Raw genomic sequence first — 576,716 nt, forward strand, 5'->3', positions numbered from 1 at the left:
CTTAACCTGCTGTGCCAGAGCCTGGCTCCCATTCAGGTACATTCTTAGAAAGAGTACTTGTCGATGTGCTCTGCTTAGTTTCAGATATCTTAACATATTTTTACCAAGTTGCCTTCCAGAGAGACAGCCAGTTTTACTCCTCCACAATGCTGCCTTTATCAAAGTTTTATATATATATATCTCTACTTAAGTCTATGCATATATATACTTTATCAGCTTAAGGGGCTGAAAAGCAGTCATTCTTTAATTTAGTAGCTACAATTTTCAAAACTCATGGTTATTACTTATGGTGATGTTTTATGCCTTAAGCCAACACTTGAACAATAATAATTACCTTGAACATACCCTCTGACAACATTTTCACATTTGTTGTTTCACATAATATCCCCAGCAGCGTTGGAAGATAAATAGTGGAACCAATAACTGTTAAAGTATGTCACCAAGTATAACAATTAGTTCTGCAAATATTCACACACAGACCTCCCTGTTTCATAATTAGGGTGAATTTTTCCAGAAAGACCTGCCATTCTCAGAGTTGATAAGACAGAAGAAATTTGTTCCTAGGATTAATCTATTTTGGATAAAGATGACAAGGTATTATTCATTCTGGCTTCATGCATATATGAATTAATTGCTGACCTGCAATGTAGTGCTTCTGAGATTATAGTTTTTTTGGACAGATTTCCAGTTTCAATTATAATACGCCACACAGCACCATATTATAGATCTTATGCTCTACATAAGATGCATTGTTTTCCACAAGATTTTGTTTACCTAAGTTTCTTTGTGTTTTATGTGATTTTTTTAAAAGTTTTTTTTTGGTTTTTTTTTAATATTTTATTTTATTTATTTATTCCCTTTTGTTGCCCTTGTTTTATTATTGTAGTTATTATTGTTGTTGTCGTCATTGTTGGATAGGACAGAGAGAAATGGAGAGAGGAGGGGAAGACAGAGAGGGGGAGAGAAAGACACCTGCAGACCTGCTTCACCGTCTGTGAAGCGACTCCCCTGCAGGTGGGGAGCCGGGGTTCGAACCGGGATCCTTATGCCGGTCCTTGTGCTTTGTGCCACCTGCGCTTAACCCGCTGCGCTACAGCCCGACTCCCTTTATGTGATTTTTAAAAAAAATTTATTATAAAATGGAAACACTTACAAAACCATAGGATAAGAGGGGTACAACTTCACACAATTCCCATCACCAGAACTCCTTATCCTATCCCCTCCCCTGAGAGCTTTCCTATTCTTTAATGCTCTGGGAGCATGTACCCAGAGTCATTATGAAGTGCAGAATGTGGAAGGTCTGCTTCTGTAATTGCTTCCCCACTGAACATAGGCAATGACAGTTGATCCATACTCCGAGCCTGCCTCTCTCTTTCTCTAGTGGGGCAGGAACCTGAGGAAGTGGGGCTCCAGGACACATTGGTGGGGTCAGCTGCCTGGGAAGTCTGGTTGGCATCATGGTAGCATCTGAAACCTTGTGACTGAAAAAGAGTTATGATATAAAGTGAACAAAATGTTGACTACTCATGAGCCTAAAGGCTGGGATATTGTGGATGAAGATTGGGGGTCTCTGTTTTGTAAAAAGCTAGTAGGCCCATTTTAGGTATATTCCAAAGGGCCCATGACCCTACTAGTTTTTGCCTGCGCCTGACAACTCATATGCAGGTGACCTAAGTTATTGTCTGGGGGGTTTGGTGACATAGTTGGAAAAAGAACCAGAAACTGGATCAGGGAAGCGAGTAGCTCCCAAATATGGGGAAAGTATATAAATATTGTTGATTATAAACCCCATCGATTTGATCTGTGGCACATAGTCAGCACAGGAGCCAATGTAACCTCTGCATCCCTGTAGATCTGAGCTCGCAGTCCATGGCCAAGGCAAGGAACATTCCAGCCTGCCTCGATTTCAGGATCCATCATCATGGGGTCATAGGTAGAGTATGCTATCCAAACTCGCTTCAGAGAGTAGAACACTTCCCACCCATGTTGATCCACATTGAGGGCCAGGTCCAATAGGGTTCCTGATGGAGATGGCCAGTGATAGTAGTGTAAGAGATCTGTTAGAGGTCTAGGCCCATCATGTCTGTATGGGAATCCCAGGACTCCCAGACTAGGGCCTGGTAGTGACTAAAGAGTCATCATTAAAGTATGCCAGTCTCTTGCCTTTATTCAGCTTTTGTAGTCCTTACTTTGTCTGACATTAGCTTTGGAGTGACTGAGGGAGATGCAAGAGAAGGTAGGTGAGAAGGGTATCTAGGTCTAAGTAGAAACTATTTGATTAGGTACTATATGGTGTCATTTTAAGAATTTCTACTTGCTTGCTGAATTTATCGACTCACTGCAAACTATTGTGTACTTTTGTTTTATGGTATATGTTTTTCCCCCAAATTCTGGTTGCATGTACATATGCACTATCTCATGGACCCTGGTCTATATCTAGATTTTGACGTTTGTTAAGAAGTACACCACCCGGGGGGTTGGGCGGTGGCGCAGTGGGTTAAGCGCATGTGGCGCAAAGCGCAGGGACCGGCGTAAGGATCCCGGTTCGAGCCCCCGGCTCCCCACCTGCAGGGGAGTCTCTTCACAGGCGGTGAAGCAGGTCTGCAGGTGTCTGTCTTTCTCTCCCCTTCTCTGTCATCCCCTCCTCTCTCCATTTCTCTCTGTCCTATCCAACAACGAATTGCGTCAACAAGGGCAATAATAATAACCACAATGAAGCTACAACAAGGGCAACAAAAGGGTGAAAAAAATGGCCTCCAGGAGCGGTGGATTCATAGTGCAGGCACCGAGCCCAGCAATAACCCTGGAGGAGGAAAAAAAAAAAAAAGTACACCACCCAAAGTGGAATTAAGGATTCCTATGAGCTAGGAAAGTTCTTTTTTTTTTTTTTTTTCAAAGTCTTGCCATTTTATTAAAAAAAAAAAAAAAAGAAAAAGAAAAAGTTAAAGGCTTTAATCCACTACAGCCACCCCCAGCTGGGGGAGCAATCTTTTCCCAGAAGGCCACAGGGAAGAGGAAATCTATCCACCAGCACCAGAGTAGTGAAGCTGAAGGGTTAATATTCTATGCCTGTTGTCTCTGGATGCAGTCTGAAGTGATACATGCCAAGGTAGTACTAGTTGCATTGACTGGGTTGGAATCAGCAGATGCAGTATAGTTGATCTGAATTGTGAGAAGCCTGCAGGAAAGTGAACCTCACCCTAGAGGTTTCAGGACTGAGAGAAATATGGGCTTTCTAGAGAAAGAGGAAGGTTCCTGCTGTCTTCGGGTTTACAAATAGTTAAGAATAGTTATAGCTATATCAACATCATTTGGCAGTTGAGCTAACCTATGACACATTTTCAATGCAAAAAATCATCACACTATAGGTATGTGCAAAATGAAAGTAAACTGTTCTGCCTCTTTTGTCTCTAATTCCATTTCCAGAATAATACACCATTATCAGCATAGGCTTAATCCTTTGTTATTTTATAATATTTTTGCATAGTCACTTCCATTCTGTCTCTGTTATTTTGCTACCTGCATTTTCTAGTTGTTATGTGTAGTATTCCATGTTGCTTTATAATATTCTAGTGGTAAACTATAGGAACTTAAATATGGTGTGTTAATGCTGAGCACATGTGTTTTTGGCAGTTATTGTTAATATTAAGCATTATTATACATGAGTGCATCAGATAAATGTCTAAATATGGACCGTTAAATCTTATCTGCATAAAAGCTAATTTAGAGGTGATTCACATTTACAGTTGTGCTAGGCATACCACATTGTTTTTTAAAAATGTATTTCTGTCATATACATCAATAGCATATCGGTGTCTGTTGTCATATTCTCTCCAATACTGACTATATTCATTAGTTTTTATTTTCATTCATTTCAGTGTTGAAAAAAGTAGCTCACTGTTTTAAATTAGCATAAGGTTGACTGTTTTTTGTGTATTTAGAGCTATTTAGACGTCAGTGTTAGAAATTGTTTTTTCATAGCCCAACTTAATTTTTTATTCAACCTTTAGACTTTTATTGCTGGTTTGTGACATTTATATTTATACATTAAAATAATTTTTCTGATATATATATCCAATTATTATTACTTTTAGACCATTTATTTAATTTTTTATTAATTTTATTTATTTATTAAATGTAGAGAGTCACAAATCCAGAGGGAAAGGGGAGATAGAAAGGAAGAAGGACAGAGAAATACCAGCCACACTGCTTCACCACTTGTGAAGCTTTCCTCCTCCAGCTGGGGACTAGGGGCTTGCAGAGTCCTTGCACATTATAACATGTGCACTCAGACAGGTGCACCACCACCTGGTCCCTGAGCATTTATTTATTTATTTATTGTATTTGCTGCTGAGAAATTGGGGTATTTTTATGTACACTTATTTATCAATTTTCCCTTTCTTCAAGAGCCTTTTTTTTTTTTTTTTTTTTTGCCTCTAGTGTTACTGGTGCTCCGTGCCTGCACTATGAATCCACTGCTGCTAGAGCAGGCCATTTTTCCCATTTTGTTGTCGTTGTTGTTGTTCTTATTACTATTATTGTCAATGCTGTTGTTGTTGGATAGGACAGGGAGTAATCGAGAGAGGAGGGGAGACAGCGAGTGGGAGAGAATGATAGACACCTGAAGCCCTGCTTCACTGCCCATGAAGCGGCCCCTCTGCAAGTGGGGAGCCTGAGCTCAAAGCAGGACCGTAATTACGCTGGTCCTTGCACTTTGCGCCATATGCGCTTAACCCGCTGCACTACCATCCGACCCCCGACTTTTTGGTATTTTGTACCCATCTATGAAGACAATATGCCTTGCATTATTATTAAGATTATTTTGTCATGAGCTATTTAAGCACATATTTATTCTTTTTATTACTTCCAATTTAAGATTTTATTAAACTAGAATGTATTTTCTAGTAAAAAAAAACTCTGAAGATATATAGTTAAGTATATTCTGTATGATTTCTGTGTGTGTACTTCCTTGAATTTGTAGCTAATTGTTCTACTGTATCTTGTTACAGAATTTTAAACACTTAATTTTAACTGGCCTGAAGTGGAATTTTTATTATGCATTCATTTAAAGTGCCTTGGATTTTCATATGTCCATTTATTTATCTATTAGTTTATTCCTGTTCCAGTGCTGTCCTTTTTTAAATTGTTATAACATTCTGAGTTTTGTTTTATCAGAGAGGGTATTCCATCTAATTAGTTTTCTTATTTTTCATGGCTATTCTAATTTTTATACTTCACACAAATGTTAGAATATATACTAGATGAAGAAAAACATTAGTTTGACAGAGATTTTCACAAATAAATATTTTTTATTATCTTTATTTATTGGATAGAAACAGTCAGAAATCGAGAGGGAAGGAGGAGATAGAGAGACACCTGCAGCCCTGCTTCACCATTCGCAAAGCTTTTCCCCTGCAGGTGGGGGCCAGGGGCTCGAACCCGGCTCCTTTTGCACTATAACATGTCGCTCCACCAGGTGTACCACCACCTGGCCCCCACAAATAAATCTTGTGATTGAAGAGACATACTACTATTTTGCCCATCGTCTTACTGACTTTCAAAGCAGATAGTTTAGATTTTTATCAACTTTTTGTATCTAATTGCTAACCATTTTATTCATTAGTAGCTATTTCACTCATCAGAAGGGATTTTTACATAATAAAACAGGCTAATTTAGTTTACAGAAACTGTATGAAAGCAGGAAAAAGATAAATTTTTGTTCAGTAGTTTTAAGAATTTTGCTTAGATAAGAAGGCATGCAGCTGTGTATGGTGTGCTAACTCTTGCATTATGAAAGAAATTGAGAAGACTACAGAATAACTTATACAGAGAAACCAGGAAGCTAGTGTATTTAATGCAATGTCTCCCTCTTTACCTCATCATAAGCTGAATTAAATGAATTCACTGGTATGAATAATGAATACAAATTAATCCACTAAATACAAATAAAAATGAAGAACATCATAAATGTATAACTCCTTTTCTAAATATAGAACCTTTTTTTTTCCTACTTCACCACTTATAAATCGATCCCACTGTGGGTGGGGAGCCGGGGGTTGGAGCCTGGATCCTTGTATTAGTCCTTGTGCTTCATGCCATATGCACTTAATCCACTGTTATCTCCCAGCCCCCACTCCAGATATAGAATCTTTTAAATGAAAATGTAGTTTGAAAATTGGGTCTAAGTCTGGTTTCAATCTTAAAAATATCTATTGACAGGATCAGGAAATGGCTCACCCCACAGAGCAAACATTTAAAATGCGCAAGGCTCATGTCCATGACCCCTACATAGTAGCATTATGCAAAAGGGTAAGCTTCTCTCCTCATTCTGTCTCTCACAACCTTTATTTGGGGTGTGAGGGAAGCATCTATTGGGAGTTGTGGACTTTCACAAGTTGAGAAGCCCCAGAGAAACCCTGGTGGTTAAAGAATAAAAATAAATAAATAAATAAATAACAAATGTACATAGATTATTTAATGGTGTTTTAGGTTTCCAGTAAACATCTAAGATGAAATGGATGGAAAACCCCATGGTCAAATGTGTAATGTGTAGGTTATTTTTAATATACATATATATATATATATATATATATATATATATATATATATATTTATTTATTACTGGAGAGAGAGAAAAAATGGAAAGGGGAGTGGGAAGATAGAGAGGGAGAGAGAAAGACACTTGCAGACCAGCTTCACCCCTCATGAAACTTTTCCCCTGCCGATAGGGACGAGGGGCTTGAACCTGGGTCCTTGTGCAGTTAGTTATATGTACACTCAACCAGGTACACCCATATTTTTTTAAACTATGGAGGAAAGCTTTCAGGGCTTTAGGAATGCTCTAACCCAAAAGAAAAAAAGTATATAAGAAAAGGGATCAGGAGGTTATGAGATAGTTAACTTAAAGAGCACATACCTACTATGTGTGAAAACAAAGATTCAAGCCCAACACCACATAGGTGCACCATAGATTGTCCCAGAGAAAGCTCCATAAATATCTTCATTTTACAATTTGCCAAATGGAAAAAAATAAAGCCAATGGGGGGAGAAGTTATGCTAAGTGGCCCAAAATAATAGACCGGTGCTTGTCATCCATATTCAATATTTAAATAAATAGATGAGGGAGAAATAAATAATAGAAATTTCTTTGGACTTATCAGAAGTTTGTACTTGTATTCCATTCTCTACTACAGGGCAAACTAACCAGTTAAAAGGTACACTGCAAGATAAAATATATCAAAATTATATCATCCTGCTGGGTAGTGATACACATTGTATTGTCTAAGGGCCAGAATTCAAGTCCCCACCAGGGCCTGCAAGGGGAAACTATAGCATCAGTGAAGCAGTGCTATAGTTATATATCTCTTTCTCTGTATCTCCCTCTTTCCTTTTAAATTATCTGTTTCTGTCTCTTTCCAATAAATACATTGATATTTAAAAAAATATATCCTCCACACAGAACTATTTGTGTCACAAGTATATTTATTCACTGGTATAAATACTAACCAATAACAGTTATGACTGTGAAAGGATGGTCATATTTAAACCAAGAAATATAATTTTTCTGACTCAGTGAGTCTGTTGGTGACTTGATTTTGACATGGTAACCTCCATATCTTTGATAAATAAATGTTTCTTGTACAAGTTAGCCAGTCTTTGGTACTTCCTCATAACAGTCCCAAGTTCTAAGTCAGGTGAGCAACATCTCAAAAGAGACTACACAGTATCTCATGATTGAAAAAGTCAGCATCTGGAAGTCCAGCTGCTTGAGAGAATTAAATCCTGGCTGAGCACACATGTTACAGTCTGCAAGGACCTGGATTCAAACCCCCCTGTCTATACCTGCAGGGGGAAAGCTTTGCAAGTGGTGAAGCAGTGCTGCAGGTGTCTTTCTATCTCCCCCTTCACTCTTGATTTCTTACTGTCTCTATCCAATAAATAAAGATACTAAAAATACAAACAAAAAAGAGAACTTTAAAAAGTGTATTCCATCTAAAAAATAAATAAAAATGAAACTATTGAAATCTACTTTTTTTTTTGACACCATGTCCTTTCTCACTCCCCTTTTGAGCTTACCCCTTGAACAGGCAGGATAATAAATGTGAAAATGTAGTGAATACTGAATTTCAAAAGAGAGTTAACACAAAGCATGATCTGTTTTTCTCTTTAATCTTAGAAGTCTAGATCTTGCCAAGGATTGTGACAGGAAGTGAAAAAGTTTGATTGAATAGAAGGTTGAAGTTTCCATGTTAAATAGCAGCAAGATTTTTAATATCTGAAAATGAACATAGGAGTATAATAAAACTCAAGATTTCATAGTAACTAGCTCAGCACTTTAGGCAAATAGCTTGTTCACTATTTTTTAGGAGTCCAGTGTCTCTAAAGAGACAGAAGTTTTATATAAATCATTAAAATTCAATTCACTTATTCAACCAATATTTATTGACCATGTATTATATGTCAGGCATTCTTCCAGGTAATGGGAATATAGCCATGAATGCTGCATTAAATTTTAAAACAAAGGTGTAAAGATGGTCTTTTAAATTTGATCAAGTGGTTAGTTCCACACAGGGATTTGTGGAAAGGCTTCCCTGTGCTAATATTTTCATGTAACTTGACAGATTTATCAAGATGGGAACTATGAGGCATAAGAACATTTTGTGTAGAGTTCATATTGAATAGTTCCTTTTTGGCTGGACACATGGCCCAGGTTCCAGCCCAACTGTCACTGCACTGTGCAAAGGTCCTGATGCGGTGGTATCTTTCACCTCTCTTCTTCTTTCTGTCTTTGCTTTCGTTTTCTTTAATTTTAAAGATTTTCATTTGTAGAAAAGGAAACACTGATAAAACCATAGGATAAGAGGGGTACAACTCCATACAATTCCCACCACCAGAAATCTATATCCCATCCCATCCCCTGATAGCTTTCCTATTCTTTAACCCTTTGGGAGTATGGACCCATGGTCATTACTAGGTGCAGAAGGCGGAAGGTCTGGCTGCTGTAATTGCTTCCCCGCTGAACATTGGCATTGGCAGATCGATCCCAGCCAGTGTCTCTCTTTCCCTAGTGGGGCAGGGCTCTGGGGAAGCAGGTCTCCAGGACATATTGGTGGAGTACTCTGCCCAGGGAAGTCTGGTTGGTATCATGGTAGCATCTGCACCCTGGTGGCCTTTCCTGAGAATTCCAGTTGAAATTCTTCCTTTTGGAGCTCACACCAGGTGTTGTCTCCAAGCCACCATCTGGCTTCTTTTTCTTGTTATTGGAGGTGGGGGCTAGTGGTTTACAGTATAATCTTTAATACATAGGCACAACCTCTCATCTCCTTTCCATTGGTATCTAGGAGATACAACAGAATCCCAATGGCTCTTTATCCTGTGCCTTCACCCCTAGAGTCATTTGCTTTAGTAAAATATGCCTAGTCCAAATTCCACCCTATATTTTCTCTTTCTTTTTTTGTTCTTGAGTTCCACTTATAAATGTGATAATTTGGTACTCGTCCTTTTCTTTCTGGCTTCTTTACCTCAACATCAGATGCCTTTGAGCTCTGACTGTGATATTGCAAAAAAGATGGCTTCATAATTTTAACAGCTGCATAGTACTCCATTATAGATGTACCCAGAAACAAGTAGTAAAGCTTCCTGCAAAGAAAAAGAGAAAGAATGAAAGAAGAAAGTGGAGGGATAAGGGAAGGAAGGAAAAAGATAAATAATGTAAGAAGGAAGGGAAGGAAAGAAGGAAAAAAGAGAATAAAGAGAGAGAAAGAATGAAGGAAGGAAGGTGGGAAGGAGGGGAGAGAGAAATGAGGAAGGAAGTAAAGAGAAAGGAAGAGAGAAACAAAATGTGTAGAGGAAGAAAAGCCAAAGTTTAAAACACCATCTATGTTATATGCTATAAGGCAGCGTGGTGTCACGTGAAAATAATGGGATTGAGTAGAACAAAACTAATGTAGCATCTAGGTGATATTCTAGCATTTAAATAACAGATGGAAATTTTATTAACCTTTCAGTGCTACATTTTTATACCTCATATCTTTTTTCAAGTGTTAGATATCATGAATAAAACATGTCTCTCCTGGTGTTAGACTTAACACATTCTTAACTCACAGGTCACTGTTGTGACACTACCTTGTATGTCTGATGTTGTTGAAATGGTGAGTGGTTTACTCATCTCCCCTGAATATTACTTGGCATAAATCAGGGAGAATATTTCCAAGGAATATTTTGCCTATGATAGAATGGCCATCTTCCATCATTTTTTTTCTAATTGAGAAAATTTATATATAATTAGATAAGAGAATTGCATCCTAGGAAAACAGAGAAGTGAAGCAAGTCATGATTAAAGAACCAAAGATTACAGTTAAATATCAAGGATAGTTACACATGTACAGACACCTGCATACTTGCAATTAATCATAAGTAGTCTTGTCTGAACCGTGGATGTTATCTATTACACTTGGGGTTATATATTTCAGATACTTTATCTTATTTTATCCTTTGAACAGTCATATGAAGTTGACACTGTAATTCATATGAATGATTAAGTTGCATATCAGAAAGACTGAGTAAATAGTTCATAGTAGCATATCTAATAAATCACCCACCAGTTGGTGTCTTTTTCTGGAACCAGCAGTCATATCCACTGTGGAGCACTATCATTTAAATTGAATACCCACTATCATCAGTGTTTCCACTAACTTCCCAGAAATTGGAAGCTAATTTATTGGAAGCTGAACAGTGGCTGGCATGGAAGAACCAAAGTTCTTTCTTTTCTGATTTCTAAAAATTATTATCTTTGACATGGGTCATGCTATGTTATGGAGATACACAGGCAGAGAACTTTAGCCAACTGGCAGTTTGACTAAGACTAGATGGGTCTAAAGGAGGAGATAGAATCATTACAGCCAGTCACCATACGGTTGATCAGAAGAGGTCAGGTGAGACACATACAGTCATTCTGAGTTGGGACAGTGTTAAGTGTGCACTCTCCATCCCGAGCTACTAGAGTATCTGTTTGTAAAATTGTGAATTACTAGAATCAGGCGGTGGTGCAGTGGCTTATGTGCAGGTAGCGCAAAGCACAAGGACTGGCATAAGGATCCTTGTTTGAGCCCCTAGCTCCCCATCTGCAGGGAAGTTGCTTCACAAACCATGAAGCAGGTCTGCAGGTGTCTATCTTTCTCTCCCCCTCTCTGGCTTCCCCTCCTCTCTCCATTTTTCTCTATCCTATCCAACAATAACGACAACAATAATAACAACAACTAAAACAATAAAACAACAAGGGCAGCAAAAGGGAATAAATAAATATTAAAAAATCTTCTATAATCTAGCTTTCTGGTCTTTTTTCCAGCCATGACATCATCTCCCCAGACAATAACTTGTATACACCAGCATTTCATATTTTAGGCTTGACAAAAAAAAAAAAATGACAAACTAGTATAGCCACAAGCCCTTTGGAATATGACTAAAATATACCTAATTGCTATCTATAAAACAGAGACCCCCCAACTCTTCAGCTGCACTATCCAGCCTTTAGGTTCATGATTAGTTAACAATTTGTTTGGCTTTATATGTTAACTCTCTTTTTTAGCTACCAGGTTGCAGATGCTATCATGATGCCAACCAGACATTCCTGGACAGACAACCCAACCAATGTGTCCTTGATTCCCCAGAACCCTGCCCCACTAGGGAAAGAAAGAGACAGGCTGGGATTATGGATCAACCTGTCAACACCCATGTTCAGTAGGAAAACAATTACAGAAGCCAGATCTTCCACCTTCTGCAACCCAAGTATGGACCTTGGTTCCATACTCACAGAGGGTTAAAGAATAGGAAAGCTATCAGGGGAGGAGATGGGATACAGAGTTCTGGTAGTGGGAATTGTGTGGAGTTGTACTCCTCTGATCCTATGGTTTTGTCAAGGTTTGCTTTTTTATAAATAAAAAAGAAGAAGAAATTATGAATTACATCAGAAAGGAATGAGGAAAATTAAAGTTTTTTTAGTAAAACATACATCAGGAGTAAATATTTAGACACAAATAGCAGGTGGTTATAAATCACAAAACTCAGAATACATTTTTAAGTGGGGAAATACGAGAGTAAGTGTGCTTAAAACTGTCATTGTCCAAATATCATTACGTTAGGTACATTCTTTGGATGCTATAAGATATTTAGCTTATTCTAGTTATCCCATGTATAATGTCCAGAGCCTCAGGGCAGTAGCCGGATGTCAGAATTATGTGTGTATGTATAATACCACTATATATAAGCTCAAATGTGTAGTACTACCATATGTCTATGGGCAGTGACCTCTGATATATCCAGACTTTACCCTAGTGTAGGGTTTTGTAGTGAGGGACAGAACCTGAAAAACAGGCCTCAGGATATTATTAATCAAAGAAATGTACCTGGCAGACAAACTATATATATATATATATATATTACAAGCATATAGGCAAAGAAATTCTAATAACAAGTATTAGGAAGTCTGGGATCAGAAACCTCTTCAATAGTTTTTTTTTCTTTCTATAAAGGAGAATTATTTCCCTCTAATATACTCCCATAAGTTTTGATTATTATTTTTTTAATTCTAACTCCAGTACAATTAATGCGACTACTCAATCCACATTCCCTATACCTTCTTGGCTTTTATTCAAGAGTTCTTTTGGTATTCTCTCAGAACACTTGATTATGACAATATTCTCTCCATTGAATATGTGAGGTAGAAATTAAGAACGTATTTTGTTCTTTTGATTCAATATGATGAACATGTGAAAATGAATCTATGATCTTATTTATAAAAGACATTATGGATTGTGAGGGATTGATTCATTTGTTTATTTCCTTTTATTTATATACTTATTTACTTAACTTATTTATTTACTTATTGGTGGTTACAGGGTTTCACACATGTGCAATTTCATCATTCCTGACTACTGTTTCATTCACGTAGCAAAAGTCATACAGAAAGCAAGGACTCCACACCACCAATGCTTCCTCTGTTATCTTAGCACTTCCTACATAGAACAAAGTCTCAAACCTTACTGCAAGCTTGGCAATGAAGAAACCTTCCCCCAAGAGATTATTTATCTTGCCTTGGGATTTCCTCTTTTTACTGGTCAACTACATGGAAATTTAAATTGTCTGTTTGACTGGCAATACTGATATTGTGATGTTCTGGTTCTCTGTACTCATATACAACTTTCTGAACAGATGCTTGAATATGCAGGTGCATTTTCTTACTCTATCAGTATTGTTTGCCTTGTGACAATATGGAAGTGTGTAAAGTCAGTCTAGGTATTTGACAGGTGATTTCTTTGGACAGTAGATTACAGGCATGCTATTCAGCTAAGTATTGTCAGTTTGGGCATCAAATGTACAGGCTCTGCCAACACTTTCTCTTCCTACCTCCAGCAGGGAGTTTTCACTCTAAGCCATTTAAAATGGTTCCTCTGGTTGTACCTGTGACTTGTCAACTCATTGGAATTAGGAGACAGTTATTAAATCTTTAATCACGATAATGAATCTATCACAAAATCAATAATGTAGAAATGAAAGTCTACTAACAATGACTGGGCAGTGGCACACAGGCTTGAGCACACATTATAATGTGCAAGGACCAAGTTTAAGGTCCCAGTCACTACCTAGAGGGGAACAGCTTTCAGTAAATGAATGGTGTGAGAAGTCTCTCTCCTTCTCTCCCTCCCTCTCTCTCTCTCCAAGTAAGTAATAAATATAACATATATTCACAGAAAGAAAATAAAATAACCATATATAAGAACGAATGAAAGAAAGAACGAGGGAAAGAAAAAAAGAAAGGAAGAAAGAGGGAAAGAAAGACAGTCTGCTGGTCATATGTGCAGAGGGCAAAATTTATATTGCCGGAGAAAAGTCTTAAGTTTGATATCCAGCATCAATAATAACCAAAACTGAGTGGCATTCTTGTAGAAAAAAATGAAACAAGGAGATAAAAAATGGTAGAGAGAGGGAGAGAAGAGACAGAGGAAAGAGAGATAAAAAGAGAAAGTGAGAGAGAGATGAAAAATAAGGAGTGATAGGAGAGAGATTTTGCTCATGGCTGATACTTAAGAAATAAGGACAGTAGATTGCACTAAAGCAAAGAATACTGGAGAAAGGTGGTGAGGGATGTGTATGATGCGAGGAGTACTGAAGTTGAGGTGAGGGAGTGACTTCCAGACACTAAATCTTGTCAAGAGGACATGAGGGATTGTAACTGTGTATCAACAGCTGCACTGTAAACCATAAAACTCCACTCCCCCAAAAGAGTATATTTAAAAATAAGCATGGACAGAAAGGGAAAGCACAAAGTGAAACTTGGAATGAGTATAGTGTATTGCACCGAAGCAAAAGACTCGGAGGAAAGATATGAAGGGAGGAGGTGGTGGAGAGGGTTTTGGGCTCTTGGTGTCTGAAGTGGAAAAGGACAGAAGTTGAAGGTGAGATTTGCAAACACCTATCTCAGGGAGATGAGAGATTATACATGAGTTAGCAACTATACTATAGTCCATTAACTCTCCCCCACACACGCAATAAAGAAAGAATAAAGAAACATTTAGTCTGCCACCTCAAAGTTATGATAATTAAACAATCACCCTAGGTATTCACATTGATTTCTAAAAGTATTTTTTTTCTTTTTATTAGTTATTTTCCCTTTTGTTGCCCTTGTTGTTGTTGTTGTTAATGTCATCATTGTTGGATAGGACAGAGAGAAATGGAGAGAAGAGGGGAAGACAAAGAGGGGGAGAGAGAGAGACACCTACAGACCTGCTTCACCACTCGTGAAGTGACCCCCCTGCAACTGGGGAGTCTTGGCTCGAACAGGGATCCTTAGGCTGGTCCTTGCACTTTGCACCACCCGTGCTTAACCCACTACACTACCGCCTGGCTCCCTGAGTTATTGTTCAGGGAAACCCCACTTGGTTCAACGGGCACACTCTAAAATAGTCTTGAGTACATGAATCTCATCTGAATGGTATCTTCCCCTCCTCTCTCCATTTCTTTCTGTCCTATCAAACAACAATTGCATCAATAATAACTACAACAATAAAAAAACAATAAGGGCAACAAAAGGGAATAAATAAATAAATATTAAAATAAATTTTAAAATGTATAAAGATGGAGAAAAAGGAATAATAGATCAATGCAATAGAAAAATGGACTGAGTAACCAAGTATGATTAAGGGTACAAATATACCTCAGAACTAATCAGTGTTCTGATGTCTCCCTTTGTCATAAAAATATGTGAATATCTAAAATAAAATTACATAACTTGTAAAACAAACAACCCTATGCATTGTAAAGTATTTTTAAAATTCAGCACATAGGTCTTTAAAATATTATAGGAATCATAGGCAACAAATGTCATGTGACAGTAGGAGTGATCACAAACTTATTTATTATTGTTTTGGTAACTACATTTGGATGTAACTCAAGAATTCATTTAGTGCAATTTCCATATTGTGTAAGTTCTAAGCTTATGGTGGAGAGGACTTAACTTACTTGTTTAATTCCAGACATTACTTAGGGGTCAACTCCAGGGACAGAACCTAATCATTCTGATTCATGATGCAGAGTAGAACAGCTAAAATATCTTCATTTTGAACTGTCTAGTAAGTGGTCTTCATAACTATTCCAACAATTGCACAAACAGAAGTCACCGTTTTTTTACAGCTGAGTAGTATTCCATTGTGTATATATACCACAACTTCCTCAGCCACTCGTCTGTTGTTGGACACCTGGGTTGCTTCCAGGTTTTGGCTATTACAAATTGTGCTGCCAAGAACATATGTGTACACAGATCTTTTTGGATGGATGTGTTGGGTTCCTTAGGATATATCCCCAGGAGAGAAACTGCAGGGTCATAGGGTAGGTCCATTTCTAGCCTTCTAAGAGTTCTCCAGACTGTTCTCCACAGAGGTTGGATCAATTTACATTCCCACCAGCACTGTAGGAGGGTTCCTTTGACCCCACACCCTTTCCAGCATTTGCTGCTGTTACCTTTTCTGATGTATGACATTCTCACAGGAGTGAAGTGATATCTCATTGTTGTCTTTATTTGCATTTCTCTGACAATCAGAGACTTGGAGCATGTTTTCATGTGTTTCTCGGCCTTTTGGATCTCTTCTGTGGTGAATATTATGTCCAAGTCCTCCCCCCATTTTTGGATGGGGTTATTTGTTGTCTTGTTGTTGAGTCTGGCAAGCTCTTTATATATGTTGGTTATTAAACTCTTGTCTGATGTATGGCATGTAAAGATCTTCTCCCATTCTGTGAGGTGTCTCTTGGTTTGGGTAGTGGTTTCTTTTGCTGTGAAGAAGCTTTTTAATTTGATGTAGTCCCATAGGTTTATACTTGCTTTAGTCTTCTTTGTAATTGGATTTGTTTCATTGAAAATGTCTTTAAAATTTATGGAGAAAAGAGTTCTGCCAATATTTTCCTCTAAGTATTTGATAGTTTGTGGTCTAACATCCAAGTACTTGATCCACTTGGAATTTACTTTTTTATTTGGTGAAATACAGTGATTCAGTTTCATTCTTCTGCATGTTTCAACCCATTGTTTCCAACACCATTTGTTGAAGAGACTCTGCTTTCCCCATGTAATAGTCTGGGCCCCTTTTTCAAAGATTAGATGTCCATAGGTGTGGTACATGTGTCTTAACTTTCTCTCCCCCTCTGTCTTCCCCTCCTCTCTCCATTTTTCTCTCCTATCCAACAACAAAAACATCAATAATAACAGCAATAATAACTACAACAATAAAACAAGGACAACAAAAGGAAATAAATATTGAAAAAAAGAAACTATAGCCTTGTGATTTTACATACTAATAAACCACTATTAAATCACTAAAAATATATGAAATAAAACATGATGTTGCAAACTCAACTAAGAGACTCACCAGTATTTCTAGCCAAAGTAGTATCCTTTCTCTCTCTCTCTCTCTTTCTTTCTTTCTTTCTTTCTTTTTTTCTCTCTTTCTCTCGTTTGTGCCTCCAGGGTTATTGCTGGGTTTCCATGCCTGTACTATGAATCCACTGATCCTGGAGGCCATGTTTCCTTTATTTTGTCCTTGTTGTTTATCCTTGTTTTTTTTTTATTATTGCCATTGTCATTATTGGATAGGACAGAGAGAAATGGAAAGAGGAGGGGAAGATAGAGAGGGAGAGAGAAAGACACTGCAGACTTGCTTGACCACTTGTGAAGAGATTCTCCTGCAGGTGGGGAGCCGGGGGCTAGAACCGGGATCCTTATGCTGGTCTATGCACTTTGTGCTATATGCACTTAACCCGCTGCACTACTGCCCGGCCCCTTTAGCCAAAGTATCTATGGTGATTGTTATTATCTAAAATAAGTCTTTTTTACCTTACTGTAAATCACTAATTACTCAGAGAGAATATTTTTTCTTATTGGGGGGACTAATTATATACAGTTGACAGTAAAATTTGTTTGTACATATGTAACATTTTTCAGCCTCCACATAAGAATCTAACACCATAGGGGGATTTTTTTTTTTTAATTTAGAAAGTGGAAATATTAACAAGACAATAGGATAAGAGGGGTAAATTCCATACAGTTCCCCAAATCAGAACTCCATATCCCACCCCCTTCCTTAAAACTTTTCCTACTCTTTATCTTTCTGGGAATCTGGACCCAGTATCATTATGGGGTACAGAAGGTGGAAGTTCTGACTTCTGTAATTGCGTCCCCTATGAGCATGGGCATTGACAGGTTGATTTACATTCCTAGCCTCTCTCTCTACCCCTAGTGGGACAGGGCTACCAGATTCCAGATGGTACCATGATGCTAGCCTGACTTTTATTTTTTTTTTTGTACAACCACTGTGGACAGAGAGAGGCACTACATTTACCACTTAGAAGAATATTTAAGGGGAATGAACTTCAGTCTAGGATAAATGGATTGCTTGTCTAATCTAGTCAATATTTTAAGAGGGGAATAATAAATAAGAACCATACATAAAAAATAGATACTAACTTATAAGTTGACTATGTTTAAAAGAAAAGAATAAGTAAGACATTTTTAAAGTATTATCAAAGATTATAGAAACAAGTTGTCCTTGAAACAAACATTTTCTCCAAAACGTCTGAAAATAAAATGAAATTTATATAAAGCACATTAACTATGACAACTAAAAGCAAAATTATCTTTCATAATTATAGTATTTATACCTGTAAAATCCATTTAAAATTAAATTAGCTATTATCCAGTCGCTAGATAACAACAGACACTTAAAAACTTGATTCAAATAACATTAAAGCTCTGACACAGTAGTAGATCAATACCTGTATAAAGGAAAATACTATTTAGTTCAGCTAGTATTTCAAACTGAAAAATAAAACTGTGGACATACTAATTTGGGCCCACTTTCAACTATATGTGAAATCTATTGTTTATAATCTCTTAAAATAGGTACCAAATTATTTAATAATACTATATTTTTACGGAAGGTCTCAAATAAAAATAAATGCATATATAAAAGAAACAATAAGGATTTGTGTTAATTTAAAATATAAATCTATCTACTTTTAGTCATATTGAAATGACGCCTCTGATTTATTGAAACCAAATATTTAATAAGGTGTAATATGACAGTTCCTAAGATCTCTCTCTTTGTGTACTCTCCCTGTATAATATCCATGTTAAAAAAAAATCCACGCGTTTAGTGTCGCTGGTTATAAGGGTATGGTAGGATGTCCTGCTTGTGATAGGTTATATTCTGTACTAAATTTGAAGGTATATTAATCCCTACACCTATGGAATCTAATCTTTAATAAGGGGGCCCAGAGTATTAAATGGAGAAAGGAAGCTCTCTCTTCAATAAATGGTGTGGGGAAAAATTGGTGGAAACATACAGAAGAATGAAACTGAAACACCATATCTCACCAGAAACTCCAACTCCAAATTGACTTTCACCAGATAGTCAACTCCAAACGAATCAAGGACATGGATGTTAGACTAGAAACTACCAAATACTTAGAGGAAAACATTACTTTCGCACCTAAACCTCAAAAACATCTTTGATGATACAAAGCCAATTGCAAGGAAGACTGAAGCAGAAACAAACCAATGGGACTACATCAAATTGAAAAGCTTCTGCACAGCCAAAGAAACTATTACACAAACAAGGAGACCCCTCACAGAATGGGAGAAGATCTTCACATGCCATACATCAGACAAGAGACTAATCACCAAAATATACAAAGAGCTCAGCAAACTTAGCAACAAAAAAGCAAATGACTCCAATCCAAAATGGGCAGAGGATGTGAACAAGACATTCAGTACAGAAGAGATCCAAAAAGCTAACAAACACATGAAGAATTGTTCCAGGTCACTGATTGTAAGAGAAATGCAAATCAAGACAACATTGAGATACCACCTCACTCCTGTGAGAATGGCATACATCAAAAAGGACAGCAGCAACAAATGCTGGAGAGGCTGTGGGGACAGAGGAACCCTTCTGCACTGCTGGTAGGAATGTAAATTGGTCCAATGCTGTTGAGAGCAGTCTGGAGAACTCTCACAAGGCTAGACATGGACCTTCCATATGACCCAGTAATTCCTCTCCTTGGGATATACCCCAAGGACTCCATAACACGCAATCAAAAAGATATTTGTACACCTATGTTCTTAGCAGCACAATTCATAATAGTTAAAACCTGGAAGCAACCCAGGTGCCCAACAACAGATGATTGTTTGAGAAAGCTGTGGTATATATACGCAATGGAATATTATGCTGCTATTAAGAACAATGAACCCACCTTGGATGGAGCTAGAAGGGATTATATTAAGTGAGCTAAGTCAGAAAGATAAAGCTGTGTATGGGATGATCCCACTCATCAATAGAAGTTCAGAAAGAAGAACAGAAAGGGAAAGTAAAAGCAGGATTTGACTAAATCTGGAGTAGGGCACCAAAAAAAAAAAAAAAAAGAAAAACCTGGGGTGAGGGTGAGGGTAAGGGTAGATGTTCTGCTTCCAGGGAGAGCAGGGGGTGCAGTGGGTGGGATGAGACACAGACTTTTGGTGGTGGGGATGGTGTGTATGTACACTACTATTAATTTGTATTCATATATATCACTATTTAATTAATATGAGAGGGGAAATTTATTGTAAGTCTCAAACTTTTTTTTTATATAAGAAAGTATTAATTAACAAAACCATAGGGTAGGAGGGGTACAATTCCACACAATTCCCACCACCCATTCTCCATATCCCACCCCCTCCCCTGATAGCTTTCCCATTTCCTATCCCTCTGGGAGCATGGACCCAGGGTCATTGTGGGTTGCAGAAGGTAGAAGGTCTGGCTTCTGTAATTGCTTCCCCGCTGAACCTGGGCGTTGACTGGTTGGTCCATACTCCCAGTCTGCCTCTCTCTTTCCCTAGTAGGGTGGGTCTCTGGGGAAGCGGAGCTCCAGGACGCATTGGTAGGGTCTTCAGTCCAGGGAAGCCTGGCTGGCATCCTAATGACATCTGGAACCTGGTGACTGAAAAGAGAGTTAACATACAAAGCCAAACAAATTGTTGAGCAATCATGGACCCAAAGCTTGCAATAGCGGAGAGGAAGTGTTAGGGGGATACTCACTGCAAACTCTAGTGTACTTCTGCTTTCAGGTATATATTTTACCGTAGTTTATGGATACGTGTGAACATATGCTCTCTCTCACAGAAACTGGTGTATATCTAGGTTTTGGGACTTTGTTAGAAAGTGAAACACCTGAGATGGAATTAGAGTATACTATGAAAGGAAAGGTCTCACCCGAGTAATGAAGCTGGAGGCTTGTCATTCCACACGTGTAGTCTCTGGACATACTCTGAAGTAAAGCATGTTGAGGTGGCAATCGTTGTGTTGGTTAGGTTGTGATCGGCAGATGCAATATTATTTGATATGGATTGGGAGAGGCATACGGGAAAGTGGGCCCTATCCAATGGTTCCAGGACTGGGGGAAGTAGAGGCTCTATAGTGGAGATGTGAGGTTCCTGCTGTCTTAGGGTTCAAAAAGACAATAGATAGTTGATGTTATCATCACATTATTTGGTAATTGGGTTAACTTTGAAAAGTCCTTTTGTTAGGGTTTGCTGTACAGTACCCAGTATCTTGTATATAGCTGTGCTATTGGTTGCTTCTGATCTACTTGGTCTAGGCTTTTGAGAGAGTCTGCATATCAATTACACTGCATATATTGAGAAAAGATTCAGTTTGTGTTTTGAAAAAGTTCGAGACATACAATTAATTTTCCCCCTCTTGTATTAATTAACTAGTGATGTATACGACTACATTTTACTAGGAGTGTACATAAACACCATTCCCACCACCAAAAGACTGTGACCCATCCCTCCCAACCACTCCTACCCCCCACTGTCCCAGGAAGCTGCATGTCTACCCCTCACCTCAGGGTTATTAATTTGGTGCCCTACTTACAATTTGGTCAGGTCCTGCTTTTAGTTTCCCTTTCAGATCTTCTTCCTCAACTTCTGTTGATGAGTGGGATCATCCCATATTCATCTTTATCTTTCTGACTTAGCTCACTTAACATAATACCTTCTAGCTCTGTCCAAGATGGGTCAGAGAAGGTGGGTTCATTGTTCTTGATAGCTGCATAGTATTCCATTGTGTATATATACCACAGCTTTCTCAGCCACTCATCTGTTGTTGGGCACCTGGGCTGCTTCCAGGTTTTAGCTATTAAGAATTGTGCTGCTATGAACATAGGAGTACACACCTCTTTTTGGTTGGGTGTTATGGAGTCCTTGGGGTATAACCCCAGGAGAGGTATTACTGGATCATAAGAAGGTCCATGTCTAGCCTTCTGAGAGTTTTCCAGACTGCTCTCCACAGAGGCTGTACCAATTTACATTCCCACCAGCAGTGTATAAGGGTTCCTCTGTCCCCACAACCTCTCCAGTATTTGTTGTTGCTGTCCTTTTTGATGTATGCCATTCTTACAGGAGTGAGGTGGTATCTTAATTTGCACTTCTCTGACAATCAGTGACCTAGAGCAGTTTTTCATACGTTTGTTAGCCTTTTGGATCTCGTCTGTAGTGAATGTTTTGTTCATATCCTCTGCCCATTTTTGGATGGGGTCATTTGCTTTTTTGGTGCTAAGTTTGCTGAGCTCTTTATATATTTTGATGATTAGTTTCTCGTCTGATGTATGGCATGTGAAGATCTCCCATTCTGTGAGGGGTCTCTTTGTTTGTTTAATAGTTTCTTTGGCTGTGCAGAAGCTTTTCAATTTGATGTAGTCGCATTGGTTTGTTTCTGCTTCAGTCTTCCTTGCAATTGGGTTTGATTCATCAAAGATGTCCTTGAGGTGTATGTGGGAAAGTGTTTTACCAATGTTTTCCTCTAAGTATTTGATTGTTTCTGGTCTGACATCTAGGTCTTTGATCCATTTGGAGTTGATTTTTGTTTCTGGCGAGATAAAGTGGTTCAATTTCATTCTTCTGCATGTTACAACCCAGTTTTCCCAGCACCATTTATTGAAGAGAGCCTCCTTTTTCCATTTAATCCTTTCGGCCCCCTTATCAAATATTAGATGTCCATAGGTGTGGGGCTTTCAATTCTGTTCCACTGGTCTGTGTGCCTATTTTTGTTCCAGTACCATGCTGTTTTGATGATGGCTTTATAATATAGTTTAAGGTATGAGAGTGTGATGCCTCCATTTCTGGTTCTTTTCCTTAAGATGGTTTTGGCAATTCTAGGTGTCTTCACATTCCAGATAAATGACTGTAGTTTTGTTCTATTCTCTTAAAGAAGCTTGGTGGAACTTTGATGGGTATTGCATTAAATTTGTATATGACTCTGGGGAGAATATTCATTTTGATGATATTTAGTCTTCCAATCCATGAGCATGGGGTATCTTTCCATTTCTTGGTATCAGTTTCTATTTCCTTGAGTAGTGACTCATAGTTTTCAGCATACAAGTCTTTCACTTCTTTGGTCAACTTTATTCCTAGGTATTTGATTGATTTTGCTGAAACAGTAAATGGGAGTGATTTCTGGATGTCTTCTTCTTCAGATTTAGTGTTTGCATAAAGAAATGCCACTGATTTTTGTACATTTATTGTGTAGCCTGATACCTTGCTATATTGCCTAATAACTTCCAGTAGTTTTCTGCTGGATTCTTTAGGTTTTTCTATGTATACTATCATATCATCTGCAAATAGTGAGAGCTTGACTTCTTCCCTTCCAATCTGTATTCCTTTGATTTCTTTCTCTTGCCTGATTGCTATGGCAAGAACTTCTAATACTATGTTGAAGAGTAACGGTGACAGTGGGCAGCCCTGTCTAGTCCCCGATCTGAGGGGGAAGGCTTTCAGCTTCTGTCCATTGAGTATGATGTTGGCTGTAGGTTTACTATATATAGACTCCACTATCTTGAGGAATTTCCCATCTATTCCCATTTTTTGTAGAGTTTTGAGCATGAATGGGTGTTGGATTTTGTCAAAGGCTTTCTCTGCATCTATTGAAATAATCATGTGTTTTTGGCTTTGCTTTTATTGATGTGGTGAATGACATTGATTGATTTACGGATGTTGAACCAACCTTTCATTCCTGGGATGAATCCCACTTGGTCGTGATGAACAATCTTTTTGATATGTTGCTGTATCCGGTTGGCCAAGATCTTGTTTAATATTTTGGCATCTATGTTCATCAGAGATATTGGTCTGTAGTTTTCCTTTTTTGTTCTTTCTCTATCAGCTTTTGGTATCAGGGTGATGTTGGCTTCATAGAAGGTGGAAGGGAGTATTCCTGTTTCTTCAATCTTATGGAAAAGCTGAAGAGTATGGGTACTAACTGTTTCCTGAAAGTTATGTAGAATTCGTTTGTGAAGCCGTCTGGTCCAGGACTTTTGTTGTTGGGGAGGTTCTTAATAACGGTTTCAATTTCTTTGTCTGTGATTGGTGAATTTAAATTTTGTAGTTCTTCTTGGTTCAGTTTTGGAAAGGCATATTCTTCTAGGAATTGTTCCATTTCTTCCATATTCTGTAGCTTGGTGGCATATAGTTCTTTATAGAAGTTTTGCAGGATTATCTGGATTTCTGTGGTGTCACTTGTGATATCTCCTCCATCGTTTACAATTCTATTAATTTGAGTCTTCTCTCTTTTTTGATTGGTGAGTCTCGCTAGGGGGTTGTCAATTTTGTTTAATCTTTCAAAGAACCAACATTTGGCTTCATTGATCTTTTGTATGCTTCTTTTATTTTCGATGTTGTTTATTTCTGCTCGAACTTTAGTGATTTCTGTCCTTCTGGTTGCTTTAAGGTTTCTTTGTTCCTCTTCCTCTAAGTCCTTGAGGTGTGCAGTAAGGTCGTTCATTTGAGTCTCTTCTTGGTGTTTAATATGTGATTGTATGGCTATAAGTTTCCCTCTCAGTACTGCTTTCGCTGTGTCCCAAATATTTGGATAGGTTGTGTCTTCATTTTCATTTGTTTCCAGGAACATTTGAATTTACTGCTTGAGTGAATCTCTGACCCAGTGGTTCTTAAGGAGTATGTTGTTTAGTTTCCAAATTCTGTGATTTTTAATAATTGTCTGTCTGTTGTTAAATGTTAGTTTTACTCCACTGTGGTCTGAGAAGATACTAGGGATGATTTCAATGTTCTTGAATTTATTGATGCTGTTTTTGTGGCCTAACATGTGGTTTATCCTTGAGTATGTGTTATGTGGATTTGAAAAGAAGGTGTATTCCAGTTTTGGGGGGTGAAGGACTCTGAAAATGTCCAAGAGGTCGAGTCTGTCAATCTCTTCATTCAATTCTCTTCTATCTTTGTTGGTTCTCTGCTTTGTTGATCTGTCTAAGTGTGAGAGTGGGGTATTGAAGTCTCCTACTATTACTGTATTACTATTGATGTATTTTTGAAATTCTTTCAGTAAGTGCTTGTTGTATTTAGGTGGTCCCTCATTGGGTGCATAGATGTTAATGATTGTTAAGTCTTTTTGGCTGATTGATCCTCTAATCATTATGTAATGTCCTTGCCTATCTTTTATTATTTTATTTAATTTAAAATCTATCGTGTCTGAGATGAGAATGGCTGTTCCTGCCCTTTTTTGTGGTCCGTTAGCCTGTATGATAGTTTTCCATCCTTTCACTTTAAGTCTGTGTTTATCTTGTTGTGACAGATGGGATTCTTGCAAGCAGCATATGGTTGGATTATGCCTTCTGATCCATCCCCCAACTCTGTGCCTTTTGATGGGTGAGTTTAAGCCATTGACGTTTATTGATATTATGGATTTAATGTATTATAGTACCATTGTTTTAAAAAAAAATTTGTTGTTGTTTGCTCTGATATATTGCCAGTATTGTAGTGATGTTCTTGTTTATAAGAGGTCTTTTAGAACCTCTTTCAGAGCTGGCTTCGTGATGGTTGCCTCCTTTAACTGTTGTTTATCTAAGAAGGTTTTGATCCCTCCATCTAATTTGAATGAAAATCTAGCAGGATATATTATCCATGGTTGAAACCCTTTTTCATTCAGGGCTTGATAGATATCCTGCCATTCCCTTCTGGCTTTTAGAGTTTGAGTGGAGAAGTCTGCAGATAATCTTATGGGTTTTCCCTTGTATGTGACTTTTTGTTTCTCTCTTGCAGCCTTTAGGATCCTTTCTTTATCCTTACTTCTTCTCATTGTGACTATGATGTGTCTTGGTGTCTTCAGGTCTGGGTTGATTCTGTTTGGTACTCCTTGGGCTTCTTGAATCTTCATGTCCTTTCTGTTATTCAGGTCTGGGAAGTTTTCTTCTATTATTTCCTCTAGGGTGTTTCTTTCCTCTTCCTCTCTTTCTTCCTCTGGCAGGCCAATTATGTGAATGTTACTTCTTTTGAAATCATCCCATATGTCTCTGTTGTTGTTTTCAGTGTCTCTCAATCTCTTTTTAAGCTCTTTCACCTCTTTCTTAGTTTTCTCTAACTCATCCTCTGTCTGACTAATTCTGTTTTCTGCTTCTGTTAGTCTTCTTTCCCTTGCCTCAGCTTCTTTCTTCATTACAGCTATTTCAGCTTTCAGTTCTCTAATTGCCTCAAGATAATCAGTATTTTCCTTGGGGGTCTCTACTGTTGTTTCCCTAATACTGCCAAACCTTTCCTCCAATGTTGTTTTCATTTCGTTTCCAGAAGATGTGATCAGAGCTCAAGCCACTAGCAGCTTCTCAGTCCGCCATTTTCCAGGAACCCCCAAGTCTCAAACTTTTAAAAGCACAGACTGAGTCTTTCTTTAAGTATTTATTTTATTTATTCATTCCCTTTTGTTGCCCTTGTTGTTTTTTATTGATGTTGTCGTTGTTAGATAGGACAGAAGGAAATGAAGAGAGGAGGGGGAGACAGAAAGGGGGAGAGAAAGACAGACACCTGCAGACCTGCTTGACAGCCAGTAAAGCGATTCCCCAGCACGTGGAGTACAAGGTGCTTTTTACTACATAGGCTGAGTCTTTGCTATGTTGACTCTCTCATAAGCCTACATCAGGGAGAACAGAAGCAACCAATGACACAGCTATATACAAATAATGTCAAAGGACATAAATTATGGTGGTGTTGGGTATGATACAGCAAATCCTAACAAAGTGATTTTTCAAAGTTAACCCAATTACCAAATAATGTGATTATAGCAATAACTATCTATTTTCTTCTTGAACCCTATGACAGCAGGGACTTCACATTTCCCCTATAGAGCCTACTTTTCCCCCAGTCCTGGAACTTCTAGGGTGGGGTACACTTTCCTTCATGCTTCTCTCAATTCATACCAAATAATATTGCACCCACCGATCCCAACCTAATCAATGCAATGAGTACCACCTCAGCATGCCTCACTTATGACTGTGTCTAGAGACTTCAGTTGTGGATTGTCAACCCTTCAGCTTCATTACTCAGGTTAGACCTTTCCTTTCATAGTATTCTCTAATTCAATTCCAGGAGGTTCACTTCCTAACAAAATCCCAAAACCTAGATATAGGCCAGGTCCCATGAGATAGATAGAGCCTATGTTCACATGTATTCATAAACTAGGGCAAAATATATACCTGAAAGCAAAAGTACACAATAGTCTGCAGTGAGTCAGTATAAAGTTCAGGAACAACAAAAGAGCCTCCTTTGTGGGCCTACATAGGACCTTGCCCTCACTTTGGATCAACAATTGTGGAGAATGTTCCATCCTCTGAAGGGAGGATGGACAACATACTCTATGCTATACCTGAAGAAGATGGGTCTATATTGGGGCAGCTTGGAAGGTTCCTACTCATGACCACAGAATGTGAGCTTAGATCCACAGGGATGCAGAGGTCACATAGTCACCTATATTGAATATGGGCCCCAGACCAAATCAAATTGATGGGGTTTACAGTCAACAATATTTATACTCCTTTCCCATATTAGAGAGCTACTCTCTTCCCTGATCCAGCTTTCTGTCCCTTTTCCAGCCATGACAGCACCTCCCCGGACAGTAACTTGGATCCACTTACATATCAGATGTCAGACTCAGGGGAAAAATTAGTATAGCCACAGGCCCTTTGGAATATAACTAAAATATCCCTACTAGCTATCTGCAAAATGGAGGAGCCCCCAACACTTCATCTGCACTATTCTAGCCTTTAGGTCCATGAGTGTTCAACAATTTGTTTGGCTTTATATGTTAACACTATTTTCAGCCACCATGTTCCAGATGCTAGCATGATGCCAAACAGACTTCCCTGGACAGACAACCCCACCAATGTGTCCTGGAGTTCTGCTTCCCCAGAGCCCTATCCTACTAGGGAAAGAGAGAGGCAGGCTGGGAATTATGGATTGACCTGTCAATGCCCTTATTCTGCGGGGAAGCAATTACAGAAGCCAGACCTTCCACCTCTGCATCCCACAATGACCTTGTGTCCATAATCCCAGAGGATTAAAATATAGGAAAGCTATCAGCAGAGGGGATGGGGTAAATAAATAAATAAATAAATAAATAAATTGAAGGTATATTTCAGATATCACTAAAGTTTTAGTCCCCTGATTTTGAGTTATTCAAACAAAGTGTATTTAAATCACACCTGACCCAATCAGTTGAGAGTTTATAAGGCTGGCCATAGAGAGATAAGAGCAGAAGTAGCTATTATCTTATTATCTTTGAAGAAGACATTTTAGAGGAAACTAAAGTACAGGAAATGACAGGAAGATTCTAACATTTTTGGGTCTTAATCCTACAATCACAAGAAATTCTGTCAACAAATCATTATGCTAGCAGAGGCTCCTGAGCCTCAAACAAGATCACAGTCTTAGCCAGTCCTTGATGGAAACCTTGATAGATTTTGAGCAGGAAGCTGAAATAATGAGATAATGAATATATTGTTATAAGCACCTAAATATGAAGTGACTTTATATAACAATGGAAAGCTAATAATTCTGATCTTATTTTGATAAGAAGACATTGCAGTGTTCATGTTATTTATACCATTCTCAAAGTAATCTACATTAGATAAACAATAGAGTCTCTCAGGAGTCTCTGAATGGCAGGTGCTTTTGTATGCTTTTATACACACTCGTAGAGAACTTTAGCCAGATGCCAGGACCCTGAGATCCTTTGCATCTCTGGTTGAGAGAAAATAACTTCAATCACTATACAATTAATCTGAAGAAGTCTGTAGGGATGGACCTAGACATCTCAAAATGAGAGAATGTCAGGTGTGCCACTGATCAGAACTGCCAGCAGAGTATTGATTGGTAAAACCATACATCCCATCAAAAGGAACAAGAAAATCTTTTCAGGAAAACACAATTCAGGAGCAATTGACAAAGTGCAAATTACCTTCAAGGTGTGGGAGATATCAAGAATGGGTTAGACCTTCAATGTAGTAGTCTTTTTATGAATGCCATTAGTCAGCTGCAATTCCTTGATGCCTCAAGAATTATTTATTTATTCTCAGGTCATGTTATACACAAATGCCAAATCCTTCATGGATGGAGCCAAAAGTCAGAGTTATAGATAAATGATTTTTTTTTTTTTGCAGTATCTTTAGGCCTGTGGGCTGATAATTCACTCTATTGATGCTTTCTACCTGTCCCTTAAGGGAGAGGGAGTTGTAACCAAAGGAGTGCTTGAAGCCTGGGCAGGACTTATGGTCTTTTTTAGACAAAGGAATGTACCTGATAACAATCACACCTACAAGTTTTGTAAGAAAAACATCAATAGGATTTCTTTTCTTTTCAAGTTTTTAAAAACGTTATTTATTTATTATGAAATAAATATATTAAGATTATATATATATATATATATATATATTTTAAAGAGAATGATCGGAGAGAGAGAAAAGAACCAGATACCACTCTGGTATATGTGCTGCCAGGGATTAAACCTCTTGCTTGTGAGCCCAAAGCTTTTCCAGTGCAACACCTCTTGGACCATGGAAGTTTTATTAAACATCATATTAATATATCTAGAATTATTTTGGGGTAGAAGCTAATTCTTTTATTTTCCATTTCTTTATCAGGGAATTAATGGTTTACAGTCAATAGTAAAAAAAAAAATCTAATAGTTTGTACATGTGTAACATTTCTCAGTTTTCCACATAACAATTCAAACCTCAATAAGTGTTTCTCTGTCTTCCAGGACCTGAATCCTCCCCCTCACACCCACCACAGAGTCTTTTACTTTGGTGCAATAAGGTAACATCAGTAGGATTTCTAACGCATGCCAATCTGGGATCTAGAAATTCCTTCATCACTTTTGGCTTTTAAACCAGAGTTTTGATGATTTAAGCAAGTCATTTTATGTTAAATTATTTCCAGTTACCTAGGTCTTCTGTCTTTATTTTTAAACAAATTTTATTAATTTATGTTTAAGGCAATATATCAATAGAAAAATACAGAGACAGAAAGACCAGAGCACTGATCAGTTCTAATTTTTGGTGGTGCTGGGGATTGAATTTGTAACCTCAGAATTTCAAGCATGAAAATATTTTACATAACCATTCCACGCTTATTTTTTAATTTTTTATATTTATTTATTTTCCCCTTTATTGCTCTATTTTTATTGTTGTTGTTGTTGTTATTGTTGTTGTTATTGATGTCCTTGAGAAATGGAGAGAGGATGGGAAGACAGAGGGGGAGAGAAAGATAGACACCTGCAGACCTGCTTCACCGCCTGTGAAGGGACTCCCCTGCAGGTGGGAAGCAGGGGGCTGGACCAGGATCCTTATGCAGGTCCTTGTGCTTCATGTCACATGAGCTTAACCTGCAGTGCTACTGCCCTACTCCCCATTCCATGCTTATTATAATGGTCCCTGGCATTTTTACCTGTGGGGAAAAAAAAAACGTATTTCATAGAAATGAAAGCTGTAGTGAATTTTGCTCTTCAGCACCAGAGTTTAACAGAAGATTGAGAGCATAAAGAAAGTTAAAAAATAATGAACATGGGTTTTTTTTTTCCCTTTAAAAACTGTCTTGCAAAAACACTATGACTATTTCATGTTTCTATTTCATATGGGTGGGGACTTTGAATAGATATATGTGTGACATTCACTATAAGGTGAAGTTAGAGGTTACCCCAGATACATCCTGAATTTCATTAGAGAACTTGAACTTGACATGGTGTCATGTTCAATGTTCACTAATGTAAGGTGATATCTTTTGGTGCAGGAGTGATGAAAAGGGATATGAGTGCTTTATTTAATAATAACTCAAAGATCAATATAATCTTGACCGAGTACTGCTGAAAGACAAAGAAAAATGAATCTATAACTTTTTGAATAGGCTCCAACTTCTAAAATAGAATACCTGATGTAGAGACTACTAATTTAGGGGGGAGTCGAGTGGTTGAGCGCATATGTTACAGTATGCAAGGTGCGAGGTTTGAGTCCCTGGTCCCCACCTGCAGGGCTGCAGTTGTCTCTCTATCTCTCTCCTTCTCTATAACCCCCTTCCCTCTCAATTTCTGACTGTGTCTATCCAATAAATAAATATTAAAAAAAACTACAAATTTATAGCTATGTATGTCAATATATATGTATATATGTATAAACATTTAAATTTATTTATTCAGTCTACTTATTGGATGGCACTTATGCTCCTTGAAACAAATGACAATAGAAGAAGATAAATTAACTGATTATAGAAGAAGGATAGAAATTAATGACAATAAGTTTCTATTATACTATTGCCCTAAATGCCCTTTGTCTGTGATTACTCATGATTCCTTGATTGAGGTACAGACATGGTGAATAGTGGATAAATATATAAATGAGTGACTATGTGAATAAAACACCAGTTCACTCATTACTTATCAAAACAGAAATCACAAAATGTATTAAGGAGGAGCCAGAGAAGTCATGACATACTCTTATATTTTCCTATGCAAAATGTATCATGACTGCCCAAAACCACTGGTCAACAAGTTATTTGACCTCTGTGTCTTAGATTATATAACCAAATGTAAACTAACAGTGGATAGATACTGATATAGTAAACTCTTATGGTTGGAGACAAAATATAAATGATAAACAAAAGCACATATGCTGAAAGATGAAGCAGAATGCTAGTGTGTGTGTGTGTGTGTGTGAATTTCTGTTGCTTCTGGGAGTAGCAATAGTAGTTTCAGCCTTTGCATGACACACTTTTATTGGTTTGGACCTGGAGGTGGCACTGGAAGTCAAGTGTTTGACTCTCAAGCAGGATGTTCAGAGTATGAGCCCCAGTAGCACATTTTCAAGAGTCCTATCTGGCTCTTTTGTCCTTTTTCCCTGTATTTCTCTTAGTAATAAATAAATAAAATCCCTATAAAAATAAAACAATTTAAATGTGTTTTTTGAAAAATAAACAACCTTTTTGAGGGATATTTAATATGTTTCAGGTATTGTACAGGCTCTACAGACATAGAAATTATTACTGATGACCTATCCTCAAATAAAAATTGTCATGTTATTTCACTGTAATGCTGATAGATAAAAGAATCCCAACTGACATTGAAACCAGTACAATTTCAAAGAAGATATATATTAGTTTCATTTACTTTGAGACCTGGAACCTATAGTTCAGTGATAGAGCATTGTACTTGCATGTGTGCGTTTTCAGATTCCATCTCTTGCATTGCATATATCAGAGTTGAGTGGTGCTCTATTCTCACTCATTTTATGTCTTATATAAAAATAATAAATGGGAATGGGTAGCAGCACATCTGGTAGAGCATACATGTTACCATGTGAAAATAGTCAAGGTTATATCCACAGCCTCCACTTTCAGGGGGGAAGTTTCACAAGCAGCAAAGAAATGCTGCAGGTGTCTCCCTTTAAATTTCCCTCCATGGATCCTTCTCTCTCCATATCTTTCTGCCTATATCATAAATTATAAGGGGGGAGGAAAAATAATAAGAAGAAAAGTAGGAAGAAGAAAAGGAGGAGGAAGAGGAGGAGGAAAGGAAGTAGAAAGAGACGAAGGGAAAGGAGAAAAGGGGAGAAGAAGAAAAGGAAGAAGAAGGAGGAGGAGGAGGAGGAGGAGAAGAAGACGGAGAAGGAGAAGAAGAAAAATATAAAGACTAAAGACTTCTGAGAACAATAAGTCTTTGTGCAGACACCAAACTCCAGTAATAACACTGGTGGCAAATAAATAAATTAATACATAAGTAATTATCCATAGAAGCAATTTGTTTTTAGAGAAAAGAAAATGAAAGAGAAAGACTGAAATGCCTTCCATCTTTTGTTATGTGTGATGTTGGAGATACTAACTGGGAACTCAGATTTTCAAGCCCTATGCTCTTTGTACACTAAAAGATCTCCCCATTGGTTGTTTCTTTTAAAGTTAGAACTATTTGTCTGTCAAAGACATTAAATGAGTACTTATTGCATGTGGAAAGAGAAGGGGAATCAAAGGAGATAATCTAATGTTCCATAAGTGCAAACATACAAATAAAGTCATTTTTGAGGAGAAATGGAAAGTAATATGTAAATGCATGGGAGTTGAGTATAGAGGTAAAGATAATAAACATTTCTTTTTTTTAATAATTTATTTCTTTATTGGGGAATTAATGCTTTACATTTAACAGTAAATACAATAGTTTGTACATGCATAACATTCCCCAGATTCCCATTTAACAATACAGCCCCCACTATGTCATTCATCATCTTTCATGGACCTGTATTCTCCCCAACCACCCACCCAGAGTCTTTTACTTTGGTGTAATACTCCAATTCCATTTCAGGTTCAACTTGTGTTTTCTTTTCTAATCTTGTTTTTCAACTTCGGCCTGAGAGTGAGATCATCCCATATTCATCCTTCTGTTTCTGACTTATTTCACTCAACATGAGTTTTTCAAGGTCCATCCAAGATTGGCTGAAAACGGAAAAGTATGTTGTTTTCAATGGGTTATGTTGTTTTCGCCGGGCTGGCTTCACGGGCGGGTAACAGACGACCAGGGACTCATGGTTGAGCTGTAGGCAGTATCTCTTTATTCATGTAGGACGCAGCACAATCTAAGACGAGCTAAGCTAAACTCAAAGTACAGTAAAACTCACAATGCTGTCTTTATATATACTTGCCAAGTAAGGTGGAAACAGGATGTGACATAGAGAGGGTGGAGAGAATAGTGACTGGTGAAAATCAGAGTGTGACAAGGAGGGGGCAGATTAGGCGAGAATCCTATCACTGAACCACAAATGCCGTGGAGGGAGGGTGGTACTTGTTAACAGTGGTTATGTAAATAGAATGAAGTGGTTATGTAAATAGAATAGTGTTAAGCAGGGGGGATTTAAACCAAATGAAACAGAAGGAGTTTCATGCATACCCAGGTGTCCAACAACAGATGAGTGGCTGAGCAAGTTGTGGTATATATACACAATGGAATACTACTCAGCTGTAAAAAAAAATGATAATAAACATTTCAATGAATGAAACTCAGAGCAGGAAGACCTGTTAGAAGTCCCTACATGTGCAAAGTAGAAAACTTCAAGATATATGAAGTGCTTTTATCTTTAAAATATGCTTTCAATCAAGTTGAGTCTTACATAAATTAAGGGAATAATATATAGTATATGGCTATTTTAACTGTGCTAGTATAAACAAAAAAATGAAGAGATAAATTATTTTTACTTGATTTCTTTCAGTTACACAGTGAGCAAAATGACTGGGCTGGGGGATTTCACAGAGTTCTGAGTCCTAAACCTTTGATGCTGTATTTTATTACATCATAATTCAAAGAGATATTCACAAATATTTCCAAAGTATATGATGCTCTTCATTATACATTATAAAACCATACAACATCACCTTATATAATTCAAATGAGAGAAAACTGAAAATAAAGGTTACCGTAGTCATGACAAATAAGATGAAACAAAAAGGAACAGTTAGGAAAGTTGGAGGTGAATGGTATGCTCTAAGTAGCAATTCAAGATGCAGAAAGATAGGAAGTGGAAAGACCAAAATGAATTCAAAGAAATTCCAAACACTTACCCAAAGATACTCATGGAAATTTTAGCCATTTAGGATCCCAACAGGCAGATTACAGTGGAAAGAACCAGTAACAAAAATAGAAGGTTGAATTATTACAAGTTAAAGGGTCAAGGGAACACGATCAACCCTGGCAGAAATAAAATATTAGACAAAGTCCCACTCAGTGTTGAATAAGAAACAACCTATTCTTGTAAAACTAAAACGCCATTGATTAACAAAGCTGGTAACAAATCTTATTCACCATTACTTTATAAATAAACTGCTGACAAAAGACTCTTGTGTTTCCCCCATGAGAATCTGTGGTCTCATGATCTGAGTAGGGTCAAATGGCCAAAGAAATATAATGGGTTCTGTTGTACAAGTTACAGAGTTAAAAGGATAAGATGCCAGAAAGGTCATTGTAGCTATTTCCTTTTTTTTAACCTTGTAATTTTAAATGACTTGAGTTAGATGAATTGGAATTATATTTGTCAAGTGCTTATACAAATGCAAATCTTCTGAGAACATTTTATAAGTAACTGACAATATGATACAAGTAAATTCTCTATAGCATTGATATCTGAAATAGTTCAGATGAAGACCCAATTTAACAATAATTTGCAATGTGACTATAAATGATTACTTAAAAACTTGAAATTTACTGGTGCACCAGGTTGAACACATGCTACAATGCACAAGAACCCGAGATTGAGTCCCCCAGTCCCCACCGGCAGAGGACAAGTTTCACAAGTGGTGAAGCAGAGTTGCAGGTATCTCTCTGTCTCTCCTCCTATATCTCCCTCCCTTCTCAATTTCTGGCGGTTTCTATCCAATAAATAAAGATAATTTTAAAAAGTTAAAAATTTGAAATTTATTTTACTTACCCATAATGTATTTAAAATGATATACAATGCTCAAAATGATTGTGTAATTTGTCAAAAGGTTTATCAAATGCAAGGACCTAACTGTGGTATTTACATTTAATTAAAGAGTAATGTTAAAATCTATAATCATCCCATCTATCAAGTTGATTATGAGTTGGAGAGATACCATAATAGCTATACAGAAGACTTTTGTGCCTTAAGATTCAAGGGCCAAGGCTCAATCCCCCATACTACCGTACACTAGAGCTGAGCAGTGCTCTGGTCTTTCTGTGTCTTTCACTCTGTACCTATCCCTCTGGTTAAAATAAAAGAAATAAAAATCAGTGTCTCTTCTTAAAATAAATAATAACATGTGGGGCCTCAACACAAATTTGAAAATAAACAAAAGCATCTATGAAGGCTATTTTTACAAGTAGATAACAATAAGCTGGTTATTTCCATGTATTCTTACTATAATTATTTTAATGAGTTGTATTGCTATGTTTTCCTTCCTAATGAATATCCATTTCTTTCAATTGAACAAAGTTTATAATGTTCCATTAGTTAACAACACCAAAATTCTCTAAAAATAATGTATTACATTTTGCTTGTGTTTTGTAAATTCAGCTCGCCTTGCTCTTACTACTACTGTGAAGATGTCTTCCTCAAATAGGAAAGCGGTAGCACAGTGCATGTGGTGTCAAGTGCACGTGGTCTTCTTCTTCTTCTAGCGTTTGCCCTTCTTCCGTAGCCAGTCAACAGCGTCAGGTTGAGCCTGATGTAAACTTTCGAGACATCCTTTGAATCTGGAGAGGTGGCAGTCGTTGACTATGTGGGTCATAGTCTGTCTGTAGCCGCAGGGGCAGTTCGGGTTGTCTCTGGCTCCCCAGCGATGGAACATAGTGGCGCACCGGCCATGGCCTGTTCGATAGCGATGGAGGAGAGCCCAGTCATAACGTGCTAGGTCAAAGCCGGGTTGACACTTGCAGGGGTCTGTGATGAGGTGTTTGTTCTTTACCTCAGCTGACTGCCAACTCTGTTTCCAAGAGTCTGGAACAGAGAAGTTCAGTGTAGGCGTAGGGGACCAGATTGGGTGACAAGACGTCAAGCGTTGGACAGGGTGGGCGAAGAACGCATTTGGCAAAGGACAGCCCCTCAACATTAAGTTGGAGGACTCGAAGAGCAGGACCAACAGCTTGAAAGCTGTCAGGAGCTGCTTGTTGCTGGCTTTGAAAGTGACTGGGATCCATGTGGATTCAGTCGGCTAGGAAGGATCGTCAGTTTCCCCAATGAATGGGTACTCATGGGATGCACTATGGGAAGGTCGATCCAGTGCATGTGATGTGAAGCACCTGCAGGGGAGTCGCTTCACAGGCAGTGAAGCAGGTCTTCAGGTATCTGTCTCTTTCTCCCCCTCTCTGTCTTCCCCTCCTCTTTCCATTTCTCTCTGTCCTGTCTAAGAATAACAACATCAATAACAACAACTACAACAACAACAACAACAAAAAAGCATTTCTGTTCATGTTTATAATGGTCTTCAACTTTCTGAGGTTTAATCACTCAGTAATACCTGGTAAATGTTTTTGACCAGCAAGTAGATCAGTTAATAGTTCAAAAATACAATTGTAGTTTATTCTGCATTTCATGTTGGTAAATGAGAAAAATAAAATCACTAAAATGTGTCAGGTATCTTAGATTCAATTTTAAGATCAGTGTTTCATTTCCAGAGATGTTGTATCCCAGTGATTAAAAACAGAGGCTAAAACATAAGAACATAAAACATAAGAGTATAAAGAACATTGTGTTATTCACATGAACTCTGCTACCACTGTGATCATGGCTCCTTAAAACACTACTTTCTCATTCTTAAGTAGTGAACTAGCACTGTCTCCAGTTCATTAGTATTTTCAATTAGTTGAGATATTGCATAAGCAAGAGCCAACATAGTAAAAGCAATGAGGATGTGCTAATTGCTGTTGATTTTGCTGTTGTTGGTCATAACCAGGAAATATATAGATCTTTATTTAATGTTTTAAAATTTCCTTCAATTATATTAAAATATTTTTAAATATTTTAAGAGGAAAGGAGGAGTTGGAGAGAGGGAGAGAAGGAGAGAGAGAGAGAGAGAGAGAAAGAGAGAGAGAGAAAGAGAGAGAGAGAGAGAGGGAGAGAGAGAGAGAGGGAGAGAAAGAGAGAGGCCTATAGCACTGATTCACTGCCCCTAAAGCTTCCTCTCTGCAGGTGGGGACTGGGGCTTGAACCCAAGTCCTTGCACATAGTGGTGGGGTTCGCTGTCCAGGGAAGCTTGGTCGCATCCTGCTAGCATCTGGAACCTGGTGACTGAAAAGAGAGTTAACAGACAAAGCCAAACAAATTATTGAACAATCATGGACCTAAAGGCTGGAATAGTGCAGATGAAGTGTTGGGGGATCCTAAATTTTGTAGATAGCTAATAGGGATATTTTTGTTATATTTCAAAGGGCCTGAAGCTATACTAGTGTTTTTCTTTCTTTGTTTTTTGTTTCTTTGTTTGTTTTGCCTGAACCTGAAATCTGATATGCAGGTGGATCCAAGTTATTGTCTGGGGAGATGATGTCATGGCTGGGAAAAGGACCAGAAGACTGGATTAGGGAAGATAATAGCTCCCTAATATGGGAAAGGGGTATAAATATTGTTGACTGTAAACCCCATTGATTTGATGTGATCTGGGGCCCATAATTAGTTTATAAGCCTGTGTGACCTCTCCATCCCTGTAGATCTGAGCTCACATTCTGTGGTCATGAGTAGGAACATTCCAAGCTGCCCCAGTATCGACCCATCTTCCTCAGATGTAGCACAAAGTATGTTGTCCATCCTCCCTTTGGAGGATGGAACATTCTCTACCATTGTTGATCCAAGTTGAGGGCAAAGTCCTATGGGGGCCCACAAAAGGGTATATTTTGTTGTTCCAATATTCCTTTTAATATCTTCAAATGCTTTCAAAGTTTGCAGTTTTCATAATACAATTGTCATTTGTTATTTTTAAAGGCTTTTATTTTTACTTTTTATTTATGCCACCAGTGCTATCACTGGGGCTCAGTGCCTTCAGATTTAACTCCACCACAGGCTTTTTCCTTTTTACATTTTTTTAAAGAGAGAAATAATTTTTAAATTATTATTATTTTAGTTGATACAACAGAGAGAAACTGAGAAGGAAAGAGGAGATAGAGAGTGAAAGAGAAGGGGCCAGGTGGTGGTGTACCTGGTTAAGATTACACATTACAGTATGCAAGGATACGGGTACAAGCTTCTGGTCCTGACTTGCAGGGTGAAAGCTTCACAAGTGGTAAAGCAGTACTGCAGGTGTCTCTCTTTCTTCTTCTCTGTATTCCTCTCACTTCTCAATTTTTATCTTTCTCTATAAATATTAAATAAATAAAAGTTAAAAGCCCTAATTAAAAAAAGAGAGACTGAGGGAGAATGAGAGAGCCCTGTAGTACTGTTATACCATAGAAGCTTCCACTCTGCAGGGGTGGGCCAGGAGCTTGAGCCCAAGTCCTTGGGCATTATAACATGTGTGCTCAATCAGGTGTGATTGGGACTAGGTCCCATTTTTCTCTTGTTTATGATAGAACAGAAATGGAGAGATGAGAGATAGTGTAGAGAAAGGATGATACCTAAAACACTGCTCTACTTACTCATGACATTTCCACTTTGCTGTTGGAAACCAGAGGTTTGAATTCAGATTAATTAATTATGATGGGATCTATTAACTTTTTCTCCAATATATTTTATAATGTAAATGATAGGTTATATCTAAATGTGTGGATTTATTAAATTTTTATTAAAATATTTAAAAAATAATGCTGCATCTCACTTTGCATCATATCAGGAGGCAAATATTATCATTGTATCAATAAGCCTGACAACTGTAAAAGTATTTCTCTTTTTAGAAGGAGATTTTTGTTTTCACAAGAGCTCCAAGTGATATTCAGTAGCCAGATCCTAAATGTCTGAGAGAACTGTTCTATAAAAAAAATTAGCTAAAAATCATTTATTTATATTTTGCTTCTCTGTCATCAGAAAAGTAACTGAAGTTTGTCTCTTCTCTTCGAATGGCAGAAGTTATCTGATGGATTTTATTAATTGAACTATTTTAAGAAAAGTTTGAAATAGATTATATTCCTCCCTGATAACATAATACAGTATGACTTTTTCTTAGTGACTTGTTACTATTAGGGTCATGTTAGGAATGCTCATATGTGGATATGATTAAGTAAAGGACTGTGGAGTGGCAGGGCTGGTGGGAGGTCTTTCTGGGACTGACACATAATGGCACATGAGGACCCAGGACGGAAGAGAAAGAGTCCTGCAGAAAACTGGGAAAATATTTATACATGTACCAACAATTTCATCTCCTGTAAACCATTAACCCCATCCCATCCCATCCCCACAATAAAAAAAAAACAAATTATAAATGAAGCACTGGCATTCAGTAAAACATAGTGGTTAAGTGCATATGGCGCAAAGCACAGGGACCGGCATAAGGATCCTGGTTGGAGCCCGGCTCCCCACCTACAGGGAGTCGCTTCACAAGTAGTGAAGCAGGTCTGCAGGTGTCTGTCTTTCTCTCCCCGTCTGTCTCTCCTCCTCTCTCGATTTCTCTCTGTCCTATCCAACAACAACAACAGCAATGAGAACAATAATAATAACAACAACAAGGGCAGTAAATGGGGAAAATGGCCTCCAGGAGCAGTGGATTCCTAGTACAGGCACCAAGCCCCAGTGATAACCCTGGAGGCAAGGCCAGAATGAGGTTGTTTGTAGTACTGGTTCCAAACTGTCAAGTGACATGCCATTTATTTTCCTGTGCTCTTTTTAAAATAGTTATAGTGTTAGGTTTTTCTTTTGAGTATTAAGCTAACTCAAGTGGCTAAAGTGTCTCAAATAATGTCTGCCATGTCATAAATGATAGATTTAGAAATGATTGTTTTTCCCTTTTTATTTTAAATGTATTCATAAAATTAAAAAAATATTGACAAGGCCATAGGATAAGAGGGGTACAATTCTATATAATCCCCACCACCAGAGTTCCGTTCTGTATCCCATCCACTCCCTTGAAAGCTTTCCTGTTCTTTATCCCTCTGATCATGGACCTAAGATCATTATGTGGTACAGAAAGTGAATAGTCTGGCTTCTGTAATTCCTTCTCTGATGAGCATGAGCATTGAAATTATTACTTTTTAATGTTACCTGGGTTCACACTTATCATGTCTATGCCATATCTATAAAATATCAGATATTTTTGCTTGTTAATGCATATCTAGATTAGGGATTTAAATTTTTTATCCTCAAGTTATGTCACATTTGGCAAATGAATGATCTTTTCATTCCACTTCTGCATCTCTGAGACATGCCTTGGCTTTAGTTTGAGTTCTCCTAATTTTGGGTACAGTAACAATTTAGAGGTTTTCTTTCTAATCCCCTGCTTGGAATTAGTAAAACTCTGCATTCTAGATCCTCTAGTTTTGTAAATTCTTCTAGTAAATAGTTCTACCAAATGTGTCTATTTTTTTTCTGACCCTAAGACTACTAGCCTTGACCAATAAGGTAGAAATAAAATAGATTATACACAGTATTTTAAACTTATATAGGTAAATCTTTGAGTTAGATTTTTAGAAGTAGGATTATTGACTCAAAGAGCCAAGATGTCTTTGCTAGATATTGGGAAATTGTAAAGCATTGAATTTGTACATTTTGTACTACTGTTAGAAATGTATGAGAATATCTATTTTCTTTTTACTCTCTCCAGTAAGGAATTTTGCTTAATTTTGTCAGTTCTTTTTTTTTATGAAGTTGATGAATATGACAATGCATTTCAGTACTTTCTTGTAATTTTTTACATGTTAAGTACCTAAAAGCATACATCAGAATCATTTGCTTTCTTTTGGGAGTAAATAATCTTTTCTTGAAACATTTTTGAATGATTGTTTTTAATATTGGTTTTATTTGTGTTGTATTTTTCCCTTTAAGTCATAAATTGTATATATTTGGGGTTAGGGACATAGGATACGGTTATGCAAAAAAACTTTAGTGCCTAAGATACTAAAAATTCAGTTTCTATACCCAGCACCACCATAAGCCAGAGCTAATCAGTGCCCTGGTAAAAAACAAAACAAAACAAACAAAAACTATATATATTTAATAATCATTAACTGTCTCCTCTAATAAATTGCAGATAATTGTTATTTCAGTTCTCAGTTTACATTAATTTTATTTGGAAGATTTAAATTCTTATCTTTAAGTTACCAGTTGGTAGAAAATGTTCTCCCTTAATCTCTTTAATTATTTTTTTTATTTTACAGATTATTGTATTTCCACTTATATTTCTTCAGTCAGCCAAGATCTCAATCTTCCTAGTTTTTATTCATTTTTATTTAGACTATGACTTTATGATGCATTTTTCATACACATTAGCAATTGTTTGTTCAATTTATACTGGTTACTTCTATTAATTGTGTCTGCTATAGCATGGATACATTTGTCTTGCTTTCTTTTTCCCCATTTTAAAAGAAAGTTAATGGTTTAACTTTCTTAAACCATCTTAAACCTGCACAGTTGTCTGTACAGGGCCTCCATTTCCCAGCTCTGTATCGTGGGTATCTGCAACATACTTTTACCTCCAACCTACCATCACATCCCCAATACACACACACACACACACACACACAAACACAAACACACACATTCACACAGACACACACACACATTCACACAGACACACACACACATTCACACAGACACACACACACATTCACACAGACACACACAAACACACACATTCACACAGACACACACATTCACACAGACACACACACAAACACATTTACACAGACACACACACACACACACACACACACACACACACACACACACACACACACGCATGCCACCTTCAATTCCTTCCCCTTTCTGACTTTGTATCCTGGAGTTTTACTATGTATGTAGTCAACCAGCATTTCTCCCTCTTTTCCTGACTCATCCCACCCCCAATTTTTCTTTCAAGTTCCAAGCTAGGTGAGTCAAAGATTAGGATTTTTGAGTTTCTGGTCAAGTATTTGTCCTTTTGATATTTGGCCTTGGTTCACCATCTTTTTTCTTACTGCTCTGTCCATTTTGTCTTCATTTTTCTGGTGTCTTTTCTTCTGTTGTTGCTGCTGTGGGTGGTGTTTCCACTTCTACCGCAGATGAACTCATCTAGAGGTGGACTTTGCATGCTTCTTTTCTATTTATTTTTTTTATTTATTTAATTTTTTTTTGTGTGTGTGTTGAATGTTGATTTTAGTCAGTATTGATTTTTTTCACTTTTTTTTTTATTTAAGAAAGGATTAATTAACAAAACCATAAGGTAGGAGGGGTACAACTCCACACAATTCCCACCACTCAATCTCCATAACCCGCCCCCTCCCCTGATAGCTTTCCCATTCTCTATCCCTCTGGGAGCATGGACCCAGGGTCATTGAGGGTTGCAGAAGGTAGAAGGTCTGGCTTCTGTAATTGCTTCCCGGCTGAACATGGGCGTTGACTGGTCGGTCCATACTCCCAGTCTGCCTCTCTCTTTCCCTAGTAGGGTGGGTCTCTGGGGAAGCTGAGCTCCAGGACACATTGGTGGGGTCTTCAATCCAGAGAAGCCTGGCCAGCATCCTGGTGGCATCTGGAACCTGGTGATTGAAAAGAGAGTTAACATACGAAGCCAAACAAATTGTTGAGCAATCATGGACCCAAAGCTTGGAATAGTGGAGAGGAAGTGTTAGGGAGGTACTCACTGCATTCATAATAGCTAAAACCTGGAAGCAACCCAGGTGCCCAATAACAGATGAGTGACTGAGAAAGCTGTGGTATATATACACAATGGAATACTATGCAGCTATCAAGAACAATGAACCCACCTTCTCTCACCCATCTTGGACAGAGTTAGAAGGAATTATGTTAAGTGAACTAAGTCAGAAAGATAAAGATGAGTATGGGATGATCCCACTCATCAACAGAAGTTGAGGAAGAAGATCTGAAAGGGAAACTAAAAGCAGGACCTGATCAAATTGTAAGTAGGGCACCAAAGTAAAAACCCTGTGGTGAGGGGTAGACATGCAGCTTCCTGGGCCAGTGGGGGGTGGGAGTGGGTGGGAGGGATGGGTCACAGTCTTTTGGTGGTGGGAATGGTGTTTATGTACACTCCTAGCAAAATGTAGACATATAAATCAGTAGTTAATTAATGAGAGGGGGAAAATCAATTGTATGTCTCAAAGTTTTTCAAAACACAAACTGAATCTTTTTAATATATAGGCTGTGTATTTGATATGCGGACTCTCTCAAAAGCCTAGACCAAGTAGATTAGAAGCATCCAATAGCACAGCTATATGCATGCTTCTTTTCATGTAGAACTCCTCTCACTAATTCTTCAAAGGCTGAATTAGTGGTATGAAAAGTTGAAACCTTCCAAAACATACAGGAACTGAAGGGATTTATCTTGCTTTCTGGAAGCAATACTTGGGGGCTCAGTTTTTTGATGTTTTTACCTTGTTTCTGAATCATGGAAGTTTACTTTCTCTTTCAGGAAAAGCTTGTCTCATTCTGGAATTTAATCTCCTTAAGAGCTTCATGCCCCCTATATCTAAGTTTTTTTTAAAGCTATGATTGACATATTTACATTATTACTTTTTGGTGATTGTCATAGTTGAACAATCTCGTTCAGGTTTCTATACTCTATCTGTAATCTCATTAGAATTTATTTCAGAGGTTTAAAATTGTCTCCTAGATAACAGAAAAATTAATCCTGAAGTTTTAAAGTATTATCTGTGGTTTTAGCTATACTATTGGCGTGGGTTTCTTTGGCTAATCTGGCTGGGTAGCAGATGTGTTTCTTTAGTTGTCCTTGATACATGTTAGGATTTTTTTTTCTACTTCCTTGTTATGGAAGATGGACTTCCAAACCACAGAAGAATATTTTTGAGTTAAAAATTAATATTATTATCAAGAGACCTAATCTAGCAAGTAAAATTTACTTTGCTACTTAACCACATTTTTCCAATGTAATGCTTATATATATGTATATATATATTATTATTTTTTAATTTATTTTCCCTTTTGTTGCCCTTGTTGTCTTTTTATTGTTGTTGTAGTTGTTATTGTTGTTACTGATGTTGTCATTGTTGGATAGGATAGAGGAGGCAAATGGAGAGAGGAGGGGAAGACAGAGAGAGGGAGAGAAAGATAGACATCTGCAGACCTGCTTCACAGCCTGTGAAGTGACTCCCCTGCAGGTGGGGAGTGGGGGGGCTCCAACCAGGATCCTTCTACTGGTCCTTAGGCCTTGTGCCACGTGAGATTAACCATCTTCGCTACCGCCCAACTCCCTACATATATATATTATTATCTTACTTTAATTGTGATCAACCCTTTGATGTTTTAAAATTAGAAATTGTTTTCAGGTACATCATAGAATATTGAATGTAAGCATTAAATTAATTAGTACTGTGTGCAATACTTAAAATAGTCTCTATGAACATTTGATTACTTGAGTCCAATAGAAATTTGAGATGTGTATTAACTAACCTTTTTTGAGTCTTCATTACAGTTATCTTTATGGAACATGTAATCCTGCAGGTAGGCAGCAGGATCTCAAACTTCTGCACTCAGCCATGTGTACCACCACTTAGCCCCTCATTTGATTCTTATAATTATTAACCTTGGAAACCCCAGTCCACGTCCAATTTTGTCATATCTGTCACAATAGATAAACAATGATTACTTGAGAGAAGTAATCATTCCTTATACTAAAACAGCAAGGAAATGCATTTAAAAGGTTAATAACCTTCCTCCCTACTGCCAGACAATGCAATCCCACTTATTTAAAGTAACTGACATTGCAACCAGGTAGTAGCTCAGCTGACTGAGCATAGATGTTACAATGGTTAAGGATTGGTTTTCAAACCTCTGTTATCCACTTGCAGGGGCTTCCCTTCACAAGCAGTGAAGCAGAGCTGCAGGTGTCTCTCTTTCTCTCCCTCCTCTTTCTCTCATCCACTCTCAATTTCTCTCTGTTGCATAAAAAATTTTAAAAAATTAAAAAGTAAAAAGAAAGGAAGGGAGGGAGGGAGGGAGGGAGGGAGGAAGGAAGGAAGAAAGGAAGGAAGGAAGGGAGGGAAGGATGGAAGGAGAAAGGAAGGGGGAGGGAGGGGAGGAGGGGAAAAGTGGCCATCTGGAGCAGCAGAATATTCCTAGTGCAGACATCTAGCCTCAGTAATAACCCAGATGATGAAACAAACAAATAGCCAACATGAGTATGTACCCCCAAAGTTTTATTAGTATTTTGAAAGCCTCATTACACTAGTAGTGAAAACTTTCCCATTTATCCTTGATAAATAACTATTTTGCAGCAAAAAAGAAGTAACAATGAAAAAATATATTTATTCCAATGAGAAAGAGAGAAAGACAGACAGAAAAAGAAAGGGAGGGATGATGTAGTGAGCAGACTGGTCATATCTGACTTACACTATTATTGTTGTTAGGTATTGAATCTGGGATATCAGAGCTTCAGGTAGGTACTTTTTTTTTGCCTAATCATTATGCTCTCTCCCCAGCCCAAATTAACAAAGTAAAAAATACATTGGTATTAGTTATTTATTAAATATATGTTTTTTCTCATTGATCATTTCCTCATTTTGAAAAGCTTCTCACCAGATTCCATTGTGCCCCACATTATGCATTAAATTCATGGGATTAATCAATATGGAAATACAGACCTCCTTTACTTGGTATCTGTCAAGCTTTATTCTCTGGAAGTCATAAATTATATTAGAAATTTTAGTCCCTAACCTAAAAATCTCAATTGCATGTTGTACTCAAGTAAAGATGTATATGAAATCATCTTTATCTCAGCACATACTCATAGCCAAAGTACTAGTAGTTGGCAAGGCTGTTAAGTTAGGTCAGAGGAATTATGATTATAAGGAAGAAACCAGTCATAGACTGAAAGCAGAAAAATTCAAAAGGCGAAGGAGAAGACAGAAAAAGTTTTAAAATATAAGAGGGAAGACTTCTTTGTTTTTTTCCAACTTACTTTAAGACTTTAAGCCAACCATAATGTATCCTACTTTTATTCTCCACTCCCTAATCCAATTTCCCTGGCTCAGAGTCCATGGCCATTCCCAAATCTGAGCCTGAAAGGTTCTAAAAACTTGGAAACTGCTCTCCAAATGACACATAGCTCACTCTCCTTGGTGATAGCATTGTGTCTGTATCTTTTCCTTGAAAGAAAATTGAAGTTCATATAAAACAAATCAAACATTCATGCCTCATCAGACAAAAACAGTTTATGAAAATGTAAATTATCATATATTCATTTGGTAAATTAAACATGACACTTCCAGACTCATGACCTGAAAGCATTGTGGTTTAAATTGAAATGAACAAAAATGTGTTTGGGAGGGGGGAAGAAAAAAGTAATAAAAATCACTTAGGATGAATTGATAGAGAATCTGAAAAATATGGTACAGAATAAAGTTGGCTCTAATATACTTGGTATATTAATAACCCTTTGTTGAGCAGTTTAAAGTCAGATATTTTACCACTTATGTTTAGAAAGTTTTCAGAACTGTATTATTTATTTTACCAAAGGATCCCTCAGCTCTGGTTTATAATGGTTCTGGGGGTTGAACCGGGGACTAGGAGTCTCAAACATTCAATATTCTTTTTCTGTAAGCATTTTGTTATTTTGCTATCAGTCCACAACACTTTTTTAATTTTTAAAATTATCTTTATGTATTTATTGTATAGAGACAGCTAGAAATTGGGAGGAGGAGGAGATAGAGAGGGAGAGTGACAGAGAGCTACCTGCAACACTGCTTCACCACTCACAAAGCTTTCCCTCTGTAGATGGGGACTGGGGGCTGAACCCTGGTACTTGCACATTGTACTGTGTGCTCAACCAGGTGCACCACCATCCAGCCCCTTACAAAATTATTTTTAAATGAGCTGTGGCATAATGTTTATATAAAAGACTCATGTAATACAAATGAAGTTAGTCCATCCCCTCACTAGCATGAATATCTGTCTTGTTTCTAGATAGGATTTTAAATAAACCCTCAAGTTATATATAGAAATATTTTTTAGTTTCATCTTTCATTATAATTATGCATATTTGATAATTGGAATGTATAGTCTTGTGTCACCAGTAATGTATTATGCTTAAGAAACTTCCATTAGGGTCATTATGAAAAAAATATTGAAATAAATCAGATTCCTTGCTCAGGAAACGTTTTGTCAATCAAGATAATAAAGATGATATAGACTTATGTAACTCAATTTTTTTTGGATGTGTTAGTCAGATATATGTATATATATGTATATATATATATATATATAAATGTATTTATTTATTTATAAAAAGGAAACACTGACAAACCTATAGGATAAGAGGAGGTACGACTCTACATAATTCCTACCACCAGAACTCTGTATCTCATCCCCTCCCTTGATAACTTTCCTTTTCTTTAATCCTCTGGGAGTACCAACCCAAGGTCATTGTGAGATGCAAAAGGTGGACGGTCTGACTTCTGTAATTGCTTCCTCGCTGAACATTGATGTTGACAGCTCCATCCATACTCCCAGCCTGCCTCTCTCTTTCCCTAGTGGCGTGGGGTTCTGGGGAACTGGAGTTCCAGGACACATTGGTGGGGTGGTTGTTCCTTCAGGAAAGTCTGGTTAGCTTCATGCTAGCATATGTAACCTGGTGGCTGAAAAGAGAGTTAACATATATCGACAAACAAATTCTTGACTAATCATGAAGCTAAAGGCTGGAATAGTGCAGCTGAAGAGTTGGGGGGGGGGCTTCATTTTGTAGATAGCTAGTAGGCATATGTTAGTTATATTCCAAAGGGCCTGTGGCTATACTAGTTTCTCTCTCTCTCTTCTCTCTCTCTCTCTCTCTCTCTCTCTCTCTCTCTCCACTGAGCCTGAAATCTGATATGTAGGTGGATCCAAGTTATTGTCTGGGGAGATGATGTCATGACTGAAAAAGGACCAGAAAGGTAGACAGGGAAGAGAGTAGCTCCCTAAGATGGGAAAGGTGTAAAAATATTGTTGACTGTAAACTCCATTGATTTGATGTGATCATGGGCCCATATTCATCTTAGGAGCCTATGTGACCCCTGCATCCCTATAGACCTGAGATCACATTCTGTGGTCATGAGTAGGGATGTTCCAAGCTGCCCCAATATCAGGACCAATCTTCCTCAAGTGTAGCATAGAGTATGTTGTCCAGGATTCCTTCAGAGGATGGAACATTCTCTACCATTGTTGATTCAAGTTGAGGGCAAGGTCCTATGGGAGCCAACAAGGGGCTCTATTGTGTTGTTCCTGATAGAGATGACCAGTAACAAAGGAGAGAGGGATTTATTCGAGATCTAGGCCTATCATGTCTGTTTGGGAATCTCAGGAATCCCTGAATAGGGTCCCAGCTAATGGGCTGGCCTGATAGTTATCGCTAAAGTATGCAAGTCTCTTGCCATTATTCAACTTTTGCAGTCCTTGCTTTGATAAGGTTAGCTTTGGAGTGAGGGAGGGAAGTGTAATAAGAAGGTGAGGATGGTATCTAACTCTAAGTAGACACTATTTCATTATGAACTTTATACTAACTCACTACAGACTATTGTGTACTTTTACTTTCAGGTATATATTTTTGCCCTTATTTATGGACACATGAACATATGCCCTATTTCAGGGGACCTGGTCTATATCTAGGTTGGGACTTTGTTAGGAAGTGAACCACCTGAAATGGAATTTGAGAATCCTATGAATTTCACCTGAGTAATGAGGCTGAAGGGTTGACATTCCATGACTGACTTCTTTGGACATAGTCTAAAGTGAAGCATGCTGAAGTGATACTCCTTGCTTCAATTAGGTTGGGATCGATGGGTGCAATATCATTTGGTATGAACTGAGGTAAGCATGCAAGAAAGTGAGCTCTACCCTAGAGGTTCCGGGCCTGGGGGAAATATGGGCTCTATAGAAAAAGCAGGGGGTTTCTAGAGTCTTAGGGTGTTGTTTTCGACGGGCTATGTTGTTTTCGCCGGGCTAGCTTCACGGATGGGTAACAGACGACCAGGGACTCATGGTTGAGCTGTAGGCAGTATCTCTTTATTCATGCAGGACGCAGCACAATCTAAGCCGAGCTAAGCTAAACTAAAAGGTAAAGTACCCTCAAACTCACAATGCTGTCTTTATATATACTTGCCAAGTAGGGTGGAAACAGGATGTGACATAGAGAGGGTGGAGAGAAAAGTGACTGGTGAAAATCAGAGTGTGACAAGGAGAGGGTGGAGCAGGCGAGAATCCTATCACTGAACCACCAATGCCTTGGAGGGAGTGCTTTATGTAAATGTAAAAGTGATTTATGTAAATAGACCAAAGCTTTGAATGGGATTAAATCTATCCCTATATAGGCATAGGGTTAAGCAGAAGCCAGGGGGAGCTGGCATACTATCCAACATTAGGGTTTAAGAAGACAATAGATAGTTATTTCTATAATCACATTATTTGGAAATTGGGTTAACTTTGAAACATCCCTTTCTTAGGATTTGCTGTATGATATACAACATCACCATACTTTATGTCCTTTGACATCATTTTTATATAGCTGTGCTACCTGTTACTTGAGTTCTCCCTGGTCTAAGCTTTTAAGAGAGTCAACATATAAAAATCAGCCTATGGTATGTACATTAAAAAGTTTGAGACATTCTCAGGGAGAAGTTGATAAACAAGATCAGAAGAGAAAACACAAGTAGAACCTGAACTGGAATTGTCATATTGCACCAAAGTAAAAGACTCTTGTGTGGGGTGGGGGTACAGGTCCAAGAAGGATGACAGAGGACCAAGTGGGGGTTGTATTGTTATATAGAAAACTGAGAAATGTTATTCATGTACAAACTATTGTATTTTCCATTTAATGTAAACATTAATTTACTAATAAAGAAAATTTTTAAAAAGTTTGAGACATTCAATTTTCCCCTCTCATATTACTTAAATAGTGATTTATATGACTACAAATTAATAGGAGTACATAAATACCATTCCACCAACAAGACTGTGTCCAATCCCACCCACCTCCAACCCCACCCCTTGAAGCAGAACATCCACCCTCACCCCCAATCCAGGGTTTTTATTTTAGTGCTCTACTCCAAACTCAGTCAAATCCTGCTTTGAGTTTCCCTTTCTTTTTGAGTTTTTTTCCCTCAAAAAAACTTTTGAGTTTTCCCTTTCTTCTTTCTCAACTTCTGTTTATGAGTGATATCATCCCATACTCATTTTTATCTTTCTGAGTTAGCTCACTTAACATAATTTCTTCTAGAGCCATCCAAGATGGGTCAGAGAAGGTTGGTTCATTGTTCTTAATTGCAGCATAGTATTCCATTGTGTATATATATACCATAGCTTTCTCAACTACTCATCTGTTGTTGGACAAACTGGGTTGCTTCCAGGTTTTAGCTATTACGAATTGTGTTGCTATGAACATAGACAAATACAAGTATTTTTGGTTGGGTGTTATGGAGTCCTAGGGGTATATCCCTAGGAGAGGAATTACTGGGTCATATAGAAGGTCCATGTCTAGCCTTGTGAACTCCAGACTGCTCTCCACAGAAGGTGGACCAATTTACATTGCCACCAGCAGTTCAGAAGGGTTCCTCTGTCCCCACAGCCTCTCCAGCATTTTTTGCTGCTGTTCTTTTTGATGTATGCCATTCTCACAGGGGTGAGGTGGCATCTCAATGTTGTCTTTATTTGCATTTCTCTTACAATCAGTGACTTGAAGCAGTTTCTCATGTGTTTGTTAGATTTTGGATATCTTCTATAGTGAATGTTTTTTTCATATCCTTTGCTCATTTTGGGATGGGATCATCTGCCTTTTTGTTGCTAAGTTTGCTGAGCTCTTTGTGTATTTTGGTTATTAGTTTCTTGTCTGATGTATGGCATGTGAAAATCTTCTCCCATTCTGTGAGGGATCTCTTTGTTTGTGTGATAGTTTCTTTGGCTGTGCAGAAGCTTTTCAATTTTTAATGTAGCCACATTGATTTGTCTCTGCTTTAGTTTTCCTTGCAATTGGCTTTGTATCATCAAAGATGTCCTTGAGGTTTCACCAAAGTTTTCCTCTAAGTATTTGATAGTTTCTGGTCTAACCTCCAGATCTTTGATCCTTTTGGTGTTGATATTTGTTTCTGTTGAGATAAAGTGGTTCAGTTTCATTCTTCTGTGTGTTTCAACCCAGTCTTCCCAGCACCATTTATTGAAGAGAACATCCTTCCTCCATTTAATACTTAAGACCCCTTTATCAAAAATTAGTTGCCCATAAGTATAGTGGTTTATTTCTTGGATTTCAATTTTGTTCCACTGGTCTGTGTGACTATTTTTGTTCTAGTACCAGGCTGTTTTGATGATTATGGCCTTATAATATAGTTTGAGATGTGGGAGTGTGATGCCTCCATTTCTGTTTCTTTTTCTCAAGATTGTTTTGGCAATTCTAGGTGTTTACTGGTTCCAGATAAATGATTGTAATTCTTGTTATATTCTCTTAAAGAAGCTTGGTGGAACTTTGATGGGTACTGCATTAAATTTGTATATGGCTCTGGGGAAAATATTGATTTTGATGATATTTATTCTTCCAATCCATGAACATGGGATGATCTGTTTCCATTTCTTAATATCATTTTCCCTGTCCTTGAAATGCACAGTTTTCAGTATACACGTCTTTCACTTCTTGGTCAGGTTTATTCCTAGGTACTTTACTGATTTTCCTGCAACAGAGAATAAGAGTGATTTTTGGATATCCTCACAATATTCCCTTGATTTCTTACTCTTGCCTGATTGCTTTGGCAAGAACTTTCAATACTGTGTTGAAGAGTAATGGTGATAATGGACAGCCCTTTCTGTTCCAGATCTGAAGGGGAATGCTTTCAGCTTCTGTCCATTGAGTATGATGTTGGCTGTAGGTTTACTACATATGGACTCCACTATCTTGAGGAATTTCCCATCTATTCCCATTTTTGTAGTGTTTTGAGCATGAATGGGTGCTGGGTTTTGTCAAAGGATTTCTCCGCATCTAAATAGATAATCATGTGGCTTTTAGTTTTGCTTTTATTTATGTGGTGAATGACATTCATTGACTTACATATGTTGAACCAGCCTTGCATTCCTGGGATAAATCCCACTTGGAACTCTTAAGAGGTAGTTTCTTTGATTATCTCTGTTTTACAGGTAAAAACATTAAGGCCCTGGGTAATTACATGTCTCACCATGCTCATACAATTACTAAGTTGAAAAAGTTAAGATCTGATGAAGTTAAGATCTTCATCTTGTTTTTGAGTTAATGCCCCAGTGCTTTTTATAGTATCAAACACTGAGATTTCACAATTGATTCTAGTTTGTTTTGCTTGCAAGTGTGTGACCTATGCCCATCAGTTAAAATAAGGGAAATATTTATGACTAAGCACTTAGTAACAGAAATACTACTTCGGAAACTTCTGTTTACTATTGATATATCACTTTAAATAGCATTTGGATTTGCTATAAGTAGAATGGAGCTGGAAACAAAGCATTTTGTCATTCTTCTCCAACCTGTAAAAAATATATTTCTATGCTTCAGTTATTTATCTTTTTATTCATTCCTGTACTATCTAGACTGCCCTGTATTAGTTTTTTTTTTTTTATCTCAAAGTACAGAAAGTGAAAAGGACAGTTTCAACCCTTATCCTGCCTCTTTTCTAATGCATACCTTTGGCTGATCTAGATAATTTTTGTTATGTCTCAAAAATTATTTTTGTTAATTGTCTGTACTTTGTGTACAGATGTATTAAATATGATGTGATCATGAACTGATGATTCATAATTATATTAGTATTGATTGATAGATGACAGTTATTTAAGTTAAGTCCCTCCAAATTGATGGAATGCTATCCTGACTGATGAATATGTTCTTTCTGTGCATGGCATTTAAGCAATTATTCTGGTCCTTTTCCCCTTTCATCTATTTCATTACACAAAAATTATTGCCATTTCTTTTAATTCTTGTCTGTACCATGAACTGATTTCAATCACAGGTATTTCTTCCTCCATCAATTGTATTCTGTCTGCCTTTCCTTCAGCTGTTACCTTTAATATTATAGAACAACCACTGATCAGTAATACATAGCATAGGACCTGATATATATAGCATTTTCTCTACAAATGCAAAATTTAATAAAATTCAAATCAGATAATAGCAAATAGTTCCATTGAGGCCTGCCTGCAAAGTTTTCTATAAAGAGTGGAAGATAGATTTTTTTTCTTGGGGGGTGGGAAATAAAAATAAAAAAGATAATGATTGTTATTGAAATGATAACTGCACTATTCTCACAGTTTTCTTAGTTATTTTATTTTATTTTCTCCTACAAAATTGAATTGTTGCTGAAGGGAACTACCTTGTGGTTGTGATTCAACTTTCAGCAAACATAAACCACTCAGGAGGTACAAGGCCAGTCATCACATGTACAGGTGAATGTTCTTGCTCTGTAGGGCTGACCTCAGGAGTCCCTAACTGTGAAGGCATTATGTAATGAAACACAGTCTATGGCCAGAATTCTTCCTACACACTAACTCCCCCCAAAAGTCTTATAGTCATCATTTCCCTTCTCTTCTAGTGGTTCTGCTTTGTCTCTAACAATTTTGTTCCAACTTTCAGAATGAAGAGAGGCAGCTTTTCCGGCTTATATGGATTGGCTGTATAATGTAATCATTAATGTCTTAAAACTGGGTCTGTATTTGAAGGTGTTAGAAAATTCACAGGAGGCCATTCTTTGTGTGATTTGGAAATTATTTTCAATTACAGATTAAAGCATGGCTATGTCTGTAATATCATTTAATGAGGCATAATGCTTCCTTTTGTCGTTTTTTTCCCCCCTCTGATTGAGATGGGCACCCTTAAGCAGCCTGACAGATTCCTGAGTGTTGACAATCACTGCACCAGCAGATGAGAGGGAGTACAATGCTGCCTCAAATGAGTGCCAATGAAAGTGATAGATCTTTAAAATAAATTGCATAAGGCTTTTTAAATTGGATGTAATTGGCATGTATTCATCAGATTTTGAATTTGGACTCAATAGTAACAGGAAGTTAGTACTGAAACACTGAATAAGAGAACACTTATGAAATAGAAGTCAGTGATTATAGAGAGGTATATGGAGAGGAAAGTGAAAACAATATATATGTATAGCCAGTGGCTCTTATCTGAAGTATAGAGATGATTTATATGAAAAGTGCCTGGCACATAAAATGGTCACATCTGCTTGTTTGTTGGTGTGTGCGTGTGTGCGTGTGTGTGTGTGTGTGTGTGTGTGTGTGTGTGTTTCAATCTATGTGTGTGCACTTATCTAAGCAGTTTTCACCTCCCTACCACTAAATTTCCTAAGAATTAATCCACATTTTATCTCCAAGGGAAAATATTAGAATGAGAAATGGTTCAGTGAGGTTAACATACTATATATTTTTCAAGTTATCAATGATTCTATATATCTTAATTTTTGGTAGATGATGATGATGATGATGATGATGATTATAATCATTTATAGAACAAAGGGCTTATGTATGTATAACTTCACTCTTCCCAGACCAACTTTTTCATTTATAAAGACATTTTTTATCTTTGTTTGTTTATTGGATAGAGACAGCCAGAAATTAAGAGGCAAGGGGGGTGTAGAGAGGATGAGAGACAGAGAGACACCTGCAGCTCTGCTTCAGCAGTTGTGAAGCCTTCCCCTTGCAGGTAGGGAACCGGGGCTTGAACCCAGGCCCTTGCACTTTGTAATATGTGTGCTCAACTAGGTGCACCACCATCCGGCCCCCAACGTTTTCGTTTTTAATTTCAGAGATAAAGAGGGATACCATGACACTGGAACTTGCCCTAATGCCCATATGATATGACGGACTATTGTGTCCCAGGTCACACACATAGCTAAGCACATATCCTAATGTATCCTACCTGGTGACTATTTTTGGAACCTATTGGTAGATTATTTTATATATATGTGAGTAGAAAAATTAGATCAGAAGAGCTATTTTATTTATTTTCTAATAATTTTATTGGGGGACATTTACTAGTTCATAGTACAGTTGTTAATATATGGGTATCATTTATTTCTCATCTCCCCATGATAGAGATCTGTAAAATACTCTCAACATCAACTTAGATCCTTGTTTCACTATTATGCACTAAGATCTCAAAGACTCTCAGACTATTCCTGTTCCTCCCTCCTCTCTTTCCCAGAGTCCTTAGCTTTGTTACTACACACTAAGCCCAGTCCAAGTTTCATTTGTGCTTTCCCTTTATGTCCTTGTTTCTTTTTTATCCAATTTAGTTGTTCATTACTTATGGAGGCTTAGAGAGCTGGCAAAGTAGCTGACTTGGATGTATGTGCTTTGCCACATGCATAACCCAGTTTTGAGCCAGCTCCCACTTCATTGACAGTTAAGGAAACTTTAGTTTCTTTCTCTCTCTCTCTCTCTCTCTCCATCCTTATCCCTCTTGCTCTCTCTCTCCCCCTTCTTCCTTCCTTCTCTCCCTCTCTTTCTTTCTCTCTCTCCATCTCTCCAAATAAAAGGATAAATCTTCCAGAGGCTTAGAAAAATTGGATAAGAAAAAATATGACAATTAAAGTAAGGAAGCATTATGGATAAGGGAAAGAATAAATAAAACTGGTAAGTCCTTGCAGTGACAGTGATAGATGTCATGTGAAAGAAAATGGTAGCATACAGTAATAGATGACAGCTATTAGGCAAATTTTGAATAATTTTTATGATTGAAGAATTTTAATATCCAGTTGTTAAATTAGATTGTATTAAATATTTACATGAGTGATATAAAGCCAGGCATTGTGATGGTTTAAATAATATAGTGTATATGCTATGGATACAAATGTAGACTACATATATAGTAGGGAGGATTCTATTTTAAATGGGGACTCAACTCTTTTAGCTTGAATTTATGGCTTACAACTATATATCTTGTATAATTTTTCCAATTCCTGTGATCATATCCACTTATTATGCTATCAGAAAAAAGTAAATTCTAAGAACAATGTCTGTCCTTTAAACATTATCTCTTGCAATTTGTACCTTCCTTTTTGTTAACATTCTTTTAACCAAGCATGAGTATTTAATACATCTACTATGTAAAGAAACTTGAAAGTATAAATTTATTCTACTCAGCCACTTGTCTAGGTAATACCTGTGAATTGTATTGGTATAGAAAAAAAGTTACTAGCTGCTGCAGGAAGGTTAGTGATTTACAGATATATACATATATACATACATACATATATACATATATGTATGTATGTATATAGATACTTCATTTAACACTCCATACAATTATAGTCTTACATATAAATTATGGATTCTTTCCAAAAGAGAGATACAAAAAGAAGGAAGATCATTCTGGATGACATTGGAACAGGTCTCTGGTTAATACCCAGTGTTCACTGCCAGTGAGTACAGGATATGCATTCATGAGATTCTGGGTTTGATTTCTGGTGGTGGCTTTGGTAGAGTGTTTTGGCCTCTTTTTCTCTTCCATCAGTAAATACACAAGTAAAATAAAATGAAATAGTTAAAAAAAAATGCCTGAGCTAGAGTCGTAGACATACAAAACAGTAGTTCCAAGTTCCTTTAAAGAGGTAGGGATAACAGAATTTCATAATCCTCTGGTTTCAGAGTATAGAAATAATGGTGTTTAAACTTCTAAAGTTTCCCAGACCAGACATGGTTAACTATTTAAGGAAATATCCATGGGAGAGGAACCTTGATTTGGATAAATTAACGTTCAAAATGCCTAAGGGATATTCATAGATGTTCTAAATGCCCGGGCACTTGGAATAAAGATTAGTGATGCCTAAATCTAGTAGGTTATATTCAGATGAATTTGTGTATTTGTTTTCTCTTTCTCCTCTTCTCTTCTCTTCTCTTCTCTTCTCTTCTCTTCTCTTCTCTTCTCTTCTCTTCTCTTCTCTTCTCTTCTCTTCTCTTCTCTTCTCTTCTCTTCTCTTCCCTTCCCTTCCCTTCCCTTCCCTTCCCTTCCCTTCCCTTCCCTTCCCTTCCCTTCCCTTCCCTTCCCTTCCCTTCCCTTCCCTTCCCTTTTCTTCCCCCCATTTTTTTTCTCTGCTCAACTCTGATTTATGGTGGTGTTGGGGATTGAAACTAGGACATTGGTGCCTCAGGCACGATAATATCTTTGCATAACCATCACACTGTCTCCTCCACCCATTATTTTTGGATAAAAACATGCACCTTCAACAGTCACTTAAACTTCTTTCAGCTCTAAATTATGTGTTTATGCCAGGAGCACACATTTTTTTCCTTGAGAATATCTAACTGTAGTCACCTCATTTTCTTTTATGATCTTTTCAATTTATTTCTGCTTCAGTTCTATCAACATGCAATATATTTTGTTGAATTTTCTATTCCTTGTATTTTCCTATAGAGCACCTTAAAGTAAAATCTTTTTATTTATTTATTTAAGAAAGGAGACATTAACAAAACCATAGGATAAGAGGGGTACAGTTCCACACAATTCCTACCACCCGATCTCCATATCCCATCCCCTCCCCTGATAGCTTTCCCATTCTCTATCCCTCTGGGAGTATGGACCCAGGGTCTTTGTGGGTTGCAGAAGGTGGAAGGTCTGTCTTCTGTAATTGCTTCCCTGCTGAACATGGGCATTGACTGGTCGATCCATATTTCCAGTCTGCCTCTCTCTTTCCCTAGTAGGGTGGGTCTCTGGGGAAGCGAAGCTCTAGTACACATTGGTGGGGTCCTCTGTCCAGGGAAGTCTGGTCGGTATCATGCTGGCATCTGGAACCTAGTGGCTGAAAAGAGAGTTAACATACAAAGCCAAACAAATTGTTGAACAATCATTGACCTAAAGGCTGTAATAGTGCAGATGAAGTGTTGGGAGGTATTCCCTGCAGGCTCTTGTGTACTTCAGCTTTCAGGTATATATTTTTCCCTAGCTTATAGGGACGTGTGAATATATGCTCTATCTCAGGGGACCTGGACTATATCTAGGTTTGGGGACTTTATTGGGGAGTGGGACACCTGGAATGGAATTAGAAAATACTATGAAAGGAAAGGTCTCACCCGCATGATGAAACTGAAGGGTTGACATTCCACACCTGAAGTCTCTAGACACAGTCTGAAGTGAAGCATGCTGGGGTGGCACTCGTTGCATTGATTGGGTTGTGATCCGTGGATGCAATATTATTTGATTTGGATTGAGAGAAGCATGCAGAAAAGTGTGCCCCACCCTAAGGTTCCAGGACTGGGGGAACTATAGGCTTTATAGTGGAAATGTGAGGTCCTGCTGTCTTAGGGTTAACCCAATCACCAAATAATGTGATGATAACAATAACCATTGTCTTCTTGAACCTTAAAGTAAAATATTTTTTTAGAAACATGTATAAAAGCTAAACATTTTAAGCCACTAATTTTTTCAAATACTTTATTTATTTATTGGATTGAGAGAGTGAGAAATTTAGAGCGAGGGGGGAAAGAGGGGTAGAGAGAGAAAGAGAAGAGATACCTGCAACACTGCTTTACCACATAGGGTTTCCTCCACCCTGCAGGTGGGGAACAAGGTCTTAAATCCAGGTCCTTATAAATTGTAACATGTACACTCAACCAGCTGATCCACCATTTGGCCTCCTACCACTGATTTTTTTAAGTGACTTCATTTGAGTGGGTTTAGAAATGAATATTCAAAATTGGATTTTGTTTGTTTTAACACCATGGTTATTGCTGCATCAGGTACCTATATAACAACTCCTTTACTCCATGCAGTCACGTCTTATTCCTTTTCCCCTCTTCTTCTTCTCATCCTACTCCTCCTTTTCCTGATATAAACAGAAACAGAGGGAGAGACAGAAAGATGCCTGCACTACTTCTCCACAACTCATGAAGCATGGCAGTGTGTATACTCTACTCTAACAGGTGCCCCTCAGACTCATTATTGAACTATGAAAACAATACACTACCTTTCTCTTGCATCCAGAATTTCTGTTGATATTACAAATGTAAGTTTAATAAATGCATTTCCTTCTTCAGAATCGTAGACTTGTCATTCTCCCTTCAACCCCTACATAATGTATGTAAAAATTTGTAAGAAGGAAAGTGACTTAGGAGGTAGAGCACCCTGGGTTTCATCCACAGCACCACCAATGATGGAACAGTTAATCTGATTTTTCTCATTCAGAATGAAATGGATATTTTAAGAATAAAATCATTTATAGATTTTTTTCAAAGGAAGCAGTGTACATATTTATCTTTTTTATTATTACTATTGGAAACAGAGAAAAAATTCACAATCGAAAAATCAGGAGTTTTTTTTTTTTTAACTTGAAGGATTTTTCTTCTATTATTCATTTCCTTCTGCTGTTTCTATTTTCTTATTGTGAAACTCCACTTAAATGACCTTTGGGGCTCTTGGATTTATGCTTCTAAATTAACTTGTCTCTTATTTTATATCACTTTTCTTTTTAGTCCAGATAAAAGAGTTTTTGATTTTTATTTTTCAGGTTTCCAGTTAGGTAATCAGGGTCAATATTCTAACCAAATATTTGTCAGTAATCCAAATTGTATTGTTAGGATCTTTTACTTTTCAAAATGGCATCAGAGCTTCTAGTAAAAGACTATATGTAGCAAAGTAAAGTACTAGGGGACAGGGGTGTGGGCATGTTCAGGTTCTGGTGTGTGATGATGGAGTAGGAATTGGACTGGGGGTGAGAGTATTTTGCAGAAAACTGAAAAATTTTACACATGCACTAACAACTGTATTTACTATAAACCATTAATTCTCCCCAATGAAAAAACAAACAAATATACTATAATATATATATATATATATATAATTTAAATCAAACCCCCTTTGGGCTAATTCTTTTTATTTATCTGGGGAAGTCTCTTTAATACTTGATAACCATGAGTTTCCTCTTCAATTGGGTAGTTTTCCCAGATAGCTTTTTTTCTCTACATAGTTTGCCAAATAAGAAAAAGTCATCTGACAGCAGAGCAAATGCAAAAGATGTAGGACTCAAGTGTGTCTAGTTAGGTGTTGAGAACATAGAATTATCAGAGATAGGCAGTTCCATACTTTCTAGTTGAAGCTTTTACCATGCAGCAATCTCAATGCCACCTTTACATACTAATATGGGCATTAATATGCATCTCCATGCAGTTTAAAATTTTCAGATAAAATGAGTTGGCCAGAACACAGAGAAAAAAAAGTTATGCCCAGAATACAGTTCTGCACTATTTATTTCAATTACAGGTCTGAGGTAAGAGGAGCAATGTCCAATACAAAGGGTTGCAAAGGGACATTTAAAGGAGAGCCTCATACAAGGTTTTGATGAATTCTGGAGGCAACAGTGTCTGCAAAAAGAGAATGTGCCTGGGGAAAGGTGATAGAATGGATCTTTTTCTTTTTTTTGTCATGTGAGTGTGAAATGGAATTAGGACTCAGGAAAAAGAGAATAAGGACAGATGAACAATTCAAGCATGGAATATTAAATACATGAGAAATAAGGACCTACTCTCCCATCTTGCCTCCCTTTTCCCTTCTGAGGGAAGCTCTAACTTATCACTGAAATAAATATGGTAGAAGCACACTTTGGGAGTATTACATAAGTATGTTCATGTTGTCCAGCTTTTTACCTCTAGGCAGAATTCTAGTTAAATAATTCTGGACAGATGGATGCCTATCCTTGGAGAGCAGGGACACAGTTTCTGAGTGAGGATGGACATAGAAACAGCATGTCAGCCTTCTTCCATCTGGAACTAGCAAATACTTCCTTTCTTACAGAAAGTCACCATGCTGTTCCAATGACATTCTGCAAGACTCCATTGTTGGAAGAAGACTGCAGGTGTTTTGTATTTTCCATATGGCCCAGGTAAGTTATATTCTAAGGCATAAACTTGTCACATCATGCCTTTGGGAGGTAGCTTACTTTTCTGTGTAAGGGAACAACTGGTTAAAACCAGCTGTGCTTCCCATTGTTGTGATATACATGGCAGATGAGCTTCCAGTGCACAATATACCCAAGGCTTTGTACTGCTTCTGACCTATTGTTCCCACATGAGTGGACTGATAAATAAAATTCAACAGTATCATCAGTATTTGAACAATCTGAGAACCGAAATAAAAATCAAATATCGACATTGCTACTATGAAGATTGAGAAATTAAAATCACATGATTTTACAAAATTTCCTGTACTCCACTATGATCCTTAAATCTAATTCTTTAACCATCTTACTCAAAGAGTAGTCCAATTGTTAATCTGTATACTTGAAAAAGTGAAAAAGAAATATGTGCTTGATTATATGACATTGCTGTCCTAATTGCAGTGAGAGAGGAATGAAAGAACTGGGCAGTGGCAAACCTGCTTAAGCTCACATAGTACTAAGCACGAGGACCTCTGGCAAGGAACCAGGTTCAAGCTCCCAGCTCCCCACCTGCAAGGGGGATGCTTCACAAGTAGCAAAACAGGTCTGCAGATGTCTGTCTTTCTCTTTCCCTCTCTATCTCCCCCTTCTCTCTCAATTTCTCTCTGTCCTGTCCAATAAAATCAGGAAAAATGGTCACCAGGAGCAATGTAATCATACAAAGCAAAGACTATGATTTGATGCTGACATTGAACCCCAGCAATTAACCAGAAGGCAAAAAAAAAAAAGGAATGAGTATATATATGAAGCAAACATATGTTTGAGTTATATGTGTTTATCATATTGTATCAAACTCAGAAGTAAGGCATATCCTTCCAGGACAGACATAAGTTCTTTGCTCCATTGTTACATTTTCAGATAAATAATTATTTCTTCTTTTTTTATTGATGTAGTTATTATTGTTGTTATTGATGTCATCTTTGTTGGATAGGACAGAGAGAAATGGAGAGAGGAGGGGAAGACAAAGGAGGAGAGAAAGATAGATACCTTCTTCTTCTAGCGTTTGCCCTTCTTCCGTAGCCAGTCAACAGCATCAGGTTGAGCCTGATGTAAAGTTTCGAGACCTCCTTTGAATCTGGAGAGGTGGCAGTCATTGACTATGTGGGTCATAGTCTGTCTGTAGCCGCAGGGGCAGTTCCGGTCGTCTCTGGCTCCCCAGCGATGGAACACAGCGGCACACCGGCCATGGCCTATTCGATAGCGATTGAGGAGGGCCCAATCATAATGTGCTAGGTCAAAGCTGGGTTGATGCTTGCAGGGGTCTGTGATGAGGTGTTTGTTCTTTACCTCAGCTGACTGCCAGCTCTGTTTCCAAGAGACTGGAACAGAGAAGTTCAGTGTAGGCATAGGGGACCAGATTGGGTGACGAGACGTCAAGCGTTGGACAGGGTAGGCGAAGATATCCGCGTATATTGGCAGGTCCGGTAGAGCGTAGACGTGGGAAATGAACTTAGATGATGCCGCATCCCGACGAATATCTGGCAGGGCGATGTTGCTAAGAACTGGCAGCCATGGAACCGGGGTGGAACGGATGGTTCCAGAAATTATCCTCATGGAGGAATATAATTTGGAATCAACCAAGTGGACATGGGGGCTACGGAACCATACTGGGGCACAGTATTCTGCAGTGGAATAGCATAATGCCAGAGATGATGATCGTAGTGTGGAAGCGCTCGCGCCCCATGAGGAGCTGGCCAGTCTTGCAATGATGTTATTCCTCGCGCCCACCTTTGCTGCAGTTTTTTTTTCTTTTTTTTTTTTTGTATTTTAAATTTTTTATTTAAGAAAGGATTAGTGAACAAAAGCATAAGGTAGGAGGGGTACAACTCCACACAATTCCCAACACCCAATCCCCATAACCCACCCCCTCCCATGGTAGCTTTCCCATTCTCTATCCCTCTGGGAGCATGGACCCAGGGTCGTTGAGGGTTGCAGAAGGTAGAAGGTCTGGCTTCTGTAATTGCTTCCCCGCTGAACATGGGCGTTGACTGGTCGGTCCATACCCCCAGTCTGCCTCTCTCTTTGCTGCAGTTTTTATGCGATGTTTGTGAAATGACAGAGTGCGATGGAGAGTAACGCCAAGATAGACTGGCTGGGCTTCATGCCGGATTCTCGTACCACCAAGCTGCACATTAAGCTCACGCGAGGCCGAGGCATGGTGTAGATGGAAAACAGATGATAGCGTTTTTGCAGTGCTAGGGATTAGTCGCCATTTTTTACAGTAATCAGATATCAGAGACATGTCTTTCGTGAGTGTTTCCTCGAGGATGTTGAACTTGGATGCCTGAGTTGCACAGCAGATGTCATCGGCGTAGATGAACTTCCTTGAAGAAGTTTCTGGGAGATCATTGATGTAAATATTAAATAGCGTAGGAGCCAAAACAGAGCCCTGGGGGAGGCCACTTGAGACAAGTCTCCATCTGCTAGACTTGTCACCCAGATGCACCCGGAATCTTCTGTTTTGGAGAAGAAATGATATAGTGTTGGCCACCCATGGAGGCAGGCATCTTGAGATCTTGACTAGAAGACCACAGTGCCAGACCGTGTCATAGGCTGCTGTGAGATCAACAAAAACAGCACCCATCTTTAAATTCTTCTGTATAGTCATCTGAAGTCCTGCTTCACTGCCTGTGAAGGGACTCTCCTGCAGGTGGGGAGCCAGGGGCTTGAACCGAGATTCTTATGCTGGTCCTTGATCTTTGCACTTCGTGCGCTTAACCCACTGCACTACCTACTGCCCGACTCCCAATAATTCTTTCTTCCATAGATTTAACCAAATAAGTTGGAAAAAAATTTCTCTTTGCTTTCCTGATGATAGATCTCCCTACTCTAGATGCAAAAGTATAATTTTTTTCACTATATTTATTACCTGTGATTCAATCTCAGTTTTTCCTGTGCTAGAAAATATAGTAAAAACACAACTGAGTGGGGGGTGTCTAAAATAGAATTAATTATAATCTAGAATTCTAGAATTATATTTCAACTGTGGCATACATAATATTATAACTGCCTTGTAGTTGTTAATGAAAAATTAGTCACTAATAAAATATAGATGAAGTCTAAGTGAAAATAACTGAGTCAAATGATAATTTCACAATCATTTTGATTAATTATGGGAGAGTCTCTAAAAGCAATTGATTCAGAAAAAATAAACTGTTAAGGATAGAGCATCCAAAAAGTTTAATAAATTCCTAATTCTGGCATTCATTGAAGAATGAATTTCATTGAAAAAAGTTATGATACTGGAAAATTGTGTTATTTATTATTATATTAATCTTATGAGCATTAATAAGATATGACTCATATATCATAAAATTCACTCTTTTAAAATATAGAGCTCAGCAGTTTTAATGTATTACAGAGTCCTGAAACCACCATAATTATAAATTTAGAAAATTGTATTACCATACAATGAGTTGTGTCAGTTAGCTAGTAGTCCCCAACTAACCCACTGCTCTAGTGTAATACAAGTATATTTTAACTCTTTGTAGATCTGCCAATTCTGGACTTTTTCTATAGCATGTATGCATAGAACTTGTCTCTATTCCTGGATTTGGATTACTAGTATTTTGCTTACTCATTGTATGGTAATATGTTTTTCTAAATTTATTATTATGGTGGAAGGTTTGGCTTCTGTAATTGCTTTCCCACTGAACATGGGCATTGACAGGTCAATCCATATGACCAGGGTGTCTGTCTCTTTCCCTAGTGGGGCAAGGTTCTGAGGAAGTGGAACTCCAGGACACATTGGTGTGTCATGTGCCCAGGGAGGTCCAGTTGGCATCATGGTAGCATCTGGAACCTTGTGGCTGAACAGAGTTAAAGTATAAATCCAAATAAATTGTTGACTAATCATGAACTTGAAAGCTGGAATATTGCAGATTAAGATTTGGGGTCTCCATTTTGAATATAGCCAGTAAGCCTATTTTAGTTATATTCCAAAGGTACCATGACTATAATAGTTTTTTCCTGAGCCTGACCTCTGATATGGAGCAAGTTATTGTCTGGGGAGATGATGTCATGGCTAGTTAAAGGGCTAGAAAGCTGGATGAGGGAAGAGAGTACCTCCCAAATATGGGAAAGATGTATTAATATTGTTGACTGTAGACCCCATCGATTTTATCTGGGGCCTATATTCAGCATGGTAACCTGTGTAATCTCTGCATCCCTGTAGATCTGAGCTCACATTCTGTGGTTATGAGTAGGAACATTGGAAGCTGACCCAATGTCAGGACCCGTCTTCCTCAGGGGATAGAGTATGTTGTCTAGCCTCCCTTTGTAGGATGGAACATTTTCTACTGTTGTTGATCCACATTGAGGTCAAGGTCCTGTGTGGGCCCTCAAAGGGGTCTATTGTGTTGTTTCTGATGGAGATGACCAGTGACAACAGGAGGGAGGGATCTAGTGCAGGTCTAGGCCCATCATATCTGTATGGGAATCCCAGGACTCCCTGAATAGGGCCCCAGGTGATGAGGTAGCCTGATAGTGACTAAAGAGTCATCAATAAAGTATGCCAGTCTCTTACCCTTATTTAGATTTTGTAGTCCATACTTTGATAAGGTTAGCTTTGAAGTGACTGAGGAAAGTGTAATAGGGAGTAAGTGAGAAGGGCATCTAGGTCTAAGTAGAAACTATTTCATTAGGAATTTTATGGTGTCTTTTTACTTTCTACTTGCTTACTTAATTTATTTACTCACTGTAGAATACTGTAAACTTTTGCTTTCAAGTCTATATTTTGCCCTAATTAATGGATACATGTGTGCATCTGCTCTATCTCATGGGACCTGGGCTATATATAGGTTTTGGGGCTTTGTTAGGAAGTGAACCAGCTGAAATGGAATTAGAGAATCCTATGAGAAAGGAAAGGTCTCACCCTAGTAATGAGGCTTGAAGGGTTGACATTCCACACTTGACATTTCTGGACACAGTCTGAAATGAAGCATGTCATGGTGATACAGGTTGCATTGATTAGGTTAGTATCAGCAGATGCAGTATCATTTGGTATAAATTGAGAGAAGCATGAAGGAAAGTGAGTTCCACCCTAGAGGTTCCACAACTGGGGGAAATATGGGCTTAAAGAGGAAGTGAGATATTCCTGCTGTCTTAGGGTTTAAGAAGGCAATAGTTATTCTATAATCAAATTATGTGGCAACTGGGTACCTTTGAAGATACTATTGTTAGGATATGCTGTATCATATAGGACATCACCATAATTTATGTCCTTTGACATTTATATATAGCTGTATCTTATAAAGTGACATCACCAGTTGATTCTCTTCTCCCTGGTCTAAGCTTTTAGAAAAGTGCACATTTCAAAGAACAAGTAATTATTATAAATGCATTAACAATTTGTCAAAATTCAGTCTGGTTACAAACAAAAAATGTATGTGTACACCAATGTTCATAGTAGCACAATTTGTAGTAGCTAAAACTTGTAAGCAAATCAGGTGCCCAACAATAGATGAATGGCTGAGAAAGCTGTGGTATAGTCACACAATGGAATGCTATGCAGCTATTCAGAACAGTGAACCAACCCACCTTCTCTGACCCATCTTGGATGGAGCTGGAAGAAATTAAGTGGGGCTAAGTCAGAAAGACAAATATGAGTATGGAATGATTTCACTCATAAACAGAGTTGAGAAAGAAAAATAGAAAGGGAAAATCTAGCAAGTTCTGACTGAGTATGTAGTAGAGCACCAAAATACAAATCTCTGGGTGGAAGGTGAGAGTAGATGTTCAGCTTCACTGGGGCATGGGGTTTGAAGGGTTTGGGACACAGTCCATTGGTGGTGTGAAGGGAAGGGTGATGAAGTACACTCCTATTAACTTGTAGTCATGTAAATCACTACTTAATTAATATGAGAGGGGGAAAACTGATTGAATGTCTCAAACCTTTTAATAGACAAGATTTTCTTGAAGATCTTTGCATCAATGTTCATCAGAGATCTAGAGGTCTATAGTTTTCTTTTTTGGTGAAATTCTTTGCTGCTTTGGGGATCAAAGTGATTTTAGCCTCATAAAATGTGTTTAGGAGGGGGTCGGGCGGTGGCGCAGTGGGTTAAGCGCATGTGGCGCAAAGCGCAGGGACCGGTGTAAGGATCCCGGTTCGAGCCCCCGGCTCCCCACCTGCAGGGGAGTCGCTTCACAGGCGGTGAAGCAGGTCTGCAGGTGTCTGTCTTTCTCTCCCCTTCTCTGTCTTCCCCTCCTCTCTCCATTTCTCTCTGTCCTAGCCAACAACGAATTGTGTCAACAAGGGCAATAATAATAAACACAACGAAGCTACAACAAGGGCAACAAAAGGGGGGAAAAATGTGTTTAGGAGTGCTCCCTATTCTATTTTTATGGGAGAGTTTGAGAAGGATGGGTGTTAGTTCTTCTCTGAATGTTTCATAGAATTAATTAGTATAGCCATCTTGGTCTGGGCTTTTGTTCCTGGGGAAGCTTTTGTTTATGTGTTCTGGGGCTAGGTTTCTCTTCAGGAGAAGTATCAAAATTACTGATTCAAGATTTCTAGTAGATATAGGTCAGTTAATAGTTTCTATTAACATTTTAGTCAGTAAAGTGGTTTGAATCTTTGAGGAATTTGTATAATTTATCTAATTAAACTGTTTCATTGACATGAATTTCCTTGATGAAAAGTGATTGTAACTAGTTTTCATGATCTTATTATCCTTCAGTATGTTTTCGTTAGTGAATTATCTGTTTATCAATCTACCCACTTTTGAATGTATATTTTTGGTGAATTTTATGAGTTCACTGTATATCTTGAAAATCAGTCTTTTGTCATGTGTAATTTGTATGAATATTTCTCCCTATTTGGTAGGATGATTTTATTTGTTTGTTTGACTATTTACTGACATTCGTGAGGTTTTAACTTTACAAGCCAACTTTTTCAAAAGAAAGAAACAAAAGGAGAAAAGCAGAAACATCACAGCATAAGAGTTTCCCTCAGTAAGGTGGGAATCAGATTCAAACCTAGCTAGTATACAGGACAACCCAAACATTCTCCAAGGTGAACTCTTTTGACAGCCATAATGCCTTTCTGTTAACTACCCTCTGTTAATTGCTTTCCAAACTGTGTTCTATAAGTTGATTTTTTTTCTTCAGTTTAGTGCTTCTCAAGGTATTTGTGTTTTATTTTTGATTCATTGAGTAACAGTGTGCTTTTTAACTTTCTTATAGTTGTGAATTTCCTAAATTTTCTTTAGTTGCTCACATCTAATGTAATTCCATTGTGTTTGGAAACAATTTTATGTTATCTCAAACTTTTAAACATATTCAGGAATGGTTGATGGTCTTGCCACTATACCATTTAGTATTTTATCTCAGATCTTCCATAAGCACCATACTAGCATCAGTCATCATAGCGCTTATGAAAGTAATACATTATTACTTATATAGGAATTGCAACATCTCTTCTCAAGTACACTTGCTGTTTTCATTTTGTTGAAATGTGCAATTTCAATACAGCATTCCTTTCTATTTTTTTAATTTTTTAATGTTTATTTATTTTCCCTTTTGTTGCCCTTGTTTTATTGTTGTTGTTATTGATGTCGTCGTTGTTAGATAGGACAGAGAGAAATTGAGAGAGGAGGGGAAGACAGAGAGGGGGAGAGAAAGATAGACACCTGCAGACCTGTTTCACCGCCTGTGAAGCGACTCCTCTACAGGTGGGGGAGTCGGGGGCTGGAACCAGGATCCTTATGCCGGTCCTTGTGCTTTGTGCCACGTGCACTTAACCCGCTGTGGTACTACCCGACTCCCTCCTTTCTATTTTCTAAGAAGATACTTTGGAAGATAAAGACATCAGTTGTACTAGGCAAAGGTATTACTCTACATCTATGTCAAGACATGTATCTATTTGTTCATTTTTATTTGATAGTACAGGTAGAAATTGAGAGAAAAGGGGAAGATAGAGAAGGAGCAATATGGAGAGAGACTTGCAGAACTACTTCACACCTCACCTTCAGGTAGAGAGTGGGATGTCAAAACAAGGTCTTCACACTAACACATGATAATGTGTGAGCTTAACTGGGAGCACTGATACTATTATAATACAAAATTAAACTACAAATTTATTAAAATACAAATATTTTCATTCAACATTCAAAATCATACACATTACTCTTAACTTACTTGATACCCAGATTTATCCCTGGCTTTATAAACTGCAAATACCTTTCAATTCTTCCTCTCTATAGCTCTGTATTTATCCCTTGAGATAGAGTTAAAAGGTCAAGTTCTTACTGAAATTTCCCCTACTATCTTTAAGCATTGAAAAGGAAAGTGATGAATAAACAAATACATATATATATATATATATATATAAAGAAAAATAAAGTAGATTCCTTCTCTCTGCTTCTAATTATTTGAGATTTATCTCTATCAGAGCATTTATTTTGTCACATTTCAGTTATGTGTGTATTTCTCTCATCCCAGCTGTACCTAGTTTGTGTATGTGTCGTCTAAATGACTGGTGTCTTTTTCAGTATATGACTTTGTAGTTGGTTTTCAAAATTATTTTTCTGAATGAATGAATGAATCAATAAATGACATTTTTACCTGGATGATACACTTGTTTTTCTTCAGCTTTCCATGTCATGACAACAAAGTCTCCCAAAGAACTCAGGATGCATCAATTTCATGCACTTAAATTTGTAGTGAGGTTATCTGTAAGTTTGTAATGGCTTTTCCAAATATGTGTACTATATAATTAATATTTTTATAAAATACAGTGAAACTCTATTTTAAAAATAAATTTTATTTAATTTAACTTTTACTTAATTTAACTCTTTAAATTTCTGGAAGTTTTTTGATTCATAATTTCAATTGGACATTAAAGCAACCTTGAAATTCAGGCAAATATATTTTAGCCTTACCATATTTATTTGATAAGAGATGACTGACATGATGCTGTTTTTAAATGATTTATTGGATATATGGGAGGGAGTTTCATAAGAGAGAAATCAGTCTGCTCAGAATCATGCTAGCATCTGGAACCTGGTGGTTGAAAAGAGAGTTAACATACAAAGCCAAACAAATTGTTAACCAATCATGGACCTAAAGGCTGGAATAGTGCAGATGAAGAGTTGGGAGATCCTCCATTTTATAGATAGCTAGTAGGCATAGTTTAGTTATATTCCAAAGGGCCTGTGGTTATATTAGTTGTTTTTTTAATTTATTTTTTATTTAAGAAAGGATAAATTAACAAAACCATAGGGTAGGAAGGGTACAACTCCACACAGTTCCCACCACCCAATCTCCATATCCCATCCCCTCCCCTGATAGCTTTCCCATTCTCTATCCCTTGGGAGCAAGGACCCAGGGTCGTTGTGGGTTGTGGAAGGTAGAAGGTCTGGCCTCTGTAATTGCTTCCCTGCTGAACGTGGGTGTTGACTGGTCTTTCCATACCCCAGTCTGTCTCTCTCTTTCCCTAGTAGGGTGGGTCTCTGGGGAAGTGGAGATCCAGGGCACATTGGTGGGATCTTCAGTTCAGAGAAGCCTGGCCGGCATCCTGATGGCATCTGAGTACCCCCCTAACACTTCCTCTCTACTATTCCCACCTTTGGATCCATGATTGTTCAACAGTTGGTTTGGCCTTGTATGTTAACTCTCTTTTTTTTTTTTTTGCTTGAGCCTGAGCCTGAAATCTGATATGCAGGTGGATCTTAATTATTGTTTGGGGAGGTGATGTCATGGATGGTAGAAGGACCAGTGAAAAGAGTAGCTCCCAAATATGGGAAAGGTGTACTAATATTGTTGACTGTAAACCTCATCAATTTGATGTGGTCTGGGGCCCATATTCAGTTTAGGAGTCTATGTAACCTCTGCATCCCTGTAGTCCTGAGCTCACATTCTGTGGTCATAAGTAGGAACATTCCGAAGTGCCCCAATATCAGGACACATCTTCCTCACGTGTAGCATAGAGTATATTGTCCATCCTCCCTTTGGAGGATAGAACATTCCCTACCATTGTTGGTCCAAGTTGAGGGGGGGCACAAAGGGGTCTGTTGTGTTGTTCCTGATAGGAATGACTGGTAACAATGGAGAGAGGGATTTATTCGAGGTCTAGGCCCATCATGACTGTTTGGGAATCTCAGGACTCCCTGAATAGGGCCCCAGCTGATGGGGTGGCCTGATAGTGACTAAAGAATCATTAAAGTATGCTAGTCTTTCGCCCTTATTCAGCTTTTCAATCCTTGGTTTGATGAGATTAGTTTTGGAGTGAGTGAGGGAACTATAATAGGAAATAGGTGAGGAGGGTGTCTAGGTCTAAGTAGACACTATTTCATTATGAACTTTATACTGACTCACTACAGACTATTGTGTATTTTTGCTTTCAGGTATATCTTTTGCCCTAATTTATGGATATGTGTGAATATATGTTCTATCTTAAGGGACCTGGTCTATATCTAGGTTTTGGGATTTTGTTAGGAAGTGAACCTCCTGGAATGGAATTTGAGAATACTATGAAAGGGAAGGTCTCACACGAGTAATGAAGGCAAAGGGTTGATATTCCATGCTTGATGTCACTGGACACAGTCTAAAGTGAAGTGTGCTGAGGTGGTACTACTTGCATTGATTAGGTTGGGATCAGCAGATACAATATTATTTGGTATGAATTGAGAGAAGCATGCAGGAAAGTGAGCCCCACCCTAGAGGTTCCAGGAGTGCAGACCTAGACAGACAACCCCACCAATGTGTCTTGGAGCTCCACTTCCCCAAGCCCTTCCACACTAGGGAAAGTGAAAAACAGGCTGGGAGTATGGATCCACCTGTCAATGCCCCCTGTTCAGCGGGGAAGCAATTACAGAAGCCAGACCTTCAACATTCTGCATCCCACAATGACCTTGGGTCCATACTACCAGAGGGTTAAAGAATAGGAAAGCTATCAGGGGAGGGGATGGGATACCGAGGTCTGGTGGTGGGAATCATGTGAAGTTGTACCCCTCTTATCCTATGGTTTAGTTAATGTTTCCTTTTTATAAATAAAAAATTAAAAAAGAGATAAATCAGAGCACTCTGATACATTCAACATCTGGGATTGAACAAGGAAACGCAAGCATACACTGCTCTACTAGTTACTTACCAGCTATAGAATGCAACTTTTTTTTTACATGTTTATTAGTAATTTAATAATAGTTTGCAAGATTATAAGATTATGGTAGAATAATTTCCACTTTATTCCCTACGAAATTTCTGTGCCTGGTCTACCCCAATGACAACCACCATATTTCATGATATCTTGGGACAGTTTGTATACCTTTTAATTATTATGATCTATTTTACTGAGGGAGAATAATGGCTTACAATACAGTGTTGACACATGAATATTATTTGTTATTGCTCAATGATAGATATTGATAAATTATTCCACCCTGTTGCTTTTCGTTTCTCTCCATTGTGCACTTAAACCCCAATGCAGACTTCACTCCCTTCCAGGCTCCCCTCCTGCTAGTATTCATGCATTTTTACAAATGCACCATACCCAGTCCAAGTTTTGCCTTATTCTTTCCGTTTCTTTCTCTTTTTGTCTTATACAGTTAATAAATATTTTATTTTAATGTTTTAGTATTTTTATTTTTAAAGAAGGAAACACTGACAAAAACCATAGGATAAGTGGGTTACAACTCCACACAGTTCTCACCGCCAGAACTCCATATCCTATCCCCTCCCCTGATGGCTTTCTTATTCTCTAACTCTCTGGGAATATGGACCCAAGGTCATTGTGGGATGCAGAAGGTGGAAGGTCAGACTTCTGTAATTGCTTCCCTGCTGATCATGGGCTTTGACAGGTCCATCCATACTCCCAGCCTGGCTCTCTCTTTCCCTAGTGGGGTGGGGCTCTGGGGAAGCAGGGCCCTAAAACACATTGGTGGGGTCCATCTGCCCAGGGAAGTCCGATTTGCATTATGGTAGCATCTGGAACCATGTTGCTGAAAGAAGAGTTAATATATAAAGCCAAACAAATTGTTGACTAATCATGAACATAAAGGCTGGAATAGTGCAGATGAAGATTTGGGGATCTTCGTTTTGTAGATAGTTAGTAGGCCTATTTTAGTTATATTTCAAAGGGCCCATGACTATACTAGTTGTTGTTGTTGTTTGTTTGCTTGTTTGTTGTTTTGTTTTGTTTTGTTTTTCTGAACCTGACATCTAATATGCAGGTGGATCCTAATTATTGTCTGGAGAGATGATGCAATGTTGGAAAAAGGACCAGAAAGCTGGATCAGGGAAGAGAGTAGCTGCCAAATATGGGAAAGGTATATAAATGTTGTTGATTGTAAAGCCCATCAATTTGATGTGATCTGGGGCCCATATTTAGCTTAGGAGTCTATGGACCTTCCTTCCCTTATTTCTTAAGTTTCACCTATAAGTAGAAAATTTTCTTTTAATATTCATGTGTTTCAATTCTCTATATTTCATATCTGAGTGAAATCCTCTGGTAGTTGTCTTTCTTTTAAAAATAGTTTTGTTTTTCTATTTTTATTATTGGATAGAAAAAGAAAGACATTGAGTGGAGAGGGAGATATAGAGAGTGTGAGAGACAGAGAGACACCTGAATCCTTTCCTCACATCTTGTAAAGCTTCCCACATGTAGATGGGACTAGAGGCTTGAACCCAGGTCTCTGTACACTGTGAAGAGTGCACTTCACCAGGTGCACCACTGCCTGACCCCAGGTAGTTGTCTTTCATCTCACTTACTTTGCTAAACACAATCACCTCACGTCCTGTTCATTTTGTACCAAAGAATATAGTATAATCTATTTAATTTGCAGAGTAGTCTTTCATTGACTGTATGTGCTTTAATTCTTTGCTGTTAGACTTGAGTTTTTGAAGACATTTCCAAACCATAGATTGTGAGGTGTTCTGCCAATGTTTTCTTTTTTCAGTATTTGATATGTTCTGTTCTAATGTCCATAGCCTTGAGCCACTTGGAGTTAACTTTTGCGTATGGTGATTTGTGGCACTCCAGTTTCATTCATCTGTAAGTTTCAACCCAGTTTTCCCAACACCATTTGTTAAAGAGACTCTCCTTTCTCCATTTTATGTTTTAGACCTCTTTTTTTTATAGAGTATATATCTCACAATTTATTTATCCAGTCACCTATTGATAGGCATTTAGTTTGCTTCCACTCTTTGACAATTTTGAATAATGCAACTATGAATATAATAGTACACATGCCCCTTCAAATTATTGAGTTTATGGCTATTATATATGTGTGTGTGTGTGTGTGTGTACGCGCGCGCGCGTGCAGCCAGAGTCATTATGGGGTGCAAAAGGTGGAAGGTCTAGCTTTTGTAATTGCTTCCCTGCTGAACATTGGTGTTGACAAGTCAATCCATACTCCCAGCTTATCTCTCTCTTTCCCTACTGAAGCAGAGCTCTGAGGAAGCAAAGCTCCAGGACACTGGTGGAGTCATCTATCCAGGGCATTACAGTTGGCATCATGATAGCATCTAGAACCTAGTGGCTGAAAAGAGTTAATATATAAAGACATACAAATTGTTGACTAATCATGAACCTAAAGACTAGAATATTTCAGATGAAGATTTGGGGTCTCTGTTTTGGAAATAGCTAGTAGGCCTATTTTAGGTATATGCCAAAGGGCCCATGACTTTATTAGTTTTTGCCTGAGCCTGACATCTGATATGAAGGTGGATCCAAGCTATTGTCTGGGAAGGTGATGTCATAGCTGGAAAAAGGGCTAGAAAGCTGGATCAGGGAAGAGAGTGGCTCACAAATGGGAAAAGTGTATGAATATTGTTGACTGTAAACCCCATCAATTTGATCTGGGGCCCATATTCAGCATAGGATCCTATGTAACCTCTGCATCCCTGCAGGTCCGAACTTGCATTTTGTGGTCATGCCTAGGAACATTTCGAGTTGCACTGGTTTCAGGACCTATCTTCTTCATGTGCTAGAGTACAGTATCCATCCCCCCTTTGGAGGATGGGACATTCACTACCATTGTTGATCCACATTGAGGGCAAAGTCTTATAGGGGTGTCCAAAGGGGTCCATTGTGTTGCTTCTGATGGAGATGGCCAGTGATAATGGAGAAAGGGATCTATTTGAGGTCTAGGCTAATCATGTTTGCGGGGGAATCCCAGGAATACCTGACTAGGGCCCCAGCTGATGGGGTGGCCTCATAGTGACTAAAGAGTCATCATTAAAATATGCCAGTCTCTTGCCCTTATTCAGCTTTTGTAATCCTTACTTTGATAAGGTTATCTTTGGAGTGACTGAGGGAACTGTAATAGGAAGTAGGTGAGGAGGATATCTAGGCCTAAGTAGAAACTATTTCATTAGGTACTTTAAGGTGCCTTTTTAGGTCTTTCTACTTGTTTGCTTCATTTATGGACTCACTGCAAACGATTGTGCACTTTTATTTTAATGTATATATTTTTCCCTAGTTTACATGTGTACATCTTCCCTATCTCATGGGACCTAGTCTATATATAGGTTTTGAGGCTTTGTTAGAAACTGGACTAACCAAAATGCAATTAAGAAGTTTTATGAGAAAAGAAAGACCTCCTCTGAATAATGATGCTGAGGGATGGAGTTTGGAGTATGGCACCTGAGTAAAAATCTCTGGGTGATGGATGAGGGTGGATGCTCAGCTTCACTGGGGGAGTGGGGAGGGTGGGATGGGACACAGTCTTTTGGTGTTGAGAATGGTGTTTATGTACAAACATATATTTTCTATTTTATGATTGATAAATAAATAAATAAATAAATAAATAAATAAATAAATAAATAAAACTACAGGCTAAGCAAGTGCAGCTGTGATCCTGAGGCACCCGCTCCCATCGGCCTGGTGCATCATCAGCAGAACTACTGGCTGAGTTGTAGAACATCTGTTATTTTTAGCTATAAATATGTGGAGAGACTACAGCTGGAGTTTTAGATCACAGTAAGAGCATAACCACCATTTATTAATATTTTATTACTCTGTATGAACACATAATATCCTTTAATAGAAAAATACTTCTCTCACTTGATAAGCTAAGCAAATGTATTAGAACATCATCAATAGAAATGGATACTGAAATCCCTCCTTGTCTTTTAAATAATGTTTCAAGAGCACAAGCAAAATTTAAAGGTATGAGGAAGTATGAGAAATTCACTGAGTATGGAACAATATTCTTCCTGTATTTTGTTAATTCTTACCAGAATTGAAATTGAAGGTGGGGAATCTACATACCTATCCCAATTTATTCATATGTTGAGGGGCCAGGCAGTGGTGCACCTGGTTATTCAAACACATTACAGTTGCACAGAGATCCGCATTTTTTTTAAGCCCGTGGTCCCCAACTGCAGTGAGGGTAGCTGCACAAGCAGTGAAGCAGTGCTGCAGGTGTCTCTCTGCATCTTTGTCTTTATCTCTCTCCCTCCCCTCTCAGACTCTGTCTCTATCAATAATAAATAAATAAATATAAGCCATACATGGCTAGTAAGCTTCTTTTAAATATGATGATTTAAAAAAAACATATATTTAGATAAACAAATTTGGAACAAAGGAAAAGTGGTATTTAAAGAAAGAATAAATTCATATGCAGGTTTTGTGATTTGCAGTCACACATATTGGGGTCATTACTTCATTCATTACTCAGTAAAAAGTAGGACATTTAATATATTGGTGTCTTGAAGTGCATAAGAAAACATATGATCCAGTATCCAGTCCTTTCATGCTATTTACAGTCTAATTTAGGCTTTGAAAAGCATTTTTTCAATAATAAATAAAAATAGTAATTGTAATTTTTCAGATTAATTATTGCAACTAGTGAGCATGACTTATCCTGAAACAAATGAGTACTTTATTTTAAATAATAGGGAATGTACCATGTTTGGATTACAGACTATAGTTTGCCAAACCCTGATCTATGTGCTCCTAGTGCTATTCTAGTTTTGAAGAATTAGAATCAAAATAAGTAAGGGTTATATTCATTTTTATCTGATTCATTTTAATTAGTTAAAACAAGAGTGTGCAATATTTGGTTGGTCAGGTGAGAAAAAATCTTCTTGAGTTTGGATTTATCCTTGTGTAAGCATACACAGAACACATACAATTATATGAAATGTCTCTGTATATTTTAGATTATTCCAGTCTAGTGAAATGGATATCTTTTAGTTTATTCACTGTGTTTACTGAGTAACCATTATTATCCAGACTATGTTTTAATCTTTCAGGCTATAACAGTGCATAAAAAGGACATGCATCTCTGCACTCCAAGAAAGTAAATTATAGGTAAGAGGCACAGGTAACAGATAGAATACATAAATGGGGAGTCAGGCAGTAGCACAGTGGGTCATAAGCACGTGGTGCAAAGTGCAAGGACAGGCTTCAGGATCCCAGTTCCAGCCCTGGTTACCCACCTGCAGGGGAGGAACTTCACAGGCAGTGAAGCAGGTCTGCAGGTGTCTATCTTTTCTCCCCCTCTCTGCCTTCTCCTCCTCTCTCCATTTCTCTCTGTCCTATCCAACAACACCGACATCAATATCAACAACAATAATAACTACAACAATAAAAGAACAAGGTCAACAAAAGGGAATAAATATACATTTAAAAAATTTCTTTAGTTTATAGAGCTTGATGTAGAAAACAAGAAGAAAGTATTTTTCACAGGAAGAAAGAAAAGAACAAAGATTTAAATATTTATTTATTATTTTTAATTGCCACTAGGACTATCACTGAAGCTCTATGACTACATAAAAAATCCAATGCTCCTAGCAGCCATTTTTTTTTTATAGTAACAGAAAGAAATTGAGAAGGGAAAGGATAGAAAGAGAGGGAAAAAGAAAGAGAGATATCTGCAGCAGTGCTTCACCACTCATGAAGCTTCCCTCCTGCATGTGAGAACCAGTGGCTTGAACTGATGTCTTTGTACATAGTAATGTGTGCATTCTACAGAATGTGACACTGCAAGACTCTTATATATTTAATTTTTACCAACAGGTTTATCACTGGGACTCAGTGCCTACATGGAAGTGGCCCCATCCCCAGTGACTATTTCTTTCCTTTACTGCTAGATACAAATAATAAGAGAGTGAGAAAGAGGGAAAAAAAAAGACACCCATAGCACTGTTTCACTGTTTGCTCTTGAAGCTTCCTCCTGTGGATTGGATTTTACCCAAGTTCTCAGACATGATAATATATATGCTTTGCTGGTACACTACCCACAGAATTAGCACCCTCTCCACCAAAAATAAATACTAAGTATAGAGATGAGATTGACATGTTAAAGATGGTAAAAATGATAACATTCATCTAATTGTAACTAAAGTTATGGAACATAAGTGAAAATAAATGAGCATATATATTATTTTAAATAAATGTGTTCTCTATTCCCCTCTTTTCCTTTTTTTTTTTTTTTTTTTTTTGCTATCCAGGGTTATTGCTGGGGCTCAGTGCTAGCACTATGAATCCACTGATCCTGGACATCAGTTTTTTTTTTCCATTGGATAGGACAGAGAGAAATTGAGAGGGGAGGGGAAGATAGGGAGAGAGAGAAAAATAAATACCTGCAGACCTGCTTCATGGCTTGTGAAGCAACTCCCCTGCAGGTGGGGAACGTGGGCCTCAAACTAGGATATGCCTCTTTCTTCCCAGTCTCATTTCCCCACAGTTCCCTGTTCTAAATGCTGTGAACCAAGACAATGGTTATGTTGACCACTGAACATCCTTGTTGCATATATGTATTAGAATTGCTAACAACTTTTATCATTTCTCACTAATTCTTCCCCTGCAATCTATATATCTGATGAGTAGCCATGGCAGATGGAAAGTCAGAGTCCATGTTTTTTCTGCTTAGAACTCACAGATCACATCCCAGTTCATTCACATTAAAAGCCAAAGTCCTTACCATGGCATTGACAGTAAAGATTTAGACTTATCTTCTAAGCACTCGGAAGTCAATAGGAACGTTTGAACTGAAGGTTGTCTAATAAATTAGTACGAATGATGTCAGATGTATAATCCTCCCAATGACCCTCCATGTCATTTCTCCTGAACTTTCTAAGAGGCATCAATACTAATACAATAGGTTTCTATTTGTTAAGTAAGTAAAGTGAAGGTCGCAAGGACCAGGAATTTGACCAAGTTCCTGGTGATATCACAGTTTAGATGAATAGGCACAGAGGGTGGATATCTACTCATGCTCTGTATCTGAAAATGGAATCAAGACAATCACAGTCAGAGCAGCATATGCTGCTAGTTGGCTTCCTAGTTACTTTGACTGGGTCCATTAATATAAAGCATAAACCACGCCTAGCTGAATGGAGTTGGCCATTTTGTTGCAACATATGGTGATAGCATCCCAGATATTTTTATCTGACTCCCGTCCAGATGTTTAGTTCTCCTGCTACTCAGCTTTATCTGGCAGGTAAGGTAGTAAAGAATGCCCTTGTGGCTTAGGGGAAGTTAGGCTGATTTTCTTCATGCACCTTGCAAAAATATATTGATGATACATTAATACATATTTTAAACTTTTTAAAATTGATATTATATTTTAAAACCAAATATCTATTAATTTATAATTCTATTTTTCAAATTTTACATTAAAATTCTTATTACTCAAATGAAATAAATTTGGAATTAAAATATGTGTTTTCTCTTTTTTTGCATTTTTTATTTTATTTATTTATTTATTTATTTATTTTATTTAAGAAAGGATTAATTAACAAAACCATAGGTTAGGAGGGGTTTCAATTCCACACAATTCCCACCACTCAATCTCCATTTCTCACCCCCTCCCCTGATAGCTTTCCCATTCTCTATCCCTCTGGGAGCATGGACCCAGGGTCATTGAGGGTTGCAGAAGGTAGAAGGTCTGGCTTCTGTAATTGCTTCCCCGCTGAACATGGGCGTTGACTGGTCAGTCCATACTCCCAGTCTGCCTCTCTCTTTCCCTAGTAGGGTGGGTCTCTGGGGAAGTGGAGCTCCAGGACTCATTGGTGGGGTCTTTAGTCTAGGGAAGCCTGGCCGGCATTCTGATGACATCTGGAACCTGGTGACTGAAAAGAGAGTTAACATACGAAGCCAAACAAATTGTTGAGCAATCATGGATCCCAAGCTTGGAATAGTGGAGAGGAAGTGTTAGGGGGGTACTCACTGCAAACTCTAGTGTACTTCTGCTTTCAAGTATATATTTTGCAGTAGTTTATGGATACGTGTGAATATATGCTCTCTCTCACAGAAACTGGTGTATATCTAGGTTTTGGGACTTTGTTAGAAAGTGAACCACCTGAGATGGAAATAGAGTATACTATGAAAGGAAAGGTCTCACTCGAGTAATGAAGTTGAAGGGTTGTCATTCCACAAGTGAAGTCTCTGGACACAGTCTGAGGTGAAGCATGTTGAGGTGGCAATCATTGTGTTGGTTAGGTTGTGATCGGCAGATGCAATATTATTTGATATGGATTGGGAGAGGCATACGGGAAAGTGGGCCCTATCCAAGGGTTCCAGGACTGGGGGAAGTAGGAGCTCTATAGTGGGGATGTGAGGTTCCTGCTGTCTTAGGGTTCAAAAAGATAATAGATAGTTAATGTTATCATCACATTATTTGGTAATTGGGTTAACTTTGAAAAGTCCTTTTGTTAGGGTTTGCTGTACAGTACCCAGTATCTTGTATATAGCTGTGCTATTGGTTGCTTCTGATCTACTTGGTCTAGGCTTTTGAGAGAGTCTGCATATCAATTACACAGCCTATATATTGAAAAGATTCAGTTTGTGTTTTGAAAAACTTCGAGACATACAATTAATTTTCCCCCTCTCGTATTAATTAACCAGTGATTTATATGACTACATTTTACTAGGAGTGTACATAAATATGTGTTTTCTTTTGGAGGGAACTTTTATTGTGAAGTTTAGTGATTTACACTATATTGTTGATATATGGGAACATTAATGTCCACGGGCCTTTCTACTCCCTTCCAATCTTTCCCTCTTCAGGGTCTTTTGCTTTGGTGTAGTATACCTTGCCCAATTCAAGGTTTGCTTTGTGTTTCTCTTTTCTGGTATATTTCTTAATTCTACATGTAAGTGAATTTGTTGTTTTCCTTTTGAATGAGCACACTTAAGATAAAACCTTCAAGTATTATCCAGAATGAAGTAAGAAGACTGTTTCATCAGTTTTGATAGCTGAGTAGTATTTCATTGTGTATATATACTATAACTTTCTTAGCTACTCATCTGTCCTTGGACATCTGGGTTGTTTCCAAGATTGAGCTATCACAAATTGTGTTGCTGTGAATGTAGATACACATACAATGGACATAAAATGGATCTTTTCAGATGGATGCCTTTGTCTCTTTTGGGTATATTCCCAGAAAATAAATTGCTAGTTCATGGGGTAAGCCCATATATTAATATTTTATCAAGTTTTCAGGCCGTTTTTACATAGAAATTGGATGAATTAGCATTTCCACCAGCAGCATAGAAGGGTTTCTATTTTTCATACCCTCACCAACATTCGTTATTACTGGCCTCTCTAATACAAATTTTTCCTCAAGCATACAATTCATCTGGGAAATATGTCACTTCATAAGATATATACCTTATTGGGCATGAAATTCTGAGTTTGAACCCCACCACTACAGGGAAGTACCACTGCCTCAAAGGGATACTCCTTGGGTAGTGGAGCAGTGCTGTGGTATTTAGTTATATCTCTCTTCCTCTAAAATCATATATGATGGATAATAAGTATCTTGATATTTCACAAGACCACCCCCTGATTTCACATTAAAATTGATTTTTATCACCTTACATAAAGGATTTATTTGTTCCTTTGGAACATATATTTGTTCTCCAGTAACTATATAGTATCTCATTAAATTGTATAAAGCATAAGATATACATGTAGTACATGAAAGGTAATAAACTATATCCATGCTACTAAAATTTGGGTGATTGCAATTATAAAATAAGCTAAATATAATACTATAACCAAAAATGCTGAGATGGCTTCGCTTTTTATTTAGTTACAAAGAAGTGGCCCTACAGTTCTATCATTTTCAACAATAATTCTAAAGAACAATTTATGCAGGGAGCCTGCAGGTGCATCAGGAAAGATAAGTGCATGTCTGGCATTTATTTCCTTGTTGACGAGGTCCTTAGGCTTGTTTTGATAATCAGGGTTCACCACTGCCTCTAATAATTTGAATTTCTGCTTCTGATTTTAGTCTTTATAAAAGATTGTGTGTTCACCCCTACATTCACTGAACATAGAACTCTCATGTACTTTGATTCTTTTGGGGACCTCTAAGGAGATGAAAAGATGCCATAGCATTGGTTACTTTTTTTAAAAAAAATTTTATTTAAGAAAGGATTAATGAACAAAACCATAAGGTAGGAGGGGTACAACTCCACACAATTCCCACCACCCAATCTCCATAACCCACCCCCTCCCATGATAGCTTTCCCATTCTCTAGCCCTCTGGGAGCATGGACCCAGGGTCATTGAGGGTTGCAGAAGGTAGAAGGTCTGGCTTCTGTAATTGCTTCCCCACTGAACATGGGCGTTGACTGGTCAGTCCATACTCCCAGTCTGCCTCTCTCTTTCCCTACTAGGGTGGGTCTCTGGGGAAGCTGAGATCCAGGACATATTGGTGGGGTCTTCAATCCAGGGAAGCCTGGCCAGCATCCTGTGGCATCTGGAACCTGGTGGTTGAAAAGAGAGTTAACATATGAAGCCAAACAATTTGTTGAGCAATCATGGATCCCAAGCTTGGAAGAGTGGAGAGGAAGTGTTAGGGAGGTACTCACTGCAAGCTCTAGTGTACTTCTGCTTTCAGGTATATATTTTGCAGTAGTTTATGGATACGTGTGAACATAAGCTCTCTCTCACAGAAACTGGTGTATATCTAGGTTTTGGGACTTTGTTAGAAAGTGAACCACCTGAGATGAAATTAGAGTGTACTATAAAAGGAAAGGTCTCACCCTAGTAATGAAGCTGAAGGGTAGTCATTCCAAACGTGAAGTCTCTGGACACAGTCTGAGGTGAAGCATGTTGAGGTGGCAATCGTTGCTTTGGTTAGGTTGTGATCTGCGGATGCAATATTATTTGGTTTGGATTGGGAGACACATACGGGAAAGTGGGCCCTATCCAAGGGTTCCAGGACTGGGGGAAGTAGGGGCTCTATAGTGGGGATGTGAGGTTCCTGCTGTCTTAGGGTTCAAAAAGACAATCGATAGTTAATGTTATCATCACATTATTTGTAATTGGGTTAACTTTGAAAAGTCCTTTTGTTAGGGTTTGCTGTACAGTATCTAGTATCTTGTATATAGCTGTGCTATTGGATGCTTCTGATCTACTTGGTCTAGGCTTTTGAGAGAGTCCGCATATCAAATACACAGCCTATATATTAAAAAGATTCAGTTTGTGTTTTGAGAAACTTTGAGACATACAACTGATTTTCCCCCTCTCATATTAATTAACTACTGATTTATATGTCTACATTTTGCTAGGAGTGTACATAAACACCAATCCCACCACCAAAAAACTGTGACCCATCCCTCCCACCCACTCCCACCCCCCCCTCTGTCCTAGGAAGCTGCATGTCTACCCCTCACCACAGGGTTTTTACTTTGGTGTCCTACTTACAATTTGATCAGGTCCTGCTTTTAGTTTCCCTTTCAGATCTTCTTACTTAACTTCTGTTGATGAGTGGGATCATCCCATACTCATCTTTATCTTTCTGACTTAGCTCACTTAACATAATTCCTTCTAGCTCTGTCCAAGATGGTCAGAGAAGGTGGGTTCATTGTTCTTGATTGCTGCATAGTATTCCATTGTGTATATATACCACAGCTTTCTCAGCCACTCATCTGTTGTTGGGCACCTGGGTTGCTTCCAGGTTTTAGCTATTATGAATTGTGCTGCTATGAACGTAGGCGTATACACCTCTTTTTGGTTGGGAGTTATGGAGTCCTTGGGGTATAACCCCAGGAGAGCAATTACTGGATCATATGGAAGGTCCATGTCTAGCCTTCTGAGAGTTTTCCAGACTGCTCTCCACAGAGGCTGTACCAATTACATTCCCACCAGCAATGTAAAAGGGTTCCTCTGTCCCCACATCCTCTCCAGCATTTGTTGCTGCTGTCTTTTTTGATGTATGCCATTCTTACAGGAGTGAGGTGGTATCTTAGTGTTGTCTTAATTTGCATTTCTCTGACAATCAGTGACCTAGAGCAGTTTTTCATATGTTTGTTAGCCTTTTGGATGTCCTCTGAGGTGAATGTTTTGTTCATTTCCTCTGCCCATTTTTGGATGGGGTCATTTGCTTTTTTGATGCTAAGTTTGCTGAGCTCTTTATATATTTTGGTGATTAGTTTCTTGTCTGTTGTCTGGCATGTGAAGATCTCCTCCCATTCTGTGAGGGGTCTCTCTGTTTGTTTCATAGTTTCTTTGGATGTGCAGAAGCTTTTCAATTAGATGTAGTCCCATTGGTTTGGTTCTGCTTTAGTCTTCCTTGCAATGGGTTTGATTCATCAAAGATGTTCTTGAGGTGTATGTGGGAAAGTGTTTTACCAATGTTTTCCTCTAAGTATTTGATTGTTTCTGGTCTGACATCTAGGTCTTTGATCCATTTGGAGTTGATTTTGTTTCTGGTGAAATAAAGTGGTTCAGTTTCATTCTTCTGCATGTTTCAACCCAGTTTTCCCTGCACCATTTATTGAAGAGAGCCTCCTTTTTCCATTTAATCCTTTGGGCCCCCTTATCAAAGATTAGATGCCCATAGGGGTTGGGATTTACTTCTGGGCTTTCAATTCTGTTCCACTGGTCTGTGTGCCTATTTTTGTTCCAGTACCATGCTGTTTTGATGATGATGGCTTTATAATATAGTTTAAGGTCTGGGAGTGTGATGCCTCCATTTCTGTTTCTTTTCCTCAAGATGGTTTTGGCAATTCTAGGTGTTTTCAGGTTCCAGGTAAATGATTGTAGTGTTTGTTCTATTCTCTTAAAGAAGCTTGGTGGAACTTTGATAGGTATTGCATTAAATTTGTATATGGCTCTGGGGAGAATATTCATTTTGATGATATTTAGTCTTCCAATCCATGAGCATGGGATATCTTTCCATTTCTTGGTATCAGTTTCTATTTCCTTGACTCATAGTTTTCAGTATACAAGTCTTTCACTTCTTTGGTCAACTTTATTCCTAGGTATTTGATTGATTTTGGTGAAACAGTAAATTCGAATGATTTCTGGATGTCTTCTTCTTCAGATTTAGTGTTTGCATAAAGAAATGCCACTGATTTTTGTACATTGATTTTGTAGCCTGATACCTTGCTATATTGCCTAATAACTTCCAGTAATTTTCTACTGGATTCTTTAGGTCTTTCTATGTATACTATCATATATCATCTGCAAATAGTGAGAGCTTGACTTCTTCCCTTCCAATCTGTATTCCTTTGATTTCTTTCTCTTGCCTGATTGCTATGGCAAGAACTTCCAATACTATGTTGAAGAGTAACGGTGACAGTGGACAGCCCTGTCTAGTCCCCGATCTGAGGGGGAATGCTTTCAGCTTCTGTCCATTGAGTATGATGTTGGCTGTAGGTTTGCTATATATAGACTCCACTATCTTGAGGAATTTCCCATCTATTCCCATTTTTTGTAGAGTTTTGAGCATGAACGGGTGTTGGATTTTGTCAAAGGCTTTCTCTGTATCTATTGAAATAATTATGTGGTTTTTGGCTTTGCTTTTATTGATGTGGTGAATGACATTGATTGACTTATGGATGTTGAACCAGCCTTGCATTCCTAGGATGAATCCCACTTGGTCATGATGAACAATCTTTTTGATATTTTGCTGTATCCGGTTGGCCAAGATCTTGTTTAATATTTTGGCATCTATGTTCATCAGAGATATTGGTCTGTAGTTTTCAGTTTTTGTTCTGTCCCTATCAGCTTTTGGTATCAGGGTGATGTTGGCTTCCTAGAAGGTGGAAGGGAGTATTCCTGTTTCTTCAATATTATGGAATAGCTTAAGAAGTATGGGTATTAACTTTTTCCTGAAAGTTTTGTAGAATTCGGTTGTGAAGCCATCTGGTCCAGGACTTTTGTTGTTGGGGAAGCATTGGTTACTTTTGCCTTTTTGGCGAGACTAGCAGTTATTACACTCCACCTGGTAACAAGAATAGAGTTTGCCCTACTAGAATCCCCTGCCAAACCTCCAAGGTAGCTGAGATTAAAAAAAACAAACAAACAAACAGATTTCTAATATGGAAAACCACAGCACGGAGTATTGAGTCCACCTAGAGTATTTGATCCCAAAATTCATATGAGCTTTGCCAACACTCCATCAACTAATCCTAAATGACTAGCCTTATGATTAACATTTTATAGACTGGGGACTATGAGAGTACTGTGTAAGACAGAGCTTAAACCAATGATATCATGGTGGATGAATTTGCTAAATTTTCTACTGAAATACCAGGCAGTTTAAAAATAAGAAAATAAGTACAAAAATAAAGGCTGTTAGAACCCTTATTTTACTTCACCCTGAATCTTATTGGTCTCCTCAACAAGGTTTTTAAGGTTTGGAATTATTTAAGCATTTATTTATATTATATATATTTAAAACTTTATTTAGTTTATTTGATAAGACAGAGAGAAACGGAAAAGGCAAGGAGAGGAAGAAAGGGAGAGTCACTTATAGCACTGCTTGATCACTTGTGAAGACTTCCCTAAGCAGGTGGGGACATGAGGCTTGGATTTATGTCCTTGTGCATAACAGAGCATGCACTTAACCAAGTGTGCCACCATTCTGTCCTTCCTTTACATTTTATTTATTATTTATTAATTTATTTACTTACATATTATCTTTGGTTATTGGTAGAAACAGCCGAAAATTGAGAGGGAATAGGTGATAGGGAGACAGACAGACACCTGCAACACTGTTTCATGACTTGCCAAGCTTTCCCCTTGCATGTGGGGACAGTGGACTTGAATCTGGGTCCTTATACACTGTAACATGTGTCCTCAACCAGGTGTGTCACCACCTGGACCCACTCCTTTAGATTTTTGAAGGACCCTTTGTCCTCAAATCCCTGAGCCATATAGATTTTGGATAAAGCCTCTATGATTTTTTTCTTCTCCAAGTTTTCAGGAGACTTCATTTATCTAGGTCACCAGCTTCTCTTAACCAGTTTTCTCCTTTTCCCAGTATGCATTTAAATCCTGGAAACACTTATGTTATTTTTTTCAATTTTTTCATTTATTTACTTTTCTCATTTTATTTTATTTTAATTTATTTATAAAAAGGAAACACTGAGGGAGTCCAGTGGTAACGCAGCAGATTAAGCGCACGTGGCACAAAGCGCAAGGACCAGCATAAGGATCCTGGTTTGAGCCCCAGGCTCCCCACATGCAGGGGAGTCTCTTCACAAGCGGTGAAGCAGGTCTGCAGGTGTCTGTCTTTCTCTCCCCCTCTCTATCTTCCCCTCCTCTCTCCATTTTCTCTCTGTCCTGTTCAACAATGACAACAACAAGAGCAACAAAAGGAATAAGTAAATAAATAAATATTTTAAAAAAGAGAAAAAAATTTATAAAAAAGGAAACACTGACAAAACCATAAGATAAGAGGAGTACAACTCCACACAATACCCACCACCAGAACTCCTTATCCCATTCCCTCCCCTGATAGCTTTCCTATTCTTTAACTCTCTGGGAGTATGGACCCAAGGTCATTGTGGGATGCAGAAAGCTTCTGTAATTGCTTCCCTGCTGAACAAGGGCATTGACAGGTCAATCCATTCAAGGTTTGCTTTGTGTTTCTCTTTTCTGGTTTATTTATTAATTCCAAACGTAAGTGAATTTGTTGTTCTCCTTTTGACTGATCACACTTAAAACCTTCAAGTGCATCCAGGATGAAGTAAAGGAGTTGGTTTCATCAATTTTGATAGCTGAGTTGTATTTCATTGTGTATATATACCATAACTTTCTTAGCTACTCATCTGTCCTTGGACATCTGGGTTGTTTCCCAGATTGAGCTATTACAAATTGTGTTGCTGTGAATGTAGATACACATACAATGGCCATAAAATGGATCTCTTCAGATAGATGCCTTTGTCTCTTTTGGGTATATTTCCAGAAGATAAATTGCTAGTTCATGAGGTAGGACCATATATTAATATTTTGTCAAGTTTTCTGGCCATTTTTACATAGAAATTGGATGAATTATTTATTTCTTTTCTCTATAAAATGGAAATATTGACAAGACCATAGGATAAGAGGGTAAAGTTCCACGCAATTCCCACCGCTAGAACTCTGTATTGCATTCCCTTCCTTGAAAGCTTTCCTAATCTTAATCCCTCTGGAAGTATGATCCCATGGTCATCATGGGGTGCAAAAGGTGGAAGGTGTGGCTTCTGTAATCAGAATTCTGTAATTCTGACTAATCATGAACCTAAAGGCAAGAATATTGCAAATGAAGATCTGAGCTCTCTGTTTTGGAAAAAGCTAGTTCTTTATAAATATTCTCTGATGGCAATATGTGGCAATACCTATAGTGCATATACATATTTTGTACATATGAAATATGTGTGTGTTCTCAAATTTAGACCACCATTCCAGATCATTCCTGGTGACTAGCTTCTGCTAACACATACACTAAAGCCAGTCATCATGTGATATTTTCTATCTTTAAACTTCTAACTCTATCTTCAGCCCAACCAATTTTATGAAGCCAGGAAGTTAAAATTTATAGTCTTTACTATCTTACCTCAAGTGTTACGGACTCTAAAATGTATCCTTGACACTTTTATGCTCCTTCTAAACAATCTTATCACATATATGCCATATCCTATAATACCACGCCAAAGTTAAAATATTTTCTTGTCATATTCTGAAGTATGGTATATAGTCAAAATTGTTTGTGTGGGGGTAGATAGCATATGGCTATGCAAAGAGACTCCAAAGTCCCAGGTTCAGTCCCCTGCACTACCATAAGTCAGAGCTGATCAGTGCTTTGGTTAAAAAAAAAAAATATATATATATACATATGTATATATATATATATATATATATATATATAGTGTGTAAGCACTTCTTTGTTATTTATAATATATAGAACTGTTTCTAAGTGATATAATATAAATTGTTTAGAAATGATATGTCAACACTGATCCTATCCGCTACTCACCCTTTAGAAAACATCATATAATCATAGTTAACTTTTAAACATATGCCATTTACATATGAAATGAAAAAGGAAGCCAGGTAAAAGTATGCATTGTACATCTCATTTGCTATCTGATATATATGAGTTTGAGTATATATGGAAAATTATGTAGTAACAATGACTTAAATAATTTGCCCTGGATAACTTTCATTTATTTGTTTATTTATTTAATTTAATTTTTACAGGGAAGGGGTAGACAGCATTTTTTTTGCCTCCCAGGGTTATTGCTGGGGCTCAGTTTGTGCACCATGAATCCACTGCTCCTGGAGGCTAATTTTTCCCTTTTTGTTGCCCTGGTTGTTTTATCATTGTTGTGGTTATTATTATTGTTATTGATGTTATTGGTGTTGGATAGGGCAGAGAGAAATCGAGAGAGGAGGGGAAGACAGAGAGGTAGAGAGAAAGATAGACATCTGCAGACCTGCTTCACCACTTGTGAAGTGACTACCCCTGCAGGTGGGGAGCCGGGGGCTCTATCAGAGATCCTAAGGCACATCCTTGGGCTTTGCACCATGTGTGCTGAGCTACGGCCCAACTCCCTTATTTATTTATTTATTTATTTATTTATTTATTTATTTATTTATTTTTATAAAGTGGAAACACTGACAAGACCACAGGATAAGAGGGGCACAATTCCACACAGTTCCCACCACCAGAACTCTGTATCCTCTCCCCTGGTAGCTTTTCTATTACTTTTACTTTACTTGCCTATTTATCCTAGATTTTCTGGAGATCATTTCGCATTTATGTCACATAATATAAACTATGCACAGTGATGATGGAAAGAAAATGAGTTTATTAATGTTACATTCACTGAGACTGTGGGCCCATTTATTGGTCTTTGAAAAGTATATCTTGAGAAAATAATAGCTCTTTGAAAAGCAGTCTTGTTCATTGTTTGTTCATAGTTTCAGAATAGGGTTGGGGAATACCCAGACTGAGGGCCATATAGGGCCTGCAAAAACATTTGGTCTGGCCCTACAAATGCAGCCACAAGTGAGATTTAAAATTCAATATTTGTAGGCGCTTTTTTTTCTTTATATATGTATTTGTTTATTTTCCCTTTTGTTGCCCTTTCTATTTTATTGTGGTGGTTATTATTGTTGTTATTGATGTTGCCACTGTTGGATAGGACAGAGAGAAATGGAGAGAGGAGGGAAAGACAGAGGGGGAGAGAAAGAGAAACACCTGCAGACCTGTTTCACCTCCTGTGTAGTGACTCCCCTGAAGATGGGGAGCTGGGGGCTCAAACCGGGATCCTTATTCCAGTCCTTGCACTTTGTGCCACTTGTGCTTAACCCACTGCACTACCACTTGGCCCCCACTTTTTTCATAGCAACATTAAGTGCTAAATTTTAAAGTTGGTAATTTTGTGTGATCTATGAATCAATGCATATACATGAATACATATCCAAAGAGCCCTTGGCCAAAAAAAGAGAAAAAAAAAATCCATTCCTGTTTTCAAGTCATCAATCAAGAATTGTTACTAATTTTTACTTAAATATCACTTTATTGAGGAAATGTTGATTTGCAGGATTTTTGTTGTCAACAGGATACATTTCCTTCTAGAAATATTTTTGGTATTATTGTTCATTTGTTTGTTATTTTTCCCAAAATCACTGCTCAGCTCTGATATATGTTGGTACAGGGGACTGAGCCTAGTACATTGGAGCTTCAGGCATGAGAGTCTCTTTGCATAACCATTATGATATCTCTTCTGCCCAGGAGTTATTTTGTACTTCTTTTTTCTTTTAAAAAATTTATTATCTTTATTTATTTATGGGATAGAGACAGAAATTAAGAGGGAAGGGAGGGATTGAAAAAGTGAGAGACAGAGAGACTCCTGCAGCACTGCTTCAACACTTGTGAAGCTTTCCCCCTGCAAGTGGGGTTGGGGGTTCTACCTGGGTCCTTGCACATTGTAACATATGCACTCAACCAAGTGTGCCACCACCCAGTCCATCCAAGAATTATTTTTTTTGAATCAACGTGTAGCATACATTTATGCTGTAAATGACCAAGTTAATCAAATAATAATAAGACAATAAAATTATAATAAGTCAATCAATTTGTATAACTTTTAAAAAATAATACAGGGTTTCAGAAAAAAGAGGGTGTTCTTTTCTGAGAAAACTTGGGAATATTTATACCTTATTTTGTATAGACAAAGCCAACTCATACTAAATGAACGGTATTTTTTCTTTTTTTCTATTTTTATTAGGGGGATTAATGATTTACAGTCAACAATAAAATACAGTAAAAATTAAAATAAAATACGGTAGTGTGTCATGTGTAACATTTCTCAATTTCCCACATAACAATTCAACCACATCTAGGTCCTCTGACTTCATGTTCCAGGACCTGACAGTCCTCCGCACCTAGAGTGCTTTACTTTGATGCAATACACCAAACCCAGTCCAAGTTCTATTTGTGTTTTCTTACTTTTAAAATTATTTTAAAAATTATTAGTGATTTAATAATGATCAACAAGACTGAAGGATAAGAGGGCTATGATTCATACAGTTACTACTGCCAGCATGCCGTATCCCATCCCTTCTTCTATTATAGGCTTCCCTATTCTTTATCCCTCTGAGACTATAGACCAAAGATCTTTATAGCGTGAAGAACATGGGAACTGCAAAAGCTGGAGAAGGATTACCCATGTCCTAGCAGAAAAAAAAAATTCTTATGGAAAAGTAGTACAATTTGAAACGCACTAAAAGAGTCATATACAATAACCTATATAGTCTTTTAGGCAACACTAACAACATCATACAATGGACAGAAGCTAAAGGAATTCCCCCTCAGATCAGGGACTAGACAGGGTTGTCCACTATCACTCTTCAACATAGTATTGGAAGTTATTGCCATAGCAATCAAACAACAGAAATAAGTCAAAGGAATACAGATTGGAAGGGAAGAAGTCAAACTCTCACTCATTGCAGACAATATGATGTACACATAGAAAGACCTAAAGAATCCAGCAAAAAGCTACTGGAAATCATTAGGCAATATAGCAAGGTATCAGGCTACAAAATTGATATACAAAAATTAGTGACATTTCTTTATGCAAACACTAAGTCCGAAGAAGAAGACATCCAGAATTCACTCCCATTCACTGTTGAAATCAATAAAGTATCTAGGAATAAACCTGACCAAAGAAGTGAAAGACTTGTATACTGAAAACTATGAGTCACTATTCAGAGAAATAGAAAATGATATAAAGAAATGGAAAGACATCCCATGCTCATAGATTGGAAGAATTAATATTATCAAAATAAATATTATCTCCAGAGCCATATACAAATTTATTGCGATACCCATCAATGTTCCACCAAGTGATTCTAGGTGTTTTCTGGTTCCAGATAAATGACTGTAATTTTTGTTCTATTCTCTTGAAGAATGTCGGTGGGTGGTTTAGGGTTGGTGGATGGTTTATGTTCCTTTGTTCATCTTCTTCTACGTCTTTAATGTGTTCAGTGAGGTCGTTTACTTGAGCTTTTTCTTGTTATCTAATATTTGTTTGTATGCCTATGAGTTTCCCTCTAAGTACAGCTTATCTGTGTCCCATATATTCTGACATTTTGTGTCTTCATCTCGCTTGAGTGCCTGTTTGACCCAGTGGTTATTAAGCAGTATGTATGTAGTTGAGTTTCCAGGTTTTGTGCCTTTTAGTATTTTTCTGTTTGTTGTTGAATTTTAGCTTTACTCCGCTGTGATAACCTACAATTTTAACTGTAAAGTTTTCAGATCTTGGAAAAATTTCTTCACTTTACTGCAAATTCTTGTTCCAAAATTATGGGGATATTTCAGATGCCAACCTGAAACAACCAGTGTGTTGTTTTATCACCATATAGGAACAAAAGGAAAGGTGAATGCATATATAACTGCTAATTTTCATAAGACATTAACACATTGGTCATGAAATAATTTTAGTTAAATTGAGTGCTTGAGTATGTACCATAAACCTTATATATTGTTAGTGGTCAGTATATAGGGATGGTTAAAGAAAATTTCAAAAAGATTTTGGAAAACCATCTATATCTTAAAAGACAGAGACATCAGTACAAAGGGAGTACACTTGAGCAGAATAAATACCCCGTCAATTAGCTTGAAACTGAATTGATTGTGTAGGTGGATAAGTCTATTAGGGAGTAAGGCTGACAAAGTATCTGTATATTGTGTGTAGAGTAAAAATTATTTCAGCTAACATGAAAGTTAAGGAAGTCTGGATACTTCTCTGAAATTTTAAAGTGAGCTTCTAGTAAAAACAACACTCGTATACAGTTTTCTATCTTAATGGGGCAAGGCGAGAACTAAGAAGCTAAAATAATTTTCTTCCTTAAAAGATCATAGCCAGCGCTGGAGAGATAGCATAAAACTTTCATTCCCGAGGCTCCAAGATCCCAGATTCAATCCCCAGTACCATTATAAGACAAAGCTGAGCAGTTTTGGTCTTTCTCTTTCTCCTTCTCTCTCATTAAGATAAATTAATAATATACTAAACGGTTTTAGACAAACCCTTGAGTTCAATGTACTGGGTTCATTATGGCCATGTCATTTCTCTGAAATATTATAACAATATGAGGATGGACTTAGTACCTAGGATAGGAAGATCTCAAATTGCAATCTTCTTCTTCTAGCGTTTGCCCTTCTTCTGTAGCCAGTCAACAGCGTCAGGTTGAGCCTTATGTAAAGTTTCGAGACCTCCTTTGAATCTGGAGAGGTGGCAGTCATTGACTATGTGGGTCATAGTCTGTCTGGAGCCGCAGGGGCAGTTCGGGTCGTCTCTGGTTCCCCAGCGATGGAACATAGCGGCGCACCAGCCATGGCCTGTTCGATAGCGATTGAGGAGGGCCCAATCATAACGTGCTAGGTCAAAGCCGGGTTGACGCTTGCAGGGGTCAAACTTTGGGCATAGACTCAGATTCCAAGCTTAAATCCATTAGTACTTAATTGGGCAATAGTGCATAGTGATCTTCCCATGTTCAAAATTTAGTTTCCTCATTTCTAAAATGGTGGTTTAATAACAAAAGAACGACAGTAATTTATCTATAAGAAGATGATACATGTTAAATATTGAATATAATTTATGCAATTAAATATATGGTTGATGACAAAGTGATTTACCATGCATTTAGTATGCAGTTGATTTTTAACACTAAAGATGACAATACTGAGAAGGGGGCAATCAAAGAAGAGGAAAAAAAAAAAAACAGTAGGGAAAAGATAAGAAAAAGGAGAAAATAAAAGAAGAAAAATTACTATATTAGGCATAATTTCAGGCTTGCTAAGGTAGCACTGAAAATCTCCAAATGATATTATGTATAAAATGTTATGGTTATTAAATATTAAGGGAACATAATATGCCAATATATGAGGACAGACATTTGAAAAGTGAGTGCTTAACCAGGTGTGCCACCACCTGGCTCCAAGGACAGACATTTGTGGCAGATGAAGGAATGAATTAGGGTTCAAATAAAAACTATATATACTGTATATAGGGGCCAGGCAGCGGTGCACCTGGTTGAGCACACAAATTACAATGTACAAGGACCTAGATTCAAACCCTTGGTTCCCATCTGCAGGGGGAAAATTTTGCAAGTAGTGAAGCAGTGTTGCAGGTGTCTCTCTGTCTCCCTATCTCCCCCTTCCCTATCAATTTCTGGCTGTCTCTATGCAATAAGTAAAGATAATAAAACTTTCAAAAGTTATATATATATATATATATATATATATATATATATATATATATATATCCCACCTATAAATTATATATATATATATATATTATTCTCCCTAGATAGATAAAAATGTGTTCACTAATCAGTCAGATGCTCATGTTATTTCCAGAAAACTTTTTCCTAGTCCTTCAGAAAGACAAAGATACCCATGTAAGAATAATTGAAATGGAAATATAATTCTTTCTGTAATGTTGCCTAAAAGACTATATAGGTTATTGTATATGACTCTTTTAATGTGCTTCAAATTGCACTGCTTTTCCATGAGAAAACTTCTTTTTTTCCCCCCTAGGACATTGGTAATCCTCTCCAACCTCCCCCAGAGTCACTCAGTCCATATATTTTCTTTCCTTCTGAGACTTCTTATCAGTGCCCCCCTACTGCACATTGATTTTACATGAAAGCCTCTGATGTGAAAACAGAGAAAAAAGATCTTTCTGGACTCTCTTTGAAGCTTTGACTGATGTGAAGCACAATAAAAGCACAGTTGGACTTCCAGATACCAAACTCTGTTTTCTCACTCAGTATTGGAATGATTACTAGGGGCTGGGAGTGGGGGTGCAAAGGGTATCAGTGGCAAGCTTTGTTTTGCCTTGAATGTTAAAGTTGAGCCTAGATAGAGCAGGGTGCCATTTATATAAATACATTGGAGTAAAAGCTGTGTTTTGAAACTATGGGAATAATGTTTAGATTAATAGCTTAGGTTATAACTTATGTATTTTATTGAGCAGGGGATCCGGTAAAAAGAGAGAGTTGGCATAACCTTCAAAAATCTAAACACATCACTAATCAAAGGACATATTTTATTATACATGAAAGATGCAATAAATGTGAGATTATAATAATGTGGCCTATTTACTCTATTCATTTGTGATAGTCTCTTAAAAATTTGAGTCATATTACTTTTTAAAAATAATTTATATTTATTTTCCCCTTTTGTTGTCCTTGTTGTTTTGTATTGTTGTTGTAGTTATTATTTTTATTGTTATTGTTGTTGTTGTTGGATAGGACAGAGAGAGATGGAGAGGGGAGGGGAAGACAGAGAGGGGGAGAGAAAGATAGACATCTGCAGACCTGCTTCACCCCCTGTGAAGTGACCCCCCTGCAGGCTCAAACCCAGATCCTTGCACTTCAAGCCATGTGTGCTAAACCCGCAGCGCTACAGCCCGAATCCCCATATTAGTTTTTTTTAACCAAATATACTTTAGAAGCTGTTTTATAAATTTTATTTATGAAATGGAAATATTGACAAGACCATAGAATAAAAGGGGCACATTTCCACACCAGTGCCCACCCCCAGAGCTCCATATCCAATCCCCTGCCTTGATAGCTTCCCTATTCTTTAGCTCTCTCGGAGTATGGACCCAAGATCATTATGGGGTGCAGAAGGTGAAAGGTCTGGCTTCTGTAATTGCTTCTCTACTGAACATGGGTGTTGGCAGGTTGATCCATACTCCCAGCCTGTCTCTCCCTTTCCCTAGTGGGGCAGGGATCTGGGGAGGTGGGGCTCCAGGACACATGCTGGGGTCCTCTGCCCAACGAAGTAAGGTTGACATCATCATAGCATCTGGAACCTGGTGGCTGGAAAAGAGTTAAGATATAAAGCAGAACAAATTGTTGACTAATTATGAACCTAAAGTCAAGAATATTGCAAATGAAGATTTGGGGTCTCCATTTTGTAAAAAAAAAAAAAAAAGCTAGTAGGTCTACTTTAGGTATATTCCAGAAGTCCTGTGACTTTTAATATGCAGACAGACCAAGGTTATTGTCTGGGGAGATAGTCTTAAAGTTGGAAAAGGGCCTAGAAAGCTGGATCATAGAAGAGGGTAGCTCCCAAATATCGGGAAAATGTGTAGGTATTGTTAACTCTATGCCCACTCAATTTTATCTGGGGCCCACATTCAGCACAGGAACCTATATAACCTCTGCATCTCTGTAGGTCTGAGCTTGCATTCTGTGGTCACAGCTAGGCTAGGAACATTTCACGCTGCACTAATTAGGACCCATGTACCTCAGGCAGTAGGTAGAATATGTTGTTTTACCTCCCTTTGGAGAAAGGAACATTCAGAAGCTTTTTTTTTTTTTAAGAAATTACCAGCAAGTACTTTAATAAACTGAAAAGTGTCATTATTTCTTATATAATTTATCATGTTTCTTAGAAACTCACATTTCCTTACACACACACACACCACACACACACATAGTTTTTTAGATTAATAGTTTACAGTACAGTCGTTGGCATATAGGTACAGATTTCCATCTCATCATGATAGGTGTCTGAATACACTCTCATCTCTAACTTAAGTCCTTTTCCACCATCATGTATGAGGACCTGAAAGGTCCTCTCTCCCCACCCCTATCTTTTTTCTCCTTCCCCAGAGTTCTTTGCCTTTGCAATACACTCAACCAATCCATTATAAGCCTTATTCACAGGAGTTCACAGATCTAAGATAATTCCCTATTTCAGTGGGCCCTATGAGAAATTCTATCCTAAAAGAATTCATTGTCAACATAGATCAAATGTGAATAAAAGCACGTATGTTTACTGTTTACAATGGATGTGAATATTAAAAAAGTAAAAGTAGTATCAAAGTTTATCATAATTTAGTTAGTATTAGTTATTAGTTTGCTATATGTGGTCTCTCTACTTTCTTAATATCATTTCCAGGAATTCTTACAAATTTTATTCAATTTAATGAAATAAAACAATTCATTTTCCTCTACAGTTATTTCAGTTGTTATTAATATTCACTATTTTTATTTGAAAAATCTGTATTTATTTTTATTTATTTTTTACCAGAGCCCTGCTCAGCTTTGGGCTGATGGTGATATGAGGTATTGAACCTGGGAATTTGGAGCCTCAGGCAGGAGAGTCTCTTTGCATAACCATTATGCTATCTACTTTCTGCCCAAAAACTATTTTTTCTACAATTTTTATTTATTTATTGTCTAGAAACAGAAATGGAGAGGGAAGGGGAAGATAGAGAGGAAGAGAGACAGAGAGACACCTGCAGCCCTGCTTCACCACGTGTGACGTTTTCCCCTTGCAGGTGAGGACTGGGGGCTCAAACCTGGGTCCTGGTGCATTGTAACATGTGCACTCAACCAGGTGTGCCACCATACAGGAGTTACCTGGAGGTATCTGGAGGGTACTGCCCAAGAAATAGTAGTGGTGACAGATGCGGCTTGGAAAGGTGAAGGCAATCCTTGGGTAATATAAACTGACCTCTGTGTGTGGCTTTCTCTCTCTGGTGAGGTCATCATGTGAGAAAGACCTCTCTACTTCTCTCTTCTGTCTTACTCTTTCTACCTAAGTGGGCCTCCCATCAAGATGGGAGTAGGGAGCTTCTCTTTCAGTCTCTCTCTCTCTCTCTCTCTCTCTCTCTCTCCCACACACACACACCTTGGCCTAACATATTAATGCTCTCAATTTTCTTTAATAAAGCTTAAAATACCTGAAAACCATGCACTCCAATTTTTTGTTGAGATAATGCATGATGGATTTTTTAAATGTTGCAGAAACAAGTACAGCATGAATCCATAGCCATGAAGTGTAGATAATTTACATGATTAATGAAAATATTCATATGTGTACAGTCATTGTGAAAAAATAGAGTTTTGGGCAGCCAAGCAGTAACTCACTGGCTTAAGTACACATAGTAAGAAGCTTTCTCTCCCTCTCTATATTCCCCTCCCCGCTCAGGTTCTTCTGTCCTATCAAAAAGAAATCAAAAATCAAAAAATGGTTGCAGGAGCAGTGAATTCATAGTGCAGTGCAGGCACTAAACCCCATTAATCTAGAGGGAAAATATAAAGTACTCTTCTGCTCAAACTCAGGAGTGGATATATATATATATATATATATATATATATATATATATATATATATATATATATCCAGGAGGAATACATTCGGTACGTTTGGCTCTGTGCTATTATATGATTGAAGCAATTTTTACATCCAGCTATGCATTGAAGCTACAGGGAACCATTGTTTAGATATCTTATGCCGGTGTCTATATATTCTCATTTGATTATTTAGCTCAACTCCCATACAACCACTGAAGAACCTTGATTAATGACATATTCAGACTTATTACTACACTTTGCCTTTTTATATAGTCTGGTTGTCAGTGTCATATGTTCTTTTTGTCAGCCCATTGAGTTCTGCATTTAATACTTAGAAAACAAAGAATTTCTGGAGAACTCTTCATTTTTTCCTTTTGCCCACTAATAATCTTGTAATTTTTCTGACAACTGTATAGACAAGCCTTATGGCATAAGCAAAATGTAGACAGACTATTTAGACTCTCCAGTATTGTTATCATTTTATACTGGCTCCAGCTAGCCCTCACTCCACATTCTTTTCTTTTTAATTTTTTAATGTTTTAATACTGATTTATAAAATTATGCAATAACAGGTGTATAATTTCGCACTGTTCTCACATCAGAGTTCTGTGTCCACCATTGGAAACTACATTAGTTCTACCAATGTCACAGATATGGGTTGAATATTATTTATATAACTATATATCAATATTTATATATATTTGCCCACTTTTCCTATGATACTGCCTTATCTTCTTCTTTTTATTTTCTTGTCTCCAAGGTTATCACTGGGGGTTGGTGCCTACACCATGAATCCACTGCTCCTAGAGGGCATTGTTTCCCATTTTTTGTTGCCCTTGTTACAGCCCTTGTTGTTGTCGTTATTATTGCCATTAATGTTGTTGGATAGAACAGAAAGAAATCAAGAGAAGGGGAGACAGAGAGAGGGAGAGAAAGATGGAAACCTGCAGACCTGCTTCACTGCTTGTGAAGCGACCCCCCTGCAGGTGGGGAACCAGGGCTCAAACCAAGTTCCTTAAGCCTACCCTTGCACTTTGCATCATGTGCGCTTAAACCGCTGGGCTACTGCCTGACCCCCCCCTTATCTTCCTTTCTAAGTCACACCTATAACTGTTACTACTTCTGAATGTTCTTCCTTTTTTCTTCTTCTCTCTGAGTCTTGATGAAATCTTTGTTCAGAGCCATCTTCAGGAACTACATTCTTGACAATTTCTTTATTTCCTTATAAGCAAGAGAACCTTATGATTTTTTGGCAGATTCCATCCAAAAATCACATCATTTTTTAAATAATTGAGCAGTGCAGTTAATGGTTTACAGTATACTATTTTTTTCTCACCACTCAGGTCACCAAAGGTCTGTGTTCCCATCCCCAACCCATAGATAATCACTATAGTTCTCTACCAGTCTTAGATATATGTTGACTCTTTTCTTTATCTTTTTTACTTTCATATGTTCAGTTTTCTTATTTTTTTAACTAGAGAACTGCTCATGTCTGGCTTGTGGTGTTATAGGGGATTGAACCTGGAACTCCAGTTCCATCCACATTATCCCAAAGGACACAATATCATCTATTTTTATTGCTAATAGTTCATTGAGTATATGTCCCATAACTTTTTTTAAATCCATTTATCTGTCAAAGGGAAGTTTGTTTGTTCCTAAAGTTTTGCTTTTGTGGATAAAACCACTATGGACATGGAGATACATATAGCCCTTCAAATCACTATTACTGTATCTTTTGCATAAATGCCTAGAAGTGGAATTGCTGGATCATAGGCCTTTTCATGTGTATTTGTCTAAGGATTCTCCATATTGTTCTAGATTTTAAAAGACACTGATCCATTTATTAGTCTTCAAAGTCTCGAAATGACATTTTTTTTCTCCTCATTGTGCTTATAATATGAACCTCCTAGGCCAGTGGTCACTGTGCCATTACCGGTGATGATAGATGCATCTTTTTTCTGATCACTACAGACAAATACTGACTGTGATATGAAGTCTGATGACTGCTTAGACTTACCCTAAATATTCATAGTGCTGGGCATACAAATCTAGGCTGAGATGCCAGTGGGACAGCTATGTTATTGACAAAGCTTCTTAGGTCTTACTATTGACCTAACAAAAACCACTCAAATATAGGAGGGATATAGTAAGAGAAGAAGAGTTTTCAAGAACCATAGGATAGGATGTCAAAAAGATGCTCTTAAAATTAATTTCATCTATCTTTGTCAGAAATTGAAGGAATCATTTTGAGTGAGACAATTCAAAGAGAAAGGCCAATAGCAAATGATCTGTTTTTTTTTTTTAATTTTTGTGTTGTTTTGTTTTTTATTCCCTTTTGTTGCCCTGGTTGTTTTATTGTTGTAGTTATTATTGATGTTATTTGTTATCATTGTTGGATAGGACAGAGAGAAATGGAGAGAGGAGGGGAAGACAGAGAGGAGGAGAGAAAGACAGACACCTGCAGACCTGCTTCACCTCACAGTCGCCTGTGAAGCGACTCCCCTGCAGGTGGGGAGCCCGGGGCTGGAACCGGGATCCTTACTCCGGTCCCTGCGCTCTGCCACATGCGCTTAACCCGCTATGCCACCGCTGGACTCCCCATGATCTGTTATAGGTTAAACTTAAGAATAAATTACAGTAAGGGAAAATAAAGTGAAAATTTGACTGGGTGTGGTGTATTATACCAAAGCTATGGACTCTAGGCAAGGAAGGAAAGGAATGGGATAAAGGGACATTAGGGACCTCGTGTGTTCTCTAGACATAAGTGGCTGTGTTTTAAAGACCATACTATAAACTGTTAATTCACCAATTAAAATAATAAGAATAAAAATAATAATAATGGTTATCATTTCATCAAAAGTCTGTAACCTCTTTTATTTCTTGAAATAGCAGTTGTTTCTCTTTTCCATAGTTACTTGGCTGGAAACTTACAGAAATCTTCTCAGGGTGTCATACTTTGAGACACCATGATATATACAAAACAAAACTCTCATTACTTGCAACTTTGGATGCATTTAACCTGTCTTAACAACATAGAATCAGTGGGATGGCAATCAGCATCATGCTGAGAAATTTTAGCTTCATTCGCCAAAGAAAAATTTCTAGAAAGGGTGTATGAAGATCTTCATAATTACATTGATTTGGCCCGCAGGACACTTACTTAGAAATGCCAGGCTTTCAAAATCAAGGCATTCCTTTCCACAAATTAGTGATATAAAGGAGTTTCGAAGAAAGTAACATAGTGCGGGTGATAGCCATCTCTTATGAGAAATATCTCATAAAATATTGAAATGTCATTTATTAATACATATTTAAGTTTAAATATATTTTTCTCAATCTCAGGGTTTGTTTTTATGTGTGTCTCATTGTTACTCCTTAATCTCTGCTAAATGAACCAAGATCATTGAAAAGCACTTTCTGTATATTCTTCTTCTTCTAGCGTTTATCATTCCTGACAATAAATGACCAGCTAAGAGCTAGTAGTGCTAGTACCATCATTTATTCATTTACGTCAGTTTATTCAGGTTGCCTGTTAGTTATACGTAGAGGATTTTCTGCTTATACTGCCTGATCTGTAGAAGGAAGATATGTTTCTCAATTGTCCCAATTAAAAAAAGAATGCATTTCTCAGAAAAATTTTATACAATTTAACTTTTCTATAAGATACTTTACCTCCATCTGGATGGGGAATATTTGCACAACTCATGCATTATTTTAAAAATCCTATTATATCTGACATTATAGAGGTCTTATAGATCAGAATTCCAAATTAACTTATTTTATATATGTGTAAGACTCACTGAAAATAATTTGCTTGAAAAAACATATACCAAGTCTATAATATAATGATGGGAAGACTTTAAATAGTGTAAATTAATTCATTTTGAAAATCTAAAATAGTTCTGTCAGCTCTTAAAATCAGATTGTGTAATCCAAAACTAAAGGTTAATAACTTTTAAACCATGAAATAGAAGTAGTTCAGAATCAACCAAGTTTTATAAAGTCTATTCCTGGGGAAACACTGAACTTTGTTACTAGGTTCTTACCTCATTTATTTGTTGTTTTTTTTTTAAAGAAAGAAGAAATATTTGAGAATGAAATTCTTTATAACCAGAAGGCTTGTAACATATCTCAGGGAAGTTTGACTTAGCTTACTTAATTATAATCAAATATTTCTAATATTTCAAATATTTATAATCAAATATTTCTGAGAGAATAATAAAGACTTTACTACATAGATTTAAGTAAGTTTTTTTTCTGAGATTTTGCAATTCAGTTTTTTATTTAATTGCTAGTGAAGTATTTCTTCTTTTTTATTTGTATCCGCCCTGATTTCTCTGGCTAGTTCCCCATAACCTAATTATTATCATAAATACAATATTTATTTATTTATTTATTTATTTATAAAAAGGAAACACTGACAAAAAACACAGGATAAGAGGGGTACAACTCCACACAATTCTCACCACCAGAACTCCGTATCCCCTCCCCCGATAACTTTCCTATACTTTTATCCATCTAGGAGTATGGACCCAGTATCATTATGGGGTGCAGAAAGTGAAGGTCTGGCTTATTTAATTGCTTCCCAGCTGAACATGGGTGTTGACAGGTCGATCCATAATCCCAGCCTGTGTCCGTCTTTCCCTAGTGGGGCAGGGTTCTGGGGAAGCTCCAGGACACATCAGTGGGGTCATCTGCTCAGGGAAGTCTGGTTGGCATCATGTTAGCATCTGGAACCTGGTGGTTGAAAAAATAGTTAACATATAGAGCCAAACAAATTGTTGATTAATCATGAACCTAAAGGCTGGAGTAGTTCAGATGAAGAGTTCGGGGAGGAGGCCTCCATTTTGTATATAGTTAGAAGTCTTATTTTAGTTGTATTCCAAAGAGACCACAAGCTGAATCTTTGAAATAAATATAATATTTTATCTGATTGAGTTATTTTAAACTTTTTCATCTCTTTCTTCATAATTTCCTCATGTATGTCTTTTGATTGCTATTTTCCATTCAACTTTTAATTCTCTTTCATTTTAACTTCTCACAGTGAGATAGTTGGAATAATGTACATCAGTTCTTCACTCAGAGTTTCAGGGTAATAGTAGAAAGGACTGGTGTCTTATTATATTGTACTATTTGAAATAGCTTATTCTTCCATTGTTGGACCCCTAGGAAGCTAAAAGCATGGACACAAATAAGATTTTCCTAGTCATTAAAACTATATTTTCCCTTTCAACTTATTTCAGTGTGTCCTTGGAGAAATGTATTTATGTAAGCATATTCTCCTGCTGGGTGAACACTCATAGAGGCTGATCCTTTTATGGCTCCTTAATTGATCTGGTATTAACTTCATGAAGCAAGCTCTAGACCAGATGTCACAGCATCATGATGAAGAAGGGAACTGACTGGATTTTACTAGATCTCTTGGGATGTTAAATACTAATATGATTTAGCACTTCCACCTCATAGGGATTTTTCCATATGTGTGCATAGGTGAAACTTTTTTATTTCTCATCTGGATATAGGGTTTTTAATGATCTTGGAAAGATAAGAAAGTTTTGCACACATTGGGCAAGTCTTTATTTTGATAACTTTGGGCTGTCAACTTTTAGGCTGTTATAATCCCTTTTTCCCCACTTTTACCTGTAATAAGCAAAGACAAAAATTTACTTGGAACATCTGCTTCCCATGTGATATTTTGGCATTTGTTATTTTTAGATTAATGCTTGCTAATTTAAATAGTATATGCATAAAATAATAAAATGCCCTAAACCAAATCCCCACTCCTAAGAAATTCTTCATTTAAGAGTGCAAAATAAATTCTCAAAAGAAATCATACTCTGTCAATATAAAATACATACAGTCAAAAAAGCATATTTAATCAATGCAGATTGGCTACCATTATTAATCTGATATGATTTCATACTCATATATATTTGATAGGTAATATATAGATATTTATTTGTACTAAAAATGGTTACTCCTTAATCTCTGCTAAATGCACCAAGACCTTTGGAAAGCACTTTCTGTATGTCATGCCTGACGATAAATGATTAGCAAGAGGTATAGTGTTTAAGTGGATTTCTATAGGTCTTTATCTGATCCTTTTATCAAAACCTTTTCTAGTTTATCAGTATTGATGACAAAAAATGCATGCACACGTGCATAGTTGTGCATTGAAATATATTAAAAGTATTTTTGCAAAATCAGCTCATTTTATTTTTTTAAAAATCAACTTATTATTTTAATCCCTTCAATCACACAGTTGAGTGCACATGTTACCATGCAAAAGGATCTAGGTTCAAGCTTCTGGTTCAAGTTTCTGGTCCCCTTTTCTAGGGGAAAGCTTCACAAGAGATGAAGCAACACTGCAGATATCACTTTTTTTCTATTCCTATCTCTCTCACCTTTCTCAAATTTTCTCTGTTCTACCAAATAAAATAAATAAAAACTCTTATTTACTTTAATACAACTCTAGAAAAAATAAACTGAGAAGATATATAATACTTAATTGTTTTGTTTTTCTAGGGAAGTAAATTTCATTTCAGAAAACATTTAAATTGCTTTAATATGCATGAAAACATGCAACTTTTCTACTCCTAGTTCCATTTAGAGTCTACTTTCATCAGGATATTCTGGTGAGTTAATACTGAATTCAAGTAGCATTTCTGAAAGAAACAGTGAAATGAATTTTCCATGTTTCTCAGAGCAAATGTGCCAAATTTAAAGAAGACAGCTTAAATTCCATGGAGCTATGTAAAGATTAATTAAAATGACTTCCACTCCTCTCTAGGGCAATGATGTATTTTTACCTTGCCTGGTTTGCATGATCTATTGTTGCTGATCAGTCTCAGTCAGCAGTTTACTAATAAATGTTTAATAATTAATTCCACTCACTACTAAAAGTCCACTAAAATAGGTGTCTATTATAAATCCTACTGGTGCCAGGCGTATGCACTATGCCCTTTCTAATATCAGTGAAATATGTATGAAATATGTAACGCGTAATACATTTTAGTTTCACTGATGTTTGTTGAACTCTTGATTGTGTTTATAGCCAATTTGCAATGCCAAATTCTTACATGAATATTCACTAATGCTTTACTTATATTAACAAGTAATACATAAAAGTGAAAAAAATGAAACAGTATTACCAAGTTTTAATCACTGAACATAGTTCTGGGAAGAGAGGTGCAGTAGTACTGACATACTGCTATGCATTATGCAGTATTTCTGTCAAGCATCACACTAGACAGAGGTAATTGTTTAAAGGGTTTTAAAATAATTGTTGATAAGCCTTGACTTGATATTGCCTTTGTTTTAGCATAATTTAACTGTAATTTTATATAGTCACAATTACAATAACAATAGTGACTAATCTATGTATATAATGTATTTCTAATAATGATTATGTTCTGTAACTGGCACAGAATTCTAAAAAATAATGTTAGCCGTGCAAATGGCTCTCTATAATTACTAGTTTATCTAATTATTATCAAAAGGATAAAATACTGTTCACTCAGAGACTTATTCTTCAAGATTGGTGAACACCTATTATGGAAAGATAAGAAAATTGGGGCCTGGTAGTGGCATATCTGGTTGAGCACACATGTCACAATGTGCAAGGACCCAGGTTCAGGCCACCAGTCCCTACCTGCAAGGGGAAGGTTTCAGGAGTGGTGAAGTTGTGTAGCAGGAGTCTGTCTTTCTTCTTTTCTATATCCTCCTTTCTCCCTATTTCTGCTTACTTCTATCAAAGAAATATAGATAATAGAAATAAGTAAATACAATATTAATTTAAAAAGAAATTTGAGAAATTCTACTCATGTGTCAACAACTGTACCACAAACAACTATTCCCTCAATAAATTGATTAAAAATTATTAATAGACAAAATAGACTTTACAATTCAGTCAGGAAATCATGGGCAAAGTTGGCATTTTTAGTAAAATATTTCTAATTGACTGATTTTTCTTAATGAAAGGGAAACAGATTATTGACTCTGTATAACGCCTGAGGTCCTAGAAAAAAATTTCTCTTTCATATGGTTATTTTATTTTATTTTTTTATTTTTTTATTTTATTTATTTTTTCCCTAATATTTATTATTTATTTATTTATTCCCTTTTGTTGCCCTTGTTGTTTTATTGTTGTAGTTATTATTTTTGTTGTCGTTGTTGGATAGGACAGAGAGAAATGGAGAGAGGAGGGGAAGATAGAGAGGAGGAGAGATAGATAGACACCTGCAGACCTGCTTCACCGCCTGTGAAGTGACTCCCCTGCAGGTGGGGAGCCGGGGTTCGAACCAGGATCCTTATGCTGGTCCTTGTGAATATGGTTATTTTATACAGTAAACAAATTCAAATCACTGATTGGGGAGTACAATTTCCCATGGAGAGGTATTTTGTGTCTGGTAATAAGAAGCCTACTTTTATATTTTCTAATTATTTTTTAATTTTTATATATTCATTTATTTATTTTCCCTTTTGTTGCCCTTGTTGTTTTTATTTGTGTTATAGTTATTGATGTCATTGTTGTTGTGGATAAGGCAGAGAGAAATCGAGAGAGGAGGGGAGGGAAAGATAGACACCTGTAGATCTGCTTCACTGCCCCTGAAGTGACTCCCCTGCAGGTGAGGAGCCTAGCTAGGATGGAACCAGGATCCTTAAGCTATTCCTTGCACTTCATGCCACGTGTGCTTAACCTGCTGTGCTACCACCCGACCCCAGAAACCTACTTTTATTCTGACAATTATTCTGATAAAAAATTACCTTGATTTTATTTTGTAATTATTCAAAATTTTGTTCTTTCCTAGACTCTGAAAAAATGTAAACTAATGGATTCCTTCTTCCAAAATACAACTATTCTAATACAAAATGTTTTATTAGATCATTTTCATTGTTTCATCTTATGATAAGTTCAATCACATAAAAACATGCTTTTTTTAAAGCTTAACTTCTTACTTCTTATTTGGGAAATCAACATCTTTTCTCTTCTGTGTTCTAGGGACACTAAGTTTTTTGTTTTTTGGTTTTTGTTTTTGTTTTTTCACTGAAGATTGTTTATGATGTATGTTTGTTACTTCTTTTACATAGACCTTATTAAACTTCCAGAAAGCTGCATGTGTATAGTTTAAATGGAAATTAAATTAGCATTTCTTTGGGTAGATACTATGTTAGGCACTAGGTAAGAAATCCATTCCAGAGTCAGCACAATCACTGAAGCAATGGGCATGCTTTGGTGTAATGTAGTAGTTTCACCTCAACAAGGAGGATGACTTTGCAGGTTCTCCACAGCCTTTTACTTTTTATGTTTTCATTTAATGGTGTGACATCCTATGACAATTATCATTATTTTGGGTCCAATTTTCCCTCTGAAGCAGCTTTGACACAGATCAATGCATCTCAGTGTCGTTTTTTTATGGAGCTGCAACATCAGAAACTGACAGCTGGAAATCTTAATTGGTCCAGTGACAGAAAATGTAATGACTGCTCACAGTGACTTATTTTATCTGACCTTGTGTTTAATTCAAAGGTAAATTTTCATCACATGATTGGATAAAAGAAAGTGGTGAGGCGATGAGCAGGGCAGTTGGATGCAAACAATAACAAAAAAAGACCCTTCTTTTGGAAAGAAATTGGTTCTGGTTTGGGGGATGTTATTAAATTAGGGTATAAGTGCTGGTTTCAAATAATTGATATCAAGGGTCTCCATGTCTACGAGAACTGCCAACCTTTCTGCTGTGCCAGTTATTACAAATGGCAGCAGGCACCAAATGCAGCATGGAAGGTTGCCCACAAGTGACTAGCTGGAGGCCCTCTCACAAAGGCCACCAGGCAGCTGTCAGACAGACAAGCATTTGATCATTACTGACTTGGTCTAGAGCCCAGTGACTTTGACCCAAAGGCAAAAAGTTTTCTGTAATACCACCCAGATAGCCTAGGCCTCCTGGTCCTGAGGAGAAAGCTGTTTCTAGACTAAGGACATAGCAAGTGCCCTACTGAGTATGGCTATTAACTCAAAATTTCAAGTGCCCTATTGTTGGATATAAACAGATATTTTAAGAAATTATCAAATCTCCAACATCTTAGTTCACCTTGGGCAAAGACAGAACAAAGACAAAGTAATGATAATTTACTATGAAAAAATGCTAGACATTTTGTTGTGAAGACACCTCTGAGTTTTATTTCTATGATTTGTTTAATTAACTGGTTAATTATAGAACATGAGGGTAGAATGCATATATAAATGCTCTATTATAACTGCAACTTACCTTTAGAGTTGTGACAGATTATGATGATAAAGATGGGAATGATTATATTGTTGGTGGTGAACTTAATGTTTTACTTCCATATATATTAATGTGTGTTTTATTTGTTTATTTGTTTGTTTTTCATTGGGAACAAGGATTGACGCTGGTGCTCAAGTGACTGCAAAATAATTCCACGTCTCAGTGGCTACTTTTTTTCATTTTATTTGACAGAAAAAGAGAGAAATTGAGTTGGGTGGAGACAGAGATAGGTAGAAGAAGAGAGACACCTGCAACCCTGATTCATCACTTCTTTCTTTTTATTTTTTAAACATATGTTTATTCATTTTTCTCTAAAAATATTTTAAATGTATTTATTATTGGATAGATACTGAGAAAAACTGAGACGGTAGGGAGATGTAGAGAGGGAAATAGACAGAGAGACACCTGCAGCCCTCCTTCACCACTCATGAAGGTTTCCCCTTGAAGCTAGTGACTCAGAGCATGAGCCCTAGTCCTTGCACGTTGTAATGGGTTTGCCACCACTAGATTCACTGTTTCTGAAGCTTCTCCATTGCAAGTGGGAACTACAGGGTTGGACATGGTTATGTGTGCTGTTAACTTGGTGCATTACCTTCTGAACCTTTCCATGGACATAATTTTATTGAAGTAGTCATGTTTATTTATATAATTTATGACATAATTATTATATATAATTTATGACATAATATAGGTTTCAGGTACAAAGCCCATTAAGTTAATATGCATTTGTGACCAACATTTTATCAATAGTTTCTATTTGTCAGCATACTCCCCTTCTTTCCTCTGATAATCACTATTTCACCCCCCTTTTGTTGCCCTTGTTGTTTTATCATTGTTGTGGTTATTGTTGTTATTGATGTCATTGTTGTTGGATAGGACAGAGAGAAATGGAGAGAATATGGGAAGACAAAGAGGGGGAGAAAAAGATAGACACCCGCAGACCTGCCTTACTACTTGTGAGGTGACCCCCCTGCAGGTGGGGAGCCAGGGGCTCAAACTGAGATCCTTACACCAGTCCTTGCACTTCGTACCATGTGCGCTTAACCCACTGAGCTACCACCCAGCCCCCCACTATTTCATTCTTATAGACCAATATTTTTTAATTTAGTTTAGATGTTTGCTTTCTTTGTGTACTACATGTGCATGATAAACCATAGTGCTGCCTTTTACTTTCACAGATGTATTGTTAGAATTCTAATCATAAAAAAATATCAAGAATATTGCTAACCAAGTAGGTAATATAAAATAGATTAAACCATAGATTATAATTTAAACAAATGGAGCAAAATAAAAATCTGGATTGGGACTTCAATCCCAACTCTCATGAGCTCAACAGCCAAAGAAACTATTAGAAGGGATTGTTGAAAGAACTGAGTGAGATGAGCCATGAAAAGTATTTAGTACAGTGCCCCACACACAATTAGTAGTCAGTACTTTTAGCTTGTTCATGTTCCTTTCAATTAAGTAAGTGCTGAGCTAGTGTGTTCCTCAGTAACTCATTCACCAGATTGAAACTAAGGAGTGGTCCACTCAGCATGTTTCTCCACCAGATGTAAGATGGATCTGTGTTAGTTTAGGCCTCCTAAGAAGCAGACTCTGAGACTGAAGTTTCTAAAATTAATAATACCATTGAAATAAAATGAGAGCAAAGTGTAGAGGGAATTTGGAAGAACCACTAAGTCAGGTTGTACATTCTACTCTAAATGAATGAGAGAGAGGGAGAGAGAGGGAGAGAGAGGGAGAGAGAGGGAGAGAGAGAGAGAGAGAGAGAGAGAGAGAGAGAGAGAGAGAGAGGGCAAAGAAGAATGGGTGAAACCATCCACAATCTGCACACAAGCTAAGAAAATTGAGTGTTATTGTTAAGGCATCCTCAATAAAAAGGTGATGTCATAGGTGTCCCTTGCCTTGCAGGGATGACCCAACTATGCAAAGTCATTGACTGGACTTAGCTTGAGAAGAAATTTTAACTTGATGTAAGTCCTGCAATTGATTTCAAGGCACAGTAGCTGGAGGGTTTTTAGTACATTTTTAAATGACCTCCACAATCTCCTTGCATTTAACAATGATGATTGCTTTCTGAGTGTGATTAACTCATTCACTTTCAATTAAAAAGTAAATCTATTTTACATTTGCTATATCACTCCAGCTGTTGACTAGTGTTTACTATTTGTTCACATTCTTCTTATATTTTTCACTCTTTATAAACAGTAGGTAAAGGAAGCATTTTCTTCATTAGTTTGGCATTTCTGAATATTAGACTCAACAGAAGTTTTCTAAGCACCTGGACCTGGTATATGTTCTGTATCCTTTTCTGATACTTAGTTCCTGTAATAAATGTTTCCTTCTCTACCAAGAAACCTTACACTGGCATTCTGGCATTGTACTTATCTTGTCCTCCAGGAGTTGCCTCTCGGGCTCTGTGTGAGACCAAAACCCATCATTGTCTCTTTCCCCTACAACGTGTTTGCTTCTTTGTCAATGAGATTGATTTTCTTTTTTTTTTTTTTTTTTAATTTTTTATTTAAGAAAGGATTAGTGAACAAAAGCATAAGGTAGGAGGGGTACAACTCCACACAATTCCCAACACCCAATCCCCATAACCCACCCCCTCCCCTGATAGCTTTCCCATTCTCTATCCCTCTGGGAGCATGGACTCAGGGTCGTTGAGGGATGCAGAAGGTAGAAGGTCTGGCTTCTGTAATTGCTTCCCCGCTGAACATGGGCGTTGACTGGTCGGTCCATACCCCCAGTCTGCCTCTCTCTTTCCCTAGTAGCGTGTGACTCTGGGGAAGCTGAGCTCCAGGACACATTGGTGGGGTCTTCAATCCAGGGAAGCCTAGCCAGCATCCTGGTGGCATCTGGAACCTGGTGATTGAAAAGAGAGTTAACATATGAAGCCAAACAATTTGTTGAGCAATCATGGATCCCAAGCTTGGAATAGTGGAGAGGAAGTGTTAGGGAGGTACTCACTGCAAACTCTAGTGTAGTCCTGCTTTCAGGTATATATTTTGCAGTAGTTTATGGATACGTGTGCACATAAGCTCTCTCTCACAGAAACTGGTGTATATCTAGGTTATGGGACTTTGTTGGAAAGTGAACTACCTGAGATGAAATTAGAGTGTACTATTAAAGGAAAGGTCTCACCCGAGTAATGAAGCTGAAGGGTTGTCATTCCACACGTGAAGTCTCTGGATACATTCTGGGGTGAAGCATGTTGAGGTAGCAATCGTTGCTTTGGTTAGTTTGTGATCGGCAGATGCAATGTTGTTTGGTTTGGATTGGGAGATGCATACGGGAAAGTGGGCCCTATCCAAGGGTTCCAGGACTGGGGGAAGTAGGGGCTCTATAGTGAAGATGTGAGGTTCCTGCTGTCTTAGGGTTCAAAAAGACAATCGATAGTTAATATTATCATCACATTATTTGTTAATTGGGTTAACTTTGAAAAGTCCCTTTGTTATGGTTTCCTGGACAGTACCCAGTATCTTGTATATAGCTGTGCTATTGGAAGCTTCTAATCTACTTGGTCTAGGCTTTTGAGAGAGTCCGCATATCAAATACATAGCCTATATATTAAAAAGATTCAGTTTGTCTTTTGAGAAACTTTGAGACATACAATTGATTTCCCCCTCTCATATTAATTAACTACTGATTTATATGTCTACATTTTGCTAGGAGTGTACATAAACACCATTCCCACCACCAAAGGACTGTGACCCATCCCTCCCGCCCACTTCCACCCCCCACTGGCCCAGGAAGCTACATGCCTACCCCTCACCACTGGGTTTTTACTTTGGTGCCCTACTTACAATTTGATCAGGTCCTGCTTTTAGTTTCCCTTTCAGATCTTCTTAGTCAGCTTCTGTTGATGAGTGGGATCATCCCATACTCATCTTTATCTTTCTGACTTAATTCACTTAACATAATTCCTTCTAGCTCTGTCCAAGATGGGTCAGAGAAGGTGGGTTCATTGTTCTTGATAGCTGCATAGTATTCCATTGTGTATATATACCACAGCTTTCTCAGCCACTCATCTGGTGTTGGGCACCTGGGTTGCTTCCAGGTTTTAGCTATTATGAATTGTGCTGCTATGAACATAGGAGTACACACCTCTTTTTGGTTGGGTGTTATGGAGTCCTTGGGGTATAACCCCAGGAGAGGAATTATTGGGTCATATGGAAGGTCCATGTCTAGCCTTCTGAGAGTTTTCCAGACTGCTCTCCAAAAAGGCTGTACCAATTTAGATTCCCACCAGCAATGTAAAAGGGTTCCTCTGTCCCCACATCCTCTCCAGCATTTGTTGCTGCTGTCCTTTTTGATGTATGCCATTCTTACAGGAGTGAGGTGGTATCTTAGTATTGTCTTGATTTGCATTTCTCTGATAATCAGTGACCTAGAGCAGTTTTTCATATGTTTGTTAGCCTTTTGGATCTCCTCTGTGGTGAATGTTTTGTTCATTTCCTCTGCCCATTTTTGGATGGGGTCATTTGCTTTTTTGCGGCTAAGTTTGCTGAGCTCTTTATATATTTTGGTGATTAGTTTCTTGTCTGATGTCTGGCATGTGAAGATCTTCTCCCATTCTGTGAGGGGTCTCTCTGTTTGTTTAATAGTTTCTTTGGATGTGCAGAAGCTTTTCAATTTGATGTAGTCCCATTGGTTTGTTTCTGCTTTGGTCTTCCTTGCAATTGGGTTTGATTCATCAAAGATGTCCTTGAGGTGTATGTGGGAAAGTGTTTTACCAATGTTTTCCTCTAAGTATTTGATTGTTTCTGGTCTGACATCTAGGTCTTTGATCCATTTGGAGTTGATTTTTGTTTCTGGTGAGATAAAGTGGTTCAATTTCATTCTTCTGCATGTTTCAACCCAGTTTTCCCAGCACCATTTATTGAAGAGAGCCTCCTTTTTCCATTTAATCCTTTGGGCCCCCTTATCAAAGATTAGATGCCCATAGGTGTTGGGATTTACTTCTGGGCTTTCAATTCTGTTCCACTGGTCTGTATGCCTATTTTTGTTCCAGTACCATGCTGTTTTGATGATGATGGCTTTATAATATAGTTTAAGGTCTGGGAGTGTGATGCCTCCATTTCTGTTTCTTTTCCTTAAGATGGTTTTGGCAATTCTAGGTGTTTTCAGGTTCCAGATAAATGATTGTAGCGTTTGTTCTATTCTCTTAAAGAAGCCTGGTGGAACTTTGATGGGTATTGCATTAAATTTGTATATGGCTCTGGGGAGAATATTCATTTTGATGATATTTATTCTTCCAATCCATGAGCATGGGATATCTTTCCATTTCTTGGTATCAGTTTCTATCTCCTTGAGTAGCGACTCATAGTTTTCAGTATACAAGTCTTTCACTTCTTTGGTCAACTTTATTCCTAGGTATTTGATTGATTTTGCTGAAACAGTAAATGGGAGTGATTTCTGGATGTCTTCTTCTTCAGATTTAGTGTTTGCATAAAGAAATGCCACTGATTTTTGTACACTGATTTTGTAGCCTGATACCTTGCTATATTGCCTAACAACTTCCAGTAATTTTCTACTGGATTCTTTAGGTCTTTCTATGTGTACTATCATATCATCTGCAAATAGTGAGAGCTTGACTTCTTCCCTTCCAATCTGTATCCCTTTGATTTCTTTCTCTTGCCTGATTGCTATGGCAAGAACTTCCAATACTATGTTGAAGAGTAACGGTGACAGTGGACAGCCCTGTCTAGTCCCCGATCTGAGGGGGAATGCTTTCAGCTTCTCTCCATTGAGTATGATGTTGGCTGTAGGTTTGCTATATATAGACTCCACTATCTTGAGGAATTTCCCATCTATTCCCATTTTCTGTAGAGTTTTGAGCATGAATGGGTGTTGGATTTTGTCAAAGGCTTTCTCTGCATCTATTGAGATAATCATGTGGTTTTTGGCTTTGCTTTTATTGATGTGATGAATGACATTGATTGATTTACGGATGTTGAACCAGCCTTGCATTCCTGGGATGAATCCCACTTGGTCATGATGAACAATCTTTTTGATGTGTTGCTGTATCCGGTTGGCCAAGATCTTGTTTAATATTTTGGCATCTATGTTCATCAGAGATATTGGTCTGTAGTTTTCCTTTTTTGTTCTGTCCCTATCAGCTTTTGGTATCAGGGTGATGTTGGCTTCATAAAAGGTGGAAGGGAGTATTCCTGTTTCTTCAATCTTATGGAATAGCTTAAGAAGTATGGGTATTAACTGTTTCCTGAAAGTTTTGTAGAATTCATTTGTGAAGCCATCTGGTCCAGGACTTTTGTTGTTGGGGAGATTCTTAATAACGGTTTCAATTTCTTTGTCTGTGATTGGTGCATTTAGATTTTGTAGTTCTTCTTGGTTCAGTTTTGGAAGTGCATAGGTTTCTAGGAATTGTTCCATTTCTTCCAGATTCTCTAGCTTGGTGGCATATAGTTCTTTATAGAAGTTTCGCAGAATTCTCTGGATTTCTGTGGTGTCAGTTGTGATATCTCCTGCATCGTTTACAATTCTATTAATTTGAGTCTTCTCTCTTTTTTGTTTGGTGAGTCTGGCTAGGGGTTTGTCAATTTTGTTTAATCTTTCAAAGAACCAACATTTGGCTTCATTGATCTTTTGTATGGTTCTTTTATTTTCGATGTTGTTTATTTCTGCTCTAACTTTAGTGATTTCTGTCCTTCTGGTTGCTTTAGGGTTCCTTTGTTCCTCTTCCTCTAAGTCCTTGAGGTGTCTAGTAAGGTCGTTCATTTGGGCTTCTTCTTGGTGTTTAATATGTGATTGTATGGCTATAAGTTTCCCTCTCAGTACTGCTTTCGCTGTGTCCCAAATATTTTGATAGGTTGTGTCTTCATTTTCATTAGTTTCCAGGAACATTTGAATTTCCTGTTTGAGTGAGTCTCTGACCCAGTGGTTCTTAAGGAGCATGTTGTTTAGTTTCCAAATTCTATGTCTTTTAATAATTTTCCGTTTGTTGTTAAAAGTTAGTTTTACTCCACTGTGGTCTGAGAAGATACTTGGGATGATTTCAATGCTCTTGAATTTATTGATGCTGTCTTTGTGGCCTAACATGTGGTCTATCCTTGAGTATGTGTTATGTGGATTTGAAAAGAAGGTGTATTCCAGTTTTTTGGGGTGGAGGAGTCTGAAAATGTCCAAGAGGTCTAGTCTGTCAATCTCTTCATTCAATTCTCTTGTATCTTTATTGGTTCTCTGCTTTGTTGATCTGTCTAAGTGTGAGAGTGGGGTATTGAAGTCTCCCACTATTATTGTATTACTATTGATGTATTTTTGAAATTCTTTCAGTAGGTGTTTAATGTATTTAGATGGTCCCTCGTTGGGTGCATAGATGTTAATAATTGTTAAGTCTTCTTGGCTGATTGATCCTCTAATCATTATGTAATGTCCTTGCCTATCTTTTATTACTTTATTTAATTTAAAATCTATCGTGTCTGAGATGAGAATGGCTGTTCCTGCCCTTTTTTGTGGACCGTTAGCCTGTATGATAGTTTTCCATCCTTTCACTTTAAGTCTGTGTTTATCTTGTTGTGACAGATGGGATTCTTGCAAGCAGCATATGGTTGGGTTATGTTTTCTGATCCATCCCCCCACCCTGTGCCTTTTGATGGGTGAGTTTAAGCCATTGACATTTATTGATATTATGGATTTAATGTATTGTAGTGCCATTGTTCTAAAAAACGATTTGTTTACTCTGATATATTACAAGTATTATAGTGATGTTCTTGTTTATAAGAGGTCTTTTAGTACCTCTTTCAGGGCCGGCTTGGTGATAGTTGCCTCCTTTAACTGTTGTTTGTCTAAGAAGGTTTTGATCCCTCCGTCTAGCTTGAATGAAAGTCTAGCAGGATATATTATCCTTGGTTGAAACCCTTTTTCATTCAGGGCTCGATAGATATCTTGCCACTCCCTTCTGGCTTTTAGAGTTTGAGTGGAGAAATCTGCAGAAAGTCTTATGGGTTTTCCCCTGTATGTGACTTTTTGTTTCTCTCTTGCAGCCTTTAGGATCCTTTCTTTATCCTTACTTCTTCTCATTGTGACTATGATGTGTCTTGGTGTTTTCAGGTCTGGGTTGATTCTGTTTGGTACTCTCTGGGCCTCTTGCACCTTGATATCCTTTCTGTTATTCAGGTCTGGGAAATTTTCTTGTATTATTTCCTCTAGAATGTTTGCTTCCCCTTCCTCTCTTTCTTCCTCTGGCAGGCCAATTATACGAATGTTACTTCTTTTGAGATCATCCCATATGTCTCTGTTGTTGTTTTCAGTGTCTCTCAATCTCTTTTTAAGCTCTTTCACCTCTTTCTTAGTTTTCTCTAACTCATCCTCTGTCTGACTAATTCTGTTTTCTGCTTCTGTTAGTCTGCTTTCCCTTGCCTCAGCTTCTTTCTTCATTACAGCTATTTCAGCTTTCAGTTCTCTAATTGTCTCAAGATAATCAGTATTTTCCTTGGGTGTCTCAACTGTTGTTTCCTTAATACTGCCATTCCTTTCCTCCAATGTTGTTTTCATTTCTGTGATTAATAAGTTTATTATTGCTTGCATACTTTTCTTATCTATGGTTACTTCTGACTGATTTATGGTTTCTTCTGGGCTCTTGTCTTCATTCATTGGGGTAGCAGTTTTATTTGTTTTTAATCTACCCATTTTTTTTATTTATGTGTTTCTCTCTCTTTTTTTTTTTAATGCTCTGTTGTTCCTCAGTTGTTGTGTTTTGAGCACAAGTAACACTGTACTAAATACCTTTATGACAATTGCACTCACCAACCTCCGGAATTACAGTAGCAACTGAAGTAAGTATTGAAGGAGTTTAATCATTACCAGTTAGCCAAACAATTTCTCCAGTCCGTGAAAAAATAGTAACCAAATCCCAGTGAAGAAAGAGAAAAGAAAGAGAGGATAGCAAGAATAGACAGTTATGAAAATCTACTATCCAGTGTATATTCTAGGGTAACAAGAGTGTAAAGGGAACTAGAGCAGAGATACACACATAGAGAGTCCACTCTGGGTCAGATTTCTTCCCCAAAGTAATTCACAAATTCAGAAAGGCAAAGAAGAAAGAAGTGTATGACAAGATAAAAAAATAATAATAATAATAAAAAATAAAAAAAAGAGATAGAGAGAGATAAGAGAGAGAAAAGGGAGAATATAAGAAGAAGGGTTGTAATTAAAGAGCAGTGCGAGGAACTTCCCAAATGTGTTATCAGTGAGTTTAAAAAAAAAAAAAAAAACCCTGTTTGGTGGTATGGGGTATCCTGCTAGTAGCTGGTCCCAGGCACTGCTTATGGTGGGGGGAGGGGGGAGCGGCGGGAAGGATGTATGCTTGAAAATTAAAAGGAAGAAAAAAGAATTTTTTTCCCCTACTCTAATTCTTAACCCAAATTAAGTTATAGACAGCTCTTTGGTATGACTGCTGTGGCCCCTTATTGGCTGGCCTGCTAAAGGCAGAAAATCCTATTGTTTACACGAGATGTGTCCGGAGCTCAAAGGCTAGCCACTTCTCCTTTGTCCGCCATCTTCCGGGAAACCCCCCCCTCCAGACTTTTTTAAAGGATTTCTCAAAAATGAAAACTAGCTCCAAATCCTTTGATCCAATGAGAGCTATACTCAAGAAGTCTTTGGATCTGCTCTCAGGGTCACGGTGGACCCTGGATTCTCCCAAGAGGAAGCCCCCGAGCTAAAGTGCTCTCTCCGGGTCCTCTGCCCGCCGCGCTCTGCAACCGGCGGAGGAGCCGCCTTCCTGGGCGGGCGGAGGACAATGCCCGGCGCACTCTCCTTGCCCGGCGCCCTGGGAATTCTGGAGCCCCGCTAGTCCGTGTCACCTTTACTCTAATTCTTAACCCAAATTAAATTGTACCCACTCTTTGGTGTCACCCCTTATTAACTGGCCTGCTAAAGGCAGAAAATCCTACCGTTGCCGACGATGCCGTCAGAGCGCTCGCTGCCAGCAACTTCTCAGGCCGCCATCTTCCTCTCCCTCCAATGAGATTGATTTTCGTTAGTGAAAGGCAAAGACCTTGTTTTGTGTCGGAAGTTTTACTACTATCTACTTTTATACTTTCACCAGGAAAAAGTCAAAGTGAGGAAAGTAATCAAATGAGTCATCTATTAGAATTTATTCTGAAGGGCTCTGACATTATTACTCTGCACTGTGGCAGTTTTGACACCTCTTGACACCTGAGTCATGATTAAAAGTGGAATTAGATTTGGATTTTATCATCTTTTAGTTTCAGATAAACTTTAGCATGTGTTATTCTTGAGAGTTTTTTGCCTACAAAAATGGAAATAATTGTCTAATTAATTATCTCAGCAGACAATAAATCACTCATACGTGCTTCATAAAAGAAGGGGAGGAAGGAAACAAGGAAGGAAAGAAGGCTTACTTGAGAAATTCGGTGGCTCAGTATTTTTTGTATTATACTTTTCGCTTTCTTTCTGCTGTGGAAAAAAAAAGACACTTTATGCATTGAGTTCTCCAACTGCTACACAATTCATTGAATAACTAAACCAGAATATGTGATACCTGATCCTCATACATTGCCTGTACTATTCGAATGAAAAAAAAGAGAGCTAAGTTGTTACCAGCAAGGCTGAATAGTAGATAAATACAAAGTTTATACTCTGCTTTGCTGTCTTTAATTTTTCAAGTAAGCAATGCTGTAATTATTTTAATTTTTGTAGTGATAACGAAGAGGTAAATTATTGTGTATGGGTATGGCTTCTCAAAGTCTATTCTCCAACAGTATTTTCTCAAAGCATAACAATTATTTTTCTCAAAATATTTTAAATGAAAAAGAACATTTACTGATTCTCAAAGTATATGGAAATCCTGCCCCAAAACTCCTAACTGCATTTCAAGTCATAAAGATACAGAAAATTGTCCAAATGAGAGTCATCTATTGTCAGTTATTCATTTATTTGTTCTACAAATATTGAGAATGTATTTTTCTGGCAGACATGGTTTATGTACAAAGTACATAGGGGCACAAAGACAGGAAAGACCCCATTCATTCTAGTTTATCATGTTTAGAAAGAGTATTTCATCTAGAGCTCTGTTGCTCACTCATTAAAGATATGGGATTTTGTTTTGTATCCTATTCAAGCTTTATATTTTCTTGCCTGAATAGAAAAGTCAGTAAATCCTATTTTATTTTGCTGTAAGAGAACAAAAAATGAAAAATAAGTCATCTAGAAAGCCGACACACTTGCAATAATAACATGATATAGGTTGACAATTGTTATAAGCAGTTCTGGGTACTTCATTAACACTCATTTCAGCTCTATTTCTCTTCCAGGAGATGCAGAGTGGTGCAAAAGTGAGTTCTGATCATACAATTCCTTCCAGTCTTACTAAATCCCAAGCACACTCATGCTATTTATGTCCCATTAGTATTTTATATCTGTCTTCCATTAGTATCTTTGTATCTAATCTTCTACCTAGAATATCTAGGCTTCCCAACCCCCACTGCCAGATCTTCAACTTCCTTTTACATTTGCCTCACTTCTGTTTGTTTTATTTCTCAATTTAATTACCACCTGGAAAGATGTCATTCCCTAACTTTTTTTTTTTATATACTCTTGGATCTAGCACCATTTATATAATTTGTGAGTATAGCACAAAATGAATATGTGCCATTTCTAGTTCAAGAAACAAAATTATGTACAGACAAAGTAACTTGCTTGAATAGTATGTTGCTTTGCTATGTGTGGAACTCAGGTTTGAGGCTCACCCCTACTGTATTGAAGGAAACCCTGACACTGTAGTCTCTTTCTCCATCTGAAACATTTAGATATTTAAGATAAAAAATTGTTAGGCACAGAGGAATAAATCACTGTGTGGTGAGACTCTTGCCATACTCATTGAATAGGTTCAATTCCTGACACCACATGTGAGTATGGTCCAATTCCTAGCACTACATGGAATATAGAAGAAGGATGAAAACAAATAGTCAACACTGGTTAACAGCTGAAGCAATATAGCAATTAACAATCAAAGGAATTGAGTAATTATATTCTTAATTACTTAAATTACATATTTAAGTAATAAAGAATAAATATTGGTCAATATCTCTGCCAATGATTTAACCTGATATTGATTTAAGCATAATTTGGTATATATATTTGCCCTATAATGCCCAGGAGTAGTAAAATAGAACATGCATAAAACCCTTGACCCATTAAAAAAACTAATTGTACTAAATTATTATTGTTTTCCTACTTCCGTTTCTATTCTTTTTCTTTTTCCTTTTCTTTTTTCTATCAGGGTTATAGCTGGGGCTTGGTATGACAAATCCACTGCTGCGAGTGACTGTTGTTTCCTTTTTAAAAAATCTATTATTTTTGATAGAAACAGAGATAAATTGAGTGGGAAGTGGTTGATAGAGAAGAAGAATCATAGGCACGTGTAGTACTGCTTTGCAGCTTGTGAAACTTCCCTCCCATAGGTGGAGACTGGACACTAGTACTTGCACATGGTTTGACATCCACATGACCAGATATTTAAGGAAGGACTTGAAATTAATGACAGGAGTTAATATTAGCATTAAATTAGAATTCATGCATGACTTCTTTCTAAAATATATTTATTTGTTTGTTATTGGATAGAGACTGGAAAATTGAGAGGGGAATTGAGAGGGTAGAAATAGAGAAAGACAAAGCCCTACTACAGCCTTGCTTCACCACTCTTGAAGTTTTCCCCCTGCAAGTGGGGACCAAGGCTTGAACTCAGATTCTCACACACTATAATGTGTTCGCTTAATGCTTGGCCCTCAATGCGTGCATTTGATTGCTGTTTCTACTTTTCCTCCCAATAGTTATGCTTCACTTTCTAATTCTGTATGTTCTGCTTCATCAAGCCTTGGCCATAAAGATAATGAATATTGTTTCTGTTGAGTCGTTCTGTGTTAGTAATTATACAATAATACCCGCATTTACCAAGAAAGAAGTTCTCAAAGGACAGGAGGTAGTGCACCCAGGCGAGAGCACACAAGTTACAATGCCAAAGGACCTGGGTTCAAGCTCCTGATCCCCACCTGCAGGTTGAAAGCTTCTTTAGTGGTGAAGCAGTGTCGCTGGTGCCTATCATTTCTCCCTCTCTGTTACCCCCTTTCCTCTCAATGTATCTCTGAGAGTCTATCTTTATTTCCCTTTTCTCTTCTATTGATTTATTTCTGTCTATATCCAATAAATAAATATAAAAATAACTCTCTATTTCATTAGTAATAGCTTTTTTTTTAACATCGCTAACATTCCAATGTTTCCAACATTTCTGCAGGTCTCATTTTATTAGTCACACAAAGCAAAATAACAGTTCATTTAACTATGTCGAAACCAATAGAGACTAGCTGTTATTTCCTTTCTTTTTGCATAAATTCTAATGCATTTTTAATTCCACCCCACTGGTTGGTAAACCAACCATTACAGTTACCACTGCCCTATAATGCATTTCAGTCATTTCTAATAAACTCAGATTTTAAGATGGCTTATCATTATCTCTATAAGCTATGGAAAATGGATACCCTCCCTGAACTGCTGAGTCCTGCAGCACTCTAGCTAATGAAAGTGGATTTGGAAGCACTATTAAAATAAATAAAACTGCTGAGATTTAGCCAAATATAATATTCAGCACAATCTGCAATCTCCCATTCTGACCTTCATTGCAAAGTATACTCATTTAAATGACAATCCTCTGGTCCCAAGTGCTTGTACTTTCTTTTACAACATGATTTGGAGAGACTTCATCTAGTCATATATGTCTAGGATTTTCATAAGCCTACAATGAAAAGATGTATTTAAATACAGTGTCATTAGTTACAATGGATATGTTCTCTTGTGGTGTCTGCATATAGGCATATAACCATACACATAAAGCCAAATAAATAGATACATTTCAATCTAATACTCAGGATGTGAGGGTGATCTGGCTGCGACATCTATCACCCATCGATCGCCAGGGTTGATTTGGCTGATCTGGCTGGCTAGGCGGGTGTCCCCTTCCTCCTTCACCTCTTCATTTGCGTCCCTCCCAAAGCTTTGTGCTCACTCTCAGAGGAAAGCCATCCCAAATAGAGATGGTATATGTGGAGGGTATATGAATAGCTGCATTCCCCTGCTAGAACTTCCAATCAAGCTCTCAATCTAATACTCAAGTAGAAGATAATTAGCAAAGAAAGGTGAAAAGTGTGTGTAATCCTTTAATTTATAAGATCCAAATAATAATTAAAGGAAATAATTATAATATTGGAGCTCTAAAGGCAGAATTGTGGTCAATACCTCTGTCACTGATTTAAACTGATACTGATTTGAGGATATTTTGGTAATATTATGCCAAGAAAATATTATTGAACAAGGCTACTGTAATTTCTGTTCTCAGAAAAATTATTGATAAATTTAATGACTGGAACAAGTCACTTTCTCTTTCTGAGATCATTATTGTTGTTTTCACTGGAACTTCACCATTTTGGATAGACTTTTTCAGACAGAAAAAAGAGGAAAAGTTACCATAGCACTGAATGGAGCCTCCCCTAGAGTGCTGACTGAACCAGACTTGAACCTAGGTTATATATATATAGAAAAGCAAGCATTCCCCTCAACCCCACCTCCGCTTCCCCAGTGAAGTAACTTGCTGAGCCAAGTACTTGCTTTAAAGTAGCATTTACTGTACTACTTTAGATAGATAGCATAATGGCTATGCAAAAGACTTTCATGCCCAAGGTACTAAGGCCCCACATTTAGTTCCTGACAGCTCCATAAAATATTTCACAAAAAATGAATTTTACTTAGACCCTAATTTAAAATAGCTAAATATATACATATGTGTGTGTGTATTTTGTAATTATTGTTTATAACAGAAATTATTCAAATGAAGAGATACTGGTCAGTTTATAAATTAGGTAATACTACTTAAAACACTTCCCTTTAACTCAGTACATAGTGGTATTTAGAAGAAATCTGAAATAAACTGATATTCCTATTAAATTATTATGCTTTATGAGATAATATATATATATATATATATATATATATATATATATATGAAGGAACCATAGTTCTCATATATTATTGACCTTGAAAAATATACTCTACTTCTACAAACCTTTTTTCTCATTTTAAAAATAGGAATAATACTGACACTAATCATAAAAGGCATTTTTGAGAATCAAACTAGATATTGTATGTGAAATCTTTGTACCACATGTAGCATATAGTAAACCCATTAAAATGTCAGTTATCATTGTTATATTATTATTGCTGTTTTTATATTCACTAAATTTTCAGTATGTGCCTCACTGAAGAAATGAGGGCATGCTTACTATTTATTGGGACTTAAATATAGCTATTGCTTTACAAGCACAATTATAAGCATCTTAAATTATTCTTTGTTAGACCTGGCAGCAGTTTGCCATTTGCTTCACCTTGTTATCTGAGGTGGAGAAAAATAGAAGCTGATTTGTATTCTTTTATATTGAACACTATTTATTTAGCATTCTGAATGGATATTCAAAGAATAATGAAAAAATAAGGAAATTTTGAAAAAGGATAAGACATTTTCTAGAGTAGTGGGCCTTTAACATGCTCAGATACTGGAACACAAAGAAATGTTTTGTTTTTATCTAAAACAACCAGATGGAATTTTTAATAGCAAACACTTTGATGTGTAATTTCATCTTAAAATCTGGGAACAATTTGACTACATTAACACATTACTGTGCAAATTAAAAATACTATAAAACCACAGTTCTGTGAACAGAACTCTATAAAAAATATAAGTACTTGAACTATGTAAGCATGAGTGACTTAGTTTCTGAGTTCTTGTAACAATATTTGCAGCACATTTTATTATCATTTAATGATGAAGATTTTAAACAATAAAATTTTAGACACATTAATGGCAAAATAGCAGAAACTGAAGTCAGTAGCATCCATCAGTTTGCCTCTTTCCCCGACAATATAGGAATATGGATATTAACTTTTGTAGCTGAAGCACTCATTACTACTGATCAACCTTGTCCTCAATTTGAGCAGTTTCTAAATCACAGTACAGATAGGAAAAAATGAAAAAAAAAATATATATATATTACATAAATATAAAATTGCTTTATGAAGAGAGTCAGGTGGTGGCGCAGCAGGTTTAGCGCGGGTTCAAGCCCCCCGGCTCCCCACCTGCAGGGGAGTCGCTTCACAGGCAGTGAAGCAGGTCTGAAGGTATCTGTCTTTCTCTCCCCCTCTTTGTCTTCCCCTCCTCTCTCCACTTCTCTCTGTACTGTCCAACAGTAACGACATCAATAACCACAACAATGTTAAACAACAAGGGCAACTAAAGGGAAAATAAATAAATAAATATTAAAAAACAAGATTTATGCGGATTTAATAGCAACACTTAAAAACACAAGATACAGAGGTGATATTTTCCCGTGTTTACCAAACACTCAGTGGTGAAATGTAGTTGCCAAGAATGATAATTGGGGATGTAAGGGCGATCTGGCTGCGACATCTGTCACCTCATTGATCGCCAAGGTTGATTCGGCTGATCTGGCTGGCTAGGCGGGTGTCCCCTTCCTCCCTCACCGCTCCATGTGCGTCCCTCCAGAAGCTGTGCTTGGTCTAAGAGGATGGCCTTCCCGGAATAGAGACAGACCGGTCTTTCGTCAGGAGTAGCTGAGCTCTCCTGCTAGAACCTCCAAACAAGCTCTCAAGAATGATAATTGGGCATAGATTACATTAACAACAAAATGAACAATACAGAAAACAGGGTGACAGTTTTTTCTTATTCTGTAACAGAAGCAACACCAGATAACTAGATTCCATGCAGAATTTAGAACTTTAATTTGTGTGGAAATGTACAGATGATACTTAGGCAATTTCACAATTCACTATGAGCTCTCACACTAAGTGCTTCCTTTCTACATCATGATGATTTATGTCTCCAGCCCCACTAAGCCACCTTGACCTAATCTTTCATCCATTAAAAAAGAGAGAAAAGAAAAGAGATAAAGTTAGAAATGATGAACTCAATAAAATATGATGATGCTACTCAATAACAAGTGTGAATTATGTGAATTAACATGAGAAGATTTATAATCTAGATCCAGTGTTCAAAAGTTTTAAAGCAGTTGGTCATAGGTAATTACATATGACTAGTCTAAATTGAGAGACGCTATCAATTCACAAGACACATTAAGTGCAAATATGAAATAATCCACTTATGTATTTATATATATTACATTTTGATATAATAGTTGACATGTTTCAGTTAAAATAATTGAATTAGTTGCACTTATTTCTGTAGCATATTTATGTAACTATCAAAAACTCAAAAGTTTTTGTGCCTCACGTGTTTCTTTCAAATTTTCATCTTATTTAAAGGTCAGCAATTATTTTGTGATGAACTAATGTTAAATATTTTAATCTTGGGAGTCAGGCTGTAGCGCAGCGGGTTAAGTGCAGGTGGTGCAAAGCACAAGGACAGGCATAAGGATCCCGGTTAGAACCCCGGCTCCCTACCTGCAGGGGAGTCGCTTCACAGGCAGTGAAGCAGGTCTGCAGGTGTCTATCTTTCTCTCCTCCTCTCTGTCTTCCCCTCCTCTCTCCATTTCTCTCTGTCCTATCCAACAACGACAACAACAATAATAACTACAACAATAAAACAACAAGGGCAACAAAAGGGAATAAATAAATAAAATAAATATAAAAATATATATATATTTTAATCTTTATTGCACCTTTGACACAATAGTAATATAGAGGCCTTAAGCAAAATGCACACGAATGAGACTATATTCCAATAAGGCTTTCCTTTTGTATTTTCAATGACACATATTATCATTAATTATAAAATAATTCCTTTGTCCTGATTTGTTTCCAATTATTTAAAATACAAGGATTATTTCTTGGCCTGGTAAAACAGGTTGCTCATGGTTCATAGCTTTCCAACCCCTGACCTAGACCTTGCTCTGCATTAACTGTGGTCTTTAATAAAATTAATTAATCTATGTCTTGATATAAATAAATGTGTTATATCTACTCTTTATAGCCCCTGCCAGTGTTTCAAGTAAGATAATTTGTAAATAGATTTACAACTTGATAAAAATTTAATATAAAACTGACCAAAATAAAATACACTGCTTCTAAAATTAGTGTTTCCTGACACTGGTAGTAAACCGAGTGCAATTCCAGGGAAGGATATGCATAAGAATTCTAGACAGTGGTTGTGTTATTTAGTTGAATGTCTAAAAATTCCCTTCTAAAATCCCAAATACATGATTTATTTGATTATATGTTAACTCAATTTCACTTGAAATGCTACTAAGGGGAAATCCAGGAAAAGATCTTCAAGTTGAAGATTCGACATCTACTATAGAAATAATAAATTTATTATCTTAAAAATCATTAATTCAGGGGATCCAGTTATGGTACACCTGGTTAAGTGCACACGTTACAATGAGCAAAGACCCGAGTTCAAGCCTTCACTTCCCACCTACATGGGAGAAAGCTTCCAGAGTGGCAAAGCAGGGCCTCAGGTATCTCTCTGTCTCTCTCCCTCTCAGTCTCCCCATTTCTCTCAATTTTTTATTGTCTCTATCCAACAAATAAATAAACATAATAAATCTCTTAAAATCATTTATTCATTATTATTTGTAGGAATCTCAAACCTAATTTATTTATGTTTTGTTGGTGAAATTCTGTATGAAATTAAAACAGTAGAAGAGATTATGGAAAACAAACTGGCATAATTCTGCCTTTTATTTATGAAGGCAGTATCATTGAATTATCTCCATTCTATAAGAATGTTAAGCCAATGTATGGAAATAAGTTGATAATTAATATTTTAACTCATAATTTCAGTAGACATTTTACCCCAGTGATTTCAGGCACTTTGCCAGTTCCTTTCATGCTGAGCTATAACTATAGAATGTGTGATGCAATTACACTGACTTTACATTTGTTTGGTTAATAAATTGGTCTCAATCACTAATGGATTCTTTATACTGATTGAATTTGCTTGTTGAATTGGTTTAAATTGTCTAACCATATTTCAAGGTTAAATACAAAAGCATGCAAAGCTATTAATTTTATGTTGCTGTTGTTCGTTTGAGTGATGCTGGTAGTTGAATCTACATCAACAGATTAAATTAATTTCTGACATAGCCTTAGTCCAGCCTTTCTGTTCATAATGTATCTATGAAATTCATTCTCTTTCTTGGAGAAATTGAGAGATACTCATCAGAATAAATAACTTGTCCTAATTAAATGGATGTTCTTCAAGGTTTTCTTTGACTCCATGCAGTAAAACATAACCTTCCTGAAAAAATGAATTTAAGCAAGGAGAAACCCAAAACTGAATGCACAACAATCTAAATCACTCACACCAATTTGACTATTTCAATGTCAAAGGGAACTAGAACATGTCTTCCAGATGCTAACAAAGAAATCAGCATTTCTGAGTTACCATTTGGACTAGTTTGTGAGGAACTATTATTTCCAATAATTTTTCTGTTTTTTTTCAAGCCCATGTGAACTGCACGTTTACATGTCTGTTGTGGACGATAGAAGAAATGTAGCAGATGTTACTTTTTAAATTATAAAATGCAATTCTATGAAATTGTCTTTTGAGAGTAGACCATAGGTTTTCTTGCAGTCTCCAAAAACTGAAATTTATTTTGTAGAGCAGCTATAAATCCTAAAATCTCTTTTGAAAACTTGCTAAAAGGCAGGTCATAGAAATCTTTGCAAATTAGCATCAAGGGAATCAATGTAGCCCACATCCATCATCTTCAGTGTGTCTCTTATTAGACACAAATTTGTCTTAGACAGAAGGAGGAGCAGCTTATATTGATTTTCTTTATCTGTCTAGAGATATAACTTCAAATTTTGTCAATTACAGTAACTTGTATTTTCTCGCTGGGTTACTAGTTTGTGTATACAATAGTTGTTGTAACTAATAAATGAATAGTTTAATAAAAATAGATTTTGCCCAGTTAATGTTTATAATCTTTTTTGTATGCAATTCAAAACTACACTGAGTTTATATTTGTTTGGTTAATAAATTGGTCTCAATCACTAATGGATTCTTTATACTGATTGAATTTGCTTGTTGAATTGGTTTAAATTGTCCAACCATATTTCAAGGTTAAATACAAAAGCATGCAAAGCTATTAATTTTATGTTGCTGTTGTTCGTTTGAGTGATGCTGGTAGTTGAATCTACATCAACAGATTAAATTAATTTCTGACATAGCCTTAGTCCAGCCTTTCTGTTTATAATGTAATCTTTTGTTTATATAACACGTTTCACAAAGAGATTAGTATTCCACTGTATGTCTATACATGTACTTATGCATTGTATGCATACTCTTATAATTTTAGAAAATGTTGAAATAGATAACATTTAAAATAACCTAGAAATTAGAAATTAGAAAAATTAGAAATTTTTACTAATTAGAAAAATACAGTTTTGATTTTAAGTATTTATAGCTTCACTATTTAAATGATGTGATAGAGAAAGCTTCATATTAGAGAAAGAGAGAAGTCAGGGTATCTTTTTGGCTTATGTAATGGTGCTCAAGCTGGGAGTCAGCAGCATGAAACTCTTGTGCTCAACCATTTAAGCTATTTTCTGAGCTCAATAAACTATATATTTTTTGAGAGAAAGAGAGACAGAGAAACATTGCGATGACTGGACTGAATTCAGGGCACAGTGCTTGCAAACCAGGCTTTCAACCCACTTTGCCATGTCCCAATCCACAACTGTTTGTTTTTAAGTATATTTCTTTCCAATCTCTGTTCCAAGTTTCCACACTATTTGACTTAATCATAATATTCAGTAATATACTAAGCATCACACTAATTTACATAAATGATGGTCAATGAAACAGCTACTGCTTTTGCATTTACTATATCATTTTAATGCATCTTTCTGTTTTTTTACTATCTTCATTTATTTATTGGATAGAGACAGTCAGACATCGAGAGAAAAGGGAGTGATATGCTGGGCTTGTGTCACAGGAGAGAGACCAGGAACTCATGGTGGCGTGGTAATACAATTCTTGTTCATGCGGGAGCCCCAGAGTCCTGCGTGAGTACAGCGGGTAAAGGCACATGGAACCAAAAGCCGCAATAGTCAGCCTCTGCCTCCCCCTGCATGCCTGCTGTCCTCTAGGTTGGGACATGGAAGAAAGAAAAACCAGAAACAGTCTGACTTTTATAGGATAAACCTGGAAGTGGCAAGTCAGAAACAGAAATGGCTAGGAAAAGGTGGTGGAGAAAATAAAAAGGCATGTTGGGAACTTCCTTAGTAACTGTTGTGATGGTTTTAACTGGTGAGATTAATGTTACCCTGCAAGCAGGGCAGGTCTTGAGGTAGAAAGAAGATAGATCAATGGGTAGGGATCTTTCAGGCAAAACAGTGATTATGTAAATAGCCATACTATCAGCAAAGCAGAATGGAGCAAAGGGGCTGGCTTAATGTCCAACATCTCCCCTTTTCTTTTTATCTAATGGCCATAGTATCAGGAATTTGGGGTGCTTTGTGAGGCAGGGAGTCTGATAGGATGAGGCACACCTTCTGGGTTACTACTTTCTCTCCTTGCTCAACCTCTCAATAGAGAGAGAGAGAGACTAACAGTATAGATGCACCCCTCAGTTTCAAGCCCTGCCAAGCTCAACTGTCGTATGCTTTACATTGGCTTGTTCTAGCCCTCCCCCTCCAAGAGAATTGGATGAGTCCTGTTAATTTCGCGGGCCTGCTTGGCCCCGCCCCAAGGGACCCTGGGAGAGGGTTCCGGAGTCCAAGAGTTCCTGAGTTCCCCAGTGACAGAGTTCCTGAGTTCCGGAGTTCGAGAGTGCGAGGGTGCGAGAGTTTCAGAGTTCGAGAGTAAGAGAGGGTTCCTGAGTCCGAGAGTTCTTGAGTTCCTGAGTTCGAGAGTTTCAGGGTTACAGAGTAAGAGAGAGTGCCAGAGAGACAGAGTTCCTGGGTTCCTGAGTTCCAGAGTAAGAGAAAGAGTGCTTGCGCCACCGCAAAGAGAGCAGAGTTCTGTTTGGTGATTAGTTTGTCTTAGTTTATGAATAGTTCCTCCTGAATAAAGAAATACAGCTTCCCTGCCCAGCCGTTGTCTCCGCGTCTCTGTTCACCACCGTGAAGCTAGCCGGCCCGGCAAGAGCCTCCGAAATTTTAACAACAAATGGCGCCCAACGTGGGGCCATTATTGTCGTATGCTTTACATTGGCTTGTTCTAGCCCTCCCCCTCCAAGAGAATTGGATGAGTCCTGTTAATTTCGCGGGCCTGCTTGGCCCCGCCCCAAGGGACCCTGGGAGAGGGTTCCGGAGTCCGAGAGTTCCTGAGTTCCCCAGTGACAGAGTTCCTGAGTTCCAGAGTTCGAGAGTGCGAGGGTGCGAGAGTTTCAGAGTTCGAGAGTAAGAGAGGGTTCCTGAGTCCGAGAGTTCTTGAGTTCCTGAGTTCGAGAGTTTCAGGGTTACAGAGTAAGAGAGAGTGCCAGAGAGACAGAGTTCCTGGGTTCCTGAGTTCCAGAGTAAGAGAAAGAGTGCTTGCGCCGCCGCAAAGAGAGCAGAGTTCTGTTTGGTGATTAGTTTGTCTTAGTTTATGAATCGTTGTTCCTGAATAAAGAAATACAGCTGCCCTGCCCAGCCGTTGTCTCCGCGTCTCTGTTCACCACCGTGAAGCTAGCCGGCCCGGCCAGAGCCTCAGAAATTTTAACAACAAATGGCGCCCACGTGGACCTGACCTGCGCATCTCTCAGATAAGTAAACACAATTTGGCTACCTATGCACGATGGCCTTCTCTTCTGCTTGTGAAGAGATCTCCAAAGGCTTCTGCTCTTTCTTCACGAGACTGTTTTGCTGTTTCTGGAACATTTATCTCTGGACCACTCTGTGGTTTCCACTCGCTCGAGCGAACTCAGAACAGCCAGCGGGAAGAGCCAGCGGGCGGGAGGCAAGGCGCGGAGCTGCTGTTTCCACCTGGTCAAACAGCCAGCCAGCCGGCTGCGCCCAGACAACCCCGCGCACCGCGCCAGCAACCCCGCAGCCCGCAGGAGGCCTACGCCACAATACAAAAGCCCGATGCCATCACGCTAGAGCCCGATGCCAACATGCTGGAGCCCTATGCCAACATGCTGGAGCCTGAGGCCAACATGCTGGAGCCCGATGCCAACATGCTGGAGCCTGAGGCCAGCCCACAGGAGCCGGCTCTCCACCGCGTGGTGCAGGGCACTGGACGCTTGATCCCTCCACGCTGCTCGGCCACTGCAAACAGGGCAGCAGACATGGCAGGGCCATGGGGCAGGGCCGCGGCGGCCTATCATGGCCGCCACCCCTGGGCACCTAGGCCCACGCCTTCTACAAAGATGGCCTGCCTGCCCTCTTTCTATGAATTCTGGAACCATCCCGGGCCTCCCGGACCCCCGGGCTCCCTGCCAAAACTGGGCACACGAGATCTCCAGCCGCCGGTCTGGTCTGAAGGCAGACAAGCTGGAGTATACAGAGATTTGTGCAGAGATCACAACCTGCAATTCCTAGAAGTGGAGCTGCTCGGAAATGGAGCTGCACGGGAAGCCACCTCCGGATGGTGAACCCCCCCCCCCAACAACTAAGACAATATAGATTTAAATTCGTGTTTAAAATGACATGTCTTCGTAACAAAGGTTTCTCTCCTCGTGTATTAATGACTATGTTTATGTGTATGTTTAAAGTTTGGTAAACAGTAGCTTTAAGGCTAAATTCTTACTAGTCAAAGATAAATGAAAAAGGTTTTCAACGTAATTCTCATAAAGATAAAAATTAACTTACATTTAAAGTCTGAGGTAAAAATTAGTTAACAATCAATATATTTCAACTAAGTTGGTCTAAACAAAAGGTTAAATAGACTTGTTGATATGTAAAACACTACCTTCTCTATTAGAAATGGTAGATCGCACAATGGCTATGCTAATTATTCTCATGCCTGAGGTTTCCTGTCCGGCCCACACCTAGGGTGTGTCTCCATCTTGAATGGGTGTAACAAAAGGTTAAAAGACGTTGTTGATATGTAAAAGTCTCAAATTCCTTCTCTATTAGAAATGTTAGATCGTGCAGTAGATATGCTAATAACAAGTTTTGTTTCATAGTAAGTAAGTTGCAGCCAGCTGCCTTTGGGACCCTAGGCCGTTCCCCGCCCCCATGCAAATGCCCGTCGAGGCAAGTAGCCCCCCAGAGGCAAGAAATATATTTTTTTTTCAGATATGGCCTCCTCAGGCCTTCCCTTGGCAACATGCTGGTTTTGGTTATATATGTTTCTGTTCACCCCACACCCTTGATACTATAGTCATTTAGTTAAAAAGAAAAGGGAGAATTGTCGTATGCTTTACATTGGCTTGTTCTAGCCCTCCCCCTCCAAGAGAATTGGATGAGTCCTGTTAATTTCGCGGGCCTGCTTGGCCCCGCCCCAAGGGACCCTGGGAGAGGGTTCCGGAGTCCGAGAGTTCCTGAGTTCCCCAGTGACAGAGTTCCTGAGTTCCGGAGTTCGAGAGTGCGAGGGTGCGAGAGTTTCAGAGTTCGAGAGTAAGAGAGGGTTCCTGAGTCTGAGAGTTCTTGAGTTCCTGAGTTCGAGAGTTTCAGGGTTACAGAGTAAGAGAGAGTGCCAGAGAGACAGAGTTCCTGGGTTCCTGAGTTCCAGAGTAAGAGAAAGAGTGCTTGCGCCGCCGCAAAGAGAGCAGAGTTCTGTTTGGTGATTAGTTTGTCTTAGTTTATGAATAGTTCCTCCTGAATAAAGAAATACAGCTTCCCTGCCCAGCCGTTGTCTCCGCGTCTCTGTTACCTGCCCGTGAAGCCAGCCCGCCCGGCTAGAGCCTCTGAAAATTTTAACAACACTCAACCACATCCTCACAATTTCCCTATATCTCCCTCTTTCTTAATGGCCATATATAAATGGGCCATTGGCTGTTAAAGACTCCATTTCTGTCAGGGGAATAGCAGTATAGGGGTGAACATAAACCTTTTGTTCAGAAACCTGAATGATATTGTGCAGGTGTTTTTTTAAAAAAAAAAAAACTGGAATAAGACAGGGAGTGATAATTAAGAGTAGCAAGGCATAGCATGAGACTAAAGAGAGGCCTGGTAGGGAGAGAGGGGCGGTCTGATGGGCAGAGAGGGTGGGGCCTAAGGGAAGAAGGGGTGTCTTCTGCCTACAAAGGGCAGGGCCTAACAGCAAGGGGGCATTTCCTGCCTCTGAGGAGCAGAGCCTGTCAGCCAGGGGCATTTCTTGCCTCTGAGGGCAGGGCTTGCAGGTGAGGGGACATTTCCTGCCTCTGATAGGCAGGGCCTACAGGTGAGGGGGGCTGTGGTCTTCCAGGTGAAGGGGCTTGTGGCCTGCCTGGCGAAGGGGCTATTGAGTGCTATAGAGTCCCAAGAAAGCTTGCTACAAAGTCCATGGACTACTGCAGTCGGTTCTTGAGAATCCCAGCAGCATAAAAGGAGTGTTCAAGAGGTGTACCAGCAAGTCCAGTAGAAGCGTCAGTCCAATGCCAATGACTAGGGGAAGAAATGCCACACATCTATTTTGATGGTCGTGGACAGCCACTGGAATATTGCTTTTCTATAGAGAGTGAGCTGAAACCGCCAAAAGGTGACAGGTGAAGCAGAAGCAGGAAGGGCAGACAGTGATGGGCCAAGGAAGGGCAGTAGGAAAGTTCTGTCCTTTGGAGTCTGTGAATCTATTTCTTCAGATCATGCCAGATCACATCATGGGTTTCAGGGAGGGCGCTGTAGTCCTGCCATCTTGTGGGTGATGTCAGAGGACAGGAGCCCAAATGGTTTCCAGGAATTCCTGTGAAAGAAACACATACAAATCTGCTTCCCATGGTTAGCAGGGCATCTGGTTCAAATTTTTATAGATTTTACAGGAGGTTTAATGTAGTTAGTGCCTTAGCCAACTGAATATTGGGGGGAATGTATCCTTCCTTTTTTCTTTACTTAATTGGGCCTAGGTATTTGGTGGGCCTTCTCAACAACAGTTTGTCTTTGTGGGTTGTAAGGGATATCTGTAGTATGGGTGATATTATAATGGAAAAGTTTTGATAGCTGGTTTAAGGGTAAACAGCAGTTTATTAAAGCTGCAGAAGATGAAGAAGCTGTTTTAAAATAATGCAAGACCAGGATAATTGAAGAAGCATACTGCAGTGATCTGTGTTAGGAATGTACAGCAAGACCTCCTATGTTATTTATTTGCTCATATAAACAAATAGAAAACAAAGAATAGTATTTAAAGAACTTAAGCTGCATGTTTTAGCAGAACTTGTAGAGAACTGAAATTTGTACTTTCTTTGGTTTCCTCAGTCCCTCCCTAAGGTAGTGTTCACATATTATCCATGTTAACCCCCCCAATAGTACATTTTGATTCCACAATACCAAAGTGATGAAATTGGAAACACAAAACTTTCATTTTAAAGAATTACATGAGCTTTTTTGTGGTCTATTAATATTTGACAACTTGGTCAGAGAGCACCTTTGGAAATATCTCCACATGAGTGGTCTAATGCCTGTTTAATTTAGATTTTGGATGAGGGGCCATATACTAGAAATATAGAAAAATAATTTGCCTATCATATAAAGTTTGAATAATATTTCAGGAGAGTAAAAGTCATTGAAAATTTTAGATTTTCATCTTAGTATGCATACGTCTACTTAGCATTTCCTATAGAGTCAATTTATAGAGTTATTTCCTATAGAGTCAATTATTTCTTTAATTCATATTTATCTAACAAGGTCTTCCTTACGTCTTCAAACTTGACTGATAACCAACAGAAAAGAGCATCTTTTCTGGTTTACTTTGCCATTTAAAAACTTTCATTATATCTTGTCAGTATTACTAACATTTAGATTTTCTGATAAGAAGTCAGTTGACAGTCTGTTTTTATTTTTTTTTATGGAATTTCTCTGATCTCACCCAGATCTCAAAGAAATAGAACAAAATAAGTGTACACAGAGATGACCTGATAGTGACTAAAGAGTCATAATTACAGTATGCCAGTCTCTTGCCCTTATTCAGCTTTTTGTAGTCCTTAATTTGATAAGGTTAGCTTAGTCACCAAAATAGATAAAAAAAAAACTCAGCAAACATAGCAACAAAAAACTAAATGACCCTATCCAAAAATTGGCAGAGGATATGAACAGAACATTCACTACAGAAGAGATTCAAAAAGCTAACAAACACATGAAAAATTGCTCCAGGTCACTGATTGTCAGAGAAATGCAAATAAAGACAACATTGAGATACCACCTCACCCATGTGAGAATAACATACATCAAATGACAGCAGCAACAAATGCTGGAGAGGCTGTGGGGACAGAGGAACTCTTCTGTACTATTGGTGGGAATGTAAATTGATCCAACCTTTGTGGAGAGTAGTCTGGAGAACACTTGCAAGGCTAGACATGGACCTTCCATATGACCCAGTAATTCCTCTTCTAGGGATATACCCGAAGAAGTTGAGAAGACTCCTCAACTCCCAACCAAAACGATTTGTGTTTACCTATGTTCATAGCAGCACAATTTATAATAGCTAAAGCTTGGAAACAACCCAGGTGCCCAACAACAGATGAATGGCCGAGCAAGCTGTGGTATATATACACAATCAAATACTACACAGAATCCTGTTTCAACCGCAACCTTTTGAAAAAAAAATTCACCGAGCCACAAGTGGATGCAAACATGTGTGGTAAGAAGTACAGGAGAAAAGTTCAATAACAAGAGCATCTTGAACTTGTAGTCCACAGTTACCAAAGTTACATCCAGAACAAAAAGTACATGTAAGAATTAAACAGAAAAAGAAAAAAACTGACAAGTGAATATTATTTTCAGATATGAAATATAGGCCATGCCCTTGACAATATAGTAGAGGAATGGAAGCCTAACTGAGACAGAGACAGGACTGTAAGAGGGAGGTAGAGATTGAAACTGTCAGACAAGGAATAATGGAAACATAGGCTGGCATTGTGCCAGAGGAATTATGAGAAATGGAGCAGTTAATTTGTGAATGAGAATAAATATGAGTGGGAATAGCAGAGCTGAATGCATAGCTTAATATGAAGAAAATTTACAAGGAAGAGAGAAGATTCAAAATGCTGGATTTGGCAATTGCTAATTAATGCTAGTCACTGATTTTTATCTACAACTTAACATTATTTTACTTCCTTATTTTCTTTTTTTTTTTTCACTTGATAAGACAATGAGAAATTGAAAGGTGACAGGGAGATGGAGGAGAGAGAAAGAGAAACACCTGCAAAGCTGCTTCACCTCTCATGAGTGTTCCCCCTGCAGATTTGGGACTGGAAAATGTAACCCAAAGTCTTCTGCATGGTAATGTCAAATTTTGCACCATTAAAAACAATCATCATAAAAACTAAGTAGTTTAAAGTAACTATTGTTTGTTAAACTTGTGATTGTGTACATTAGTTGGGTAGAGTTCAGGTAAACCATAGTTCACTAATCTCAAGTACATTGATGAATCAGATTATTTGTGTGTCAGCTGAATTCTGATTACTGTGGGCTGGTGTGACAAAGTCATCTCTGTCTCATTTTTTTCTCATCAGAGATCACTTTAGTTTATGTATGTATACATTATACCTGAAAATTCCAACAATACAAATAATAGAAATGTACCTATTCAGAGGACATTTGCAATCTGTATATACTTCCTATATGCACTGGTATCATGCAAAGCCCATGACTACACCCTGTCAGTGGTAAGTGGGGCATAAACAACTTGAGGGTATTTTTAAGACTTATTATTTTTTAATTTATATTTATTTACTTTTCCTTTTGTTGCCCTCATTGTTTTTTATTGTTGTTGTACTTATTACTGATAGTGTTATTGATTTCATTGTTAAATAGGACAGAGAGAAATGTAGAGAGGAGGGGAAGACAGAGAGGGGGAGAGAAAGATAGACACGTGCAGACCTGCTTCACCACCTGCGAAGTGACTCCCCTACAAGTGGGGAGCCAGGGCCTCGAACCAGGATCCTTATGCAGGTCCTTGCGCTTTGTACCATGTGAGCTTAACCTGCTGCGTTTCCACCCGACTCCCGCAGAACTTGAGGGTATTATTGAAAGAACCTATTAATATGATGTAGGAAAATGACTATACAATATAGTAAAAAACTTTGAGGGAGTCGGACGGTAGTGCAGCGGGTTAAGCGCACATGATGTAAAGTGCAAGGACCAGCATAAGGATCCCAATCCCCTGGTTCTCCACTTGTAGGGGAGTCGCTTCACAGGCAGTGAATCAGGTCTGCAGGTGTCTATCTTTCTCTCCTCCTCTCTGTCTTTCCCTTCTCTCTCCATTTCTCTCTGTCCTATCCAACAATGACAACATCAATAACAACAATAACAATAACTACAACAATAAAACAACAAGGGCAACAAAAGGGAATAAATAAATATAATTAAAAAAACTTTGAAAGGCTAACAAGCACATGAAAAATTGCTCCAGATCACTGATTGTTAAAGAAATGCAAATAAAGACAACATTGAGATATCACCTCACCCCTGTGAGAATGGCATACATCAAAAATGACAGCAGAAACAAATGCTGGAGAGGCTGTGGGGAGAGAGGAACCCTTCTTCACTGTTGGTGGGAATGTAAATTGGTCCAACCTCTCTGTGGAGAGCAGTCTGGAGCACTCTTGCAAGGCTAGTCATAGATCTTCCATATGACCCAGTAATACCTCTCCTAGGGACATACCCCAAAGACTCCATAACACATACCAAAAATATGTGTTTACCTATGTCCATACCAACATAATTCCTAATAGATAAAACCTGGAAGCAACCCAGGTGCCTAACAACTTTGGCATATTTTAACTATCCCTCACACCCGGACTTAATTTTCTGCAACCATGAAGACTGAACTAATTAACACAATGTCCAATTTCCACTCTATTACTGAAACAAATTGATTAAAATTTTATTACCAGTATATAAGCAAAAGACTATTTTGTAATTTGAGATATCAGATATTTACTTTTTTCCATATAGGTGAGGAAAATAAATTACTTGAGTAGAAAAAGCCTTTGTTCTAGTTCTTTATTTTGTTCTCTCTCTCTCTCTCTCTCTGATGGGATAAAGAGAAATTGGGGGGGGGGCAATAAGTAGAGAAAGGAAGAGAGACGGAGAGACCTCTATAGCACTGCTTCACTACTGGTGAAAGTTTTCCCCCTGTTATGCCCTATTGACCTGTGAGTCTACAATTTGTTACTGACCATCCAGTGGTGTTTTGCCACATTGTCCTATCTTAATGTTCCTTTGTTTATAGAGATTATTGTGTCAGCATCAGTCAGCACATGCCCTTAATCTTTGTTTTGTTTTGTTTTTTTCAATTTTTAAAGGTCTAAATAAACAGCAGTGTTCTTTCCTGATCATCAGGACTTGGGGAAGCATATTAAAACTGCTTTCTTTGTTATATTTGTAACTTGTTTAGTAATATTAGCTATAACATTTTAACTAACTGTGCCTTGTTTATAATAGCATTTATTCCCAGTCTAGTTAAGGCACCAGCTGCTTTAGAGAGACATACAGTCATAACATTCAACATACATGTACTACAAATTATAAACTGCTTAATTTTGCAACTGAGGTCAATAGTCAACAATATAAGTAACCTTAGTAAAGTCATTCTATTATATGACGGAAATAATACCCAGAAGTAAGTTGTGCTTTGGTATTAAGTATGCTGTGCTTTGGTTAAGTTATTTGGGGAGAAGATTTTACAAATTGCAACTCACATAAAACTTGAACTGAATTTCAACAATCAGTTTGGACTGAGATAAAAGTTATTGTAACTCTATGACAGAACGATTTTCTATAGGAAAAACATTGCATACATACTGTTACATAAAGTCATCAAACTGAAGAAAAAGTAGTATGGTATGACTTCCCTTGTGTTACATATTTATCTACTAGAATCCTGCTACTAAAACAAGTTGCTAACTCTTGTTGACATGCCTCTGTCTCTTACTTGTAAAAATATAGAAATTAACTTCTACTTCCATGGCTTTCTGCAAGGACTAAATAGCCAAACAAAGTAACCCAGCATATATTGAGCTGCATGCTAATGTCAAACTTTGCACCATTAAAAACAATCATCCTAAAACCTAAGTAGTTTAAAGTAACTACTGTTTGTTTAACTTATGATTGTGTACATTAGTTGGGTAGAGTTCAGTTAAACCGTAAAGAACTTACTCCCATTTTAAAATTCTTTTCTCCAAGTAGTGTTCACTTTCATTTTTATGATATCAGATGTGTCAGTGTCTCAGTATATCATTTTAGGCTTTCAAAATAAATATATATATAATGATATTAAACAAATATGTAGAAATAATAGTTGACTAATCTCAGGTACATTGATATTTCAGATTATCTGTGTGTCAGCTGAATTCTGATTACTGTGGGCTGGTGTGACAAAATCAGCTCTGTCTTATGTTTTTCCCATTGGAGATCAGTTTAGTTTATGTATGCATACATTATACCCGAAAATTCCAACAATGCAAATAATAGAAATGTACCTATTTATAGGACATTTGGAATATGTATATTCCCCAAGGATTCCATAACATTCAACCAAAAAAATATCTGTAGACCTAAGTTCATAGCAGCTCCTGGAGGCCATTTCCCCCCCCCTTTGTGTTGCCTTTGTTGTTTTATCATTGTTGTGGTTATTATCATTGTTATTTTTTAAATTTTTATTTATAAAAAGGAGACATTGACAAAACCATAGGATAAGAGGGATACAACTTCACACAATTCTCACCACCAGATCTCTGTATAAAATACCTCCACTGATAGTTTTCCTATTTTTTAACTCTCTGGGAGTATGGGCCCAAGATCATCGTGGGATAAAGAAGGTGGAAGGCCTGGCTTCTGAAATTGCCTCCCCTCTGAACATGGGCATTGACAGGTCAACCCATACTCCCAGTCTGCCTCTCTCTTTCCCTAGTGGAGCTTCAGGACACATTGGTGGGGTTGTCTGTCCAGGGAAGTCTGGTCGCATCATGGAACCTGGTGGCTGAAAATAGAGTTAACATATAAAGCCAAACAAACTGTTGACTAATCATGAACCTAAAGGCTGGAATAGTGCAGATGAAAGAGTTGGGGGGGGGGTCTCCGTTTTGTAGATAGCTAGTAGGCATATTTTAGTTATATTCCAAAGGACCTGCAGCTATACTAGTTTTTTTTTTTCCCCTGAGCCTGAAATCTGATATGCAGGTGGATCCAAGTTATTGTCTGGAGAGGTGATGTCATGGCTGTAAAAAGGACCAGAAACCTGGGTCAGGGAAGAGTTGCTCCCTAAAATGAAAAAGGTGTATAAATATTGTTGACTCTAAACCCCATCGATTTGATCTGATCTGAGGCCCATATTCAGGTTAGGAACCTATGTGACCTCTGCATCCCTGTAGATCTGAGCTCACATTCTGTGGTCATGAGAAGGAATGTTTCAAGCTGCCCCAATATCAGGACCCATCTTCCTCAGGTGTATTATAGAGCATGTTGTCCAGCCTCCCTGTGGATACATGTGTATGGTGTTCCTTTACGTACATTAGCACAGTGATTTATTCAGTGTAATATGGCATTCACTATCACTGAAGCATATCTACAGGTCTCTCTCCATCCCTCCCTTCCTCTCTCACCCCCCTCTTAATTTCTCTCTGTACCATTAAATAAAATGGAAAGAAAAAAATTGTATAAATAGTCAACAGGAGTGGTGGATTCATAGTGCTGGCACCATAACCCTTGTAGTAGTAAAAAAAATAAGTAAAAAATTTAAAAAATGTTGTGACTTTACTGACAATCAAGACATAGGTATAAAACGTGTGTATAGAACACACACATATATATCATATATGCATGAAATCAATTGCTAGAGTATTAACTTGGGTAACAGGATATGAATGATAGTTCCATTATGTTATAAGTAAATTCTGCAGTCATTAGTCTCTGTCTTTTCCTTCAAAATGAGGATAAAATACATCTACCCATGAGGCTTTTCAGTACAGATACTTTTAAGTATAGATATAAACATCAATCAGTAAACTTTGAAAATAACAAGTTGTAGGGAGTCGGACGGTAACTCAGTGGGTTAAGTGCAGGTGGCACAAAGCACAAGGACCAGCATAAGGATCCCTGTTTGAGCCCCCAGCTCCCCACCTGCAGGGGGGTTACTTCACAGGAGGTGAAGCAGGTCTGCAGGTGTCTAACTTTCCCCCCCCTCTGTCTTCCCCTTCTTTCTCGATTTCTCTCTGTCCTATCCAACAAGGACGACAACAATAATAACTACAACAATAAAACAACAAGGTCAACAAAATATAATAAATAAATATAAAAAAGAAAATAATAAGTTGTCAGTGCTGGGAAAGTGACGCAACAGATAGAGTGTAGGTCTTCTGCATATGAGTCCCTTTTTTCCATATCCACATGTCTCCAACACATCTATAGCAGCCCCCTCGTCTGTCTCATAAAATTAGATTTTCTTTAAATATAACAAATATATATTTTCATCTTTCACAAATGAAGCTAGTTACAAACTACAGAACATTTAGGATGGATACTTGCAAAGAAATAGGGCATAATTTAGTTTCACTGTTTCAGAGAAGGATAAAAAAACAGAATTGGCTTATAGTAAACTTTCAGTGAGTCCAATTTGCAGCCATGGTACTGAAAACCAGGATTCCTTCAATACTAAATGTAAAAAGAAAACACTGAGTCCTACTTCTGACCATTGTTCTTTTCAACTGGTCATATCAAAGTTCAGCAAATTGTTTTAAATCTTGTGGGCACTAGAATCCAGTTATATTATTTAGTAGATAGCACTTCCTTCATTCTAACCTCCATATTCCTATTTTCTTAAGGATCTCCCTTATCTGATGGTCCCAGAGGTATATAAAGATATTTCAGAAGAGATGTCATATTCCCCATATATTATATATAGACTGGCAGAGGTACGAAATCCACTCAGAAAGCACACATATACAAGCATACACACACACACACACACACACACACATACACACACACACTGGCACACACTGGCATACACACACACACTTTTAGAGGTAGGTCACTATGAATTATCAGATTGTGAATCTATACATGGTCTTTGTATACTGAAAAACATTTTACTATCTTTTTCTGTCATTCTTCCCCTTTACTGGCATCAAAAATGCCCATGCATGAGTCTATAGAAAGTTGGGGCCAAGGACATCAGGTGGTGGCTCATTGGGTTGTGCACATATAATGAAAGTGAAAGAGACCTTGGCACAAGGATCTGGACTCAGCCGTCTCCCCAATTGCAGGTGGATCACTTCACAAGCGGTGAAGTATGTGTGCAGGTGTTTATCTTTCTCTCCTTCCATCTCTATTCTCCCCTCCCATCTCAATTTCTTTCTGCCCTGTCAAAAAAAAGAAAAGAAATGAAAAACAAACTGAAGATTATTGTTGGGGAGGGGTGGTTGAGTGCATATGTTACAGTGAACATGACCTTTGTTTGAATCCTAAGTCCCCTCCTACAGGGGGTAAGGTTTGTAAATGGTGAGCCAGTGCTGCAGATGTCCCTCTTTCTCTTTCCCCCTATCCTCTCACTTTCTTGTGGTGTCTACTCAATAAATAGAAGATATATAATTTAAAATAATAAAAGAGGGAGTTAAAAAAAACACTAGTATAGTCATGAGCCCTTTAGAATATAACTAAAATAGGCCTACTAATCTTCATCTTCATTATACCCTATTCCAGCCATTAGGCTCATGAATAATAAACAATTTGTTTGGCTTTATATGTTAACTCTTCTTTCAACCACTAGGTTCCAAATGCTACTATGATGCTAGTTGGACTTCCCTGAGCAGACAACCCCACAATTGTGTCCTGGAGCCCTGCTTCCCCAGAGCCCCTCCCCACCAGGGAAAGAGAGAGGCAGGCTGGGAGCATGGATGGACCTGTCAACACCCATGTTCAGCAGGAAAGCAATTACAGATGCTAAACCTTCCACTTTCTGCACCCTATAATGTCCCTTGGTCCATGCTACCAGAGGGATAAAGAATAGGAAAGCTATCAGGGGAGGGGATGGGATATGGAGTTCTGGTGGTGGGAATTATGTGGTTGTATGGTTTTCGTCAGTGTTCCCTTTTTATAAATAAAAATTATATATATATATATATATATATATATATGGAAGTAAAATACATCTTTGTGGAATATTCTCCACTGAGAAGAAATGGGCTGTTTTACTTTAGATTTGACAAGCTACTGATTTATTATAGTCTCATTTTGATTTTATCACTGAGCAACTAGAATGAATTGACAAAGAAAACAATTAGCATATGATGCACTCACTGGAACCTCTAATACGAAATATTGGCTGCTTCTGTCAACACGGCCAATTAACAAAGATACTCAAAGGGTAAGTGATAGCCAACATAAGCCACATGGCTTCATGCACTACATCCTGCAGACTTATTAGCAAATGCAAAGTAGGCACAGGATAATAGACTGCTTTGTCAATATAACATTTCAGGTGAATGTCTTATCTGGGCAGTGTTCTCAAAGCAAACAGATTTTTGAGGAAAGAGATCTTAGTGTATGTATATGTGTATGTGTACAAGAACACAAGAGAAGAACAGGAAAAATGGACTGCATGTTGATGCCAAGACATGTGAAATACATCAGAAAAAAGCAATTATTTTCAGAATAATTCAATCTAGTTCTACCCACCATATGGACTGTTTCCTGTACAAGTGTATGCTTTTGAAAGAGAAAACATAGACTCAGACTCTAGGAATTGATTTATACAAGAGTTTTAAACAGACATTAAGCGACCATTCATTTAGCAATTATTTGTTGAGCAAGAGATAATATGAAGGTGGGGTTGTGGTTCACCTGGTTGAGCTCACATTACCATGTGCAAGGACTCAGGTTGAAGCTCACAGTCCTCACCTGTCTAGGGGAAAAAGCTTCAGGAGTGGTGAAGTAATGCTACAGGTGTCTTTCTCATTCTCTGGGTCCTCTCTTCTTCACAATTTCTCTCTGCCATATCAAATTAAAAAGTTAATAAATACGCATGTGGCACAAAGCGCAAGGACAGGCATAAGGATCCTGGTTCGAGCCCCCGGCTCCCCACCTGCAGGGGCGTCACTTCAAAGCGGTAAAGCAGGTCTGCAGGTGTCTGTCTTCTCTCCCCCTCTGTCTTCCCCTCCTCTCTCCATTTCTCTCTGTCCTGTCTAACAATGACGACATCAGTAACAACAATAACTACAACAACAATAAAAACAAAGGCAACAAAATACATATAACATTTTTAAAAAGAAATAAATTGAGTTAATATGATATTTTATGTGAGTGAAATAAAGAATAAAAAGAAACACTTGGGCCAAGGCAGCAAGAGGAGCTGACAGCGCGCGGAACTGGTGCTGCAGAGCACAGGGAGTCATGCAGGTTCCTTCGGCCGGCTTCTGCAGGTTCAGCAGCGTCTGACCGGCTGGAATTCGGGAATTTACATAGACCTGGAGCTATGCTTGTGACTCCGCGGCTCCTCAAAGGCCCTTAGACGCCTGTTTTCTTGCTGCAGCCTAGGACCATGGAGCCCCCTATCCCACAGACCGCCCCCTTCACTCCCAGCTCAGTCATGGTCCAGCCCCTCCTGGATAGCTGAAAGCCCCACAGCCGGCTCCAGCACCCCCTGACCATCCTGCCCATCGACCAGATGAAGACCAGCCATTTGGAGAATGACAGAATGACTACATATACAACCCTGGCCTGGTGTCCCCCACGGGCCCTGAGTTGGCCCAGACGCCCGCCCTCTGTGACCAGGACACCCACTGCTGGATCTCCTTCAGCGGGCGCCCCAGCTCTGTCAGCAGCAGCAGCAGCACATCCTCTGACCAGAGGCTCTTAGACCACATGGCACTGCCTCCTGTGGCTGACCAAGCCTCCCCGAGGGCAGTGCGCATCCAGCCCAAGGCCATCCACTGCGAGCCGCTGGACCTCAAGGGCCCGGTGACCACGCTGCCCCCAGAGCTAGATGAGCACTTCTTGCTGCGCGAGGCCTATGGGAAGTGTAAGTGGAAGGAGTGTGCGTCCCCTCGGAGGGAGCTGCCTTCCTGCTGGGTCTGCAACCAAGAGTACCTGTGCTCGGCCCAGACCCTGGTCAACTAAGGCATGTGCCTGGTGCAGGGCATCTTCTACTACTGTACCAAGGAGGACGATGAGTGCTCCTGCGCTGACTACCCCTGCTCCTGCTCCTGCTCCCGCTCAAACTGCTGCAGCCGCTGGTCTTTCATGGGTGCCCTGTCCCTGGTGCTGCCCTGCCTGCTCTGCTATCTGCCTGCCACCGGCTGTGTGAAGCTGGCCCAGCGCAGTTATAACCATCTGCGACGTCCTGGGTGCAGGCACATGAACAGTGTCATCTGCAAGGCAGCTTCTGGGGATGCCAAGGCCAGCAGACCTGACAAGCCTTTCTGATGCTTGGGTCCAGGCATTCATGCTCTCACCCCCTGGAATCTGGCCACCTTCTGACACCTAAGAAGACTTGCAGGGAGTCCTGAGTTCTGAACTTCCTGCAGCTCATCTTTCTGGGCACTCACTCAACTCCCTGTCACCCCAATGTCAGGGAAGAAATGAGAGACCGCCAAGGTCTGCCCTCTTTTCTCCCCTAAAAAAAGATGAAGAAGCAACTTTGGGTTTGTTTTTCAGGGTGCTGGAACTTTGTGTTAAACAGACAGTGGAAGGGGGTGTGGTGTAGCCAGGGTGGGGGACAGATCTTTCTCTTTTTGGGGGGATGGAACACAGATGTGGACACAAACCCGGAAGTTGCAGCTGCTGGAGTACTTCTTAGTCTCCCCCCACCCCCATCTTCCTTTCTCTTTGGCTGCCTGGGAGAAATCACTGAGTGGTCAGGGGACTTTTGAAGAAGATCCTTGGAGTCTTGATGTCTTTACCTTCTTCTCCCCCCTCCACCTCAGTTGGTCCCTGCCTGACACCTAACAGGGACCATGTAGACTCTGGTGGCCCCTGTTGTATATACTGAGAACAGAGGGTAGCCAGTGAGTCCCTGCTTCCCTTGCTCTGCCTCCACAGAGCCAGGGACAGTACAGTTCTCCTTTCCAGCTTCACTGCTAACTCTTGGAGGGGAAAGGGTGTTTCACTCACAACACCGACTTTCGGTTCTTAAGTGAGTCACAGACTCTCCTGCCCGCTGTATGTCCCGAGTTCTCTCCACTCAGATCCTTTCCAGAAAGCTGATGATGGGTAGAGAAATCCGGGCAGCAAATGTGAGACCAAATATCATTTTTTGCCAATGAGTCTGAAGCTGTGGTCTCTGGATCCAGTCATTATGTTTTTATAGATTAATTAAACCAGATGCTAACGGTGTTATAAAGAAAAAAGAAATAATGAAACACACTTGCTTCCTTTTGGGCCACCCCCCCAGGAAAGACTGATTTTAAAATTGGGGGGGGGGGGGCGTGCAGCCTCAAGGAACACAATCCCTCCCCACCAAGAACAGGATTTTAATAGCAAAGAGGAGAGGCAGCACCTCCCATTGGCAGAGTGACAGCTGATCCTAGCTGGGGGTGGGTTCCTTCTCTTCTGATGCTGCTGCTTGCTGTCATAGCCTTTTATGTACAGTGATGTGTCTGTATCTTTAATGTAAATAGATTATGAAAAAAGAGTCTATTCCAGTGTTAGGAAGGCCCTGGTGGGGGAGTCAGGAGAGTGTGGGTGGGTGGGGGCGATTTTCCAGGGGCTGGCTCCTAGTGGTTGAGCCTTGCTGTTGTGTGTAGCCCCACTCCCCTCACCCCCCTCTAGGCAGCCCTCAAAGTAGCAACTCTCTCTGTCTCAAGGTGCTAAAGGACTCAGAAAGTGCAGCGTCTGTCCAGTGGGTAGGTACTTGTTGCATGCAAAAGCTGTAGTGTGTCTGGTCCTTCCTCCCCAGCTATTGTGAGGGAGTTTTTGTTTTGTGTGGTATTTTGTGTTACCCCCTCTAACAAGAGGAAGCAGACTGGGTCAGAACAGCTGCCCCAGGTGAGATGGGAAGTGCATGGCATGAAGTGTTGGTAGCATTTCCAGTTTGTCTGTAGAGGCTGAATTGCTTCCTGGAAGGAGGCAAGTAGCTGTGGTTGGTATGCACCCAATGCTTCTCAAGGACTTTTTTTTTCCTTTCCTTCTAGAAGGCTAGTAGTAATATCTTATGATTTAGTGTAAGTTAATTGTAACCATAGGTATTTATTGATTGGAAGACAGAAGGGGGAGGTTCTTATTATTTTAGGATTTATTTATATAACATTTTGCTAGCTTCAAAAGGCAAATATGAAACATTGCATCTGCATTTTCTAAAGCTGCCCTTGCTACAGTCAGCGGATGGTCTTGCACAAATCTGAAGGAATGGTAGGGAAGAAAACATATTCAGCCAACCACTTATACTAATTGAATGTATCAGCTATGTGCTAAAAGGGACTGAAGAGGTTTTCTTCAGAGTAGGTGTGCAGAGGTCTTCCCCTTCCCCCAAATGAGAGGACATTCATCCACTCTTGGGGTGGGGTGAGGGGGTCTTCAGAACTTTCCCCAGAGCCCCTTCTTCAAGTGTCTCTCTATGGGAAACTCGACCTAGTGGCAAGCTGCACTTTGGTGATCTTGGTGTTCTATGCTCTGGTTCTGTGGAGAATTGATTTATATAAGCTGTGTATTATACACAACACACACACCCCTCTACCCTACACTGATCCTCTGTCTACATAGACCCTGTTTCTTGCCAGACAGCCTCCTGAATCCTGCCCTTTTGTGTACATAGTTGTAAACATGGATTTTTTTCTGGGGTTTGGTTTTTTTCTGGCTCCCACTACCCCCATTTTGGCTTGTTCTTTGGTTTGCGCTCATCCTTTTAGATAGATGTCTGCAGAGTGGTGCCCCGTGTGCTCAGTGGGAAGGCGTGAAGCAGTGTGGGTTCCCTCAGTTCTGTGGTGTTGGCCTTTCCTCTGCATGTTTTCTTCTCAGCTTCTTGGCCAAGAAAACTGGCTCATCCATGGATGCCAGGGGCCAGTCAAGGGCCACTGAGGTACCAAGCTCTCAGAAACATAACACATAACTGTGGCTGACTGTGCTTCCTGTCACCAGTGACTTGCCTGGTGGGACTGACAAGAAAAACATATCACTTTTCCTATGCCTCATCTTGACCCTTTTTGGAAAGTGCCCACTGGTTCCACTTCTAGTCAGCTTGCAGTGGTGTGGTAGTTCTGCTTGAACCAGAAGTGGGGCGCATAAACCTGGATTCAGGACATTTCTTCTTTGTACCCTCCCCTTGCTTGTTTGAACAACCAAGACCACAGCAGGAACCCTGGTACCTGGGTTGAAGACCAACTGTGGCAGTTGCTACAGGCCCCTGTGCAGCTGAGAGATGGAAGAACTTCATGAGATTCCTGTGATTCTCTGGGCATTTTAAAGCCTGTAGAGCCTATTGTATATCAAGTGAGGCCCCAGTAGGAAATGACTTGGCCAAGGTGACACAGCTTGGAAAAGGATTGCTGGGGAATTGTAGCCAGGCTTCCTCACCGTGAAGCTCCATATTCTTCAGGCTGCTCCAGGAGATTCTGGAGCAGGTGTGGGCAGCACATGTTTGCACTGTACAAATGCACTGGGGCATCCCATGAGGTTCACCAGCCTTCTGGTTCATGCCCTTGGTAAGTTTTCTCATGCACTCTGCTTACTGTGACTGTTGATGGCAAGTCTTAGGCTGCTATCTTTGCTTGCTGTGGGTGACTATGTGATGTCTCATCTTGCTTTCTCTTCTTACTGCCCCACAGTTTGGTGTCATGTTACAAAACAAAAGCTGTTCAAGGTCCCCCATGCCTCTGCATTCCTATTTCATTTCCCCCTGTCACTGTAGCCCCCTTCTCACCCACCCCACTACAAAAGTTGCCACAGAAGGTTTCCTTTGTATAGAATATTTATTTTGAAGCTCTATTTTAATAGTATTTATTTTAGAAAGTCTACTATTGTAAGAGTTCTTCTGTTTGTGAAGAAAAAAAAAACAAGTTAAAAACTGAGTGTACTGATCTAGAAAATATATATAAATATATATTGTTAAATATAAAAAAAGAGAAACACTTGATAGCTTATACTCCTGAAATGTATAGTTTGGTAAAGAAAGAAAGAAAGAAAGAAAAGAAAAAAATTATTTACTTTAATTAGGTGTAGGATAAGAATGGGATATGCCCAGCATTTAATCAGTGAAGATTCTAAATGTTAGGGATAAGGAAATCAATAAGGAAAATCACTTTTTTCATAAGAATGTTAATTGAAAGATTACTATAAGAGTTTGGTAACTGTGAGGAAATCATAATGTTTCTACAGTGGGTTCCATTATTCACTGTGGCAAAACTGGTTTCTAAGTTCTAAAGTTTTTCTCCCTTGTTATAGAAAAGCTCTTTTTCTTTTCTCTTTCTAAATTGACATCTAGGATGACTGCCAGTGATATTATATCACCCCATATGTTTTGCTTAATTACACTATTTCCTGAATTCGTTTTCTGAAGTTAAGATTTCTCTTCACCTCATCATCAAAACATTATGAAAACATGAACACTCCCTGTCACAGTGATATTAAAAGATAAAACATATTTTGAAATTACATCTATTTGGAATGTTTTCAGAATTAGGTGAAGAATAATACATTATCCTGATAATTAAAATCCATGTTATAAATCATAGGCTATTGGAATTGTTGGGTACATAGACTTGAGTAACTATAATGTACATGGCAAGACGAAGTCTTAGTAAGATTTAGATGTCTTTTAGGTATCAAGTATATTTTTAATTTGTGGAATAGTAAAATTCAAGCTATATAATTTTACTATTTACTAAATAATGCACGCTTGAGGTTCTGACACCTCCAAATGAAGTTCAGTTTTGCTAAAGTATTTTCCACCAAATATTCTAAACATTTCTCCAATATTTTGGTACAAACCTGCACAATTTTTATGTGGGCCTGGGAAAGAAACCCAGAAACTGATGTGTCTAAGTGACCTTCCCAACCTAATTTTTATTTTATTAATTTTTTTCATTATCTTTATTTATTGGATGAAGACGGTCAAAAAGAGGGGAGGGGGAGATAGAGAAGAATAAGGATGGAGAGACACCTGAAGCGCTGTTTCGCCATTCATGAAACTTCCCCCTTGCAGGTAGGGCCATGGGCTTGAACCTGAGTTAGAATGTAACATGTGCTCTCAACCAGGTGGTCCCTTCCCCTTCATTTTTATAGTTTCCTTAGTAGTCTCAGGTAGTGCCAGAAATCAAACACAGAGCTACATATATTAGTTAAGACATGTGCTTAACCAACAGGCAACCTCCCGGAACCCATCAATCTGTATAGTACTTTTATCCTTATAAAATTCCTTTAAACTTTTTTTTTTCTGTTGTCCTTGGATACACCCGGAGTTTTCACCTGCATGGGCTATCCCTTTACCCTCCTTTAACTTATCTTCCTCACCTTTCCATATACATCTCAAGCTCTTCCAGTTTGAGTAAAATTAAAACTGCTGGAAGCAAAGTAAGAGTAGTTGCAAAGCTATAAACAAATATTTATTTTAATCATAAAATAGATTTTATTTAACAGAGTGGTAGAATTATTTCATGTTTTAGAATTAAAGTATATGTTAAAAATGGTAAAGGAAGCTACAAAAGTGGATATGTTCAACTAAATTATCCACATATTTGCCAACTAAGAGTTAGAGTAGAAATAAAGAGCATTCTTATACTATGATCTGGGGAACTAATTCATGGGTTTTCATGTGCTTCTGAAACCTGTAGATTATTATTTAAATAATAAAAAAGTTTCAATCAGAACACAAGATAAGATTCAGATTTTTTGGGCCCTGCCTAAAAGTGGGAAAACACATCTGCACATAGGCCCCAGAAATCTGTATTTTAATAAATATATCAGAAGACTATTTAAAGAATTGAAAAGCTTATAAAAATATCTATTCTCCTTCCTCCTCTGTAATCTAATTTTTAGACAACAGACATAGATGTTTATCAATATGTAAAAGTTGATTTGTATTAGTTACCCCTAAAAAAATATTTGAATCTCAATTTATTGTTCTTTATACAATGCAGTGCTGAAAAGAAATCCAGAATTTCTTCTTTTTCAATATGTATTTATTTATTCCCTTTTGTTGCCCTTGTTGTTTTATTATTGTAGTTCTTATTGTTGTTATTTATGTTGTCATTGTTGGATAGGACAGAGAGAAGTGGAGAGAGGAGGGGAAGACAGAGGGGGGAAAGAAAGATAGACACCTGCAGACCTGCTTCACCACTTGTGAAGCAACTCCCTTGCAGGTGGGGAGCCAGGGGCTCCTACCAGGATCCTTAGGATGGTTCTTGTACTTTGCACCACCTGTGCTTAACTTGCTGCACTATCCCCCGACTCCCAGAATTTAGAATTTCTTTAAAAAAATTATTATCTTTTTGGATAGAGACAGTCAGAAATTAAGAGTTAAGAAGGAGATAGAGAGGGAGAGTGACAGAGAGACACTTACAGCCCTGCTTCACTACTCACAGAGTGGGGACTGAGGGCCTGCTCCTGGGTCTATGTGAATTATAGCATATGCACTCGTTCAGTTGCACCACTACCTGGCTCCTAGAATTTCTTGACTTTTATGTTAATTCTATTCTTCCTCTCTATGCCAAGTTAAAAAAAGAGGAGGATATGGAAGAAAGCATCTAGCTCAAGACAGGTACCCAGAAAATATTCAGAATAATGACTGAAAGGAGCTCCATAGTGTAGAATTACAGAGTAGGAGCCAGTTATTTTCACAGATTATATTGATTTTGAATAATAGTAAAATCTAACTGAATGAGGAAAGATTGAAAAGATATACTAAACAATTATCTTTGTCTCTCTCCCTCTACATTGCTATCTTTATTGTTTTTTGTTGTTGTTGTTGTTACTGCTATATTCTACTTGTTCAATATTACCTGTTAACAAAGAAGGTGATCTAGAAACTACAAGTTACTTTTGGGTTGTTTGTTGTGGCAAGTGAAACAAGAGTTGAAATGCATCGAAGGGGACACATGGGTGGATTCAGTCACTTATTTTATCTGAGAGTATTTGGGAAGAATTGAATGAATTAGCTATTGGCAGTCTGTTGATGAAATTATCTGTCATAGACAAAAATGAACAAATACCTCTCAAAAGAAAGATTTAGTTCGTACTTCACCAGTTCTTCGGCTCAGAGACATGCTCATGTTATTCATTTGTTCTAGTCCTTGAAGATAAGTTTTAACTAAAGGTCAATGGCTTGCTTTGCTCCCATAGGAAAAGAGGTTATTCTGTCAGGAAGATTCGAAGTTGTACATAAACAAGAGCTATGTTATTCCTCCAACTGACCAGAAAGTGACTGAGCACAGGTTAGACTTAATTTTCTAATATATTTTACCTTTCATGGCACTCAAAGCTACTAGAAGTCTGGAGCAATGGGGATCACCTTATTGTCGTTCCATCATTTTCTTCCATGGCCACTCTTCTGTTACTCCACTTTATTCAGCTATTATCCCTTTCCTACTTTTTACTGTATTGCCTACATGGAGTATTGTAAACTCCATAACAAGTCACTGGCAAAATAGCTCACTTGGATAGTTTGCTGCTTTCCCATATATGCAATTCAGTTTCCAGTCCAGCCCCTGCTACATTAAAGGAAGCTTCTGTGCTAAGGCTATGGCTACTTTCGTTTTTTCTCTGTCTCTCACTGTCATTATCATTCTAGATCAGTGAAGCCTAGGAGATGACTTAAATGAAAAATAAATAAATATATTCATAGCATCTCTCTAATTCAGTTATTTTTTCTTCAGTCATGTGTGAATCTAGATCCATCTGCCATGTGTGTGTACACAGATAATATTTCATCTTCGCTTCCCTATGATTTGTCAGAGAATTCTTAATCAAATCTCATAATGTCCCTTATTCTGGAAACCTGATTCAGTGGACAGGAACCATAACACTGAGCTCATGTAATCCCAATCCTTTATGACAGATACAGAGAAGAATTCATTAAAGAGCTGTAGCATCCTGTCATATTAATCAACAATTCTCTTTTCACTTGGCTCGTGCTATTACATATTGGGTCTTGTTTAGTTGCAGGTACAGAGTCCAATTTGAAAATAAATACCCTGCTATAAGCTACCATGCTATCTTTAATTTCTCCAAAAAACGATTACGTTGACTTTTCTCCTTTGTTCCTGACTTGGATTTTGTATATTAAATCCATTAAAAAGAGAGAGAGGTGAAAGGTTTGTGGTAGAACTAAAGCAAAGAACATTCTCAGTGTGTCAATATTCATTTTTGTTTATTCAAAAAATCCAACGTCATTTTATTTTATTTATTTTTATTTCCTGTTACTATTCAAAGTAAGAATTTTTTCAGCTGTTTATCACATGGAAATGAGAAATTATATCACTGTGTCAGTAATTGTACTTTTAAACAGTTAACACCCCAATAAATGGATAAAAAGAACTTTAAAATTTTTTTTCATCTTTTATTTTTATTTATATTTATTTACTTTCCCTTTTATTGCCCTTGTTTTTCATTGTTATTGTAGTTATTGTTGTTGTTATTGATGTTGTCATTGTTAAATAGGACAGAGAGAAGTGGAGAGAGGAGGGGAAGACAGAGAAGGGAAGAGAAAGATAGACACATGCAGACCTGCCTGTCTGTAAAGCGACTCCCCTGCAGGTGGGGAGCCTGGGGTTCGAACTGGGATCCTTACGCCAGTCCTTCCACTTCACACCACGTGCACTTAACTCCTGCGCTACCACCTGACTCCCAAAAAGAACTTCTTGATATATAAAATTGAACAGTAATAAGAAAAAATATATACCCAAGTATTTATAGTTAAATCTACTTGATATCCTTTCATTAAACTTATCAAACAAAACATCCATATCTTCAGAAACACACTTGGGCCAGCAAAATAGGCCATCTGCGTAATGCACCTGCTTTCCTACAAGCTTACCCCAATTTGAATTAGGTCCCACTGCTCTCAAGGAAGCTTTGGTGCTGTGGTGTCTCTTTCCCTCTCTGTCTTTTCACATCTCTCTTTCTATGTAAAATAGTCAAAATTGGTGAAGTCCTGGCAATGAACAAAAAGGAAAAAAGAGTGAGAGAGGATCACCTGAATGTTTATTTATTACTAATTAATTAATTAATTTTCAATAAACATTATTCTATTTATATATTTCAATGAGAGAGAGAGACCAGAGCACTGACCAGCTCTGGCTTGTGCTGGTGCAGGGGATTAAACCTGGAACATCAAAGCTTCAGGAATGAAAGTCTTTTGTAGAGCCATAATAGTGTCTCTACTGCTCAACATTGTTTTAGATTTTACTTTGGTTAATAGAAAAATTTTAAGAAGTCCATTAAGTATTTTTCATATATACCCATCATTATCACATGCAAAGTTCCCCTGATATTAAAATCTTGTATTACTTTGGATATACATATATTTTTATGATGGGAAACAATTAGTGTACAAATATTTATATGTTGTTATTAACTAAAGTTCATAATATACTTTGAAGTTATTCAATATTAAAATATACTATTACTTCAATGCCTATGTCATTATTCCTTATAGTATATAAACATTTTTTAATGTTTATTTATTTATTCCCCTTTTGTTGCCCTTGTTGTTTTATTGGTGTAGTTATTATTGTTGTCTGTCTTTGTTGTTGGATAGATCAGAGAGAAATGGAAAGAGGAGGGGAAGACGGAGGGGGAGAGAAAGACACCTGCAGATCTGCTTCACCTCCTGTGAAGCAACTCTCCTGCAGGTGGGGATCCAGGGGCTCGAACCTGGATCTTTATTCTGGTCCTTGTGCTTTGCACCACCTGAACTTAACCTACTGTGCTACCGCAGGACTCCCAAGATAGTTTTTACCAACTTAAAAATTCCATCTATTCTGCTTCAACTAATCATCCCTCCCATTCTCACTTCCTGAACTCCTGGCAATTGCAGATTTTTCCCAGAATGTAGTAAATGTAGTATTGTGAATTCTTGCACTTACTCATATGCAGTTAATATCTTTTGGTCTTCAGTTTCATAATTAATATATATTTTCTTTTAATATACATTTATCATTTAGTTATTTTAATTATATTGAGTTTGTATGCTTTGTAAGTTTCAAGTGTGCCCTTGACACCTTAAAAAAATATATATATATATACCACAATTTTAAAAATTGTTGTCACTTAATAATATCCCAGTGTATAGATTTATTGTAATATTCATACCCCCACTATAGAGCATACTCATGCTTCTAATTTGAAAAAATTATAAATAATATTGCCTCAAGAAATCAGACAGTATTTTGTGCACATTAAAAATTTCAATTTCTTAGATATAACTCACCAAATACTTTATTCCTCTTGCTGATAATACATACTAAGTATTGGTAAATTCTGTGACCAGATACAATACATGTCTATATCTTTTTAGTGAAAACAACGGGGTTATAATATAAGGAAATGTCTCACAGTTGTTTTGACTTTAAGTTGAAAACAGTGAATTGGCAGGGTGTGTAGACTAAATCTAGCAAGTAAACTTCATTCACATGCTGTTTAGTATTTTATTTGTTTTCCTTTTCACTCAATAGTCCAGGTGAAATTACTTACTTTTGCTTCAGACTTTTAACTTCATCTCAGAATGGAGATAATAGTGATCTATAGGGCTAGGGTGGTAGCATAATGGTTCTGTAAAAGACTTTCATGCCCAAGGCTCTGGAGTCTGCTGTTCAATCCTCAGCCCCACCATAATAAACCAGAGCTAAGTAGTGCTTTGGTTTCTCTCTTTCTCTGGGTTTCTCTCTCTCATCAAAATAAACAAAATATACTAAACATAGTCACATCCCAGAGGATTCTTTGAATGTTTAAATGAGATAAAATGGTCAAGGCATTTAGAATGGTGATAAATGTGATTGGTTTTAATTGATATTGTTATGAAGGTTTAGATCTACCTAGTGAACTTCTAAAACAAGCCAACTTCATCCGTGCATTCTCAAAAATTATTTATTGTGTATTTTTATTAGCCAGAAATCATTATGGCATTTGGTATACTGAGTGGCAAAAGATAATGCTTTCCCTAAAGAAACTAATGTCCTCAACAAAGCTAGGAGGCCACTTCCACATAATCTGAAAAAGTTAAAGTGTTATCACAGAGAAAGAGACAGTGTCCTGATATCCAGCACACGGAACCACTTTTGTTTGTTTGGTTTTATTAGAGCACTGACCCTCAGGCATGAGATTCTCTTTGCATAACCATTATTCTATGTACCCCACCCCACAAGCTCTTTTAATCAAGGGCTGTCTTCGTGGGCACTACAGTCAGGTTGAGACAGGCAGTGGCCCTTTTCTATCACCACTTGACTATGACAAGAGATGCGATTTGTTTACTCTTTCCAAATCTCAATTCAATTTTGAACATTCACTTTATATACTAAGGTTAGATGACTTATTTTATATACTAAGGTTAGACGTACTAAGGGCTAGATGACATAAGGTATTTAGATGATACCTTGCATATAATACATTAACAGACTGGCAGTTACTATTAATCCATGAATTATCACCAGGTAGTTCACTTCTTTTTTAGGTGGTAAGCAACAATTTATTTTCCATGTATCCTTTTCACAGAAATACTCGCCTGAGTGATAATTATAAGTTTAAGACATTCTTAACAATGCAAGAACTTGGGATCAACAAATCTGAAGTCTATTTAGGATTCAGTTAACTTAGTTTAATATTCAAGGTTTAGCTGAATCCCTTGTTTTATTTAAAGAGACATGTTTGATGCTTCTGTAATACTCTTGTACAACTAAACACTGACAGAAGTGTGATGTCTAAATTAATGCCAACCATACTAATCAAAGGTTATTTGCTTTACTGTTTAAACAGATTATTCATGGCACGAGCTGATGTGTTTTGATTTTTCAACGTGTCATCTATAAGATCAGAGTGGATATTTTAGCCTTGTTATAACTCCCTATAAATAGAGGCATAAATTATAAATGCTCATTGATGTGATTATAAGTTGTCATTTGGGATCCTTTGATCTTGACAAAATATAATGACTCTGAGTTAGAGCTTTGCACTAGAGGGGACTTCTTTCTCTAATACTTCTTTCTCTAATACCTTTTTTTTTTGTCCCTCATCCCATTATAAGAAATCTTCACCGTTGGTATGAATGTTTGAAAATTTATCCGCAAAAAATGTGCAATTGTTTCAACCACTATAACAAAGTTTTCCTAAAGTGCTAAGCAGAAGATATTAGCTAAATCCAGAGCCTAGAAATTAGTTTGTTCTGATTAAGTTTAGTCATATGGTTCTACGCTCTAGTCCTTGAAAGTCTGTATTTCAGATGTTTGTAAGGAAAGCACAGAGTCTAGGTAAGACACTATTCATGTGAATTAAAATCCCTTTGTTGCCTTACAAGATAAAAGCTTGGACGAGTAAAGATGCCTTTAACTCTCTAGATATTTAAAATAATGGTATAAGAAATATAATTTTAAGGTGTTTTTGGTTGGTGACATATGTTTAGTAAATTATCTCCCTTCTAGTTCTATTATGGGCTTGTGATGACTAGCCCATTCTCAGTATTCCAAGCTGAATTTAATGATGTCCTGATCTGTTCTCAATAATACACAGTACTTTTTCTCAATGTCCTAAAATGCCTATCTAATTTTGCTTTTATGGTGGACCTAGTAACTTCTCACATGTTTAGCAGTTCTGCTGGGTACCACTGCTTTTTATCTCTTTTCAACCCTTTTCACAGCTCACGACAGCTCTGAATTCCTGTACAATGTAAATTTACTAAGTAATAAATGGCCCATTATCTCTTTTTCCTTTCATTCACATCCAGAAAGTAGTACTCAAAATAGATCACAAAGAAATAAACACCAGCAGCTCTTCTTCCCCCTTTTTTTTACCAGAGGAAGTTGAAAATTAACACTGAAATGACTTCAAAAATTAAATTCTATAAATATATATGAAACCTAAACATATTGAGACACTCTTAATCCCTCAAGAAATGATAAATAGCCCTAGGCAATAGTTCAGAACATTAGAGCCCAAGATATATATATATATATGCATGAGGATCCACATCCCCCTAAAAGCAAGCTTAGATCTTCCTCCATATTCTAGAGTTGAGCTGTGCTCTGATATCCCCTTTCTCTCTAATATATATATAATATTATATCTTAGAATTATTATATTATTTTATTATTATATTATTCCTTAAAAAACAAATGTGAGAAAATGTTGAATCCAGCTACATATATACTACAGAAAACTGAGTACAGAAATAGTTGACATCCCCCCCCAAGCCCAAAGCATACAATGAGAGTGACAGAAATAATAGTCATGATGTACAGAAAAAAAAAAAATCTTACTAATTCACACAAATCTCTTATACCAATTTAGGTTGCCTCCAATCAGACCCACTTAGTAGATTGCTGTTAGAATGTTGTGAAAACGCAGGCTATAAGTGTTGGAATTTGGTACCTACACTTTTCCGTTGACTTGTCCTTTCTTTACACATTGTGATGTTGTCTTGCTGAACTGTAAAGTTTCCAGCAGCTGCACTCAGAATCCCAGTGAATTCTTTCTTCCAAAAATGTTTGACATCTCTTGTGACTCAAAAGTTAGAGTATGGGTTTGCAAATAGGCTATCAGAAAGTGTTTCAAAGTTCTTATTTTTTTTTAAAGTTTTTCAGTAAATTTATTTATCCAAAGCATATATTCAATTCAGATACAACAGAAGAGTTTTGAATCCAAAGCTGACTCTCTCAAAAAAAATTTAAAATTCTGTGGACAATAGTGTGGGGCTCCAAGTTCTTATCCCTCCAAACATAACTTGTATGCCCAGCTTTTTGTCTCAGGCAACAGATTTTGTGGTTATCCTAGTCAGCTCATACCATTTTTACAGCATACTTACAGGTACCATAAGCTTAATAATGCCAGGACAATTGAATTTGACATAATTTATTCTTTAAAAGAGGTGCTACATTTTGAAAATCCTCAAGGAATTATCTACAGATCAAGATACAGAGAGCCTGATAATACATTTTACCCAGACTTCCTTTTTCCACCTCTTTATAGATGGGAATGGAATGCATCTAATTGGGGGAAGTATTCTCTCCTTTCAAACGAAGGTTAAATAAGTCAGCAATGCTCAGAAAGAAGTAGATTGTGTGCAGACTCCTTTTACATATATATCAAAGATCAAGGCTTCAGTAAGTTTATTAGAGGATAAAAAATACTTTTATGAGCTACAATATTTCATTCTTGAGTCAATCATGCTGTAATGAGCACCAAGCACAGGAGGTAAAATAAGATGGACTATCTGAGGCAAAACGAAATCTCTGTGGAAATTAACCTGGCCTCAAAAGAGCCTTTATAAAACAAAATGATGCCAACAGCAAGCAAGTCCAACAGCAGATTTGAAGGTCAGCACTCAAGAAGGACAACAAATGCAAATATTACACCAATCATTTACAAAGTTACTTTGGTACAAATGGAGAATTTATTTGTCCAACATGAACTACTACCATTGCAAGAAGTCAAAATCACTGCAGAATTTTTCCCACATACCTTTGGCTCACACTGGACTTTCTTTTTTAATCCAGATATAACATAGCTCTGGGAGAAACTGTCACCTTCATAGGAAAAAAAAAAGATTAATCCAAGAAAGCAATACACATTAGAATATATGTGACTTTCTGACTTAAAGAGTAACTACTAAGCCCATCTGGTAATAGATAGTATTTCCACATACTTGTTTAATATCCTTATATAGTATTTTTTATTTTGAAAGCCTAAAATGATATACTGAGATATTGACACATCTGATATCATAAAAATAAAAGTGAACACAACTTGGAGAAAATAATTTTAAAATGGGACTAAGTACTTTAAAAACTAGTAATAACAGATACTTGATGATTCAAATTTCCTTTAAGATAGAACCATGAAGCACCAGCAAGGAAAGATCACCAAGTAGAATTGAATGCACTAAGCTACTTTTTTCGAGAATTTATTTATTTATTCATGAGAAAGATTGGAGGAGAGAAAGAACCAAACATCACTGTGGTATATGTGCTGCCAGCAATTGAACTCGGGACCTCATGGCTGAGAATCCAGTACTTTATCCACCTCCCGTACCACCTCCCGTACCCCCTCCCAAACCACACACACACAAGCTATTTTTTAATTTTTTTTATTTATAAAAAGGAAACATTGGCAAAACTATAGGGTAAGACGGATACAACTCCACACAATTTCCACCATCAGAACTCCATATCCCATCCCCTCCCCTGATAGCATTCCTATTCTTTAACCCTCTGGGAGTATGAACCCAAGGTCATTGTTGGGTGAAGAAGGTGGAAGGTCTGGCTTTTGCAATTGCTTCCCCACTGAACATGGGTGTTAACAGGTCAATCCATATTCCCAGCCTGCCTCTCGCTTTACCTAGTGGGCCGGGGCTCTGGGGAATCAGAGCTCCAGGATACATTGGTGGGGTTGTCTGTCCAGGGAAGTCTGGTTGGCATCATGCTAGCATCTGGAACATGGTGGCTAAAAAGAAAGTTATCATATAAAGCCAAACAAGTTGTTGACTAATCATGAACCTAAAGGCTGGAATAGTTCATATGAAGAGTTGGTGGTTATATTCACAGTGTTTCTGTTTATTTTTCTTTTTTTAATTGCCACGAGGGTTATCATTGGATTTTAGTGCTTGAATCCATCACATATGAATGCAATTTTATTTAATTTTCAGTGTAATATATACTTTTTAATTTTATTTATTGATTCATGAGAAATTATAGGAGAGAGAGAAAGAATCAGATATCACTCTGGTACATGTGCTGCTGGGGACTGAACTCAGTACATCATGCTTGAGAGTCCAATGCCTTATCCACTACGCCACCTCCCGGACCACTGTAATATATAATTTAATAACCTATGCATTTTTCTTAGTTATTATTGTTGTATATAGAGACAGAGATAAGTATAGAGGGAAGGGGGGATAAGAAGAAAGACACCTGAAACATTGCTTTACTGTTTACGAAGCTCCCCCCAGGCAGATTTTTCTTGAAGACACATTAAAGTCAGCTCTATGAAGATTAGTGAAAGCAACCAAAACAAACCCTTGTCAGTAAAAAACATTGGAATGTGACTCATTTAAGAGTTATTCTCAGGATCAGAAAGTATCTATTTCATGTCCTTTGCTTCTAACCCAGCTGGAATTTTCAATATTGTCAACTTCTAGTTTCTAAAACTGAGAACACATCAGGGGCCATGTGGATGGCTTTATTCAGTTCCAGAATATAATTACTTCCTTTAGTTTTGTTTGTTTAGTTTTGGTTTTGTTTTGTTTTCTTTTTAATTTTTTAATTTTTATTCTCTTTATTTATTGGATAGAAACAGCCAGAAATGGAGAGGGAAGGAGGAGATAGAGATACACCTGCAGCCCTGCTTCACCACTTGCCATGCTTTCCCCCTGCAGGTGCGAGCCAGGGGCTCGAACCTGTGTCCTTTCACACTGTAACATGTTGCTCAACCACGTGCACCACCACCTGGCCCCTTGTTTTATTTTCTAAAAGTTCTTGAATCTTAACCCCTTGGCATATTTTCAGGATTACTTGGATTAGATTTATAAGGCTTTAAAATTCTAACAGAAATGCCCTAAAAATAAAGTTTCCTCTCTTTCAAGGAGCATATGATTAATAATGCAATTTTCTTTTAAAAATGCACCACTGTTCTCTTAGATTTTCTTCTCAAAATCAGAAGTAAAACTTTTCAGATATCATCATGAAGTGGCAAATATTCTGTTGTTCATATGAGAATATATCAGAAAACTATGTTTGTAAAAGCCCCCCTTTCCTTTAAATGTAATGTTGAAAGGATTCATACTGAAGTATTGTTGAGATTACATAATTTTAATTACATAATTTTTATATTTATATAATGCTTTCAAATTTTTGAACTACAGCTAAATGGCACAGAAACTAATATAGAGACATACAAAAGGATATGATAGCAAAAGATTTTTATAAATATTTTATTAACATTGAGGAATTTTCCTTGCTACTGGTGTTTTAATTTTGACTATTTACAAAAATTATTAGAAAGTGCCCAGTGGAATTCTAGTAGGTAATGAATTAACCAAAGATCTGTAAAAAAACAAACCTTTCTGAAATTGATTTCTAATTTGAATAAAGGAATCCCTTGTGACCAAAATGCAAAGGAAGGAAGGATTAGAATAAATCAGTTGAGATGACTGACAAAGCAGATTAAAGTGTTGGAGCTGAAAGAAGAGATTTTAAGCACAAGAAAATCTATTTCTTTGAATGTCTAATATATCGTGTGTGTGTGCCTGTGTGTGTCTACACACACACACTTGTGTATCATGGAAGTGCAATGCACTAGAGGAAGATCTGGCACTGTGGTATTACATCGTCTTTGTATCTCTTTATCTGAATGAAAAAAAGACATTAGAGGAGCAGTGAAATTTTATATATGTGAGTCCCCAACACACTCACACACTCACACACACACACAATTTAAAAATCTACATAGTACAGCAAACATCAGCATTTCACCAACTTCTATTCTACTCTTGAAATTCTAGTTATGCCTGGATTGGAGCTCTGTAACTTTCAGTCTAACAGATTCATAGTTACTATCAATACTATCTGAATAGACTACTTGTATATCAGATGGCACACAAAATAAATTAAAGGAATATCTTACTATAGATAACACTTCATGTGATTCGGGCAGTAGCGCAGTGGGTTAAGGGCATGTGGCACAAAGCACAAGGAGCAGCTTAAAGATCCGGGTTCAAGCCCCCCTCCCCACCTGCAGGGGAGTCACTTCAAAAGCAGTGAAGCAGGTCTGCAGGTGTCTTTCTCTCTCCCTCTGTTTTCCCCTCCTTTCTTAATTTCATTTTTTAAATATTTATTTATTCCCTTATTATTGTCCTTGTTGGTTTTTTATTGTTGTAGTTATTATTGTTGTTACTGATGTCATTGTTGTTGGAAGGGACAGAGAGAAATGGAGAGAGGAGGGGAAGAAAGAGAGGGAGAGAAAGATAGACACCTGCAGACCTGCTTCACCACTTGTGAAACGATCCCCCTGCAGTTGGGTAGCCAGGGGCTCAAACCAGGATCCTTAGCCAATCCTTGTTCTTGGAACCATGTGCACTTAACCCACTGCACTACCACCTGACTTCCTCCCAGTCTGTTTCTATCTTTCCCTAGTGGGACAAGGCTCTGGAGAAGTGTGGTTCCAGGGTAGAGTGGTGAGGTCTTGTGTCCAGGGAAGTCAGGTTGGTGTCATGGTAGCATTTGCGACTTGGTGTCTGAAAAAGCACTAAGATATAAAGAATAACAAATTGTTTAGTAATCAGGAACCTAAAGGCAAGAATATAGCAGATGAGATTTGGGGCCTCCAATGTGGAAGAAGCTAGTAGGTCTATTTTAGGTATTTTCCAAGGGGGGCATGACTTTACTAATTTTTGCCTGATCACACCAAATAACATGCAGGTGGACCCAAGTTACTGTCTGAGGAGAAGGTGTCAGAGTTGGAAATAGGACTAGAAAGCTGGATCTGGGTAGAGAGTAGCTTTACCCAGAGTAGGAAAACTATATAAATAAATAAACTATATAAATACTGCTAACCATAAACCCGATTTATTTTATCTTGGGCCTATATTTAGTGCAGGACCCTATGTAACCTCTACATCCCTGTAGGTCTGAGCTCACATTATGTAGTCATAGCTAGGAATAGTCTATGCTGCACTCCTTGCAGGTCCTGTCTTCCTCGAATGGCAGAGAATGTTGACCCAGCCTCCTATTATTGATCTACTATTGTTGATCTAAATTGAGGGCAAGGTCCTGTAGAGGCCAACAACAGGGCCCACTATGTTGATCCTGATGGAGATGACCAGTGTCAGGGGAGAGAGGGATCTGTTTGAGGTGTAGGTACATCATGTCCATGAGGAATCCCAGGATTCCTTAACTAAGGCCCCTGATGTTGGGGTAGCCTTGTAGTGACCAAAAGAGTCATCATTAATGTATACTGGTCTCTTGCCCTTATCCAGCTTTTGTAGTCCTTACCTTATCTGACAAGGTTAGCCTTGGAGTGATTGGGAAAGTGAAATAGGAAGTAGGTGAGAAGGGTATCTAGGTCTCAGTAGAAACTATTTGATTAAGTACTTTATGATTTTTTTTTAGGTTTTTCTATTTGATTTCTTACTAAGTACTTTCTTATTCAGTACTTACTACAAACTATTGTGAACTTTTACTTTAAGGTATATATTTTCCACTAACTTATAGATGCACATGTGCACATACATGTGCTCTGTCTCTGGGCCCTGGTCTATCTAGGTTCTGTGGCTTTTTAAGCAGTACATCACCCAAAATGGAATTAAGGAGTCCTATGAGCTAGGAAAGGTCTCACCACATTAATGAAGCTGAAGGGCTGACATTCCACACTTGGAATGTCAACACAATCTGATGTCAAAAATGTCGATGTGGTACTGGTTGAATTGATTCTGAGATCAGCAGGTGCAGTATCAAATGGTATGGATCAAAAGAAGCTTGCAGGAAAATGAGCCATGCCCCAGAGATCCCAGGACTGGGAGAAATTCGGGTTTTTTAGAGAATGTGGAGGGTTCCTGATGCATTATAGTTTAAGAAGTCAATATGTTTATAGTTTTGATTGTAACCAGGTTATCTGGAAATTTATGCTCTATCTCTTGGGCCCTGGATCTGGCTCAGTGAATAAATCATTGGACTCTCAAGCTGTTCCCCTTTTTACACTTCGTACTAGAATCACTTTAACTTCCGAATGTTCCTCTGTATATCTAAATTTACTTCTGTTTGTCATATAAACATTTTATTTAAAAATCCTATTTTGTTCAAATTAATTTTTAGGGAATTTTCTAATGTTAGGAATTTTTACATTTCTGTGATTCATACTGCCTCTTTTCGCATCTACATGAAATTTAATTCCACATTGAATAGTTGTATAAATCAAAGTGTTTGTACCTGTCAAAGATCTTTGCTATAAATAAATGGGAAATATATACATGCACAAACATCTTTTATTTACAAATCTGCATATTTTAAAACTCAATTGTATATCAGAGCTTCCTTGATTTCTACAAAATCAGGTGGACCTATAGTCAGTCATCATTGCTCAAAAATGGCTTGTATGTTTCCAATTTACTTTTGCCTGTTTTGACCATGTGAAGAATCTTTAGAATTTTTGGTTGCCTTTGTCAAGTCTACCAAGTTGGATGATGGATTACTAATTCAACTTCACAAAATATATGTGACATCTACATCCCAAAATAGTTTTGAGTCACTTTGGAATGATGCAACATAGTTTTGATATTACTAAAAAATACCCCAAATTATAGTTTAGTTTTTAATGGAAATGATAATTTTATGGGAGTTGGGCGGCAGTGCAGCAGGTTAAGTGCATGTGGCCAAAGCACAAGGACCAGAGCATGGATCAGGGTCCCAGCCCCTGGCTCTCCGCCTGGAGGGGAGTTGCTTCACAGGTGGTGCAACAGGTCCGCAGATACCTATCTTTCTCTCTCCCTCTCTATCTTCCCCCACTCTCTCCATTTCTGTCTGTCCTATCCAACAACGATGACATTGATGAAAACAATAATAACTACAACAACAATAAAAAAAGGGCAACTAAGGGGAAAATAAATAAATAAATTCCAAAAAAAAAGAAATGATAATTTTACCACACTTAAACTAGGATGATTTTATGTGATTAGAAGTTAATCAAGAAAAATAGTTAAATTTACTAAACACTAAACATTATCAGGATTACAATCTCTTTATCTTTCTTGCATAAATCCACTTGTGGTGATATAATTTGATTAGCTTTATTATTTATTTATTTATTTATTTTTACCAGAGTACTGCTCAGCTCTGGTTTATGGCGGTGTGGGGGATTGAACCTGGGACTTGAGAGCCTCAGGCTTGAAAGTCTCTTTGCATAACCATTATGCTATACCCCCACCCTGATTTGATAACCCTTATAATAATGAGATGTCTAAGTAGAAATTTATGTATATGCTCAAGTGAAGCCAGAGTATAATGCTCAAGAAGTGAACAATCCTAAATTAACATAAATGCAATCTAATGCTGTTTGTTGAGTTAATGTTATGTCATTGAAACTTTATTCCATCATTTCCATTACTGTGTATTATAGTATAGTTTCTCATATTAAGGAAAACTGATATTTTGTCATGGATAATCCTCTTTTTATAGGGGGTACTCTCTCCTTCACATTGTAAAATATGGTAGTATTGCTATTTTCTAATCAGTTGATGTCATCACTGAAATCATTTCAATATATTGATGAGACAAAGTAGTCCCTTGCTGAGAATCCTCATATTAAGAATGATGTGCCCTCATATTTCTTTTCTTTCCAAATATGACCTGCCAAGTTCTTTTTCTAATTTACATTGTCTTTTCCCAGAAGTTGTTTGAGCTTATGTCAGATTTTCTCCTAGAATTAAAAAAAAAAAAATCCAACCTGCAAGTTAGTCTAATACAGAAAATGACTTAGATACTCAAATCACCAAAATAAGAGCTATTTGTTTTAAAATAATAAAACTTAACATATATCCTTATTCCACATATTTCCTCAAATATAACAAAACTTAATGTGATGATACAACACAAGATAAGTTTTACATACATGGCATGCCCCACAGAAAACTGTGCACCATTGAAAAACATTAATTCCAAATTCAATGAAAAAAATTTTATTGCATTAATCAGTCAACAACTCATCAAATGCCAGTAGATTTTTCTTCATATTGATATATACTATAGAGCACACATAATTTTCAGTACCATTTCAAATAATTAGCTGTGTCTTCTGCAATTATTAACATAAACACTAGGTGAGAGGAATAATTATGCTAGGAAATTTCAAGTCAAAGTTGCATGTTGGTTTCAAAAGTCTATCAGACTAAGACTAATGTCATAAGTTGACCCATGCTCATATTTTCTCATTGGCTTGCATTTATATTGACTTCTCTTTTTCTCTGTCTTTGGTGAAGCTTTGAAATAGGATATTTCTGCATGTTATTTTTGGTACTAAGACATGTTAATGAACATTGCTTAAAGTATGTTCAGCAGTGATACTAGTACTTAAAAAGAAAAAAAAAACTCATGAACATAACAATCTTATTTATAAATTGGGAACCCTGGTCTTTTAAAACATGTATTTTTTTTGAAACCTGAATTTCTCCTGTAGACCCTTCATTAGCTGCAACATTACATTTCTGGCTACTGTAGGAATCCAGATCACTGTGTATAGAGACAAAGATATATTTTATTCCTTACTTCAGACACACACAGCACAGGGAGAGAGGGAGAGAGGGAGAGGGGGAGAGAGAGAGAGACAGAGAGAGAGAGAGAACAGAGGGAGAGCACAGAGGGAGAGGAGAGAGAGAACAGAGGGAGAGGAGAGAGAGAGCAGAGGAAGAGGAGAGAGAGAGAGAGAGAGCAAGAAGGAGAGAATCAAATAAAATGCTCAGATTGTTCTTGTTTTGGTCTCTGGATGCGAGGGAACACTTACAAACTCCCCTGCTCACTTTAAAGTTGGTAACTTCATCAAGTCCCTACATGCCAAGTATTGAACTACAGCATCTGGCTGCAAAGCTGTTTAATCTCTCTGGGAGTTTATTGGTTTAAATCCATGACTAACAATCATATAAAAATATGGAAAAACCAGATGTCTTCAAACTACTATATATTTTTTTTTAAGATGAAATATATTTCTCTCTTGCTTCTCAAGTTTTCTCACACTCTAAAAAATTTTAAACAGATCTCTTTTCTGCTCTGCTCAACTCCTGTCTGTGCTTCCCTATAAAGGCACCAGGGGATCAGATCTATAGGATATATACTCATTATTTTGATCTGGAGAACTTCCAACATGTCACTACTTAAAGCTGTTAATTGCAGCTTTATTTCTGCCTTGGAACTGCTGACAAGTGGGGCTATTATGAATACATAGTGTATTATTTTAATCTTTGCTTTATTTATTATTATTTTTCTTAACCAAAGCACTGATCAGCTTTGGTTTATGGTGGTGCTGGAGATTGAACCTGAGACCACTGGCACCTCAGGCATGAAAGTGTTTTTGCATACCATCATGCTATCTCCAGAGCCCAAGTCTTGATTTGTTCAAACCTGAATCTACAACCAAAGCATATGTATGAAAATAGATATACATATCAAAGATGACAAAACAGTTTTAATTGTTCCTGGTGATTACTGGGTTCATATATATATATATATATATATATATATATATATATATATTTTTTTTTTTTTTTTTTGCTCGGTTAAGTTGGTAACAATAAGAGGTATATTCTACAACTTCTAGGACTATTCTAAAACTAAATAATTTCAATCAAATATTTTAAATAACATTTAAGTAATTACTTTAGTGGCACCTTTAATTATAAATGACACCACTAAAAGAAGAAAGATATAGCAAATAATATCATTTGTGAAATTTAAGAAATCAATCTAGGGAATAGAGTGAAACATGAATCAAATCTCTATAGTGTAACATCAATGTTACTCATTGTGTTACATAGTGTCAAATGAAGGGAGGGGGCTTAAAGTGGGGGTAAAGGGGTAATGTCCTCTGGTGGTAGGAAATGACATTTTGGTGCCGGGTGAGGTATGCTGGCACGTATTTAGGGGAGATATGAAGTTTTAACCCTGAGTAAAAACATATACTCCAATAAAAATGAATAATAAAAAAGTAGGCCAAGCAGTGGCCCACTTGGTTTAGAGTACCAGTCCCGGCTTGCACCCATAGGGGGAAGCTTTACAAGTAGTGAAACAATACTGCAACTATTTCTCTTTTCTCCATTTCTCTGTCTCATTCTGAATTTCTCTGTCTCTATCCAATAAATAAATAAATTAATTAAATAAACAGTAATTGAGGAGCTAGGAATTAAAACCCATGACACCTGTTCATAGTTAAAATGTGAAGAGAGATTTTGAAACCAAGACACATTGTAGTTGAGAATATTCCCTTGCCTGTCATTCAATTCTGTTTATTGGTTTTCAATAGTAGGTCTGGTTTTGTACACACATGTGGGTCTGTCTATGTATGAGAGATCAAAATAAGTCCATCAACTTTGTAATTTTATTGTGGTCCCTATAAAACATTTTTTGTCTCAAAACACTCAACTTTTATGACACCAGTTTCACGTTTCAAGGCTTGAATTTTCACATCCACCTGGCTGTAATCTAGTGGTATATTGGGAATGTAAAAAAAAAAAAAGTATTTGCATTTTACTAAGTGGATCTGAAGTTACATATAAGGAAAATATTGTTACTAAGCTAATTGTGGAGTATACTTATTTCCTACACATACCTTTCAATGTCAGAAAGGGTTGACACTCCCATTGTTATCATTCCTCTATAAGTTGTAAAAAAGAAAAGAAAAGGTTTCTTTTCACTCTGGTTAGAACACTCAACTATCTCAAGATTTGCCTACTTAACCCTGCCTCATTTATAGAATACCTCTATGTAATTACTGTCACTAGTATAAAGGTAATGGGATTTGTATGTTGGTGCTATTTTTCTGCCTCTAAGATACTACTTTGGTAATGAAATGCAGAGTGTTACTGTGCATGACTCTAGAACCTTAAAGTTAGTAGTTAATAGAAAATATATGTCTTACGACCCCATCTGCTACTCAATTATATTACTAGAAAAATCCTGTTCAATGAAAAAAGTATTGCAGAAATCTCAGGGGATCCATAGTGATAATTCCTATAATATATTAAAAATTAGTAATAAGTGACTGTAGAAAGTTTAAACAGCTTGCCTGCCTGCTGTGTGACTTTAGCCCTTTCTCTAAACTTACACATGCTCTGAATTTCTCGTTTGTAAAATGAAAAATTGAAGACGTGATCTCAAAGTATTTGAGGTTTTTACCTCACCTCATCATTAAAAATCAAAGGATGCTCAAATCCTCTGCCTGATGATAAATGAGGCACTTAAGGAGGTAAATATAGTACCCTGATTAATAACAGACTAGCATTTCATACAGGATGGAGAGGAACCTTTGAGAGATTTAACAAATGTCTTCCTTTTTTATTTTCCTTCTTTATTCTATGCTTGCAGTGTATGAAATGAACTCCTTGTAAAAAAGAGTATCAGGAAATTTAGAATAAGACATGATAAGAATATGGAAGAACTTAGACTATTTCTCTAGGTGTTTTGTTTTGTTTTTGCTAACACCTGTGTTAGCAAATCTTTGTTTCCCTGACAAATAATAAGTATTCAGTAAGTTATAGATGTTAATTTTATATGAATCTACATGGGCAAACTTTTAAAGCAATGATAATCTCCATTAAAAGGTAAGCAATTTGAGAATATGGAATATATTCTTTATTCATCTTTGTGTTCACAGAGTTTAAAACAAGATCTGGCACAGTGTAGAAAACCAATTGATGTATATTGAATAAATAATATTAATCTCATTTGTGAAGGTCAGGAAAGATATAATACTAGCAATAATAACAATAATAAAAATATCTATTTATTAGCTTTTGTGCTCCAGGCTGCATATTAAGTATATTTCCTTCATTATAAGAAGATGGTCACATAATTCTTATTCTCACAGGCAACAAAGAGAGTTTTTCCTTGGCCCAACTTTTGGTTCATGCTTGTTATTAAGCATTATAAACTTATGACAATTTAATAAAGGGATAATGATAAATCTTTTTGTTTTCATTTTTATAATGCTTTATCCTAAATATTAGAACAATTTAAAATAATTATTTATTGCAGCTGGGTAAGTGGCTTAACTGGTAGAGCATGTAATTTGCATGCCTGAGATTCCCAGTTAAACCCATAGCTAACATGTGCCAGAGGGATGCCTTGGATCTCTCTCCCTCTCCAGTCCTCCCTCTTGGTCTCTCTCCCTCCCTCCTACAATCTCTCTGTCTTTCTTCTTCCCATGTCAATAAAGACTAATTTAAAAAAATAAAGAAAACTTGGGGGTCAGGCAGTAGTGCAGCGGGTTAAATGCAGGTGGCATAAAACTCAAGGACCAGCTTAAGGATAACGGTTTGAGCCCCTGGCTCCCCACTTGCAGAGGAGTCACTTCACAGGTAGTGAAGCAGGTCTGCAGGTGTCTATCTTTCTCTTCCCCTCTCTGTCTTCCCCTCCTCTCTCCATTTTTCTGTGTCCTATCCAGCAATGATGACATCAGCAACAACAGCAATAATAACTACAACAATAAAGCAAGGGCAACAAAAGGGAAAATAAATAAATAAATAAAAATATAAAAAACGTAAAATGTTAGATTAGTGAAATAACTCACTTAAGACAGTGCATTGCCTTTTCCACATTCACATCCCAGGTTTCCAGACTAGCTTCCACCGTATTGAAGGAAGTTTTGTTGCTGTAGTCTCTTTCATACTCTTTCAATATATATAATAAATAAATGGATACAATCAATTTTTTAAATATTTATTTTAAGACATAATTTTATTTGTTATTTGATTTTATTTTGGAATATTTTTACTCAATTGTCAATTTCCTATAAAGTATTTAACCCATTGATTTTTTTTTTTAAAAAAACTACTTTTAAAATTTACAATTTGTATATTGCTCTTTTGTTTGGTAGTTTTCTTTCTTTCTTCCTTTCTAAAAGCATTATCCTGGGATATATGATGACTAGGGTGGAATTCAGGACCTCACAAATGCAATTCTGCACCCTACTGTCTCTTAGGTAGCAGCTTTGTAGATTAATTTTCTTGAAAACATCTGTAATTTCATCACTTGCTATTCTTTTTTTAAAATTTTTTATTTAAGAAAGGATCAATGAACAAAACCATAAGGTAGGAGGGGTACAACTCCACACAATTCCCACCACCCAATCTCCATAACGCACCCCTTCCCCTGATAGCTTTCCCAGTCTCTATCCCTCTGGGAGCATGGACCCAGCGTCATTGAGGGTTGCAGAAGGTAGAAGGTCTGGCTTCTGTAATTGCTTCCCCGCTGAACATGGGCGTTGAATGGTCGGTCCACACTCCCAGTCTGCCTCTCTCTTTAGGCAGTGTGTCTCTGGGGAAGCTAAGCTCCAGGACACATTGGTGGGGTCTTCAATCCAGGGAAGCCTGGCCAGCATCCTGGTGGCATCTGGAACCTAGTGATTGAAAAGAGGGTTAACATAGGAAGCCAAACAAATTGTTGAGCAGTCATGGATCCAAAGCTTGGAATAGTGGAGAGGAAGTGTTAGGGAGGTACTCACTGCAAACTCTAGTGTAGTCCTGCTTTCAGGTATATATTTTGCAGTAGTTTATGGATACGTGTGCACATAAGCTCTCTCCCACAGAAACTGGTGTATATCTAGGTTTGGGGACTTTGTTAGAAAGTGAACCACCTGAGATGAAATTAGAGTGTACTATAAAAGGAAAGGTCTCACCCGAGTAATGAAGCTGGAGGGTTGTCATTCCACACCTGAAGTCTCTGGACACAGTCTGAGGTGAAGCATGTTGAGGTGGCAATCGTTGCATTGGTTAGGTTGTGATCGGCGGATGCAATATTATTTGGTATAGATTGGGAGACACATACGGGAAAGTGGGCCCTATCCAAGGATTCCAGGAATGGGGGAATTAGGGGCTCTATAGTGGAGATGTGAGGTTCCTGCTGTCTTAGGGTTCAAAAAGACAATCGATAGTTAATGTTATCATCATATTATTTGGTAATTGGGTTAACTTTGAAAAGTCCTTTTGTTATGGTTTGCTGTACAGTATCCAGTATCTTGTATATAGCTGTGCTATTGGATGCTTCTAATCTACTTGGGTTAGGCTTTTGAGAGAGTCCGCATATCAAATACACAGCCTATATATTAAAAAGATTCAGTTTATGTTTTGAGAAACTTTGAGACATACAATTGATTTCCCCCTCTCATATTAATTAACTACTGATTTATATGTCTACATTTTGCTAGGAGTGTACATAAACACCATTCCCACCACCAAAAGACTGTGACCCATCCCTCCCACCCATTCCCACCCCCACAGGCCCAGGAAGCTGCATGTCTACACCTCACCACAGGGTTTTTACTTTGGTGCCCTACTTACAATTTGATCAGGTCTGCTTTTAGTTTCCCTTTCAGATCTTCTTACTTAACTTCTGTTGATGAGTGGGGTCATCCCATACTCATCTTTATCTTTCTGACTTAGTTCACTTAACATAATTCCTTCTAGCTCTGTCCAAGATGGGTCAGATAAGGTGGGTTCATTGTTCTTGATAGCTGCATAGTATTCCATTGTGTATATATTCCACAGCTTTCTCAGCCACTCATCTGTTGTTGGGCACCTGGGTTGCTTCCAGGTTTTAGCTATTATGAATTGTGCTGCTATGAACATAGGAGTACACACCTCTTTTTGGTTGGGAGTTATGGAGTCCTTGGGCTATAACCCCAGGAGAGGAATTACTGGATCATATGGAAGGTCCATGTCTAGCCTTCTGAGAGTTTTCCAGACTGCTCTCCACAGAGGCTGTACCAATTTACATTCCCACCAGCAATGTAAAAGGGTTCCTCCGTCCCCACATCCTCTCAAGCATTTGTTACTGCTGTCCTTTTTGATGTATGCCATTCTTACAGGAGTGAGGTGGTATCTTAGTGTTGTCTTAATTTGCATTTCTCTGACAATCAGTGACCTAGAGCAGATTTTTCATGTTTGTTAGCCTTTTGGATCTCCTCTGAGGTGAATGTTTTGTTCATATCCTCTGCCCATTTTTGGGTGGGGTCATTTGCTTTTTTGGTGCTAAATTTGCTGAGCTCTTTATATATTTTGGTGATTAGTTTCTTGTCTGATGTCTGGCATGTGAAGATCTTCTCCCATTCTGTGAGGGGTCTCTCTGTTTGTTTCATAGTTTCTTTGGATGTGCAGAAGCTTTTCAATTTTATGTAGTCCCATTGGTTTGTTTCTGCTTTAGTCTTCCTTGCAATTGGGTTTGATTCATCAAAGATGTCCTTGAGGTGTAGGTGGGAAAGTGTTTTACCAATGTTTTCCTCTAAGTATTTGATTGTTTCTGGTCTGACATCTAGGTCTTTGATCCATTTGGAGGTGATTTTTGTTTCTGGTGAGATAAAGTGGTTCAATTTCATTCTTCTGAATGTTTCATCCCAGTTTTCCCAGCACCATTTATTGAAGAGAGCCTCCTTTTTCCATTTAATCCTTTGGGCCCCCTTATCAAAGATTAGATGCCCATAGGTGTTGGGATTTATTTCTGGGCTTTCAATTCTGTTCCACTGCCTTGTGTGCCTATTTCTTTTCCAGTACCATGCTGTTTTGATGATGATGGCTTTATAATATAGTTTAAGGACTGGGAGTGTGAAGCCTCAAAGGCTTTCTCTTCATCTATTGAGATAATCATGTGGTTTTTGGCTTTGCTTTTATTGATGTGGTGAATGACATTGATTGACTTACGGATGTTGAACCAGCCTTGCATTCCTGGGATGAATCCCACTTGGTCATGATGAACAATCTTTTTGATATGTTGTAGTATCCGGTTGGCCAAGATCTTGTTTAATATTTTGGCATCTATGTTCATCAGAGATATTGGTCTGTAGTTTTCCTTTTTTTGTTCTTTCTCTATCAGCTTTTGGTATCAGGGTGATGTTGGCTTCATAGTAGGTGGAAGGGAGTATTCCTGTTTCTTCAATCTTATGGAATAGCTTAAGAAGTATGGGTATTAACTGTTTCCTGAAAGTTTTGTAGAATTCGTTTGTGAAGCCTTCTGGTCCAGGACTTTTGTTGTTGGGGAGATTCTTAATAACGGTTTCAATTTCTTTGTCTGTGATTGGTGCATTTAGATTTTGTAGTTCTTCTTGGTTCAGTTTTGGAAGGGCATAGGTTTCTAGGAATTGTTCCATTTCTTCCAGATTCTCTAGCTTGGTGGCGTATAGTTCTTTATAGAAGTTTTGCAGGATTCTCTGGATTTCTGTGGTGTCAGTTGTGATATCTCCTCCATCATTTACAATTCTATTAACTTGAGTCTTCTCTCTTTTTTGTTTGGTGAGTCTGGCTAGGGATTTGTCAATTTTGTTTAATCTTTCAAAGAACCAACATTTGGCTTCATTGATCTTTTGTATGGTTCTTTTATTTTCGATGTTGTTTATTTCTGCTCTAACTTTAGGGATTTCTGTCCTTCTAGTTGCTTTAGGGTTTCTTTGTTCCTCTTCCTCTAAGTCCTTGAGGTGTGCAGTAAGGTTGTTCATTTGAGCTTCTTCTTGGTGTTTAATATGTGATTGTATGGCTATAAGTTTCCCTCTCAGTACTGCTTTAGCTGTGTCCCAAATATTTTGATAGGTTGTGTCTTCATTTTTATTAGTTTCCAGGAACATTTGAATTTCCTGCTTGAGTGAGTCTCTGACCCATTGGTTCTTAAGGAGCATGTTGTTTAGTTTCCAGATTCTGTGTCATTTAATAATTTTCTGTTTGTTGTTAAATGTTAGTTTTACTCCACTGTGGTCTGAGAAGATACTTGGGATGATTTCAATGGTCTTAAATTTATTGATGCTGTCTTTGTGGCCTAACATGAGTCACTTGCTTTTCATCCTCTTTGTGATGTCTTTGCATAAACAAAAATTCTTCATCTTAGTCACCAGATTCAGCAAATTTCCCATTATAATTAATGCTTTTTTGTGTCTAGTTTAATAAGTCAGGGCTTTCTTTTCTCAGTATAAGGGATATGTTTGCCTGTAATAATATCTTCCATATAATTTATTATTTCACTTTCAAATTTACATCTGCATGTGAGATTGCTTCTAGTATTATGCATGAAGTAGAGATTGGTATTTAACTTTCTATAGATGACCAATTGTTTTTGCACATTTGTTTAATTTTCCATTTCATAGCAACTAACTTTCCTGTTGCCATACCGAAGTACTCTTCATTCACATATAATAGTTGAATATTCAATATATCAATCATTATTGGCCATGTTATTCAATTTACTATAATGAAAAATTCCAGAGAATCTACTAGATTCATCAAATGCCTTTGATTAATTGAAGGCCAGATATTCAATCCAAGTTGGAGTTTTAAGATGAAAATGTTTAGCAAATAGGTCTAATGTGAAATTATCTGTTTTTTATATCATCAAATACACAATTCACTATCTCGCGAAGCTAGCCCAACATTATGGCGCCCGAACAAGGACTGACATAAGCCCTGAAAATGTTGGGCTAGCTTCGCGAGTGGAGACAGATGACCAGGGACTCATGGTTGAGCTGTAGGCAGTATCTCTTTATTCATGCAGAACGCAGCACAATCTAAGCTGAGCTAAGCTAAACTAAAACTAAAACAAGCAATGTTGTCTTTATATATACTTCCCAAGTAGGGTGTGAACAGGATGTGACATAGAGAGGGTGGAGAGAAAAGTGACTGGTGAAAATCAGGGTGTGACAAGGAGAGGGTGCGGAGCAGGTGAGAATTCTACCACTGAACCACCAATGCCCTGGAGGGAGGGTGGTGCTTTATGTAAATATAAAAGTGATTTATGTAAATAGACCGCAGCTTTGAGTGGGATCAAACCAATCCCTATACAGGCATACCGGTGCTTGGTTAAGCAGAAGCCAGGGGGAGCTGGCATACTACCCAACAGGTTAGTATAGATATTTTATTTTATTAACAATATCCAACTAATCTCACAACATCCCTTGAGGTGGACACTATTTTTTATTTATTTATTTATTTATTTATTTATTTATTTATAGAATGGAAGTAGTGACAAGACCATAGGATAAGAGGGATACAATTCCATGTAATTATCACCACCAGAACTTCATATCCAATCCCCTCCATGGAAAGATTTTCTATTCTTTGTCCCTCTGGGAGTATGAACTCAGGATCATTATGGGGTGTAGAAGGTGGGAGGTCTGTCTTCTATAATTGTTTCCCTGCTGGACATGGGTGTCTACAGGTCCATCCATACTCCCAGCCTGTTTCTCTCTTTCCCTAGTGGGGCAGGGATCTGGGGATGTGGGGCTCCAGGATACGTTGGTGGCGTCATCTTCCCAAAGAAATCAGGTTAGTGTCTGGAACCTGGTAGCTGAAAAAGAGTTAATATATAAAGCAGAACAAATTGTTGACTAATCATGAACTTTTTTTTAAATTTTTTAATTAATTTTATTTTTGAGAGAGATGAAGAGAGGAGAGAGAGAGAAACACCAGAGCACTGCTCAGCTCAGGCTTATGGTGGTACGGGGGATTGAACCTGGGACTTAGGAGCCTCAGGCATGAGAGTCTGTTTGCATAACCATTATGCTGTCTCCCCCACCCCTAATCATGAACTTTAAGGCAAGAAAATTGCAGGTGAAGATTTGGGCTCTCTGTTTTGGAAAAAGCTAGTAGGTCTATTTTAGGTATATTCCAAGGGCCCCCTGACCTTGCTTGTTTTTGTCTGAGCTTGACAGCTAACATGCAGGTGATCTAAGTTATTTCTAGGGAGATAGTGTCATAGTTGATAAAAGGGACTAGAAAGCTAGATTGAGGAAGAGAGTAGCTCCCAAATATGGGGAAAATATATGTATAAATATTGTTAACTGTAAACCCCATAGATTTGATCTGAGGCCCATAGTCAGCACAGGAGCCTATGTAACCTCTGAATCCCTATAGGTCTGAACTTGCATTCGGTGGTCATGGCTAGAAACATTCCAGGCTGCACTAATTTCAGGACCCATCATCCTCGAGTGATAGGTTCAGTATGTTACTCAACCTCCCTTTGGAGAATGGAAAATCCTCTACCCTTGTTTATCCACGAGGGCAAGGTCCTATAGGGGCCCACAAAGGGGTCCATTATATTGTTACTGATGAAAATGTCCAGTAACAGTGATAAGACACATCCACTAGAGGTCTAGGCCAGAGGTGGCCACTATTGTCATACTGGTCTAGATTAGAAAATCATATTGGTTGAAAGACTGACTGAAAGTGATGCAACCATAAAATGAGAGAGCATATAGAATATATATATATATATATATATATATATATATATATATGTGTGTGTGTGTGCGTCTTTTTGCTTTCTGTGAATAGAAGTAAAACATCCCTAAAACTCTAATTACAATATTCTATGACTTTTATTCTGATACTTGTCACTCATGAATTAAAGAATAATTTAAACAAAGTTCTATAATATACTTGGTTCTGTGCTAAGCACTAGGAAAAAATGTTTGCCACATAAATGGAGATAAACGACATAGCAGGAATACAAACACTAAATAAATCTGTGTAGTATCTATTTCCTTTTCTTCCCCCAGATTTCTTTTAATGATCCAACAAAAGTATAGTCCCATAGTGCACTCATTACGACAGCTTTGTGCCTGCACCCCACTCCCCACACACAACCTCACTCCCAGGATAACCACTAAAGTTATCTCAAAGTCTTACAGACCATTTGGTTGTGTTTTATTTTATTTTATTGCCACCAGAGTTATTGATGGCACTTGGTGCCAGCACCTTGAACCCACTGCTATCGGTGGCCATTTTGCCTTTTTTGTTTTCTTTCTAATGTTATTACTTGATAGAACAGAGAGATGTTGAGATGGGAGTGATTAAGCTAGACATCTATAGACCAGCTTCACTGCTCCTATAGCATACACCCCCACAACTGGGAAATGGAAGCATAAACCCAGGTATTTGACAGGGTAATGTGTTGGCTGAGTTTCGGTTTTTGTTTTGTTTTCACAAGTGTTCAGCCCTTTATATTGCACATCTGATTAAAACTATCTAATACTTGTCTTTCAGGGACATGTAGGTCATTTGGTAACAGATATAAAGTATATATGTAAGACTTTAAAAGCAATGACAAAAAGTATAAGACTTTTTGATTTAACCTCTGCCCCTGCTCTCCCACATTTTTTAAGTACAGAACCAGAGATGGAAGAAAGCAAAGTCACTATGCAAAAGACTTTTATGCCTGAGGCTTCAGGGTCTCAGGTTCAATTTTAGTTACCACCATGAGCCAGAACTGAATGGTGCTCCTATAAAAAGAAAAAAAGAAAGATACAATATAGCCAGAACAAAGAGATGGAAGGAGACAGAGAGAGAGAAGAAGGGAGGGGAGGATAAAAAAAAAAAAAGAAAAGAAAGAAACAAGATACATCTGAGCAGTTTCATGTAGTATCTCGAAGACAAATGTAGTACAGTAACTGGAGTGGGCACTATATCAATTCAAGTTGTCAAAAAGTGAAAGAAAGAAAGAAAGAAAGAAAGAAAGAAAGAAAGAAAGAAAGAAAGAAAAATACAATTACCACTAGTTTTACACCTATGTGGAAAAATGAAACAAACTAGCAAAATACAACAAAAATAACTTAACCATGAAAACTACATGGTTGCCAGAGGCTAGGGAGGAGTTCCCTACACATTGGAAGAAAAGTGGAAATGGAATCAGTGTTCTGACTCTCTCTCTCTCTCTCTCTCTCTTCCTCCTCTTGAATTCTCTTGTAAGACATCTCTCTTGTAATACGTAAATAAATATGTATTTTAAAGAAAAATAAATGATTAATTTGTCAAGGTTATCCATTAAAAATAAGATATTTTTCCCACAGATAGTGGAGCTGATTATGCTGAAAATAAAATACTGATCTCATTGCATTCTTAGTCACCTTTTTAAATCCCTCAAGTGATAGCCAATAAAGAATTTGTCAAGCTAAGGTTTTTGGTTTGCAAACAAGAGTATATATATGATATATACCTCGGAAGGAATTACTGGGAAATTTTTGAAGACTAAGGATAGTATTACCAGGTTGCAATGTCTGATCTAATAAGTAAAATGGAGATAGATCTATAACTCATAAAACCCACTCAGGTACTTTAAATGGAACATTTGAAAAAATCGTGGTGACAATGAAGTTAATTACTTTCACCATGTCAAGTTTGGCATTTTTATTATGCATCATGAATATCTGACAATCATCAGATTGAGTCACCACCCATGACATTTGCTTCTTCTCTTAAAATAATATTTTTAAAATGAAAGGTTATCCTTTCTCTTTTTCTTCATTAATATTATGCCCTGCCTAAATATCCCCACTGACAGTTCCCTGAATTTGCCTTCAATTATTTCGACAGAAATCATGGGACAAAAGTTTAACAAGAGAAAATAATAGTGAAGAATTTGTCCCATCCAGTAAAGGAACTGCTAAGTTAATGCAAGTCAGTCCTTATCTTTTGCTCATGAAAAATGGAAGCACAGAATGAGAAAGTAACTTCTCTAAGACAAGCTAACTATGAATAAAAATGATAAAAATTCTCAGATCCCTGATTTCAAGGGATTTGTTGTTGTTGTTGGCTGGTCGGTTGTTTTCGTTTGTTTTTGCCTCCATGGATATTGCTGGGATTTGGTGCTGGCACTATGAATCCACTAATCTCTAAGTCCACCCCCCCTTTTTTTCCCATTTGTTCAATAGAACAGAGAGAAACTGAGATGGGAGGGGGTTGGTAGGGAGAAAAAGACACCTGCACACTTGCTTCACTGCTCATGAAGCATTTCTCCACTCCTGCAGATGGGAAACGGGTTCTAACCTGGGTCCTTGTGCTTAATCAGGTGAGCCATTCCCTCATGGAGACAAAATCAGGAAGAAACAGTTGATGATTAAATTATAGTGAAACATCCTATCTTCTAAAAATGTTATTTTGTCTTGGTATATACATATACATATATCATAGTACTTTAATTGGCCAATTATAGCTATGCTGTTCCCACATATTTACCATTTTTACGTACTTAATTCCTGTGTGTAGATTTGTATCCCACCTACTACTATTTCCATTTGCTGAAAGTGCTTTCTTCAGTGGGTTGAGACTCTGATATAATGGTGTTGGGACTTTCATGGTGAGTATAGTGAGTCATACACATGTATAAATGCCACATATACCCCTAAATTTTTTTTATACTTTAAGCCAATAGGAAATCAATTTTATAAATGAAATTATAGCACTTACTTTAACATTTCTTGTGGTGGCTGTGTAGTAGTAATAAGCATTCTAAGGTTTTGCATTTCTGAAAAATTATGTCATTTACTTTCATTTTGTAAAGAGTTTTTCTGGATATAAGATTCTAGGATAACAGGAGTTTTATTCTTTTTTTTCTTTTCCTCTTTTTTTTAATTGTTGTAGTTATTATTGTTGTTGTTGTTGCCATTGTTGGATAGGACAGAGAGAAATGTAAAGAGGAGGGGAAGACAGAGAGGGGGAGAGAAAGATAGACACCTGCAGACCTGCTTCACCGCTTGTGAAGTGACTGCCCTGCAGGTGTGGAGCCAGGGGCTTGAACTAGGATCCTTATGCTGGCACTTGCGTTTGGTGCCATGTACAGGAGTTTTATTCTTTATTCGATCAGTACTTTACACTATTAGTATAGCTTCTTAATGTTGTTTCCCTCCATATCTTTGCCTTTTTATGTTTTGCTCCTCTCTAGTGTTCATTTTAATTTTTTTCTGTTTGAATAGCTCTTTACTAGTTGTAAGCAAATAGTCTGTGAGGCAAACTTGTAGTATTTTTTCCTGGCTTCTCTGGGATAAAATTTCTTTAATCAAGCAGTTTACAAATTTTATTAAATTTGAATAATTTTATTTTTCTGATCATACTTCCCTACCCTGAGACTTCATTACATACATATTTGGTTCTTTAAATTCCTGAATAATTGTTTGATGCTCTGGTAGATTGAGTTCATGTTATTTATTTATTTTAATGATGGTGATATGGAGAGACAGATAAGAGGAGGGTAGAATGGAACACTACTTTGCTCCAGCATACGGTGGTACTGGAAATTGAAAATGTGACCTCAGAGCCTCAGGTATGAAAACTTATTGCATAGCCATTATTCAGTCTCTCCAGCAAGAAGGATTGTTCTTATTAGTCTTTAAAATTTGAAGGAAGGAAGGAAGGAAGGAAGGAAGGAAGGAAGAAGGGAGGGAGGGAAGGAATGAAGGAAGGAAAGAAGAAGGGAGGGAGGGAAGGAAGGAAGGAAGGAAGGAAGGGAGGGAGGGAGGGTGGGTGGAAGGAAGAAAGGAAGGAAAGAAGGAAGAAGAGAGGGAAGGAGGGAGGGAAGGAAGGAAGGAACGAAGGAAGGTGGGCCGGGTTACCCTGAACTCCCTCTCAAAGTGGTCAGAAATTGGATAGTCAGAAGGGTCATCTTATTTTTTTTTTTTATCTTTCAGAAATCACTATCCTGAAGGGTTTGTAATCCAGTTACTGAAAATGTTATGTCTTAACCATTTCAGGCTAGTCTAGTAACTTTTAATGCACTAGTTTATGAGCAGCAGAAATTATTTTATCATACTTCTGTAGGCTTAAATCTGACCAGTGAGGCAACATAATCAAGTATTGGTGAGAGCACTTTTCTAGGTTATAAACAGTCAATATCTCACCGTATTCCCATAAAGGTCTCTTTAGCTCCTTGTAAGAATACCTTTTACATTTACATATGGGGGCCCACCACTAGATCATAAGTAAGCTGATTACCTCACAAAGACCCCACGTACAAATAGTATCACATTGGAGATTAAATTTCCACATGATGATCTGAGGAAAAATGAACTAGGAAAATAAATAGAGCTGTTCTACAGATGGCACCTCATGTACCAAAGTAAAATTTTGTTTCATAAAACTCTGTTTATATACATCTCATATGAAATAAAATGCACATATTAAAGAGAGGTTGAAGCACATTTCATTATTATTATTTTTTGCTGGGTTTTGTTACTTTATAAGTGTATCCATTGTTTAAGGTTGAACTTTAGTTAGCTAGTTTTGCTTAAAATCAGAATGCAGTCAGCTTAGTTGTTAGCAAGTACTGCATTAATATATTTTTAGCACTCACACAGTAGGTAGGTATCTATGAGACATGATGAGGTGAGATATTTTTTCCCCTGACTCTCATAAACAACTTTGTATCAGGTTGGCTAAAGTTTATTGTAAAAAAAAAAAAAAGTCATTGTAAAGTTACTAATTAGGCATTATTTTAATCCAGTTTTCAGCTGACAAGTTTTCCATGGCATAAAACATTCATGGAATTGAAGTACAAGGTCTGGTCAGGTGGGCTGATTTGTACTCCTTGCAGTCATTGGTAATTTGCTAGATAATTTGAATTACTGACTTTAGTGAAAAGAATTGAGGAAACTTTCAAGAAGGATTTTATTCTCATCAAATCTACAAATAAGAGGATTCATATGACTTCAGAATAAATTAAGGTGGGAAAATTAGAGACACAGATTCTTGGAGGGTATAGATTAATTTAAGACACAAAATAAGGACTAGAATTGTCACTGTAATTTTTTACACCATTATTATTTATTTTGATTTTTTATTTATATGGATTTGAAAGTTAATAGTTTACAATACAGTTGTTGGCACATGGATACAGTTTCTTATATTACCATGATAGGTGTCTGCAAAAACACCCCTCAACTTAGGTCCTTTTCCATCATGTACCAAGACTGGAAAGCCCCCCCCCCCCACCTCCCTACATACATACACCTTTATCTCTGCCCTTCTTTCTTTTTTTTTTTTTACAGTCTTTTTATTTATTTATTTAAGAAAGGAGACATTAACAAAACCATAGGATAGGAGGGGTACAACTCCACACAATTCCCACCACCAGGTCTCTATATCCCATCCCCTCCCCTGATAGCTTTCCCATTATCTATCCCTCTGGGGGTATGGACCCAGGGTCTTTGTGGGTTGTAGAAAGTGGAAGGTCTGTCTTCTGTAATTGCTTCCCTGCTGAACATGGGTGTGGACTGGTCGCTCCATACTCCCAGCCTGCCTCTCTCTTTCCCTAGTATGGTGGGGTTCAGGGGAAGCAGAGCTCCAGGACACATTGGTGGGGTTGTCTGTCCAGGGAAGTCTGGTCAGCATCTTGCTGGCTTCCAGAACCTGGTGGCTAAAAAGAGAGTTAACATACAAAGCCAAACAAATTGTTGAACAATCATGGACCTAAAGACTGGAATAGTGCAGATGAAGTGTTGTGGGGTATTCCTTGCATGCTCTTGTGTACTTCTGCTTTCAGGTATATATTTTTCCCTAGTATATGGGCACATGTGAACCTATGCTCTATCTCAGGGGACCTAGACTATATCTAAATTTGGGGACTTTATTGGGGACTGGAACACCTGGAATGGAATTAGAGAATTCTATGAAAGGAAAGCTCTCACCCAAGTGATGAAGCTGAAGGGTTGTCATTCCACAACTGAAGTCTCTGGACACAGTCTCAAGTGAAGCATGCTGGGGTTATACTCGGTGCATTGATTAGGTTGCAATCGGCGGATGCAATATTATTTGATATGAATTGAGAGAAGCATGTAAGAAAGTGTGTCCTACCCTAAGGTTCTAGAACTGGGGGAAATATAGGCTCTATAGTAGAATTGTGAGGTTCCTGCTGTCTTAGGGTTCAAGAAGACAATGGATAGTTATTGTTATCATCACATTATTTGGTAATTGGGTTAACTTTGAAAAGTCCCTTTGTTAGGGTTTGCTGTATACTACCTAGCATCTTGTATATAGCGGTGCCACATATCCCAATTAAAGGGCTAATATAATTGAAGCAGTGGAATTGACATTGAGTCCCCATTTCAAATAATGGATTACACTTGGGATTGGGGTGGATATTTTATCTCAACCAGGAGGAAGGTGAACTCATACTACTGGGGCATTTGAAATAACTGACAATTTATTTCCCTAGCAACCAGGATGTTATCCGCTCTTTTACCACCTGTGCATTTTTCCCCAGAGCAGAAGTTTTCTCTGTCTTTGAAACTAAACATTGGTGAATTTTCTTATTCATGCCATGTTATAGTTCTAAGGAAGGCCACTTAGTGATGCTGAATTTTTGAGGCTATTTCGCTGTAATGAATTACTTCTTCTGTATCTCACGAGAGCACCATTCCTTAAGCCTAAATTACCTAGAGGAGAAGCACAAGAATTCCCTATTGTTCTAAACATTTTATCAGGCTGCTTTGGATTTTGTTAAATGGAAGGCAATTAATTAAACTGGCTTTATAAATTGATTAAAATCATTGTCATGAGACAGATAATTTTTTATGACTGTGTGGGAAGAAGTATGTAAAGGAGAATCAGTACAAACTCAAACCAGTTACAGTGGATCTTTTGAAGCTTTTGATAATAAATAAATAATTTTGGTATTTCTCCAAGGATAGTTGTCAAAAGATGATAACGATCAAAAAGCATTTTCTTCTATTTTTTCATTTTTATTGCTTCCAATATATTTGCTGGAATTTGTTGCTTGCATAAGGAATTCATCACTTTATTTTCTCCCTTTTCTTTTTACTTGATAGAACAAAGAGGCTGGGAGTCGGGCGGTGGCGCAGTGGGTTGAGCGCGCGTGGCGCAAAGCGCAGGGACTGGCGTAAGGAACCCGGTTCGAGCCCCCGGCTCCCCTCCTGCAGGGGAGTAGCTTCATGGGCGGTGAAGCAGGTCTGCAGGTGTCTATCTTTCTCTCCCCTCTCTCTCTGTCTTCCCCTCCTCTCTCCATTTCTCTCTGTCCTATCCAACAACAAAGCAACATCAACAATGGCAATAATAACCGCAACGAGGCTGCAACAACTAGGGCAAAAAAAAAAGGGGAAAAAATGGCCTCCAGGAGCGGTGGATTCATAGTGCAGGCACCGAGTCCAGCAATAACCCTGGAGGGAAAAAAAAAAAAAAAAAAGAACAAAGAGGCTGTGGGGGTGGAAAAATGAGAGAGAGAGAAAGAGAGAGAGAGAAAGAGAGATCTGCAGTCCTGCTTCACTGTTTGTGAAACTTTCCCACTGCAGGTGGGGACCAGAGACTTGAACCCAGGTCCTTGTTCATAATATATTTTCTAAAAGGAAAGGATGATTTTTTTACATAAAAACAAAATCCATTTTCCATGACTCTTTATAGCTACATTTATATTTTTAAAATTAGTAAGACTACAAGGAAGGGGACCTGTGGAACTACAGCAATGATCAATATTTAACAGACAGCCTGGTTATAGGAGAAAATTTTCATTTAGATTTGAGAGATTGGGGAGGGGGGCTTGTTTGACTTCCCAAATGATCACCTGCATGATCCTGAAAAATTTGTCTCAATTTTCACATAGCCCTTATCTTTGAAATGGTACTTAATTTGAGCTTAGGTCCCTTCTAATTCTAGTTTATTGGAATTTTCTGTGTTTGCTTAATGCACAGGACTTTATATCTATAACATACACAAAACAAAAAATGCTTCTGGGGGGATTTTGCAGTAATCAGTGAGCAGGTTTGGCTGTGTGTGTGTACTTTGTGAATGAGCTGCCATGAGTTTTCATATGAGAGAGGATAACTTTCCACATTTAGTAAGATGTACATTTATTAAGAAACTCTATGTTTGTTGGATAATGGAGTTTTACAGAAGGCAATAAATGTTTTGTGTCTATTAAAAACGTTTGAGCAACAACCACACATTTTGGAGAGCTCCATTAAATGTGTCCTATGTCTTGCACTTTCTATGTCCATTTGGATGAGAACTGAAGTGCCCACTAAAAGACTGAATTAAGTGAAGAACAAAATGAACCAATTAATTCTTTTTTTTTTTTTTTACTCCAATACAATGAAGGTGCCAAACAGAATATAGTGTAGCTCAAAGTTGACCCTTTCATGTCTCTAAGTGTGACTTTCCCTGACAGGTACAAATCATGCCCCTGCTCTTCTCCAGCCTCAAAGTTCTATGCATACTCAAAATGAAATAAAAGGGCTTTAAGAATAAAATGTAATGCTTTAAGTAAATAATAATAACACTGAATATATTGATTTTTTCCTAAGTCCCTACACTACCTTTGGTCCAACATTGGTCTTGAATATACAATACAATATACTAGATATATTCTGTTATTTAATATTTGAACCCCCCAAAGTTTCAAAATGGTCTTTCATGAATGTAAGGGCTGGGTAGATAGTATGCACCAGATTTACATACCATAGATCCAGGAAGTCCTATATTCAGTCCCTGGCACCATCATTAACCAGAGCTGAATAGTGAACATGTTGCACTCTCTCTGTCTCTACCTCCCTTTCTTCTATTCTTTCAAATAAGTAAATAAATGAGTACATACATAAATATATTCATTTTTAAAAGAATGTCATTGTATTGCTAGATATTTTGAGAATTTTCCATGAATTCTAATGGTAAACTAATCTACCTTTGAGACAACAGGAAAAAAATTAGAGATTTAGGAAACCTCTACAGTGTTTTTTAACTATGATATTAATGGTTTACAATATAGTCAGTTGTTGACACATGGATTAATTCCTCATCTCTCCAAGATCGGTGTCTGCAAAACATTCTCATATCCAAATTAGGTCCATCATCTTGTGACAGGACCGAAAAGTTTGCCATCCCCACTCTCTCCCTTTCCTCCTTCACCAGAGTATTGTGCTTTGGTGCAATGCAAGACCCAGCAGTTCCTCTCCTGGGAATATAACCTAAGGAAATAAACCCACCTATTCAAAATTATCTGTGTTTACCTATGTTCATAGCCACACAATATGTAATAGCCCAAATTTGGAAGCAACATCTACAGTTACTCACATTTCAGGATCCTCTTGTCTCCTTTCACCCAGTGAACATGCACATTCAATTCCTTGCATAATCATAGTGATTTGCTCCTGATGACCCCAAGCAAGAAAAAAAAATGCAGTGTGATATGCTGCTTCAGTGCCATATCTAGTCTCCTTAGAGCATACACTAAAGTTCTTTCTACCTTGTTGACACCAGTGAAACTAGAATCGTGACAATACCAATCGCTGGGAATAATTGCAAAGGATTGATAAGACAAATATTTATTTTAAAAGTCCTTAAGACCAAACCCACTATGCCCTAGGTGCTCCTTTAGTGAGTGTTGATGATACTATGTAATGTAGTCATCTTAATAAGTATGAGCTGAAGTTGATTAACTCTGGCATATGAGAATCAATTATTGGATATTCAAGAATTCTGAGCTCTTAAATAAACTGTTGGCAATTGTAACAGGAAATATTATAAATGTTTACATCACAGTACACTACCCCTGCACACACACACACACACACACACACACACACACACACACATATAACTGAACAAGTTTGTAACATAGAAGTTATTATAGACAAGATTGGGCATATTCAAAGTGGTATGGCCATATGTTGTTTTTGCCGGGCTGGCTTCACAGGCAGGTAACAGAGAATCCGGGACTCATGGCTGGGTTGTACGCAGTATCTCTTTATTCATGCAGGACGCAGTGCAATCTATATCAAGCTAAGCTAAACTAAAAACTACAAACAATCTTGTCCTTATAAATATACTAGCCCAGTAGGGTGGGAACAGGATGCATCGCAGAGAGGGTGGAGAGAAAAGTGACTGGTGAAAATCAGGGTATGACAAGGAGAGGGGGCGGAGCAGGTGAGAATTCTACCACTAAACCACCAATTCCCTGGAGGGAAGGTGGTGCTTGTTAACAGAGGTTATGTAAATAGAATACAGTGTTATGTAAATAGAATGCAGGGGGGATTAAACCAAATGAAACAGAAGGGGTTTTTAAAGCATACCAACAGCCATAGACAGAAGTTATTATCTATCGGGGCTGAGTGGTAGCGCACCTTATAAAGCACATACATTACAGTGCGCAAGGACTCAGGTTCAAGTCCCCGGTCCCCACCAGCAGATGGAAAGCTTCACAGGGCTGCAGGTGTCTCTGTCTCTCTCTGCCTCTCTCCTCTCAATATCTGTCCCTATCTAATAAAATAAAGATAATAAAAAAATTCATAAAAAGAAGTTATTATTATTGTTCTTATTTCATAGCTAAGATACTGAAATCGTAGAAATACTGAAATCGTAGACAACTGTCAAAATTCATAGTGTGTGCCATACAATGTGATTTTTTTAAAGTTTTCACACTTAAATTCTATGCAGTGATGCTATGTGCAGCAATACATAGTAAGTTTTTTTCAATAAATATTATGTGTTATTACCAATCATAAAGTATTGATCAAACTGACTTTCATTTGTTACCTCTCATCTCTACCATAATCCCTAAGCTGTCATATAATTATGCATACCAGCCTTGAATGTGCAAGGAAAATAATAGTAATGTTATTATTATTAACACTTTAAATATGTTGTGGGCACTAGAATTAATAATAGAAGGAATATGAAGTATATATTTATTCCATAAACTAGTTAGCACATATAGACTTGAGTATAGGTAGCATGGCTGTATATTAACTACTGTTTGAGCTTTTGAGAGTTAGGATATGCATACTATTTGTGGGACTGCCCTCATCTTCCCTCAAATGAAAAGTCTGTGAAGAAGAAGAGTGGTAGTGGTTGAGAGTCTTTGTCTTCTATATAACTCCGCAGAAGGTTGCTGTATCTAATCTTTGATCCAAAACAAATTAGTTCTACTATTCATTCATTCCTTGAGTTTATACTAATTGGTTCTTTACTGGGATTCCAATGCCTCGAGAGCCAATATCAGATGTGATGCTGGTGTACTATGGAAGCTAAGGGGAAATAAATAATAATAAGTCTATTTCCTCAACAGTAAAGTGTGAGTAATAGAAATACTTATTTTTCTGATTTAAACAGATACATGAATATGGTAATGAAATTTGAGAGTTTTAAACTTGAAATTATTGTAGACTATCAAGATAATGATATTGAATATGGGTCCTATATAAAATGAATGGCGTTTATAGTTAGCAATATTATATATTTTTCCCATATTTTGGAGCACTCTCTTCTCTGATCCAACTTTTTTTTTTTTTTTTTACCAGAGCACTGCTCAGCTCTGGCTTATGGTGGTGCAGGGGATTGAACCTGGAACTTTGGAGCCTCAGGCATGAGAGTCTCTTTGCATAACCATTATGCTGTCTCCCCTGCCCTCTGATCCAACTTTCTAATCCTATTTGCAACTATGACACCATATCCCCAGACAACAACTTGTTAGATGTCAGGCTCAGGCAGAAACTAGTGAAGTCATGGGCCTCCTGGAATATACCTAAAATAGATTTATTAGCTTTTTCCAAAATGGAGACCTCAAATCTTCATCTACAATATTTCTGCCTTTAGGTTCATGATTAGTCTACAGTTTGTTCTGCTTTATATCTTAACGCTTTTTCAGCCATGATTATTCTTAAACTTTGAAGTATTTGTATTTTTCTATCAAGTGAACTTTTAATCCTCTGATTTTTCTGGAGTAGTACACATATTTTCCTCACTTATTTACACTGTGTAAGCTTTTGCAATTTTAAATGTCTAAACTAAATTTTGAGACTGAAATTTATGCAGTAATATTTTGAGGATAAAAAGAAGATCATTAATTTTGCATTATAATACTTCTGAATTTTCTAACCATATGGCTTAGACACAGACAAGCTTTGCTATATTTCCTTTAGAATTATTTGTCTTGCTTCAAAAATGTCATATAATCTTTATCATAATACAAAGCATAACACTGAGTCATAATTTATGAACAATAACTCAGAAAAATAATCTATCCTAAGGCTCAAATGTATTATATATATATATATATATATATATATATATATATATATATATATTAATCTAGCCCAATCTTGTCAGCCAGGCAAAGGAAAGGTACAATATGAAAATTGATGCATTAGATGTGATGACTATTTTTGAAGTTCCACAAAATAATAAAAACAACAAAATTAATATGTTTCAAAACCTTGTGTAGGCCATATATTTGTATTAGTGATTTAATAATGACCAACAAGACTGCGTGATAAGAACAACGGTACAACTTTATAGAGTTCCCATCAGCAGAGTTCCATATCCCATCCCTAATCTTGAGAAATACATTCTGGTAGATAAATTGTTGTTGTCATGGATGTTCTATAAAACAAAAGACACTTGAAGTTTGCTTATCTCCAGAGTCAGTTGTCAACTCATGTCACAGTATCAAAGACTATTGAAAGAAAACTTAACATTTGAAAACTTTAAAATCAAATGGTATCCAGGTCCTTGATCCATTTGCAAGGACCTGGATGTTAGACCGGAAACTATCAAATACTTAGAGGAAAACATTGGTGGAACACTTTCCCACCTACACCTCAAGGACATCATTGATGAAACAAACTCAATTGCAAGGAAGACTAAAGCAGAAACAAACAAATGGGACTATATCAAATGGAAAAGCTTCTGCACAGCCAAAGAAACTATCACACAAACAAAGAGACCCCTCACAGAATGGGAGAAGATCTTCACATGCCATACATCAGACAAGAGACTAATAACCAAAATAAACAAAGAGCTCAGCAAACTTAGCACCAAAAAAGCAAATGACCCCATCCAAAAAATAGGCAGAGGATATGAACAAGACATTCACTTCAGAGGAGATCCAAAAGGCTAACAAACATGAAAAACTGTTCCAGGTCGCTGATTGTCAGAGAGATGCAAATCAAGACAACATTGAGATACCACCTCACTCCTGTGAGAATGCCATACATCAAAAAGGACAGCAGCAACAAATGTTGGAGAGGCTGTGGAGACAGAGGAACCCTTCTGCACTGCTGGTGGGAATGTAAATTGGCCCAGCCTCTGTGGAAAGCAGACTGGAGAACTCTCACAAGGCTAGATTTAGACCTTCCATATGACCCAGTAATTCCTTTCCTTGGGATATACCCCAAGGATTCCATAATGCCCAATCAAAAAGATATGTGTGGAATGACAACCCTTCAGCTTCATCACTCGAGTATGACCTTTCCTTTCATAGTATTCTCTAATTCCATTCCAGGTGGTCCACTCCCCAATAAAGTCCCAAAACCTAGATATAGTCCAGGTCCCCTGAGATAGAGCGTAGGTTCACATGTGCCCATAAACTAGGGAAAAATATATACCTGAAAGCAGAAGTACACAAGAGCATGCAGGGAATACCCCACAACACTTCATCTGCACTATTCCAGCCTTTAGGTCCATGATTGTTCAACAATTTCTTTGGCTTTGTATGTTAACCCTCTTTTCAGCCACCAGGTTCTGGATGCCAGCAAGATGCTGACCAGACTTCCCTGGACAGACGACCCCATCAGTGTGTCCTGGAGCTCCACTTCCCCTGAGCCCCACCCTACCACGGAAAGATAGAGGCAGACTGGGAGTATGGATTGACCAGTCAACACCCATGTTCAGCAGGGAAGCAATTACAGAAGCCAGATCTTCCACCCTCTGCAACCCACAATAACCCTGGATCCATTCTCCCAGAGAGATAGAGAATGGGAAGGCTATCAGGGGAGGGCATGGGATATGGAGATCCGGTTGTGGGAATTGTGTGGAACTATACCCCCCTTATTTTATGGTTTTGTTAATGTCTCCTTTCTTAAATAAAAAAAAAGATTAGGAGCATTTCTGTATTGATATTATTGGTAGAATCTTGACCTTCAAAATTTTCCCCATCATAGAAATTCACCAAATATATTGTTTAATTTTTAATTTTTCAAATTAAATTTATTTTTCTTTCTTTACTATTCTGTGTTTATCAAAGACAAATCCCATTTGCATTAGTGCAAACTAACCAAAATTAGCAGACTTGAAACTTAACACCATCTCTGCTGCCATTTAATCTTATTTATAACTTTCTTTCCTTTCCTTTCTTCTTTTTTTTTTTTTTACAGTTAACATATTTCTCAATGGGAAAATGCCTTTATTTTAGCTTTTAAAAAAATTCTTTATTGAGGGATTAAATTTTTTTTATTAAGGAAGTAATGGTTTACAATCAACAGTAAAATACAGCAGCTTTTACATGTGTTATATTTCTTAGCTTTCCACATAATAATTCAACTTCCCAGTAGGTCCTCCTCTGACATAATGTTTCAGAACCTGAACCCCTACCCCCACCCAACCCCAGAGTCTTAACTTTGGTGCAACACACCAACTCCAGTCCAAGTTCTGCTTAGTGTTTTTCCTTCTTTTCTTATTTTTCAACTTCTGTCTATGAGTGAGATCATTCCATACCCATCTTTCTCTTTCTGATTTATCTCACTTAACATGGAGCAAGAAATTAAAGAGATCCAGATTGGAAGAGAACTCAAACTCTCACTATTTGCAGATATATGATAGTATACATAGAAAAACCTAAATAATCCAGCAGGAAGCTCTTGAAATTTATCAGATAATATAGTGAGGTGTCAGGCTACAAAATTAACATACAAAAGTCAGTAGCATCCCTTTATGCAAACACTAAGTCAGAAGAAAAAGAAATCCAAAAATCAACCCCTTTTACTATAGCAAAAATAAATAAATAAAAATAAATAAAGTAAAATATCTAGGAATAAACCTAACAAAAAAGAAGCAAAATACTTATATACTAAACATGATGAGTCACTATTCAAGGAAATAGAAAAAAGACGCAAACATGTTTTTCTATAAATTATGCTAATGAGAAACTTTTACAAATGGTTAAAATGTATATAGAAATTAGCTTAATCACAGTTTATCTAGTAGGCAGTTGCTTTCAACAGTTGGGTAAGTAAAAGTGGACATATGATTACATCCTAGACCAATAATTCCTGTGGGGATTCTGTTAGAATGCATAAAGTATTAGCTAATTTCTTTTATATATATATATCTTTTTTTTTTCCTCCAGGGTTATTGCTGTGCTCGGTGCCTGCACCATGAATCCACCGCTCCTGGAGGCCATTTTGCCCCCTTTTGTTGCCCTTGTTGTTGTAGCCTTGTTGTGGTTATTATTATTACCATTGTTGATGTTGTTTGTTGTTGGATAGGACAGAGAGAAATGGAGAGAGGAGGGGAAGACAGAGGAGGGGAGAGAAAGATAGACACCTGCAGACCTGCCTCACCCTCACCTCCGCCGGTGAAGTGACTCCCCTGCAGGTGGGGGCTGGGGACTCTAACCAGGCTCCTTAAGGTCACTGCTCTTTGTGCCACATGCACTTAACCCACTACGCCACCGCCCGACCGCCTAGCTAATTTCTTAATCCTGTACTGATACCCAGTGGTGCTCTTATGCTTTTGCTCTTATGAAAATGAAAAAGAAAGAAAAAAGTAAAACAGAATTATATACAAATAGCTTATTTTGCCTATTTTTATGCTTGAAAAGAGTTAATAAAGTAGAAATAAACATGTAGGTTGGAAAGAATGTGTAATAAATAGTTAAAGTAATTAGAAGACTGTATCTTATCTAGAACAATAAAATTTAAACAATCTAATAATATAATGTCTCAAAGAAAATTCTAGTTAATCATCTTAGAAACTTTATGAGAGACAATAATAAAATACTCTTATAATCTTTAGAAATTTTTCTAAGAACTATATTAAAAGTGCTACTGTGGGAGTCGGGCTGTAGTGCAGCGGGTTAAGCGCAGGTGGCGCAAAGCACAAGGACCAGCATAACGATCCCAGTTTGAACCCGGGCTCCCCACCTGCAGGGGAGTCGCTTCACAAGCGGTGAAGCAGGTCTGCAGGTGTCTATCTTTCTCTCCTCCTCTCTGTCTTCCTCTCCATTTCTCTCTGTCCTATCCAACAACAACAATAACTACAACAATAAAACAAGGGCAACAAAAGGGAATAAATAAAATAACAAAATAAATATTTTTTAAAAAAGTGCTACCGTTTTTAGTCAACATATTAAAATCACCTTCAAATTACATAACTGTCCAAAATCACAGAGCTAATTTCTCTATTGCTCTTTACAGCAAGTTTCTTCCACTTACATAAAAAAGAAAAAATGTGCATGAATAATTGAATAATGGAGTAATGGAATTGCAACTGATAAGTTTCATTAAACTAGCCAACCAAGTCCAGCATTGGTCAAACTTTATAATAGATAAAAGTGATTTTCCAAAAGAGAATATTATATCACTAGTGATCTTGCTATATTGGGACTTGTGGTTTATAGAATAAAAACCTTTGGTATACTAAATGGGTTCCATCAACACAATTATAATATGTGCATACAAGGAGCCGAACAGTGCAACATCTGATTAATGTTAAGCACTAACATTACAGTGCACAAGGAACTAGGTTCAGGTCCCTGGTCCCCACCTGCAGGGGGGAAAGTTTTATGAGAGGTAAAGCAGGATTGTAGGTGTCTCTCTCTGGGTCTCTCCCACTCTTTCTCTCTACTTTCCCTCCCGTATCAATATCTTTCTGTCTCTATCCAATAGTAAATAAATACATAATTATTTTTTAAATGTTCACATATAACTTGCCTACTATATGCAAGACACTTCTCCAGGCACTTTGGTGTAAAACACAGATCTATATAATCAAGAAAACTTCTATTACATTGAAATTCACAATATTATGAATTTTAAAGTCAGATGACTTTACCTTAGGGCCCCATGAAGTAAGCTGATATTTAAATTCACTTTAGAGGTGAAAATAGGACCACATATATTTAGCTCTTTACCCAATTAACAGGTGTGAAGATGTGAGTTTTTATTTCAAACCCCAGCAGTGTCATCTTATTAGGGGTAGAAAATGTTCTGAATTTTCAGACGATCACTATAGACTATGAAGAGAAAATATCGGATGCCCGACATAAATTCCTTTCTAGGCCCAAAGAGATTTCTGATTATAAAGTGGTGCCTATCTGAGCCAATCTGAAATCTCTAGCTCCTACAGAGTTAGATAATGTGTTGCTGGGAGGACGCCAGTGTGCAGAAACAGTACCTTATGACACCTGTGCTGTAGAGTCTACCTCGATAAAGAGGAGGAAAAGGTGAAAAAACACCCTCTGGTCTTTTATAACTGGTTACACGCCTTGAAATAATAAGGATGAACACAAACATCCAGAAAACAGCTTTTCTCCCTAAGTTACTGAATGAGTCATCTCAGTCGAAAACCTGCAATATCAGGAGCACCAAACTTTTTTTTTCTAGCAGATTTCCCCATATTTTATTTTTAATGATGATAACATTTAATAGAAAAGATATATTTAAATTCTACACAGAAACATGAAAGATCAGGTAATAATATATCCCTAAGGACCTTCCCATTTTTTTCTCATAAATTCTTTTGTTTAAATTTTTATTAGTGATTTAATAATGATTAACAAGATTACAAGATAACAGGGGTACAATTACACACAGTTCCCAAGATCAGAGTAATGTGTCCCATACCCTCTATTGGAAGCTTCCCTCTTTCATACTCTTTGGGAGTATGGACCAAAATTCTTTATGGAGTATAGAAGGTGGAAGGCCCAGCTTTTGTAATTGCTTCTCTGCTGAACATATATGTTGACAGGTCAATGCATAGCCCCAGCCTGTTTCTATCTTTTCCTAGTGGGGTCAGACTCTGGAGAGGTGTGGCTCTGGGTTACACTGATGAGGTTGTTTGTCCAGGGAGGTCAGGGTAGCATCAAAGTAGCATTGGCAACTTGGTGGCTGCAAGGCAGTATGATATAAAGCAAAATGTTCAATAAACAAGCACCCAAAGGTGGGAATAGGATAAAGAGACATTTTCTTTTTATTAAAAAAAAAAAAAAAAAACACTTTCTAGGCCAACAAAATAGCTCACTGTGATAGTACACTGCTTGGCAATATGTGTGACTCACATTTAAGCACAGAACCTTCAGGTTAGTTGACTTAAGAAGCTGGATTAGGAAGTGTTGGTTTTATTCTGTCTCTACCTTTCTATCTCTCTCTTATTCTTTCTATCTGAAAAAGTCAGGCCGGATTGGTAAAGCCCCAGAAACAACAACACCAAAAATTAAAAGTCAAGTTATGAAAATATGGGTGAATCTTTCTGAAGAATAAAATTAGTGTTGACATTCAAGTTAAATAGTGCCACTTATTTTTTTTATATTTATTTATTTCCCCTTTTGTTGCCCTTGTTTTTCATTGTCATAGTTATTATTGATGTCATCATTGTTAGATAGGACAGAGAGAAATGGAGAGAGGAGGGGAAGACAGAGAGAGGGAGAGAAAGATAGACACCAGCAGACCCGCTTCACTATTTGTGAAGCAACTCCCCCGCAGGTGGAGAGCCGGGGCCTTGAACCAGGATGCTTATGTGGGTCCTTGCGCTTGGCGCCACCTGCGCTTAACCGGCTGCGCTACCACCCAACTCCCAGCAGTGCAACTTATAGTCATTTGAGCTATGGTTTTAACTGGATAGGTTGCTACTTCTATATTACTTCAAATTGAATTTTATGCAAAACTGATGTTCTTCAGAATTCAGTGATATGTATTCAATAGAACTTCGATCACTGACATGTTCTGGAAAAGTTTCAAAAAAAGAACAGTGTGGAATTCTCAAATAAGTTTGTTAAACACTTCAAATATTATCTCAGTCCCTGGAGAGCAACAAATCATAAAATAATTCCCAGTTACCTTAATAGCCCTATAAAACTAGGATTTGATTAACTGTTAAATAATTCTAAAACTTACTTACCTATAGAATATTTTGTCATATTAAACTTATTTTCTCCCCTTAGAACATGTTCTTTGGAGTCCTAGATTAAGTAATTATGATGGAAATAAATCAAGTTTCTAAGTACACACAAGTTCCTAGAGAAAATACACGTAATTATGAAGTTTTATTAAATCTTTCTTTTAATTTCTTAAAACATTATTATTTAAAAGATTTATTATTTTATTTGTGAGCTACAAAGAGAGAAATAGAATAAGATTAGAGTGAGAGTATGTGACTAAAGCTTAGTTTGTACATACAAGGTTTCAGGATGTAAGGAATGCATTATATCATTGAACCACCTTTCCTAAGTGCTTAAAAACATTTGAAAGTACTAATTTCATGAATCAGAGAGATAGCTCTCTGAGTAAGCTGTATGCCATATGATGTACAGCCTGCAAAATGGCCCCAGATGGAAGGGGAAATGGCATGAGAGAAACTCGGGAGCTATGGGGCTTCTCTTTCTGAGTATATCAATTGTTGTGCAAACATTGAAAAAGTCATATTTGTTCTTTTTTTTTAATTTATTCCCTTTTTGTTGCCCTTGTTGTTTTATTTTTGTAGTTATTATTATTGTTGTTGTCGTCATTGTTGGATAGGACAGAGAGAAACAGAGAGAGAAGAGGGGGAGAGAAAGATAGACACCTGCAGACCTGCTTCACCGCCTGTGAAGTGACTCCCCTGCAGATGGGGAGCCGGGGTTCGAACCGGGATCCCCAATGCCGGTCCTTGTGCTTTGCGCCACCTGCGCTTAACCCACTGCACTATAGCCCGACTCCCGAAAAGGTCATATTTGTATGAGACCCAAGCTCTAGAACAAAATGCCAATTGTAGAAATGTAAAGTGAATGTGATTGGGCTTAAGAACAGGAAAGATAAAACTGCCCTCCTACCTTGACAAATTATGCAATAGTGTCATGTTCAAGTTTAAAAAGCTATGAGTTGTAGAGCATATGTGAAGAATATTGGTTAATTCTTGCTCAGTTTAAGATGACAATGTCAAATACAAATGCTTCTGCAAACAGTTGACACGATGATGGCTGAGTTATAAGTTGTGTTAAATAATGAATAGATAAAATGTATAGGAATAAAATATTAGCATGGGAAGATTTAGGGAAACCATTTTATTCTCTTCAAACCTACTGAACTGTATTTTTAAAAATAATATTTATTTATTGGCTAAGAGACAACCAGAAATTAAGAGAAGGGAAGAAAAAGAAAGGAATAGAGACAGAGAAACACCCACAGCACTTTTTCACCGCTTGTGAAACTTTCCTCCTGCAGGTGGAGATGGGGGGATTGAACCTGGGTCCTTGTGCATTATAACATGTGCTTTCAACCAGGTGTGTACTAAACTAATTTTTTTTTTTTTTTTTTTACCAGAGCACTGCTCAGCTCTGGCTTATGGTGGTGCAGGGGATTGAACCTGGGGCTTTGGAGCCTCAGGCATGAGAGTCTCTTTGCATAACCATTATGCTATCTACCCCTGCCCTAAACTAAATTCTTAATTCATATCTGTTTCCATTCTTCAATGCAACCACAAAGAAAAAACCTAGAGTGATTCTTTTAAAAATATTTGCATTTTATTTTTAAAAATACTGTATTCATATATTTTGTATAAGGACAGAAATTGAGAGGAAAAGGATGAGAGTGGGGGAGATGAGCACTGCTTCACAGATGATGACTTCTTCTTCAGAAAAGGACTGGGACTTGAACCTGTGTCCTTGTGCACTACAATGTATACACTCTACCTCCATACCCCTTAGATTGATTACTTTCAATTTCAAATTATCGAGAGTTGGGCAGTAGCACAGCGGGTTAAGTGTACATGGCGTTAAGCGCAAGGACCATCATAAGGATCCTGGTTTGAGCACTGGCTCCCCAACTACAGAGGAGTCATTTCAACAGGAGATGAAGCAGGTCTGCAGGTGTCTATCTTTCTCTCCGCCTCTCTGCGTTCCCCTCTTTTCTCTGTTTCTCTCTGTCCTAACAACAACAAAATCAATAATAACAACAATAACTACAACAATAAAAACAAGAGCTACAAAAGGGAAAAATAAATAATCAACTAACTATATAAATAAATAAAAATAAAAAATAAAATAAAATTCAAAGTATAGAGCTGACAATACAGCTTATTTGAATAGGTTCTCCTGCAGCCTCCACTTCACTAGAGGAAGTCTGATACTCTTTATCTTCTATCTGAAAAAATTCACCACAGAGAAATGAAGCCATGAGGATTACAAAAATAAATTAATTAATTAAATAAATTACATTTCATCAGTAGTATTTATTTACCATGATCTGTCTATCCATCTATCCATCTTTTTTTCTGATTTAATTTCCTTCTTAACTATGGCCCACACAGATTGTCTTGGGAAGTTTCAAAAAAAAAATTCAAAACCAGTTTCAAATTAGGCTCTTGTTCTTGTGGTTTCCATCTGCCTGGAGTAGCATTTTAGTAATTGAACATGGATCTGTGTTTCATTTAGTCATTTTACTTCAGATACCCAGACTTAAATGAGAATTCTCCTGGCCACTCTCTCTCAGTATATCCTCCCCTGCTTCAACTTTATGTCAGCCACTTAGCACCAGCAGTTATAGTGCTGAACATTCATTTACTTGCAAAATGAGGTGCCTTGTGAATTTAATAGTGTGATATGATTCAAGGCAGTTTTCTTATCTGTATAAAGTCTGAATGTCAGTGACAGTAGGGAGGTAAGACTGAGACTGTGGCCCACGTAATCATTCAAGAGCCGAGACATCTTTGACTGGTGGATTTCAAGTACATACTGGCATTTCCATCTGGTAATCAGGCAATGGAAGAGAGAATGGGTGGCATGTGGTAAATATTTATGAGACAAATATGAAAAGAGTTCACATTACTTTCCTTCATAATCCTTTTTTCTGAAACTCAATCCTTTAGACAGGTATCATTGTAGGGAAGACTGGAATGTGTGATTCAGCTGTCAAGAGGAAGAATGTAGAGGTATGGTGAATGATTTCTTAGGTTCTGTCATGATAACTCAAATTAGAAGATAAATTTTACATGGCAGGATTTTATTTTTATTATTATTACATCTTTCCAATTATGAAAATGTTAAATATTTATAGTATATGCTCAAGTAAAAGTTAATCATTAAAACATCTTAATACTCATATAATGTTAGTAAGTGTTGGTCATGTCAGAATCTTTGATATTGAATTTTCTACAAAAATGGCATTATATTGGAAGTGCTATTATAGTCACATTATATGAAGTTAGTGATGCACAACGATGATGGAAAAAATTTATAAGGTCATAGAGCTATTGAAAGTCAGACCAATGATTTGAATTTAATTTGACTAGAACCCATTTTATATAAAAAATAAATAATAAACATTTACTTCTTTTTTATTATTTTTATTTATAGAAAGGAAACACTGACAAAACCATAGGATAAGAGGGGTACAACTTAACATAATTCCCACCATAAGCAATTCATATCCCCTCCCCTCCCCTCCCCTCCCCGGATAGCTTTCCTATTCTTTATCCCTTTGGGAGTATGGACCCAGGGTCATTGTGGGATGCAGAAGGTGGAAGGTCTGGCTTCCATAATTGCTTCCTTGCTGAACATGGGCATTGACATGTTAATCCATACTCCCAGTGTCTCTCTCTTTCCCTAGTGGGGTGGGGTTCTGGGGAAGTGGGGCTCCATGACAAATTGGTGGAGTTGTCTTCCCAGGGACGCTGGTTAGCGTCATGGTAGCTTCTGGAACCTGGTGGCTGAAAAGAGAGTTAACATATAAAGCCAAACAAATTGTTGACTAATCATGAACCTAAAGGCTGGAATAGTGCAAATGAAGAGTTTGGGGGGAGAGGCCTCTGTTTTGTAGATAGCTAGTAGGCCTATTTTAGTTATATTCCAAAGGGCCCATAACTATACTAGTTTTTTTTTTTTTCCATGAGCCTGAAATCTGATATGCAGGTGGACTCAAGTTATTGTCTAGAGAATTGATGTCATGGCTGGAAAAAGGACCAGAAACCTGGATCAGGGAAGAGTAGCTCCTGAATATGGGAAAGATGTATAAACATTGTTGACTCTAAACCCTATCAATTCAATCTGATCTGTGGCCCATGTTCAGATTAGGAGCCTATGTGACCTCTCCATTACTATAGATGTGAGCTCACACTCTGTGGTTATGAGTAGGAACACTTCCCTCACTCACTCCAAATCTAACCTTACCAAAGCAAGGAGGGCAAAAGCTGAATAAAGGCAAGAGACTGGCATGCTTTAGTGATGACTCATATGCAATGCCTAGGATAAAACTCAGGATCCCATTCCTGCAGGTCCATTGCTCCATCACTCTACCCACTACACTACCTCCCAGACCACAAGAATTCATGTTTTACTCTGCTTCACTAAGTGTCATTGTATTGATATATTGGATGAGTCGCTGCATTTAAGACAAAATTTCAAAAATTTAATGATTTATTTCTGTTTAAAATGGCTACCATAAGGTGAAGTTGTTCATTCTTCTTTGCTGTGGCATTTCATCTGAGAGAGGAAGGCAACATATAGTAAGAATGAGACACTCCATCCCTGGATGTGTATCTTACTTAGTCATATATAGCAATAATCTTAACTATAATTTGGCTTCCCCGTTGTCATTACCTAGAACTTTTTTTTTCATTTTTCAGCAAAGTTAGTAAAATCAGAAGCATTTCATTTTTATTAAAACTCATTTTTATTGTTTTGCTTATCTCATTCTTATCATATTTGAAGATTCCTTTTAAACATAAAGGTCAATTTTTATGTTACATCACAATAACACAGAACATATGAGTAGCATTTATAGACTTAAGAAGAAATACTAAGACAAAATTTTAAATGAGAAATATATTTGGTGATATTGCTTTGAATGTCTTCCACAAAAACACACTTCCTTCTGTATATAAAATACAATACAAAATGTTAATATAAACCTCCTAGATCAGACCTAGACCACATTTCAGCTTCCACATTCATTGTAGTAAGTTGTGCATCTAAAAGAATACAATGAGACCAGAGAGTGGTTCACCTGTTTGGCACATGTGTTGGAATGCTCAAGGACCCAGTCTCGAGCCCCCAATCCCCACCTGCATGGGGAAAGCTTTGCAGTGGTGAAACAGTGTGGCAAATGGTTCTCTGTCTCTCATTCTTCCCTATGCCCCCCTTCCCTCTCAATTTCTGACTGTCTCTATCCAATAAATAACAAAGATAAAAAATTATAAAATGAAAGAATACAAAACAGGAAATGAGAACAAGAGATACTGAAATATATGACATTCCAGTTTGGAATTAGTGTATTTTTTTCTTTTCTTTTCTCTTTTTTTTTTTTTTTTTTTTTTTACCAGGGCACTGCTCAGCTCTGGCTTATGATCGTACAGGATATTGAACCTGGGACTTTGGAGCCTCAGGTATGAGAGTCTCTTTGCATTACCATTATGCTATCTACCCTCTACCCTAATGTAAATTTTAATATTACAAAATATATTAGTGAAAATCTGTAATTGCCTTGTTATTTTAAACATTATGAATACATAAGATTTTATAGAGCACAGGATGCTTCTTGACTAGCAAATCTTAAAGATTGATAATGATTAATGAATATTTCATTGATTTCAGTAATGGCTGGTGATAAAGTCACTGTTACTCTCTTCATTTTGTTTTTCAGATTTTTTTTTGTTCTCAGGTGATTTTTCCAAAGGTATGAAATGATATGAGTTATTGAACAATATGTCACTAAAATTGAGTCTTTTGAAAGTTTGTATTTGAAAGGCGATCTAATTCTTTCAAAACTGAGTGAATAAAAAAATATTTTCACTTGTGATTACAAGGGATTATAAGAGCTAAGATATAATTTACTCTTATTCAGGACAGAGGTCATATACATATCTGAAGAGTGTATTCAGACCAAAGTTTTACACAATCCTTTTGTAGTTCATTTTTCTGAGTTATAAAACTTATGATCTGTGACAGAAAATATTGAAAGTTCTTAAGAATAAAGCCAAAGAAAGGAAGAAATGCAGGAGTGAGAGAAGAATAATGGATGAAGAAAGAGAAGAAATAAAGTAAAAATTTCAGATAAATATGCCTAGTTTTATTGATCCTTTATCAAACCAACACACATTCCTGATTGACTTTTTGCTTATTTAGTCACATGTATAGATATATGCATTATATATACATGGGTGTGTTTAGTATCATGCTTTTGTTTTATTCATGAATGTGTTAAAAAATGCTGCATTCTTTCTTAAAACGTTTTATTTACTTATCTTGGATAGAAACAGAGAGACATTGAGAGAGAGACAGAGAGAGAGAGAGAGATCCACCTGCAGCCCTGCTTCACCACTCCTGAAATGTTTCTCCTGCAGGTGAGGACCAGTGACTTAAACCTAGGTCGTTGTGCTCTCCTATAGTGTATGTGCTTTACCAGATGTACCACTGTCAGCCCCCTTTTGCTGTATTCTTGAGAACTTGTAGGTTCTAGCAGGTGAGCACAATTGCTCCTATACCCTCCACCAAAGACTTGTCTGCTCAGGACTTGTTTGTTTCTGGATAGCTGCACTTGTAAGGAATGGTGAGAGAGGAAGGGAAGAAATGCCTTGCCAGCCAAATCAACTAAATCAACCCTGCTGATCAATGGGATAACAGATATTGTAGTCAGATTGTTCTCACATCTTAATGGCTGTGTTCTTGTATGTTAGGACAAAATTCTTCTTCTGAGTGTACACTCCCAGGGAGGTAACATGTAGAAAGGATACTAAAATGTAATTACTTTCCTCCCCTACTCACACTTGACAATATACTGCTGTGAAGCACTGATGTAAATTGCACTTAAAATGTTTTTTTTTTTTATATCTTCAAATTAGTTTCTAAACTTCAGCCTACAGTCCTTATGAGTAGTAGTACCTAGTGGCACACTTTTCCTGACAGTCACTTCTGAAACTATTATTAAGACTTTCACCAGAATGTCTCAACTGTGTCTTTGGTAATAATCAAGTGCTTCCAGCTGGTACAAACTTAGTATTTAGAAATAGCATAACAACAACAGACTTAACTAAAAGTCTTTCAAATTAGGATAGGTACTCCTCAATATAAAAATTCCCAGTGGTGCTCTTTCTTTACAGAGTAGCACATAACAACTACCAGGTTAGGCTATTCAATGTTGAGTTGTAAACAAACAGGCATTGCATCAGCTAAGGAAGTTTCTATTTTTGCATTGTTATATACAAATTAATATACCTGTATAGCTAAATAAAATTAATGACATTTACTGATTATTCAGCAGAATAATTCTGTTTACCTACTGAAAACAAATGAGACAAAGCAGTATGAATTGCCTTTTGTATTGTTCTATTTTAGTCAAAGGAGCCTTCACACCATATTTACATATTAATGATTTAACATCATCTTACAAAATTAAACAGTTTCATGGAATTTTACACCCATGCAGGGGATATGTAAGTTACTGAACCTTCTATCAATGCCTATGCCCCACCCCTAATAAGCACTGTACTTCTTACAAAGCCTGAGAGAGCATGGTTATCATTTTTTAAATTTCATTTGGGATAATCTTGGTGCAATTCACTCTATTTTTAGTGCAATGTTTAATGTTCCACATATTTTCGGCTTATGCTAGACACTACCATAAGTCATAAATCCATCATTCCATTATCCATTAATCAACTAATTCATAAATACTTTTGAGTAGTAAACATGGTTCTTTAAAAAAATAATATATAGTCTTTGAGAGAGCAAAACATTGGCAAATGCCAATGACATATAACTAGATAATTGCTTTATGGAGCTATGTGTGCATAGTATAAGAATAAAATAAGGATGCTCAGTTTTCTATAAAATCATAAGAAGGATGGTCTATAATGTAAGCAGAGGGCATCATTCTTGTTAGTATATGAATAACACTATGAAAGAGACTGAAATTTTCCAGAAATGATATGTATTTTAGTCTTTTAGCGTAGAAAGTAAAAATGATACTCTATTGGGAGTAGAAAGAAAGTTATAATGAAAACTCAAATTTCTTAATTCTCATTTGTGTTCTTCTAGCGTTTGCCCTTCTTCTGTAGCCAAGTCAACAGTGTCAGGTTGAGCCTGATGTAAAGTTTCGAGACCTCCTTTGAATCTGGAGAGGTGGCAGTCATTGACTATGTGGGTCATAGTCTGTCTGTAGCCGCAGGGGCAATTCGGGTCGTCTCTGGATCCCCAGTGATGGAACATAGCGGCGCACCGGCCATGGCCTGTTCGATGGCAATTGAGGAGGGCCCAATCATAACGTGCTAGGTCAAAGCCAGGTTGACGCTTGCAGGGGTCTGTGATGAGGTGTTTGTTCTTTACCTCAGCTGAATGCCAACTCTGTTTCCAAGAGTCTGGAAAAGAGAAGTTCAGTGTAGGCATAGGGGACCAGATTGGGTGACGAGACGTCAAGCGTTGGACAGGGTGGGCGAAGATATCCGCGTATATTGGCAGGTCCGGTTGAGCGTAGACGTGGGAAATGAGCTTAGATGATGCCACATCCCGACGAATATCTGGCGGGGCGATGTTGCTAAGAACTGGCAGCCATGGAACCGGGGTGGAACGGATGGTTCCAGAAATTATCCTCATGGAGGAATATAATTTGGAATCAACCAAGTGAACATGGGGGCTACGGAACCATACTGGGGCACAGTATTCTGCAGTGGAATAGCATAATGCCAGAGATGATGATCGTAGTGTGGAAGCGCTCGCACCCCATGAGGAGCTGGCCAGTCTTGCAATGATGTGATTCCTCGCGCCCACCTTTGCTGCAGTTTTTATGAGATGTTCGTGAAATGACAGAGTGCGATCGAGAGTAACGCCAAAATAGACTGGCTGGGCTTCATGCCGGATTCTCGTGTCGCCAAGCTGCACATTAAGCTCACGCGAGGCCGAGGCATGGTGTAGATGGAAAACAGATGATAGCGTTTTTTGCAGTGCTAGGGATTAGTCGCCATTTTTTACAGTAATCAGATATCAGAGACATGTCTTTTGTGAGTGTTTCCTTGAGGATGTCGAACTTGGATGCCTGAGTTGCACAGCAGATGTCATCGGCGTAGATGAACTTCCTTGAAGAAGTTTCTGGGAGGTCATTGATGTAAATATTAAATAGCGTAGGAGCCAGAACAGAGCCCTGGGGGAGGCCACTTGAAACAAGTCTCCATCTGCTAGACTTGTCACCCAGATGTACCCGGAATATTCTGTTTTGGAGAAGAAACGATATAGTGTTGGCCACCCATGGAGGCAGGCATCTTGAGATCTTGACTAGGAGACCACGGTGCCAGACCATGTCATAGGCTGCTGTGAGATCAACAAAGACAGCACCCGTCTTTAAATTCTTCTGGAATCCATTTTCGATGTAACTTGAGAGGGCCAGGGCTTGTTCGCAGGTAGATCTTCCTGGGTGGAAACCAGCTTGGGCGGGTGATAGGAATTTCTCTGTAAGATGAGAAATACATGACAGAAGCAGCCTCTCAAGGAGTTTTTAACACACTGAGAGGAGAGAAATTGGTCTATAGCTGGCGGCCAGTGTTGGGTCTTTCTTTGGTTTCAAAACCGCTATAATCTTCGCACGACACCAAACTTTGGGCATAGACTCAGATTCCAAGATGTGGGACAGGAATGAAGCTAGCCACTTCTTTGCCGCGGGACCCAGGTTAAGAATGAGTTCTGGGGTGATGTTATCATAGCCAGCAGCTGTTCCCGGTTTAACCCTCTTCAAAGCATCTTCCAGTTCAGACAGTGTAAAGGGAGAGAGTTTTGGAGATGGACAAGATAACCAGAAGTGGGATGACCACTCATGGGAAATTTCTCTTTTCCAGACTGGGTCGATCTTAGCACGTCCAACTTGAGTTAGGTGACTGGCCACTGAGTTTGGAGATACGGGAGGATGGGAGACGGGAGGGGGTTGGCTACCGGCACCCAGTCTGTGAAGAAGCTTCCAGGCCTTCCTACTTGAGTGGGTGAAGTTCAGACTTTCCGTGAGTTGTTGCCAGCGGGCTTGGCGTGCTGCATCCAGGGAGGCAATGAGATGGTCAGCCACATCTGGGTTGCCCGACTCATCATACTGCTTTAGTAGTTGCTCGCATTCAGCATCAAGACAAGGCGTATAGTTAGCACATCTCCCACGAGGAATGGCTTGGGAAGCTGCTTTGAAGATGGCTTGGCGGAAGCGCCTGTAGGAATCTACAGAGGGGATAGAGTTAATTGGAATTGCAGGAATAGATTTGTTGGTAAGATCACTGAACAGACACCAGTTTGCTTTCCGAAAGTTCCATCTTAGTTTCTCTGAGCACAGAATCAGTGAGAGCTGGAGACCAATGTGGATGATAGCTGGGCGGTGATGACTGTGCGGGAAGATCTTGAGAACTTGTCTCATAGCAGGAAAGGCTTGGCCGTTGACTGTGCTAATCCAGCACAGGTCGGGTGACGAGTCTTTATTCCTTCTAGCACTGTGAAAAGAGCCTGGCTGTTTGGGATCATATAATAGGGAGAGGTCATTCGCTGAAGCCCAGTCAGCTAAGATAGAGCCGTCAGCACGAGTGGAGGAATATCCCCAGTCTTGGTGATGACTATTAAAGTCTCCAACGTAAACGGCTGGGTGATTCGGGCTAGGCAGGACCTCGTTATCCCATGAGGCACTGGGAGGCTTATATACGTTGACGAGCTGAAGAGTTCCAATAGTAATGGAGTCGTAGAAGGTCGAAGAGGCCGTGTGGTAAACATCCATCCCCAAGACACAATTTGGCGTAGATGGCTCGGCCATGTTTAGGATGGAGATTATAGCATATTAAATCGAATCCACTGATGGTGAATCGAGCAGCTTCATCGACTGCTATATGTGTTTCTTGTAGGCAGATAACATTTGCCTGATGCTGTATCGCCAGTTGACCAATAAGAACGTGTTTGGCAAAGGACAGCCCCTCAACATTAAGTTGGAGGACTCGAAGAGCAGAACCAACAGCTTGAAAGCTGTCAGGAGCTGCTTGTTGCTGGCTTTGAAAGTGACTGGGTTCCATGTGGATTCAGTCGGCTAGGAAGGATCGTCAGTTTCCCCAATGAATGGGTACTCACGGGATGCACCACGGGAAGGTCGATCCAATGCATCCCCATTTGTGTTGATAATGAACCTCTGTGTCTGTGTATTGTGTACATACTGTATTGAATTATTTCCCCAAATTATGCATTGATGTTATAACCCCTAGAATCCATGAATATAACTTTATTTGATAATAGGTCTTTGCAGATGTAATCAAGCTGTTTTAGGCTGACCCTAAATGTAATAATTATGATATTGGAAACATTGGAGACCAAAAAAGGCACACACTAGAAAGAAGAAGATGATGTGAAAATGGAAACACCGTGGATATATGTTGCCCCAAGTCACTAGCCCCTGGAAATAACCAAGAGCTCACAAGGTCCTTTCAATGAACTTCAGAGGGAGCCAGATTCATCCATGTTTTATTTCCAAGTTAAATTTGAACAGATAACCAAAAACAACATATATTTCAGACACAATTAGATTACAAAATTATCATTATTCAAAATGTATTTCCACATTTATTGAGATATGACTGATGGCTGGAAGAATGTCTCAGTGGGTAGAGCCCTGGCCTTGCAAGGAGCATGATCCAGGTTCAAATTCTTGCGATACAGAGAATTGTCATAACATTGAGGGAAGCTCTAATATGCTCCTCTCTCATGGTCTCTCTCTCTCTCCCTCCCCCTCTCCCTCTCTCTCTCTCCCTCCCTCTCTCCCTCCCTCTCCCCCTCCCTCTCTCTCTCTCCCTCCCCCCTCTTCCTCTTTCTGTCTCTCAGAATTAAAAAGAAGCCTGGAAGCAGTAAAGTTTCTCGTGTGAGGTTTCAGCTTCTCAGAGAGAGAAAGAAATTGAATATAACATTACATAAATTTAAGGTGCACTTGTTATTTTGATATACATATTTCTTTTTTTATTTTTTTATTATTTATTTATTCCCTTTTGTTGCCCTTGCTGTTTTATTGTTATAGTCACCACTGATGTCATTGTTGTTGGATAGGACAGAGAGAAATGCAGAGGGGAGGGGAAGACAGAGAGAGGGAGAGAAAGAGAGACACCTGCAGACCTGCTTCATTGCTTGTGATGCGACTCCCCTGCAGGTGGGGAGCTGGGGGCTTGAACCGGGATCCTTACATCGGTCCTTGCGCTTTGCACCACCTGCACTTAACCTGCTATGCTACAGCCCGACTCCCAATATACATATTTTCAAATAACTATCACAATAAGTTTAGTCAACACATCTATCATGTTAAATAATTACTATGCATGTGTGTAGTGACATTTAATATATTTAGTGGCTTTGCAAATTTTAATTAAATAATATAGTCATTATGCTGCACATTGAATCTCTGAATTTACGCATCTTATATTTGGAAGTTTGTAACTTCTTTTGTTTATTAGAACTTAATAGTAAGCCCTTTTTATCCTGGGCTTTTCTTTGTTGAGAGGTTTTTTATTACTGTTTCACCCTCTGTAATCATCATTTTTCTGTTCTTATTTTCTACTTTCTCATGATTAAATCTTACTAATTGGTATATTTCTAGGGATTAATCTACCCCTTCATTATTAGTTAATTTGTTAGCATCTGTTTGTTTAACATGATCTCTTGTGATCCCTTTTTCTTCTACAGTGTCATTTGGTCTTCCAGGTAGTCTTGGCAGGCTGTTGATGTTTGGGAGCTTTAGAATCAAGTATAGGGGATAAGATCTTGGGAAACTCAGACTGGAGTGTCTCCTAATGGAAAAATAACTATCTGTGACTGATCTCTTGGCATTGTCAGGGATCTGGAGTTGTTTGTTCTTCTGTGGTTCACTGCAGTACATCTGTTGGTTGCCTGGTTTTGATATTGACTAGATTTCCTGAGCCTTGTATTTCTTGAATATTTATATCATAGGAATTTCACCTCTTTTTAAAGTAAACTATACAGTATTTGAATAGTTTTTACAGCCTAGACTTTTTATGTTTAAGATTGGTTTGGGATTACATTTGCATTTGTTGTCTTTGATTCTTATCTATGTCTTGAGGCACTACTAACAGTATTAATTGCATATTCCTGGAGAAACCCAGAAATCTTCATTTCTGGCCAATATTCTCCAACTCTATTTTCTTTCTGTAAATTACGTATGCATATCCTTTGAGCACAGTTCCAATGACATAGTTTCAGTTCACAGCACTGTTCCAGTCATTCCCCTCATGTTGTTTACATTGACCATGTGCACTGGCATTTCAGTGCCTTGTCTTTTTGCTGCTAGTAAACAGTGTTGCGCTCTGTTCTCCCATGACATTGCTGCATGGCTAGCTTGCCCAAGTAAAACAAGGTTTAATTAAATCTTAATGTTGCATCCGACTCTTAGAAAACTGTTATTTTCACTTCCCTATGCTATTAGCAGAATGTATAATGAGGGCTTGTGGAGCACAAAATCCGTTAACCACTTAAAAAGAGTAGCATTTTTGTCAGTAAATCACAATCTTTTTCATGAAACTTACACTTTGACTCACCATAGAGGTTTCATTTTTCTCCTTGCATACAGATGTGTATTTGTGACATTGTGTGTTCTTTTTGATTTACACCATGGCATAAATGTATCTTAAAATCTCTCAGTGTATCTAAGTGAAAAGCAGCAATATTTACCAATCAGGAGTTTTAGAGAATTCCTTCTATTGCTGCTATTACCTCAGTACCACTTTTATGTTCATAAATTGTCTAAATTGAAACTGCCAGGCTTTTGACTATTCCAAAAACTTAATAAATCATAGAATATTATGAATTTAAATTTATTTAATTTCCCTGATTTTTAACTTGTAGTATATATAATTGATTGTTATTGCAGTCCTGGAGCGGAAGAGAATAAAACAAAGTCTTTCAAGAGGCTGAGGAGATAACCTGTTAGATCATTAAACTTGACTGAATTATTTGAGGTTCTAGAGGCCACAAATTCAATCCCCATATGATGACCTTATATCAAAGCTGAGAAATGCTCTTCTCTCGTTCTCACTCATACATGATACATTAATTAAATAATTAATCTATAAAGAGTGATACCCGTGAATATCGGAGATTAATAATTTTCCACCATGGCAATAATATTTTACAAAGTTTCTTGCATTGCAGATGTTAAACACTGATACAATCAAAGACATTCAGTGAATGAAACTTATTGCCCATCTTAGAGAAAATATAAATGTTGGTTTGCTACATACTTTCAGTTTGTTAACTTGTTTTATTTCTCCCCTTTCATAAAAAGGTAAAAATGAAAAAAAAAACTGGGTAGAATTATTGTATGATATTATTGAACTGCCAGTGATTTGACGACATGTTCTTTGCTGGCTCATGTATTTATTTTTTATTTACTACATGACAGTTATCATATTTTTGATTCCCAGGTTAAGTAAAAACAGTTTAATAATAATTCAAGTTTAGATTAAAAGTCCTTGGATGAAAAATACTGAATGCTCTCTTTACAGAACTACCCAGAATATATATATGGGTTTTTTTTGTTTTTAACTTTTTTAATTTTATTTTATTTATTTATTCCCTTTTGTTGCCCTTGTTGTTTTTTTATTGCTGTCGTTGTTATTGGATAGGACAGAGAGAAATGGAGAGAGGAGGGGAAGACAGAGAGGAGGAGAGAAAGACAGACACCTGCAGACCTGCTTCACCGCCTGAAAAGGAACCTGCCTGCAGGTGGGGAGCCGGGGGCTCGAACCGGGATCCTGATGCTGGTCCTTGAGCTTAGCGCCACCTGCGCTTAACCCGCTGTGCTACAGTCCGACTATATATGTTTTTTAAAAGTTTGTAAATGTCCTTATATTATTTCTTCCTGTGTAAAAAAAATTAAATGTATATGAAAATATTTCAATTTCTGTAATTTTCATACAGAGCTAACCAATTAATGTATCCCTGGACAGACGACCCCACCAATGTGTCCTTGAGGCCTGCTTCCACAGAACCTCACCCCCCTAGGGAAGGAAAGAGAAAGGCTGGGAGTATGGATCCACCTGCCAATGCTCATGTTCAGCAGGGAAGCAGTTACAGAAGCCAAACCTTCCACCTTCTGCACCCTATGACCCTGGGTCCATACTCCCAGAGGGATAAAGAATAGGAAAGCTATCAGGGGAGGGGATAGGATATGAAGTTCTTGTGGTGGGAATTGTGTGGAGTTGTACCCCTCTTATCCTGTATTTTGTGTCAGTGTTCCCTTTTTATATTCTTTTTTCCTCCAGGGTATTGCTGGGCTCGGTGCCTGCACCATGAATCCACCGCTCCTGGAGGCCATCCCCCCCCCCCCTTTTTGTTGCCCTTGTTTTTTTAGCCTCGTTGTGGTTATTATTCTTACCATTGTTGATGTTGTTCGTTGTTGGATAGGACAGAGAGAAATGAAGAGAGGATGGGAAGACAGAGAGGGGGAGAGAAAGATAGACACCTGCAGACCTGCCTCACTCTCACTGCCTGTGAAGCGACTCCCCTGCAGGTGGGGAGCCGGGGGCTCGAACTGGGATCCTTACGCAGGTCCTTGCGCTTTGTGCCACCTTCGCTTAACCCACTGCGCCTCCGCCTGGCCCCCCAAATATTTTTAAAAAATAAAATATATATATTAAAATATTTCAATTTGAGTCATTTGCATAAAGAGCTAACCAAATACGGTGTCTATGCCTATTAGCATATGGAATGATCAGGAAATGATGTACACAAATGGAATTTGAAGTTATGTGATGTAAACTTCACAATGTAAACACAGAATTGATCAGTTTAATTATTTGTTTAACCCCTATGTGTTATTGAAAATAGAAGTCAATTTTAAGAGTCACATTTTAGATATTTATTGTTTAGTTTTGAATATACTAAGAGATGTAAATAAAAAGAAAACAATTTTAAAAGACAGATCTCTAGAATCTTCCCTAGTTCACTACTAATTCACAATATTTTTTAAAATGAAATAACTCACTAAATCAATGACTGTATAAGTAAACAATGCCACCCCATAATGAGGAAGAAGTTAAGAAACAATATCAGAAAGTAGCAGAAAGGAGAAACACAAAGTAAAACTTGGACTGGCTTGCTTTGTTGGGTCAAATTAAAGAACTATGGGAAAGGTGAACAAGGAGATGAGTGGAGGAGTGGGACTTTCAAGTCCTTGTATATAATGATGGAAAGGTCCCAGATTGAAAAAGTATTTTGCAGACACACATAGTGAGATGAGAAATTGCACCCATGTGACAACAAGTGTATCATCAACCATTAACCGCCCAGTATAAAAAAAATTAATGAAGCTATCACTGCTAGTGGAAATGCAAATGCCACTTTTAGAAACAATTTGATATTTGTTTGTTTTAAAGCTAAGCACTCTATCATAAAATCCATCAATCATACACTTGTTCACAAAACTATTTTTCATACAATTATATATATATTTATTAGTGATTGAATAATGATTGACAAGTTTGTGGGATAAGAGGGATAAAATTCCTATCACCAGATTTCCATATCCCACCCCCTCCACTGAAAGGTTCCCAATTCTTTATCCCTCTGGGAGTATGGACCAAAGATCTTTATTGTTTATATATTTTAATATAATTGTTTATATGTTATTTGTGGAAAATTTCTTCAGTGTTGTCAGAACTTAAACTAAGATGTACTCCTACAGGTAAATAACTGTAAAGCTGTGATAAAAACCAAATAATGGACTATTAATCAGCATTAAATATAAATGGCTTTTCATGTTACCAAAAGATATTTAGAAAACTCAAATGAATACTTAAAAGGGCTACATATTGCAGGATCCCAGTGATATAACCTGCTGTCAGTAACAAAACTATCTAGACAGAACAACATCATTGACTGTCAGATTAAGAGATAAGCAGATCACATAAAAATTAAAATTGGGCAGTAACAATTCTGTTGATGTGGTCTGGGATGTGGCTCAGTGAATAAAGCACTGGACTCTCAAGTATGAGTTTCTGAGTTCAATCCCTATCAGCACATGTATCAGAGCGATATTTGGTTCTTTCTCTCCTATCGTTCTCATTAATAAATAAATAAAATCTTTTAAAAATTTTTTGTTTACAAGAACACCAGTAATATATAGCATTATATATATATTTTTCAAAACACAGAATGCACAACACATTGAGTGGACTCTTATTTTATACTATCAACATAAGTTCATTAGTTCTAACAAATACACTATTATCATAAGTTAATAAATTCTAACAAATCTATTATAATATGATGTATAAATTGTGAAGGGAAATAAGAATGCATATATGGGTATATGAAAATTTAGATATATGAAAATTTTCTGTACCATCTGCTCACTTTCTCTGTGAGCCTGAAACTTCCTATGAACCACTGTAGCTGCATAATTTTAAATGTAATGGCAACACAACAAATGGTCTATTAGTGCTCTCATGAGCTAAGCCTGCTTAGCCACTCATGTTCATTTGTTGAACTCACGTTAAAACTGCACATGGCTGTATACATGTGTATGAACAAATGTGCATACTGTCAGATTCATATATAGGTTCTCTTCTTCAAAGACTGGGATTTTGTTCTTTTGATTGTTTGATAGCTATGTTCAAGTCCCATTTCTAAAAAAAAAAAAACCTGTTAATTATTCCCCTTCTTTCTCATCCAGGTGTCTCTGATGATACCAAAGAACATGTCATATTCTACAATTGCTTATAGGTTTATTTCTTTTGATAGACTCATTCTTCCTGAGGTAGAATCTGTCTTCATTTAGCAGTGCTCTATGTATGTAGCAGGTGCTCTAGAAAATAACTTATTGAATAATAATAATAATAAATATGGAGTAAGCTCTGATCCTGGAGCATTCTCAGGCCTAATGAATATCTATGGCAATCTGCCCTTGGGGAAATATGTGTGATGAAGCATTTCACATTGTTAGCGAATATGGCCAACTTTATTCCCTGGTGATGTCAATATGGCACATTTCATCAGCCCGAAAATTCTCTGGCATGGGAAACCCATAAAGTTTGGAAGCTATTTATGAATCTGAGAAGGTGAGTCAATAGACTGTGTTCCAAGTTGGCAAGAAATAATCCTAAACATCCAAAGTTTTAAAACTCACATTGGGGGAGTCGGGCTGTAGCGCAGCGGGTTAAGCGCAGGTGGCGCAAAGCACAAGGACCAGATCCCGGTTCGAACCCCGGCTCCCCACCTGCAGGGGAGTCGCTTCACAGGTGGTGAAGCAGGTCTGCAGGTGTCTATCTTTCTCTCCTCCTCTCTGTCTTCCCCTCCTCTCTCCATTTCTGTCTGTCCTATCCAACAACGACAACAACAATAATAACTACAACAATAAAAAAAAAACAAGGGCAACAAAAGGGAATAAAATAAAATAAAATAAAATAAATATTAAAAAATTTTAAAAAGCTCACATTGAACTCCTCATTAATTTAAATGTTAATGTAAATGTAAAACGTGTAATATTGATTTGGAACTATTTTAATATGGATATTGCATAGTGGAGCTTTCTAATAACAGAGTCAAAATGGACATCACATCACGTTACCATGATTTTTAAGTGAGGCTTTGTCATTTTCTCTACCCTATGCATTATCATGTACACTCATTTGCTTTAGTTTCACTGTATAATATTGTGAAGCCCTGTTTTTGAGTTTAATTGACTTGAACAGTCCCATGATCAGGATGATCAATTCTTTTTTTGTAACCACTACAACATAGGAGTCTGAATATACCCTGTGAAACTGACTCAGGCAAGTTTAGAGTAGTGATTTTTGAGGAAAGCATATAAATATACAACTAAAGTTGTTGATGTTTCTGTTTTATAATTTCTTTATTGGGGGATTAATGTTTTACATTTGACAGTAAATACAATAGTTTGTACATGCATAACATTTCCAAGTTTTCCATATAACAATACAACCCCCACTAGGTCCTATGTTATCCTTTTTGGACTTGTATTCTTCCCCTCTCACTCACCCCAGAGTCTTTTACTTTGATGCAGTATGCCAATTCCAGTTCAAGTTCTACTTGTGTTTTCTCTTCTGATCTTGTTTTTCAATTTCTGCCTGAGAGTGAAATCATCCCATATTTATCCTTCTGTTTCTGACTTATTTCACTTAACATGAATTTTTCAAGGTACATCCAAGATGGGCTGAAAATGGTGAAGTCACCATTTTTAATAGTTGAGTAGTATTCCATTGTGTATATATACCACAACTTGCTCAGCCACTCATCTGTTGTTGGACACTTGAGTTGCAACCAGGTTTTGGCTATTACAAATTGTACTGATAAGCACATAGGTGTACAAAGATCTTTTTGTATGGGTTTGTTGGCTTCCTTATGATATATCCCCGGGAGAGGAATTGGAGGATCATAGGGTAGGTCCATTTCTAGCCTTCTGAGAGTTCTCCAGACTGCTCTCTACAGAAGATGGTCCAATTAACATGCCCACCAGCACTGCAGGAGGGTTCATTTGACCCCACAACCTCCCCAGCATTTACTGCTGTTACCTTTTCTGATGTATGACATTCTCACAGGAGTAAAGTGGTATTTCATTGTTGTCTTTATTTACATGTCTCTGACAATCAAAGACTTGGAGCATTTTTTCATGTGTTTCTCGGCCTTTTGGATCTCTTCTGTGGTGAATATTCTGTCCATGTCTTCTCTCTATTTTTGGATGGGGTTATTTGTTATCTTGTTGTTGGGCTTGACAAGCTCTTTATATATTTTGGTTATTAGCCTCTTGTCTGATGTATGGCATGTAAAGATCTTGAGGTTTGGGTAGAGGTTTATTTTGCTGTGCAGAGGCTTTTTATTTTGATGTAGTCCCATGGGTTTATGCTTGCCTTAGTCTTCTTTGTAATTGAACTTCTTTCATTAAAAATGTCTATAAAATGTATGCAGAAAAGAGTTCTGATGCTTCTCTTTGAAATATGGATGTATAAATGAAATATAGAAATCAAGTTTCTAGATTGTGAACACATTTTGTATTTATTTCCTTCACCTCCATACTATAAAATTTGACCAAACTAATTACTCGGGCCTTTTCCAGCCCCACATTCTGTGTGTCTGTATAATGTTATGAGTCACTTTGTTCTGATCAACTCTCTGCCTAGTTCTTCTCTTCACAACCACCCACCACAGTATTTCTTCACATGCCTCTGCTCTGCAGATGGCTCCACCCAGTTTAATTCTCTGTACAAAAATGCATTTAAAGCAGACATTTGCTAACAATTCATATCTGTAGAACATGTTAAATACCAGGTAGAAAAGGCAAGCTAAAAGATGAGAAAAGCACCACTGACTACCCTGAACAGAATAATAAAATACAAAATTCAGACCCCTGGAGAGTTACCATATAAGACTTTCATGTCAAGAGATGAATATAAGACAGCAATTTCAATATTCAATAAGCTCAAATAGTATAGATCTGAGAGATCTAGTGAAGCTGAGTATTTATTGACTCTTGGCATAGTTAACAAGCTTTGTGCTATATGAATATATAGCACAGGGAGAAAGAGGAGGGACCTGAGGTCATAACAGAACTACTGACTGTACTGATTTGGTCACTTACTAGTTACCTCTCTTTTTTTTTATTTAAGAAAGGAGACATTAACAAAACCATAGAATAAGAGGGGTACAATTCCTCACAATTCCTATAACCTGATCTCCATATCCCACCCCCTCCCCTGATAACCTTCCCACTCTCTATCTCTCTGGGAGTATGGATCCAGGGTCTTTGTGGGTTGCAGAGGGTGGAAGGTCTGGCTTCTGTAATTGCTTCCCCACTGAACATGGGCGTTGACTGGTCGATCCACACTCCCAATCTGTCTCTCTCTTTCCCTAGTAGGGTGGGGCTCTGAGGAAGTGGCGCTCCAGTACACATTGATGTGATCATCTGTCCAGGAAAGTCCGGTCAGTATCCGGAACCTGGTGGCTGAAAAGAGAGTTAACATACAAAGCCAAACAAATTGTTGAACAATCATGGACCTAAAGACTGTAATAGTGCAGATGAAGTGTTGGGAGTATTCCCTGCATGCTCTTGTGTACTTCTACTTTCAGGTATATATATTTCCCCTAGTTTATGGGCATGGGTGAACCTATGCTCTATCTCAGGGGACCTGGGCTATATCTAGGTTTGGGGACTTTATTGGGGAGTGGACCACCTGGAATGGAATTAGAGAATACTATGAAAGGAAAGGTCTCACCCGACTGATGAAGCTGAAGGGTTGTCATTCCACACCTGAAGTCTCTGGAGTTACCTCTCTTTTTAAAAAATGCCTTTATTTACTTTTATTATTGAATAGGTACAGAGAGAAATTGATAGGGAAGGGGAGATAGAGAGAGAAAGAGACAGAAAGACACCTGCAGCCCTGCTTCACCACATGTGACGTTTACCCCCTGCAGGTAGGCACTAGGGGCTTGAACCTAGGTCCTTGTGCACTGTAATGTGTGTGCCCAACCAGGTGCGTCACCACCTGGCTCCTGTTATCTTTCTTTCTAAGTAAATGTCTCATATCTTAGTTTCTTCATCTGTATAATGAGACTTATAATTTGAAAAATTTAGAAGATAGTTATGATGATTATGTTTGTAAGATAATACAGAGATTTTCTTGATGTCAGAAATAGACTCTAAGTTGTTCATTTTCATGATTCTAATAAAAATATGATAATTAAGCTTCAATTCATGCTTACTAATAGTGTTTACCACAGAGGAAGGGAATAAAAGCTCAGAGGAATGGATAAAGAGGGTTGATTGAGGGAGTAGGGTGGTAGCTCAGCGGGTTAAACGCACATGGGGCAAAATGCAAAGACTGGCGTAATGATCCCGGTTCGAGCCCCCAGCTCCGTACCTGCAGGGAAATCACTTCACAAACAGTGAAGCACGTCTGCAGGTGTCTATCTTTCTCTCCCCTGTCTTCCCCTCTTCTCTCCATTTCTCTCTGTCCTATTTAACAACAACAGCATTAGTAACAACAATAGTGACAACTACAACAATAAAACAAGGTCAACAAAAGGGGGTAAATAAATAAATATTGAAAAAAGAGGGTTGATTAAGTGGTGATGTAGTAGCTATGCTGTGGTATATACATTTGTCAAGGTGTGGTCTTATATTCCAGAAACCAAAATAGTGTCATTTTTAAAACTTTATTCTTGTGAATATTGATTGCAGCTATCACTCAATTCATAATTTTAGAAATTATTACTTTTGTAAGACAACTATCTATGATACAACAATTCTTTTGAACATTTCACCCAGGAGTATAATTTTCCTTAAATCTAGATGCCCAGAGTTAGAAAGCAATCATAACATAGTGCCAGGTTCTATAAGTTATCTTGCTCTTTGTTGCCTAGTGTTTCTCCAATTCTTTCAGAAGTCTACCTTCTTCCCTTTGGCATTAGGATACCAGAAGACTAGACAGTCAAACTATCTACCATTAGGTCCCTGAAGATTATGAATTAAGTGAGTTAAAAATGAAATGTAGGGGCTGGGTGGTGGCACACCCAGCTGAGCACGTATAGTAGCATGTACAGAGACCAGGTTCTGAAATTGGGAAGCTCCCAGAGCTATAAAGCAGGAATTCAATTGTCTTTCTCTCTCTCCCTTTCTATCTTCCTATCCCTTATCAATTTCTAGCCATCTCTATGCAAAAAAATAAAGAATATTACAAATAAATAAAGTGCGCTAAACTCTATGTGTTACAGTAGCTCTTCAAATCAACATTTGAAATTTATTAAAAAAAAAGAAAAAAAAAACATTTGAAATTTATTTACTACAACCACCTCATTGCCACCTGCCCATAAGCAACTCAACTCTCAGTAGAGAGAAAAATCAGGGCTTGAATATATACAACACATTTTTCGGCTTTACATAATCATGGAAGCTTTGCCAGTACTTTTAAAATTGTTTTATTATCTTTATTTATTTATTGGCTAAAGATAACCAGAAACTGAGAGGAAGGGGGAGATGATTGATAGATAGATAGATGATAGATAGATAGATAGATAGATAGATAGATAGATAGATAGATAGATAGATAGGCCAACCTGCAGCACTGCTTCACCATTTGTGAAGCTTTCCTCCTACAGGTGGGGATAGGGGGCTTGAGCCTGGGTCTTTGCACATTGTAACATGTATGCTCAACCAGATACACCTCCACCTGACCCCTCTGCTACAAATTCTTTGTGGCTACTCTATGTACATAAAATCATTTTCTTAGAAGGAAAATATCTTAGAGCTTGAAAAAGTCACATATGACTGTGTATGCAGCCCTTTATCTCATATGTAAGGTGATTAAAACTCAGGTCTGGTATCCTTTTGAGTTTTTCATATTAATTTGACTATTGTAACTGAAGCAAGTAAATATTAGTTGGGCAAGTAGTTCATCTGGTAGAGAACACAAGTTTAATGCTTGAGGTTCCTGATTTCATCCCGAATACCTCATTCTCAGTGCTACTCTGGCTCTTCTCTCTCCCTGATCTCACTCTTTTTCCTCTCCTCTCTTCTCCTCTCACCTTCATGTGAAACTCATATGTAATGAGTAAAGAAGTAAAAAATCTTTAAAAGAGAAGTAAAAATTTGAAATTATCAGTATTAACCTACACTCATGGCAAAAGAATTGGTGAGAGTAAGAAGTTTCTTACAACTGTATGCAGAAATCTATACACACCAAGTTGCTTCAGGAGTTATGTTAAGTGATAAAAACCAGAGAGAGAATATTGAATATGGGGTGATCTCATTCATAGACAGAAGTTGAGAAGTAAGAACAGAAATACAAAGTAGAACCTGGACTTGATTTGTTGTATTGCATCAAAATAAAAGACCCTGGAAGGGAGGGTAGGGGGCTTTCAGGTTCTGGTGCATGGTGATAGAGGAGGACCTAGGATGGGGGTGAGAGTGTATTGCAGAAAACTGAGAAATTTCACATGTGTCACAACTATACATACTGTAAACCACTACCTCCCATAAAATTGAATTGTAATTTTATATGTAATATAAAAATTTTAATGAAATATATATATGACACCTTTCAGTAAATTCATGTGGGGCTGGGAAATAGATCAACACATAGACAGTGCACCTTACCAATAGAAGACATCCTGGGTTGGATCCCAGAACCATATGGACACTACTACAGAAAAATTCATGAATGATCCAGAGGTGCATTGGTATCTTTATTCTTCCTCTTCCTCTCTCTCTCTCTCTTCCTCTCCTTCTACAATGTACACACACAAAAAATGTTTTGAACTGTGAAGGCTACTTGGTAGTATACATGTGTAAGGGTTTGATTCATTCTATGGTACCATAATCATAATAATACAATGTAATGCATACAGACAAAGGAATACATGACTAGCAAATTTAGAGATGAATAAACTAAAGCATGTGTGTGTATAACAAAGGGAACTATTATGTACTTTCAAATGAATTAAATTTTATAGAGAATTTTGTCAAGAAAAAAATTTCTAAGCCTGCTTGTTTTTCATTTATAAAGGATGACTTTGAAATACATTGTGTTGTCTTTCTGCAGGTGTAAAAGAAATATCATCTTTAGAAATACAGAGCACTGCTTTAGCTTCTTCAAGTTTTCTCAGAAAGATCACGACCTATCGGAGAAACTTTGATAAGGTTAGTTCTGAGACCCACTGATCTATTTTCTTAGCATTTGCATTACAACTTCACAGATTCAGAACTAAATAGTTTAATAATTCAAAAGAATGGCAAATGGAAAGTCAGGTGCCACTTTGTTATTAATGGCACAATTTAGGTAATGAATTCTGTCTCCATGTTTGGCAAAAAAAAAAAAATTCCTAACATTTAACCTTAATATGATAAAGATTTTGCTCGTCTAGTCCAAGGATGTTCTGGACAATTGGAAACTAACAACACACACACACAGACACACACACGCACACACACACACATACACATACACACTCCCTGTAGATAGATGATAGATGGAGGATTCCAGTTGGTGGGATGGCACAGGAACTTTTGTGGTGGAGGTGATGACTTATACAGACATATATATTCATAGGTGTGACAGTATCGAGTTAAATTGTATAATATTGTAAACAATACTAAGTCAATCAAAGCATTTTAAAAGATCTATCTGCAAGCACTCTGCTGTAACTGATAAAGTTGAGCACCAAGTTCACCAAGAAGCAACTCAAATGACCTGAAGAAATAACATAGCAGAGTTTTCTTTACATAGACAAAAATATAAATAGGAAATAAGTATTCTTCCCTAGTGATTTATTTATTTATTTATTTATTTATTTTTAAGACAGAGTGGAAAGGAAAGACAGACACTTGCAGACCTGCTTCACCTCCTGTGAAACGACCCCCCTACAAGTGGGGCTTGAACCGGGATCTTTATGTTGGTCCCTGCACTTCGCACCATGTACACTTAACCCACTGCGCTACCACTTCACCTTCCCTAATGATTTTGAAGAATAAGAGAGATCTGACAATAAGAAGGACCCTTAAAATAATTTACTTACTTATTTTAATGTGCTATTGCTAAGGAAAGACACAGAGAGAGAGAGAGAGAAACAGAGAGAGGAGAGACAATTGCTCATATCTGGCTTATGGTGATACTGGGGGTTGAACCTGAAATCTCAGAGCCTCTGGCATGAAAGTCTTTTTGCATAACCATTATGGTATCTTTCCAGTCTGATATAAGAACTCATAGAACAAAGACTGAGTATGAGAGGTGATTTAGAGTAGTGCACCTGCTTTGCATGTGTGAGATCCTGGATTAGATCCTTTGCACCACATGATAAAAACAAAGTGAACCAGAACTCCACAGTTGTTGCAATAGTTAGGCGCTACCCCCTCTCTCTTATTGTCTTTCTCACTATTTCTCATTCTCTAATGATAACAAATAATATATCTATCTCATTCTCTAATGATAACAAAAAATAACTGAGTCAGAGAGGTGATTAACTGGTAGAATGTGTACACAGAAACCTGAGTTCTATCTTCAGCACCACATTAAAAAAAATTAGGCCTGGATATGGCTTGCCCAGCAATGTACATGTTATCATGTGAGAGGATCTGGGTTCAAGACCTCGATCCCCACCTGCAGAGGGAAGTTTAATGAAAAGAGTAGCAGTGCTGAAGACATCTTCTTATCTGTTCTCTCACCCTTTTCCACCTTCTATCAAACAGCTAAAGCTGTGCAGGCACCACCAAGCCTTAGAGATAAACTGAAGATACATATACATATATATATATATATATATATATATATAGAGAGAGAGAGAGAGAGAGAGAGAGAGAAGAGGGAGGGAGAGAGAGGTTGAAATAAATATTTAAAGCAAAGATTTCAAAGCCAGTAAAATAGCTCATCTAGATAGTAACATCCTTTGCCCGTATATCAAACCCAAGACTGAGTTCAGACCTCACCACATTGAAGAAGGCTTTGTTTCTGATGTTAATTATCTATCTGATGTCTGCCTGCCTGCCTGCCTGTCTATCTTATCTATCTATCTATCTATCTATCTATCTATCTATCTATCTATCTATCATCTACCTATCTATCTATCTATCTATCTATCTATCATCTATCCACCTATCTACCTATCTATCTATCTGAAAATGTCAGCCCTGAACAGTGAATCCTCAAGGATGAAACAAATAAATAAGAACAAAGATTTTAAAAGAAATAAAATATACCCTTAATTCAGTAGAATTTCTTGTATGAGAAAGAAACAAAAGCATATTCCAATTCAGAATTCAAATTTAAGTCTTGCAATGTTTCCAAATTAAATTAAAGCAAAGATGCACTCACTGTTGATATTTAGTAAATGCTATTTGAATAAATTATTTAATAGATAATTGGATTAATTATAAATGTATGAGACTACTTTCCAAAATATGCATGTTTGCCCTTTTATTTTGGAATGAATCAATGACAGATGTCTCCGTTTCTCCTATATACATAAAGTTATTATACTATTCTTTTGACATATTATAAAACCAAAAAAGTAGCTTAAGAGAAACCTATATCCATAACTGTTATATTTTTCCTAAATAATTTATTTCAGAAATACAGAATTATCTGGTTTCTGGGCAATAATAAACTACAATAAGATCAGCACATAGTGAGAGCATTTTAACTTAAGTTTTGCCTTAAGATTTATAAAGTTTGGAACTAGTAAAATATCAGAATGGTTATGTGGAAGACTTTCATGCCTGAGGCACCCAGGTCTCAGGATCAATTCCCAGGACCATCATTAGAAGAGCAGAGCAGTGCTCTCTGGTCTCTTCTCCTTTTTCTCTCTTCCCTCTTCTCTCATTATCTCTCTTATTATAATAAAATACATTAGAAAATTTAAAAGTTAGTTAAATAGGAAAAAAGATGAAACCAGTTAAGTTACAAATCACCTTGTCAGGTTTGTTATTCATATACACAAAGTACATTTCTGCAAGGTTCACTTGTGGTGCCTCTTCTTTTCTAATTAGCATTGTTTTTTGTTTATTTGTTTTTTGCGGAATAAAATGAGTTCTACTGATTTCTGGAAGCATATGGGTAAATTAGATGTGCAAATGTCTAAAATAAGATAAAGAATTTCAGGTGAAGCACCATCCTTGCTCTGATAAACAGAAAATTAAAAAGATGCTTTCTTTCATCACATGGAATTTTCTGATGAAAAATACATGGTTTTTTTTTTCATACCAGATTGCCTCTGTATTTGGTAGTGACTGAAGTAGTTATTAGATATGATTCATAGGGTTCTTGGTAATAGAAAAAAAATAACCTATACTCCTACTACCAAGCCCTGGTTAACAAATCTTTACACCATCAGTCTGCTATATCCCACTCAGGGAGATCTCAGTTCTATATTGAATGTTTCCTCTTTGCTCTTTATATTAAAAACTGTTTAAATCACTCTATAGTGAAAAAAAAAAGGTTTAAGAAATCTAGCTTTTATAAAAACTAAAAGTGTAACATAAAGCAACCCTTCTGGAGATCAAACTGGCATGTTATCAAAAGTCTTTAAATGTCCCTGTTCTTAATGTGCCATGTTTTTTCTAAGATTTATCTTAAAGAAATCAGTGAGCAAATGACTGAAGACATGTGTACATGAATGATTATTGGATCAATGCTTTATAAAATAAAACTAAGTATTTAAAAATAGAGGATCTCTCTCTCTCTCGCTATCTCTCTCTCTCTCTCTGTGTGTGTGTGTGTGTGTGTGTGTGTGTGTGTGGTGGGTTCTCATTGATGGATTGATGGTGTATATGATTGAGTGTACATATTACAAAAAACAAGAACCAGGATTCAAACCCCCAACCCTTACCTGCATGGGGGATGCCTTACAAATGTGAAACAGTGCTCCAAGTGTCTTTCTTTCTCCTTATCTCCCTCCCTTTTCCTCTCTTGATTTCTCTGGCTCTATTATATATATAGTAAAGGGCACAGGGTCAGCAAAGTGTTTTATCTGGTGGGCCAGGCGATGATGCTCCTGGATAAGTGCACGTTGTAGAAAGCTCAAGGATCCATATAGGAATTCATGTTCAAACCCAGCTACCCACCTGCAGTGGGATGCTTCACAAGCAGTGGAAGCAGGGTTGCAAGTGTCTTTCTTTTTCCCTCTCCATTTCCCCTCATCTGTCTCAATTTCTCTCTATCATATCAAATAAAATGCAAAAAATGTTAGCTAGGAGCAGTGGATTCGTAGTACCTACACAGACTCAGCAATAACCCTGGAGCCAATAATAATAATAATAAAATTTTATCTGGACGTGGGCAGTGCTTCTGTTCTGCCATGACATGTTTAAAACCAAAGTTTGAGCCTGACTCTACTACTTTGGAGGTACTTTCAGTGCTGTGGTGTTTTGTTTGTTTGTTTGTTTGTTTTCCTTCTTACTAGTCTCTGTCTATTTCTATCTTACCAAAAATAAAGTCTTGATCCATTTACTTAGTGTTTTTTCTAATATTGACCTTCAAAGTAATAAAACTCTACATTTATTAGTAATGATGGTGCTCTAATATGTAGCATCAAAATGGATTATTAATTAAAATAGGGTTATGGAAAACTATAAAATTGTTATCAATAATTCACATATTTTATACATTTATATGTATAGGCAATATCTTAATAATAAAATATAGCTTTTTCTTTTATTTTTGTTTAAGAAGTTGAAGTATTAAATATTTTCCCTGACATAGTTATTTAGTAGTGTTTAATGATATTATAATAGGGATATAGCTCCCCACCACTTCCACTACCAAAGTTCTGCATCCCTACAACACACTCCCCAATGATAACCATCATAGTTCTCCCACAGTCTTAGATATGGGTTGACTTCTATTTTTCTAAATCATGTGTTCACGTCTCTATATTCCATATAATAGTGAAATTACCTGATAGTTGTATTTCACTTCCTTTCTTATTTCATTAAGTATAATCTCCTCTAATTCCATCCATTTTATTTCAAACAACACAATACCATCTGTTTTTTATTGCTTAGTAGTACTCCATAGAGCATATGTCCCATAACTTCTTTATCCAATTATCTGTTGAAGGGCATTTAGGTTGCTTCCATATTTTGGCTATGTGGGAAATGCAGCTATGAACTATGCAGGGTGGGGGTGTCTCTAGTGTTTCCATATCTTTGGGATAAGTGCCTAAGAGTTGAATTTGCTGAATCATAAGATATTTTCTTTTTTATTTGGTTAAGGAGTCTCTATAGTCTTCTCCATAATGACTGCACTAATTTGCATTCTCAACAGTAGTATAAGTGTGTTCCTTTATCTCCACATCCTCTTTTTTTATATTTATATTTTCCCTTTTGCTGTTCTTGTTGTTTTTCATTGTTGTTGTAGTTATTGCTGTTGTTATAGATGTCGTCATTGTTGGATAGGACAGAGAGAAATGGAGAGAGGAGGGGAAGACAGAAAAGGGGAGTGAAAGATAGACACCTGCAGACCTGTTTCACCGCCTGTGAAGTGACTCCCCTGCAGGTGGGGAGCTGGAGACTTGAACCCGCATCCTTACGCCAGTCCTTGCACTTTGCACCACCTGCGCTTAACCCACTGCGCTACCGCCCGGCTCCCTCCAACACTTATCTTTCCCTATTTTCTTTTCATGTGTAGAAGCTTTTTAATTTGATGTAGTCCTATTTATTGTCTTTTATCTTTGAGTTAAGGTCCTAAAGTGTTTCATCACTATGTTCTATGTGTTTTACTGTTTTAGGTCTAATATTTTTGTTCCATTTTTTGCTAATTTTGGTGCATGCTGTTAAGTGGTGGACTAGTTTTAGTTTTCTACATGTGGCAGCCCAGTTCTCCCAGAACTATTTGTTAGAGACCTTTTTTTCCCCAATGGATAGTTTTTGGCCTCTTTGTCATACTTTAAGTGCTTATATGTTTTTAGATTTAGTTCTGGGCTCTCTATGCTATTCTATTGTTCCAAATACCTGTTTTTGTTCCAGTTATACACTGTTTTAATTCCTTTTTCTTTGTACTATAATCTAAAGGCAGGGAATTATGTGCCTTAATTTTTCTTCTTTTGCCTCAGGACTGCTTTTGCTATTTGTGATTTTTTTTTTCTTTCTTTTTTTTTTTTTTTACAGTTCCACCTCAATTTTTGGATAAGTTGCTCAATTTCTTTGAATATGCCACTGAAATTTTGATAAATGATGAACATTGTATTGAATTTACAAATTGCTTTTAACAGGACAGTCTTTTTTTTTTTCCTCCAGAGTTGTTGCTGGGGCTCGGTGCCTACACTACGAATCCACTACTCCAGGAGGCCATTTTTACCATTTTGTTGCCCCTGTGGTAGTCATTATTGTTATTGCTGTTGTAGCTATTGTTGTTGTTGTTGGATAGGACAGAGAGAAATTGAGAGAGGAAGGGAAGACAGAGAGGAGAAGAGAAAGATAGACATCTGAAGATCTGCTTCACCGCTTGTGAAGTGACCCCTGTAGGTGAGGAACTATTGCCTTGAACCAGGATCTTTATGCAAGTCCTTGTGCTTTGCCCCATATGCACTTAATCCACTCTGCTACCACCCAGTCCCCAGGATAGTCATTTTAATGATATTTATTTTTCTGTTCCATGAATAAGGAATGGTCTTCCATTTTTTGTGTCATCCCCTATATAGATATTATGTTTTTTAAATATTTATTTATTTATTTTCCCTTTTGTTGCCCTTGTTGTTTTATTGTTGTAATTATTGTTGTTATTGATGTCGTCATTGTTGGATACAACAGAGAGAAATGGAGAATAGGGGGATAAAAAGATAGATACCTGCAGACCTGCTTCACCGCCTGTGAAGCTACTCCCCTGCAGGGGGTAGGTGCTCGAACCAGGATCCTTACATGGTTCTTGTGCTTTGCACCACATGCGCTTAACTCGCTGCACTACCGCCTGACTCCCAATATTATGTTTTTTTCAAATATGATACAAATAAATGTTAATATCAGTATAAAAATTGAAACCAAAATAAATAAATGATCGCTTATCCCCATTAAAACACACACTGAAGTGAAAATAAGTTGAATCACAAAGTGTATGTGTGTGTATGTGTGTGTGCCTTCAGAGGAGACATGTCATGTTTTTGAAATGGCGTTGAGCTATGGCTCCAGTTGTCCAAATTTTTAACAGTGGTACTATCTGTTACCTATTGTTTTAAGTCGTAGATGGAACACACTATGACTACAAACAATATGGTATAAAAAATCTGTGGCATGAGGAAACAGAACAGCTGATAGCACAAATAGGACTAAATAAGAAGAATGTGAAATACATTGATGTTCCCTGGGCTGTGGATTGAAAAGAACATTAAGGATGATTTAAATGAGAAAGCACTAACATATGTATTGCTCAGTAGCAGAATAAAATAAGATTACTTCTGGTGTGACAGATATTTGGCTCTCAATAAATGAAATATGTGAGTTGCAGAGTAATAAAACAAGTTTGCAGTACTACAAGTTAGCTAAGTAGAAAAAAGGCACTTACTCAGGAATGACACCAAATTGTTGGTTGGAAAATCACTTCAAATAAATAAATAGACACCCCTACCTCACCTCTAGGATGTTTAGAATAGTCTCTCCTAATACAAGTGACCTTGACATGTAGATCATTTTGAGCAAGGGTCAGTCAATACCCTGAAAATTCATATGAAATTCCATTATCTACACAGAGTGATGAATATTGATGTTATTTCCCAGAATTCATATTTTTTGTTAAAGTTACCCTGTCTGAGAAATTTACCTATATGGTAAATACAGGTAAATTACAGAATTAAATTAAATTAAATATAGGTAAATTACATTAAATTAAATTAAATTAAATATAGGTAAATTACAGAAGTTACAGAATATCTGTTGCTAATTATATGAACTTTCCTTGCTTCATCATGAGAACTCCCCTTTCCTATGCTTGAAGTATTCCATTTACTCAACCCTATTTTTCTCCATGGTCTTTGGAATATTAATGGTCTATGTGCATTTCTCGTATATTTTTAATGAAGAGTTTCTTTTAATGTTTGTTTATTTGATAGAGATAGGCAGAGAAAGAGACAGATACAGAGAAGATATCACTGCTCAAACCTGGTATAATATGGTTGATGGTTCTGGCAAGTGAACTTGAATTGTAAATGTTAATGAGTGAATTAATATAATATGTGGGCCTCCTCTCAATAAAACAGTTGAATGTGATAAAAAAAATAGTCAAGATTCCATGATCTTAACTATGATAAGATTTCCTGTGCTAAATGTGGTTTATATATGAAATTTGCACATGTTAATTTTGTTTATATTTCATTATTAAAGCAATTCTTTGAGCTAGTACTTTGGGGGCTGGTCAGGCATCAAACCTAGGACTTCACATGTGGAGCATGCACTTTGCCACTGGAGTTTAGACATATACTTCTTTTTTTATTTGATTAGTAATTAAATATTGATTTACAAAATTATGAGAAAACAGGGGTATAATTCCACAACCAGAGTTTGGTGTCCCCATTCCCTCTATTGATAGCTGCAATAGTTCTCCCAATGTCACAAATATGGGTTGGCTATTATTTCTATAACTATATGTATATATATATATATATGTATATATATATATATATATTCCTATGTTCTCTTTTGTTCTTTTTATGTATTTTTATTTGTTATTTAATATTGATTTACCAAATTATAAGATAATAGAAGTATAAATACATATGTTTCCCACCCCCAGAGTTCTGTGTCCCCATTTTCTCCATTGGAAACTGCAGTTCTCCTAAGGTCTCAGTTTATATACTATGTTTTGATATGGTCCTGCCTCCTATTCTTTTCTAAGTCACACCTACAGCCTACAGTTATTATTATTTCCAGATGTCCTTCCTTTTGTTTTCTCTTCTCTCTCAGGATCGTGATGGAATTGGAGTTTAGAGCCTTCTAGTTATCTTCCCCTAACATTTCTCCCCTTCTGGGGGTTTGGACCAAAATTCTTTATAGGGTGCATAGAGTGGGAGTTTATAATTTCTTCTCTGTTGGACTAGGGTATTGGCAGGTTCATCCATACCCCCAGACTGTTTTCATCTATCCTTAGTTGGGAAGAGCTCTAGAGAAGAGAGGCTCTGGAACACAATGGTGAGGTCATTTGCCCAGGGAACTCAGGACAGAATCATGGCATTTGCAACTTGGTGGCTGAAAATCAGTAAGATTAAAGCAGAACAAAAGGTTTAATAAAGACATGTAATTCTTGAGTGCTGATGCTGTGCTATCTATCAGACCTTACATGTTTTCTTTTTCTTTATTTTCTTTTTTTCCTATGAATATGTCTAATGTTAATCTGAGTATTCCACCAGCTAGAGAAGATTCTAGGAACTAAAAGGAAAGGTGTCCCTCCTAATTAATATTATCTTTGAAGTACTAAACACATTCAAGTTAAATGCCTTACCTTTTCATCCATATTGTTAACTCAATCCTTCGCTTAGGATATTAGTTTAACCATAACAGTGGCTTCATGTAACAATTATTATCTTTAACATAAATAAAATGTCCTTTGCACATATGCAAAAACAAAAAAATTATTCACCACCTCTAGAAATTATATTTTTATTGTTACTCAATATCCTTGGTAGTGTCTGTGTTAGTGTAGTAAAATGTCTGGAAATCTTCCTTTATGATGTTTTGAATGTTTCTGTTCTTGGAAGAGTATGCGTGTCACTACAATTGTTATAGAGGAAAAGCTCCTACATTTATATCTAGAATTGAGTGACTTCACATGAATTATCTCAGTGAATCCCCATATCACTCTTTCTATTTCATTTCAAAGATAGACCTGAGCACGAAAGAAGCTAAACAGTGTGTTCAGGGGGGAGCTGGGTGGTTGCGCAGTAGGTTAAGCACACATAGCGTGAAGGGAAACGACCAGATCAAGGATCCCTGTCAAGAATCCCAGTTCGAGCCCCAGGCTCCCCACCTGCAGGGGGATTGCTTCACAAGCAGTGAAGCAGATCTGCAGGTGTCTGTCTTTCTCTCCCCCCTCTGTCTTCCCCTCCTCTCTCAAATTCTCTCTGTCAATTCCAACAAAAACAGCAATAACAACAATAATAACGACAACGATAAACAAAAAAGGGCAACAAAAAGGGAAAAAAGAGCATCCAGGAGCAGTAGATTTGCAGTGCAGGCACCAAATCCAGAGATAACCCTGGAAGCAAACAAAAAAACAGTGTTCAGAGAACGCACATGTAGGATCAAAATCTAATCAGTATGATTCAAATGGTAAGCCTTGGCAGTTCTTCAGACTACTGAACAAAATATATTTTAATGTTTATTTATCTTAGTGGTTGTTGTTGAAAATAACAGTAACTGACCTGGGAAGACAGGATAATGGTTATACAAAAGGCATTCATGCTTGAGGCTCTGAATCATCAAATTCAATCCCCAGCACCACTGTAAGCCAGAGATGAGAAGTGTTTTGGTTTTTCTCTTTGTGAATCTCTCATAAATAAATAGATGAGTAAAGAAATAAAATCTTTTTTTAAAATAAAAATAAGGTAAAAATGATAATTCAGGGGCTGGGTGGGTGATGTACCTGGTTAAGCGCATGTATTACAATGCGCAAGGACCCCAGTTCGAGCTCCTGGTCCTCACCTGCAGGAGGAAAGCTTTACAAATGGTGAAACAGGGCTGCAGGTGTCTCTCTGTCTCTCTCCCTCTCTATCACCCCCTTCTCTCTTGACTCCTGGCTGTCTCTAGCCAATAAATAAAGATAATATTTTTATTTTGTTTATATATTTATTTATTTTAAAAAGGAGACATTAACAAAACTGTAGGATAGGCAGGGTACAACTGCACACAATTCACACCACTAGATCTCTATATCTCATCCCCCTCACTGATAACTTTCCTATTCTTTATCCCTCTGGGAGTATGGATCCAAGGTCATTGTGGGTTGCAGAAGGTGGAAGGTCTGGCTTCTGTAATTGCTTCCCCACTGAACATGGGCCCCTTATCAAAGATTAGATGTCCAAAGGTGTGGATGTTTAATTCTGGGCTTTTAATTCTGTTCCACTGGTCTGTGTGCCTATTTATGTTCCAGTACCAGGCTGTTTTGATGATGATGGCCTTATAAGATAGTTTGAGATCTGGGAGTGTGATACTTCCATTTCTGTTTTTTTTCCTCAAGATGGTTTTGGCAATTCTAGGTGTTTTCTGGTTCCAGATAAATGATTGTAGTTTTTGTTCTATTCTCTTAAAGAAGCTTGGTGGAACTTTGATGGGTATCACATTAAATTTGTATATGGCTCTGGGGAGAATATTCATTTTGGTGGTATTTATTTTTCCAATCCATGACCATGAGATGTCTTTCCATTTCTTGGTATCAGTTTCTATTTCCTTGAATAGTGACTCATAGTTTTCAGTATACAAGTCTTTTACTTCTTTAGTCAGTTTTATTCCTAGTTTTTTTTTTTTTTTATTTTGTTACAACAGTGAATGGGAGTGATTTCTGGATATCTTCTTCTTCAGATTTAGTGTTTGCATAAAGAAATGCCACTGATTTTTGTACATTGATTTTTGTAGCCTGACACCTTGCTATATTGCTTAATAACTTCCAGTCGTTTTCTGCTGGATTCTTTAGGTTTTTCTATGTATACTATCATATCATCTGCAAATATTGAGAGCTCGACTTCTTCCCTTCCAATCTGTATTCCTTTGATTTTTTTTTTCTCTTGCCTGATTGCTATGGCAAGAACTTCCAATACTATGTTAAAGAGTAATGGTGATAGTGGACATCCCTGTCTAGTCCTCAATCTGAGGGAGAATGCTTTCAGTTTCTGTCCATTGAGAATGTTGTTGGCTGTAGGTTTGCTATATATGGATTCCACTATCTTGAGGAATTTCCCGTCTATTCTCATTTTTTATAGAGTTTTGAGCATGAATGAGTTTTGGATTTTGTCTAAGGCTTTCTCTGTATCTATTGAGATAATCATGTGGTCTTTGGCTTTGCTTTTATTGATGTGATGAATGACATTGACTGACTTACGGATGTTGAACCAGCCTTGCATTCCTGGGATGAATCCCACTTGGTTGTGATGAGCAATCTTTTTGATATACTGTTGTATTCGGTTGGCCAAGATCTTGTTTAATATTTTAGAATCTATGCTCATCAGAGATACAGGTCTGTAGTTTTTCCTTTTTGCTGTGTCCCTATCTGCTTTTGGTATCAGGGTGATGTTGGCTTCATAGAAGGTGGAAGGGAGTATTCCTGTTTCTTCAAGCTTATTAAAAAGCTTGAGAAGTATGGGTATTAACTGTTTCCTGAAGGTTTTCTAGAATTCTTTTGTGAAGCCATCTGATCCAGAATTTTTGTTGTTGGGAAGGTTCTTAATAACAGTTTCGATTTCTTTGTCTATGATTGGTGTATTTAGGTTTTGTAGTTCTTCTTGGTTCAGTTTTGGAAGGGCATGTTTCTAGAAATTTTTCCATTTCTTCCAGATTTTCTAGCTTGGTGGCATATACTTCTTCATAGAAGTTTTGCATGATTTTCTGGATTTCTGTGGTGTAAGTTGTGATATCTCCTCTATCGTTTACAATTCTATTAATTTGAGTCTTCTCCCTTTTTTTCTTTTTTTTTTTTTTTGCTGAGTCTGGCTAGGGGTTTGTCAATCTTGTTTAATTTTTCAAGGAACCAGCATTTGGCTTCATTGATCTTTTTTATGTTTCACTTATTTTCGATGTTGTTTATTTCTGCTCTAATTTTAGTGATTTCTGTCCTTCTAGTTGCTTTAGGGTTCCTTTCTTCCACGTCCTCTAAGTCCTAAAGGTGTGAAGTAAGGTCATTTATTTGAGCTTACTCTTGTTGTTTAATATGTGATTGTATGGCTATGAGTTTCCCTCTCAATACTGCTTTAGCTGTGTCCCAACTATTTTGATAGCTTGTGTCTTCTTTTTCATTTGTTTCTAGGAACATTTGACTTTCTTGCTTGAGTGTCTCTCTGATCCAGTGGTTCTTAAGCAGTATGTTGTTTAGTTTCTAAATTCTGTGTCTTTTAGTAATTTTCTATTTGTTGTTAAATGTTAGCTTTACTCCAGTGTGGTCTGATAAGATACTGGGGATGATTTCAATGCTCTTGAATTTGTAGATGCTGTCTTTGTGGCCTAATATGTGGTATATTCTTGAGTATGTGTTCTGTGGATTTGAAAAGAATGTGTATTCCAGTTTTTTTTGGGTGAAGGACTCTGAAAATGTCCAAGATGTCTAGTCTGTCAATCTCTTCATTTAATTCTCTTGTTTCTTCGTTGATTCTCTGCTTTGTTGATCTAAGTGTGAGAGTGGTGTGTAAAAGTCTCCCACTATTGTATTATTATTGATGTATTTTTGTTGTTCTTTCAGTATGTGTTTGATGTATTTAGATGGTCCCTCACTGGGTGCATAGATGTTAATAATTGTTAAGTCTTCTTGGCTCATTGATCCCCTAATCATTATGTAATGTCCTTGCCTATTTTATTACTTTATTTAATTTAAATTATATTGTGTCAGAGATGAGAATGGCTGTTCCTGCCCTTTTTTGTGGTCCATTATCCTGTATGATAGTTTTCCATCCTTTCACTTTAAGTCTGTGTTTATCTTGTTGGGTCAGATGAGATTCTTGCAAGCAGCATATGGTTGGGTTATGTTTTCTGATCCATCCTCCCACTCTGTGCCTTTTCATGGGTGAGTTTAAGCTATTGACATTTATTGATATTATGGATTTAATGTATTGTAGTGCCATTATTCAACAATTTTTTTATTTGCTCTGATATATTGTAAGTATTATAGTTTTGTTCTTGTTTATAAGAGGTCTTTTTGAACCTCTTTCAGGGAAGGCTTGGTGACAGTTGCCTCCTTTACCTGTTGTCTGTCTAGGAAAGTTTTGATCCCTCCATCTAGTTTGAATGAAAGTCCAGCAGGATATATTATCCTTGGTAGGATCCCTTTTTCATTCAGGGCTCAATAGATATCTTGCCATTCTCTTCTGGCTTTTAGAGTTTGAATGGAGAAGTCTGCTGATAGTCTTATGGGTTTTTCCCTGTATGTGACTTTTTGTTTTTCTCTTGCAGCCTTTAGGATCCTTTAAGATCCTTACTTCTTTTCATTGTAACTATGATGTGTCTTGGTGTCTTCAGGTCTTGGTTGATTCTGTTTGGGAATCTCTGGGCCTCTTGAATGTTAGTGTCCTTTCTGTTGTTCAGGTCTGAGAAGTTTTCTTCTATAATTTCCTCTAGAATGTTTACTTCCTCTTCCTCTCTTTCTTCTTCTGGCAGGTCAATTATAAAAATTTTACTTCTTTTGAGATCATCCCATATGTCTCTGTTGTTGTGTTCAGTGTCTCTCAATCACTTTTTGAGCTCTTTTTCCTCTTTCTTAGTTTTTTTCTAGCTCATCCTCTGTCTGGCTAATTCTGTTTTATGCTTCTGTTATTCTGCTTTCCATTCCCTCAGCTTCTTTCTTCAGTTCAGCTATTTCAGCTTTCAGTTCTCTAATTACCTTGAGGTAGCTAGTATTTTCCTTGAGAGTCTCAGCTGTTGTTTCCCTAATTCTGATAGCCCTTTCCTCCATATTTGTCTTCACATCTGTGATTATTAAATTTAATATCACTTGCATAGTTTTTTTATCCATGGTTACCTCTGTCTAATTTGTAGTTTCTTCTGGGCTCTTGTCTTCATTCATTGTAGTAGCAGTTTTATTTGCTTTTAATTTAACTATTTTTTATTGATATTTTATTTTTTTATTTTTATAGTCTGTTTTTCTTCAGTTGTTGTGTTTTGAGTACAAGCCATGCTATACTAAATACCTTTATAACAAATGCAATCACCAACCTCAGAAATTACAACAGTAACTGAAGCAAGGATTGAAGCAGTTTTAACCAATACCAGTTAGCCAAACAATGCCTCAAATCCAAGATAAAATAGCAACCAAACCCAAAAGAAAAAGAAAGAGTAAGGAAAAAAGGAATAGCAAGAATAGACAATTATGCAAATCTACTGTCCACTGCAAATTCTATGGGTAGCAAGAGGAGAAAGGGAAGTAGAGAAGAGACACACATAAAGAGAGTCCACTCTGAGTCAGATTTCTTCCCCAGAATAATCCACAAAGGAGTATGAGTGAATTCAGAAATCTGAAGAAGGAGGAAGGAAGAAAGGAAGACAAGAAGAAAAAAAAAAGAAAAAAGAAAATAAAAAAGAGCAGTGAAAGGAAAGAGGGGTTTTTGTTGTTGTTTGGTTTTTTTTAATTAGCTAGGAGGAGGGAGAAGGGGGAGAGTGGATAGAGGAGGTAGGTAGAGTTAAACAAGTTCCTCTCCCAATGGATAGGACACCCAGTCACCTAGCAATGGAAAATACACTAAGAGTTAATTTTTGTCAACCTAAAAGAGCGGGGGAGGGACATGCTTATATATAATAGTAATAATAAAATAGAACAGAGTAAGAAAATCCTAACAGTCTTTCTGCAGCTTGGATGGCTCCCAATTGGCTCTCTGAAAGGAAAAGGGTTGGAATGACACCCCTGGTGAGCCAGGAATCTTGGTAAAGAAACATGCTCAGTGGGGAGCCTGCTAGTAGCAACTGTCCAGGCCCTGGGGTCTGGTTATAGGGGAAGGGAGAGGGGTGAGCTTCTGAAATAATAAAAAAAATTCCTTTTTTTTTCTCTGTTTTCTAACTCAAATTGTGCTATAGTCACCTCCTTGGTGTCACCCTTAGGAACCCTTATTCAGCGTCCTGCTGAAGGCCACATATCCCTACCCTTTCTAGCAGTTGTTGTCAGAGCTCATGCCAGCAGCTGCTTCCAAGTAGTCATTTTCTTCCCCAGTCAATCTATTTTTAAGTGATAATTCAAAAAACTAACATCAGATGTAATCAAACAGGTGTCTCAAAGAAATCAGAATTTTGATTTTCATATGGCAAAAAATAGGGAACTAGAATTTTTCTGTTTAATTCTAATTTTGTTCTTTTGCCTTAACTCAAGTAACATCATATCTAACATAAGTAATAATATATAACTGAACTCTGTAGCTTAGGAAGATATAGTAACCCACAAATACAGCATGATAGTATCTTCACTTGGGGGGGGGATGCTCTAAATAATTGTATTTGGTAAACAAACATGCTGGAAAAAAAAGTAGAATCAAAATTACCTGTCATGTTTCAGCTATACTACAGCATATTTCAACTAAGAATGCTTTAAAATAAAATACTGGAGCAGACAAGTTATTTGCAGTTCTATTTGTATGCCAACTTATTTTCTCTGTGTGTGAGGAAAGATTGTTCTTCAAAGATGTCAGTGTCATTATTGAGCACTTAATAGATGTTTACTAAAGATGCACTTTGTGTTACAGGGCTAGCCACTGGGATTAACTTAGGTGAACAAAATATTGTCTTTTATGAAGGAAAACTAGAGCAGACCACAGAATCTTAATATCTTATAGTATATGGTTAGATGGAAGGAACAGGTGCACATTAACATAAAGACATATACACCAGCCCATATATATATGCCTATGCTACCTTACAACACTACAGAAAAGAACTATCAATCATGTTGAAGATATTAAGAACATGTCTGGGTGACTCAATCACAGAAGATTTCATGTGTAGATGAGTTTTGATGCATTCTGAAAAAAGGGACAAGAATAAAGTATGGTGAAAGAGAATATGGAAATATTTTCCATTCTGGCTGATAATGATGCAGAGGAGTACGTGGCCACTTTAAAAACCATAATTTGAATAAGGAACCAGCTCAGGTGAACTGCTTAGTGGAAGATAAAATATCAGAATATTTTTTCTGTGCTTTCTAGAATATTTTAACATGAACTCTAAGCACATCCAGATGCTTCATTATCTATATTTGAGATAATATGTAAGTGTTCTAATTAATTATAATAAAGTAAATCAAAGCCCATTTTAAATATTTTTGGCATTATATCAAGCTAGGGTTAAACTTTTGGCTATTCCAATTACTTTTTTTATTGAAGTAACTTTATTTAACAACATTAAATATGTGTACAGTATTATAGATAATCATCTGTACATATGCTATAGTTTTTTTCTTCATCACCATAAGTCTAATTTCAAGGTTGGGCAGTAGTGTACACATCACTATGTGCAAGGACCCAGGTCCCAGTCCCTTTTCCCCAACTGCATAGAGGACACTGTACAAGTAGAGAAGCAGATATATAGGTATCTATCTTTCTCCCTCTCTATCTCCCCTCCTCTCTCAACTTCTCTCTGGCCTATTAAATAAAATAGAAAGAAAAAGAAAGGGGGGATTGCTGCTGGGAGCTGTGGATTTCTAGTGCCTGCACCCAGCCCCAGTGATAACTGTGGTGGCAATTAGAAAAGAAAAAAAAAAGAAAAAGAAAAAGAAAAAGGGAATGGGAAGAGGAAAGGGAAGAAAAAGAAGAGAAGAGAAGAGAAGAGAAGAGAAGAGAAGAGAAGAGAAGAGAAGAGAAAAAAGAAAAGTCTACTTTCCAAACTACCTTACAATTTATCTGTTTTATCTGATTTACCAAGCCACTCTCTTCCCATCTTCTAGTAATCACAATTTTATTCTTATAATCTATGTCAGCTATCTTTTATATTTAAAAGTATTACTTCTCTTGTCTTTAGATTATTTAAAAGCAAAAGGTTATTATGAGTTAATGTCTGGAAAAGATAATACATTATCTTAGCACATGATATCTGCTAAATAAATGAAAACAGTATCAATAGCATTTCTTTACTGCATTATTAAGAATACAGTATTAAAATAACATATATCAAAACATCAATATGAAATTTGGTTTTTGTTGCAACACAATATTGAGGTGTTACTATATCTAAGAAATGCTATCAATTAATGTAGACCAGTGGTGACTACTTATAGATTTTTTTGCCTTTTAGAACCATTTTTTTTTTTCATCGAAATGCAATGGCTAGTAGGGGTCCTATTTTTTTTTCCCTTGTGTGCCTTTTAATTCCTAAGAAATCTGGGAACCTACAGTGCATTTCAGAAAATATTTCAAAACCCGTCAAGCACACTGTACTAATAGAGGATTTTTGTTCTTTAATATGTATTTTCTGATTTATAATTTTTTTTGCTTTCACTGTGAAGTAAGCATAGGGTTTGGGTGGATACATGGAGAAAAGGTAAGAAATGATTGGAGGAAATGGAAATTTCAAGAGGTTGAATGATTTGCCCACACTAACAGGACTAGCAAGTGAAAAATGAAGACAAAATTCTTCCTCGTTTGATTGCTTCAGTATAGAATGAGTCACCTGTTATTATTCAGATTCCTGGCAGGACCATCCCTAGAGTAGCATATGTGCCTGGCATGTTTCCATGAAATTTTCAGATTCAGTCTTCAATTAACTTTTCCCTTATCTAGGCAAATATATCATTGTATATAGTTTCTGAGATTCTGAACAGCTTTTAATATCATAACCCCGAGTCTTCCTTCTGTCGCCCTTTCAGTAAATAATACTCTATTTTGTTAACATTCTTTTTACCATACATAGCATTGTTTGGCTCTGGTTTATGGTGGTGCAAGGCTTGAAACTAGGACTTTGGAGTCTCATGCATGAGAGTCTCTGCATAACCTTTATGCCATCTACCTCCGATATATTCTATTCTGCAATAATAGTGACTGGAGTAAAATCCCATGTGTACATACAATGGAATGTGAGTTATTGGTTTGGACAGAGGATAATTGAGAGGGGAGGAGAAGATAGAAGGGAAGAAAGAAAGATAGGCATAGTCAGATCTACTTCATCGCTTATGAAGAGCCCCTGCCTTTGTAGGTGGGGAGTGGGGGCTCAAACCCCATTTTTTTTTGCTCATGGGAATGTGTGTGCTCAAAGAGGTACACCACAGTCCAGCCTCCAGCAACATATTTGTTTTTTATCTGAATGATCTGAAAACTCAGAAATCCAAAGCCAACCTCAAGGAAACAAAATCAAGCTTTTGGCTGAGTGAGTGTTTGTTTAGATGCTCTGCATGTTTTCTTGCCTTCTCTGGCTTCCAAAGCTCTTTGCTTATGAATTTCTCCCTGTTGTGTTTACTATATTGGGCCCATACAGATAAGCCAAGATTCCCCCATCTCAAAGTCCACCACTCAGTCATACCTGTGAGGTCCCACTTGTCACGTGAGGCAATATTTCCACAAATTCTAGCAATGCAGATGTAGGTGGGGGGTATATTATTCAGTCTAATACAGTTATAATGTTGCTTAACAGGTAATATTAAGTTTTCAGTCTATGTTTCCCAAATCACAGTGTGTGTTCTATTTTACCACAGTATCATGTATCTAACTGTAGCTGTATAGACTTATCTAGATTTCAAACCCTAAAACACTTAATCTATCATAACAAATAACTATGGGGGTAGAAGGTGTGTGCTTTTATTTCTAAAATAACAAACAGGTGGAAAAAAGTCAATATTTACTTGCACTGTAAAATATTTCACAAGAGCAATTGCTTTCTTGCCCCTTCCTCCCTCCTGACTAATAAAGCAATAATGTAATTTTTTACCTCCTTTACTTGAAAAAAATCAGTTTATAGCAAAAAAATAGAGATTCAGTGGGAAAATCACTTAATAGTTTTCAAATAACAGCTATCATTCTTCTTCAGCTGTTTCTATATGTGCAAAGAGAAGCAGAGAACTAAGGCAGTTGAGTGAATAATTTAAATGATCAAACTCTATTTACTAAATTTTCTGATTATTTCAATAAACATGTGTATAAAATTTTAATTTTTATGTCTCTAAACCTTTCTTCAGTTTTCATTAACATTTATTGGCATTGCCTTATAACAATAAGCTCTTTATTTCTTCCATGGTCTAACTTCCTTCAAAGAACATTGTGTGAACAACTGATATATGCCAGCAATTCTGCTCCTTTCTAGAAAGGTTGAAACAGACAGAAAAAAGAGTCTCCCACTCTTGTGGACTTTTCAGTCAAACAGCTGAGGTGATACGATTATACTAATAAGTATACAACATGACAGAATTAAAGGTCACGATGAGGTACAAAATGTGAGAGCCAGCAGTACTTAAAGGGAGAAATATTCAGTTGGGAAGAATTAGGAGAAGCATCTGGTAAAAGAAACACTCTGGAGAATGGGTAATAACTTACAAGATGGAATAAAGTAGAAAAATGTCTGAGAGAAAAGAACCAAAATGACAAGAAGGCGAGGAAGCCTTAGACCAGTCTTAGGAGTTACATACCCTTTGATATACCAAGGACTGAAAGAATGAAAAGGGAAATTTATGTCAGTATCTAAAAGTGTTTAATGTATTCATCCTAATATCCTAGTAATCTCCACTAAGTTTGTGGCAAAACAATAGTCAATGTCTGGAGATATTTTGATCTTCCAATTAGAGAAGAGAGGGGAGGGGGAGAATGGAGGTTGATACTGCCATCTAGTGGGTAGAAGTCAGGATGTTGCTAAACATCATAGAAAGCCTAGAGCTTTCCCCACATCAACCACCCCAAAGATTTAGCTAACCCCAGATGTCAACTATGTCACAAATAAGAAAACTGTCATAATCCTATGAGATGCACTATTATTGTCATTATTGGACAGTTGAGGAAATTGAAGGCTTTTGAAATCACATACTTTTCTAGATAACACTAAGTAGGAAATGACTGAAATGGTGAGCAATATGAATACAGTCGTGAAACTGATCTGAATGTAGCACGGCAATCACTGGATCCATTTAATCACAGTTTGTGGAAAGTGCTTAGCTCCCTGTCTAATAAAAAACAAGCACTGGAGTGGGGACCAAGCAGTGGCACACCTGATTAAATGCACACATTACAGTGCAAAAGGACCCAGGTTCAAGCCCCTAGTCCCCACCTGCAGGGGTGAAGCTTCATGAGTAGTGAAGCAGGGATGCATTTATTTCACAGTCTCTCCTTCTCTATCTCACCCTCCCCTCTAAATTTCCCTCTGTCTCTATCAAATAAATAAATAAAAGTAAGCAGTGCTGGTTGGGCAGTGGCACACTGAGTAGAGAACATATATTACCATGGTCAAAGATCAGAGTTCAGACTTTTAGTACTACCTGCAACTATGGGCAAGTAAAGGTCGGGAGTCTTCATAAGACATGAAGAGGTGCTGTGAGTGTCTTTCTTGCTCTCCCTTGCTATCTCCCTCTCGCCTCTCAACTTCTTTCTGTCTCTCTGAAAAAATAAATAAATACATCTTTTTATTTTTTTATTTTTTTTAATTTTCTTTTTATTTTATTTTTTTTTTATTTAAGAAAGGATTAATTAACAAAACCATAGGGTAGGAGGGGTACAACTCCACACAATTCCCACCGCCCAATCTCCATATCCCACCCCCTCCCCCGATAGCTTTCCCATTCTCTATCCCTCTGGGAGCATGGACCCAGGGTCATTGAGGGTTGCAGAAGGTAGAAGGTCTGGCTTCTGTAATTGCTTCCTCGCTGAACATGGGCGTTGACTGGTCGGTCCATACTCCCAGTCTGCCTCTCTCTTTCCCTAGTAGGATGGGTCTCTGGGGAAGCTGAGCTCCAGGACACATTGGTGGTGTCTTCAATCCAGGGAAGTCTGGCTGGCATCCTGATGACACCTGGAACCTGGTGACTGAAAAGAGAGTTAACATACAAAGCCAAACAAATTGTTGAGCAATCATGGACCCAAAGCTTGGAAAAGTGGAGAGGAAGTATTAGGGAGGTACTCACTGCAAACTCTAGTATACTTCTGCTTTCTTACTTTGGTGCCATACTCCAAACTCAGTCAATTTCTGCTTTGTGTTTCTACTTCTTCTTCCTTTTTTTTTTTTTTTTTACATGCATAACATTCCCCAGATTCCCATTTAGCAATACAACCCCCACTATTTCATTCGTCATTTTTCATGGACCTGTATTCTCCCCACCCACCCACCCACCCCAGAGTCTTTTACTTTGGTGTAATACTCCAATTCCATTTTAGGTTCGACTTGTGTTTTCTTTTCTAATCTTGTTTTTCATCTTCGGCCTGAGAGTGAGATCATCCCATATTCATCCTTCTGTTTCTGACTTATTTAAATACATCTTTAAAGAAAACAAAGAAAGAAAAGAACTGAATTAAGGCACCCTACTGCTTTGAATGATTTGAAGAAGCAGAGATCCCAGACAAATGATGGTTAAGACATAGGAGTAAGTGTTCAAAGTCCGAACTGCAGTAAAAGCATGTAGCATGTAACAGAAAGTGTCATATGTAAAAAAAAAAAAAAAATTACCCATAGGGTAATTAAAAAATGTGGCAAATGAATGAAAGTGTGGCTGGGGGGGGGGGGCGGTGGTTGAAGGAGGCTGGCTTTGAACACAAGAAATTGTTTCATGGCCAGAAGTACTATATTAGCTATTATGAGGTTTCTTTAAAACAGACAGATTGAGGAATAGAAAGGTCTATAACAATTAGTTCAAGGTCATCCCAGGTTTTGATATTTCATTAGAAACTTAGGGAGAAGGGTAGGTTGGCCTTTTAAAAAGATACAGTAACTACAATTTAAAAAAATGTTTATTTATTTATTCCCTTCTGTTGGCCCCTATTGTTTTATTGTTGTAGTTATTGTTGTTATTGATGTCGCCATTGTTGAATAGGACCGAGAGAAATGGAGAGAGGAGGGGAAGACAGAGATGGTGAGAGAAAGACGCCTGCAGACCTGCTTCACCGCTTGTGAAGCGACTCCCCTGCAGGTGGAGAGCCTGGGGTTTGAACCTGGGTCCTTATGCAGGTCCTTGTGCTTTCTGCCAACTGTGCTTAACTGGCTGCACTACCATCCGACTCCTTGGAACTACAATTTTTGTTGTGCAGATAAGAACAAGGTGACATTTTCTTTAATATGCTTCCAGATATAATTTTAACATTCATTGTTTTGTATTTTGCAATGGTAAAAGCAGTTTAAGCCTCCTACCAGGCATTTTGGTCAAAAGAAATTACAGATACCAAGAAAGAGTTTGCTAAAAAAAAAAAAAAAAAAAAAAACAGTCGTTGAGATTCTGTCCTCTTCATTTGCTGCATCATTAAGGAACAACAACAACAAAAATAAGCAAGTTAGAATGAGTGAACATGACAAGTTAGAATGGGTGAACAAGCAGATATAATAGTTCTTATAGAGAGTTCAATATTCTTAATGTGAGCTCCATAGATGATAAAAACTGTGATAACTATTCTACATGCATAATTGCATAAATCTTCCTAACTCTGAAATAGATGTGCCCAATATAGATGTAGACTTTGAAGTACAGAGAGATTAAGTGACTTACACAAGGTCACGTAACTAGAAAATAATGGAGAAATATTTTAAAAATCAGGTGTTGGCCCAAGTATCTAGATTATTAGTCAATTGATAAATGTGCATGTATAGAATCTGGGAGATAGATCATTCATTGTAGCACATAAGTTGTTCTGGCAGAAGTCTAACTTTAAATATCAGATAGGCTTTTGGAGGAAAAAGAAAAGACTAATTTTTTAATTTTTTTATTATTGCATAGAAACAGAGAGAAACTGAGGTTAGAGGGGGAAATAAAGAAGGAGAGATACAGAGAGACATCTGCAGCTCTGCTTCACCACTTGTGAAACTTTCCACCTGTAGGTGGGGACCAGGGGCTTGAATCTGGGTCCTTGTGCACTGTAATGTGTGTGCTTAACCAGGTGCGCCACCACATGGCCCTGATAAGACTAATTTAAAATAGGTGTAATTTCTGTATTTATGAGAGAGACCCAGAAGACCTTAGAATTCAGCCACATAGCTCCAGAACTCATCTTTCCTAGTTTAGCAAAGACAAAGCACATTGGGAAGGAGAATAGGAAATTCAGTTAAAGATGTTCTCAGGGAAGGTACAGTAAGACAAAGATATGCAGATCTAAATTCTGACTTCTCTTGGAACATGATAAAGATATTATTTCTTCAGGTCCAATTATGGGAAACACTGACTAACAGCTTACATTTCTTTGCCTTTCACAAAAGGTTATACCCATTCAATCCTTGTGATTTGTCCTGTAAAATTTAACTTTGTCAAAGAAATACTTTGGGATGGCACATTTTTTCCACCTCTACGATAGAAGCAGGATGCTCATGTATGCCCCTAATTGAGTTAAGTTCTGTCTAAAGGGGGATCATAAATAGGTACCAAATACGTGTTTCTTCCTCAAGCTTCTATCTTTACCCCTTTTCTTTTTTTATTTATAAAAAAGAAACATTGACAAAACCATAGGATAAGAGGGGTACAACTTCGCAAAGTTCTCACCACCAGATCTCTATATCCCATCTCCTCCCCTGATAGCTTTCCTATTCTTTAACCATCTGGGAGTATGGGCCCAAGGTCATTGTGTGATGCAGAAGGTGGAAAGTATGACTTCTGTAATTGCTTCCCCACTGAACATGGGCGTTGATATGTCCATCCATACTCCCAGCCTGTCTCTCTCTTTCCCTAGTGGGGAAGGGCTCTGGGGAAGCAGAGCTCTAAGGCACGTTGGTGGGGTTGTCTGTCCAGGGAAATCTGGTTGCATCTTGCTAGCATCTGGAACCTGGTGACTGAAAAGAGAGTTAACATACAAAGCCAAAGAAATTGTTGAACAATCATGGACCTAAAGGCTGGAATAGTGCAGATGAAGTGTTAGGGGGTCCTCCATTTTGTAGAAAGCTTGTAGGCATATTTTAGTTATATTTCAAAGGGCCTGTAGCTATATTAGTGTTTTTTGTTTGTTTGTTTTTGTTTTTGTTTTTGTTTTTGCCTGAGCCTGAAATCGATATGCAGGTGGATCCAAGTTATTGTCTGGGGAGATGATGTCATGGCTGGGAAAAGGACCAGAAAACCAGATCAGGGAAGAGAGTAGCTCCCTAATATGGGGAAGTCTTTACACCTTTTCAGTGCTGTACATTTAACTTCCTAATCTAATTTCCCCAACATTAGCTTTTAGCTTTTTCTCCTTTAAATTGTTTTTTTTTTTTTTTCATTTGTATTTATTGTCACTAAGTTTATCTCTGGGGTTCAGTGCCTACATGATGAATCCACAGCTCTCTGCATTTTTTTTCTTTTGTGTTTGATAGAACATAAAAGATTGAGACTGGGGAAGGAACTAGAGGTAAGAAATAAATAGACTGGTACCTGCAGCACTGCTGCATTGCATAAAGTTTCCCTCCTAAGGTGGGACCAAGAGCAGGTAACCCTGTTCTTAAAATTTGAGCAAAAGGACTTAGTGAAACAATGTAGAGGTAGTACAGAGGACTTAGATTTGAGATGGTCCATGTTTGATTTCTAGGGATACTAAGATGCCAAATTGAACAGTTTTTTCCTCAAAATAAGAAAAATAAGGCCAATAAAATTGTTAACATGTATAGTGTCTTGCCTATACAGAAGTTTGAGTCCAACCCCCACCACGTTAAATGAAGCTTTGATGCTGTGAGTCTCTCACTTTCTCTACCTCTATGGAAAGAAAGAAAGAAAGAAAGAAAGAAAGAAAGAAAGAAAGAAAGAAAGAAAGGTGAAGCAGGTCTGCAGGTATCTGTCTTTCTCTCCCCCTCTCCATCTTCCTCTCCTCTCTCTATTTCTTTCTGTTCTATCCAACCACAATGACAGCAATAATAACAATAATAATAACAACAACAATAAATAGCAAGGGCAACAAAAGGGAAAAAAATGGCTTCCAGGAGCAGTGGATTCGTAGTGCAGGCACCAAGTGACAGTGATAACCCTGGAGGCAATAATAATAATAATTAATAATGTCCAAAATTTAGCTTGTGAAGTACAGAAAATTTTAAGGTAACAAGAAAAATTCATTTTTACCTTGAACTATCAGTCAAATATCATAATGACTGTAAGAGAATAAAAGTAAGGCCGGGCAGTGGCACACCCAGTAGAGGACACAAGTTATCATGAGAGCCCTGATTCAAGTGCCCAGTCTTTCCCAGCAGAAGATAAGCTTTAGGAGTGGTGAAGCAATGCTGCAAGTGTTTCTGTTCTTCCCTCTCTTCCCTTCACACACTCTTTTCCTATTTCTCTCTGTATCTGTTAGGAAAAAAAAAAAAAAGATAGAAAGAAAGAAATACAGGAAGGGGGAAAAAGAGAATAAAAACTAACAAACTTTTAGTACTTTCATTTATATTTAAAAGTTACATTTTTGACATGTACGTCAATCAGTGGGTGTCATTAATCTGCATATTGTCTCACAAAGAGCAGCCTGTCTTTTCTATTTTCCTTTTTCTTTTTGTTCTTTGTAAGAAATTAATTCATGTCATTTCCATTTGAAATTCTGTGGAATTTGACTGCTCAGGTACTAACAGACACCCTTCTATGACTGAAGCTTAGTTTAAGGATCTGGCTTATTAGCAGTGCCTTAAAGGGATACATTCTAGACTGCCATAACTCTGAGGACCCTAAAGCCTGATACAGGTCAATAGGTCTGTTGTGGGAATCTCACAAACAGTTAACTTTGTCGAGTGATATTGGAAATTTGATTCTCTTTACATTTTTCCATTATTTTATTTTGCTGTGAAAGAAACATTTTAACAATTCTTTTTTTTTTTTTTTGTAAGATCAACTTCACTTTAGAATTTGGGTTCTTTTTTTAAGGCTGTACTTGGAAAATTTGGGAGCATTTTTATGTAAAATAGTTTGAGACAACATTTATCTAATGAAAGAATGAATAATGCCAATCATGCCTTTCACCATGAATGTGCTTATCCAGCTAGGTGTATTCTAATATAGGTACTTAATCTAAAAGTCCAACTAGCCTTCAAAACTGTCAATCCAGGGAGGTGCAAACCTTAACACCTTTCATGTTGTTGAGATTAATAAGTGTACATAAATAACAATACAATAATTATAAAATTAGTAAATAAACTGTGGCTTAATAAAGCATTTATTATATTCCAAATTATATTTTACATTAACAAATAAAATTCTGATAGATACAATAAACACTGTCGTGTGAAAATTTAGAAGAGAAGTAATCATAAGTTAATGATTTTGGCTTTCAACTGGTTAATAGGACAAATATACCACCATGCCCATCTTAGTCTTCTCACTTTGTTAGGGTAAACCAGTAGGTATTTAATCAGAGAGAAGGATAATTGGGAACTGTCGTTAGAGTTCAGGGCTCCAGCAGGCTGGGCTAGCTTCGCAGCGGCAGACAGAGACTCGAGGACACAAGGCTGGGCCAGGAAGCTGTATTTCTTTATTCACAAACAACAATTCATAAACTAACCCAAACCAATCACCACACAGATCTGTCCTGCATCCTTCTCCTCCAGCGGCTGCGCCAAAAACTTTCAAACTACCTAGCATAGGGGGCGGGAAGAAAGAGAGGCGCGAAACTAGCAGGGGCTAAACCACATCTCCCAGAGGTGGGGGGCGGCCAAAACCAGTGTAAAGCATACAACAATTCCCCCTTTTCTTTTTAACTAAATGACCTTAGTATCAGGGGTGTGTGGTGAACAGAAACCTATATCATACAGGCATTTTTTTTTTTAAAAAAGAAACTGGCACAAACATGAAGGAACATGTAAGAGAGCAACAAGAACTAGTGTGCTGCCAAGGGAAGGCCTGAGGGGGACCTTCTTTTGTCTCTGGGGGGCGTTACTTGCCTTGATGGGCATTTTTTAGCATGGGGGCGGGCATTTTTTAGCTGGCTGCAGTCAGTCTTTGAGAAACCCAGCAGCATAAAGTGAAGCTGCAAAGTGTCCAAGAGGTGTACCAGTGAGTCCTATAGAAGTGCGAGTCTAAAGCAGATGTCCACGGAAGAATGCCAGGGGGTGGAACGTTGTATGAGGAAGGTCAGCTGTTGGAATTCCGCTTTTCTGTAGAGAACTTGACAGCTGCAATTTACTTACTATGAAACAAAACTTGTAGCAGGTTAGAAGTTTATCACAATTGATAACTCTATTACAATTGGAAGTCTTTTTTAGTATGATTTTAAGGTTGTTTAAAGTTTAAACAATAGAATGTGGAAAGGTAAACTTAAGAACCATGGGGAAAAAAAAGCCTCATGCATGAGAATCATTAGCATAACCATAGCGCAATCTAATGTTTTTAATTGAGAAGGAATTTGAGTTTTACATATCAACAGCATCTTTTTAACCTTTTGTTACACCCATTCAAGATGGAGACACAACCTAGGTGTGTGCAGGTTTTTTTTTTTAGACTAACTTAGTTAAAATATATTGATTTTTAACTAATTTTTAACTCAGACTTTGAAATAAGTTAATTTTACCTTTATGAGAACTATGCTGAAAACCTTTTTCATTTAACTCTGTCTGGTAAGAATATAGCCTTAAAGTTACATTTTTAACCTTAAAGTTAATGTTTAACAAACTTTAAACACACACATAAACATGGTCTTTAATACACAAGGAGAGAAACCTTTGTTATGAAGACATGTCATTTTAAACACAAATTTAGATCTATACTGTCTTAGTTGTTGGGGGGGGGTCACCATCTGGAGGTGGCCTCCCACACAGCTCCATTTCTAGGAATTGTAGGTTACAATCTCTGGACGAATCTCTGCGTATTCTAGCTCATCTGCCTTCATACCCAAGTTTAGGATCTCTGCCAGGGGTCCCAGTTTCGGCAGGGAGCCCGGGGTCTCCAGGTGGTCTGGGATCTGTCCAGACTTCATAGCAGGAGGGCGGGCAGGCCAGCCGTGAAGAAGGTGCGGGCCGAGGTGCCCCAGGGTGGTGGCCATGAGAGGCTGCAGCAATGTCCGCCATGTCTGCTGCCCTGCTCCCGGCGGCCTAGCAGCATGGAGGGAGCCCGCGCCCAATGCCCCACACAACGCGGCAAAAAGCCGGCTCATGCGGGCTGGTGTTGGGCTCTTGCAGTATGGTGTTGGGCGGAAACCACAGAGTGGTCCAGAGATAAATGTTCCAGAAACAGCGAAACAGTCTCGTGAAGAAAGGGCAGAGGCCTTTGGAGATCTCTTCACAAGCAGAAGAGAAGGCCATAGTGCATAGGTAGCCAAATTGTCTTCACTTATCTGAGAGATGCACAGGTCAGGTCCACGTGGGCACCATTTGTCCTTAGAGTTTGGGGCTCCAGCAGGCCGGGCTACCTTCGCAGCGGCAGACAGAGACTCGAGGACACAAGGCTGGGCCAGGAAGCTGTATTTCTTTATTCACATACAACGATTCATAAACTAACCCAAACCAATCACCACACAGATCTGTCCTGCATCCTTCTCCTCCAGCAGCCCTGCGCCAAAAACTCTCGAACTACCTAGCATAGGGGGTGGAGAAAAAGAGAGGCAAGAAACTAGCAGGGGCTAAACCACATCTCCCAGAGGTGGGGGGTGGCCAAAACCAATGTGAAGCATACAACAGGGAACTTCATATCTAATCTAAACCATCCTTAAAGACATAACTACAGCTTGCAGCCTATACGTTAACAAGTCCAGTGATAATTTATAAGACAACATATTCCCTATTGAGAGTGCTCTATTTTAAGGAAGTTTTTCATTTTGTTGAATGAAAGTTATTTATAGCCTCCATATATTATGTCATACATGTGTAAATACATATACAGGCTCATTTGCATAAATTTCAAACATGAAAAAATAATACAATTGCTTTTATTTTTTTAACTGTAACACTGAGAATTTCTTTCCCTCATCTCTTGATAACCATAAAGATTTTACCTTTATTTGGGTCCCCAAAAGCTCCCCTTTTTTCCTAACTGCTCTCCTAATTCCAGTTATCCCTCTTCTTCAATCCTGCATACTGTACCTTATAATATCTTTCAAAAATACCAAGTTTATTACAATATTTCTTAGCTGATTCTCTTTCATGATGTATCTCTGCCTTGTGGACAAACTTCCTTAAAAAGGAAAAAAAAAAAAAAAAAAAGCCAGATCTAGTTGTTACATGCAAGTCCTTTTTTTTTTTTTTTTTTTTTTGGCATTTCATTTTCTTGCTTGCTATACCTTCTATTTAAACTGCAGCTATAAAATAATTGAATTTTTCTAAAGTGAAAATAGTGAGTGTTTATTCCTCAAATTTTATTCAAACCTATATGATTCCAAACTCGTTGCTTTTGGCAATAATCATGTTCTTTCTTTGATTGAAGTGCATTTCCTATCTGAATATACTAATCCTTTGTAAAATTGTAACAACATCTCTGAAACATAATGAAATGTTGACACAAATTTGTCCTCTGGTAGTACATAAAAGCCTGTTGAAATTGGTATTTAATAAAAATACTCTAGATAAATTAATGGATTCAATTAGATTAAATTGTTGATTACCACAGATATGCAAATTGGTTATTTGGTATTTTTCCTGGAAGGAAATAACTAAGTTTGAGCTACTATATTTGCATGAAGAGGAGTAGTAGAAAAATACACCTAATAAGGAATATACCTCTTCAAAATTAAATTTTGTTCCAGTATTGTCATTTTGCAGCCTTCTAATCTGAGACATAAAAGAAAGAAGTGAGAACAGAAAAAAAAATTAAGGAAAATTAATTATTGTCGATCTTTTAAACATAGACATCGAGAAAATGTTTAGTTGAGGAATCATTCACAAGAATAAAAGTAAGAAAAGGAGATTCAGTGTGGTGTTTTTTTTTCTGTTTTCATTTTATTATTATTATTATTATTATTATTATTATTATTATTTTATAAAAAGGAAACACTGACAAAACCATAGGCAAAGAGGGGTACAACTCCACACAGTTCCCACCACAAGAACTCCCTATACCATCCCCTCCCTTGATAGCTTTTCTTTTCTTTTTTTTTTTATTTATTTAAGAAAGGAGACATTAACAAAACCGTAGGATAAGAGGGGTACAGCTCCACACAATTCCCACCACCTGATCTCCATATCCCATCCCCTCCCCTGATAGCTTTCCCATTCTCTATGCTTCTGGGAGTATGAACCCAGGGTCGTTGTGGGTTGCAGAAGGTGGAAGGTCTGGCTTCTGTAATTGCTTCCCCGCTGAACATGGGCGTTGACTGGTTGACCCATACTCTCAGTCTGCCTCTTTCTTTCCCTAGTAGGGTGGGTCTCTGGGGAAGCAGAGCTCCAGGACACGTTGGTGGGGTCTTCTGTCCAGGGAAGTCTGGTCGGCATCATTCTGGCATCCAGAACCTGGTGACTGAAAAGAGTGTTAACGTACAAAGTTAAAGAAATTGTTGAATAATCATGGACCTAAAGGCTGGAATAGTGCAGATAAAGTGTTGGGGGGGGGGGTACTCTCTGCAGACTTTTCTGTATTTCTGCTTTCAGGTATATATCTTTCCCTGGTTTATGGGCACGTGTGAACATATGCTCTATCTCAGGGGACCTGGTCTATATCTAGGTTTGGTGACTATATTGAGGTGTGGACCACCTGGAATGGAATTAGAGAATACTATGAAAGGAAAGGTCTCACCCGAATGATGAAGCTGAAGGGTTGTCATTCCACACCTGAAGTCTCTGGTCACAGTCTGAAGTTAAGCATTCTGGGGTGGCACTTGTTGCTTTGATTAGGTTGAGATCCGTGGATGCAATATTATTTGATTTGGAGTGAGAGAAGCATGCAGGAATGTGTGCCCCACCCTCAGGTTCCAGGACTGGGGGAAATATAGGCTCTATAGTGGAATTGTGAGGTTCCTGCTGTCTTAGGGTTCAAGAAGACAATGGATAGTTATTGTTATCATCTCATTATTTGGTAATTGGGTTAACTTTGAAAAGTCCCTTTGTTAGGGTTTGCTGTATAGTACCCAGCATCTTGTATATAGCTGTGCTACTGGTTACTTCTGTTCTCCCTGGTCAGGCTTTTGAGAGAATCAACATATCAAAGACTAGCCTGTGTATTAAAAAGACTCAGTATGTGTTTTTAAAAGTTCTAGACATATGATCAATATTCACCCTCTCATGTTAATTAAATAGTGGTTTATATGACTATAGGAGTGTACACAAACACCATTCCCACCACTAAACACTGTGTCCTATCACACCCATCCCTCCCCCCCTGCTGCCCCAGGAAGCCAAATGTCTACCCTCCCATTCACCACAGGGTTTTTACTTTGGTGCCCTACTCTCGATTTAATCACATCTTGCTTCTTTTTTCTTTCTTTTTTTTTTTTTTTAGTTATTTAAGAAAGGAGACATTAACAAAACCATAGAATAAGAGGGGTATAATTCTTCACAATTCCCATAACCCGATCTCCACATCCCCTCCCCTCCCCTGATAGCCTTCCCATTCTCTATCTCTCTGGGAGTATGGATCCAGGGTCGTTGTGGGTTGCAGAGGGTGGAAGGTCTGGCTTCTGTAATTGCTTCCCCGCTGAACATGGGCGTTGACTGGTCGATCCATACTCCCAGTCTGTCTCTCTCTTTCCCTAGTAGGGTAGATATAGTCCAGGTCCCCTGAGATAGAGCATAGGTTCACCCGTGCCCATAAACTAGGGGAAAAATATATACCTGAAAGCAGAAGTACACAAGAGCAGGGAATACTCCCAACACTTCATCTGCACTATTAGTCTTTAGGTCCATGATTGTTCAACAATTTGTTTGGCTTTGTATGTTAACTCTCTTTTCAGCCACCAGGCTCCGGATGCTGACCAGATCCTGCTTTTAGTTTCCCTCTCTGTTCTTCTTTCTCAACTTCTGTTGATAAATGGGATCATCCCATACACATCTTTATCTTTCTTACTTAGCTCACTTAACATATTCCTTCTAGCTCCCTCCAAGATAGGTCAGATAAGGTGGGTTCATTTTTCTTAATAGCTGCGTAGTATTCCATTGTGTATATGTACCACAGCTTTCTCAGCCACTCATCTGCTGTTGAGCACCTGGGTTGCATCCAGGTTTTAGCTATTATGAATTGTGCTGCTATGAATATAGGTGTACACATATCTTTTATATTGGGCATTATGGAATCCTTGGGGTATATCCCCAGGAGAGGAATTACTGGGTCATATGGAAGGTCTATGTCTCTCCTTGTGAGAGTTCTCCAGTCTGCTTTCCATAGAGGCTGGACCAATTTACATTCCCACCAGCAGTGCAGAAGGGTTCCTCTGTCCCCACAGCCTCTCCATCATTTGTTGCTTCTGTCCTTTTTGATGTAAGCCATTCTCACAGGAGTGAGGTGGTATCTCAGTGTTGTCTTGATTTGCATCTCTCTGACAATCAGCGACTTGGAGCAGTTTTTCATGTTTGTTAGCCTTTTGGATCTCCTCTGAAGTGAACGTCTTGTTCATATCCTCTGCCTATTTTTTGGATGGGGTCATTTGCTTTTTCGGTGCTCTGTTTGCTGAGCTCTTTGTTTATTTTGGTGATTAGTCTCTTGTCTGATGTATGGCATGTAAAGATCTTCTCCCATTCTGTGAGGGGTCTCTTTGTTTGTGTGATAGTTTCTTTGGCTGTGCAGAAGCTTTTCAATTTGATGTAGTCCCATTGGTTTGTTTCTGCTTTAGTCTTTCTTGCAATTGGGTTTGTTTCATCAAAGATGCCTTAGAGGTTTAGGTGGGAAAGTGTTCCACCAATGTTTTCCTCTAAGTATTTGATAGTTTCCGGTCTAACATCCAGGTCCTTGATCCATTTGGAGTTGATTTTTGTTTCTGGTGAGATAAGGTGGTTCAATTTCATTCTTCTGCATGTTACAGTCGTTTTCCCAGCACCATTTATTGAAGAGAGACTCCTTCTTCCATTTAATACTATGGGGCCCCTTATCAAAGATTTGATGTCCATAGGTGTGGGGGTTTAGATCTGGGCTTTCAGTTCTGTTCCACTGGTCTGTGTGCCTATTTTTGTTCCAGTACCAGGCTGTTTTGATGATGGCTTTTCTACCCTTAACCCTGTGGGAGTATGGACCCAAGGTCATCAAGGTCATTGTGGGATGCAGAAGGTGGAAGGTCTGGCTTCTGTAATTGCTTCCCCCCTGAACATAGGTGTTGACAGATTGATCCATACTCCCAGCCTGCCTCTCTCTTTCCCTAGTGGATCTGGGTTCTGGGGGATTGGAGCTCCAGGACACATTGGTGGGGTCGTTTTCTTCCATTCATTTTTCCCAACTTTATAATATCAAACTGAGGTACAATTGACATATCCCATTGTGAAAGTTTAAGGTCTACAAGATAACATGGTAGACACATTTATTGTGAAATAAAGACCACAATGACATTAGTTGGTACCCCATCACCTCACCTAGTCATCATTTTGTGCATGAGAAGTGACAGTTAAGATCAACTCTTTCTTGCTCTTACTTTCTTATATTTTATTTTTATTAGTGATTTTAATATTGATTTACAAGACTGTAAGGGATATAGTTATGATAGAGGTATGTTTCCTTATAGTTTCCATGACTAGAGTTCTGTGTCTCATCCCCTCCATTAGAAACTTGTTATTATTTATCCCTCTTGGAGTATGGACCAAATTCTTTTGGGGTAGCAGAAGGTAGGAGTTCTGGATTCTGTAATTGTTTCTCCACTGAACATGGACATAGACAGGTCTATTCATACCCCCATCCCATTTCTATCTTTTCCTAGTTAGGCAAGGCTCTGGAGAGCTAGAATTCCAGGACACATCGGTGAGGTTGTCTGCCCAGGGAAGTGAGGATGGAATCATAGTAGCAACTGGAACTTGGTGGCTGAAGTGCAATAAGATGGAGAAGAAGAAGAAAAAGGCAAAATGTTTAATAAACAGGAACCCTAACGTAGGAATAGAGAAAATGGAAGTAGTAGGGACCTTAGGTTATAAGGAAGCTAGGAAGTCTATTTTAGGAATGTCCCTCGGAGACTATGTCTTTGTAATCTTTGAGCTTGATAGTTAACATGGGCGTGAACAAGAAATATTATTTGAGAAGATAGTGTCAGAGTTGAGAGTAGAACTAGCAAACAGGATTAGGGTAGAGAGTTGCTCACAAACTTGAAGAAGATACATAAGTATAATCAACTGTTGACCACAATGATGGTAGATTCTTATAGCAACTTTCAAGTATATACCACAATATAGTTAATTTTTTTGTTCACTATGCTTGACATTAGATTTCCACATTGGAACTTTGTAATCTTTTACCAAAATGCACCTATTTCTCCTATTCTTTAGTTGCTGGCAGTAAACTTCATACTCTGTTCCTATGAATTTGACTTTTTCAGATTCCATTCATAAATGAAATTATAAAGCAATTTCATATTCTGATCTATTTTGCTCAGCACAATGTCTTAATACTTTCTATATAAATCCATGTTGTTTCAAATGACAAGATATCTCTCTTTCTCAGCGCTAAATAATATCCCATTGTGCTTATATCTATAGATAAAGATCAATAGATTTCTATCTATATAGGTGTTTTCAAATCTTAGGTATTGCAAGTACTGCTGCAATAGAGATAATGATCCTAGGGATTCAGATACTGATTTAAGGTTTCATTTATTTGGATATATATACTTGTATATGACTATAAATAGCATTGCTTGATAATATGGTAGTTTATTTTTTAAATATATATATATATATTTTGTTAGAGAAAACAAGAATTAGAGTGAGTAAGAAACTGGAGTACAGCTTAGCTCAAATATATAGAGTGTCAAGATTTGAAATTGAGACCTGATCATATTATTATTATTATTTTATCAACTTATCTACTTATTTAGTGTGTGTATGTGTCTCTGTGTGTGTGTAGAAAAAATGTCTAACCTGTCTTATTCCTTGGATGATTTAAATACAATATATTTTATAAGAACACATGGAATTCTAAACATATTTACAGAGACATTTGGTGTCATATCTATAATAAAATATATCATAATTAACATACATATATTATATTATATAATATATGTATATAACATACATATATTATACAATACCTTTTTACATTAAAAGATCATTTTACCCTTAGTTCTTTATCCTTAAAATATTTTGTTTGTTTATTTTAATGAGAGAGAGAAACTGAGAGAAAAATACACACAAAGAGAGAAAGACAAGAATATTGTTCAGCTTTGGCCTGTGATACTGCTAGGGCTTGAACCTGAACCTGAGACCTCTGAGTCTCAGGCATGAAGATCTTTTGCCTAAACATTAATCTATCTTCCCAGCCCTATGGTCTTATTTTTAACTGTTTGGAGGAATTTCCATACTGCTTTCCATAGCAGCTGCACCAATTTACATTCACACCAGTACAGCCCAAGACTATTCAATTCCTTCACTAGAAATTATTATTATTATTATTCTATTTTTGACATATCCATTCTAACAGGTGTAATTTTTTTTCTAAGAGGTGTGAATATTTGATTGTACTTCTGACTTTCATTTATCTGATAATTACTGACATTGATCATATTTCCATGTGCCTATGGGTCATTAATAATTCTTCATTAAAAATATTTCATTCCACTGTGACATGGCATGATTTATAACTAGTGAAAATGTTAACATCACAAAAGTTGGTAAAATCTTAATAATTTTTTCTGGAAGATAGTTAACGTAGGTCATTACAAAATCTGCCTGAGTCATTTACCAGTTACCTATTGTTCCCTTTGTTCACTAAAACTGCAACTTCAAGACACCTTTCACATTCTTCATCTTCAAAACCATGTATCTTATATCTAAAAATATAAATATAAAAATAAAATAAAAATATAAATATAAATCTATAAATATTACAGTTGTTAATGTATTGAAAAGACATATATAATGAACAAAAGGTCCCCAGCCCCTCTTTTCCCATTTCAAAAGTCAAGTGTGAATAATAATTCTTTATATATGCGTATTTTAGAAAATAAGTTTATTCAAGTGATAAAAAATGCTCATTTTCATTGTAAGCATAGTGGATATTGTTGTTCATTTACAGATTCACCTAAATGGGCATTTACTCTCCTCAAAAATGCTACGCATATAAGAAACCTGACATTTAAAATATAGATCATTTAATATTATTTGAGGTATGTGCTACTAAATAAGCTGGAAATCTGGAATCACAGATGTGCTAAAGCATCTTCAGTGTGAAGAGAACTGAATTTTGAAATCTATGCACTGTTTCCTTAAAACACCATAGTAGTATGGGGGAGGGGGGAACTTAGCATCTCTTAAATCCATACTGCATGGCTAATGCAGAAATAAAGTGTCATTCCTTAGAAGTTGTTCAGTACCAAGTGCTGATTTAGCTAGATAAAATGCAGCTGTCTTCCCAAATTACACAATTGGATTCACACCATCTACTAATTCCTGGTGGAGTTCTAAAGATACCTTTATGGGCAATTTTTTTCCCTATGCAAAGAATCCTAGTTTAGACAGTACAAAAAGACCAGTTTCAGTTTCTATGCATATATTGATTTTAATTTTAATTTTTAGAAACATTTGATAAATGAGGTTATGTTCTATGAGTACTTGATTTATCATTTATAAAAGATTTCTAAATGTATTGGGTTGAGCGTGATTCAGATTTGTTTGTCAAATGATCCTATAATTGTTTTCTTTCTTTCTTTCTCTTTCTTTCTTTCTTTCTTTCTTTCTTTCTTTCTTTCTTTCATTCTTTCTTTCTTTTCTATGTTTCTTTTTAAAAAATTGACCCTGGGTCCATACTCATAGAAGGACAAAGAATAGGAAAGCTATCAGGGGAGAAGATGGGATACAGAGTTCTGGTGGTAGTAACTGTGTGTAGTTGTACCCCTTTTATCCTATGATTTTTGTCAGTGTTTCCTTTTTATAAGTACAAATTAAAAAAAAAAAACAAACTTCCCCATATCATCTTTTGGGTAAATAATGATTTAAAGGATAACTATTGACACATTGATACAGTTTCTTATTTCCACATGATAGGTATCTACACATCATTCTCACTATAAAACTAAGTCTTTCTTCGCCATACTGTATGGAGTACCCAATTCCCTCTTCCTACTTCCATCTTTCCCAAACCCAGAGTCCTTTGCTTTGCATAACACATCACACTAATACTTTACTTGCCTTGCTTACCTGTTGCCTATAAATGAGAACATTCAGTAATCATCCTTCTGGTTTATCTCATTTAAGAGTATTCCTGAAATTTCATCCACAATATAAAAAAGGAGACCTCCTCATTTCTTATATCTGAGTAGTATTCACACACACACACACACACACACACACACACACACACACACACACACACGTAATGCTGCTACAAACTTGGGTGCGCATAGATGTCTTTGAAGAGGCATTTTTGTGTTCTTTGGCTAGATCTCTAGGTAAATAACTGCTGGATCATAGGACAGATACAGGTGGCCATCAAGCATACGAGAAGTTGTTCAAAGTCATGTAGTAGTCTCTTTCAGCTACCTTCTTATCACTTTAAGACACCCATATAATGTATCCCATTATCTAGTGTGGTGCAATACAATTTCTCCTTCAAGAAACTTTTCCTTACTATTATCTGCCTTTTCCAGATATCACTTGTGATGGACATCCTCCATAAGATAACACTTAAAGACTTTTTTCAAAATTTTATTTCTTGAGGCTGGGTTGGTGCACCTGGTTGAGTGCACATGTTACAGTGTTCTGGGGTTCAAGCCCCTGGTCCGCACCTGTAGGATGGAAACTTTGCAAGTGGTGAAGCAGTGCTGCTGGTGTCTCTCTGTCTTTTTCGCTCTTTCTCTCCCCCTTACCTCTTGATTTCTCACTGTAGCCAATAAGTAAATAAAGATAATACAAAAAAATTAAAAATAAGAGAGTCAGGTAGCAGCACAGCGGGTTAAGCACACATGGCATAAAGCAAAAGGATCAGCATAAGGATCCTGATTTGAGCCCCAGGGTCCCCACCTGCAAGGGAGTCACTCACAAGTGGTAAAGCAGGTCTGCAGGTGTCTATCTTTCTCTCCCCCTCTCTGTATTCCCCTTCTCTCTCCATTTCTCTCTGTCCTATCCAACAACAATGACATCAACAACAACAACAATAATAATTACAACAATAAAACAACAAGGGCAACAAAAGGGAATAAATAAATAACTCCAAAAATTAAAAATAAATACATAAATAAATATTTCCTTAAAAATTGAATTCTCTTGATGTCTCCATGGCATAAACTGAAATATACCTAAGTTTTCTTGTTGAAACCACTGATTTTTTCCATTAATTCATTCTTTTATTGATATTTGTTAACACTGTTCTAGATGACTTTTTCAGATTAACAGAAATTAAGAAATTACACAGCACCAAAACTTCCTTTAATTTGGTGGGGGTCAGGCTCCATCCTGCACCACGTACATGCCAAAGTGGTACACTATTCTCAAGTGAACCATTTTATAGACCCTTTGAATTTCTTTTTATATTGACCTTTTCTTTGATGAAAATTAAATATTTCTTTATTGCATAAAATCAAATAGAAAGTAAGAGGGAATGGGGGAGGGTAGAGAACAAGAGAGACACCTGAAGCACTGCTTTACCACTCATGTTAATTTCCTTCTACAAGTGGAGATCAGGCTTTGAATATAAACATACACACTATGACAATGTCTGCTCTACTGGGTATGTCACCACTGGACCCTAGACCTTCTTTTCCTTGTAGCTGTTCTGTGAGTTATTTGAAGACTGGAGGAGAAATAATTTTCCCTCTTCTATATTTTTGACCTGTACACATTATAAATGAAAGGTAGAAGGGAAAAAAACCAGAAAATTAACAATGTCTACCTCCTATAAAAATACCCAGGGATACTAAGTAACTCCCTGAAATAGCTCAAGTCACCACCTTAATTCCCATCTCAAGCTAAAGACAAAAAGATGTGATAGGAGGGTGGCCACTTATAGGACTCCATCTGGTAAAATCATAGTGAACAAGGGCATGGTAGTTTTGTTTATTAATTTCACTGCTTTCTCCACTGATAACATTATGAAGAGTTGGCTATATTCCACTTCTGCTACTGAGAAAAGTACCATTAAATGCAAGTGACTTCCCTTGTAAATCTGCATGTCTATTACAAAAGAGTAACTGAATGATTTCTAGAGCTTAAAACATACAAGGATTTGTCTCCAAAAAATAATAACTCTTCAATAATCCTTCTATCAAAAAATCACTATTTGAGAATGGCAGAAATCTACTTCCCTTTATACTTAAAATAGGCTATTTTGTCATTATTTAGTTTCTAAGATAAGTTGGTCTCAAGAAGTTAATCCAGAAGTCCTTATATTGGATGATAATAGCAAGTTTAATAAAATTCTCCTACAGGATATTTTGGGCCCTTTTTAACAGTATTGTAAGTATAGAAGGTATAGAAGGAATATATATGTATGGCATGACATTTAAATCATACATGTACTTGAATAGAGTGGGTACAACATATTCAATCAAATGAATGCAGACAATAAACATCCATAACTTTTCTCTTTTTCTATTATCTTCATTTGGTTATTGGAGAGAGCCAGAAATTGAGAGGGAAGGGGAAAACAGAGAAGGACAGACACAGAGAGACACCTGCAGCCCTGCTTCCCCACTCGCAAAGCTTTTCTCCTGCAGGTGGGGACCGGGGGCTTGAACTTGGGTCCCTGGACACTGTAACATGTGTGCTCAACCGAGTACACCATCATCAGGCCCCCATAATTTTTCTATATGAAGCACATTTATAGAATTTATTCTATTTGTGATTTTTGTATTTCTGATTACAAGATGCTCTCTTCTGCAGTTTGCTAAATATCACCTGAAGCATACCAAGTTAGCATTGTCTCTCTTTTTCCCAGTTATCTTATTTCCATGCCATTCATCCTGTCAATGATTTTGGTAACTAGATGAGCTAATTGGAAAGTGGGACAATGTGACAGAATGTTACTCCTTGGAAAATTATTTCATCTAAAAGGGCTTTTATGGGGATTTTTTTTTTTTCATGTGCACATACCTTGTCATTGTGACAGAATCTGGCAACTTCTACTGAATAAAAATCTGCATTTGCATTGTTATTTAAGAACAACTAAGTTTGCATGTGTATTTGTATGACAGTTAGCTTGCTTCCTACTTAAGTACAATTCTCTTTAGGTAGTTATTCAGTGACAAGTGTGTAATTTATTTGCCTTCAAGGTCACAGATTTACCTATGAGATTCAGGGTTGATAACAGCAGCCTGAAGCTCAGGACTGTCTGAGATGCTCCCAAAACACTAAAAGATTCCTCTCAAAACTGGAGGAATAGAAACTGAGAAGGTCTGTATTCAGAACTTGGTTATGCCATTTGTTGATTGTTACTTTAAGCTTTATTTTCCTCAACTTTCATATTATCAATAGGTTGGTTTCAGTTCTTAAAATGTGGTTATATAAGAAGTCACCAAAAGACAACGTTTTTGTGTCTAATAATCAGTGAATCTGAATCAAAACATAAAAAAACTAGCTTATGTGGTGGGCATGGGTATATCCATAAAAGAGTAGAAATTACAGCTATCAATGGAAAGATAAACAGGAATGGGGAAGCCTTTCCTTTTTCATTTTGCCCAAATAACACTGCCCCTTCTGTTTATGGATAAATTAATTATTTATTTAGAAAGATTCTAAAACTAGCAAACAAACGGTTAATAATAAGCACTGAAAATCAAATCTTTTTTCTTGCTATCAAACCCCCCCAAAAGCAAATTTTCATTTTGAATTAATGACTTCTAGCTTAATTCTGAACTGAGAGACACAAAGTTCATCCCTTTGAAGCTATCTATAGTAGTTTTGTAGTCAGTAGGTAAAATTTTATACAGCTAAAGGTGCATATGAGAAAAGGTTTCAAAAGACAAATCAAAACTATAGTCAGCTGTCCACTGGTGTTTTGAGTCAATCAATGCAACACTCATTTAAAAATAAGAACAATGCCATTAATGTCATTACCTCTCAACAAGTTCACATTTTGATGTTTGAAATGAACATCAGTTTCCAGGGAGATGTCTCAGCTGTTGAGTGCCAGACTTGAATATGTGAAAGCCAAGTCAGAACACTGGCACTGAATATGCCAGGGTATGTTAGTGCTCTGGTCTCTGGCTCTTCTGAAACAAAGGCACTTTAAAAGGACAAAACGAATAAACAAACAAAAACACTATATATAAACTGTCAAAATTAAAAATGTTGAAAAAAATCTTAATAAATCACTATCCATATATTTAAAATGTCCTATTGCTTTAAAGGTGCAGCTTCCAATTCAGCTACATATTAGAGTGAGTGTTTGGTATCAAAGAAATGTATAGCTATGATTTTTAACTTTAAAAAGGAAATATCTATGCAATGTAAACCTAATGTAAAAATAAGAGCATTTGATGTGAAGTTGGATATGCCTCTGGTGTTTCCTTAGTAATTTTTTTTCCTTATTATTACCTAATGTCACTTCTCATTATGATCTACTCAATTTGTTTAAAACTGTTTCTAAACCAAGTTTACATTTTATATTTATTTAAAACTAAATCGCCACAAAAATCATTAACTTGAAACAAAAAATCCAATTATTATTTTATCCTTCATATATATATATTTATATATATATATATATATTGATTTATGAATTCCCATCTCATATCTCAAGGTGACTTACCTGAATGGCATAAAGTGAATACCCACAGCTTATGCCTTAGAAGAACTCAGTAATATAGTGTCAAAGGCTTTTATGACCATTATATTATGAGGAAAGACATCCACACAAACAGGTGTCTAATATTATAATTCTGTGGGCCTCTTCATCTTTCTAAGGAGACCCAGAGACGCTGAAATGAGCCACCCTCTCCCCTAACATGAGCTGACAGAAAAGCCCACACTCAGGAGCAAGGGATGTTGGAATTGAGTTGTCAAGCTGTCCTGGATGTCTTGTACAAACTGAACAGGCCAATTTACTGCTACACTGCATAGGCGGAAGGCTCCTATCTTGCCTTTACAGTGCTTCCTCCTGGTGAGATTATCCTGCTGGACCACAGCCTCCTTCTCTAGTGGCATTTCAGCTACTCTTAGATTTTTTTTTTTCCTGATCATTCCAACCCAGGTAATAATAGTATTATATCAATCCTCACTTTCTGACCAGCCTACTTGAGTAGTGAGAGAAGTAACACCCGCCCCCCCCCCCCCCCCCCCCCGCCGCACCCACCCCTTAACCTGCAATCTGAAAGCAACAGCTTGGTGATTATTTTTGAAGCCTAGAGGTAATTTGATTTCAATGTCTTTCTCTTGTAGCTCAAATTCCTCACATTCAGCATGAAAACAGGCAGGCTTTCAGAAAGGAAAAAATGACAACTTCTCCCACACACCGTGTTTCTTGCCTATTACCTCTGAGCGTGGGGGTGGCTGGCACTCCGCTGTTCTGGCTCTGCCCTCCAGGTGGCAGCGGTGCCACACCGCAGAGGCTCCAATCCCCTTTTCCCTGACTTCAAGTGTTAATGCAATTGACCAATCAGTGCTGAGATGATGGGAGGTAATTGGGTAATTGTATTTTACTGATCACAAGCAGAGAAAAGGAAAGGAAAGGGGAAAAGGAAGAGGGGGCAGAGGACTGCAGTCCGAGAAAAGATTTTTTTTCTTTTCTTTTCTTTTTTGGAAGTAGGAACCTAAAAACGTCTGGGACATGTCTTTGACCAACAGGAAAACCCTTGACTGGCAGAACCTCCTGCCTGCATAAGGAGCGCATTTATTTAGTGGAGGGGTGGGGGAGGAAGGAAGGGAGAGAGAAGCGGGAGGGGGAGGAAGAGTTCAAGCTGAAGTGGATGGAAGGGGACCAGGGTTTCCGCTGCGCCTGGAGCCGCCAGCCGGGGCGATGGCGTTAAGGACGGCGGCGTGGAGCAGCTGCGCTCCCGGGACCGCGTCTCCTCGCTGAGGACTCGCCGGCTTCGCCAAGGTCTGCGCGGAAAGGAACCAACTTGTGGCTCGGAAATGTCCCCGAAGCAGCTGGAAATGAGATCAAAGCTGCAGTTTCCTTCAAGAAAGAGGAGAGGAGCCAGCGACTAGAGTTGTTTTTTTCTTTTTTAAGAACCTTCCTTCTTTCCATTATTTATTTATTTTTTTGTATCTTCTTGATTGTGGTCATGTTCATTTTTTAATTTGCCTAACGCCCCTTCCGTTCCCAGTACTTCGTCAGCCCACCACCCTACCCACTCCACCCCCATTCAACCACCTCCTTTTGGAAATAAAAAGCCCAGTGTGAACTTCTCTCGACGCGGAGGCGACCCCCCCGCCCGGATCGGCTGCCAGCTGATGGAAGAGAAGTGGAGCCCCGGACTGGCTGGGGCCACCGGCCAGGGCCCGCGTCACGCGTCTCCCTCGTGATCCCCGCGCCCAGCGCCGAGTTCTGCAACACCTGGAGGATCTGGACCCGGCGCCTGGGGTGGGGGAGGGGAACGAGCCCTCTGAGCCTTCCAACCAGAAAAGAAAAAGAAAAGTAGCGAAGGGTTGAAGAGAGTGGGAATCAATCGGAATGGGTTTCTTCTTGACAGCTGATGGAGCCTTGAAATTTTCCTCCACTATCTCCACCCCCGCCCCCCGCACTCCATTTAACGTGAGATTATGAAATTGCAGAGGCGGTGGAGGGAAGGAGACAGGATATAACAGGGAGTTTAGAAGGAGAGAGGGGAAGGTGGCTGGCCCGGTGGCTGAAATAAAAAATCCAGTTGCGCACTAGGTTGTGATGAGAAATCTAATCAGATCTTTGGAAAAGGGGCCAGCGGGAAGGGTGGCGAGTGGGGGGAGTTGATCCCCAAAAATTCCTCGAAGGGGGGGGGGTTGAGAGGAATTGGCAATGTAAAAGGAGGTTTGTTTTTTTTTTCCTTTTTTTTTTTTTTTGTTTTTCTATTTGGTGGAGGTGGCCTTGGCGGTGGCGGTTGGGTGCCTTGCAAAAATGAAGGATGTGGGACACAGCTCTCTCTTGGAACCAAGCGCAGTGGATAAACTGATTGTGCAAGAGAGAAGGAAGAACGAAGCTTTTTCTTGGGAGACCTGGATCTTAACACAATTGTATATATGTGCACACATGAAGCCTTGAAAAATGAAACACATCAGTGTCAGACCCGCAGGGGTTGGTGTATTCTGACATGATAAATAATAAAAAAGCAGCTGTCCCTCTTCCCCAAAAAGGATGATTGGAAATGGAGAATCGAGGATCCACAAAGAAAAAGTCTGTTCATTTTTCTCTATGAGTGAGAAAGTAAACCAAGGAGATATTTTTGGAACGAAAAGTTTGGGGCTTTTTTTTTTTTTTTAAGAAAGTATAGACCTGATATGATAGTTCTGCCTTTTCTTTTTTCTTTTTGAATTTCCCACACGAGGAGAGGAGATTAATAATACATCTGCAAAGAAATTTCGGAGAAGAAAAGTTGACCACGGCAGAAAGAGGCATTGATTGGGGCAGAGAAACCAGCAGAGCGCAGTTGGATGTGTGCCTATGTTGACTAAAATTGACGGATAATTGCTGTTGGATTTTTCTTCATCAACCTCCTTTTTCTGTTCCTTTTTTTTTTTTTTTTTTTTTTTTTTGTGGTGTGTGTATGTCAAGATCAGGCATTTTCTTTAGTTCTTAACCCCTGGATTTCCATCTGGATGTTGCTGTGATCAGTCTGAAATACAGTGAGTGATCCTCTTTTCTTACTTATCATTGAAGAAAATGTCCAATAATTAGCATCCCTGGTTCCTTTATCCTTTCACCCCCTTTGGTGCTATTCTTAAAGAACTGGATGGGGTGGGGGGCTGCAGAAAATAAGGGAAAGAGTGGCCCACACATTTGCTTGCTCCTTCAGGCTATTTGTGTTCACTGATAAGCCAGTTGCTATAATGATGCAGGTTATCTACATCCTGTGCAAAAATGCTTTTACAAACGTTCACTAGAAGGAAAAAAATTCCTCAAGAAAGCTGCTGCAGTGTGGGGTGCCTGTGCCATGAGTGACACTCTAGAATGCCTTTAAGTTGCTTGGCAGCCCTGGAGTTAGATGCAGGAGAATGTTTAACCATTGAAAATCCAACAGACCCACTTTAAATCTCATCCAACTTGATACTGAAAATCAACTGAATGTATTACACAAACACACACCCCATATATATATATATATATATATATATATATATTACATTCAGTTATAATATATAATATATATATATATTATATTATACCAAGCAGAAGGATGGATTCTGTCTGATGGATAGGTGAGGGAGGGAGAGAGTATGTGGGAGGAAGTGGAAGGGAGAGGTGGCTGCTCTTTACTTCCTTTCTCAACTACACATGCTCAGATGTGGTTCTCATATTACCTAGCTTCACACCAGGGCTCAGAGAGAGAGAAAGAGAGAGAGGTGGACCCACTGATCTGCAACCCCACCTCCTTCTAACTAAACACTTACTTGGATATTAGAGTTTGTAGGGGTGCATAGATTTGCCTTGGTCTTTCCAGAAATATACCCAGTAACACCAGCTCAAGAGTTTTGAGAAAAAGACAAATATCTGTAGTAATTTTGATCAAGAAGGTAAAGAAAAGGTTGATTTTCTGAGCTGTGGCATGCCGGTGTTTTTCTTTTGTCAACTGTGTTGATGGGGAGAAAAGTCAAGAGAAGTAAGAAAGCTCTGAAAATGCTTAGCGTCCCAAGATCTATAGGTCCGTTCCATCATCTTCCATTTCTATTATTGTTAGGGGCCTGAAGCTAGCTAGCACTTCCCTCACACCCTTTTCGTTTTCTTTTTAAACATAATCCATCTTCTTCACCTTTATATATTTCCCTCTGTGACCTTCTATGAGGATCAGATGCTCCTTTAACTTTAGATCCAGAAGACTCCTAAGAGATCTCATAACAATAAAAGAGGAAACTAAGACCTAGAGAAGCTATAAGTCTTTGGTTAATGGCCAAGCTTGAACAAACAGGTGACTTGCACAGGCCTGAGAACTGCAGACCTGAGTCAGTCTGGGCTCCAATCTGGACAGGAATTAACTATACATTGATGGTTTCTCCAGTCCCCACATTTTAGCTAGCAGGGTCAGAGGCATATAGCTGCTTGTGCTGAGAGCTTGAAGTAGATAGATTGAGGGGACTCGGAAGTTCCCTGAACACTTATATCCAATGTACATATCTTGTTTTAGTGATTTTAAATAACTTTAATGGCAAAGTTCAGATAACCCTAGCTTTAGTACTATTAAAACTGAATAACTGCAGTTTTAATAAACTTAGGGAAACTGCAGTTTTCCATAAGGAGTGGAAAGGCAGCAGTCTCTTGTGTGGATTCTTGGTGTTGGGCACATTTAATCTGAGTGGTGATCCCCAGAAAGTCATTAAAGAAACATGAAGTTATATTTATATTAGAGAGGTGATAATGGAAACCAGAAACACCCTGCTAAAAGCATCCAGTCTGTTCTTTCACTCATATCATCTGTTCTTATCCTTTTCATTACTCCTTAACTAAACTAGCCTATAGCTGAAAACTTCTCTAATTTATTTTTCTAGGCACATGTTTCCTGTTGGGACAGAAACCGGGCAGTAAATTGACCGACCTATGAAAATAATTGTGCAGGACTTTTTTTTTTTTTCAGCACACTCTGTAGACTATTGAATACCTTATAATTCTCTTCAGATTGATTATTTGGTTTTACATGACCACAGTTAAGACTTCACATATGGTCACAGATGAATTTCAGTTGCATTAAGTTTCTGTTCCTTGACAATTTAGCATAACTGACCCACCTCCCCAAAATGTGGGGGATTCAGAAATGTACTGCAGTGATTTTACTGCATAGTTCTAACTTTGGGCTTCATGTGAGAAACCTAGTCTTGTCTTGACTATCAATCAAAGAAGGCTTTTCTTCTTTTTTTCCCTACATTGGTGGTGGTGGTGGTGGTGTGTGTGTGTGTGTGTGTTTGAATGACATGAACACGTCACTGTTCCTTCACTTAGACCTCAAGGTAGATTTCTTTTCTCCCTGTCACCATCTGTACTCTGTGTTCTCCATACTTAAACATATGCATGCAAACAGAGAGAGAGGCAAAGAGGGTGAGATACAGACTGAAAGAGAAGAGTATGAATGTGTTAAAAATTGTAGGCTGTAATATGCCCTCCCACTCACCCACCTCCACTTCACCTAAATGTGTTCTTCAGAGCTGGAGATGATGGAACAGCTCAGGATGACACTGTTTCTCTCACTGTCAAATCACTTCACTGGCACTTCAGTTAGAGAGACATTGCCCAAAGTGGGTATTTAGCTCTTTAGTTGGGTAGTTACTTGCACTGTAGGCTACTTATTTATAGACTGAGGAATGGCTTATTACCCTACAGACCTGGAAACTTACCTCCTGGGCTTACTTCAGAGTCCAGTTGTTGTGCTTTTAGAAACTTTCTAAGTAGGTACACAGGGAATCTGCTAAGGACCATGGGTTCAGCAAGCTGCTGGTACTTGTAAATTTTGAAGTTGCCTTCCTCTAATGTTCTAATTGTACCATTATGGACAATATCTTCCAATTCCCTGGCCTTCATTTTTTTTTTTTTTCATCTGTGGGATGAAATAAAAATATCCAGTTTGTTGTAATATTATGCAAAGCCCCAGGCATAATGAACCTTCTAAAAATGGCTGCTTATTATGATTATTCTTGAATTAATTTGGATTAACATCTGGAAATGAATGTAGACTAGCCAAGCACTTTAACAGTTCTATTGTCTATATTTGAGAACAAGGAAATGATCAATTGACCTTATAGTAGTTGCCAGGTTCCTTTTGAGGTTCTATTAGGACAAATTGGCTGCAGTTATCATTTTTAGATATGAAATAATGTTTCAAACTGCAAGCTCAAAATAAGAATTTTCTCTATAAAGAATCATAAATAATAGAATTCAGTAATTCCAGCTAAAGTATATTAAATGATATTTTAGAAGAAAAATAATGCTATCATCATTTCATGTATACTTTTAGCTTAAAAGTTACATAATAGATGTTTTACGTTAAGTATGCAATCTTAACTATATAATGTATTGTCTGTGGAAAGCACAAAATGACAAATATTATGGTTCCTGAGTTCACAATGTGGATTCAGTTTTCCTGGTTCTTATTATACTTAAGTTAGTTAAACATCTCAGGTTGTTATAGAATTAAGTGTGATCCAGTGAAGTATATGGGTGCAAAAGAAAAAAAATCCATGTAAACGTTTTACTATTATCATGCTCAAATCTCCCAATTTATCAATGGTTTTCTGAGGCAGTCAGTGTTGTTCATTGCTTTTAATTTTATTCTTGATAGTAGTAGCCTGTGCCCTGCTGATTTGCTCAATTCAGAGATCCTTTCTCTCTCTCTGACAGAAAAGGAGCCCCACTCATTTAATAATGGCTATTTTTGATATCATGTCTATGTATAGTAGCAGAATAGTCAGCTGAGGAGTTGTACATCAGAGTTCTACTCAGATCCCATTTCGATTAAGAAAGCAGTTTGAAGTCTGTAGTAATTTTAGAAAAACATAAAACTGCCCATTTTCACTTGTCTTAGAAAAGATAAAAATCATCCATGTAAGTCCTTATTAAGTCATACATTTTATTGTTTGCGTGTGCTTCTTTAAAGGGACTAAGAAACTGTAATCTTGGGCTTTGGCATCATAAGTGAACTTGAATACTCAGCTTTCCAGCAGATCACATGTATTACATGCACCATTTAGTTGCTCTGAGTCTGTTTGCTTATCTGTAAAATAGGGGTAAAAACAATTACATGGAACTGACTGATTGGAGGATAGCATCAGATTACAGATGTCATGCACAGCAGGCACTCAATAAATGCACATTTAAATTGAGCATCTTGAGTTTTAGTTGAGGTGATGCAGTTTGCAAAAAACAGATTGTCTTGTTTGAAGGAAGTTGTTATTCTAAATTCATGTTGGTATAGATTTTAGAAAGGGAGAAATATATAGACAAGATTAAGGTTGGAGTAACAGAAATAGTCGCAGCTGTTTTAACTATGTCTTATACTTTTAAGGCACATTTGGCAGTAACTTAGTAATTACCATTTTCTGTGGGGAAAAAAAGTTAAATAGACTTTATGAATTGTATAAAAAATACTTTGTGTTCATGGAAATGCTAATTACATTTCCTGTAATACATGTATAAAAAATGTTGGTTTATAAATGGTGTGTAGCAGACTATCATAAAGGATCAAGTGTCTTTCGCAGCTGCCTTTTCTTCAAAATAGGTTGTCTGGAGAAATTTGAATTTGACAATTTAAATTTTGAATGGAGATGTTTTATGGATGACACAATATGCTTTTCCATTGCTTATGGGCAAGCATTTTATATGTTCTCTGGTGTATCTTCAGCACTTTAGACACTATGTGTCTGACACATAGTGTGTGTGCAATAAGTATTCCTTGAATAACTTAAGTTGTAAGATACACCTTATTCCAAAGGACTAAAATACATTAATACCTTCCAGAATCTATAGAAATCTTACTAAGAGATAACAGTAGGAGTAATGACTCTGTATGAAGTCTGAAAATTTGTGATGCAGTGTTCTTGTCTTATTTTTGATGCTGTCAGTAACAGATTTGCAACATTTTGTCCAAGTCACCTCACCTCTCTGTGGTTGGTCTTTTATTTTTCTCTTTTAACTAAAGTGAAAACTAAGATTCCTTCAAGCACTAAGATTTTGAGATTCTGAACTTATAGTTGACTGCCTAGAAAGTAAAGATTGCTAGGGATTCTAAATTTGTAATTTCAATGAGGCTTGCAATAGATAAGCATGGATTATGGGCTAAGGAGATGCAACAGGACTAGAGCAATAGACTTTCATGCACGAGACACTGCAAGTCACAGATTCACTTAGCACAACCGTAAGCCAGAGCTGAGCAGCATTCAGGTAAAATAACAATAGTTATAAAATAAATGGATTGCAACTTTCTTTCAGCACTTGTTAATGGGGGATCCCAAGTAGGACAATGCGTTATGCTTTAGTTTCTACACAGTTATTAAAAATGGAGATCTTTTATATATTTTTTGGCATTATTTTGGGGGTATTAAGATGCCTATGTGTTTGGCACATAGTCAGCATCACATACATGCTAGCTCATGTCTTTTCTTTCATTGAAAACCTTGGTAATTTTCCATAAAAATAGAAATGTAGAACCAATGGTCTATTAGAGCTTTGTTTTACATTTGAGTATGCAAATAAAGATATTTGCCGACTTTGCTATTAAAATTGGTAATCTTATTTTTGGTGACATTTCTTACCAACAATCAGATGTATAAAGACATCTAAGGATTATGGATAGGTTATGTTAGATTAATGTTTTTTTTTTATTTCAACTTAGAAACAACACTGACTGCAAGCTTTTCAAATTCATGAAAGTCCAGAACATTTATGGAGGCTATTGACATAGTTTTATAATAATGATCAAAAGCACTACTTACCGAATATTTGCTATGTAGCAGGCACTGTGCTGAAGATAAAGCACAGTTTTCTCCTTACTTTACACATAGAGTCCTGGAAGTAAATAATTTGTCTAAGGTGATATAGCAACTAAGTGCTGAAGCTAAAAGTAGAAGCTACATCTAGAACTTGTGATGAGAATCAGGAAATGCAAACTGATTTGGTAAGAAAATAAACTTGTCTACTTACTGTCATCTAAGCTGGCAGTCAATTTGAATATTGTAATTAGATTGAGATGTCTGCCATTTTTCTTCCTCCCGGTTCCTGAAAGGAAGGTTATAACCATATAGCTGAGGGTGAGATATACCTTGTCTGTCTTTGTCAGTCTTCAGTGCTTTTATGACTGAAGAACAACTTCTAAGAAAAAAAAACAGAGAAAATTGTCCTAATGCAACATGAATAACAGACATTTTTTTCTATGAGATCATTTGAAAATTTAGAATTATGGGCCAGGCAGTGGCACAGGGCTTAAGCACACACAGTACAAATCACAAATACCCACGCAAGAATACTGGTTCCAGCCCCCAGCTCCCCACCTGCAAGAGAGTCACTTCACAAGCAGTGGAGCAGGTCTGCAGGTCTCTCTCTCTCTCTCTCTCTGCCTATATTCCCCTCCTCTCTCAATTTCTTTGTCCTATCCAAAAAAGAAAGAAAAATATGGCCATGGATGTAGTGAATTCATAGTGTAGGCACAGAGCCCCAAGTAGTAACCCTGGAAGCAAAAAAAAAAAAAAAAAAAATCAGAATTGTGTGAAAAATTAGGCCATTGCTGATAATAAGCTTGGAATTTGGTTATACTATCTTTCAAACCTAGTGAGCTTTTGTTAGTAGTCAATGTCTGATCTTAATTCCTATTGTGTATTGTGTTTTCTTTCTCTGTAACAACTGGTACCATTGCTTATGTCTGGTTTCTTGAAATATGTCCAGAAGTTTGTGGCACTGCTGCTTTCTTTATCACTTGATCCTTCTCTTGCCTTAATTTTCTCTCCTTAAAGGAGAGGAATTCTCTGTGCCAGTGATTCTGTCAACCATTAATCTGTTCTACTCCCATATCTGATTACTGAGACATGGTACCAAGGTTTGTTTTGAGAGACTGCATTCCAATCATTGCCTTCAGCCACCTTCTGTATACTGAAGTCCTCAATTTCAATATCCATCGAGATTCTATATACTTACCAAGTTTCTTCTAGGTCTTACAAGTTTAATACATTGAACTATAATTTGAGGGGACTACATATTATATATTTCAGATGGCAATAAATATTATTATGTTATAATTATTGAGTCATCAAATCACTTGTCCTTTCTCGATTCCTTAACTTAATTTTTTTTTCTCTCCTAGATCTATTTCTGACTAACCTTTTTAATAAAACCAATAGTACTTCTGAATAATGGACTCATTATTCATTTTTTTTCCTTCAGAGAGAAAAACTAAGAAACAAACTAGAACACACCTCACCTGTAGTCTATAAAAACATTTGTGAATAAAATCCAGACTCTTTTCTTGATAGTAAAGTCTAGTCAACCTGTCCATATTTTCTCTTGTCTGCCTGCCATAGGGAATATTTACTTCATTTGAATATATCTCAGGCTCAGTTTTGTTCAAATTGTGAAAGAATCTCTTCCTTCTCCTAATACATACACTCCATACTTCAAATCTTAAGGGTTTTAAAAATCTTTCCCAGCCTTCTATAGGCCCACTAAGTCTCCCTGTGCTCAGTAAAATACTATTCACAGATTTATGATGTTTTTTTATTGTTATAGCATTTCTACTTACTATAGTGAATGTGTAAATTATAAATCATTTTAATCTATGAACATCATCTTAAATCATCTTGTCATCTCCCAAAATTGACATAGCAGACGGGACCTTTCAATGTATTTAAGTAAAACCAGTAAAGGGTTGGACTGGTTTATCACAGCCTTAGAGTAAAGATCACCTTCAATCTAGTTTATTGTGTAAGCCATAACTATTCTAACTTTTTACCTTTTATCATTGATTTTTAGGAACCTATTTTTCAAAACTATTTTGCTCAATGAATGACATTGATGGGGCATTGTTACCATGAGTTGATATAAAGTGAGTCAAAGGGAAAGCCATTTTAATTACCTCCTGCAATTGTATGAGTACTTGCATGACTTGTAGTTGGTGTTTTGAAATATTGATAATAATTACCTTTAAAGATCCTGGTTTTTTGCAAAGTTATGTAAATATATTTTAGGACTAATTAATTGTATGTTCTAATTTATAATTGCTAATGGGAACATTCTTGTGGGTTTTCAATACACAGTCTCAATTGCCCTTGTTCATAGAGAACACAGTTGACCAAGATGAAGGTGCCATTCAAATTGTCATTTGCACATACTGAACAGCCATATAAAGTAAACTTTCCTAATCAGTAGTAACTATTAGAAAGAGAACTGACTTAATTGGTTTTAATAATACCCACAGTGAACTCATCTAAATAGAATCTTTTACTTAGTACTAGGATAAAAAAAAAAAAAGTAAAAAAACAGGGTGGCCTGTAGTCAACTTACACAAAGTATAAACACCTAGTTTTATGGGAGTAAGGCATATATTCTCAGAAGATGCCCTGGATTCTTGCTTCAGAAGGAGGCTTTGTCCTTTCTTTAATACTAAACAATAAAAGACACTGGATTAAATGAAATAAAGTTCTAAATGATACTATCTAATGATACTGTTAAATTTTGTTTTATCTTTAAAGATTTTGACTATGTTGAATAGGAACGTTTTTTTAATGTGGGTCCTTTAAAAAGTTCATTTTCTAGTTTTACATTATGTTTTCCATATTGATATTATTAATCTCTACTAATAATGAGAAAGAAATGAAAGAGTATTACTGGTAATGCTTTAATGTACTTTTTAAAATATTTATTTATTCCCTTTTATTGCCCTTGTTTTATTGTTATAGTTATTGCTGTTGTTGTTATTGATGTCATTGTTGTTGGATAGGACAGAGAGAAATGGAGAGAGGAGAGGAAGACAGAGAGGGGGAGAGAAAGATAGACACCTACAGACCTGCTTCACCGCCTGTGAAGCGACTCCCCTGCAGGTGTGGAGCTGGGGATTTGAACCGGGATCCTTATGCCGGTCCTTGCTCTTTGTGCCACCTGTGCTTAACCCTCTGCACTACCGCCCAACTCCCCAATGTACTTTTTGAATCTAGCTACCACTTCAAATCAAGTATCAGGTGTCTCTATGCATATATAAGAGATTTTATTAATTTTTATTTTTATTTATTTACTGGATAGTGACAGCAATTGAGAGGGGAGGGGGAGATGGAAAGGGAGAGAGACAGAGAGACACTTGCAGCCCTGCTTCACCACTCATAAGATTTTTCTCTGCAGGTGGGGGCTGGAGGCTTGAACCTGGCTCCTTGTGCACTGTAATGAGTGTGCTCAACCAGGTGAGCCACCACCTGGCCCCAAGAGATTTTATTTAGGAAGCAATGCTATGGCTGGTTTCAGATTTTTACCAAATTGCGAATTACTGAGATTTTGTTTGTTTGGAGATTTTGTTTTGTTTGTTCTTCCAATTGTTTTATCCCATCAGTTGTAATCAAGTACCAGTAGGGGAGGTAAGAGTTTAGTCATTCAATTGTACTTGTTGCTAAAATACATATCTGGAGTTGGGTCATGACTCATAGACTAAAAAGGCAAGGTCATTTTGTTAAAAGACCAAATATCACCCCCTAGTTAAGTAATGTCAGATTTTATAAGTGTGGTTCTAAGACAAACTGATTGTTTCACTTATCATGTAATAATAGATATACTACTGTTGATAAAGCTGACTTTCTCTCCCTAAAATATAATGCAAGGGAACTCAATACTCAAAACAATAAAAAACATTTTCTTTGAAGCAATGATTTGATCATAATACTGATGGAAATTTAAGCAACTAAGTTTTTTTTTAATAGGTGCATAACATTTGAAAAATTTAATGGCATGCCTCTCTTGACTAGTATATAGTTTAATTTCTCAGATTGTGCAGAGTTTCACAACTCTCATATATGAGAGGGAGATTGCTCTGGTATGAACAGAAAGAGTGCTGATAGCTTGGTTAGCTGATCTTTGTGAACTACCTTGTCAGGGATCAGAGCCTGTGTGTGAATGAATGAAATCAAATGCATTTTGAAAACAGATCTAGGGACATAGATTTCTTCTAACTGAAAAGGCTGAAAGTCAGAAGCCATCCTAAAAGAATTAACATCTACACTGTGGTATTCAGGAAGTCAAGAATGGTACTATGAAGGCTTTCTCTGTATTGTTTGAATGTTGCCATGGCAATAGTTTCCAACAGAAGTTACATGTTTTTCAATTCCCCAAAGCAGCAAGCAGGCTTTCCTTCTCCTTCCCACATCCCTGCAGCCCTCCCTGCCTTCCTCAGTTCTTAGTCCTTATCTCCCAATCCTTCCCCACCTCCCTTTGTCCTTTTGTTCTCACTTTTCAAGTCAGTCTCCATTAACACACAAAATATTCCAACTCCAAGAGGTTACTTTTATGTGACTCTAACATATAACCTTCTATCCTGGTGTCTGTTGACATTGGTCTGTTTGTATATTAAAGACTTAATTAGTTGGAAGCTGTGGATGGAAGCAGGGTTAGGGCTTTCCCTTGTTGGTAGGACACAGAACATATTATAATGGTTGGTGTTGTGGTGATATGTTAATTGGATCGCTCCACGCAAGTACAGAGCAGCAGTCTCTGACAATTAGAAAGAACAATAAGTTTATTATGAAGGAGCCCACTCTCTTAACTAGTGGAAGGATTAGCATGCATTGCAGGTCTCTGGAAGGTTCCTGTAGACCCTCAGAGAGCTGCCTTTGGGAATGTCTCCTGTCTCTTTAAAACAAGGCTGAAGCATCTCTTTTCACTTATTTTCTGCCAAAGAAAGAGAAGTGAGGGGATAGTGAGAGATCTGGTTTAGTGGGTGATGGGGAACCCTGTCTCAGACCTGGGCTGTAGGATATATTGCAGGGATGTTAGGAAGAAATCTCTGCCTGCTTAATGCACGTGGCTAGTGAATTGTGAAATGGGTCTCATTAGAGCCTTTCATATCCCGGCATGTGCCAAAGTGCTTTGCAGGCACTGCGCCATCACTTCAGGTCCAACCCTGCTGCTGAGCATTGCAGCCAAGAAGGGACAGAGACTCTGTCTGTGCTCAAGTCTTTAGTCCTATCTCTCTCTGTCTACTGTTCATTGTAAGGCGCCTCTGGACCTTTCATTCTGTCCAGGGATGAGGATTAACACATCCCTTAGGTGTTTGGGAAGAAGAAATATGAAGGATTTGAGTGCCATTAATCTAGGCTGGAGGCAACCAGTAGGTGCTAACACCCAGAGGTTCCCTCTCTTACTAGAACTGACAGTGAATCTGCCTCAAGACTTCCCGGAAATATGCCCAGGCATTCACCCAAAAGAGTAGATGGCCAAAAAAATCATCAGAGACCTTTGTGTGATTAGACACAGAAGGATTACTTTTCTGTCTTCTTAGGTTCCTGTACTAGAAATTTTGGAGTCAAGTTTTATCTTCCAGAGAATAAATACATCAATAATGTCTTAACAGTCACCTTATGCTAAGCAGGGACTACGGGTCAGGTGCTGTGTATTTGCCTTATTTCAAACATTCAATGTTTCCATAAGATTAATGATCTGAAAGTGGAGGTGGAGGTGGTACAGTGGAGAAAGCATTGGACTCTAGTAATGCCCCAAGTTTGATCCCTGCTATCACATGTGCCAGTGATGTTCTTGTGATCTGTCTCTCTGTCTCTCTTTTTCTCCCCTAATTAATGATTAATAAATAAATAAGTACAATATTTTAAAAGAATACACATACAAACAGATTCATTCTGAGTCCTGTCACTTAGATCTATAGCTTTAGACAACTTTAAAAGAATTATCTTTATTTATTTATTTATTGGCTAGAGACAGCCAGAAATTGAGAGGAAGGGGGAGATAAAGAGGGAGATAGACAGACACCTGCAGCCCTTCTTCACCAATCACAAAGCTTTCCCCCTGCAGGTGGGGACCATTGGTTCAAACCTGGGTCTTTGCACATTGTAATATGTGTGCTCAATAAGATGTGACACCCCCCCCCAGCCCCAACTTATTTAACTTTATGAACTTCAGATTTTTCATGTGTGACATTGAAATGAATACAGTACTGGGATATGATAAGTTATAATTGAAATGTTGTATATGAACCTTTTTTAGGTTGTTAACTTGTCTTTGTAAGGTCTTCACCTGTCCAGGCTAATATTTTTTTTTCAGTTAGAGAGAAATAGCGGCTTGAATAGTGTGCTGGTTTGTCATTCATGTGACCCAGGTTCAGGCCTGTCTCCCCACTGCATGAAGAGAGCTTTGGTGTTGTGGTGTCTTCTATTCTCTTTCTCTCTGTTAAGTAAGATAAAATAAAATAAAATAAAATAAAATAAAATAAAATAAAAGTAGGAAATAAAGATGCCACAGTATCCTAAGTTTTGCAAAAGCCTTACTTCAGAAAGTGGGGCAGTCCCTATCATTGTTGTTCCACTTTGAGGGCAAGGTCCTATAGAGGCCTGCAAGAGGGTCTATGATGCTGTTTCTGATGGAGACAACCATAGATAGTGGAGAGATGGATGTTAGAGGTCTAGGCTCATCATATCTATGTGTCAATTCCCAGGATTCCCTGATTGATGGGGTGTCCTGGTAGTGACCAAAAGAGTCATCATGAAAGTATGCCAGTCTCTGCCCTTATCCAGCTTTTGTAGTCCTTACTTTGTCTGACAAGGTTAGCTTTGGAGTGATTGAGGGAAGTGAAACAGAAAGTAGGTGATAGGGATATCTAGGTCTAAATAGGAACTATTTGATTAAGTACTTTATGGTGTCTTTTTTTTTTTTAGGTTTTTCTATTTGTTTGCTGCACTTACTGAGTCACTAAAAACTGTTGTGCACTTTTACTTTAAGGTAAATATTTTCCACTGACTTATGGATACATGTGCACATGTGCTCTGTCTCATGGACCCTGGTCTATATCTAGGTTCTGTTGCTTTTGTAGGAACTGCTCCAACCAAAATGGAATCAAGGAGTCCTATGAGCTAGGAAAGGTCTCACCAGAGTAACGTAGTCGGAGGGTTGACATCCCACACTTGGCTTCTCTGGACACCATCCGGAGTGAAACATGCCGAGATGGTACTGGTTGCATTGATTAGGATGAGATCAGCAGATGCAGTCTCAATTGGTATGACTTGAGAGAAGCATGTATGAAAGCTAGTTCCAACCTAGACATTCCAGGGCTGGGAGAAATGTGGGTTTATAGAAAATCTGCAACCCTCAATGACCCTGGGTCCATGCTCCCAGAGGGATAGAGAATAGGAAAGCTATCAGGGGAGGGGGTGGGATATGGAGATTGGGCGGTGGGAATTGTGTGGAGTTGTACCCCTCCTACCCTATGGTTTTGTTAATTAATCCTTTCTTAAATAAAAAAATAAAAAAATAAAATAAAAAAAAGAAGACTGTCAGTGGGATTATATATCTAGCTGACCATTCTTCAAAAAAAAAAAAAGAAAACTTTTTACATAGAAAATATAATAAAAATTGAGAGAATTTGAAAAAAAAAAAGAAAATGTGGAAGGTTCTTGCTGTCTTAGAGTTTAAGGAGACAATAGATATTGTTATAACCAAGTTATTTGGGAATTTGGTTCACTTTGGAAATCCTATGGTTGAGATTTACTGTACTATATAAGAATTACCATGAATCATGTCATTTTACACTATTTACAAATAACCAAATATATATATATATTTCCCTATATATATTGCCCTTGTTGTTTTTTTATTGTTGTTGTTGTTATTATTGTTGTTGTTACTGATGTCATCATTGTTAGATAGGGCAGAGAGAAATGGAGAGAGGAGGGGAAGACAGAAAGAGGGAGAGAAAGATATATACCTGCAGACCTGCCTCACCGCCTGTGAAGCGACCCCCCTGCAGGTGGGAAGCCAGGGCTCAAACTGGGATCCTTACACCAATCCTTGTGCTTTGTCATGTGTGCTTAACTGTGCTTATGCCCAACTCCCACTATTTATTTTTTTAATTTGTATTGTTTTAATTATGATCATCAAGTTTTGTTAGATAAGAGGGATGCAATTCCACAGAATTCCCACTGCCAGAGCTCTGCATCCCATCCCCTCCATTGGAAGACTTTTTTATATACTGACAAGACCAGAATAAGGTCCAGGAAGGATTCAGAGGACCTAGTGGGGGTTGTATTGTTATATGGGAATCTAGGGAATGTTATGCATGTACAAACTATTGTACGTACTGTTGAATGTAAAACATTAATTCCCCAATTTAAAAAAACGGAAAAAAATTATGTTCACAACTAAGTATCACTGGTCTGATGTCTGATGGTAGAGTGGAAATGATGCATTGTGCTTTACACTGTAAATTGTAACAGATTAATTTTGTGCATGCTTCTTTGTGATGCTAGCCTTTATGTAGGCATTGCATTTTTAACAATCGTATAAAAAGTTTCACTTTTCCCAAATATTATCTTGATGTAACTATCAAAATTTTAGAGGAACTGCATCCTTGCTATTTTTGCATTGTTCCTTTGGGGAACAGGAGGAACAGGTACATTTCTTTCTTTACAGGCATTTCTGGAAGTTAGAAAACAAAAGGAAAAACAAAAGACTCCTCTTCAATCATTAACCACAGTTCCTTGTAGAGGTCCTTTTTTCTACCTCAAATACCCACCCACACTCCTAGTCTCCTGAACTAGAATTAGGCATGATTTTTTCAAGCCTGGATTTCATTTTTTATTACACCAAAGATCTTAAAAGTGACATAATGTATGCTTGAACTCTCCATCCTGTCTCCTCATTTTTAGTAATCCAGGGCATGAGATCCTCAGTTTCTTAACAGACCAGGTAGAAGAAATAATTATCTGGATTTTAGCTACAAGTATTAAGAGTCCTTCAAAACATGTTATTCATATTCACAATGAGAAATCATCTTTTTTGTAGTGGTCATACTAGGTGAACCATATCATACTCAATATAGAACCTTTTTCACTTTGCCTGGTGACAACTCTGAATTGAGAATCAAATCAGGGTTGTGTATTTTTCATAAATACTACTGCAATCTACTGGTGGAATAGATCACACTTTTTATAAAGTTTTTATTATCTTTATTTATTTACTTATTGGATAGAGACATCCAGAAATTGAGAGAAGAAGATAGGGAGAGAGACAGAGATATACCTACAAACCTGCTTCACCACTCTCAAAGCTTTCTTCCTACATGTGGGGACTTGAACCTGGGTCCTTGTGCACTGTAATATCTGCGCTCAACCAGGTGCGCCACCACCCAGCCCCTTGATTACACTTTTAAATTAAAGCATTGACAAAAAGACTGGCATTTTTGATATTTTTATACTTACTTATAAAATGGAAATATTGAGAAGACTATATATAATAAAAGGGGGTACCTTTCCACACAATACCCGCCACCAGAAATCCTTATCCCATCCCTTCCCTTGATAGCTTTCTTATTCTTTATCCCTCTGGGAATATGGACTCAGGATCATTATGGAGTACAGAAAGTAGAAGGTCTGGCTTCTGTAATTGCTTTCCTGCTGAACACAGGCTGAACACAGTCTCTCTCTTTCCCTAGTGGGGATGTAGGACATCCCTGGGGATGTAGGACTCCAGGACATATGGTGGGGTTGTCTGCCCAAAGAAGTCAGGTTGGTACCATGGTAACATCTGGAACTTGGTGGCTGAAAAAGAGTTAACATATAAAGTCATACAAATTGTTGATTAATCATGAACCTAAGGGCAAGAATATTGTGGATGAAGATTTGGGGGTCTCTGTTTTCGGAAAAAGCTAGTAGGTCTATTTTAGGTGTAGTCCAAGGGGCCCATGACTTTACTAGTTTTTGCCTGTGCCTGACATCTAATATGCAGGTGGACCCAGTTATTGTCTGGGGAGGTGGTGGTCATAGCTTGAAAAAGGGCTAGAAAGCTGGATCAGGGAAGAGAGTAGCTCCCAAATATGGGAAACTGTATAAATATTGTTAAATATAAATCCCATCAATTTGATCTGGGGCCCATTTTTAGCACAGGAGCCTATGTAACCTCTGCATTCCTGTAGGTCTGAGCTTGCATTCTGTGGTCATGGCTAGGAACATTCCAGGGTGCACTAATTTCATGACCCATCTTCCTTGGGTGATAGGTAGAATATGTTGTCCAATCTGCCTTCGGAGTATGGAAAATTTCCCACCATTATTGATCTACATTGAGGGCAAGGTCCTGTAGGGGTGTCCATTATGTTGTTCTTGGTGGAGATGACCAATGACAATGGTGATAGGGATCTGTTAGAGGTCTAGACCCATCATGTCTGTGTGAGAATCCCAGGACACCCTATTCCTGATACTCGTTTTATGCTTGAAATTATAGTGTGATATTTTACATGGTTTATCTCATTGAACCCTTACTGGAATTATAATTATATGAATAACAATACAAAATTACATCAATGAGAAATACTATTTATTGAATTACTACTATGTGTAGACATTGTTCTAATATTTTATCTTTGTGATGACACTGGGTTAATAAGAAATGTGTGTGTGTGTGTGTGTGTGTGTGTGTGTGTGTGTGTGTGTGTGTTTGGTCAGATACTAGATAACTTCCCCATGTAATTACTAATAAATAACAGAACTCTGCTTTGACTACCTGGGTTAAATTTAGAGTTATTCTACTCTGCCATCTATGCTATATCTCACATGAGACTACCTAATTAAAAAAAAATTCTTAAGTTTGGTTTCTCCAAAGAAATAAAGGTACCAAAGACCTATAATTATTTCCTTTAAGCTTACTCACATTTTTTCCTGCTCCTTCCCCCCACTTCATTTTCTTAGGTATTCTCCATTTTAACCATCTGTTACACTATTTTCCTTCCTCTCTTTTTCTTTCTTTCTTTCTTCCTTTCATTTATTTATTTATTTATTTATTTATTTATTTATTTATTTATTTATTTTTCCCTCCAGTGTTATTGCTGAAACTTGGTGCCAGCACTGCCAATCTAAGGATCTTAGTGGCCATTTTTTTCAATTTTGTTTTTTATTATCATAGGGCAGAGAGAAATTGAGAGAGGAGGGGAGATAGAGAGGGAGAGGGAAATATAGATACCTAAAGACCTGCTTTCCTGCTTGTGAAGCATCCCCCCTGCAGATGGGAAGTAGGGTGAAAACTAGGATACTTGAGCAGTGCTTAATACTATGTGTACTTAACCAGGTGCAGCACTGCCCAGCCCCTTCTTATTGTATATTTCAATTTTAGTTTGGTCCAGAGTTTCTGTTCATTCACAACTCTGGGTAAGTAAAAATAAAACCTTTCTTGAGCCATAAATTTTATCAACCATTTTTTATCACCACAAATAAGCCACAAGAGTATCTTTGATGATCTTGTAGTTTGCCTTATTAAAAAAAAAAAAAAGAATGAAGAAACATTTCATGTTCTAGTAGTCAGCTGAAATGTCAGTACGTCTCCAGACTACAGTTCACAGGCTTTCTGATCCTGCAATTCCTCTCCTGGGGATATATCCTAAGGAACTCAACATACCCATCCAAAAAGATCTGTGTACACATATGTTCTGAGCAGCACAATTTGTAATAGCCTAAACCTGGAAGCAACCCAGGTATCCAACAACAGATGAGTGGCTGAGCAAGTTGTGGTATATATACACAATGGAATACTACTCAGCTATTAAAAATGGTGACTTCACTATTTTCAGCCCATCTTGGATGGAGCTTGAAGAAATCATGTTAAGTGAAATAAGTCATAAACAGAAGGAGGAATATGGAATGATCTCACTCTCAGGAAGAAGTTGAAAAACAAGATCTGAAGAGAAAACACAAGTAGAACCTGAACTTGAGTTAAAAGGATGACAGAGGATCTAGTGGGGGTTGTATTGGTATGTGGAAAACTAAGAAATGTTATGCATGTATAAACTATTGTATTCACTGTTGAATGTAAAACATTAATCCCCAAATAAAGAAATTTAAAAAAGAAGTGGTAATATAATACTAATAGCCACATACTAGTTGCATAAATCTAGCTACTTCTTGTTTCAGTTGTAACTGTTAGAAAACACTTTCTTCAATACATGTGGTAAAAGGGACTTTGGACTCTTTTCTCTTTACCTCTTAAAACCCTTTTCTTTCCCTCATCACGATAGTGTATAGCAAAAGCAAAAGATGCTTATAGTTCTGGGACAGTGTTTTCGCTGCATTTCCCAAGAAGCTACTAAATAAAATTGCTGTTCTCAGCTCTTCTGGGCATGGGGCCAGAGAGGAGGCGATGCCCCAAATCCATTAGCTGGTCACCCTTTATTTTGCTTATGAGGTAGACACTTCAGCATCAGAGAAAGCAGGCTCAACACAGCAGGATTATAGGTTCTAGGATCACAAACACCCCCTTATGTACACATAACCACATATGTAGACCTTACTGGATTTTTGCAGTATTCTAAATTCCTGCATGCCTTCTAAAGGGCCTTCTGGAGACACACACCATTTGGTTTAATCTATGATTCTAGATACAGGAAGAAAACAAACAAAATACCTCATACTAGGGCAACAGACTGGATTCAGGGCATGGTATGATATTTGATAAATACTCTCATTGTCTTCCGTATATTGGACCCTTTACTGTGGAGTCCACAGGGAGTACACAGTGACTAATATCAGTTGTAACTCATATTTCTAAACCTTAGGCTTTTAATAAACAAGTAGAGGCTTGATGCTGCTTGATGCAGCTCAGAATTTTATAATATCTGAACCACAGCTTCCTGCCTCTTGGGGCTGTCATGAAAGAGTAGGTCCTTGTTTCCTACTGTCTCCAGGATATGCCCTGAATCAAGCACTCATCAAAGCCCAGATAACTCTAATGACACCCTGCTTTGCCTTTGTCTTTTGAGTCCATCTTTGTCACCAGCTATTTCTCTTACAAAGGCACAGATTTTGTGGTTTTCTTTTTTAAAAGCACAAACCCTCAGTTGTAGAAGAAATGCCAGACCCTGAAACCTGGCACTCTTCCAGTTCTGTATGTACCTCTGCACTTCCTCATCTCTCAATGTTTGTATTCCTTAGTCACATCATATCACTTTTTGCTCCCTATATCTTCTTTCATGTGGGAAAGTGTCCTTCCTGTGTGTATGTTGTTTTCCCCACCTAGACAGAAAGCTCTTGAAGGTGGTTCACCCTTCTGAACTGTTTGTAAGCTCTTTGCTTTACACTTACATATGCTCTCCTCCAGTTCTTACTTATAGACAATACTCAATATATACATTAGCCTTTCATAACAATACTTTGCTTCAGAAACTTTTTTTTTCTTTTTCTTTTTTCTTTTTACCAGAGCATTGAGTCGCTTTGTTTTATGGTAATGCAGTAGATTGAACTTGGGACTTACAGGAGAATCTTTTTGCATAACCATTATGCTATCTATCTCCACCCTCTTCAGAAACTTCTAACTGATGGTTTTTAAAGGAGGAGAAAAAATAGCTTTGTCTTAAATAGATTTTCACTGATCTTCTTAGTCGGTGACCTTCTAGAATAGTGATTTGGGGCTAGAAAGCCTTCTCCATTAGGGACCCTGCCTGCAGTGTATCATCTGTAAATTAGAAAGGACTCTCTTTTGCTCCATTTCTTTGGGACCCCGTTAGAGAACTGCTATTCTAAGAACAGTCTTTGAGGTTTCCTGTATCTGTTTTCTTTGCAGGGATGTGGAGTTCCTTAGAGCAATGTGCTCTGTGGGCAGATATTCTCATCTTCAGAGAATGACCTGCTTCTGTTGTTCTGTGGTGCTGATAAGATGATTGGATTTCCCAAGGGACATACTCATGCATACAAATGTTTTTATCCAACCATTTCCTCTGTCGAAATACTAAAGTATCTCCTGGACATCTGTTTATTAATCTGACATGTGGCTTAAGTTCCTAATAAGTTCACAACATGATCCTATGTCATGGATTTTGCAATAAGGAAAGAAGGAAAAAGAAAAGTATGTAATGTAGTGAGTTTCTCACAAATTCAAATTTACGAGAATCTAAAAATTGACCTGTAGTCTTCTTAGGACTTGGCATTTGTGCTGTTTTGCAGATCCCAGGAAAGTATTTTTCATTCATATAAAGAAACAGAGACATATATAAAGAGAGGAAGACTTAATAGAACATCTATCCAACCACCCTGGGTTACCAAGATATTCCCATGGGGTTCCAGGGCTTGAACCCCAAAATGTCTCTTTTGCTTTGGAGCATAAATCCCTTCCACCTTTTTTTAGTCAGTAAATGACATAAGAAGAAAATTATATAATGTACTATCATAATTATTTAGAAAAAATAGAGATAATTTTGTAATTTTAAAAAGGTAAGTGATTTATAATACACTGCATTTAATGTTTGCTCCAAATGTCATTACTTGGAAATATTTAAATATATAGCCAGACATTTATGCATGTATTTATAAACACATACACAAATATATATTCTTAGAGGTCATCGAAAATGACCACTGTTACCTGTCATTTACTCAACAGTGGAATTGCCTAATGCATTGTTTTTACTATTGTGTGTGTAGGGGGAGGGGTAGGATGGTTTAAGAGAGACTGGACAGCATACTCTATTCCCCTGAGGAAAATGGGTCCTGAAATTGGGGCAGGTTAGAATGTTACTACTCATGACCACAGAATGTGAGCTCATATCTACAGGGATACAGAGGTCACATAGGCTCCTAGACTGAATATGGGCCTCAGATCAAATCAAATCAATGGGGTTAACAGTCAACAATATTTATACACCTTTTCCATATTAGGGAGCTACTCTCTTCCCTGATCCAGCTTTCTGTTCCTTTTTCCAGCCCTGACATCATCTCCCCAGACAATAATTTGGATCCACCTACATATCAGATGTCAGACTCAGGAAAAAAAAAAACAAAACAGTATAGTCATGGGTCCTTAGGAATATAACTAACATAGACCTACTAACAATCTACAAAATGGAGATACCCCCCTCCCACAACTCTTCATATGAACTATTCCAGATTTTAGGTTCATGGGTAGTCAACAATTTGTTTGGCTTCATATTTTAACTATTTTTTCAGCCACTGAGTTCCAGATGCTAACATGATGCCAACCGGATTTCCCTGGACAGACAACCCCACCAATGTGTCCTGAAGCTCTGCTTCCCCAGAGCCCGCCCCACTACTGAAAGAGAGGGAGAGGCTGAGAAGTATGGTTGGACCTGCCAATGCCCATGTTCAGCAGGGAAGCAATTACAGAAGCCAGACCTTCCACATTCTGCACCCCATAATGACCCTGGGTCCATACTCCTAGAAGGATAAAGACTAGGAAAGCTATCAGGGGAGGAGATGGGATATGGAGTTCTAGTGGTGGGAATTGTGTGGAGTTGTACCCCTCTCATCCTATGTTTTTTGTATTTTCTGTTTATAAATAATAATTAAAAAAAATAAAAAGAAAGTAGAAAAAAAAAGAGGTGCTTGTGAATGAAATAGTAAGTGTAAATTCTTATTACCTTACCTCCCATAGCTGTACCTTTATAACAAATGCTAACTACTTCTGAATGCCATTGTCAACAGTAACATGTTACTTATGGACTCTGGTGCTAATAATCTAAGTACTACCTCCCTTTTCTGTGTTGTCTTGTATCTGAAAAAGAAAGAAAATTTGCTTTAGATATTCTGCGGCGTTCCATTAATCTAAGGCATTTCAGAAAACTATTTGGTAACAGGGCTATATTTTGTAGAGAGCTGGGAGCATCATTGCCCTTTTACCCCTTCTTAGATATTTTGGGTAACTTATCCCTCTTTCTTTCCATCTTCTTTCCCTCCTCTATCTTCTGATTCATATTTGTCAGATTTCTTCCCCTTTTTTGCCAGTTACATATGTATAGAAAGATGGTACCTGTCTTCAGATAGACATATACATACAAATATATACAGACTTAAAAAAAATACAAACCCTTGGATGATAAGGGGCTTTTCTGGAGCCCCTCATCCTTCCCCCTCACCCAAGGATAGATGACATGAGTCTATTTTTTTCTTTTTTAAAATTATTAGTTTTCACCCACAATATAAAAGTCAAAGGAAAAAATTCAGAGTTCCCACTCTATGAACTACATTTATCTCCTATAATTAGGACTACATGATTTCTGGTTCTTAACTAATTTAGTGAGGTAAAGTAGAAGAATCCCTCCTAAACTGAGCCAAGAAGTAGAATGGGCTTGTAGGTTAAAGTGGAAAGCTTGTATCATCTTCTCAAGAAGTAAAAGACAAAACAAAAGCATACAGACCCCAGAGAAATACCCAGTTCCCACAGTAGTATGGGAGATACTTTCTAGGTCCAGGGCCTAGGTTGTTTACCCTGTTTCATTGGTATTGTCAAAAGACAAGATTCAGTTGTTGGTGTTGGTAAAAGGAAAAGTGTTTGGGGGCTTCCTACAATTAGTGAACAATGAGTTTAATACTTTCCCTTTTTTTAGAAATACTTAAAAATAAATTGAACTCCATCCTATGTTGTACCCTTTTGACTCTGACATAGATTTGAGGAAAGAAGTGAAGAGTGTCAACATTGGAAGGGTCTCCCCACTTTCTTCTGCTTCTTCTGTTTGGAGTCTCTCTTAGGTACTGTGCTGTTAGGCTTAGAGGCTGCAGAGGCAGGCTGGGGGCAGGCTGAGGAGCTGCAAAGAAGTTCACTTTGGGCATCTGGCCTGAGGGTACTTAAAAGATCTGGTTCAACAAATCCTGAAGGTCTCCAGGAGGAGCTTCTGGGGTGACTCTCTGTTGCCCATGGGTGCCTCCCTTGTTTTCTGAATTTCTTCTGGAGGCATTCACTACCTCAAACAATAAGCTAAAAACTTACACATTAACACAAACCAACTCCCTCCCCCTGCCACCAAATTCTCTTAAGTATTTCTCCTTTTGCTTGTCAGATTTCTCTTTCCTCCCTGTCTATATCTAGACAAATCATTTTCCACATTAGTTCTCTCTCTCTCTCTCTCTCTCCTCTCTCTCTCTCTCTCTCTCTGTGTGTGTGTGTGTGTGTGTGTGTATTCCTCAGGGTAAGCACTTAATTTCAGACTTGCTTCCACTAATTAACTACAAAATTAAGTATGTGAATTCATTGATTCAGCACTTGGTTTGATGTTCATATTAACTCATTAAAAAAGAAGCTCTGGATGTGGCCAGGGGCTTGACGGGAATATTTTCCTCCCCCTGAAATCTTCTTTGACTATCCACACTATCTAGTTATCTTGCTGTTTCTCAGAAATATCTGTGCATCTGGGAAGCAGCCTAATGACTGAAGCTGCATTGGACAGAAATTCCATTCTTTGTGATTCTGGACACAGTCATTTTTTGTTGCTTGTCACTTTTTTCCTTTACTGCTGGTCACAGCTTCAGTTTCATTTGTGATTTATCACATTAATTCCTTTTGATGGCAAGCAGTACCACCTTTGGTTGAGTGTATACATTGTCATGCACAGGGAACAGGGGTTTAAGTCCACCTGCGGGGAGAAAGCTTCTGGTGCTGTGAAGCAGTGCTAGAGGAATCTTTTTCTATCTCCCCTCTCTATCTCTCTCTTCCTGTCAATTTCTCTCTTGTCCTGTCAAATATGAAAGAAAAAAATAAAGGAAAAATGGCTGTCAGGAGCAATGGATACATCATAAAGACACCATGTCCCATTGATAACCCTGGTAATAATAACAAATAGTAGTAGTATGATAATAATTCCTTTGGGATAGCTACTGATATTTCTGTATATCTGTATATTTCTGTATATCTATTCCTTGCTTTATCACCCCACACCTCTTGTGTCCTGGTCCACTTCATGTGGAAAACATATCTGCATACCTGATTGGAATTTTCACTTTATTTCCATCAGAAAAAAATTAAGTTGTAATAGAGTTTCACACCCCACATCATAAAACAGTTTTTTGAAAAAGTATTGCCATAAAATCTGTCCTTGTTTTTTTAAATTTATTTATTTATAAAATGGAAACACTGACAAGACCATAGGATAAGAGAGGTTCAGTTCCCATCATCAGAGATCCATATCCCATCCCATCCCCTGATAGCTTTCCTATTCTTTATCCCTCACGGGACATTATGGGGCACAGAAGGTGAAAGGTCTGGTTTCTGTAATTGCTTCCCCACTGAACATGGGTGTTGACAGGTCAATCCATACTCCCAGCCTGTTTTTCTCTTTTTCTAGTGGGGCGGCGCATTGGGGAAGCAGGGCTCCAGGACATTTTGGTGGTGTCGTCTGCCCAGGGAAGTCCAGTTGGTATCATGTTAGTATTTGGAACTTGGTGGCTGAAAAAAGAGTTAACATATAAATCCATACAAATTGTTGATTGATCATGAACCTAAAGGCTGGAATATTTCAGATAATTTGGAGTCTCCATTTTGAAAATAGCTAATACGTCTATTTTAGGTATATTCCAGAGGATCCATGACTTTATTAGTTCTTGCCTGAGCCTGACATCTGATATGCAGGTGGACACAAGTTATTGTCTGAGGAGATAGTGGTTATAGTTGGAAAAAGGGCTAGAAAGCAGCATCAGGGAAGAGAGTAAGTATCTCCCAAATATGGGAAAGGTATATAAATATTGTTGACCGTAAATATTGACTACCCCATCAATTTGATCTGGGGCCCATATTCAGCAGAGGAGACTATGTAACCTTTACACCCCTGTAGGTCCAAACATGCATTCTCTCATCATGAGTAGGAAAATCCTATGTTGCACCAATTTCAGGACCCATCTTCTCCAGGTGGTAGAGTATGTTATCCAACCCCACTTCGGAGGTTTGGTACATTCTCTACTATTGTTGATCCACCTTGAGGGCAAGGTCCTATGGGGGCCTTATTTTTTCCTACAGTCATATCTTGTTGCAGTCTTCTGCCCCTTAACACATAATAACCCTTAGAATAATAATAATTGCTACTGAATGACAGATCTGGTGGTTATTTGTCCCAGAATTGTATGTATATTTCTATTTCCTTTTTTCCCCAATTTATGTTGGAATTCATTGTTTCTTTCAAATGCCTACAAATAATATATAGATGATAAAAATATGTTTTATGATAAAAAAAGGAGAACAAGGTTTGTAATAGAGTGGCATCTACCATAAAAGAAACCTTTTATTGGAATGCCTTCAAAGAGTTTAGCTATTTAAAGTAATTGGGCTGATAGAAAAATGTACTAATGTATGTTTACTGGTTTTATCTTTTAAGTTTTATAATTACAAGAACAGTTTTTATTCTTCTATCAGTAGCCAGTTTCACAAGTATGATAATGACTTATCTTTAAAAAATGATGTCTTAACTTTATGCACTTCTGACTTATACTTGTCAACCTATTTGAAAGACCTCTATACGGTAATGTAGGATGACACACAGCTTTATGACCCATGGCTCACCCCATGAATTCACTTGATAGCACCCTAACTGGTTCATGACACATGGCAACTTTGACTATTTGTTTACCTTTTCTATTCCATTTTGAACCATTTTATTTTATGTTTTGTAAAATCATATGGGCCTGGGCTCTTATTCTTGGCAGGATTTTCATTTAATAATTTAATTTCTGTACTAGGTATTAGCCTTTTACATTTTTTATTGAGGTTTTAGGGGTTTACAGCATGTTTTTTTTTCTTACCACACCCATCACCAAAGTTCTGTGTCACCATGCCCACCCCCCATCGAAAACCACTATAGTTCTCCCATAGTCATAGTAACATTTTTTTCACATTTGTATGTTCAATTTTCTATATTATGCATATGACTGAAGTCATTCTGTAGTTGTCCTTTACCTACTTAATTGCTTCATTAAACTTAATCTTCTTCAATTCCATCCACGTTATCCCAGAAGACACAATATTATCTTTTCCTTTATTTTATTTATTTTTTGTTTAGTGGTTTTCTATTCAATGCCTCTATTGAAAGTCTTGAACTATGTGCCTTTTCTAGAAGACAACCTATATTATTTGTTCCACTTATTAAATTGTATGCACTGAGTGAGTATACAGTAACCTGAACTTCCCCTTGAAGTACTAGTGACCTCTGCAAACTTTTTCCTTTGTATTTGTTTTTGTAAGTAAGCTGACTTTTGATTAAATTAATTTTAATTTTTATTTTCTTTATTTATCTGATAGAGACTGCCAGAAATGGAGGGGGGGCATATGGTGAGGGAATGAGACAGAGAGACACCTGTAGCACTGCTTCACCACTTGTGAAGCTTTCCCCTTGCAGGTGGGTACCAGAGGCTTGAACCTGGGTTCTTGCACATTGTAACATGTGTGCATAAGTAGATGCACCACCACCCGGCTCCTCTTCCTTTGTATTTGTTGCACACATCCATAGTGACACTTATCCTACCATTTACTACTAACATTTACTATCTCTCTTCTCTTTATCATTTTCAACTTGTTCTATGTAAAGAATAGGCCTTTTGCTATATGGACCACTTTGATTCATGTAAATACTCGATGTTGTAAGGAAACAAATGGAATAATGAATTTTATTGCAAAGTTTGAAGTGCATTTAAAATAATAGTTAAGTCCTATGATAATACAGTTTGAATTTGAGCAAACTTTTTCTTTGAAAAATTCACCGTGATAATGTTTTGAATTAGTGTGCCTCTTAAGTTCATGCAATATATTTGTGCTTTACAATTATCACCTTGGGATTTTAAACATATGCACATGTTTATAAAAATATGATTGGATCAATATCAAATAAATAATCTTGTTTTTGTTGCTACTACGATTATCACTAATGCTCTGTGCATGTAAAGTACCACCAATTCTGATGGACTTTTTTTTTTTTATGAAAGAGAGTGAGACAGAGGGCAAGAAAGAAAGACATACCACATCTCTACCACTTGTGAAGATTCTCTGTACAGATACTCTGATGTAGTGGTTGAGGGATTCAGACCTAGGTCCTCACACACATTTTTTTTTATTTAAGAAAGGAGACATTAACAAAATCATAGGATGGGGGGGTACAACTCCACATAATTCCCACCGCCCAATCTCTATATCCCATACCCTCCCCACTAGCTTTCCCATTCTCTATCCCTCTGGGAGCATGGACCCAGGGTCATTGTGGGTTGTAGAAGGTGGAAGGTCTGGCTTCTGTAATTGCTTCCCTGCTGAATATGGGCTTTGACTGGTCGATCCATACTCCCAGTCTGCCTCTCTCTGTCTCTAGTAGGGTGGGTCTCTGGGGAAGCAGAGCTCCAGGACGCATTGGTGGGGTCTTCAGTCCAGGGAAGCCTGGCTGGCATCCTGATGGCATCTGGAACCTGGTGGCAGAAAAGAGAGTTAACATACAAAGCCAAACAAATTGTTGAAGAATCATGGACCCAAAGGATGGAATAGTGGAGATAAAGTGTTGGGGGTACTCACTGCAAACTTTAGTGTACTACTGCTTTCAGGCATATATTTGCCCTGGTTTATGGATACGTGTGGTCACATGCTCTATCTCCTGGAACCTGGTCTATATCTAGGTTTTGGGACTTTGTTAGGAAGTGAACCACCCGGGATAGAGTTAGAGAATACTATGAAAGGAAAGGTCTCACCCGAGTGATGAAGCTGAAGGGTCGTCATTCCACACCTGAAGTCTCTGGACACAGTTTGAAGTGAAGCATGCTGGGGTGGCACTCATTGTGTTGATTAGGTTGCAATCAGTGGATGCAATATTATTTGATAATAATTGTGAGAAGCATACGGGAAAGTGGGCCATACCCTAGGGTCCCAGGACAGGGGAAGTTTAGGGTCTATAGTGGAAATGTGAGGTTCCTGCTGTCTTAGGGTTCAAGAAGACAATGGATAGTTATTGTTAACATCACATTATTTGGTAATTGGGTTAACTTTGAAAAGTCCCTTTGTTAGGCATACAATTTCCCCCCTCTCATATTAATTAGTGACTTATATGACTACAGTTTAATAGGTGTGTACATAAACACCATTCCCACCACCAAAAGATTGTGTCCCATCCCACCCACCCACCCACACCCCCACATCCCCACACCCCCACACCCCCGCTGACCCAGGAAGCCACATGTCCATCCCCCCCACCACCACAGGGTTTTAACTTTGGTGCCCTACTTTCAATTTAGTCAGATCCTGCTTTTAGTTTCCCTTTCTGATCTTCTTTCTCAACTTCTGTTGATGAGTGGGATCATTCCATACTCATCTTTATCTTTCTGACTTAGCTCACTTAACATAATTCCTTCTAGCTCTCACACACATTTTTACAAAATATTATTGCATTCATTCATTTATTTCCCTATCTTTGGTTCATCACTGAGACTTCATAGATCCAGGATGACTTTTTCAGATAGACAGAGACAAAGAGGCAGAGAGGGTGTGAGTGAATGAGACCACGGAACCAAAGCTTCTGCCAGTGCAGTGGGGGCTGAGCTCAAACGTGGGTTAAACATATGACAGTGCAGTACACTATCCCAGCGAGCTATTTTTCAGTCCTTCATGCCTGGTCTAGTGTGTGTTCTGTACTGGGCAAGTTATCTACTGGCTCATGGGCATGTGGCTCAGTTCATTCCTGTATTTTCTGTCTATCCTTTCTGCTTTCTGTGAATCAATATCTTTCAGTCTCTCTTTCTCCTTCTCTCTCTCTCTCATATTTACTAAATAAAATAAATATTAAAAAATAAAAGGTATGTAAAGGTAGAGTCAAAAGTGAGATATACACCACAGTACCAAAGCTTCCCCCTTTCCACAAAGTGGAAGCTTGAACTTGAGGCATATGCATGGCTAAGCAGTCACCTTCCCAGGGGCTTGCTTGCAGGCTTTTACGTTCTCTTTATTATCATGAACCATTTTAGATATGCAAAGTTATTCTAAAAGAGACAGATAATAGAGAAAAAAGAAACAAAGTCATCTGTGTGTGTGTGTGTGTGTGTGTGTGTGTGTATGTGTGTGTTTAGATGTATCATTAAATTGAGAATTGTTAGAGCCTGTGAGCTCACCTGTATAGTGCTTCTGCTTTTTTATCTGTGGGACCCAGATTTTAGCCTGACCTTCTCTTCCAAATCATAACTTAAGTGCTTGATATATTTCCCTCTGTTCTTCTGTCTCTGTCTCTCTTATCTGAAAATGTCACTCAGAATGGTGAAGCACAAGTGATAACTACAACAAAAAATGATAATAAATCCCTTTTTTTTTTTTTTTTTAACCAGAGCACTGTTCAGCTTTGGCTTATGGTGGTGCGGGGGATTGAACCAGGGACTTTGGAACCTCAGGAGTGAGAGTCTGTTTGCATAACCATTATGCTATCTACCCTCCACCCATAAATCCCTTTTAACTCCCTGTCCTATTCACATTAATATGCAAATTTCTCTTAATGCTTTGCATTCAAATTTCAAATAGCTGTTATTTAATAATATTTGAAATTTGTCTTTGTGTGTATGGTATCTATATATACACATGTGCATATATATTCACAAGTAGATATAACTATATTTGTAAAAATGTATATATATTCATGCATATTTCTTGGGAGATCATAATTTAGAGTCAATCTTCTGTTTCCATTATTTTTCTTCTTATTTTTTATTGAAAACATTTATTTATGAGTTGGGGAGATAGCATAGTGGTTATGCCAGAAACTCTCATGTTTCAGAACTCAGTAGTGCTCTAGTCAGTCTACCCCACCTCATTCTCTCTCTTCTAAACATATATATGACAATATATAGAGAGAGTATATATAGTATATATATACACTTAAATATTAAAATAAGATGTTTCTTAATTATGATATAGAGAGTGAGAATCCAGAACACTCTCCAGCTCAGGCATAAAGTATTGCTGGGGATTGAACTTATAGCCACTGGAACTTCAAACATGTTAACTAGGAGCTATAATAGATCGAGGTATCTTCCAGGCCTGATTCTAGTATGTTCCTATAGAAGATATCATATTATACCATCGTAAAAACAACCAATTGTAGGAGATAAAGTTGCAATCAAATGTTATTTTATAGTTAAGTTGTACAGGGATGACTTTTTTTTATCATAAAAGGGGTAGGCTTATAGTTAGAACTAAGTGTAATGCTATCACCCCAGCTTTAGTAACTTCCACAAAAAAACAATTATTTCAAAATAAAATTCATTCGAGCATCCTATTGTACTGCTTTAAAAACTTCTAGCAGAGATAGTAGCTGAAATAAACAAAGCTAGATAAATGGTCACATTGCTTTTCATTTGAGAATTCAAAGGTTGCTAAATATATCCTCCTGACATCCTTTTAAGGTTGGGCTATAATTATTGATTAAAATAAAAGAGCTCCACAAAGTAATGGTGTGGACTTTGTCTAGTTTATATAAAACTACCTAATTGTAGTTTCAAAGGAATCATGTGCCTTCCACAAAACACGGTATGTGTCTAAGAGTAGGAAGGTTAATATATACAGTTTATCAATTTTGAGTCAAGGAATTTGAAATTGCAGACAAACACACACACACACACAGCCCTTTATAAAATATTAATTCTTATTTAAGGGTCTTCTTTTATTTTTTTTATTTGAAGTAGTAGGACATTTGCTATATTTGCAATGACAGCAAAAGGGAATGAATCAATGGTTTATATTCTGTTCATGAAGTCTGAATAATTTAATTAATGCTTTTATAATATGATTCTTTCCTCAAAGATGATTTTTGGTTGAGACTCTAAGTAAAATGAAATGCTTTGTTAAAATTATGATTTATCACTGGAAACTGTTTTATTTTGTCTTCATGTACTGAGACTTGAGCAGGTCTGGTGGGTAATTACAATTTTTTGGGGGGGTATTGTATACTTTAAAATTGTGATATAGTGAGATTTTTACTGTTCCCATTTTATGCACACAATGTTTTGATTATTTTTGTTGCCCTTGGTTTTTTTATTTCCTTATTGGGGAATTAATATTCTACATTTGACAGTAAATACAATAGTTTGTACATGCATAACATTTCCCAGTTTTCCATATAACAATACAATACCCACTAGGTCCTTTGTTATCCTTTTTAGACCTGTAACCCCCCCCACACACCTACCCCAGAGTCATTTACTTTGGTGCAATATGCCAATTCCAGTTCAGGTTCTACTTGTGCTTTCTCTACTGATCTTGTTTTTCAACTTGTGTCTGTGAGTTAGATCATCCCATATTCTTCCTTCTATTTCTGACCTATTTCACTTAACATGATTTCTTCAAGCTCCATCCAAGATGGGCTGAAAATGGTGAAGTCACCATTTTTTATAGCTGAGTAGTATTCTATTGTGTATATATACCACAACTTGCTCAGCCACTCATCTGTTGTTGGATACCTGGGTTGCTTCCAGGTTTGGGCTATTACAAATTGTGCTGCTCAGAACATATGTGTACACAGATCTTTTTGGATGGGTATGTTGGGTTCTTTAGAATATATCCCCAGGAGAGGAATTGTAGGATCATAGGGTAGATCCATTTCTAGCCTTCTGAGAGTTCTCCAGACTGCACTCCACAAAGGTTGGACCAATTAACATTCCCACCAGCAGTGCAGGAGGATTCCTTTGACCCCACACCCTCTCCAGCATTTGCTGCTGTTACCTTTTCTTTTCTTATTTATTTATTTATTTATTTATTTATTTATTCCCCAGATTCCCATTTAACAATACAACCCCCACTATGTCATTCATCATCTTTCATGGACCTGTATTCTCCCCACCCACCCACCCACCCCAGAGTCTTTTACTTTGGTGTAATACACCAATTCCATTTCAGGTTCGGCTTGTGTTTTCTTTTCTATTCTTGTTTTTCAACTTCGGCCTGAGAGTGAGATCATCCCATATTCATCCTTCTGTTTCTGATTTATTTCACTCAACATGATTTTTTCAAGGTCCATCCAAGATCGGCTGAAAACGGTGAAGTCACCATTTTTTACAGCTGAGTAGTATTCCATTGTGTATATATACCACAACTTGCTCAGCCACTCATCTGTTGTTGGACACCTGGGTTGCTTCCAGGTTTTGGCTATTACAAATTGTGCCTATTATATCCTAAGGAACCCAACACATCCATCCAAAAAAATCTGTGTACACATATGTTCTTGGCAGCACAATTTGTAATAGCTGTTACCTTTTCTGATGTATGACATTCTCACAGGAGTGAAGTGGTATCTCGTTGGTGTCTTTATTTGCATTTCTCTAACAATCAAAGACTTGGGGCATTTTTTCATGTGTTTCTCAGCTTTTTGTATCTCTTCTGTGGTGAATATTCTGTCCATTTCCTCTCCCCAGTTTTGGATGGAGTTATTTGTTTTCTTGTTGTTGAGTTTGGTGTGCTCTTTATATATTTTGGTTCTTAAACTTGTGTCTGATGTATGGCATGTAAAAATCTTCTCCCATTCTGTAAAGGGTCTGTTGGTTTGGGTAGTAGTTTCTTTTGCTGTGCAAATCTATGTAGTCACATAGACTAATAGATGTATTTATATATTTATACTTGCTTTAGTCTTCTGTGTAATTGGATTAATTTCATTAAAGATGTCTTTAAAATTTATGCAGAAATGAGTTCTTCCAATATTTTCTTTTAAGTATCTGATAGTTTCTGGTCTAACGTCCACGTCCTTGATCCACTTAGAATTTACTTTTGTGTTTGATAAAATATAGTGGTTCAGTTTAATTCTTCTGTATGTTTCAACCCATTTTTTCCAACAACATTTGTTGAAGAGACTCTCCTTTCCCCCATTTAATAGTCTGGTCACCTTTGTCAAAGATTAGATTTTCATAGGTGTACAGGCTGGTAGTGGGCTCTCAATTCAGTTCCACTGGTCAGTGTGTTTATTCATGTTCCAGTACCAAGCAGTTTTGATGACAATGGCTCTATAATACAATTTGAGATCAATCGGGGAGTGTGATATCTCCAGTTCTGTTCTTTCTTCTAACGACTGTTTTAGCCTTTTTCTGGTTCCAGATAAACATTTCTAGCATTTGTTCTATTCTCCTAAAAATGTGGTTGGGATATTGATGGGGATAGCACTGAATTTGTATATGGTTCTGGGTAGTATATTTATTTTGATGATGTTAATTCTTCCAATGCAGGAACATGGCAGCATACTGTTGGGTTGTGTTTTCTGATCGATCTTCCTACTCTGTGTCTTTTAGTAGGTGAATTCAGGCCACTGACATTTATTGATATCATATATTAAAGATATTTAATGCCATTACTGTAGATTTTTAGAGTGTTCTGATATATGGCATATTTATGGTGGCCTGTATATAGGAGAATTTTTTAAACTTATTTCAGGGCAGGCTTGGTGATAGTTGATTTTTTCAACTGTGCTTGTCTGAGAAGGTTTTCATGCCTCCATCTAGTGTGAATGACACTCTAGCAGGATACAGTAGCCTTGATTGAAAGCCTTTCTCATTGAGCACTCAATATATATCTTGCTATTCTCTTCTGGCCTGCAGTGTTTGTGTGGAGAAGTCTGCTGCTAACCTTATGGTATTCCTTTGTAGTTACCTCTTTTTTTTCCTCTTTCAGCCTTCAGGATCCTTTCTTTGTCACTATTAGTTGGAGCACAGTGGCTGTTAAAACCTCTTTTGTTCTTTTTCTTTCCTGTAGGCCATGGGAGCCTGAGGGCTTTTAAACTGAAAGTAGGCTTCTTAGCTTAATCACTCACTCCTGACCAAGAGATAAAGCAAGGTGGGGGAGAGAAAATACAGTGGTTATGCAAAGAGACTCTCACACCCCAAGAATCCAAAGCTCCAGGCTCAATTCAGCTTCTCTGCCATGCCAGTCAGCACTGCTGGGCCCTGTGAGTTTCTAAACAAGTCCTGTTTATAGTCTATAGATTCTGAGGCAATTATTCACCATGTTCAGATCAGGAGAACAATGTGGAAAGGCTCCCACCACACAGCCCCACTGCTAGGCCACCGAGATGTAAATCTCCTCCTGAGTTTCCTGGTCAATTCTCTGTTCCCAGATATCAGCACAGGGCCTCCCTGCTGCTACTCCAGCCTCTAAGGGCAGTAGCAATGGAGACTCACATTTGCATTTGGTGAGTCTTAGTGAAGTCCTCTCCTCCCTGCAGCAGTCTTTTTGTTGGTAAGACAGACTGGACGTGGTGCCTCAACTGGTAAACTGTCAGACTGTTACCAGCCACTGAATCTAACCTTTGGCTCCTCTCTTGTCTATGAGCCACACGTGTTTGCACTTACCAGTGATTTCATGGGTTCCTGTAGTTGTTCTATTCCTGTTTTGCTGCTGTCTCAGGTGATCTCCTTTGGTATTCCTAGTTGACCTGGGAGAGGAGAGGAGAGAAACATAGCTGCTGCTGCTGCTTCGTAGCCTGCCTCCAGAAGTCAGAACATGCAATTTTCTTAGCTACGAGGATACTCACATATCTTTAATAGTGTTTACTTTTGAAAGAATATATATATATATATATATATATATATATATATATTCTGCTATGTTCCCATGCTCCCAATGTACCTTATTCTTAGAGTATGCTGGGTTTTATTAATAGTATTCTACATTATGTGGGTGGATTTTGTTGTTATAATTTACAAGCTTTTGATTTGGGAGGTCATTGAAGAAAAATACTGACTACAAAAAATATATTTTCTCATAGACACTGAAGATTTTTGCTTTATTATCAATGGAACTGGTAATGGTTTCTCAACCTAATCTCAACTTTCTGGAATTACTGAGTGTATTAGTGTTTAGTTTTTATTGTACAATATTTTAAAGGTTCCCATTATAAGGTGCAGGCATGGGTGGATGTATTATACTATGGTTCTTAATGACATCAAAGCACCAAATTTCAGATAGAACTTTTGAGACATGTTAATATGAAAAATTATATTAATAACTGAGTGAACAGGACAAAAATTTTGTAGCTTTCTTAATTTTCTAATTCATAGGACGTGATTGAATATGTGTGATCCGGATGTCATTTTGAATCAGTCCATTGATGTTGGTATAACATAATGTTTGTCATCCATGTCTCCCTGGGAGATATTTGTGAGCCTTACCCACACTGGCAATTGAGAATATTCATTGAGAGCTTATGAAATCAGGGTATAGCTAATTTATTAATCTGCAGTTGAGCATAAAAATTGTTTTAGTAACGTGACAAGGCAGGGGATACCCAAATTCACATTTATTGAGGCAGTCTCAGCCTAAGCCATGACCTGAGCTTATTTTCCACAGTCCAGTTCAACATATGTTATTAAATGCCTGTTGTGTGATAGTACTAACCACTTACAATTTATGCCAATTATGAAATTATCTTTATTACATAGTTTTATAGTTAGTAAGGGAAGAAAATTAAATTTCATTCTAAACCTTTTTGTTCTGTGGTCTACAGAAACTCATTTAACCCTTCTGAAACTCTTTGATTTTTTTGTAAGAAGCAGCTGCTCTGCTGTCTCTCCTACATTCTGTGTTGTTGAAAAGGTAGAAACAGATGGTAAGCAGAGGAAACTACAGAATTTATATATCTGAGAGACTTAAGGTTTAGATCTGGGGAAGAAGTGGTGTTTAAGGTGACTGGTTTTGGAACACTTGACTAGCAGTTGCTTTGTATCCTTCTTAGGTAGGATATGCATCTGGGTTGAATTGGGAGTGGAAATGTTGAAACTTATTTTAAGATACCCTAAACACATCTAATCCTTTCACTATTTGAAAATCACCTAGTATTTTTAAATGGGTACTCAGATTGAGAACTGGCAAATATCTTGTTGCTTTTGGGTACAGTAGATGCACCATTGACATTATCCTCAGTTTTTTCCCACCTGACAGAGGACAGAAAATGGTACTAGAGCTGGCTGCTGAAACTGTATGCACTACTCAGAATAAAATCGCCAGATATTCTTTGTTCTGCATATAAACACTCAATGATGATAGCTGGACCATGACATACATAGCACAAAGCACAAGGACTTGCGTAAAGATCCTAGTTAGAGTTCCAAGCTCCCCACCTACAGGTGATTTGCTTCACAAGCAGTGAAGCAAGTCTGTAGGTGTCTCTCTTTCTCTCTCTCTCTCTTCCCTTCCTCTCTCAATTTCTCTCTGTCCTTATGGAAAAAATGGCCACCAGGAACCGTGTATTTGTAGTGCCAGCATTGAACCCCAGCAAGAACCCTGGAAGCAAAAACAAACAAACAAACAAAAACAATCAATGATCTTATTAGTTGCAGCTGTAGAACCAGTGGTAGTGGAAATCTTTGTTTATTGAATTTCTAGGTTGTGATCAACTATGGAAGTGGCAACTGTGAAAATATGTCAGTAAACACCATTATTCTCTTCATCTCTTCTATCATAAGGATTTGAGCACTTGGGTTGATTGAAAAAAAATGTGGAGGGATTTACAAATAGAAGAGAAAATAATATTTAAACTTAAAGTAAATAATATGCCCTGAATTGTGTCTCCTAAAATTACTGATATGAGGTCACAACCCCCTAGAGCATCAGATTGGGGTTGTAGTTAAGGCCTTTAAAGGAACACTTAAGGTAAAGTTAAGTCACTAGTATGGATTTTTGTCCAAAAATACTGGCACTCTTACAAGCTGAGGAAATTCAGCACAAACATGCATATACATATAGAAAGATTATGTGAAAACAATCATCTGCGAGTTAAACTGAAGGATCTCAAAACAGATAAACTAAATGCAAAAAGCAAACTTGACAGACACCTTGCCCTTGGACTTACAGTCTGAAGAACTATGAGAAAATAAATTTGTGTTGTTTAAGGTGTTCAAAGTTCATTCAGTACTATGTTCGCCAGCCCTAACAAACTGTTAACAATTAGTATGTAATGTGCCTCTCAACTGAGTGGAGAGCCGTCCTGGTCATAATCAGAGGGTCTGATATGGGTCTCTACCTAAATGAATCAATTCTATCATCACCATCAGCATTAGCATAAACCATCAGTTTGACTCTCTACAAGGAAGCGAGGGAGCTGAAAGTACACGAGTTGTTCTTTCAGAAGAGCCCAACATTCTAGAAACCCCAGGGCCAGGAGGTGGCGCACCGGGTTAAGCACACACATTACAGTGCACATGGACCCAGGTTCAAATCCCTGGTCCCCATCTGCAGGGGGAAAGCTTCATGAGTGGTGAAGCAGGGCTGCAGGTGTCTCTCTGTCCCTCTCCCTCTCCTCTCAATTTCTCTGTCTCTATCCAATAATAAAGAAATAAATTAAAAAATGAAAAAAGAATTAAAAATTTCTAGAAACCCCACAAGTGGATCAACTGCTATGTAATATAGGATCCTTCAGTCTTGTACATCTAGAAGATAAGCATTCTAAGGAATGGTTTAAAGTTGTCTAAGGGAATTTTTAGCCAGTTGTTCTAGAATTGACCACACAAATAAGTATCACTTCATATTTTTATTTAAAAAAATCCTAGAACTTCATATTCAAGGACTTCTACTCCTGGAACAGAGCAGGGATAAGAAATTTGCTAGGGCCAGGTGGTGGCACGCCCAGTGGAGCACACAGATAACCATGTTTAGGGACCAAAGAATAAACCACTGGTCTCCACCCGCAATTGGGAAGCTTCAGGGGAGATGAAGCAGCATTACAGGTGTTTCTCTTTCTCTCTTCAAAACATGAAACAAACCAACCAATTAAAAGTCAACCCATCTTTAGATTGTGGAAAACTATAGTGGTTATCTAGAGGGGTGAGGGGGGGTGGACACAGACTTTCAGTGGTGGGAAAGCTGGGAAATTATAATCCTATTAATTTATGATCTCATAAATCACTGTTAATATAACATGCCCGGGGAAAAATAGATTTAATACTTCAAATTCTCAAACTGCCCAGACTAGAGCTAGCCTAAATATTTAATGTTTCAGATTTGTAAGATGATCAAACTCTGATACTGTTCTTAAAATATTCAGGGAGCCCTTTCCCTCTAAATTTCATTCTGTTCTATGAAATTAAAAAAAAATTTAAAAAGCATATAAAAATAAATATGTGTTTGTTGAAGTACACCACATCAATACTGTATAGCCCTATTTAGCTTTGTCTGTGCTTACTATTTACTGCAAATCATTTTGTTTAGTGAAATAGATCTCATGTAAAATAAACAAGAGATTGAGATAAAGTTTTGAAATTTTTGTGACTGTAATAAATTAACAGTGATGATAATTTTAGGTAGTGTAGTAGGTTAAAGAAATAAGAGAAACTTTGAAGAGAAACCTTGAATCTTTATTTTAGTCATTATTGTGTGCTATCAGTTCAAGTTAATGGTAAATTTAAAATTTCTAAGTATTTCTTTTTCATCATAAATAGGCTGAACAGTAAATAGACCTAATAATATCACTATAAGGATAATAATAGTAATAATAATACCATTGTATTTTCATGAAATGAAAAATAATTTGTACCCCCAATGTTATTTGGCACATCATAAAAAATCGTAAGTTCTAACCACATTCACTATTTATGATACTTATTTTCTTTTTTAAATTTTTACTTATTTATTTGTCATTGGATAGAGACAGAGAAAAACTGAGAGGGAAAGAGATAGAGAGACACCTGCAGCCCTGCTTCACCACTTGTGAAGCTTTACCCTTGCAGCTGGGGACTAGGAGCTTGAACCTGGGTCCTTGTGCACTGTAATCTGAGTGCTTAAACAGTTGTACCATCACCTGGCCCCATGATACTTATTTTCAATGCATGCTTTGTAATATAATATTTTAAGCTAAATAGACATATTAACTTGACTTCTGGGTACCATTGCTGTTTTTTCTCATTATGAAAAAATCATGATTGTAACATGAGGGTTACAGCTGGAATGAGACTCCCAAAACTCTCTAAGATAACAGCATCAGCATTAGATTTTAAATAAATTCAAAATAACCCTATTTGAAGTCTGTAATCTAGAGTTCTATCTAAAACACAGAGCTATTAAGTACCAATATTAACTTCATTTTTCAGAACGTGAAAGCTAAAAAGTATAGAATTCAAAACAGCTTTGAAAAGTGTTGAAAACAACATGGCTTAATAAAGTAATGTACTTAAATGATTCTACCAATAGTTTCTATGCCAGTGATTCTCCAGTGTTGATGTGTATGAGAATTAAGAAAGTCAGTTTATTAATACAGGGCCCTAACCTACTGATTTAGACTCTCCAGGGATATAGTCTTTATTGGAGCATATTTCCAAGAGCTCTATCAATGATTTTAAAGTACATACACCCTTGTTGTTGATCATAGTTCTTAACAGACCCTCCAGATAGGTTCTAAAATGTCATGTATTAAAAGCCATATTTTTATCCTATTTTTTTAAACTGATTTCTTTTCTACTGCTGCAGTTTTATGTTATGTAAGTCACAAACTGGTCTATGACAATCATGGTGTTTTTCTTAAAGAAAGCATGTTTACAGTCTTAATATTTACCCATCTTCTCTTTTAAAAATAATCTTCTCTCTACCATTTATATTTATCTACAGACCTGTCTCACTGAAATTTGGGAAAAAGTAAAAGAAAAAAAAATACCCAAATATCTTTTCTTTTTCTTCCATATACAAAAGTCTATCTTTTTTAAAACGTATATTGAGAAACAATTTTCAAATAACAGTTGTAAGATGAAAAATTGCTGGGATGGGCTAGCTTCACGGGCGGTAGAGAGACAACCAGGGACTCATGGTTGAGCTGGGAAGCAGTATCTCATTTATTAATCAGATACATCGCCTTTTATGCGTCTCTTCACCGAAAGTGGCAAGGGAAAGGAAATGACTAGGAGAGGGGGCAGAGCAAAAAAAAAAAAAAAAGAGCGTGAACAGAACATAGAAAGCTTCCATATAACCAGTGAGGATTAAACTCTGCAGGCAGGGCGGGACCCAGGTAAAACAGTGATTATGTAAATAGACCACAAGGGAACCTAATGTGATGATCAAAACAGAAGCTCTTATAAGCAGAATTAAGAAGCATACCAACAAAAAATATAAAATAATTTTCATGATTTTTAAAGTTCTCTCTATAATTATTGAAATACAGACTTGCATGCAGTATGTTTTGCTCTAAAAACAGTTTTCTGTGTACTCCGGAAACATGATCTTTCTGTAGGTCTTCTAGACTTGAACGTCTTTGATGCCCTGAACCTAGAATCCTGTTGCCTACTCTTGTGCCTTTGGATGTAGTAGTTGTTGGTAACATCTTTTCACTGTAAGAAGGCAGGCATTGGGTAGGTGCTCTGACAAGTCCCCAATCAAGCAGAAAACACTGCTTGTACTGAAATGACTTCATTGATTAACATAAGACTTTTATTTTTTATTTCCTTCTAGGAAGGTACTGTTTTTGCTCCTTTTGATACTACCTGACAAACTGCTGATAAACAGTACAAGATTTTTTTGCTGACTAGGGAGGTTATTCTCACCAAAGGTTAAATCTTTCTTTCTCTTACTGACTTACTGTCTATATATAATTTGATTTCTAGATAGAAGTGGAATAAGGAAATGAGTGAAAGTTTGCAAGGAGGACTTTATGAAGCAGAAGTCTAAGGATAAAAGAAAGTTAAGTATATGTCTAGAGGTTCCAGAAGTCTTATCACATTTTTATTTATTTATTTTTTATTATTTCATTGGGGGTTAATGACTTCCAATATAGTTGTTGATCCATGGGTACAATTTCTCATTTCCCTATGATAGGTGCCAGCGAAATATTCTCACCCTTAACTCTCTTATATTTTTAAGGAATTATTTCATAAGAGCTTTAGAGTCTCATGTGATTAAAAAAAGAGAAGACAGAGCACAACTCTGGCACATACATAGTGGGAAGATCAAATAAACACCCTCAGACATGTAAGCCTTGCTCTCTACCAGCTGAGCTACTTCCCACCATCCTAGGATACAAAGATAACATTTTCACTGAACCTAACTGTCTATTTTCTTTTCTTCTTACAACTTATAGTTCTGCTCTTATTTGAAGCAAACTGGATACTTGTGGATTTAGCTTTGAAGATACACTTAAGTACTTAAGCCTTGAAGATAGACTTCAGATACACTTAAGTTAGTAATTTTGCACCACACAGAGCCCATAATATCCTTTTAAGTACATAATAAGAAATAATAACCTCATAAAAAAGAGAGATTTGCTCAAAAATGGACTACCAAGAACTAGGTGGTGGCTCACCTGGTAGAGAACACAAGTTACTATGTGCAAGGACCTAGGTTTGACTTCTTGGCCCTCACCTGCAATGGAGAAGTTTAAAGAGTGGTAGAATAGCTCTACAGTTATCTCCCCCTTTCCTCCCCCATTTCTGTAACTTACTATCTCTACCAGAAAGAAAGAAAGAGAGAGAGAGAGAGAGGAAGGAAGGAAAGAAGGAAGGGAGAAAGAAAGAAAGAAAGAAAGAAAGAAAGAAAGAAAGAAAGAAAGAAAGGAGAAAAGAAAATGGCCACCAAGTTCAGTAGAGTCACTTCTCTCTTTTCTATCAAATAAAAAGAAAAAACAATAGAAAGGTTCATTGTGCAGGCAGAAAGCCTCAGTATAATCCTACTGAACAAAGAAGTAGGACTTGAGTTGTTGGAGGGGATGGTATGCAGATTATCTATTATGAGAGAGAAGAAATGGTACACACATAACAACTTTCCTGTAAACCACTATTTCACCCAATAAAATGATTGGAAGCAGATTAATATTTTGAAACTTTATACTGTCATGGGATAATCACTACTTGGGTGTAAATTTGTGCCATCAGGTAGAATAAAACACATTTTAAATCTATAGAGTGTATCAAACTTCATTTATATGTTGAATGGAACACATAATTTTAGCTCCTAATACATGTTTTATTGAAACTTATTTTCTAAGTATTAGAGCTTACTGATGAGCAGTACTTTTATTTTTTCCTTTTGCCTCTAAAGATATTGGAGGGGCATGGTGCCTTCGCCTTTCCAAGTGAACTTTTATTTCCTTTTCTTTCTTTTCTTTTCTTTTCTTTTTTTTCTTTTCTCTTCTTTTCTTTTCCTTTTCCTTTCCTGTTCTTTTTGATAATGTGGAGAGAAATTGAGAGAGGAGAAGAGCATAGGGAGAGAAAAAAGACACTTGAAGCGCTGTTCACCACTTGAATCTTCTCACCCCCTCCCCTGCAGGTAAGGACCTGGAGCTCAAGCCCAGGTCTTTGTGTATGGTGACCTGTGCTCAACCAAATTTGCCACTACCCTGTCCTCCTCAAGTCCTTTTTGAACTCCATACAGTAGATCTCCAGTAATCTTTGCCCCTGTCTGACTGTCCTTCCTCCCTAATCCTTCGGCTTTGCTGCAATGAACTGTACTCGTATTTTGTACTTTATATTCCTTTGCTATCCTGGTTTCTTAAGTTCCACCTATATGTGTGATCATTTGGTATTTTTAAATTGGACTTAGAAGAATATAAGTGTGTGTGTGTGTGTGTGTGTGTGTGTGTGTGTGTGTGTGTGTGTGTGTGTAAAAATAACTAGTTCATTCTCTGTAATCCTAATTTCAAAAGACAATTTAGTATTAACCGATGTAAGACAGTGGGAAGAACGTGGACACTAGAGCCAAAGCAATCTCAGGCTTAATTTTTTATTGGTTATTTACCAACTATATTCCAGTGGGCAAGACATAAATTCTTTCTTATTTTGGCTTTAGATAGGAATAATAAATTTATCTCAGGAAATTGTCCTAAGGATTTTTAAAGATACCTACCTGTGCATGAAATTCAATACATGCTTATCCTTTCTTTTCCCACTCATAGTGCTTTGAGAAATATTGTATATACTATAATGCATGATAAACTTGCCAGCGAATTTACATGGTGTTTCAGGAACTATTGGGATAGAGCTTAACAGTAGCATTTAATTTTATTTTTTAAAGACTGAAGGATATTTTTTGGTAGGGTTATAACTTTTATTTATTTTTATGTCATTATGACTTAAAGATAGACCCCTGCAGACCTGCTTCATGGCCTGTGAAGCGACTCCTCTGCAGGTGGGGAGCTAGGGGCTCAAACCAGGATCCTTATGCTGGTCCTTGCTTCTTGCATCACTTGCACTACTACCCAACTCCCTAGAAGCCCCCTTTTAATGTTGAAATTTGAGCTTATAAATGAGTTTCCCAACATTATGTATATTATCAAAGCACATTGAATTTATTTCAGCAGTTCTAATAGTAAAATGACACTGGAAAGCATGAAAATGAAATACACTAAGGAAAGCAAAGTGGCAAAGTAATGAAAGTAATGAAGTCAATCAGACCAAGAAGATAATGAAAGGCAGACTTTTAGAGCCTACTCAAGGAAAATAACATGGGTGGGTCAGCTATTTATAGTACAATGGGAGAAATGTGTACAGGATTTTACATAACATGTTTTGACACTATGGAGTGAAGAAACATTAACTGTGTTAGAAATTGCTGAGCAAAGAGAGGAAAAGGAATCCTGTATTAAAACTTAAGTTGCAATGGAGGAGGAAGAGGAGGGAGGAGGAGGAGGAGGAGGAGGAGGAGGAGGAGAAAAACCTAGTTGTTTTAGAATAAACCAGAATAACTTGTAAACTTTCAAATATGGGGCATAGGACCCTGACCTTAAACAATTCAGTGGTGTAGGCAATACAGGGCATTGTGTCTCTGTTTCATTGAAGTAACCCATTAGTCATGCCATGTATGTAGATATGGATAACCTACTTCTATTTCAAATCTGTGGCTTACCTTAGAGGTAGACAGACACAGTTTCTGGATTTCTGAAAAATGTGGATGATAACCCTCATGCTATTCCCCACACTAGATGGGGAATGAGGACAACATCTGAAACAGCAAGCACAATTTATTCTGAAGGCAAAATCCCTCTTCTTGGCAGTTTTGCCCAGGGTAAGTGTCAAGAGGAGAGAAAGAATGATTGTACAGTAATTTCTATTCAAATCAGGTTGCAGAATAGGTTCTTCAAGGGGAGCCTAGATATATTCATCAGCAGAGAAAAAAAGTCATTTATGGGCCAAAGAATATAAGGCTTTTATATCTAACAGTCAGAGAATCCAGTCTGAAGAATATTTGGGTCACTCTTTTTAGTTCTTATTTATCTCACTACACTATATTTTATGATGTGATTAAGGTGGGTCAAAGTATAAGCTTAGTGTCAAAGACTTAAAAGTTATTCATCATGTTAACTTTAAAACCAGTGTTTTGTTTTTTAATGATGATTTTGAGTTGATAATAACTCTAAGAATTGGACATCAAACGTTGACATGCTTCTAGGACATAACTCTGCTTCTTAGTTTCTATGCACTGCAATCAGTGTTCTTTCCCAGAGAGAAAGAACAAGGACTTTGGAGGCCCACTATGTTATTTGTTGTCATATACTGCCTCTTTCACTTATTGAGTTTGCTGCTAGCATTTAATGCAGACTTACTATATGCTACACACAGTGCTTAGTTTTTACACATGGGGTTAAATAGAGATCAGATCAAACTATTATAATGCAGAGCTCTACAGTACAGTAGTTTAAATGAGATGCAAATTTCATTTCCCCTCACATAAACGGCATAGAGGTGACTGTAATAGTATATACCTGTGTGTGTGTGGCAGAGGGAGGGGGTTATTCTTCATGGCATCTTACTAGATAGAACCCAGCTTCACTTTTCTTCATTCTATGGTTCGATCTTCTGTGTAGTGTTAACTCTGCAAAAATAGAAATGCTTACGCTTCTTATTATTGGACAATGGCTTTATTTGCAGTTATGTCCCTTGAAGTACTACACATCATTTGTCCTCACTGCCATCTTAGCTTTGTCACATGATAGGCTTCAACAACAGTGGAGGAAGGGGGCATTGTGATTGCTGTGATCCCCACTCTAATATTTACAAAGAGGATGGAGATTCCTGCAGTTGGACAGTATATCAACCCTGCTTGGAATATTCTAAAAAGAAAGAAATGGGAAGGGGGCAGCAACAAGTCATTCTATTATGAATATAATATAGTCACTCTATATTATATTCTATTATGACTTCTTTCACTTTTTAAAAATAACCTATCAATATCATTTTCATTATTATAGGTGACTCAGTTGCACAATGTGTTAATCACTAGTCTCGTGCATAATACATTCTGATATTCTGACAAGCTCATAGAGAACTTGTCTTAACCACTACTGTATTTCCCTCTTGCCTCAGAAAGTAATAGTGTAGGTATTACATTGGTACCAGGTGCAGTTAATAAATTAATATTATTAATATCATAATAATTGTGTTTTGCCTTGTGAAGTTATTTTTACCAAGGAATATACTTCTGTTATCAGTGAAGTATGGAGGTGACTGCATTAATTCAATATGTGTTGGAATACCTCTGGCCATTAAATACCCATCCTTTTAATATATGTAGTATATTAAAATAATATATCAGTATATATTTAAATATATTATAAGATAATATACAAATTAATTTAAATATATTTATTTAATATGATATATACTAAAGATATGTGGAAACATATGTAAACTTTATGAAAATATCTGTGAAAAATATACATGTATGAGAAATAGAAATAAAAAATGCAGATTTTTTTATCCCATATGACAATAGCTATTTAAAAAATGTTTCCCATTATTGCACATGGCTTTATCAAACCATTTTCATATTTCATACTTTTTGTAATCACCAAGGCTCCACTGTTTTGAATAAATTCATTCAGATATAAATAAAGAGACAGAGAGGGAATGGGAAAAGTACCATAGCACTGAAGCTCCTTCAGATGTAGTGGATTCTGGGATGGAATCTGAACCTGAATCATTCATATTATTTAACAAAACATATGTACTTATTTATTTTCAATAAAGATAGAAATTAAGAAGGAAGGGTGAGTTAGGGATAGAAAAAGAGAGATACCTATACCACCGCATCACTATTCATGATGTTTTTCCACTACAGATAGGGATTGAAGACTTGATGGTTCCTTGTCCACTATACAGATATGCCACTACCCATTCTTATTATTATTTAATTTTATACAATTAGCTCATAATTTTAAGAATATATACGTTATTCTTATTTCTAGTTATCTTTTGGAAACAGCCAATTTTAATTATAGAGAGAGAAAAAAGAAAATAATCCTCAGTGGTTGCTTATTAGTCAACTGTACCATATATTATTTTCAAATCACGATTAGGTTACATAGATGGTAATTTGTGTTGACCATCCCTTTTGTCTCTCAGGAATAATCCTTGCACAAATGTCCCTTTTGTTTTTAAAGACTGAGATAGTTTCCATACATTTTTATTTAATTTGTAAGCCATAATACCTTAAGCAAACCAATAAACTCTCAGTCTCTTGGTCAGCCTATTTTCAAAATGAGGAAGATAATATGATAAAATTAAGAGTCACTCTGGGGGTTAAGGGAGTAAGTAAAGACTTCACTGTCTGGTGCATGGTAAGCAACCGATATAATTTAGATATTGTGATTTCATTCTCATCTTCATGTAGGCATGATTAATAAGAAGTCATCATAGCTCATGTTGATATGCTGGCTACTACACATATTGGTTTGTTGACATAGATACCGTCAACTATAGCAAATAAGGTCTTCCTAATTTCTTCTTTATCCATTTAAGGGTGAAAAGAATCCAGAGTTTTTTACTTTTCATATTGAAATCCCATTTAGGTTAGAGTCAAATGTGGTTGTAGACTTAATAGGAAGTAAGTTTAAACACTTGCAGCTGAAAGAAAAAGGTGTTGAAAGTCTTCTTATTTTGTACATCAGTCCAGTAATTTAACTGTCCATGATATGAAACTATCTTCTATATAATTAGCACCTTTCTAGAATATCTGTAAATGTATATATAAATAGTCGGGGTATAGTACAAATGCATACTGAGAAACTTGCACAAATTGAATGAGATTGGGAGAATGGGTTTGGGGCTGAACTTTTTTGGACATTTTTCAAGTAAATGCATTGGAAATTTTAAATTAAGTTCAATTCAAACTAGAAGACTAGAAAATATTGGTATGTTGCTGTAAGATTTTCCACTACTGTAACTATATGTAGGCATGAGAGTTTATCTGTAGACAGTGAAGCATAAAATAAATAATTTATCTTATTTATTTTATGGTGCAGATACATTGTTGTGATATTTAATTATACATAGTAAGATCAGCTTATTGTGTCTTACCAACATTTTGGGGGACTAATTTTGTTACAGAACCATTCATTTAGTTAAGAATTCACCTAGGGTCTGGTGTAGTCATTTGGAATAGATATACCTTTAAAAAGGAAGAACATTTATTTTCACATAAAATAAGAAGTTCATAGAAGAATGCTTCTGGAGTATCTCGTCACTTCAACATCATCAAGGACAAAGATTTTACTGCCCTACAGATGTCATTTTTGTTTGTATTTTGATTCTCTATTATCACAAAATATCACGACAGTTGTGGGTATAGGATCCATAATGACCTTGGTTAGGAGAAATGAGTTTATCTATTCTTTTGAGTTTTTCAAGTGTAAAGAAAACTTTTCCAGAAATTTCCATTGAAGTTTCTTTTATATTTAATTGGCTAGAAGCCTACACTCAATTCAATGACATGCAGATAACATGGACAACCATGATGTCTCAGATGAGTTGGGTTTTCTTTATAGTCATATGAAAGAGAATATATATTTAAATAAAACTGACCTTGTAGGAACTGGAATAAGTGGATATGAAGATAGATATTTTTAGCCACCACTAGTATCTACTACATGAGGCATGTAGGGCAGGTAGTAGATTGATCTTATGCTCTTAATTTCACAAATGAAATATAGGAAGGAAGAAAATATGAAAGGATGTTAAAAAAAACACAGAAGAAAAACTATGTGCATTGTTTTGTGTCATCTTCTCTATTCCACCAATAAAACATTCTGATTTATTTCTGTTGATTCCAGGTAGAGCATAATAAACATATTGTTGGGCCAAGATTAGAGTCATATTGTTACAAACTGATTAAAATTGGGTGGCCACTACTTTTTTCTTGGCAAAGGATCAACTCATTGCACTAATGTATTAAATAGCCCTTCAAAATGGAAGTGCCAGAAAATAATGTACATTGGAACTAACACTCTTAAACAGCATCCAAATTAATGGAAAGTGCCTGCACTAAAGAAATAAAACATAAGGATTTTGGCAGGAAGTGATTGGCAGAAATACCCATAGCTTGATATACCTGTCCTTGAAGACATAAATAATATACTTCCTTGTAAAAGAAAATGAATAACTGTAGCTAAAACAAAAGCACTTGTATGAAGAAAATGACTCCCTTTCTCCATCCAGAATACCTAGGAACAATTTTAATAGCCTAATATCTCTGTGCCCACTACATTTAGATCTTCATTATAATGATAAGGAACATTATCCATCTGCAGTCATGAATATCAGAACATTTAGGACTCTAAGAAAATATAATATGGTAGTACTGTGGTTTTATACTTTTCAAGACTTCAGGAGCTGAGCTTTTACGGATAATTGATGAGTTGATTTATAAAATCTTAGTTCATGGATTGATTGATTCACACATTCATGCAATTACATGTCTGCTCTTTCCCAGACACAATTTTGTGCTATGTGCAGTAGTTTAAAGAAAAAGATATCTAGCTAATATATTGGGTAGCAAAGAAAGTGAAGGGAATGTGAAGTTTCACCCAAATATTTCCATCTGTAGATGGCAAATGGTTCTTCATCAGGTCCTTAGCAACTCAAGATTAGGCAAATTCTGTAACATAATATGGTATCAAATCAAATCCACTCTTCCCATTGTGTGAATGAGGAGACTAGGATTCACTGAATTCACATAGCCTGCATAATGTCACATAGAATACTCCCAGAGTTATTGCTATTTTTTCCCCTTTGTATAAACATTCTTTGTATTAGCCATATTGGACTGAATTGAAAAAATATACTTTGAATAATTATTTAAATAACTCCCTTAGAAATTATAGATGGCTATTTCACCTAATTAGAGTTGTATATAGAGTTCTTACGCTTCTTCACTACTTTTGTTTAATGCACTTTCATCATCTTAGATATAATATAACTTGCTTATTTTTTAGACAAGGTGCTTTGTTAGTTGCATCTGCTCATGAATTTTCAGGTCAAGAATAAGGCAAATAGTAGTTGTAGTAATTATTAAATAATATTCAATAAATATTGTTTAATAGTGTTTGAAGAGATACATCCTCATGCATACATACATGTTTTACAATGGCTATTGCTCTTAAAAAAGGAAGAATGAAAGGATTTAATCCTTTCTTAAATAAAAAAATTTTTAAAAAAGGAAGAATGGTGAATTTTTAATATTGTGATCATAATAGAAATATGATTATTATATTTAGCTAGAGATTTCATCTCATTATTCTAAACAATGTGAATTGCAGATTCTGAATCATAAGCTGATCTTCAGAAAAGTATAGAGCATGACTGATAAGTGGCTAAAGACCTTCATATATCACTTCATATATCCATTTCACCTAAATCTCAACTCATTTGACAACTTGTGCTTAATTTAAGCCTTCAGTGCCCTTGTACCGTCTTTTCTAACATCTAATAAATTCTAATTAAATATTCTCATTCTAATTAAATGGTAAATGACTAACTCCATATTGCATCACACCAGTCCTACAATCATTTTAGTAACAGGATAAAAAGTTTTTTTTTTTTTTTTGCTTTGTTATACAATTTAGGGATTTTTCAGTCTGGGGAATAATTCCTTGGGACTTTGGTAGAATTGATACTTATCTCTTGGAATACATTCAGAATGTAATATCAACTGTAAAGAGATAGAGAAGATCAGAAAGTGTCCTGAAGTTAGGCTTACTCACCAAATAGCTCTTCTATTTACTTTAAATATAAATACCAAAGAAAGTATTTATTCCACAGTTTAATAATCTGCTTTCAAGACTGACAACAGGGGGAAGGGTAAGATTTCTTACTATAAAAGGTCATTTGGTTGGACTAAACTATTTATAATATAAAGGGTACTTCAAAAAAGTAATATAGTATGTTAAGTACTTTGTGTAGATATTAATTCTTTTAATTTTTAAAAAATACACATATCTCACTGTATGCCACTTTACACTTGAAAAATCTGAGACAAATATAAATAACTCACAAGGTCCCTCAGCTGGTTTGTTAGAATCAGAGTTTAGAATAGAAGTAACAGCTAACCACTGGCCAACTTTGTGTTTTTAAACACAAATTCAATAATCTATGAAGCAACTTATTCCTATCACTTCCCTTATCAATACCAACATTTACCCTAATTTTATGAAGAGAAACAGAAGAGTATAAAACTAAAGTAAAGCGTGTCTATTGATTATCTCAACTAATCAACCAGAGTACTTTTCTAAGATATAAAACAAAGACATTAGCAAAACTAATAAGTATCTAAGCTATAAAATAGCATATCTAAGATGAAAAAAACAATGTTTAATTCTAAATCATCTTTGCATGTCAAAATGCTTTCTTTGTATTTTTATAAAATGTGAAATAATAAACCTTTTGATAGTGTTCTGTTATATTTCTGGTTTCTTTTTTTAATTTTCTTTTTTTTTATTTAAGAAAGGATTAATTAACAAAACCATAGGGTAAGAGGTGTACAAATGCACACAATTCTCACCACCCAATCTCCATATCCCACCCCCTCACCTGATAGCTTTCCCATTCTCTAGCCCAATGGGAGCATGGACCCAGGGTCATTGTGGGTTGCAGAATATAGAAGGTCTGGCTTCTGTAATTGCTTCCCTGCTGAACATGGGCGTTGACTGGTCGGTCCATACTCCCAGTCTGCCTCTCTCTTTCACTAGTAGGGTGTGTCTCTGCGGAAGCTGAGTTCCAGGACACATTTGTAGGGTCTTCAATCCAGGGAAGCCTGGCCAGCATCCTGATGGCATCTGGAACCTGGTGACTGAAAAGAGAGTTAACATATGAAGCCAAACAAATTGTTGAGCAATCATGGACCCAAAGCTTGGAATAGTGGAGAGGAAGTGTTAGGGAGGTACTCACTGCAAACTCTAGTGTAGTCCTGCTTTCAGGTAGATATTTTGCAGTAGTTTATGGATACGTGTGAACATATGCTCTCTCTCACAGAAACTGGTGTATATCTAGGTTTTGGGACTTTGTTAGAAAGTGAACCTCCTGAGATGAAATTAGAGTATACTATGAAAGGAAAGGTCTCGCTGGAGTAATGAAGCTGAAGGGTTGTCATTCCACATGTGAAGTCTCTGGACACAGTCTGAAGTGAAGCATGTTGAGGTAGCAATCGTTGTGTTGGTTAGGTTGTGATCGGTGGATGCAATATTATTTTATATGGATTGGGAGAGGCATACGGGAAAGTGGGCCCTATCCAAGGGTTCCAGGACTGGGGGACGTAGGGGCTCTATAGTGGAGCTGTGAGGTTCCTGCTGTCTTAGGGTTCAAAAAGACAATTGATAGTTTATGTTATCATCACATTATTTGGTAATTGGGTTAACTTTGAAAAGTCCTTTTGTTATGGTTTGCTGTATAGTACCCAGTATCTTGTATATAGCTGTGTTATTGGATGCTTCTGATCTACTTGGTCTAGGCTTTTGAGAGAATCTGCATAACAAATACACAGCCTATATATTTAAAAGATTCAGTATGTCTTTTGAAAAACTTTTAGACATACAATTGATTTTCCCCCTCTCATATTAGTTAACTAGTGATTTATATGTCTACATTTTGCTAGGAGTGTACAAAACACCATTCCCACCACCCAAAGACTGTGACCCATCCCTCCCACCCACTCAAACCCCCCACTGGCACAGGAAGCTGCATGTCTAACCCTCACCACAGGGTTTTTACTTTGGTGGCCTACTTACAATTTGGTAAGGTCCTGCTTTTAGTTTCCCTTTCAGGTTTTCTTAGTCAACTTCTGTTGATGAGTGGGATCATCCCATACTCATCTTTATCTTTCTGACTTAGCTCACTTAACATAATTCCTTCTAGCTCTGTCCAAGATGGGTCAGAGGAGGTGGGTTCATTATTCTGATAGCTGCATAGTATTCCATTGTGTATACATACCACAGCTTTCTCAGCCACTCATCTGTTGTTGGGCACCTGGGTTGCTTCCAGGTTTTAGCTATTATGAATTGTGCTGCTATGAACATAGGAGTACACACCTCTTTTTGGTTGAGTGTTATGGAGTCCTTGGGGTATAACCCCAGGAGAGGAATTACTGGATCATATGGAAGGTCCATGTCTAGCCTTCTGAGAGTTTTCCAGACTGCTCTCCACAGAGGCTGGACCAATTTAAATTCCCACCAGCAATGTAAAAGGGTTCCTCTGTCCCCACAACCTCTCCAGCATTTGTTGCTGCTGTCCTTTTTGATTTATGCCATTCTTAAAGGAGTGAGGTGGTATCTTAGTGTTGTCTTAATTTGCATTTCTCTGACAATCAGTGACCTAGAGCAGTTTTTCATGTTTGTTAGCCTTTTGGATCTCCTCTGTAGTGAATGTTTTGTTCATATCCTCTGCCCATTTTTGGATGGGGTCATTTGCTTTTTTGGTGCTAAGTTTGCTGAGCTCTTTATATATTTTGGTGATTAGTTTCTTGTCTGATGTTCGGCATGTGAAGATCTTCTCCCATTCTGTGAGGGGTCTCTTTGTTTGTTTAATAGTTTCTTTGGATGTGCAGAAGCTTTTCAATTTGATGTAGTCCCATTGGTTTGTTTCTGCTTCAGTCTTTCTTGCAATTGGGTTTGATTCATCAAAGATGACCTTCAGGTGTAGGTGGGAAAGTGTTTTACCAATGTTTTCCTCTAAGTATTTGATTGTTTCTGGTCTGACATCTAGGTCTTTGATCCATTTGGAGTTGATTTTTGGTTCGGGTGAGATAAAGTGGTTCAATTTCATTCTTCTGCATGTTCCAACCCAGTTTTCCCAGCACCATTTATTGAAGAGAGCCTCCTTCTTCCATTTAATCCTTTGGGCCCCCTTATCAAAGATTGGATGTCCGTAGGTGTGGGGATTTATTTCTGGGATTTAAATTCTGTTCCACTGGTCTGTGTGCCTATTTTTGTTCCAGTACCATGCTGTTTTGATGATGATGGCTTTATAATATATTTTAAGGTCTGGGAGTGTGATGCCTCCATTTCTGTTTCTTTTCCTCAAGATGATTTTGGCAATTCTAGGTGTTTTCATGTTCCAGATAAATGATTGTAGTGTTTGTTCTATTCTCTTAAAGAAGCTTGGTGAAACTTTGATGGGTATTGCATTAAATTTGTATATGGCTGATAATATTCATTTTGATGATATTTATTCTTCCAATCCATGAGCATGGGATATCTTTCCATTTCTTGGTATCAGTTTCTATCTCCTTGAGTAGTGACTCATAGTTTTCAGCATACAAGTCTTTCACTTCTTTGGTTAACTTTATTCCTAGGTATTTGATTGATTTTGCTGAAACAGTAAATGGGAGTGATTTCTGGATGTCTTCTTCTTCAGATTTAGTGTTTGCATAAAGAAATGCCACTGATTTTTGCACATTGATTTTGTAGCCTGATACCTTGCTATATTGCCTAATAACTTCCAGTAGTTTTCTGCTGGATTCTTTAGGTCTTTCTATGTATACTATCATATCATCTGCAAATAGTGAGAGCTTGACTTCTTCCCTTCCAATCTGTATTCCTTTGATTTCTTTCTCTTGCCTGATTGCTATGGCAAGAACTTCCAATACTATGTTGAAGAGTAACGGTGACAGTGGATAGCCCTGTCTAGTCCCCGATCTGAGGGGGAATGCTTTCAGCTTCTGTCCATTGAGTATGATGTTGGCTGTAGGTTTGCTATATATAGACTCTACTACCTTGAGGAATTTCCCATGTATTCCCATTTTTTGTAGAGTTTTGAGCATGAATGGGTGTTGGATTTTGTCAAAGGCTTTCTCTGCATCTATTGAAATAATCATGTGTTTTTGGCTTTGCTTTTATTGATGTGGTGAATGACATTGATTGACTTACGGATGTTGAACCAGCCTTTCATTCCTGGGATGAATCCCACTTGGTCGTGATGAACAATCTTTTTGATATGTTGCTGTATCCAGTTGGCCAAGATCTTGTTTAATATTTTGGCATCTATGTTCATCAGAGATATTGGTCTGTAGTTTTCCTTTTTCTTCTGTTCCTATCAGCTTTTGGTATCAGGGTGATGTTGGCTTCATAGAAGGTGGAAGGGAGTATTCCTGTTTCTTCAATCTTATGGAAAAGCTGAAGAAGTATGGGTACTAACTGTTTCCTGAAAGTTTTGTAGAATTCGTTTGTGAAGCCATCTGGTCCATGACTTTTGTTGTTGGGGAGATTCTTAATAATGGTTTCAATTTCTTTGTCTGTGATTGGTGCATTTAGATTTTGTAGTTCTTCTTGGTTCAGTTTTGGACGTGCATAGGTTTCTAGGAATTGTTCCATTTCTTCCAGATTCTCTAGCTTGGTGGCGTATAGTTCTTTATATATTTCTGATTTCTAATAATGCTGTAAAATAAGTTCAACATTGGGGCTGGTTGGTGGCACACCTGGTTATGTGCATATGTTATAGTGCTCAGGGACCCAGGTTTGAGCCCCCAGTTCTCACCTGCAGGGGGAAAACTTTGCAAGTGGTGAAGCAGTGCTGCAGGAGTCTCTCTCTGTCTCTCTCCCTCTCTGTCACTCCCTTCCATCCTGATTTCTGGCTGTCTCTATCCAATAAATAAATAAAGATAATGCAAAAAAAGTTCAGCATATTTTAGAGACCTACTCTCTTCCACAATTATTTTCTAGTCCTATTGTAGCTTATATATTTGAATATAAATTTGTAGATTCAGAGTTTGAGTAAATGATGACTTAAGAACTGAACAAAGAATGATTTGGCAACTTTAGTAAATAAATTCAGAAATTGGAACTCTGTATAAATGCCAAATGGTGTTATATACACTTGAGGATTAGATAAAATTCGACAAAATCTCGATATAAAATTATTTTCTCTTTTTTTTTTTTTTTTTTTTACTTTGAATTTTTTTTTTATTTAAATTTTTAATTTAAGAAAGGATTAGTGAACAAAAGCATAAGGTAGGAGGGGTACAACTCCACACAATTCCCACCACCCAATCCCCATAACCCACCCTCTCCCATGATAGCCTTCCCATTCTCTAGCCCTCTGGGAGCATGGACCCAGGGTCATTGAGGGTTGCAGAAGGTAGAGGGTCTGGCTTCTGTAATTGCTTCCCCGCTGAACATGGGCGTTGACTGGTCGGTCCATACTCCCAGTCTGCCTCTCTCTTTCCCTAGTAAGGTGTGTCTCTGGGGAAGCTGAGCTCCAGGACACATTGGTGGGGTCTTCAATCCAGGGAAGCCTAGCCAGCATCCTGGTGGCATCTGGAACCTGGTGATTGAAAAGAGAGTTAACATACAAAGCCAAACAATTTGTTGAGCAAACATGGATCCCAAGATTGGAATAGTGGAGAGGAAGTGTTGGGGAGGTACTCACTGCAAACTCTAGTGTAATCCTGCTTTCAGGTATATATTTTGCAGTAGTTTATGGATACGTGTGCGCATACGCTCTCTCTCACAGAAACTGGTGTATGTCTAGGTTATGGGACTTTGTTAGAAAGTGAACTACCTGAGATGAAATTAGAGTGTACTATAAAAGGAAAGGTCTCACCCGAGTAATGAAGCTGAAGGGTTGTCATTCCACACGTGAAGTCTCTAGATACACTCTGAGGTGAAGCATGTTGAGATGGCAATCGTTGCTTTGGTTAGGTTGTGATCGACGGATGCAATATTATTTGGTATGGATTGGGAGAAGCATACGGGAAAGTGAGCCCTATCCATGGGTGCCAGGACTGGGGGAAGTAGGGGCTCTATAGTGAAGATGTGAGGTTCCTGTTGTCTTAGGCTTCAAAAAGACAATCAATAGTTAATATTATCATCACATTATTTGTTAATTGGGTTAACTTTGAAAAGTCCCTTTGTTATGGTTTGCTGTACAGTACCCAGTATCTTGTATATAGCTGTGCTATTGGAAGCTTCTAATCTACTTGGTCTAGGCTTTTGAGAGAGTCCGCATATCAAATACGTTGCCTATCTATTAAAAAGATTCAGTTTGTCTTTTGAGAACCTTTGAGACATACAATTGATTTCCCCCTCTCATATTAATTAACTACTGATTTATATGTCTACATTTTGCTAGGAGTGTACATAAACACCATTCCCATCACCAAAGGACCGTGACCCATCCCTCCCGCCCATTCCCACCCCCCACTGGCCCAGGAAGCTACATGTCTACCCCTCACCACTGGGTTTTTACTTTGGTGCCCTACTTACAATTTGATCAGGTCCTGCTTTTAGTTTCCCTTTCAGATCTTCTAAGTCAGCTTCTGTTGATGAGTGGGATCATCCCATACTCATCTTTAACTTTCTGACTTAGTCCACTTAACATAATTCCTTCTAGCTCTGTCCAAGATGGGTCAGAGAAGGTGAGTTCATTGTTCTTGATAGCTGCATAGTATTCCATTGTGTATATATACCACAGCTTTCTCAGCCATTCATCTGTTGTTGGGCACCTGGGTTGCTTCCAGGTTTTAGCTATTATGAATTGTGCTGCTATGAACATAGGAGTACACACCTCTTTTTGGTTGGGTGTTATGGAGTCCTTGGGGTATAACCCCAGGAGAGGAATTATTGGGTCATATGGAAGGTCCATGTCTAGCCTTCTGAGAGTTTTCCAGACTGCTCTCCACAGAGGCTGTACCAATTTACATTCCCACCAGCAATGTAAAAGGGTTCCTCTGTCCCCACATACTCTCCAGCATTTGTTGCTGCTGTCCTTTTTGATGTATGCCATTCTTACAGGAGTGAGGTGGTATCTTAGTGTTGTCTTAATTTGCATTTCTCTGACAATCAGTGACCTAGAGCAGTTTTTCATATGTTTGTTAGCCTTTTGGATCTCCTCTGTGGTGAATGTTTTATTCATTTCCTCTGCCCATTTTTGGATGGGGTCATTTGCTTTTTTGCGGCTAAGTTTGCTGAGCTCTTTATATATTTTGGTGATTAGTTTCTTGTCTGATGTCTGGCATGTGAAGATCTTCTCCCATTCTGTGAGGGGTCTCTCTGTTTGTTTAATAGTTTCTTTGGATGTGCAGAAGCTTTTCAATTTGATGTAGTCCCATTGGTTTGTTTCTGCTTTGGTCTTCCTTGCAATTGGGTTTGATTCATCAAAGATATCCTTGAGGTGTAGATGGGAAAGTGTTTTACCAATGTTTTCCTCTAAGTATTTGATTGTTTCTGGTCTGACATCTAGGTCTTTGATCCATTTGGAATTGATTTTTGTTTCTGGTGAGATAAAGTGGTTCAATTTCATTCTTCTGCATGTTTCAACCCAGTTTTCCCAGCACCATTTATTGAAGAGAGCCTCCTTCTTCCATTTAATCCTTTGGGCCCCCTTATCAAAGATTAGATGCCCATAGGTGTTGGGATTTACTTCTGGGCTTTCAATTCTGTTCCACTGGTCTGTGTGCCTATTTTTGTTCCAGTACCATGCTGTTTTGATGATGATGGCTTTATAATATAGTTTAAGGTCTGGGAGTGTGATGCCTCCATTTCTGTTTCTTTTCCTTAGGATGGTTTTGGCAATTCTAGGTGTTTTCAGGTTCCAGAAAAATGATTGTAGTGTTTGTTCTATTCTCTTAAAGAAGCTTGGTGGAACTTTGATGGGTATTGCATTGAATTTGTATATGGCTCTGGGGAGAATGTTCATTTTGATGATATTTATTCTTCCAATCCATGAGCATGGGATATCTTTCCATTTCTTGGTATCAGTTTCTATCTCCTTGAGTAGCGACTCATAGTTTTCAGCATACAAGTCTTTCACTTCTTTGGTCAACTTTATTCCTATGTATTTGATTGATTTTGCTGAAACAGTAAATGGGAGTGATTTCTGGATGTCTTCTTCTTCAGATTTAGTGTTTGCATAAAGAAATGCCACTGATTTTTGTACATTGATTTTGTAGCCTGATACCTTGCTATATTGCCTAACAACTTCCAGTAATTTTCTACTGGATTCTTTAGGTCTTTCTATGTATACTATCATATCATCTGCAAATAGTGAGAGCTTGACTTCTTCCCTTCCAATCTGTATCCCTTTGATTTCTTTCTCTTGCCTGATTGCTATGGCAAGAACTTCCAATACTATGTTGAAGAGTAACGGTGACAGTGGGCAGCCCTGTCTAGTCCCTGATCTGAGGGGGAATGCTTTCAGCTTCTGTCCATTGAGTATGATGTTGGCTGTAGGTTTGCTATATATAGACTCCACTATCTTGAGGAATTTCCCATCTATTCGCATTTTTTGTAGAGTTTTGAGCATGAATGGGTGTTGGATTTTATCAAAGGCTTTCTCTGCATCTATTGAGATAATCATGTGGTTTTTGGCTTTGCTTTTATTGATGTGATGAATGACATTGATTGATTTACGGATGTTGAACCAGCCTTGCATTCCTGGGATGAATCCCACTTGGTCATGATGAACAATCTTTTTGATGTGTTGCTGTATCCGGTTGGCCAAGATCTTGTTTAATATTTTGGCATCTATGTTCATCAGAGATATTGGTCTGTAGTTTTCCTTTTTTGTTCTGTCCCTATCAGCTTTTGGTATCAGGGTGATGTTGGCTTCATAAAAGGTGGAAGGGAGTATTCCTGTTTCTTCAATCTTATGGAATAGCTTAAGAAGTATGGGTATTAACTGTTTCCTGAAAGTTTTGTAGAATTCGTTTGTGAAGCCATCTGGTCCAGGACTTTTGTTGTTGGGGAGATTCTTAATAACGGTTTCAATTTCTTTGTCTGTGATTGGTGCATTTAGATTTTGTAGTTCTTCTTGGTTCAGTTTTGGAAGGGCATAGGTTTCTAGGAATTGTTCCATTTCTTCCAGATTCTCTAGCTTGGTGGCATATAGTTCTTTATAGAAGTTTCGCAGAATTCTCTGGATTTCTGTGGTGTCAGTTGTGATATCTCCTGTATCGTTTACAATTCTATTAATTTGAGTCTTCTCTCTTTTTTGTTTGGTGAGTCTGGCTAGGGGTTTGTCAATTTTGTTTAATCTTTCAAAGAACCAACATTTGGCTTCATTGATCTTTTGTATGGTTCTTTTATTTTCGATGTTGTTTATTTCTGCTCTAACTTTAGTGATTTCTGTCCTTCTGGTTGCTTTAGGGTTCCTTTGTTCCTCTTCCTCTAAGTCCTTGAGGTGTGTAGTAAGTTCGTTCATTTGGGCTTCTTCTTGGTGTTTAATATGTGATTGTATAGCTATAAGTTTCCCTCTCAGTACTGCTTTAGCTGTGTCCCAAATATTTTGATAGGTTGTGTCTTCATTTTCATTAGTTTCCAGGAACATTTGAATTTCCTGTTTGAGTGAGTGTCTGACCCAGTGGTTCTTAAGGAGCATGTTGTTTAGTTTCCAAATTCTATGTCTTTTAATAATTTTCCGTTTGTTGTTAAAAGTTAGTTTTACTCCACTGTGGTCTGAGAAGATACTTGGGATGATTTCAATGCTCTTGAATTTATTGATGCTGTCTTTGTGGCCTAACATGTGGTCTATCCTTGAGTATGTGTTGTGTGGATTTGAAAAGAAGGTGTATTCCAGTTTTTTGGGGTGGAGGAGTCTGAAAATGTCCAAGAGGTCTAGTCTGTCAATCTCTTCATTCAATTCTCTTGTATCTTTATTGGTTCTCTGCTTTGTTGATCTGTCTAAGTGTGAGAGTGGGGTATTGAAGTCTCCCACTATTATTGTATTACTATTGATGTATTTTTGAAATTCTTTCAATAGGTGTTTAATGTATTTAGATGGTCCCTCGTTGGGTGCATAGATGTTAATAATTGTTAAGTCTTCTTGGCTGATTGATCCTCTAATCATTATGTAATGTCCTTGCCTATCTTTTATTACTTTATTTAATTTAAAATCTATCGTGTCTGAGATGAGAATGGCTGTTCCTGCCCTTTTTTGTGGACCATTAGCCTGTATGATAGTTTTCCATCCTTTCACTTTAAGTCTGTGTTTATCTTGTTGTGACAGATGGGATTCTTGCAAGCAGCATATGGTTGGGTTATGTTTTCTGATCCATCCCCCCACCCTGTGCCTTTTGATGGGTGAGTTTAAGCCATTGACATTTATTGATATTATGGATTTAATGTATTGTAGTGCCATTGTTCTAAAAAACAATTTGTTTACTCTGATATATTACAAGTATTATAGTGATGTTCTTGTTTATAAGAGGTCTTTTAGTACCTCTTTCAGGGCCGGCTTGGTGATAGTTGCCTCCTTTAACTGTTGTTTGTCTAAGAAGGTTTTGATCCCTCCATCTAGCTTGAATGAAAGTCTAGCAGGATATATAATCCTTGGTTGAAACCCTTTTTCATTCAGGGCTCGATAGATATCTTGCCACTCCCTTCTGGCTTTTAGAGTTTGAGTTGAAAAATCTGCAGAAAGTCTTATGGGTTTTCCCCTGTATGTGACTTTTTGTTTCTCTCTTGCAGCCTTTAGGATCCTTTCTTTATCCTTACTTCTTCTCATTGTGACTATGATGTGTCTTGGTGTTTTCAGGTCTGGGTTGATTCTGTTTGGTACTCTAATTATTTTCTCTTTAAAGTCACATATATCTCTAACATTTTACCTAAGCATCGTTAATGTATTATATGTACACTTCATTTAGTAGCAGAAAAATACTTTAGGCCTGGGAAGATGAGCCCAAAGTCTCCTGTTACTTAAAAGAAAGTGTTTATTATTATTATTATTATTATTATTATTATTATTATTATTATTATTAAACACCTGCAGACCTACTTGATGGTCTGTGAAGCGACTCCCCTGCAGGTGGGGAGCCTGGGGCTCGAACCAGTATCCTCAAGCAGGTCCCTGCACTTTGCGCTACCTGTGCTTAACCCACTGCACTATTGCCTGACTCCTGAAAGTATTGATTTTCTAAGTGTCTTGATAAAATACCTCATATATATGTAAATAACATAAATCATAACATATGTATTTAATATATTAATTATATAAATCTTAACCTTGTCTATTTCTCAAATGTTCTCTTTTGCAACAATATGAGAGTTTTTCATTTGAGCTATCAGAGGTCATAGGGACAAATAAAATCAATTTTAGGCCCATATTTATAAGATGAGCTATTTTATCTTTGCCATCTTGTGGGTTTCCAACTATCTCAGCTTTGCACAAATGTTTTGAACGAAAGCAAAATGTAGTACATATTTTTAAAAGGATCTTTTTTTTCTTTTCTCATGGAAACTTAAATCAATATTTGACTTTTTCACACACTTATCAAGATAAAATGGAATCTGTGTTCACCTGGAACTTTATAAAATAGTGTGTGACAAGATCCATCTATTTTGAGTTATATCTATTCCTTGGGGGCTGGGGCACACACAGAGAAAGAGAATTGATTGAATTGATGGCCAATAAGATCACTACCATAAGACCTAAGTATCATTTTGTAATTTGTATACTGCTCTCACTTTTATCTTACTAGGATCTGATTTCTTGTGCTAATAAGCTATGTGCATATAAATAGGAAATGAATAGAGTGATAATAGATTTAATATAAATATAAACATACGTCATTCATTAAAGCTCAGAGAAGTGAAGAAAGAAGTTTGAATTAGAGTCCAGATGCCCAGAAAACTCCTAACATTGAACTCACAAAGGGACCTTCTGCTATGAATCTATCAATGCAAAATAGAGGCCTAAGTATATACTTGATTTGTGGTGTAGCACAATACAAAATGCTCCTGTAAGAATAACAGAAAATGACTTGTTTGTCAACGCGTCTTCTTAAAGTCTGAATCCATGTAAGACATATAGCTCTTTTGAATGATCTGATTGGATCCCAAGATTTTTTTTTTAATCAAAATAACAGAAAAGCAAACTATTGGTGTAAAAAGAAAAGGTTGCTCTTTTGTTTGTTTCCTACCTCAGGTATGTAGGTTCCTGGCCTACTTAATTGAACTGTTTTGCAAATATATCTTCCACCTCATTTCAGTTGCTTTTATTTTGTGTTCTGTGTGCTTTTGAGGTCATGAGGGTGAGGACAATCCAGAAAATGTAGGAAAGAGGAAGTTAGGAGATATAAATCTGAGTCTGAATGAGCTCTGTGTTTGGAGGACAGATGGGTGCAAAAGAAATGTCTATGAAGACTAAAGTACTTGCCTCTTGTATGAGAGAAGAATCATGAGACAAAATCACTTTATTCACTTAGTAGTAAAATGGCATCAGGCAATCTATTAGTTATGTTGGTATTTCTTTGCTTCTATCTAGGACCAGTAATGATACTTACAACATTGTATTATAATGAAAATCACAGTTGATGTACTTAAAAATAATCAACAGTGGTCTTGTAGATTAAGCATATGAGCAACCCTGTTTCTGACCACTGAGGAGGGTCTGTCCTTGTTTTTAATTTATTTCATGAACAAATTAGTTAGACTTACCAAACATGCTATTATGATTTCAGTGTCCCACTGAGGATAGTGGATTTTCATGGATTTGAAGCTATCTAAACTTGAAAGGGTAAAACCTCAGCTCAGGAAACAAGGGGAGAGATGCAGGATCAGTTCATTTCTTAGGTGAGAAAAAAAGTCTATCATTTCAAATTATTAAGTAAATTTGATTTTTAACTCCAAATGAGTTATTAAGTAGTTGACAGAAATAAGGAAATTCAGAAAACTTTAAATTTCTCTGCTCTAAATTGAGCATACATGAGTATATTTTCAAGGAGTAAGGTAATATACCATCTGTGCCTCCTTGTCCATTCAAGGTCCTTCTGCTTTTAAAATTTGAAAATAGTCATATTTCTCCTTCTAGGTTATGTCACTTACCACGGTTTCTTCAAGTCCCATCCAAGATAGGGTAAAAGAGAATGATTTCTTACAACTGATTATCATTTAATTTTATATAAATAACCTTACTTATAAGTGTACCCAGTGTTGGGGTCCTAATGTATGGTAATGGGAAAGAACCTAAATTGAAAATGAGACTATTTTGCAGACACCTAATACAGGGAAGGTAAAAAATTGTATCCTTATGTCAACAGTTGTGCTTTAAACCATTATCTCCCCAATAACATTATCTGAAGAGAAATTGAGAAAAAGAAAGGAAAAGAAAACACAGGATGAAACATACCAGGTATAGTACTTCAAAAAAAGAAAAGACTCTGGTGGAGGTAAGATGGGAAAGATAGGACATTGGGGAAACTGCATTATCACTTTTTTTTAGAGTCTATTACTTTCTATTTACTCATTTCTATTGACTGAATTTTCTTGTAAAATTATATTTTACCTAATGGAAATAAAATAAAATTAGAAAATAAACATCTTTCTTTTATGAATGGATCATTAAGCAAAAGTGAGAGATTCACTGAATATCTTTGTGAACTGAACATTTTATCACATATTGAAGATAGAATATTACATTTATACAACTTTCTAAATGCAATTTTCCAAGGAAGGTCAGATTATATTTTTATGTGTATGCACATATATACAACATATCTCATCTTTATACTTTTAATTGCTATAATATAGATAGAAAAGTATTATCTTTACCGTGTTATCCAGTAACCTTTAATTTCCCTTGCTTTGAGTCAGGATTATTTAGCATTTGCTTTTATTTTTCTCTAAATAAAATGTAAATATAGTACATGCATTTTATAATACAGTGTGTATGAGACTAATTCAACTGCAACAGATTTTAATTACCTATTTACCATCTATCTTATTTCTTAGGAATATAGGGAAAAACCCAGGGTAATGATATAGTCCCCATAATCTAAAATTACCATCTGTAAATGGGGATGTTATTGCTCTCCCTTTTAGGTACATTTGGCAATATCTAGTAATAGCAGCATATTTGGTGACCACAATTGTGCTAACTAGGGGCTATGAAATATACTACAATGCACAAGGTTGCTCTATCGATTAATTATATAGTTCTGAAACTAGTAACTAGAGAGTAAGAAATATATAATGCACACAGTAAGTGCTCCCTTTTAAAATAATTTTTGTCATTAATAGTTTGTTACAATATTATGACTACAATGTATGGCTCCACAGTACACATATCACCGAATTTCCATATCCCCACCCTCAAGCTTTCTGAAGATAATCACCATAGTTCTCACAAGTTTTATAATTTGCTTGCTTTTGCTTTATTTAATGTTTTTTTGGCAAGTTCATTTAAATCAAATCTCTACTTTCCACGAGTGAAACCATCTGGTAGTTGTCTTTTACCTCTATTGCACTAAATATAATCACCTGCAATTCTATCCATTTTGTCCCTATGGACATAACATCATCTTATTTGATCACTGAGTAATATTCTATTATTTATATATATATATATATATATATATATATATATATATATATATATATATATATATCCCATAACTTCTTTAGTCAGTCATATGTTAATGGGCACTTAGGCTTCTTTCACTCTTTCACTATTGTGGATAATGATAATGAAGATATGAACACAGGGAGCCTATGTCTCTTCTAATGTGTTTGAGTTTCCACTGCATACATGCTTAGAGCAGTGTTGCTGGATAATAAGGTACTTCCATTTTATTTTATTTAAAGACTGTCCATACAGTCTTCCAAAAGGCTGTGCCACTTTTCATTCCCACCAGCAATGTAGCAGAGTTTCCTTTTCTAGACAGCTTCTTCAGCACCTCTCATTTCTTGGTTTGTTGATGCAAGCTATTCTCTCAAGTGTGAGATGATATCACAGTGTGTTGAATTTGCATTTCTCTAATGATAAATGAAGTGGGGCATTGTCTGGGGGAGATGGTGTCAAGAGCTGGAAATAGGACTAAAAAGTTGGATCTGGTTAGAGAGTAGCTCCCAAATATGGGGAAATTATATAAATATTGTTAACTGTATACCCAGTCAATCTGATCCGGGTTCCATATTCAGCACAGGAGCCTGTATAACTTCTGCATCCATGTAGGTCTGAGTCTGCATTCTATAGTCATAGCTAGGAACATTCTAGGCTGCATTCATTATAGGACCAGTCTTCCTCAAGTGGCAGAGTATGTTGACCCAACCTCCCTTTGGAGAATGGGGCAGTCCCTACCAATGTTGACCCACATTGAGGGCAAGGTCCTGCAGAGGCCCACAAGAGGGTCTACTACATTGTTCCTGATGGTGATGACCAGTGACTGTGGAGAGAGGGATCTGTTAGAGGTTTAGGCCCAACATGTCTATATGGAAATCCCAGGACTCCCTGACTAGGACCTAGGATGATGGGGTGGTCTGATAGTGACCAAAGGAGCCATCATTAAAGCATGCTGGTGAAAAGACCTCCTTTAGCCCATTGAATGGTTTTGCCCCCTGTGTCATATTTAGTGTTTGTATGTGTATGGGCTCATTTCTGAGCTTTCAGTTCTGCTTTATCAGGCTAGCAATGTGAGAGAGATGACCCAGGAACCGAGCTGGTGGTGGCAAGGTGGTTCAAATCTTTATTCATTTGAATGCCCCAGAGTTGGGCGGTAGCACAGTGGGTTAAGCGCACATGACTCAAAGCATAAGGGGGCATAAGGATCCCAGTCCGAGCACACGCTCTTTGAGGCCAGAAAATGGAAGTCACAAGTCAGAAATGGAAGTTGTTTGACAATACCATACATGGTTAGGAAAGGCGCGGAGAAAGGTAAAAGGGGTTGGGAAAGGTAGGTAGGAACTTCTTAGCACCTGTTGCAAGGGGGTTGACTGGTAGGCTAATAATACCCTGCAGGCAGGGAGGGTCTTGAGGGTAAGAAAATAATATATCAAATGAGCGGAATAGGTAGGGAAATAGGGAGGAGACCTTAAGTCATTTGTTAGACAAAGCAGAACATTGATATGCAGATAATAAGAGAGCAGGCCATTATATCAAGGAATGCAAAGGTGGCTTAATGTTTTCAGGAATTCAGAGCCCCTGGAAGCAGAAAAATGCAGGGTTTCTGGAGACAGGGAGTAACTGACAGGGAAGCAAAAACTGAGGCACCTACCTCTCCCCAGCTCAACCTTAGAAAGAAAGAGTCTGTTAGGAGATTCATTTCCTCAGTTCCCCATTTTTCAGTGGGAAAAGCCTCACCACGCTCAACCTGGTTCTCACAGTATTCCCAGCACTGCTTCATTGATCCAACTTTCCATTTTTATTCCAGGATCATGCTATTTTGACTACTGTTGCTGTATAGAATAAACTGAAGTTGGAAAGCTTGATACTTCCATATTTTTTCTTGAAATGCTTTGGCAAACTATAGCCCTTTGTCGTTCATATAAATTTTTGGACAAGTTGTTCAGTTTGCTTTAAAAAAAGCATTTGGAATTGTGATAGGGGTTGCATTGAAAATGTAGATTGCTTTTGGTAGAACGGTTTATTCTTCTAATGTAATGTTTTATTTTTCTAATCCAGAAACAAGGAATGTCCTGTGTATCTTCTATTTATTTTAGCAATGCCTTATAGGTTTTGTTATAAAGGAGCTTCATCTCCTTCATGAGATTCACCCCCCCAAGGTATTTTATCTTTTTGAGCTCAATTGTAAATGGAACTGAGTCTGTGATTTCTCTTTCCTGATTCCTTGTTTGTATACAGAAATGACACAGATTCATACGTATTGATTTTGTATCCTGCTACACTAACTGAATTTATTATTTCCAGTAGTTTTTTTTCTTTTTTCTTTTTTTGGTGTCTTAGTGTTCTCTATGTATAATCATCAGCAAAGAGAAATAGTTTGATTTATTTTTTTTTCCAATCTGTATGCCTTTGATATCTCTTTCTTGTCTGACTGTGGTGGCATGGACCTCAAGAACTATGGTGAATAACAGTAAAGATTGTGGGCACCTTTGTCTGGTTCCCAATTTTAGGGGGAAATCTTTCAGCTTTTTCCCATGGAAAATAATGTTAGCTATGAGGTTGCCATAACAAGTCTTTATTATGTCGAGGAATGGTCCTTTTGTACCTGTTTCTGGAGAGTCTTTATTATAAATGGGTGTTGGATTTTGTTGAATGCCTTTTTGGTGTAAATTTATATGACCATGTGATTTTCTTATCTTTCTTTTTGTTGATATGATGAGTTACATTGATTGACTTGAGGATATTGATTCATCACAGGCATGAATCTTACTTGACCTTGGTAAATTATTTTCTTGATAAGTTGTTGGATTTGATTTGCCAACATCTTGTTCAGGATCTTTGCAGCAATGTCAATCAGGTATATAAGTTTATAATTTTTTTTCTTGGTAATGTCTTTTTCTACGTTGGGGTTCAGAATGTGTTTTACAGTATTTGCCCTTCTACAATTTTTGGATGAATTTGAGGAGACTTGGTGATATTTCTTCTTTGTATGTCTTATAGAATTCATTAGTAAAGAAGTCTGGGCCTTGGCTTTTATTATTGGAAAAATTTTTGATGACTGATTTAGTTTCTAAACTAGTGGTTGGTTTGTTTAAGCTATCTACTTCTTCCTGGGCTATGTTGTGCATATTAGGTTCCAGATCTGCATCTATGCCATCTAGGTTGTCTAATTCATTACCATATAAATATTAATAATATCCAAATATAATTCTTTCTATCTTCCAATCTTCACTTGTAATTTCATCACTCTCTCATTCCTGATTATTTTATTTTTTTCCTGACTGTTTTTATCATAGCTTTCTCTCTTAGGCTTTGCATGAGTCTAGATAAAGTATCTTTTTAATTTATCCTTTCAAAGAACAAGCTCTTGGTTTAATTAATCTTTTGAATTGTTCTTCTGGATTCTGTTTCCTTAATTTCTGCTCTGGTTTTGACTATTTACATTATCCTGCTGACTTTGATTTTTTGATTTTTTTAAATATTTATTTTATTTATTTATTCCCTTTTGTTGCCCTTGTTGTAGTTATTATTGTTGTTGTCGTTGTTGGATAGGACAGAGAGAAATGGAGAGAGGAGGGGAAGACAGAGAGGAGGAGAGAAAGATAGACACCTGCAGACCTGCTTCACTGCCTGTGAAGTGACGCTCCTGCAGGTGGGGAGCCGGGGTTCGAACCGGGATCCTTATGCCGGTCCTTGTGCTTTGCGCCACCTGCGCTTAACCTGCTGCGCTACAGCCCGACTCCCTATCATACTGACTTTTGGGTCTCTTTGTTGCTCTTGTTCCAGTTGTCTAATTGTGATGTTGGGTAGCTAACTTAAGATATTTGCCATTTGTTAATATGGGCTTGTATTCCTATAAACTTTACTCTTAGTACATTTTTTGTTGTATCCCACAGGGTCTGGTAGTTGGTCTCTTCATCTTTATTGTTCTATAATTAATTTTTAACTTCTCTTTTGATTTCTTTATTGACTCAGGTACTATTTAGATGTATAATGTGCAGTCTTCACAGTTTTAGTGCATTTATTTTGTGGTTGATTTCTAACTTCACCACCCCATGATCAAAAAGATACTATTTTATAATTTCAATATTCACATATTTACTAAGGCTATATTTGTGTCCCAAAACATGGTCAATCCTTGATAATGTTCCATGTGCACTAGAAAAGAATGTCTATTCTTTTGGGGACAGAGGAAAGGTTCTGAATATATCTCATCTATGACTTTTCTCATCTATGACTTCATTTAAGGTCCCAGTCCTTGTTTCTTTTTTTTTTTTTTTTTTTGTCTTGATAATCTGTCTCTAACAGTGAATGGTGTACTGAGGTCTCCAAATAATACTGTGATGTTGTTGATGTCTCCCTTAAGGTCAGTAAGTACTTTTTTTTTAAACATATTTGAGTGCATTTATATTGGGAGCATATGCATATTGATGATCGTTTTGCGTTCCTATTGGATTGATTCTCTGACCAGTGTGTAGTGTCTATGTCTGTCACTTTCCACCTTATTTTCCTGAAAGTCTAATTTAGTTGATATTAAAATAGCTATTCTTGCCTTTTTGTTTTCATTATTGGTTTGGAATACCTTGTTCCAACCCGTTATCCAGAGCTTCTGTTTTGCATTATTTTGGACATGTGTTTCTTGGAGACATAAAATTGATGGGTCTTGCTTTTTAATTCATTCAAGCACTCTGAATCGTTTGGTGAATTTAAACCATTCATATTTAGGGTGGTTATTGATAAATTTGGTTATATTATAACCATTGTGGCTTTTGTTTTGAAGTTTATTTTATATTATTGTTAATTCTTTTCCTTGTTGTCTCTGTTTATTGTTTTATGTGGATAGTTTTCTATAATGATTTTTCCTGCTGTATATATGTTTCCAATTTGTCTTTGTGCTATATTTTTGTGGTTATCATGAATATTGTGTCTAAATTACAAAACTCACAACAGTCTTTTTAAGTTGGCCTTGGTTCACCAGCATTGGACTGTGCAGCTCTATTTATTCTTCCCTTTCCTGTGATTGGTTATCCCTGTTGTTGTTGTATTCCTGGGTATATTTGAATAGTGATCATCTTATTTAAAAATTTGGTATTCCTTTGCTTCTTTTTTTATGTGGGACTCCTCTCCAAAATTCTTGCAAAGCAGGTATGGCACTGGTAAATTCTTTCATTTTCTGAGTGTTTGTAAATATCTTTATGTTTCCCTCATTTGAAGGACAAGTTAGCAGGAAAAAGGATTTGTGGTTGGCAATTCTTATGATGTAATACTTTTAATATACCATTTCACTCCCTCCTTGTGTTTAGGGTTTGTTGTGAGAAATCTGATGAAAACCTTAAATGTCTGCCTTTGTATGTGACTTTCTTCCTTTCCTTGGCAGCCTGAAATGTTTTTTTCCTTATCCCTAGTTTTGGATAGTTTTATAGTGATGTATCTTAGTGTGTGTCACTTTAAATTAAATAAACTTAGATTTGTGTTGACCTTGAATTTCTATACTTTGAACATTGCCCAGGTATGGAAAAATTCTCTTTTAAAAATTTTTTAATGTGTTCTCCTCTTCTTCATAGCTCTGGTATTAGTCTTTCTGATGAAGATTGCTATTTTGTTGAGAAGTTCTTCATTTTTTCTTAACCTTTCCTCTTCAACAGCTTTAAATTTTCATAATGTGGTGATTGTATCTTTTACTGTTGATATTCTCTCCTCCTCCTCATTAAGTCTACTTGTGAGGCCTCTTACCTCAATGTGAGATGCATTCAAAGTGTCCGTTAGGCCCTGCAGTTCTGTTTGGAGACTTTTTTCTATACTTTTTTATTCTTTTGTAAAATTATCACTAAGTTTTTTTTGAATCTTAACTTTAGTTGCTTGAAGTGATTTCATCATGAATTTGTTGAACTCTAATGACTTGGGTTTTCTGTCTGTATGTTTCTCAGTTTCCATATTTAGTGTTCTTTTCTTATTGTGCCAGCAAGAGGCACTATGGCTAAGGTGTTTGATTCCCTTGTTTATATGTCTTGGTGGGTAAGCAGAGATTTTATCCTGAATCACCGGGCTAGGTCAGTGTTCCTGATATCAATTACACTGAAAATACTGTCTCATATTCCTTTTATGCAATATAAACAAATATGTATATTTTATTTTTTGTATATCTGGCTGGTATTTGTAATATTAGGGTGACTGAAAGAATGAATTTCCATAGCATTACAATTAATTCTATTGAATTTCTTATGGAAACTGATATTACCCCCCCCAATCCCATGTTCAGGATAGATGCTTGAAAAAAATGACTTTCACTTCTAAAACATCAAAGTCCCAAAGTCAGTCCTACATACCCTCATAAGCCAGAGCTAAGTTCTGATGGACACACACACACACACACACACACACACACACACACACACACACACACCTGACAGACTAATCCAATATAGCACAAATGATAGCTATCAAACTAAAAGGGCAGATTTAGTAGTAGAATATGTGTGTCCTACTACACTTAGGTGCTATGATTTTAGTTATTTCTTCTTTTACTCAGTCCTTTTAAAAATATATTTTTGTTTATGAAAGATCAAGTAGCACTCTGGCATTTCATGCTTGTAAATACAGAGCCTTACCACTGCACTACCTCCTTCTTCACAATACTCTTAGTTCCTAGGAATTAAGTAAATACAGCATCAGAAACAAGGTGTATACTATCAACATGTACTTTTTGACTAGCAAATCTGTAACATCTACCAGTCTTTCCACTGTATCAGATTAAAAATTACTATTTTCTCTGTGTCTCTTTAGTAAAATCAATACTCTGCTGTGTAAAGTTTTTCTTACCCTTCCAGTGTTTGTAATATAGATGAGAAAGGTGATATTTATTAGTTAATGATACATTAGCATATGCAAATAATAGGCTATTCATTTATAGTAGTTATATTAAAATATTAATATTTTTAGTGAGTAATACAGAACATTGCCTTGTCCAAAGGAAGGAGAAGGAAGTTTGCATTTCTTAGATAAGAAATACCTAAGGGGAGTCGGGCTGTAGTGCAGCGGGTTAAGCGCAGGTGGCGCAAAGCACAAGGACCGTCATAAGGATCCTGGTTCGAACCTGCAGGGGAGTCGCTTCACAGGCGGTGAAGCAGGTCTGCAGGTGTCTATCTTTCTCTCCTCCTCTCTGTCTTCCCCTCCTCTCTCCATTTCTCTCTGTCCTATCCAACAACGACAACAACAATAATAACTACAACAATAAAACAACAAGGGAAACAAAAGGGAATAAATAAATAAAATAAATATTAAAAAAAAAGAAATACCTAAGGGGATTGTGGATGAGACAGAATTGAGTGTACTTTTCTGGTGGTCTCAGGATATGCCATGATTGATGAAGAATTAGTTCTGAAATGTCTACTGGGTTAATAGGTAATATATCAGGATTTTCATAACAAAAGTGAAAAGTAAATGAGGAATAAGCTGCTCATCCGATAAGTGACTTACTGTGGCCCACTGATACCATAATTTTGTTCCATTTGTTCATGTGCTATTAATAAGAAAATTTATGTTTATATAGCAATTCCCTTGAATATATATTAAGAAATCTAGGTGGGATGGAATATACCAATGTTTCTAGAACACTATAAATGGTAATGATAAATACATTAAGGTTAAATTCTGCCTCTCCCTTGAAGCACACTCAGACTCTTAAGAAGATCCACTCTTCGGTTTCTCTTCTTAAACTTATCTGTAACATAAATTGCTGAATTACATGGGAAAATGTGAGCTTTACCATGGGAGCTATCTCCTGACTTTTGTCCTGTCTCTCTCTCACACACACACACACACACACACACACACACACACACACACACACACACCCATACACACACATACATGTTTTTGTGCATCTAAACTCTAAAGAAATGATAAATTCTAGTTGCTCTAGTTTGTTTTTTTTTGTTTGATTGTTTTGTTTTCAATTGCATTCCCAGTTCTTGGTACATATGACATGATGAATACAGAAAGGATGATTGATTAATAAATATATTATTAGATTAACATATGAAATTCTCATATTTTTTGTTGGTTTTTTAACTAGTCTGTCAATGACTATGTGCTCAATAAATTCACAACTTTTAAAATGTTTGTGAGAGGTAGCAACTTTTATTTATATTCACTTCAGCACATATGCTATCAAAGCTACCTACAATAGTAGTTATAAAATAAATAATTGCTCAATGGAAATTGAATGCATCTTAAAAATTATCACTTGTTTATATAGATGTATACACAGTATAGCTCATAATAAGCATTTGAAATACTCTTAAAAATAAGCATGAAATAATTTAATGAATACTGAATTCTAACTTTTACTATTAAGTAGCTATTAAATAAAACATTATTCTGTCCCGTTTGGAAACTGTTTTCTTATCAATAACATAAGGTGTCTGAATTTGAAATATGGTTTTCTAATGACATTTCATATTCTAGAAACATACTTCAGCGCTCTCATGAAGAACAAAGTGTTTTTCTTAGTCAACAATATATATTTATAGTGCCTTAGCTTATGTCAGTTCTAAGATATTTTTATTAGTGATTTAATCATGATTAACATAAGATGAGACGGGTACAATTCTATACAGTTCCTACCACCAGAATTTTGTATTCTATCCCCTCCATTGGAAGGCTCCCTATTTTTTATCCCTTTGGGAATATGGACCAAAGATCTTTATGGGGTGCAGAAAATATGATATCTGGCTCCTATAATTGCTTCTCCACTGGGCATGGGCATTGGTAAGTCAATCCATACCTCCATTGTGTCTCTGTCTTTCCCCAGTGGGATAAGGTTCTGGGAAGAGAGGTTCCAGGACACATTGATGAGATTGTCTGCCCAGGAAAGTAAGAATGGAGTCATTGTAGTATCTGTAACTTGGTGGCTGAAAAGCAGTAAGATATAAAGCAGGACAAGTTGTTTAATAATCAAGAACCTAAAGATAAGAATAGAGCAGGTACAACTAAGTGTCTTCGTGTAGAAAAAACTAGGAAGTCTATTTGAGGTATATTCCAAGGGGCCCATGACTTTAGTACTTTTTGCCTTAGCAAATAGCTAACATGCAGGTGGTCTAAACGTACTGTCTGGGAACATGGTGTCAGAGTTGAGAATATGACTAGAAAGCTGCTAGACAGGGTTGAGAGCAGCTCCCAAATATGAGTTAAAGAGTTGAGCTCCTTTGCTTAAAAGGTTTGAAAGATATTGGTATGAATTTATAGTGTGGAGATTTTTCTTTTTAAAGCCAGCTTGAGCACAAACAATGTTTGAAAGTTCATCTTGCTGTTATTACATTATTATGTAAGAAACAGACAAGAAGTCTTGTTACTTAAGAAGTCAATTTCAAATTAATATGATGTTAATTTGTTTTATTGAATGCATTAATTAATTGAAAAGGCATTTAGAAATCCCTTAACTAAAATAAAATAGAAATGCATTCAGGTATTCATATGTATTAGCCTCATACTCTGATATTCATAGAATGATAATTTATAATATGTAGTTATGAAACATTTTATTTATCTCTATTTCTTACTCTATATTTTATTTATATTCATTTGTATGAAAATGATGTACTGGGGAGAGAACACAATGATTATGCATTATTTCATGCCTGAGCCTCTGTAATCCCATGTTTAATCATCAGCACCACCATAACACAGAGCTGAGCAGCGGTCTGGTCTCTCTCTGTATTTTTTTCTCTGTATCTCTCTCATTGAAATATCAATCAATAAAATATTTAAAATGCCATTACATTATTTTTATAAAATTTTCAGAGACTTAGGCTTATTTCTCTTTTTCCAATTAACTTGGGTTGTTGGCAGGTCAGCTAGTAATTTTTCATTAATGTATTATAATGTAAACATGGCTATTGATTGATATTAGACTCAAAATCAAAGCCTTAGACATTCATTTTAGGTTTATAGTAATCACAATAAAATGACAGTAAACAATAGTCATATCAGTAACTATTAGTAAGAGTTCAAGTTAGTTTTCTTTGTAGCATCCATCAAAGTGCCAAGCAATGATCTAAATTGTTTAAATATGTGACCTGATGCATTTCTCATGATAATTGGTGTGACAATTTCCCTTATTACAGGAAAGAAAAATGAACACTTTCCCCAAGGTTAATGCATAGTGTTTGGTGAATCTGTATTCAGTGAACTTACAGTTTAGTAGGAATGAATCAAAGGACACACATAAATTTCAGCAAGGTACAATATAATGAGTGATATATATATAACGAGTACATACGAGTATACCTTGATTCTGCTCAAGTGTATATTAATATATTCTCTTATTAGCACAGCTATGCTCTCAGAGTTCACAGTCTTACTCTTAGGGAAAATTTCAAGACTCCCTGATCTGTAGAGCTGCTTTAGTGCAATCATGTGTCTCAGAATGATATTTAGATCAGTTTTAGACCACATATGCAATCATGGCCCAAAAATTCCTACTGCCTTGACTTGGCAAAGCATCATTACATCAAAGCATTGTTGTTTTAGCTACCTCACTTATTCCTTGTTTACTTTCTCTCTGTGGTGACTTTCTCTTTCACACTCTTACTCTCTGTATCTCTTTATCTGAGGGGAAAAGTCTGCATCTGGTGGTGAAGTCCTGGTGATGACAAAGAAATAGAGAGATAGAAATAGAGGGAGGGAGGGAGAAAGAGAGAGAGAGAGAGAGAGAGAGAGAGAGAGAGAGAGAGAGATGGCCAAAAAATACAGAGTAGTAGATTAAGTACAAAATATGCATACCTGATATTCCTCATTCAATCTCCAGTATCACATATACTGGATAAATGTTGTGCCTCGTCTCCCGCTTTCTCTTTCTCTCTCCCGTAAAGATGTGTGTGATATGATATAAGTATATATATTATATATTTATTATATGTTATATATTAGTTATATATGGGTACAACACATATACTGAATATATATATGTATGTATATATATTAGGCTTTCTAAATTCAAGGAATTTTGATCCTGTACATGGCAGTTGAGCCAAACTCTATTTTCTGTATCTTCCATTGTTTATTTTGTTTAAAATAACCAGTTAAATTTTGTGACCAAGTTCATATGTTTCTATTATCTGTATTCCAGAAATGAGGAAAGCCACCTGGCAGTTATATTTTATTTCTTTCCTCATTACACTAAGCATAATAACCTCCAGTTTTATTCATTTTTGTTCCAACGGACACATTCTTTTTTAATTGCAGAGTAATCTTATATTGATTATATAACCAATAACTTCTCTATCCAATGATCTGTCAATGTGCATTTGGTTTTCTTTAATCCTTGGATGTTGTGAACAATGCAGCTATGAACATATGATTCCAACTTCTCTCTGAAATTGTACATTATTGATGTTTGGACATACGAATATAAGTGGTATTGCTAGACTTTGCTTGTGGCTTCTCTACATTGTTTACATTGTTTTCATAGGGACTGACCCAATTTGCGTTCCCACAAGCAGTGTACCAGACTCCGCTTTTTTCCATATCCTGGCCAACACTTGTCTCTTCCTGTCTTGTCTCAGAGGTGTACAGTGGGAACTTAAGTGGTTTCAATTTGCATTTCTCTAATGATAAATAAAATATTTTTCATGTCAGTGGCCCATATGTATATTTTCTTTAGAAAACTCTCTATTTAGATTACTTTTCAATAATTTAGTTCTTTCAGATCACCATCTATCTGACTCCCTTTCATCTCTACATATATTCTTTTAGAATTAGCATTGCAGGGGCTAGGTGATGGCACACCTGGTTGAGCATACAAGTTACAATGTAGAAGGACCCAGCTTCAAGCCTTCCAGTCCCCACCTGCAAAGGGGAAGCTTTATAAGTGGTAAATTAGGGCCATAGGTGTCTCTCTGTCTCTTTCCCTCTATATCAGCCCCTTACTCTCAATTTCTGGCTATCTCTTACCAATCAATAAAGAAAGGTAATAAATAAATAAATAAATAGCATTTCATTGATTTTATGAGGTTAGAACTGTAAGCATGTAATATTAAGGACAGTGCCCAAAATACAAAAAAAAAGTATGCTGTAACAGATGATACTATAATGATAGTGACATATGTGCTATTTATTTGGCTAGAAATATACATATATAAAATATAAATATATATATTTGGCTAGAAATTTGTGTAGTTATTTAGTTGTAGATATTAACTTTCTAAAATGCTTATCCTAAGAGGAAACTATCCTTCAAGTTTACTTGTGAATATCCTTAAATCCAATAGGAGGATGGGGACACAGAACTTTGGTGGAGGGTATGGTGTGGAACTATATATTGTAATCTTACAATCTTGTAACAAACTATTAATGACAAATAAAACATTAATTAAACCCCAGAGATCAAACTATGGTTGCATGACTGACTTAGCTGATAAGACATTGACCTTCATACATAATCCCCTGGTTCTATGGGATGAGTTAGTATATTTAAATAACCATCGTCTGACTTTCTGAATGCTCATTAGAAAATAGTAATAATAGGAAGTCAGGCAGTGGTGCAGTGAGTTAAGTGCACATGGTGCAAAGTGCAAGGACCTGTGTAAGGATCCTGGTTCAAGCCCCCAGCTCTCCACTTGCAGGGGAGTTGCTTCACAGGTGGTGAAGCAGGTCTGCAGGTGTCTATCTTTCTCTCCCCCACTCTGTCTTCCCCTACTCTCTCCATTTCTCTCTGTCCTATCCAACAATAATGACTTCAATAACAACAATAATAATAACTACAACAACAAAAAAGAACAAGGGCAAAAAAAGGAATACATAAATAAATATTTTAAAATTAAAAAAAATAAAATAATAATAATGAGATAAAAAGGGGAAGATGGAAATGCATTATAAAAGAATTAATAGATTGGCCTAATAATTCAAAGGCTGAATCTGCCTCTTTTTTCTAACTAAGCATACCAACTTTTTGTTTATTAACATAATAAAATTTCGGTAAAAAGTCTTCTCTACAGACTAGACAAAACCTGGCAGCTAATTTAAAGATGCTAAAATGGACAGCTTCTTGGAGCCCGGGGTCCCTCTTAAAGTTTATTTTAAATGATTTGTCCAGGCGGTGAAAGTTTCAGGGGGAAATGTATCTTCATCTGGGTTTAGGTCAAGGGCTGGACTCCAGGAATCCTTAGTGTCTTGAGGAAAAATCTCAAGGCAGTGCCCAGACAGAGGAAATCATCAGATCCTTGGAGAAGGAGGAAAGATTTATCATCACTCTGGACTAATATTCAGTTACAATTCTTCTCAGGCAAGATGCATACCAATAGTAGTTCTGCACAATTTGCCTGTCTGTGGTGAGCACCAGCAGCCCATGACATTTTGAAGCCTCTCATAGCATCAGCAAGTTGGAGTAGTAATAACATCCAGTGTGACAGAAATATCTTTCTGTTTTCTTGTACCTTGCTTTTGGACCGGGGGTATTCTGAGCTATGACTCCTATTTTTGCAGAATAATGTTTTTTTATGTCATCCATCCCAATAATCTCATTTTTCAGATCAAGAAACAGACTGAGAGAAGAGATTTACCCAGAGTTGTTATCTAGTCAGTACCAGACAATAGTGGAACTGATGGTGAGTTGTGTGACTGCTTTTCACTTCTCTTTTGAAATCATTAATATGAAAATGAAAGCTCAGTCTGCAAGATCTCTCCAAAGTCCTTGCTTATTACATTCTACTTACATAATTTTAAATTTTAATTTCAACTTCCAGTATGATTTCCATTTTATGACAGTCAGGAAGCCTTTATAACAAAGAAGGAATTTATAGTCCTAAATTACAGTATTCAAACAGTTTGATAAAAGCTAAAGTACCAGTTAAGCTTACATTATTTACTGGTATCTGCATATATATGCTATATATTTGAATGAAAAAATTTGAAAATTCAACTGGTTTCTAATATGACTGATGGTTTACTGTGATACATCTTAACACTGCAGTGTCTTAGTAAAACTAAAGTAAAATGCCACCTGATCGTTATTGCATTATATTGTTTCATTTATGGAATTTATGTAAATAAGGATGCTAGGGAAATCCTGCCCTACAGGAGGGAAATGGTCAAGTCAGTTTAACTTTATTGAAGACATCATGGCTTATAAGCAAATATTGGTTGTGTTTCCCCTTTGCTTTAGAAACATTTTACACCAACTGATAGCAAATGCATTGTATAATGATAGCTTTAAAAGCTTTCAGCCAAAGTAAGCATGTTTAATAACTTTATATTAGGTAGATTAGCTTGTGATTGTGTAAGGGCAAAAGATCTGAGAGTAAGACAGAGTTGTGGCTTCAAATCCTTGGCTCTGTGGTGCTCTTTAATTTATTATTATTATTATTATTATTATTATTATTATTATTATTATTATTATTATTATTATTATTATTTTACTGAGTATAGACACATCAAGGAACATAACATCCTTTTTTTTTTTTGGTCTGCTTCCATTAAATTCATCACATGCAAATCTTCCTAGAGTCTGTCTACAATTTTATTCATAGTTAAAGCCCACTTTATAATACAGATAATTCAGGTAACTTGAGAGTTGGAAAGTATTAGCTATAGGGGAAAGAACTTTATACCATTGAACATACAGATTCTCAGACATTTATAACCTAAATGGCATTTAACAAGCTATGAAAAATGGTATTTATAAGGGTAGCAACAGGATGAAATGAAATTGTGTGTATGAAAGAAATGTATAAAACCTAAAGTGTAATAACATATCTCTTTTCTTCTTTCATATTGCAGATAGTAAATAGATATATAGAAAACAGTAAGGGATGTAGTACAAAGTATGTGGGTAGTTAATACTTTCCTGCTCCAATAAAATCATGGCTTAGAGCAAAGGTACTACCAGGATGCAAATGCAGATGCTTCAATATTGCTGATAGCATACCTGATGTCAGTACTTCTTAAAGTATTACATACTTTTACACTACTTGGAGTTATTGTTGAAGTGCAAATTCTGATTCACTAGGTCTGGGTTGAAGTTTGTGGTTCTCCATTTATTAAATATATATATATATATGTAATATATATTTATATATAATATTTATTTATCTATTCCCCTTTGTTGCCCTTGTTGTTTTACTGTAGTTATTATTGCTATTCATCATTATTGGATAGGTCAGAGAGAAATGGAGAGAGGAGGGGAAGACAGAGAGGGGGAGAGAAGGACACCTGTAGACCTGCTTCACTGCCTGTGAGGTGACTCCCTTGCAGGTGGGGAGTTGGGGCTCGAACTGGGAGCCTCATGCTGGTCCTTGTGCTTTGTGCCACGTGCGCTTAACCCACTGCTCAACCGCCGGACTCCCGTGGTTCTGCATTTCTAAGAAGCCTCCAAGAGATGTTGATGCCTCTGATCTTCAGCACACTGAGGCTTGAGGCATTTCATTATCATTTAGGGTGTACCAAGGGCAATCAAGTTTCTTACGAAGAAAAGAATCTATTTGTTCACATGCTATGAGCATTGATGTCTCAAGAGAGTACCATACAGCCTAGCTAACATCCCTTGCCACCAAACAAAGACTTCCTGTGCACTTTCAAGTTTTTTTGATTGTGTTGGTAAAGCATTCTGCATCTCCTGACTGACATTTCAAACTAATAGAACACAACAAAATAGGGGTTTATATTCAACAGAACTAGGAATAAACACAGTCTAGGAAACAAACACATTGCAAAGGCATTCAAATTACTATTGCTTATTATCAGTTTTGAAATAATATGTACTTTTGACTCTTAAATTGTTTGGGTGATTGTTACCTTGAAATCACTCTTTTCTTCTTGTACATACATATTTACATTGATTCAGAACACACATGACCCTCACACATCAATGTAATAACCTATATGAGACTTTTATATCTTTTTTATATTTTTCAATTCAGTTCAGGAAATCTGCATCAGATTAGTTTATAAAGTAGTGGGTTATAGCTGAGAGGGATACTGCAACATGAAAGTTGGCCTAGAGCTTCCCATATTGCCTTTAGAGGATGCAGACAGCTATCAAAAGCAAGGTAGATTTGGCTTTAAAAGTACTACATTTGGGGGAATTGGGTGGTAGCAGGTTAAGTGCACATGGCCATGCAAAGCACAAGGACACCAGCATTAGGATCTGGGTTTGAGCCCCTGGCAGTCCACCTGCAAAGGAGTCTTTTCACAGGTGTTGAGGCAGGTCTGCAGGTGTCTTATCTTTCTCTCCCCCTCTATCTTCCTCGGCTCTCTCCATTTCTCTCCATCCTATCTAACAACATCAACAACAGTAATAACTACAACAAAAATAAAAATAATAAGGACAACAAAAGGGGAAATAAATAAAATATAAAAAATACTACATTTGGGATCTAATTTTGGGGGGGGAGGGTTGAGAGTATTTTGCAGACATGGAAATGAAAAAAAAAATGTATCCATGTCAATAACTATTGAGTAAAGCATTATGTCCCAAGTAAAATGATAAATGCTACCTTTGAAAATAAAATGCTAAGAAACATGAAATAACCAAAATCAACTCTGTTAGGGAGTTAGAAAGATTTCATGAAAGGAGAAGAATTTGGAACATGCTCATTTGCACATAGAGATCAAAAGTTAGCTTCAGGAAAAGTCTTTCTCACATTGTAACAGTATATGCTCAGAACAAAACCAAAGAGACATAGGTTAGTGTAATTTAGCCAACACAGTAGTGGCATTAAAAAGCTGTTCTCTAGACCTGATCTAAAACCTAGAGCTTGTGTGGGATTGTCAGAACTAAAGGGCCTACCAGGGTAGCATTTTAACTTGTTTCTCTTCAGGTCTGAATTTTTTTCCACTACACTGATCTCTCTTCACAATAATCTTTAGGAGAAAATACAGTCTTGTTTTTATAAACTCTACTGCTTTGCATATGGAACACAGCCCTTCAAAAAGTACAGGAATTAGGAATGTGAGAAAGAGAACAGATTCTACGTCTTCTTAAAATTATATTTTCATCTAAACTCATTCCTTTATTGTATGCTCATTTCTTACCATTCTGCCACTCAGATGTGATAAGGACAATTATTTTTCTAATTTGAATTTATTTTTTAACCTGTATTTATGAGAAAGAGACAGAAAATCAGAGTAGCACTCTGACATGTGTAGCACTGGGAATGAAACTCAGGGCCTAACATTTGTAAGTACATTCATCCTTTACCCATCGAGTCACCTTCCAGAATGCTTGAATTTCCATTTCCAAATGATTTTTGCTATGATAGATACTTTGGATTATTTGGTTGGTTATAACAAAGAAACCATATATATATATATATATATATATATATATATATATTTGAAATGCTGGTATATAGTCAGTTGAAACAAACAAACAGAAAATTCTGAAGCTTTTTGACTGATTCCTAATTGCCCTGACTGAGACTATTACTTGCTTAAAATAGTTCTAGGGTATTATCTGGTATTGATGGGGAAAATCAAAGAACATTAGCCATTGTGAAATTCAAGGGAAAATCAGAAGCTGAAATAATTTCAAAGTTTAAAGACAATCAGAAATGAAAGGCGGACGGTAGCGCAGTGGGTTAAGCGCAGGTGGTGCAAAGCACAAGGACCGGTGTAAAGATCCCGGTTTGAGCTCCTGGCTCCCCACTTATAGATGAAGCAGGTCTGCTGGTGTCTATCTTTATCTCCCCCTCTCTGTCTTCCCCTCCTCTCTTCATTTCTCTCTGTCCTATCCAACAATGACTACATCAATAACAACAATAATAATAGCTACAACAATAAAACAAGGGCAACAAAAGGGGATAAGTAAATAAATGAATATTAAAAAAAAAAAAAAAAGACAGAAACTAACCATGAAGTGAGTCGAGTCCACTTGAGGAATACTACAGTGTAGTGTGTCTGCTCTGTGTTCTTACTGAACTTGGGCTGTGTGGACTTAGGATGACTCAAAGACACAAGAAAGTATGTTCCAAATGCCACTGTATCTCCTTTATTGACTACATATCCAGACAATCTCTAAGAGATCAGACTGATAGTAAAGTCTGTGCTGTCTGCTATAGGAACTCTGGATCTGTTTGTATTGCTGAGTAAAGTGGATGTTCTGTCTATGTCAGATTTGTTTTAAATTTATCTGAAGTGACAAAAATCCCAGAAAAGACAGACTTGAGAGATTTGAAAAGGCAAAGCTTTTTTTTTTTCAGACTATGTTCATTTTGACTGTGTGCAGGTTACTTTGCAGCAGTACTATGTGTTGAGTCATTGCTTCTTTTCCTATCCTCACACTCCAGTTTTGATGGTAAGGGTTAATATTATTTTGATTTCTGTAGTATGCTCTCAATTTCAAATGCCTGATCATAACCAAACTTCAGGTGCATCTATATACTAAAAAGATATTAAAAGATGTTTTGACCATAATTTATCTCTTTTACTTTAAGCTAAACCAAGATGGTATTAAAAGGACATGGGAATTAGATTTTTTTTTTAGCAGAGAACTGACTGAAATCTTTTGTGTAGTTTATGCAAATGTTTATTCCTCAGGATGAACTCCTGCAAATTTAAGAGTCAAATGCAATGTTAGCTTTTCAAAATATTTATTTATTGCCTATAGGATTCTTGCTGGGGATTGGTGCCAACACTATGAATCCATTGATTCCTCTGGCCATTTTTTTCCATTTTATTGGATAAGACAGGGAGAAACTGAGATAGGAGTGAGAAGTAGAAAAGGAGAGAGAAAGAGAGATATTTGGAGACCAGCTTTACCACTTGTGAAGGATTCCTCCCCCTAGCCCACCCCCCACCCATGCAGGTTGGGAGCCTGTGGCTCAACCTGGATCCTTATACCGGTCCTTGCACTTAGTACTATGTGTGCTTAACCAGGTGTGCCACTGCCCAGCCCCCAATAAAATATTTATTTAAAAGGAAAGGAATGTGGGAAGGAATTTAAGAGGGGGGGGGAAGAATAAGAGAAAAGGAGTGAAAAAAAATAATAAATTTGTATTGAAAGTCAACATGTAGTAAATAAATTATAGATTACTTATATATATTTCATTTAATAATCCTTCCCATTCCTATATGACTTGGTGTTAAGAACATCATTAGGCCCACTTTAATGATAGAGAAATAGTAGGAGAAATTCTCATTAGAGGGCAAAGACATATTGGCATTCGACAGAAGAACAAGAGTATGAATCTTAGTGTTGGTGGGAGGAGGGTCAATGAGTATAGCATATAACTTGCAGGGATGAGGCCTTGGGTTTGATTCCATCACCACATAGAGCTAAGTTCCTCTCTTACTCTCTCTCTCTCTCTCTCTGTCTCTGTCTCTCTCTCTCTCCCTCTCTTCCTCTCTCCCTCTCTCCCTCGTTTCTCACTACCTTATTCTTTTATTAAAAGGTAATTTTGTTACATATTTGTGTTTTTTATTTTTATTTTATTTTATTATTTTATTATTTTGTATTTATTATTTTAAATGAATCTAAATCTCCAACTTCTCTCTAATAGTCTGAAAACAGTAGATGGTAGTTTCTATGTGGTAATTGCCATTTTCTTTTTCAAAAAGTGGTTTGAACTATGCCAACATAAGTCACTTAGCTAAGAGAATGATGAATATAAGATTGTCTCACTGATGAGCACAACTTAAGAAACAAGAAAGGGGAAACACAAAGTAAAACTTTGTGTTGAGTTTAGTGTATTGCACCAAAGTAAAGGACTCTGGGAAGGGAGGGGAGGCTCTGGGGTCCTAGTGCACGTTAGGGCTAAGTGACCTAGGCTGGGAATGAGAGTGTTTTGTAGGCATCAACTATGGTAAGATGACAAATTTTACTCAAGTATCAATAACTATACTGTAAACCATTAAACCACCAGTAGAAAAAGAAAAAAAAAGATGAGTACTTAGGGGACATTACAGATCTATTCCCTTCAAACCAGTCTCTTCATCACCTTGAAGAAACACATATATGGACTGCCTTGCTTTGATAATAATATTTTTACATGTATATGACCTGTCTGTTCCTTATCAGCAATATGGAACAGTGCTGAGTAATCCCTAATAGTTATGTCATATAGTCCATCAATGGGTAGTGTGTAGGTGTTTCATAGACAGATATTAAATTGCTAATTTACTATTTAATGACTTTACATTGGTTAGTATGAACAATATTTCAAGAAATTTATGTTTATTAATTAAGAGAGTACTTGGGAGAGAAGTGGGAGGTAGAGAAGGAGAGAGACAGAGACACCTGCAGCCCTGTAGGCATGATAATAATGGTGGCAAAAAAAAAAAGAAAACAAACAAAAAGAGACTGTATTAGGATACATGTTAGCATTGTCTGAACTCTGCTGTGACAACAGGTCAGCCCTAAAATCTCATTGAATTGATCCAACAGAAGTATGTTATTTGCTCATGTGGACACTGTGTACTTTGCTACTCTCCAGGGGAGCTCCCTTTCAGGTGAACTGTGCGAGAAACAATCTGCCTCTCTCTTATGGCTTAGTCTTCTCAGCACATGGCTTCCAGATTGCTATTGCAGGGAAGAGAGCTCCAGGTGCCTCAGGGGTTTTTCTCCATCTCCCCCAGAAACGACATACTTAGATTCTGCTTACAATTCACTTGTCATTAATCATCTTGCTCCATTGCCTAACTGTGAGGACAGGCATAGGAAGGGGACTGGGAAATGCCCTCTTCTCAATGTCTGTGGAAAAATAAAAGAATGAACAGATACTGGGGTGTGTTGTTGGTATCCCACAAGTTCTGGGGAGAACAAAGATTAAAGTCATCTACTTCTGTGAGAACTGTGCAGTCATTTAGGGAAAACAATAACTACAGAGGAGTATTCAAGGCTGCATTACAATTTGGCAAGACCCATAACTCCTTAAGCCAGCAGCTGCTGGTCTCCTCAGAGTTGCTTTTTTATCTGAAATGGCTGACTCGAGATTTAGTTTTCTTACATTATCCTATGTTCATACTATGTACTTTGTTTTCCTAAATCAAGGTCAGAATGTTTAAATGTATGTCTGGGGATAGGAGTAGAGGTGGGTGTGTGATAAAGTGCTTGGTTAAGTGCACATGTTACCATGTTCAAGCTTCCAGTCCCCACCCGCTGAAGGGAAGCTTTATGAGTGGTGAAGCAAGTACTGCAGGTTCCACTGTTTCTTCTTCTCTTGATCTCCCCTATCGCTCTTGATTTCTCTCTGTCTTATCCAGTGCATTTTTTAGAAAATTGGCTACTGGATTCATGTGCAAGCACCAAGCCCCAATTATGACCTTAGTGACAATAAAAAAAAAAAAGTATGTCTGGAGCTTAAAATTTCTTTCCTTATTCCTGTCACCTATAACAGTTCTCCTGTTCTAGAATAAAGAGAATTTCCTTACTCTTGAGGGATTGTGAAAGATGAAATGAATTTGTGAGCCCTAGATGTATACTTGTTCTTTATATATGTGCCATCACTGGAGGCTGAGGGTAGCACAATGGGTTAAGTGCACATGGCACAAATCATAAGGACCTGCATAATGATCCCAGTTCCAGGTTCCAGATCCCAGCTGGGAAGTCGCTTCGCAAATGGTGAAGCAGGTCTGCAGGTGTCTATCTTTCTCTCCTCCTCTCTGTCTTCCCCTCTTATATCAATTTCTCTCTGTCCTATCCAAAAATAACAACCACAAGGGCAACAAAATGGGAGAAAATGGACTACAGGAGCAGTGGATTCATAGTGCAGGCACTGAGTTTCAAGGATAATCCTGGAGGCAATAAATAAATGAATAAATAAATAAGGAGAAAGATAGACACATGGAGGCCTGCTTCACCGCTTGTGAAGTGACTCCCTTCAGGGGGAAGCCAGAAGCTTTAACTGGGAGCCTTAAGCTGGTCCTTGTGCTTTGTGCCATGTTCACTTAACCCACTGAGCTACTGCCTGACTCCCAATAAGCATTTATTTTTTATTTTTTTATTTATAAAAAGGAAACACTGACTGAACCATAGTATAGTAAGGGTACAACTCCACACAATTCCCACCACCAGAACTCCATATCCCATCGCCTCCCTTGATAGCTTTCTTATTCTTTAACCCTCTGGGAGTATGGACCCAGGGTCATTGTGGGATGCAGAAGGTGAAAGGTCTGGCTTCTGTAATTATGTCCCCACTGAACATGGGTGTTGACAGGTCGATCCATACTCCCAGTCTGCTTCTCTCTTTCCCTAGTTGTGCGGGCTTTTGGGAAGCAGGGCTCCAGGACACATTGGTGGGTGTTTCTGTCCAGGGAAGTCTGGTTGGCATCATAGTAGCATCTGGAACCTGGTGGCTGAAAAGAGAGTTAACATATAAAGCCAAAAAAGTTGCTGACTAATTATGAACCTAAAGGCTGGAATAGTTCATATGAAGAGTTGTGGGAAGGGGGATCTCTGTTTTGTAGATTGTTAGTAGGTCTATTTTAGTTAGATTCTAAAGTGACCATGACTATACTAGTTTTTGTTTTGTTTTGTTTTTTGCTGAGCCTGACATCTGATATGTAGGTGGATCCAACTTATTGTCTTGGGGAGATGATGTCATGACTGGAAAAAGGATCAGAAAGCTGGATCAGGGAAGAGAGTAGCTTCCTAATATGGGAAAGGGATATACAACACAATAGACCCCTTTGTGGGCCCCCATAGGACCTTGCCCTCAACTTGGATCAACAGCGGTAGAGAATGTTCCATCCTTTGAAGGGAGGATGGACAACATACTCTGTGCTACACCTGAGGAAGATGGGTCAATATTGGGGCAGCTTGGAATGTTCCTACTCATGACCACAGAATGTGAGCTCAGATCTAGAGGGATGCAGAGGTCACATAGGCTCCTAAGCTGAATATGGGCTCCAGATCACATCAAATAAAGTATATTTTTAACTAAAGTATGCCATTGTTGGAATGAAGTTTAGAGATTAAGCAATAAGAATAGGATTTTATTCAGATGTAGTTGAATGATGGACCTATCTTAGTGCAGTGGTTCACAGTCTGAGAACAATCTTGTTTCACAACTACAGGCCATTGACAAAGCCTGGAGGTTTTTTTTTTAGTTTTAGTTTTTGACATATTTATTTGAATCAGAATCTTAAAATCAACATGTTTTACAATTATGATTATGTGATTTCCAAGACATGTTTTGCAGTTATACTTGCATCATTTCTAAGAAATGTCATATGGTTACACTTGTAATTTCCAAGAAATTAACTATACTGTTATTTCCTGCTAGCTAAACTGTATTTGTTATGTCTCTTTGTTTATCAGCTGTTATATTGGCACAATTGAGATTTAGCAGATATGTCCAAGTATTTACTAAACCAAAATGTCTGTGCTGTTTCACTACATCGTGCTGCTTTTTCATTCAGGGAGGGACAGAGAGAGTAAGAGATATCACAACACTAGAGCTTTCTCCTATTCCATAGCACCTCCCGTGTAGTACTAAAACTTAAGTCTGGTGTGTGTTCACAGAAAGTGCTACCCTGGGCCAGCTACTATCTACTATCTTAGAGTCTGGTATGGACAAACATTAAATAAAATGACTGCAATAAAAGAATGTGGTAAGGGACCAGGCAGTGGTGTAACTGGTTCAGCACACACATTACAGTACATAAGGACCCAGATTCAAGTCCCTGGTCCCCACCTGCGAGGGGAAAGCTTCACAAGTGGTGAAGCAAGGCTGCAGGTGTCTCTCTGTCTCTCTCCCTCTCTATATTCCCTTCCCCTCTCATTTTTCTCTATCTCTTTCTAATAATAAGTATATGAAAAAAATTTTTAAAAGAATGTGGTATATATGTAACATATTTTTTTAAATAAGAAGACATCTACTCTCCTAGATGGCATATAGTTATTATGTATATAGTTTTCTATATTTAAATTAAATAGAGAAGAATATAATTTAAATAGGAGGAACTTAAACACTTTCCCTAAGTATCTCTTATTTATTAATTCTTTTGTCTTATTTATTACTTAGAGGCTAAAAATACCCTCGACAAATATCAGTAGTTGCTGTCACTTTCTATTTCTACAGTATGCTATTTCCATCTGCCTTTTGGCATACTGTAAGTAGATGTTCCACAAATATCACAAATCCATTATACTTAAGAAAAATGCATGGGGCCAGGTGGTGGCTCACCTGGTTGAGTGCACGTGATACGATGAACAAGGGCACAGGTTTGAATCCCAGGACCCACCTGCAGGGAGAAAGTTTTGCAAGTGGTGAAGCAGTGCTTCAGGTGTCTCTCTGTCTCTCTCCCCCTCCTCTCTTGATTTCTGACAGACTATCCAACAAATAAAAAGATAATTTTAAAAATTAATAAAAATGGTTTCGGAGGTGGTGCAATGGATAAAATCTTGGACTCTCAAGTATGAGGTCCTGAGTTCAATACCTGGCAGCACATGTACCAGAGTGATGTCTGGTTCCTTCTCTCTATGTCTCTCTCCTCCTATCCCTCTCATTAATAAATAAAATATTTTTTAAAAGAAGAAAGATTCATTACATTTTCTTCCTCTTTTTATATCTAGTGTCTACTGAATATATAGTCACCCAGTTCTAGTCAGTGGACAGCAATTATTTTCAGCCCTAAGTCAAAATTCTCTCATCCTCTGAAATTTTTTTTCTGTCTTTTGGGATCTCTCTCTCTCTCTCCCTCTCTCTCTCTCTCTCTCTCTCTCTCTCTCTCTCCTCTGTAAATTGGCAGGATAAGAAAGCAATTTTCAGGTTGCTAGGCAGCATCTGTTAAAGAGAAGACTCAGAAAATTAACTCAGTGACTTGGTTATTAAGTACAATCACTGTGTTGTCCCTTTCTCTGTGAACTGGAAGTGTTTCTCTTTAACACAGAATAATACTTTTAAATTCTATTGATCTTTGAACCTTAGAAACATTTTAAGGCATCTCCACACGAGTATACTTGTTGGATTTCAAATGTGTAACTGCTGATGATGTGAGTGGAAAATGTGTCTTTCAGTTCATGTTTATGGACCAATATGTTTTTCATTGATATTAGTAATTGAAAAATAATGGTTGTTATCAAAATATAACAAGATATAGCAAGTTAGTCCTGGTCATATTCTTAATGTTCCTAAATTTTCCTTCTGGTCCACATTCTTTAGAATCGCTTAATATTTTTTTAAGCTTAAGTGCAAACCTGTCAGAAGCATAGTAGTTTAACTGTCAGTGGTTATTCTGTTCTCATTTTTAAGTTATAAAAAAAGTCGGTGTGTATCTTGATCCCTGAATTGCCCTAAACCTAGACCAAGTGTGTGTAAGTGCCCAAGGAAAACATACTATACAAAGACGTATGTCAGCTTTATTTTTTCACTTGTTTTTATTTTGTAGGCACTTTAAATCATGAAAATAGTGGAATGGGGTAAGTTAAAAATTTAACTGGGAGTCGGGTGGTAGCGCAGTAGATTAAGCTCACATGGCACAAAGCGCAAGGACCAGAGTAAGGATCCCAGTTCAAGCCCCCGGCTCTCTACCTGCAGGGGCATCGCTTCACAGGCAGTGAAGCAGGTCTGCAGGTGTCTGTTTGTCTTTCCCCCTCTCTGTCTTCACCTCCTCTCTCCCATTTCTCTCTTTCCTATCCAACAACAGTGACATCAATAACAACAACAATAATAACTAAGCAATAAAAAACAAGGGCAATAAAAGTGAATAAATAAATATATATTTTTTAATTACCTATACCATTACAATTTGGGATTTTGAATGGAATGGTAAAATAGAGATGACACAACTGCTTGAAAGAAAAGGAAATGATAAAGAAGACAATACATTGATTGGGCAAAAAAAAAAATTAGATATTATTTGAATGCTTCTTGATGTTAATACATTGACATTATTGTCAGTCAACAATAGATATCAATACTTTAAGTCAATGAGAGGTAAAAATGAGTTCCCATGTAACTCCTGCGCTCCCCCTTTTTTTGAAAGAAATGAAACTTTGATGTACATAAATATTTCACATTCTTTGGTGTCTGTTTTCCCTAATCTGGCACATTAACCTACATTGCTAGCAAACAGGGATGGCATTGCTACATATGTATTTATTGTTCTACAGCTAAAGTTAGCTTTGCTGAGCAAATAGTTTCTGGGCATCCACCATCAACAGATAATTTCCCACAATGCTAGAGGAACACAGACAATGGAACTTACTTTGCTCTCTTCTCCAATACACTATCATATTTACAAAATGAAAAGATGAAAAACTACACCAAAGGAGAAAAAACATGATTCATAAACATAAACCTCTCAAGTGCAGATAAGAGTCTCCCATTTGAAAGGGAAATTTCTGTGCATCATCAGGCAAGCAAAGAGTCATTGTTAGCAGTTGCTTGTAATCATAGTGGAGTGCTTTAGGGAAATATTTCTGCTAGTCTTTGTGTTATATTTACTCTGCTTTCTATCAGCCAGATGAATGTAAGAATATTTGTATAACACAGCTTTCAGCTTGGAAGTAGACAGAAAGTTTATTACCTATTTTGCCAATCCCCTGAGAGGGGCTTGTTTCATTTTGAAGTAAGATTCTCATGAAAAAAGGCTGCGAGTTACAATGGAAGTTGTAGTTCCCTTGGAATGAAGTCATATAGTCCATTCACTTTTGTCAATTTGTCTGGAAGCTACAGAAATATGAGCAAATATTCAGTTTGAATTTTCTCCACTGAAGAAGACACTGCTTTACTCTGGAGATTGTGATGTAAATACCTTGTGTTATTTTCTGATATGGCTTTATTGAGAGTGGCTAATAGAATCCTATTTAGAAGAATGATTGAAGAAAAGGAAAAAAGGCTGGTCAGTAAGAGAGATCTGCTTTAGTGGACATAGTACAAGTTTGAGGCAAGAGCATGGTGACACTGGAGTCAAAAAGATGTGTGTTTTAATTAAAAGTTTTCATTAGTGATTTAATACTGATTTAAAACATTGTAAGGTAGCAGGGTTATAATTCCTACCACCAGAATTCTGTGTTCCCATTCCTTCCACTGTAAACATAAGTAGTCCTCCCAAGGTCACTGATATGGATTGGCCATTTCTATAACTATCTTTCTATATTTTTCTATGTTTTCCCTCTTTTTCCTATGGTCCTACCTTCTCTTCCTTTCCAAGACACACCTATACTTCTTACTACCTCTGAATCTTCTTCCTTTTTTCCTATACTCCCTTTGGGTCATGATGACATTGGAATTCAGAGCCCTCTATTTTTTCTCCTTCTCTGGGAGTATGAGAATACTTGAGCAAAATTCTTTATAGGATGCAAAAGGTGGGAGTTCTGTCTTCTGTGATTGCTTCTCTGCTGGATACGGATGTTAGCAGGTCTATCTAAAGCCCCCAGCCTGTAACTATTTTTTCACTAGTGGGATAGGGCTCTGGAGAAGTGATGTTCCAGGACACAGTGGTGAGGTCATCATCCCACCAGGGAGGTCAAGATAGTATCATAGCAGCATTTGCAACTTGGTGGCTGAAAGTTGGTCAAATATAAAGCAAGAAAAAAAAAAGGTCTAATAAACAGGAACCAAAAAGTAGGAATAGAGCTGATGATAATAGGAATCTTAGGGTAGGAAACTAGGAAGTCTATTTTAGTTATGTTCTTAAGGGTTCATTACTGAGCTAGACCCTAGGAAGCCAGTTCAGTTCAGTTCTTGCTTGCATCTGGAAGAAATACTTTCAGGATGCAATCTCCATCAGCAGTAAAAGCAGTTTATGAAGTAGATATAGGAGTTTAAGATAGAGGTTAAGGACACAAGTAAGCAAATGGACACTCCTAAAGAAGCAATGATGGACAGATCAGAAAAGGAAGGATCTGGCACAAAATTTGGAGATCTTTAGCTTTTATGAATTTTCTTCTCTCTAGTTCCTCCTTTCCTCTTGTTTGCATTTTTTCTCAAGTTATAGGTAGTCTGGGTCTATAATGATTTGAGGATTCAGTGCAAGTGACTCATCTACACCTTTTAAGTAGACATCATTTGCTGCTTGCAGTAGGTCAAGGTTTCCCAGGTAACTTTTACATTTGCTGGGTATCTCCCATCTTAGTTTCATTGCTTCTGTAAGGTCTCTGTTTTAGGGCTACCTATTGTAACATTACTATCTCTCAAATTTTTCAGTCTCAGTTTTTCTCTTCTGAAAAATATAATCATAAATCTATTGTGAAAATTCCTCTCTGCATTCAATAGAGTAATCTGTGACTTTTTATCTTGCAGGCAGCAGGCCTACCATGAGTAGCATTTTTTTTCCTTTTTTTTTTTTATCATATCTTGACATTTTTTTAAATTAAAAATCCATGTTCTATTTCAGTTTTCTAAATGTTCAAATAGTTATACTTAAAAAATCTATGGTGTTCTACACTTAAATAGGTATTGTCCATAAATTACAATACCTGTTTATAAAAAATAAAACTGAGACTCATAAGTGGTATTTTCTGTGATCATAGAACTTCTTAGAACTGTATACCTCCTAGTGTCTAAAGTTCTTAAATCTAGACCTCTGTATACTATATAAGAAATACTCAGTGGAGCTGTTCTGTATATAACTTATAGAATATGACAAAAAAAACTCAGGAGAAATGGTTTGTAACTGGTCCCAGAGCATTTTCAAGCATAAGCAGGATTATTACTGTTTTATGAAAGATTGTAAATGACTTTTTTGTCCCATTGGGCACAGAAGATATGGACTGGGTGCCAACTCTATACTAAGGAAATATTACTGGCAACACTCCATGTCATTTTCTATGGCAGCAACCACATTCCACAATCCAGTCGAGTTTAAAATATTATTATGGTGGAGCTAAGGCATTGTTGAACATTACTTAGTAGAAGTATATAAAGCTTACTTTTTCTCTACATCAGGCCAAAAGAAAAAGAAAAATTCAAGAGAGAATTTATTATCCTAATGTTGATCTAGCTTCAAATTTTTGCTGATCTGTATTCTAAGACATAATTTAAATGAACCCAGAGTTTTGAATTAGATTATTTTAGATTATATATTCAAGTCAGCATTTCCCTTACTAACTGTGAAGTGTATGAAAAGGAACTGAATTTCTCTCAGACACAAGGTAATGTTTAAAACAAAACCAATAATGTCCAAATTATGTAGCTTGGAGGAGAATTATATAAAATAAGTCAGGTAAAAGTTGCATTGCATAGTGCTTACAACAAGCCTAGTAGACTTTTTGTTATTGTTACACATATTATTTTGAATATAAATCTAAAAAAAAGATAACCATAAGTATTTTATTGCATTTTATGATTTCTTATTTAGGAGACAATCCTCAAGAGATCAGTGATGGAGAAGGATATTTTCATACTATTATTTTAAGTATTTGTGCATTCCACTAATTTTGTCATCTTAATATGGCATCATACATGTACATATTCATTACCTCATATATGAGTGACTTGAAGCTTTTAAATATTGTGAAACAAAGATATAATAATGGGAACTATAGTGTTGAGAGTTTTATGTTTATACAACAATCCTCCTTTCTTTATAGCTTATCTTATTACATATTTCTTTTTTATTATATATTGACATCAGATTTTGTTTAATCACTTGGTCTTTAAGACTCAATATTCATCACTGTCTTCTTTTCCAGTGATGGTCAGTCTGTTTCATAATATTATTTTAAGGCATTCAGTCAGGCCGTTTACTTGAGCTTTTCCTTATTTCCTAATGTGTGTTTATATGGTTATGAGTTTCCCTATAAGTACTGCTTTAGCTATGTCCCAAATATTTTGATAGCTCATGTCTTCATTTTCATTTGATCCTAGGAACATTTGGATTTCTTTCTTGAGTTACTCTTTGACTCAGTGGTTATTAAGCAGTGTGATGTTCAAGTTTTCATATTCTGGGCCTTTTACTAATTTTCTGTTTGTTGTTAAATGTTAACTTAATTCCACTGTGATTTGAAAATATGTTTGGAATTATTTCAATGCTCTTAAATGTGTTGTGTTGCCACTGTCTTTGTGGCCTAGGATATGCTTTATCCTTGAGTATAATCTGTGTGTATTTGGAAAGAATGAGTATTCCAGTTTTTTGGGGTGTAGAACTCTAAAGATGTCCATAAGGTCTAGTCTATCTACCCTTTTATAAAATAAGTAAATAATATAAAAATTTATTAAAATATTTTCTACAGATGTAGTGGCATAATAGTTTCAGGGAAATACTTGGGGAAAAACAATATTCAGGGAAAAACAATATTTTTGTTTTATATATATATATATATATATATATATATATATATATATATATAACAAAAGAAGTGAAAGACCTGTAAACTGAAAATTATGATTCATTCTTCATGGAAATACAAAAAAGTGGAAAGATATCCTGTGTTCATGCATTGGAAGAATTCACATCTCAAAATAACTGTTTTACTCAGAACCATATACAAATTTAATAGAATCCCTATCAAGTTCCCACCATTTGTTAAGAGAATAGAATAAAAACTATAAACATTTATTTATTTATTTATTAGAGACAGAAAAATCAAGAAGTGAGAGGAAAATAAAGATGGACAGAGAAAGAGAAACACCTGTAGTGCTGCCTCACCACTCATGTTTTCCCTCAGAGCGTGGGGACCAGAGCCATGAACACTGTAACATGTCTGACATTGTAACAAGTTAATTATAATATGTCTATTCTACAAAGTATGCCACCACCTTTCCAAAGGAGTATAGATTATCCAAAGGATGACAGTAGAAAGAGCACATATTCTTATTTTCTATTCCATACATTTTTTTCTTTTTTTTTCATGCCATTTTCATTTGTCATAGCAGACTGACAGATAATTAAATATTATGTCTTAAGATAGCCCTTTAAATAAAAACTTTAGAGAAAAATTAATAAAGAAGACTATAGAATTAGAATTCAGAGAAGTGACAGTAAAATTAGTATACTCATTGGACTGCTTGTTAATGGGGAAAAGGGAAATATGTTGATATAAAAAAATATATAATATAATAGTAATTTATTGAATATTTTAGTCAAGCTAAGCATTTTACATATTATTCTGTTTAATATGAACAATAAATCCATAGAGGTAGGCTTTAGAATTTCAATTTTAGAGGTGAATCTTCAAATAAAGGCATATAGGAAACAATAGTATTTTTTCCCTATTTATTCAAAATGTGCATTTAAGAATTGGACCAAGAACCCAGTTTACCTTAGTAAAAAGATCATGATATTTGACTATGCTCTCTTGTCTTTATAAATTTTGTTTTCCATTTACATTTATTATGGGCAGCAGATGTCTTGAAACACAGGTAAATTGGAAACAGTTGAAAAAGTCATTCAAATAATGGAAGAATTGGATTTGGAGAAATATGCAAATAGACTAAAGATTCACAAACAAAGGCCAGTTATGGAGATATTTTCATACACACTCTGAAAGATATAAATGCTAAATGGAATATAACACAGATTAACATTGTATAATAAAATCTTTAATAAATGCAGAGGCTATTAAGTTTTTGATAGCCTCTATGGAATAAAAAAAGCTATTGGATTTTGAAAGTATCTCATGGGAAATACTGTAGGCTGAATTACTTGAAGAATTTAAAGTTAAGTTGCAAAAAATATATCTTTAATAACCAAAATGATTTCTCTGTGTAAAACACATGTAGAAATACACATAGCTTTTAAAGCTATGTTTAGTTTTCACAAACTTCATATCACAGTATATTTGGATAATGTTTTCAATTTAAGTAGGATAAGATACAGAAAATAAATATTTCTAAAAATTAATTTTCAGGTGGAAGTACCATGTTATAGGATAACTGAAGCTAAAGCCTCCTTATAGTTGGTTGAGAAACATACAGTCATTTAAAAATAATTAGTTTTGCAAAGGGATACATGAATTGAAGGTCTTGGAAAGGGGGCAGAGAATTAATTTCCCAAAAGACACTGCAGATAAAATTGTGGTTGACACATTTCATTCTGCATATACACTTCTTATTGGCATAGTGCCTGTTCTCTTGGGTAGCATTCTGAAATGGTGTGTATTCTAATGATTGAGCAATAATGCAAATGGTAAAGGCAACTTTTACACTTTTCTTTCTGGACAGACACACTGATCCTAGTCTTGGCTTCCCACTTCTAAAGGACTTTTTTTTTTAAACAAGAAATAGCAGAAGTGGTTGTTCAGACCTCTAAAAAAATGTAAATTTGGGGACATTTTATCATGTATAATCCTCCTGGATTCTCCTTAATTAGCAAGGGCAGAAAAGTTTATCATATGGAAAGGAACCCTCAAACTGGCCCAATATTTTGTTTGTTCTAAATCCTTAGATTACTTATAGTAGTACTCATATTTTCTTCTCCAGTGCTTATTTTAAAAGTTGGCATCCTTGCTCTTTATGTCTTTTCAATATATTGCTCTACATATTTTATCTTCTGCATCCCAACCAGTTCTGTCCTCAATTGTCTCTCTGGTGGCCTGATAATCCATGATACTCTTTTGGTTGTTTGAACCAATATCCGTTGAACTCCTTGAAACCTACTATGATTTCTCCACTGAAGGTTTAATGAAGTTAGGATCCCTTTGCCTCTTCTTTTCATGTTGGACTCCTCTTAGAAATTCTTGCAAGGGAGGCTTGGCAGCGGTACATTCATTCAGTTTATGGAAGTTTGAAAATATCGTTATTTCTTCCTCATATTTGAAGGATAATTTATCTGAATACTGAATTTGTGGTTGGCAATTCTTATCTTTTAATACTTTGAATGTGCTATTCCATTTCCTCCTTGTCTCTGGGGTTTGTGATGAGAAATCTGAGGAACTCCTGGAGGTACTGCTTTTGTATGTGGCTTACTTCCTTCCCCTGGTAGCCTGCAGTATTTTTTTTCTTGCCCCTGGTTTTGAATAGTCTTACAAATGCATCTTGGTGTGAGTAGTTTTGGATTAAAAAATGTAAGTGTTTGCACACATTTTTGGATTTATATATTTTGAATATTGCTCAGGTATGGAAAATTATCTGTTAAAAAATTTTAGTATGTTTTCTACTTCTCTTTCTCCTTCAAAAATCCCAATAACTCTGATGTTCATCTTTCTGATGGAGTCTGCTATTTTGTTGAGAAGTGCTTCATTTTCCCTCAACCTTTCTTCTCCAAGAGTTTTAAATTCAGAGTGTGGTGGATGTGTCTTTTAGCATTGATGTTCTCTCCTCCTCCTGGTTAAGTCTACTTCTGAGGCTTCTTACCTCAACCTGAAGTGCACTTAAACTGACCTTTAGGCCCTGCAGTTCTGTTTGGATTTTTTCTCTCCCTATACTTTGTAATTCTTTGGTAATATGATCTGTTAGTTCTTGAATTGATTTCATGATGAGTTTTCTGAACTCTGTATCACTTTTTCTAGATCAGTGCCTGTCTGGTCATTTGGGATTTCTCTCATTGCTGTCTTTGTATTTCTCAAATACTGTATTTGATATCAATATATAAGGTCTCCCTGCTGCTGTTCCAGCCTCTGTGGGGCAACAGCAATGGAGACTAGAGGAGTCATAATTGTAAATTGGTGGATTCTTAATTTTTTTTTTAACAGTTTTTGTTGTTGTTGTTGCTAAAACTTGAACATGGAAGCTGTGACTCAGCCACTAATGTAGTTTGGTGCCTGCAGTCTGTAAACATTGGTTTTAGTCCTGGGAATCATTTACACACTCCCTTTCTGTCTGTCTTCAAGCCACATGTATCTGTACTCATCTGTGACTTAGGTGATTTTCTTTTCCTTCTTTCTCTCTCTCTTTTTTAAACTATCATTTGTTTAACTAAGATCTGGAAGTGGCGAGCCTCACTGCCAAACTCCCAGTCTGGTGCCAGCAGTCCCTGAGTATGGGATTTTAGTCTTGAGAATCACTCTCTCACCCCTTTCTCTCCACAAACTATAGGTGTTTGCTGTGGCTTGGCAAGGATTTGAAGAAATTCTGGTTGATTTTTGTTGAGTTCTCAGGTGCTTTTCATTGCTTTACTTAGATGATAGAAGAGTAAGGCACAGCTGCTGCTACTCCATCCATTTTATATACTCCCTCCTGCCTTTTTAAAAATTATCTTTATGTATTGCATAAAGACAGACAGAAATTGAGATGAAAGGGAGACAGAGAGAGATAGAGACCTGCAACACTGCCTTACCACTCGCAAAGCTTTCCTCCTGAGCTCTTTCTTGAACCTGAGTCCTTGCACATTGTAATGTATGCTCAACCAGGTGCACCCCACCTGGCCCCATTTTTCTATATTCCTTACATAAGAATAAAGTTGTTCTTACATACAACTTTATTTCTAATACATCAGTGTCTGCTCCGTCTTCTTGAACCTTGAGTCTTCCTTGGCCACCTTCCCACTTGCTCTGTCCTCACTATGTTCGTGCAATCTATTATACTCTGTAATTTTTTTACTGTTTATGTTTAATCTGAATATTGAAACTTTTACTGTTCTAAAAGCAAGTCTTGATCTTCTCTATTAATGAATGTTTCTCTCAAACCTTTGAGGTCTTTCTTGTCTGGTATCTTTTGTATGGATTGTCCTAATCATGGTATTACCTGAAATTTTTATCAAAGGAATTTTAAGATTAGATGTTATAAATAAATATTTATCAAATATCCAGTATTCATTTTCTGGAAAATCATTTTTTATGTGAGTGAAAATTGTATGTAGAAGAAATTCAAATATGTAGCGATGTGGGCTATGTTAGTCATTAAAATTAGACTTCTGAAGAAGTTGTGCCATTGGAAAATGATTATTATACACAAGAAATTCATGACACTTACAAGGGATTATCTCTGATTCCTTAAGAGATGTCTAAATTTTTTAAATAATAATCTGTATAATAGTTAATTATAATATACAGCTGTGCTGCTTATTTCCAGTGTACCACATCCTTTTGAGTTGACTTGTATCTTACTTAATATATAGAAATAAACTCAGATTTAAAGCAACTAAATAGTATTCCATAGACTAAACACTTTAAATGAAATAATGAAGTGTTATGGTTAATAAGTAGGAGGCCACAGAGTCTAAAGTCAGAGTGCTTTAGTTTGTGTTATTTCTCTATCACTTTTAAATTATTCACCCTTGAAAGTACTTTAACTATATGACAGAGATAATAATGATTTAAGTTGTGGAGTAGTACTTATTCTAGCACCAGAAGCACAAAAAAATTCCTCTAGTTAAAATTAGCAGTAGCCACGGGAAGGTATTGTAGATGGCCTAGTTAGTATCTGTGGACTGAATGGAGGAGTGTAAGTCTTAGACACAAATGGAACTTACTCTTCACTATAATCTCCTACTTAATACTGACAACCTTACTATTAATGTTGGTTACTCCATAAGTAGTAAGTACAAAGTGCAAATTTATATACAAGTCCCAATTATGGGAAATCATATAGGCTCACTCACTAACTCATTTTTCCCCACATTTGGTGCATGATTCAAATTTGTGTACTAGAAAAATATGAATCATTGTAGCACAGGGACATTGAACTAAAAACTAAACATTTGAATTTTGAAGGATTTTGTGTTGAAGAAGGTGAGCAGGAGCTAAAAGCAAATTATGAATACCAGCATCTTAAGTATATATTGAAAAATAAAGAGATGCAATGCCAAAAAGAAAGCTCTCTTGGGAGACTTGGCTGCTTTGCCATGTGCGAGACCCATGTTTGAGCTTTCCTTCTACTATCCTGAGTGAAATTTTGATGCTGTGCTGTCTTTCCTTCTCTCTTTCTGTTTGGCTCCATCTTTCTCCCTCCATCTGACAATATTGGAAAAAAGGGGGGAGGGTGACCAAGAGTGATGCAGTTGTGGCAACAACAACAAATAAAATTTAAAAGAAGGAAATAGAAATCATAAAGTAGGAACTATGATAGTACAGAGTATATTTAGGTTATCAGATAAGGTACAATTTCCTATTTACATATTTTTGCAATATTTAAAACTAATGTACATTTTAATAGTCCATTGTTTCATTCTGTTTATTAAGAAAAAATGTATAATGAACCCCATAGTTATGAATTCAGCAGCTATATAACTAGAGCTTTTAAGGTTTAGATTCAGTTTAAAAATGGATGATGTTCTAATAATATGAATCTTTATTCCATATCAAGAGATCCTGTGCACTATTGACAAAGATGAATTTAAATTGAAGGTGTATTCTGTGCTCTTCACAAGGTCACCCAAGGGAATGCAGTGATCACTCATATTGAGGCCTTCATTCTAATGAGTATAATTAGGAATAAAAAAGGATTTTTATAAGACAAATTCATATTGAAGCTATAAAATCAAATAAGCTGATTGATATTCTCTCTCTAATATATATAATGTATGGAGAGAAAGCCTATGGAAATAAAATGTTCAACTTCTAAAACTTTTATCATGGTTAACAATTTTTGGCAGTCTTAGAAGTTGACAGACTTTTCTTGCCATAAATCTTGACACATTTCAGTGATTCTCTCTTTAGCACCAAAGACAAATGATTATAGGAAACCATTGTCTTAAAAGATTTACCGTTCAAGGATATTTTGGACAATTGTAAGCAATATATAAAGTACCCCTGGTGAGAAACATCTGAGAGTAATTTGCATGTTGAAATCCCCTCAAAGGAGGAGTGGTGCAAGGCTCCATGTTTGACTTTTTATAGATTAATAATGTATGGCTGTTTAAATCTGTTTATTCACTCAATAGATATCTTAATATCTGTGGTGAACCAAGGATAATTCAAGGTACTAGGGAGAAAAAGGGAAGTGAACAAGGCATACAACACCTCTGATTTCTGGAGAGTTTATAATATAACTGTGATGGTCAACATGACAGCCACTGGTCCAAATGGTTATTAAAAATGTAAAATAAACTTAGGATATCTGAATAATAGAATTTTAAATTAAATCTAATTAAAAAATAAAGAACTATAGGGGATAGTGAATACTATATTAAGTCTAAATAGTAATGTATATCTATGTCTTGGCTCTTTAAAATTATTTTATTTATTTGAGAAATTAAGAGGGAAGGGAGAGATAAAGAGGGAAAAAGAAAGATATCTTCAGCACTACTTCCCTGCTCATGAAACTTTCCCCTTGCAGGTAGGTTCCAGGTAAGCAAGCCTGGATCCTGGAGCATTGTAGCAGGTATGTGCTATCAGGTGCATCACTACCTGGCCCCTGGAAAGTTCCATCAGTTTCAAAAACTATGTGAGATTGTAGGTAGGTGTAGAGGAATTTCTTTTTTTATTTATAAAGGAAACACTGACAGAAACCATAGGATAAGAGGGGTACAAATCCACACAATTCCTACCATCAGAACTCTGTATCCCATCCCCTCCCCTGAGAGCTTTCCTATTCTTTATCCCTCTTGGAGAATGGACCCAGGATCATTATGGGGTGCAGAAGGTGGAAGATCTGTTTTCTGTAATTGCTTCCCCACTGAACATGGGCATTGACAGATTGATCCAGACTCCCAGCCTGCCTTTCTCTTTCCCTAGTGGGGCAGGGTTATGGGGAAGCAGGGCTCCAGGACACATTGGTGGGGTCCTCTGCCCAGGGAAGTCTGGTTGGCATCATGGTAGCATCTGGAACCTTGTGGCTGAAAGAAGAGTTAACATATAAAGCCAAACAAATTGTTGACTAATCATGAACCTAAAGGCTGGAATATTGCAGATGAAGATTTTGGGGGTCTCTGTTTTGTAGATAGTTGTAAAGGAATTTCTAAAATTAAAAAAGCAGGAGTCAAAACTGGAGAACAAAAGAATTACTTAGGCTAATGTTAAAAAGAGATATAAAGGCTAGTTTTGTAAATATTTATAGGAAAGAAGTCCCAGGCTTAAGAACTGGGAAGAAGAATGTCTTGGAAGCCAGTATGGATGTAAGAAAATTATTTATGGACAACAAGTAGACTGTAAACTTAGAAAGACCATGGCCAGGTTGGAAAACCTGGAACCCTAATTTAATTTCAATTTATTACATATAGTTCAGTCCATATGTAATGCTTCAAAGTTTATGATAAGAAAAACCACAAGAGTGTAGTAGTCCTTCTAAAACTCTTTATTTGGAAAGCAGAAGGAATATTTTATCTGGCTGTATTTTTATTCTATAGTTGACTAGAATTATATTTATTTTTGTTGCCACAGGGCATTACTACTTCATGGTGATATGTTCAGCTACAGGGGAAGAGAGATTGGGGGGGGGGGATACCACAGGACCATAGACTTTCCCAGTTTGGTAGTAGCCAGGCTCAAAGCTAATTCTGTTTCTTGCCAATTCAGGCACTAGCCTAGGTGAGTTTTCTCACCAGCCTAAATCTAAATTTTAAATCTTCTGTGATTTTCTAAGTTATTCTTGTTGTTAAGTTTCCTACCTTATTGTGTAACATTTATGACCACAATGCTATTTAAGTCTCTTCTTGCCCTAGAAAATTTATTTTCTTTCTGTGGAAATGAATTTCTCTTTAAAATTCAAATGTCGTGGAAACATATTATGGAAAAAACATGCCAATTTTTATAGGCAGGCAATTCTGTAAAAATTAATGAGCATTATAGGTCAGGGTGCAGAAGGAACTCTGAATGCCAAACATTTTTAGAATAAAGAACCCCAGTCATGGGAAACTATACAAAATATTAAGGAAATTGCTGGTGTTCAGATTTATCTTGAATTTCATCTCTCAGAAAAAAAAATACCTGTCACATTTTAAGCCTTTGCCACCATATTGACACTCAGCTGCCATATTACAAAATCTTTGTGAAGATAACAGTAATCCCCTCTCCCAAAATTTATTTTTGCTCTCAAGAAAAAAATATATAGATAGATATATATAGCCATTTTTATCCTCAATTAAACTTGAATATTTTGTAATTACTTCATAGTCCTTGTATAAAGAAAGATGGAAGAGAGTGAGAAAAGAGATTTATAGATTATTAAAGATTTAGGTTTTTAATTGTACACAAAGTAGACATACTGGGAGTTGACACAAAATAGAATAGAAAAATAAGAATATCAGATATTTAAATAGTGCTCAGTGGTGGCAATTGAAGCATCTGGCCACCACTGGCATATTTACTATATCAGTTAATGTAATTATATATCTATTGCAGCAAGGGTCACCAGGTAAAATAAGACAGGTATATTGCACAAGTCTAGGGAACACCAATAACAATATTTAATCTGAGCTCTTTCTAATATTACTATCTCTACATTATTATAGATCTGACATATGCATCAATGTCTTCCAGTACATCTTCAAATTCTGTTCTTTCTCATGTACCCATTAATCTTACAATAAGTTTTATTTATTTATTTATTTTTTGGTCATTCCAGGAGTTTTGTTACTGTGGAATGACTTTTAGATAGAGACAAAGATGTAGAGAAAGAACAATGCTAAAAAGTTCAGGATAAACTAATTTTGTGATTTAAAAAAAACAAAACAGGGTCATGTGTTGGCTTACATTTAAACAAGTATAAGAACCTAGGTTCATATGGTCCAGGAGGTTGTACAGTGGCTAAGGCACTAGACTCAGGCATGAGGTCTTGAGTTCAATACTGGCAGCACGTATACCAGAATGATGTCTGGTTCTTTCTCTCTCTCCTATATTTCTCATTAATAAATAAATAAAATCTTTTTTAAAAAGAACCTGGGCTCAAGCCTCCATTTCCCACCTGCAAGGGGGTCCACTTCACAAGAGGTGAAGCAGGTCTGCAAGGTTTATTATTTTTTTTACCAGAACACTGCTCAACTCTGATTTATGGTATTTCCCTATCTGTCATCCATCCATCCATCTATCTGTCTGTCTGTCTGGCTATCTATCTATCTATCTAATCCCCTCCCTTAATTTCTCTTTGTTTCTATTAAAAATAAATAAGTAAAATATTTTTTTAATTAATGGCCCACTGAGATCTTATGAGAGATTACAAAACTTGCTTTACTAGGGGCACATAGTACTAAGAGCAAGGGTCGGGGTTCCAGCCCCTGTTCCCTACCTTTTACAAGCCTTGAAGCAGGTCTGCAGGTGACTATTTTTCCATCTCTCTCCCTCCCCCTCCCCGTCACCCTCCCCCTCTCCCTTTCCCTCTCTCTTTCCCTCTCCCTTTATCTCTATCTCTCTCATCTATCTCCCCCTCCTCTCTCAATTTCTCTCTGTCCTATCCAGTAAAATGAAAAAAAAAAAAAATGGAGCAGGAGCAGTGGATTTGTGGTGCATGCACTGAACCCTAGTGTCAACCTTGGAGGCAAAAAATTGCTATAAGCTAAATTTAGCTTTTAAAAAAGATATTTAAAGAGTGTGCATATGCGGTACTTGGAATTGAACTTGGGACCTATGCCTACAAGTTATCATTCACTCACTTCTCTGAATGCTAGCATTAAGTGCTATAGTACGTTAGGTTTCTTTCAAATGAAAGGACTGGGAATACTTGAAAGTGTTGCTGGTATTCTGGCCTCACAGTCTTTGACCTTTGTTTACATGTTTATAATTTCCTTTCATTGGGTGTATTTCTATCTTGGCTATTGCACTAGAGGGTAATAGTAATTGCTCCTGAGCCACTGTTTCTTCAGTGGCTCCAAGCATGGTGAAGATGGGAGATGCCATGCTTCGATTTCAAACTTGATTTTATTATTTGCTAGATATGGGGCCTTGAGCAAGGTATGCAACATCTCCATTTTCTTAGGTCAGAATGAAGATAATAAGTACCCATCTCTCAGTTTTAATATTTACTGAATTAATTATATATCATATACACAATTTATATTTAAAATGTAAAAGTACATATGACCTAATATATCTAATGAACTTGGTAAAAGACCCTACCTAGTGGATACTGTTTAAAGCATTACCTTATATATATTTATTTTTTATCTTTTCATTGAGAACAAAGTCCCAATTAAGCTATTTGTACATACTGAAATTGTTATTTCATTTTAAATTCTCCAATATTTCACTTCCTAGTAGTTTCAGACTTTCTTCAAATGCTATCACAGTGTTTTTATATCCTTGCATGTATCTTGTTTAGGCCTCACAAAAGTGCTGTGTTTTTGCAAGCTACTAAAAGTTTCCAGTGTGAGCATGTAATTACCCTGAGTGCTTTGTGCCTAAATCCACAATCATACACATTTAATTTGTTTTTACAGAGCTATTGTACTTAATTAATATTTATGCAGGACTTAGCAAAATTATGAAAATTAACAGATGTCTTTACCTAAACAGGTGGCGAATACAAAAACAATTGCAATAAGAATAGTGATGCTACAATAGTATTTTGATCATGCAGACTCACTGCTGAGTCTGGTAAACATGCTTTTCACATTTACTACCCAAACTGTCAGGCCAATAACTGCAATTCTAAGAATATGTTGAGAATGAACATGAAATCAACTTTATCATCTGAATATAGCAGAATACTAAAATAACATTGACATAAGCACACAAGGATAATTTAATTCCATGGAAAAATATGGCAGTAGTTCAGTGTTGGTATAGGGGCTATATAATATAATCTTCAGAGGTCCAGACATCTTCTATATCTCTACTCTCAGATTCTAACACAAAGCTTTCAACCTCAAGGTCATGAAATGATCCACTGTGGCTGCTAAAATTATGGCAATCAAGTTCATATTCCAGGAAACCAAAGTGGAAGGGGACATCAGGAGGTCATCTTGAATCTGAATTTACTTCTTTAAAGCATCGTTCTTGGAATTCCATGGGACTCTTATTTGTTCAGAATAACTGGGTCATATCATTATACTTATGTACTAGAGATTCTGAGAAATGCAGTATTTTATTTGTGGGTCAATTTAGGTGCCAAAGTAAAACTGAAAAGTTAAGGAAGGGAGTAAGGAAGGAAAGGAGGGAGGCAGGAAGGGAAGGAGGGAGGGAGGGAGGGAGGAAGGAAGGAAGGAAGGAAGGAAGGAAGGAAGGAAGGAAGGAAGGAAGGAAAAACGAAAGAAAGAAACCTTAGGTGGATAACTTATACATATGAAGCCACCCTTCTATTTTATCACTTGATATTTTGCTCATTTTTCCATTGTCCTTCATACAAACTCCATTGCCATAGCCTTCAAAGTATGCAGTGAATGCTTTCTATTTGTTACTTGGCTCAGATACATCATACATTCTATTCAAAAAAGGTGAAAAAATGAACTTCCATAAAATCACATGACAAAGAGGGCAATTTATTAATAACTTTATTGTATTTTCTGTGTTCCAAGAGTTAAGGTAGGTGCTGTGAATTAAGAGGAGGGCAGTGGGAGTCAGGCTGTGGCAAACTCAGTTGAGTGCACCCATTACCATGTGCAAGGACCTACATTTGGGCCCCAGCTCCCCACTTATAGGGGAAAGGCTTTAAGAGTTTTGAAGCAAATTTACAAGTGTCTATCTTTCTCTCCCCCGCTTTCTTTCTCTCTCTCCTCTTAATTTCTTTCTATCCGATCAAATATAATAGCGGTGAGGGAGGATAAAAAGGCCACAGTGAGCAGTGGATTCATAGTGCTGGCAGTGAACCCCAGGGGGTAACCCTGGTAGCAATAAGAAAAAAATAAATAAAGGAGCAGCTAATACAAAAATAACCGTCATTAACTTACATATCAGTGGGGGAAGCTAAAGAAAATCTGGAATGTAACTTAAGGCTGTGGTAAATGTAGTATGTCAAGGGAGCTGAGAGTGTTAAATGATGAGTGTTAACTTAAAAAAAAAATTACTAGTGAGAGAGATAGGAGGAAAGAGGGAAAGAGGATCAGGTATCACTTAGGTACATTTACAGTGGCAGGAATTGAACTCAAGAGCCCATGGTTGAAAGCCAAATACTTTTATTATTACTTTTTTCCTTTTTAAAATTTTTTGTATTATCTTTATTTATTGGATAGAGACAGCCAGAAATCAAGAGGGGTCGGGGAGATAGAGAGGGAGAGAGACAGAGAGACACCTGCACCCCTGCTTCAGCACTCATGAAGCTTTCCCCCTGCAAGTGGGAACCAATGGCTCAAACCTGGGTCCTTGAGCACTCTAATGTGAATGCTTAACCAGGTGTGCCACTATCCAGCCCATGTTATTATTATTATTATTTTATTTTTTATTTATAAAAAGGAAACATTGACAAAACCATAGGATAAGAGGGGTACAAGTCCACATAATTCCTACCACCAGAACTCTTTATCCCATCCCCTCCCTTCAGAGCTTTCCTATTCTTTATCCCTCTGGGAGTATGGACCCAGAGTCATTGTGGGATGCAGAAGGTAGAAGGTCTGGCTTCTGTAACTTCCTCCCCGCTGAACATGGGTTTTGACAGGTTGATCCATACTCCCAGCCTGCCTCTCTCTTTCCCTAGTGGGGCGGGGATCTGGGGAAGCAGGGCTCCAGGACATATTGGTGGAGTCTTCTGCCCAGGGAAGTCTGGTTGGCATCATGGTAGCATCTGGAACCTGGTGACTGCAAAGAGAGTTAACATATAAAGCCAAACAAGTTGCTGACTAATTATGAACCTAAAGGCTGGAATAGTGCAGATGAAGAGTTGGGGAGGGGTGGTCTCCATTTTATAGGCCTATTTTAGTTATATTCCAAAGGGCCCCTGACTATACTAGGTTTTTGTTTGCTTGTTTTTCTCTGAGCCTGAAATCTGATATGCAGGTGGATCCAAGTTATTATCTGGGGAGATGATGTCATGGCTGGAAAAAGGACCAGAAAGCTGGATCAGGAAAGAGTGTAGCTTCCAAATATGGGAAAGGTGTATGAATATTCTTGACTATAAACCCTATTGATTTAATCTGATCTGGGGCCCAATTCATTTTAGAAGCCTATGTTACCTCTGCATCCCAATGCTTTTATTCACTGTACCACCTTCTGGACCTGAGCACTACTTTTTGACTGGGTGATGTGGGAAAGCATTTCAGAAGAGTAAACAGCAAAACAAATGCTCTCAGAAGAAAGTTCTTGAGGGGATTTCTGTCCATCAGTGTGGGTAGGAAGAAGAGGACAAAGCAGTTGGACTTCATAGGGGAGTTGTAGGAGATGAATTCCAGAGGGAAAGATGTAAGACCCAAGAAGACAAAAATGGAGCTAATTTCTAGCACTTTGAAGAGTATTTCTAGTTTTACTCAAAGTGAAAATGAAAGCAAAACCTTTTCAACATTCTACTAATTATTTTTCTCTTGTGAAGCCCATCAGTTATTTAAATGATTATTCACCATGTGTTACACTCTTTCATTATGTCCAAAAACAAAATACAAAGTATTCCCAATATTTATGGCACTTAGAAAATCTTATAATGGTGCTTTATAATCTTACAGGATTACCTCTGGAAGCAAATAAGCCTCACATTTTGTAAACAAATGTCAGGAAATTTCATGTAGCGATCTTCTGCTTAATTGAAATATTATTTATAAAATAACACCTGGCCACTATTGTATAACTCTAAGTCCAATCGCATGATTCTTGAAGTTATTTCAAAATATGAAGCTTGAATTTGAACCTTCTGTCTTCTCCCAAAGGATACTCCACTGGGTCCATGTGTAGAAAAAATATATTTCTTTTTCTGACTAGAATGTTCTTCCTCATTTCCTGGGGGGGGAAAGTCACATTCTTTCTTCATGTTATCTTCTTTGAAAGGACTTTTGCTAGCTCTTTCTGAGAGTTAATTTCTTCTCTCTGTATTCTGCCTAGCTCTTCCCTTAATATTAGGCCTCACAGAACAGTATTATGGTTATATGCTGAAATTATTCTTTTGCACTAGAGTAAGTTCCTGAGGAACATAAATGTAAAGCTTGTTGATTGCTGAAGCTCTGATACCTAGCAGAGTGCCTGGCACCTAGTCAGTGTTTGAAAAAATGTTTTGTTGCATGAAAAATGACTCATTAAATACAAGGCTAATGTTCACAGCATGTAGTAAATATGAAATCCACAATTTGTAGTAATATTTTCTCTCCAAAAATCATTATTCAGAGGGAAGCTTTTAGCCTTTGTCCCCAGTTATTGCCAAGTAAAATGTGTATTTTCACATTCCGATAAAATGTACACATAATCTACTATTTATATCTTTTGAAACATCTTGTGGCTTCACACTTCCATATATTTCTTGAATTGACAGACTCAGTCTGTTTTATAATAGGCAAAAGGCATAAGCCTGTTGTGAAATAGCTATTGTGGGGAAAGCATAAACCCTGTCACAAACTTAGGTTTAAAATTATAAATTCATTTCCTGGGCCACATACTTTTCACTTAACTGTGAAGTACTTGAGGACAAAGGAGTATGTTCATCTCCACAAAGCCTGTGTAAAATCACAGAGCTGCAGATGCACAACCTCTTACCTAAAACTCTTGGGCAGTGGTGTGCTAGTAAATATTTAACTGCTAGGTCACTGACAGACAGACACACTCAGGTGTGTTGCCTATAGTTTGCAACATTTACCTACTTTCTCTCACTTAAGCTGATTTCAGTATACCAAACAGAAGCCACTGAACATAAAAAGTTGAGAAAAGACACATTCAGTTGTCTAAAGCACAGCCTATTTGTATTTATATATCGCTAGCTAGCTAGATAGATACACACACACTGCAGAGTCTCCTCTCTTACTCATGGGGTTTGCCCCTTGAGGGCCAGTGTTACATTGATCCCATGGCAATAGGGTTGAATCCCAGGACTTTGAAAGCAGTCAGGTGCAGAAAAATGGGGTAAGCTATTTCCCAGTGCCTTTCAAATATTTCTCTTGAAACCTAGAATTACATAAAATGGTTATGACTGTTTCCTTATTGAAAAATAATACTCCAATACAAATCTACTCATGAACTATCACTATCTGGACTATATACATCTAGCCCTATGATGGTTTTTGAACACCTCTGTATTGTAGAATATGCAAGTTTTGTTTTGTCTAGAAGAATTTTGTTTGACTTATTTTGTCCCTGTAGAAAAATAGTTATTTTAGCCCATTTTAACATCGTTTTTCAGCATTTTGAGCTTGACTGAATTGCTTTCATATATTCTTGCTTCTCTCATATCATATGAACAAACTACATTCTTTTTCAAAAACACTTTTTATTTTTTAATATATTCTTTTAAAAGTGTTTTAATTTATGTATTATTGGATAGATTAAGAAAGAAATTGAGAGGGGTGGAGGTAGAGAGACAGAGAGATACCTGTAGCACTGCTTCACCACTTGTGAAACTTTCTCCCTGCAATGGGGACCAGGGGCTTGAACCTGCATCCTTGGCCAGTGTTTTAAGTGTGTACCCAAACAGGTATGCCACTACCTGCCCACCAAAATAAAATCTTGAACACCTGTGTGTCCCCCCCACACACACACACTAGGTTTATTGCTGGGCTCCAAGTCTGTGCAATTCTACTCCTGGTGGACTCCATTTTTTTTTTTTTCCTAAATAGGGTGAGAAAAAGATAGAAAGGAGAAACACCATAACATTACTCCACCATATAAGAAGCATCCATACACAAATGTCCTTTATTGTGGCCTGGAGGTTTGAATTTGGGCCCTAGTGCATGATAAAGTGTGCACTTTACCCCGTGACCCATCTCCTGGTCCTATGTAAATATTTAAATGTATGTGACCATCTTGGATAGAACATGAAAGAATCATGTTAAGTGAGATAAGTCAGAAGCAAGATGTGGAATGATCTCACTCATTGACAGAAGTTGAGAAACAAGATCAGAAGGGAAAACATTAAGCAGAACATGGATGGGAGTTGGTGTATTGCACCACAAGAAAATACTCTGGGGGGTGGGATAGGCAGGAGGGTTTCAGATCCTGGAATATGATGGCAGAGGAGGACCTAGTGGGGGTTGAATTGTTATGTAGAAAACCAGGAAATGTTAACGCATGTACAAACTATTCTATTTTACTATTGAGTGTAAACCATTAGTCCCCCAATAATGAAATAAGAATAAATAAACAAATGTACATGAAAATCAAGATTTTAGATTTTTTTCTGGAAAAAATATTTAAATACAATTTGAGATGAGATTAGACAAGTTCTAGGAAATTTCTGAAGGCACAGCATAACTGATGTTGAACTGCAGAGAACTTCCACAATATTCACTAATATTGCCAGATCCTGAGAGGCAGATGACAGTGGTGTGAGCTTCTGTGAAACGATAATAATTCCATACACTAAGAATCGCACAGTGAGATTTGGTGTCTCTGACTGCCTTATGTAAAGAGTATTGTGGAACTGCATGGGATATTTAAAGCTTAGCATTATCTTTAAATTTAATTTAGATCTGACTTTTGGCTTTAGTTATTTTTGTAAGTATGGATCAAGTTACACAGAAACATTCTATGGAACATTCTTTGAGATTACTACAATATTAGATGAACTCACAGATAATATTTGAGTGACAAAGTCAAGCATTATTGGTATCTGGTATGACTAATGGATTCATTATAGTTGTTTCTGAGGAAATCAAGAACATTTTAATTATAAGAAAAGTAGTTGTAAATTCATTGCTTCTCTTATCACTTTAAGTCTTTGTGTCTCCATGTATGCATGGTTGTCAGATTAATGATTTCTACAGCCTAGAAAGCAATTATAACTATCCATACACTCCATCATCCAAACTTCTCATTGCTCCCAACAAAAGGTAGGGATGAAACACACCACTAGTGATTGTCAGTTGCAGCACAGAAAAGGAAAGGAAAACATATTTCTCAGGTCTGTATGCTCTAGGCAGTTTTACAGCTTGGAACAAGGTACCCATTAAATGTTAAGTGTCTACTCTGCACTGATATTGGGAGATTGAGGTACTACGTATCCCTTTTGGTGACTGTGTTTCAGAGTATTATGGAGACTGAACTCAGATCCTGGAGCCTCAAGGCCCAACACATTTCTCCACTGTACAACCTCCCAGGCTGCTAGTTCTCATCTGTAGAATTCTGGGATCTCAAATTTCTCCAATTTGTGATCACATTAAGCAGTATTAGATAGAAACATTTGGTGGTCTTCTAACAAAATCTTACCGACTTCTACTTTTAGTAGCAAACTATTTCCTTTGGCTAGAGAAATTTAGGGATTATGGAGTTGATTAAATATAGTAAATTCTGCCACCCTCCACCCCTACCCCCCTACTTGAATAAGAAATATAAATGCCAGCAAAGCCTATACTCCATTCTGTGAGAGTTGTGATTAGAGGAGAAGCAAACATTAAGAGAACATTTATTATACCCTTAAAAGGCTTTTCAGATATTGTTTGGGGGTTTTGTTTTTTATTATAGTTTAAGGTTCTTGATGGTGTATTAGTGTTAATGGAGTTGCTGCTGCTAAACTCACAGCATATTCATATCATTTCCAGACTGACTGGAATTGAAGGCTGGTGAATTCCCGTTGTTTAAAGAAGCCACAAATAACAATACCCAGTGGCAGAGGCATGATTGAATTTGCCAATAGAGTCTGTGCAAGCCTTGCTAATTTAGAGAGGCATTTTCAAATATTACAGTGGCTAGGGTTTCCTGGGGGAATTCACTTGAGCACAGCAAGTGAATCAGTGTTTAAATAATATTATTTTTAGAACGATTTGCAAAGAAGGACAAAAAAGTAAATAGATAATTTCATAATTAATACTCTAAGTGAGACTCATTCAAGACCCATTTATCTTTGTGGGAGAAGCAGCTGAGCCCTCTTCCCTGTCCTGCCCTGAGGGCTGCTAGGCCTGAGGAAGCACTCCCAGAGAAAAGCAGTGAATTTGCCTAACAACTTCCCCATTAAATGGTCAGGCTTTGATCATTACCTTTAATAGCTTTGCCCCCTCTCTCCAGCCAAAGGGACCTTCAGGCTGTTTTCAGAGCCTTCCTTTTCAAGCTGAATAATTGGAATGGATAACTGACCATCAGGCCAAAACTGGGGCCATTTATCAAATGCTTGCCTCCCTGCTTTAAGAGTCAGAAATGGTTCCTCCCTTCTTGAGGAAATTAAGCCCACTAAGGGTTTTAGAATTGGGAGCCTCAGAGTTTGGTCTAACCCAACTCATTCATTTTACACAAAGGGAAATGAGGTTTGGAAAGGTTAGGCAACCCACTTGTATAACTTGTGGGACACAGAGGAAGAAATATAACTCAGTTATCTTCTCCCTGCCTGCCTTTGCCTCCAACTGATACCATTTCTTTGTGACTGAGTAATTTTCTCAAGGTTAAGGGATAAGTTGCAGCTAATTTGTGAATGGGAACACAGCTCCCTCTTTATCAGTTATTCTTTTCAAAACCCTGCCTTCTTTGCCAGTTCCTCTGATCTAGCCAGCCTACCATGAAGCACCCCCCTTTCTTTTTTCTGTAATCAGCTGTGTGTCCTCAGAGGGAAAAATTTCCAGGTCCTGGATTGAATAAATATTCCACACACAGTATCATCCTTAATGAGTCGAACTGCTGTATGATTACCTAACTCTACAATATTCAAGAGAAAATGAGAGCCAGAGGTGTTAAGCTTTTTGCTGAAAATCACACAGCTCCTAATTGTAGAGGCTGGAATTTGTTCGAAGATTTTCAGGACTCTAACATCTGAGTCCTTAGTCACTGCTACTTTGACCTCATTATCACCCTCACTGAGCTGTTGGAAAAAAAAAAAAAAAAAAAAAAAAAAAAAAGGAGGATTCAAAGTGCTTGGCCATAAGAGGTTGCATTTGCTATCTGATAACTTCCCTCTTTCCATCCTTCCCAGTTCCTTCTGTATTTCAGCCAAAGTTTAATTATTCTCTCCCACCACCTCCCAATCCCTATGTAGCTAGGGAGACAATCATTTATTCTAAAACCATTGCCTCCTCCAGAACTGATTTTCCTCTATTCCCAATTATGAAGCCTTGCAGTATTGTTCAATAAATATAGTTGAGTTTTTAAATTTTTTAAATATTTATTTATTCCCTTTTGTTGCCCTTGTTTTATTGTTGTAGTTATTAATGTCACTGTTGTAAGGACAGAGAGAAATGGAGAAAGGTGGGAAACAGAGAGGGGGAGAGAAAGATAAACACCTGCAGACCTGTCTCACCACTTGTGAGGTGGCCACCCTGCAGGTGGGGAGCCTGGGGCTCGAACTAGGACCTTTATAGCAGTCCTTGCGCTTTGCGCCACCTGCACTTAACCCACTGCAATACTGCCTGACTTCCTAGATAGTTGAGTTTTTTTAAGAGGGTTCTTTGGGTCATTCATATCTCTTCACTTTGCAGGCTCATAGAATTCATTGACCCTTTGAGCAGAAAGCCACCAGTGGGTGGGTATGATACAGAGAGAGCTCATAACTCTCAAATTACTAAGGAGCTCTTGATTATGTTGGTATAGAAACTGCCAATTCAGGGGTATTACATTTAGGGCAACTATAAAACTAATAAATATTTATTAATTTTATGAAAACTAGAAGTTAGAGACAGCGAAAGAGATTTTAAAAAAAGAAAGGCCAGGGCTGGCTGGTAGTGCAGTGGATAACCACACATAGCATGAAGTACAAGGACCAGAATGGTAAGAATTCAGGTTCAAGTCCCCAGCTCCCTCCTACAGGGGAGTCACTTCACAAGAGATGAAGCAGGTCTGTAGGTGTCTGTCTTTCTCTCCCCCTCTCGCTTCTCTTCTCTGTCATTTTTTCTCTGTCCTATCCAGCAACAACAGCAATAACAAAGGCAACAAAATGGGAAAAAAAAAAAAAAAAGACAGGGACTGAGCCCCATGTGCACTTAATCCGCTGCGCTACCCCGATTCCCCCTGTTGTTAAAATTCGGAGGCTCTTGCTGGCTGGGCTAGCTTCACGGGCGGGTAACAGAGATGCGGAGACAATGGCTGGGCAGGGAAGCTGTATTTCTTTATTCAGGAACAAAGATTCATAAACTAAACCAAACTAATCACCAAACAGAACTCTGCTGTCTCTTTGCAGCGGTGCAAGCACTCTCTCTTACTCTGGAACTCAGGAACTCTGCAACTCTGCAACTCTTCTACTCTGGAACTCAGGAACCCTCTCTTGGGGTTCCTTGGGGCGGGGCCAAGCGGGCCCGTGAAATTAGCAGGACTGATCCAATTCTCTTGGCGGGGGAGAACTAGAACCCAATGTAAAGCATACAACAATTCCCCCTTTTCTTTTAACTAAATGGCTACAGTATCAAGGGTGTGGGGTGAACAGAAACCTATATCGTACAGGCATTTTTACAAAAAGAAACTGGCACAAACATGGAGAAACATGCAAGCAAGTAACAAGAACCAATGTGCTGCTAAGGGAAGGCCTGAGGGGGCCATATCTGCCTCTGTGGGCTAAACTTTATCAGCTTAAAAAAAACATTTCTTGTCTCTGGGGGGCTACTTGCCTCAACGGGCATTTGCATGGGGCCGGGGAACGGCCTAGAGTCCCAAAGGCAGCTGGCTGCAGTTTACTTACTATGAAACAAAACTTGTTATTAGCATATTTCTAATAAAGAAGGAATTTGAGACTTTTACATAGCAATAACGTCTTTTTAACCTTTTGTTACACGCATTCAAGATGGAGTCAGGAAAGGGAACCTCAGGCATGAGAATAATTAGCATAGCCATTGTGCGATCTACCATTTCTAATAGAGAAGGTAATGGAGAGTTTTACATATCAACAAGTCTATTTAACCTTTTGTTTAGACCAACTTAGTTAAAATATATTGATTGTTAACTAATTTTTACCTTAGACTTTAAATGTAAGTTAATTTTATCTTTATGAGAATTACGTTGAAAACCTTTTTCATTTAACTTTGCCTAGTAAGAATTTAGCCTTAAAGTTACATTCTTAACCTTAAAGTAATTGTTTACCAAACTTTAAACATACACATAAACATGGTCATTAATACACAAGGAGAGAAACCTTTGTTACGAAGACATGTCATTTCAAACACGAATTTAAATCTGTACTGTCTTAGTTGTTGGGGGGGTTCACCATCCGGAGGTGGCTTCCCGCGCAGCTTCACTTCTAGGAATTGCAGGTTGAAATCTCTGTACAAATCTCTGCGTACTCCAGCTTGTCTGCCTTCAGACCGGACCGGCGGCTGGAGATCTCGTGTGCCCAGTTTCGGCAGGGAACCCGGGGGTCCGGGAGGTCTGGGATCGTTCCAGAATTCATAGCAAGGGGGCAGGCGGGCCAGTTTTGTAGAAGGTGTGGGCCTAGGTGCCCAGGGGTGGCGGCCATGATAGGCCGCCGCGGCCCTGCCCCATGGCCCTGCCATGTCTGCTGCTCTGCTCGCAGTGGCCGAGCAGCATGGAGGGATCACGCGTCCAGTGCCCTGCGCCACACGGTGGAGAGCCGGCTCCTGTGGGCTGGACTGCATGCTGGCATCGGGCTCCTGCATGGTGGAATCGGGCTCCAGCGTGTTGGCATCGGGCTCCAGCGTGCTGGCATCGGGCTCCTGCGTGCTGGCATTGGGGGTCTTGTGTGCTGGCATCAGCCTCCTGCGTGCTGGTGTCGGGCTCTTGGGGCTCTTGTGTGTTGGCGTCGGCCTCCTGCGGGCTGCAGGGCTGCGGGCGCGGTGCGCGGGGTTGTCTGGGCGCGGCCGGCTGGCTGGCTGTTTAACCAGGTGGAAACAGCAGCTCTGCACCTTGCCTCCCTCCCACTGGCTCTTCCCGCTGGCTGTTCTGAGTTCGCCCGAGCAAGTGGAAACCACAGAGTGGTCCAGAGATAAATGTTCCAGAAACAGCAAAACAGTCTCGTGAAGAAAGAGCAGAGGCCTTTGGAGATCTCTTCACAAGCAGAAGAGAAGGCCATAGTGCATAGGTAGCCAAATTGTCTTTACTTATCTGAGAGATGCGCAGGTCAGGTCCACGTGGGTGCCATTTGTTGTTAAAATTTTCGGAGGCTCTTGCTGGCCGGGCTAGCTTCACGGGCGGGTAACAGAGATGCGGAGACAACGGCTGGGCAGGGAAGCTGTATTTCTTTATTCAGGAACAACGATTCATAAACTAAACCAAACTAATCACCAAACAGAACTCTGCTGTCTCTTTGCAGCGGTGCAAGCACTCTCTCTTACTCTGGAACTCAGGAACTCTGCAACTCTTCCACTCTGGAACTCAGGAACCCTCTCTCGGGGTTCCTTGGGGCGGGGCCAAGCGGGCCCGTGAAATTAGCAGGACTGATCCAATTCTCTTGGTGGGGGAGAACTAGAACCCAATGTAAAGCATACAACACCCCCCCAGTATTTTTCCACTAAATATTTCTATTTGTTATTCATCATTTGTTACAAGATTACAAGATTAAAAGATACAGTTGCACATCCACCACTAAAGTTCCATATCCCATCCTCAAATCTCCCAAAGATAACCACCATAGGTACTCAGCAGTGGCTCACCTGACTGAGCACAGGATAGGATGCAAAAGGATCTGGGTTGGAATCCCCGGTCCCCACATGAAGGGGGAAAGCTTTGCTAGTGGTGAAGCAGGGCTGCAAGTATCTGTCTCTCTCCCTCTCTATCACCCCCTTCCCTCTCAACGTCTGGCTGTCTCTATCCAATAAATAAAGATAATAAAAGAATTAAAAATCAGATGATCACCATAGTTCTCAGAAGTCTTACAGTTTGCTTGTTTCTGCTTTGTTGGGATATATGCGTATTTGACAAGTTCATGTAAATCAGATCTCTATAGATTCTACATATGAATGAAACCATCTGGTAGTTGTCTTTCATCTCTTTACTCATCTCTTTACTTATTGAGATATGCATAATCACCTCCAGTCCCAACCATTTTTGTCCCAAAGGACACATAATATCATCTTTTTATTGCTGGGTAATATTCCACAAAGTATATAATATATAAATAAAGTATATAATATAATACATAAAATATGATATTCTAATTATATATTATATATTTATTATATACCATATATCATATTATATCATATTATATCATAACTTATAAATTATATATTATATACATAACTTTTTTTGCCAGTCATGTGTCCATGGGCTTCAACTCTTTGGCTTTTGTGAATATTGTAGCTATGAACATAAGAGTGCATATATCTCATATATCTCTTCTAATTAGTGTTTGAGATCCATCTATAAGAGTGGTATTGCTGGATCAGAAAGTACTTCCATTTTTATTTAAAGACTCCATACAGTCTTCCAAAAGGCTGTTCTAACTTACATTCCCACCAGCAATGTAGCACCCTTTCTCCACAACCTCTGCAACAAGTGCCATTTCCTGGTTTGTTGAGGTAAGCCATTCTCTCAGGCAGAGAAGCAATTACAGAAGCCAGGTCTTCCACTTTCTGCACCCCATAAAGATTGTTGGTCCATATTCCCAGAGGGATAAAGAATAGGGAAGTTTCCAGTGGAGAGGATGGGACACAAAACTCTTGTGGTGAGAACTATATTGTACCCCTTTTATCTTATGATCTTGTAAGTAATTATTAAATCACTAATAAAAATTTTTTTAATTCTATAGACTACAATGAAACTCAGGGCTCAAATGAGCTTCAGTCTTCCTTATCTGTGTGGTTTGCAAAGGAACCAATGTTTACTACTCTAAAGGTTGTCAGCTTGATTTACAGATCACAGAGCAGAGTGAATGGGATCATGTATGCCACAGTGGGACTCTATTGTGTCTCTCATAAACTCAATACATGGTTTTATTTGTTTACTTATTATAAATTAATTAAGTAATTAATATGAGAGAGAGAGTGACTGAGAGAGAGGGAAGAATAAAGAACCAAAGTGCTACTTTGACACATATGATACTGGGAATGGAACTTGGGACCTCATGCTTTTAAAACCAATGCTCCCACCACTGCTCTACCTTCCAGGCTATTTATTTTTTAAAGACTTATTAATTAATAATAGAGAGGAAATAGAAAAACATAGAGCATCACTCTGGCACATGCTATGCTGGGAATCGAGCTTGGGACCTCATATTTGCAAGAACTCTAACTAGGAGTTACCTCCTTGGTTGATAATGGACAACTTACTTAAAAAAATATTATTCCAGAGGCCGGGTGGTGGTGCACCTGGTTCAGTGCACATATCACAATGCGCAGGGACCTGGGTTCGAGCCCTAGGTCCCCATCTGCAGGAGGAAAGCTTTGCGAGTGGTGAAATAGTGCTGCAGATGCCTCTCTGTCTCTCTCCCTCTGTGTCACTCACTTGATTTCTGGCTGTCTCTATCCAGTATGTTGTTGTGCATGGGCCACAGAGAAGAGAGAGAAGGGGTCCAGAGCGAAGAGGAAACACAAATCTTTATTTGCGCTGGCACCTCAGAGTTGGGTGCTAGAGAGGCAGGTTGGGCCATGTGGAGGTAGCGAAAATGGCCGCCTCACGCAGTAACCTTTCCTGCGTCTGAACACCAGAGTGAAGCGCTGGCAAGAGAGCGAGGTGCAGAAGAAGAAAGGCTTTTATAGGAGCAGCTTTCGCGAGAATGGGAAGGGGGAGGAGTAACCATAGCACTCCAGGATAGGATAATAACTCTCGTGAGAATGGGAGGGGGGAGGAGTAACCAAAGCACTCCAAATATCACGGGGATATAGACAATGTCCTGAGGGCATAACATGGCACCATATTGGGGGGTATTGAATTTGGTGGGGAAGGTAAACATAGGAATCTGAACAAAAGTCAAAACACCTGGGATGCAGGAAAACAGGGTTTTGTTGTTTGCCACCAGAATCAGCTCATGCTAAATTTTCTGGGCCCTGATGTTCAGTAAAATTTCCCTTTCATACAAAAAGAAAGATTGACAAAGGAGTCACCTTTATGCATATAGGTACTAAGTTGGGCAGAGGATCCAAAAGGTTAAGGGCTGTCAGGACTTTTACAAACACCAGAAGCTGAGGGGGGAGGGGAGTTGTTGATTGAGATGTATGGGTGGCTTAAAGGAGGGTGGTACAAGCAGTTGCCATTAATTTCTATATACTATTTCAGGACCTCATTCATGAAAGTTCGCCACCTTACCCATTGTGCCACATCCAGGGGTCAAGAATTTGAATTGCCAAGTAGTAAACACTGGAAGTATAGACTCAGAAGTGTTTTGTCCCAAGTTTAAACTTTCTCACCCACATTTGTAACTACATGATCTGTTCCTTTTTCTAAGCATACATGCTGATTTCTAAGAAAACAACACCTAAATAAATAAATAAATAAATATAAAACAACATCTAGTACAAGGTTCCTATGAGCATGAAGCAGGAGAATAGATATTCCTGGGATCATCTAACAGAACATCCAAGATTGGTTCTCAGTGTATGCAGTCTCTTACACTTCCTGTAAGAAAATTTCCCACATGGGAAACTATTTGGGAAGCAAAACTAGTAGTAGATAATTTTTTTGTCTATCCCCACCCCACCCCACCCTTTTTGGAAGATAGAAAGAGCTGAGTGCAAGCAAAGTTCAGCTTCACTACTGGTGCTTAGTTCTGAGGATTGAACCAGAACCTCAATTATGTAAGATTCTGCAGATGAGACATTGTAACAAGCAAGTCAATCTGCATGCTTGAAAAGTGGAATTACCAACTTCCCCACCTGAACAACAATGCAAGGTAGTTTACACAGAGATGAATCAGCCTGAGGGTTCTGTCACCCCTACATAGGCACCCAGAAAAACAGCTAAATGATTCAAAGGAGAGGAGCTTACTTGGCACACCAGGAATTTGGACAGTTACTTGAAAAAAATTAAAGCACCTACAGTCATGGAAATGGACATTTGCAAAAAAAAAAAAAGTAAAAGAGCCTCAGGCTATGGGAAATAGAGCAACCACCCACCAACAACATCCTCCTGAAAACAATGGAATAGTGGTCCAGGAGGTGGTGGTGGCGCAGTGATAAAGCACTGACTCTCAAGCATGAGGTCCAGAGTTCAATTCCTGGTAGCACGTGCACCAGAGTGATGTCTGATTCTTTCTCTCTTCCTATCTTTCTCATGAATAAATAAAATATTTTTTAAAAAAGAAAAGAAAAGAAAACAATGGAATACTTACCTGGGGATAAGGAATGGACTTGCCATTGAGAAGGAAAAATAAATAAATAAATTAATTAATTAATTAATTAATTAATACTTGGGGAGAAGTAGGTTTAGTATGGGATATCCAAAGTTCCCATAAAGAAATGTTCATTATTTTATTTTTAATAAAGCAAAAATGTAGTACAAAAGGTCATAGGCCTCTGAATTAATTCAAATATAATGGAAGTATTAGGCTATATTTTAGCACCACCTCAACCTCAATAATGACCAGTTACATCAGTTCCATAGGTAATAGCATTCTCGTGCCTGTTCTTCCTGGTGAAATCTAATTATTATTATTATTATTAGTTTGTTATTATCTTTATTGATTGGATAGAAACAGCCAGAAATTGTGAGGGGAGTGGTGATACAGAGGGTGGGAGACACTTGCAACACTGCTTCACCACTTGCAAACTGTCACCCTGCTGGCTCACCAGGGGATCTAACAGAGGACCTTGAGCATTGCAACATATGCAATCAACCAGGTATGCCACCACCCAGCCCAAACTAATTATTTAATGAAGCTAAATGAAGGGAAGGAAAAAAAAAACAACTACTTTTTAACAAAAAGGTCTATCACGTCACTATTTAGCTCAAAATCCAATGGTTTGCTTCTGTCAGGCTAAAAGCTGGTTCTTGATAATGTCCCTCAGGCCCTGTGAAGTCAGAGCCCTTCACCCCAGTAGTTACTACTGGCCTGAAGACCCTACCAATATGTCCTGGAGCTCCGCTTCCCCAGAGACCCACCCTACTAGGGAAAGAGAGAGGCAGACTGGGAGTATGGACCGACCGACCAGTCAACGTCCATGTTCTGCGGGGAAGCAATTACAGAAGCCAGTCCTTCCACCTTCTGCAACCCACAGGGACCCTGGATCCATACTCCCAGAGGGATAGAGAATGGGAAAGCTATCAGGGGAGGGGATGGGATATGGAGATTGGGTGGTGGGAACTGTGTGGAGTTGTACCCCTTTTACCCTATGGTTTTGTTAATTTATCTTTTCTTAAATAAAAAATAAAATAATAAAATAAAATAAATAAATAAAAAATATATAAAGCCCTTCACTTTCAGTTTTCCTCTCTCTGTTCCCAGTGCTGTTCTTCCAACATGTTAGGCATGCATCTGCCTCAGAACCTTTCAGCTCAGCCTTGCCTTTCAACTGCCTCAATGATTTTCTCCTATACATTTACAAAACACACACTTCCCCACCTGCTTCAGGGGAGATGTCTGTTGAAGGCAATCCTATCTACGGTTTGCATTTCTTTGTGATCATCAGTTTGTGAAAGTGTCTATTTCTGCCCATGTGCCCCACATCTGAAGTGTCCTTTGCTCCCTTTATTACCCTGGCACAGACCAGCATCTATTTAGGAAGCTTGCTGAATAAGTAGGCTGGAAGAATGTAAATACATGTAGAATTATTCCATATTTCAGAACCAGAAAGGTCTATGGACACGGATGGATGCAGATGCTAAATAAGAGCTTGCATAAATCTTAACCTAGAATTGGAATTTAAAACTGAATTTTATGTGAGCTTCAAAATGGACCTCCTTTGATTCTCTTAAAGGAATAAATATAAAAATTGATTGCATGTTGTGGTGTATCTAATCGTGTAAGCTGAGGAGATCTGCATTAGTATTATAAAAGAGAATATTTGTGGACGATCTAACTCTTAACAGCTATTAGCTGAGTAAGGAACGTTACTGAATCACTGAGCTTAGATTTCTACCAATTCAAGAATGTAGTGGAATCTTTGTGGTGAATCTCTGCTGAGAATAGTTGACTATGGATTTATGAGTTAATTATAGGATTCATTCTTCTACAGTGGGCATGTAGGTAGGCAGTCTGTAGTAGTTATGAATATGCTAATTAGTAACATGTTACCAAAAAGTAGGTGGCTCTTGGGTCGCATATGTATGATACCACCTCTCAGTGGTCTTCTCAATTCAGTTTACTTCATCTTCTACTTGAGGAAGTAAGGAATGAAGAGACTAGCAGAGAGGGGAGAGATGCACTGCATCATTCCACCTTCCATGGAGCTACTCTAATGTCATACATGGTACTCCCAGGTTTTCCCAGGGCTCAGAACCAGGACTTCTCAGATGGTAAGGTAAGCACCTTATTAGGCAAACTATCTGCCAGACTCTACAAACTGTCTATTTCCACCAGGGTTATTGATGGGGCCCAGCCTATATAAAGACTTCATTTTTCCCGGTTGCCATTTTTTTCTTTTTTCCTTTTTCTTATTGAACCAAATAGAAACTGGGAGAGATTTGGGGAGAAAAGCACTGCTCCATTACTTGTGAAATTTCTTTTCACAGGTGAAGATCAGAGACTTGAATCTGAGTCCTTGTGCACTGTGATGTGTCTGCTCTACACAGATAGCCACTGTCCAGTTCCATATCTGCGCAGGTTTTAATACCTGCCTTTCCTCTCTCCTTGTCTTGCTTTCATTTTCTTCTTGATTCAATTATTCACACAATGAGTAAATGGTACCTGCTATAAAAAGCACTTCTTGTGTCTTATCTCTACCACTGCCACTTCATCCTCTAGAACATGAACTTTCTTCCATCTTCCCACTTATCCTATTTTACTGAAAGTGCTGATAAAGTAATTTTCTCATTCTTATTAAATGTAAGCTCTGTAAGAACAAGGACAATGCCTATCTTGCTCACTGTTGTACTTGGAAGTAATAGCATAGAACTTGGAATATAATAGGCGCTTAATAACATGTAGTTGATGAATGGGTGGATTAATCCAGTGCTGGCTAGACAGGAAGCATTGTGCTAGACCCTAAAAGATACTTGTTATCAGAAACACTTTTTTGTCTCCAAGGAGTTGATACTGTTGTTGTGGAGGTAACACATTCTCTTCTAGCAGAGTCTAATCTAGTAGATTAAAAAATAAAGTATTAGAAAAAATGAATTGCTTTAGGTGGATGGTTGGAGTTAAATGCTGATCCAGAGTCTATGGGATATTCCATAGAATTTGATAGAGTAGAATTTGAGTGGGAAAAGAGGGAATTTATTAGTAGAACAAGTCAAATGCAATGCAGACTTTCCAAAATAGTGAATTTATGTAAAGATTAGGTAATTAGAAATTTTGGATTAGAGGGTAGAAAGACCCTGTAGAAAGTGGCAAGGGGGAGCTGCCAGGCTACAAGGAAGACTTGGTCATTCCTGATTAAGACAGGGAGATGATGAAATCAGCCTTTTAATGAGATTAATATCTTGTTTCTGAGAGCACCATGGATTATCTGTTGGCAAATAAAGTACATTTTTGTGTGAGCCTATGAATTAATATGTTAGGTGGAGTGCCAGTCTGATTAATTATAAACTCCCATGGGTCAGATTAGCAGGTAAATGAAGGGGGCATATCTTGAAGTTAGCACAATTTATGAAGGCTCAAACTCAAGTGTTACACTTGAGATAATTATTAGTGCAGGAAGCTTCAGCATATACAACATTAATTTTATTAAAGCAGAAATAAGTGTCTTCATCAATCGTATAGTTCATGATTCTTAGTGTAGCTAAAAGAATATAAAGGAGTACCTCACTCTATATTAGTTACCTTGATGTTTACTGTTTTATTTAACTTTTTGGTGCAATTGATGAAAGGACATGATCTTAGTCTTTTCTGTATTCCAGTACCCTATTGGAATTTTATTTTTATTTTAATAGTTTTTTATTTATTTTAATGGGGGGGGATACAGAGAGAAAGATATGGAAAGACCAGAGCACTGCTTAGCTCTGGTTTATGGTGGTATTGGGGACTGAACCTAGGACTTCAGAGCCTCAGGCATGAAAGCATTTTGCACAACCATTGTGCTGTCTTCCCAGCCCCCAGAATGCTATCTTATACACCAAAAAGGCACAGACTTTACACTTTGGTATTCCTTAGCTTTAATGAGAACACTGTCTTCATTAGTGGTCTTGGGTAAGCCACTACATTAGCCGTTTTTAGTATATATATGGAATAAATAGTCATTTTAACATTATGATAATTTGTAATATTTATGTACTACCTGCCACATATTGCGTTTAGATTTCAAATTCATTATCTCAATTAACTGCTATTTTGTTAGATTCCCGGATCCAGTACTAACAAGTATGTGGAAGCTTCTTTATGCATTTAGCTTCATTCTAACAGTCTCACCCAGACACAGCATCAGATTCTATAGATTAAGAGTTTAATGCTCCAAGTCCACCTTCTAACTCAGCTGTAAGTTACAAGCTCAGACTTCTGACCAACTGGCTATAAGTCAGAGGTTACTATGACTTCATCCTCAAGATTGATTAACTTGCTAGAGTCATTAAAAAGGCTGCATATCAGGAACATAGAGCAAAGTGTTAAGGAAATGTACAGAGCTTCCATGTCCTCTGGGGGGGGGGGGTTCGGGGTATCTTTCTCTCTCTCCGGCAGGGTGGTCTCCAGGGGAAAGGTAATGGGCTGGTTCTTTCTCACTCACGACAGGGGTGACACGAAGTAAAAGACACCAGGGCACTCTTAGCGTGGCTAGAATCTGAGTCTTAGAATCCCAGAACCCTAGAGTCTGTTTATTAGCAAAGTGGACATGAGTTAAATAGAAAAGCAATGAAGTTAATTATTGTTGAAATATGACAGAAATTACAGGCTTCTTAACAGTCAGCATGCCCCTAAGGTAGGGGGCTGGTATGACAGGAATTGATGAGATACAAGACAGTTATTCTCCATGACACAAGCAGCTTAATTATCCAGAGGCATTTGAGAGAAGCATAGGGGTTAAACCCGTAGGGTGAGACAAAAAGAAGATGGGTATCAAAAGGCCATATAGTTTGGAATTTCTCTTGTCTGGGGTCTGAGGTGTGTGATGAAGTGTGTGATAAGGTGTGTTCTTCTGTGATCAGAAGGTGACTTTGAATAAGTGAATTTGTGGCCATGTGGCCTGCAGTTAATGGAGGGAAGTACTGGGGTTTCTGTGGGCCTGAGAGTCAAGAAGGAAAGAACCAAGTCTGAGTTTCCCCCCTCATGCTCACCTCCGTTGAGAGAGACTTACCAAGAGGTTATCTTCTCAGACCTCCATCCAAAGACAGGGGTGGTTCTCCCTAAGCTCTATCAGGCTTACACATGGTCCCAATAGGGGGCAATTCTTCTCCACATCTCCATATGTTTATCAACCTGAAAGCTTTCTCAACTCCTGTCGAACTTCTTTACTGGCCTGTCAGGAAAATCATGATGTTATTTTTTGTTTTGTTATGCAAAAATGTGACATGATTTTTCCAACAACCCAAGAGAAATTTCATTATATAGGCATGGTTGTTGGAATCATTTGACATTGACAATTAAGCTCCATAGTATTTTCTATTCTGTTCCCCAGAGACCCAAGGTATGGAGCTTTATCTAAATTCCAGTCCTCTAGTCACAAGAGAAAGTCCCCAGCTAGCTACCTCCCATTCACTGGTTCCCTCTCTACTGTGGAGTACAGAGGTTGCTTGGCTTGGGTTTAGAACAATCAGGACTTATTACATGGCATTTCAACAGTATGGGATAGTTTATTCTATGTATAGAAAACTAAGCAATTATCCAGAGGTAAGAATTTGCTAGGCCCATGAATCCATGAGTTAGTTACCAAAAGTTCAGCTCCACTTGTTCAGTTTCGCCAGTCAGAAGCATTACGACAGGTCCTGAGAGTCCAAGGTGGAATTCTTGCGAGCAGGAGAAGGAGCCCAGGGAAGTAAGGGGCCGGATTTCTGGTCATCTGTACTTAAGTCAGTTACAATGCACCCACCTTAGGCTGACCTCAGCCATATGCTAATTATATTTGTCAGCCCCAGCCAATTACATCCCAAAGTCTGTGTTAATGTCACAACAGTTCCCAAATTTCTCTCTTCACAAGAGATAACCAAAGGCCCTTGACAAGTTGTTACCCAGGAACTATGGATAACAAATATGTATAAGAAATGTATTGGCCATCTGAATTACTATATATATTTCTTAAAATTCCAGTATCAGATACTTCAGTAAAGCTTTGACCCTCCCATGAGAAATGTTAATTGTGCTATGCTTCTGAGGCATTGTAGACATGTGGTAGGTGTGTGTGTGGGGAGGGTGTGGGTTACAGGCTAACTTGTGCAATACATTTAAGCTTTGTTTTTAACTTTGTCCGTTTATTTATTTGCTTAGCCCAGAATGATGCTGCATGATCATTGTTCACTGCTCATCTGGTTTGAGACTGACTTATGTAATTGGATCATAAGTGTTAATAACTCTCCCCCCACAAGGAGATTTACATTTTTGTGTCTTTAGTTTACACTTTATTTGGTGTACACTACCCTCAGTCTGGCAGTCCCTGTGTTAAATCTTTACATAATTTTCCTTATCAAAGTCTTAGTCCATAGATCTGCTCAGTTTTTATCCACACAGAGAAAAGAAAAAAACAAAACAAAACACCTGCTAGATATAGTTTAGTTTGCAATGTATTACAAAATGTGAGTGGGGCTAATAAAATAGAAACTGCTTTCAGAGAAGCTTTGGGTTCTTTAATCTTTATGATTCCTGTGGTTAGAGATATCTTTGGCAGCTAGAATATAAATTTACTTTTACATAGAAAACTAATAGATTTTTACTAAAGATTATTGGGAATTCCCTTTGAGGTGATTTTTGACAAGTTTCCCAGCCTTCAAAATGTTGATGTCTTGACATTCTAGTTTTCTTCTCTATTATTCAGACAAGTCCTAATAACATATAATAAATATATATACATATATACATCCATGTATATACATATATTCGTTAATAATATACTCTTGATCTCTTTTGTTCAAAGAAATTTTTTGACTGCATTACGTAGTTTTTGAAATATTTCATATTTATATGGTAACAACATCCAGATCTGTCATTAGCTATATCATTAACTCATTTTTAAGTATAAACTTGTTTTGACAGATTGATATAATTCTTCATGGAATTTTAAAGCCAAACAAAATTAAGAATAACCTTAGAGGGTAAATAAACTATGAATGATACCTCGATTTCAAACTGAATATAAATGCTGATCAAATGTATTTATTGGAGTTTCTTTGATATAGAGGGCATTTGACAACTTCTAGATTGCATCATAAATGAATGTGACAAAGGGAGCCGGCTGTAGTGCAGCAGGTTAAGCACATGTGGTGCAAAGCGCAAAGACCCATAAGGATCCCAGTTGGAGCCCCAGGCTCCCCACCTGCCGGGGAGTTGCTTCACAGGCAGTGAAGCAGGTCTGTAGGTGTCTATCTTTCTCTCTCCCTCTCTGTCTTCCCCATCTCTCTCCATTTCTCTCTGTCCTATCCAACAAAGACTACAACAACAATAATAACTAAAATAAAACAACAAGGGCAACAAAAGGGAATAAATAAATATTTTTAAAAAATGAGTGTGACAGAAATGGGAATATTTGCACATTTGCATTTTAGAGATTTTCCTCTCTTAAAAGAGTTTGACACAGAATGCATATGGCATGTAAATATTCAGTGTAGTAAGGGCAGATAAAAAACCTATCTTGGAAAAAAATCAATTTGGGAAGATGAAAATAAATAAGAAAATAATTCCTTGGTAAAGTCACTTAAACTTTCATATCGACTGAATTTGATGTGTGGTGCTGTCTATGAAAAATTATCTGACCTTGGAGTCAAACGGGACAGATTCTGTTTCCGCCATTTTAGTATTGCCTTTCTTCAGCTTTTAAACTCAATACTGTGTTGACTGAAATGGTGTATATTGATTGACATGTCTCGCATCTCAGAGCATAAAAATAATACTTGTTTTAGCAATATTTTAATAGTACTTGCATCAGTAATGGTTGTTTTCCCCCAAGTAGGTCATGAAACAAAACACACTAATTTTTGACTAATTGTCAAATAGCACAGAATATCTTTTTCTTTGATGTATGTCTTTCCCTCATAGATATGTCTTGAGAGGATATTTTTGAAAATGGGAAGAAATCATGCAAAAATGAAATGTAGCTTTTCTTTTAATTATTATCATCATTGCTTTATTTTTTACAACTCCATTTCTCTGAATAAGACTAGCATTGTTATTTTAAATACATATATATATTTAGTCATGGAATTCTTACTTTCTAGATTATATCCCCAGATAAAATATTTTCATGGTTGAATGTCTTCATCAGAGTCTCCTATCTGCTTCCTTCTTTTGTAGGAATAGTCGCTTGTGTTAAAATCTATGTTCAAAGCATTTCTAAGCCAGAAGGTGACTTTTTGGGTTCATGTTTTAATTGATGATACAAACTGCTAATTAAATGCATCTGTGTCTAATCAAAATATATCTAGAATTAAGCAGTGCAGCTGTGCACCAAGGGAGCCACATGATACAGTTGATGGACAATGGCATGAAGACATAATTTGTCCTTCACTTAGTGGCTCCCAATTCTGGCAGAACCTCTGACCCTCATAGAAGATATTTTAAAAATTACTCCAGCAGTTTCTCTGCCCCCATCTTCCCTACCAAAGCTAGTGTCCTGAAAATTTATTTTCTAAGCCTCCTCAAGAAAATCATGATGATCACTGAGGACTGAAAACGACTGCTTTAGATAAAATTGAAACAATTGAAACAGTTGGAAGTGGAAATAAGGCTTCACTTGGTCCAAAGTTTTTCAGAGCCTCTAGATTCTCTTGTTTTCTTCAAAATCCTATTTTAGTCCTTTATGTGACTTCATCTTCTTGTTAGTCTCATGGGGTTTTGTAACCTGTTGAAAATTGAAGTTGTTTTTACTTAAACCAAAAGGCAAGTGAGTCTTTGGCTTTATTTCAATGTTGTGCTTGTGGCTGTGGGTTTCATTTTTAATATTCTTTTCTTGGAAATGTCATTTGTCCTTTGTATGATCATGTAAATTTGACACGAGTTAATCTTGCAAAAAGTAGTAATATTAACATCATGGTATACTTATAGTAATATTTGTATATTAAAAGTTAGCCTACATTCCTTAACTTTATCTTCAGGGATTATATTTTATTCTTTTTTTTTTTTTTTTTTTGCCTTTATTCCAAGGACTTCCCAGCTCTGGGATGACTTTTGCAGTGAAAATAGAAAGAGAAAAATCGAAACAGAGGGAGAGTGTGAGGTTAAGACAACACATTACTGAAACTGAGGTGGGGGAAGGCTCAAACTTGGGTCACACACATGTCAGACACTTCCCCAGGTAAACTATCCTGTCAGCCTTGGACTGCATTTTCTTTTCTTTCTTTGTTTTTGTTTTAAAATCTGTATTTATTATTGGATAGAGACAGAGAGAAATTGAGAGGGGAGGTAGTGATAAAGAGGGAGAGATGTGAAGAAGTGTCTATCTTTCTCTCTCCCTCTCTGTCTTCCCCTCCACTCTTAATTTCTCTCTGTCCTATCCAACAACAATAACAGCAATGGCAACAACAATAACAGTAACAATAATAACAGCAAGGGCAACAACAGGGACAACAAAATAGGGAAAAAATGGCCTCCAGGAGCAGTGGATTCATAGTGCAGGCACAGAACCCCAGAGATAACCCTAAAGGTAAAAAAGAGAGAGAGATTCAGAGTCAGAGAGACACCTGCAGTCCTGCTTCACCACTCAAGAAGCTTTTCCCTTGCAAGTTCAAGCCCCTGGTCCTTGTACACTGTAGTATGTGTGCTCAACCAGGTGCACCACCACCTGCCACTGACATTTTTTATTTTCTTTATTTCTCTCTTCCTTCCTTCCTTCCTTCCTACCTTCCTTCCATCCCTCCATCCTTTCCTCCCTTCCTCCCTTCCTTCCTCCCTTCCTTCCTTCTCTCCCTCTCTTCTTTCTTTCTTCCTTCCTTCCTTTCTTTCTTCTTTCTTTCTTTCTTTCTTTCTTTCTTTCTTTCTTTCTTTCTTTCTTTCTTTATTCCTTCTCTCCTTCCTTCCTTCCTTCCTTCCTTTCTTCCTATCTTTCTTCCTTCTGCCCTTCCTCCCTTCCTTCCTTCCTTCCTTCCTTAATCCAGAGCACTGCTCAGCTCTAGTTTATGGTGATGACAGGTTTGAACCTGGGACTTTCAAGCCTCAGGCATGAGAGTCTGTTTGCATAACCATTAAGCTATCTACCCCCCACCCTGCATTTTTATTTTCAAAAATATTTCCAGGATGTACTTACTGAAGGCCCTTTCTATCTCTAAAGATGATTCTACACCAAATTAATATGTATGTATTCTAATTATTATAGAGTATACTGTACTTACCCTTTAAAGGATATATGTATGTATTTAACCCACATTTATAGTCAAATGACTAAAGAGAAAAAAAGAGAAATGGGAGCAAAGTTTGCAAGTTAGATGCTATGATCATTTTCATACTCTCCTTACTGTCCCTACAGCATGCTGTTACCTCCTGGAGTGTAAAATCCATTCCTCTATCACTTGGTTGAGTAGCAGATTCCAAATGACTTTCATAGATGAAGGCATTTGACAATCAATACCCTGTAGAGAACAGATGCAGTATTCCAATTCTCACTCCAGAAATCTGCCCTTAGGGGCAGAAATACATTAGGAAGGGAGGGGTGGAGAAGGGAGGCATGCACATGCCTGGGGGAGGAAAAAAATCAAAAGAAAGGAAGGGAAGAAAGAAGAGAAAGGAAAAGAAAAGAAAAGAAAGAGAGAAAGAAGAGAAAAAAGAGTGGAAAGGAAGGCCTGTTGGTCAGGAATCTTACCTTAGGGGATTGCAATTTGGTTTAAAGGTCTACTGTCCCCATCATGATGCAAAATAACTAAATGAGTCTTTCAAAGTGAAGAATACTAAAGGAAAACAGAAACATCTAACTTGAAGGACTAAGAAGCCAATACTATCCATATCAAAAGAAAGATGAACTACCACCAAGAATCAAAATGTAGTTTTCCTCTGGCTGGAACCTTAAGTTGTTTTCAATGCAAAAAGTCATGGTTATAAAAAGCAGACTGAAATTCTGACTTCCTTTGGGTTCTAAACCTTGAAAGTGTGCTTACACACTTTTTTATATATATAGTTTCCCCTATGTTTCAACAACTTTCCTTACATACTTGACTGGAGAAACTGGGACCTAATAGATAATGACTTGAAGTCATCGCATCTTTAGTAAAAATCAGGTTGAATATTTGTCCATAGGAGTTCTATTGGCAAAAATATAAAGAGAAGCATAAACTAGTTTTTATTTAGGCTTAGTGTGCTTTTTTAAAAATTATATTGCATTTTCATCTTCTTCTTCCTTGCAAGTTTCCATTTTTGTGTAATATTATTAACATTTTTACAGTTTCAAAATATTTGGACACAAAAGATTTAAATCAGAGAAACACTTATTCTGCTTAAAACTGGTACAGAGGGCAGCACATTTTTTCTCTCATATTCTAAAAAATCATGAATCTACTAATCCTAGATGAGTGTGTGTGTGTGTGTGTGTGTGTGTGTGTGTGTGTGTGTGTGTGTGTATGTGTGTGAACATCTATATCCAATGCCAAATATAAATGATGATCCTGATTCCTGGAAAGAGACTTCAAAGTACACCTTGATGATATCAAAGAAAAAGGACACAAAAATAGTTGACATGAAAGAAGTCTTTGTGCACACCTGCACATGCCTTTGATCTTCTATTGATTTATAACACCTCTAAGGAATAAATTCTGGAATTAAGTTACCCCAGTCAGGAAGGCTTTCTTTCAATCTCTTAAATGCTCTTACATCAAGGAAAATTTATTATGTAATGGGAAAATATAACTGTGTGTTAAGAAATCAACCTATCTGTAGTTCCCCTTTTGGAAGCGGGCCAGGTCTATATTTACTTGCTTAGAATCAGAGATGTAGGTCACCCACCTTAAAGGGTAATTTGACCTCATGGAAATATGTCTTCCCATTTCTGTTATGATCTAGTAAGGAAAAAAAAATTAGACTCTTTTTGTTCCCATGATTTTTCTTTCTCTTTTAATAGTGTATATCTGGAGTCTTTTGAAAAGATATTTCTTGATAGTTCTATTTTAAAAAATCATGGCAAATTGGTATTAGTAGTATTTAACATTTTTACATCCCCTGGAACCAGAAATAAAACCAAGACATTTGCATGGATATTGCAGTTTTAGAGAACTGTGTTCAAATTCGCAGATCACGATCTGATGATCTTGGCAGACCTCAGTTTCCTACACTGAAGCAAAGAGAAATCATAGGAATTTGTTTATAGCCCTCTACAAAGAGAAGTAAGATGATGAAGAAATACACTGAGGCTAGGCTTGGTATATCGTATAGTATTTACTTGATATGAAGTAGGTTTAAATAACAACTGAAAAAAATCTGACTAAAAGATCAACCCATATATTCTTTGTTTTTTTAATTTTTAAATATTTATTTATTACTTATTTTCCCTTTTGTTGCCCTTGTTGTTTTTTTCATTGTTGTTGTAGTTATTATAGTTGTTGTTGATGTCATCGTTGTTAGATAGGACAGAGAGAAATGGAGAGAGGAGGGGAAGACAGAGAGGGGAGAGAAAGATAGACACCTGCAGACCTACTTCACAGCTGTGAAGCAACCCACCCTGCAGGTGGGGAGCCAGGGGCTGGAACCGGGATCCTTATGTGGGTACTTGCTCTTTGCACCACGTGTGCTTAACCCACTGCGCTACCTCCTGAATCCCTATTCTTTGTTTTAAGTATTGATTTAATTATGATCAACAAGTTTGTTGGATAAGGGGAAAATTCCACACAGTTCCCACCATCAGAGTTCCACATCCCATTCCCTCCCATATATTCTTAAAGCTGCAAAGGAAACTGGAGATAACGAATATGTTACATAAAATTTAATTTATAGGACTGGGGCAATAGTATACCTGTAGTGCATAAAACTTGCACTGGTGAGATCCCGGATTCAATCCTCAGTACCACAAGTTGCCAGAGCTAAGCAATACTGTAATTATATATGGGTTAAATTATCATGCTCTATCTCAGTGGTACCAGCATCCATGATGGTGACTCTGCTGGTCTTTTCCAATAGAATCTCTGAGGCGGGGGGGGGGGGGGGTATGTGGTGGGGCAGGGTGGGCAGTGCTGTGGACTAAGGAAATTCTGTGAGCCTTGTCCTGTCTGTTAACCCAGAAATTGAAACTGGCCTTGTGGGAGCTGCCAATCCACCTAAAGAGCTGATCTCTTAGAAATTTGGGTATCTACCATTGGTAGCTAAGAATACCAGTTCAGCAGCTGAGAATGGGAAACAGAAACAGAAACAGAAACAGAAAAAAAAGAAAAAAAGAAAACCTTGAAAGGCATTTCACCTTGAAGTGTTCTCATCTGCAGCAAAGTGCGCCTCTGCTACTCTGAAGCAGTGCTCAGAGTTCAGATGTAATTTTGCATTTGGCACAGGGCCAGACATCAAAGCCAACAGAGAAGTCAGAGTTCAGGCTTTCTTGGGCTTCCCCCACAAGCCCCACACAGAGTGGCTAGAATTTATTTATTTATTTTATTTATTTTTGCAGGCAGGCAGAGATGATCTGATTTGAACCCCAGGCATTCACCTAGGCTTCTTTGTTGGCTTCCCTGCTTGGCAGAGATTGCGATAGCTTGACTGAAATGTGTCAGTGGCAGGGCTTGTTGCCACCCCCGTGGCACAGTCTTGCCATTCTAGAGCCACTGAAGGCATCTTGTACAAAACGCTGGCTGACAGAAGTAGCATAGTCACACAGAGAGATCAAGTGGCAGGGTATAGGAGTGAGCGAATTTGTTTAAATGAGGAAGCAGAATGTGTCTGTCAGTGTCTTCCTTTCCTTCACTGAGCCAGTAATAGTGAAAATGTCAGAGAAAGACAGGCTTTCAGGAAACCTACCTCTTCTTGGCAATTATTTGCTTTCTGTAGAAGACTTAAGGTGACCTAGTATGAAATCAGCCTGAGCTCAGTGTTGCTGAGCCATTAGCAGAGCAGAGATTGCATTGTCTAGGCCTTAGGAAGAGGAAAACAAAGTTGGTGATGAGTCAGTGACTTCAGCATCATAACCTCTGTGTGACAGTGCAAAAGGGGCATTCTGGTTTCTAAAAACTCCAGCTGCACTGGAGACTGTAAGAAAAAGCTTTGTGCTTTGTTTTTCACAAGCTCAACAATATCCGATTCAGAGAGATTTGGTCTTGGAAGGAGATAGGAGAAGGGATGAAGAATATCCTTGACATGTCTTATTCTTCATCCATCAAGAATATCTGTGTCATTCTTCTCCCTGTCATCTTTATTGGGGGAAAGAAAAAGAAGGCTTAAATTTGGGAGATGAGAGTAAGGAAACACTCACAGACAGAGAAATGAGAACAGCATTAAGCAAGATTGTGAACTAGGACAAAGCTCTCCCAAGTGACATACTATACTCCTGTTTTGTGACTATGATTGTTATTTTCCTCATTCATTCATTTACTCAAACATCCATTACTCAGTTGTAGTTGAAAACCTGCTGTGGATTAAAACCTTGGGTAGATCCAATCTAATCAGTGAGTAAAAAAGTAACCAGTTCACTGCCTTCATAGACATTCCTATTAACATGTAAATCAACAGTCAAGTGAAATACTGATTGCTGGAAGTGTTACACAAATAAATGTAGTGACATGGTAACTATTAATAGTAAAGGACAGCAAGGGGAGGTGAGGCTGCCTGGCTTTGGGAGGGTAGAGGAGTCCTCTATTGTGACATCAGGTGATAGTGAACATCCTCAAAACGAAGGAGACCCTGTGGCAGCCCTAGAGCTAAAATGGAGGGTCCCCCACTGATGTACATGTTAGCCTAGTAGAAGGCAAAAATGCCTATTCAATGGCATCTGAGCTGAATTAGCTTGAGCTTATTTGAATCACCTACTCTCAAACAAGAAAAACGGAGGGACTAGAGAGGAAAACCCATAAAAGCCTGAAGATGTACAACCTTTGAGCAGTGTTTTTCTCCCTGTAGGCCTGTTCTTACTTCTTCAGGGATGTACTTTTGTTTGTTTTTGTTCATAACTACTCCCCCTCCTTCTTCCTATACCTGTGCAGTAAAGCTGTTCTTTATGATTGCAAGAAAAAAACTAAAATAGGAAGAGTGGTGGTGGTGGTGCACCAGGTGAAGTGTATATCGTATGAAGTGCAAGGACCCACACAAGGATTCTGGTTCAAGTCCCACTAGCAGAAAGGACTCCACATCTGCAGGGGGAAAGCTCCATAAGCAGTGAAGAAGGTCTTTGTCCCTCTCTATCTCCCCCTCTCCCCTCAATTTCTTCTGCCATATCAAAGTAAAATAAAATAAAATACATAAAATGGGAAGAGTTTTCTCTGCTAGGAGCTGAGTTCAAGCCCTTGCCTACCACATGGGCATTCCAAGCATAGGATAAGCTTCACAAGTGCTGCAGCAGTGCCTCCCCATTCTCTCACACCTATCTAAAGAGAGGAAAACAGGTTTTTCCAAGAGTGATGGACTCAGGATGGGTGGAAGTTCTAATGGAAAAGTCCTGGTGAGTAAAATAATAAATAAATAGGACAGTGTTCTACCACGGGAAGGGAAGGAGGAAAATCAACAATATTCCAGGATACTCAATATTTTTATAGTCTATGATGCTCAAGAAACTTGTATTTCTAATTATATCCCACTGTCCATCTTTACCCAGGAACTCTGATGGACAATTCTGTATCCATTACATTTAAGTCTTCAAATGAAACTGTTGATAGGTCCTTAAAAACTGTCACTTGGTGGATCAACTAGGAATACCAAAGGAGATCAACTGGGACCACAACAAGATGGGACTAGAATGACTATAGGAACCCACCAAATGACCTGTGATTACAAACACATGTGGCCCTTGGACAACGAGGAGCCTAGGTAGAGAATAAGTGACTAGTGACAGTCTAGCAGTTTACCAGTTGAGACACCAACTCCAGTCTCTTTCACAAACAAAAAGACAGCTTGAAGGGAGAAGAGGACTCCCTTAAGACTCACCAAATTCAACTGTGAGTCTCCATTGCTACTGACCTCAGAATCTGGAGCAGTGGTGGGGAGGCCCTGTGCTGATACCAGGGGACAGAGAACTAATGAGGAAACTCAGGAGAAGCTCTATACCTCTGTGGCCTAGCAGTGGAACTGTGAGAGTCTCTTTGTATAACCACTGGATTATCTCTGCCCCACCCTGCTTTATCTCTTGGTCAGGAGTCAGTGATTAGGCTAAGAAGCCTAATTATAGTTTAAAAGCCCTCAGGCTCCCATAGCCTACAAGGAAGAAACAGAACAAAAGAGGTTTTAAGCCACTGTGCTCCAACTCAGGTATTAAAATAATGTTGAAACAACTGCAAGTTTCCACAACTGTGAACCCTTTTATTACCTTACTTAGACACAAGTCAATCCAAGCAAAAATGATCAGTAATTTGAAAAGTACTAAGAGAGGGACCTCATAACATACTTTATAAAATGGTTAAATCAACAAGAAGAAATATTGGAGAAATGAACCAGGACAAGAGTCCAGCTAAAAGGCCCCCAAAGTCTGAAGCACAAAATAATGAGGTCAACATTCAAACACTAGTTAAGGAAATAATAACAGGAGTGAGTAAAGAATTTGAAATAATTGTCATCAGAAATGCAGAAACAACAAATGAAACTCTGGAAGAAAACACTAATTATCTCAAGGTTATTAGAGAGCTGAAAGCTAAAATAGCTGGGCTAAGAAAACAGCTAGCTTACCAAGCTAGAACAATATCAGAACAGGGTAACAAAATAGATGAACTCCAGATAACAGTACAGGGGAGAGAGGATAGAATCTATGAGCCTGAAGACAGAATTAGCAAGATCTAGGATGAATTAGAGACAACTAAAAAAGAAGTAAGAGGGGAGTCGGTCGGTAGTGCAGTGGTTAAGTGCATGCGGCGCGAAGCACAAGGACCTGCATAAGGATCCTGGTTTGAGCCCCTGGCTCCCCACCTGCAGGGGAGTTGCTTCACAGGCCTGCAGGTGTCTGTCTTTCTCTCCCCCTCTCTGTCTTCCCCTCCTCTCTCCATTTCTCTCTGTCTTATCCAATAACGATGACATCAACATCAACAACAATAATAACTATGACAAAACAACAAGGGCAACAAAAGGGAATAAATAAATATTAAAAAAAAGAAGTAAGAGATCTCAAGAAGTGATTAAGAGATACTGAAAACAACAACAGAGAAGTATGGGATGAATTCAAAAGAAATAATATACGCATTATTGGCTTACCAGAGGAAGAAAGAGAGGAAGGGGAAGAAAGGATTTTCCAGGCCATAATAGCTGAAAACTTCTCTAGTCTAGACAACATCAAAGACATAAAGGTTCAAGAAGCCCAGAGGTTCCCAATTAAAATTAACCCAGAGCTAAATACACCAAGACAGATAATATTTAGAATGGAAAGGAATAAGGATAAAGAATCCTGAAGGCTTCAGGAGAAAAAAAAAAAAAAGTCACCTACAGAGAAAAACCATATTTTTTTAGGAGAATAGAACAAATGCTACAAATGTTTATCTGGAATCAGAAAAGACCTAGAGTTGCCAAAACAATCTTGAGAAGAAAGAACAAAACTGGAGGCATCACACTCCCAGATCTCAAAGTGTATTATAGGACCATTGTCATCAAAATTACTTGGAGGGAGTCGGGCTGTAGCACAACAGGTTAAGCACATTTGGCACAAAGCACAAGGACCATCATAAGGATCCTGCAGGTGGGGAGCCGCTCACAGGCGGTGAAGCAGGTCTGCAGGTGTCTATCTTTCTCTCCCACTCTCTGTCTTCCCCTCCTCTCTCCAATTCTCTCTGTCCTATCCAACAAGAAAGACAACAACGATAACTACAACAATAAAATAACAAGGGCAACAAAAGGGAATAAATAAATATAAAAGAAGAAAATATTTTTAAAAAACTTCTTGGTACTGGAACATGAATAGACAGACACACTGACCAGGAGTAGAATTGAGAATCCAGAAGTAAGCCCGCATACCTATGGACATCTAATCTTTGACAAAGGTGCCCAGACTATTAAATGAGGAACAGGGAGGCTCTTCAACAAATGGTGTTGGAAAAAATGGGTTGAAACATGCAGAAGAATGAAACTGAACCACTGTATTTCACCAAATACAAAAGTAAATTTCAAATGGATCAAGGACTTGGATGTTAGACCAGAAATGAACTTAGAGGAAAATATTGGTAGAATTCTTTTCCACATAAATTTTAAAGACATATCCAATGAAATGAATCCAATTACAAAGAAGACTAAGGCAAGCATAAACCTATCGTACTACATCAAATTAAAAAGCTTCTGCACAGCAAAAGAAACCACTACCCAAACCAAGAGACCCCTCACAGAATGGGAGATCTTTACATGCCATACATCAGACAAGAGGATAATAAACAAAATAGAGAATGCACTTGCCAAACTCAACAACAAGAAAACAAATAACCCCATCCAAAAATGGGGAGAGGACATGGTCAGAATATTCACCACAGACGAGATCCAAAAGGCTGAGGAATACATGAAAAAATGTTCCAAGACTTTGATTGTCAGAGAAGTGCAAATAAAGATGAGATACCACTTCACTACTATGAAAATGTCATACATTAGAAAAGGTAGCAGCAACAAATGCTGGAGAGGTTGTGTTGTCAAAGGAACTGTCCTGAATTGCTGGTGGTAATGTCAATTGGTCCAACTTCTGTGGAGAACAGTCTGGAGAACTCTCAGAAGGCTAGAAATGGATCTACCATATGATCCTGCAATTTCGCTCCTGGGGATATATCCTAAGGAACCCAACACACCCATCCAAAAAAGATCTGTACACACCTATGTTCTCAGCAGCACAATTTGTAATAGCCATAACCTGGAAGCAACCCAGGTGTCCAACAATAGATGAGTGGCTGAGCAAGTTGTAGTATAAATACACATTGGAATACTACTCTGCTATGAAAAATGGTGACTTGGCCATTTTCAGCCGATCTTGTATGGACCTTGAAAAATTCATATTAAGTGAAATAAGTCAGAAACAGAAGGATGAATATGGGATGATCTTACAGTCACACTCAGGCAGAAGTTGAAAAACAAGATCAGAAGGGAAAACACAGGTAGAACCTGGACTGGAATTGGCGTATTGCACCAAAGTAAAAGACTCTGTCTAGGGTGGGTGTGTGTGGAGAGAATACAGGTCCAAAAAGTGTGACAGAGGACCTAGCTGGGGTTGTATTGTTATATGGAAAATCTTGGAAATGTTATGCATGTACAAATCATTGTATTTATTGTCATATATAAAATATTAATTCCCTAATAAAGAAATTAAAAATAAGTAACCCTGGTAATATATATACAACTGTGACTTGAGTGAAACAACTTCTAGAGACAGCAAACCATTTTATAATGTTTTGTTTAATGTTGGCTGGAGTTGTTTTGTTTGCTTTTATTTATTTATTTATTTTTCTTTTAAAGTGGCAATGAAATGCCACTGAAGGAAATGACATTCAATGACTGCAGTAATTTCTATCTATATTACCTAAGAAAAATTTCTTCACTTCTTTCTAGCTTTCTTCATCTGAAAAATTTTGGTCACAGAAACTTTTAAGCTATGTATTGGTGTTATTCTAGTATAAAAGAATAATTGACACAATCTCTGCAACTTTATAGTTGTTCAACAAATGTTCACTCTTCTCTTCCCTTCCTGTTAATGTCACCTCATTTTAATTCAAAATTCTAACAAAAGTTTAAGTTACTTTGAGAGGTCAAATGATTCCATATTGACCGTATTAGGAAGTTTTTATAAGTCAGGGTTGGCGTGGCACAGTCTTACTTGGACATTTGAAATCAAAGTTTGCCAGGCTTGTGTGGATCACCTCGTAGAACTTATATGGATCAACCTGTCAACACCCATGCCAGTGGGATAGCAATTACAGAAGCCAAACCTTCTAGCTTCTGCACCCCATAATGACCAGACTCCCAGAGGGATAAAGAATAGGAAAAATATGGGGGGGGGGGGGCAGGATGGGATGGGATACAGAGATCTGGTCATGGGAATTGTGTGGAGTTGTACCCCTCTTATTTTATGCTTTTGTCAGTGTTACCTTTATATAATTAAAAGTAAAAAAAATAAAATAAACATATGTTGCAATGTGCAAGGGCCTGGGTTTAAGCCCCTCATTCCCATATGCAGTGGAGAAAGCTCCGTGAGTGGTGAAGCAATGCTGTGGGTATCGTTCCTTTATGTCTCAATTTCTGTTCCTATTCAATAATTACCTTAAGAAAAATAAAATGTTGTTAACAATTACCTACCCCTTGTTAAGGTGTAGAAGGTGGAACTGGTAACTTTCTGGTCCATCTCTTGTTTTATTTCCTTCAGGTAACTAAGTTCAAGGTGGTGGCTTTTGCTTTCTTGGGGAAATAGCAATACTGAAAGAGAAATGTGTCTTTTAACAGTTTTCCAAACACTTTTCAGGTTCTTTTTCCATCTCCACACATCACTCTGTTCCTCCTGAAAGTTTTTGCATAAGTTGATGCTATTGTGCCAGCTGGCCATCAACCAAAGTGCTAGCTCATGATACTTTTTTTTTTTTTTTTTGCCTCCATGGTTATTGCTGGAGCTTGGTGCCTGCACTATGAATCAGATGCTCCAGGAGGCCATTTTCCCTATTTTGTTGCCCTTGTTGTTTTTATTGTTTTCCATTGCTATTGTTGTTGTTGCTGGACAGGTCAGAGAGAAATCGAAGGGGGAGGGAGAAAAAGAGGGGGAGGGAGAGAAAGACACCTGCAGATCAGCTTCAGCTTCACCAGTTGTGAAGAGCCACCCCCCCACCCCCACGCAGGTAGGGAGCTGGGGGATCAAACTGGGATCCTAATGCTGGTCCTTGCGCTTAACACACTGCACTACAGCCTGGCCCCCATCATGACATTTTGTTACTGGTCATTTCTCCTATAAGATCTTACACCTGTCAATAAGGTTTTTTTTACAGCTCATTTTGCACATCTTATTTAAATTTTTATTGTGAAATAATCTCACCTGGGATGAACTGGCATTTGTAACAAGTGCTGTAAAAATGAAAGCAACATGTAAGATAAACTGTCCTAACAGGAGCATAATGGGGAGAAATAACAGGTCTAAGAAAGCAAAAATGGAAAACACCTTATTCTGGGGGGGCAGGTAGTTGTGCATCTGATTAAGCACATATAGTCCGAAGTGCAAGGACCTACACAAGGATCTAGGTTCAAGCTGCTGGCTCCCCACCTGCAGGGGGTCTGCTATAAGAGCAGTGAAGCAGGTGTGCAGGTGTCTCTCTTTCTCTCTCCATCTCTATCTCCCCTCCTCTCTCAATTTCTCTTTGTCCTATCCAATAAAATGGGAAAAAATGGCCATCAGGAGCAGTGAAACTGAGCCCCAGAAGTAACAATGGAATAAAAGAGAAAAGTAAAGTAAGGAAAAGAAAAGAAAGAAAATGGCCTTATTCTGATTTAAAACACTAGATCATGAAATTACATGTCTTGCCTCTTGTAAAATGTTTATTTGGCCATTCTTATACTTTCTGAGATAGGAGAGCAATTAGTCTAATTTTTGTTGCATGAAACTCTGACACTAAAATCAATCTCATACTAAAGATTAAATTTAATGGACTCCACCTCTCAGTAATGTTGAAATCCTATGTCCTTTCTAAGGCTACTAAGGCTTTTGTAGAGTTTGCATTTCTACACATCTGCAAACCTTCCCATTTTCAATTTCTGTTTTTTTCTGACCTCTGTGTTTATGTCAGGTAAATGTGCAAATATCAACTGCCGTCTTAATCTGATTTTTTTTTTTTGCTTTTCCATTAAGAAAAGACAAATTATATAGAGAACTTGATTGAAGAGTAGTGGTCAGAAGAGACTGTACCTGAAATCTCAATATCCAACATCGTTTTTAAAACAAATCACTTAGCCATTTCCACTTAAGGCCCTTCAATTTCCTCCTCGAGCCTACAAGCCAATTTAATAAAACCAAACCCCGGCAATTACTACTGTGCCTGAGTAGCTTATCTTTCAAGTAAGGACACTTTTGAGTGGACAACAGGCATAAACTAGACATATTCCAGGACAACTGGGATGTACTATCTGTCACCTAAATATCAAAAGTATAGCAAAGCACCCATCTTGGCATTTGATTTTTTTTTTTTTTTCCTCCAGGGTTATTGCTGGGCTCGGTGCCTGCACCATGAATCCACCACTCCTGGAGGCCGTTTTTCCCCCTTTTGTTGCCCTTGTTGTAGCCTTGTTGTGGTTATTATTATTGCCATTGTTGATGTTGTTCATTGTTGGATTGGAGAGAGGAGAGGAAGACAGAGAGGGGGAGAGAAAGACAGACACCTGCAGACCTGCTTCACCGCCTGTGAAGCGACTCCCCTGCAGGTTGGGAGCCAGGGGCTGGAACCGGGATCCTCACACCGGTCCTTGCGCTTTGCGCCACATGCGCTTAACCACTGCGCCACCGCCCAACCCCCTTGATTATTTTTTATTATTTTTTTGCTCCCTATTTGACACTAACATGCTCAAATTTGATCCATTTTTTATTATTCATAATTTTAAGGATTGTCTTCTGTTGATGATCTATGCTGTTGCCTTCTATAGAACTCTGACACTCAACTCTTGACTCCTCTCAAGGACTTGATGTGTATTGCTGATTTCCCAAATTCCTTCTACCTTTAGTGTACAATTGAGTCTCAAGTGTATCCTAAGGCCTAACATCTAGTCTCGCTCCAGATATAAATGGGATGGTAGAGGATGAGAATTTGGGAAGAGGATTACAAAGTAAAGACGGCCTTTGCTGAGATTCACGGTTTCAAAAGGCTAGCACTGCAAACAGCTTGTGACTTTTTTTTTCTCTCTCCTTAGTCCCCAACCTTTCAATGAACACCAAAAAGGCTGCATAGAGTTTCTGATTGGTTTTATAATGAGATAATTATCCTAGCTTGATCACGTTGTGGAAGCCACTTTCCAGGCCATAAACTGCAATGTAGATAGAAATAAAGATCTTGAAATAACACACCTGAACAGTGGTGGGCCTCTCAGTAATGGACTCCACTTTCCTGCCCCCCTTGGTGGCAGGTGGTGTTAGGTGACTGATTATTACAGGAACAACATTCTAATCTGCAAACTCAGCTGTTTAGTGCTTTTCTGGGATGTGAGAAAAAACAAACAATCAAAAACATGAGAGAAAGAGAAGGAGAGGGAAAGAGAGAGAGAGAGAGAATGTGTATGTGTGTATTTCTAGCCAGGGACTCAATGGTAATTTCATTATTGATAATTACAAAAGAAAATGCACTCAGAAGTAAAAATTAATGTCCAATTTGTTTTCTTGAATGGCCCACACAAATATGATGGTTATTTGGCTATTGCAATTCAATGAAATGACATTTTTTACCAGAGAAAAAGGCACCTTAATTGAATTCTTTCTGCTCTTACCCAAGTATATGCAGCCTGGCCATCCCTTGGTTATTCTCAAATTTTCAGAATGCATTTAAAAATTAAAAGCATCGTTTTAATGTTTATTCCTAGTTATAATGCTAACATTGCTGTTTCAAAACAGTAACACAGTGGTTAAAAGTTCAGGGTCTATAATCAGAAGACTTGGGTTCTTATAGCTGTTGTGTCATCTTTTGCCTTTCAAGTGTCTTAGCCTTTCTGTGCCCCCATTTTCAAACCTATGAAATGAGTGTAAAAAAAGTACTTCCTAATATTGATGTGCAAATAAAAAAATCATAAATGTAACATGCCTGCAAATATTCATAATGAATATTAGCTCTAAATAAAATTGCAAACAGTAAAAAATGCCAAAACAAAAATACAGACAAATCATGTTATCCACTTAAAGGTGAGTACTTTTTAACATTTATAATATTTTCATGGTGTCTATGGTATATTTTTGTATCTTCATCATATTGTAAGCATAACCATGTACCTTTCTTTTTAACCACATATGGCAATTGAGCATTTCACATGTGACTAGAAGTAGTTTTATATACTCTTTGGGCTTCATGAAACTTAAAGATGTATCCCATGAAATTTTGTTTGTATAATTAATTAATTGGGCCTATATACCTTAAACTGAGAGAATAAAAAGACTTACACATGCAGTAGTAAATCTTAGTTTATCAGTCTATATAGCCTGAAGAACCTTCTTTTGATGCGAATTCTTTTTTCATTTCCGCTGGTGCTGAGGGCAGAGTGGTAGGTGAGATTTATATCTGAGAGTTCAGGCTAGGATGGTAATAAGACAGTGTAGGGAGGAGGGGGAAATAGTTTGAGGAGATGATCATAAATAACATCTCCTAATAGTGTTATGAGGATTTAGTAAGATTGATATGAAATGCATTTAGTATATTAAATATTTGATAACTTCTTAGTATTGTTGTTAAAACTTTTATTACTTTAGAGACATTTTTAACACCCCCCCCCAAATTACTAGACAACTAAATGTAAACATTTGGGCTTCTATGATTCCGATTCAGGTTAACATTCCTTCAAAAGATTGTTTGACATCAAAAACAGATTTTCCTGATTACATTTTCTAATTTGGATAAGTATTTCAAATTATTAACTCCTTGTCCATCATTAAGAGACAGAAGAAAGGGAGGGATTGACATGAGATCACCCAAAGGAGTGAAGCATACTTGGATGCCAGCGATCCATAAGTGGCCCTGGTAGAGCATATCCCAAAATATGCCTCTGGCCCTGGTAGAGCAAAGCTCCGTTCCCCTGCTTTTTAATTCCTGTCCTTCATTTCAGTACTTCCCTACTTTCCTCATCTTTACTCCCTATTAAGCTCTCTCTTCATGGTTGGCTAAGAATGGACCAGAAGTGGATTTACTAACTATTCAATTACCCACATTATCTTGCTCTGTTGCTATCAAATGAAGCTGAACCAGCCTAGCTCTCAGACATCATGCAGCAGGATAGCACATCCTCTGTGGCTTAGTTTTATATAATATTCAAATTGTCACCTGCTTGAAAAACCTATCACAAATGATATCCCTATATTGAGCATGACCCCTTACATATAGTTTATTTTTCCTTGTTTATAGTTGTTCCATTGAGCCCAAAGAAAGCTGATCCTAAGAAAAGCTACATTAGTCAATTATTTGCAGTATGCATTATCTTCAAGTGAAGTATAGGTAAAGTGTAGGATTTTATTCTCAAACTCATGGGAGGGTTTACAATAACTGGGTTTTTTTTTAAATTCTTTCTTATCTCTCCACCTCCCTCATATTCTTTATTTAGCAGATTCACATTATGATGCAAGGGGAACAGAGAAGAAAAGAGAATTTCTCAGTACTGCTTCCCTAATCATAAGGTGTCTCCCCTTGTAAGTAGGGACTGGGGTGGGAGTATGAACCTGAATCCTTGCCTATGGTAATGTGTGTGTGTGTGTGTGTGTGTTCTACCTGGTGTACCACCTCCCACCACCCATTTCCTTTTTCTTTAGGAATTCATGGAGTGTCAGATGTAGTACTTTCAAATAGAAGTGATGAAAACATGGAGAAAAAGAAGGAAAAAGACTTTCTACTATACCAACATGTAGAGAAAGGATAGCAGTGGAACAATATTGAGCCAACTAGTTTGAGGTGCAGAGAATATGCATTTTTACTAATCAATGTTGTCAAGGTACTTTAAAAATCACTCAGGGTCTAAATGATGATGTGCCTGGTAGAGAGAGTACCAGTTACCATGTGCAAGGACCCGAGTTCAAATCTGCTATCCCTACCTACAAGGAGGAAATTTCACAAGTTGTGGAGCAGTGCTGCAGGTGTCTCCTCTCTCTCTCCCTCTCTCCCTCTCTCCCTCTCTCCCTCTCTCCCTCTCTCTCTCCATCTCCTCTATTTATGGTTCTATAAAGAAAAAAGGGAGGAACGAAAGAAGGGAAGAAGGAAGGAAAGAAGAAAGGAAGGAAGGAAGGAAGGAAGGAAGGAAGGAAGGAAGGAAGGAAGGGAGGGAGGAAAGGAGGAAGGGAGGGAGAGAGGAATTCCCAGGAGCTATGAATCTGTAGCCCCACACATGGCACTGAGCCTCAGAAATAGCTCTGCTGGGAAAATAAAATCACTCAAAAAGCATTCTTTTTTCCAGGATGATCTTGTCAGTACAATTACTGTTCCAGGATATGCAAAGATAAATTACTTGGTCAAAATGTTTGGGAAAGACATTCTAGAACAACAAACAAAAAACAGATTGAATGTTATTTGCCCATATTTACAAAATTTACTTATAAAACTTACATTATTTTCATTCTCTTATAGCAAATCTGTTTCTCTATTGTTTAAACCAGCAAGTTAAGGACTCCAGCTCTAAATTTCCATGTTGTTTTACAATCCTGATCAATCCTTGACCTTGGGAAGCCTACTACTTAAATATTTAACTTGTATTTTCTTATTTATATATTCATTCCTACACTGAAGATGACCCATTAGACATATCATGCAATATAGAGATGTGAATCAGACACAAACATGCCATTGAAGAGATTATAAGCCAAGGGGACACAAGACATGTACATAATTCTGATGTATTCAAGGTTGAAAATGATAAGTCTCATTTGAGAACTGCAGATAAGGGGCTACAGGTTATCAAGAAAAAAAAGTATATTTCTTGGTTTTTTTTTTCAACAAACTGAAAAACTACCAAGGAAAATAGTTACTATATATTTTTAGGTATAGGCAAGGCTAGAATTATTAGAGGGTCCATGTTATTTGTTCAGAATAGGCAGAGGATTGTGGACAGCAGCAACTACTGTGTCAGAAGTCAGTTTCTTTTGACAGTTTCTGTTCAGTGACATGAGAGCTGTGATCTTTCCCCTCCTTGTCCCCTTTCTTTCATCAATCACTTATCCATCTTGACTCTTGCCAGTGTTGACTATTCTGATGCACCATTTATTTTCTTCCTTTTCTATTTTAACCTTATTTTATTTCTTTTTAGGTTGTCTTTAACACTTATTATGTATAAAATCTATCATTTTTCTTTGGGTTATTTTTATTAGTGATATATATATATATATATATATATATATATATATATGTTGATTTATAAAATCATAACAGGAGTATAATTCCACACCACCAAAGTTCTGTGTTCCCACTCCTTCCACTGAAAAAATGTAGTAGTTCTTCCAAGATCACAGCTATGGGTTGACTATTATTTCTATAACTATATCTATATCTATATCTATATTTGCCCATTTTTTCTATGATCCTGCATTCTCTGCCTTCTAAGTCACACCTACTAATTCTGAGTGTCCTTTGTTTTTTTCCCCCTCTTTTCAGGTCCTGATAGAATTGGAGTTCATATTCCTCTGGTCATATTATGCTAACATTTAGCCCTCTGGGAGTGTTGGCCAAAAATATTTTTCAAATTTATTTATTACTTACTTTTTTATTATTATTGGATAGAGAAAGAGAGAAATTGAGAGGAGAGGGAGAGATAGGGAGAAAGAGAGATATATGCAGCCATGCTCCAACTGCTCATGAAGTTTCCCCCCTGCAGGTGGAGTCCAGGGGCTTGAACCCAGGTCCTTGCACACTGTAGTGTGTGTGCACTCAACCAGGTGGGCCAACAGCTGGCCCCCTGGGTCAAAGTTCTTTATGGGGTGCAGAAGGTGGAACTTCTGGCTTCTCTGCTGGACATGGAGCATTAGCAAGTCAATGCTTACCTCTAACTTCCTATTATCTTTTCTTAGTGAGGTAGTGCTCTAGACAGGTGATGTTCTAGGACACACTGGTGAGGTCATCTACCCGAGGAGTTCAAGTTAGCCATCCACAACTTGATAGCTGAAAGAAAGTAAGATATAAAGCAGGTCAAATGTATAATGAACAGGAACCATAAAGTGTGAATAGAGCAGAAGAAACTAGGGATTAGGGTAAATAGAAATTAGAAGTATATTTTAGGTATATTCCTAGGGGACCACAACTTTGATAATTTTTTGCTGGGACTTGATAGCTAACCTGCAGGTAAACTAAAAATAATTTCTGGGAAGATGGTGTTAGAGGTGATAATAGGACTAGAAAGTTGGATCAGGGCAGAGAATAGCTCTCAAATATGAGGAAAGTATATAAATACCATTAACTGTTTACCATGTCAGTCTGACCTAAGGCCATATATATTTATATTCAACACTGGAGTCTATATAACCTCAAAGCCCTGTCAGCCTGTGTTTACAGTTCAGGGTCACAGCTAGGAACACTGTAGACTGCACTCATTTTAGGACCAGGTTCCTTGAGTGGCAGAGGAGGATGATCCAGCCTCTCTGGAAAATGGGATAGTCTTTATCATCCCATTGGTAGTTCATAGTTAAATTAAAATCCTGAATAAGCCCAAAAGAGGGCTTATACTGGAAGTGACCAATGATGGTGGAGAGAGGACCTACCCCATAGATTCAATGGGCCTAGCCACTAATATCAGTGTTTAAGACTTTTGGTAATCTATATCTTGACCTACTAATTATGTTATCTTGACCACAAACTAAAAGTCAGACATCAACAATCAACTTTTAAAAATCCAATATACAAAGAGGGGGCCAGTGGTGCCGGGATAGCCTGAGGGTGCTTCTTCCCGAGCAAGTGCTCTCTGGGTTGGAGAGAACTCGACTGGAGCCAACCTAGGCTGCTGCATGGGAGAGGGATCAGGAACTCTAGAACTCCTGCAGGCCTAGAGTCACAGGAGAGAAATTTTGGGACTCTCAGAGCCGGAAGGCAATTCCATGTGTGTTTAATCAGAAGAGCAGCTGTTATACTCGCCAAGTAGGGTGGAAACAGGGTGTGACTAGGAGAGGGGGCGGAGCCAAAAGAGAGTGGGAACCAGTGAGATTAAACCAGTGCCCTGCAGGCAGGGCGGTTCTCAGATAAACAGTGATTATGTAAATAGACCACAGCATTAAGCAGGAGGGAGCTGGCATACTGCCTAACACAGTGATAATGCACTGAGTTAAGTGCAAAGACAGGTGCAAGGATCTCCATTAGAAGCCCTGGCTCCCCACCTCCAGGGTGTTGCTTCAGGTGAAACAGGTATGCAGGTGTCTGTCTTTCTCTACCTCTTTCTGTCTTCCCTTCCTCTCTCAGTTTTTCTGTGTCCTATCCAATAACAACAGCAGCATCAGCAACAACAACAACAGAAAAGCAGTGGATTAGGAGCAGTGGATTCATAGTGCAAGCCCTGAGCCCCAGTGATAACACTGGAGGCAAAAATAAATAAATAAACAAAGTAATCCAGTATGCCTCTTAACTACTCCTATAATGGTATTTTTTCTTCAGGTTTCAAGTAGTTCATAACATAAAATTTTAGTATAATCTATTTAATTTTAAAGGTGTTCTCCTTGTGAAAAATATATCAAATAACACAATATCTGAAAAAGATAGTGATACCTTAATGTCTTTATAAATCTACCTATCATATATTATATATTTATTATTATGTTCATGTACACACACACACAGAGAAAGAGAGAGAGAGAGACTCAATATTGTTTACTGGCCAGACTTGGCTAAAAAAAGGTAAGTGTAGTCTTTCTATTCAACTCTGATGTTTAAGATCTTGAAGTTCAGTTCTGTGGCCTGCTATTCTAGTTTTATCAGGTGATGCCTTGGAGTCTTCACTTCTCTCTGCTGATGATGTATCAGTAGACTTGAATCTTTTAATAATAATTTATATGGGACTTCCAGGAATCTGCATGATGCATAAGTCTGGATTTTTTTTTCCTTGTGACCTTGCTCTCATGGTACTCTTAATCCCCAGGGAGAGACAGAGAACATGAGTAGATGCTTATATGACAATGTGATGAGTTATAAGCAAGGTCAGGTAAATGTTGTTTGAATATTTCTAACATGTTAGCTACTTTGATAGCTAAGTCAGAAGAGTTTATTATTAGTGGTTACTGTGTCTATAAGATAGTAAATATTATTTTAAAGTTGTTGACTTGAAAATAAACCAGAGAATTTACATGCATTTTTGAAGCCTTAACATGAAATTCAACCACTGGTATGCTCAAATTAGTATAAATTAAGGTTCAGAATGGGTTGGGATTTTTTGTTTGTTTATTTTATTTTTGTTTTCTCTCTCTTTTTGAGATTGATAGGATAAGAGAGGTACAGTTCCACACAATTCCCACCAAAGTTCCATATCCCATCCCCTCCATTGGAAGTTTTCCTATTCTTTATCCCTCTGGGAGTATGGATCCAGAGTCATTATGGGGTGTAGAATGTAGAATGTCTGGCATATTTACTTGCTTCCCCACTGGACACAGGTGTTGAAAGTTCAATGCAAATATCTAGCCTGTTTCTATCTTACCCTAGTTGGGTAGGGCTCTGGAGAGTTAGGGTTTCAGGGTACATTGATGAGGTCTTCTGCCAAGGGATATCAGGTAGCATATGTAACTTGATGGCTGAAAAGCAATACGATATAAAGCAGAACAAATTGTTTAATCATCAGAAACCTAAAGGTAAGAATATAGCAGATGAGATTTGGGGTCTCCATTTTGTTAAAGCTAGGAAGTCTATTTTAGATATATTCCATGGTGCCCATGACTTTATTATTTTTTGCCTGATCCTGACAACTAACATGAAGTTTGGTTAAAGATACTGTCTGGGAAGATGGTATCAGAGTTGGAAATAATATTAGAAAGATGGATCAGAGAAGAGTTTCTCCCAAATATGGGAATATAAATACCATTAACTGTAGACCCCATCAATGGTATCTGGAGCCCATGTCTATTCATATTCAGCACAAAAGTCTGTATAACCTCTGCATCCCTATGTGTCTCAAAATCTATGGTCATAATTGGGAACATTTTAGACTGCGCTCTTTTCAGGATCTGTCTTCCTCTACTGGTAGAGTATGTTGCCCCAGCCTCCCTTTGGATAGTGGTACAGTCACTATCATTGTTTCACATTGAGAGCACAGTTCTCTACAGGCCCACAAGAGTGTACATGATGCTGTTATTGATGGAGATGACCAGTGATGGTGGGGAGAGATGTTTGTCAGAGGTCTAGGTCCATCATATCTATGTGTGACTCTCAGAATTCCCTGACTAAAGTCCTGGATAATGGGGTGGCCTGGTAGTGACCAAAAGGGCCATCATTAAAGTGTGCTGGTCTCTTGCCCTTATCTAGATTTTGTAGTACTTCATCTTACACAGTTAGACTTAGAGTGATATTTTTTGTTCTTTTAGAGTACTGTCGTCTTTGGTTTATGGTGGTGTTTGGGATTGAATTTAGGACCTTGGATTCACTTTGCATAGTCACTGTGCTATCTTCCCAGTCCATATTTTTTTTCCCAGTAAAGTGTGGGTGGTTCTATTAATGTGGGTTAGTATAGTAAGTAACCTGGTGCTAGTTGTAGAAGAATTGTCACAATACTTAAATCTGCAGATGATAGTATTAAGAGAAGAATGCCTTGAGAGCAATGACATTTATTGGAAGGCTACAGAGAACATATTTACATGCATCAAGCAAGGAATAGAAGACTAGCTAGCCTCCCTATACAGTTCTCCCTTTCTTGGGTCTTCTGGTAGTAGCCACTAATCTAATAACTTCATCCGAAGCTAAGGGCAAAACATTTTGTTGAGTCAGTGGTCTAAGTTCTCCATTTACCAAAGTAGAGATAGGTGGAGAGAGGGTATGAAGAGGCAGATAGAAAACACTAGGGACATTTGAAAATCAAGAATTTAACAAAGCAACTCAAAAACAGAATTGCATTGGGTGAGGAGAAGCTCCATTGGCAGAATACACAGATACACAGTTTGCCCACCGGAGGCTCCAGGTTTGATTCCCAGGGTCTCTTGAACTCTGACTTCTCTCTCAATTCATGTTCTCTTTCATTCATGATTTAAATAAGAAATCTTAAAAAGGAATAAGGTATGCTTGATCTATAGATTTTAAGGAGGTATTTAAAATGTAGCAATCATCCAGATATTTACTATCTTTCTTTTCTATTTAAGAAAGGATAAATTAACAAAACCATAGGATAGGAGGGGTACAGTTCCATACAATTCCCACTACCCAATCTCCATATCCCATCCCCTCCCCTGATAGCTTTCCCATTCCCTATCCCTCTGGGAGTATGGACCCAGGGTCATTATTGGCTGCAGAAGGTGGAAGGTCTGGCTTCTGTAATTGCCTCCCTACTGAACATGGACGTTGACTGGTTGGTCCATACTCCCAGTCTGCCTCTCTCTTTCCCTAGTAGGGTGGGTCTCTGAGGAAGTGGTGCTCAAGGACACATTGATGGGGTCTTCAGTCCAGGGCAGCCTGGCTGGCATCCTGATGGCATCTGGAACCTTATGGCTGAAGTCTCTGGACACAGTCTAAGATGAAGCATGTTGAGGTGGCAATCCTTGCGTTCATTAGGTTGCGATCGGCAGATGCAATATTATTTGATATGGATTGGGAGAGGTATGTGGGAAAGGGGGCCCTATCCTAAGGTTTCAGGACTGGGGGAAATATAGGCTCTATCGTGAACATGTGAGGTTCCTGCTGTCTTAGGGTTCAAAAAGACAATGGATAGTTATTGTTATCATCATATTATTTGGTAATTGGGTTAACTTTGAAAAGTCATTTTGTTAGGATTTGCTGTATAGTACCCAGTATCTTGTATATAGCTGTGCTATTGGTTACTTCTGATCAACTTGGTCTAGGCTTTTGAGAGTCCACATATCAAATACACAGCCTATATATTAAAAAGACTCAGTCTGTGTTTTAAAAACTTTGAGACATACAATTAATTTTCCCCCTCATATTAATAAACTAGTGATTTATATGACTACAGTTTACTAGGAGTATACATAAACACCATTCCCACCACCGAAAGACTGTGTCCCATCCCACCCCTCCCACCCCCCACCGGCCAGGAAGCTGCATGTCTACCCCTCACCACAGGGTTTTTACTTTGGTGCCCTACTTTCAATTTAGTCAGATCCTGCTTTTAGTTTCCCTTTCAGATCTTCTTTCTCAACTTCTGTTGATGGGTGGGATCATCCCATCCTCATCTTTATCTTTCTGACTTAGCTCACTTAACATAATTCCTTCTAGCTCTGTTCATGATGGGTCAGAAAAGGTGGGTTCATTGCTGTTGATAGCTGCATAGTATTCCATTGTGTATATATATATATACTACAGCTTTCTCAGCCACTCATCTGTTGTTGGGTACCTGGGTTGCTTCCAAGTTTTAGCTATTATGAATTGTGCTGCTATGAACATAGGAGTACACACCTCTTTTTGGTTGGGTTTATGGAGTCCTTGGGGTATAACCCCAGGAGAGGAATTACTGGCTCATATGGAAGGTCCAGTCTAGCCTTTTGAGAGCTCTCCACATTGCTGTCCACAGAGCCTGGACCAATTTAGATTCCCACCAGAAATGCAAAAGGGTTCCTCTGTTGCAACAGCCTCTCCAGCATTTGTTGCTGCTGTCCTTTTTGATGTATGCCATTCTTACAGGAGTGAGGTGGTATCTCAATGTTGTCTTAATTTGCATTTCTCTGACAGTCAGTGACCTGGAGCTGTTTTTCATATGTTTGTTAGCCTTTTGGATCTCCTCTGAGGTGAATGTTTTTGTTCATATCCTCTGCCCATTTTTGGATGGGGTCATTTATTTTTTGGTGCTAACTTTGCTGAGCTCTTTGTATATTTTGGTGATTAGTTTCTTGTCTAATGTATGGCATGTGAAGATCTTCTCCCATTCTGTGAGGGGTCTCTTTGTTTGTGTGATAGTTTCTTTGGCTTTGCAGAAGCTTTTCAATTTGATTTAGTCCCATTGGTTTGTTTCTGCTTTAGTCTTCCTTGCAATTGGGTTTATTTTATCAAAGATGTCCTTGAGGTGTAAGTGGGAAAGTGTTTTACCAGTGTTTTCCTCTAAGTATTTGATTGTTTCAAGTCTAACATCCAGGTCTTTGATCCATTTGGAGTTGACTTTTGTTTCTGGCGAGATACAGTGGTTCAATTTCGTTCTTCTGCTTGTTTCAACCCTGTTTTCCCAGCACCATTTATTGAAGAGAGCCTCTTTTTCTTTCATTTAATCCTTTGGGCGCCATTATCAGAGATTAGATGTCCATAGGTGTGGGGATTTATTTCTGGGCTTTCAATTCTTTTCCACTGGTCTGTGTGCCTATTTTTATTCCAGTACCATGCTGATTTGATGATGATGGCTTTATAATATAGTTTGAGATATGGGAATGTGATGCCTCCATTTCTGTTTCTTTTCCTCAAGATGGTTTTGGCAATTCTAGGTGTTGTCAGGTTCCATATAAATGATTCTATTGTTTGTTCTATTCTCTTAAAGAAGCTTGGTGGAACTTTGATGGGTATTGTATTAAATTTGTATATGACTCTGGGGAGAGTATTCATTTTGATGATTCTTCCAATCCATGAGCATGGGATGTCTTTCCATTTCTTGGTATCAGTTTCTATTTCCTTGAGTAGCGACTCATAGTTTTCAATATACAGGTCTTTCACTTCTTTGGTCCACTTTATTCCTAGGTATTTGATTGATTTTGCTGAAACAGTAAATGGGAGTGATTTCTGGATGTCTTTTCCTTCAGATTTAGTGTCTGCATAAAGAAATGCCACTGATTTTTGTACATTGATTTTGTAGCCTGATACCTTGCTATATTGCCTAATAACTTCCAGTAGTTTTCTGCTTGATTCTTTAGATTTTTCTGTGTATACTATCATATCATCTGCAAACAGTGAGAGCTTGACTTCTTCCCTTTCAATCTGTATTCCTTTGATTCCTTTCTCTTGCCTGATTGCTATGGCAAGAACTTCCAATACTATGTTGAAGAGTAATGGTGATAGTGGACATCCCTGTCTAGTCCCCAATCTGAGGGAGAATGCTTTCAGCTTCTGTCCATTGAGTATGATCTTAGCTGTAGGTTTGCTATATATGGATTCCACTATCTTGAGGAATTTCCCGTCTATTCCTGTTTTTTGTAGAGTTTTGAGCATGGATGGGTGTTGTATTTTGTCTAAGGCTTTCTCTGTATCTGTTGAGATAATCATGTGGTTTTTTGGCTTTGCTTTTATTGATGTGGTGAATGACATTCATCGACTTACGGATGTTGAACCAGCCTTGCATTCCTGGGATGAATCCTACTTGGTTGTGATGAACAATCTTTTTGATGTGCTGCTGTATCCTGTTGGCCAAGATCTTGTTTAATATTTTGGCATCTATGTTCATCAGAGATATTGGTCTGTAGTTTTCCTTTTTTGTTGTGTCCCTATCTGCTTTTGGTATCAGAGTAATTTTGGCTTCATAGAAGGTGGAAGGGAGTATTCCTATTTCTTCAATCTTATGAAAAAGCTTAAGAAGTATGGGTACTAACTGTTTCCTGAATGTTCTGTAGAATTCATTTGTGAAGCCATCTGGCCCAGGATTTTTGTTGTTGGGGAGATAATAATGGTTTCAATTTCTTTGTCTGTGATTGGTGCATTTAGGTTTTGTAGTTCTTGGTTCAGTTTTAGAAGGGCATATATTTCTAGGAATTCTTCCTTTTCTTCCAGATTCTCTAGCTTGGTGGCATATAGTTCCTCATAGAAGGTTCGCATGATTTTCTGGATTTCTGTGGTGTCACTTGTGATATATACTCCATCATTTACAGTTCTATTAATTTGAGTCTGCTTTCTTTTTTGTTTGGTGAGTCTGGCTAGGGGTATGTCAATTTTTTTTAATCTTTCAAAGAACCAACATTTGGCTTCATTGATCTTTTGTATGGTTCTCTTATTTTCGATGTTGTTTATTTCTGCTCTAATTTTAGTGATTTCTGTCCTTCTGGTTGCTTTAGGTTTCCTTTGTTCCTCTTCCTTTAAGTCCTTGTGGTGTGGAGTAAGGTCATTTATTTGAGCTTTTTCTTGTTGTTTAATATGTGATTGTATGGCTATAAGTTTCCCTCTCAATACTGCTTTAGCTGTGTCCCAAATATTTTGTTAGGTTGTGTCTTCATTTTCATTTGTTTCCAGGAATATTTGAATTTCTTGCTTGAGTGACTCTGTGACCGAGTGGTTCTTAAGGAGTATGTTGTTTAGTTTACAAATTCTGTGACTTTTAATAATTTTCTATTTATTGTTAAATATTAGCTTTATTCTTGTTAAATATTAGCTTTATTCCACTGTGGTCTGAGAAGATACTTGGGATGATTTCAATGTTTGTGAACTTATTGTTGCTGTTTTGTGGCCTAGCATGTGGTCTGTCCTTGAGTATGTGTTATGTGGATTTTAAAAGAACGTGTATTCCAGTTTTTTGGGGTGAAGGACATCTGAAAATGTCCAAGATGTCTAGTCTGTCAATCTTTTAATTTAATTCTCTTTTATTTTGTTGATTCTCTGCTTTGTTGATCTAAGTGAGAGTGGGGTATTGAAGTCTCCCACTATTATTGTATTACTATTGATGTGTTTTTGAAGTTATTTCAGTAGGTACTTGATGTATTTAAATGGTCCCTCATTGGGTTCATAGATGTTAATAATTGTTAAGACTTCTTGGCTGATTAATCCTCTAATCATTATGTAATGTCCTTGCCTATCTTTTACTGTATTTAATTTAAAATCTATTGTGTCTGAGATGAGAATGGCTGTTCCTGCCTTATTTTGTGGTCTGTTAGCCTGTATGATAGTTTTCCATCGTTTCACTTTAAGTCTGTGTGTCAGATGGGATTCTTGCAAGCAGCATATGGTTGGCTTATGTTTTCTGATCCATCCCCCCACTCTGTGCCTTTTGATGTGTGAGTTTAAGCCATTGACATTTATTGATAATATGGATTTAATGTATTGTAGTGCCATTGTTCAACAAATTTTTATTTGTTCTGAGATATTGCAAGTATTATAGTGATGTTCTTGTTTGTAAGAGCTCTTTTAGAACCTCTTTCAGGGCCGGTTTGGTGATAGTTGCCTCCTTTAACTGTTTTTTTGTCTAAGAAGGTTTTGATCCCTCCATCTAGTTTGAATGAAAGTCTAGCAGGATATATTATCCTTGGTTGAAACCCTTTTTCATTCAGGGATCAACAGATATCTTGCCATTCTCTTCTGGCTTTTAGAGTTTGAGTGGAAAAGTCTGCTGATAGTCTTATGGATTTTCCTGTGTATGTGACTTCTTGTTTCTCTCTTTCAGCCTTTAGGATCCTTTCTTTATCCTTACTCTTCTCATTGTGACTGTGATGTGTCTTGGTGTCTTCAGGTCTGGATTAATTCTGTTTGGAACTCTCTGGGCCTCTTGAATCTTGATGTCCTTTCTGATATTCAGGTCTGGGAAGTTTCCTTCTATAATTTCCTCTAGAATGTTTCCCTCCCGTTCCTCTCTTTCTTCCTCAGGCAGGCCAATTATACGAATGTTACTTCTTTTGATATCATCCCATATGTCTCTATTGGTATTTTCAGTGTCTCTCAATCTCTTTTTGACCTTTTTTACCTCTTTCTTTGTTTTTAACTTATCCTTTGTCTGACTAATTCTGTTTTCTGCTTCTGTTAGTCTGCTTTCCCTTCCCTCAGCTTCTTTCCTCAGTTCAGCTATTTCAGCTTTAAGTTCTCTAATTGCCTCAAGATAATCAGTATTTTCTTGGGGGTCTCAACTGTTGTTTCCCTACTACTGCCATTCCTTTTCTCCAATGTTGTTTTCATTTCTGTGATTAATAACTTTATTGTTGCTTGCATACTTTTCTTTACTATGGTTACTTCTCGCTGATTTTTAGTTTCTTCTGGGCTCTTGTCTTCATTCATTGTAGTAGCAGTTTTATTTGCTCTTTATCTACCCATTTTTTTGATTTATGTGTTTCTTATTTTTATGTTCTGTTGTTCCTCAGTTGTTGTGTTTTGAGTACAAGCAACACTGTACTAAATACCTTTATGACAAATGCAATCACCAACCTTAGAAATTACAATAACAACTGAAGCAAGGATTGAAACAATTTAATTTCTCTCAGTTATCCAAACAATGTCTCCAGTCCGTGAAAAAATAGCAACTAAGTCCAAGTGGAGAAGAAAGAGAAAGGAAGAAAGGTTTAGCAAGAATAGACAATTATGTAAATCTACTATCCACTGTATATTCTCGGGGTAGCAAGAGGAGAAAGGGAAGTAGAGCAGAGATACACACATAGGGAGTCCACTCTGAGTCAGATTTATTCCCCTAAATAATTCACAAATGAATATCTGTGAATTCAGAAAGCCATAGAAGAAGGAAGGAATAAAGGAAGACAAGATAAAAAAAAAAAAACAAGAGAGAGAAAAGAAAAAAGATAATAGAAAGAGCTGTAATAAAAGAGCATTGAAAGGAAAGTTTTTTAGTTGATTAATTTATTTTTTATTTTATTTTATTTTTTAATTAGCTAGGAGGAGGCAGAAGGAGAGGGTGGGTAGAGGAGGTAGGAGTAGTGAAACAAGTTCCTCTTGCAGTTCATAGATGCCCAGTCCCCTAGCAATGGAAAATACCCTAAGAGTTAATTCTGGTCAACCTAAAGGAGGGGGGTAAGAGATATACCTTTATATAATATTAATAATAAGATAGAGCAGGGTAAAAAAAAAAAAAACCTGTCCCAGATTGCCTCAAGCCTCCTGAGCAGAGGCAGCTGATTGTTAAGAAAGTAAAACAAATGAACAAACAAAAAACCGGAAAAAGAAAAAAAAAACACCTCAGGAATAGACAAGAATTGCAAGAATAGACAGTTATGCAAATCTACTATCCACTGTATATTCTAGGGGTAGCTAGAGGAGAAGGGGAAGTAGAGCAGAAATACACGCATAGAGTTCACTCTGAGTCATATTTCTTCTCCAAAATAATTCACAAGCATATCAGTGAATTCAGAAAGGTGAAGATGGAAGGAAGAAATGATGACAAGAATGAGAAAAAAGAAGAAAAGAGAGAGAGAGAAAAGAAAAAAGATAAGAAAAAGAACAGTAATAAAAGAGCAGTGAAAGGAAAGAATTATTTATTTATTTATTTATTATTTAATTAGTTAGGCGGGGAGGAGGGGAGTGAGTAGGGGAGGTAGGAAGAGTTAAACAAGTTACTTTAACAATGGATAAGACACCAAGTCCCCTATCAATGGAAAATACTCTGAGTAAATTCTGGTCAACCTGAAGGAGAGGGGAAAGGGATACACTTTTATTTAGTATTGATAATAAATTGGAACAGAGTAAAAAACCTGTCCTGTCTTCCGCTTGGATGGCTCCAGATTGCCTCAGGCCTCCTGAGCAGAGGCAGCTGATTGTTGAGAAAATAAAGCAAACAAACAAACAAAAACCCTCTGGCGGTCTTTCCCTCTTAGAGTAGGCTCTGCTTGGTGGAATATTTGTAGCTGGAATTGGCCACTTAGAAAGAAAAAGGACCAAGGTTTTCAGAAAGGAATAGAATTGGATTTGGAATTCCTGGTGGGACAGGAATCTTTGTTAAAAAAGAAGCTCAGCAGAGGAGCCAGCTAGGAGCAGCTTTCTGGGCCCCAGGGACTGGTTATTGGGGGGGGAGAGGGGAGCCGGTGTGCTTCAGGGATAATAATTTAAAAAATTTTTTTCCTTTCTTTTTACTCTATTTTCTAACCCAAATTGAGTTGTAGTCATCTCCTTGGTGTTACTGCTAGGTCCCCTTATTGACTGTCCTGCTAAAGGCAAAAATCCTACCGTTTCCAGCAGATGTTGTTAGAGCTCAAGCCACTAGCAGCTTCTCAGTTTGCCATATTCCCGGGAACCCATCCAGTTGTTTTCTATAACTTCTTTCCCCTCCACATTAAACACCAAACAGATGTGTCCACTCTCTGTGACTCCCAGCACATGCAGTTTGGCCACCTAACTGGTGCTGCTTATCATTGTTTCATTCAAGTCTTGCCTTTCAGTCACTTCCACATTGTATTTTCCCTTCTGTTCATCATTTCACAACTACTCATCCATTCGCCTTTACAAACTTTTTCAGCTTCGGTGAGCAGAATTGGCACAACGCATCCATCTGTCCAAACCTGTTCATCACGTGGATTCATTTACACTTCCCTTTCCTTTGGAAGCCTACTTCATCTCTCTCTCTGTTCTTTATCTGCCATTGGGGAGCCCACCCTCCAGATGGCAAAAAGATGATTTGGTGACTTATTGGACTCATTCAATTTATAATGTTAACAATGGCATTTGCTGAATTCCAAGCATATAGAATCTTATACCACCATGAGGATTTTTTTTTTAACATTCTTTATAGTATTTGTTCCTCATAATCACCTTGAAAGCTTGGCAAGTCAGATGCACCTCTGACTAAAACAGCTAACCAGTCAACACATTTCAATAATAGTTGTCATGCTGCTGACATGCATGTCTGAGATTACAAAGTTCAATCCCTGCCCTGGCCAGAACTGAACAGCTCTCTGGGTCAGCTTTCTTTCTGTGCAAGGGAAGTCTGTATAAGACAGTGATACACTGGGTAACATATACATAGTACTGCTGACCCCTCCTACCTACAGGGGAGGTGCTTAATGAGCTGTAAACCAGTAATGCACATATCTCTCCCTTCCAACTACTACCTCTCTATTTCTCTTTCATGTCAAATAAAAAAGTTAAAAATAAGGAAAAGGGGGAATTTTGACTGACAGGCACAGCAGAGACATCATGCAGGCACTAAGCTCCAGTGATAACCCTGGTGGCAAGAAAAGAAACAAAGATTTGGTCATACTCTTTTTAACCTAACATACTTTTGGATCATCTTTTTTGCATAAATGAATATCATAGAGGTTATGATGTCATCTCATCTCTAAAACAGCCCAAACTATGTTTTTATCCTATTGGCATAAGTTGAGCATCATAGTTATGATGATGGTATGTGTGTGTGTATGTGTGTGTGTGTGTGTTAGTATGTATGTATGTTTGTTTCATTGCTGAATCTTCATGGCTGTGGACTATCTTTTTCAGATGAAGAGGGGGAGAGAGAGAGAGAGAGAGAGAGACCACAGCACTGAAACTTTCCAAGTGCTGTAGGGCCTGGGGATATAAACTTTAAAAATAAGGATATTTGCTAGTTCATTAGAAATTTCTGAATGGTAAAGCATCTTGATTTGCCATTTTTATAGTTCCAGAATTCTGCTCTGTGCAATGGCACAGAGTAATTGAAATTTTGTGTATTATGGTGACAGGATGAGACGCCTGGGGAATTAAAAATGAACTAAATGACTTAAGAATGTGTTGGGGAAACAAGAGGGGAACACATAAAACAATTAGAGAGCAGCAGACAGTATATAATCAAGTGCTGAAATGCTGCAAACCGTGAATCTACAGGGAGAAGACCTTGTGTTCTGGAAGCTTGGGGATTACTTAAGTTCCTAAAGCTCATCGAGTACAACTGTTTGCCTTTCATATATCTGTAGCTGCACTAAGTGGTCAGAGTATGAACATCCCAATGGAAAAAAAAAAAAAAAAAAACTGCCAGTACCCTACCAAGGAAGAAATGCTTTCATGTTTGAAGCAGCTGTGATAAGACAGTTTCCAGCTTACCCTGAAAGAAGAGACTCTAGTTTTGAATGATTTTCCTGTATGACCTGTCAGCCTGAGTTTGGATAGTGTTTTGTCTGGATAGAGGAACTCAGCTGTGATTTTGACTAAGTAGTGGATTTCTCAGAGCTAAGCAGGACATGAACTTTGGTTTTCCTTGTTCATTGGGAAGTGTGGCTGTGGAGGCAGGGTAGCAAAGCAAACATTTACCTCATTTTACCAATTTTGTTATGAATTTTGAAATCATTTAGAGAACTTGCTGAATTTTCATTTAGTGGTAAGCTTTGAGATATTATGTCCATTGCTTTTTTGGGTAAACATCATTAGGTACGTTTTATATGATAAAATCTACTGTCCAAGCACTATTTTATGGTGTTAGTACTTAGTGCAAAATGTAATGCTTTGAAAGTTGATAAATTAAAACTGTCTGACCTTAATATGGTAGAGACTAGACATACAAATGCTGTCCTTCTTTCTCTGGTCTATAACATTAATCTATCTCTCTCACATTTTTTATGTAATTACTTTAGTACACCATAATAGCAGGGAGACTTGAGATAGAAAACTATAAGGACCACACCATCACAGCATAGTTCTGTGTTTTTAATTAAGGCGTTTAACTAAGTTCTTCTACTTTGAAATGAAAATATTACATGTGATTATTTAGTCTATATTCTGGGGAGATCAAGTGAGCTAATGAGTAGGAAAATGTAAACTATAATGAAATAAAAATTATTGATTATTATTAATGTTGCTTGTTACTTTTATCTCTATAAATAGCATTGTTATGTGGTCAAACTGCTATTAAGGTTCTAGCATACGAAAAAATTGAGTTTATCCCTGTGGGAAGAATAAATATGATTTATTAATAAATATTAGTAAAATGCTTTTATTTTACTTCATTCACAAATTAATTCATGCAAAAAAACATGCAATGCAGAGTATAGCCAATTTCAAAACTACCTTCTTTAGATTCTTAACATACTGTGAATACTTTTGCTTTCTTTTTTAAATATTTATTTATTTTCCCTTTTGTTGCCCCTGTTTTTATTGTTGTTATAATTGCTGATGTCATCATTGTTAGGACAGAGAGAAATGGAGAGAAGAGAGGAAGACAGAGATGGGGAGAGAAAGATAGACACCTTCAGACCTGCTTCACCATTTAGACACCTTCAGACCTGCTTCACCACTTGTGAAGTGACTCCCCTGCAGGTGGGGAGCTGGGGCTGGAACCAGGATCCTTACACTGTCCTTGTGCTTTATGCCGTGTGTGCTTAACCACTGAGCTACCACCCGACTCCTGATGCTTTTGCTTTCTAATAGGCATAAATGATAGTTTTAAGAAATAATAGCATATGTGTCTTCAGAACTCTAAATTAAATTTATATATATATATATATATACATATATATATATATATATTCAGCAACAACCCTAAGATTATACCTTCTTTATCTTAAAATGATTCATATTCTTCAATTTTATTTAAATTGCTGAACCCTTGGCTAGAAGTCAATCCAATAGAAGTGAAAACAGATTTATATTATGTGTCTGTAACATTTCTTTTTTGCAAATAATTTTATTAGGTGAATACTGATTTATAGTACAGTTCTTGACACATGAGTACAATTTCTCATCTCTCTTTGATAAGTGTCTGCAAAACACTCTTATTCCCCAAATTAGGTACCCTTCTACAATCATGGACTGAGACCCTCATGCCTTCTAACTCCTTTCATTCTCCTTATCCCTAAAAGTGCTTTGCTTCATTTCAATATGCCATATTAGTTCAAGTTTCACCTTGTTTCTTTAATTCCATCTACAGGTGAGATCATCTGATATTTATACTTCTCCGTTTGCATTATCTCAATTAACATTCCTTTGAGATCCCTCCAAAATGAAGCAAAGGAAGTGACTTCATGATTTTAAACATCTGAGCAGTGTTCCATTCTATATAAATATTGTGACCTTTTTAGCCACTCATCTGTTGTTGGGCATCTATGTTTCTTCCTGTTGGGCATTAAACCAGCCCCCCCCCCCATGCTGCATTGCTAATTGTGTGATCTATTTACATAATCACTGTTTTGCCTGAGATCCACCGTGCCTGCAGGGTATTGGTTAATCCCATTGGTTAGAATCTTCGCAATAGCTTCAATGGAAGCTTTCTACCTTTGTGCTCTTTTCTCCATCCCCTCTCTTACCCATTTCCTTTTTCCACTTGTCACTTCTAGTTTCTAAGATATAAAAGGCGTTGTCTCTGATCAATAAAAGCATGGCATCGCGTTCCCACTATGCCACGAGTTCCTGGTCTCTCCCCCGCGTCACTGAGTAAGCAGCAGCACAGGTTGGCTCCAGTTGAGTTCTCTCCAACCCAGAGAGCATGTGCCCAGGAAGAAACACCCTCACGCTAGCCTGGCATGTCCAAATTTGGGCTATTACAAAGCATGCTGATATGAATACATCTTTTGGGGATTGGTGTTTTGCTTCCTTTGGAAAAACCCCCAGGAGAGAAATTGTCTTTTTTATTTTTTTTTAATTATCTCTACTTATCGTATAGAAACAGCCAGACATTCACAGAGAATGGAGAGAGAGGGAGAGAGAGACAGAGACACCTGAAGCACTGTTTCACCATTCGCAAAGATTTCCCCCTGCAGGTTAAGGTTAGGGTTAGGGTTAGAACCTGGGTTTTTGTGCACTATAATGTGTGTACTCAACCAGGTGTGCCACCATATGGTTCTAAGAAATTGTCTTTATAGGGTAGACTATATCCCATTCTGTAGGATGGCTTTCTGTTTTGGTGAAGATTTCCCTTTGCTGTACAGAAGCTTTTCAGTTTGATATGCCCCCACAGGTTTATTTTTGTTTTCTTTTCTGATGGACACAAATCTTCTAAGACATTTCCAAAGTAGACATTGTGGATTGTTCTGCCAACATTTTTATCTCTGTATCTGATAGTTTCCCCTATAATGGTCATGTCTATGATCCATTGGGACTTGAGTTTTTGTGCATGGTGGTTTTTGTTTCTTCACATTCCAATCCTGTTTTCCAAATCCCATTTGTTGAGACTCTTTCCATTTAATGTTTTGGTTCCCCTTCTCAAAAGTTGTCTGTAAGGATGTGTGTGCGTGTGTGTGTGTGTGCGTGTGCGTGTGTGTGTGTGTGTGTGTGTGTGTGTGTGTGTGTGTATGACGGGGCTATCTGTAATATTTCAGAGATGTGAGCAACTGAAAATGCAATGTATTTAATGATAGCCAAGGATTCAAGTGGGGAAGTGAGGAAAGTGAAAGAATATTAGTCTACAGCCCTGTGGTGAAGGGAGATGACAATGTGATGGTGGATAAAATCTGCCTACACCTATTTGGATTACTCATTCCAAAAGACCTGTAAGACATTTCTTCAATGAAAATGTAAATTTTGGATTTCTATTTTCCATATGCTATCAACCTTGTCAATGGATTCTGTGATGAGAAAAGTCTTTAGATTGTAAAAAGTCAGTATTAACTATGTTCTTAAAACCTTCTAAATGTTATCTCTTAAGTTTCCTTCAGTGTTTTAGGGTAGGTGATACAATGTTCTTTTTCTTTGGGAAGAACAAGTTTTGAAATCAGAGGCTTAGAAAATAATGCAGTGTGAGTGGTTTGTAAGTAAGGGAGCCTGAACTTTAAGTAGGGTTTTCTGACTCCAGAAGCCTGTTTTAACTGCAGTACCCTACTGTCTTTCAAATAAAATAAGCATGCCACATTTTGCTAATGTAAATATCTACCTAATGCCTTGAATTAGAAACAGCTGTGATCAAGTTTCTCATCAAAAGTGACTCAAATTATGACACATGCAAAGAGCAGGTGACAGAAAGTAGTTTCTATTTTTACCATGCTTAACTATCAAGGGCTCTGCACTTTCCTTTTTTATTTGTTTTTGCCAACACAGTTATCTCTGGGACTCAGTGACAGTACTGCAAATCCACTGCTCCCAACAGCCAGTTTTTCCTTTTTTATTTTTTTTCCTTGTTACTTGATGTAGTGGTGGGATGCGAAGGAGAGAGAATCCAAGCGCAGAGGGAACACAATCTTTATTGTTGTGTCAGACAGGTGGTTCAGGCCACATGGAGCCAGCCAAAAAATGGCCATCTCCTGCTACCTCACCACTGGGCAAGAGAGAGTGAGTGAGGGGAGGGAGAGTAGGTGAACTTTTTAGATCAACACCCCAGAGTGACATGTCGGGACAGGATTGGTTGGGGAAAGTCCTAAAAGTACCATAATACTCTGTGTAGAGTGGCAGAGCCTTGGGGAGACATCTACACCGCATTTCCTTTTCCATTTTATTTGTTAAGACAGATGACAGAGGAATTGGAAGAGGAGAGGGAAACAGAGAGAGAGATAGACACCCATAGACCTGCTTCATCCCTTGTGAAGCTTCCTCTCTGCAAATGGGAAGTAGGGGCCTGAACCCAGGTCCTTGTGCATAGTCCTGTGTGCACTTAATTGGATGTACCATTGCCTGACCCCCTGTATATTTTTCTTCTTTTATTGTATTTGACTGTAGGTTTTGTTTCTATAGACCTTTTAAATGAGATAACACAATTAATTGTATCCCCAAAAAATAGACTTAAAGCATGCTTAGAGTAGTAGAAAATAAGTAAGCAAATATGACAATTATCAGTGATTGCAATTATTCCTGTTCATTGTCATTAAAACAATCATTCTTTCAGTTCAAATTCAACATTCGTCAGTTTATTGCATATATATTGAAGACCCAATTCCTGACAGTTATTTTTGGAGAACTAGGTTATACAATAGAGACCAGATATGCAAAGTCTGTACTCCATTTGAAATTTGCACTTCAATTTAGGAAATGGTCAATGGCAGTAAATCAAATAAATGATGGCAGTTGTGACAGTGGCTACAAAAGAAATAGCCAAGTAGCATACTGATTACCTGGATTAGGTAATAAAGTAGCACAAAGGACTAGACACAGCAGAATTTTATTCTCACAGTTCTGGAAGCTGGAAGACTTAAAAATATGGTGCCAGCAAGGTAACACTCTCTCAGATGAGTCTAAGGAAGGATTCTTCCTTTTCTTCCTTGCCTGTTTTGTTCTTTGCTGGCAATGTTTGATCTTCTTGGCTTGTAGATGTACCATCCAGTCCCATGGCTATCTTCTCCCTTTATGTCTGGACATAACTTCCCTCTGTGCAGATGTCACCTGTTCCAATTTGTCCTTTTTTATAAGGATGCCAGCTATGTCAGATTAAAGTTCACCATGATCTTAGTTTAAATTGATTACCTTTGTCAGACTCTATGTCCTGTAAGTTTACCTCTCAGTTGTCTTATTTCCAGGAAGGCCATTATGTTTATGTGTCTCTCTTATGTAATTTATGACACAAACTTTCAATATCATATAGAATTGTTACTCAGGGTGTTTATCATTTGTCAAGCACATCTAAGCAATTCTAATACATTGCCTTATTTAAATAGTAGGTCTAACAAAAAAAAAAAGAAACACACAGAAGTCTCTGGGTGATTCCAATTACTTACTAGAATTTTTAAGATATATTTTATTTTATTTTGGTGAGAGAAATAGAGACCAGATCACAGCTCAACTCTAGCTTTGGAGCCAGAGGCATGAGTAACTTTCTGCCTAACCATTATACTATCTCCCCCAAAATTCCAATACTAGAATTTTTATTCATGTTTGGCTGCTTTTCTAAATTCTAATATATAAATGCTTTAAAATCAACTTCAGTGCTTAGCTTCTTAGTGATTTTATTTCATGCATTAAGTAAAATATTAGTATGCAAATAGGGCAAATCCAAGGCTATAGAAATCTAATTCTAATCAAATTTACTATGCTAAAGTATGTACTGAATTTAATAAAATTATGGAAAAATTCTTACTGTAACCTTAGAATAACTTTTATTGGTTTTCTTTTATTTCTTTATTTATTTTTTACTTTTTCAAATACCCTTTAATTTTCACTATAGTATATTATTACATAACCTAACTGAGAAATCTTACAGCCTTTTCCAAAATAAGCTTTGGAGAACAAATTTAAATATTTTGGGTAAAAGGAAACTTGATCTATGTTCCCACTGTTTATTATGCTCCCTATTAGAAATGGGTAAAGTTAATTATCATGTGAAAAGATTCTGATAAGACCTTCAAAGCATCTGCTTTGTTTTAGTGTTTACACTTTTGCCTTCCCTAAAAGTTTGTAAACACTAATACCCTCCTTAGATTATATCTTGAGCATCTTGAAAAATAAAGATTCTCATTTTAATTTTTTTAAAGATTTAATTTGTTTATTAATAAGAAAGATAGCAGGAAAGAAAGAATCAGACATTACTCTGGTACATGTGCTGCCGGGGATTGAACTTGGAACTTCATACTTAAGGGTTCAGTGCTTTTGCCACCTCTGGACCACTCATTTTAATTTTTGCTCTTCTTTTGGGAGGGTAAGATAAATCTGAAAGATTTCAAAGGCAGAAGAATAAAGTTACAGGTAAAATCCTCTCTGTTTATTTCTACCTTTCCTTCTCTCTTGTATTAATGTACCTCCATTGGGAGACATAGACTCCTTTAGTTCACTATGCAATAAGAATCTTACAGTCACCAAAGATGTAATTTTGAGACCTTGGCTTAAAATAGGCAGTGCAGATGTTTCACCAAGTGAGGTCTTTAAAGCATCTCCTTGGGTGCATAAGGTTCTTTCCTTTGTGTTTACCACTGAAACAGAGTTAGCACACAAATTAATGTGCAGCTATAACTGTACGGGAACAAAGCAGCAATTGTGTGATGACTCATTTGATAAACTGCTTCTACTTCCTTTTAACAATTCATATGTGTGTGCTGGACTAAGGAGGCTATACACAAATGTTTATAAGCAAAGCTTCACTCATTTTACTCAATCAGGTAGGATTCCTGCTTTATTACCACTTTATTACGTCAAAATGGTGCTCTTATTTAATAATACCTCGCAGTTAGGTTTTATCTAGGGATTTTATATGTATATTACTGAAAAGCTATGGTAAAATCATTAGTGCACTTACATTTACACAAAAGAAATTAAATGTGCCTCAGAACTAAAAGTCTAACATTAAAGTCTAACATTAAGTCTAACATTATAGACTTGTGTCTATAAAAAGGAAAGATAATAAAAAAGTGCCCAAATGAACATTCTAATTAGATAGCAGTAGTCAGAGTTATTTAGGGGTTTGTTTGGAACAAAAAAAATGACCAGCTTTCAAACATAATTAATGCTATAAGGAATTAGTATGTACTAATAGTTTTACCAGTGATTAAATAATTTTAATCTTTTATTTAAGAGGGAGACTAGATTTGGTCAAGAGAGTCATAGGCTGAGACTCAGACTATATAATAGTCTATAAATCTTCCCAACAGAAAAATAAATAATGTCAGCCAACAAGCATTTGTTTTTTAATTCCATATATTAATATAAAATATATGTTATTAAAACATTCCATTACACAATACATTTACATTATACTCTGAACATGTGTACATATGGCAATAAAACATAAAATGCATACTTTTATGGTAAAAGTGTACAAAGTAATTAAATTTATTTATCACAGATAATCTCAATACCAGAGAGTTATTTTTCCCCATCTTCCAAATGCTTAACGCCACAACTATCTCATATGCTATAAAAATAAACCCCATAGTCAAGAATTTTAAATAATAGCCATGGACATTAATATATTGTGCTATTTCCTGTGCCAGAATTTCATCCTTATAGAATAATATTGAAATTGTTTTCAATAAACTGTCTTCTCAGGAAGTGTGAACTCCTTCACAATATAAGCATCCTACTTAGAAATTGTGATGCCCTGGAATACATGCCTCAACATTATGTTCTTAGCACTGTGTATTCACATATATAAGTGGTCATAAATACATATCTAAGTTCATGGAAGTACAATGAACATAGAATGAATGATACTTCCCCAGAGACACACCCTACTAGGGAAAGAGAGAGGCAAACTGGGGGTATGGACCGACCAGTCAACGCCCATGTTCAGCGGGGAAGCAATTACAGAAGCCAGACCTTCTACCTTCTGCAACCCTCAACGACCCTGGGTCCATGCTCCCAGAGGGATAGAGAATGGGAAAGCTACCATGGGAGGGGGTGGGTTATGGGGATTGGGTGGTGGGAATTGTGTGGAGTTGTACCCCTCCTACCTTATGCTTTTGTTCACTAATCCTTTCTTAAATAAAAAATTTAAAAAAATAAAAAAAAAAAAGAATGAATGAAACTACAAATGAATGAAAACACTTCCATGCAGAGCAGGGAAGTGTTTCAGTAGGTGGAACACATCCCTTCCACTTATCAACCCTGGGTTTAACCCATGCCCATAGCATCAAATGATAGTCTCGACAAAAATACAGAATTCTGGAGTGATGTGTTTGTGTTTCTTTCTCAGAAAAAAAGTTAAAAAAAAGGAGGCCCAGAGAGAGAGAGAGAGAGAGAGAGCTTGCAGAGTTCAATCCTAGAACCACAGAAATACTTCATTGCAAAGTGATTTATTAAAAATCAAGAGTAAGAATTGCTCATGCAAAAAGCTAAAGTGATTGTGAGATGTGGAGTGATTTCAGTCTTTGCCCTTCTGTGAGGTAACATGAGGGTTCTGACTTTTAAATAAAATGGAAGTGCCTTGTCATGGCAGCACTGATTTGATTTTGCCTACCTGCCTTGCTCAGGAATTATAGATTTAGAATATAATTAACAGAAAATTAAAGATTCTCCTTTATTCTTAGTTATGTAAAAGATCCCCTGCTCCTTTCCTATCCCAGCCTGGACTTCTCAGCTGGTGTGGAGCTTTTTAAGTTGCATTTTCACACCACATGAGTCAGTAACATTAATTAGCAAAGCAGGACAGCAGTCATTAACTCCAATAGGAGGCTTCTCTTCCCCATCTGACCCTTCTCAGAGCAGGAGTTCTTGGCTGAACAGAAGGCCAAGAGCCTTTGCTCCCAGCTTGGATAAGCTCCAAGGAAGATCACTGTATACTGTGTAGATTCTCAATCTCCTTTCCTTCTAGTAATGTAAGAAATCCACACACATTATTAAGTGGGTTCATTGATCAAATACTAGTAAATTTTATACCAAACCTTAAGCCCTTAAGCAAATCTGAGAGTCCCTTTGGGTCATTCCCAAATAATGTTCGTTGTTTTGTATTCTGGCACATGAATTCAATCTAAAATGCTTACTACTCCTACTCCCACTCCCACTCCCACTCCCACTCCCACTCCTATTCCTACTACCACTACCACTACTACTACTAATACTACCACTACTACTACCACTACCACCACCACTACTATTACTACTACTGACACATACATGCACACATGGGCAGGGGGGTTAGACTTTGAATGAGAATAAACACTTGCTATTATCTCTCTAAACAGCTTTACTTGGCACACCAGATAGGCCCTTTAATTTTTGCCAAGAAACCTGGCATTCCTCTGCTCCTTAGTGATTTAAAAAAAAATTGCTGCTCCAACCATGTTCTACTTTTGTTTCCTTATTTCCAGCCTCCTTTCAAACCTCAAAAACTTCCCTTTCTGCCCTGATAATTTGGCTAGAGCAACATTACTATCCTCACTCTAGCCCACTGTTCACTCCTTTACTTTGCCTACACTGTTTTTCCTGCCACTTTTCTAGAGTACTTTTGTCGTAAATTTATCATGCCTAGTGATTGCTGTAGATTAAAAAAAATGTTCCAAGACAAAAAATGGAGAACTACCTAGACCTACTTTCTGCTGGTGGTGTTTTAATTTTTCCTTAGAGCCTTGTATTAGTGACTAATCTTCACGTTGACACATTTATCCAAACATAACATCACATGTTTACAAACATCTTAGCTGGAATTAATTAAATCAAGGGGTGTAAAAATAGCGATTAATTATTATTTTCATCCCATTATTTTGGGAATATGCTAATGAGTAATATTTTCCATTCCACATCTTCACGGATACACAGTGCTACCACTTGCTGCATCTGCTACTGTGTTAGGGAGAAAATGGTTGAGACAGGCTGTGTACTTTCAAGAAACCCACTGATTTAGAAGACAGCAGCTTTCTCTATTGTGTGAGCAGTTTACAGATTGTAGACTCTAGGCTGGGGGAAATGTGGGCAGAGGTGATAGGGCCAATAGTTGTAATGAAGACTATGCACTATAAGTGCTTTAACTGTTCTCTATTCTCTTGTTGAAATATCTTTTCATTTGATTACTTTGAAATCAATGAATTCTTTCATCCAAAGGGTTGCCACAAATGAAGAGGGTATTTAGGAACTAGTCAATAAGCCAAGGATGTTGTCATCTAACTTACATCATTGATGTCCTATACCAATAACCTTAATCCCTTCTAGTGACCAATATCAAGCAAAAGTATTTTAAATCCCAACAAGATATCAATGCATGTATATCACAAAAACAATTTCCAGTGTATAGTGCACTTGGTTGTTTTAATTTGTAATCTTTCATTGCATTTAATACAGATTATGATCCATACAATCTCAGGATAAGTGAAGGATCATTACCCCCACCCTTTGAAAATCATTTTCTTATAGACTAAAGTGCTAGAACTTACTTAAATCACATTCATAGGTTGATTTTGTTTTATCAGTTATTAGATATTTAGTTTTTAAAAATAATTAATATTTAATATTATAATAAGAGAAGTCCACATATAAAATGCATACATGTATGTGACATTTCATTTACTGAACATACCCAAGTAACAAAACAGAGAAAAACATCCACAATAGAGAAATGACAAATGCCCTTACCTCAGATTGCCATGGACATGCATTGTGTATACCTTGTACATTCCCAAGAGGAAATTCACTATATTGACTTTGAGATCTAGATTAACTTTACCTGCTTAGATTAGGTTAGCTGTTTTGTGTTAAGTCATGTGATATTCTCTAGTATCTAGGAGCTACTCTCTTATTTTTTAAAAAAGTTTTATTATCTTTATTTATTGGATACCAGCAATCAAAAATTGTGAGGTAAAGGGGAGACAGAGAGGAAGAAAGAGAGATACCTGCAGTCCTGCTTCACCACTCACAAAGCCTTTTCCCTGCAGGTGAGAACCGAGGGGGCTTGAACCTTGGTCCTTGTGCTTTTCAACATGTGCACTCAACCAGATGCACCACCACCGGACCCCAGAAGCTACTTTTGTCTAAATATTTCTGAGATTCATCCAGATTATAGCAAGACTTTAGGTTGCGTGTTTTCCTTTCTATATTGCATATAGTATTAATGCAATATCCCATAATGATTATGTTAATAAACTTTCAAGCCTGAGGCACTGAAATTCCCAGGCTTAATCTCCAGCACCACCATAAATCAGAGCTGAGTAGTGCTGTGGTAAAATAAATAAATAAATACATAAATAAATCATTGATTTTTACTTCTTAAAGACCTTCCCCTTTCCTAATATTCCCCAGACTCACGGACACAGACACATACTCTGCCACCACAAAGGTACAGGGACACATGCATAAGAGCATATAGATATATAAATGTACTCACACACATATACAAACATATATACACATGCAGAAATTAACATAAATACAGATACAATCACATACAATATAGACACACATTGAAACACAGTAACAAGTGCAATGATACACTTATATTTTCATTTTCTTTCATAAAATTTCTAATAAGAATGTAAATTTAAGGATATGCATACTATTATGTATAGTTTCTCAATAACTATGTATTCAGTTTGAAGGTAAATATATTTTCCAGAATTCTGGGTTACCTTTGTACCCTGTGTTGGTAATGTGCCCAGAGTTTAATTGTTACTATGGTATCAATTTTACCAAGCATCTATTGAATTTGCCTACATCTGCTTAATTTAAAAACTATAGTAACTATTGTAGGAATCTTCTTTCCTACTGAAGATAATTTTCTATTCAAATATTTAAATTATATACTTTTGTCTTAAGATTGAAGTGTGGGCCCTGTAATTACATAAAAACAATAGGGGAATATGTGTGTGTGTGTGTGTGTGTGTGTGTGTGTGTTTTGTGTGTATTATGTGTGTTGAATTTCTGTATAGTCAATTGCTACAATTTAAAGTATATATTTCTTCAGAGTTTCTGAGATTGGATTCTGGATACAACTTGAATGAATTCATAGACCAGGCTTTCAAAAGCTGTATTTGAGATGTTATCCAGGGTTTATGTAGAAATTGGGGTTCTTTTTAAACAAATTATAGATTTAACCCTTAAAAATATTTCTAAATCTGAGTAATTGTTGACAGAATCCAGTTCATTACAGAACTGAGGTCCTAGACTTCTAATCATATTTTATTGGAGGGGGTAGAGGTTTACAATACAGTTGTGGAGGGAGTCGGGCTGTAGCGCAGCGGGTTAAGCACAGGTGGCGCAAAGCACAAGGACCGGCATAAGGATCCCGGTTCGAACCCCGGCTCCCCACCTGCAGGGGAGTCGCTTCACAGGCAGTGAAGCAGGTCTGCAGGTATCTATCTTTCTCTCCTCCTCTCTCTCTTCCCCTCCTCTCTCCATTTCTCTCTGTCCTATCCAACAACGACAACAACAACAATAATAACTACAACAATAAAACAACAAGGGCAACAAAAGGGAATAAATAAATAAAAATAAAATATTTTTAAAAATTAAAAAAAAAACCAATACAGTTGTGGATATATAGGTAGGATCCTGGACTTCTTGTCAGCTATCAGATAAGCCATATATTCAGTTCCTAGTGGCCACTTTAAGCTTTTTGCCAGAAAAACCTGATAGCTTAGTTCTTTAAGGACTGCAGAATCACTTGTTATAGTCTTCGAAGTCATATTGTAATGTAAATCATAAGGGAACAACTATTCACCACTCTTGTTAAAACTGTTGGTTAGAAGCAGGGTGCAAGCCTCAACTATTATTAAGAGAATGAGGAGAGTGTGACTCAGAGGTCATCTTAGCAATATGTTTGCTACAATTAGATTTAGAATTTTCTTTTACATACATAGGACTTATAGCTAGGTAAACATAATTAGTATTATGATATAATCGTGTTCTATCCACAGCACATACTGACTCTATAAGAAACTTAGAGTCCAATTCATGCAGAGCAACCACTGAATCTAAGAATCCATGCATATGTTTACATATAGGGATATTTATGTATAAATTATTTTTATTGAGGAGATGTCACATCATGTTGTGTTTTAGGTGTACATCACTAAAATATCAACATGCACACATGCCATATTTTTTATTTCTTTATTGGGGGATTAATATTTTACATTTGACAGTAAATATAATAGTTTGTACATGCATGACATTCCTCAGTTTTCCACATAACAATACAACCCCCACTAGGTCCTCTGTCATCCTTTTCCAGGACCTGTACTCTCCTCCCCATCCACCCCAGAGTCTTTTACTTTGGTGCAATACACCAAATACATGACATATATTTAATCTAGCATTCTGCAAAAAGGGCTAGAATCAGCCACAGTTCAATCCTATGCACTTGATAATGCACTACTAAATTATTTTATATTATGATGCAGTGATTTCTTTAAGAGAAAGTATATAGTACTCTGTTCTCAATTCTAGTGTGAATAAGAAGTTATTCAGAACATCAAAGAAGGTGGCACCTCCTTTTGAAATGCAGTACACTTTGTTCTAAACCCCCTGAAAGACAGCCAATCCTTATAAAAATCAAGCCTTCAAGATAATGTGAAACTACCATTCTCTCTGAGTTGTATTATACAATTTAACTCAAAATAGATCTAAAACTTTTAATGGGTATAAATGGTTTTGCACATGGCATAGTGGATTGTGTATGGAAAAGATACACTGCTTTCTGGGAAGCATGCCAAGCAGTGGCTTAAGGGGACCACTATAAGGACTTTCCTTTCTTGGCTCCCTGACAAATGGGATGCCTGCTTAGTCAAGAATAGGTGCAATATGGTTGCTGCCCTTTAACAAAACTATAATAGAAGACAAAAGAGATAGGTAGTGGATGTGATTAGAGAGATAATGGAGCTTGTAGGTGAGGTGAAATGGCAAATGAGAACACCTCATCCAGAAAGGCTAAGAGGAGGTTGGGAGTTAAATCCTATTTCATGAAAATCACACAGTAAAGGCCATTCAAGTCTGTTCTTTCTACGTAGGTGCTTAGAAGCACTATAGAAGTTAAAAGGGCCTGGTCTTTGGATGTGGACTTTCTAGATATAAAAAAAATGACTGCTGCTTACTAACTTTTCTGGTATTGACCAACTTACTTAATCTTATGGAATCACCATTTCTTTACCATTGAGGTGGCTACAAATACCATGTCATTCATAAGTAGTTTGTTTCAAGACATGACCCAAATAAATACAACATGAAAACAAGGAATTAAGCAGTGACTACACTTGTGGTTACAGAGATGACAAAGCCTTTGTAGATTTCAAGTCACTCACTATCTAATGAAGTACATTACTCATGCAGAAGAGAGTACTTAAAGAGTAACCTTCCTGAATAGTTGCAAAAAGCCTCCACTTTGAAGAGAAGTCAAAGACAATAAAGGAGGTCTCTTGTTCTTCCATTCTCCATAGGCAGTTTCTTTACCCATCTTTTTTTTTTAATATTTATTTTATTTATTTATTCCCTTTTGTTGCCCTTATTGTTTTATTGTTGTAGTTATTGTTGTTGTTGTCGTTGTTGGATAGGACAGAGAGAAATGGAGAGAGGAGGGGAAGACAGAGAGGAGGAGAGAAATTTAGACACCTGCAGACCTGCTTCACCGCCTGTGAAGTGACTCCCCTGCAGGTGGGGAGCCGGGGTTCGAACAGCGATCCTTATGCCGGTCCTTGTGCTTTGCGCCACCTGTGCTTAACCCGCTGCACTACAGCCCGACTCCCTTTTTTACCCATCTTTACCCATTCCAACTGTCTAATTTGTACCACAAGTTATTGGGATCCACTTCCCCTTTAATTAATCCACCAAAGGGAAATGGTAGCACTGGTGAAAAGAGATTGCTGCTGTGACGTTCATAAGATAATAAAAATCAAACAGACAGTCTCTGGAGAGGGGTGTGACCAAATTGGAATTAGAAATCATGTTTAACCCATAATGATGGCTAGTCTTTTCATTCCCAAATCCAGTTTTTCATAAAATAAAGATGATGATGATGTTTTATCCTCCGCTATCATCTGCCTGCTCCTCATTCTGCCACTTCTTTACTAGACCATGGCTATAGAAAACAGGGGTCAGGTGAATAAAACCAATTTTACTCATCTGATACTATCTTCAGTTGATGCTGATATCAAGAGATTTGCCAGATAATATAAATGGACTCTGTGTGATTTTTAATATATATGTTTGTTCATTGATGCTCCATTATTCTTTTTCTCTTTCCCCTTGTTTTTCTATGCTGAGAGTGTTGTTCTTTCTCTCACACATCACTTCCTACATCCTCAGTCCTTTAGTGTGCAGAAATACATTAAGTTTCCCTCAGATCAGCTATATTTCTTCAGATAGCCATCCTGTACAGAATCTAAACTATCTTTAAGTAATCTAGGAGTTTAGTTCAGTGGAAAAAGCACTGAATTCTCAAGCATGAAGTCCTTAGTTTGATCCCCAGGAGTACATGCACCAGAGTAAAATTTCATCCTCTTGCTCTCTTTGCTATCTCTTTAACTAGTAAATAAATAAAATATTGGGGTCTGCAGGTAGGCACAGTTGGTTAAATGCACACATTACTGTGTGTAAGGATCTGGATTTGAGCCCACATTCCCCACCTGCAGGGGGATGTTTCAGGAGTGGTGAAGCAGGTTTGAAGGTGTCACTCTTTCTCACCCTTTATATCTCCCCCATCCCCTCTCAATTTCTATCTAATAAAAATAAAAAGAAAGGAAAAAATCAACTACGAGAGCGGTGGACTCAGTAGTGCCAATACAAAACCCCAGAGGTAACCCAGATGGCAACAATAATAATGCCTTTAAAACTACTTTGCTTTTTCATGATGGGAGTAAAATTTCATCTTTTTGTCCCTGAGATTTTTCAGGTCAGTTATTGATACCACCTTCCTTTACCTATTCTGCCATCACATCTTTGTCTTTGATTTACAGGAATCCTTCTATAACTGGGGTCAATGCTGGTAAGTCAAAGCCAACTGACAACATATCTCCTCTTACTGACTTCATGTACTAAGATAATGGTTAGCACTTAAAGCCACTCTCTACCTCTTTCTGGAGTGAAACTCATGGTATAACCTTCTCCAAAGAAATCCTCTTCACAAATCTATTTTGACCCACTTGTGTCTTTGTGGTATGAGAAAATCTGAACTGTTGAACCACCTATGACCACCTCTGTTGTATAGGTGTATCCCTTTTGAATGTATTTTATATTGTGTCTTGGTTCCTTGGTCAAAACCCTGCATTTCACTGTTATCTTATTTATATGATAACATGTTGTTAATGTGTTTATAAATCCATAAAAAGTTATTTTTGTACAGCACATATTTGAATGATTTTTCATATGTTAAGTATTATTCTAAGCTTAGTAAATGAAATAGTGAATATTTAATAATCTATCTTATAATAACCTCTTCATTAATTTAAATCCTTCTGGACATGGGAGCATAGATTTAAACAGAGAAACATAAATTCATAATGTAGTTTCAGAGAAAGGAAATAAATTGCTGACTGTATATGAAAATAATTTGTTTAGGGAAGCTTGTAATGAGTGTGAGAATGTAGTGTCTGTATCCAAATTAACTGAGAATGACTGAATCTTGTGAAGTAAACAGACTTACTTACTATATAAGTACATGTGAAGAACTATGAGTATGTAATATGCAGTAGAGCATTTTATATATATTTCCAGATATTATTTTATTAGAACTTTGGATAAAACTCATATTTGGGGGGAAGTCTTTTTCTAATTTGTTCAGATGAAGTTCCCTGTTTTCCTCCTCAATGGGTCCCACACAGCTGGCCTGAATTGAGAGGTTTGTGACCTTGTATCAGGCCTCTTATTACATTTGTAGACTATTCTTAGTCTCTGCTAATGAGATCGCTCAGAGTTCGCTTTGAGTATCACATCTTAATCACTTGATTTTTGCAGACGTTTCCTTTCTCCAAATAAACTCTTCAAAATGCCTGCTGCTCTGTGATCATTAACCGGGGAATGGCTTTTCTAACTCCAATTTGAAAATTCTCTCTAACATCTGAATCTTCTGTCCTGATCAGATTCTTCAAACAGCAACAATGGGAGGAGGATTTTAGACTTTTGAGTGCAAGAGAAAAAAAAAAAAAGATGACTATATTGTATTTACATTTGTAAAGTGATTTTCCTTTTATGTACAAGTGTGGACTTTAGGTGCTTACTGTGTAGAATAATAAAGATTAAGCCTCAACTTCACTGTCAGCCAAAGTCACACTAAATCATTCCTTGCCCAACAGGGTTTAAGTGACTGAAAGATAGTAAAATGTTTAGTTAATGAGTAAAAAATGAAGAAATGAATATTCACTAACTGGGAAGATCTTTTTAACATAATCTCTTTTACTATTGTTAACGTATGATGGATTTGATAAGGGTATCATGATGTTAGTAGCAGCTTTTTGTAAGTGAACCCCAATGTAAAATGAGAACCAAATGCCATTATAAACATTAACAATACTTTTCTACATGCTAATGTGTATTAACCTAGTTACCTATGCCTCCATAAAGTTGCCACTTTGATAGATCACATTACAATTCTTTTGTGTGCACAAATGTTCTAATCCAGAGTCAGAGGATTAGAAAATTTTGTGCCAGCAAATGTTTTTGTTTGTCTACTTCCACTTTACTCTAGTAAAGCTATCTAAATACAGCTAATTCTGAACTCCCAAATCCTAAAGTTTACTTTGTTGTTAAGGAACTAAAGAACAATTGACATACTCTAATTTATTCATTAAAATGCAATTGTAGACAAATTGAGACTTTGGTGTTAAAATTATTCTGAAAATCTGAGCTAATTTAAACATGAGGTTGATAGGCACTTAACAGAAAATAATGTATAAGTCCTCTGGAATGCATTGTGGGAACAACTAATAGAGAAATAGGTTAATAGCAAGAAATAATGACAAGAATCTCGGGTTGCCTTGTGCTAGCTATTAACCTATTTAGGTAAATATGACTAATAGATGAGGGCCAAATCTTCAACTTAGCTAGCATAAAGAGTGCCTTATGGGTTTCCTGCCATATTCTCATATAATGGCTAGCTAAATTGAAGATGTAGCCCTCATCAAAATATTTCACTTCACTAACCATAGGATTATGCCATTTTTCTTTTCTTTACCTACATTGAAGTACTCAGAATATTTTTTAAGGTTCAGTTCTTAGTCATAATTTCAGTCAAACAGGGGTGATAAGTTATACTTGACTTGAAATCATTATACTTTCAAAAGTCATAACTGTAAGAGTTGTTATTATTTTGATTAATCAAATCTCCTTGTGTATCCAGAAAAGACTATGTAATAAAAAGACAATGAAGAAACTAGTTTGGTAGAGGTTTAAGTATAGGATGGAGGCCCACTCTGATGACAACTGTATATTTAAGTGCTGAAACTTTCATAGGAGTTTTTAGTCATCTTTACCTAATAAAAACGCAAACATATTGACATACCAGGGTTTATCACTTATATTCTGCTTTGACATCCCAGAGAACTGCATTAGAATTGGGGGGGGGGGGTTGTAACCACCTTATTTTAAAGATTTAGGCACTAGGTGAACAGATTACTGAGGAAAAAATATATTAGCCACACACAGTCACAGAGACATAGGAAAGAAACAGAGTAATAGAGATGATTATCTGAAAAATCTAAGATATGCTAGGGGCATGAAGTTGACCCCTTGAACAAAAGGGAAACACTTGTCATTGTGACCAGGGGGCCTGAACTTGGATCCTTAAACATTTTAAGGTATATACTCAACTAGCTGTGCCATAACCTAGCCAATATTATTATTCACTCTTTATTTTATTTCATGTCTTTATATCTGACTGACTGCCTTTTCATTCAAATAGAGACACACAAGATAAGAGAGAGGAGATGGAGAGGAGGAGGGACACTAAGACCAGAGCTTCTTTTTTTTTTTTTTTTTTTTTTTTAACCGAAGTGAATGACCATCTTCTGGGAAGTATAGGTTTTGAACCTGAAAACTCTGTCTGTCTGTCTCTTAGTCCACAGAAAGAGCCACTAGCCCAGCCAGATCTCACAGAGCTTCTTTTTTTTTTTTTTTAATTTATTTATTTATTACCTTTTGTTGCCTTTCGGGGTGTCTCTCTCCTTCTCCGGCAGGGTGTCCTCCAGGGGAAAGGTAACGGGCTGGTTCTTTCTCGCTCACGACAGGGGTGACACGAAGTAAAAGATACCAGGGGACTCTTAGCGTGAATCTAGAATCTGAGTCCTCGAGTCCCAGAATCCTAGAGTCCGTTTATTGGCAAAGTGGACATGAGTTAAATAGAAAAGCAATGAAGGTAATTATTGTTGCAATATGACAGAAATTACAGGTTTCTTAACAGTCAGCATGCCCCTAAGGTAGGGGGTTGGTATGACAGGAATTGATGAGATACAAGACAGTTATTTTCCATAACACAAGCAACTTAATTATACAAAGGTATTTGAGAGAAGCATAGGGGTTAAACCCGTAGGGTGAGACAGAGAGAAGATGGATATCAAAAGGCCATCCAAAGATGGGGGTGGTTCTCCCTAAGCTCTATCAGGCTCACACATGTTCCCAACAGTTGCCCTTGTTGTTTTATTGTTGTAGTTATTATTAGTGTCCTTGTTGTTGGATAGGACAGAGAGAAATGGAGAGAGGAGTGGAAGACAGAGAAGGGGAGAGAAAGATAGATACCTGCGGACCTGCTTCACTACCTGTAAAGTGATTCCCCTGAAGGTGGGGAGCCAAGGCTCAAACCGGGTTCCTTACACTGGTCCTTGCACTTCGTGCCATGTGCACTTAACCCACTGTGCTACCGCCAGACTCCCAGACCAGAGCTTCTTATGGTGCTTTATCAAGTCCCATAATGGCATCAGAGTTCAACTTGGGCCACATGAATGGCAGGACAAGCACGTTATCCAGTGAGGTATCTCTCTGGCCTTAATGGTCTAGCACACAATCTTTGGTAAGTTGTGAATTTCTTATAATATTAGTTTAATGAGAACAACTAGAGACCCATGGAATTTCCATTGAGATTTATAACCACTTCATAGTTCCCAAATAAGAGTTCTGTTAAGGTATCCTCTCATAAGGTATGGCTTATCTCACAAATATTCATTCAGCATTTTTCATCCCCACTTGATTTTCTCATAGGCTTTCTCTATTACTGTTAACTGGGTATTTTGAAAATGAAAAACAGTCAGGTTGAGGAAAAAGTCTGCTCTATGTTGTGTCTGTGGGAGTAAATGTGGAATAAAAATATATGATGCTTGGTGGCTGATATTTTGTATCGTTTATTTTCACTTGTAAAGAAAGATAGGACAAGTCATTCATGTCTGTGCCAGTCCTGATTCATCCTACATCACTATACTCATGAAGATAAATGCCACATTTACACAGACACAGCTGTCATGTGTCCATTCCACCCAGAGATTTCAATCAGTTAGAACAGGAGGTCAACCTGATGTACTTATTTAACAATTAAGGACACTTTGTACATACTATCTCCTACTCTGAAACACCTTCGTATTTAATGTTAAACTTAGGCACCACTAGCAGTTAAAGATATCAGGTTTGCTTTTGTCTATGACTAAACACCAGATGCCTCATTCATTTTTATTTTTGAAATTTATGTTGCATATATTTTTTCAGTGGTTCTGTACTGATGAATAGGACATAGTCTTCATTCACACAAGATAGTCAATGATATAATGAAGAAAATAGCATGGATTAAAATGAGAAACAAGTGGTTAATTCTTCATTCAGGCAAGTCAAATGACAAAAGAAGCAAAGCATAATGGGTCTCTTGAGAATTAATGATACTTGAGTTACTTCATATAGAGCAAAGAGCATGGATTCCATCAGTTTTCATAGGGTATCAGATTTTACCGTTTGGTTTTTAAGGCAATGGTAGTATAAGTAGATAACATTTCTACTCTGTGCTCATAAACCCTTCTATATGTATCCAATACAATAATCCCTAATAACTCAGCACTGGTGTACCTAGCCTGGCTTCATCATTAATTGACCTTCCTCAAATAGAATGTTCAAAGTTAGAGTACTTTCCTCTGAAATAATAACATCAATCCTTTTTCCCTTGGTTGGCTCACAAGAGATTACATAAAATAAAAGTAAGATGATAGGGATTTACATAATTCTAGTAAATCTATTTATAATATAGAAATTTCCAAAACCATTCTCTCTCTTTGGACACTGTTAGTTTGAGTCATCTGAAAGTATTGAAATCAACTTTTTGACCTAGTAAATGACAGTGTTCTGAGGTTCTTTCTACTCATGTTGAATGACCATGTAATTCACATTCATGGTGTGTTTTCAACTAGTTCTCATATATTTAACAAGATTATCTTCTCCATTCAGATACAAAAAAAAAATCAAAAGACAGGCATTGTGAGTGAAACTGGGCTGTACTTGTATATACAATGTAAAATAGTGTTTATTCCAATACAAATATGTAACCTCATGGTTACATTAAAAAAAATCTCTTTAGAAGGCAAGTGCAATTCAATGATTAGCACAGTGTCTGATAACTGCTCAATAAGTTACTTCAGTTGTCACATAGAAATATGAGCTGTGGGAGTCTGGCTGTAGCGCAGCAGGTTAAGAGCACATGGCACAAAGTGCAAGGACTGGAATAAGGATCAGGGTTCGAGCCCCATCTGCAGGGGAGTCACCTTCATAGGCAGTGAAGCAGGTCTGCAGGTGTCTCTCTGTCTCTCTTCTTCTGTATCTCCCCCTTCTCTCTCAATTTCTCTCTGTCTCTATCCAATAACAAATAAATAAATAAGAAGATTAAAAAAGTAAATAAAAAATATGAGTTGTGTGTCAAAAGAACACATACACAAAAAAACAATTTCTCATAATTCTAGATAACTGTTGAAAGATGTGTGTCTGCTTTCTTCCACCTTTCTTCTACTCATATACTTTCTTTCACCTTTCTTCTAACTCATATGGTTATATTAAAAGATCACAGAGTAGGCATTGAAAGCTAAGCTCTGCAAAGACTTAACTTGTTTATACTTATTTCTTTATTTTTTTAATTGACTATTACTCAACATCCTTATATTTAAAATTTTCTGTATAAAAAGAAAAAATTGTATCTGTTTCTACCTATTTGTTGATTATGAAAATAAGGTAACATAAAAATATGAGACTATCTACTGGATTTCCAAAGTTAATTTAAAAACACAAAAACTTCACATAAAATCTGCCTTTTTTCAATAGAGACAGGGAGAGACACACACAGAGAGAGAGAGAGAGAGAGAGAGAGCAGCAATAAAGCTTCCTTCATTGTAGTGGGGGCAAGTAATTTAGTATTATTTTGAGTGACACCAGAAATCATTGGGCAATGAGCACAAGAATGAGTCTGATTAGACTTCCATTTTGACAGGATGCCTCTACTGTGTTTGCTATAAAGAGAACAGGAATAGAAGTAAGGATACAAATTATGGATCACACTATTGAAATAATCTAGTTATCTGGAAAGAAAATAATTAAGTTGGCAGTGTGAGTTCTTCTTCTTCTAGCGTTTGCCCTTCTTCTGTAAGCCAGTCAACAGCATCAGGTTGAGCCTGATGTAAAGTTTCGAGACCTCCTTTAAATCTGGAGAGGTGGCAGTCGTTGACTATGTGAGTCATAGTCTGACTGTAGCCGCAGGGGCAGTTCGAGTCGTCTCTGGCTCCCCAGCGATGGAACATAGCGGCGCACTGGCCATGGCCTGTTCGATAGCGATTGAGGAGGGCCCAATCATAACGTGCTAGGTCAAAGCCGGGTTGACGCTTGCAGGGGTCTGTGATGAGGTGTTTGTTCTTTACCTCAGCTGACTGCCAACTCTGTTTCCAAGAGACTGGAACAGAGAAGTTCAGTGTAGGCATAGGGGACCAGATTGGGTGATGAGACGTCAAGCGTTGGACAGGGTGGGTGAATATATCTGCGTATATTGGCAGGTCCGGTCGAGAGTAGACATGGGAAATGAACTTAGATGATGCCACATCCCGACGAATATCTGGCGGGGCGATGTCGCTAAGAACTGGCAGCCATGGAACCGGGGTGGAACGGGTGGTTCCAGAAATTATCCTCATGGAGGAATATAATTTGGAATCAACCAAGTGGACATGGGGGCTATGGAACCATACTGAGGCACAGTATTCTGCAGTGGAATAGCATAATGCCAGAGATGATGATCGTAGTGTGGAAGCGCTTGCACCCCACGAGGAGCTGGCCAGTCTTGCAATGATATTATTCCTCAAGCCCATCTTTGCTGCAGTTTTTATGAGATGTTCGTGAAATGACAGAGTGCTATCGAGAGTAATGCCAAGATAGACTGGCTGGGCTTCATGCTGGATTCTCATATCGCCAAGCTGCACATTAAGTTCACGCGAGGCCAAGGCATGGTGTAGATGGAAAACAGATGATACCGTTTTTGCAGTGCTAGGGATTAGTCGCCATTTTTTACAGTAATCAGATATCAGAGACATGTCTTTCGTGAGTGTTTCCTCGAGGATGTCGAACTTGGATGCCTGAGTTGCACAGCAGATGTCATCGGCGTAGATGAACTTCCTTGAAGAAGTTTCTGGGAGGTCATTGATGTAAATATTAAATAGCATAGGAGCTAGAACAGAGCCCTGGGGGAGGCCACTTTAGACAAGTCTCCATCTGCTAGACTTGTTACCCAGATGCACCCGGAATCTTCTGTTTTGGAGAAGAAACGATATAGTGTTGGCCACCCATGGAGGCAGGCATCTTGAGATCTTGACTAGGAAACCACGGTGCCAGACTGTGTCATAGGCTGCTGTGAGATCAACAAAGACAGCATCTGTCTTTAAATTCTTCTGGAATCCATTTTCAGTGTAAGTTGAGATGGCCAGGGCTTGTTCGCAGGTAGATCTTCCTGGGCGGAAACCAGCTTGGGCGGGTGATAGGAATTTCTCTGTTAAGAGGAGAAATATGTGACAGAAGCAGCCTCTCAAGGAGTTTGTAACACACGGAGAGGAGAGAAATTGGTCTATAGCTGGCGGCTAGTGTTGGGTCTTTCTTTGGTTTCAAAACCACTATAATCTTCACACGACGCCAAACTTTGGGCATAGACTCAGATTCCAAGATGTGGGACAGGAATGAAGCGAGCCACTTCTTTGCCACGGGACCCAGGTTAAAAATGAGTTCTGGGGTGATGTTATCATAGCCAGCAGCCGTTCCCGGTTTAACCCTCTTCAAAGTGTCTTCCAGTTCAGACAGTGTAAAGGGAGAGAGTTTTGGAGATGGACAAGATAACCGGAAGTGGGATGACCACTCATGGGAAATTTCTCTTTTCCAGACTGGGTCGATCTTAGCACGTCCAACTTGAGTTAGGTGACTGGCCACTGAGTTTGGAGATACGGGAGGATGGGAGACGGGAGGGGGTTGGCTACCGGCACCCAGTCTGTGAAGAAGCTTCCAGGCCTTCCTACTTGAGTGGGTGAAGTTCAGACTTTCCGTGAGTTGTTGCCAGCGGGCTTGGCGTGCTACATCCAGGGAGGCAATGAGATGGTCAGCCACATCTGGGTTGCCCGACTCATCATACTGCTTTAGTAGTTGCTCGCATTCAGCATCAAGACAAGGCGTATAGTTAGCACGTCTCCCACGAGGAATGGCTTGGGAAGCTGCTTTGAAGATGGCTTGGCGGAAGTGCCTGTAGGAATCTTCAGAGGGGACAGAGTTAATTGGAATTGCAGGAATAGATTTGTTGGTAAGATCACTGAACAGACACCAGTTTGCTTTCCGAAAGTTCCATCTTAGTTTCTCTGAGCACAGAATCAGTGGGAGCTGGAGACCAATGTGGATGATAGCTGGGCGGTGATGACTGTGCGGGAAGATCTTGAGAACTTGTCTCGTAGCGCGAAAGGCTTGGCCATTGACTATGCTAATCCAGCACAGGTCGGGTGAGGAGTCTTTATTCCATCTAGCACTGTGAAAAGAGCCTGGCAGTGTGAGTGAGAAGTGACAAGCCTCTTGATATGCAAAATTACAATAGGTCAGGCAATATATCATGAAGATAAGCACAAGTGAGGGTGAGACAAAAGATAAAAGATTCTGAAGCAGGTGGTAACTCACCTAGTAAAGTGCTCACTGTTGGGACTCCTGGTCCCCACCTACAGAGGGGGAAACTTCAGGAGTGGTAGACTAATGTTGTAGGCATTCTATTTCCCTGGCTCTCTCTCCTTCCTATCTTTTCTTTCTCTCTTCCATTCTTTCTGAAGGAGGGTTAGATAAAGAGAGAAAGAAAGGCAAGCGACTGGGAGTAGTGAATGTACTGGTACCAATTCCAAGCAATAATCCTGATGGCAAAAGAAAATAGTTTAAAGGTACTTTGACATGAGCTAGTAGAAGAATAATCCTTGGCATGTGGTGAAAGCATGCACTTTTCCTGTTGTCATTCAGTGAAGAAATGACTAGAGAAGCTACTAGAAAAAGTATTTGTCAAGATTGGAGGTTGAATTGGAATTAAGAAGTTTATTTTGGACAAGTTGATATTCGATGCCTCCTAGTGGAGGTCTTGAATAAGCCGTTGTATGTACAAGTCTGCATTGCCAGATGTAGGTATGTGTTTGGCAATCTTCAGTTTGAAGATGGTGCTTAAAGTCACTGTGAGATTACATAAATAGTGAATATGGATAAAAACATTATCTAATGGAGCCCTAGTGCACTCCAAGGTTTTCTGGTCTCAGATATAAGACAGAACTAGCAATGGAAGTTGAGCTGAGTAACCAATAAGTTCAGAGGAAAAGGGAGAGAAGTGTTTCCTAAAAGTGAAGGCAGGGAGTGTTTCAGTATGAACGGATTGGTTATTTTATTAAGTGCTCCTAATGTTTAACCTAACCTGGGAATAAGAATTAGCTGCTTGATTTAGCAATCTGTATAAATTTTCACCTCTACATATGTTAATTGTTATCTGTTGCTTTGCTATCATTATAAGCCCCAGACAACTCAACATGTAACTCATATTTTATATGTTCTAATGGAGGGTAGTTAAAGGTTCTTGGAAACCATTAAAATTAGGGAATCTTTGTCTAACATTTTTGCTAAACTAGTGTTTGAAAAAATACACAGGTAATATCTGAAATAATTTACTATCTTTCTGATTGACATATAGTATTATTATTCACTAACAATGCATTTTCTAAGATTAAGAACCATTAATATTATTTGTTCAGAGAAAGCTACCTAGCATTGTTAAACACCTGTCCTTGAAGTTTATCACATCAGACTGCACTACCTACTACCACCTCATTGTTAGAGCCAAGGATGGGTTCACTCCTCTTTTCTTGATAATTTTAACACCTCTGTTTCTGTTTTCTGTTTTCTCCATTGCTACTCTTTGTAGAATTCTTGATGATTTCTGTATCTGTGCTAGTCCTGTTATTTTGATTCCAAAAGATAAAGGATCTTTCTCTAGCAGTTGGTAGGATTTCCTCCTTATACAGTTTGAGCCAACTTGTCTAAATCTAAGCTTGTAAAGACATGTATATATTGCAATTAGTGTTCAGTTTATTAGGTTTTTTTTGCAAAATTCTAACTACCTGATTTCTAGTTTCAGATACTATATGAATCTCAATCTGAGAGTTTAACTGTCTGAGTCTGGGGTGTGAAGGGGCAGTCAAACAAGGGCTGGTTGGAAAATAGTATCTCAATTATTTTACAAATGTGTAAAGGAAATTCCAATTGAAGTTTGCTATTAGTGTATATATCAAACTCTTAGAATTCCTACTATCTTTAAGAATTAGAGATCTGTTAATTTTATATGCACCTTCAAAATACGTAAATCTCACTTGGTCTAAGTGTTTCTGCTCAGGACACTGGATCAGAGAGAAAATGTGACTGGATTAAGGTCATGCATCTAATAAATCAGATCCAAGTAGAGACTATAGATCTTCAGCCTCCAAATGTGTGTGTGTGTGTGTGTGTGTGTGTGTGTGTGTGTGTGTTTTATTGGCATCAAATGCATTGTCCAAAATGGCCAGTGGTTAATATAGCTGCCTTGGCTTTCTGCCCAGAAGAGTGTTAAAATACAGTGGTGATTCAATAAATATTGTCACCAGTGTTGTCTGTGGTGATGGTGGTGGCCTCCAATGGAGAATTGTGCTGAATTGTTCTAATGGGTGTTTTTTTTTTTTTCTCCTGTTCTTTTCTTTTTTAGATTGGCAAGCACGTTGCCTGTTTACAGCACAGAGACCACAATGGAGGACTAGGTGGGTGATGATTCATGCTAAATCTCTTTTCCACAAAATGCTTAACACCACAACAGCTAATGTGAAGTAGCTCATTATACACTGTCAAGCCTAATAACAGAAACAACTGGCTTTGCTAGCATGAACAACTTGTGGGAAGCCCAGTTACAGCAAACAATGACTGAATTTCAACAGATAGGCTGCAGGATAGTAGAAGAGACATATTTACTGAGTCATATTTGCAAATGTCTCATGGTTTTGTCTGTTTACCAGTTTAGAAACAGCCTTCATGTCCCCAGCTTGACACTAGAGATGACTCTCCTTAGGATTTGCATCTCATGTGAGTGCTTTCTCCTTCAGCTATGTTTATGGGCTAACGATTTTATAAGGGTGGCTGTGAGTCAGGAGCAGAGCCTGAAATGTCATTCTCTTATGGATGTATTCCTAGAACTCCCTTCTTGCCGCACCTTCCACCAGCCAGTAACACTGTACACATAAACATGTTTACTTTCTGCCACAACACAACAACTATCAGTGACATTTCTACCACCACAGGGAGACTAGAAGACAGCAGGCAGAAACGGTGACTCCTTTCCCATGACTTATGAGTATGTGTGTCTTTTGTCTCCATTAAATTGTAATCCTCTGGAAGGCAGGATCCTGGATTTATCTGTTTAGTCATTTAGTTCAGTGCCTGTGTGGCACAGCTATCTCATAAATATTTATCAACAAAATGAATGCATTCCCTTTGAAAAAGTCCATAATTAATGGAGGACTGGGGCTTGATCCTCTTTCTTGCCACCCACAGCCCAGTCCGTTGCTTGTCACAAAGTAGGTGGGAGGCTGTGTGTTTGCCTAGTGAAGAAAGCTAGGTATGAATAACTTGCATCAGTCAGATGTTTCCCTTTGGTCAAATTAAAGGCTAAGCAAACCCTTTTCCAATTATCAGAGAGAAGCAAAAGAAAAAAAAAAGTGATGGCTTCTAATCATTCTTCTTCAGGCTACCAGGAATAGTGCCTGAAAGTGGTGGTTTATTATGGAAGGGAAAAGTTAATCTGAAGCTATTTTCTTTATTTTTATATTCAAATGTACATATATAGATAGATAGATAGATAGATAGATAGATAGATAGAGAGAGAGAGAGAGAAAGAGAGCAGAGACCTATTCATTGTTCACACATGATCTATAGGGTAATAATGTGCTTGCTTTTCCAGCTGTGCTGCACTTTGGTGCCATCCTGGGTTTAATTGAAAATATGCTATGACCTTGGTTTTGTTCACTGGGCATGGGAGGGTATAATTGGCATGAGAGCTCTGAAGAACTCCCTTTTAGCGAATGTCATTTGGCTAATTTGGGGATTGCCTGTGGGAAATAATATATGAAGTCCTATGAAAGCGAGATGCATCTTATTTGCATGCGCTTCACATGAAACTAATGATTTTGTTTAAAAAAATAATTTTATTTTGCTGTACCTATTCCTTGAATCCTAAATGTTGCCAGTATAATAGTGTTGTCCATAATAGTCTCATGTTTCATCATAATTAAATAACCAGCTTGTGAATTGCAGTTAGCCCCCCCTCCCCCCCAGTGCCCCAAAGAAAATGTCTGTGTTCCACTCTTAACTTAAGGGGTTTCCATAGAAACCGTGGGCAGCAAGTTTAACTGACATTTATTGGACTTGAGGCAATGTGTAGCACTGATATCTCTCTGTTTTTCTTTCTGTCATTCTGTGTATATGTCTCCTTGTCTGCCTTTGACTCAGGTATGTTTTTCTCCCCTTCAATCCTCCTTTCCTTCTTTTCCTCCTCTCCTTTTCTTACTAGCAATGAGGAAGTAATTTGGACTCAGTTAGACTTAACAAATGCAATAATACTAAAATGAGCTCTGATACTTAAGTGTAATTGTGTTATTAGCTGGAAATGTTTTTCTTCAAAAACAAAAGGATTGAAAGTGAAGGTTGCTAAAGGAGCAAATGCTGGCTGCCTGTTGCAAGATTGCAGTCCACATATCACTGTCAACATTCCTTCCTTGGTGACAACTTCTCTTTATTTTAGTCAGTACACAACAATGTTTTCCCTCCATCCTAATTTTCATCTTTTAAATGAAGTATAACATGTCTGTGTTAATCATATGCTGAGAGAAAGCAAGAGGTTGTTCAGGAAAGAAGAATGCATTCTATGTACTCAAAACCCAACGTGTGCTGGCTATTTTGTGAGTTCTTTTGTTTACCTTGCCTTAACCCCACAAACATACTGCCACACTGGAATTTCATAGTTGTCTTTCTCTGCACTTCTTTGCTAATCAGTGACTTGAATCAATTTTGTCATATGTTGGTCCTTTGCATCTCTTCTATGCTAAATATTCTGCCCATATCCTCTTCTCAATTTTTGTATGGGGATGTTTATTTATTTATTTATATTTTTTCTGAGTTTAGTGAGCTTATACATTTTGATTACTTACTTTTTCTGATGCATGACATAAAAAAAAAAAAATCAACCATACTGTAAGGAGGCTATCTGGGTGGTGATTTCATTTGAAGTATGGAAGCTTTTCTATTTGATGTAGTCCCATTAGTTTGTTTGTTTGTTTGTTTGTTTTCCACTGTGAATGGACTTAAGTCATTGAAGACACCTTAGCTCCAAAAGAGTTCAGCCAAATTGTTTTCTTGATGGTGTCTACTTTAACATTCAAAACCTATTTGGAGTTTACTTTTGTTCATGATGAGATGAGGTGATTAATTTTCATTCTTCAGTGTAGTCTACCTAATTTCCCAATACTACTTGTTGAAGGGACTCTTCTTTTTAAAGTATATTTGGCCTTCTTGTCAAAAATTAGATGTTCATAGGTATGCAAGCTTATTTCTGAGTTATAAATTCTAATAAATAGTGAGAGGAAGAGAATTTCTTTTTGGCAGGGCAGGAGGAAAGGAAGTATGGTGGTGGTTGTGCAAAATCTATCTCTCAAATATTTGCTTATAGCTCTTTCTCTGAGGATCCAAAAATGCAAAAATACAATTCTCAATGTCAAAGCATTGTTTTTGTACACTATAGTTTTGTGTTGCTTGCTGGAACAGGAGTGGGAAAATTTGAAAAAAAAAAAAAAAAAAAGGTATGTTGGTTGGCCCCTAGTGAATCAGGAGAAGTTAGGTAGGTAGGGAAAGAGTGTTATAAAACATAGTTGCTGGAGAAAGTGAGTGTTAACACAGACATGTGTGTGTGATCAAGCCCACATGCATATACAGGGATGAACTGCATGATCAGAATGAACAGTTCTTTACAATGTAGTGGTGGTGTGGCTTAAAAGAATTTCTACTGAGCTAAATATTAGTACCATTATTTTATTTGTAGTGTGCTTATACTTGCCTCAGTCCTAGGATATCCACTCAGTATTCTTTTGTGAAAGAACCCATTTAAGTCCCTTCTCTAGTTTTTAAGTATTTGTTTAGTCAAAACTAAATAATCCCATTAGCCATGTAATCAGACATAGAAGAATAGTAGTACTATAAGTGTAGCACTTGTAGTGGAACTAGGAAATCTGGAATGACATATCACAATTCCCCACCATTTTGTATATTTTACCTTTTTTTTATATATATATATTTTATCTTTTGTTACTTTTTTTTTTGTCTCTAGACTTATCCCTGGGACCCAGTGCCTGCACTACGAATCCACTGCTCCTGAAGGCTATATTTTCCCTTCTGTTGCCCTTGTTGTTTATCCTTGTTATTATTATTGTTGTAGTTATTGCAGCTGTTGTTGTTGGATAAAACAGAGAAAAATGGAGAGAGGATGGTAAGACAGAGGGGGGAGAGAAAAATAGACATCTGCAGATCTGCTTCACTGCTTGTGAAGCAACCCCTCTGCAGGTGGGGAGCCGGGGGCTTGAACCAAGATCCTTATGATGGTCCTTCAGCTTCGCACCATGTGTGTTTAACCCACTGCACCACTTCCCAGCCCCCTATTTTTACTAAACTATCTTTTCTGTATTTCTTTTGCACAGTAAACTCACATATTCTGACTTCAGTTAGCACAGTGGTATAGAAAGTGTGACTATTATTAGCATCAGCCACTATCTATAATAGCCATATCAGAATCTGTCATCCTTGTGTATTATTCTTTCCAAAATGAATCCTTAAAGAAAAAATATAATTATGTGGAGAAGTGCCTAATATTTTTTTGCTATTAAAGCCAAGGAACATGTAGTTAGGCAGTAGTTAAAGTAGGGGTATGCATAGGCTTCTTTAGTCTGTTAATGCTTCGCTGGGAATAAAAGTAGGGCCTTCTGTATGTGAGAAACCACTGAGCAACATCTACAACCAAATTTTTATTTTATAATTTAAGACAGAGACACCAAAGTGCTGCATACTGTTCATGGAGCTCCACCTATTTCCGTACTTGGTGCTGTTGTGGTGTTCCCATGTAGTGCAGCAGGTGAAAATATAAAATTCTACTACTGAACCCTCTCCCAGGATCCTTCCCTACTCTCATCCAATTGTGATTGTTTTATTTGTGTATTCTTGAACACCCCTGAAGCCTCCATTGTGTATTTTGGGAGTGATGCATAGTAGACAAATGAACTGAATAACAGAAAATACAAGAAGTTCTTCATTTGCACAGTACCGTGTTAACTGAAGCTTGTACATATTGTAGCTGAATCCTCATTTTAAAAGTTCCATGGTTACAGAACAAATCTGTTATATTTTTTAAGTGTGCAAAAAAAAAATGACTTAGTTCCAATATGTATGACCCATGTTTATATGGCACCCGGCAAAATGAGAACTGCCTTAAGCAAATAAATAAGAATCCAATTTCCAAATGTCCACATTTGCCATATAATTCCCGTTTTTGTGGTCATTAGGGGGAAACAAAGTATCCCTGATTACAGTCATTTCCATTATCTGACATGTTATCACCAAGGATTCCTCATTATGCAATGTTAACAGTGTTGAGGTTACTTGAAACCAGCTCCAGTTCCAATTAGAAGGCCATCCCTGTTATCTGCACTCTGATTAAATGACGTTGCCTGGAAATCACAGAAAGAGTCTACTCTGTTTCCTCCCCTTGCTCAGATCTCATAAACACAGACTCAATTAAAGAAAGCGTTCTTATCAGCACTTTTCTTTTGTGTGTATTTTGCTAAATTTTAAACTCTTTAAGTCATGCTGCAAACTGGAAGGCAATAAACTTCAATTGGGAACAAGAACTAGGTTTATAAGACTTATAATGATGTTTTAGATTCCAAAATACACATATTCAGGGCAACCAGTGATAGGGATGGAAGCAAAAGAGTTTGTGAAGTACAAAAGGAGTCTCAGGAAGGATTCAATAGCAGAGAAGTTAAATCATGATGTTAATTTATAGTTTTGTTAAGAGAGCAGAGACTAATTGGGATCGTTATTGTTTCAGACTGATTACAGATACATTTTCCTAGTAAAACTTCATATTTCACAGTGTACCCTTCCCCATCCATACTTTAAATTTTTCCAGATTTTATTTTCCTTATATACTCTGTTCATTGCATACCCTTCCAAACAAAGGAAAAATAAAAAAAAACTCATGTCTATAGAACCCATTCCATTATTTAATAGATAATCTAAAGTATTTTTATTATTTTTCACAACCTGCTGTTATTTTACTTAACCTACATTATGCCAGTGATTTTTTTTAAATATACTTTTCACATAAAATTCAACTTATCGCCACTTTCTATCCTATGCTCATGTTCAGAGATACAGATTTCCCACCTACCATATGCCCTTCCCCCCAAAAAGATGTCTTACGTCTCTCTTTTACAAGTGTGTCCTGGACTATGCTGTGCATTCTTCTCTAGAACTCTCTTCTGTATTGCTATTCCTTAACTACTCACTTAGAATCTTCCTTAACTGTGAGATTCTTGATTTGAAACATAGCTTCAAAGATGCTTTGTACAAACTCACAAATATTAATGAAATAAGAAAGTAGCTGTTTTTTTCTTTCTTTCTCTCTCTTTTGGCATGATGTACCTTTTGGTTATCTTAGTTTACATACCCTCGTAAATGCCATGTCCACATAGCTTAGTTGATCACTATGGTTTCCTTTGATAACCAGACGACATATCATCATTTGATAACCAGACCTACATCATCACATTACCAGCTCATTCATGGTAGCACTTTTATTAGGTCTATGATTCTGTATGCTAGCTTGTCTCAATGTTGTCTTTTTTATTTTTTAATAGTTAACACAATATTTTTCCCTTTTGTTGCCCCTGTTGCTTTTCGTCATTGTTATTATTATTATTGCTGTCATTGTTGGACAGGACAGACAGAAATCGAGACAGGAGGAGAAGACAGAGAAGGGGGAGAGAAAGACAGACACCTGCAGACCTGCTTCATAGCCTGTGAAGCAAACCTCATGCAGGTGGGAAGCTGGGGGCTCAAACCTGGATCCTGATGCAGGTCTGTGCCCTTTCTGCCATATGCGCTTAACCAGGCTGCACTACTGCCCGGCTCCAATCAATGCAGTCTTTAAAATGAATTGTAATGAGAACTTATTGAATGAAAGATGTTTCCTTGTAGATAAAGCTCATACATTTTTTGTAAACAGATGTAAAACTATTTAATATTATAGCTAAAATTACTGTAGAGATTCACTTTCCCATAAATGAGTCCCATCTTTTTTTTTTTTGCCTCCAGGATTATTGCTGGGGCTCTGTGCCTGCACCAAGAATCCACTGCTCCTGGAGGTCATTTTTTTCCATTTTTTGTTGCCATTATTGTTATTATTGCTGTTGTTGTTGGATGAGACAGAGAGATGTCAAGAGAGGAGGGGAAGACAGAGGGAGAGAAAAGATAAGACATCTGCAAACCTGCTTCACCACCTGTGAAGCAACCCCCCTGCAGGTGGGGAGCCAGGGGCTTGAGCCTCAATCCTTACCCTGGTCATGTGCTTTGTGCCATGTGGACTTAAACTGCTGCACTACCACCCAGCCCCCCGAGTCCCATCTTTAATGACTGCTTGCATGGGATTGGTAGGGAGTGGGAGAGGAGAAAGAGAGAGAGAGAAAGAGAGAGCGGGAGAGAGCTTTGATGATTGCTCTATAGGAAATCACTTTGTATCATTGTTAAAACAAATTATTTATTGTATGATTGTTACATTTTTGTTTTTATTGCCACCAGGGTTATTGCTGGGGTTTATTGCCAGCACTATGATTCCACAGCTCCTGATGGCCTTTTTTTTTTTTTTTTTCATTTTTTCCCTACCTTTATTTTTATTTGACAGGACAGAGAGAAATTGAGAAGGGGAGATAGAGATGGAAAGAGAAAGATAAACACCTGCAGACCCTTTCCCTGCTTACAAAAAGTCCTTCCTGCAGGTGGAGAGCGGGGGCTCAAACCTAGATCTTTAACTTGTTTAAGTGAGCTTAACTGAGTGTGCCAGCACCAGGCCCCCTTAAATTTTAATTATTTATTTAGATAGACACAGAAATTAAGAGAAGAGATAGAGAGGGAGAGATAAAGAGAGGCACTTGCAGCATTGCTTCAACACTTGTGAAGTTTCCCCCCCTGCAGGTGGGGGCTGGGGATGGGAATCCAGGTCCATGAGCACTCAACCAGGTACACCACCAGCTGGCCCCTAACTTGTTGGGAACATGGCTTCCCAATCTAAATAACTCTCTATATGTGTTATTTATTCTCCTTGGGTTCTTTTGATGGCAATTTAAATCACAGTGCTCATTACAAAAATCCTTCTGATTTTGGGTGCCTTTGTTTTCATTCTGTATGGTAATGATGACCTTGGCAAGGGATGTTTTCTGAGGATTAATGAGCAGTGGGGGGGTTAATGGCTATCAACTCCTCCCAGCCAGCCCTCAATCCAAATGAATCAAGAGGAAGCAGTATCATTAATTAAATTACTAACTTTCTGAAATCAAAGTCTTCTCTGCCTTGCCAAGAACTCATGTTTCAGATAACTCATTGGCTTTTTAAAAGACCCATTAGTCACTTGCCCTGTCATTAACCCGATGAGGAAAATATATAAATATTAGTCTATCTGTATGTGTGAAAAAGCAAAAGTGATCATTAGTATATGTGGAGTGGTAAAAGACTGTAGTACAGATAACATTTATTTTCTATTCATTGGTTAAATATAATTAAGTTGATCAGTCTTTTTTTATTTGTATTGACTTTATTCATTTCAAACAGCTGTTAGTATACTTCACCCTCCACCAAACCATCCGATACAAACTTCATAAAGAAGTAACATACAGAATTATATCCCTGTTAGCACATAATTTTGTAAATCAATCTTAAATCACTAATATAAGAACAAAGAAAAAAAATGACATGCACTGGCAAATTGTCACCTGAGTACTAGTACAATGTGTGTCAAGAATTACTGTCATGGTCCAGGAGGTGGTGCAGTGAATGAAGTATTGGATTCTCAAGCAGAAGGTTCCTGAGTTCAATCCCTAGCCGCACATGTACCAGAGTGATGTCTGGTTCTTTCTCTCTTATTTTCTCATAAATAAATAAATAAATGATTCTTTAAAAGGTTTCTGTTTCTCTAAAAATAAAAAAATAAAAAGAATTACTGTTACCAAGAAAGATTGTGCATGTGCTATACAAACATGGGCACGAGTCTTTAGAAGTAACTCTCTGGAATGCAAGTTATTTGAAACTGAATGTGCAGTTTCAGGAAGCCTCAAATTAAGCCATTCTCCTTTTATCTAGGTTATATTAACTTTAACAGCCATCTCTTTTTTATCTAATTAAGATTTCCTGTACCCCTCAAGTGCTTCCCATTCCCCTCCCTTTCCTTGGATTCCCTGGAGCCATAGTTTCCAGTATAAATCTCCCCTCACTTCCTTGGTTAATAGTACTCCCTCCATGTGCACCTCTTATTAAAATTAAACTATTTTCCTTTGTGAACGTGTCTAATGTTTTCTTTAAATGATTCATCCAATTTTAAAAGAACCCAGATGGATAGAGGATTTTCTTAGAGCCTTGACTATAATATTTCTCTTGAAGGAAATACTTAAGACCTGACTCTCATCTTTAATCTTTTTTTTTTTTTTTACTTTAAAAATTTGATTTCACTTGTTCGTTAGAAAGTTGTAGTTGCACTTACTAAACCCACAAGGAATGGGCTTAGAGAGCATAATGGCAATTTGTTATGTAAGCTATAGCTCCATCTCAAACAGATCATTGAAGTGCACTAGTATTTGACATTGTGTGTGTGTGTAGAAAGAAATTAAGCATTTTTTAGTCATAATTATCTTTGAGAAATTAATGAGAAAACCTCTTAATTGTCTTCCTGTCATAATACATATATGTCATGGGCCTGTAATTGGACACTTGGGAGGGTGTATGCTTAGCTGTGCTCAAGATACAAGGCTTGTCCCCCATCACACTGAGGGATGATGACTTCAATACTTTCCCTCTGTCTCTTTCTCTCTTTCTATATGAAAAAGTCAACCCAGAGCAGTGACGTCCTAGGAATGGTGAGGGAAAAATACATTTATACAAATATTTCTTATCAATTCAAGAGGGATAAAAATTGTTTGAAATCCATTTATGAATGTCTTAGAAACCCATGTATATCTTTTCATGAAAAAGTAAACCATAATTAACCAAAGATGGTAGATGAGACATCAAACTAAGAAGACTTAATTGTATGAGTCAAATTGTCTTAGCATTAGATTGTAATAGTCTAATACATCAATCATTCTCATAAATGAATTTCAGCTGTCACCAGGTCTAGACAAATAACAATAACAATAAAAACAACAGAAAGCACTCATAACATTGTCATAACCAAACAAAGTTATAAAACATTCTTTAAATATTAACTTATGTGTCCTCACATTTGGAGACAGTATAAATCAAAGTGTCCAACTTCTGGGAGTCGGGCTGTAGCGCAGCAGGTTAAGCGCAGGTGGCGCAAAGCACAAGGACCGGTGTAAGGATCCCGGTTCAAGCCCCGGCTCCCCACCTGCAGGGGAGTCGCTTCACAGGCAGTGAAGCAGGTCTGCAGGTGTCTATCTTTCTCTCCCTCTCTCTGTCTTCCCCCTCCTCTCCATTTCTCTCTGTTCTATCCAACAACAACAACAACAACAACAATAACTACAACAATAAAACAACAAGGGCAACAAAAGGGAATAAATAAATAAATAATAAATTAAAAAAAAACTACTTTAAAAAAAAGTGTCCAACTTCTAGTTGTCTTAATAATTGGATACCATACATTTTATATCTGAGTTTGAAAAAATGCCTCTATTCTGTTCCTGTACTGTCCCTACAACCAATCCCAAAGAGTTAGTTACATGAATAATTAATCATCTCTAACAATCTGTCCTTGAGTACTTCTATTTCTTGTTATTTCTGTTGTTTTATTTGTCCTCTTACTTTATTTCCTGTATACAGTGTGCCAAGGTCTCTGGGTTTGATATTTGGAATACAACTTCAGACTGCTATGGATAGTTTTTTACACTAATCTGTTGTTTTCAGTCAGGTCAGCCTAAAATTTATATATTGTTTTTTGGTAATATTCACAATCTAGTTTGCATAATTTTTTGTGTGTGATGAACAAACAGCAATTACTAAGCCCTCTATCAACCATGTATACTAAATTATGCACCTAATTTTTGTTTATATTTGGATCTTAACAATGAACCTTTATCTATTATTGTAAAATATATTTATCAACTTGCCCTTGAACTAGTAAGTTGTAAGATACAAAATCATTAGTAATGCAGTTCAACACATTTACTGGATATCTAGCTACCTCCATGCTCCAGTCTTTAAAATAACCAAGCATAAATAGATAAACTGTACTCCCAAGCATTTTGACTCTTTGGTTTGATTTGTGAAGTGCTGTGGATTGGACATTATAGGCAGTTCAAGTAAGGATCTACTAAAACTGGACAGCAAAGCTAAAGAAAGTCTAGTCATATTGGTTATTCCATAATTGGCTTAAAAGTCACCTATAATTTTGAAGAAAATTCAGGATATAGGACATTCCCAGTCATGAGGAAAAATAAGAAACAATCCAATGAGGAAAAACAGATAATGTAGTTCTAGAATCAGAAGCAGACTACAACCTAGATAGCATATGCACTTATGGAGAACATTGGAAGTAAGATTGGAAAAGCAGTATGGCACAGAAACATGCTGTCTCTTAGGTATTACACTAAGAGCAATTTCCAGGAGACTGAATTTGCTATGGATTGTCACAACTGGGGGTGTTACTGGCATCCAGTGAGTCTGTGCTACAATAAATGAGTTAGCCTTTATTCTGTATGTATGGAAACACAACTGGAGGACTATGATTTCTTGAACTATGATAGGCGGGATCACTGTCAGTTACACTAGTGACTTTAAGGATTTCTTTAAAGAAAAAGGCAATTTAGGAAATAGGGACTAGCATATACAAATCTTTTGATTCCTGAACCTCCAAAAGAAGAAGGCACAGAGTTTAGGAGAAAGCAAAGTTTTCTTGCATTCATTGTGCTCCAAACATAAGATATTAGTACAAATGTTAAGGCAAGCATTATGGTAAATAGGCACAATCATGATAATTGATATCAGATTTCATTTAATGAAGAGTGAAATAGTAAGCAATTATATATATATTTTGAGGTTTTAAGCTTTTTTTTTTCCTTCTACAATGCATTTCAGGAAATCAAGACTACATCAGCTCTCACAAAACACAAGCACGTCCCTGAATATTCCCAGTACCACCATCTAACTTGAGAAATAAGTCACTCATCTATATTTCATCTCTTCATAAATAGCCTCAAAGTGAATATGATCAAAGGGATTCGTAATCATCCAGAAACTTCATGCCAAGAATGTTTACTCTCTTGCATCACTTGAGAGTAAATAAGCAGGAAAAGCAAATTCATTTTATTTTTAGCTGAACTAGGTCTTTGGCTAGACTTCTTGCTCTGGCTTTCTAATAATTAGCTTATTTGACTTTTTACTGACAACACCTATCCCACTATCTTGTCTGTGCACCATGTTCCTTTGGCTAGTGATAAAAGAGTTAGGAGATTTTTTTTTCTATCTGAGCATTTACTAATACGTCAAATGAGCTCACAACCAGAGATGTAATGATCAAGCAGCTCTTAAAAGGGAGTTTAAAGCAGCTATGGCAGGGTCCAGGAGGTGGCATACCTGGATAAATGCACACATCAAAGTTCACAAGGACCCAGGTTCAAGCCCCTGTTCCCCACCTGCAGGGGGAAGCTTCATGAGTGGTGGTGATGCTGGGCTGTAGGTATCTCTCTGTCTCTCTCCCTATCTCTCCCCTCTCAATTTCTCTCTGTCTCTATCCAATAATAAATAAAAATACTTTTTTTAAAGCAGCTATGGAAGTGACTCATCAGGTAGAGTGCAGGACTTGTATGCATGAGACTCCAGATTCAATCTGCAGTACGACAAATGTCAATGAAGAGAGAAAATAATAAAAGGAGTAGAATCAAAAGGCAACTTGACGTATAATGTGGGAACATTCTTGTTTTCTTGTTTGGATGATAAGAATCAGTGGAGCAATCACTGAACTAAGTCAGCCCTTCCTAATGTTGTTGTACATGTAGGCACAACGTGAAGAAGTAAATCATGAAAAAAAATGTATGTTTGCCCTATATAAGAATTTTCAAGGCTACACTATTGCAATAGCATGGTCAGAACTTGAAGGCATCATGTTGAATGAGACAAACCAGAAAGAAAAAGGCCAATACCAAATGATCTCATTAGAGATAAAACTTAAGAACAGAGAACCTGGACTGGGTGTGGCATATTGCACCAAAGTAATAGACTCTGGGAAGGAGGGAGGGGACAGAATGGACACTGAAGTCTCCATGTGTCTCCTAGACACCAATCAAGGGGAGATGAGAGGTTGTACCCATATGTTAAAGACTGCTATAAACCAATGTGTATGTGGTTATGTTTTTTTGCATGTATTGTTTCATTTCAGGTATTTACATACAATAAAAAAAGAGAATTTTCAAGGCAATCATGTTATTTTAGGCACATACAGCAGAGGGCATTGTTTGGCTAAAGTTAAGATAGGTCTATAATAGTACCTAGCTATTTATGAACAGGTAAAGGGAAATAGGGACACTTCCCACTCCAACCCCTTCTCACTCTGCCAAAATAAAAATTAATGAGAGCAAAGAGATACTAAAATGCCTTTAAAATGCTTTGTTCTTTCCAGCTTTTCTTCCTAGAGAGGGTTTCTCTGAAAATAAGGAAAACTGAACTTATTTTCAGGTTTTTTTAGAAATTGGTGAAAATTCCACTATGAAAATTGTACTCTTCTAGAGGTTAAGGATTAATTGCACATAGGTGAGTGTGCAGTCAACTTAGAGTTTTAACTATAACTTGAAAAGTCTTTTGTCTATTTGGACATAACATAAATCCATTTATTCATATAAGTTTGTTGCTGTACTTTTCTAGATGAATACCACTAAATAATAGGAACTGAGCTCTACTTAATAGAACTTAACATCCCACTAAGATGACACAGGCAGTAACAAATATACCACTGAGTAGGAAGATATCAAATAATAAGGACTATGACAAACATTAAATATTATGATGTTATTATGTCAGGGATAGGTACTTACACATTTTTGGAGAAGGTCACATTTAAAGGATTCATGGATTACCAGAATCATCATCCATGAAGATTTCGAATAGCACATGGAACTATAATGTGAAGGTTCATATTACCTGACATCTGTCAACCTTTCCTATCTTTTAAGTTTTCCTTAAAATTGTCCTTTAACAACATTGACAGTCTTCCTCAAAAACTCAGATTTTTTTTCCCAATGAACCTTCATATATGTTGGGAGACATAACAGTTTGCATTTTGTTCTAATACAGTATAGATCAGTCAAGAACATTTCCATGGGAAATGTGAAGTCTTAAAATGTCTATACCTAGTTCTACATGAAGAACTGACCACAGGAGTAAGCTATGAGAGTTGAGAAATTAGAAGACTATTCAATAGATGATGTTAGCTGTGAATATGACTTAGTTTAAATAGGGACAGTGAAGGAAACCAGATGGTGGTATCAGTGGTATTCTAGTAGTATCACCAGACAAAGAATGCTGTTCTGGATGGAAATAAAAGTCAAGAAAAACCCTTATACTTTTTCCTTGAGCAAGTAGCTATGTAGTAACATTTTTGGAGGTTCATGGGCAAGTTTGGGAATTTAACTTCAATATATGCTATGATATTAAATGCTCAGTGTCTACTAGTGTTTTCATCATTCAGTTCAGTGAAAGGTAGTTTTCCAAAAAGCAAGGAGTCTGTAATACTAATCCAACCTCCACACTGCTTCATTTTACTCTCAATCTGACTTTGTCCCACTACATTTTGTCAAAATAGATTGGGAGATCTTTTTATGCCTCAGAATGGTTCCAAGTTGGAAAGTACAGTGTGCTGTCAAGGAACCAAAACTGAATTTGTATCTAGTTGTCCTGTGTGTGCAATTTTTAAGGTGGAGATAGGCAACATTTCCTAACTTGAACATCAAAATTTTTCAAAAATAATGCCCAGCTAATCCAGTGTGCAGTGATATTTTTTTAATGTGACTACATGCAATAGCTAATTTTTCATGCTCTACAGGACTTCAGCAAGGGGTGATTAAATTGAACCTATCTGTGTTTCAGTAGTCGATCAGATTGAAATTCAGTTCTATTTAGTTCTAAAGTAATGATAGGGATGTCAATTATTAAAGTCATTTGACCTTTCTTTTCACCACTTCTCTCTCCGTTTTCTTTTATACACATGGACAGAAACTTCCTAAAACAATGCTTTCTTTTTTTAAATTTTCACATTATTTTTAATTATTGGATAGAGATAGCCAAATATTGAGAGAGAAGGGGGAGAGAGAGAGGAGAGATACAGAGACACCCGCATCCCTGTTTTACCACTTGGGAAGCTTTCCCCTGCAGCTGGGGACTGGGGGCTTGAACACAGGGCCTTGTGCATTGTGATGTGCACTCAGCCAGGTGTGCCACTACCCGGCCCCCAAACAATGCTTTCATCATGGAATTTCATGCTGAGAAGTATATAATTTCATTATTGAAGCAAATCCTAAATCTTCTTACAATTGGGTCAGCTTAGCAAAATCCTACTTCTCCTGCCATAAATCAATTTTCTTGTTATTTTTGCATCCCTCCTTCTGAGTAATACCACCTACCATCTTGTCTCCCAGCAAACTTTTATTTCCTTAAATACCCACTTCAAATTCTAACTTTTAAAAAATAATTTATTTTTATTTTTTTATATTTTTTTTATTTATTTATTCCCTTTTCTTGCCCTTGTTGTATTATTGTTGTAGTTATTATTGTTGTCGTTGTTGGATAGGACAGAGAGAAATGGAGAGAGGAGGGGAAGACAGAGAGGAGGAGAGAAAGATAGACACCTGCAGACCTGCTTCACCGCCTGTGAAGCGACTCCCCTGCAGGTGGGGAGCCGGGGTTCGAACCGGGATCCTTATGCCGGTCCTTGTGCTTTGCGCCACCTGCGCTTAACCCGCTGCGCTACAGCCCGACTCCCTAAATTCTAACTTTTTATAAAACATTCTTGATTATCTGTGTCTATATTGGTTTCTGGTAACGCTTTGTGGCATTTAAAGCTTTTAGTCATTTGAGGTAACATTGGTACCTACCTGGAATTTTTAAGTACATTTGCTATTATTTTTTTGTAATTACTAGATTGTAAAGTACTAAGCTGTCTGAGCCAATTAATCTTTTGATATTACTAATTATGCTCTCTGGAATATAACAGCATGTTGATCATATTATTTCTCCTTGCTTTTCTTTTTTTAATATATAGCTCTTTTTATTAACTTCTTCTCATTTCACTATATCATAGTTCTATCACCTCTGAACACTGAAAGTATATGTCTTTGATTATAATACATATAAATCTTCAAATGGTAGACCCAGATATTTTTCTTCTTAAATATATATTCCTTAAAGTCATAACATTTTCTAGAAACATTGCATGCTTCCTGTGTTTAGCTAAAATGTTTCTTGTTGACATAAGAGTTTGACTTTCTGGGCTATAGCCATTTAAATCTCATATCATTTTCATTACATTTGCCTATAGGGTCAGCCCCGGGCATATTTCCAAAAGTTTTCTTTGCTCTTAAAATCAGTAGAACCGCATATTCCTGCAAATGAAGTGGAAAAAAAAAAAAAAAAACTCAACTGATTTGTAAAATTGGCTCCCAAATGGGACAAGATTAAATGATAAATGAAACCATTTCTGAAGTAAATTTCATTTGGAAAGGTGAGCTACCTTGAATAATGAGGTTGTTTCTTTTTCCTGTTATTTTAGTATGTTTCAAAATGTAAACTGATAGCTACAGATATTACAACAGTAAACAGCCTTCATAACACATTGACAATGAGCCTCACCTTTTTTTATCAACAATTGTGCTGCCATAGTTTTGGTAGGTCTCAGCTGCATTATGCTAAATAAATACAATTTTGTCTTTACATCTGGATGTAGAAGGAATTTTTTCTTTGTTACTGTTTCAGAAGAGGCAGAATAATGAGAGTGAGAAAAAGAGCAAAAAGGGAAGTGTGGGAGAAAAAAAATAAAATAAAAATACCAGGCTTGGTTTAGTAAGTAAGCATAAAATCATATTGCAAACAAATGTTTATTTTGCATGATAATAAAATAAAAACAATTTCAGAATCCATCGATTCAACAGCTTGTTATAACTATCAAGAATATTTACCTTTTCCCCCTCTTTCCAGTTTTCCTTCCTTTGTCCTAAGGCTGCCTCCTGTCTTGGCCACAAGATGGCTGCAGCAACTTTAAATATCCTATACTCAAAACAATATCCAGAAACAGACTGGAAAAAAAATGACTTCTTTTTTTCAATTTATTTTATTTATTTATTCCCTTTTGTTGCCCTTTTTGTTTTATTGTTGTAGTTATTATTGTTGTCCTTGTTGTTGGATAGGACAGAGAGAAATGGAGAGAGGAGGGGGAAGACAGAGATAGGGAGAGAAAGATAGACACTTGTAGACCTGCTTCACTTCCTGTGAAGCGACTCCCCTACAGGTGGGCCAGGGGCTCAAACTGGGATCTTTCTGCTGGCCCTTGTGCTTTGCACCACCTGCACTTAACCCGCTGCGCTACAGCCCGACTCTCAAAAGACTTCTTTTTTATGATGTTCTTTTTATTCGAGCAAGGAAACATTTCTCAAGATCCCTCTCAACTGATTTATCCTCACAACTCATTGGCTAAATTGGGTCTAGGCCATTGGTCACATGCCTAGTTGTTAACTATTCTAGCAGGAAGTAATCTAATATGTGTTTAAACAAGAGCTCAGCAAGCTAAAGATCACTAGTTAACCCAGCACCCACCATTGTTTTATGTCCTGTGAACTAAAAATGTTTTTGGATTTCTAAATAGTTGAGAAAAAATTTAATGGTATTTTGAAATGTGAAAAAATATGTTATTCAACTTTCAGTGCTTATAATGAATTGTTAATGGATCATGACTGAATTCAATCATTTACCTTTTGTTTGTAGCTAGATTCCAATATATTGGCAGGACTGAGTCACTACAACAAGTGAAATAAGTCCTACAAAGTTTAAATACTTATTGTCAGAACTTTCATAGAAAAATCCTAGTTTTTAGCTTTATCTTAGCTCTATTTACTTATCACTGAGCCAGCATCTCCCAAGCTGTTATTTATTTATTTACTTATTTATTTATTTGTCTTTCTTTTTTTATCAAAACACTTCTAGCTTTGGCTTATAGTGGTGCTGGGGATTGAGCCTGGGATCCTTGGTAGCTCAAATATGAAAGTCTTTTTGCATAACCATTATGCTATTTCCTCAACTCACAAAGCAATTTATGTAAATATCACTTTTAGGGTGGAGTAGATTTTTCTGAACAAAAACTTCTTGGGAGCAATTAAGGGTGTATGGTTTGAGTAGCCAACAATTGTACAGAGAAGGAAAGAGAGATCAACATTTATTATACTTTAAATGAGTAACTCATCCTTAGTGTCATAAAAAGCAAACTCCGGCAAGTGTCACTGATACCAGACATAAAGAGAGAGCTAAGATTATTATATTATGAAAGGTCACCAATTCCTAAAGACCTGGTAGTGTCTGTCAGTGGAGTGTTGACTAGGCTAGAGTTCAGTGAGAATTGGAAATTTAACTTTAGGATGATTTTTCAATGTGAGAAGGTGATAGGATTGAATAAGTGTTATGATATTGTAATCAGAGATTGGTAAAAGTAAGGTGTGATGAAAGAGTCAAAGAATATTAGAAAACAGATCCCCCTCCCATTATTGTTTTTCTTTCTTTCTTTCTTTCTTTCTTTCTTTCTTTCTTTCTTTCTTTCTTTCTTTCTTTCTTTTTAATTTTTTTTTGTATTTATTTATTTTCCCTTTTGTTGCCCTTGTTGTTTTATTGCTGTTGTAGTTATTGTTGTTGTTATTGATGTCATCATTGTTGGATAGGACAGAGAGAAATAGAGAGAGGAGGGGAAGACAGAGAGGGGGGAGAGAAAGATAAGACACCTGCAGACCTGCTTCACTGCCTGTGAAGCGACTCCCCTACAGGTGGGGAGCTGGGGGCTCGAATCAGGATTCTTATGCCTGTTGGTGCCATGTGTGTGTAACTCATTGTGCTACTGCCCGACTCCTTCTTTCTTTCTTTCTTTCTTTCTTTCTTTCTTTCTTTCTTTCTTTCTTTCTTTCCTTTCTTCCTTCCTTTCTTACCTTCCTTCCTTCCTTCTTTTTTCTTTTCTTTCTTTCTTTCTTTCTTTCTTTTCTTTCTTTCTTTCTTTCTTTCTTTCTTTCCTTTCTTCCTTCCTTTCTTACCTTCCTTCCTTCTTTTTTCTTTTCTTTCTTTCATTCTTTCTTTCTCTCTTCTCTCTTTCTTTCATAGAGCATTTATCGCTCTAGTTTATGGTGGTGTGAGGGATTGAACCTGGGACTTTGGAGCCTTAGGCATGAGAGTATATTTGCATAACTATTACACTCTCTACCCTCCCCCCCCAGTCAACCTCCATTAATGTTTTCCATGAAAGAGTTGATGCACCTCTGAGCAAGTTCATGTAAATAATATAAAATATGTTTATTTTGGTTGGAAAATTCCACAAGAAAATAGAGACAATTGAAGAAACAAGTCATGTCAATATAGGCAATAAAGTATGGTTTGAATGTCTCACTGCCCAGGCTGAGTGCAGGGTAAAATATTTTGCTTCTCAGTGTTTAGGAAAATTTGTTATAAATGTGCTAAAGATGTGCCCTATTAACTATTGTCCTTCACGTAGTTATTTCCATGTTTCCTTGTGCTGAGTAGTGGATAGGGGAAAAAGAAAGGCCTCTTGACAAAAATCAGGATACCTGCTGGGACAACACCAAAACTATTAATTTAATTCAATACCCACACAGATCCATTTATAAGTAAATGCTGTCTGTTGACATCTTAATGGATAGTGCATACCTTTAAATTGATTTCCTTTTGATGTGATAAAAATATCTTGTGAAAGAGATGTTGAAGCATGGCTTTTGATGTAAAGTAACATAATTTAGATTTTAAAGTAGGAAACCTTTTGTTGATACTTAATTCAGTGCATGTACCAAATATTATTTACTGTAGGTAGTAAATTATCTTTGAACCAGATATAATTTATAAATCGTTACTCTGACACATTTATAGGAAGTCTCTTTAATCAAAATATCATAAAAGACCTTTAAGAAAGCATTAAGTAGAAAACAGCCTGGCATCCCTGGAGATTCCTGTAGGTAACATACTTGACTGCCATACCTAAGGTCCTGAGTTCAGTTCCTAGAATCACCACATATGTCAGGATGATACTTCAGTTCTCTCTCTTTCACCTCCTCTCTCTCAATATATATATATATATATATATATATATATATATATATATATATATATATATATATATAAAATTTAAATCCTGGGAGATAAAAATGAAGAAATTCATACTCTGTACTTAGCAGAAGTTTATCAAATTTACATGTTTTACTCTGCATAGCATATTTCTGACCAAGCAAACTAATTCTTATATGAACACACTCATATAAGAAGTAGAAACTGAGTGTTCAATAACTTTCTCAGTAAGTACTAAATGTCTATTTTATATTACCAAAAAATTAGGGAGTGACTTTTTTTTCATTTACCATTACACAGTGATGCCCCACAGAGGCACAGGGTGGCCTGGTGGGGGGCAGGAGACTACTGAGACAACAGACACTGGGGCCAAGCAGGTGGACCCCTTAAAGAACAATAAATTAATTTAAAGAATAAATTAAAAGTGAGTAGGTCCCAAGCAAGGAGGCAGTTGGGTATACCTGAGGATTTTTTTAGGCAGGGGGCTTTAAGAGTGGAAATTGGAAGTATGAATTTCTGGTCCCCTTGAAAAGGGTGTGAAAAAAGACATTTTCAAGACCTCCTCCCCTCCAAGCTAGGAGTTGGGGTTCTTGGGGTGCTGGGAAAAAGGAGGTCTGGGTTTAGCCAAGGGAGTGACAGGGAAGAGGGCTGGGGGTGGGACTGGTTCTGGCCTTTCCTCTGGGAAGTGGTAGGTGGGTCTTTCCTGTCTGTGACATTGCAGTTCAAGGAGCTGCCTGTCCTCCAGAGCCAGCAAGAGATCCACCTCCATCACCCCATGGCTGATGGTTCTGTAGGGATTCTTCTTGTGCAGAGCAGCATGGAGAGGATAATCAGGGAGCCCCCCAATTGTATTATGTGACAATTCCAACAAAATTGTTTTTATAGTGACTGTGATATTCTCCTTTTAGAGGTGGGGAAAGTGAAACATAAAATGATTACTTAATTTTCCCAAATGTATATTGATGTTCAAACAGATTATGAACTCAGGAAGTCTCATCCCAGTCTACTCTTTTGCCCACTGGACACAACTGTTTTTGCTATTATATATTTTAAATAGAGATAGGGTGAAGGTGTTATATTGAGTGAGATAAGGCAGAAAAAGAAGGATGAAAATCAAATGATCTCACTCAAGGAGATTAATTTTAAAGTCAGTACAGCAAGAGAAAACATAAAGTAAAATTTGAGAGTGTGTACTGCACCAAAGCAAAGGACTCTGGGAAAGAAGGGTAGGGATTGGATGAGAGGACCCAGTGGTACTGGTATATGGTGGTGGAAAAGGACTTAGGCTGGGGGAGAGAGTATCTTTCAAGCATCTATCATGGAGATATGAGAGATTGTGTCAAAAACTGTATTATGCTTGACTTAATGATCACTTACTCTTATTTATTGTCACCGATTGAAATTTTTAGCAATGTTTTACAAAGCATTCCATAGGTTCTCTTTTCCACTGGCTCCAACAAATTGTATTTATCCATTTCTGGATAGGATTATTTGTAAAGTCTGCAGTCCAGATGCCTGCCTCGCATTTTTTAAATGACCCTCAAAAATGCAAATACAATTAATTTTGTAAATGGCCTTGTAGTTTGTTGAGTATAACCTCAAAATGCTATTTTTTAATTTAATATGGACATTGAAATTAATATAGTGCATCTCACAAGTGCTTATACATTCAGGTCACTGCATTAAAGTTTTCCATCTCATTTTTTCTGTTTCTCTTGGGTTATATACATCTGGTGGAATGTGGACTTGTAATCTCATTCACATCATTCAATAACAAACATTAACCACTTGTTGCTTCCTTGAGTTGAAAAACGATGATATTAACTAATACATTGTATCACAGATACTGCTTTAGAAAAATGTATAGAGGAGATTTAACATCCTTTTTTTTGCTCTTATTGTTTTGCAGACTATTTGAACTCCAGAAGGACCAACACCAGATAAATTATGAATGTTGAACAAGATGACCTTACATCCACAGCAGATAATGATAGGTCCTAGGTTTAACAGGGCCCTATTTGACCCCCTGCTTGTGGTGCTGCTGGCTCTTCAACTTCTAGTGGTGGCTGGTCTTGTGCGGGCTCAAACCTGCCCTTCTGTCTGTTCCTGCAGCAACCAGTTCAGCAAGGTGATCTGTGTTCGAAAAAACCTACGTGAGGTTCCAGATGGCATCTCCACCAACACAAGGCTATTGAACCTCCATGAGAACCAAATCCAGATCATTAAGGTGAACAGCTTCAAGCACTTGAGGCACTTGGAAATCTTACAGTTGAGTAGGAATCACATTAGAACAATTGAAATTGGGGCCTTCAATGGTCTGGCGAACCTCAACACTCTGGAGCTCTTTGACAATCGTCTCACTACCATCCCCAATGGAGCTTTTGTTTATTTGTCTAAACTGAAGGAGCTCTGGTTGCGAAACAACCCCATAGAAAGTATTCCTTCTTATGCTTTTAACAGAATCCCTTCTTTGCGCCGACTAGACTTAGGGGAGTTGAAAAGGCTTTCATACATCTCAGAAGGTGCCTTTGAAGGTCTGTCCAACCTGAGGTATTTGAACCTTGCCATGTGCAACCTCCGGGAAATTCCTAACCTCACACCACTCATAAAACTGGATGAGCTGGATCTTTCTGGGAATCATTTGTCTGCTATCAGACCTGGCTCTTTTCAGGGGTTGATGCATCTTCAAAAACTATGGATGATACAATCCCAGATTCAAGTGATTGAACGGAATGCCTTTGATAACCTTCAGTCACTAGTGGAGATTAACCTGGCTCATAACAATCTAACATTACTGCCTCATGATCTCTTCACACCCTTGCATCATCTAGAGCGGATACACTTGCATCACAACCCTTGGAACTGTAACTGTGATATACTGTGGCTCAGCTGGTGGATAAAAGACATGGCCCCCTCCAACACAGCTTGTTGTGCTCGGTGTAACACTCCTCCCAGTCTGAAAGGGAGGTACATTGGGGAGCTCGATCAGAATTATTTCACGTGCTATGCTCCTGTGATTGTAGAGCCCCCAGCTGATCTCAATGTCACTGAAGGCATGGCAGCTGAGTTGAAATGCCGGGCCTCCACATCCCTGACTTCTGTATCTTGGATTACTCCAAATGGAACAGTCATGACACATGGGGCATATAAAGTGCGGATAGCTGTGCTCAGTGATGGCACGCTGAATTTCACTAATGTAACTGTGCAAGATACAGGCATGTACACATGTATGGTGAGTAATTCCGTTGGAAATACCACTGCTTCAGCCACCTTGAATGTTACTGCAGCAACCACTACTCCCTTCTCTTATTTTTCAACTGTCACGGTAGAGACTATGGAACCTTCTCAGGATGAGGCAAGGACCACAGATAACAATGTGGGCCCCACTCCAGTGATCAACTGGGAGACCACCAACGTGACCACCTCTCTCATGCCACAGAGCACAAGGTCAACAGAAAAAACTTTCACCACCCCAGTGACTGATATCAACAGTGGGATCCCAGGAATCGATGAGGTCATGAAGACAACCAAAATAATCATTGGCTGTTTTGTGGCCATCACACTCATGGCTGCAGTGATGCTGGTCATTTTCTATAAGATGAGGAAGCAGCACCATAGGCAAAATCATCATGCCCCAACAAGGACTGTTGAAATCATTAATGTGGATGATGAGATTACAGGAGACACACCCATGGAAAGCCACCTGCCCATGCCTGCTATTGAGCATGAGCATCTAAATCACTATAACTCTTACAAATCTCCCTTCAACCACACAACAACAGTTAACACAATAAATTCAATACACAGTTCAGTGCATGAACCGTTATTGATTCGAATGAACTCTAAAGACAATGTACAAGAGACTCAAATCTAAAACATTCACAGAGTTACAGAAAACAAACAATCAAAAAAAAAGACAGTTTATTAAAAATGACACAAATGACTGGGCTAAATCTGCTGTTTCAAAAAAGTGTCTTTACAAAATACAAAAAAGAAAAGAAATTTATTTATTAAAAATTCTATTGTGATCTAAAGCAGACAAAATTATGTGTATTCCTCAGAACCTGTTTTTTGCTGCACTTATTTACTATTTTCCCACATCTTGTCCCTACCTTCCCCAATTGCCATATTTTTTCACAGGAGATCTCAATTCCGTAAAGAACTGGTCTAGGAAATTTTGTAAGAATTCTGTTACACTTTGAGATTTTTATGGTGAATTCTAGTGGTGAGATCAATCGGTCTATTTTGTCTTTCTTTCTCTTTCCTTAATTTTTTTCTTTCTTTTTCCCCTCATGCCCTTATTTAGTAGCTCAATGGGGAATGCAATATTAGAAATAGCTTTTTAAGAGAGGCTGAGGAACAAAATGCAAGATCTTATATTTTTCATGTAATGACCTGTTCTGTATTTATGAGGAGAACCATTCTACAGAAAAGAGGAAAAGGAAGTAAGCAAACAACACATTAATTTACATATGAGCATTGATAAAAATCCATGATCTTTTAAACATCTCTAGAACCAGAATTTGTAGTTCAAAAGCTAAAAATAAGATTATAAATAAAATATTGTTGGTTTTTCTGTACCTGGATGTAACTCATTTGTAGTACGGTTAAAATGTGAGAAACTTGAAAGTCATTAGAGTTCTGCTTTCTAAGAAAGAAAATAGCATAGCATTCTTCAATTACATCATCAAGTTCTATGGGCTCCTGTTTTATTATTTGACCTGGGCTTAGGATCTATATTTAAAGATTCTGTGGTATTTTCCCCTTCTCATTAGAGTCATCCTTTATAGAATACTCTTTCCTCAAAAAAGAAAGTTATGAATCTATAGATTTAACTCCTCTTGGAAGAAAGTTTCAGTAAAGTTAATTAACTTGCTGTCACCTAAATAAAATTCTACTGACTACATGAAGTACACCCACAGAATGTGAAGGTATTCTGATTAGGCTGGAAAGTTATTTTTGTACTGGGTGTCAGTAAGTTCAGTTCAATTGAACAATAATTATATTAAAGTCCCATGCATTGAGTACTGACTTTAAGGTTGTGAGTACATAACTGACAAGAACTATTTCTGCCCTTGAAACACTCATGCCCTATATGAAATAATTTAAGAAATAGCAGTTTTGGCGGTTGGGTGTTAGTGCAGCGGGTTAAACACACATAATGCAAAGCGCACAGACCAGCTTAAGGATCCTGGCTCGAGCTTCTGGCTCCCCACCTGCAGGGGGGTCACTTCACAAGTTGTGAAGCAGGTCTTCAAGTGTCTATCTTTCCCTCTTTCTGTCTTTCCCTCCTCTCTCGATTTCTCTCTGTCCTATCCAACAACAACAACATCATTGGCAACAATAACAATAATGACAAGGGCAACAAAAAATGGGAGACACAATAAATAACAGTTTATAGTTGATAATCAATTTTAAGTTTGTTGTCAGGTTAATTAGGATCTTGGAATTTCAAAATAGCATGCACTTGGTAGCATCTTAACCTCAGTGATACACAGTTTCTTCTGTTATTCAGGAAGACCTTTCTTCTTCCAAATCTAGGTAATAGAAGTACAGAGAAGTATGTGTAACCTTTATGAGCAGTGAACAATAGTTAGGAAGTAATAATGTTGGTTTAAGGAACTGAAGAAAATTTAGTTATTTGCTGACTTTCAAATATAAATGGAAGCTAATATTTATTGACATTTTCTTTTTCTCTTAATATTTTGATATAGTATATACATAACATCTTTATGTGTGAAGTAAAATGAAAATACATGGTTTGTATTATTGATCCTTGAAGCTTTCTACCTTGTTGGATGATACAAGGGTTATCCAAGCTAGAGAAATTCTAATTTTCTAAAGGGTAATTTTTTTACATTGATATTTGTAGGCTGGACCATACACCAACATTTTTGTGAGCTTTGGGTGTGAAGTAGCAAAGTAGCTCTGAGAAATGAGAGTACAGAATGACAAATGAAAGAGATCACATGGGGTCTTTTTTTGTTTCTCCATTTTCAAACAGCTATTTCTTCCTCTTCCTTTACCTCTAGGAACACAATCCACATTTGCTTTTACTGTTGAAAAGATCTGGCAAAAGGAAAACGCGCGCACGCGCACGTGTGTGTGTGTGTGTGTGTGTGTGTGTGTGTGTGTGTGTGTGTGATTGGTCAAGCTATTTGGTATACAATATCCTTAATATGTCCCCAAGCTACAGAGTCCACTCAAACAAACAAAAGCAATGGCTAAAATACAAGAAATATTTCTACAATGGCCAGTGAATGCTAGTACAAAATTTTTTTTTAAAAGGCATAAATTGACAGGGAAAATAACCCTGCACTTTCCTGTCTTTGGTTTGTGCTTGCTGACTTGTCTTTTCTGAATCAGTTCCTTCTTTCAGTTTGCATTTATAATTCTGATGGGATTGGTTCCTGTACATAATTTCTCTTGGTTGTGAGGGATACTGAGCAGTTCCACACATTCCACTCTAGAGAATGAAAACTGAGTTTGAACTAAAAAAAAAGGGTTGGATTAGAAACTAGAGATTACAAATCATTCCCATAGGAGGTTAGAGGTTCCCTAATTAATATTTTGTGCAGAATTAAGAATTCTATACAGTAGAATTAGAAACACTTTTGAAAAAATGTTGGCTTTGGTGGTGAAGATTGCAATCCTTTAAGTATATTCTTTAGGCGACATTAGGGGCTGGAGAGATAGCATAATGATTATGCAAAAAGACTTTAATGTCTGAAGCACCAAAAGTCCCAGGTTCAGTCCCCAGCATAACCATAAACCAGAGCTAATCAGTGTTCAATAAATATACATATATATGTATATAGGTATTTATATAAGACCATAATGAATTCTAGTGTTTCATGACTAAAAGTGTCAGAATTTTCTGTGCATATTGTACCTGATTTTTGTCAGCTCTTAACAATAGTGACAATAGTGAGAACTATCACAGAGTGGGCCTGAACTAAAGCCCATTTATGTGTTTTAATTATCCAGTAAGGATTGGGGTGTAGCATAATGATTATGCAAAACAAACAGACAAAAAACCCAAATCTTCTGTGTCTGAGGCACTAAAGATTCCAAGTTCAATACCTAGCACAGCACCATAATAAGTAACTTAGTGCAAAGTGATGCTCTGGGGAAGAACAACAAAGCATCCTTGAAGCAAAAGACTTTTTTTTTTTTTTTTTTTTTTTTTTTTTTTTTGCTTCCAGGCTTATTGCTGGGACTTGTTGCCTGCAATATGAATCTACTGCTCCTGGAAACTATTTTTTCCCCCTTTTTGTTGCCCTTGTTGTTTTATCTATGTTGTGGTTATTATTGTTGTTATTGATGCCATTGTTGGATAGAACAGAGAGAAATGGAGAGAGGAGGGGAAGACAGAGAGGGGGAGAGAAAGATAGACACCTGTAGACCTCCTTCACCGATTGTAAAGTGACCCCCCCCCTTGCAGGTGGGGAGCCCGGGGCTTGAACTGGGATCCTTACGCTGGTCCTTTCGATTTGTGCTATATATGCTCTTAACCCGCTGAACAACTGCCCAGCCCATCAAAAGACAGTTCTTTGTTCATTACCCTTTTCATTCCATGTAAAGAAAATTAAGTGGCAGTAATTGTCAATCATCATGTGCCTTCAAAATATGCCATTTATATATAAAGAATAATGATAACCCTAGTTCTTAAATATTCTTAATAAATGTTTGTTTTGTTTTCAGGAAAACATCAAAGATGTTTCATAAAGAATATTCTTTTTAAAGTTTTCTTTATGAATGTACTCAAATATATTTGCTTTGGATATATGAGAATGATTTGGTTTGACTTACAAATGGAGGCCCTGATTAAGTGTTAGTCATGCCCTTCATATTTTGAATAATCTGGATTAAAATAAAACCTTGAGAATGATTTAGGTGATTTGACCTTGATAGACTCACCAATAGATTTGTTTATTGTTAAAAAAAAAGTTGCTAGATGATTGTTTTTATGCCTTATCAATAGAGAATTAAAATTTGGGATTTATTAGGGATTTTCACACCATAGAATTCCGAATTTAAATCCACTGGGAAATATCTTGGAAATGGAAGGATTATTTTTGTGGGAAAAAGAAAATGAAAAAAGACATTTTATGGGCCCAGCATGCTTCCACTGCACCACTCTGCTAGTTGAAAAAAGACATTTTAGATAAGGATTTACTTAAAATAAAATGAAGTGGATAACTCCAAGATATTCAATATTCCAAGGTAAATATTGATCAAAATGAAAAAAATATGGATCTTTTATCTGTTTGGGTTAATCTCAGAGATGCTTAGGTAAGTAGAAGCATCAGTTGAGTACTTATGAATATAGTATGGTGGTTTGATGCAATGAAAAATTTGAAATATATTTGATAGTTTATTTGGCATTTCACCTTACTAGTATGAAGGGTTTGAAAGTAATGATGCCATTAAATATCACAGACATAATGTACGAGGTATGTATCTAGGAAGACATATCTATTTTTCATAAAATACATCAGTACAAAGTCAAAATTTCCTTTAAAAAAAAATCCTACAAACGATAGTCACATGATTATGCTTTTTTTTTTTTTCTTTTTACCAGGACAGTACTCAGCTCTGACTTATGGTGGTGTGGGGATTGAACCTGTGACTTTGGAGCCTCAGGGATGAGGTTTTATTTTTATTATTTTATAATTTTTTAGATTATGCTTAATTGAAATGTCATGGCTACACAAAAATATAATTTGTATAAAATGAATATAAAAAGGTGTCTTAAAAAATAAAAGCACCTTCTATTTTTTCTTACTTCCCCAAAGAAATGTGAATTCCTAAAAAAATCACAGGATAGAGAATCCAGCTGTGAAATCTGTCTCCTCACACTCTATCAGGATAGAAAATGGCATACATCTGGCATAATGAAAAAAAAAATACCTCCTAGAATTAAAGATAGTACACCATAAATTAAGACCCAAATATAAATACTGAAGGAGATAGCCATTTTCTCCATTTATAGTTTGTAAATTCCATTTTTATAAGCATAGTCTTCAGAGTTTAGTGAATTTATTCAATTTGTCCAATGTGGATCTCAAATTCAAATCTTACATTCAGCTCTCAGTGCCACATTAAAAGGATAAAAATATATACTCAAGAATTACTCTTTAGCCACAGTAGCTAGTTTGACAAAACTTACTGTTCTCTAAGATAAATAAAGCCTTAATCAACCAAATACATGAAATGCACAGGGGAAATTATGATATATTGTATAGTATATTTTTCCATGACAAATACTATAGAACTTCAAACCAAATAATTTGTAGTACTAGGGAAATCATCAGTCTCATTACAAATGGAAACCTTAATAAACCATTAACATTAATAAAACTTGTAAAGTTTCTCAAATGCCAAAGTTTGAAGTGGACTTACAGGTCCCAAGGGCAAGTTCTATTAAAAAAATATGTTTATAACATGAGAGACATACTTGTTACTCCTTCTAACAGCCCTCACACAAACTAATTGTAAAATACTTCTTGATTATGTTATGTTATGTTACGTTACGTTACGTTACGTTACGTTACGTTATGTTATGTTATGTTATGTTATGTTATATTATATTTTTTTGCCTCCTGGGTTATTGCTGGGGCTCAGTGCCTGCACTGTGAGTCCATTGCTCCTGGAGGCTATTTTCTTTTCCCCTTTTGTTCCCTTCCTTGCCTTAGCCTTGTTGTGCTTATCACCATTGTTGTTGATGTAGTTGTTGGATAGGACAGAGAGAAATCGAGAGAGGAGGGGCAACAGAGAGGGCGAGAGGAAGATAGACACCTGCACACTTGCTTCACAGCCTGTGAAGCGACTCCCTTGCAGGTGGGGAGCCTAGGGCTCAAACCCGGATCCTTCTGCTGGTCCCTGTGCTTTGTGCCAAGTGCGCTACCTACACTACCGCCAGAATACCATAAAATATTTCTTAACATAAACGGACTGTTAAAAAATGAATCCAGTTAATTTTGACCACAAAAAAATATCATGTAGCTTCATATTACCATCGTTTTTTTTTTTTTTTTTTCAATTCCTGCAAGTAAGACAGTCCTAACAGTTGTGCATGTGTGTGTGTTTTTAACCATATGTGGAAGGTTTTTTAGGCCCTGGCTTTCATTTCTTATTAAGTTTTCTTATTTTTCCAGAACTGTAAAGTCAGAATCTATCACTGCCATACAATATTTAATTTTGAAATTTAGAGTTCAACCCTAGTAATGTTGGGAATCATATAAGTGGAAAAATTTCTTTTAGGTGTGGGAGAGGTAGTGTCTATTTTTATTTTGATATTTAGTTCCACTAAGTGATCTGATGGTTTCATTATGATTAATTTAATCTCAGACTAACAGGAAGCATAAAAAAGTGAACAATCTGAACTCTTGGGAAATACTTAAAATGCTGCAGAATATAGAATTACAAATATGTAAAACTTAAACATTAAGAATGATAAGCAAAAACTATATCAATTTCTATCTAATTCTGTGACTATACAATTACCTTTCTTCTCAAAGATGTAAGACAATGTATACAGATTATTCATCAGAAGATATATACTGATGAGATAAAATTACATTATTGGCAAATGCAGTTTCAATCCATTTTATCATCAAACTCCTATGAAGTTTATTTATATTAAAATTATGAGAATGATTTGTAACATATTTTAAAATCACATTAATGACCAGACTATGCACTCACATGAAGGAGTGAAAAGACATGTTTTCTATTCAAAATAAGTCAAACTCTTGAAAATGAGATACCACTAGGTATTCATAAAATAATTCAATAATAAAAACTTTTTTTGTGTGTGGCTTAAGAAGTAATCTCACCTATTTTCTCATATGTTGAGTCTTGAAAGAATGATCTATGAGTATACATTAATTTATGCTTTAAAATTTTCAGAGCTACTAATATTTCAATGACATAAATAATTAAATAGAGAAAAAAGAATAAAACACCTGAAAAGGGACCGGGCCTTAAAACACGTGGTTAAGTGCACATATTGCCATGCACAAGTACCCAGGGTTATTATTTATTTTAAAAAGGAGTCATTAGCAAAACCATAGGATAAGAAGGGTACAACTCCACACAATTCCCACCACCAGATCTCCATATCCCATCCTTTTCCCTGATAGCCTTCCTATTCTTTATCCCTCTAGGAGTATAGATCTAGTCATTGTGGGATGCAGAAGGTGGAAGGTTTCGCTTCTGTAATTGCTTCTCCACTGAACATGGGCCTTGACAAGTCGATCCATGCTCCCAGCCTGCCTCTCTTTTTCCCTAGTAGGCTCTGGGAAAGCAGAGCTCCAGGACACACTGGTGGGGTCATCTGTCCCGGGAAGTCTGGTTGGCATCATGCTAGCATCTGGACCCTGGTGGCTGAAAAGAGAGTTAACAAACAAAGCCAATGAAATTGTTGAACAATCATGGACCTAAAGGCTGGAATAGTGCAGATGAAGTGTTTGGGGGGGGGGGGTCCTCCATTTGGTAGATGCCTAGTAGGCGTATTTTTATTATATTTCAAAGGGTCTGTAGCTATACTATTTTTTTTCTCTGAGCCTGAAATCTGATATACAGGTGGATCCAAGTTATTGTCTGGGGAGGGGATGTCATGGCTGGAAGAGGGACAGAAAGCTGGATGAGGGAGGAGAGTAGCTCCCTACTATGGGGAAGGGGTACAAATATTGTTGACTGTAAACCCCATCAATTTGATTTGGCCTGGGGCCCATATTCAGTTTAGGAGCCTATGTGACCTCTTTATCCCTGTAGATCTGAGCTCACATTCTGTGGTCATGAGTAGGAACATTCCAAGCTGCCCCAATATTGACCCCTCTTCCTCAGGTGTAGCATAGAGTATGTTGTCTATCCTCCCTTTGGAGGATGGAACATTGTCTAGCGTTGTTGATCCAAGTTGAGGGCAAGGTCTTATGGGAAGCCCACAAAGGGGTCTTTTTTGTTGTTCCTGATAGAGATGACCTGTAACAATGGAGAGAGGGATTTATCTGAGGAAAGACCCAGGGTTTAAGCCCATGCCCCACCTCCCCATGGGGGGTTGCTTCAGGAGCAGTGAAGCAGGTCTGCAGATGTCTTTCTGTCTTTCTTTTACTGTATCTCCTTCCTCCTGTCTTAATCTCTCTCTGGTCCTATAAAGTAAACAAGGAAAAATAAAAGAAAAAAAATGAAAACGGTTGTTGGAGCAATGAATTTGTATTGATGGCAATGAGCCCCAATGATAACACTGGTGGAAAAAAAATAGTAAATGACAAAATTACAGTGCATACTTAGAATGGATCCACTCATACAGTGAAAAGTTAATTACATGTACTGCTCAAGACTTTGTAATATATAGCAATGAGTAAAAGTCATAGTTCTGGCCCATTCAATAGGGTGACCAATTCACATTAGCATTCCCAGACTTCCACTAAGTTAGGACTAAATAGTCATATATCCCCCAAATCACCTAGATTTGAGGGAAACCTGGATGATTGCCCACTCTCCTATAATAATCACTATGATCATTAAGCACATTCTGAATGTGTTTACCGCACTATAAATGACAATGTCAGACAACATTAGCTACAGTATATCTGTTTCTTTGATGGATAAGGTTATAACAAGGACAAATGGTGATACTATCAAAAGTATCATACTTCATAAAGCCCAACAAAAGTACAGAAAATACTACTACTCTTAGGAGTTAAGAGTATGGAAATTGTATGGAGTTATATCCCTTTTATCCTATGGTTTTTGTCAGTATTTCCTTTTTAAAAATAAAAATAAAAGGAGTATGGAAATTTCACCAACAGTAGTATAGCTACAAACCACAGCACCTGTAGTGCTGTGGTTACAAGGCTCTAAGGTAAAGATAATTATTCCCAATGTATCAAAAAATTTAGAAATACAAGGATGAAAGTATAGAATTGAATTTCATAAATAGGCATGGAGAGCCTTTATTTAGCTATGACATTTCTTATTTATAACAGATTATTGTTAAAACTTTTCCCAGAGTATTTTTCCATGTTCTATTAGATTATGTTCTCCTGAAAAAACAAATATCCCTTCAGAGAGATATTTTGGTAATCAGTGATAGTCTTATTTGTCTCTCAGATTTACAAATTCATTCAACAGCTTTGAAACACCAGTAAAAGAACATGGAAAAGTGTGTAATATTCACTTATGCTGAATTTCACAGAAAAATGTCTTGAAAATCCAGTAAATGGATCAACTAACATTCAAAGATAAAGATTTATCAGTCAGTATTATTAATATTATTATTTTTTAGGTATATTCTTTTTTTTTTAATTTTATATTTAAGAAAGGATTAGTGAACAAAAGCATAAGGTAGGAGGGGTACAACTCCACACAATTCCCAACACCCAATCCCCATAACCCACCCCCTCCCATGGTAGCTTTCCCATTCTCTATCCCTCTGGGAGCATGGACCCAGGGTCATTGAGGGTTGCAGAAGGTAGAAGATCTGGCTTCTGTAATTGCTTCCCCGCTGAACATGGGCGTTGACTGGTTGGTCCATACTCCCAGTCTGCCTCTCTCTTTCCCTAGTAGGGTGGGGCTCTGGGGAAGCTGAGCTCCAGGATACATTGGTGGGGTCTTCAATCCAGGGAAGCCTAGCCAGCATCCTGGTGGCATCTGGAACCTGGTGATTGAAAAGAGAGTTAACATATGAAGCCAAACAATTTGTTGAGCAATCATGGATCCCAAGCTTGGAATAGTGGAGAGGAAGTGTTAGGGAGGTACTCACTGCAAACTCTAGTGTAGTCCTGCTTTCAGGTATATATTTTGCAGTAGTTTATGGATACGTGTGCACATAACCTCTCTCTCATAGAAACTGGTGTATATCTAGGTTATGGGACTTTGTTAGAAAGTGAACTACCTGAGATGAAATTAGAGTGTACTATTAAAGGAAAGGTCTCACCCGAGTAATGAAGCTGAAGGGTTGTCATTCCACACGTGAAGTCTCTGGATACATTCTGAGGTGAAGCATGTTGAGGTAGCAATCGTTGCTTTGGTTAGGTTGTGATCGGCAGATGCAATGTTATTTGGTTTGGATTGGGAGATGCATACGGGAAAGTGGGCCCTATCCAAGGGTTCCAGGACTGGGGGAAGTAGGGGCTCTATAGTGAAGATGTGAGGTTCCTGCTGTAATTTGATCAGGTCCTGCTTTTAGTTTCCCTTTCAGATCTTCTTAGTCAGCTTCTGTTGATGAGTGGGATCATCCCATACTCATCTTTATTTTCTGACTTAGTTCACTTAACATAATTCCTTCTAGCTCTGTCCAAGATGGGTCAGAGAAGGTGGGTTCATTGTTCTTGATAGCTGCATAGTATTCCATTGTGTATATATACCACAGATTTCTCAGCCACTCATCTGGTGTTGGGCACCTGGGTTGCTTCCAGGTTTTAGCTATTATGAATTGTGCTGCTATGAACATAGGAGTACAGACCTCTTTTTGGTTGGGTGTTATGGAGTCCTTGGGGTATAACCACAGGAGAGGAATTATTGGGTCACATGGAAGGTCCATGTCTAGCCTTCTGAGAGTTTTCCAGACTGCTCTCCACAGAAGCTGTACATATTTACATTCCCACCAGCAATGTAAAATGTTGAGTGAAATAAGTCAGAAACAGAAGGATGAATATGGGATGATCTCACTCTCAGGCCGAAGTTGAAAAACAAGATTAGAAAAGAAAACACAAGTCGAACCTGAAATGGAATTGGAGTATTACACCAAAGTAAAAGACTCTGGGGTGGGTGGGTGGGTGGGTGGGGAGAATACAGGTCCATGAAAAATGATGAATGAAATAGTGGGGGTTGTATTGCTAAATGGGAATCTGGGGAATGTTATGCATGTAAAAAAAAAAAAGTAGAAACGCAAAGCAGAAATTGACTGAGTTTGGAGTATGGCACCAAAGTAAGAAAGCAGAAGTATACTAGAGTTTGCAGAGAGTACCTCCCTAATACTTCCTCTCCACTTTTCCAAGCTTTGGGTCCATGATTGCTCAACAATTTGTTTGGCTTTGTATGTTAACTCTCTTTTCAGTCACCAGGTTCCAGGTGTCATCAGGATGCCGGCCAGACTTCCCTGGATTGAAGACACCACCAATGTGTCCTGGAGCTCAGCTTCCCCAGAGACCCATCCTACTAGGGAAAGAGAGAGGCAGACTGGGAGTATGGACCAACCAGTCAACGCCCATGTTCAGCGAGGAAGCAATTACAGAAGCCAGACCTTCTACCTTCTGCAACCCTCAATGACCCTGGGTCCATGCTCCCAGAGGGATAGAGAATGGGAAAGCTATCGGGGGAGGGGGTGGGATATGGAGATTGGGCGGTGGGAATTGTGTGGAGTTGTACCCCTCCTACCCTATGGTTTTGTTAATTAATCCTTTCTTAAATAAAAAAAAAAAAAAGAAAAAAAAGGGTTCCTCTGTCCCCACATCCTCTCCAGCATTTGTTGCTGCTGTCCTTTTTGATGTATGCCATTCTTACAGGAGTGAGGTGGTATCTTAGTGTTGTCTTGATTTGCATTTCTCTGATAATCAGTGACCTAGAGCAGTTTTTCATATGTTTGTTAGCCTTTTGGATCTCCTCTGTGGTGAATGTTTTGTTCATTTCCTCTGCCCATTTTTGGATGGGGTCATTTGCTTTTTTGCGGCTAAGTTTGCTGAGCTCTTTATATATTTTGGTGATTAGTTTCTTGTCTGATGTCTGGCATGTGAAGATCTTCTCCCATTCTGTGAGGGGTCTCTCTGTTTGTTTAATAGTTTCTTTGGATGTGCAGAAGCTTTTCAATTTGATGTAGTCCCATTGGTTTGTTTCTGCTTTGGTCTTCCTTGCAATTGGGTTTGATTCATCAAAGATGTCCTTGAGGTGTATGTGGGAAAGTGTTTTACCAATGTTTTCCTCTAAGTATTTGATTGTTTCTGGTCTGACATCTAGGTCTTTGATCCATTTGGAGTTGATTTTTGTTTCTGGTGAGATAAAGTGGTTCAATTTCATTCTTCTGCATGTTTCAACCCAGTTTTTCCAGCACCATTTATTGAAGAGAGCCTCCTTTTTCCATTTAATCCTTTGGGCCCCCTTATCAAAGATTAGATGCCCATAGGTGTTGGGATTTACTTCTGTGCTTTCAATTCTGTTCCACTGGTCTGTATGCCTATTTTTGTTCCAGTACCATGCTGTTTTGATGATTATGGCTTTATAATATAGTTTAAGGTCTGGGAGTGTGATGCCTCCATTTTTGTTTCTTTTCCTTAAGATGGTTTTGGCAATTCTAGGTGTTTTCAGGTTCCAGATAAATGATTGTAGCGTTTGTTCTATTCTCTTAAAGAAGCCTGGTGGAACTTTGATGCGTATTGCATTAAATTTGTATATGGCTCTGGGGAGAATATTCATTTTGATGATATTTATTCTTCCAATCCATGAGCATGGGATATCTTTCCATTTCTTGGTATCAGTTTCTATCTCCTTGAGTAGCGACTCATAGTTTTCAGTATACAAGTCTTTCACTTCTTTGGTCAACTTTATTCCTAGGTATTTGATTGATTTTGCTGAAACAGTAAATGGGAGTGATTTCTGGATGTCTTCTTCTTCAGCTTTAGTGTTTGCATAAAGAAATGCCACTGATTTTTGTACATTGATTTTGTAGCCTGATACCTTGCTATATTGCCTAACAACTTCCAGTAATTTTCTACTGGATTCTTTAGGTCTTTCTATGTATACTATCATATCATCTGCAAATAGTGAGAGCTTGACTTCTTCCCTTCCAATCTGTATTCCTTTTATTTCTGTCTCTTGCCTGATTGCTATGGCAAGAACTTCCAATACTATGTTGAAGAGTAACGGTGACAGTGGAAAGCCCTGTCTAGTCCCCGATCTGAGGAGGAATGCTTTCAGCTTCTGTCCATTGAGTATGATGTTGGCTGTAGGTTTGCTATATATAGACTCCACTATCTTGAGGAATTTCCCATCTATTCCCATTTTCTGTAGAGTTTTGAGCATGAATGGGTGTTGGATTTTGTCAAAGGCTTTCTCTGCATCTATTGAGATAATCATGTGGTTTTTGGCTTTGCTTTTATTGATGTGATGAATGACATTGATTGATTTATGGATGTTGAACCAGCCTTGCATTCCTGGGATGAATCCCACTTGGTCATGATGAACAATCTTTTTGTTGTGTTGCTGTATCCGGTTGGCCAAGATCTTGTTTAATATTTTGGCATCTATGTTCATCAGAGATATTGGTCAGTAGTTTTCCTTTTTTGTTCTGTCCCTATCAGCTTTTGGTATCAGGGTGATGTTGGCTTCATAAAAGGTGGAAGGGAGTATTCCTGTTTCTTCAATCTTATGAAATAGCTTAAGAAGTATGGGTATTAACTGTTTCCTGAAAGTTTTGTAGAATTCATTTGTGAAGCCATCTGGTCCAGGACTTTTGTTGTTGGTGAGATTCTTAATAACGGTTTCAATTTCTTTGTCTGTGATTGGTGCATTTAGATTTTGTAGTTCTTCTTGGTTCAGTTTTGGAAGTGCATAGGTTTCTAGGAATTGTTCCATTTCTTCCAGATTCTCTAGCTTGGTGGCATATAGTTCTTTATAGAAGTTTCGCAGAATTCTCTGGATTTCTGTGGTGTCGGTTGTGATATCTCCTGCATCGTTTACAATTCTATTAATTTGAGTCTTCTCTCTTTTTTGTTTGGTGAGTCTGGCTAGGGGTTTGTCAATTTTGTTTAATCTTTCAAAGAACCAACATTTGGCTTCATTGATCTTTTGTATGTTTTTTTTATTTTCGGTGTTGTTTATTTCTGCTCTAACTTTAGTGATTTCTGTCCTTCTGGTTGCTTTAGGGTTCCTTTGTTCCTCTTCCTCTAAGTCCTTGAGGTGTGTAGTAAGGTCATTCATTTGGGCTTCTTCTTGGTGTTTAATATGTGATTGTATGGCTATAAGTTTCCCTCTCAGTACTGCTTTCGCTGTGTCCCAAATATTTTGATAGGTTGTGTCTTCATTTTCATTAGTTTCCAGGAACATTTGAATTTCCTGTTTGAGTGAGTCTCTGACCCAGTGGTTCTTAAGGAGCATGTTGTTTAGTTTCCAAATTCTATATCTTTTAATAATTTTCCGTTTGTTGTTAAAAGTTAGTTTTACTCCACTGTGGTCTGAGAAGATACTTGGGATGATTTCAATGCTCTTGAATTTATTCATGCTGTCTTTGTGGCCTAACATGTGGTCTATCCTTGAGTATGTGTTGTGTGGATTTGAAAAGAAGGTGTATTCCAGTTTTTTGGGGTGGAGGAGTCTGAAAATGTCCAAGAGGTCTAGTCTGTCAATCTCTTCATTCAATTCTCTTGTATCTTTATTGGTTCTCTGCTTTGTTGATCTGTATAAGTGTGAGAGTGGGGTATTGAAGTCTCCCACTATTATTGTATTACTATTGATGTATTTTTGTAGTTCTTTCAGTAGGTGTCTGTTGTATTTAGATGGTCCCTCGTTGGGTGCATAGATGTTAATAATTGTTAAGTCTTCTTGGCTGATTGATCCTCTAATCATTATGTAATGTCCTTGCCTATCTTTTATTACTTTATTTAATTTAAAATCTATCGTGTCTGAGATGAGAATGGCTGTTCCTGCCCTTTTTTGTGGACCGTTAGCCTGTATGATAGTTTTCCATCCTTTCACTCTAAGTCTGTGTTTATCTTGTTGTGACAGATGGGATTCTTGCAAGCAGCATATGGTTGGGTTATGTTTTCTGATCCATCCCCCCACCCTGTGCCTTTTGATGGATGAGTTTAAGCCATTGACATTTATTGATATTATGGATTTAATGTATTGTAGTGCCATTGTTCTAAAAACCAATTTGTTTACTCTGATATATTACAAGTATTATAGTGATGTTCTTGTTTATAAGAGGTCTTTTAGTACCTCTTTCAGGGCCGGCTTGGTGATAGTTGCCTCCTTTAACTGTTGTTTGTCTAAGAAGGTTTTGATGCCTCCATCTAGCTTGAATGAAAGTCTAGCAGGATATATTATCCTTGGTTGAAACCCTTTTTCATTCATGGCTCGATAGATATCTTGCCACTCCCTTCTGGCTTTTAGAGTTTGAGTTGAGAAATCTGCAGAAAGTCTTATGGGTTTTCCCCTGTATGTGACTTTTTGTTTCTCTCTTGCAGCCTTTAGGATCCTTTCTTTATCCTTACTTCTTCTCATTGTGACTATGATGTGTCTTGGTGTTTTCAGGTCTGGGTTGATTCTGTTTGGTACTCTCTAGGCCTCTTGCACCTTTATATCCTTTCTGTTATTCAGGTCTGGGAAATTTTCTTGTATTATTTCCTCTAGAATGTTTGCTTCCCCTTCCTCTCTTTCTTCCTCTGGCAGGCCAATTATACGAATGTTACTTCTTTTGAGATCATCCCATATGTCTCTGTTGTTGTTTTCAGTGTCTCTCAATCTCTTTTTAAGCTCTTTCACCTCTTTCTTAGTTTTCTCTAACTCATCCTCTGTCTGACTAATTTTGTTTTCTGCTTCTGTTAGTCTGCTTTCCCTTGCCTCAGCTTCTTTCTTCATTACAGCTATTTCAGCTTTCAGTTCTCTAATTGTCTCAAGATAATCAGTATTTTCCTTGGGGGTCTCAACTGTTGTTTCCCTAATACTGCCATTCCTTTCCTCCAATGTTGTTTTCATTTCTGTGATTAATAAGTTTATTATTGCTTGCATACTTTTTTATCTATGGTTACTTCTGGCTGATTTGTTGTTTCTTCCGGGCTCTTGTCTTCATTCATTGGGGTAGCAGTTTTATTTGTTTTTAATCTACCCATTTTTTTTTTATTTATGTGTTTCTCTCTCTTTTTTTTTAATGCTCTGTTGTTCCTCAGTTGTTGTGTTTTGAGCACAAGTAACACTGTACTAAATACCTTTATGACAATTGCACTCACCAACCTCCGGAATTACAGTAGCAACTGAAGTAAGTATTGAAGGAGTTTAATCGTTACCAGTTAGCCAAACAATTTCTCCAGTCCGTGAAAAAATAGTAACCAAATCCCAGTGAAGAAAGAGAAAAGAAAGAGAGGATAGCAAGAATAGACAGTTATGCAAATCTACTATACAGTGTATATTCTAGGGATAACAAGAGTGTAAAGGGAACTAGAGCAGAGATACACACAAAGAGAGTCCACTCTGGATCAGATTTCTTCCGCAAAGTAATTCACAAATTCAGAAAGGCAAAGAAGAAAGAAGTGTATGACAAGATAAAATAAATAAATAAAATAAAAAAAAAGAGATAGAGAGAGAAAAGATAGAGAAAAGGGAGAAGATAAGAAGAAGGGTTGTAATTAAAGAGCAGTGTGAGGAACTTCCCAAATGTGTATCAGTGAGTTTAAAAAAAAAAAAAAAAAAAAAACCCTGTTTGGTGGTATGGGGTATCCTGCTAGTAGCTGGTCCCAGGCACTGCTTATGGGGCGGGGGGGGGGGGGGGGGGGTCAGCGGGAAGGATGTATGCTTGAAAATTAAAAGGAAGAAAAATGAATTTTTTTCCCCTATTCTAATTCTTAACCCAAATTAAGTTATAGACACCGCCTTGGTTCACCGCTATGGCCCCTTATTGGCTGACCTGCTAAAGGCAGAAAATCCTATTGTTTACACGAGATGTGTCCGGAGCTCCAAGGCTAGCCGCTTCTCAGTCCTCCATCTTCCGGGAAACCCCCCGCTCCAGACTTTTTTAAAGGATTTCTCAAAAATGAAAACTACCTCCAAGTCCTTTGATCCAATGAGAGCTATACTCAAGAAGTCTTTGGATCCGCCCTCAGGGTCGCGGTGGACCCTGGAGACTCCCAAGGGAAAGCCCCCGAGCTAAAGTGCTCTCTCCGAGTCCTCTGCCCGCTGCGCTCTGCAACCGGCGGAGGAGCCGCCTTCCTGGGAGGGCGGAGGACAATGCCCGGCGCACTCGCCTTGCCCTGCGCCCTGGGAATTCTGGAACCCCGCTAGTCCGTGTCACCTTTCTTAACCCAAATTAAATTGTACTCACTTTTTGGTGTCACCCCTTATTAACTGGCCTGCTAAAGGCAGAAAATCCTACCGTTGCCGACGATGCGATCAGAGCGCTCGCTGTTAGCGACTTCTCAGTCCGCCATCTTCCTCTCCCTCTATTCCAGTCAATATTATTTTTATCACAATTAATCAGTTGTAGATATCTTCAAAGTTGCATTGTGATTCATTTTTGTTTTAGTGAAACGTTTCTAATGAATTTTAACACAGTAGATAGAGGATGATTCTCCTGTAAGTACTAAAGAAAAAAAATCGGGGCCGGGTGGTGGTGCACCTGGTTGAGTGACATGTTACAGTGTGAAAGGACCCGGGTTCAAGCCCCTGACCCCCACCTGCAGGGGGAAAGCTTTAAGAGTGGTGAAGCAGGGCTGCAGGTGTCTCTCTATCTCCTCCTTTCCTCTCAATTTCTGGCTGTTTCTATCCAATAAATAAAGGTAATAATTTTTTTAAAAAAGGAAAAAATTCTCTTTACCAATCTCAGTAGATTATTTTAATATCTCATTATTTCAACCCTTTCCAAAAAGTGAATAAAATCAGAATGGTCCAGTTTCTCCATTTTTGAAGAATTGTTGAAGTGACTTCAATGCATCCAAACTGAAGAGATAAGAAAAAAATATGGGGGGTCCGGTGGTGGCGCAGTGGGTTAAGCGCACGTGGCGCAAAGCGCAGGCACAGGCGGCTAAGGATCCCGGTTCGAGCCCCAGGCTCCCCACCTGCAGGGGAGTTACTTCACAGGCGGTGAGCAGGTCTGCAGGTGTTTATCTTTCTCTCCCCCTCTCTGTGTTCCCCTCTTCTCTCCATTTCTCTCTGTCCTATCCAACAACGAACAACATCAACAAGGGTAATAATAATAACCACAACGAGGCTACAACAACAAGAGCAACAAAAAGGGGAAAAAATGGCCTCCAGGAGTGGTGGATTCATGGTGCAGGCAGCGAGCCCAGCAATAACCCTGGAGGAAAAAAAAAAAAAAAAACGAAAGAAAAAAAGATGGAAGCACGGAACAACTAATTGGCAATATTGGAATACATTTAAATATAATGGAAAAACTACTTGTCCCCCCAAAAGTACTAGTTATAGACATCAGACATTGTAATTGATTTACAAAATTAAAAAATATCAGGAGTACAATTCCACACTATTCCCACCCCCAGAGTTATGTGTCCCCATTATCTCCACTGGAAACTGCAATTGTTCCCCCAAGGTCACAGATATGGTATGACTATTATGTCTTTTACTATCTGTCTGTCTATCTACCCATCTGTGTTTCTGTCTGTCTATTTATCTATCATCTATCTATCTGTATTTTCCCATTTTTTAATTTTTTATAATTTTATATTTATTTATTTTTAATTTTTTTATTTATAAAAAGGAAACATTAACTAAACCATAGGATATTAGGGGTACAACTGAAAACAATTCCCACCATCAGAACTCCATATTCCATCCTCTCCTCTGATAGCTTTCCTATTCTTTAACCCTCTGGGAGTATGGAACCAAGGTCATTGTGGGATGCAGAAGGTTGAATGTCTGGCTTCTGTAATTGCTTCCCCACTGAACATAGGTGTTGACAGGTCGATCCATACCCCCAGCCTGTCTCTCTCTTTCCCTAGTGGGGAAGGGCTCTAGTTATTAACCATATTTGCTTATGTCTGTAATCATAAAATATTTTTATTTCTTTTTAAAATTTTTATATTTATTTATTTATTTATTTATTTATTTTCCCTTTTGTTGCCCTTGTTGGTTTTTATTCTTGTTGTAGTTATTATTGTTGTTGTTATTGATGTTGTCGTTGTTGGATAGGACAGAGAGAAATGGAGAGAGGAGGGGAAGACAGAGAGGGGGAGAGAAAGATAGACACCTGCAGACCTGCTTCACTGCTTGTGAAGAGACTCCCCTGCAGGTGAGGAGCTGGGGGGCTCAAACCGGGATCATTACGCCAGTTCTTGCACTTTTCACCACCTTCTCTTAACTTGCTTTGCTACCACCTGACTTCCATTTTTCCCATTTTGTCTATTGCCCTGCTTTCTCTTCCAGTTTAAGTCACAGCTACACCTATTACTACTTTTAAACGTCCTTCTTTTTTTTCCTCCTTTCTCTGATCCTGATGGAATTGGGGTTCAGAGCCCTCTAGTCATCTTCCCCTAACATTTCTCCCCCTCTGGGAATATGGACCAAAATTCTTTTTTAGGTGCAGAAGGTTAGAGGTCTGGCTTTTGTAATTGCTTCTGTGCTGGACATGGGCATTGGCAAGTTGATCCATTCCCCAAGCTTGTTTCTATCTTTCCCTTGTGGCAGAAGTGTATTTATATGGGTCTGGGCAGTGTCTCACTGGTTTGAGTTCACACATTACAACACAGAATGACCCAGGTTCAAATCCTTGGCCCCCACCTGCAAGAAAAAAATCTTCATTAGCAATGAAAGAGTTCAGCAAGTATGTTTAGTTTCCTTTCTATCTACCTTTCCCCTCTCAATTTCTCTGTCCAATCAAATATAATAAAAATAAAACTAAAATATTATAAAAAGTATTATTATCATTCTTTCAGAAGAACAGTGTTGCCCTATTTTAGTATTCCATAATTCAATATTTTCAAATCTTTGGTTCCATTTAGTATCTTTTAATTCTTAAATAAAAGCTTTTTTGGAAACAATGAGTGACTGCTATCTACATACTAACAATGAGTAAAACTATTACAAATGTAAAGAATAAAGATATAATCTTTGTCTTCAAGATTTTCAATTTTGTGAAATTAGAAATATAATGCAATACACTGGATGGAAGAAGCAGTGCTAAGCTTGTAGGAATTGAAAGCAGAATGAAAAGTAACTGGCCCCACCTAAGCTGTGTGATTGAGGGAAAGGCCATCACTTTAGTTTAATATCCTGGTGAAATCCTAGTGGATGGCTATGGATTAAGGGGATATATATCAGTATTCCAGCATAATGTACAACAAGGTCAATAAATAGAAGCATCTTGTATGATATACTTGACGGCAGTGATTTGATGTTGGAACAAAACTTGCTATTTCATTTATACTTATTATTCTTCTAATACTGTAGAGATTATATATATATATATGCAAAGGTATGAAGATCCCTAGATGCAAATGAAATTTATTAAAGGGCTACACTTTAATATTACTATAAGAATGCTGTCATCTAACTAACTCTATGAACAGGATTTAATATATTACAACTAAGTCACATTCTACAATTTGTAGATTACTACAGAAAATGCTTAAACAATGATTAAAGAACTTATAGGATATATTGAGTAAAAAGAAATGTTGGAATTTGTATAATTATTTTACAAAAAAAAATCATCACACCACCATAAACCAGAGTTGAACAGCGCTCTCAGAATATTAAACAACAAAAATATTTGCCATATGCAAATTTAGCTAATTGAAATATACTAATATTTTCTAGGTAGTTGAGAGGCACGTTGACATTGGAGCTTTGGATATGTTATATGGCAATAGAAGAAAAATTGTAAAGTTGATTTGGCCAGGCCTATAGAATTCCACTCTGTAGGTTGTTTTACTACTGTAGTATAAAGATAATTAGTGGAGATTATAGTTAAGATGTAGCAAAAAGCACAATTTTATTATTGCCATTGTTGTTATTATTCACAGAGCACTACTCAGTTCTGATTTATTGTGGTGCTGAGGTTGAGCATAGGACCTTGGAGCCTCAGGCATGAAAATATTTTTTTGCTATTACCATTATGATATCACTCCATCCCCAAAGCTATAATTTTTATAGAAGTAAACAATTAAATTGGATTAGCTAGACTTATTATTAGAGAAAGGAATCAAATTTTGTTGTATTTGTTAGCTAGTAGAAACATTCAGGTCAAGTTACGGTTAGATGATAATGTTTATAGTTGGCAGCTGAACTAGGCTGTGTTCTGTGTCAGGGGCTGTTGGGGGGGGCAAAACCATGTCTTCAATAAGTTTTAGATATATTGAATTTGAAAACCTATGAGGAATAGAGATATACTAGTCCAATTGGAAGCTTTTCTTATCTACTAACCATACCATCACCAATGTAAAATTGTAAAATTGAGGGTGAGCAATGTAATATAAGAATTCAAGTAGATGCATGATAGGAACATGAGAAATAATGACATTTTTAATAAGACAGACAGGCAAAGAGACCATAGTACTGAGGCTTCCTTTAGTGCAATGTAGGCTGGGCTTGAGCCTGGTTCTCAATATAAGCAAAGCAAAACACTATCCAAGTGAGCTAATATATGGATCTACATTTGTTTTTATTTTTGCTTTTGGTTTATTTTTACAAAAAACCAGGCCTTCTGCTAGACCCTGGTGCAGTTGAAAGATGAATTCTAGATGGAAAATGGAAGATAAGTGATACTGCTGATTACATAATTGCAGCTATGATAAATGCTATAAGGTAAAATTATAGGTCAGACATATGAGAACATAGAACAAGATATTTTTTTTAACGTTTGGGGAATTTATTTAAATAAGTAGCATTTAGAAATGGATTTAAAAAAAAACTATACCATACTATGCAGCTATTAAGAACAATGAACCCACATTGTCTGACCCATCTTGGATGGAGCTAGAAGGAATTATGTTAAGTAAGCTAAGTCAGAAAGATAAAGATGAGTATGGGATGATCTCACTCATCAACAGAAGTTGAGAAAAAAGAACAGAAAGGGAAACTAAAAGCAGGATCTGACTAAATTGAAAGTAGGGTACCAAAGTAAAAACCCTATGGTGAGGGGGAGGGTGGATTTGGCTTCCCAGGGTGGCAGGGGGGTGGGTGGGAGGGGACACAGTCTTTTGGTGTTGGGAATATTGTCTATGCCATTAAAACAAAAAACAGAAAAAGAACTAACTGCTATAAGGTAAAGAGATGTAGAAGCAACATGACTTAAAAAGGAAGAAGTGGCATGGAATTACTTCCAGAGGCTTAAGGAAACATAAAAAAGAAGACAAAGAAGTAAAAAAGAAAAAAAAAAAAGACACAGTAGAACCAAGAGGAACTGGGGTGTGAGAGGTGTAAATCCAATAATCCAAAGCATTTATAAAATATTCACTGAGGAGGCCAGAAGATAGCTCACCTGGTAGAGTACACACTACACCATGCTTTACTAGCAATGAAGCAGAGCTGCAATGCCCCTCTTCCTTCACTCTCTCTCTCTCTTTCCCTATCTGTCTTTCATTCAATGTCTAGAAGAAACAAAAACAAAGGTCACAAAGGCTCCTAAGCTGAATATGGCCCCCCGATCAGGTCAAATCAATGGGGTGTACAGACAAAAATATTTATACACCTTTCCTATATTTGGGAGCTACTCTCTTTCCTGATCCAGCTTTCTGGTCCGTTTTCCAGCCATGACATCATATCCCCATACAATAACTTGGGCCCACCTCAATATTAGATGTCAGGCTCAGAAAAAAAAAAAAAAAACTAGGCTTTTGAGAGAGTCCACATATCAAATACACAGCCTATATATTAAAAAGATTCAGTTTGTGTTTTGAGAAACTTTGAGACATACAATTGATTTTCCCCCTCTCATATTAATTAACTACAGATTTATATGTCTACATTTTGCTAGAAGTGTACATAAACAACATTCCCACCTCTCAAAAGCCTAGACCAAGTAGATTAGAAGCATCCAATAGCACAAGATACTGGGTACTGTACAGCAAACCATAACAAAAGGACTTTTCAAAGTTAACCCAATTACCAAATAATGTGATGATCACATTAACTATCGATTGTCTTTTTGAACCCTAAGACAGCAGGAACCTCACATCTCCACTATAGAGCCCCTACTTACCCCAGTCCTGGAACCCTTGGATAGGGCCCACTTTCCCATATGCCTCTCCCAATCCATATAAAATAATATTGCATCCGCCGATCACAACCTAACCAATGCAACAATTGCCACCTCAATATGCTTCACCTCAGACTGTGTCCAGAGACTTCACATGTGGAATGACAGCCCTTCAACTTCATTACTCGGGTGAGACCTTTCCTTTTATAGTACACTCTAATTTCGTCTCAGGTGGTTCACTTTCTAACAAAGTCCCATAACCTAGATATACACCAGTTTCTGTGAGAGAGAGCTTATGTTCACATGTATCCATAAACTACTACAAAATATATACCTGAAAGCTGAAGTACACTAGAGTTTGCAGTGAGTACCTCCCTAACACTTCCTCTCCACTGTTCCAAACTTTGGGTCCATGATTGCTCAACAATTTATTTGGCTTCGGATGTTAACTCTCTTTTCAATCACCAGGTTCCAGATGCCACCAGGATGCTGGCCAGACTTCCTTGGATTGAAGACCCCACCAATGTGTCCTGGAGCTCAGCTTCCCCAGAGACACACCCTACTAGGGAAAGAGAGAGGCAGACTGGGAGTATGGACCGACCAGTCAACACCCATGTTCAGCGGGGAAGCAATTACAGAAGCCAGACTTTCTACCTTCTGCAACCCTCAATGACCCTGGGTCCATGCTCCCAGAGTGATAGAGAATGGGAAAGCTATCAGGGGAGGGGTGGGATGTGGAGATCCAGTGGTGGGAATTGTATGGAGTTGTACCCCTCCTACCTTATGGTTTTGTTAATTAATCCTTTCTTAAATAAAAAATTTAAAAAAAAATAGGTAAACACAAAAGTAAATTATCAAAGAGGTTGTCCAAACATGATTCTGAAACCAGATGGTGGACAGTGAAAAATCAAATCAAATCAATTAATAAAAAAAACTATTATATTCATGGGCCCTTTGGAATATAACTAAAATAGGACTACTAATTATCTACAAAATGGAGACCCCCCAAATATTCATCTGCACTGTTCCACCCTTTAGGTTCATGATTAGTCAACAATTTGTTTGGCTTTGCATGTTAACTCTTTTTTCAACCACCAGGTTCCAGATGCTAGCATGATGCCAACCAGACTTCCCTGGGCAGACGACCATACCAATGTGTTCTTGAGCCCCACTTCCCCAGAGTTCTGCCCCACTAGGGAAAGAGAGAGACAGACTGGGAGTATGGATCAACCTGTCAACACCCATGTTCAGTGGGGAAGCAATTACAGAAGCCAGACCTTCCACCTTCTGCACCCCATAATGACTCTAGGTCCATACTCCCAGAGGGATAAAGAATAGGGAAGCTATCAGGGGAGGGGATGGGATATGTATTTCTGGTGGTGGGAATTGTGTGGAGTTGTACCCCTTTTATCCTATGGTTTTTGTCCGTGTTTCCTTTTTATTAAAAAAAAATAAAAAAAAAAGAATTTGCCCAGAATATTGGGATGGAATAATGTTGACACAAAGCTTCAATTTTAAAAGCATTAATTTAATTAAATATTCACTCAACTTGACAATAGTAAAACTACTAATAGGTTTAACAAGAACGGCTTCAGGAACATATATATATATATGTATATATATATATATATATATATATATATATATATGGGGTAGTAAAGAATAAAAATTTGTTCATATTGTAATGATTAAAAAATAATAATTGGAAGAAATAAGTTGGACCAAAGAGATAGATTATGTGAAAAAAATTTTAAAAATGAAAGTAGAGAGGTTAGTGATAGCAAGTGCTAAGTAGAAAACGAAGTACAAGGACAGGTTCCAGTCAAAGGGTCTGATTTTATTCTATAGGTAGCCATGGATAGCATGAGAATGAGATTCAAAATTAGTGAAATTCTCAACTCTACTGTCGGCTTAACGAATATCAGTGGTGGGGGCCTGGTGGGGGCACAACCTAGGTGATTGAGTGAACACATTACTGAACACAAGGACCAGGACTTTGTAGGGAAGGAGTTCCAACAGAGCAGAAATAGTGCTGCAACTCTCTCCCCCTCACCTCTTTCCCTACCCTCTCAATATTTCTATCTCTAAAAAATAATAATAATAATAATTGAAAGAACAGAAAAAGAAAAAAGAAAGAAAATATTTGTAGGGCCAACAAAATACCTTACTTGGCTAGTATAATGTTTTACCATGTGTATTACCAAAGTTTGAGTCTGGAAACTTCATGCTGTGGTTTCTCTCTCTCTGCTTCTCTGTCACTATTTAAAAAATGATGGGAAAAATGCCTATGGTTCTTTTAATCAACCATACTATCGAATGTATATCACATGAGTGGTTTATTATTAGTGGGGCATAAAAAGAATTTCTTTTTTTTTTTTTAACTTTTTTTTTTATATTTATTTTATTTATTTTTTCCCTTTTGTTGCCCTTGTTGTTTTATTGTTGTAGTTATTATTGTTGTTGTTGTTGTTGGATAGGACAGAGAGAAATGGAGAGAGGGAGGGGAAGACAGAGAGGAGGAGAGAAAGATAGACACCTGCAGACCTGCTTCACCGCCTGTGAAGCAACTCCCCTGCAGGTGGGGAGCCGGGGTTCGAACCGGGATCCTTATGCCGGTCTTTGTGCTTTGCGCCACCTGCGCTTAGCCCGCTGTACTACAGCCCGACTCCCAAAAAGAATTTCTTATGAAATCGCAGGCCTATGCTCCCAGTGTTCAGACTGGCTTATAATCTGCAATAGTTTATTTGAGAGAGCAAGAAATAAATACTTTTGGTAAGTTTTCTGAATGGCTAATTAATCCATTTTAGGAGGCTCTTTCATCATTTGATATACAATGAAGTAATAAAATTTTCATTTAATGGAAAAACAATGAGACATGAATCAAAATCGTTTGGAGCCCATTGTGAGAACGGAAATAGGTTATCAATTGATATTATAATAGCTGAGAGCAAAAGAATACAGTTGCAGTTTTCTAATACAATTAGAGAAGAACTATGATGAATAGAAGGAATGCAGGCTTTAAAACTCATGGCTAGAATACCAAAGAGATTTTTTTCAAGGAAGGTAGTAGAAGTTTCAGTAAGGAATGAATGAAATGGGGCGAGGTAGTGGAGCACCTGGTTGAGTGCTTATGTTACAATGGGCAAGAATCCAAGTTCAAGGCCCCAGTCCCACCTGCAGGGGGAGGCTTTACAAGTGGTGAAGCAGGGCTACAAGCCAATCTCTCTCTCTCTCTCTCTCTCTCTCTCTCTCTCTCTCTCTCCTTCCCTCTCGATTTCTGGCTGTTACTATTCAATAAACAAATAAAATATAATAAAAACTTTTTTAAAAATGAAATGAATGGGGAGTCGCATGGTAGTGCAACGGATTACGAGCGGGTGGCACGAAGCGCGCCTAAAGATCCTGGTTCGAGCCCCCAGCTCCCCACCTGCAGTGGAGTCACTTCACAGGAAGTGCATCCCGTGAGTACCCATTCATTGGGGAAACTGAGGATCCTTCCTAGCCAACTGAATCCACATGGATCCCAGTCACTTTCAAAGCCAGCAACAAGCAGCTCAACCTGACGCTATTGACTGGCTATGGAAGAAGGGCAAACGCTAGAAGAAGAAGAAGAACAGGAGGTGAAACAGGTCAGCAGGTGTCTATTTTTCTCTCCTCCTCTTTGTATTCCCCTCCTCTCTCCATTTCTCTCTGTCCTATCTAACAACGACAATATCAACAACAACAACAACAATAATAACTGCAACAACAATAAAAAACAAGGACAACAAAAGGGGAAAGAAAGAGAGAGAGAAAGAAGGAAGGAAGGAAGGAAAAAAGAAAGAAAGAAAGAAAGAAAGAAAGAAAGAAAGAAAGAAAGAAAGAAGAGAAAAGGAAAGGAAAGGAAAGGAAAGGAAAGAAAAGAAAAGAAAAGGAAGAATAGAAACCTCTAGAGACCAGAGTCCAAGTAGCATCTTGCTGTGTACAGCATGACATGGACAAGAAATGATGAATTAAATATTTTCCACCTCAAAGATCTCTTATTTAGTATTTAGTTGTTCCAGTATAACTAACTCACAGATCTGAAAGCTTTTCCAAAATCCCAGTAGTTGTTCCAAAATAATATTAATGTGATGGGGAGTCTGGCGGTGGCGCAAAGGGTTAAGCGCACATGGCACAAAGTTCAAGGACCTACATAAGGATCTCGGTTCCAGCATCACTTCACAAGTGGTGAAGCAGGTCTGCATGTGTCTGTCTTTCTCAGCCCCTCCCTGTCTTCCCCTCCTCTCTCCATGTCTCTCTGCCCTATCCAACAACAATGACATCAATAACAACTTTAGAGCCCTGGCTCCCCACATGTGGGGGGTCACTTTACAAGCTGTGAAGCAGGTCTGCATGTATCTTTCTCTCTCCTTCTCTGTCTACCCCTCCCTTCAATTTGTCTCTGTCCTATCCAGTAAAATGAAAAAAAAAAGAAAGAAAGAAAGAAAGAAAGAAAGAAAGAAAGAAAGAAAGAAAGACGCTACCAAGAGCAGTGGAATTGTGGTGCAAGCACTGAGCCCTTGAAATAACCCTGGAGGCAAAGAAATAAATAAGAAAAATTTAAAAAGCCATCCACCTACATGCTTCAATCCAATTTTTCCCAACACCATTTGTTGAATAAACTTTCACTCCTTAATAGTTTGGGCCCCTTTGTCAAAAACTAGGTGGCCATAGAAGTGAGGAATATGTCTGTATCATCATTTGCTTATTTTAGTCTACTGGCCTGTGCTTTTATTTTGACTCCAATACCAATCAGTTTTGATTCCAGTAGCTCAGTAGTATTGCTTGAGGTCTAGTAATGCAATGCTCCAGTCTGTCCCCTTTTCTTAAGATTGTTTTGTCAATACTAGAGGTTTTTTTTTATTTTTATTTTTTAATTCCAGATGAATTTTTGTAACTTGTGTTACTTTAAAGAAATTACTTTAAAGAAATCTGTTGGCTCTTTAAAGGGGATTGCATTGAATCTACATATTGGCTCTGGGTAGGATGGTCATTTTGACAATATTAAGTCATCCAATCAATGAGAATGGAATGCCTTTCCATTTCTTTGTGTCTCTATTTCTTTCCTTTCTTATCAATGAAATTAAAATTTGTTCTTTTTTAGTTTTTTTATTTATAAAATGGCAACGCTGACAAAATCATAGAATAAAAGGGGTACAATTCCCACCACCAGAGCTCTATATCCTATCACATTCCCTGATAGCTTTCCTATTTTTTTTTAACTCTCTGGGAGTATGGAATCAGGGTCATTATGGGGTGCAGAAGATGTTTCTATTTCTTTGAAAAGCGACTCATAATTTTCACCATGTAAGTCCATTAATTACTTTGTTAACTTGATTCCCAGACATTTGATTGCTTTTGCTACTATAGGGAAGCACAATGATTTCTAGATATTCTCTTTTTCTCATTTAGTGTTTGCATGGAGGAATAACATTGATTTGGGGTGGGGGTTCAAACTTGTACCATGACTACCACCTACTAAATAAAATTGTATCAGATCATATCCATGCCCGTTGGTTAAATGCGTTTATTATCTACATCTGCTTTCAGGGTATAATGGTAAAGTGATTAGTTGCAGTTGGGACCACATGTCTGAAAAGGCCAAGGTATTTATTAGTGACTATATACAAATATTGATAGCTTGCCTGCCTCTCTTATAGAAGACAAATGGCTCTGAGATCATCACTAATCACTTCTGCAGTACTAAACGAGTTTTAATGATTTGACACTGAAGTATTTTATTTATATCCTCCAAAACTGCTTTCTACAACTCCATTTTCTATAATAATTGTGAATACATTGTAACAGAATGCTATCTATTAATACATGAAATTTAGCACTGGGAAATCCCTTTTAACTTGAAATACTGACCTTTAGATTCACTTAGAACCTCCTTTGTTGAAGAATTTATTATCACCTTTAATTTTTTATCGCATAAGAGCAAATTAACAAGAATGTTATTATCAAAAGATACCTAATGAATGTTGGCCAATTTTTTCCTTTATATAATGAGAAAGAATCAATGTCCCTGATATAAAGGAATGTTCCCTAGAATCTTTTGCATTACCTTGTGCTGAACTGATAGGTTGACTAGATATTTCAGTTAAATGCTGTTATCCTGAAGAAATTCTTATTTTGCTGGGCTGATTTTTTTAAAAAAAAACTAGAATTATTAGGGGAATATAGGCAGGACTAAAAATAAAGAAGACAGGTGTTCAGGCAACCTTGACAAATTTAAATGGCTTGATTACTCCTCTGCAGTGGATGATTTGTTTTATTATCTGAAATAACACAATTACATTGAGTTCTACTTCCATCTATAGTTACATAAAAGTGAGTATAAAGGAATAAATTAAGCTGGTTTCAAGTACATTTTGGAGAATAATTGCAGAGGATTTGAAAATTGGCAGACCAATTGAAATATGCCCAAAACCCACTAGAACTTAAATCTAATATTTTGAAGATTCTGACTTGACATATATTTCAACTATCCATCTCCTTTCTAAATGTTTTGGATCAAGTTCTAAATCTCCATTTGTAATAATGAGCATTAATTTTTCTCCTTTTGGCTAGTAATCTAAGGGTTTAAATAAGGAAAGTCTCTCTAGATCATTTTTTTTCATAAAATTTCTATATATAGTATTTAATTCCCAGTCATGTGTATAATTCAATATTCTCAATTGAATCTACACTAGAAACAATTTGAAGGCTTTTGAAATGATATACCCCATGGATTGAGACTATCATTGAATTTCTATGGTGGAAACAATTATATAATTTTTACATTTATTTGGGAAGTGTTTGATGCTTTACATATTGGGAGGACCTCTCAGCTCTCCTTGATTAGTGGCTAGGAGATACAACAGTATCCTAGTGTCTTTTCATCCTCTCCCTTCCTCTCCTTCTCTAGAGTACTTTGCTTTGGTGCAATATGCTACCCTAATATCCAAGGTTCACCTGAAGTTTTCCCTTACCTTTCTTTGTTCTTAAACCCCACCTATAAGTGGATCCTTTGTTAGTCTTTCCAGTTTGTCTCACTCAACATGATGTCTTCAAGTTCCACAATATTGCAAAGATAACTTCATTCGTTGTAATAATGGCATAGTACTCCATTGTGTGTATGCACCGTAACTTCCTTAGCCATTTATCTGTCGTTGGGTATTTATTTGGATTTATTCCAAGTTTGGTGTACTACAAGCTGTGCAGCTATGAACACTGGTGTGCATAGGTCTTTTTGTTTTTCCTGGGAAAATTCCTAGGAAAGGATTTGCTGGGTAATGAGGTAGGTCCATTTCTAGAGTTCTGATAATCTCCAGACTCTTTTCCATAGGGACTGGATCAATTTGTGTTCCTACCAACTATGTAGGAGAGTCCCTTTCCCCACATAGCCTCTCCAAACTTTGGTGTTTCTGTCTTTTTTAAATGTTATTTTTTATTTATAAAATAGAGATATTGACAAGACCATAGGATAAGAGGGGTATAATTCCACACAATTCCCACCACCAGAACTCCATATCCTATCGCCCCCTTTGAAAGCTTTCTTATTCTTTATCCCTCTGGGAGTATGGATCCAGGATCATTATGGGGCACAGAAGGTGGAAGGTCTGGCTTCTTTAATTGCTTCCCTGCTTAACATGGGTGTTGCTTGGTCAACCCATACTACCAAACTGTTTCTCTCTTTCCCTACTGGGTCACGGGTCTGGGGAGGCATGTTGGTGGGTTTATCTGCCCATGAAAGTCAGGTTGGCATCGTGGTATCATCAAAAACATGGTGGCTGAAAAAGAGTTAAGATATAAAGAAAAACAAATTGTTGACTCATCATAAACCTAAAAACAAGATTATTGCAGATGAAAATTTGGGGTCTCCATTTGGAAAAAGCTAGTAGGTCTCTTTTAGGTATATTCTAAGGGGCCCATGGCTTTACTAGTTTTTGCCTGAGTCTGACAGCTAACATGTAGGTGGACACAAGGTATTGTCTGAGGAGATGGTTTCAGAGTTGGAAAAAGGACTAGACAGCTGGATCAGGGAAAAGAAGAGCTCCCACATATGGGAAAAGTGCATAAATATTGTTAACTCTGTGCCCCATTGATTTGAACTTTTCTTATGTGTGACATTCTCACAGGTGTAAAGTGGTATCATATTGGTTTTATTTGCATTTCTCTGACCATTAGTGATTTTTTACATTTTTTTCATGTCTGTTGGCCCTTTGGATCTCTTCCTAGGCATGGCAGTGGTGCACCCAGTTAAGTGCACACAGTACTATGTGAAAGGATCCGGGCAAGGAAGGATCCAGTTTACAACCCCCCCCTTCCCATCTGCAGCGAGAACTCTTCACAAGCAGTGAAGCAAGTCTGCAGGTGTCTATCTTTTTCTCTTCCTCTGTACCTCTTCCTTTGCTCTTAATTTGATTCAGTCGTATCCAACAAAATGAAAGAAAAAAAAAGTTCACCAGAAGTAGAGGACTGGTAGTGCCAATACTGAGCATCAGAAATAATCTTGGAGGAATAAATAAATATTCTGCTCATATCTTACCCCCATAATTTAATGAGGTTATTTGTCTTTTTATTTCTGAGATCATTGTGTATTTCAGTTATCAGTCCTCTAATGTATGATATATATTGTTCCTGCTCTGGGGATGAAGACAATATTTTAATAAATATTTTGTGTGGATAGAAATTTCAACCTTTTTGCACCCATTTTCATGCACCACATTTTCTCACAGTTGAGAAGTACTTCTTACCTTCCTTCTCTCTCTCTTTTTTAAAACTTATTTTAATATTTATTTACTTATTCCCTTTGTTGCCCTCTTCATTGTTGTAGTTATTGTTGTTGGATAGGACAAAGAGAAATGGAGAGAGGAAGAGAGGAGGGGAAGACAGAGAGGGGGAGAGAAAGATAGACACCTGCAGACCTGCTTCACCGCCTGTGAAGCGAGTCCCCTGCAGGTGGGGATCCAGGGACTCAAACTGGGATCCTCACACCAGTCCTTGCGCTTTGTGCCACCTGCGCTTAACCTGCTGTGCTACCGCCCAGCTCCCTTCCTTCTCTCTTATACTTACTAAACTTTAAAAAAGAGCCTTTAATATATTGCTAAAGAGGCCTTTCTCATTCCAGTGTGGATAAAAATATATATTAGCCTAAAAGATTTAGTAACCACACTAAAACAGATCTTATGAAATGGAAGATCCAAGAGACTATTGAAGAAGCAAAGCATAAAGTTTCTGATGGAAGATTGTGTAAAGTGGCATCATATTGTTTTTATTTCTCTGACCATTAGTGATTTTAAACATTTTTTTCATGTCTGTTGGCCCTTTGGATCTCTTCTTTGGCATGGCAGTGGTGCACCCAGTTAAGTGCACACAGTACTATGTGAAAGGATCTGGGCAAGGAAGGATACAGTTTCCATCCCCCTTCCCATCTGCAACGAGAACACTCCACAATAAAATAACAAAATAAATAACAAAGCAATAAAATAAAATAAAATAATAAAGCAATAAAATAACAAAGCAATGGAAGAGAACTTAGTTTCTAACACCACACATGAGATTCCCAAAATTTACATTCTTATCAGATAACAATACCTTACATAGATGTCATATACAGATTTCCATTTGATGCCATACTTGCTGATGATTTAATGATAACAGATATACACGACTCTGCAGAAATAGCCAGATGTCTATTAAATAATTTTATCATTAATGTAAAATTGGAGTGAGGAGATAGCTCAGGTGGTAAAGTGCATCCCTTAGAATGCTGGCAGCCCTGGTTCCATCCCAATGCCACATGGGAGCAAGATGGTCAACATTAAAGGGAACTGTATGGATGGTGTATGAAAATAACGTCTCTCCCTTTCTTTCCTCTCCACCTCTCCTTTGCTGTCACTTTATTTTCTCTTGCACTTTCTCAAAAATATAGAACCCCCCAAAAAAAAAACTGGAATAGGAAGACAGCTTAGTGGTAATAGACATGCAGAATTCCTGGGTGCACTGACCCCCCCAGCTATATAAAGAGTAAGTTTAAATAACATTCATAATCACTGAAAATGAAAGTAATTAGTACATTTCTGATTTTGAGTCTAGATGGGACCTGAATTGTAAGATTAAGGAAATTTATGATTTCTCCATCTGTGAATAACTTTATGAATGAGTCATTTTACTGCCTTTTCAGGGATAAGAAAGATGTAGGTTTCACCAAAGACAGGAAGCTGAATTTCATAGATAACTAGTCAACAATTCCTCCCTCCTATCATGCATCTCTCCTGGGGCAGAGGAAGATAAGCAAAGTGTAGCAGAATGAAGAGCTTCACCTCTAGATTTAACAATGTGGCCTTAATCTGTAACTCAGCTCCTGGATGTTTCTAATGGAATTTACAGTGAAAAAGCATCTCTTAAGGTGATTGTGGACTAACAGATGGAAGTTAGAACATCCTGAAATCGCTTTATTTTTTTAATAACTGATTTTTTGGGGTCAGTGTCTTAAGTAACTATACCACTGTGGGATGCTTTCTCATTAAAAAAAAAGATAGGAAGTAGCATTATATTTATCAAATGTAACTTAATGAGCTTTAACACATCTTTATTGTTTTATTAGGGAAATTATAGTTTAGAATACAGTTGTCAGATAGGTAGAGTTTTTCATTTTTCTGTGATGGGTGCCTGCATTCCACTCCCACCAATAACCAAGGTCCTCCTCTCTCAAAGTGCACTGGGCCCCCAACATCCAAGCAAAGGCTTTATAGTAAAGTCCTTAAAAGTTAAGTTTTTACATTTAGAATGCCCATTTGAATATTCCCCTTGTCATTTATTAGAAAGAAAACAACATACACTTTTAAATCCCTAGTTCATTCATCTGTTAAGGTCAGAATAACTGGTAAGTAATTACTCATTTTACAAGTAGCCATCACCGGACATTTCTTATTCCTTTGTTTTTTTTTTTTTGGGGGGGGAATGATGGCTTACAAGACAGTTGTTGTCACACGGGTACAATTTCCCACCTTTCTGTGATTGGTGTTTGTTCATACACCCATCACCAGCGAAAGTCCTCCTCCATTGAGCTGCTAGTGGTTTTGTATAGATCCTATCAGTACAGCATTTATGATTTGCTTTCTCTCTAGCTGCCTAAGTAACTATATAATAGAGGGACAAGGATTAAAATAATTCTGTAGAACTTTATACATACGTATATACACATTATATATATACATATATATATTTATATAAAAATTGTCTGTGCCTGGGGACAAAGCATAATGGTTATACAAAAGGGTTTTATGCCTGTGGCTCAGAGGTCCCAAGTTCAATCCCCTACACTACCATAAACCAGAGTTGAGCAGTGTTCTGGCCTTTCTGTATCTCATTAAAATAAAAGAAATAAAATATGAAAAAAATAAAATGACTGATACAGTGTTGTACCATATGTTCTAAGAATTATAGTTCTAGTTTTATATGTATGATACACACCCAGTGCCTATTTAATAAATGAATTAACAAATGTATGCTTCTGTTCTTGACTTTACACCTCAATTCCACATGTGCCAGACTTTTAAAAGAAGATTAAGAAAACATTGGTCACCCGAGTTCACAAAAGTTGATAATTAAAATTTAATCAATATAAAAACGTAATTTAAAAATAAATAAATGCGAATTGTTCAAGAACATTTCAGAAACATGGTACCTGTGTTTTTCCATTTCAGCACTGAGATTCAAGCAATGTGCACTTTCGCATGTGGATAGGGAAAGAAATATGATTTTAAATAGCTGTAAAGCCTTCTTTTCAAGCTTAGCTTCCACCTGGAAGCATTCATCTTTCCCTGCTCTTCCCTATTGCTCTTGAAAATTTTCAGGTGGGGAGAATTGTATATCGAAGTTTTTTAAAACACAGACTGAGTCTTTTTAATATATAGGCTGTGTATTTGATATGTGGACTCTCTCAAAAGCCTAGACCAAGTAGATCAGAAGCAACCAATAGCACAGCTATATACAAGATACTGGGTACTGTACAGCAAACCATAATAAAAGGACTTTTCAAAGTTAACCCAATTACCAAATAATGTGATGATCACATTAACTATCCATTGTCTTTTTGAACCCTAAGACAGCAGGAACCTCACATCTCCACTATAGAGCCTCTACTTCCCCCAGTCCTAGAACCCTTGGATAGGTCCTACTTTCCCATATGCCTCTTCCAATCTATATCAAATAATATTGCATCTGCTGATCACAACCTAATCAATGCAATGATTGCCACCTCAACATGCTTCAGTTCAGACTGTGTCCAGAGACTTCACGTGTGGAATGACAACCCTTCAGCTTCATTACTTGGGTGAGACCTTTCCTTACATAGTATTCTCTAATTACATCCCAGGTGGTTCACTTTCTAACAAAGACCCAAAACTTAGATATAGAACAGTTTCTGTGAGAGAGAGCATATGTTCACACGTATCTATAAACTACTGCAAAATATATACCTGAAAGCAGAAGTACACTAGAGTTTGCAGAGAGTATCCCTCTAACACTTCCTCTCCACTATTCCAAGCTTTGGGTCCATGATTGCTCAACAATGTGTTTGGCTTTGTATGTTAACTCTCTTTTCAGTCACCAGGTTCCAGATGTCATCAGGATGCCAGCCAGGCTTCCCTGGACTGAAGACCCCACCAATGTGTCCTGGAGCTCCGCTTCCCCAGAGACCCAACCTACTAGGGAAAGAGAGAGGCAGACTGGGAGTATGGACCGACCAGTCAACGCCCATGTTCAGTGGGGAAGCAATTACAGAAGCCAGACCTTCCACCTTCTGCAACCCTCAATGACCCTGGGTCCGTGCTCCCAGAGGGATAGAGAATGGGAAAGCTATTGGGGGAGGGGGTGGGATATGGAGACTGGGTGGTGGGAATTGTGTGGAGTTGTACCCCTCCTACCCTATGGTTTTGTTAATTTATCCTTTCTTAAATAAAAATAAATTAATTTAAAAAAAAGAAAAGAAAATTTTCAGGTGGGAATTGTATATCCAATTATGCTAATGACCTACTGGCTTCACTCTATGTAGTAGTCACAGTGTGAAAAAATTTCCTCTGAATACCATTCCCCTGCACTACAAGAGCTAGGTGACTTAAAAGCAAAGCTATCTCAAGATTCTTAATAGAAATTGAACAGAGCTGACTTTATTGTGTGTGTTCTTTATCGCTACTGATACCATCTATCATTCTCTATTTTATTTTCACATCTTTCCCCATTGTGCTTAGGTTGAAAAGTTCTTTCAGATTTTATTGTTTGGTTTACTCTGGCTCTTTAACATAAATCACTTCAAGCTGTTTTTGAAGTAGGTAAGGTAACCATAATTGCTATATATAAACTATGCTTATTAACTCCTGAGACTAATTTGATCTTCTTATATAAATCAATCAAGCAGTACATACCGATCAGCAGTAGCCACAGGCTTCTGGAAAGTACTGCTAATGAAATTCTACATGCCATATATCTAAATAGTGAAAAGTCATAAAATAAGTAAAGTGGTACATACAATATATGTCTCCTCCTATATTGAAGAATATGCTTTTATTTTCTCTAGAAGGCAGGCATGGATTTAGCTTTCTAGAACTTCCAGGATGTAGTGCCTTAGCAGAATCATGCTGAGATAATACTTTTCTCACTCCTCAATTCCAGTCAAGTCTTCCAGAGCCTATTTATTGGCCAATATATCTCTTTAAGTTCACCAGAATCTCTCTCTGGAGGAGGTATGGGGTATTTGGCAAGTGCTACTCCTGGTCTTGAGCCAGGATGACACTGGGGGTGCTAAATATGATGTGCATATTCCTTTTATTTCCTTCCCCCATAGGAAGACTTCCCCCATCACCAACCCTTCAATTAGCTACCCTCCTGAATGGTATTGTATACTAAATTGGAAATAACATTGATATTAAGGTCAGTTGTAGGTTCAAATCTCAGTTCTGCCACTGATTAAGATTCCAACCTTACACAGGTATGTCAGGATGGAATCATAGTAGTGTCTGCAACTTGATGACTGAAAAGCAGTAAGATACAAACCAGGACTAATTGCTGCCCCAACCTCTCCAGAGCCCTACCCAGCTAGGGACATATAGAAACATTCTGGGGTTATGGATCCACCTGCCAACACTCATGTCCAGCAGAAAAGCAATTATAGAAGCCAGTCCTTCCAACTTCTACACCTCAAAAAAGAATTTTGGTCTATACTCCCAGAGGGTTTAAGAATAAGGAATTTTTATTTTTTTAATTTCTTAAATATATTTTATAATTATTTATTTATTCCCTTTTGTTGCCCTTGTTGTTTTATTGTTGTAGTTATTATTGTTGTTGTTATTGAAGATGTTGTTGGATAGGACAGAGAGAAGCGAAGAGAGGAGGGGTAGACAGAGAGGGGGAGAGAAAGATAGACACCTGCAGACCTGCTCCCCCACTTGTAAAGTGACCACACTGCAGGTGGGGAGACAGGAGCTCAAACTGGGATCCTTACGTCAAGTGTGCTTAACCGCTGCTCTATCACCCTATCCCTAAGAATAAGGAAGTTTCCAATGGAAGAGATGAGACACAGAACTCTGGTGGTAGGAACTGTATGGAGCCATACCCCTGTTACCTTATAACTGTGTTAATTATTATAAAAAAATCACTAATAAAAACTAAAAAATGAACCTACTAAAAAAAGAAGATTTTGACCTTACTCAAGTTATCCAAAGTCTCTGAATTTAGTTAATTACTTAATTCTCCTGTGAATTTGTCACCCAATATAAATAAAAGGTGTGAGTGCAGTACTATATTCCTGGTAGACTTAGAAAATCAGTCCTTGTGGGGATGATTTCCACAATTGAACTCTCTCTTTCTCATGGAGTAGTGAGAGATTATAATACATTCTGAGTAGAAAAAAAAAAGAAGAAGAAGAAGGGAGTCAGGTGGTAGCTCAGACTATGAGGCAAAAAGTGCACGGACCTGCATAAGGGTCCCAGTTCAACCCCTGGCTCCCCACCTGCAGGGGGATCACTTTACAAGTGATAAAGCAGGTCTGCAGGTATCTATCTTTCTCTCCCTCTCTCTGTCTTCCCCTCTCTCTCCATATCTCTGTCCTATCCAACAACTATGACATCAACAATAATAATAACTACAACAATAAAACAATAAGGGCAACAAAAGGGAATAAATAAATAAAATATTTTTTTAAAAAAAGAAGGAAAATTCCTAGGCTGGTGGGGGTGGGGGTGGGGCTGGGTGGCTGGGATGGGACACAGCATTTTGGTGGTGGGAATGGTGTTTATGTACACTCCTAGTAAAGTGTAGTCATATAAATCACTAGTTAATTAATATGAGAGGGGGGGAATTAATTGTATGTCTCAAAGTTTTTAAAACACAGAATGAGTCTTTGTAATATATAGGCTGTGTATTTGATATGTGGACTCTCTCAAAAGCCTAGACCAAGTAGATCAGAAGCAACCAATGGCACAGCTATATACAAGATACTGGGTACTATACAGCAAACCCTAACAAAAGGACTTTTCAAAGTTAACCCAATTACCAAATAATGTGTTGATAACAATAACTATCCATTGTCTTTTTGAACCCTAAGATAGCAGGAACCTCACATCTCCACTATGGAGCCTATATTTCCCCCAGTACTGGAACCTTAGGATAGGACCCACTTTCCTGCATGCCTCTCCCAATTCATATCAAATATTATTGTATCAGCTGATCGCAACCCAATCAACGCAAGGATTGCCACCTCAACATGCTTCAGTTCAGACTGTGTCCAGAGACTTCACGTGTGGAATGACAACCCTTCAGCTTCATTACTCGGGTGAGACCTTCCTTTCATAGTATTCTCTAATTCCATCCCAGGTGGTTCACTTTCTAACAAAGACCCAAAACCTAGATATAGAACAGGTTCTGTGAGAGAGAGCTTATGTTCACACGTATCCATAAACTACTGCAAAATATATACCTAAAAGCAGAAGTACACTAGAGTTTACAGTTAGTATCCCCCCAACACTTCCTCTCCACTATTCCAAGCTTTGGGTCCATGATTGCTCAACAATTTGTTTGGCTTTGTATGTTAACTCTCTTTTCAGCCACCAGGTTCCAGATGCCATCAGGATGCCAGCCAGGCTTCCCTGGACTGAAGACCCCACCAATATGTCCTGGAGCTCTGCTTCCCCAGAGACCCACCCTACTAGGGAAAGAAAGAGGCAGACTGGGAGTATGAATTGACCAGTCAAAGTCCATGTTCAGCGGGTAAGCAATTACAGAAGCCAGACCTTCCACCTTCTGCAACCCACAATGACCCTGGGTCCATGCTCCCAGAGGGATAGAGAATGGGAAAGCTATCAGGGGAGGGTATGGGATATGGAGATTGGGTGGTGGGAATTGTGTGGAGTTGTACCCCTCCTATCCTATGGTTTTATCCTTTCTTAAATAAAAAATAAATTAAAAAAAGAAGGAAAAAACAAAAATTTAGTCTTACAGTTATTCATTTAATAATTATTTAACAAATATCTGTAAGTACCAGGCTTGTGCTTGGTGAAAGGTTAGTTATACAAAGTACTATAAAATATTTGGTAACTTGATAAAAGTTATATAGAGTACTTTCTATGTGTTATGTTATGTATTTCACATATATTACGTCAAATAAATTCCACAAGTTTATTTGCATCCTCTGTTTTATAGATGAGTAGACTGTGTGGATGATGCATGTGCTAGAAAGTCATACAACTAGAACTAAAATCCAGCTTGAACTTTATAGTCCACATTTGTAACCATTTAAAACATAAAAATGAAACAAATCACTAAGAAAACACTATATTATTAAATTTATTTAGTACAGGAAAATCAAGCTATCAACTTTTTTGTATGGTAGTGACAAAAGATGCCTGAAGAAATTATTTTCTACTAAAACTATACTCTTTTCTTTTTTAAAAAAATATTTATAAGGTGGAAATATTGACAAGACCATAGGATAAGAGGGGTACAATTGCTGGGAAATTGTGCAGATGCAGTCACATCTGCCATCAAGCTATTGCTAGTTCCCGTGAGAGTTGGGACATTCTCGGAGTGCCTGTTCCGCCATGTTGTCCCCTCAGGGCATTGTCAATTCCCCATGATAGTTGGAGTGCTTTGGTTACTCCTCCCCCTTCCCATTCTCATGAGAGTTATTATCCTACCCTGGAGTGCTATGGTTACTCCTCCCCCTTCCCATTCTCGTGAGAGCTATTCCCATAAAAACCCTCCTTCTTCTGCCCCTCACTCTTTTGCCCACCTTTCACTTCGGTGATTAGACTCAGGGGAGGTTGCTGCGCAAGGCAGTCATTTTGGCTACCTCTACGTGGCCCAAACTGCTGCTTTCTCACCCAACTCTTGAGGTGCCAGTGCAAATAAAGGATTGTGTTCCCTTTCTGCTGCAAACTTCCTTTTTCTGCATCCCGCCACTACCGCAAGTGACATATAATTCCTCACAATTCCCATCATCAGAACTCCCTATCCCATTCCCTCCCTTGAAACTTTTCTTATCCTTTATCCCTTTGGGAACATGGGCCCAGGGTCATTATGGGGTGCAAAAGGTGGAAGGTCTGGCTTCTGTAATTGCTTTTTTGCTGAACATGGGTCAACTCATACTCCCAGATTGCCTCTCTCTTTCCCTAGTAGTGGGGCAGGGCTCTGGAGAGGTGGGGGTCCAGGACACATTGGTGAGGTCATCTGCCCAGGGATGTCAGGTTGACTTAGTGGTAGCACCTGCAACTTGGTAGCTGAAAATCAGTAAGATATAAAGAAGAAAAAAATTGTTTAATAATCAGGAACCTAAAGCTAAGAGTATATCACATGAGATTTGGGGTCTTCATGTTGGAAGAAGCCAGGAAGTCTATTTTAGGTATATTCCAGTGGTGTATTCTAGTTTTTACCTGAATCTGACAACTAACATGCTGGTGGGCTAAAAGTATTGACTGGGAGGATCTTGTCAGTGTTGGGAATAGGACAGCAGAGCTGAATCAGAACAGAGAATACTCGCAAAGATGGGAAAAGTATATAAATATTTTTAACTATAAACCCCATCAATTTGATCTGAAGCCCATATTCGTCGCAGGAGACTGTGTAACCTCTGCATCCCTGTAGGCCTGAGTTTGCATTCTGTGGTCACAGCTAGGAACATTCCATGTGGCACTAATTTCAGGACCCATCTTCCTCAAGTGGTAGAGTATGTTGTCCATCCTCCCTATGGAGAATGGAACAGTACCTACCATTTTTTGATCAACATTGAGGGCAAGGTCCTGTATGGGTCCATAAAGGGGTCAATTATGTTTTTCCTAATGGAGGTGACCAGTGATATTGGAAAGCACAGCACTGCTCAGTTCTCACTTATAGTGATGCTAGGGATGGAATTTGAGACCTTGGAACCTCAGACATGAGTATTTTGCCTGATGATGATGCTGTCCCCCCAGCCCTATATTCTTTTCTGAAATGATTTCCTTCCGCCATTTCTAATTATAGTCGATGCTTGAATAACACTGGTTTGAATTTAAATATGCATATCTTTCTGTCTTCTGGTTCTTCACAGTCTCAAGCAACTTACCTTTTGCTTGATCTGCTAAGAAAGAATCTATACATTAAAAGGAGAAACTAGGCATTACACAGAGACTTTTGACTGTTGTTGAGGGAGGCATCCTAGCTCCCATGTTGTTCAAGACTCAACAGGAGCTCAAGACTCATCTAAATAATGACTACAGACTCCAAGAAGTGTTTAAGTAAAGTGTTAAATCCAGGCTTGACTGGACACAAACATGCCATGCAAGAAATAATGTTAAGCCCTTGTAATTTCAAAGTTGATCATGGTCTAGAGGACCTTCTTACATCGCAGATTCCAGGTCCTTTAGAAGAATAATGAGTCAGATTGCTTTGAGCCCAGAATCTGAGTTTTACCAAAGCACTTAAGACTGATTATTTTTTTTTTTAATTTTTAATTCTTTTTCTAAATATTATTTATTGGGTAGAGACAGCCAAAAATCAAGGGGGAATAAAGAGGGAGAGAGACAGAGAGACACTTGCACCACTGCCTCACCATCCACAAAGTTTTCTTCCTACACATGAGGACCGGGGGCTTGAACATGGGTTCTTGAGCATTGTAACATGTGCCCTTAACCAGGTGCACCACTGTGCAGCCCCAACCAGACTGATTCTTAAACATACTCATCTTTGGCCGTTAAGTCATATTCTGATTTTATTGATATACTGGAGGAGCCAGACTGTTTATTTTTACAAATTGCTCTTCAGTTGATTTTGATTTTTTCTAGCTAAATTTGAGAATGTATTTATTTATTTATTTTCCCTTTTGTTGCCCTTGTAGTTGCTTTTATTGTTACTGTAGTTATTATTGTTGTTGTTATTGATATCATCATTGTTAGATAGGACAAGAGAAATGGAAAGAGGAGGGGATGACAGAGAAGGGGAGAGAAAGATAGACACCTACAGATCTGCTTCACCTCCTGTGAAGCGACTCCCCTGCAGGTGGGGAACCAGAGGCTTGAACCGGGATCCTTATGCCAGTCCTTGCGCTTTGTGACACTTGCGCTTGACCCACTGCACTACTGCCTGACCCCCAAATTTGAGAACTTCTTCAGAAAATATGTTTCTTTATAGAATGGGAATATTTCAGGTAGCATGAAGATTAAAGTACAAAAGATTGTACAGATAGGTTCAGCTAGAATGTTTATTATGGTTTAACTGACCACACTGTGCCAGACACCACAGGCAGAGATGCAGGGGATAAAGAAGAGAAAGAAAAATTATTCCCGCCCCCCCCTTGTCATAACCTGGCTTACCACTCTGAGCTGACTTTCTTTCAGATAGGGGGAAGAAAAAAAAAGGCAGAGATGGCCAGAGAGAGGGACAGAAATCACAGCATCAAAATTTCCTCCTGTGAGTGTGTGGGGCAGGTTCAAATCTATATGGCGTGTATGAGAAAACAAACAGGCAGCTATTTTGCAGGCTCAGTATACCAGCTTACACAAAGCATGAAGCTAAAGGAAGAAACTTGTGAAAAGCTGGTCATCCCAGTGTAGCAAAATGATATGAACTGAAGAAATGAGAGATGTTTTCTTTCTGCCTGACTGAAGTCAGGGAGAGTAATATTCATTTTGTAAACAAGATAAGAGTATGGCATGCCATTACAAACACAAGGGCCAAATGCTTAGTACAAAACCACGGGAATAGTATTCTGATTTTCACATGATCTTTCCTTTTTTGATTTTCAGTTTCCAATAATGACTTATTTTCTAATTCAACTTATCCATTTTTAAAAATCATTTTATTGGGCAGCTTAATGGTTTTCAGCACAGTTGTTGACACATGGATACAATTTTCTATCTTCCCATGATAGATGTCTGAAAAACATTCTCACCCTCAAGTTTTATATTATTTTTCAATAGGCTTACAAATTGTTGACCTTAGGGACTTCATTTGTTGATTTGATTAACAGACTTAGCTGACTTCCGTGTACAGATCAAAAACTGTACTAAAATCAGGAGGCTACTTAAACTTTTGTGATGATAGGAGTGGAAAGTTTTCGAAGAACCTCAGCTTTCAAGGTTGAAAGTATATTAAGTCCTGGCATTTGACTGGTTTCATCTGCTTGCCTCTCACTTTTTAATCAATTGATACCTCACTTAGATTGGTATCTGGCTGTGTCGGCACATGTTTGATCTTAGAATAAGGGTCCAATGATAAATAAATATCCTAGGGAGCCTTTTAGGCTTTATCTAGGTGAAACATCTCTTTTATCATCAAGATTCTTTCATGTAGGTGACCCTTCACTCTTTTGATGTGCCAAATGCCCAGAATGGGAGATAGTCTTAATAAACTATCAAGTTTAGTTCTGGTTTGTGGAGGTGAAAAATTAAGTAGCAAAAGTTAGGCATCCAAGTCAATATTATAATTATTGCCTTACATTATTTCTTAAATTGTTCTTCAGCACAAAATAGCTAATAAATTATAGTTTTAGATATATCTCTTGTAAAGTGTTTTTTTTTTTGTTCTTAGAACTTACTTTCATATATTTTACCATACCGAAGGAAATTAAATTTTTTGTCAACTTTATACATATTGAAGAATAATGGAAACCCTTCCCAGAGCCCTACTGCACTAGAGATAGATAGAAATAGGCTGGGCACATAGATCAAGTTGCCATGGATGATGTCCAGCAAAGAAACAATTACAGAAGCCAGAGGTTCTAGCTTCTGCACCCCATACAGAAATTTGTTTCGTACTCCAAGAGGGGGAGAAATGATAGGGAGAAGATGACCAGAGGTTTCTGAACTCTAATTCCATCAGAACCCAGAAAGAGAAGAGGAAAAACAATGAAGGATATTTGGAAAAAAGTAACAGGTGTAGGAGTCACTTAGAAGAGAAGAGGGAGTCCGGCGGTGGCTCAGTGGGGTAAGCGCACATGGTGCAAAGCGGTTTGAGCCCAGACTCCTCACCCGCAGGGGAATCGCTTCACAGGCGGTGAAGCAGGTATACAGATGTCTTTCTCTCCCCTCTCTGTCTTCCCCTCCTCTCTCCATTTCTCTCTGTCCTCTCCACCAACAACAACATCAATAACCACAACAGTGTTAAACAACAAAGGAAACAAAAGGGAAAATAAATACAAAAGAGATTCAAAAAAAAAAAAAAAAAAAGAAAGGAAGAGAAGGCAGGACCATGGGGGGAAAATAGCATATATATTAGTTGACCCATTAATCTATATCTGCAACCTTGGGAGAGCTACTGTAGTTTCCAATGGGGGAATGGGGATACAGAACTCTGGTGGGGGTAACAGTGAAGAATTGTACTTCTGCTATCTTGGATTTTGTAAATTAATATTAAATCATTAATAAAATTTAAAACTTACATTAAAAAAGGGGAAAAGAAAATAAAAGCATTAGTAGCTATGTTTTATGGCCTATCGAAGGAAACAAATATGGATCGAGAGGCATGTACAAGAATATACTTAAGGGGAGTTGGGGCAGTAGCACAGTGGGTTAAGTGCAGGTGGCACAAAGTGTAAGAGCTGGCATAAGGATCCCGGTTCGAGCCCCTGGCTCCCCACCTGCAGGAGCATCACTTCACAGGCGGTGAAGCAGTTCTACAGCTGTCTATCTTTCTCTCCCCCCTCTTTGTCTCCCCTCTTTTCTCCATTTTCCCTCTGTCCTATTCAATAACGATGGCATCAATAATAACTACAATGATAAAGCAAGGGCAACAAAAGGGAATAAATAAATATTAAAAAAGAATATATTGAAGAAAACAAGAACACTATTTTATACACTCAGCAAAAAGAAAAAATAGGATCATGTTAACAAAGATTCACTTACATGTAAGAACAGTGGATAGAATTTTCACTAGTAGGAGAGTCACAGAGGAATATTTCAGATAGAGAACATGTTGCGAGTCAAAGCACTGATGTTGGAAACTTAAAGGAAATCTCACCAGTTTGGTCTCTATATTTGGAAGCACACTGTAGATGCTACCAGGAAAGTAGTTCAATAACATCTGCAGAGCTTTGAGTGAAAAGCCAAGGAATGTGTCCTTACTTATGGAAGAGTTGGTTGTGGAGCAGGTTATTGTCAAGGCTATAATTTAAGAAGATTAATATGGCTGCAAAACGTTGCCTTGGAAAGAAAGCAGTAGACCAGTGAGAAACATATTACAATGATAAAGTAGAAATGTTATAAGGACTTGTATTAGGTTAATGTAGGTGGGAAGAAACAAAATGTGAAGGACACTGGAAATATAGAATCTATGTGATTTTAGCAATTGCTTAGATAAGGTTGGTGCAAAAAGATGGAATCAAATCTGCATCACAGGTGCCAAAGGTATTTCAAGGGAAAGGTAACAAATTCTATTTTGGACATAACGAGTTTACAGTGTCAATGGCCTTTTGAAAGGTATTCTGATGGAAAAGCCATGCAGTCAGAATCACAGATTTTTTTTTTCTTTTTTAAGAGTAACTATTAAGAAAGTGACGGGGGAGTCAGGCAGTAGCACAGCAGGTTAAGCACATGTGGTGCAAAGCACAAGGACCGGTGTGAGGATCCCAGTTCAAGCCCCTGGCTCCCAACCTGCAGGGGAGTTGCTTCACAAGCTTCAGAAGCAGTGAAGCAGGTCTGCAAGTGTCTATTTTTCTCTCCCCCTGTCTGTCTTCCCCTCCTCTCCATTTCTCTCTGTCCTATCGAACAACGATGGCAATAAGAACAACTACAACTATAAAACAAAGGCAACAAAAAAGGGAATAAATAAATAAATATTAAAAAAAAAAAAAAAGAAAGTAGCAAGTGGACCTGGAGGTAGCACAGTGGGTTAAGCAAACTGCATAAAGCACAAGGACCAGAGTAAGGATCCCAACTGGATCCCCTGACTCCCACCTGCAGGTGGGTTACTTCACATGTCTACACGTGTGTCTGTTTTCTCTCCCCCTCTCTGCCTTCCCCTCCTCTCTCGATTCCCCTCTGTCCTATATGACAACAATAACAACAACAAGGGTAACAAAAATGGTAAAAATGGTCTCCGGGAGTAGTGGATTTGTAGTGCAGGCACTGAGATCCAGTGATAACCTTGGAGGCAAACAAACAAACAAAAAAAGAAAGTAGCGAAAGTCCTGAGAGATTTATTTCCCATGCTTAACCCACTGGGCTACTATCCGATTCCCTATTTTCTAACTAATAGATAGTCCTCGTAAATAATCTGGCTTTTAAGCCTGGTTAAAATGTTGTGGAGATTTTGCTTATGCTAATTTACTTTGATTTATAGTCATATATTTGTGGTCTTATTTGATTTAATGTAATAGAACACCAGCTTGTCTTACTTATGGGTGGTACTTAAGAAGCAAAGAAAAGGGAAACAGAGTGAAGTTTCCAGTGGGTAGGATGCCAGGCAAAGGACTACTGTACTAAGGGGAAGTGTAGGGAGAGGACAGGGATATCCAGTGCACAATGATGAAGAGGAACTTGGCTTAGCCATGGGAGTTGCAGGCAGACACCTATCAGGAAGAAGTAAGAGACTGTGTTCATATGTCAAGAGCTTTCCTATAAATAAGTATTCCCACTAATAAAATGATTTTTAAAAAATCAATAAGGACCATCATTACAGTGTTTCCCGTATGAAAGTATATTTAGCAGAATGCTTGGTCTTGGGCAATTTTCCATTACGATTTGCAAACCAAGAAATTCTGATCTGCTTTCGAAACTTTAGGTGCTCATACTGGCAAACAAAGATAGATATACTGCCCGTTAATCTTCATACTCAACTCCGCTGTTCTTTCTTCCTTAGAGCAAAATGATTTAGGGTAGTAATATGAAAGGAAATGAACTAACATGATATAAAAAATGGTGCATAACTTGGAACCTTAACTAAGTTCGTAGCTGCTGCTGATTACTTTCCGATCTCATTCTTTATTTGCAAATGCCACTGCCTCATGGCCACTGAGTTCTTATTATATTATTGCATCATTAATCATTATAGGAATCCCAATACAGCTCTAGGATCAACACAAGCATGCTCTATCTTTCACTTGCATTTTGCAATGTCTCTTCTTTCCTTCATTATCATATTGGAGTTTGCATTTAAATAGCCACTTGTTTCTGAAATATTTTCAGAGTGCTTTATGACCACTGATGTGAGACTCTGGGGAGAAAAGTAACACATATTTGGGATTGCAGTGGAAGGTGAGTTTCCAGCTAGTAATAGAAAATCTCATATCCATTTGAATAGGGGAAGCTTTGTTAGGATACATGAAATAATGCCTACATTTAATAGGACAGTGAAAGTGTATCACAATAGGCAAAATCGTAATATTAAATAAAAGCTTTTGATCACATACCAAAAGGAATCTTAATTCTTTCCAAATCTGGCCTAACAAGTAACTGCTTCCATGGACTATATTTAGTCAATAAATATGTACTGAGAATATGTTATGTACACTGGGTATGGCATTTGGTCCTTGTGACATATTAGCAAACAGGATCAGTGAGTAGTGTGTCCGGTTGAGTAAACCTGTTACAGAGCTCTAGGACCCTGGTTCAAGCCCCTGATCCCCACTTGCAGGAGGAAAGCTTCTGTGGTGAAGCAGTGCTATAGGTCTCTCTGTCTGTCTGTCTGTCTGTCTATCTATCTATCATCTGTCTATCTATCATCTCCGCCTTCCCTCTCAATTTCTGTCTCTATCCAATAAAAAGTTAAGATTATGCTTACAACAGATTATTTTATCTAATAGAAAAGAGAGAGGGAGAAAGACAAGGCAAATGCCTATCATATTCAGTGATTAAGTTTAAACCAGAGGTATTGTGCATGCAAGGGGTCACCTTCCTAGCAATTCAGAAATCATTTTTAAAGGGGAAGACAGGTACTGAATTTGAAAACCATGTATATAAGCAATACATAACTTGTAAATGAAAAACCTAGTAAAAGCTAGTGGCCATGCACTGATGGTATATAAGTTGTAATTTTAAATTGGGCTGATAGGGCAAAGTAGCAGATAAGCAAGTCAATGATGGAATAAAAGAGGAGGAGGGACTAGCTGTGATGACACAGAAGTTAAAAGATAGCATTTCAGAACAGTAATAGTCAATATGAAACTAGTAGTATGGTCTACAGCCATGTTATCCTAAACGTGCCCAATCTTGTCTCATCTCAGAAACTAAGCAGGGTTGGCCCTGGTTAATACTTGGATGAGAGTCAAAAGTATAAATCTGGTATATAGTCCAGATTTCATAATGAATCTATTTGATAGTTTTAAATTTTATACAGACAATTGCCTCCCTTCATCGACCTTTTAAAGAAGAATTTACTCTAGTTAAATCCTTTTATTACAAAGAAGTAATTGGTATAGCAACCTAGTCGGAATCTGGCCCACTGAGTTTTTTTTTTTAATAAAGTTTTATTGGCATAAAACCATACTCATTTGTCCGACTCTTATCTCCTGTTACTTTAATGTGGTGGTACAACTCAGTGTGAGCAGAGGGTATTTAACCTTCCAACTCTAAAATACTACTCATTAAAATGTTTGCCAACTTCTATGTACTCAAAATATGAATGAGAACCTCTCTAAGATCCTTGAAGATGAGGACTATATCTAATAGGGCATCATAGATATTCAAACAATATTTGAATAACTTTTCCACAAATTTCTATGTAACCTTGAAGAAATTATTTAAACTTTCTTATTCCTGGGTTTCCCATAATACTTACTCTATAGAGTCTTGAGAAAATGAGATTCATTTCATATGAGAGAGAGTACAGAGATGATCTGGCTCACAGTCTTTTTAATAAATACCGTTTTATTGATACATATCAATATTCAGAGAAAATAGACACTCAAAAATATTCAATCAACAGCATATGTTCACTTTTTAAAATGTCTGACATTTTAATTTTAATTTCTAATCCACCAGGATCTCATTAGTGTCTAGATAGATGACTGGAAAAAAAAAAAAAAGGAACCAGATACCCATGCTATAGGGTATTTATTTATTTGTTTGTTTGTTTATTTTTAGAGGACAGAACAATTCTGTTTTATGGAGATATAGGGGATTGAACCAGGTACTGCAGAGGTACGAAAGTCATTTGCTAAATCATTATGCTACACCCCTCACCCCTGTACCAGTGTCTTAGTATTTCTATGCCATTGATATAAATAGGCTTTATTATTTATTATCAAATATTCAGAAAACTAAATGTAGAAATACATCTATGTAGAAAAGAAACACAAGTATTTCTTCTGAATATTTATAAATGTTTAATTCTAAAACGGGGGGATATTCAAGATGTTGGTAGAGGCTTCCATTTGCCTTTTGATCTATTATCATTTCCCTATTTTATATGCCTTATATGAGCATATGACTCACTATCCAAGTTCATATTGTATAGTCTCCAGTGCATGTAGGTGTTGCCATGTGATTTGATGCTATCTAATAGCATGTGAGTAAAAGAGATGTGAACAACCTTGGGATCATGACTTTAAAACAAAAGAGATACAATTTTCTCTCCTCTTTTCCTTTTCACTTTGGCTTTATGACAGTTCTGTGCAAGCAGTATGCTTCAATCATGATAGCCACGTATCAAGGGAACAAAGACAAGAAGATATAAGAAGGCTGGTTACTTGATCTCTTTTACCCTTTATCATAGCACTGAATGGCTGTGTGAAATAAAAATAGTTTTCTATTACATCTACACTACTACTCTGGGAGGTTTCTTATTATAGATACCTGGTTAGTTTCTTAACTAATGCAAAGCTAATAATCTTCTTAGTAACTGTTCCTTCCAATATGATTCTAAGTTTTCACTGTCACACACACACACACACACACACACACACACACACACACACACACACACACACACACACTTACACATGAATATGTGTGTTTCTAGCTAGATGTACACTATATAAAATTGTGCTTGAAAGCACTACATTTTAAAATCATCTTATGGGGGTGGTTAATGGTGTATAGTACAATACAGTTGGATAGAATTTCTCAAAACACAAACTGAATCTTTTTAATATATAGGCTGTGTATTTGATATGCAGACTCTCTCAAAATCCTAGACCAAGTAGATCAGAAGCATCCAATAGCACAGCTATATACAAGATACTGGGTACTGTACAGCAAACCATAACAAAAGGACTTTTCAAAGTTAACCCAATTACCAAATAATGTGATGATCACATTAACTATCGATTGTCTTTTTGAACCCTAAGACAGCAGGAACCTCACATCTCCACTATAGAGCCCCTACTTCCCTCAGTCCTGGAACCCTTGGATAGGGCCCACTTTCCTGTATGCCTCTCCTAATCCAAACCAAATAATATTGCATCCGCCAATCACAACCTAACCAATGCAACGATTGCCACCTCAACATGCTTCACCTCAGACTGTGTCCAGAGACTTCACATGTGGAATGACAACCCTTCAGCTTCATTACTCGGGTGAGACCTTTCCTTTTATAGTACACTCTAATTTCATCTCAGGTGGCTCACTTTCTAACAAAGTCCCAAAACCTAGATATACACCAGTTTCTGTGAGAGAGAGCTTATGTTCACACATATCCGTAAACTACTGCAAAATATATACCTGAAAGCAGAAGTACACTAGAGTTTTCAGTGAGTACCTCCCTAACACTTCCTCTCCACTATTCCAAGCTTTGGGTCCATGATTGCTCAACAATTTGTTTGGCTTCGTATGTTAACTCTCTTTTCAATCACCAGGTTTCAGATGCCATCAGGATGCTGGCCAGGCTTCCCTGGATTGAAGACCCCACCAATGTGTCTTGGAGCTCAGCTTCCCCAGAGACACACCCTACTAGGGAAAGAGAGAGGCAGACTGGGAGTATGGACCGACCAGTCAACACCCATGGTCAGCGGGGAAGCAATTACAGAAGCCAGACCTTCCACCTTCTGCAACCCTCAATTACCCTGGGTCCATGCTCCCAGAGAGATAGAGAATTGGAAAGCTATCAGGGGAGGGGGTGGGATATGGAGATTGGGTGGTGGGAATTGTGTGGAGTTGTACCCCTCCTACCCTATGGTTTTGTTAATTTATCCTTTCTTAAATAAAAAAATTTTTAAAAAAAAGAAGAATTTCTCGTCATACCATGACAGGTTGTCTGGAAAACATTCTAACCCCCAAACTTAAGTCTTTTTCACCCATCATGCACCAGGACCTCAAAGCCCACCCACCCTCCATACCCCCTCTTTCCCCAGAGTCCTTTGCTTTTGTGCAACACAGTGGAGCTATTCTAAGATTTACTTTGTGCTTTCCTTTTCTGTTCTTGTTTCTTGGCTATCTTTGAGATCATCCTGTATTAATCCTTCTCATTTTGGCTTATCTCTCTTCCTTCAGGCTTCATATAAGAGAAGTCAAAGGAGATGACTTCATTATTCATTTTTTTTAAAAAAAATGTATAATTTTATTTATTTATTATTGGATAAAGACAGAGAGAAATTGAAAGGGGGCAGAGAGATAGAGAGGGGGACAGGCAGAGAGACACCTGCTGCTCTACATCACCATTTGTGAAGCTTCCCCCTTGCAGGTGGGGACCAGGGGCTTGAACCTGGCCCTTGGCACTATATTGTGGGCATTTTACCAGGTGCAACACCACCTATCCCCCTGATTTAATAATTTTAAAAGGACTTTATTTTGGATTCAGGCTGTAGTGCAGTGGGTTAAGCACACATGACACGAAGTGCAAGGATCCCAGTTTGACCCCCAGCACCCACCTGCAGAGGAGTTGTTTCACAGGCAGTGGTTTCTTGGAAGGAAATGGCTATTTGCTATTTCCATTTTTAAAAAGAAGTTTTATATATATATATATATATATATATATATGTGTGTGTGTGTGTGTGTGTGTGTGTGTGTGTGTGTGTAGTTTTGATTAACATTTTATCATTTTATTTTTTTAATTTTTTATTATTTTTATATTTATTTATTCCTTTTGTTGTTTGTCCTTGTTTTCATTTTATCATTTTAAAGCTAATTATCTCTAAAGTATGTGTTCATTTCTAAATGCTACAAATGTGTTGATAGCAGAAGTGGCAGATAGAGGAATTAAGGGTAGTCTATCCATAATTTGATGTGGATTTCCTCTTCATAATACACTCCTACCCATTGCTCAAAACAATCAAAGATGAATGTGTTGAAATAATTCTAGTTGTAGGGAACCATTGAACTCCATAGGTAATAAATTAGAAGTCAGCACTTAACACTGATTTGGAAGAAATTATGTGATACTGTCTAAATGATTTAACTAGCTTTGAGGTCAGGAAGAGCTGGATTTCAGTTTCATCTTTATTGTGACTTTGCTCTGTCAACCTGGGTGAGTCAATTCATTACAGATCCTGTTTACTAATCTGTTCTTCTATGCTTATAATAATACAAAAACTGATACAGAACACAGTGTTAAGTAAGCCATAAATGAACAGTAAAAAACTAGCTGTTAAAAAGTGATAATAGTTGTTTTAATGAGTTTATTAACAAATCCATTTTTAAGATTTATATATATTAAGATTTTAAAAACGTATTAATGAGAAAGATAGAAGGGGGGGTGTCAGGCGGTGGCACAGCAGGTTGAGCGCATGTGGCCCAAGGTGCAAGGTCCAGCATAAGGATCCTGGTAGGAGCCCCCAGCTCCCTATTTTCAGGGAGTCACTTCATAGGCCGTGAAGCAGGTCTACAGGTGTCCGTCTTTCTTTCCCCCCTCTGTCTTACCCTCCTCTCTCCATTTCTCTCTGTCCTATCCAACAACAAATGACATCAACAATAATAATAATGACCACAACAAGGCTACAACAACAAGGGCAACAAAAGGGAGAAGGAATGGCCTCCAGGAGCAGTGGATTCATGGTGCAGGCACTGAGCAATAACCCTGGAGGCAAAAATAAATAAATAAATGAAGGAGAGAGATAAAGAACCAGGCATTACTCTGGTTCATGCTCAGGCACTTACCCCCAGTGATAATCCTGGAGAAAAAGAAGAAGAAAGAAAAAGAAGGAGAAGGAGAAGGGGAAGGAGAAGGGGAAGGGGAAGGGGAAGGGGATGGGGAAGGGGAAGGGGAAGGGGGAGGAGGAGAGAGAGGGAGAGGGGGAGGGGGAGGGGGAGGGGGAGGGGGAGGGGGAGGGGGAGGGGGAGGGGGAGGAGGAGAAGAAGAAGAAGAAGAAGAAGAAGAAGAAGAAGAAGAAGAAGAAGAAGAAGGAGAAGGAGAAGGAGAAGGAGAAGGAGAAGGAGAAGGAGAAGGAGAAGGAGAAGGAGAAGGAGAAGGAGAAGAAGAGGAAGAAGAGGAAGAAGGGTAGAAGGGGAAGAAGAGGAAGAAGAGGAACAAGGGGAAGAAGGGGAAGAAAAGGAAGAAGAGGAAGATGAAGAAGAAGAAGAAAAAGAAGAAAAAGAAAAGAAAGAAAGCCTCTACAGAAATGGTTAAGTATGATCTCAGAAATTATGTTAGTAATTAATTGAAAAGCTTGAAAGTGGAAGAAAATAACTTCCACCTTTAATAGAATAAAAATTATATATATATTTTTGAACTTCCTTTGGACAGATTAAATCTTAGAATCTATGCAGCAACTCTGTCAAGCTTAAATCAGAAAAGAATGAAAAGTCTCATGTCTCTAGCTACTATTCCAGATCTTTCAACTGTCCTAATTATGAATTATGTCCAAACCATCACTTTTACATTTCTGGTCTTTACAATCCTATTGTTGAAATTCAAAAGAAAATCCTCCACCCCTCTATAAAGGAAATCTTCCACATGTCCTTCTTTTCAGTTAGTAAAATGGAGGAATGTATATGCACAGAGAATTTGCATAGATATAAAATAAAAAGAACATTGAATGGATCTGGGGTATTTATCCTCTCTTAACAACCTCAGTCATCAAGATGAAAAGGAAGAGTCCACATGACAAGGAGATAATTACTTTTTCCTTTCCTTTTTTTTTTTTCTTTTAATTAGTGACTTAATAATGATTGACAAGGTTGTGGGATAAGAGGGGTACAATTCCATACAATTTCCACCACCAGAGTTCCATATCCCATCCTCTCCATTGGAAGTTTCCCTATTCTTATCTCTCTGGGAGCAGGGACCAAAGATCTTTATGGGGAGCAGATGATTACTTTTTTTTTTTTAATGAAAATTGAGATGAGATTCTAAGAGGGTAAGGATATACACCTGGCTTACAGCCTTTAAACTACATCCTTCTAGGTTATTGTTGATTTAATTAGAGAAAGGATTGAGATAAGAACTCCATTTTAACCTCAAAGGCAGTGAGTGCTCTCAAAATAATCTTCACTCTTAGTTAATGGTAATTCTACTAGAAGGATTTGATCAAAATTTCCTATAGCTAGATGACACTGGAAGAGACCTAATCTGGGCATATTGAGAAAAAATATGACGCTTTGGGTAAAACTGACATAGGTTAACATAACTTTTGAGTTCTGAATTCTACTCATTATTTACTTAGCATCCATTCTATAAAGTTTTCATACTTGAACAAACTATTATATGTGGTTACAATTCCAGCTGAGTCAAATGTCCTTGTACAACAAATACGGAATCCCTGGTAAATGACTCAGGTTTAAACTAAAATATTAATATCTTCTGTGCATAAAGCACAGTGGATCTTAGGTGGGCTGTAAATGAGGCTTCCTCAAGACTATATTATCTAATTAGAGAGTGTTTTAATATTGATTAAGATTTATGAAGTTTACTTAACAATATAATAAGGGTGTTAATGAGCTGGGAACACGTCTATATAGAATTAGATAGATCTTTGAAAGCTTCATGGAGGCGGTCAACTAAAAGACTACATAATAGGGAGTCTGGCGGTAGCGCAGCAGGTTAAACGCAGGTGGCTCAAAACGCAAGGACCCGCGGAAGAAACCCAGTTCAAGCCCCTGGCTCCCCACCTGCAGGGGAGTCACTTCATAGGTGGTGAAGCAGGTCTGCAGGTGTCTATATTTCTCTCCCCCTCTCTGTCTTCCCTCCTCTCTCCATTTCTCTCTGTCCTATCCAAAAACGATGACAACAATAATAACTACAACAAAAAAACAAGGGCAATTCAAAAGGGAATAAATAAATATTATTTTAAAAAGTACATAATAGAACCTCCATATTTGTGAAGAGTGACTCACTTTATCTGAAAGCTTCCAGAGATTTCTTCAGAACAGCACAAACTTTTTTTTTTTTTAGATTTTTCTTAAAGTATGAATAGATCAAGGGCCAGGTCATGGCTCACCTGCCTGAGCACATGTTACAATGCACAAGGACTGGGGTTCAAGGGCCCAGTTCCCACCTTAAGGGGGAAAGCTTCACATATGGTGAAGCAGATCTGCAGGTGTCTATCTCTCTTCCTCTCTATCTTCTCCCTTAGTTCTTGACATCTGGCTGTCACTATCAAATAAATAAAGATAATACAATTTTAAGTTTTTTTTTAAAAAAGGTATGAGTAGTTCATATCCTCTTAGCTCATACTTCTCATTTTCTTTTTCAAAATGTGAGTAAAGGGTTGGCAAGCATAAAATTTAGGGAGACACAGTGATTTTTAATCTTTTTCTTTCAATATACTTATAAATAGCATGGTAAACTGTGAACTTCTTTCCTTTAGAAATGCTGATACCCAGAGGGCTTAGTCAGTTTCAAGGCTTTTTCAGGAAGCTGCATTACTTGGGTTTCTTTGAAATGAATACAGTTATTAAAATAGCAATGATTGTAGCGACTTGGTGGATTGGCACTAAAAATTAGTGCAGCCTGTGAGCCTGTTTCTAAATTTCACATGCACATAAACGTGTCCAAGTAAATATGTCAGTTGAGTATATTTACAGGCTATGAAACCCAGTCAGTTTCTCATTCCTATACATAGTTTCAGTTTGTTGTGATATTCTAAAAAAAAATTAAATTAAAGAAAAAACACAAGAAAGCAATACGCTTTTGTGGTGTTATTTTTAAAGAAATGATCCATATAATCTACTGTCCTTTATTTATTTTGGGGGAAAAAAGACATTCCTAATAATAACAGTGTTTTTTATTCTTCCAAATTTTTGTCTTTTCTGGGCAATATTTTGAAATCTTTTGGTAGAGTTATGGTACTTCTTCTATAGAAATTCAAGGAATGGTACCATGAGAATAGTCTTATTATTCCAACACATCCTATACACCAGGACAAAAATAACATTAGAATAAAATCCAAACTCAATTCTCACCCTTTTCACTTTTGTCTGTAGATACAAAAGTAGTGGAGGAAGGCATGCATGTGTTGACTTATACTAATTTCAGTGTTTGAAGTAATTCTGAAGTTTTCATATGGAGGTCTTATGTGTTGAAATCTTTTTTAAATTTATTTTATTTTTCATGAGAGAGATATAGAGAGAAAGATACAGAGAGTTAGACCAGAGACTGCTTAGCTCTGGTATAAGGTGGTGCTAGGGATTGAGACTGGGACCACAGCCTCAGGCATGAAAGTCATTTGTATAACCATTACGCTGTCTTCCTAGTCCTTAAAACTCTTTTAACTACTTACTACCTCTGTTTGATACAAAAGGTTATTGATGTCTTTTGATGCTTATATTTCTTTGTACCATTTTTTTTCTCAACCTACGTCCTTTTCTCCAGTTTTTATTTCTATGTTTTATTTTTGTATTTTCTCACTCTTCCCCATGTCTCAGACTACATTTTCTCTTTATCCTTTATGGTTTCCTTTTTTTCAGCGACTACTTTATTTTTTTTTTTAGTAGTCACTTCATTATCTTTTAATAAATCACTACTACTCTGTCAATAAAGAACTTAGGGTGTAATTTCTTCTGAAAGGGCTTTTTAATATTAATGATAACCTTATCTTGCCATGATGATCTCTAGTAACCCATTTCTTAGGATAGTAGCTTTTTTCCCCTTCTCCTTCTTTTACATTATTATTATTATTATTATTATTATTATTATTATTATTTTAACAGAGCACTCGTTTATTTATTTATTTCAGGGGATTGAACCTGGGACTTCAGAGCCTCAGGCATGAGAGCCACTTTGCATAAGCATTATGCTATCTACTCCCCTTCTTTTTAAAATGTGTATATAATTATTCACCTATTTTTGCTACCTTCATTAGGGCTTATGAAGTTCCTGCATGTTTTCGCCACTCCTGGCAGAATTTTCCCCTTATATTCAATCAGGGGATTTATTCATGACTTGAATCTTTGCACAGCTTTATTGAATGTTTCTCTCAGACTGATAGAGTGTGAAAGACAGAGTATTAGAAACATGAAAGGCATCACAACACTGTTTTACTGGTAATAAAGAGTCCCCTTTTCTTGATGCTCCAATGTGATGGCTGGAGGTTCAAATTTCAAGCATGCCTAGTTATGTACTACACAAGGCTAAGTCATCTCCTGGCCCCAGTATCTATTTTTATTTTTATGTTACACTTATAATTTGTCATGGCTAACATTCTTCTTCTTCTAGCGTTTGCCCTTCTTCCGTAGCCAGTCAACAGCGTCAGGTTGAAAGCTGTCAGGAGCTGCTTGTTGCTGGCTTTGAAAGTGACTAGGATCCATGTGGATTCAGTCGGCTAGGAAGGATCATTACAGAGCAGGGATTCTATCTCTTTTATATATGTGCAATGTTTCTGATCATTTGTTATATAATCTTTGAACATTCATCCACACCACAAATAAGCCAGAAGTAGTCATTTGCTTTTGTGAGAAAAAATAATTTCAGTAGATAATACCTATAAATACAGAAGGATTTATCTTTAGATGACTTGTGGTGACACCTCACATGTTTAAAGTCATGGTTTTGATTATAATCATCTTCTCTCTAAATGTCATACTTTTAGTGTGTGAACATTAAAATTTTAGTTACAAGTGAGTCCGGCTGTAGCATAGCGGGTTAAGTGCACGTGGCGCCAAGCATAAGGATCCCTGTTCGCCCCTGGCTCCCCACCTGCAGGGGAGTCGCCTCACAGGCGGTGAAGCAGGTCTGCAGGTATCTATCTTTCTCTCCCCCTCTCTTCCCCTCCTCTCTCCATTTCTCTCTGTCCTCTCCAACAACGATGACATCAACAACAACAATAATAGTAATAACAGTAATAACTACAACAATAAAACAAGGGCAACAAAAGGGAATAAAAAAGTAAATAAATATTTTTTAAAAATAGTTACTTCCCAGTGGTTCTGTGTAGAGAAGCCTTCTCAAATTTTAGTCAAAATACAAACCAACTGGAGATTTTATTATGATGTACATGACTGATTTATACATCTATATATTTTTATGTGTGTTTCTTTAAGAGTGTTGGCTTTATGTTTTAAAGAAAAAATATCATAAAATTCAATGTAACTGTTTAGGGATCCAAGCACTGAGTGAACCTAACTTAGGCTGAGAAGAACTGAAATGACTGATTTTATATGTCAGGAATGTGACTTTGCCAGTAGTGAAAAAAAATCTAATATTTGACCTTTAAAAGTTCAGTCAATCAATTAACAAGGAAGCATGATTTTGAGTTTAACATACAACTACTGAAATGTCATTGCAGAATGAGCTAAACCACAAGGAGAATGTGCTAGAAAATAGAAAAAGGCTCAGCATTCCTAGAAGACACCTTCACAAATCTGTGCGATGGCTTGTGGTTTCATTAGAAACCTACAGCAAAGCAAAATAATCATGTTATTTGTTTACTTTTGAAAATGCTAATGTTAAGAGAAGGACAATGTTCCTACTTTTTTAGATCAAGGAACACATTGATAAGAAGAAAATGGAGGTCTAAACTGATGCCATACTGGATGCAGTACCTGCCTTGCCCCGTGTACACCAAGTCCAGCTGAGACAGCATAGTGGAGTGTCGTGGCACTGGAGGCAACACTTTTGTTTCCCTCTATCTCTTTTTGTCCTTCTATCTGAGTGAAAAACTTGCCTAGAGCAATGAAATCAATGAAATCACATGTTGAAGGTACAAGTCTGCTTACAGGAGAGAGAGAGAGAGAGAGAGAGAGAGAGAGAGAGAGGATAACAGAGAGCTAGGGAAATAGCATAATGGTTTTGCAAAAAGACTTTGATGCCTAAGGCATCAAAGTTTAGAGGTTCAATAACAGCACTAGCATAAGTCAGAACCAACCAGTGCATGGTAAAAATAAGATGATCCCACCAGTGTGTCCTAGAGCCCTGCCAAGCTAGGGAAAGAGAGAGACAGGCTAGGAGTATAGATCAATCTAACAATGTCCATGTTCAGTGGAGAAGCAATTACAGAATCCAGACCTTCCATCTTCTGCAACCCATAATGATCCTGGGTCCATACTCCCAGAGGGATAAAGGATAGGAAAGCTTGTAAGGGAGGGTATGGGATATGGAGGTCTGGTGCTGGGAATTAATATTGCCTTCTTATCCTATGGTCTTGTCAATATTTCCATTTTATAAATAAAAATTATATAAATAAATATTAAAAGAAATCATCCCTTGTTAGAGAGTTCATCATAAAATTAAAGCTATTGTATGAGATTAACCTGTCATCACATATGAGAATCACCCACCCTCAATGCCAGAGCTACTAGTAGAATTCGTAGAAACTTGTACGTATATAAAGGTGGATAACCCTCTCAAAGTGTTTATAGAAAAATATGCCATCCTAAAAAAATTTAGCTGTCAAAAGTATCCATAAATAATAAAGAAAAATAACATTTTTTTCCTAGATAAATATCAGAAACATTAGTTTAATGTCAGTTAAGGGGGTGGTGGTGCACCTGATTGAGCGCACATGTTACAATGTGCAGTGTATTCGAGGTCCCCGTCCTAACCTGCAGGGGAAAAGCTTACAGTGGTAAAACAGGGCTGCAGGTGTGCCTCTTTCTCTCTTCCTCTCTATCCCTCCCTACCCTCTCTATTTCTGACTGTCTCTATCCAATAAATAACAATAATTTAAAAATAAACATCAATTAAGAGTAAAGTAGCATTCTTAATTGTAGTTTAACAAAAATTAACATAAAAAGAGTTCTTTAACATGAAATGAAAAACATTAGTAACATAAGAACACATGAAATGTTAAACTACAACATAATAATGTATGATTAAGTAGCGGATTAAGCACACATGGCACAAAGCATAAGGACCAGAGTAAGGATCCCTATTCAAGCCCCTGGCTCCACACCTGCAGGGGAGTCTCTTCACAGGGGGTGAAGCAGGTCTGCAGGTGTTTATCTTTCTCTCCCCCTCTGTCTTCCCCTCCTCTCTCCATTTCTCTCTGTCCTATCCAATTAGGATGACATTAATAACAACAACAATAATAACTTCAACAATAAAACAATAAGGGAAACAAAAGAGAATATATAAATAAATATTTAAAAAATATATATATATATGTGCTAGACTGTTGAATATACCATCTTAGACTACAGCATAAAAGCTAAAAAGATTAAGGTGTTAAGATATAATTAAATAATTTAGTAATGAATACACAACATAAAGTATGTAAACTGTGATGTCAATAATATAGAATTCTGACAATGCTTTCAAGTGTGGTTAAAGTTAATTAGTTTAAAATAAATGTTATGGCTATAAAAGGCTTTATGTAAATGTCTCATGGTAACCAGAAACAGAAAAGCCTAAGTGTATAAGTGACAGCATCAAGTCACAAAAAGCTCATAAGTAATATCATGAAACCAAAAAGACTGGCAAAACAGTAGGCTGGGAGAATGCACAGTGGCTAGAGAGCTGCACTTAATAAATATAAAGTTCTAAGTTCAAACCCCAATACTGCTTGTGCCAGAGTGCCACTCTCATTCTCTTTTGTCTCTGTTATAAATAAGTAAATAAATAAGTATAAAAGGATTTATAAAACGATGAATAAAATGACACTAGTAAGGAAAGTACTTAGGTATAAATGTACCTAATGTGACAGGTCTATACAGTAAGAACAATAAGATAACGATAGAATTAATAAAAGGAGATAAAGAAACAGAATGCTACCGCATGCTCAGGTCAAAAGAATCACTATTAATATGTTAAAGTTAATAATATTAAGATACCTATATTACCTAAACAACCTACAGATTCAATGCACTCCTTACAAAAATTCTAGTGACATTTTTCACAGAATAGAAAAATTAATTCTGGGGCCAGGTAGTGGCTCACCTATTTAAGCACACACATTATAGTTCACAAGAACCCAGGGACAAGCCCCTGGTTCCCACCTGCAGGGGGAAAGCTGCATAAGTTATGAAGCAGATCTGCAGGTGTCTCTCTGTCTCTCTTCTTCTTTGCCTTCTCTTCCACTCTGTATTTCTCTCTATCTGTATCCAATATTAAATAAATAAATAATATAATTAAAATTAATCCTAAAATGAATACAACACCACAAAAATACGAGATGTTCTCAAAGATTTTTGTTAGTGCAAGCTTAATCAAGGACAAAGGTGAAGATACCACATTGCATGAATTCAAATATATGCTGTAAAATTATTATTATTGCTTGTGGCACAGAATCAGACATGTGGATTAATGGACCTGTACACAGAACACAGAAATAAACCTATGTACCTTCACACATTTATGGCTAACTATTTTTTATGAATACACATCTGTGCATCTATGTTTTTCATAGATACAGAGTATACAGTGCTTATCTTTGTTCAAGAATAGAAGACAGGAGATGGAGTAACACTGATTAAAATGTGCCAAGTTTCAAATATATAGTATATGCCCCAAATGATGTATAGCACAGTAATTATAGTCAAAACTCTTTTAATATACTTGAAATTTTCCAAGAGAGTAGATCTTCTGAGATCTCAAAAGCAAATAAATAAATAAATAAAATCAGAGGCTAAATATGTGAAGGGACTTGTATGTTAATTAACTTCACTTTAATGATGATGATTTATACACATATTAAAACATCTTGTTGAGGATTGCAACAAGACAGGACCAGAACAACTTTGGGAACCCACCAAATCACCAGAGCATCCAGAGACCACAAGTCTGCCCAAACTTCCAGCTCTACCCAGTTAAAAAACTTCTCTAAAGAACAAGGAATATCAAAGATCACCTGAGACTGCAACAGGAGGAGACTGGGACTACTTTGGGAGCCCACCAAGTCACCTGTGAGTGAGAGCATGTGTGGCTTCTGGACAGAGAGGAGCCTAAGGAGAGATTCCTGGGGCTAAAGCCCATATCTGGCAGTTTGCCAGTTAAGGAGCCACTTCTAGTCTGTTTTACCAACAAAAATATTGCTGAAGGGAGGAGAGGACTCCCCTAAGATTCACCAAATGCAACTGTGAGTCTCCATTGTGACTGCTCCTCAGAGGCTGGAGCAGCAGCAGGGAGGCCCTGTGCTGACATCAGGGGGCAGAGAACTGACCAGGAAACTCAGGAGAAGATCTACACCCTGCTGCTCTAGCAGTGGGGCTGTATGGTAGGAGCCTTTCCACATTGTTCTCCTGATGAGAACATGGTGAATAATTGCCTCAGAACCTACAGACTATAAACGGGACTGTTTAGAAACTCACAGGGCTCAGCAGTGCTGCCCATCTTGCTATGGCTGCTGGCAGAAAAGTTGAATTGAGCCTGAAATTTGGATCGTTGGGTGTTGGTCTGCTTCTAATTCTGCTTCTAAGACCCCTTCTGTTTTGATCATCATGTTAGGTTCACTTGCATTGCTTAACGCTGTGGTCTATTTATATAATCATTGTTTTGTTTGAAATCCGCACTGGTTTAACCCCCACTGTTTCTCTCTTTCTCCACTCCGCCCCCTCTCCTAGTCACATCCTGTTTTCCACCATTTAATCCCCACTGGTTCACAGGCTTTTTCCTTTTCCCCACCCCCTATCCTACATACTTCCTCTTCCAACCTGACATTTACACCTCAGGAGATATAAAGGACAGGATTTTCTAATGAAGTGAGATTAGATTGATTGGACTGCATTCTTGCTCATCAATAAAGACTGAACTGCGTTCCCAGCTCAGCCATGAGTCCCTGGTCGTCTCTCTCCAGCCCACAAAGCCAGCCTAGCATCTGGCGCCCGAACAGGGACCAGCACTTGGGGTGTGTGAGTCTCTTTGCATAACCACTGTGCTTTTTCTCCCCAATCCTGCTTTATCTCTTGGTCAGAGGAAAACCCATAAGATTAGCAGCAGATTTCTCCACACAAATACTACAGGTCAGAAGAGATGAGAAAGGCTTTTAAAAAAATATTTATTTATAGCCTCCAGTGTTATTGGTGGGGCTCAGTGCCAGCACTACAAATCTACTGCTCCTGGAGGTTACTTTTCCCATTTTGCTGCCCTTGTTGTGCTTTTTATTGTTATAGTTGTTGTTGTTATTGGATAGGACATAGAGAAATGGAGAGAGGAGGGGAAGACAGAGAGGAGGGAAGAAAGACAAACACCTGAGGACCTGATTCATCACTTGAGAAGCAAACCCCCTTTAGGTGAGGAGGTGTGAGATTGAACTTGGATCCTTATGCCAGCCCTTGCTCTTTGCACTATATGCTGTTGGAATGCTTCTAGTTCTGCTTCTGGGATCCCTTCTGATACATTGCTTGACGTTATGGTCTATTTACATGGCCATTCTGTTACATTAGTTTGGTCTCACTCCCCCCGCCTCTGGGAGATTGTGGTTTAGTCTTTGCCTTTTCTCGCTTCTTCCTTCTCCCTGCCCCCTATCCTAGGTACTTCCAAAATTCCTGACGCTGCCGCCGGAGGAGAAAGATGTAAGACAGATTTGGATTGTGATTAGTTTAGATTAGTTTTTTGAACGGTTCGCTAGTGAATAAAGAAATACTGCTTCTCTGCTCAGCCGTGTGTCCCTGGTCTCTGTCTCCCACCCACAAAGGTAGCCAGGCATACTGGTGCACCAAACTTTGACAACATATGGCACCACAATTTTGGACCTAACCTGCATATCCCCCAGATAAGTGAAGACGTTTGGCTACCTATCCACTGTGGGCTGCTTTTCTGCTTCTGAAGAGGTTTCCAAAGGCCTCTGCCCTTTCTTCATGAGATTGTTTCTCTGTTTCTGGAACATTTCGTTCTGGGCCACACTCTGGTTTCCACCCGCCACCCACCCGCCGGAGCCTACTTGACGCCACGGGACGAGGGGAGTTGGCCGCGGGCTCCCTCTGTGCTACTCAGCCACTGGGAGCAGTGCGGTAGACATGGCAGACAGAGCTTCAGCCCATCCTGGCCACCGCCCTGGTTCTCCTCGACCCACGCCTGCTGCACGGCCAGCCCGCCCGCCCTCCTGCTATGAAGTCTAGGCATATCCCGGACCACCCGGAGACTGTGGGCTCCCTGCCAGGACTGGGCCCCCTGGCCGAGATCCCCAGCTCAGCTCTGAAGGCAGAGGAGCTAGAATACGCAGCTGCCGGATAAGCCCCCCCCCCCCCCCGAAAAACTAAGACAGTACAGATCTAAACTCGTGTTTAAAATGACATGTCTTCATAACAAAAGTTTTTCTCCTTGTGTATTGAAGACCATGTTTATGTGTGTGTTTGAAGTTGGGTAAACATTAACTTTAAGGTTAAAAATGTTAGGCTACATTCTTACCAGGCAAAGTTAAATGAAAAAGCTTTTAAACATAATTTTCATAAAGGTAAAATTAACTTACATTTAAAGTCTGAGGTAAAAATTAGTTAAAAATCAATATATTTTAACTAAGTTGGTCTAAAAAACCTGCGCACACCTAGGGTGTGTCTCCATCTTGTATGGGTGTACCAAAGGGTAAAAAAAAAAAAAGATGTTGATATGTAAAGCTCTCAAATACCTTCTCAATTAGAAATGGTGGATTGCACAATGGTTATGCTAATGATTCTCATGCCTGAGGCTCTAGCAGTGGTTCTTTGCCTTATCACATTTTATTGTGCTTAAATTGGTTAAGGAGCCTTAAAATAAAACAAAAAAGACCTTCGAAATTTATACAGATACCTAAACAAATTATAATCATTGGGTTATCAATTGTGGTAAACTTCTAACCTGCTACAAGTTTTGTTTCATAAGTAAGTAAATTGCAGCTGTCAAGTTCTCTACAGAAAAGCAGAATTCCAATGGTTGACCTTCCTCATGCAACGTTCCACCCCCTGGCATTCTTCTGTGGGCATCTGCTTTGAAGTGGCACTTCTATCGGACTTACTGGTACACAACTCTACAATGGCTTCCCTTTATGCTGCTGGGTTTCTCAAAGACTGACTGCAGCCAGCTGCCTTGGGACTCTATAGGCAATACCCTCCCCCCTTGCTAGGTAATGCCCACAGACGCAGGAAATGCCCGTTGAGGCAAGAAAAGCCCACAGAGACAGGAAATGTTCTTTTGCTGATAAGCCTTGTCCACAGAGGCAAGAAACGTCCCCCTCAGGCCTTCCCTTGGCATCACACTGGTTCTTGTTGCTCGCTTACTTGTTCCTCCATGTTTGTGCCAGTTTCTTTTTTGAAAATGCCTGTAAGATATAGGTTTCTGTTCACCCCACACTCCTGATACTATGGTCAATTAGTTAAAAAGAAAAGGGGGATTTGTTGGTATGCTTCTAGCTCTGCTTCTGGGATCCCTTCTATTACATTGCTTGATGTTGTGGTCTATTTACATGGTCACTCTGTTACATTGGTCTGGTCTCACTCCCGCTGCCTCCAGGAGATTGTGGTTTAGTCTTTGCCTTTTCGCGCTTCTCCCTTCTCCCTGCCCCCTATCCTAGGTACTTCCTGGATTCCTGACACTGCCGCCAGAGGAGAAGGATGTAAGACAGATTTGGGTTGTGATTAGTTTAGATTAGTTTTTTGAACCATTCAATAGTGAATAAAGAAATACTGCTTCTCTGCTCAGCCATGTATCCCTGGTCTCTGTCTCCTGCCCGTGAAGCTAGCCCGGCATACTGGTGCCCGAACTTTGACAACAATATGCACTTAACCTGCTGCACTACCACCCAGTCCCCTGAGATAGGCTTTTAACCAAGACTACCGTTTTCTGCTAGACTATCTTGCAGACAAGATGGAGGCATAAAAATCCTTCTCTTAGGAGTTGGGGGGTAGCGTAGTGGGTTAAGCACACATGGTGCAAAGTGCAAAGATGGATGTAAGGATCCTGGTTCGAGGCCCTGGCTCCCCACCTGCAGGAGAGTTGCTTCACAAGCAATGAAAGAGGTCTTTTCCTCCCACTCTCTGTCTTCTCCTTCCCTCTCCATTTCTCTCTGTCCTATCTAACAATGAGGATATCAATAATAACCACAATAAAACAACAAGGGCAACAAAATAAATAAATAAATATTTAAAAAAAATCCTCCTCTGACAAGCAACAGTTGAAGAAATCAGCTATCACCATGCCTTCCCTGTAAGAAGTTCTGGTTGGGCACAAAAATTATTATGCATAAGGAAGCAGGTTCAAACCAATGGTCTCTACATATAGAGGGAAACTTCATTAAGTCTTGAAATAGTGCTAGTCTTCTCTCTCTCCCTCTCTCTGTTTCTCTCTTTCTCTCTCTCCTCTTCCCCTCTCAATTCTTTTCTGTCCTATAAAATAAATACATAAATGCATTTTAAAAATAAATAAAATAAATTATAATATAGTTATCTGTGAAAGGTCTCACTGGGAAATTGTAGTGAACATGTAACCCTAGTAACCATAGCAACCATAGCGTGTCTGCATAGTGTGATAAGACAGAGACATATGTATACATAGGATAAGATGTTAACCCGAACCTGACTGGCCAATGGAGATGTAACCTTAAAACCAGAGACAAGCTAGTATAAATAGAGGCTCAGATTTTAATATAAAGCATATTGTCTGTTTTGCTAATAGTAGAAAGTATTCTTAACTCCAAAGAATTCCTAAAACAGGTAAGCTAGCTCAGACAGCACTGTGAACATAAAAGAGTACTCTTGTTGCAGAATATATTTAACAGCAGTAATACCATTTTATGGCTGTAATACTGTATGGATTTTCTGTCTTGTTTTTATAACTTTCCCAAGAACATTTTAAAGTTCATTTACAAAAATCATGAACATAATTGTGCAAAAATTTTTAACACAACAATAAGGTAAAAGGAAATCTATAGGAGAAAATAACTCTAAGCTTTAGAGTTCAATTATTAATATCTTTAGAAAAGGTACAGTGATCAAACAAGGTAAACAAACAAGCTGTTGTGCTCTGTCTACCTAATTCATACTGACATTCCAGATATGTACTAGTCAGAGAGACATGCCTATTGGCCGAACCAAACTGTCAATGCTCTGAGCTTCGGAATGCATGTCATTTGCTCTATATTTAGAATAGCTAATGAGTCAAATTTGAAGTACCTGATATGTGTTATGTATAATCTTCTTAATAAATTAATATAATTTTACAAGAAAAAAAATAGAGGCTCAGAAACCAGCTGAATGAAGTACCTTTACCGTTACTGACCGGGATGCTGCTGGTGCTGCTAAAGACTTAAGCACAGGCAGCTAGGCTAAGTAACTGCTTCCCCAGCTTCCAGAGACCCTCGTTCATCTGGTTGTGCTAGCAGAAGGACCATCAATTTGGTGACACAGCTACTGGTGACCACGTCCTGAGGCTTACTTGCAAATGGCTACTAAATACAGAGAGGTATCTGGTTGACTGTGTGTTGTGTGAATTGTATGACCCTTCTCTGGCATCTGAATAAGTAAAGAAATATTGCTTAACCATGACACGCTCTTTGAGTGAGTCCTTACTCTTATACCTTGCTCACGACAGAAAAAAAATACTAAAAGGTACTGATTTCAGCCTAAAAAATTAATACATTTCATAATACCAGATATTTAATATATCTTATTAATACACAAAAAGATGGGAAATCTGTGTGAGGATGGGGGTTGGGTGATGTGTAGAAAGAGATAGGAAAGATATGGGAGGGGATAAAGGAAAATTCTTAATGAGAAAACTCTGTCATGCTTCATAAAAGTAGTTAAGTCATTTATTGCATGTCACATAATCTAGAGCCACATAATCTCTTCTCAAAAAAAGTAACTAAATTTATACCAACTAACCCAAAGAAAATTAACTTGTTTTTTTTATTTTAATAATCTGAATAGCAGTATACATGGGAAACATATGCAACACCACAGAATTAGAAGAGAGGTGCTATAATTGTATTTTATTGAATAAGCATTAAGGTAGCAAAAAGGCATAATTCATCTTAATGAGGGTATTCAAAATATCATCTTAAACAAGCAGCATTGAAAATTAGCACACTTGATCTTGACTTTACCTGTACAGTAAGACATTCTATGGAAAGTTGGCAGTAGAGTTTTATTGAAAAGTGACCATCTTAGGGGCCAGATGGTGGTGCAACTGGTTGGGCACAAAAATTAAAAATTTATAAATTCTTAATACTAGAAGACAAATGAATAACACACTAAATGTAATTATATATAGGAGAAACTTCAAGAGAATGATGAACAGCTTTATTCAAGAGGGAAGAGAGGGAGTAGGTTGTTAGCACAGTGGGTTAAGCGCATGTGGCAAGAAACACAAGGACCAGAACAAGGATCCCAGTTGAAGCCCCCCAGGTTCCCACCTGCAAGGGGATCTCTTCACAAGCAGTGCAGCAGGTCTGCAGGTATCTATCTTTCAAATCTCCCTCTCTCCGTCTTCCCCTCCTCTCTCCATTTCTTTCTGTCCTATCCACCAACAAGGACACCAATAACAACAACAATAATAGCTACAATAATAAAACAACAAGGACAACAAAAGGGAATAAATAAATATTTAAAAAAAACAAGAGGGAAGAGAAATAAGAGGAAAGGGAAGGGAAGCAGAGTTTTTCCTGAATTGCTCTAACCAATAAAATGTGGAAGAAATGATAATGAATTTTGTCTGAAACTATACTTCCAATAGTACTGCTTGCCTTGGCATTCCTTAAAATCTTATGGATAGGGAGTCGGGCAGTGCACAATAGGTTAATTGCATGTGACACAAAGCACAAGGCTCAGCTTAAGGATCCGGGTTCGAGCCCCCGGCTCCCCACCTGCAGGGAATCACTTCACAGGTGGTGAAGCAGGTCTGCAGGTGTTTATCTTTCTCTCCCCCTCTCTGTCTTCCCTTCCTCTCTCCATTTCTCTCTGTCCTATCTAACAAAGAGGACATCATCAACAACAATAATAACTACAACAATAATAATAAAAAGCCAAGGGCAACAAAAGGGAAAATAAATATTTTTTTAAATCTTATTTATATGATCATAGTGGTTCTGGCTGGCGAAGGATTAGTAATCAGGTTGACTGAACTTTGTTCTTCTATCACACATTAGCCTAGAGCCAGCCAGCAGAAAACACATATATGTATGTATTTGAAATTATTATGTTTCAGATATCATACATCTATCAGATACAGCACTACCTTCTATGTGTAGTACCTGGAAAGAAGAAAAATTTACCTTTTTTTAATCTGAAATATGTATACAGTGCAACTATTTTTCAAAAAGCACACTTGCTAAAATTTGATAAACTTTAAATTTTATATGATCTAGATGAGGGTTCTGCTTAGAGGTAATATCCTGAAACTTCCAGTTTTAAGATGTTTACTGCAAAATGGCAAACAAGTTTTCAATGTCTTTTTGGTAACTTTTTAAAATATTTATTTATCCCCTTTTGTTGCCCTTGTTGCTTTATTGTTTTAGTTATTGTTGTTGTTATTGATGTCATTGTTGTTGGATAGGACAAAGAGAAATGGAGAGAGGAGGGGAAGACAGAGAGGGAGAGAAATACGCCTGCAAACCTGCTTCACCTCTTGTGACTCCCCTGCAGGTGGGGAGCCAGGGGCTCAAACTGGGATCCTTGTGCAGGTCATTGTGCTTTGTGCCACCTGGGCTTAACCCACTGTGCTACCGCCTGTCTCCCTTCAATGTTTTTTTTTTAAAGGATATGTATCAAAACAAAAAGATACAAGGGAAATCAAGCTTTTTATTTATAATTCTTATTATGAGAACACAGAATCATTCAGTACAAGATATGTCAGTGTCTACATTCAAGAACGTCACTAAAATAACACCTATTTATTAATAGACTACCAGCTGTGTTTAAAACTGAGAGGTAAGGTAGAGGTGTCAGTGCTCAAGCTCACTTTTTACAGAATGCATATTTTAAATACATTTTTCATTTTAGCTCCATGGATTTACAACTAAGACAGATCTGTGCTCAATGTAGATTAAATCTATGCATAGAGAAATTACTAAACAAAGAGGGGAAAATAGCTATGGATAGTGATATTCTTAACCAGGGACAGTAGTACAGCGGTTAAGCACTCATAGTGCCAAGAGCAAGAACTGATACAAGGATCCTGGTTCAAGTCCCTGGCTCCCCACTCAGAGGTTGGGGAGGGGGAAGGTTGCTTCACAAGCAGTGAAGCAGGTCTGCAGGTGTCTGTCTTTCTCTCTGTCTTTCCCTCCTCTCTCAGTTTCTCTCTGTCCTATGCAGTAACAATAATGAGAAAAGTGTCCTCCAGGAGCAGTGGGTTTGTAGTGCAGACAGAGAGGAAGCCCACCAATAGCCCTGGGGGCAATAAATAAATAATGATATTCTGCCTATTAAAAAACAATCAAACAGGAGGGTTATACAAGGCATGTATTGTAAGGTGAAATCCACAAGAGTCCTCAAAACAATAATGTTTAAGAAAAATAAAAGTATGCTTGCAGATGAGAAACTAGACTTTCAGAGGAACAAAGGAGTGTAGTTTGAGAGAAAGAGAGAGAAGGGAGAGGGACACATGGAGTTAGTTATGATGTCACGAGTGGCTTAGAGGGGAAGAGAGGATTGAATCAGAAAAAGAAGGGACAACTATGTATAAATGTGGACAGATAGTTGTAGAGAAGGTGGTTGGCCCATGTCTACAACCTTAGGGGAACTGTGGTGGGTTGCACTGGGGAGAGTGAAGATTCGGAACTCTGTTGGTGGGAATGGTGTGGATTCAAACTCCTATGGACATGTAATTCTGTAATATAAAAGTAAATAGATTAATAAAACAAAGGAGTGTAGTTTTAACTCATATACTGAACACATCAGAATCACATAGAAGAATTCATTTATTTTCTGTAGCACTGACTCCCACCATCTCCCGTGCTTCCAGAGTACTTATGATGTGCCCCAATCGCATAACTTTCCACCATGTACTCCAATTGTATATTTCCCTAACTTCTAGCTTCACCATATAGTGGAATCTCTGGGGCAGAACAATCTGTGAACCAGTGCTGTAGCCTCAATCCTCCATCAGTGCTTAGCTCATTAAAAACTGTCTAATATAGATGATACAGTGATAATGAATGGATAAATATCTAGGTAGGCAAATAGAACAAGTGCATCAGGATATTCTAGTCACAACAAAACAGAAAGCAAGGCATGATGTCATAGGATGTTTTTCTGGTTACTGAATTTTGAGATAGGGCTGACTAGTTATCTAGCATGATAAAAGTAAATAAATAAATAAAGACACAGAACTCAAGAAATACTTTCATCTGGACTCTGCATAAGAAGTTCCTTGTCTCAGGGCATTGTCTATGGACATTCCAGGAAGGAGATTAAATAAATGATGTTACACAACTAAAATGGACGATTGAAAACACATTCAAGCAATTTAATAATTTAGTATATTGATTTCACTCTATTCAACTAAAAGTTCTGTAAAGACTATTAATTTTATAGTAAAGATGTTTTAGTATCAGCCACTGTCATCTTGATTGAGCGTATATATTTGAATAAATGTCATCTTAGCTTTATAAACATAGCTTTGTAAAAATCACATTGCACCCATGGCTTCCCTCTTTTTCAAAGGACAATGAGTTATTAGAAACACAACTTCCTACCATATTCTGAGTTCACCTTCTGCCACTGGCATACAACTTGTCAATACACACACAAATCTCCAGCTGTCCAATGATAGTAACTCCATTTCCTCAGCAGCACTGAATAAATCTTTGTTTCTTATGCACATTTCTACCTTAGACTATGATTCAGTTATGAAGATATGTCTGCTTTTGTTACATGGTCCTATTACAAAACAGCTTGAGTTTGGGGGGAAAACAGGAAGACAAAGTTTGTGTATCAAGCTTGTTTCTGCTGTAAATCTGAGCTATATTAGGAGTGGCAAATGTGAAAGACATTAACGTGAGACTATTTACTGGATAAATAAGTATAAAGATAATTAATTGGAAGTTGGACATTTCTAGAACTAGATGCATTATTTTATTATAGTTGGCTAATAACTCTAAACAAAAACGTTTCAGCATATTTTTTTCTATTTTTTAAAACTACATTTCTCAAAAAACCCTTGGTTGTCTTCTGTTATTTCATAAATTTAGATGAATTTAGTAACATATATCTCATCATTTGTTTGAAGAAATTGAGACATGCTGTTGTCAATTCAGAGTAATTAGAAGAGGTTTTATGCTTAGGTGATATTTCATACTCTTTAAATAATGATGCATATATTTGTGATCAAGAAGCAGAAAGTAATTTCTGAGAGTTCAAGTATAGTTATCATCCAGTCACAAACAAAATGATATATATTAAAAATAGCAGTAGCTAGACCATGGCACAACTGGTTATGTGTTCACACATTACAGTGCACAAGGACCCAGGTTTAAGACCCTGGTCCCTACCTGCAGGGGTAAACCTTCCTGAGTGGTAAAGCAGGACTGCAGGTATCTCTCTGTCTTGTTCCCTCTCTGTATCTACTCCCTCAATTTCTTTCTGTTTATACCTAATAATAAATAAATAAATAATAAATAACTTTAAAAGAAGGAAAATAGCTAATGTTTAATCGAAGAATGTGGCACAGTGGATAAAGCTTTGGACACACAAGCATGAAGTTCTGAGTTCAAGTCCCAGCATCCCATGTGCCAGAGGGATGTTCTAGTTATCTCTTTCCTTCCATCCCTCTATTTCTCTCATTAACAAATGTATAAATCACTAAAATTAGTCAGTATTCTTATTATGTAAAGAATGTTAGGTCCACAAAAATAGTTCATTTGGACAATGTGCTACTTTGTCATGCATGTGTCCCAGGTTTGTGTCAGACCCCTACCACACTGACAAAAATTTTGCTGCTATGTTGTATCACTATCTCTGTCTCTAAAAATTAAAGAATGTTTAAATATTAGTATGTGGAAAGAGAAACATATAAATATGAAAATGGACTATGATCACAGATAATAGGTTCCCAAGTGAAGAAATGCAAAATTCCATTAAGTGTATAAAACATTATTGTTATCCTGGCAATTGACTTCTTTTATAATTAGTGGGGTTGATTTGTAATATATTGAATTAAAAGATTAAAAGTACCATACTAATAAATAGAATTGGAGGGTATATGTCATTCTAGGAGATTTAATTTCTGGGGCTATAAATTAATAAACTTTCAAGTTTTGACTAAGTGGTACTTTCCCAAATTTATATTATGATCACCTTCTTGAAGATTATACTCATCCAACTTTTGTCATAGGATTTAGCACCATTAAACAAATACATAGCATGCGTCTAATTTTTAAGTGACTTCATTCTATCTGTAGAATGTAAATCACATAATCCTAGATGTATTTTAATGTATTTGAAACACTGATACAAACCTATGCCCAAAATTTTGCCTCATAAACAGAAGATGGTCAGTACTCACTAAGTGAAAAATAAATTGGTAGATATATAAATCAATCAACATATAAATCAATATCCCTGAATCTAAACACATCTATATATTTTAATCAAGAAGGTTTAGTTAATAAATGATTAGTTCATTGACATTGACTATAAATGATTACAATAGAAACACTAAAGACATATTAATGAAAAAGATGCTATTGGTAAGCTGATAAGTGCATTAAAAGCAATCATTCATGAATTAACAAATATAATATTCTAATTTTGTTAAACGATATAGAAGTATCATTTAACAAAATAATTGTTGTAACTATTATTGTGTGTTAATATATTTGTAATATACTTTATCTCCATATTATAAAATTTTTTTTCATAGTAACCTTGAATAGCAAAGGAAATCAACTAAAACACAACACTTTGACATAAATGATATGTAGTTTTCATGGGGATGTAAACATTCTTTGTATTTTAGATATGAATTACATTTGTCCTAGTGTGTAGCAGCACATTCTAATTATATGCTAGATGATTTCAGATTTAATGTATACTTAATGCCTAATTCATAATTGAAGGGCTTTGGAGCCCGTTAGCTTACCTGCTCTCTTATCTGCTTTGCTACTCAAACATGGATGTGGTGAAACAGCAGCCATGCTCAGGTAGCAGCAGCTCCTTGGTTAGCCCTTACCCCTTGATATGTGAAGGAAAAATAATATATCTTTGAGACACAGTAGCTACAAGGATACTAAGATGAGATCTAGAATGTGTAAGACTTTATTTCCAACTCCCAAATCCTAAAGCTGTTTACTGAAATCTATACTGTTTGTTTTACTTCCTATTGAAGAATCAATTCATTTGTAACCTGGGATTCTAGATATATTATAAAACTTGCTAAAAAAGGTTTCTGAGGCTTAAGGGGGTGTCCCAATTTTTTTTATTTTCCTATTTTAGGGGTACATGTTTGATGGAGAAAAATGGAGAGTCTCAGACACATATATTACTCTGAGTAATTTGGGGGGCATATGTGTCACTCTGTCCCACAGGCAGACAAGGGGACGTTATAGGTGAAACATACCTTTCCACTAATTGTGAAAACATCTAATCATATCAGTTGGAAAAATTACAAAACAAAGCTATGATATGATGAATTTTAAATGCTATGATAATAGGAAATAGGAATTATAAATTGCTAGTCCATCTACATCCCTTTCCTATTTTGTAATCTCACAATTGGGAAAATAGAGTATAGCACTGGATATTTTGCCAGCAAAATTCTCACAACCACGTGACTGACCTTATAAAATGGCTAGCAAAATCAGCTCCATTCACTTTTAGGTCAAGGACAGATTTGTCAACAATTATCTGTATTATAGACTGTGTTATTGGTTAGAAATGACTGGGAATCATAACATCTGTCTATTCTGATTTTTTTTAATTTTCATTGTGAATAAACAAATTTACAGAATGTCAAATTTTTAAAAATTAAAAAAGTAATTGATAGTATGTTTTTTGTCATTTGAATGGCAAATTAAAAGCCAATTTGCTAGTGAAATGTGAAATCAGAACAGGAATCATGAACTTGGCTCACAGGGACCATGATCCTTTGACAAAGAAATTATCAGTTCAAGATATTGTCACACTAACTGAATGCTTACCAGTTCCCTTGAGCCCTGTCGCTAAGATTTTTTGACTTAAGTTTAGTTACCTTGAAACAGATGCATCAGTTATTATTATTACTTATAAAAAGGAAACACTGACAAAAAACATAGGATAAGAGGGGTACAACTCCACACAATTCCCACCACCAGAACTTTGTATCCCATCCCCTCCCCTGTTAGCTTTCCTATTCTTTAACCCTCTGGGAATATGGACCCAGGGTCATTATGGGGTGCAGAAGGTGGAAGGTATAGCTTCTTTTTTTTTTTAATTTTTAATTTTTAAATTTTATTTCTTTATTGAGGAATTAATGTTTTACATTCAACAATAAATACAATAGTTTATACATGCATAACATTCCCCAGTTTCCCATTTAACAATACAACCCCCCACTATGTCATTTATCATCCTTCATGGATCTGTATTCTCCCCACCCACCAACCCCAGAGTCTTTTACTTTGGTGCAATACACCAATTCCATTTGAGGTTCTACTTGTGTTTTCTTTTCTGATCTTGTTTTTCGACTTCTGCCTGAGAGTGAGATCATTCCATATTCATCTGTTTCTGACTTATTTCACTCAACATGATTTTTTCAAGGTCCATCCAAGATCGGCTGAAAACGGTGAAGCCACCATTTTTTACAGCTGAGTAGTATTCCATTGTGTATATATACCACAACTTGCTCAGCCACTCATCTGTTGTTGGACACCTGGGTTGCTTCCAGGTTTTGGCTATTACAAATTGTGCTGCCAAGAACATATGTGTACCACAGATCTTTTTGGATGGATGTGTTGGGTTCCTTAGGATATATCCCCAGGAGAGGAATTGCAGGGTCATAGGGTAGGTCCATTTCTAGCCTTCTGAGAGTTCTCCAGACTGTTCTCCACAGAGGTTGGACCAATTGACATTCTCACCAGCAGTGCAGGAGGGTTCCTTTGACACCACACCCTCTCCAGCATTTGCTGCTGTTACCTTTTCTGATATATGACATTCTCACAGGAGTGAAGTGATATCTCATTGTTGTCTTTATTTGCATTTCTCTGACAATCAGAGACTTGGAGCATTTTTTCATGTGTTTCTCGGCCTTTTGGATCTCTTCTGTGGTGAATATTCTGTCCAAGTCCTCCCCCCATTTTTGGATGGGGTTATTGGTTGTCTTGTTGTTGAGTCTGGCAAGCTCTTTATATATGTTGGTTATTAAACTCTTGTCTGATGTGTGGCATGTAAAGATCTTCTCTCATTCTGTGAGGGGTCTCTTTGTTTGGGTAGTGGTTTCTTTTGCTGTGAAGAAGATTTTTAATTTGATGTCCTAAGAGGGAAGTGCATAGCTATACAAGCACACATTACGAAACAAGAAAAAGCACAAATAAACAGCCTGATTGCACACCTTAAAGACATAGAAAAAGAACAACAAAGGAACCCTAAAGCAACGAGAAGGTCAGAAATCACTAAAGTTAGGGCAGAAATAAATAACATTGAGAATAGGAAAACCATACAAAAGATCAATGAAAGTAAATGTTGGTTCTTCGAAAGAGTAAACAAAATCAACAAACCTTTAGCCAGACTCACAAAACAAAAAAGGGAGAAGACCCAAATAAATCGGATAGTAAATGAAAGAGAAGATATCACAACACACACCGCAGAAATTCAACATATCATGTGAGGCTTCTATGAACAACTATATGCCACCAAGCTAGAGAACCTGGAAGAAATGGATGATTTCCTAGATACCTACCAACTTCCAAAACTAAGTAAAGAGGAAGTGGATAACATGAACTGGCCCATCACAGCTAATGAAATTGAAACAGTTATCAAAAATCTCCCCAAAAATAAAAGTCCTGGACCAGATGGTTTTACAAATGAATTCCATAAAACCTTCAAAGAACTAATACCTCTACTTTTAAAAGTCTTCCAGAAGATTGAAGACACTGGAATACTCCCTGCCAGCTTCTATGAAGCCAACATCACCCTGATACCAAAAGCAGACAGGGACACAACCAAAAAAGAAAACTACAGACCAATATCTCTGATGAACATAGATGTGAAAATATAGAACAAAATTCTACCCAACCGGATACAGTAGTATATCAAAAAGATTATCCACCATGAATGACCAAGTGGGGTTTATCCCAGGCATGCAAGGTTGGTTTAATATACGTAAATCAATCAATGTGATCCACCACATCAAGAAAAGCAAGACCAAAAATCACATGGTCATATCAATAGATGCAGAGAAAGCCTTTGACAAAATACAACATCCCTTTATGATCAAAACACTACAAAAAATGGGAATAGATGGAAAATTCCTGAAGATAGTGGAGTCTATATATAGCAAACCTACAGCCAACATCATACTCAATGGTGAAAAACTGGAAGCATTTCCACTCAGATCAGGTACTAGACAGGGCTGCCCACTATCACCATTACTATTCAACATAGTGTTAGAAGTTCTTGCCATAGCAATCAGGCAGGAGCAAGGAATTAAAGGGATACAGATTGGAAGAGAAGAAGTCAAACTCTCCTTATTTGCAGATGACATGATAGTATACATGGAAAAACTTCAGGAATCCAGCAAGAAGCTTTTGGAAATCATCAAGCAATACAGTAAGGTGTCAGGCTACAAAATTAACATTCAAAAGTCAGTGGCATTCCTCTATGCAAACACTAAGTTAGAAGAAATTGAAATCCAGAAATCAATTCCTTTTACTATAGCAACAAAAACAATAAAATATCTAGGAGTAAATCTAACCAAGGAGTGAAAGACTTGTATACTGAAAATTATGAGTCACTACTCAAAGAAATTGAAAAAGACACAAAGAAGTGGAAAGATATTCCATGTTCATGGGTTGGAAGAATTAACATCATCAAAATGAATATATTACCTAGAGCCATCTACAAATTTAATGCTCTCCCCATCAAGATCCCAAGCACATTTTTTAGGAGAATAGAACACATGCTACAAATGTTTATCTGGAACCAGAAAAGACCTAGAATTGCCAAAACAATCTTGAGAAAAAAGAACAGAACCGGAGACATCACACTCCCAGATCTCAAACTGTATTATAGGGCCACTGTCATCAAAACTGCTTGGTACTGGAACATGAATAGACACACTGACCAGTGGAATAGAATTGAGAGCCCAGAAATGAGGCCCCACACGTATGGACATCTAATCTTTGACAAAGGGGCCCAGACTATTACATGGGGAAAGCAGAGTCTCTTCAACAAATGGTGTTGGAAACAATGGGTTGAAACATGCAGAAGAATGAAACTGAATCACTGTATTTCACCAAATACAAAATTAAATTCCAAGTGGATCAAGGACTTGGGTGTTAGACCACAAACTATCAGATACTTAGAGGAAAATATTGGTAGAACTTTTTTCCCCGTAAATTTTAAAGACATTTTTAATGAAACAAATCCAATTACAAAGAAGACTAAAGCAAGTATAAAACCTATGGGACTACATCAAATTAAAAAGGTCTAGCTTCTGTAATTGCTTCCCCACTGAACATGGGCGTTGGCAGGTCGATCCATACTCCCGGCCTGTCTCTCTCTTTCCCTAGTGAGGCAGGACTCTGGAGAAGCGGGGTTCCAGGACACATTGGTGGGTTTGCCTGCCCAGGGAAGTCCAGTTGGCATCATGGTAGGATCTGGAGCCAGGTGACTGATGAAAAAAAAATGCTGACATATAAAGCCAAACAAGGTATTGACTAATCATAGACCTGAAGGCTGGAATATTGCAGATGAAGATTTGGGGGTCTCTGTTTTGACGATAGCTAGTAGGCGTAGTTATATTCCAAAAGGCCCATGACTATACTAGTTTTTGTCCTGAGCCTGACATCTGATATACAGGCAGACCCATGTTGTTGTCTGGGGAGATGATGTCAAGCCCTTTTCCCAACCATGAGATACACCAGTTTTATGAAGCTATAAGCAAAAGGAAGATTCAGATCTTTCCTTTCATAAATCTGGTCTACAGATTGAATTCTAAACAAATGTTACTGTTCCATTTCATTAAAAGACAAGTTAACCATCACATTAACGTAACACACAGTACATACTAATTCCAGCCCACCAGTGGATATTAAATAGTGGTAGCATGATGATAAGGACAGATTTCATATTGATGAATACTAGCTAGCAGATTGTATCATACAAATTGTTTATTAATTCAACTAAGTCTAATTTTTTTTCTTTTATTTGCCATAGAGATTTTAAAAAGTGAGATCAAAAACACTTAAGGCCTAAATCTTAGAAATGTCACATTTCAGTTTGACATTTGACCATAATGTTTAGATAAGTTTTGGACACTCTTTGAACTAATGTGGTTCTCCTTAGAGTAAATTCAAGGGATGAGAAATATATTATTCCGTGTGTTTATTCTGTGTGTTTAGATGTGAGTTATGATAGCATCCTCTGTGTTGTCCTGTTAGTGCTAATACCAGATTGTGTGGACTGCCTGTGTAAACTAGATGTTTTCTTAACACCATTCTCACTTTCAAAAGACAGTTATGGGTTTCCCTTCCTCATTATAGTGCATCTGCTTGTTCGTTTTAGAAAAGTGCCTATTTAATATACTTAGCAGTTAACTGTGAAAAACAATGGAAATAATTTATTAAAGGAAGCTGAACACTTGCAATGTAAATTAGGACAATGTTCAGGTGCTATCTCTATTGGTTTTCATGTGTCTAAAGTAAGTCCTTTCTAAACAATAACTTTTCAATTATATAAGTGTTGGAATATGAAATGATGCGGTATCCTTCGGCCCCCCGTGAGAATTTTTTCTAATTGTTCTTCCCATCATTTTTTTCTTAATATTTTATTTATTTATTATTTATTGGATAGAGACAGAGAAAAATCAAGAGGGAAGGGGAAGGCAGGAAGAAAGAAAGAGACACCTGCAACACTGCTTCACTTCCTATGGAGCTTTGGCCCCTGGATATGGAGACCATGGGCTTGAACCCAAGTCATTGTACATTGTGTGTGGTCAACCAGGTACTCCACCCCCAGCCCCTCCATATGAGTTTTAATTTAATAATTAAATTTAGACTTGCTATTCATTTTTTTCATAACTAAGTTCATAAAGTTGCCAAGTTAATGAACATCTCTGTGTTGGAAGGTTCAAGTCAATGGACTGTGAAGTCTCCTCCAAAGTTCATTACTATAGAGAGGTTGATGCTGGGGATTCAGTGGCAGGTACATGAGGTAAGTTGCATACAGACTGGAGGCAGCTATCCTGGCTCAGATTAGAGTTTTGGGGAGGGAGAAGGGGGGTATATAAATACAAACAGAAAAGCATGAACATTGCACAGAAAATCAAGGTATAGGAATAGAGTGTCCACAGCTGGGTTCTGGGAACAAAATAAACCCACCAATTAAATCATAAACATAGTAACCTTGATCACCAGCCAGGCACTCTGCTAATCACATACGGGGTCATCTAGAGTACATTATTTGTAAAGACCTTGCCTTACACTATTTCTAAAGAAAAAAAAAAGGAGAGGAGACTAAAGCCAGCAAATTTGATAAATTCACTGTCCTTTAAATCAGCATTAAGACAATATCCCATCATGCAATAAACCTTCCAGTTTAATTTCATTTAATAGGACGATGTTTTTCCTGAATGAAATTCTCTTCAACAACTGACTAGAGAAGACAGCTAATTTTAATAGAGACTGTTCCACCATGACTATCCTACATTTGCAGATTACTTAGGAAATATTAATTTCAGGGGGAAAAATCATTAGCAACAGAAGTATTTAGAAGAAATGAAAGGGTAGAATGTACATTTAGCTGAAAGCAGCAATTTCATCCCTGGTAGCTCCAGGGTTATCAGAATGCTATTAAAAGCTACTCACTATGTAAATGTTTTCAAACAAAATGGGCTAAGTGAGTAACAAGGTGAATGTGGTTCATTCCAAAAGTATTTATTTTGTGTTGCTCAAAAAATGACTGGGGAAAAAAATGGTCCCATTCCAGCTCCTTTCCAAACACAATAAGTCCAAAAATATTTCCTCTTCATTAAATCAATTTGTATTACAATATAACTTGAGTTTCACTATATTTAGATCAAATACTGTTTTAAAACTCTGCAGAGCAATGAATGTCTCATACTACTGTTTTAGTTTATTTCAACCTAGCGTGCTACAAAGAAGTACCTTGTAATTTTTTACTTCCATATAGTCGAAAAGTCTCCCTTAGCACATTTGAAGAGATGACCTATTTTCCTAGAAAAAGCCAGGTGATGTCATTATTAACACAAGTGGATGAGCAGAGTTCACATTTTCTCCCTCATAAAATAAATAAAAGGAAAAGTCTTTGTTTTTAAAGTGTATATTATTGCAATGAGTACTTAGCTAGATAAACCCAAATTTCCCTTTATTAAAACCACTATCTTTGTGTGCATGTATAAGTCTACTCTCACTATCATAAATACCACAAGAAAGATATGTAATTCCTAGTCTTTTTACAAAGTCTAACAAATTATACTTAAACTAACAGACAGTTCTATAACGTAGTCAAAGTTTATTAGTTTTTTTAGAAAGTACTGGTACTACATGTTAAATATATTGCATTAAACTTCTTTCTTTTTTGCCTCCAGCGTTAACACTGGGACTTGTTGCCTACACTGCAAATCCACTGCTCCTGGAGGCTTTTTCTTTTTCTTTTGTTGCCCTTGCTATCTCTGTTATTGTTATTATTGTTGTTATTTTGTTGTTGCTGTTGTTGGATAAGACAGAAAGAAATTGAAAGAGGAAGGGAAGACAGAGCAGGAAAGAAAGATAGACACCGGGAGACCTACTTCATCTGTGAAGTGACCCTTCTGAAGGTGGGGAACCAGGGGCTTCAACTGGGATCCTTAAGCGGGTCTTGGCTTCAGGCCATGTGTACTTAGCCCACTGTGCCACCGCCCCGTCCCCTAAACTTTACTTTTCTTAACACATTATATTTCTCATAGAATACCTTTAGTAAACATATATAATCTTTTATTTATTTATTATTGGATAGAGACAGAGAGAAATTGAGACAAGAAGGTTGATAGAGATAGGGAAAGAGAAAGACACCTGTAGCCCTATTCATCACTCATGAAATTTTCCCCCTACAGGTGAGGATGAGGGAATTGAACCTGCATCCTTGTTCCCTCTAATGTGTGCACTTAACCAGATGCACCACTACCCGACTAAAATATATATGTATATGTATGTATAAATGTATATGAACATCTACATATATATTATTTATAATGTATTGGATAGAGACAGAGAAAGTGAGAGGGAATGAGGAGTTACAAAGGGAGAGAGACACCTGCAGATTTCCTTCATACTTGTGAACTGCCCCCCCTCAAGCCCCTGAAAGTGAGAACTGGGGCTTGAACTGGGGTCCCTGAAATTGGAATGTGTGCTCAACCAAGTGTGCCACTTCCGGGCTCCAAAATAAAGGACTTAAACGTTATTCATTGTTTGGTTTCATTTTCCATGAAAACTCCATATACTATGTCTACGATTTTTATTACAATTGATGCAGGATTGAACAATTGAAAGTTTGAGTGACTGTATTCTACAGCAAACTTAAAGAAGTCAAAATTTTTATAACCAAAGACTGTTTAGCAAGAAGATTCTGAAGATTTGTAATAGCTTTAAACTATAAATATAACCATGTGTTAAAGCTCATTCTGAGCCAGGTAACTTAAGAACTAGTTCAGATAACAATAAGTGGAAAGGGTACATGAAGTCAGTGAAGAATTTAATTCCGCAGGATGTCAAGGACAGACATTCTTGATACATGTAACTTTGGCATGTGGGCTATTTCTAGCTGAGGTCAAAGACATGCATGATTGTGAAAATCTTTTTGCTACTCCCTTAACTATTTAGAAAAATGAAATTAGTGTCATTATTCATTATTTTTATTTTTAATCAGACTTTCCATTGGTGAGATCTATAGAAAAATCTACTTAAACGGTATTTAGTATTTGTCAACTGAACCACACTCTCTTTATCATGGGCCCCTTCCCTTTCTCCTTGAAGTCCCAGGCTCTTATCCCATCCCTTAGTTCAGTAGATGGTAATCAGATAGGGGAGTAGATAGATAGATAAGATAAATTTTGTTTAATTTCCTTCAGTATTTTAAACTATTTATTTATTTAGTTAGTTAGTTAGTTAGTTATTGAAAAGGAGAGATCAGGGCACCTCTCAGGTGCAATTGCAATGTCAGAAATAAAACCTGGGGCCTCAGGTTTATAAAGCCTGCACTTTACTCATTGAGCTACATCCCTGGTCATGAACTATTTGCTTTAGAACCTGCCTTCACCTAGATTTTTGCATATGGAAATAAATGTGCTTTTCCTCTCTGCTGTTATGTCTTATAATAATTTGAGTTTTTAATCATCTCAAGAATTATCCAGAGGAGGAGGAGGAAGAGACTTCTCCACTCCTTCACTAACCTAAAAAAAAGCTGGGGCATAATTTATTTTACTATGAATTGGATGCAGGAATACCAAGTAATTAGACTCTTTGTTTCTGCATTGCACCTGCTTTCAGTCTGGTACTTTCTGTCATTGATTTATCTCTCTACTTGTTTCTGTTTTGACTATTCTCTTTGGATACGTGTTTCCATAAATTCTAGGTCACAGCCAAATATTATGTCTGAATTTTAAACAATTTTTTTCTTTTTTTTTCTATTTTTTGTTATTGGGGAATTAATGTTTTACATTCAACAGTAAGTACAATAGTTTGTACATGCATAACATTCCCCAGTTTCCCATATAACAATACAACCCCCACTAGGTCCTCTGAATTTTATACAATTTAAGAAGAGAAAGAGACTGCTTTTCTGCCAATGTCCATGATTGAAAAAGTTAGGAAAAAAACATATCTACATAAACTGAGTAATAAATCTAGACCTGGAGAATGATTAAAACAGAACAGTGGATTTTTAAATTACTACCTCCAAAATAAAAATGCCAGGAAAAGAAATGGAGGTCTTTCACAGAGAAAAATATCATAATCTATGATAGCTTCCAATGATGAATTTGTTAATTTCACATCATTGTTTATCAGTGAACAAGGACCCAGTAGATTAGGATTTTCTGGAGGCTATTTTTCCCTTTTGTTGCCCTCGTTGTTTATAGTTGTTGTTACTATTATTGTTGTTATTATTGTCATTATTGCTGTATAGGATAGAAAGAAATCGAGAGAGGGGGGAGGTAGGGGGGTGGAGATAGACATCTGCAGACATGATTCACTCCTTGTGAAAGAAACTCCCTGCAGGTGGAGAGCTAGGGGCTGGAACCCGGATCCTCACGACAGTCCTTGCGTTATGTGCCATGTGCGCTTAACCTGCTGTCTACAGCCCGCCCCTGATTATATCTATTTTATATAAGCTGTGACCACCTAAGATCTACCTCCAGAAAATTACTTATTTTTGAATAAATATATGATAGTCATAAAACTAGATATTCTAACTTTAAGCTGTAAATGTGCTTTATACAGTTCAGGACAGAAATATAGAACAATAGACATATATGTGAATGAAATTACTTCCAGCTAGAAATGGGTAACATTTTGTCCAATGTAAAATGAAAATGTTTCTTTTATGCTAATTTTAAAACATTTTTTATTAACTTTATTTATTGGATAGAGACAGCCAGAAATTGAGAGGGAAAGGGGTGATAGACAGGGAAAGAGACACCTGCAACACTGCTGCACCACTTGTGAAGCTTTCCCCTTGCAGGTGGGGACTGGGGGCTTGAACCCCGTCCTTGTTCACTGTAATGTGTGTGCTCAACCAGCTGCACCACCAACCAGTCCCTTTTATGCTAAATTTTAAAATAGTATCAACTCTTTTTAGAATTCAACTAAACATATTTGAAAAAGATTATTAAAGCACAGTATACAACTGACTAGACCATGTGCTTGTTTCAGTCACAGTCACCAAGCTGCAGATGCTACCATGACGCTAACCTGATGGGCGCAAACCTGGGCAGATGACCTCACCAATGTGTCCTGGAACCCCACCTCTCCAGAGCCTTATCCCCCTAGAGAAAGATAGAAACAGGCTGGGAGTATGGAACGACCTGCCAAAGTCCATACCCAGCGGAGAAGCAATTAGAATGGCCAGGCGATTCACCTCCTGCTCTCCACAGCGATCCTGCGTTCATACTCCCAAAGGGATAAAGAATAGGAAAATTTCCATTGGAGGGGTTGGGATGCAGAACTCTGGCGGTGGGAATTGTGTGGAATTGTATCCCTCTCATTCAATGGACTTGTCATTCATAATTATATCAGTTTAAAAAATAAAGGGTCAATGTTTTATTTATTTATTTATTTATTTTATTGCCTCCAGGTTTATTGCTGAGACTTGGTGCCTGCACTATAAATCCACTGCTCCTGGAGGCCGTTTTCCCCATTTTCTTGCCCTTGTTGTTTCCCTTGTTGTTATTATTATTATCGTTGTCATAACTGTTGTTGTTGGATAGGGCAGAGAGAAATGGAGAGAGGAGGGGAAGACAGAGAGAGGGAGAGAAAGATAGACACCTGCAGACCTGCTTCACCGCTTGTGAAGTGACTCCCTTTCAAGTGGTGAGCCCGAAGCTTGCACCGGAACTTGCGCTGTTCCTTGCACTGCGCCTCATGTGCACTTAACTTGCTGCATTACCATCCACCCCCCCTTTACTTTGTGTTTTTACATGCTCGGGAAATTTGCTTTCGTTCAATCCATGTTTGTGGAATGAATTAGCAGTTGGCAACTAATGTACTACTAAGTAATAAATAATAATAATAATAAAACTCAACATACAGAAATTACTGAGAACTTGGTCAAAGAAAGCATAGTCCTTCATTGTCAAAATTAATAATAATGATGATGATGATGTTGAGATGATGATGATAATCTGCATTTTTCTACAACTAAAGAAATTTACTTCTCTTTTTATGATTAGTATTCTCAATATTAAAAAATGATAGTCCTTGCTTTCTTGCTACTAGAGATCAGTGTTTTCTTTCACAAGTATTGATGATACTCCAGGAAGCCAATGAATATGAAGACTTGTTTACTCAAGAACAAGTTCAGGCAGCCTCCTCCATTTTCTTCTTTTTCTACTTCCTATCTCCAGCCCCTGCTGTGAAGTTCACTCTGTTACCTTGATTATGAGAAGGTAGATTGCTTCCCCAGCTGAATCTCACTTGGCACGGATTCTTCCCAAGTATTTCAGTAACTTCTGCTCACTATCACAGTAGTCACTTATCATGACTTATCTGGTACAGATCTGGCTGCCACACATCCTCCAGTGTCCTCAGTGTCCCAGTGTAGCAGTTAGTGAACTGATGATTTTTTGCTAAAGTCTCCGTACCTTCCAGGCAGATGTAGAAATGCCCTTTTCTGTTTCCTTAAAACATTCTATTATCTGATACTAATTCTACTTTAGACCATTCTTAGTAAAACTGTTATTCAAAGTTGGATTTTAGAATTTAGATAATCCAAGCTAATTGTGTACTCAATTTGTACTCAGAGTTTATAATCAGGAATTAAATTTGCAGTGTTACTTCTTTAGATGTTTTAACTTTTTTTTTTTTTCTGGTACAGTAATGCATAAAATTAACAGTGGTTCTTAGGAATAATCTCATGCCCAGTAACATCAACATCTGGTGATGCTGTTGAAAATACAATGAAATCCTTTGAGACTTAGTAAACCAGAAACACTGGATTTTATAAAGTCTTCTAGGAGCTTATAATGTATGCTCAAGGGCTAGGCCTGGTAAAGATCATAGACATCATTTTAGACAAGTTAGACACAATTTTAGGAAAACCCACCCCACTGTGCAATATAATATGTGTGGGGGCATATATGCTCCTATAGTATGTATAAAAATTTGTGGTATTAAGACAGTTGTATCCTGGTAAATTCAATAACTATCCCAAAGTCAGTAAATTCTTATTTCCTGATTCCTTTCTTTGATTTGTACTTTTATGTCTTTTGAATTTAGCTCAGTACAATACATTTATTAATCCAAATGTGACATGTACAATTTTTTGTTTTATTTAAACAGTTGTTCCTTCAATTAATCTCTTTAATAAACTATTGCAGAATGCTTCTTGCATTTTACCTCTATAAAGAAATTTTTTATGCTTGTTTTGTTATTGTTCTGAGTTCAGATATACTATTTATTCATTTTGTTTCTGAATTCATATATATTGAGAATTTTCTGGCATATAAGTCACTAGATGAGGCAATAGTAGATGGATTATAAAATACTTTGAAAATATATTATTAAAACAAGGAAAAATAACTATTATATCATTTGATTATGCCATATTAGTGTCTTCCAATTAACTTCAAATTCTTGAAGTTTCTTCAGAACATTTAGTCATATTTGCACCCAGAAGTTAGACAAAATTTTAGGAAAACTGACCACTATGCAACATGATGTATGTAGGAGCATATGTGCTCATATAGTCTGTATAGAAGTTAAGAGACCCACACACTTAAATATACACCTGTCCCTCTTTATAAAACCCAAACTTGGCATAGGTATCATTAATCTAATTGCAAATTTTAGACTTATTTTAACTGTATATTCTGATTTGAAGAAAATGTCTGTTTGAATTTTTTTTTATTCTCTAAGCCAAACAATATCTTCTGCCTGTGGTGGGGTTATATACTGCAGACCAGGCTATTTGAATCAGTGATGCCTTTAATTAACACAGAGAAGGTCACGTGAGGGCCCAGGAGCTGCCCAAGGCAGATGCTTTACCTAATCATTATTGGATCCAATCACTATTAATCACTAGAGTTTCATTGGGGTTTGCAAGTGTTGAGAGGAAACAGCAGGTTTTTCTGCATAGCCAATTGAAGTCATTCTTCATGTCCATTAACTCTTATGAGGTCATGATGCTAATGCTTTCCCAAGAGAACCATGTATCTTTCTTTCCATGCATTATGTGTTTCTGGTTTGGATTGCAGAGTCTGGTTTGGAGTGAAGCCTACATTGGTATATCACACGTTTCACTAATGGTAATGTTCCCAGTTGGTATGACAGAGAATACAGGGCAGTCCCAGAAAAGGAAATTAAGTGATAACTCAGTTTGATCATGGACAACAAAAAGGCTTCTTATTAAGAGGATCTTTGTATGTGGCCCAAACCTATACTGCTACTTATCTATCTAGTGTGGTCCCTTCACAATATTGCCATCATTTTAAAATTTGATGAAAGTTTAAAGATTTTTCTCCATGGTTTCTATTATATTATTGGGTAAGTTATGACACATTTTTGCATGGAAAAACATAAGAAAATACATCATAACTTTTCTGATAACTAATTACATATACCTTATAAAGGAGCTATTTGAAATGGTGATTGGAGATTTATTTTCCTTAAATGTATGAATATATTACTGTCTTATATTTAAATATGTAAAAATATATATATGTATGTATACACACACACATGCAAGAGATGGATGTAAGTAGCATAATGGTTATGTAAATAGAAGCTCATGCCTGAAGCTCCAGGGTCCCAGGTTCAGTCGCCTGCACCTCTATAAACCAGAGCTGAGTAGTGCTCTGAGAAATAAATAAATAAAACAAAATATAAAGAATGTATATGTAAGAAGAGGTTAAATAATTAAAGTTCTTTTATTCATTGACCCAGAACCAAACATTGTATGTGATTAAAGAGGAAATAATGATTGAATCTCAATTTGTTTTAACTGAATCTTGAAATAAGTATCACCAAGCAATTATACAATAGCTTCCTCTTTTCTTCAGTAGGTATAACCTAATCTAAATATTCAATAAATTACCACTTGGTTACCAACTTACACATAAAAGTTTTTAATATCTTCATTGTTTCTACTGTGAGTGTGAAGGTCTATGCACTATATCAAATATTTTATCACCACCAATATGTTACAAGCCCATAATAGAGCTATAGGTGGTACATAAATAAACAGAAAAGAAAATACAAATGTTCTGCTTTCAGAATATTAAAACATAGAGGCAATAAAATCTGACCAGTAACAAATAAAATATATGCAAATGTGACAAATATTGTAAAGTGAGTTACAAGCAAATTTCTGTTGAAGTGTGAAGAGTTCCTTTTGAATACAGAATAGAGTACAAATGAAGGATGGAATTGGTCAGTAGTCTTATCAAAGAGTTTCAGTAAAAATAAACATACCTGTAGCATTAGTACAGAGAGGATGGCAAATGAAGTAGATTTTTTTCCACAAAGCCTTTAATATAAAGGTAGAAAAGTCTAGTAATATATTTTACCCTATTTTTAACTACATTTATTTTCATAGGACAGAGAAAAATTTCGACGGAAGAGGGAAATATGGAGGGAGAGAGACAGAGAGATACCTGCAGACCTGCTTCATCATTTGTCAAGCTTTCCTCCTGCAAAAGGGAACTGGGGGCTTAAGCCACATACCTTGAGCAGTATGATGTGTGCACTTAACCAGGTGGGTCACCACCCACACCCTATCCTAAATTTCTTATCTAGAAGCTTAGACTGTTGCAACTGTGTTAACAATTTTGTAAGGATTGTAGAGTTTGAACACTACTAAAACGTAAACCCTTACTAAATAGCATGTCCTAATGTTAACTTAATGATTATAAAATTCAGTCTCTCTTCAGACTTTAGTTATGCCCCTTATAAAATTTTTCTTTCACAGTTTCACTGACAGTGAAATACATTTAGTTTCTGCTGTGGCTACTCATTTTTGCACCCCAATTTCCTTTCCTTTTCACTTCAAGTGAATATTACATGTGTTTGAGACACTGACTCTTCAGATAACATGTTATGAACAAGACTTGTGAAGTGTCAGCATTTTTCTTTATTTCTTTTTTATCTTTCTATTTTATTTTTATTTGATAGTACACGGAGAGAAAGACTGAGAGGGGAGGAGGATATAGGGAGAAAGAAAGACACCTGCATACCTGATTCACCGCTTATTAAACATCCTCCTGGAGGTGGGGAGTGAGGGACTGAACCGAGATCCTTGTGTATAGTAATAGGCACTCTTAACTGAGTGCACCACCACAGGGTCCCTCAGCATTTTCTTTTATGTTTTTCTCTTTTTTAAAACATTGTATTTATTTATTATAGAATGAAGGCAGAGAGAAATTGAGAGGGACCCTTTAGCATTTTCAAGGAATCACTTTTTGATACTTGTTCTTGTCATGTTGTTGGAATAACCTCTGAATTCTTGGAATATTTCTATTGATAGGATTTTAAATGTCAAATGAAGCAATGATTGACTATGGTGACGTATCAGAAGGGCCTGTTTGTTTTTGCATGGACCACTCTTCTTAGACAAAAGTAAATCTTTGAGAGTCTGGTGGCAGCACAGTGGTTAAGCACAGGTGGCACAAAGCACAAAGACCGGCGTAAGGATCCAGGTTCAGCCCCTGGCTCCCCACCTGTAGGGGAGTCACTTCACAGGCAGTGAAGCAGGTCTGCAGATGTCTATCTTTCTCTCCCCCCTCTGTCTCGCCCTCCTCTCTCCATTTCTCTTTGTTCTATCCAACAACGATGTCATCAATAATAACAATAATAACTACAACAACAATGAAAAACAACAAGGGCAACAAAAAAGAAAATAAATAAATGTAAAAAAATTTTAAAAGTATATCTTTGAAAGCCAAAGTGCAATTCCTCTCTTAGGGATATAGCCTAAGGAATCAAACACACTCACCCAAAAATATCTGTCTATATCGTATGTTCATTGAAGCACAAATTGTAATGGCCAAAACCTAGAAGCAACCTAGGTGTCCAATAATAGGTGAGTGTTTAAGCTAACATATATCTATCTATATCTATATATCTATCCTATATATCTATGTATCTATCTATCTATATATATATATAATGGAATACTACACAGCTATTAAGAAAAATGAATTCACCTCCTTCACCTCATCTTGGATGATACTTGAAAGAATCAAGTGAAACAAGCCTGAAAAGGGATTGTGTGTCATGCTAGTGTGAGGGTGTTTCCTCCTGGGCATGTGCTCTCTGTGTTGGAGAAAACTCGACCAGAGCCAAGCTGGGCTGCTTCTTACTCAGTGGTTCTCGAGAGAAACCAGGAACTCGTGGTGGAGTGGGAACACAATGTGTCATTATTGATCAGAGACAATGCTTTTATATCTATTAGAACCAGAAGTAGCAAGTCAGAAGAGGAAATGGCTAGGAAAGGGAGTGGAGAAAAGAAAAGATAGGTCTAAGGTAGAAACTCCCTTATTAACTGTTGTGAAGGTTTTAACAAGTGGGATTAATTAATACCCTGCCTGCAAGGTGGGTCTCCTAGTAGAAAGAAGATAGATAAAAGGTGGGGATCTTTCAGGCAAAACAATGATTATGTAAATAGGCCATAGTATCAGCAATGGAGGATTAGAGCAGGGGTGCTGCCCGACAATTGTGAATATAGGATAATCTCACTCATGGACATAAATTGAGAATTAAGAACAGAAAATGGAAACACAATGCAGAGGTTGGACTGGGTTTGGTGTATTGTACCAAAGTAAGGGATTAGGGGAGGTGGGGGATACTTCCAAGTTCTGCTGCATGATGGTGAAGTGTTGTTAAAATTTGTAGGCTCCAGCTGGCCAGGCTAGCTTCACGGGCGGGTAACAGAGACGACCAGAGATGTACGGCTGGGCAGGGAAGCTGTATTTCTTTATTCAGGAACGATTCATAAACTAAACCAAACTAATCACCAAACAGAACTCTGCTGCTTCTTTGCCCCCGCGGCAGCGCCAAGCACTCTCTCTAACTCTCCAACTCTGGAACTCTGGCACTCTCTCAGGGTTCCTAGGGGCGGGGTCAAGCAGGCCCACAAAACTAGCAGGACTGATCCAATTTTCTTGGAGGGGGAGAACTAGAACAACCCAATGTAAAGCATACAACAATTCCCCCTTTTCTTTTTAACTAAATGGCTACAGTATCAAGGGTGTGGGGTGAACAGAAACCTATATCGTACAGGCATTTTAAAAAAAAAGAAACTGGCACAAGCATGGAGAAACATGTAAGCAAGTAACAAGAACCAGTGTGCTGTCAAGGGAAGGCCTGAGGGGGCCATTTCTTGCCTCTGTGGGCAAAACTTTATCAGCTTAAAAAAAACATTTCTTGCCTCTGGGGGGCGTACTTGCCTCGACAGCCATTTGCATGGGGGTGGAGAATGGCCTAGAGTCCCAAAGGCAGCTGGCTGCAATTTACTTACTATGAAACAAAACTTGTTATTAGCATAACCAAAGCACAATCTAACATTTCTAATAGAGAAGGAATTTGAGACTTTTACATATCAACAACATCTTTTTAACCTTTTGTTACACCCATTCAAGATGGAGACACACCCTAGGTATGCACAGGAAAGGAAACCTCAGGCATGAGAATAATTAGCATAGCCATTGTGCTATCTACCATTTCTAATAGAGAAGGTAATGCAGAGTTTTATATATCAACAAGTCTATTTAACCTTTTGTTTAGACCAACTTAGATAAAATATATTGATTGTTGACTAATTTTTACCTCAGACTTTAAATGTAAGTTAATTTTATCTTTATGAGAATTACGTTGAAAACCTTTTTTATTTAACTTTGACTAGTAAGAATTTAGCCTTAAAGTTACTGTTTACCAAACTTTAAACATACACATAAACATGGTCATTAATACACAAGGAGAGAAACCTTTGTTATGAAGACATGTCATTTTAAACACAAATTTAAATCTGTACTGTCTTAGTTGTTGGAGGGGTGCGTTGTCTAGTGGTGGTCTCTTGGGCAGCTTCACTTCTAGGAATTGCAGGTTGTGATCTCTGCACAAATCTCTGCATACTCCAGTTTGTCTGCCTTCAGACCGGATCGGCAGCTGGAGATCTCGTGTGCCCAGTTTCGGCAGGGAGCCCGGGGGTCCGGGAGGTCTGGGATCGTTCCAGAATTCATAGCATGAGGGCGGACGGGCCAGCCTTGTAGAAGGTGTGGGCCTAGGTGCCCAGGGGTGGCGGCCATAATAGGCCACCTTGGCCCTGCCCCATGGCCCTGTCATGTCCGCTGCCCTGCTCACAGTGGCCGAGCAGTGTGGAGGGATCACACTTCCAGTGCCCTGCACCACGCGGTGGAGAGCCGGCTCCTGTGGGCTGGCCTGCATGCTGGCATTGGGCTCCTGTGTGGTGGCATCGGGCTCCTGCGTGCTGGCGTCGGGCTCTTGTGTGGTGGCATCGGGCTCCTGTGTGGTGGTGTCAGCCTCCTGCAGGCTGCGGGGCTGCGGAGCTGCGGGCGCGGTGCGCGGGGTTGTCTGGGTGCAGCCAGCTGGCTGGCTGTTCCACCAGGTGGAAAAGGCAGCTCCGCGCCTCGCCTCTTGCCCGCTGA

At 37.5% G+C, this 576,716-nt stretch overlaps 1 protein-coding gene, 1 non-coding gene and 1 pseudogene across 8 annotated transcripts; all 3 read left to right on the forward strand.

Annotated features, from left to right (window-relative positions):
• The first annotated feature begins 59,252 nt into the window (after positions 1-59,252).
• On the forward strand, positions 59,253-484,168 carry LRRC4C (leucine rich repeat containing 4C). Of its 7 annotated transcripts, XM_060176576.1 has the most exons (6): positions 59,253-59,408; positions 61,193-61,280; positions 223,562-223,659; positions 346,712-346,787; positions 458,802-458,853; positions 480,633-484,168. In XM_060176576.1, exon 6 carries the CDS (start codon positions 480,675-480,677, stop codon positions 482,595-482,597), a length of 1,923 nt encoding a protein of 640 aa, XP_060032559.1. In that variant the 5' UTR covers positions 59,253-59,408; positions 61,193-61,280; positions 223,562-223,659; positions 346,712-346,787; positions 458,802-458,853; positions 480,633-480,674; the 3' UTR covers positions 482,598-484,168. The 7 variants fall into 7 exon arrangements, with proteins under 7 accessions (XP_060032559.1, XP_060032560.1, XP_060032558.1 ...); XM_060176577.1 differs by lacking the exon at positions 223,562-223,659; XM_060176575.1 differs by lacking the exons at positions 59,253-59,408; positions 61,193-61,280; positions 223,562-223,659 and adding an exon at positions 267,087-268,953.
• Positions 145,844-146,892, forward strand: LOC103118772 (protein sprouty homolog 4-like; annotated as a pseudogene).
• Positions 484,169-520,428: 36,260 nt separating the features above from the next.
• LOC132534153 (small nucleolar RNA SNORD26) lies at positions 520,429-520,504 on the forward strand. Its single transcript, XR_009545828.1, has one exon. It is a non-coding gene; the product is annotated as a small nucleolar RNA SNORD26 (small nucleolar RNA).
• Positions 520,505-576,716: the final 56,212 nt, after the last annotated feature.

The sequence above is a fragment of the Erinaceus europaeus genome, chromosome 17, assembly GCF_950295315.1.
Source record: "Erinaceus europaeus chromosome 17, mEriEur2.1, whole genome shotgun sequence".
In the NCBI taxonomy this organism is placed as follows: domain Eukaryota; kingdom Metazoa; phylum Chordata; class Mammalia; order Eulipotyphla; family Erinaceidae; genus Erinaceus; species Erinaceus europaeus.

What these genes read in the sequence shown, in the direction of transcription:
- LRRC4C (XM_060176576.1), top strand. Translation starts at nt 480,675, where the DNA reads ATGTTGAACAAGATGACCTTACATCCACAGCAGATAATGATAGGTCCT.